Source organism: Eschrichtius robustus, chromosome 6 (genome assembly GCF_028021215.1).
Source record: "Eschrichtius robustus isolate mEscRob2 chromosome 6, mEscRob2.pri, whole genome shotgun sequence".
In the NCBI taxonomy this organism is placed as follows: Eukaryota; Metazoa; Chordata; class Mammalia; order Artiodactyla; family Eschrichtiidae; genus Eschrichtius; species Eschrichtius robustus.
In genome coordinates, this window is record NC_090829.1 from 72,967,963 (window position 1) to 73,544,678 (window position 576,716).

Below are 576,716 nucleotides of genomic sequence, written 5' to 3' on the forward strand. Positions count from 1 at the left end.
TGGCCTTTGGTTAAAACATGTGCCAAGTCACAGCTGCACTTGCCCCCTTAGCCCATGAGCCCCCGGGGTATCCTAAGTTGGGCCCACTGAACCAGCACGTCACTCCTTAGCTTGATGAGATGTTGTGGAAAGGGGGATGCTGTAGTTTGGTTTTGACACATATACAAGAATAAATCTCTTCAACGAGGCCGCAAGCCTTCCAAAGGCCATTGTCATTTGTGTACACACAAAAGATGACGGTATCAGATATGAAAGCAGTCTAGAGATGCTATTATTAGGTCCTTTTTATTTGGAGAACAAGGGCATCCATAGGGAAAGTTGAAAACCCAGAGCCTATTTAACCAAGATTGTTTTCTTATGGATGATGGTAGCCATGGCCAACTGTGAGCTGTAAAGTGGCTAGGATGATGCTTACCTGTAATCGGAGGGAAAGCGGGTGGCTAGAATTTTATAGCCTTTATTGTTTATCTTTTTTTTTAATATAAATTTATTTATTTATTTTTGGCTGCGTTGGGTCTTCGTTGCTGTGTGCGGGCTTTCTCTAGTTGTGAGTGGGGGCTACTCTTCGTCGCGGTGCGCGGGCTTCTCATTGCGGCGGCTTCTCTTGTTGCGGAGCACGGGCTCTAGGCGCGCGGGCTTCAGTAGTTGTGGCGCGTGGGCTCAGTAGTTGTGGCTCGCGGGCTCTAGAGCGCAGGCTCAGTAGTTGTGGTGCATGGGCTTAGTTGCTCCGCGGCATGTGGGATCTTCCCGGACCAGGGCTCGAACCTGTGTCCCCTGCATTGGCAAGCAGATTCTCAACCACTGCGCCACCAGGGAAGTCCCTATTGTTTATCTTTAAAAGTAGTTTTCACTATGGAAAATATAGAAGTAAATACAGATGAAAATTAAAAAGCACTTAATCCTACTACCCAGGAAGGTTCTCTTTTTGGACTTCTGTTCAATTCATACTACAGGCGTATGTTCCACTCACACAGCACAGTTAATTATGTTTGCATTTCATTGATTATAACAGGATCCCAATCAGGAACCAGCCTTCCAGGATTTGTCAAAAAGTTGCTTGTGGAAAAGCACAGGAGCACATGATGGCTTTGTTAGTCTGGCTGGGTTTCCTGTTGAGTTATTTTGCTGTTCACCATGGAGTTGTAAGGTCAAGGTTACTTGTGACAGAGAAGGGGGAAACTCCTGAGTAGGTGATCTCAAAGGTAAACAAGATTCTGTTTGGCTTTTGCCCATTTTGATCAATCAGTTTATTGCTTTTTCCTTGTAATGACAAAATACATTCATAGCTATAGAAACACTGTACCTATTGAAATTATTGCAGGAAAAATACCTTTGCTATTGTGAGTCTAAAATGCTCCAGTGTTCCACTCACTTTTTTCCCCATTAAAATAATTGGTTTTTTAAATGTGGTGTTTGAAACACATGATTTTTTTTTAGGAGTTGAGCTAATGAAATACAGCAGAACAGGCAGGCTCTCTGTCTCTTTATATATTTACATATACATATACGTAATTTAAAAAATAAAATTAGGATCATACTATGCATATAATTTTGTATTTTGCATTTGTTACTTAATAGCATATTATAAGCATTTTCCAAGGCGTTTTTCAAAAATATGATTTTTAATGCCTAAAGTATTCCATTATATGTCTGTAACACACATTATTTATCCACTCCCCTATTCAGCATTTTCAGTTGCTCCCAATTTTTTTCTATTATAAAAAAGCCTGTGATAAACAGTGACTCTCTGTCCACATCTCTTATTACAATAAATTTTAGAATCTGAATTACCTTAATGAGGTTTTCACAAGTATCAGTGATAGTGTGTCACTATCACACATAATACAATGCTTGGCACACAGCAGACATTCAGTAATTGCTAGCAATTGGACTTCCCTGGTGGCAGAGTGGTTAAGAATCCGCCTGCCAGTGCAGGGGACACGGGTTCAATCCCTGGTCCGGGAAGCTCCCACATGCCACGGAGCAACTAAGCCCGTGCGCCACAACTACTGAGCCTGTGCTCTAGAGCCCGTGAGCCACGACTACTGAAGCCTGTGCACCCGGAGCCCATGCTCCACAACAAGAGAAGCCACCACAATGAGAAGCCCGTGCACGGCAACAAACAGTAGCCCCTCACTCACTGCAACTAGAGAAAGCCTGCACGCAGCAACAAAGACCCAACACAGCCAATAAATAAATAAATAAATAAATAAAATTGCCGTCTCTCAAAAACCACTAAAAAATAATAATAATAATAATTGGTAGCAATAAATAGGAAATCAAGTCCCTAAGAGGACAGACCCGTTCTGTCAGAGCTGAGAGTTAGGAGAGACATGTGCTCCGTTTCATCAGGGGATGATGTAGGCGGACAGTTAGGGGTAAGCAGATGAGAAGGGATGGGGTGGTGGGTTTTGCTCCCAGAATTAGACCGGCTTGTCAATACCTGAAATGAAATGATTCTCCATTTTGAGCCCAATATAACCTTCTCAGACGTAGTCCCCCTTAGGCCCCAGAGACCCACTGTGAGCACACTTATTAGCTTAATCACGTGGGAAGGGAGACTCTGAATGACATCGATCACACTCTTGATTCAGATCCTTCAGGTAGCGGGAAACTGTGATCAGAGAGCAAACAGCATAAATCATTGTGTCCTCAAAGATTATTTATTAGCTATTCTCACTCATGGTGGAAAAAAATAAAATAAATGAAATTGAAATAAAATAAGATGAAAATGCAACAACACTTCTTCCCCAAGGACCTCAGGTGGATTATACAAAATGGACCAATAGAGGCTTCGTGTTTGTAGCTCACTTACAGGAGAACTCATTAAAGCAGAAGTCAAGTAATGACAGCCTAATTTCTTGTAAGGTATAGGGTCTGACCTGGTGCAATAAAGTCACAAGGATGAGTCTTCCAAAGAAAGAGACTAGAATGCTTGTTAAGTCTAAGAGCAACAGCCCTTCCAAGCTACACGGTTACACTCGGGCACTGCTGGGCTCCTCTTTGGAATGAGTCTTCCCAATCCAGACAATTCCATCACCTGTCCTTGCGGGTGGCCAATCTCTTCTTTGATGGCAGATTTGATTTCAGAGCAGAGTCTGGTCACCTGGAGCTGGATCAGATGAATAAGGGATAATGAGGTTCTGTGATGCAGTTGGGAGGTAAATGCTGTGAAGGTTAAAATAATGAGACCAGTTTTCTTATGTGGGCCACAGGTGCTGCTGAAGGCCCTCCCCAAAGAGATGGGATCTTTACATCTCCACCAGGCGCCACGAGCATCGTGAGACTAACCACACAGCCTCCTAGGACGCGCGTGTGGAAGGCTAGCATTCCTTTGGATGCTTAAACTCTGGGCTGGTTGTTAAAACCCTGGCTCGTGCATTTAGAGCTCACTGGGAGCTACAGCAGTACTGTTTGTTCTGTCTCGCCTATCGATTTAAAATAAGTTTATATTTGGTCTAAGAAAGCCCAGTTCTTAAAAGGATTTCCATTCTTTGGGGGCTGAAGGCAAGGGGCACCGTTTTGTTTTTCTTCCTTCTTTTCAAATGCTCGCTTCCTAGCCCACCGGAAGAGGTCTATGTGTTTGTCCTTCATGACGCCTGGCCCCTGGAGGCAAAGGGTCCAGAGCACCAGTGGGGGCAAAGGGTCCAGTCATCATTGGAATGGCTTCAGGACAGCGACCCGTGCTGGGAGAGCTGCAGCACCTGATCACAAGGACGTCCCTGCAGTGTCTCTCTAGGAGTTCAGACACTGCCCCGGGCCTGTCCTAGAGGCGCCCCTCTCCTTCCCCAGATCCCGAGCCCGAGGGCATGGTGGGCGAGGAGGCGCCTAGGCCTCTGGGATAGGGGTGTTGCAGTTCCCGTGGTAGATCTTGACGTGGCCCTCACACCGGAAGTAGGCATCGAAGACGTCGCTGTAGCCGTGGTCCCTCCACCAGGTGCAAAGCTGCCGGTTCCAGGTACAGTCCAGCACGTGGAAGAGCTCAGGGTGCTCCATGCCGATCATGGTGAAGAAGTCCTGGTCCCCGAGGTGACCCCGGAAGTGGTACTTGTCGGCCAGCTGCTGCACCTGTGCCGGCTCCAGCAGGCGGCCGTACAGTGGGGACTGGCGCATGGCCTCCAGGTTGAGCAGCACCACCCCGCTGTTGAAGCCGGGGAGCCCCTCAGGGGGAGGGCCCCCGACCCGGGTCTTGGGGTTCTCATGACGGAACTGCCAGAATGTGTGCCTGGGAAGGGGAAAGAGAACAGATTTAGCCTGATGTGTGTGTGTGGTGGGGGGAACAGTCTGCCAGTCCTGTTCCCCCGGGTCCTCACAACCACCCAGGAGGGAGGTTCCATTTTCACTCGTTTTACAGCTACGAGAACTGAGACATTCTGAGGTTCAGAATCTGTGTCACACCGCCAGCAAGAGGCAGAGCCGGTCTGAGTCTCCCAAGTCCAAGCCTCACGTTCTTCCCACCACCCTCAGGATGACATCATCATCTCCATCAATCACATCTGTACAGACTTCGTGAGCACCAGGCACTGCATCCTACGAGACGGGTGTTCTCAGAGGCAACACGTCACCTCACGCCTGAGGACACTGCACAGAGAGGTTCAGAGACTTCCCCAAAGTCACACAATCAGCAAAGAGCACAAGCGGGGACTCAACCCAGGCATCCGGCTCCAGCGTCCGTTTCTGAGGTTAGTAACAATCTAGGTGGAACTTTCCACCCCCTTGTCTTTGTCTGTGATCTTGAAAAGGAGAGGAGAGAGAAAAGTTGGGAAACAGTTCTGAATGGTGATCAGGTAAAGACATAGGGAGCTAAACACAGGCTGAATAAAATCATTTTTTGCTTCAGAACAAGTCTCACTCATTAAAACCCCATGCCTAGCATTTCTGAAACAGCTCAGGTCTACCCATGGGTCAAGTGAAAGTGGCTATGGGACAGCCAAGTAGAATTATAGCAATTTTAGAGAGCAGGTCCGCTCAATTTCAATTTCTCTCTCTCTAGGCAGATTTAGAAATCTGCTCTAAGTCCACTGGATGTTAGAGCCAAGGGCCCCCTCCTAGGTCCTTTATCCACATGTTTCCATCTGGAGACAGGAAGTCAGATCCAGAAACCTCCCCGTGGGTGACAAGGTTAGAGCATGAGCCACTCTGTTCTCTAGCCTCTTTAACAGCAAGTTCCTGCACAGAATGGGCACAGGAAGGGGCAGAGAGAGACCCAGCCTCCATACCTGCAGAGATGCCATCACAGCAGAGGGGCCTGTGACTTGGAGGAAGGAGGAAAGACGGAGGGCCCTTTGTCGTGGGCAAGGGCAGGAGTGGGCTGGGGCGTGTCCTGCATCAGGCTCCATCCCACCTGTTATACCAGCTTCACCTCTTCCCTAGAGTCTATAGGATGGGGGATGCAGCATAGCAAAACCAGCTCTGCCCCCGGCCTGGAAATGCCACCCTCTGGCCTCCCACAGAGCAGCTTCCTGACCAACGACAGGGAGGAGCTGTGCAGTGGACGGCGCATGGGAAAGAAAACCAGAGGCCTGACCCGGGGTGGGCCACCCCGATGCATTTTCCAGTTCAACACATTTCTCCGGGTCTGGGAAGAGAGAAAGCTTCCTTGAGGTCTCGCATATCACAAGGGGGCTGAGAGTTTGCTCCTGGCCAGGGTAAAGCATTCCATTTGGACATTCTTACAAGTGGAATACACAGGTTCATTGTCTGAATTTCACCATAATTGGACTGTGAGTGGAACAGAGCTCTGGTGCCTACTTGGTGATAACAACCTTGGCAAAAATAAGCTTCCAAAGCAAACAGAGATGCTAGATCTTTCTAGCCACTAAAGCCTGCAGTGATGGGATCATAGCGGGGTTAGAATGCAGTTTGACAACTGTTAGTTCATTTTACCATATTTCTTCCAAATGGTTAATTTCAGGAACAGGTTGCAAACCAGCTAAAATTCTACCAAATAGACCTGGGCTACCACGGCATGGTAGAGGAGGGACCCTCAGACCAGGCAAGGTTTTTTTTTTTTTTTTTTTTTTTTTTAAAACTATTCTAGTTGGAAATTTTATTACCCCGCTCTCAGTAACTGATAGAGCAACTAGACAAAGGATGTGGAAGATCTGAACAAAGCTATCAACCAACTTGACCTAGTCGACATCTGTGGAACTCTCTACTCAACAACAGCAGAACACACATTCTTTTCTCCTGCAAATGGAACACTCACCAAGATAGACCATATGCTGGATGACAAAACAAGTCTCAATACATTGAAAAAAGTTAAAAATCATATAAAGAATGCCCCCTAACCAAAATGGAATTGCACTTGACATAAACTAGATAGATAGAGAAAATTTCTAAATATTTGGAAATTAAGCAACACACCTTTAAAACAATCCACTGGCCAAAGAAGAAATCATAAGGAAAATCAAAGTATTGCAAATTGAATGAATAGTCATGTACCCTTTCATTCGCAAAAGCAGGTGACCAGCTGTCCCATGTCCTGAGAAACTGTCCTAGTCTCAGGCAAACCAGGACGGTGGGTCATCCATTGAAATGTTTGGGTTCAGACTACAAGTTATGTGTCACCTTAGGTACAGGGCTTTTCTCTCCCGCTATCTTTTTTAAGGGGAGGGTCGTGCTATTGCCAAGGCACTGGATTCATTCTCCAGGGAGGAGAGACCCGGGGGAAAGGAGATGGCGGCAGCGGAGAGGCAGAGCCGGTGCTCATGGAGCCCCTGGACACCTCATGCCTCCATCAAGCCCACCGGTCCTTCTGTACTTCCCCCACGGTTCTGTCCTCCCCTCTCAGAGGACGGGCAGGGGAACGTGGCACGGGCTGGTGGTGTGGGCGTGGCGGTCACGTCTGTGAGGTCTCCCAGCACCGCCATCGCCTCTGCCTCCTCAGCACCTGGCACAGCAGCGCCTCAGGAACCATGAAGCGACGATAAGGACTGAGGAAAAGGTCAGTGCAGCTCAGGCTATGTGGCCTTCGATGTCATCTGGCACCAGGGGCAGGAAGAGGTCAGGACAGTTGCTGCTGCCGAGAAAAAACCTGCTGCTTCTCTGAGCCCTGGATCCACCTCTGCCCTGCTGCCAGGTCTATTGTGGGGGAGAGTGAGGAGCAGGGACCCACGAGAGGGTGCTCAGATGTTTGAGAAAGGTTCAGAAGGGTTTCGACTCTTGAGCAAGCTGGGGAGCAGAGGGCCATCGGCAGCCCCGGGACGCCCTTACCAACCTCAGCAGGGAAGCTCCCCCAAATCTTCTTGTCTACACAAGAGTGACCTGGCACTGAACTTGCTGGGCTCCGGAGGGCAGGGCCAGAGGCAGAGAGGTAGATGGAACATCCTTCCAGGCAGAGACCATAACCTAGGTGGCTCTTTGGGAACATGCTGCCTAGGACCACTGCTTAATCAAGACATAAGAGGCATTTGATAACAAACAGCCAGAAAGAACCAGGTCTGGGACATCAGCACATTATGATTTGTGAGGAGAAGCAAGGGAGGGAAAGGAAATTGGAAATGCAAGCTGCCTGGGGTGTCTGAAGCAGAAACACAGCCTGAAAATGAACCAATGATTCTCTAAGTACAAAATTACTGCTGTTATTTAAAGTGTTCCTACTACCCCAAGATGCACCCAGAAAAGCAGAACGGCCGCTTAGGGGAATGGTGGGTTTCTCTGGCTTCCACGGCAGCTGGTTCTTGTGGAGGAACAGTGCTAGCCTTGGGGTAGAGAATGATAGAGGGACGCGGAAGGGATGAGAACTCATGTAAGGGGCTCTGATCCCACGTGGAGCAGCCTAACGGGGTGGGGTCCCCAATTCCACACCCGCGGCAGCACGTGCGGGCTGCAAAGCCCTCTTACAATTCTCTACCTCACTTCTCTCCTAGCAGTGCAGGGACATTGTTGCGTGCATTTTAACAGAGGGAACAGAGGCCCTCAGTTGTCAGGGGCAGGGCCCCCACTCGGATCCAGGGCCTCTGATCTCCAAGGTCCCTTTAATCTTTGACTACTTCAGATTCCACCACAGGCTAACGTTCCAAGGAGCAGCACTTGGATTTCAATATTATTTCTGACTTTGGTTGGCAGACCCCAAGGCCACGGGTGCTGGGGACCAGGCCATTAGGTGATGCAGCCACTGCTGGCTTGGAGGGTGGTGGTCACGGAGCACCCCAGACCCCTGCCTTCCTCACGGGGCCTGGGCTGACCATGTATATTCACAGGGCACTGCCAGTAGCACATGCTGAGGCTGCAGGAAACTTCTGTATGAATGAAGGAATCCGGTTCTGAGAGCTTCCAGAAGTTTCTCAGATTAACCTCCATGGCTACAGCCCAGCCATGTGGTGCTGCCTAATTGTTTCATTTGGGCCTGTGTGGAGTCTTGTTGCCACCCCCACGGTCACCTGGAGACCCACACTACAGGGGATAAGGTTTCTTCCCCCTTAGAAATAAACTTAACTGTAAAACGAGGCCTCGTGCAGGTGGTCCATTGTAAATACCGAGTCCTTCCAGAAGTCGACGAGGCTTGCTGGGAAAGCACAAGCGAGGAGCCTTCAAGCACATTCTTCTACTTATGGATGATGCATTTTCTAAATTTTTTATATCGAATACGTCCTAATTAATAATCATAAAAAGGACTATTAAAAGCTAGTGGACTAGTTCTAGTGAGGAAAACCCATCCTTACAGGAAGGGGTGTTTGAAGTATTATAGTTTTGAAAAAGCAGAGCCATCTCCTCCCTCAGGTCTTTCCTCTGATGACCATTGCTAAGGTCACTCCAACAAGTCTCTCAACCAGAGGCCCTGGCTGAGAACCTAAAGCTCACGTCCTCCAGAAAAGGACCCACATTGCCGTGAATCGTCCCTTCCTCCTCCCCGCACACCACCCCAAATCACAGACTCTTTTGCCTCCCTGTTTCTTCATGATTTTTTTGTCCTGGGTTGGCCTTTCTCAGCTCCTAAGGCTCAGTTTTCTACTTTCACTTCCAAGCAGGGAGAAGCAAAGATGGGAACACACACTGGGCCCGGGCAGTCTGCACAACACCCCTCAGGAAGGGTCTGGGAGCCTGTGCTGACTCAGGCTGAGTTCAAGCCGTAGGTTCTCAGGCTGAGAAGGCCCTGTTGTAGGTCTGGGATTCACAAGGACGGCCTCACACGCGGCACATCTCACCGTGGCTCACCCCTCGAGTGTGCCTCAGAGTCGAGGGCAAAGTCTCTAAGGAGCAAGGGAGGCCGGCCTCCACCCGGGGAAAGCTCGCCGTCTAATCAGCAAAGACTGGAATCAGGAAACACTACTTCCCTCATGCCCGTGCTTGTGTACCAGGCCCAATCAGCTCTTGTTTGACTTGGAAGGGACCCTGTTTTCCAGTCGTCAGAGAGGAAAGGCCAGGAGTGAAGAGCCATGCTCAGAGGCGGCCCAGCGTTCCACCCAGCCCCGGTCCTGCGAGGTGACAGGGGACAGTTCTAGGGGATGTGGGGATGATTTCACAGCAGTGGCACTGTCTCTCTACCCTGCCTCGGGCTGAGGCTGAGGTTCTGTGGGACGGGCGCTGACCCTTCATTCTCTAGGGGAACCACTGTCTTGTGGTATCAAACTGGAGAGGGCGTGGACCGCATGGAGCTGTGGGCCCTGCGAAGCTTTAAAGTGCCTGTTTCCCTAGGGCATTTCTTACCACCGAGAGTCACAGCTGACCCTTGTTAGGATCTCCTGCTGGCAAGGCCTGAAGCAGGGAGGTCTCTGACTGCTGGTCAGAGAGGGTAAGAAATGTTCCCAAAGTCACACAGGTTATCAGTGGTAGGACTGACAGGGGCCCCTCATTGGCACTGGTCAGTCAGCAGAGAGGTGCCCGAAAGTCCACCCTGCCATGTCTCCTAGTTCTTCATGAGATGAACAGGAACACCAGAGAGCACACTGAACTGAGAAGGTCAATCGCTGATCACTCAGATACTTAACAGACCCAACCCATGCGGAGGTGAGTGGGACATCCCTGCCCTCAGGAAACAGGCAGTGCAGCAAGGAGCTGAGACCCGGGTGTGAACACACCAGCGGTGGCGGTCCTGGGGTGGGGCTGGGGGGCTGCGCCTGGACCCAGGATGCCTGGGCTAGGGACCAGCGGGGTGAGCCCCTGGGCCTCTCAGGGCCTTGGTTTGCTCAGCGATCACGTAGGGATGGGGATGAGACACCCCTTAGGGCCGTCCTGGACTCCAGGAGCAAACACCTGCCAGACCCTGCCCAGCGCCAGGCCCCTAGGAGTGGTCCTGGCTGTCACCATGGGTGCTCAGCCACCGAAGGCAGATGCCCTCCCTGCCAGGCTCTTCTCAGGGTGTGGTGGTATCTTAGGGACCAGCCCTCGTCCACCAGCCAGGCGTCTGCAGGTTTTTGTTTCGACACGGCTTCCAGCTCCAGGGAGTCTGGAATGACTGTCTGTCTCGTTACCAAAGCAGCACCGGCTACGATCCGTCCACCTCTGTGAGACTCTAAAACCTGGCAGAACATTGGACTCATGGACCGTGAACGCCCCTGCCGGCAAGGCTCTGACCTGCTGCAGGACAGCCCTCCGAACGCCCCCAGTCCTCCTTTGCTCTGGAGCCCTATGGGCGGCTTCAGTGGGCCTGAGGCCTCCCCTGGCACAGCACCACCAGGGCGCCAGCCGCTCCCCCGTGCCCTCAGGAGGGGTGGGATTCCCCTCCCTAAAGCATCTGTCCCTTACCCTGGCCCTCCCGCCATTCCCCGGCCCGCCGGACGTCTCGGCTGTCCTCCCACACCTGCTGTCCTAGAGCTGTGAACAGGTGGGTGGGGCTGGGGAACCCATCACCACTCAATCTGACAAATGGCTCTAGAGCACTGAGGTGCCAGCACTGGGCTGGGCCCTGGAGGGCTGCATGGCGAGGAACTGGGGGAGGCACAAGGGCCAGAGGTGATGGGGGAAGAGGCACTGCAGGGTTCAGCCAGGCAGACGGAGCTCAGAGGGGCTTCAGGCCTAGGCTACTACAGGGGTGGTGGAGCCGCCAACAGCACGGCGGGGCTGGGAGGATGCAGAGGGGAGTGACCACGTTCAGTCTTGAACAGATGCCCAGCAGGGAGCTGGACACAGGTGTGTCACAAGCACAGTGCAAAGCAGGCAGGACAGAATTCTGGAGAGTGCTGACATTTAGCAAATGGAGGACGAGGAGCGAGGACACAGGTAGGACCTTTGAGTAGCCGAGCCGCCCGTCCCCCACACTGACGTGGGCCCTGGGGCCCTCTATCTGCTGTGGGACCCCCTGAGGAGCCGCACCGACCTCCAGCTGGACCTGCAGGCCCACTGTGTGCACTTTAACCCCGCATCCCCCAGCCCTGTGTCCCAGGTGCCCAAAGTGCCCCCAGCCTTCCTCCTTCACCCCTTCATCCCCATCCAATCCAGTGGGCCTCCAGGCCTTCCCTCCCCAGGTGCTGCCCTCCAAACCCTCTTACTGACACCGACTGCCCATTCTCTGCCTCCCATTTGAACAAACACTGATCAGGACAGAATGACACCCCAGACAGCACTAAGTATCTCCAGCCCTCCCTCCCCAAGTAGAAACCAATCCTGCTGCCACTCCCCCAGACTGCAGGGATGCACCCTGCCTCCCCTGACACACCCTTCCAGAGCTGTCCCCCCACCGTGCACTGCAGCCACACCATCAGTCTAGCTGCCTCCTCGCCTCCTGCTCGCCACCTCTGCCCACCATCCATACCCTCTTCTTCTCTGCTCCATCCCTAGGGCACCCTCAATAATTTCAACAGCCATGATGAGAGTGTCACCTTGGCCTCAGGGTTCTTCAAGCCCCACTGGAGCTAGCCACTTGGCTCCCCCTTCTGTGCACCTTGCCACCAGAAGGCACTCTGCTCCAGATTTAATGTGATTCTTATCAAATTACCCATGACTTTTTTTTCACAGAACTAGAACAAGCAATCCTAAAATTTATATGAAACCATAAAAGACCCAGAATTGCCAAAGCAATCCTGAGGAAAAAGAACAAAGCAGGAGGCATAAGACTCCCAGACTTCAGACAATACTACAAAGCTACAGTAATCAAAACAGCATGGTACTGGCACAAAAACAGACATATGGATCAATGGAACAGAACAGAGAGCCCAGAAATAAACCCACATGCCTATGGTCAATTAATCTTCGACAAGGGTGGCAAGAATATACAATGGAAAAAAAACCAGTCTCTTTAACAAGTAGTATTGGGATAGTTGGACAGCTGCATGTAAATCAATCAATGAAGTTAGAACACACCCTCACACCATACACAAAAATAAATTCAAAATGGCTTAAAGAATTATAAGACATGACACCATAAAACTCCTGGAAGAGAACACAGGCAAAACATTCTCTGACTTAATCATACCAACGTTTTCTTAGGTCAGTCTCCCAAGGCAATAGAAATAAAAGCAAAAACAAACAAATGGGACCTAATCAAACTTACAAGCTTTTGTACAGCAAAGGAAACCATAAACAAAATGAAAAGTGAACCTATGGACTGGGAGAAAATATTTGCAAGCGATGCAACCAACAAGGGCTTAATTTCCAAAATACACAAACAGCTCATACAACTCAATAACAGAAAAACAAACAACCCAATCAAAAAATGGGCAAAAGACCTAGACAGACATTTCTCCAAAGAAGACATACAGATGGCCAACAGGCACATGAAAAGATGCTCAACGTAGCTAATTATTAGATAAATGCAAATAAAAATAACAATGAGGTATCACCTCACACCAATCAGAATGGCCATCATTAAAAAATCTACAAATAACAAATGCTAGAGAGGGTATGGAGAAAAGGGAACCCTCCTACACTGCTGGTGGGAATGTAAGTAGGTGCAGCCACTATGGCAAACAGTATGGAGGTTCCTCAAAAAACTAAAAATAGAGTTGCCATATGATCCAGCAATTGCACTCCTGGGTATACATCCAGACAAAACTATAATTCAAAAAGATACATGCACCTCTATGTTCACAGCAGCACTATTCACAACAGCCAAGACATGGAAACAACCTAAATGTCCATCAACAGATGAATGGATAAAGATGTGGTACATATATACAATGGAATACTACTTAGCCATAAAAAAGAATGAACTAATGCCATTTGCAGAAACATGGGTGGACCTAGAGATTATCATACTAAGTGAAGTCAGAAAGAGACAAATACCATATGATATCACTTACGTGTGGAATCTAAAATATGACACAAATGAATTTATCTATGAAACAGACTCACAGACATAGAGAACAGACTTATTGTTGCCAAGGGGGAGGAGGAGATGGGGAGAGATGTATTGGGAGTTTGGGATTAGCAAACGCAAACTATTATACATAGGATGGATAAAACAACAAGGTCCTACTGTATAGCACAGGGAACTATTCAATACCCTGTGATAGACCATAATGGAAAAGAATATGAAAGAGAATGTATATATATGTATAACTGAATCATTTTGCTGTGCAGCAGAAATTAACACAGCATTGTATATCAACTATACTTAATTAAAAAAAAAAAAAAAGAAGGCACTCTCCTCCAGGGACAGGGAGCTGAGACAGATCCCCTCTGACCACATCCCTATGGAAGCTGCCAGTCGGCCCCTTGGGAGTCTCTGGGGCCCACCTCTCCTTATTTTCTAGATTGTCAGTCTTTCCTGGCTCCCCTGGTTCCCCCCGCCCCAAGTCTAAACTGCCCCCCAGCACCTCACCACATGCCTGGAACGTGACAGTGTTGAAAGCCGCAGAGAATGAAGACCCAGAAATGCTGCAGGAGGTGCCCGAGACCTTTGAGAGGTGAGTGATGGAGCCTAAGAGGCCAGACACTTGGCCCTGGGGACACAAGAGCAGGGGGAGCAGAGGCAGGGCAGGCAGATACCCCGGCAGCAAAGAGAGGGCACAGGGAAGCGTATTTACAGAGAGGGAAGCGAAGCCACAAGCCAAGGGAAAGGGATGCGTGTGCCAGACTGAAGAGAAAGGAAACAGGATGAATGGCAGGGTGGCACTTTGAGGAACGATAATCATGATAATGGCTAATATTTAGTGAATATTATGTGCCAGGCCGTTTTAAGTTCTCATTTAACGTTTGTAACAAACCCATGAGGTAAGAACTATTATCTCCATTTTATAGATAAGTGTGATAGGAAGATATAAAACATTTGCCCAAGGTCAGAGGAGCCAGGCAGAAGAGTCTGCCAAGAAGAGGGAAATCCTGGGACGCACCTGAGCCTGAAGGAGGGAAAGAAGTAAGAAGGTGCAGTGGCTCTGAGGTGGGAGCAGGGGATATTTTAAAAGCTCATTTTTGGTCAACTCTAAATCTTGGGAAGGTAAGAGGTGAAGTCATCTCTGGAGATAGAGGAGCTGGGGTGCAAGAAGGGCCTGAGAAAGAGAAATCGTCTATGAGGGCCCCTCGGAAATGCAGTAAGGAATCAATAAAAGATGAATGAAAGAATTTTCTGGAGTAGCGAGGGCGTGAGGAAGCTCTGGATTGATAACCAGGATGTGCCTTATTCACCTTTATGTCTTGAGGAGAGCCTAGCATGGGCATTTGATTCCCAGCACACCCGTGAGAACTACTAAGTTTCAAATGAATGGATGGATGAATGGATTAAAGAATGAATGAACAAAAGAATAAGAGACTGTAAGATCAGACAGCAGAAATTTAAAAGAGGGGAATGTTGATGAAGGTGGGGGAACAACAGTTCAGAAAGGCAGTTGGGAGACAGTGCGCCCCGGACCCTGTGAGCTGGGGCCATGCAGGTCTTCACCGGGGGGAGCCAGGTCTCCTGCAGGGTGAGGATAGAGAAGGCAAGGGAGAAACATTGGTCCCATGAGCTCTAGAATCCACACCTGTGATGAGATGCGGGTGTGACAAAGGTGAGCCATGAACAGCCGCAGATGGTAACCTGACCCAGTGGTGCCCACAGCCCTGTGGACAATGCCCTTCCCAGCGCTGGCTCTGGAAGAGCCCCTAGCTTCCAAGTAGCGGGGCTTGTACATCACTGCTAGGGAGCAGCTCAAATCTGGTGTGAGCCCTGGGACCAACCAGGAGACTGCAGGGCCTGCAGCCAGCAGGCTGGGCTGGTCACAACCCACGTGCAGGGGGCCCCAGCTCAGCTCCACAATCCTGCCCTTTCCCAGAAGTCGGGCTGAGGGAGGGACTTTCATCAGGGTGAAGACAAAGCCAGAGAGAGTCACCTTCAGAATTGGCTCACTGCTCCCAACAGCCCCGTGGCACTAGGGGACACAGGAGAGAAGTGCCCAGGACACATGCCGGGTGTTTTCCGGGTCAGTGAGCAGAACGTAGGCGTGTGCAGTGAGGGTGATGGGGAGGAGCACGGGTGGAATTTAACCTTGTGTCCGCACTAAGCTCAACACCCATCCAGCCCAGTGTCCTTCACCCTGGTGTGGCTGACCCGGGCACAGAGGCAACCGAGCTCCAGGAAGATGTGTTACTTCCCAAGCCCAGAAGCAGTCTGTGAGCTGTCCCACTTCATCTCAGCTGACCTGTGCCTTTGCCTGCCCCTGCTCGCTGTCCCACACACTGTGGCACGGGTCTTGGTCAAGGGTAAAACAAGTCATCGGCATGTTGACACAAACACTGGGGCTCTCCTCTCACCTGTCAGGCCCACGGCAAGGCACCGTGGGGGGACAGCGACAGGCCAGACACAGGCCCTGCCCCACGGGAGCCTGTCACGGGCAACAGCACTTCTCAGATGTCACCATGCCAGAGACTCACCTGGGATCTTGTGAAAATGCAGATTCTCATTCAGATGCTGCATTTCTGACAAGCTCCCAGGTAATGCTGATGCTGCTGGCCCGACGATCATACTCAGAGGGAAAAAAAAGGTATTTTTAACAATTTTATAAAGAAATGAAAACCACATGAGTAGCAGTGATATTTTATCAAGAAAATGGCCATGAAATAGGTGGCACGGCCACTTGCAAATTTTTATGCTAATATTTGCTGAGCCTTCTCACGTTGCACAGTCCTGGGGGCCTGCTGGGGAGAGGCTTCCTGGAAGCAGGGCGCTTATGGTGCCAGGAGGGAGGGCCCAGGTCTGCCGCCTTCCATCCCCAGGGATTAGCGGTCAGTCTGGGGTGGAGGGGGAGGCAGGTATGCATTAGCTGTCCACTGACTTGAAAAACAGTGCCGGTGCATGACGGGGTTAAGAGGTTCTGAGGCAGACAGTCCGCGTTCAAATCCTGGTGCTCTACTCACTACCCTGCGCAAGGTGCTAAAGTGCTTTGTGCTTCAGTCTCCCCATATGGAAACAGGGTTGTTGTGAGGATTTTATGAGATAACGCAGGTAAAACAATCCCATCAGACGAGATGATGGAAGCCAAGGACACACGTCACCTTCAGTGAGAAGCAGTGTGGATTCTCTGTGGCTCAGTTCCCACCCCTGCCCCATTGAGATGACCCCTGGGGTCTCTCCTCCAGTTTCCCCAGCACCAGAAGCCTCTGTCCTCATCAACTCCTTCTCACCCATATCCCTAAGTCTTCAGTAAATATCTGTTCAAAGCCTGGTACAGACCAAGCGCCGCACCTGAAATAATGAGGAGGAAGAGGAGCTGCCATCACTCATGCAGCCCTTACTCAGCTTTACATACATTCTCTCAATCCCTCACGACATCTATGGTCAGTACAGATGAGGAAGGGAAGGCTCAGAGAGGTTAAGCAACGTGCTTGTGGTCACACAGCCCTCCTGTGAGGCTAAGCCCAGAGGTGAGGCTGCGGGGGCAGGAGGAAGTGCCCTCCCTGCTTAGTGTTGCGCTCCCAGAGGGGCCCATGAATGTGTGGAGCCTACAGGGTGGGCTCTCAATCTCCTGTGCTCTCACCAAGTTCAGAGCTGGAGTGAGAAAGAACTCAGAGAATGGATTCTCAGAGGAGGTCTGGTTGGTGGAGCAGAAGACAGGATAGGGGATTCCACACGCCAAGACTGGGGATGGGGTCTGAATTTCGTCAGGCCAGTTCCAACCATGGAGCAGGCTATGTAAGGGTAGACGGACAGCAGGAGTGAGCCAGCGTGCTCCCTGCCCCAGGTGCACTTAGAGGCAGGAAGCCTGGTTCCAGTCGTGGCTCTGGCCCTGAAACCAAAATCCCGTAGCTGAAGAAACCTATAGAGATCACTCAGGAACACAGAGAGTGGAAGCAACTTGCACAAGATCACCCAGCTGAGACATAACAGCTCACATGCCCGGGCACCACAAAGCTGCCTGAGGGCCCTCCCACGCCAGCAAGATGGCAGCCTCAGCTTTTGTCTCATGCTTTCCAGATTCTGACCAAGGAAAAACACACTCTTTTTTAGGGTCATAGTACATCAGTTCTTTCCCTAAAATACCTAGGTCAGCCCTTGCTGCCTGTTCTTCACTTGCCATCATCTAGTAAGTTTAACCACCCAAGGATGCTCTCTGCAAACCCCCCACCCCTGCACACAATCCCAGGACCCCATCAGCCTTCGGAACCCAACCACAGGGACTCATCCCAGGGGCCTAGAGTGTGCAGGTCACTGAGGACACAAAGGTGAATCACACAGAGACCTCTGTCCCGCAGGAACCATTTAGGATGGGACAAGTAGTCACCACACTGGGGACGGCTCACCTTGGCTCTTGGCAGGGAAGTCTCTCTGGCGATGCCTGCGACGGGCATCCTGCCAGCCAAAGGAGCTCAGCGTAAGAAAGGGAGGCCACAGAGGCAGCCACTCCCAAATTCTCTCAAAACACTGAAACCCTCCATGCTTCATCTGTGTGGCTGCAATGTCTTCATGTGGACAAAGGGCCATCCCCATGAGACTTAAATTATTCAAGCATTCTAAATCCTCCTGCATGAGGTCAAGCAGGCAAAGAAACTATTGTCATTTGGAAGTTCAGGTTGAGGACAAAAGGAGGCTCAGTGGGGTCCCTGCAGGATGGTTCAGAGAAGGGGTGTGTGCTCTGGAGAGAGAATATCTAGGTTTGCCCCCAAGGCTCCACCCCTTTCCAGCCCCTCTGCAAGGGACAGTGACTTGGGACCAGTGTCAGAGAGTCCCATCCTCAACCCTGGCCCTGCAGTGAAGTCAGAGAGAAAGGGAGCAGGCGTTCGCCTCCCTGTGCCCCTCACACCCCAAGAGCCCTGCCCTGCCTGTGGGCTGTGGTGGGCGTTTATGAGCCGCCATCTGTGTATGGTGACAAGCTGACAGAGTCCAGGACGGATGAAGGGAGACCATCCTGGGCTCATTCTGACCATTCCCCCAGCGGCTGGCCCGGTTTAGTTCATGCTCTTGGGCCCCTCAGAGCCTCGCCCTTTGGGGGTGGTGATGGCACAGCCCATGTGCTTAGCACAGGAAAGAGGCCCTGGATGGCGGGCTGGGCCAGCCTCCTCCTTCACCCCGGGGCTGGCCCGGAGGCAGCCATGCCTTCTGTGCTGTGTGGGCCTCCTGCAACTCCGTGGTGGCCCAGATGCAGAACTCTGGGGCTCTTTAAGCCTCTCCTCACGCAAGGGCTGCAGGGGGGGCCGTGTGCGGGGCAGGGCGGCAGCATTAGAGGTCGTCTGTGAAGAGCACACCTGAGCCACACAGGCCTGGCCTCCAGCCCACCCGAACACCCAGCTTGTTCCCGGCCTGCCGGCGTGCCCTCACAGCTGGCTGCCCTCTGTGCCCCGAAGCCCCGCGGCTTGGCACTCCACTGCGCTGTCTTCGCTGTTTTCTTTCTTTTAAAGAAGGGAAGAAGAAGGAATTCCACAAAGCAAGCTGTCCTCCTGACAGGCCAGCTCAGAGCGCAGCTGAGCTAGGCTGAATCAAAGAGCAACATTACCAGGGGGTTATCTGAATTGTCTGGCTCAGAAAATACACAACTCCTCAAAGACGGCCTGGGATCCCGGCAGCTCCTCGTGCACGGGTCGCTGGGACTGACGCCCCTCCCAGTCTCTAAACATGCCAGGGGGTCCAGCAGAGACTGCAGACCTGCAGTTCCATTCAACAAGCATAGGGATTCAGAGCAGGGGCTGTGGAGTCAGGCCTGGGCTGCAGTCTCAGGGCTGCCCCTTCCCAGAGGTAGGGCCTCCAGCCAGTTACTAAACTCTCTGAGTGTGGTTGGTCATCTGTAAACCTGAGAGAATGAGATCTCTTTGAGGCTTAAGTTGAAGTGCCAGGGGAGAGCCTGGCACATTTATTAATTGAAGAAATACTTACTGAAAACCCACTATGTGCTAGACACCATTCTAGGCCCTGGGATACAACAATAAACAGGAAAGACAACTATGATTCCTACCCTCGTGGAGCTTAGTGTCTGGGGAGGATGCAGACCAGCCAGCAGGCAATCACAGTTCTGAGTGATAAGAGACAGGATGACATAGCAATGGGGAGCTTTAAGACCCCAAAAGAGAGGCTCCTCACCCAGTCTTGAGGGGTTCAAGGAAGCCTTCCTGGAGAAACTGGTATGGGAGCCCCGATGTGAAGACTCAGGCAGGTGAAGAGCAGAGGTGGGCCACAGCGCACCTGGCCTGGGGAACTGAGTGCAGTCCAGCCCAGCTGGAGATGAGATGGGCGGCGGGCAGGGGCCAGACTAGGAAGGGTCCTGTGAGGAAGGTCAGGGAGGCTGACCTTGATGCCGAGGATAACAAAGGGTTAAAGCGAGGCAGCCTGTGTATGAGGAAGGTCACCGGCTGGGCGAGGGATGGCCTGGAGAAGGCAGGGCTGGAAGCAGCCAGATAGCTGGGGGCTGCTGCAGTGACCCAGGGGAGAATGGCGGTGGTGTCGGGGCAGGAGGGAAGCGGAGGATTCAGGAGATGGTCAGCAGGCGCGGGACAGGACCTGAGGACTGACGGGTGGATAGAGGGACTGAAGGACGGTAGGAGCTCCGTGCCCGGGTTTCTGTCCTGAGCACTCTGGGCGTGGCATAAATGGCAACAGCTATGTAACCATGATCACCGACTCGCGCAGGGACACGGGCCAGGTCGTTGCCCTGTGCGGGCCTCGTTCTCCCACCTGTACAACAAGGAGACGCTCCCAGCTCAGACCTGTGTGTCTCTGTGCCACCCCCTACAACCGCCTCAGTGCCGGCACATGCTCACTCCTCCCGCTTTTGTGCATTTCTCCAAACACAGGACCAGGCCGGGAGGACGCGGACAGGGACAGCTGTGAGACGCTGGCCGGTGTGGCCCATTTAATGCCGACGTCTTTGCAGACGACGTAGAGCAAACCTGCCTTTCCCCTGCTCCTTCCGGACCACAGTCACTCTCACCTCATCCAGGGCTGGTGAGCGTCCCCTGCTTCCCTGCCACATGGGGCCAATTTCCTAGGGAGATGTTCTCCCCTCCCATCTGGAAGCGTGCCCCTTAGCTGCCTCCTTGGATCTGATCTGCTCAAGTCTCTTCTCCATGCCTTCTAGATGGATCACCAGAATGTCTGCCGAGCCTGGGAGGCTCCCTCTAAAGGCAGAGAAGGATGGGAACTACCCTGGCCCTCTGTCCCCACCCAGCTCTCTACTCAGGTGCCCACAGGCACGCCTGGGGCTCCTGGAGCTGGAAGAGCACTGTGGAGAGGAACTCCAGCCCCACAGTACCCAGGGCCTGTGACCTCTCAGCTCTCTCTGGGGTGGAGGGCTGGGGCCTAGCCTGAACCAGAACCGCCAACTGGGATTTGAGTGCACATGAAGAGGGGAATTAAAAAAAGACAGATCAAAATTGGCCTTAAAATTAGACGCTAGTCCAAGCCACTACCTGCGGAGAGTGACTAGAATCCTCTGCAACAACAGTGGGCTGCCGGACACCACTCCTGGAGCCGTTCTTCTGGAATTCTCTGGCTGTTCAGGGGGCAGCTCTTCCTCCTCCAGGGCTCCTGACCGCCCTCTCCCTGCCTTTCTCCCCGTGGCCGTTCAGGCTGCCCAGTTGCTGACTGAGGAAGAAGCGCCCTGACTAGAACCACAGCCAAAAGAATCAGGTGCTTATTTTCACCCCTGCACCCCAGGGGGCCCTCATCCTGAAAACTCTGGCACCGCCAAGAGTCGGGGGTGGGCTGCAGAGCTGCTCTGCTCTCCGCCCTGTGTGGAACCTGCAGGGCCATCTTGCTGGGGAGGCCCCAAGTTCCCAACTAGTTCCCAGCCTGAGAAAAAGCAAGAAGAAACCTGGGCTGCAGACACACCTTGGGAAGGAGGCAAAGAAGACAAGGAATGAACCCACGCAGCAGAGCCGGGCCAGGCGCCACGGAGCCCAGCACCAGCACCTTGCCCACACCTGCACCATACCCCGGGTGGGCCTGCATCTTCAACACTCCCCTTCCCTGCCGGACCTCCTCCTTCCCCTCCCCAGAGCCACCTGGCTCCTCGCCCAAGACCTAGACACCTGCCCACACGCACGGAGCCCACAGGGGCCCGACCAGGCCTCCTGCCATTCATTCCGCCCAGACACACGTGCGCAGGGCTGCTGACACAGGATGCTCCCCCTCCTCGCTCACAGCCGGACTCCTTGTGGGATCTCAGGGAACTTTTACCAAACAAAGCCCTTCTAGCCTCTGCCCTCCTCCTCAGAGGCCGTCCAGGTGCAGATGTCTCACGTAGCTGGCTCCGAGCTGCCCGCCTCTCCCAGCAGCCCCAGTCTCCTGATGCAGATGCATGGGGCCACGAGGCCTGTGAAGGTGCCGATTCTTCCCTCTTCACGCCGTCTGCTCGTCCACACGGGCAGGAACCGCGAGGCTGCACGGTCAGGGGCCCCTCTTGCGTGGGCTGGGCAGGTATTTGCTGATGCCATTCTGAGCAGACAGTGCTGCCTCTCCTCCGTGGCACTCCCGTGTGACTCGGCTCAAGTCTGCCCCTGGGAAGGTTTTCTCAGCTAAGTCCGCTCTTCCTCTTCCCGGCTCAGGCTTCTCTTCCCTGAGAGCTGTGTGGTGAATGGCAGGGCTGTGCAAACCTTACTGTGCACACAGAATGGCTGTCTGGAGATCCAGTTAAATGTAGCTGGGGTTCAGCAGGTGAGAGGGGTGGGATCCTGCATTTCTGACAAGCTCCCAGGTGATGGCTGCCGTGGTCCACAGGGAACACTTTGGGGAGTGAGAAAGCAGAGGAAAGAGACTTGGGATGCATGCGATGTTCCTGCATTACATGAGGTAATGCAGAGCCGAGAGCCCCTGAAGCCGCGGGTGCCCACAAATGCAAGTTCTTTTCCTTTTGCTTCAGTTTTCTCCCTGTAATAGTAGGAAGGAGAGACCTCGCGAGAGGTATTGCCAGAGAATTAAATGAAATAACATCTGAAGACCGTGGTGCACAGCAGGTGACAGATGATGAGAGTTCTCCCTCCTTTCCTTCTACTGTTAGTCCTGTGTCTGGCACATAACCTGTGTCCCATATGATCAGGGAGGGGGCTGGGAGGGCCCGAAGGCCTGCCTCTTAGACTAAGGGTCTCCACATCCAGCTCTGAGTGCCTGTGCGTGTGGTACTGGAGAAGTGGGTTGTTCAGGTCATGCTGAAGGCTGATTCCTCAAGTGATTTTGTTACTTGGATACATGTGCATGAGCACGGACGCCTGCTAACACATGGGAGGGGCCATACAGAGCAAGGACCTACAGATGGCAGCCAGCCTGGAGAGCCCTGGGTAAGGCCCCAAGCCCTGCTGCCTCTTGGTCAGGGCAGCAACCACTGGAGAGGACCATGCGTCCCCACTTAGTCTGATCCTCACTGTAAGTCAGCAGCTCAATAGAAGAAAGGTAGGTGCTTTTAGAATCTGCATTAACCAGTCTGGCTGGGGAAAGGACCATTCATCAGAACCCCTCCTTTTTCCTGGCCTATAGGTACTCAAGCTGCTTCAGAGATCTTGCTTGTTTCCAGGGAAAGGCTAGGGGCTCAGGGAACCAAGCTCAATATGTGATATATAGCAGTGTTGCTTCTAAGGTTTAAGGCAAAGGCAAGAGGAGAAATCAGACTGATGGCCAATTCATCTTCAGTAAGCATTTACTGACAGCAAGTCTGCATCCTAGCCTCCCCTGCCCCCCACACATATACTTAATCTTTTCTGATTAAGATCAAAAGCAAACCCCTTTGATCTTAATCAGAAAACTATGCTGTTTCAGCTCATACAACTCAATATCAAAAGAACAAACAACCCAATCGAAAATGGGCAGAAGACCTAAATAGACATTTCTCCAAAGAAGACATGCAAATAGCCAACAGGCACTTGAAAAGATACTCAACATTGCTAATTATTAGAGAAATGCAAGTCAAAACCACAATGAAGCATCACCTCACACCGGTCAGAATGCCTATCATCAAAAAGTCTACAAATAATAAATGCTGGAGAGGATGTGGAGAAAAGGGAATCCTCCTACACTGTTGGTGGGAATGTAATTTCGTACAACCACTATGGAGAATAGTATGGATGTTCCTTAAAAAACTAAAAATAAAGCTACCATATAATCCTGCAATCCCACTCCTGGGCATATACGTGGAAAAGATGAAAAGTCTAACTTAAAAAGATATATGCATCCCAATGTTCATAACAGCATTATTTACAATAGCCAAGACATGGAAACAACCCAAATGCCCATCAACAGATGATTCGCTTAAGAAGATGGGGTACATATGCACAATGGAATACCACTCAGCCATAAAAAGAATGAAATACTGCCATTTGCAGCAACATGGATGGACCTAGATAATATCATATTAAGTGAAGTCAGTCAGACAGAAAAAGACAAATATCGTATGATATCACGTATATGTGGAATCTAAAAAATAATACCAATGAATCTATATACAAAACAGAAAGAGACTCACAGACATAGAAAACAAACATGTTTACCAAAAGGGAAAGGGCGGGGAACAGGGATAAATTAGGAATATGGGATTAACAGATACAAACTACTATGCATAAAACGGATAGGCAACAGGGATTTACTGTATAGCACAGGGAGCTATATTCAATATCTTGTAATAACCTATAATGGAAAATAATCTGAAAAAATACATATATATAAATGAATCACTTTGCTGTATACCTGAAACTAACATGATATTATAAATCAACTATACTTTAATTAAAAAAAAAATAATGCTGTTTCATCATACTTGTAGAGGGTACCTGCTGAGACTGGGGGATCCCTCTGGCATGGTACCGGCCCACATCCAGTGCAGAGGGACACATGTGACCAGAGAGGGAGCACTGAAGGTGATGGTGGTGCAAACACAGAGGTCAAGGGCTCTGAGTAGGAGAGATGACATGTGAGCCCCAGAAACCATGCTCTGTTCCCAGAGTGCATCCCTAATATACATACACACACGTGCACATGCACACACATACACACATGTATTTCCTCTGCCTTCGGGAAGCTGAGGTTCAACTTCCCAGCTAGTTCTGAGTTCTGCTTTTTTCAGAAAGAGGTACAAATTTGCCAGGAGGCCATTCCTTCTCCAGCCCCAGCCCTTCTCCATGCCCTGATAACATTTCACACAGCTATTTAACAAGCAAGGTTAAGGTTTCTTTTAACTGGCTATTAAAATCAGAGCACAGAGACAAGTTTTGTAAAGCTTGGTTTCCATAGAGGATAACTTTTCTTCTGTGGGTTTAAAAAAATGAGAATCTTGATTGAAACTGCAGGCAGCCACATAAACAGTAAAGCCCACTCAGTCTTCCAAATGCAAACAGAATGTGAGGATCTTTTCCCTGAGGTTAAAAGGAATGCAAATTCATATGATTTGTTTCCAAATTTTTTAAAAAGGTGAAAATGCTAGTAAGACCGCTGTGAACTCAGATGACACTTCCAAGTGCAGGCTGTACTGATTTTTACCTCGCCACACTCCTAAGAAGACCTTCCCTTGGCATCCAGCTTCTGAGGCTTCCTCTTTCTCTGTTCTTGTCTTCAAAAGAACAGGAAATGCCAGCAGGTTTTGTTTTTCTCTGCCCCCGGGGTGCTCCCGTCCCTTTTATCAGAACAGTGGCAACTTCAAGTTAGAGGCAGCCCCTGGAACTAGTTTCAGAGCTGAGCTGGTTTTGATGTAAAAATACATACATACATATGCTCACATGCACGCGCGCGCGCGCGCACACACACACACGCATATATACTGGTAGCTGACATTTACTAAATGCTTATTACATGCCAGCCACTTTAAAAACAACTTATGTGAATTATTTCATCCTCACAACTTTGTGACGTAGGTTACAACAATGGCAATGATAATGGCAAACACAAAGCAGCACGTGTCAGCACATGTAAGCATGTTCTAAGTGCTTCACACACCTGAAGCATTCATTTACTCTTCACAACCTCGTAAGGCAGGCGCTATTATTATCCTCACTTTATAGGTGAGGAACCTGAGGCTTAACAGAGGTTGAGAAATTTAGCCGAAGCCACTCACCTAATAAGTGGTGAAGCCTGGGTTCAAACACAGTCAGCGGGGCCCCAGCGCCCCTCTAACGATTCCATCCTCACCGCCCCTCAGTGGACAGGAGCGCCCTGGGATCATTCCACCTAGAGAGGCACAGCCCCGAGCATCTACTCTGTGCAGTCCTGCTGCTTCCTCCAGGGGCTCCTTGTTCAGCAAGGGAGTGTGGGTGCAGAAAAGACCCTTACACATAGAGCCTCATATAGAGCAGTCAGCTAGGCTGAAAGACCTCTTCATACCAAATGTTCCAGACAGAGAAAGATCAGACTAGTGGAGGGGAATCAAGAAAGTCCCATGGAAAAATAGATAAGCAACAAGGATATACTGTATATCCTTGTTTTTGTTTTTTTTAAAATTCATATATGTATTTTAAAATCAAACACAATTAAATAGAATATGGTTTAAGTACATGAATACTTCGCTTTAGAAGAATAACAGAGGTGGTACATAGTACCAAAAACTCATACACAGCCTTTCCACTTCTTTTGTTGATGAAATAGTGTGCGTCTATACAATCAAATATTGCAGTGGAGTAAATTCTCTGTTCATTCAAGACTTTCTCAAGGACAGAGGTGATTAATAATTATATATTCATATGTACATATATATATACAGAGAATTATAGCCACTATCTTCTAATAACCTATAATGAAGTATAATCAGCAAAAATACTAAATCACTATGCTGTACACCTGAAACTAAATAATATAATCTTGTAAATCAACTATAATTAATTTAAAAAAAAAAAGAAAGGCCCATGGAGAGCACAGCCTCAGCAGTGAATGAGGAGGAAGGACTGACAGAGGCCCGGTGTTGGGGGTGGATGAGTGAGTGCGCCAGGGGCCTGGAGGCGACAGAGTGGCGGAGGAGACAAATATTGTGAGTCCACGCATACGAACCACTAGAACAGGTAAATTCACAGGCACAGAAAGGAGACTAGAGGGTACTAGAGGCGGAGGGCGGGGGGACGCGGAGCTATTGCTTAACAGGTACAGAGCTTCTGTTTGCGGGTTATGAAAATATTTCGGAAATAGCGGTGATGGTTGCACCACACTGTGAATGGAATTAATGCCAATGATGGAACGCTTAAAAACAGTTAAAATGGCAAATTTTATGTTATATATATTTTAACACACACACACACACACACACACACACACACACACACACACACACACACACACACACACACACACACACACAAGCTGAGGAGAAGCAGCCAGTGGGCCCAGACTGTCAAGGTCCCGGGAACCACCGTCACTGTGCTGCCCTGCTGCTGAGCCCAGGTGCCAGGGCTGCCATTCCTTCCCTTCGGGATCTGAGAGCTGGAGCCCTGGTGCCCGGCGACAGAATGCGACGGCCTGACAGCCTTGCTCTTTGCCTGCGTCCCCAAGGCCAGCTGCTCACTGGACCCCACCCCGGGCCTCTCCGCCCTCAGGCTGCCAGTCTCCAAGCCGCCTCCGGGCCCTCGGTCCCGCAGGGCTGTGGCTTTCCTTTTCTCACTGCTTCAAGTTCTGCAATCACAATCTGTTTTCCAAAGCTGTGGATGCCAGAGGAAAAGCCGTGGCAGCGGCAGACTGTGTAATTAACGTGGAATGTTCCGAGGGAGCCGAGGACATGTGGGACAGAGGTCAGGCTCTCAAACAACAACACTTTCTGCTGCAAGAGGACTGTTTTCTCCCTTCCTTCTCCCTTCCCGGGATATCAAAACAATAAACCTCTGGGAGACAAAGAAATAAACCTGTCCTGCTTCACACGTACAAAGCAGGCCCTGGTGCAGGTGCGGGGACCCGCATGCGGGGCAACAGTTGGACAGACGATGCTCTGCTTCACTCACCACCTGGGCCTCCTGACTACAGAGACACACCTGCAAACACACACCATCGAAGCTCCCATCAACCCAGCAAGGCCACCTGGGGCCTGCACTGTCAGTCTGCATGCAGTCAAGTCAACAGAAGGAAAGTCCACTTTTTAAAAAATAATAAACTGGTTCACAAGCCCCTTTTCCTGTGAAAGTGAGCAAAGACAGAACTACTGAATAGAGAAATAAATGCACTAATTGCATTTGAAATCCTGTTCAGTATAGAGGTTCTTGAGAAAAATTTCTGTTTTTCAAGTGTAGCTTTGGTGATATTTGGGATCTGTTTATTGCCGGGCACAAAAAGGAGAGGGAAGAAAAAAAGTCTCACTTATCTACACTTAAAAAAAAAAAAAAAAAAAAAAACGAAGCCAGATTAAATAAAGTACCATAAATAATTCTCCAGAAGAAAAGTTTGGTGGAATCTGGAATTTCTAACTCCTATATAAAATCTTCTGAGAGCCTGCCTTTGAAATGAATCTTTGCCACTGCTTCATGTATCACTACTATATGACTGCTCACAACAAATGGCCCAGCCATGTCCGTCCCTGCCTCCCCCCATGGCCTGTGGACCTCTGACAGACAGGTGGACAGGGCTAGTTTCCTATTCATCTCTGAATCTCTGGTCTGCAACTAGCTTGGGATCTTGCTCAGAAAGTGTGGCCTATACCCATACATGGAAGTGAGTTACAACTCAGCATTTTGACTGCCAAAGTAACAAGATGGCATGATTTAGCTAGCATGGCGTCAGGGCTCGACCCCTCTCGCAGAAGGCAGATGTCTACAGAGTCTTCTATGCTGACCCTGGGGTGACGTCATGCTCCTCACTGCTTTTGCAATTAACTGAACTCCTTAGCACAACACAGGAGACCCGCACGACCCAGCCCCTGCCTGCGTCTGACCACATCCTCCGCTGCCCCCCAGCCCTGCCCCTTGTGCTCATCCAGACCGGAGCAGCTGGAGTCCCTGCACGCGCCACCTGCCAAGGCCTCTGTGCTGCTGCCCCTCTTGGCCGCAGTGTCCTTATCCCTCTTCTTCATTAAAATCCCAGCTCAGAGGCCACATCCTCTGTGTAGCTCCTTCCTCCGGGCCTCGGACACGTCCGTGGTTATGGTGTCTATAATCATCCTGTGTGCCTCTCTGACCTATCAAGCTGTGAGTTCTTGGAGGACAGGGCCTGTGTCTCTTTACATCTGAATCCCTGCTGCCTAGCCCAGTGCCTGGCAGGAAGTAGGGACTCAGTCTATATTTATTAAAGTGAATTTTTCCAGACAGGCACACTCTCACCACCAAATAGTAAGGATAAAACATGCCTTTTCCGAAATGGCTAGACTCCACGTTGTGACCACCCAGCCAAGGCCGTGGCCAGTGTCTGTGAAGGGCTTTGGGAGCAACTGAAGCCACACCCAGCCTCAGTGGGGTAGCCACAGAGCACCTCACAGCATATGATAGTGAGGCCGCAACCAATAAATACCTCATTATCTTCAGAGCCTGCTGGGCCACTTGCCAGGGCCGCGCTACCCTTTTAGAGCCTGGACGTGCACCACCAGACTGAACGTAATCTACTTAATTAATTTACAGCACAGAATAAACACTGTACCCCCAGTGCTGCCCTCACTCAAGCTGCTCGAATCACATTGGGAAAAACCCACAGTGTCTCCCTGGCAGGTTAGCACCAACACTCCCAGGGCATCGCCATGGTGAAACTGGTAAACACACCCCCTTTTGCAAAACCTCTCCCTTCCCTCTTATTAATTTTTCTAGAAATGTATACAACTTTCATCTGCTTCAAGTAAATGTTTGCAAATGTTAATTAGCCCCAGGGATACTCCCTTTGTACACTATACATTTCAGTGAGATTTGGGCAAAATATGGTGGTTATACATGTATCTCTGATTAGCATATGTTCTGAATGAAAATGAGAGCACCTGGCCCAACTTAATTAAGATGAAATATATGAAATTGGGATGTGTCAGAAAACATGCCTGGCAGGTTTGGTTCCTGATTCTACATTTTTCAAACAGTGAAGTTGGACTGAATGTTTTCTGATTTGGCTACCTTTTACATCTCTAAGGAATGAAAAGCCAGTACCTGATGGGGACAATGGCGGCTAAAGCTAGTGACCATCAGTGCTCCAGGCAGCAGATGGAAGGTGAGGCTTGGAATCTTACACGGAAATGGCGATTTGCTCAGGACAAGAGACTGGGATTTGAGGCCACGAGGGTGGGCCTCGTTTCTCAATGTCAGCCATCCGGTGGTTTGGTTGCAAGAAAGGCAATTCCACCCAGCAGCCTATATTCATCATTTCTGGAATAGTAAGGCATACACGCTCTCAGGGCCCAGAGAGAATCAATCTAGGTAAGGCAAGAGAGGGGTTAGATTTTAAAGGGAAAACGTTCTTTGCCTTTCAAAGCCTTTCAAAGGTTACTGACATTCACCATCTCTGTGCTTTTACCTACTCGGATAAATGAGGGAAGAGGCAATGCTCTGTGACACCTCTGGAATCCATCAAGGGGCAAGTTGCTAGGCAAGAGAACTGTGATTCAGGGCTTGGGCCACTAGAATAAAAACTAAGAGAAACGATGCAGTCCTGTCAAGTAGCCAATCTGAATGGCATCCTTCGACCTCATGGAATAAGAGAGAGCCCCTGTAATATCTCAGAAGAAAACAGGAGCAGGGGTCATGCCTCTGACTGCTGAGCAGGGCCAGCACAGGCCGACGGTACCTCCTGTTCCTGCCAAACCGTGTGTTCAGACACGGCCATCCAACAAGGGTACAGAAATACCACGCTCTAAAGGTACATAGCTTCAAGTCTGTTGTTTGGAATTCTGAACACGACTTCATATAAAAACTATCTCCTCATGGTGTTTGGGCTCCTTTTTATACATGAAACACAGAATGACCTAGAGTTTAAATGGGAGGACCAATGGTGAAGGGAAGAGGGGTGTTCATGGCCGTGAAACTGACGGGTCAGCAGGGGCACTCTGGGACCACATTCCCATGACGATGGCCAGGAGGGGTCCACGTGTGTGTGCGCGTGTGTGTGTGTTTTGTGGGAGAGCAGGTCTGTGAGAGAAACATGGGGCTCCAGAAACAGAAACAGAAGCTCAGGGAAGGAACTGAAAGACAAGGAGAAACACCAAGCAGAGGTGAGGATTCTGAGTCCCAGTAACTCCTCAGTTGAAGTCTTTCTCTCTAAAAGGATTCACTTCCCAGGTGGGAACAAAGGTGAGCTGTTTCGCTGAGGCCAGGAGGGGGGGAGTGGGGGCAGCAATAGACTCCCGCTGTTTGCTGGACCAGGATGCCCGTAACTCAGCTGTTCGCTGTGATTAAAGAGCATTATGCAGGACCACGTGTTCGCCGAGCAGGATCAAGACCTCCAGCGCCCACAGGGCCAGACGGTGATGTGAGCGAGTGAGGCTGGGGCGGCATGTGTGGCGGAGGCGCTGGGGAGGGCTGGAGAGTACGGGCCATCAAAACAGCCGCCACGCCTCAGTCCTGGCCATGGGACCTGGAGAGAAGGCAGACACAGGACTGTCCTGCCTTCCGAGTTTTAAATAAAAGTATAAGATATCCTGATTTTAAATGGTGGCAACTAATACATATTAAGAAAAAAATGCCACAGGCAAAAAAACCCAAAAAAACACTCTTCTGCCTGGTTGGTGGGATACTAGTTTGCAGCCCCTTTCCCAGTGCCTATAGTCAGAATAAACCATTTGGTTCTTCGGTTCCCAAAGCTAGTTACAGACCAGAATCACTTAGGGTGTAGGTCCAAAATGCAGATTTAGAGACCCACCCTAGACCAACTGAATCCGAATCCCTCTGGGAGAAACCTAGGAACCTGTATCTTGAGGTTGTGATTATGATGTGGCCACACTGACTCTGAGGAACCCCTGACACGTTCGTATTACTTTCCTTGGCTTCATAGGTACAACCAAACCCTCACTTTTGTCTCATACCTCTAGTTCATAATGAGAAAATAATATTATAAGAATAATAAAATGACAACACCACAAAAAATACCGACCAAGGCTTCTAAAACTTCTCTCCAGGGAAAGGACAGAGGCCAGCGTATGGGAGACCTGGGACACAGCTGCTGCCGAGTGTGTAAAATTGTGTCTTCTCTAAAAGATTTATAAAATTTTAATATTCTACTCTATAATATACCCATATATATTTTAATATACCAATTTTCCCCCTACCAAATCTTTGAGAAAAACCGACTCTGGAGGAAGATGAAGTACGTTTATCCTGTGATTTGGAGGGCCCCCAAGAATTCCCCCAGCACAAGTGTCCCAGGATATTTACCAAAGTTTGAGAAGCACACACATATCCAGATCCATACTATTTCATTTAATCTAGGCCCACTGGCAAAATGCCACATGAAGTCCACAGGTGGGAGGCTACATGCAAAATTATTTGGCTTCTATTAAGACTTCTATTTAAATTTCTGCTCCAAAAAAAAGGCATGTGTGTGTGTTAGAAATGTGTTAGATGGGGGAGAAAATGATGACATAATAACAAGAAATCATCCTTCAACAACATACAGCTTTCAAAGGTTAATGGCTTAAGAGTGGTTTATTTACATTTTTTTTTTAATAAAAATAAGCAGTCAAAGGAAATTAAGCGCTTAAACTGCTCTAAAGGCCCTGCTCATCTGGGCAGCGAGGGTCACTTTTGGAGGATTTGCTCACTGGGTGGCTTTGTGGTGTGTGCAACTCAGACTCCTTCGGAAATAACAATGCACCCCGGAAGCTCCAGCCATGTGTATACCTCCTGTCTACACGCAGGCCCCAGAGCAATGGCCTGCAGACCTGTTTCAGCCACCCACTGGGGCCAGAGGGACCTGAGTGCTATCTACAGGCAGCAGAGCCCCTGCAGGCATTCTGCCATTGTCTGCATTGTGAGGCTGCAAGGAAACCAAGGTATTCCTGCTGGGCTTAACTCTTCCTTTCTTGGTGACATCGCCAACTGCCACCAGCATTTAAAGTCACACCTCCTGTTTTCCTACCTTCTCTTACCCTAATATCATTACTTCTTAGTAAGCTTAAAGCTAGGTTCCCTGGAAATATTACATTTTAGTAAGTGTGAGAACTCCTGATTAATTTCGGGCAGCATTTCACTGCTGTGTAGCACTTAACTATTGATCTGAATGCCCCAGGTGTTGATTCCTATGGAAAAGATGCTTTAAATTAAATGTGGGCTCTTTATGTCACAGTGCCCAACTTGTTGTCATGAATAAAGTGATAATCACACAGTCAATAAAGTTACTTCATGTTATTACACTAAGGAAAGTGATAAAAGCTCTTTGTGGAAGGCAAATATACACCATCATTCCCTCAGTCACTAACGTTCACGATGGCTTTATTCTCACCCTCACCCCACCCCCAAGAAAGTTCTGCCCCAGCTGGGACCCAAACCCACCTTCTCTCAAGGGATCAGCCACTTCCTCTCTGGGAGCCTCAAAATGGTGTCTAAGTCCCCTCAGCCGGAACGTTCCAGAGCTCAGTGCTTCTAAGCTGTTGTGCGGGAGGAGCCTCGAGAAGGTTCTCCCAGCTGCATGCAGACCCGGGAGTGGCACAGGTGAGACCCCTGCTGGCGAGGCGTGACCCTGCACCCACACCGAGGGGAGGGGGGGCTTCCCAGCAAAGAAGCTCTGAGGGTGCCGCATCCTCTTTCCAGCTTTCTTTCACCACTGTCTCCTCTGACTCAGGATATAATCCACTCCCCCTCCTATACCGACACGCTGGACAGCCCACTCCCCAGACAGGCGACAGAACCCGACCGTCAGCACTTACCCCTCCTGGGCCTCAGCTGAATTCCCAGACCACCCCCTAGAAGGGCGGGGGCGGGGAGGGGAGAACACACTTGGAGCCCTGCATATCTGGCCAGGGTGCCCACACATGACAAACTGCCTGCTCCCGATGGTAATAAAATCAGGGGCTCCTCGGAGTCTTTTTCTGTTGCTAACAGGATTAGAAAATAAAAATAAATCCCAAACACACAGAGGCACCCCACCTCTGCCTTATGGAGAGAGAACATTTGTTCTGTTTTGCCTAGAACGACCTTCCACCTTCCATTTACAGCTTCCCTTCAACAAGACTAAAAGCTGTCTCCAAACTCCTTTCAAAAAGAAGCAAGGGGGCCACAAGGTGCCAGGGGGCAAAATTAACAACAGCAATCTGTACTCTCCCCACCATTAACCCCTTCCCAGTGTTTCCCACTTGGAGTGGATCTGATGATCAAGCTCGGTCAGGGCGGCCTCAGGAGGCAGGCGCGGTGGAGACGGCCACCTCACACCTTAAATGGACACGTCGCCCTCCAGCCACGGCTTCATGGGCAGCAGGACCCTTCTTCCACGCCAGCTGCCTGACACGACACAACAAACAAGAACAGTCCTGTCGGGGTGACACAGCTCTAAGGCCATTCAGCTCTCACAAAATCGAGCTCTGTCCCATTTGAAGTATGGTGACAAAATCCCTCCCCCACTGACCCGGCTTCAGCAGCCCTCTGTCCTCACCCCGCCCGCACGGCGGAGCCGAGCCTCTCATCTCACAGGCCTGCAGGGGGCGCCGTGGGTCGCCGGCTCGGACTTCCAGTTCTGGGCCGCGTCAACCACAGCCTACGGCCCCTCCCTCCGCTCTTGTTTTTCTTTACTAAATATAACTGCATATTCAACCAACCAGGCATAAACGTTAATTAGAAGTGCAAGTCACTACATTTACAAAAACATGACATCTGAGCAAGACATAAAAAAAGCCTAAGAACTAGGTATAAGTGGAACCCTTCTCAAAAACCTTCAACTGTTATCGAATCGCTGAATTTAACTCTTGTTTTACTCATTTGAGACTTAGTAAAATCTTTCTCCTTTTAAAAAAGTCAATTTCTTGTTTGTAAAATACATGTTCAAAATAAAAAAGCTGGAAAACTCTATAAACCATAAAGAACAATAAAGAACACACACAACAATCTCTCTCTCATACACACGCACAGAGACCCGAAGCTAGAATTCAGGGTGTTTCAGCAAAGCAAACCCCAGGATTGCCCTCTACCACATGCTACTGTTACAGTCATTTCCCACAAAGTGTTTATCAATAATAAGTAAGGCAGCTATCATCTTGTAAATCAAGCATCACGCTCAGAGTTTTACCTGCATTTTCTTTAGTTCTCAAAACAACCCCAAAGGTAGTATTATTATTTCCAATATATCAACAAGGTAGCAAAGGCTCAGGGAAGTGAAATAAACTAGAAAATGGCACAGTCGGGATTTTAAATCACCGCAGTCCATCTGCCCTCAAAACGCATGCTCTCTGCATCACACCAGATGCTTTCTCTTTGTTTTTACAGACCTCCACTCTTGAGCAAGAGCAGTTTTAAAAAGGAAGGCACATGCATGGTGCTTCCACATGAGAGGCCAACACCTCCACAGCCACCTTCATTACAACTAAGAAGCTCCTGTGAGAGAGAGACAGAGAGAGAGTTAGTTTGCTAGGGCTGCTGTAACAAAGTACCACAAACTGGGTAGCTGAACAACAGAAATTTACTGCCCCACAGTTTTAGAGGCTAGAAGTCTGAGATCGAGGTGTCAGCAGGGTTGCTCCTCCTGGGGGCTGTGAGAACCCATCTGCTGCCTGCCTCTCCGCCAGCTTCTGGTGGTTTGTTAGCGATCTTTGGTGTCCTTCGCTTATAGAAGCAAAGCCCGATCGCTGCCTTCATCCCCACATGGTACTCTCCCTGTGTAAGTATGTCTGTGTCCCAATTTCCCCTTTTAATAAGGACATCAATCATATTGCATTAGGACGCACCCTCATGATCCCACCTTAACTAATTATATCTGTAATGACCCTATTTCTAAATAAGGTCACATTCTGAGGCACTGGGGGGTTAGGACTCCAACATATGAATTTGTCGGGGGACACAATTCAACCCATAACAGTGAGTGAGAAAGAGAGAAATATATGGGGCAGGGAGGCGGAGGATGGAAGGGAGGGAGGGAGGAAGGGAGAGAGTAAGAGAGGGAGAGGGAGGGAGAGCGGGAAAGGAGAGGAGGGGGCTGGGCTGACTGGGGCTGGGCTGTGTGCACTCCCTCTGGCCAGGACACGTCCCCAGGGTGGGTGTGGGACGGTGTCGGTGTTTCTTATGAAAGGGGTGCCCCTGTCATTGTGAACATCTGTAAGCAGTAGGTAAGGGACATGCTAATTGTGACCAAGTTTGAATACCACTGTGCCATCTCTGGCCCACCCACTGTCCACCACTGGTAGTGACTCTTGAATCATATATTGTCCCACAGAATTCTGCTGCCTTCAAGCTGGTAAGGCTGACAGATGGGCTTTGAATATATGCTGCCTCAGAGAACCTTGGGGAGAACTTACCTGTCAAAACAGAATAGAATTTTCAAAAATACAAACTCAACTTAAAGATTTAAAATAGAGGTAAGGTGCCCTTAGCCCATGCCTCCTGCAGGGAAAAAACAATACGTAAATGTAAGACATCATTTGCTCACCCCAATGGTGAAAGCTTGCTTCAAATAGAGCATGTGTGCTATATATGCAAAGTGTACATTAAGATGGGCTGTAAACGCTGTAGGAACTCATTTCTTCTGGTTTACTTGGCATTACTGTCGCTGCATAAGTGTTGTGCAAGTGATGTTGGTGCTAATATCAATCAGCAAATTGGTATACCACATCAGCTGAAGTGAGAAAAAATGGTTGTAATTATTCTTAAAACCAACAGGACCTTTTCTAACAAAGAAGAGAATCCATAGACTAGGAAACCGAAACAAGGCTTGCTGACACCTCAGTGACATTCTGACAAAAGGCTACAGGAATCCAGGTCAGATTCTGTGAACTATTACAGCTCAACACGGGGCAACTGATAAACACCGGTTTAATGGATGCTTGTGGGTTTTCCAGGCCCGGGAAGATCTGCACACACCATCCACTCTTCCCACTCCGGCACCTGTACTGCTCCCCTGTGAGGCAACACGGGGCAGGGCCGATACGCCCACCCTGCCCCCGCTGGGACCACGCACATTCTCATCGCCAAGCCCCAGGAGGTGGGGGAGCCACACAAGGCAGCCAAGAGAACACAGGTTTTGGAGCCTGATCTGCTTTTCAGCTGCAAGCCATGCCACTCACTAGCTGAGCTCTTTGAGCTTCAGCTTCCTGTAAGATGGGAATATTATTACACGTCTAGAGGCTGTTATAAAGATTAAACAGCATTTTGTACAAGTAGCCGTCGCACAGAGCCTGGCCATAGCCAGTCCTCGGTCAGTGGAACTTTCTGCTCTTCTTCCCTTCCATGAGAAGGATGGCGCCCTCTCAGGAGGGAACAATCTCCATCTGACTGGACCACAAGTATGAAATTTAAACAGAGTTGGAGATCCAGCGGGAGCTCAGAAAACTCCCAACATCCGGCACTGTCTTCTGACAAGCAAGTATGAAAGTTTTGAAAGTGTATTTGGGGAGGAGGGGTGTATTAACATACATTAACACTTCTTATGTGCCAGGCACTATTCTAAGAACTTTATATACTTTATAATAGTTGAATCCTCACAACAGCCCTGTGAGGTAGGTTTTATCCTTATCCTTACTTAACAGACGAGGAAACTGAGGCACAGAGAGGTTAAGTGGCTTGCCTAAGGTCACAGAATAAGTGGTGGAGTCAGGACCAAACCCAGGCAGTGTGGACCTAGCACCCATGAGCTTAACCACACTACTATGCTGCCCTTTCTTGTCAGAATCCTTTCTCTGCAGCTGGTTTGGGATTTCCCCCTCAGTTTAATGGATGTTTTGCTCCACTTTTTGCTGTTGTTGTTGTTGGAGCTAGATATAATTTTTTATTGAAGTATAAGGTGATTTACAATGCTGTATTAATTTTCCCTTCACTTTTTTTTTTAACATCTTCATTGGAGTATAATTGCTTTACAATGGTGTGTTAGTTTCTGCTTTGTAACAAAGTGAATCAGTTATACATTCCCTTCACTTTTTAATCATTCACTCCACAAACAATTGTTGACACTGACTCTGAGCCAGAAGCTGGGAAGACACAGCTGGGCTGGGAGGGAGGCCTGTAGGGCATCCACAGGCCTAATGAATGGGCAGAAAGGGGCGAGGGCCAGGAGAGGAGGAGAGAAGAGCACTCTGGGTGTTCAGATAGGGCGAGAGTGGGCTCCTGGGGCTGATGGTCACAGGATGCTACGGAGAAGGTGTGATCGAGCTGGCCGTGAAAGACAGAGAGGGTTTCGCAAGGGGGAGACAAGCGAAGAGAAGCCGCCCAGGAGGCAGGGGGGGCTCAAGCAAAGATAAGGTGAGCGCCTGGCCCAGCAGTAAGGGAGCATGAGCGTCCAATCTGGCTGGAGCGCAGCGGGCCCGTCACAAAGGCCTTGGATGCCAGGCCCCCCAGGGGCTAAAATTCACAGTGCGTCCCAGCACTCAGTTATGGAAGCAGGGATCTGCTGTAGAACTCCCTCTGGATTCTGCTCCGTAAGGCTGGTAACCCATCCTCCCGCAGAAACTGTGCCCCATTCCAAACGCTCTCCAGGAAAGCCACAGGGGGCCACCTTCTCTCTCCTCAACCTGGAGCCCTGAATACAGCTGCCCTGATTTGTCCCCCCAAAACAGGGGGCCTGAGGGATGATTACTGCCTGGAGAGCTGGGAGAAGCTGAGAATCATGAGCCTCCTGACTCCTACCCACCTTGAATCTCTTTTTATTTTCTTGCATGTAATAAATAAACCGTTTTGAGCACCTCCTCTGCATAAGGTGCTGTGTCAGGATCTGAGAGGAGGCCAAGAGGCTTCTGCCCAGGGCACATGATAGCTCCTGAATTCCATTGTGCCCCTATTTCGAATCACCCCTTGCCTCCAGGCACTAAACACCCTGCCAGTTCTGCAGCCACAAGTTGCTTTCAGCTTTCACACCCCCAAACTCAGAACTCTCCCACAGGCCCCTTTGAGACCCAAATCATTGTCATTTCTCTGACACCTAAAACACATCCCCCCCTCCCCCGCCCCCTGCAAGGCCCACAGGCAGTCACGTTATACAACCATGTCATGAGCAGGAAAAAGTGCTTGCTAATTACAGGGCTGGGAGAACATCCCTTTACATGTTTAATAATGAGGACCAGGATTGGACATGAAATCCTAATGACCCACAACAAACACCATCTCATGCTGAAGCTGGCATGACTTAGTTCAGTCATATTTCCTGCACCTCTATCGAGCTCGTCACTCTGGAATCAGGCAAAACTAGGTAAAAATAAAAATATAAAGCTTTTGGAGCACTCAGGAAGGCAGCAATGCTTTATGTGCGTAGAACGGCAGAGAGACGTGAAGGAACTCTCCCTGTCGGCGCAGTGGAACCACGTCCCTGGGGAGGGAAGAACCTACCCACAGAGGGGCCCACCACCTGCAGAAGGCACTGTAGCCCAGTCTGGGAAGAACCCAGGGTCTGGCCTCTGTGCCCTCATTCCCTGGGGCTGGGTGGAGGCTGAATTCTGGAGTGTGAGTGCAGAATGCCCCCACCCATCCCCACCGGTCAAAATCCTACCTGTCTGAGGTAGACATGCAGTTGGTTCCCCCCAGACCTCCTTCTCACTCTCCTCTCAGGAGACCAGACCTGGGGAAACTACGTTTCGCAGACTCCCAGCCAGCCGGAGCTCTGCATGTTAAGTCAGGGTCTGCCGAGCAAAAGTCCATGAGATGCGGAGGGAGGGAATGCAGCTCCTGGCTGTCACTGCTGGTCACCCCGAAACCAGATGTCCTGCTGCCGCTTCCAGGTATCCAAGAAGCAGGGCAGTGGAGGCAGCTTCTTGTCCAAACTCTAATCCCTGGACCTCACCTTAGGGTTGAGATCCTTCAGCTTCCTGGAGAGTCCAGAAACAGCTGTGGGGCTGGCAGCTGTACAACCTAGGAGTCATTCAAAAGGCCCAGTGTAGAACCAGCCCCTTCACCAATGCTATAAGCACCGAATTCCCAATACTAAACCCCTTCTGCTTATAATACCTGGAGTGGATTCTGTTTCCAGCGCTGACCCTTGGTGGATAAACCATCTGGATAAACCGAGCAAGCTCGAATGCCACGGAACCATAGTAGAAATGCTCCTGGGAGCACCGCTATTTAAAGTAGCACCGCAAGACTCAAGGCGTGGACTAGTCAGTCCCCAGGGCAGCTCTGGAGGAAGGCCCTAGGTATTCTCACCTTGGAGCTGAGATGGAGGGCAGGGGGGAATGGGGGGCATGTCTGTGTGGAGGTAGATGGCGGAAAGCGCAGGCCAAGTGTGTCAGTGCCAGGACCGGGGCTCCATTACCTAGAGGCTGACGAGGTCTGAACTCAGTGTGAAAACTGGAGAAGTGGAGCCAGTAGCCAGGCTCAAAGAAGAAAGGCTGAAGCTGGGTGACAGAGCCAGTGGTGAGCAGCTGGGAACATAGAAGATTGCAGGGGACTGAGAGTCAAGGCAGCTGAAGCATCCAGTGTCTGCCAGGCAGGGAGCTGGGGTGCTGGAGCAGGCTGTTGATTAGTGTGAGCCTGGGGTTCCCATAAGGCTCAACGACAGGGAGAACCAATTGGATTTGGGTGTGTTGAGTTTTCTTAAACTGAGGTATCCCTGTCACCAAGGGAGAGGGGTGCTGAATTCTGTTAGGTGACATTACTAAGAGACCTCACGGCCAAGAGACAAGAACTTGTGCTACTGTGGGCCGTCTAGTCCATACTATACTGGATCTACTGGTGCATCTCAAAAATGTGCAATGGCAGCAACGTTTCTAGGCAAGTTCTACTATTTTTTCTTCTCACAGCTTTAATCAATGTGCTTTAAGCCAGTGCTTCTCAACCTTCAATGTGCATCCGAATCACTTGCGGGGGGTGGGGGGGGGGTCTTTTGAAAATGCAGGGTCTGATTCAGTGCGTCTGGGTGCAGTCCAAGATTCTGTATTTCTGGTCCAGACCACACTATGAGTAGCCAGACTTGAAGCTTGGTAAGCATCAGTCAACATGTGAACTACTTACAGATGCATTACCAAGTGCCAAGTGTCTGTTCCCTATTTCACGGATGCAGATTTCACATCAGCAAAAAGTTAAGGAACTAGCCCAGGGCCTCTCAAGGGATAAGGAGCAACTAACCCACACACCAGCCTGCCAGCTCTCACCTGCTTACAGCTCTGTTTTCTGCTTTCCCTTACCCTACCCTGGGACCCTTGGGAGAATGTGATTTAATTTCTCATTTCTGTGGACTCTAAAACCTGTGCCAGGGGGAGAGAGGTGGGGAAGAGAAGGGAGGGGGAGGGGAGGGAGACAGAGATGGAGGAGGGAGAGGGAGGGGAGGGGGAAGGGCATGGAGAGCCGACTGTCACCCAGGACCAGGTGAAGGCTGTTCACACCGTTTCTTGCCAGTTGACCCAGAGTCTTGTTGGTCCCTTCCCCTGGGATCCTAGGAGGCAATTCATGGCAGAACAATGCAAATGGCAAATAATCGTATGAAAGGATGCTCAGACTCGACAGGAGTCAGAGAAATGAAAATCAAAGTAACAATGAGATATTACTGTTTACCCATCAGAAGGCTGACACTAACAAGGAAGTGACCATGCTGTGGGGATGGGGAAACAGGTACTCTCACCAACTGCTAATGGAAATGAGAACTGTTGTAGTTTTTTGGGAACACAATCTGGAAACGTCCATCAAAAATAAAAATACTGGGTTCCCTAGTGGCACAGTGACTGAGAATCCGCCTGCCAATGCAGGGGACACAGGTTCAAGCCCTGGTCCAGGAAGATGCCACACGCCGCGGAGTAACTAAGCCCGTGCGCCACAACTACTGAGCCTGTGCTCTAGACCCGTGAGCCACAACTACTGAGCCCGTGAGCCACAACTACTGAAACCCGCGCACCTAGAGCCCGTGCTCCACAACAAGAGAAGCCACCACAATGAGAAGCCCGTGCACCACAACAAAGAGTAGCCCCCGCTCGCCACAACTAGAGAAAGCCTGCGCGCAGCAGCGAAGACCCAACACAGCCAAAACTAAATAAGTAAAATAAATTTCTAAAAATAAATAAAATAAAATAAAAATACTATACCCTTCAGCTCAGCGCTCTTACTCTTGGGAATCTAGCCCTGGGAAATAAAAGCAGTAGTTCATAAGGATACACACACATATACAAGGATGTTTATGGAAGCAGTTTATGGATGTCTATGGAGGTAGTTATTTGTAAATAAAAATTAAAAAAAACTGGAGACAAAGTGAATACCCATCAATATAAGAATGGTTGAATAAAATAAAGACCATCCCTTCCAGGGAATAAAAAGAATGAAATAAGAGGTATACCAGCTGGCTTGGAGGGATTTTTCTATGAAGTATTGATGAATAAGAAAAGCAGTATGCAGTGAATGTGATTGATTTTGTAAAACAATTACTTAAAAAAATCTTGTAGACACATGTATATGTTTATGTGTGTGTTTAACTGTATAATTTTTATAAGCATAGTTAAAAGTAAGGAAAGATGCCAAGTTATCTAAATGAGTTATTCAGTGTGGAGCTAGCACAGGGAAACAAGGGGAACAACGAAAACAAAACCAGTGCGTCTCTCCCTATGTCATTCTGTGTGTGTGTGTGTGTGTGTGTGTGTCTCTCTCTCTCTCTCTCTCACACACACACACGTTCCTGCATTGAAGAATGATGAAGTATGAAAAGGTCACAATTTGTGGAGTCCTTGCTCTCCTCCATCCACGCTGCCAACTTACAAGGCTGCTGGAAGGGCAAACCTGCCACTCTGCCACACTGCCGTTGCCAGCAGATTTCTTCCATTGCCTGCAAGGTGTGAATCTGGAAGGTGTTGTGCCAGCAGTCACGACAGCCCAGCTGCATGCAAACTAGCTCTTTTTTCTATAGAAAAGGCCCATGTTTTCACTGATAGGCTCTTGCTGCTACCGCTACCACCATCACCATCCTGCTCACCCAGAGAAATGAAGGCTAAGACCAAAAGCATGGGCCGCACATGGGGAGAGAGGCCAGTGGCCTCCTCTTTCCCTGATCCTCTTCATCCTTTGGGGTACCTCCCGGAGCCCCAGCCTGGATTGGCTCAGTCCCTGTGGGCAGCTGTCCCTAAGGACACCATGGAGGGCGCCATCACAGGCCAATAGGTGTAAAGGTAAATGGCCATCTCCTTCTCCACTCAGGGCCGGAGTTGCCATTCCCTTAACCCCACGTCACAGCCTCCTCAGCAGAGGAACACAAATTTCCAGGGAGAGGAAATTCACTCTGCTCTGGACAACATATTCTATTTTCTGAAAACTCTGCTTTTTAGTGAGTTCCTTTTTACATTGTGCTGAATGTCACCCCGTCCAAGCTTCTACTCTCTGGTCTAAGTCCTGCCCCTCCCCCCGCCCCCGGAGACATAAGGAACAAGCGTATTTCCTCTCTCACATGAAGACAGGGATCACATCCCCACGGGCTCTCTCTTATCTTGACTAAACATCCCCAGTTCCTCAGACTGGTGCTGAGCATACATCTCAGGAATTTCCTGATGGCAGGTCAAGTTGTTACTCCTCCAGTGAAGCCCAGGGATTTTGATAGGATACAGGCAAAGACGCCATGTGTCCAAGCCCTCCAAAGGAACAACCATGCACCGTCTCCAGCAGAAGAAATCTGAAGGAGATACGGAGCAGGCTGGGGAGGAAGGCAGTTCCAAAGGCCCTTCTAATTCCCCAAGAGCCCTCCTCTGAAGAACGTGAAAGAAGCCCACCACTGGTGTTCCAACACAAATCACTGCAACCCAGCTTCCACGCTCAGTCCCAAGTGCATCCCGCTGAGCTTGTCTGGCCATGACTTACACAGGGAAGGCTGCACAGATGAAACCAGGCATGGACAGGAGGCACGGGGAGAGGCGATTACGCTGTGTGTCCTCGAGAAGGCAACGAGCACCTTGCTCCCTTATAACCACCTGCCGAAGCACTATGGGCTGGAGCGAGGGCACTGGGCACACCAGGCTCACTGGCTGGCTGTGGGCGCCTGGGCCGCCACAGGAGAAACGAACCGATTCAGAATTAGAGAGACCTGGGCCTGGGATTTTAGAGCCTCAATCCTAGAAAGAGCTTTCAAGGATAAAGACAATAGTGGGTCTACAGTGTTTTAGGACTTCCCGAGAAGCGGAGGCAGTAAGCTTTCAAAATTTAGTTCCTTGAAGAAGGACGCTTAGTAGGGTTCTAAGAGCCCTGTGTTCATCAGGGATCTGTGTTATTAGCTGAGCAACATCGGGCGGGTCACTTCCTGCTTCCAACCTCAGTCCTGCCTTTGATAAAACAGGTATCCCTTCCAGACAATGAAACAGAAATAAAGATCCAATAAGGAAAATTACTATGTACACTGGATTGCTATATGACTGGCAGTTAACGGTATCCAGTAAAAGATAGGGTAGCTAGTAACTGGTATGAAACTATGGTGACCAGGTGATAACTTTGAGCCGCTTTTCCCAACACGATGAAAAAAATGGACTAGATAGAAACTGAGTGAGCATTAAAGCTGATTACAAGTATAAATGTGTCCCTAGCTCAGGCCCTGCACAGAGGAGGAGGCTGCCACTGGGAGATGGTCTAAGGACTTTCCACAGCCATCGGATGGATGCTCCCAAGGGAGAGGAGAAGGGGCAGTTTCACCCCCGCTCCCCCGGAACAATGCTGAGTCTCCTGAATGCCTCTTTTGTTCCATGGGGCACAAAAATCACAAATATTTTTTAACTACCCTGTGTTTTTGTAGCTGTTTGTTCTTTTCTCAAAGGTCCTAAGATCACAGAGAGGCTTCCAAGAACAATAGCTAGTAACCTGCTCTGTGCAGTTGAAACAACAAAGCTGAGGGTTTCTGGCTGAAGAAGGGAAGGCTGGCAGGAGGGTCCGGGCTGGGCCAGTGGGGTGCAGTCCTGTCCCTGTGCTCCCCCTGGAACGGGAAGTTCTCACTGGGTCTGCAGGATTCCTGCGGGATGACTGGGGCACTTGCTGCATTTCTCCAGGATCAGATTCCAGTCAAAACTCACATGGTCTCTCTGCTCTCTGAAAATGAAAAGCTTAGGTTTCTACCCTGTTTTCTGTCTAAGGCCTCCATCAAGGCCCCAGGAAGGGGATGATCTGCTCAAAGAAGTGAAGAGCCTAGACGTCCAGTGGAGGGCCTCCCCCTGCCACTCTGCTGCTGTAGCTGTCCCATCCTCTTGGGGTGTCCTCCCTTCAAACACCACTGTCACCCCTCACTGCCCAAATGCCCCCACACAGACCACGGAGAAGGACAGCTTAGTAAAGAGCCTCAGAATGTGCGTGGAATCATGGCTCCACTATTTCTTGGCTCTGAGGCTGACCTTGAATGAGCATGTCAACGATCTGTGCCTCAGTGGTCTCATCTGGAAAATGGGGGTAATAATAATGATTTTACAGAATTGCTGGAAGGATTAAATAACATTCCATATAAAGTGCTTAGCACAGTGGCTGGCACAGGGTGTGCACCAATAAACGTTAACTTTATCATTCCCATCAGCAGTAACAGTATAAGTACAAGCATCTCTGTATTGCTATTAGCGTCACTAGCATTAGTATTACTTCTTCAGTGTTCTCCTCAGATGAGTTGGGGTCTGTGAAGAGTGCTTAGTAATTGCTAAAAAGCAAAAGCTCAGCAGCTGTTTCCACCTGTTTCTAATTTCACTCAAGATGTCCCTTCTCTGCGGCTCAGTCACTGGAGGGGAGGACAAGGTGAGCCCCATGCCGGCCCTTAGGGTGCTTACTGGAAGAACGGCGTGGGGGTGAGGCCCTGGGCAGCACAGCTCCTGCACCCCGTGCCCTGCCCCGCACCCGAGCTTCCACAGAGCCACAGCTCCAGGACTTGTTTCCCGGAACCCTCACCTGCCACGGGGCCTGGGCAGTGCTCCCTGCTCCGTAGTCGCAGGCAGGGCTGCGCAAGTCGCGGGTTGAGGGTGGCCAAGGTTGGAGCCGGGGAGCACGGGGGGCCCATGAGCTATGTCTGGCCGCTGCCACCTCCTCCTTGAGCCCCTCCCCTGTGGCCCCAAAACCTGAACCCAAATACCTGCACCCATGGCATCCTCAGTTCAGCTGACATGTTGCCCTTGGAGACACTGCACTTACTCAAAGTCTCATTGAGCTACGTGGAGGCCTTGGAGTCACCCAGCGGGTCTGAGGCTGCCGGGCCAGCCAGGTGTCTGTCTTTCCACCTGAGGATGTGGCCGACCCTCCCCTCAGGCCGGCCTGGGCCCTGTCTGGCTGCAGCTCCCCACGACTTCCAGGCAGAAACTTAGCCAAGTACTGCCCCAGCTTAAAATTCAAAACAGACAGGTTAGGAGAGAAGGGGGTCCCTCTAGTGCAGACAGGAAGTGAAGGAAGTCTGGGTCCCTGTGTCAGAACTGGTGCAGAGAGGCACCCGGGGCCCCCTGGCTTGTCCCAGCTCTGCTCCTTTACCTCCTACTGGCCCTCACACCCTCCTGAGAGCCCTCAGAGCACAGATTCCCTGGACATTCGTTCCTCTACTGAACAGCCCCTGAAGGCCCCTTGGCTGCCCGGCCCAGCCAACTCTTTTATCTGTCTCTACACCTCACTATCAAACTCCCATGGACCAAAGCAGAATGCTCTCTCCTCCCTAAACCTGCTCTGTACTTTCTAACCACTGGGGTTTGGGGCTGAGACACGCTGGTTGTACACTGGAAAACGACACCCCAAACTAGAAAGGCTGAAGGCCTGTAGCTGAGACTCCAGGAAAAACAGGGTAGAAATCTAAGGCTCACCCCAGTTCTGCCATCAACTGGCCCTGCAACCTTAAACGAGGCTGACTCCTCTCCAGGCCTAGGGGTCCTTAATATAAATAGCGGGTACAGGACCCAGTCATCTCCAAAGGTACTTCTAGCACTGAGACTCCATGAGAAACTCAAGACTCCAGGGCCCTTGTTCGTCATCCTTCCCCCACCCATGCAGACGGGGGAAGTAGGCTCTCTGATCTCCCCCTTCCCTCCCCTTCTCTCCAGGCTCCAGGGGAAGGTGGAAAAACCAGCTCAGTGTCTAGCCAGGAAGTAGCCCATGGCTGAGCACCGGCAGCCAGGCCCAGCAGTCTCCACAAGAGGATGCGAAGGGCTGGCTCCCAAGCCCTGCTTCCCCTGAGCAGCCAGGCTCAACTCCCCTGGAGGCAAGTCTCTCCGAGGGGAGAGGGGACTTGAAGAGGTGACAGCCAGCACTAATGACCACAAATTAGCAGGGAAGCTGACAGAAGGAGGGAGGAGAGCCCAGCTTCTTTTTTAACCTTATTGATGGCACATAAACCTGCCTCACAGTCCCATCAGCGTGACAGCCAGGATGGATGTGCTACCCTTGGCATCGCAGCGCCTGAGAAGGAAAAGAGCATCTGGTGTCCCAACATCACTGCTTGCAGCACTCCAAGAAGAATGCTCTGCTCACTGTGCTCAGAGCGGGGCGTGTGACACGCTGGAAAGGACACGGGGCTGTAAGCCAGGAGGCCCGGGTACCGGGCAGCCTCTGCACGAACCAGCTGGGTAACCTTGACAGTCACTTTCCTCTGGTCTCATTTTCCTACACTGAAAAATGAAGGAGCTGGATGAGATGATTTCTATGTTCCCATTCAGCTGTGACATTCTATAAGTCTACTAAATGGGAATGAGAATCAGATCTAATCAGCTAGAACGAATTCAACCAATATTTTTAGGTATCTCTAACTTGCAAAAAAAAAAAAGATCCTACATAATTTTTTTCTGAATGGCTGGGGATGCTACAGACAGAAGAAGGAATCTATCGCAGTGGCTATAAGCCCCCCACCACCCCAGCACAAGGGGCTTGCCTGAAGCCTGCTGTGGGCATCTACTCCCTAGAGCCTCACTGTCCGCAAGCCCACCCAACCCTCTGAGCTGGCTGACATAATCAGAGTGGGATTAACTTGTATCAATCTTCACTCTTCCGACTGATGAGGCTTTGGGGACTCTGGGACAGCATCGAAGTACTACTGTCTGAGTCATTAACATCTGTAGCATAACAGAGAACTCTCCCTGGAACATCTCTGGAGGCAGAAGACAAGTGAGTCCCAAGGGTTAGAAGGCCTGCGTCTGAAGAAGCTCGTCCACTGAATTATTAATGAAACCCTGAACACTGCTCAAGTTTCCCATGACAGATGGTTTTGCAAGCTGATGGTTCTGAGGCCAATTAAGAACGATCGTGGATTCCAAGGCAGTGCCACCAACAGTGAGTGTCTTCAAATGTCTCCAGAATCTGCTGCAGAAAATTTGGTCAGCTGTCTCCTTGAACACAGACGCGATAATCGCAAAGGAGGAAGGGGTGCCAGATGCTATGGGCTCTGGGACCACTGCCCCACACCAACTCCTGTCCTACGGCACAGAGCGTCACCAGAGCCCTAGCTACAGAGTGCTAGAGCAGAGGGGCCTTCAAAGGTCTCCGGATCAGCAGGCTCTGTGGAGTACCAAAGCCTCGGGAAAATAGGTGCCATGTGAAGAAAGGAACCTGGGTCCAAAAGTTTAAAAAAGGTTGCACTCAACAAAGCCAGGCCAGACTGCATACTCTAGAACTTCTCAGAGCCTTTAATGTGCTCTGTGAATTGAGAAAAGGTGAATATATATATTTACATAAAATATTCAATTTCCCAAACTTATCTCATCATGAAATCCTTTTCTCCAGGACAAGTTCTGAGATTGGTTTTCCACGGAGCTCACCTTGAGAAATGTAGCCCTAGACCACACAGCCCTCATTTTACAGACGAAGAGACTGAGGACCAGAGTAGTCACAGCGAGCCGGAGCCTAAGCAGAGTCCTTCATGCTAAATGGTCATGTTCTAGGTGCTTGGCAGCTGCTTTAGGGTAAACGTCAAGGCTTTCTCCAGGAGCTGACAAAAGAGCTGGGGGCCGAAATGCTTCTGGGAAAACAATGGGTGTGAATCTAAGCCCCAGGACCAACCCGGAGGGAAATGGTTTGTACTAACAGCGTGAGAGAGCTCTGAGACCTTCTGGCTTGGTACAGAAGAACACTTTCTTCCCTGTTAATAATTTGCTTAATGTTTCTATGTCTGCCCTGCTAGACTGTGAGCTCCAAGGGGTAGGGACCATGCCTATTTTATTCATGAATGCAGCCCCTACCCCTGGCACAGGGCCTGGCAAGCAGACAGCGCTCGGTAAATATTTGCTGACCGATGGACTAAAGAACACGTGCCTTAATCTACTTCCAAGGACTCAAGACACCTTGACGATGAGCCCTCTTGCTTCCAGATGCAAGAGCCCCATGGAGAAATGAATACAGACTGTTCCTCAGCACCATGGGCCTGCCCCTGCTGCTTGGGGATGTGGTCAGCCAGGCTCCCACTAAAGCCGACCAGAGTATGGAAAGGGCTTGACTCCGGAAAGGCTGGAGTCAGAGCCAGCATTGGAACCATCCTCACGGATGCAAGACACATCTGTATTTCCTAACAATGATGCAGGGTGAGCAAGGTAGCTACGAGTTATCTGAAATATGTGGGAGAAAGCAGATGCAGTAGGAATATACGGTATCCCAACTTCTTTCAAGCCAACCCAGGATCCATTCATTTATTACATATTTACTGACCAGATACTCATGAGGAAAAAGAAAGAAATGAAAGGCTTGGTCTCCGCCCTCAAGAAGCTCATGGCCTAGAACGAGAGAAAAGATGTGTGTAGAAGTAACCACAGAACAAAGACGACAGTTACCAGAGATACACAGAGAAACTCTTTCCCTAAGAATAGGACAAAGAGTCTGATTTTGACAGAAACCTGCAGTGATATTAAATTTGGGGCCTGAAAAATGATGCTTGTAGCCTCCACTCCTCCCTTTGACTACAACAGTCCCAAAAATGTACAGGATGAGGTGAAGGTGGGGAAAGCCTGGGGCCCGGATTCTTTTCATTCCCATCTCCTTCCTCTGGGGACCTCAGGAGTTAGGACGCAGCCCAGGGCAGGCCTCCTTAGGAAGTGCCATGAAATAGCAGGGTCCTAGCCAGCAGGGTCCTAACCAGGAGGGGTGTGGAAGGAGCTTCCATGAGGGGGGGAGTAGCAGAGCCCAGGGTGAGCAGAGGAGGGCTGTGACAGCCATCCTCCAGGCTGGCCACCTGCTTCAAACCTCTTGGGGTGGGGAGTGGTTCCCAATGAGAATCTAAGCTCAGTGAATTTCCTGGTAGTACTGGGTGGCCCCCAGGCTTCCAAATACAAATTATCCCAACAATGTCAAGGAACCACATTGCTTTTCAACCGAAATCCTGTCTGAAATAAGTTGAAATGTCCACAATCAGGATCTGCGGCCAGGAGTGGGGTCAGACCGCAAGGCCCTGATGGCGCCAGTCTGGAAGCAGGGGCTGAGCCCTGCGTGGGGACAACCCCAGGAGTCAGGGGCTTTCAGTCCACACACATCCATCTTCCACAACAGCGGAGCTCGATCAGACGACAGCACCCGCTATCAGGGAAAGTGGGCAGAGGGCAGTTGTGGGCAAGACAGACAAAGGAGAGCCCTGTCCATGAGTCCTTTCCTTTGTCCTTGTCACGAAATGGTCTCCTCTGAAAAGTGACGGTGAAAACAGGAGACAGGATGTCTGGAGATGGAAATGGAAATATGGGGGCTGCTGTTCCTTGAGGGGGCCCCTGAGCTCAACTAAGGGTGGCCTTAATATGCACATGCCCACTGAGCCTCCCTGAATGGGAGAGACGCAGAGGAAAACAGTGTTGCCCAGGAATCAAGGTAGTGGGGCCTGAGAGGGGCCAGGCAGACAAGGGACAACGTGAAAACAACACGAGGGTGCATTATCTAGACTGCAGCTGGAGGCATGGGTGCTCGGTCTAGCCAGGACCCAGACGAACATACAGGGGCCTCCCAGAACTGCTCTCCAAATGGCCAGGAGGTTGGCACCTTTGCCCCCAGTTCCCATGCCCTACAGATGCCCCAGGGCGTGTCTGAGTTCTCATGAGACCGCTCACTACAACTGGAGCTGAAATCTGAGCTGGCCCAGGGCATGTGACTCCACAGGCTTCTGCTGCAAAATGTATCACATATTTCACCATATCTATTTTTTTTCTTGGTCTCCAAGAAGCTAAGCGCTGACTGAATCCTCGATCAAAGCAATTAAAATATCTTACTTTTTACTTCCTCTTCCTAGATTTAAAAAAATCTTTTATTTTTCTATTTTAACATTACCTATAATATCTCCTTTATTAGATGCCACCTTAAAAATCTTTGCAAGTAGATGGGGCTCTGAGGTATAAATAAATCAATAAAAGTATGTGAATTAAAATTTTGATTCAAGCAACTTCCTGGCAAGTTCATGACAACCCTTGAGATCACAGAGCAAGATAGCGGGGAGGACTATAAAACCACATCTAGGAATTACTGCTCTGAAGTCAGCAAATGAAAAATGTCAACACTGACCAACAGCCACATCACATACACACTCTGTAAGGTTATTTTTAAATTTCTCTTTTGTCGTAGACCTTCCTTGAGCAAGCTGATGCAGTTTTCTTTTTCTTTCCTTTTATTTTTTAATGAGTTGCGTTCCACTCCTAATTCACGGAGGTGGAAACCCACTCCCACTGTCGGCCTGAAGCAGGGTAAGGCCCCGCCCAAAGGCCATCAGACCCCGTCTGAAGAAGCCGCACCAGCACCATGGCAATGGGGGATGGGGGTAGGTATTTGTTCATCCACCCACCCTCCTGGTGCTGGGCTGGCCCATGGGTGCAGATGAGATCGAGACGCCACCTGTGCTTGAGAACGCACAGTCCAACAGGCGCTAACAGAATCACATCCCCCCTGGTGGAGGAAGGTCAGAGTTGCCCCCTCATTGGTAACCCAGATCTGTCATTCTGCAGTTCCTGCATTCACTTAGCGAATGTTCTCAGAGACCCTGTGTGCCGAGCACTGTGTCAAGTACTGGAGACACAGAGGTGATGAAGACACAAGTCCTGTCCTCTAGGAAGGAGCTCACGGATTTAGACTGGACCTTCCAACTCTGACATTCCTCAATCCTGTTCAGTCTTGACAAAGACCCCACAGGACAAGTGACTTCCAGGGAAAGAAACATGCAGGAACAGAACGTCCATTCTTGAGAAAGAGGTGATACAGAAAAACAGACAGCCCTGAAGGGCTCCTCCTCCTTCCCTCAACCTGATCCCACCCCCCAGGCCCCGACCCAGAGAAAACAGACAGTCAACAACAAGGCCGAACCAAGATGGCGGAGTAGAAGGACGTGCTCTCACTCCCTCTTGCGAGAGCACCAGAATCACAACTGGCTGCTGGACAATCATCGACAGGAAGACACTGGAACTCACCAAGGAGGATACCCCACGTCCAAGGACAGAGGAGAAGCCACAGTGAGACGGTAGGAGGGGCACAATCAGAGTAAAATCAAATCCCATAGCTGCTGGGTGGGTGACTCACAGACTGGCGAACACTTATACCACAGAAGTCCACCCACTGGAGTGAAGCTTCTGAGCCCCACGTCAGGCTTCCCAACCTGGGGGTCCGGCAACGGGAAGAGGAATTCCTAGAGAATCAGACTTTGAAAGCCTAGTGGGAATTGATTGCAGGACTTCGACAGGACTGGGGGAAACAGAGACCCCACTCTTGGAGGGCACACACAAAGTAGTGTGCGCATCGGGACCCAGGGGAAGGAGCAGTGACCCTGGGGGAGACTGAACCAGACCTACCTGCTGGTGTTGGGGGGTCTCCTGCAGAGGCAGGAGGTGGCTCTGTTTCACCGTGGGGACAAGGACACTGGCAGTGGAGGTTCTGGGAAGTGCTCCTTGGCCTGAGCCCTCCCAGAGTCTGCCATTAACCCCATCAAAGAGCCCAGGTAGGCTCCAGTGTTGGGTTGCCTCAGGCAAAACAACCAACCGGGAGGGAACCCAGCCCCACCCATCAACAGTCAAGTGGATTAAAGTGTTACGGAGCTCTGTCTGCCACAGCAACAGTCAGCTCTACCCACCACCAGAGCCTCCCATCAAGCCTCTTAGATAGCCTCAACCACCAGAGGGCGGACAGCAGAAGCAAGAAAAACTACAATCCTGCAGCCTGTGGGCCAAAACCCACAGTTACAGAAAGATAGACAAGATGAAAAGGCAGAGGGCTATATATCAGATGAAGGAACAAGAAAAAACCCCACAAAAACAACTAAATGAAGTGGAGATAGGCAACCTTCCAGAAAAAGAATTCAGAATAATGATAGTGAAGATGATCCAGGACCTCGGAATAAGAATGGAGGCAAAGATTGAGAAGATGCAAGAAATGATTAACAAAGACCTAGAAGAATTAAAGAACAAACAAACAGAGATGAACAATACAATAACTGAAATGAAAACTACACTAGAAGGAATCAATAGCAGAATAACTGAGGCAGAAGAACGGATAAGTGACCTGGAAGACAGAATGGTGGAATTCACTGCTGCGGAACAGACTAAAGAAAAAAGAATGAAAAGAAATGAAGACAGCCTAAGAGACCTCTGGGACAACATTAAACGGAACAACATTCGCATTATAGGGGTCCCAGAAGGAGAAGAGAGAGAGAAAGGGCCAGAGAAAATATTTGAAGAGATTATAGTCAAAAACTTCCCTTACATGGGAAAGGAAATAGCCACACAAGTCCAGGAAGCGCAGAGAGTCCCATACAGGATAAACCCAAGGAGAAACACGCCGAGACACATAGTAATCAAAATGGCAAAAATTAAAGACAAAGAAAAATTATTGAAAGCAGCAAGAGAAAAACGACAAATAACATACAAGGGAACTCCCATAAGGTTAACAGCTGATTTCTCAGCAGAAACTCTACAAGCCAGAAGGGAGTGGCATGATATACTTAAAGTGATGAAAGGGAAGAACCTACAACCAAGATTACTCTACCCGGCAAGGATCTCATTTAGATTTGATGGAGAAATCAAAAGCTTTACAGACAAGCAAAAGCTAAAAGAATTCAGCACCACCAAACCAGCTCTACAACAAATGTTAAAGGAACTTCTCTAAGTGGGAAACACAAGAGAAGAAAAGGACCTACAGAAACAAACCCAAAACAATTAAGAAAATGGTCATAGGAACATACATATCGATAATTACCTTAAACGTGAATGGATTAAATGCTCCAACCAAAAGACACAGGCTTGCTGAATGGATACAAAAACAAGACACATATATATGCTGTCTACAAGAGACCCACTTTAGACCTAGGGACACATACAGACTGAAAGTGAGGGGATGGAAAAAGATATTCCATGCAAATGGAAATCAAAAGAAAGCTGGAGTAGCTATACTCATATCAGATAAAATAGACTTTAAAGTAAAGAAGGTTACAAGAGACAAAGAAGGACACTACATAATGATCAAGGGATCAATCCAAGAAGAAGATATAACAATTATAAATATATATGCACCCAACATAGGAGCACCTCAATACATAAGGCAACTGCTAACAGCCATAAAAGAGGAAATTGACAGTAACACAATAATAGTGGGGGACTTTAACACTGCACTTACACCAATGGACAGATCATCCAAAATGAAAATAAATAAGGAAACAGAAGCTTTAAATGACACAATAGACCAGATAGATTTAATTGATATTTATAGGACATTCCATCCAAAAACAGCAGATTACACGTTCTTCTCAAGTGCGCACGGAACATTCTCCAGGATAGATCACATCTTGGGTCACAAATCAAGCCTCAGTAAATTTAAGAAAATTGAAATCATATCAAGCATCTTTTCTGACCACAATGCTATGAGATTAGAAATGAATTACAGGGAAAAACACGTAAAAAAGACAAACACATGGAGGCTAAACAATACGTTACTAAATAACCAAGAGATCACTGAAGAAATCAAAGAAGAAATCAAAAAATACCTAGAGACAAATGACAATGAAAACACGACAACCCAAAACCTATGGGATGCAGCAAAAGCAGTTCTAAGAGGGAAGTTTATAGCTATACAAGCCTACCTCAAAAAACAAGAAAAATCTCAAGTAAACAATCTAACCTTACACCTAAAGAAACTAGAGAAAGAAGAACAAACAAAACCCAAAGTTAGCAGAAGGAAAGAAATCATAAAGATCAGAGCAGAAATAAATGAAATAGAAACAAAGAAAACAATAGCAAAGATCAATAAAACTAAAAGCTGGTTCTTTGAGAAGATAAACAAAATTGATAAGCCATTAGCCAGACTCATCAAGAAAAAGAGGGAGAGGACTCAAATCAATAAAATTAGAAATGAAAAAGGAGAAGTTACAACAGACACCTCAGAAATACAAAGCATCCTAAGAGACTACTACAAGCAACTCTATGCCAATCAAATGGACAACCTGGAAGAAATGGACAAATTCTTAGAAAGGTATAACTTTCCAAGACTGAACCAGGAAGAAACAGAAAATATGAACAGACCAATCACAAGTAATGAAATTGAAACTGTGATTAAAAATCTTCCAACAAACAAAAGTCCAGGACCAGATGGCTTCACAGGTGAATTCTATCAAACATTTAGAGAAGAGCTAACACCCATCCTTCTCAAACTCTTCCAAAAAATTGCAGAGGAAGGAACAATCCCAAACTCATTCTATGAGGCCACCATCACCCTGATACCAAAACCAGACAAAGACACTACAAAGAAAGAAAATTACAGACCGATATCACTGATGAATATAGATGCAAAAATCCTCAACAAAATACTAGCAAACAGAATCCAACAACACATTAAAAGGATCATACACCACGATCAAGTGGGATTTATCCCAGGGATGCAAGGATTCTTCAATATACGCAAATCAATCAATGTGATACACCATATTAACAAATTGAAGAAGAAAAACCATATGATCATCTCAATAGATGCAGAAAAGGCTTTTGACAAAATTCAACACCCATTTCTGATAAAAACTCTCCAGAAAGTGGGCATAGAGGGAACCTACCTCAACATAATAAAGGCCGTATATGACAAACCCACAGCAAACATCATTCTCAATGGTGAAAAACTGAAAGCATTTCCTCTAAGATCAGGAACGAGACAAGGATGTCCACTCTCACCACTATTATTCAACATAGTTCTGGAAGTCTTAGCCACGGCAATCAGAGAAGAAAAAGAAATAAAAGGAATACAAATTGGAAAAGAAGAAGTAAAACTGTCACTGTTTGTGGATGACATGATATTATACATAGAGAATCCTAAAACTGCCACCAGAAAACTGCTAGAGCTAATTAATGAATATGGTAAAGTTGCAGGATACAAAATTAATGCACAGAAATCTCTTGCATTTCTATACACTAATGATGAAAAATCTGAAAGAGAAATTATGGAAACACTCCCATTTACCACTGCAACAAAAAGAATAAAATACCTAGGGATAAACCTACCTAGGGAGACAAAAGACCTGTATGCAGAAAACTATAAGACACTGATGAAAGAAATTAAAGATGATACCAACAGATGGAGAGATATACCATGTTCTTGGATTGGAAGAATCAACATTGTGAAAATGACTATACTACCCAAGGCAATCTACAGATTCAATGCAATCCCTATCAAATTACCAATGGCATTTTTTACGGAACTAGAACAAATCATCTTAAAATTTGTATGGAGACACAAAAGACCCCGAATAGCCAAAGCAGTCTTGAGGGAAAAAAACGGAGCTGGAGGAATCAGACTTCCTGACTTCAGACTATACTACAAAGCTACAGTAATCAAGACAGTATGGTACTGGCACAAAAACAGAAACATAGATCAATGGAACAAGATAGAAAGCCCAGAGATAAACCCACGCACCTATGGTCAACTAATCTATGACAAAGGAGGGAAAGATATACAATGGAGAAAAGACAGTCTCTTCAATAAGTGGTGCTGGGAAAACTGGACAGCTACATGTAAAAGAATGAAATTAGAATACTCCCTAACACCATACACAAAAATAAACTCAAAATGGATTTGAGACCTAAATGTAAGACTGGACACTATAAAACTCTTAGAGGAAAACATAGGAAGAACACCCTTTGACATAAATCACAGTAAGATCTTTTTTGATCCACCTCCTAGAGTAATGGAAATAAAAACAAAAATAAACAAATGGGACCTAATGAAACTTCAAAGCTTTTGCACAACAAAGGAAACCATAAACAAGACCAAAAGACAACCCTCAGAATGGGAGAAAATATTTGCAAACGAATCAACGGACAAAGGATTAATCTCCAAAATATATAAACAGCTCATTCAGCTCAATATTAAAGAAACAAACACCCCAATCCAAAAATGGGCAGAAGACCTAAATAGACATTTCTCCAAAGAAGACATCCAGACGGCCACGAAGCACATGAAAAGATGCTCAACATCACTAATTATTAGAGAAATGCAAATCAAAACTACAATGAGGTATCACCTCACACCAGTTAGAATGGGCATCATCAGAAAATCTACAAACAACAAATGCTGGAGAGGGTGTGGAGAAAAGGGAACCCTCTTGCATTGTTGGTGGGAATGTAAATTGATACAGCCACTACGGAGAACAATATGGAGGTTCCTTAAAAAACTAAAAATAGAATTACCATATGACCCAGCAATCCCACTACTGGGCATATACCCAGAGAAAACCGTAATTCAAAAAGACACATGCACCCCAATGTTCATTGCAGCACTATTTACAATAGCCAGGTCATGGAAGCAACCTAAATGCCCATCAACAGACGAATGGATAAAGAAGATGTGGTACATGTATACAATGGAATATTACTCAGCCATAAAATGGAACGAAATTGAGTCATTTGTTGAGACGTGGATGGATCTAGAGACTGTCATACAGAGTGAAGTAAGTCAGAAAGAGAAAAACAAATATCGTATATTAACACATGTATGTGGAACCTAGAAAAATGGTACAGATGAGCCAGTTTGCAGGGCAGAGGTTGAGACACAGATGTAGAGAACGGACATATGGACACCAAGGGGGGAAAACTGCGGTGGGGTGGGGATGGTGTTGTGCTGAATTGGGCGATTGGGATTGACATGTATACACTGATGTGTATAAAATTGATGCCTAATAAGAACCTGCAGTATAAAAAAACAAACAAAACAACTAATACTAAACTTTCATTGGGTTATTTGTATGGAAATATGTTAATATAAATGTTTCAGATATGACATGAAATTTCTAAAAATCTTATATGTTCTGGTATAATGTTATAAGTCATAATCCTAGTTATTACCTTAAAATGTATATCTCAGAAATAACTAATTTTCTTGTCAACTGCATTATTATGAACTTTCATCAAATTTTTAACTGTGGTCATTTTTAAGTCTTTTGTCATTTACAGACAGTTCTGTGTGTACTCTGATGCTTTTGCAAATATGTTCCTATAAAAGGGTTTCATCTTTAAGAAATTCATGGAAAAGACTCTGACAAGTACAGGTTTCTGGTAACTGACTGTACTGCTGAACTGAATGAATAAGCATTTTCAGAACTCAAATGAAAAACTGATGAACTCATAAAAGTGCTAACAAAAGATCAAGATGAAAAAAAAATTAATTACATGGGACTGAGTGAACTGATGAGGATGAGTATAATTTTTGTGACTTTGTCTGAATTAAAAAAAAAAAAAAATCCAACAAGGACTCAGAGGCAAAGAATATACAAATCAATTTTCACTGCAAAGTAAAGGAGCTGTTACAGTGGAGGATTACTGGACTGAATGTCAATATTATGACATAGTATGAGTGTGTTTCATGTTTGGTAATTGCAATCATTGTTGCTTTTGTTGTGGTCATCCATGTACAATGCTTGGTGTCAGTCTATTTATCTCTTGTAAAAATAAAATACAGTGTGTGTGTGTGAAAAAAAAAAAAAAGAATAGGCATATGTTCAGATTTAGTAGATACTGCCAAATAGTTTCCCAAAGTTATGTAAACTTATATTCCCACCAGCAGTACATGAGAATTCCTGTTGCTCCACACATCCTTACCACCAATTGATGCTGTCAATCTTAATAATTTTAACCATTCCAGTGGATCTGCAGTGGTATTTCATTGTAGTTTTAATTTGAATATTCATAATGACTAATGAGGATGAGCACTTTTTCATGTTTAGTGGTCATTTGGTTATTGTCTTTTTTTTGGGGGGGTGGTTTGGTTTTTTTAAAATAAATTTATTTTATTTATTTAAAAAAAATAAATAAATAAATGAAATGTGAAAGCAACCCAAGTGCCCATCAAGAGATGAATGGATAAGCAAAATGTGGTATATGCATACAATAGAATGTTATTCAGCCTTAAAAAGGAAGGAAATTCTGACATATACTACAACATGGATGAAACTTTAGGACATTATATGAAGTGAAATAAGCCAGGCACAAAAAGACAAATACTGGGATTTCCCTGGCGGTCCAGTGGTTAGGACTCTGCGCTTCCACTGCAGTGCGCACGGGTTCAGTGATCCCTGGTCAGGGAACTAAGATCCCGCAGGCTGTGCGGCACAGCCAAAAAAAAAGACAAATACTGACATGACTTCATAGAGACAGAAAGAAGAATGGTATTTGCCAGGGGCTGGGGCTTATGAATCTAAGTGTGTGTTTCTGAAGATATCTTGACTAACTCACTAGGACCATAGTGCAAATAATGTTGATTGCTGTGCATTTGTCAATGTACTAGGTAGTTGCCTTGCATTATCAGGTACTTTCATTGTCTCATTTAATTCTTACCACAATTATTTAGGTGAGGACTGTTAATCCCACTAACCTGTTTGATAAAACTGAAACCCAGAGAGTTTCAGTATCTTACCCAGGTCAGACAGCTCATAGGACAGAGCTGAAAGTAACACTAAAGGCTGTGTTTTCAGGGAGATCAGCTCGGTGCTTTGTGACCACCTAGAGGGGTGGGATAGGGAGGGTGGGAGGGAGACGCAAGAGGGAAGAGATATGGGGATATATGTATATGTATAGCTGATTCACTTTGTTATAAAGCAGAAACTAACACACCATTGTAAAGCAATTATACTCCAATAAAGATGGTAAAAAATAAAAAAAATAAAAAAATTAAAAATAAATAAATAAATAAATAAAAAATAAAATACAGTGTGTGTGTGTGAAAAAAAAAAAAAAAACCAACAAGGCCACATGTCTGTCAGCTGGGCAGGGGGACTCCGCCTCTCAGAAGCCCTCGTTCTGCCCTGGTCGCCTAGTGGGAAAACACTGGAAATCTGGTGGGAGGTGATTTGATTTTCTTGCCTGGTTGTGATGCAATTATAATGCTATAAAGCAGAGGGGCCAAAACACTCTCAGAGGGAAACAGAAAGAAAGAGTCCTTTCATCTTTGTATGTACCCTTCTGCAACTTGAGGGCAGCAACCAACACCTGGTCCATTTTACAGAATGTTCTCCTGGTGGATTTTCAGGACTAGGCTAAGAAATTAAAAGAAGAGGGCCTGAGGGGTAAGGGTGGGAAGAACCTGAGCTACCTGGGAGGGGAATCGCCTTTTGGAAGAGTCCTTGGGAAAAGAAACACTCAGCTCCCAAGTAAATCCGAATGTTCAGAGATTAGTGCTTGAAAGAGAGGCCTTGGGAAGGCAGGGACAGAAAAAGCGAAATCTAAGCTTTTGGAATTCTCTCCGAGTGGACAGATGATGAGAAAGGAATCTGAAGTGTCTCTGAAATGATTACGTAAATCATCAAAAGAGATGATTGTGCAAATGTATAATCTCCCATCACATAGAATGATACACTATGAGAACTGGAAGGGAGCGTAAAGATTAGTAAATCCACCTCCCGTGTACAGACCATTAGTGAACCCAGAGTCCAGAGAAGTGAAAGAGCCTGGCGTGCCAGGAGCCCAGACCCCACGGGGACCACGACCTGTAACTGAGCGTGGGCACACCGCTGGCTGCTGGCTGACTCAGGGACACGTGTTCCAGGCCTGCTAATGCCAACATGGATAGCTCAGACCCAGTGCGGCCCCCAGGAGGCAAATGACCAACCAAAGCCTGCATGTCCCCCAGTGCCTCCAACCTCACACGCAGACACCATCACTCACCAGAATATCCAACCCAGAACTCTGAGTAGCATCCTTGACCCCATGGTGCCCTCGCCCTCCTACCCAACTCTCCCTCCCTAAGTCTCACCCCTGTCCCAGGCATTCATGCTTTCACTCCTCTCCAGACTAATCTCCATCGTGCAGCCAACCTGACCTTCCTAAAATGAAATGAAATCAGGCCTTCCCGTCCCCCACAGGACAAAGAACAAATGCCTTTGCGTGGTTTCTGAGGCACTCCATGTCTGACCCTTACCCTGCCCACCTTGGCACCCGGGACTGAACTCTCACAGTTCCCTGAAGCCCCCGGCCGCTGCCGGTGCAGCAGTAAAACTCTCTTTACCTAAAATGTCCTTTCTTCTTGGCCAATTCCTACTTGTCTTCCAATAAGTCACCTTTTCCTAATGCCTGCCCTGATTACCCCTAGTTGAGTTCAGGAGCCTCTCGATGTGTTTACAGAGCCCCCATCACAATACTGATATCCATTCATTATTTGCTTACGTGAATGTCTCCCCCATTGTACTGTAAGCTCCTTGATGGGGGAAACTTTTATTTCTGTCTCTTCAGATACTAAAACACTGGCACACAATAAATGTTTGCTGTGAAAGAATGAATGAATGAATGAACTAATGAGTGAAAGCAACCACCAACACCGAAAGATTAGTCAAGCTGTCTTGTCCCAGTGGCCAAGAAAGGAATCCAAATGCAAGCTGAGTCATTTTAATTCTCTTGGAAAATAAAAGGGCAGCTCGATCATAAAAATGAAAAGAATTTTTCATCTTTAAAAAAATGACTTTATACAGATTTGTCAGTTACTTATGTGTGTTCCATTCTGGAAAAAATATTGCGTGGGGGAAAGGTGATAGGCTACAGATAGACAGGGAGAGTGTTAAAAGATGTCTCCTTCCGTGAAAAACAAAGTTTAGCACATACATTGACGTCTACACTTAAATTGCAGCAGTATATCTACTCCCACCCTTATTTTTTTTGATAACACTTTTATCGACACATAATTCACACATCATACAAATCATCCATTTAAAGTATAAAATTCAGTGGTATTTAGTATATTTACAGAGTTGTGCAGCTATCACCACAATCAATTTTAGACCATTTTCATCACCTCAAAAAGAAAGCCAGTACCCTTTAGCTATCACTCCCACGAACCATTCAAACCCAACTGCCCCAGCCCTAAGCAACTATTTTGGCCTATTCAGGACATTTCATACAAATGAAAGCATAGAATATGTGGTCTTTTGTGACTGGCTTCTTTCATTAAGCATGATGTCATTTCATCCATGTTGCAGCATGTGTCAACACTTCATTCCTTTTTATGGCCACATAATATTCCCTTATATGGATATACCACATTTTATTTATACATCATCAGTTGATGGACATTTGGGATGTTTCCACCTTGTGCCTCTCATGAATAATGCTGCTCTGAGCACTCATGTACAAGCTTCTGAGTGGACATATATTTTCAATTTCTTGGGCATATATGCATAGGAGGAGAAAGGCTGGGTTATGTGGTTATAACTATGTTTAACTTTTTGAGGAACAGCCAGGTTGTTTTCCAAAGTGACTGCACCATTTTATGTTCCCATCAGCAGTGTGTGAGGGTTCCAATTTCTCCATATCCTCGCCAACACTTGTTACTGTCTGTCTTTTTTATTATAGTCATCCCAGTAGGTGTGTAGTGGTATCTCACTGTGGTTCTGATTTCCATTTCTCTGATGACTAATGATGCCGAGCATCTTCTCTTGTGCTTTTTGGCCATTTGTATATCTCTCCTGCTTTCTTTCCAGGCTCAGCAAATACTCAGTGTAATGCACTTTTCCCAGGACTTCCTGGTAGATCTCTGGGTCCCTCTCTGAGGAACACTGGGTACAGCTCCTGCAGCTCCCCAGTGGGAAGGACTCACTCACTAGCACCTTTAGAGATGACTCTGGAGCTGACTTTGAAGTGACAATGATTCAACTCAATAGGGGACCATGCAGACTGATGTCTTCTAGAAACTACTAGGAGGGGCTTGGCTGGGAGTGAAAGGTTCAGAGATGAGTGATGATAGAACTTGCTTGCTTTCAAAAACTTTACAGTCGAGCTGTGGTGACACCATAGCCATAAGCAAGGAGCTTTGGAAGCAAAGGGAAAGGGAGATGTGCTTCCACCTTACGGGTGATGCGTAGATCAGGGAAGGCTTCGTGCAAATAGCTATGCTTGAGCTCAGCTTACAAAACAAGTAGGATTTCAACAGCTGGAGTTGGGGAAGGGCATGCCACGCCGAGGACAGGCATGCGCAGAAGCCTTGGAGGGAAAGGAGAGCAGAGGCAACGGGCGATCTTGAGGGGCTGGACTCAGGCCAGCACCTTTGAGAATCTAAACAGATGCACCCAGACCCACACACAGCTCACTGTGCATACAGCTTCAGGGCAGGGGGAGGGGAGTGGATGGAAATGGGTCTGAAAGATCAGGTTGAAGCCAGATCAAAAGGGGCCTTCACACCATACTGTATGTGGCTTTGTCCTGCAAGCCACAAGGAAGGGAGGCCGACAGGGCCCCATGGTGGCAGGATCCCCAAGGGTCTGCGCAGCTCAGGACCTGCAAATGCAATGCCACGGCCAAGACCTGCAAGTGGCAACATTCAGGCGCCTCCCTCCATGATGCCATGCGGCCCCCTCCCCTGCAGCCGGCCCTCAGAAATGAATCACAAAAGTGCTCTCCCTCTTGCTGACCTGTTCCTCCAGCCTGTTCCTCCACCACCACTGGGAGCAGCAGCCTCTCTCTGGCACAAGCATCCTAACTGCCAAAGCTCTGACCCCCATGTGGCTCAATCACCCTAGAATCAGAGCCCGAACTAGCTGGAGAAGGTCTCTCTTCTCACCCCCTTCCCGATCCCCACTCATTTCTAAACACACACAGTCATCACCCATGAAAGGGCCATGCAGGCCACTGCCAGCACGACACGTGCTCTGACTTGGTCTTCCACAATGCAGGTGGGTTTTTCAGTCCCAGCTCCACATTCTCATCTGCACCATGCAAGCAAGGGCAGGCCTTGGCTTTGCAGCTACCTGTCCTGGAGCAAACTAGATATATAGCATTTGGCTCGCTATCACATTGCTATTTCTGCTACTGCAGCAAAATGCACATGTCGGCAGTCATGAAGAATGGCTTGGAATCTGCTGCAGCAGGAAAATGCATCTACAGAAAGCCCCACTCCACTTGTAAGACACTTTTTCTACTCTCTTTCCTCCACGGTGGTTACAAGTCAATGACGCAGTGACGCTTCAAACTGAAAGGTGAGAATCTCCTCGTGAGAAGACTGTCCTCTGAGCATGAGCTGGGTAGGGCTGGGCTGGCAGAGCAGCCAGCAGCTGACAAAATGCTATGGTAAGTGTTTATCGGTGGCCCGGCATAGCAGGCTATTTTCACCACACAGGATGCAATGTTACGATACAGTAAAAAGAATACCGGATTACGCTTGAGGCCTGGTGCCTCCATTTTCTAGTTTTATGGCTTTGGGTAAATTCTGTAAACTGGGGACACTAACTCTCCTGGTTCTCCCCTAAGGGGCTCAGCGACTAGATGCAGCAATAAAGAAGTCTGGACAGGTGGTCAGCATCTGGGAGGGCCAAAAGGAAGATGCCAGAAGCCAGCCAGCCAGCAAGACTGCAGAGAGCCAAGCGGGGCCTCCCTCCTAAAGAACTAAGGAACCCAACAGGGCTGAGGCAGTAGGAACTCAGGCATGGGGGCTGAGGCTGGAGCCTGGCTGTTGAGCCAGAGGCTGCGGGCCCAGGGCCTACGTGGTGATGTCGCTGGGCCATGTCTGCACCGTACACATTCAGCCTCAGGAGCTCTCCCCCACCTTCAGGGTCCTCAACCTCGGTACCACGAGGGCAGCCGGCCCACATCTGACTCCTTTCTGCGTCCCCAGCGCCCGGCACTGCCTCGACAGAGCAGGCCCCAAACACCAGCGATGAGCTTCATTCTTATTTCAACTTTAAGGAAAAGGTACCAAACGAACCACGTGGGTCCTTGGCACCTCCAGGTGACCACATACTCCGCGGTCAGAGCGTCAGCCCGAGCCCAGGGCTCCACACTGGGGCCCCAGGGAAGGCGACGGCCCCTGCCACAGGTTAGTGAGGGAGCAGCTGCAAGACCCGGATGCCAATTCTCACGTTGTCAGCGCCTGCCCTCGATTCCTGTCTAAACAGACCCAACAGTACGGGACACAATGCTTCCTTCGCATCCTCTCAGAAACACAGACCACCACCACCGTCCCCCCCAAACCCAAGCAGGAAACAGACTGAGATTCTCGCAGGCAGCTAAGCATAGCGAGTCATCTCAGGAGAGCGTTCCTTCTTTGGGGGCTGGACAACCACAAAGGGGGCACCCCTGGGGCCCATCAGTGCCAACCCGCACACCCAGGGAACAAGGGCAGCACAGGGATCCCGGGCGGTGTCATGGTCTGAACCCAGTCTCCACGTTTACAGGCTGTAACACCCTGGGCGTGAGTTTTGCCTTTCTGGGCCTCTATTCCGTCACCTGTAAAATGGGGATAGAAACAGTATTGACCTCATGGAGCTGGGATAATTAAACATCCAAGCACTTTGAACGGTGCTTGACACATGACCCACGTTCACTAATTATGAATTATTATCGTTATTTACACAGTCTACTTCTGTTCCCCCTTAATTTAAACTGCAACAGAGGAAAAAAAAGCTTCTGAGGCACCAATGACATGGGTCTCGCTGGGGAGAGGAGGTATAGCCTTCTTGATGCACCAAGTTAGAGCTGAACTGCCAAGGAGTGATGCCACAGTTTTATTCTTCATTTACATGGAGGAGACCCCGAGGAAGCTGGATGCTCAAAGTCTAATAATAAATTAACCTTTCAGAGACGGATGTAGCCCTGTAAGGTTTCTGCAGATTTTCTAACAACTCTGTGAGACACACAATATGACTCTCATTTTACCACTGAAGAAAGTGTAGAAGACAATTCAGTTTGCTTAATTCCACGCATAATCCTCTATCAAAAATGTATATTCTGACAAACTGAATTTTCTAGTTTAACCAAGGCAGAAGTAGCGACATTCTGTCAACTGAATCTTCCGGTTAATGGAGTTCCAGGGAAACAGAATCTTACAGCATCTTATCCAGAAAGACCTTTTTTGGGGTGGAGGTGGTGACGGTCTCAGGAGCCATGGAATGAGGACAGTGCAGACAAGGAATCAGGCAGATCAAGGAGCATGAAATGGGGAGAGAGAGGCAGCTGAAGCTTGAAATGCAGCTCCTGCTAAACAGGAAGGCGGCTGCCAGGCTGTGACGAGGAGCGGAAAGTCCACGTTTCCTGGATGACATCGGAGTCACGGCAGCTACATCTGCAGGTAGACAGCTTTGCCAGCTCTGTGGAGGGAGAAGAAGGGAGGGGCCTTTCTCCCAAAGTAGGAAGAAGAAAAAATGTTGTGCGTCCAACAGGTGCCCAAGAGTTCTAGAAGGACTGCAGGCAAACACGTGACCAAAGACCGTCTGGAGAAATTGTCCCATAAGTGACAGCATCTACCGGGCCCTAAAAGAATGTGTCGGCACCCAGAAAACCAGATTTTCAGCCTCTCAAATGATAACGTTCCATATTTTAATCACCTCTGCTGGAAGAACCACCACAAGGAGATGATCTGCTGTTTAAACCTCTCGGATGCGTTTTCTTTGCGAACAGTCACCATGTGCTGCATTGCATATTTAACACAACTGCTTTACTTATTTTACAAATACTCACACAGCACTTGTACCAGGCGTTGTTCTAGGCACTGGACAAACATTAACTTGGTCAATCCTCACAGTTCCATCCCTACCCGTGAGGGAGGTACTGTTTTACAGATGGCGCCCCCAGGCACGGTGAGGTCAAGGGGCCAGTTCAAGGTCACTCAGGCAGTGAGTGGCAGAGCCAGAAGTCAAACCCAGTCCGGCCTGTGCCCTTAACCTCTCCACTATGCTGCCTCGTGAGCCTCACCCTCAGCCCAGTTCTGAGAGGGAGGAATGAAGTGACCCAGCTTCCCGAACCTGAGAGGCTGGGCCCTTCCTCTCCGCAAATGCTGGGACCCCCTGCTCCCCAGAACCTCCTGGCCGGCTAGACAGTCAGAGCCCTGAATGCCAGGGCAGAACAACAGCTGCACACCAGAATCCCCTGCGTGCGAAGCTTAAGCTTTTCAAAACCCCTAGAGATCAGCCCAGATGTATACCAGAGACATCTAGGGGTTCAGTTCCCTTTTATCCCCATATAAAATTTAAGCTAATTTTTAGGTGATGATAGAAACAGTACGGTCTCAAAGCTGACTTAGAGAAATCCCCCAAAGCTGTGACTAACGCCCCATGGCCATGAAATCCAGCTGTCAGGAAGCTCCAGGGAGCAGAGGCCCTTGGAGCTCACAGCTGTGAAAATGTACTGTCCTCACCTGGCGGGAACACCAGAAGGTGCAGGCCCCATCCAGACGGCAGGAAGAAAAAGCAGGTCTTTAGGACGGCATGGTTTGGAAAAGAGTGACAGACCATGCTCGTCCCTGCTTGAAGCTGCCAACATCCATCTCACCCTGGTTCTCTGGCCTGAGACGGCCAAGCCAGCCCACCCGTCAGAAGAAATGACACAAACACAGAGAATCTATTTTTTCCTTAAAACGGAGACAGGAGACTATAAGTGAAGAGGGGAAAGCAAGAGGAGGTGGTCTGCGCGGCCACATCTGGGGACGTCCCTGCAGGCCCTGAAGTCCTTCCAGGTGACTCCCAACAAACGGAAACATTTCTGCCAGACCCTGGCTGTCCCAAAGCTTTCTTCTTTGTCCCTTTCTTCTTTGAATAGCTCCAGACATCCTGAAAACCTTGCTGGTCCCTGTGCTCAGAGCATGAGCATGACCCCTGCTGATCATTATGCCCCTGGGCTGTGTGCAAGGCCCGGGGGGAACGGGGTCCTGCAGGGAGTCGGCACACACATTTGTATCCTTGCAGCAGTCAGTCAACCCTTGGAGGCTGGGTGGGACTCAGGAAAAGCTACAGGCTGGGGCCCTGATTTCCCAGGTAAGAACAGCGTGCCCACAGAGCCTTGCTCCAGAGCAGCCTCCTTCCTGCTGCTTGGTGCCTGGGCCAAGATGGAAGGCTTTTCCATCCATATTTCCAACTTGCTGATGGTCAGGAGTGGAATGACCTTCCTTGGGGAAGGGAGAGGGGTTTGTGTGAGGGAAGGGCTATTAGCCACACAAAAGATCACTCAGAGGAAATGAGAGCTTCTCTGCACATCTGAATATCTGAAGGACTTTTTTGGGGAAGAGTACACACACACACACACACACACACACACAAACACATCTTTGTGTGGCCCCAGAGTACCGAAGTGAGGACAATGGGTAGAAACCACAGGGAAGCAATTTTTATTTAACTTTATATACAGAAAAACATTCCAATGAACTTGACCAACAATAAAATAATGGGCTGCTTTGGAAGTGGCAAGCTCCCCATCACGGGAGGTAATCAAGCTGAGACCTAATAAGTCAGGGACGCTTTAGGGAGAATTTAAACACAAGAAAAGATGCTCTCAGCTGTTTCTCCTATTCCTGAGATTCTGTAATTATTTTAACAGAATCTATAACTGTCTGTTCGAGTTAGGAAAGACATTTCAATTCATCCTTCTCAGGTTATAAAAGAGGAACCCAGGGCAGGTAGAGAGGAAGTGACTTGACTGGAGCCATCCAAGGCTGCCTCTCCATCCCCTCATCCAACAATCATTCAGCAGGATGAGGCAGGCTTGTTAAGCATGTCAGTGGGAACAAAGAGGCAGCAAGGAGATGGGAGGGAAGGAGGTAAAGTACAGCTGGATTAAATTTCCAAGAGCTGGTGACACTCTGAGCACCTTCACACCGCCCTGGAGACCCCAGGATGGCTCTGCACACAGTCCCCAGGCCTCAGCAGCAGGAGGTTGAGACCACAGGAAAGATACTATAGTAGAAACAGGCTGCTCTTGCAGTAAGGAGCAGGATGGGATTTCTGTAAATTAAGAGGTAGGTACTGAAACTCATCAGATTCAAAGACACCCATAGTAAATCTTTCCTATCATCTTAGATGGGTCATGGATGAGGAATGGATGGATGGATGGATGGGTGGATGGAGGGAAGGAAAGAAGGAAGAAAGGAAAATGCTCTAATACTTCCCTAACAGTAAGAGATATTTAATCCAAGTCAAGCTGCAGACTATCACAAAAATGAAGCCCATGCCCTCTAATAACTAAAAACATTCCCTCTTTGGTATAAAAGCTATGAGTGGCCTGACTGGACACAATTCACACTAAAACCTACACCACTGAGATTCCCCCAAAACCCAAAATCCCAAGAAACAGACTGAGAATAGCCATCCACAAGTCTCTTTAATTACACACTCATCACAGCAGCCATCACCAGGGACATCACTGTGCTGTGAGGAAAAGTGATAAAACTATTTTTGCCAGAGGGACCTGTACAGGTCAGAGCAGAAATCCAGCCTTTACCAAATATAACTGTGAACAGAGGTAGGAGGGCAGTTTGCACGGGGCTCAAACACTAAGGAGGAACTTGAGTGCCCTTAAAGTTTTTAATGGAAAGACTGTGTGTCTTTAACATGCAAGTAAGTACAGTCTTTCCTGGGTATGTGTGGGGCATTGGTGCCAGGATCCCCCCAGGAATACCAAAATCTGTGGATGCTCAAGTTCTTTATATAAAATGGAGTAGTACTTGCATATAAACTACATATATCCTCCCATATACTTTAAACCATCTCTAGATTACTTATCATACCTAACACAATGTAAATAGTTGTAAATACAATGTAAATTCTATGTTAATAGTTGCCAGTGTGTGGCAAATTCAAGTTTTGCGTTTTGGAATTTTCTGGATTTTTTTTTGACCTGTGTTTGATTGAATCACGGGTGTGGAACCCGGGAATAGTAGTTGGAGGGGTGCAACTGTATATGCTGTAAATCCCAAAAAAGGGGACTCAGGCTGGGAGATGGCTGGGCGTGAGGCTGCAAAACCTCTCCAGATCTGCTGCCTCATAATTCAGGAAATAGAGGGCAGGGGCCAGGAACGACCCCTCTGGGACCTCAGGCACAGAGAAGACAGGGACCCGAGTTCTAGTCCTGACCGTGTGACTGAGTGACCCTGGGCAAATCTAACCCACGCCCAAATCAGTCTCTTCTGCAAAACGGGGATAAAACTATCTGCCTTCCCACTTTGCTGGGTTAGTATGAGGAGTAGATGTGAAAGCAACCTGGAAACAGTTGAGCCCTGCTCAAGCCTAAGGGACTGCAGTGCCGTTCCAACCACTGGCAGGAGCCAAGAAGCTGCCGCGGGAAGCTCACAGCTCACAGCACGCACCTGAGCTGCCAGCAAGGGGACTACATGGCTGTCCAAGGACCTGGACAAGAAAGGATCAAACGGAGGTCTGAGGAAGCAAATAGCTTATTCTTTGCCTCTGGAACAAAAGCCTTCATCACACGAGTCTAGATGCAGAAGACAGGTTCTCAAACTGAGACATGACCCCAGGGAACAAGTGTCTAGAAGGAGGTGGACAGACTTCAACTCGGTCAAGTCCCGGGAGGCTGTCCATAAGCTCAGGCTTAGCTGCGGGCAGCCCTGGTCACCCCGCACGGTTATGCCAGGCCATGGTGCCCATGCGCCCCAGAGACCGTGCTCGCATCAGCCAGCTTGGAGAAGCCGGGGCAGAGAAGGGGCCCTGAGACAGTGGAGTGACAGAGAGAGTGGAGTGTGACACTCCTCTGGGTTATGGGGGTGGAGTGGCACATAGGGACGGTCACATTATAAGGAGAAGCTTGAAATGCTTTAATACTGGTACTTCGAAAACCCTTGACACCGTATGCTATGAGCTGTTTTCAGTCTGTAATTTCCAAAACACAGATGGCTACTCACGGTCAGCTCCAATCTGGCCAGTTTCTGCACCTTTGCCATTGGGCTTTCCACACTGGTCTCTGGACCACGGAATAGAAAAGCGAAGTCATATTTTTTATCATGGCCAAGGGACCCAAAAGATTGTGAAAAGAAAAGGGCCAGCGGCAGCTTCATGTAATGCAGGATACAGCCTCTTCCTGCACAGCACGCTGTCTTTCCAAGCCCGGACAAAGTCCTCCTGGCTTCAAAAGGCGGCCCCACCTCCCGCTCTACAGTAGCCCCTCTGGGGACATTGTCCACTACTGACCAGCACCAAGGGAAGATGTGGATTGTGTAGGACGGCAGGTGGGGGGGGCCAAGTTGCTCACTGAGCACCTCTGTGCCTGGTGTTGTGTGATGTGTATATGACATCACTTCGTTCTCAACTGTTCATTGAGCACCCACTAAGCCAGTGATGCTCAAACAGGGGAAAGTGAAGGCAGAAACTCCAACATCAGAATCACCAAGAAGCCTTTTCCAAACACATCCTTTCACCTGCATTGCAACATGTGAGTCACATATCTCAAATATGCCATGGCACAGGGAGCAGAAATCACTTTATAACCAATATGCTGGGCATATCCCCATTTCACAGATGAGGAAACTGAGGCTTTAAAAGGTTTCAATATATTATGCAAAGTAATATGACTAGTAAGTGGTGGAACCAGGAGTCTACCCAGCTCTGTCTGACTTCAAAGTCGGATAATTTCCCGACATTCTAGTCTATCTTCACAATGCAATGAGAGCATGTACAATATAATCTCAGAAAACCAAGTGATTTGGTTTTATCCCTATGGCTAAAGTTCAGTCCCCTCTACTTCCTTGATCCTTCATGCCATTATTTGAAAATAATAACCAAGCCTTAAAACTCCAAGACATTCTTAGAGGACCAGAGTTGGACGATGGCTACAGGAATGGTTTCAGTTGAAGGCTTCCAAATTGTACTTGTGAGACTGGGAGAGAGAATGGCAGTGTTTTATCAGCCAAGGGCCCTGTCCGCAAAGAGTTCATACCTTTGTCGGGGGAGACACACACACACACACACACACACACACACACACACACACACGAAGCATCTGGCCTCCAAGTTATGACCTGTTGAACGATCTCAGGGCAGTTAGCGCTGAGGAGTGGGGTTTACAGCTGGGAGCAAGGAGGCCCTCGGTGGGCTCTCTGGAAGTGGGGGCTTCCCACGTGGGCCTTGAAGGACGACTGGGGCGAAGAGCAGGATGGAGGGAGAGCATCCTAGGCAGAGGGAAGGTCATCCCCAAAGGCCACACATGTGGGTGAGCACCTGTTTGGGAGATAGCAGGGGTTCAGGGTTCCTGTACAAAAGGTACAGGGAGCTTGGTGGGAGTGGGGAAGGTGGGGATGTGGGGAAAGGCAGACTGAAAAGGTCCCCGAGTGGCGGGCTAAGGCGTGTGGACTTTAGAATTAGCACAACGTCTAGCATACAGTAGGTGGTCAAGAGAGTGTGTGAGAGGTAAGTCATCATTTAATTTGGGGCCCGGGAGGACAGGGATGGGGTAGGCTGCCCCTTGGCTGCAAAACACGCAGCTGTCAGTGAGCCAAGAGACGGTGTCCAGCGTGAAATGAAACTGAAAGTCAAGTGGACACTGGCTAATGAGCTTCTAGGCAGCAGATAATGGTGTGAAGTGATGCAGAGGGAACCAGGGCCTTCAGTGTCAGAAAGAGCAGCAGGAAGGAAGCAAGGTCCGGAGGCACCTCTGAGTTACGGGAATGCGACCACTGAGAACTTTACAGGGTGCTCAGCCCCTCGGCTGCAGGCGGGGCCAGCTGTCCAGACTGTATACTCTTGAGGGTGGGGCCTGTGGCTTGTCCACTGAGCCTGGTGTAGAGAAGGCCCTCAACAGATACCTGTGGAATCCTTAACAGCTAAGCTACTAGTCACCAAGTTAGCATGGATAAGCTCAGATGTCCTGGGATGAGAGGACAAGGGCCACCTCCCAAAAATGCACCCAAGACCGAAACGTCCAGCTCTCGTTAATTGCCTAAGGTCTTGATCTTGGGTGAATCCAGGGCCAGCCCTGTGAAATCCGCAGAGTGTGAGTTTCCACTCCATTCCCCTCCTGGAGTTGGGCTGTGCTGGGCTGGGCTGCCCTCACCTACAGCCCCAGCTGGTTGCTCCCAGACGAGGACCCCTCCCAGCTTCGGAGATTCTGCTCCAGACGTATACAAGCCCATGCAGGAGGCAGAGGCGACATTTCCTGAGCCCTCCTCCCGCGTCTGGGAGTGCACAGAAGCACAGGGTCAGCCTTTCCCAGTCACAGGCTGAAATAGTGCAGCCCTGGTGAAATTCTGACATGCGGCGAGTGCATACTAAAAGCTCTCGGGAATTTTTGAGACCAGCCAAGAATCAATAGTGAAAACAAAGCATTTACACTTTTGAGAGGCAGTCGTCTCACCTTCACTTCTTTCCTCTGATTCCTTCCACATGGAATTATGGCCAAATCCCAGTGGTTAGTTCTCAAGTTAGTATCTACATAGTTTGAGCACTACCCAAAAGGGAAGCTCAATCTTCCCATTCAATCCAGGGCCAATCACAACTCCTGCACTGACACGGAAAACCAGGAGAAGTGGGGGGCAGTCCTGGTAAGACGCATTCATAGAGATGGGCTGCTTTTACTCTTCACCTTGGAAGTCCAGTCAATAGCCAAATTCCAGCCCAAGAATGGCCCAACATCCCCTTCCTGGTTCTAACAGATGGTGAATCCAGATACACTGCCAACCTCAGCAGTATTTCTGACCCTAACTACCTCAGCCTCTCACAGCTCCCTCCCCCTGCCTCATCCCCGGCAGCCCAGTCTTTTTCCTTCCATCCTTCCCTGCTCTGCCGCCTCGAGCTTAGAGTGATAACACATCCTCAGGTGGCCCAGGACAGACTTGGTTTGCCCTTGAGGTCCTGGGGTGATTATTAACAGCATCCCCTTTTCACTCTCAAAGTATTCTAGTTTAAACAATAAATTAATGGTGAAATTAAATGGTCACCCCACCCATGCTGCACTTCCTCCAGGACTATTTCTCACAATGTTTATCTTTAATTACAACAGTCAGCCAGATCTAGAAAGTGGAGACTAATCCAGACTACATCCAGCTTCCTTCCCTCCTTCTCTCCTTTCCTTTAAATTTTACCCCCCCTTTTGTTCCAAAAGGATTTATCTTAGCTAGCAAAGATGCCAGCAGGCATCCTATAGAGAGCCACAAGCTTACTACAGGTGTACCCAAGTTTGGCTCTAAGATTTCTGTTAGTCAACTGAAAGCAAAGGACATCTAAACAGTTGTACAGAAGGGGAAACCAATTCATTATCCAGGAGAAATAGGACTATTCGTGACTCTAAGACCAGGGAGAAGAGTCTCCAGCTGGGCCGTCAAGGAGGCCACTCTGTGTGTATTGACAACATCCCAACATCCTCACTTCCACGCCTGTGCAGACAGCAAGGCCCGGGGGCTGGAGTCTCCGTGGGCCATCACTTCCCTGGCTTGTTCACGAGGCAGCACCGAACAGACAGGATGGTGGATGAGAAGCAGTGAATGTACAACTGCCGCCTGACTCCAGGCCTCTCTTCCTTCCCTCTTGCCTTGGCTTTCTCTCCTCCTCTCCTCCCCGTCTAGACCTTCAAGCTCCTCAAAGCACCTTCAGACACTGAGAGTAGTTCAAAGATGTTCGCATACACATTAAAGTAGTTGCCCACTCTGATGAGTGGTAAGTCTGGGGATCTTTTTATTTTCTTCCCAAATTACACTTCTGGACGAGAATTATGATTGGCCTTGGCCTTTTATGATTAGGTAAGTGTGAGGGCAATTAGAAAAATCATTTGATGGAATTTTGAATTACCAATAAAAATCAACTATTTCAAGTATAGGGAGAAAACATTTGAGAAAAAGTTTGGGCACCCAAAAACTTTTGCCATCAGCCTCCAAGGACCAGCCAACGACCAAAGCCTTCGGAAGGTCCAGGCCAACTGGAGGAGGCATTTGGTCAATTTTTTGCCTCAATGAACTTTCAGACCCAAAGTCTCAAACAGGCAGTTCTTGGGCTGAATCTGGTGCACCATTTTGTTTTGTTTGGCCAGCAAACCGTTTGCTTAATTGCCACTATTTTAAAATCAGGAGCTTTTACATTAATAACACATATTTCTGGCTTCTCTTAGAAAAAAAAATCAAAACACCTGGCAACACTGGGCCCATATTCATGCAAAATAAACAAGATAATCAAAAACACCAGTTAAGAACCAGGGAATAGATGGGTTTTCAATCAACGGCTCTCCTTCCTTCTGTGTCACAATCCATTTTTAAACCTTCAAAAACTTGTATTACTTCCTGGAGGCATTTACCTGAAACTAAACTGCTACAGGCTGGATCCTGAGTTCCTGAATCACAAATGATTCTTGTGCCTGTTACAAGATGTTATATTCACTGGATGATCCTCTTTTCTTTTGAGAGCCTAACCAGATGTTCTCTCATTTACACTTTTTAAAACAAAAGCCACTCAGTATCTGATCCTGAATGTGACATGGCATGTGGACTGGAGACTGGGGCTCCTCTGCTCTGGTCTGTGCAGGTGGCTGGTGGGCACCTATCCTCACAGATATTCCATTTACCCACACATCTCTCCTACGTTCCAGCTGGCTGTTTCAGCCCCCTCTGCACCAACAAGGCCTCAAAGGCTCTCTCTACTCCTTTTATACAAAATGTATTGCTTGATCATCTATCTGATGCATTTAACCTTTGAAAGCAGCTGAAAGGATGTGAGGTGTCAGTGGAAAGGGGGCCTGAAGGACCAAGGTCACGCCGTATTCTTCCCAAACCCTGCTGACATCTTGGCAGGAAAGAGGAGGCAGAAGAAATGCGGATGCCTCTCCTGTACTCTAGTCAGTCCTTCTAAACACACGATTCACGTTTATGCTTTTACCTTGCTTACACACCAACTTCCAGGCTGAGAGCTGAATACCAATGAACTACAGTTACATTATTAGGAACATGAAAATCTTGTTCGTTGCTGAGCCAGGTTAGAGCACTAGAATTATACTGCCTTCTTTACAGTTCCAAGCTCACGATCCTTGGGTCCAACAAGATAAGATGGTCCTAGCAGTTAGGGCAAGGGTTTCCCTTGCTTATACTCTGTGTAGACACTGGGCTTCATGTTATTAAGGGAGACAGTGTTTCCTTACAGGGCCAAGGGGTCAAGGAGAACCAGAGAAGCATCCAAACGCACTGGCACGCACTCTTCGCTGCCTGACAGTAATGAGGCCCCACGAGCATCTCCATGACCTCACATTTCTGAAAGCCCATCAGGAGCAGCAAGCCTCATAATGAGTACTCATCTACAGAGGCGGGGACAGGCAGATTATTATATAGCAAGCAATTCTGGTTCCTAAATATGCATCTCCTTTTACAAATAGTGATAGAAAAGTCTTGAAGATAAGGACACCAGGAACGGCTAGGTGCCTGGATCAACGTGCTCCTACGGGCAGCTCCTTGATGTGGGGGTCAATTCTTCCCCCTCCAAACAGAAGACCATGGGAACGCTCTACGATCAATAGCAAATGGCTTGTTTAAAGAAGTCACCCAACGCAGGAGTCAGAGGTAAGGCGTTCAGTTCAAACTCAAGTCCAGTTTAAAAGCTTGATATTTCTGCAATTTCAATTCTGCAGCTAACCTAGTGGCAGAGGCCTGGGGACTGAATATCCATTCCACTTAATCACCTGCAGAAATGCAGTCATGTGGCTGAAATGTGTACCCGAGGTAGCCATGGAGCCATATTGAAATTCCCCTCACGTGGAGCCAGTCATGCCTAACTTAGCCCTTTTCACACACTGTTTGTCACAGAAAGTCCCTCTTGTACCTATGTCACTGTGATTCAACTCTGCTATTTTGCCTCTTTTCCCCAGGAAGATGCTTACAGATAAGTCTTTTTTGCTGCCTAGATTACAAATGAGGTTCTCTCAACAAGATGTTTATTTGGCAAAAGAAACAAGTTGTAATGCAAAAAAAGGATAGTCCTCCGGGCCTGTCATCCTTTGCTGGGCCTCCGTTGGAGCACCTGCCCAGGCCCACCCCCCAGTGGAGCCATCCAGGGCGGCAGTCCCGCCAGCTAGGCTGCCACCTCCCGGAGGACAGGTTCTAGTTTCTCTCTCCTGCTCAGCCAGGCCCACAATAAAAGCCCACTGGGTGAGTCTTCTATTTGTGCACAGGGCCAGGTCCGTCCTAAGCATGCTTCCTGGAGGCTATACCCACACAGCAAATCCAAGCGCCCTTCCAAGAGACCTTTCAGAAGAAAGAAGCATCACACACACACACACACACACACACACACACACACACACACACACACACACACACACACACACACACACCTTAGAATTCTGAAGGCAGAATATTAAACTGAGGATGACGTTGGCCACACAGTGAAGTTCTCAGTCCCACGTATTTGTGGCTCATCCAAGGGAACCCTCTAAACAGCAGCACTGACTTGGTATTTGCCTCTTTGGCATTTGTGTCTTTACTGAATTTCATCTGCCCTATCTCCCTCACATTATAATCTCCTTGAAAGCAGGAACCATGTGTTCTGCCTCGTAATTCCTCAAAGCACCTCATCTTACGGGTCACACGCGATGAACCCAATAAAAATTAAGAATAACAATGTTTCCTATGGATTGTCTTTAAAAAGAAAAATGTGAAAGCAATTTCTATAAAAACACCAGTGATGGACTATGGACCTTTACTTAACAGCTGGCCGACACACTGTTGAGGAAGCATCCTCTGATTAAACAATGGTTCCTTTATGTGTTCAATCAACAGCTACTATGTGCCTGGCACCCGGTCTGCACACCCTAAAGCATGCAACCTGGCCTCACCCCATCCGTTTCTTCATTTCCTCACTCATTCTTCCAGTGACATCTGTGTCAGTCAGGTACCATGCCATGGATCTTACTGATTCAGTAGTGCCAGAGGACTCATAATGCACAGGATGACAGAAGAGCTGAAATGAGTAGTGTTTTCAGAGGAGGGAAGCCCCTCACATGGTCCCCACCAGGACCTCATCTCAGCCTGAGCACTCGGCCTTTGGGAGCCTCCCTGACTCCCATGGCCTTCAGATGACAGCAGATGTTCACAGCTTCCCCGGCGGGCACAGCCATCAGAGAGGAAATAATTATATTAACAGTAACACAATTCCACTCAGGTTTTCTGTATGCAGCTTTTTCCTTTTAAAATACATTTTCCCAGTGGTGTCATTAAAAAATAATAATCTTCTAATAGATATTTTTATCTCCACCACAGGGCAGGTATTTCTCTCCCCTTTTACTAGTGATTCCTGGAGGGGCTACACCACTGCCTGCAGGTTACACGGGCTCCGCAAAAGCAGTCAGCCCTGTCTTCTAAATCCCAGGGAAGAAGGAATATGGGGCTTCTTTATCAGTCACTAGTTTAAAAGCTGGCAAGCTTTTCTCTCTTTACTCAGATTTAACTCTAATAGAAACTGACAGGTTCAATCTTGGTTAATTTTTTTTTTAAAAACACAAGAACAAGAGCCGAGAAGTTGATCCTCAGGTGTCAGCGGGAAGAAGAAAATCTACTACTTTTCACCTCCAAGCCCCATGCTTACTCATCCTGAAACGACGGCGGGGACAGGTTCTCTTAAAAGCAGAGCTTCATGCCTAGTGAGCAATGGACCTGAATTTATATTGGCCGTAGAATCTTCAAGACACTACTGCTACATTAACATCCTGACATAAGACAATCTGGAGAGGGGTGGAAGATGCTGCTTGGCTAGATGTTAGAGCCGTGTCTGTCTGTTTTCCTCCCTCATACAAACTGATTTCAGACCGAGAAACGTGAAGACAAAATGACACCATGGGTTCACACAACCTCTCAGCTCCAAACCCAGAAACAAGCACATAGAATTGTGTTTTTTTTTTAAATAATGGATTTTAAATGACATTTACTGATGAAATGGTATGCTGTCTGGGTTTGCTTCAAAATAATGGGGGTGGCTGGGGAGGAGGGAAAAGGAAAAGTGGAGGGGGGTAAAGATGAAACAAGGTTGGCTCAGAGTTGATAATTACTGAAGCACCCAGAATACTAGATTCTGGACAGAATACATGATTCTGTCTACCTTTGTCTATGTTGGAAGTTTTCCAAAATAAAACATAAAAAAAAATAATAATTATATTGGAAGACTAGCAATGTTTAATAAAGGAATACTGACTTAGGTATAAGGATGGCCAAGATACACTGTTTAGCGAATAAAAAAGATGCACAAGGGCATATAAAGTATGAGTCCACTTATACACACCATGCATGCACACACACACACACACAAAACTGATAAATCTGTAGAAAATTTCTGGAAAAATAATAATCCTCGTATACTGTTTGAATTTTTAATGAAAATGTATTACTCTTATATAATAATTTTTTAAATTCAAGGAATGTAGCAGGGGAAGGGAAATAGTAGGGGTGAAAAATGAGATGAACATTTCCATGAACCAGAAACCACTAGAGCCAAGGGCTGGAGTCCAGAAGCAGGTAGCGACCGGAAGGTCACGTTCTGGAGGGCACTGAAATACCGCAGGCCCCCAGCCAGGCTCACGGTGTGAAACAGGGGGCCGGTGCCTGCCTCAGGCACAGTCTGTCCTCCTCATGTTCCCCTCACCACCACCTTTTCCTTCCTCCTCTGCTGCGATCTTCTGTACACATACCTTCCGCCTCTTTGAGCTCCTGGTTTCTGATAGAGGCATGTTAAAATGTCACTCCATCATTGTGGACTCATTGTTTTCTCCTTGTAATACTGTCAGTTTCTGTTCTGCAAGTACCTTATATTGCTTCGGGTATATAGTAAAAGTATAAAACAAGCCTGTATAGATGCTAAATTGCTGATGGTGCTTTCCTCAGGGGAGGGAGGGAAGAAGGGGAACAGAGCAACAACACCCTAGCTGCAAGGAATCCAGGAAAGAGAGTCTCCAGCCTTTTTGTCTTCCATAAAGGGAGGCAGGCTTCTATGGCAGGACATTCCTCAAACATGGGAAGGGGTTTCAGATGCTGAGAAGCCAAAATATCAGCACTAATTATGCTAAATTATCAGTTGCTCCAGTTTCACATACCATGAGGAAACTGAACCTCAGAGGTTAAGTGACTTCCCTAAGGTCACAGAACCAAGTGGCTGAGTGGAACTGGATAAAATTGCTACCACCAGTAGGAAGTGCTACTCTGTGCCAGGCACACTGTTTAATTTAGCCTCCAGTCAACTCCACCATATATAGTACTGTACAGTGCTATACTCTCCAGGTCTCAGCTAAAGAAACTGAAGCTCAGAGAGATCAAGAAACTTCCCCAAGGTCACACAGCCATGAGTGGCAGAGGTGGTATCAGTCCACTTCCTCCCCTCCTACTTCTGTGCTAGTCCTCACTTCCTTCCCAATGTCCCTGAGAGCCCTTCTCCAGTCCCAGGAGTGGGATAAAGCAGCCTGCAAATAAGCTGGACATTTTCATTCCAAGCATCTGGAAAGAGGTTAGGCTGGCACAAATGCTATCAATAAAAACCACATGACCCAAAAAGGTAAAAGAGTGGACACTATTCAAATATTTACCACAAAAGCAAATTCCTGCCTGGTGGGGTTATCAGCAGCTGACAGGATTAGCCTGCTGCTTCCACCTCATGGTGGGTTTGGGCTCAAACCAGCACACAGCCAGCCTGTGGAGCCAAGAGAGAATGAACCGGAAGCCCATGGCCCCCACCAACAAAGCTGCCATTCAGCAGCTCCTCAGGCGGCAGCTTCAAGACAGAGTGACCATGACCAATGGCTGTGACCCCAGCTCCTCAAAACACAGACACACACACATACGCACACATTCACACACTCACTCATTCCAGGCTCAGCAGGAGCCCTGTGACCTGGCTAAGCCACTGCCAGGCTTCCTAGCCCCAGGGGCCTCCCCTGACGACCCAGGCCACAGTCTGGGCCCCAGCTCCTGCAGGGGGTGGGTGGTGGACCTCAGGCCTGGTGCCTCACGGAGACTTTGAGGGCTGCCTCCCAGCCTCCCTCCCTCCCAGCCTCCCTCCCTTCCAGTCTCCCACTCTCCCAGCCTCCCACCCTCCCAGCCTCCCACCCTCCCAGCCTCCCTCCCTCCCAGCCTCCCTCCCTCACACCCTCCCACCCGTTTCCCTCATAAGCTCCAGTTCCACACCCTTTGTTCCTGCTCACTCAAGGATCTTATAAAAAAGCCAGACCACTGTCCTCTGCTAAAAAGGGAGGGTTTAACACTTTGGTAGGGGTAGAACTGCCAGATTTAGCAAAGAAAGAAGGGAAGAAAGGAAAGGGAGAGAGGGAGAGAAGGGAGGAAGGGAACCCAACAGGATACCCAGTTAAATTTAAATTTCAGATAAACAACAAATACTTGTGTAAGTATACCCCTATACAATATTTGGGATATACTTACATAAAACAAGTATTCGTTGTTTATCTGCAATTTAATTTAACTGGGTATCCTGCATTTTAACTGGCAACCCTATATGGCTGGGAGTGGGGTAGAAGAGGAGGTATACAGAAAAACACATCAGCTGGAAAGGAAAACACAAATGCAGTTGTGATGATTAAGGAGGGAGGGAGACAACGCCTTTACTGAGAGTCTCTTTTACACCAGAAACTTGCATGTGCATTATTTCATTTGAGTGTTCCAGTAATTCTGTGTATTAGACATATTTATGCCCACTTACAGATGAAAACACAGAAGTTCAGAAAATCAACTGACTTGCAAAGTGTCACATGGATAATTCGTGAAAGGCAGGACTATAATCCACGGCTTCTGAGTATAATCTGAGCGCTATTTCTTCTACATATGGCTGCTTTGCCTGCTGATACACCCTTATAATTTTTATAGGTTGTACACAAAGCGGATCCAACAGTTTTCTTTACTTTTCCAATACATTCATAAGGAATTAAATTCTAAACGGCATCCTGGACTAACACATATTTGCAAAATACAGTCGTCTATTTACAGAGATCATTCTACTTACAGAGAAAGCACTAGACCTTTCTCTCCTTTGGGCCACTTATCCCAACTAACCACATTGCCCAGCTAACCACAGTTCCCTGACAAAGAGGCAGAGAAAGAGTCAAGACGGGAAGGACAATGTTCCACTCAAGGTGACCACTGCTCCCCAATTTTCAGATGAGGAAGGTCATGAGATATTTGACTCAACAAAATCTTACAGGGACCCAAGAGGAAAAGGCTCCTCTATCCCTATGCCAGCATCCCACAAGCCATCATTTTCCCGAAAACACAGTTGATTTGGTGTTATGTTCTGGGGGGGAAATTGTTTTTTAAAAAGCTATCTGTCAAAAGGACAGTGGGAAATATTTTCTCCTCCTCCAGCCCCCCAAGCCTCTAACATTTGTGGCACACAATCGAAGGGAAACAGCCATAAAAATGACTTAATATGTGCTTTTTTTGAAGTACAGTAACTGTCGGACAAGTGACTATAAAAATAACACAGCTGAGAAGGTCTAGATTTATTTCTGCTTAGTGAATTTCCAGATCAGAATGTGCTCTGTTCATCAGTTAAGTTTTGCTTTTGTGCTGTTTGGTTTCTAAATTTTCCTTTCTTTTCACAGATGCTAGCAGCTTCTGTTTACGACAAAATCTTGCCCATCTCACAGTCCACACTCAGGGAGACCACGTGGCTGTCAGGCCCCACTGTCAGTTCCTGGGGGAGGGGCAGTGCCCACAGAGGTGGGCAGACAGCCGCGGGGATTCCCCACCAGCTACGATGGCCAAGTCCATGGAGATGGGGCTGAGCCTGTGTGAACATCACAAGGGCTCGGCGCTGCCTGCCCTTGCTCAGGCCCTGTTTACTCCCCTGCCTTCATCCCCCCTCTTGCTTCTCCCACCCCTCCCTACAAACACACACACACACACACACACACACACACACACACACGCACAGACTCCAAAGTGGCAGACAACTAACACTTGATCTTTTGGGCCACTGGAGCCTCCAGTTTTCTTGTGGAAGATGGCAAAAAACCACACTCTGTTTCCACCCCAGCCAGCACCAAACATTCTCAGCCTGAAACAGAGGACAAATACCCAAAGGCAATTACCCAGAACTGGCGGGCACAGATTAGCGCCTGGCAGTCATTTGCAGACTTACTTATCAGAGGTCTTTAGAAACATTTCAGCTGGAGGGGGGTGGAAGGCGGGGAGAACATGGACGGACTTTTAATTTCTGTTGATTCTGAGGGCGCAAGCCCTACAAACAAGGCATTTTTTTGGACTCTACCAGCTGCCCTGACGCAGGGGTCTCATCTGTCTCATTGTACAGAATGATAACTAAAGATTCCGAAGGTGAGAAAAACTCAACTTCATTTTGGATCTAAAATCTTTCCAAGATTTCTTTTGAAAAAGCCAATTAAATTGATTTAAGTTTCACTGTTTGTAAAATCCTCAAGGTACAGAAAACATAAATTCTGGCCAACACCATTTAAATTAAGTGTGATCAGGTTTCCATTTATATTACATGAGAAGATTCCAAACCGAGGCTTGGAGGCCTCAGGGCTCTAACTGCACTTAATAGTTAGCCTGGTCTAAGGATCCCTGGGGCACTGGCCCTACGGAGCAGTGAGGAGCTCACCAGCTGACAAGCAACCTCAGGTCAAGGAAAGACGATGCGGAAATGGTGAGGGTTGGAAGGGCTGGGATCACAAATGCCAGGGCTGAAAGAGGGAGGCCTCGGAGCCCACCTGCTCCCATCCTCAGATGCAGGAGCCCAAGCGTGGTGGCTGAGCAGGCACCAGCACATAGGACATCAGACCCTCAGTGCTCCTTCCATCTCCTCCCAGGATCTTCGTCCCCTGACCAGGGATCGAACCCGTGTCCCCTTGCAGTGGAAGCGTGGAGTCTTAACCACTGGATTGCCAAGGAAGTCCCTCCTCCCTTTGTTAAATCAAGACCCCCAGACGGAAGATACACCTTGTATGAAGGTGAGGGAATGAGGCAGGGAGGCTGCTATAAGTACAAGGGCAGATGTTTGCCCAAACCTCCCCCTTCCCCACACACAGCAGAGTAAAGGGCTCCACTTTGTCACTCTGGGGTAACCTGCAGGAGGATTATGTAAGGGAGAACAGCCCACCAGGCCCAGGAGTTATCGACTCATTCAGAGGCCTTGCAGGAATTTCCTGTTGTGTGATCTGGGTCTTGCAAATAACTACAACCAAGCCGAGGCTGTCACTCTCCTCTCTCTTAGAGGAAACGCGTGTTCTTGAGTCACCAGTTGCCGGTGCCCTGCAGCTCTCCAAAGACTGGGCCTAGCTCTGAGAATGCCCACAGGGAGCCAGCAGGAGGGTGTGCACTGAGAAGGAAGGGTGGGCCAGCCCAGGGGGCAGTGAAATCCCAGCTCCAGGCTCTGGGTGAGCTATGGCTCTGGCCAGAGGAGGAAGAGTCAGCAACATGGAACTCTCTGTATCCAGGGCCGTGGGCCTAGTTTTTAACAAAAACCTACATGTGCTTCTGCTTTTCCTTTCCTTTTTTAATTTTTTTAAATTGTAAGACATATACTACGTACAAAGGAGTACATGCAAACACAGGCACCGTCCCTCAAGTGGAGCACAAAAGCAATGCAGGCCTCCAGCGGCAATCCCCACCCGTGTCTGTGTTCCCACCACTCCCCCGCTCCCTCCAGAGGCGACGGTCATGCTGGCTTTGGGAACCATCATTCCCTTGGTTTTCCTTATGATGTTCACCACTTGCGTATATATCCCTAAAGATTACATTTCCATTTTGCCTATCAATGCACATAGCTAGCTCCCCGTCTGCTCGTTTTACCTTTATATAATACTCAGTTAGATGAATATATTATATTTATCCATTCTGCTGTCTATGAGGATTTAGGTTGTTTTTGGTTTGGGCTACTACAAATAATGCCACGACGAACACTCTTGAATGTGTCTCCTGGTCCTCAGGTGCTGGAGTTTCTTCATGCTGCACACCTGACAGGGAAACACTGCAGCACGAGAATGCGCTTTTCACTAGGAGATGCCAATCTGTGTTCCAAAATTATGCTGCCTCTCCCTCCCTGAAAGACACTGATAAACCCACTCCACTTATACAGAGGAGGGGTCACGGTGACTCGAGGCCAAGAAAACCTAGTTCATCACCAGACTGGCAAGTTAAAGCTATATCTTGATACCTCCTCTGTAAGACAAAGCCCAAGATTTTAAAATTCTGAGCTGAGCCAGAACCAACAATCCAAATGGCTGGGCTTTCCACAAGAAAAAATGTCACAAACTCTGCCAAATGAATGAAGTAACATCTATGGATTCGGTGCAGACCCACCTGCCCATACTACTAAATATAAGCAGTAAGTACAAACGTGTCCCTGAGATATTCAGCACAGAAAGTCTGCAGACCGATCAATCCCAATCTGCCGAGGGTGGAGGGGGAGTGAGGAGGGGTCCTGGAGGCCGCCCACCAGCTGCTGCCACATACCTGTACACTGGCTGCATCTCCCTTGCTATGCCAATGACGGCGCCGGGCAGGAAGTTATCGAACTCCTCAAACAATTCCCGGATGTTGGTCTTGTACTTTAGGTCTAGGTCCAGCTGAATTATCCGCAGGATCTCTGGAGGAAAGAACAATACAATAATGAGACAGACACACATCCTGGGAGGCTCAGCCTCGGACAGAAAATGAAGTGGAAGGTGCAGAAAAGGGTACTGGATTATTCTTGCTGTCACTGAATAATGCAAAGACACTGCTTGAAACAAAGGCCCTTCGTCTACCAGCAAGCCCCCACTCACTAGAAGCCTTCATAAAAAACAGTGGCCCTGTAGATTTCCTTCCAATTGCAGACATACAGTTTCTATAAAACTAGGCAACCAGATCCCCCACTTTAGGCCACTGTCCTGGTGTAATTGTCAACAGAGCACCATTTCATTCTCAAAAGCATCTGATTTAGATGATACGGTACATGGACACCCTACTGAAAACTCAAAGCATACAGGTGTTTCTCTTTGGGGTACAGGTAGTAAGTCACCCACAGAAGTCATTATTGCTTCAGGTTCTTATTACTATATATTTCTTCAAACCTTGATATGTGTGGAGTTAGGATGCTGACCCAGAGAGAAACAGCTAAAAGACCTCAGATACTGTTTTTTTTTTTTTAACATCTTTATTGGGGTATAATTGCTTTACAGTGTTGTATTAGTTTCTGCTTTCTAACAAAGTGAATCAGCTGTATGTATACATATATCCCCATATCCCCTCCCTCTTGCGTCTCCCTCCCCTCTAGGTGGTCACAAAGCACCGAGCTGATCTCCCTGTGCCATGCAGCTGCTTCCCACTAGCTAGCTATTTTACATCTGGTAGTGTATATATGTCCATGCCACTCTCTCACTTCGTCCCAGCTTACCCTTCCCCCTCCCCATGTCTTCAAGTCCATCCTCTACGTCTGTGTCTTTATTCCTGTCCTGCCCCTAGGATCATAAGAACCATTTTCTTTTTAGATTCCATATATATGTGTTAGCATACGGTATTTGTTTTTCTCTTTCTGACTTACTTCGCTCTGTATGACAGACTCTAGGTCCATCCACCTCACTACAGATAACTCAATTTCGTTTCTCAAAAACTAGTTTTTAAAGACAGTCTTAAAAATAATCGTATTTACAAGCATCATAGTTACTAGTCTGTCATAAGATCAAGGCCAAACAGTGACTTTGAGAAATCCTGAAACAACTGGATTAGTTTAGCTCTATCCCTGAATTAAAGCTGGCTATTAATTTTTTATTCCAGCTTGCAAAACTCATATCTAGTTTCTTGAACTGGATATTGCACACAAAGGGTTTTATTCTTTCTTCTAAGTTGTAATATGCATTCAGCTGAGGAGTATATTTCCCATATCCACCGAACTTTCCAACTCAAGTTACACTTCCAGTTTCTTCCCCCAATTAGTTTTTGTATACTTGCAGGGTGAGGTTTTGTTTTGTACCTTCCTTCTTTAAAAATGATAAATAGTACTTCTAGAGACAACTACCCTATCCTCATTACACCTACAGTCTGCTTGATGTGTCACTTACCAGTTGAAATTACAGTAACAATTCTGTGCTGTAAATATAAAAATGTTTAAAGAGAATACTGACAAATAAGGTTTATAGAAAGATCATATTAACTTAAGACTTGGCTATGGCTAAAGATGGGAGAGCAAAATGTATTTGAAATTTGACAGAATTTTTACTTCACAATAACTTAATATTACTGATAAAAGTGAAGGGGCAGTTGAAAATGGGTAATACTGAAATAACTGTTAACTAGCTTATGGAATAATGTGTTCATAGTTAGCCAAAGATAGCAGAAGACTAAAATGGTGCTCTGAAGTTCTGACATGGCACTTACAGCTGCAAGTTGCTAGGTTACAAGCAAGGTGTACACAGATGGAAATGAACAAATAATATAAAAAGTCTATGTAGATAGGAGATTCATATTTTATTTCTCCAGTGACATATTTACAGTTGAATATAAATTAAAGGCCTACTTGCACACCAAAGCCAAGTCCTTTAGGTGGTTCAGTCAAAGAGGTAAGACCTCTGGCTGGCTCACACGGGAAGCGTCCACTCCTTAGCCCATGTTTTGGGATTTTGCCAGCCTTGAGTTCATCAATAATTTTTTCAATATCCTTAGGTGTCAGATCCTCAAAGTAGTTGTCATTTATTTGAACCACTGGTGTGTTTACACAGGCCCCTGAACATTGCACTTCTGTAAGAGTGAAAAGTTTGTCTGGTGTAGTCTCTCCAACCTTTATTCCAAGCTTCTTCTGAATGGCCTCCAGTATGCTGTCGGAGTTACGAAGCACACAAGGCGTAGTAGTCCAGACTTGAACATATTTTCCAACTGGCTTTTGGTTATACATTGTATAAAAAGTTGCTACTTCATATACTCTCAATGGAGGTACTTGTAAAACTTCTGCAACCTTGTTCATAGCAGAGATGGGCAGCCATCCATTCTGTCTTTGGGCTAAATCCAGGCCTGGAAGCACAGCTGCTGCTTTATGCCCTTCTGGGTAGTTTTTTACAATGGCCTCTATCCTCTTATAGTTTTCCGGTGTGAAATCAAATGGAGTAGCTGGGTTATTCTCAGGAGTATATCTGTGCACAAATAAGGCTCCTCCAGCTCCATTCTGCACAGCTGTCTTATGCAAATTCCTTATATGTCTTCCCCACTGGGCAGCGAAGCCAGCCGCGCGGGCCCAGAGCACTGCGGAGAGGAACATGGCAGGCCGAACTGCGGGCCTTCGGGCCACGCCAGGCCTACTGTTATGTTTTTAATCCACTGTCTGAAAGACTAACTGAGCTATAATTAGACAGACTGACTCTCACAATCACCTGGCTCTTAAGAGCTGTTTGCTTCCGTTGCCCCCAGATGACTCAGGGGCGAGAAGGGAGGAGAGAGGCGCTGAGTTCATTCTCCATCCTTCATCCAACAGGACTGTCTGAGCTCCTGGGCCGGCGGTGCCAGCAGGGGACCAGACCCCAAGCTGACTGGGCCCTGCCCTCAGGGAGGGACACTCAGGTGACTGAAAACAGTAAGGGGGGACCTAGTGCTGACGTGACGTGGAAGAGGGGCCACTCGGGGTTAAGTGATGCAGGAGAAAGAGTAGTACTAAGAGAAGGCCTGGCCTGGGAATCAGACCACAAGGGAGCAGATTCCAGTTCTGTTGCTGATTAATTCTGTGACCCTGGGGAAATTATTTCACTTCTCTAGACCTTAGTTTTTTCATTTGTTAGTGCGGATGATACAGTGTGCCTCGTGAGGCTGTGACGCCGAGAAGACGAGATAACAGGTGGGAAACATCATCCAGGCTGTAGGCGCCACAGGAACCCAGGGTCTGGAGAGTAGGGAACTCACTAGAGCTTGAGGCAGTTGAGGAAGACTGAACGGAAGAAGGGGACTTGGGCAGGCGAGGAGCAGTGAGCTAACAGCACCACCTACCCAGAATGCCGGGCTCCCCCCTCAACTCTCCACCACCCTTTCACAACGGCGCAGCTGCAGAGCACGGTGCTGTCAGGACCCACTGCCCATGGAGGCCCCCTGAAGACAGGGACCCCATCTTTGGCATCCTGGCCTCCGTCCACTCATAGTGCGGGGTCTGGCATTCAGTAAATACTCAGGAACGTTTGTGGAATTCAACAGTCATTCTCTAGATTAGTTTATGAAGAAATCACAACTCATGATTCAAGAAAACTGATTCATTTGTCTCTGTTCTACTTTCCTTTATGATGCAGAAACAAATCAGTAATTGACATCCCATATGAGTTTTCTGAAAAAAAATAAGTGCCAGTAGGTGAGAATCCAGCTGCCCAGGCCAGAGGGGAGCAGGCTGCCTCTTGGGTCCCTGTGGGAAGGGGGTAGATGAGAATGGGCCCCAGGCCAGCTCGGACCCGGCGGCCTGCCTGCCTTCACATTGCCCACCCCACACGTAAATGTGAGCAAAACTGCCACTTTCCCTCCTGCACTAAAGACAATGATCACAACTACCTAGAAACTAGGAAGGGTGGTGACCCAGGAGCCCGGAGGTCAGCAAGCCCATGTGGTGACACGGCTGCCTCCTAGAAGCTGCCCTAAACCGGGAAGGAGAAGAGAGACAGGCCACAAGGTGGAGTCTCGGGGGACCTGCTGCTCTCAGAGGTGGCCCTGGGGAGCAGAGGTCAGGAACCTGATGGTGACCTTAGGGAAGGACACTGTGTCCCAGGAGAGAATGTCCAGGCATGAGCTGCAGCCATCAAGAAGTCATGATGGGGAGGCCCCACCGCACACACCCCCCTCCAGCCATTTCTCTCCTTTCTTTCAGTCCATCTCCTGCGTCCGGAGCTCCCAAGTCCAGGGTCTCAGGCAGCTCTTACACAAGGTAGAGCAGAGCCCTCATGAGACAAGGACAGGATGGCACCATCATCCCAAACAGAGAAATCACGTCATCGCCAGGGGTGGGGATGGCGAGAGGACAAAAGGGTGTTTGACCTGGAGATGGGAGGCCTCAAGGAAGTATGGTGGTAGTTTTGTGGCACCGTCAGGGCTATGAAAGAAAGGGAACTCTCATCCTCATGGCCCTGGGAGTACTTCCAATAATATCAGCGAACGCCACATAAGAAGCACCCTTTCTCTGAGGGGTTTTTAAGTGTCCGGTATTATTACACAGGCGACAGTTTTATTTCTCATAACCACCCGACATGTTAAGTGAAGTTATTCCCATGTTTAAATGAAGAACCAGAGGCTTAGAAAGGTTAAAAACAATAGCCCAAGGTCCCACAACCAACAAGTCTCGGAGCTGGGATCTGAACCCAGGTCTGCTTGACTTGAAAGCCCAGCATGCTCTTCCCAGTAGACCCTGATTCTGCTTGTGATGGGAGAGGAGCTCCTGGGAGGTAAGTTTTAGCTCCAGTGCTACCCACACAGGAGGCCTGGGAGCACGGAGAAGTGCCAAAGACCTTGATAGAAAAAAAGCAGAGCGACAGCCTGGCCTAATGAGGATTATGAGGAAGTCCTCTATATAAAAGCGGTAATTTCACTATAATTAGAGAAATTCCTGATCGAGGGGCCATTCGGTCTGTCAATCAGTCATTCTTCCTTGAAAGCTTACCATGTGCTATGTGTACTCTCTGGTCTTTCAAGATCATCTAAATCCTACTCAATCTGCCTGAAGCAACCCGAACACCTCCTTCCCTGGCCTGCCTGGACAGGACCTGGGCAGAGGGCCGAGCTCAAGGACATCAGATTCTCTTGAGGAGACCCAGTTCCTGCATCTGGGCAGAGCCTGGCCGTGTCTTAATACGCCCCTCAGTAAATCTGAGCACTTTCCCAGACCTTTAGGGACTGGCTGGGAGTGAACTTGGGAAGGTCACGTGCAGCCCTAAGACACAGGAATTTGAGATGCTTTAATATTTTTTATAACTCCTCCTTGGTAAAGCACCTTTCAGGAAGGATATGCTTAAGCTTGGGAAGACTTCTTTCAAGAGGGCCTTCACCACACAAGGTTAACTGATTAGGAAGGAAAGAGGCAGCAGCTCCAGCATGAAGTGACCCCCTTCACACCAATGTCAAAGGACTGACCCAGTTGTCAACTTTCAGGCTGAGGCAGGAGGACACTCCCTCCTATTCAGGGAGGCCGACAGCTCCCAGCACAGCCTGCACTAACATGCAGGCATCTGTCCAGACAGTTATCCTTTTATGTAATTGTGAAATAAGATGCCAAGTTGTAAATGTCGCTGCTGAAAAGAGGAAGATGCTTACCAGGAAGGCTGGAATTCATTAGGATGAGATTTTTTTAAAGGGCCCTGTTCCTCTGGTCCTTGATATAGTCATCTCTGTGGGAACTACATCCGGAGCATTTTATACATAATGCTGAAAGACTGTTTTGAGGATGAAACAAGGTTGATATGTGGAAGTAGCAGCCACAGTGATGGCCCAGAGAAGATGCTGGTTGGAGGACAGCTGTAATGACAGCAGTAAGACCACTGAAATGTAAGGAATAAATGAATGAGATAACTGCCCCCAAAGCAAAGAGGAGATGAAATCTATAAAGCATGGGGGAGAATGTCTGAGCAAAAGGAGGAGGAGTAGTCTACAAGACGCAAAAAAAAGTCTTGCATCTCAGGCTGGCTGAATGTCCGCCATGTCAGCATCCCATGAGAAGAAAGCAAAAAAGGTAGTGGACAGAATAATCTAGGATAATGGATTTGAAAAGGGAACCTGATAATAACTGAGGCCAATATATCCATTTACAGATGGGGAAACTGAGGACCAAAGAAGCAGAAGGACTTGCCAGGGATTGCACAGTCCAGCTAAGTGGCCAAGCTGATCCCAGAACTCAGGTCTTCTGACTCCCTAGCCAATGCTCTCATGTTAACTAGCCCCCCTGCCACCACCCACTCCCAGCATGGACCATGAACTCCTAGGGAGCAGAAGATACTGTGTAATGGCCCAAAGGGTTGTGCACAAGACTTGCCAGGCACCCAACACAACTAGCTCATGGAGCATCCGCAAATTACCCATGAAAATGTAAACCTGAAGATTAATAAGTAGTAGCCAAAGAAAAGAAAGACTTCCATGACCCACACAGTTTGTAGTCAACTTTTGGAAATGGGAAAATGGCTCTCCATATTCTCACATTAACTTCAGGCAGAGATGTTAAAAAAAACAAACAAATCTTTACATTCCTCTAAGAACACACCTTGAGCTGTGCTAAATTCAAAGGGAGAATGGAGACTCAAGCTCAGCGCCCCGTGTGAGAGCCACAGCAACCAGCAGTCAAGCATTGTCCGCCCCGTGCCCACCATCCTCTGTTCTAGACAGACCTGTGCATTCCCGGGAATGTGTCTGCTGCTACATTCAATCAGTTGGGTGAGGGGCATTCCGACCAGCCCCTCAGACTTAAAATCTTCTCACATATGTGTTTAAATCACAAAAACAAGAACTGAAGTATCAGTGTGTGCCTAGGTCATGTTCTCAGGTAGAAGGAAGCTTGGCTCACGTGTTAGGAAGAGACCTGTGTGTGCACCTGGTGTTTGAGGAACACACTTGTGGCTGGTCATCCTCCTCAGGTGAGTTCAACTCCCTGATGCTGGTTGCCCAGGCCTCTTGGTAAATGATGGAACCTGGAAGAGGTTCCGGCATTCCCACCTCATGGCTCAGCAGCTGGAGCTTTAAACGCTGGTTTCCATGGAGGACAATAGTTCGGCAACAGCTCAGAAAAGCTGACCTGGGCTATTTCAGGAAACGGAAGAATTGCTGCCTACAAGGTATAGAAGGTGGTTCAGGGGTCACACAGGACTGGTGAATGTGTGATCACAAGATAGGATCCACTGAAGTATGTCAACTCAAACTGGGAAAAGAGGCTCAGGACCTAGGTGGGCTTTCTGATCTAAGACATACTTCCTCTTGAGCTTCAACTCCAGGGGATGAAGTAAAAAATGTGGTGCCGTCTTCACAAGAGGAGGTCGGCTCGCCTCGTCCTCTCATGCTCCAGTTTCAGGCTAACATGGTGCCACTCAGTTCTAACAAGTTGGAAAAGGAAAGACAAGATCCCAAGTGCTGGCTCAAAATGCGCTTTCAAGACCTTCAAATCCCCATTACCATCATCACCATCCTGACCCTGGATGGCACTGAGGAGGTTCCAACTGCCCGGGTGATTGTTCTTGGGGTTCAGAAAGCCCACCCCCGCTGCTGTGTCTGAGGCCCTGAGCACCAGCCGGGCTGGGCTGTAGGGTTGATGCCTCTGCACAAGTGCACTGCAGAAGGCAATGTCCATGGCCTTAAAACCAGCTGGGAGGTTCCCAAGTCAACGTTCCCCGATGGAAACAGGCTTGAGATAGCTCATCATCAGCCTCCAATTAAGGCAGCCACAAGGCATGTCATCTGACCGTGGATGGAATTACAACCCGGAGTGAGTAATTACGGATACCCGCAAACAAACAAAAGGATTTTAAGAAACCTCCTTTCCTCTCCCCTCCCCTCCCTTCTCCTATCCCCAGAAACAACAGACACATCTTAACACACACAAAACAACACAAAACATAATCGGTCAGGAAATGATGAGAAGGTAAGACTCACTTAGGTAAGCACGGAGCCCCCCATCCTGGGCAGCAGACGGGCCTTCTCCAGGGGCAGATGAACCATGCAAGCACCTTCTCTCCCTTTGAGTTTTTGAAAGAGCATCAGAGCTTCCCAGAGATAAATATTTATAACACATTAGAGGGCCCTCACCTCTGAACATCAGCCCAAGCTTTCCACTTACCTGGAGGGGGCTTGGGGAGGAAGGGAAATTATGACAACTCCACTCAATACGGGGCATCATGAGGCTGAGGACCTGGAAGCAGCTGCTTAGAAAGGGAGCTCACTTTCTCATTGTCTGCTTGGCAAGATTGCAGCAATTTGCCACCTGCTTTATTTATCATCATCTGGACCTTGTTAATTGCTGCTCAGCAGCACCTCTGGCCTGCAGGACCCAAAGGGCACCTGAAAGGGGTGGAGACTTCCTCTAAAGGTAAGAGGCTCCTGACCGGGGAGGAGACAGTCCTGATGTGCCACACCAGCCACACCAGCCCGGCATTTCCTGCTAGAGGGTTTCAGGCTGTGTGTGATGGAGGGCCCGCCATTGCATTGCACAGACACAAGCTGTGTCCCCGAGGCGGTCCGAGGGTGGAATGGGCTGGGGTGGTTCTCACATCCAACAGGGAACTTGGGTCACCTCCCAGCTGGGCTTTTCCCTGTCCTTCAGAGCTCCTTCTCCATTCCCTTCCCCGTGCAAGGCCCAGCTGCAGGACAGCTGGCTAACTATGGGAATAGCTGGCACGAAGGAACACAGTGGAACATGCCAAGCGTCCAAGGGGCTCTTCCAGCCTGGTCAGCTAAACGCTCCCTCCCTCGGAGCAGGGAGAGGGTGTCTGTTGCAGGCCCATGCTGGGGCTTTACAACTACTGACCCAGCTCACGAACCTCCACTCTGCTCTGCTGGGTGGGTATTAGGACCTCCCATCTTCAAATGAGGAAGTTGAGGCTCAGAGAGTTTTGGCGACTCACCTAGGACAACCTGGCAAGGAAGTGTCAGAGTTGAGGGCAAGCACAGATTTGCCTCATACAGGTTTCTGAGAAAAGCCTTCAGACATCTCTGAAGTCCCTTTTCAAATTCCATTATCTTTAAAAACAAGAAATGCTGCCACATCAAGAGCAAAAATACCAGACAGATGCAGAGCATCTCAGGCAGAGACTGGGTTTCCCATGGGCAGAGTTGGGGTTTCCCACATCCCACAGCCACCTCCCTCAAGGCCCCCACCCTCAAGGAACTTGAAGACTATTGGGGTACCCTTTCATTGAGCAAGGGCCAATGGAGAAGTTTCAGGAAAAAGAGGTTTCATGCCACAAAAGTAAGTCGAAAGGAAGTTCTGAAGCCCCATACTTGCTCCGAAGCCCCGCGCTTCCCTGCCTTGCAGGTCCCTGGATGGCCAGGATACAGCAGTGCTCGGGTCTGCAGGCTCAGCGCAGCCAGGAAGTCCCCCAGGCTAATCTATGCTTTCCACATCAGCAGCCGGCCCCTCCCCTGAGGGAGGAGGGCAAGGGAAAGGGAAGGGAAAGGAAACGGAGTTCACAAGAGTGATTAATACAACCCGTGTTAGCAGCTCTGGTGAAAGGCTTTGGGGCCAAGAGGTTGAAATTAATGACCAGAGTCAGTTTTATGTATTAACTACAAAGCAAATTCTTTCTTCTAGCCCTACTCACCCCTCTCAAAATTAAGCATGGAGTGTTAGCTATGGCTCAGCCCGTAACATTTTTTACAACTATCAGCTCCTGTTTTGTGGACAAAACAAAGTATTATGAAAAGACACGGTTTTCGCTTCAGCAGCAGTGCAACGGGAGTCTCCTCCCTCATCCTTAGCACCTTCTGTGACTTGGTATAAATCATATCCTTTAGGATAGGACAGAATTTATTTTGAACTTGGCTGAAAAACTTTAGGAACACATATAAGAAGACAACACATAAAACACCCAGCCTCAATTATCCTCTCACTTATATTGCCAATATGAATTTACAGCTCATGTACTTCTTTATGAAGTTCAGTATGCAGAGGAAATTGAATTTTAGATTTGAAAAGCAGAAGAGCAGAATATCCCACTTTCTTTCATTTCTATGGTATGGATGTCCATGGTCCCTGCTGGCCTCTCCACAGCTTACAGCTCTCTGATGTCTGCTATAGACTTTATTTCTTGTCTCCAAACGTGTAAACTCTCCTTCCTGTTGGGGGCAGGACCACAGTGTGACTTTGTTCACCAGCACTGAGTCTATGCCTGGTCTCTGCTCCTCACCAGCAGGCTTTTTTCACGGACCCCTAGGGACGGCAGCTGTAGAAAGCAGTCCTCTCTGGGCAGAATAAATAGGTATTTTCTGGAAATGGCGATACAGCAGTTACCATGGGTCTGCCCTAACGGTCAAAGCTGGACTTTGCAAATTCCTCATTCTAAGGTTTTTTATTGGAAGTATGTGGCTCTTGCTTCTAATCCCATCTGCCCTCTCTCTTTCCATCTTCCAGCCACTCTCCTCCTCTGCGGTGGCATTTGAACCTACCCCAGACCCACAGATTCCATTCAGAATTAGGGAAACTAACAAAGGTTTTATCCCATTGCCTTGCAGTTCCTCATCCCCAAGCTCTGTCCTGACACACGCTCCTGTCCCTGGGCCTGGCCAGCACCCCCCCACCGCCCCCTTCGGTTCACTCAGATGACAATGACAATAACAGGACTGATTCCTTATATTTTACAGCACATAGCGATGTTCAAAGTGCATTCCCAGATCACAAAACTCTTTCCCATGCTTTGGCTCATTTAATCTTTACAACAACCCTAGGGGGCAGGTGCACCTCTGTGGGTTGGGTCCAACTGCACATAGCAGAAGACCTAAAGTAACAATGGTTTAAACACACATAAGACCATAGCTAAGCCATCCAGGGATGGGATGGCTGGTTTGTGAAGTTGTCAAGGGTCCAGGCTCCTTCTACCTTTTCATTCTGCTATCCTAGGTCTGGTTTCCATCCTCAAGGTCACCTCATGGTTCAAGATGGCTACTGATGCTCCAGCCACCCTGGCTGCATTCCAGGCAACAGAAAGGAGGAAGGAGGAAAGGCCCTCCCTCTTCTTTGCCCCCTGCAATAAGGCAGACCTTTTAGGCAACCTTCCTGGAAGTCCTTAACCATTCTTCTTATATCACACCAGACAGAATTTAGTCACATGGCCACACCTAGCTGCAAGGGAAGCTGTGGAATATATTCTTTTACTGGGCATAATGCTGCTCCCTAATAAATGGGATTCAGTTAAAAATGAAAAAGGAGAGAATAGAGCAGCAACTAGCAGTAGTTCCACAGCAAGCAAGTATTCATTCCACCCACTCTGCAGATGAAGAAGTAGAGGCCCAAAGAGATTAGGTTTTGCTAAGGTCACATGGTCAATAACGGCAACCCAGGAACTAAGTCCACATCATCGGACCCATGTCCAGACTCTTTTTCCTTGTTCACAAAGTCCCCTTGCTGCAGTGGAGCCACTAGCGTGTTCCTGCCTGGACTCCTGTCTGCTCACCTTCCAGACCGTTGCTCAGCCCTCACCTGTTCCGTGATGGCCTACCATCACGTACCTACCTACCTACCTACTGAGATCTGCGCCCGCCAGTCCTGGATGCCATCGTGAAGGACGCCTGTCCTTCATCGCCTGCCTCTCACTTCCCTCCCTGCCTGGCTCCTTGCCCTGTGCCCCAACCTGTCTCATCAAATCTGGGCATGGTCACTAGTAAGGTGAGCCAAGCCAGAGCCAACCCAGACCCCAGCGAGCTGGAGCACACCCCCAAAACTCTGTAATGCCTGTGGAGTTCTGTGAGAAGGATGCCTCACCTGGGCCCCGCCCCACAAGGATGGTTGACATCTCCCAACACTGTTTCCAGTGGTGAACCTCTTGTGTGGCCAGCGCCTTGTTCCATTCTGACACTGAAATCACATTTCCTGCATGCTGCGCGGCTGTGTGCTAGAGCAGGATGCTGACCTTCAGGTCTCTTACAACAACACCTAAGCAAGCACAGGCAGTTTTGCTTTCAAGGTCCCAGCACCCTGGCCACTTCTTTCACTTCACAAAAAACAAAGGCTTCTGATTTTGGCAGCAGTTCTTCCTGGTGTGAACAATGGATCCGTCCCTCTTTCCTGGGGCTGAACTGCCTGAGTCCCTTTCACCCAGCAGACTCATCCTTCTCCAATGGGGCTTACAGCTCACCACCACCCTCAGACTCAAGGCTGTGGGTCTCCTTCAGCATCCTCTCTAGCTGATACAGCGGGAGGACCTGCAAGAGAGGGATGGGCACCACCAAGATGCTTACACCAGGAGGGTAAGTGGATCAGGCAGAGAACAGCCAACTTCTCCCCAAGGGGAGAAAGCCTGCCCTCGGGCACACGCTTGACTTCTCCCTGGGACCATGGAGGAGTTGAGGAAAGAGAGGCCCCACATCATTCCCTGTGCCCAGAAATCCACATTATGGCAACTTGCAAGGAGAAAAACCAGTTTCTCCACTTTATGAACCCAGAAATACCCCTCTGAGACAGGTGAAGATCTACCCATCCCCTTACCTTTTGAAGCAGGAGAAAAAAATCTGTTTTTCTTTCTAAAACATTAAAAGATTTTAGTCTTTTCAGGTGGAAAACCTGTGACGGTTTGCAAACTGACTTGGCTATGGTCAAATGGCTCTCCAGGTTTCCTGCCTCCTGAGCCAGGCCTCCTGAGAAAATGTTACATTATTTTGACTTTTATGCTACCTTACAAAAAGAAAGATGGAAACCATGGCAAAATGAATAGACAACCCACAGACTGGGAGAAAATATTTGCAAATGATGCTACCGACAAGGGTTTAATTTCCAAAATATGCAAACAGCTCATACAATTCAATAACAAAAAACCACACAACCCAATAAAAAAAATGGGCAGAAGACCTAAGTAGACATTTCTCCAGAGAAGACACACAGATGGCCAAAAGGTACATGAAACGATGCTCAACCTTACTAATTATCAGAGAAATGCAAATCAAAACTACAGTGAGGTACCACCTCACACCAGTCAGAATGCCCATCATCAGAAAGTCTACAAATAACAAATGCTGCAGAGGGAGAAAAGCAAAGGAAAAATTTACATTCCTACACTCTTGGTGGGAATATAAATTTGTGCAGCCACTACGGAGAACAGTATGGAAGTGCCTTAAAAAACTAAAATAGAGTTGCCATATGATCCAGCAATCCCATTCCTGAGCATATATCTGGAGAAAACCCTAATTCGAAAAGATACATGCACCCAAATGTTCATAGCAGCACTATTTACAATAGCCAAGACACGGAAACAACCTAAATGTCCATCAACAGATGAATGGATAAAGATGTGGTATATATATACAATGGCATATTACTCAGCCATAAAAAAAGAATGAAATAATGCCATTTGCAGCAACATGGACAGACCTAGAGATTATCATACTAAGTGAAGTAAATCAGAAAGAGAAAGACAAATATTATATGATATCACTTATATGTGGAATCTAAAATATGATACAAATGAACTTATTTCCAAAACAGAAAGAGACTCACAGACATAGAAAACACACCTATGGTTACCAAAGGGTAAGGGGGGAGGGAGAGATAAATTAGATGTTTGGGATTAACAGATACACACTACTGTATATAAAATAGATAACCAACAAGGACCTATTGTATAGCACAGGGAACTGTATTTAATATCCTGTAATAAACCATAACGGAAAAGAATATGAAAAAGAATACACACACACATATATATACACACACATACATATAACTCAATCACTTTGCTATACACCAGAAACTAACATAAAACTGTAAATCAACCATACATACTTCAATAAGAAAAAAAATGAACTATCTATCATCATCTATAAAATGATGAGGTTCCCATATGCCTGGGAACAAGGTACTGGGCTAGGTCATTTTTACATATTTTACCTAATTTAATCCTTACAAGTAGGGTTTATTGTCCCCATTTTATAGTTTTCTCCCATCCAAAATACAGTCTATGTTTCATTGCTTTCATCCCTGTTTACCAAGGTTAAGAGGAGCCCCTCCTGCTATGAATCTAAGAAGAATTACCCAAGAATGTGGAGCAGTCAAAAGACTGGCCCCTATGCTGGGAGTCCAGATTCCAATTTTCATTCGAAATCCTTTTTATAACTTGTTCCCAACACAGACGCAACAACTGAAAAGATTCTACCAAATTGTACTTAAGCACTGATTGATTCATTCTCTTGTTTTAATTTTAATTTCATTTAATTAATTTAGTTTCTGGTTTTTAATTAAATAAAATTATTTGTTTTAATTTTTAAATTAAAGACATAAAATATAATGCCAAATTGACATCATTGCAGATGAAAGCAAAAAAAAGAAAAAAAAAAATTTAACCTCTAAATAGTTTAGTAGGTTCTTCCTACCAAACAAGGACACTCTCGTCATAACGGTACAACCGTCAAACCCAGGAAATTAACATTAATGCATCACTACCGCTTAATCTACAGTCCCATTCCAAATTTGTCAATTGTCCAAAAACAAACACAAAATTTATGGCCCAGGATGGCATATGGTTGTCATGTATCTTCAATATGAAATAGTTTCTCAGTCTTCCCTTGTCTTCTGGGACCTGGGACAATTTGAGGAGCACAGGCCAATGATTTAGTAAAATCTCCCTAAATTTGGGTTTGCTAACGTTTCCTTCTGATTAGACTCAGGTTATGCATCTTTGTCAGGAACAGCACAGAAGTGATGCTGGGTTCTTCTCACTCCATCTTATCAGGAGGCACAACATATCAATTTGTCCCATTATTGGTGATGTTAATTTTGATCCCCTGTTTTTTTAAAACAAGTAATGAAATGTGCTCTGCCTTATTTAATGAAATGTGGACTTAGGAGCTCTGGGCAAGTGTGAGTAGGCAGGGTACTAGGTTACAGCCCTGGCTCACAGGCCTGACTCTGCCACTGTGTCTGGCCTTGGACGAGCCACTTCTTCTCTGAACATCAGTTTTCCCAGACTGTAAAGACAAGGGCACTGGAGCAGATGCTCTCCCAACCCCTCGCAGCCCTGCATCCTTGTGACTCTGAATAGAGGTGGCGTTTTCCCCCTCACTCATAGCCCAGCTGCTTGTCCTCAGAATAGCACAGATATATTAGGCACAGAAGATACTCCTCACTGTGTTGACCTTAGCCATGCCAAGCCAAGCAAGCCATAGTACTGTGTGCCCAGTACTATGTTAAGTGTGGAGGAGGTTCAGAAATGAATGACATTGTTCACAGCCGCAAAATATCCAAATATAGTAGCATTTTCATTATATATTCTCTGCTGCTGCCACTGCTGTTTCCAATGTTTCCTTATCACCATTCTCCATGACTATTCAACATGACCATATGGAAACTAACACTTACTTAGTACCTACTAAGTGCCAGACGCTGGAATACTTTTAAATCTCCCAATTTCCATTTAACAAATGGAAATAACTTGCCTAAGGTCACACAGCTAGAGAGTGACAGAGCAGGAATGCACATGAGGCCTTTCTGGCCCTAGAGTCTGAGCTCTTTGGCCACATAATACTCCCTTTAAGCGTGTTTACTTTGAAACTGTCCCACACCCTGTGCCAGTTACCTGTAGCTGCGTAACAAACCACCCCAAAACTTAGTGGTTTAAAACAGTGTACGATTATCCCCTATAGTTCTGTGGGTCAGCTAGGCTCAGCTGGGCTGTCCTCAGCTGGGGTCTCCCATATGGACACCGGGAGATGGTGGCCAAGGCTACAGTCTTCCAAAGACTCAGCCAGGCTGGATGGCCACATCACACATTTTGCTTGCGGTTGATGCTGGCTGTTGGCAAAGAGCCCAGCTGGGGCTGTCAACCAGAGCACTTTCATGTGGGCTCCCCCTGGGGTCTTGGCTTCTCCCAGCAGGGCAGCTGGATTCCAAAAGGGAGCTTGCCAAGAACAAGTGTGCCAAGAGACCCAGGCTGAAACTGCACAGAGCTTAGAAGTCAGGCTGCATCATGTCCACTGGGTCTTATCCACCAAAAACAAGCTACAGAGCCTACCCAAATTCCAGGAGAGGGGACTGCACACAGGTGTGAATGCTGGGAGGCGTGGCTCCTTAGGAGGTTGTCTTTGGGGACCAGCTATCACATTCCCTCACCCCATAGTGGAATTACAGATTATTTTAAATTTCTTCTTTATGCCATTCTAAATATCCTACCATATATATGTATGTATTTTTGTAATGACAAAAATAAATAAATTAAAACATATAATATTGTAATTATAATGTTATCAGTATGTCAAATATACACTAATGTATTATATATTTATGTGCGTGTGTATATATATTCACACACATATGCAACTAGAAGAAAATGTGTATTTTTTAAATACTTGTCCATCTTTTCAAAAAGGACATGTATTGCTTTTAAATTTAAAACATTTCTAAAGGGATTAATTAACTACCTCACAGAAAATACCCATTTTCTGGCAAAGTCGATCAGATTTAAGGCATTTTGCCATGACCTCAAGTTTCTTTAAGATTCTTCTCAAGGTGGCCAGTTACCCATTTTTATAATCTTTTTCCTAAGGCAAGTCCATCTAGAAACTTCTGCCTTCCTCCTAGTTCACCACAAGGTGGTTTTCTGGGTTTCCAAATGCATTTTTTAAAGAAAAAGCAAACAATAAGCTGGGAGTTACTCTCAGCTGGTTTCTTTTTCCTGTTATTTATCTAATTGTATTTGTGCTACATTTTCCCCATCTCCTCTTGCCAAGTAAATCTTGGAAGTTCAAGGCAAATGGCAGGTGCTTTGGGTATCTGAGCAGCATAGAAAGACCCTCAAGTCTATTGGGATGAGTCTCTCAGAGGCCAAGCTGCATTCTCTGAGCTCCAGGCCTAGAGGAATCCCCAAAAGAAAGATCAGCCTTAGAGATACATGAGGACGCAAGATCGCAAATGGGAAAGTTCAGTCAACCCTCTGCGGCAAGGAAGGTAGCCTGAGGCAGAGCAATCCCCCTCCTGCCAGGTGAGTGACTGTGTAAACCTCACGTGGACAATGATGGCTGAAGGCAATAGAGCTGTCACTGCCCCAGATGTAGAGACCCTCTAAACCCAACACCCAAGCAGCCAGGGGGCCTCCCTCCGAATCACGTCTGCCAAAGGACGCTGCTGAGCCTGGACTGGAAACTTCTGAAATTGAGTATGGAGAGAGCAGAGAACCCAGGCAGGAGATGACAAAAGTGGGACTGAATTCTCCTGCCGGCCCGCCTTCCCAAAGGAGGGCAGGCTCTGACCAGCCAAGCACGGGCATCTGTGGGCAGAGTCCGCATGCATCAGGGGCTCTGGAAGCCTGAGGAGGCTGATTTGTTGAGTCAGTCAGTGCTATTTTTACTCAGTCACTTTCCAACCATAAACCCACACTTCAGATTTCATTGTTTGGGGTGGATTAAGAAATTCAACTTGGCCTTTCTTGTGGTTTCATTTCCTGAATGCCTGCATGAAGGAAAAACTTCAGCATTCCTATGGAAACATATGACATTTTAACCTTTTCTTGACAGGAGGGTGTCAGGTGATTGGTGTCTTGCCTGCTCTCTAAACCTACACTGCTCTGATTAAGCGGGGAGGCCATGGCCTGCCCCTTCTCTCCTCTACCCAGGTGGGTGGAGTCCCACAGGTTAGTGTTTATGGTCTGGCTCCTGGAATGCTAGGTCAGGGCAAATCTGCCTTACGAATATTCCGGTCCAACATTAGGAGATGAAGTTGCCTCTGTGCAATTCATATAACTGTTCATTGTGACATCATTACAGTCCTTGGTGATAAACATCCAGGTACAGAGTTTGGTAACTGCCGGTGATGGAAGAGTTGAACAATCTTAAAACTATTCCCAAACGATTTCAATTATAAAGCCAGGCGTGACTGTGTGGTCACAGAAACAACGAACACGTACCAAAAGAAAAAAGAATGTGTCTTTTCTGTGGAAGCCAGGACGAGTCTTATTTTCTTTTAAAAATACTTCCACTTTCACTTATATCTGAAGTACAGTCGTGATGCTTGGTAACTTTAATTCCTTGAATATAAACAAGGTTTCTACAACTTCAGGGTCTTCCTGACTGACCAAAACACTTCTAGCTCAGGCCGAGCTATGAGTTTCTATTCAAGGATAGAGTTTTCTCCTTTTCGAAAGAAAAATCTGGAACCGCACCAAATTTTCCTTCTGCATCTAATGAGAGGCTTCAGATGCTGTAATAAAAATGGAAACTCGATACTGCTAGAAATAAATCAAGCATTCAGGAGGAAAAATGCTGCCCCAGGAAGCTGATCGCTAGGCACTGCAGGGCATGAGCACGGCCCTGCATTCCCACCCAGAAGAAGTGCCACGCCAGCCCCTCCGAGGGACCATCCCACCAGCAGCACACGCGGCCGGCGCGCACGGCACAGAGTTCTAAGACACCGGATGCCTCCCTGTTCGTGACGAACAACTCTGCATTCTTTCGATCGTTCAACCAATATTTATTACCCCCCAACTGTATGCCAGGCACTGTTCTCGCCACTGCAGATATATCAGGGAAGCGACAGGCAAGGGCTCTGCTTCTGTGTCACTCTCTGTCTGCACAGGATGACTTCAGACAGCAGTAGGTGCTGTGGAGAAGAGAAACAGTGACGGGGGCAACATGGCACTGTGAAGGGCTACAAAAGTTGGGGAAACAGACAGGGTCTTTGGAACAAGCAGCACTTGAGCTGAGACCTGCCAGATGGGGAAACAGAAATGCAAAGACCTGGGGGAAGCAAAGGCAAAGGGAGCCACTGGTGAAAAATCAGGGAACATCTTTAGTGCATCTGAGTGAAAAAAGGAGAGAGAGGTATGAAAGTCGTGGCTAGAGAGCAAGGCAGGCATCAGACCCGCAGGGCAGGGGAGCAGCCTGATTTGGCAACGTCCCTGCACCGTAGACTCGGTACCTCTCTGTGCCTCCGTCCCTGCCCAGCTGTCCTGGTGCCTAATTGGACGTGCCCCTTGGCACCCTGGCTGTCTGGGCTGTGCTCCTAGCCTCTCAGCTTGACAGATGTAATTCCCCCCACCACCACCCACTTAGGGAGCCACTTCTCTCCATCACATAACCTTTGGGAGGCTGGGGTCCAAAGACGGAGGCTTGGAGGCTATTCCTAGAAGCAGACAATACCAGGAAGACTTAGGGGCACGTGTGCTCTCTCTTTCCTTGTCATTATGGGCTGGGTCTGATCCTGGCCTCGGCTCTCTTCTGTGCTATTACCAAAACAATTCCTTTCCTCTCACCAACTGAGCTGGGGAAAGCTGCACATTCAAGCAAACCAAGGCATAATGAGGGTGGAAAAATAACACCATGGGTCCTTTACCCCTTCCACATGTTAATACCTGGGAGAGATCAGGTTAAGTGATCACCAAGAGCAGAAATAACTGAAAAGCAGCCATAAAAGGACTCTCCGCAGCCTAACAGCCAACTGGCAAGGAGTAGGGGGTGAGTATCTGTGTACTTAATTCATTCAATTATTAGTTGAATAAACCTATAATACCTGGCACTCTGATTAGGATAAGCAAAACGAGGTCCCTGCCCTCAAACTGCTGATAAGCTAGTGATGGAAATTAACTAACAAAAATAATCATCTCAGGAAGCCTGTGATAAGTGCTCAGGAAGGGAGGGGCAGTGCTGCGGGGACGGTGAGGGGACAGTGAGGAGAAGAGATGGCATTCAGCGGGGCCTCGTCTTAGCCTGCTCCAGCTGCCGTAACAAAATGCCACAATCTGGGTGGCTTAAACCACACTGATTTTCTCTCAGTTCTGGAGGCTGGAGTCCATGATCAAGGTGCCGGCAAATTCGGTTTCTGACGAGAGCTCTCGTCCCAGCTTGCAGATGCCCCCTTCCCGCTGCGTCCTCACACGGCCTTCCATCTGTGCTCACGCAGAGACAGTGCTGTGCTGCTGCTGCCTCTTTGTTAAGGACAGCAATCCCGCTGGGCCAGAGCCCCACCCTTATGACCTCATTTAACCCTAATAAATCCCAAAGGCCCCATCTCCAAATACCAGCACCCCGGAAGCTAAGCTTCAACATAGGAATTTCAGGGGGATACAATCCAGTCCATAATAGGCTTTGAAAGACACATATGAACCAGAGTCTGTCTGTGTGGGAAATGGCATTACAGAAAAGCAAAGGCAGAGACATGAGAACCTGGAAGACTTCTGGAGAGAGCAGAAAGCAAGCCAGTTTGGCTGGAGTAAAGGATATGTGAGGGGCGCAGGGAGAGATGAGGCTGGAAAGGCAGTCTGGGGGCACGTTATGGAGGATTTCAGTGCCACATCTCGGCAGGGAACCAGGGAAGTTACTGATCATAAGGCTGACAGGATCAGGCCTGCAGACTGCATGGCTCTCCCAATCCAGACTGGGGAGGGGGACAGTTAAAAGGCAGCTGCAGTAGGCAAGACGAGAGGTCTCTGCTTTGAAGCAGAGGCTCTACTTTAAAGCCATGGCTCAGAATGGTGTGCTGCTGCGGACATGTGAGCTCGAGCTTTTCTCGGACTGGCCGACTGGAGCCCACCCAGGGTGGTGGGGAGCAAAGCTGAGGTCCCTATACCCGGGGCTGCGTACCCCAAACTCCCCTCTGGGCAGCAAGAAACCGCACAAGTCCCTTGACAGAAACACTTCTCTTCTCTCAAGCTGCCCAGTGGGGAGCCCTGGCACAGCACGGCACGGCACGGCCAGCTAGGAGGCAGGGCCACGCACAGCTACTTGTGGCCACAAAGGGCTGGGCTCCAAAGGGAGCATTCCAAAGGGAAGTAAAAAGTGGGGGCTCTCTCCAGTTAGGCTGAACTCAACTGCTTCTCACCTGATCAAACCTCCCTCTGCCCTTCCGGGCTGACTCTGGAGATAGGGAAACTGCAAGAACAGGACCAGAGCTGCCCGAGCCACCCACTGCCCTGCCCTCCACAGGGCCCACTGGTGGAAGGAAGGAAGAGGGGCCTCCAGAGGTTCCAGGGAGCTAGACATACCCTGTGAGCCACGGGCGGTAGTCCTGACAGCACAGATAAGACCCTGTGGTTTCCTGGTGAGGCTAGGAAGCCAGCATCTCTCACAAGGTGCCAGTCACACATGGTCTGCCTCGCTGTGGCCTCTGAGTCCACTTGCTCATCTGCAGAACAAGGGGCTAGGCGTAGGTGGTCCCTCAGACCCCTGCGGGTTCTAACCCTATGACCACCATCACAGCACACACACCACGGAGGCAGCCGACCTAGGCGGCTCCTGACACCAAACAACATTCTGAGTTTCATGAGACCTGGCAGAAGAACATCTCCCAGGGCGCCCTCAATATGCGCCTAAAAACTGGCATGAAACTGTACTGTATTAACTGGATCCTATTTTCTCGATGATTAAAAGCATCATTTCAAAGCTCTTTCATTTTCCTGTCTGGTTTTCAAATATACAGTCAGCTTCCTATTTCTCCCAATTACCTTCCCCCACCGTCCCTGCTACAGCAGTCAAACAACTCAGGCTAAAGGGAATCATATTTTAAAGGATGCAGGAACTGCCCCTCCCCACTCAGCACCTGCTTGCCATCCACGGGGGGCACCAGCTCCCACCACAGAGCCATTCTTATTGTCTATCAGAGGCCACGACCACCCTTCCCTGAAGGAACCAGGTGTCACTCCCGGGGTGTCTTCCACAGGTGGCGAGTAGATCACAGAACCTGTGTCAGCAGGGATGCTGTTGACACAGCCTTTGGCTTTCTCACTTTGCAGGGGGCAGAGTCACCTAGCTTGGCAGAAAGACAGGAATCCCATGGCACAAAGAGGACCCAAGTCACACGGATGCTGCTCTGGTGATCTTTTTTTTTTTTAAAATGCAGACTGTGGATGATCCCATCCGTCAGCTTCTTAAAAACCAAGTCTCAGGGCTTCCCTGGTGGTGCAGTTGTTAACAATCCGCCTGCCAATGCAGGGGACACGGGTTCAATCCCTGGTCTGGGAAGATCCCACATGCCGCGGAGCAACTAAACCAGTGAGCCACAGCTACTGAGCCTGCGCTCTTGAAGCCCTCAAGCCACAACTACTGAGCCCACCTGCCACAACTACTGAAGCCCGTGCGCCTAGAGCCCATGCTCCGCAACAAGAGAAGCCTGCACACTGCAACGAAGAGTAGCCCCTGCTCACCGCAACTACAGAAAGCCCGCGCGTGGCAACAAAGACCCAACACAGCCAAAAATAAATTAAATAAAATAAATTAATTTTTTTAAAAATGCTTTAAAACACCAAGTCTCGGGCTTCCCTGGTGGCGCAGTGGTTGAGAATCTGCCTGCCAATGCAGGGGACACGGGTTCGAGCCCTGGTCTGGGAAGATCCCACGTGCCGCGGAGCAAATGGGCCCGTGAGCCACGGCTGCTGAGCCTGCGCGTCTGGAGCCTGTGCTCCGCAACAAGAGGCCGCGACGGTGAGAGGCCCGCGCACCGTGATGAAGAGTGGCCCCCGCTTGCCGCAACTGGAGAAAGCCCTCGCACAGAAACGAAGACCCAACACACTCAAAAATAAATAAATAAATAAATAAATAAGATATTTCAGGGAACAGTTAAGGAGCTAAAAAAAAAAAAAAAAAAAAAAAAACACCAAGTCTCAGAGCAGCCAGGAAACAGCCTTGCCACTGGCAGTCAGGAAAAGCTCATTCTCCCTACCCCATTTCTGTCTCAAGTCCCCAGCCCTTCAAAAAAGGATAAGCCTTTCACCTATGAGGGGCTGAGAAGAAGGATCCTGGACTGAGGACCCCCATGGACCCAGTCCAAGGACTTGCCTGGACCCTCTTGCTCTAGGCACCCCATTCTTCATCCTCTTAGGACTTTTGTACCATTTGCAATTACACATTTAATTGTTTACTTATTTAGGGTCGGCCCCTCCAGGGAGGCTGCAGGCTCCATGAGGATTTATAATGTTAGCGCCGAGCACAGCACTTGACACATTCAACAACTGCTGTTTTGAAAAAGAGGAAACTCAAGATGTTCCCAGAACCAGACTCACTTGGGAGGGAGCTACCCACTTAAGAAGCTCAGTGTCTGGTGGAGGCGACTATAAAACAGTCATTCCTCAGAGCCAGCAGGGCTGGGCCCTAAGGGTCACAGAGGTGGACAGCAAATTCTGCTGGGGAGGAAGGTCAGAGAAAGACACCCAGGAGGTAAGTCTCAACCCACCTTCTTAGAGGACAAGCGGCAAGACCTCACGGGAACAAGGAGGGGCCTCAGGTTGACAGAGCACCAGGCAAAGCTGACCGACGGGAAAGGAAGCCGCCTGGAGCACTGGAGTAGGATTCTGGAGGCCCGCAGGCCAGTGTCGCTGGGCACTGGGCGGGGGATGACAATTTACCAACCAGAATGTAAGTAGTTCAGATTTTTTACAGCCGTAGGGTCATGCAGTACGCACTGACTGAGCCCCAGCCCTGTGGACAGGAACAGGGGGCAGAAGCCATCAAGACGTATGCATGAGGCATTTCATGATGCATGTAAGTTAAATCATCATGTTGCACACCTTAAACTTATACAGGGTTATGTGTCAATTATATCTCAAAACTGGAAGAGAAAAAAAAGAAAAATGTACATATAATTTTGCCTACTGCCAAACAAATAAAATCATTTAATATCTAAAAGTAGAGGTCGGGGTATAAGGGAGAACTGGTGAGACTTTGTGACAATCTAAGGGGGAAGGAGGAAGGAAGGGAATCTAAGATGAGTCCCTTGCTTCTGGCTCAGGCAACCTATCATTTGCCAGGATAAGAAACGGCAAATCTGGGGAAAGGAAGACAGTCAGTTCTGGGTTACCTGTTGATTTTGCTGTACCTATGGGTATTCAGATGGGGATTTCCAGGGCCAGTGCTAACTGAGACTGTTTAAAACAGGTATCCAGTGGACATGGTGGTAAGAACATTACCAGTGCTCACCCACACCCTGTTCTCCTGGCTCCTTGCAGTTGGGTGGCCGTATGACTAGTACCTGGCTGATGGACCATGAGCAGAGGTGATGGGCGTTACTTCTAAACAGTAACAGTGAAAGCCACTGCACCGCCCTATCCACTCTCCCTTTGCAAGCCTGTGTTCCAGGGGGGCGTGGCTACAGGATGGAAGTAGTCTGAATCCCTGGGTTGTTGCTTGAAAGGAAGTTGCCCTAGAGAGTGGCTACACCCAGAGTGAAATTTTCTTGGGAAAGAAACAAATATATATTAAGGCACTGAGATTTCAGGGCGTGTTTGTTACTGCAGCCCAGTCTAGCCTAGCCTTACTACTGCAAGAGTCATCAGTGTTCAGTGCACAGGCAGCAGCTGAGGTCAAGCCATGGGCCAGGTAAGCGTGCACAATCTTTCATCTGCCCACACACCTTAAGGGAGAAGAGGCACCCCTGCCCCACTCTGGGGTACAGATCATAATCTTGGGTGGAAGGGGGCTATACAGACTGTCTAAATCCCCTCCAGGCAACTCTGATATTTGCGTTCATCCTCCACCCCCATGATCTGAGAATAACTGGATGAAATGAGGAGAGAAGCAGATCTAGGGAATATGAATCCCAGTTCTGGGCCTCAGTCTCAACACAACAATCCATGCTTGTGAACCATCAGTGTGCACCACCTCTCTGATATGCCAGTATAACTTGATTAATTTATCACATCTATTAAGCTCCCTCGGCTTCCCAAGTCCCTCACATCTGGAGAAGCACTGACGTCGAGGAGGCTGGAGAAGTGGAGGAGAGTGACATTAGTTTGTATCTCCCAGTACAGCCTGCGTGCGCTACCTCCCTTTTGCCCAACTAGGGACTCAACACGCAAAAGGCAGAAGTCTGGGGCTGGAACTAACAATGTGAATAGCTCAGCAAGAAGATGCAAGTCACTGTTCCCATAGCAACACTCCTGACCTCACAGAACACATGCCTACCGTGTCTGCTGAAAATGTGATTTTAGACGTAGGATATGGCCAATTACTCAGAACCAATGGGAAGGAACTCTCAAATCCCTCACAGCTGACGTCCCCTCTCCAGCACATCAGTGACCACGTACCACATCCTCTCTCTGGGCCTTCACACTAGCACAACCAGCCAGGAGTCCCTGCTCGCGGCAGCTCTGCCCCTTCCTCAGGCTGGCGCAGGTGTCCTCCTGCCAAACTCCTCACCCTCGTATCCGTGCAGAAATACCCGCTCCCTGACAGTATTGGTCTATACAGTTCTACTGTCTGCTCGTGGTATTAATTAGGCATTCGTGTGTCTGTATGGTATGTGCTGTGTCTCACCCTCCTTTTATCCCCAGCCCAGGGAACAGGATCTGAAGGAGGCCCTCGACTGCAAGATAAGCACAAGTGCATGAATTCAGAACGCTCTCTTCAGATTTACTCTGTTAAATATTTCCACCAAGGACTTGTTAGAAGGTAGAGAAGCAGACCCATCAGACTCAAGGTCAGGAAGCAGAGACAAAGAATGGTCGTGTGACTCCAGTTGTTGATATTTCACTGCTGACAGCTTTCAAGCCTCATGCCTCCTCTTCCCCTTCTGCCCCACACCTGGGCAAGCTGACAAGAAAGACTGGGGGCTCCCTCCTTTGATGCTAGTGGGATGTTCAAACCACCCCAGCCCTGGCCTGTGCGGAACCATCACTCCAACCGCACCCCATAACCACCATAAAAACCCCACGCCGGTCTCCTTTCCCTACTCTTGCAAGTCGTCTCAGACCAGTTTGGGAAGCCTACCCTGCTCTCCCCAGAAGGCTCATTATGTGCTCTCAAATTTGGGGGGGGGGTTTATTCTGGTATACACGGGTGGCCACAAAAAGGGGATACACAGGGATTTGCTGTGTCTGCAAGCACTGCATCTCCAGCAGGACGCAGCCATCAACTAAGAACTCCCGTGCAGCTCCGTCAACAGAGGCATACAAGAATACCGCCTTGCTCTGTCCTCCAGTTTGCATCCGTCCCTCTCACAGTGCCCACCTCTGAAGTACTGTGTTCCAATCTGGACCCCATATTTGAAGGGGGGCAGAGACCAACTGAAGCATCCCCAGAAGCAGGCATCTGGACCGTGAGCAGTATAGAAATACTTCCCTTGGGGAACACGCAAGGAAACCGGGGCTGTTTCCCCTGATTGAAAGTTGCCTTTGATTTTCTAAAAGAAAGGAACTAGGCTTCTTCACCGAGGTCAAGAGTTGGTATAAGCGTCAACATATAAAAGCAGGTTTGGGACAATGTAAAAAAGAACTTTCTAAAACCAAAACATGTCTGAAGATGAAAGAGGCTGCTTCTGGCGGCGGCAGTTCCCTGTCGTTAGGAGTCCAAGCAGGTTGTGCTGCACAACCTCATGCTTCAGGATGCCACGGGGGTAATTCAAGAACTGACGAAAGAATCGAACCTTCCAGTTTTTTCCAACCTTGAAATTCTCTGACCCAACGTAGCTACTCCCGTATCCCCATTAAAAACTGCAATGTTCAATAGTCTGACCAGAAAAAGGATAGGGAAGTTCAAGGACTGGTTTGTAGTCACGTCCTATTTAAACCAAACCTGAATCTCAGCCAAAGAATCAGTAAGCTAAAGAGATATGTGTGTGTGTGTCTGTGTATGTGCGTGCCCGCGCACACGCACTCATGGAAATAGGTGGGGGGTGGGGAGAAATGGTGACGAGATACAAACTCCAGAGTGGACACTATCAGGTTACAAGTGGGTAATCAATCCCAAGAAACAGAAACAAACTAGCCTGATACACCCGGAGGAAAGCAGTTTCTAAAAGGGAACTCAATTTCATCCTTCCTGGGAGCGAAACACTGAACGGTGATTTCCCAAATTTCACTCAGAGTAAGTAATAAAGACGCGGCACAAATTTTAAAGCAAGCCACGACTACCAAATGATTTCCTACGTGTGGCTTCTGCCCCGGGAAGCCCTGTGCGTGCTGTGTGACTGGTGTGCACCTCTGAGAGCGCTGTGCTCCCCACGCGGCATCCCATTTCCCCTCCCTCCCACTTTGTCTCCCTCACACGTGGGCAGCCCCAGGCCAGGACAGAACAGGACGGGGGTGAAGTGGAGAGACAGAGCTGCTGGTGAGCAGCACCAAGGAGAGGTGGGGCTCTGGGGTCCCCGGGAAAGCACTCTTGACCTTGCAGAGAAAGGAGGGGAGCAGAAGAGGTGCACGGAGGGGAGGCAGACATGCAGCACCTCTGGGAGGGTTTGACTCAGATGGGCAGATTCATTCCTATAACTCCAGATCCCCAGATCTGCGCTGATGCTGGGGGAGGGGGTGGCACAGACAGTCCCTCAGTAACCAGAGAGGTCACTTCCACCCTGGAGACCTGGCTGGTCAGGGCCAACAAGGAAGGAGTCTCAAAGGTCTGGGGATGATTTATTCCTCTGGCCCGCCTGGTCCTCAAAACTTATTTCCTTTGGCTGATGCCTCCCCTGATTCCCAAGCCATTTCCTGTTGCTTTTCTCATTTCATCATTCCCTTTTGAACAATTTCCTGTTCCTTTTTCTTTCTATGGAGGCTGTATTCCTCTTCCTGGCTCTGTAGCCCTTGGAAACAAGCAAACAAACAGATAAGGGTCAGCCTCTGGGGACAGTCCCCGTGGCCCCTCACAGCCCCAGAGCATGATGTGGCCCCATCTGGCCAAGAGGACCAGGCAGCAGTGGTGGCTGGAGCAGCCAGCGCCACTGCAAACGCGACCAAGCTCACGGCCCCCCGGCTCCACACACACCAAAGGCAGATTAGAAAGGCATCCGCCGCTCCTCCACCCCACAATGGCACATCTGCTCTCCAAGAGCGACAGCAGTACCGGCACTCCTTAGGAGAAACCACAAGAACTCTCCTGCTATCACAGGATTTTGTTCATAAGAGGCTTTCAAAGACAAAGTGGTATAAGACCTTTAGCTGTAAAAAAAAAAAAAAGCAAGTGACATGGTTCATCCCCGCTTGGCTAATGAGGGTTGACCACAAACCAAAATATAAAATGCCCAGTTGATTCCAAAGAATTAAGTTTAGACAAAAGACTTGGGGTGAAGGTTTCCCATGTGTCCGATGGGCAGTGAACAGAAATGGGCCAGGTGTTTAGAACTTAGAGTCCATTTTCTCTAATAAAAGACGTAAAAGTGTTCATTTATTTCAGAAGTCAATGCTTGGTAAAGCTTTGCTTCCTCCTCTCTGATGAGGACACCTATATGAATGAAGACAATTTCCCTCTTCGCACTGGCCACCAGGCTGAAGAGCTGCTTCTGCAGCTATGCATGTCTTTACATCTTTTTCTATGAGACCTAAGCTTTCATTTTCTATATATTCACTCCCTGGCCCTGGATCTCTATTTGCTTTTATCTTTTTAACTTTGTTATTTTAGTGAGCAGCTCAAATGCTCTGAGGAATAAGGCAAGGGATTAAGTAAGAAGATGGTAATAGATATCAACGATAATAGTACATTATCATTGTTTATATGCTTACCATGTGCCAGATACTGTTTTAAAGTCTTCCTGTTATATACACTCATTTGGTTGTCACAACAACCCTGGAGATAGGCATATTATTATTATCCTCCCTTCGCAAAGGAGGAAATCTGGGCCTGGAGTGGTTATGTGCCCACAGGCAGTATCTGGCAAAGCTAGGGTTTGAACCAGTGAAGTTTTCCTCCACGGGCCATACCCTTACCCAATGTGCTATACATTGGAAATATGAGGGGGAGGTGAATGAATTGTAATAATTAACTCACATACAATGGTTAAGCTCTCAGGCTAAATTCTGAAGCTAGTTCCAAATGAGCTGCAGTATTTTTCTTCATGGCCCTGGTCCCCCAAGATCACCAGTGAAATGAGCTACTACGCTTTCTGTCTCAAGGGACACCCCACTTCTCCAGGCCAATTCCAGACCGGTATGACTAAAAACTGCCATATGCTGAGGTCCTGCCTTGTGCCAGACACTGTGAAGAGCACATTAATTAATTAATCCAAATCCCCTGATTCTTAGTCATCATGCTCCCAAATATTGTGCCAGCCACTAAACCAGGTACGCACTCATGGGCGAGTCACCTAATCTCTCCGTGCTGGACTTTTTCACGTTTAAGATGGGAAGACTACAGTACCTACTTTCTGATCTCACATGGTGGCTGTGTGGATTAGGGGTTAGCACCCACAAAGCACTTAGAGCAGTGGCTAGCATCTGGTAATCGCTCAATTAACGTCAGCTCTTGCTGCGGCTGCTGCCGCTATCACCTGATGACAACTACATAAAGCAACCTGTTTATCTATCAAAGCAATAATAGTAGCTTTCACTCTACAAGGGACTGGAATGCAGCATCTCCATTCTAAAAGTTCTAAGTCTCAAATCGCTCTCCAGATAAATCAGTCAGCCCTGTATGCAAGTGGTCAAGCCTCAGGCCAGAGAGCCAGACCCACTAGATGAGCAGAGTGTGTCACTCCCAAGGCCAAAACTTGTAAACAGCCCTGCAAAGGAGAAAACATCCTGCTGGTGTTTCATTCTCCTTCCTCCTCCTGGAAACCTAGCAATAAGCCAAGGTCTGCCTTCACCATGAAGAGGTGAAGATAATATGAAAAGTCTTGGTGGAAGGAAGGAAATTTAAAAAAAGAACAAAAGACCTTACATTTTTTCATCCCTTTATGTGAAATCTATTTTTTTTTTCTCCCAACAATAACAACTACCTCCCTATAGAGGGTCAGAATTTAAACCATTAAGTTGGGGCTGCCAAAACAGCTCCCTAAACACAAAAAGCTTTACTGAGAATTTCTAGTGTGCTTGGTGCTAAAGCATGTACTGAGGATAAAAGAACTTCCCAACCTAGAGAACAAGTAGAAAAAATTAACTATGTTACTAAAGCTTATATCATGTTTTCATTTACTTCATCTCCTTTATTTTCTATAAAACCCTGTGAGGTACATATGATCCTCCTCATTTACAAAGCAAGAAACCGAGGCTCAGGCATGATAAATAAATGAAGCACAACAAGCGGGCAGCAAAGCTAGGCTGAGGTTCAGGTTTGGGAACTCTAAACTCATCACTCTGTTCCCCCTACTGTCTGCCTCCCACTGAACTCTTGGATTCCGACTGGGATTGGCCTGCTCTGGGGCTCTTTGAGAAACCAGTTTCAGCTGTTGTAGCCACAGAAGAAGGTCAAGTCATTTCCAGGAATCCAGAGGACTCAAGCCTCTCCACACGGGGATCAGGACTCTGCTGTGTTTGTGAACAAGAAGGAAGTGAAATTGCCCAGAACCCAATTGTTACCTCAGTCCACAGGACAGGGGTAATTTGGAAGCAACTCAGATTCCAGCTCTCAAAACCCCAAGAGCTGAAGGGAACTAGTGTGAGGGTTGAATAGCCAGAAAAAGGTTGAAGGCCTGAGACTTCCCAGAGTCAAAGAGTTCTGTGACCCACTTGGTGGACCTAGGTTATCTGTGAGGCATCTCATTTTAAGAGAGAAGCACCATCCTACATTCTGGAATAAAAATCCTCTGTTAGAAGACAGGCTGAGTTTATCATCTAGAGAGGGGGAGAAGGAAAAAAAACAAAGATAAAAATTAATGGCCTACTTTGAGCAACACTTCCCGGCATATATAAATGCATTTAATCTTCATGATGGCCCTGTGAGGTCCACCAGAGACAGTCAGAGCAAGATACACAGATGAGCCCTGCACCGAGGCCACCTATGGAGAACCCCATCTTTTATTAACAGTGAGTTAATTCAGTGCAAAGGAACAAAGGACAAGCTTGGTGATTGCTTCATTCCTACAATGACACTACACGAATTTTTCAGATAACACCTTCCAAAAAATGCTAGGTGTAGAATGCAGACTGGTTGTTAACACAGCGTGTGGAGCCCTCCACACTTCAGCTGATTTCCTTTCGTATTTCAAACTGTCAAATGCCATTTGATCATAACAAGGGGCTAACAGAACAGCATCCATCTTCCCTGTCTTTGCCTTTAAATTGAAAACACGATTGAAATCCCAGCTCCCCTCAGTGGCTATCACCATATCCCCAGACCAGCTTAAAAGAAATGGCCTCCTAATTCTGGAAGTTTAACAAAATCCTCGATCTTGGATTGAGTGTCGTGTGCAGCGTGTGTACACGGCCCACCAAGCTGAGGTGTCAGTGCCCAGCCACTGGCCCTGGGGACTCTGTCTGAAGTGTCGGGTGTGAGGCCTCTGCTTGAGGCACCCTTTGAGCAAGTGACACCAGACTAAGCACAAAGGAAAAGAGAAGGGGAAAAAAGATTTCCCTGCTCTGCACTTTCACGAGTTGGATCATACGATACGTGGACTTTTGTGAGCGGGTCTTCCATTTAGCATAAGGTCTTTCAAGGTGAAAACTTCTCTCCCAAGGGGACTTCCACAGAATCTCTCCACCATCCCAGTGCACCCCACCCGCCCATCCCCACCCCTCCATTGGTGGGGACCCTGAGAAAATGTGTCTTTTCCCTCTGGAGCCTCCAAGCTGGGAAGAGCTGAGGAACCACTGGTTCAAGGGAAGCAATCACAGCTTGCGGGAACTTGGTTCCCAGGCCAGAGGTCAGGCCCAAGCTCCTCTGGTAGGAGCTCCGAGTCCAAACTGCTGGACTAACACACAACCATGGAACCCAGGGAATAATATTAATCGGAGTGAGGCCTCCCAGAGGTCCTCCTCTCAGCACCAAGACCTGGCTCTATCCAACTGCCTGCAAACTCCAGTGCTGGACGTCTCAGGCCAAGCAACCAGTAAGACAGGAATACAGCACTATCCAACAAAAAAAAAAAGAAACACAAAAAAAATATGATACAGACAAAGGAGCAAGGTAAGAACCTACAAGACCAAATAAATGAAGATGAAATAGGCAACCTACCTGAAAAAGAAATCGCAGTAATGATAGTAAAGATGATCCAAAATCTCGGAAATGGAATGGAGAAAATACAAGAAACATTTAACAAGGATCTAGAAGAACTAAAGAGCAAACAAACAGTGATGAACAACACAGTAACTGAAATGAAAAACACTCTAGAAGGAAGCAATAGCAGAATAACTGAGGCAGAAGAATGGATAAGTGAGCGGGAAGATAAAATGGTAGAGATAACTGCCAGGGAGCAGAATAAAGAAAAAAGAATGAAAAGAATTGAGGACAGTCTCAGAGACCTCTGGGACAACATTAAACACATGAACATTCAAATTATAGGGGTCCCAGAAGAAAAAGAGAAAAAGAAAGGGTCTGAGAAAATATTTGAAGAGATTATCATCGAAAAGTTCCCTAACATGGGAAAGGAAATAATCAAGTCCAGGAAGTGCAGAGAGCACCATACAGGATAAACCCAAAGAGAAATACGCCAAGACACATATTAATCAAATTATCAAAAATTAAACACAAAGAAAAAATATTAAAAGCAGCAAGGGAAAAACAACAAATAACATACAAGGGAATCCCCATAAGGTTAACAGCTGATCTTTCAGCAAAAACTCTGCAAGCCAGAAGGGAGTGGCAGGACATATTTAAAGTGATGAAAGGGAAAAACCTGCAACCAAGATTACTCTACCCAGCCAGGATCTCATTCAGATTCGATGGAGAAATTAAAAACCTTTACAGACAAGCAAAAGCTAAGAGAATTCAGCACCACCAAACCAGCTTTACAACAAATGCTAAAGGAACTTCTCTAGGCAGGAAACACAAGAGAAGGAAAAGACCTACAAAAACAAACCCAAAACAAATAAGAAAATGGTAATAGGAACATATATATCGATAATTACCTTAAATGTAAATGGATTAAATGCTCTCACCAAAAGACACAGACTGGCTGAATGGATACACAAACAAGACCCATATATACGCTGTCTAAAAGAGACCCACTTCAGACCTACGGACACATACAGACTGAAAGTGAGGGGATGGAAAAAGATATTCCATGCAAATGGAAATCAAAAGAAAGCTGGAGTAGCAATTCTCATATCAGAAAAAATAGGCTTTAAAATAAAGACTTTTACAAGAGACAAAGAAGGACACTACATAATGATCAAGGGATCAATCCAAGAGGAAGATATAACAATTGTAAATATTTATGCACCCAACATAGGAGCACCTCAATACATAAGGCAAATGCTAACAGCTATAAAAGAGTAAATAAACAGTAACACACTAACAGTAGGGGACTTTAACACCCCACTTTCACCAACGGACAGGTCATCCAAAATGAAAATAAATAAGGAAACACAAGCTTTAAATGATACATTAAACAAGATAGACTTAATTGATATTTATAGGACATTCCAACAAAAAACAACAGAATACACTTTCTTCTCAAGTGCTCATGGAACATTCTCCAAGACAGACCATATCTCGTGTCACAAATCTAGCCTTGGTAAATTTAAGAAAATTGAAATCGTATCAAGTATCTTTTCTGACCAAAATGCTATGAGACTAGATATCAATTACAGGAAAACCCTGTAAAAAATACAAACACATGGAGGCTAAACAATACACTACTAAATAACCAAGAGATCACTGAAGAAATCAAAGAGGAAACCAAAAAATACCTAGAAACAAATGACAATGAAAACACAACGACCCAAAACCTATGGAATGTAGCAAAAGCAGTTCTAAGAGGGAAGTTTACAGCAATACAATCCTATCTCAAAAAACAAGAAAAATCTCAAATAAACAACCTAACCTTACACCTAAAGCAATTAGAGAAAGAAGAACAGAAAAAACCCAAAGTTAGCAGAAGGAAAGAAATCATAGAGATCAGATCAGAAATAAATGAAAAAGAAATGAAGGAAACAATAGCAAAGATCAATAAAACTAAAAGCTGGTTCTTTGAGAAGATAAACAAAATTGATAAACCATTAGCCAGACTCATCAAGAAAAAAAGGGACAAGACTCAAATCAACAGAATTAGAAACTAAAAAGGAAAAGTAACAACTGACACTGCAGAAATACAAAGGCTCATGAGAGATTACTACAAGCAACTATGCCAATGAAATGGACAACCTGGAAGAAATGGACAAATTCTTAGGAAAGCACAACCTTTCCATACTAAACCAGGAAGAAATAGAAAATATAAACAGACCAATCACAAGCACTGAAATTGAAACTGTGATTAAAAATCTTCCAACAAACAAAAGCCCAGGACCAGATGGCTTCACAGGTGAATTCTATCAAACATTTAGAGAAGAGCTAACACCCATCCTTCTCAAACTCTTCCAAAATATAGCAGAGGGAGAAACACTCCCAAACTCGTTCTACAAGGCCACCATCACCCTGATACCAAAACCAGACAAAGATGTCACAAAAAAACTACAGGCCAATATCTCTGATGAACACAGATGCAAAAATTCTCAACAAAATACTAGCAAACAGAATCCAACAGCACATTAAAAGGATCATACACCATGACCAAGTGGGGTTTATCCCAGAGATGCAAGGATTCTTCAATATACACAAATCCATCAATGGGAAACACCATATTAACAAACTGAAGAATAAAAACCATATGATCATCTCAATAGATGCAGAAAAAGTTTTTGACAAAATTCAACACCGAGTTATGATAAAAACCCTCCAGAAAGTAGGCATAGAGGGAACTTACCTCAACAGAATAAAGGCCATATATGACAAACCCACAGCCAACATCGTTCTCAATGGTGAAAAACTGAAACAATTTCCTCTAAGATCGGGAACAAGACAAGGTTGCCCACTCTCACCACTATTATTCAACATAGTTTTGCTGAAGTTTTAACCACAGGAATCAGAGAAGAAAAAGAAATAAAAGGAATCCAAATCGGAAAAGAAGAAGTAAAACTGTCATTGTTTGCAGATGACATGATACTATACATAGAGAATCCTAAAGATGCTACCAGAAAACTACTAGAGCTAATCAATGAATTTGGTAGAGTAGGAGGATACAAAATTAATGCACAGAAATCTCTTGCATTCCTATACACTAATGATGAAAAATCTGAAAGAGAAATTAAGGAAACACTCCCACTTACCATTACAACAAAAAGAATAAAATACCTAGGAATAAACCTACCTAAGGAGACAAAAGACCTGTATGCAGAAAACCATAAGATGCTGATGAAAGAATTTAAAGATGATACAAACAGATGGAGAGATATACCATGTTCTTGGATTGGAAGAATCAACATTGTGAAAATGACTCTACTACCCAAAGCAATCTACAGATTCAATGCAATCCCTATCACACTACCAATGGCATTTTTCACAGAACTAGAACAAAAAATTTCGCAATTTGTATGGAAACACAAAAGACCCCGAATAGCCAAAGCAATCTTGAGAAAGAAAAATGGAGCTGGAGGAATCAGGCTCCCTGACTTCAGACTATACTACAAAGGTACAGGAATCAAGACAGTATGATACTGGCACACAAACAGAAATATAGATCAATGGAACAGTATAGAAAGCCCAGAGATAAACCCATGCACCTATGGTCACCTTACCTTTGATAAAGGAGGCAAGAGTATACAATGGAGGAAAGACAGCCTCTTCAATAAGTGGTGCTGGGAAAACTGGACAGCTACATGTAAAAGAATGAAATTAGAACACTTCCTAATACCATACACAAAAATAAACTCAAACTGGATTAAAGACCTAAATGTAAGGCCAGACACTATAAAACTCTTAGAGGAAAACATAGGCAAAACACTCTATGACATAAATCACAGCAAGATCCTTTGTGACCCACCTCCTAGAGAAATGGAAATAAAAATAAAAATAAACAAATGGGACCTAATGAAACTTCAAAGCTTTTGCACAGCAAAGGAAACCATAAACAAGACGAAAAGACAACCCTCAGAATGGGAGAAAATATTTGCAAACGAAGCAACTGACAAAGGATTAATCTCCAAAATTTACAAGCAGCTCATGCAGCTCAGTATTAAAAAAAAACAAACAACCCAATCCAAATATGGGCAGAAGATCTAAATAGACATTTCTATATACAGATTACCAACAAACACATGAAAGGATGCTCAACATCACTAATCATTAGAGAAATGCAAATCAAAACTACAATGAGGTACCACCTCGCACCAGTCAGAATAGCCATCATCAAAAAATCTACAAACAATAAATGCTGGAGAGGGTGTGGAGAAAAGGGAACCCTCTTGCACTGTTGGTGGGAATGTAAATTGATACAGCCACTATGGAGAACAGTATGGAGGTTCCTTAAAAACTAAAAATAGAACTACCATACAACCCAGAAATCCCACTACTGGGCATATACCCTGAGAAAACCATAATTTAAAAAGAGTCATGTACCACAATGTTCATTGCAGCTCTATTTACAATAGCCAGGACATGGAAGCAACCTAAGTGTCCATCGACAGATGAATGGATAGAGAAGATGTGGCACATATATACAATGGAATATTACTCAGCCATGAAACGAAACGAAATTGAGTTATATGTAGTGAGGTGGACAGACCTAGAGTCTGTCATATAGAGTGAAGTAAGTCAGAAAGAGAAAAACAAATACCATATGCTAACACATATATATGGAATCTAAAAAAAAAAAATGGTTCTGATGAACCTAGGGGCAGGACAGGAATAACAACACAGATGTAGAGAATGGACTTGAGGACATGGGGAAGGGAAGGGTAAGCTGGGACGAAGTGAGAGAGTAACACTTACATATATACACTACCAAATGTGAAATAGATAGCTAGTGGGAAGCAGCTGCATAGCACAGGGAGATCAGTTAGAGGGGTGGGATAGAGAAGGTGGGAGGGAGATGCAGGAGGGAGGGGATATGGGGATATACGTATTCATATGGCTGGTTCACTTCGTTGTCCAGCGGAGACTGCCACAACATTGTAAAGCAATTATACTCCAATAAAGATGTTAAAAAAAAAAAAGAAAATCCTCAAAATGATTCAGAAGAACCCCTCCCCCCAAGAAGCCTGATGAGTCTATCTGATCCAGGTCTATTTACCCAGAAACAAGGTCACTCCCTCTTCAGGTCTCACTGGACAATCAACACAACCCCTCCAACTCCCACACAGCTTGTAAAATTTCCAATATTCAAATTAGCACAGACGCTGTGGGCTGAGAAAATATTCTGGGGAAATTACTAATCCTGAAGGAAGTGTCTATAATTCAGTTAAGGAAAAAAATCTGAAGTTCCCCCCTCATGTCAAATCACTCTCATCTTCACCAAGAAAATGGACTACATTAAAAAGAAGAGTTTTATATATTCCTGTATCTTAAACAATCCCTTCAGTTTCATTTTCTCAAATGGTGGGTATTTTATTTGGCTCACGTTACAGGCTGTACACATCAGAAGTCGTAGCAAGGAAGGCTTGGTGTCCCTTCTGGCTACCCTTCCACAAAGCAGCAACTGCTCCGCAAATGACCTCACTACAGGTAAAGAAAAAGAAGAGAGAAGGGAAAAGGAAAGAAAAAAGGGGGGAAAGGAATGAAAGGACGGGGAGTCCTGGAGTATTGAGAAGAAGGACTGTTCTGAGAAATATAGAATAAGCTGGGTTTTGGAAGGCTCATGGTCTCAGAACTTAGAAGACTAAAGAATGGAAAAAGCAGCTTGGGTGGGGAATGTTCCATCATGATAATGTGACTAGTAGAACACGAAACTCTAAGCACACCTACACGTAACGGGGAGGAATAACAGCCTGGAAGGGACCTTCCCCAGAACCAGCACCAGGAGGAGAGACACACCTGAGCAGAAAGCCAGCCGCTGGTATCTTTGTTTGGGTCCTGCTTCCGGAGGAAAGCTGTGGTCTGGGGGAGTTTTTGATCTGTTTTTGTTTTTTCACTTTGATCTCTGAAGTCCCTTAATGACCATGGGTAATGAGGTCAATTTGTGCTAATTTATAAAAAGCAGCTTTCTGACTTTAGAGCTGTGGCACAAATGACTCTAGCCCTCCGCTCTGAGGTCGTGGAGTTACCGGGATGGGCTGACCTGGTCGGAGAGGCAGGTCCACCCGCCCGCTGGATGCTGAGGGACACAGTGGGGACAGCGGCTTCACTATCTTCTTTCAGGGCCCTCCTGAATGTTGAAAATGAGCCCTGACTCTTATTCCTCTCACAGGGGGCTCATATCCCTATTCTGCACCTGGATACCCACCTCTCCTTTCACAACAAGCCCAGAAGCCCCTCCAGCCCCTCTTCTCTCCTCTCCTCAGTCATTTTCACTCAGATCTGTAACCTCTTTATTTTCCTGTGAAGGCCTTCTCCTCCCTCAGCATCTGAAGACTTCAGACTAGAGCTTTTCCAGCTCCACCATCCCTCTGACACCTGCCCTGAGGGCTAAACTGCCCCCTTACTTAAAAATTCCAAGCCACTTCCCTCCTAAATGCCTGGACTGGCTTCTTCAGCTGCCTTCTGGTACACACTATGTTTCCCTGAACTTGAAAGCCACCGCAGAGCTGCTCCCCAGACTATGTCATCCTCCTCTTCAAAACCTTCCAAAGCTGGCTCCTTGACCACATGCCACAAACAGAACTCCTCTTTGGGCTTTGATGTGCTCCATGGGGATCCTCAAATCCAGGCCACTCTCCAGGCCATCCCACAGAAGAATGCATGAAAAAGCACTTAAGTCACTAGTTGAAAATGCAAACCATGTTTCTCCCTTGCTGAAAACTCCATCAATGGTTACAAATCCCACTGTCCCGAGGATAAAGTCCCCAGCTCTCAATCCTGCATGGCCCGGCCCCACCCACCCCTCTAGCCCCGGTCTGCAGTGCCCTGGGCTCCAGCAACACTGGTTAGGCCTCCGTGTTTAGGGCACATCAAACACCTTCCATCCCCAAGGCCTCTATCTCCCCTATACTCTCAGGCTGTACCCCTCCTGCTCTGCTTTCTGGCCCAGCTAAATCCCACCCATCCGTCAGTCTCACCTTAAATGTCACCCTCTCAAGGAAGCCTTTCTAGCACCCCACACACACAAACCCCGAATCCCCACTAACACAGCACCTGCAGCTCCCCTCACTGCCCTTCTCACAACTGCAATTAATTAACCACCTGCTCAATTATCTGATTAATGTCTATCTGCACTGTGCGCTCCATGAGGACAGAGGTCACATCTGTTTTTCTAAACCCTGTACCCCTAGCACTTAGGGCAGGATTTGGCTCACAGCTGGAATTCAATAAATCTTTGCTGAATGAATGAGGGAATGAAGTCTGGTGACAGCTCCTCCATCTACCTGAGTCTGCTTACTGGCAATATTGGCTGAAGATTTGCTTCTGATTCCCCCAAATTCCTCTACTGTGTTCCTTCTTTCGATATCTTCCCCACAAGCATTACCCCATCCAATTTTTTCGGGAAATTTCAAATTATCTATGTAGCACTGTGAGCAACCATAAGAAGACAATCAATCAGAGAGGGAATCTCCCCCAATATCTTGACCTAATATTTACTGGTGTGACTTAACTCAAGAGCTGCGGCATATAGAAGGAGAAAGAAATGGGATTCCGCCTCTGGAAACTATTCCACTAAGCTTCTGAGATTGTAATTGCACTGCACCCAAACTGAGGTAGAATCCCAGTTGCCTGGAACTTTTCATTTGTAGCCAGAAGTGAATGATGCAGGCTGCATTCTAGTGAACACACTCTTAATATTATGGGAAGGCTAAGGACATGCCTGGACATGATTAACAAAGTTGTGTACGTGTAAATTAGATGAATGCCAGGAAATATTTAAAACTTCCCTATCTTACTAAACACTTCAAAGATACGTCCTTGTTTACTGTCAACCTTTTACCCCCGAATGAAAAAAAGAAAGGGCAAATTCTTTCTCTCTGACAAAGGCCCTACTAAAGAAATTCACTGTGATATTAAATGTATCCAAAGGAAGCGAGTTCAACTAACGCCTCAACTAGTTTCCTTGGCTCTAAATTTAGATGTAAGAATAAACCCCTGTCCTTAGGAAAGGTTTGATTCCAGAGATACCACCTCTAGGCAGGAAAAAAGTCTAAAGGACAGAATTAAATTAGCGTACCTCCCAAAGGTATAGTTAACAGAAATAGTCTCTAGCCAGCTAGCCACAAATGTAGGACTTCCCTTTACTCTCTGGGGAAGGAAATCCAGGAAGCGAGACTGAAACAATCCTCTGTGCTGGCTGGAGGAGACTGTGGGGCGGCAGGACCACAGGGACGTGCATTCTAGAAACAGCTATATCTGATCTGCAAACTTTCTTCTGCGGTTTCCTCTCATTTCCTAAGCTGGGCAGGCAGTGAGGTAAGGTATGCTGGCCCCAGGGAACTCTCCAGAAATCCAGATTCCTGCAAAGGCCCCAGTGAGGTGAGCTCTGCCAGGCACTTTCCAGACTAAGGGCCAAAGATGCCTCCTGGGTGCACATGGTCTTTCCAACCTTAGACCCTCAGGAATCTGAGGCCCCGATCACCAGCCAGCACTGGGTGATCATACAGGCCTATCCAGCTCAAGGTTCAACATCCAAACCTGCTTGCTCCCATTTCTATCCATAGTGCACTATCTCAGAACCACAGAATCTTGGGGTTGGAGGGTCAGAATTTCTTCCAATCATTTTACTCCATCAAGCGCTTACTCAAACATTTTGTGATTTAACTTGACGGAGACATCTCAGAGCCAGAAGGTGCAGCCTGCAAGAACAACATCAGACTGGCCTGAGTTCAAGCTCTGCTCTAGCTCTCACCAGATGTGTGATCTTGAGTCACTTCATCTCCGAGCCTTACTTTCCTCACACAATAACAGTCAGCAATAATTATGCTCACATCCATTGAGCACTTACTATGTACTAGTCAGTGTGCTGAGTACTTTACACTGATTAGGTAATTCAAACCACCCGAGAACCTTATGAGTTGAGTACTATGTTATTCCCATTTTACGTAAGAAACCAAGATCTAAAACATATGTGACTTGCCCACTATGCTACACAGACAGAGGGGCAACCTCTAGTGATCCAAGCTTAAAAATTAAAAAATTAAATTAAACGAATATATACTGAGCAAAGACATCAGAGGCCACACACTGGAGACGAGACAGATTTCACAGATTTACTCCAGGCAACTACTAAACAAAGAAAAGAACAAATAAATAGAAACAACAACCACTGGGGGAAAATATCAGAAACCAGAGTTGCTACAATAATGATAACATATTATCAAAATGTTAAGTTTTCAAAAAAAATCATGAGACACGCAAAGAAACAGAAAAGTGTGACCCATACTAAGGAAATATAGCAGTTAATAGAAACTATTTTTTAATGTACCCAGATGTTGGATTTAGCAGACAAAAAATTCAAAGCATATATTATAAATATGTCCAAAGAACTAAATGAAAACATGTTTAAAGAATTATAAGAAAGTATGATAAGAATGAATCAACAAATAAAGATTTTTAATAAAGATAAAAATATTTTTAAAAACCAAATGAAAATTCTGGAGTTAAAGAGTTCAATAACTGAAATGAAAAGGTACTAGAGGGGCTCAACATAAGATTCAAGATGGCAAAAGACAGAATCAGTGAACTTGGATATAAAGAAACTGAAATTATCCAATCTGAAGAATAGACAGAAAATATTATAGAAAAATGAACCAGAGCCTCAGGGACCTGTGGGACAACATCAAATATACCATATACATATAATGAGAGTCTCAGAAGGAGTGGGCAAGGGGAGATAGAAGAAAAACTATCTGTAGAAATAATGACTGAAAATTTCCTAAACTTGATGAAAAACATCAATCTACACATGCAAGAAGCTCAAAGAACACCAAGAAGGATAAATACAAGGAATTCTATAACTAGACAAAGCATAATCAAACTCTTCAAAGACAAAGAGAAAGAGAAAATCTTGAAAGCAGTAAAAGAAAAATATCTAGCAAAAGTGAAAACAAGATAAAGCATTGCCAGATAAATAACAACACAGAAACTCATCATTCAGACTAGCCATGTAAGTAAGAAATACTAAAAGTCCTTCAGGCTAAAAGGAAATTATGTCAGATGGTAATCTGAATCCACAGGAAGAAATGAAGAGCACCGTATTAAAGATGTGTTAATATAAAATATACAAAATTTTTTCTCATTTCTTTTCTTAACTTAAAAAACATAAAATTGTATGAAGCAAAATGATAACATTGTATTGTTGGAATTATAACATATATACATATAATTAATATGGCAATAGTAGCACAAAAGGAGGGAAAGAGAATGCAGCTTCACTGGAGAAAAGTTTGATTTTACAGGAATTAAGTTCCTATTAATCTGAAGTAGATAGTGGTAAGTTAAGATGCACATTGTAAGCCCTAGAGCAACCACTAAGAAAATAACTCAAAAAATACAGTAAAAATATCAACAGAATTGAAATGCTACACTAAAATATTTTTATTTAACATAAAAAGAAGGCAATCACAGAACACAGGTACAAAAAAAGACAGAAGACATACAGAAAACAAACAGCAAAATGGTAAACGTAAACCCAACCACATCAATCAATTATATTGAATATGAATAGTATAAACATCCTAAACAAAGGCAGGAATTGCCAGAATGGATAAAAAGCAAGATCCAAACTATGTGTTGTCAATAAATGACACACGTTAGATTCAAAGACACAAATTGGTTAAAAGTAAAATGGGATGAGCTATACCATGCAAACAATAACCATAAGAAAGCTGGAGTGGCCAAGTTAATAAGAGACAAAATAGACTTTAATGCAAGCATTATTATTAGAGATAAGGAGGAACATTCTAAAATGATAAAAGGGTCAATACATCAGGAAGATGTAACAATTATAACATGCATATGCACCTAAAAACAGATCCCCAAAATACATGAAGCAACAACTAACAGAACTGAAAGGAGAAATAGAGGATTCAACAACTATAGTTGGAAATTTAGATACTCCATTCTTGGTAACTGATAGAAAAACTACATAAAATATTAGCAAGGATGTAGAAGCCTTGAACAATATAATCAACCAACTTCACCTAATTGATATATATAGAACACTCCATCCAGTGATTGCAGAATATACAATGCACAGATTCAGCACACTGAAGTACACATGGAAGATTCCCTGGGATAGATTATATGTTAGTCCATAAAACAAGTCTTAATAAATTTAAAAGGTTTGAAATTCTATCAAGTATGTTCTCTGTTTACGAGTAGAAATCAACAACAGAAAGAACCTGGGAAATCTCCAAATGTTTAGAAATTACACACTTCTAAATAACCCACTGGTCAAAAGAGAAATGACAAAAGAAATCAGAAAACATTTTCAACTCAGTGAAAATGAAAACACAGCATGTCAAAATATGTGAGATACTGGACTTCCCTGGTGGCGCAGTGGTTAAGAATCCACCTGCCAATGCAGGGGACATGGGTTCGAGCCCTGGTCCGGGAAGATCCCACATGCCACGGAGCAACTAAGCCCGTGCGCCACAACTACTGAGCCTGCACTCTAGAGCCCGCGAGCCACAACTACTGAGCCCTCGCACCACAACTACTGAAGCCCGCACGCCTAGAGCCTATGCTCCGCGACAAGAGAAGCCACCTCAATGAGAAGCCCGCGCACCACAACGAAGAGTAGTCCCCGCTCACTGCAACTAGAGAAAGCCTGCATGCAGCAACAAAGACCCAAGCAGCCAAAATTAAATAACTTAATTAATTAAAAAAATATATATGTGGGATACAGCTAAAGCAATGCTTAGAGGAAAATGTATAGCTTTAAATGCCTGTATCAGAAAAGAAGGATCTCAAACAAATAATCTAATCTTCACCTTAAGAAACAAGAAACAGAAGAACAAACTAAAAACCAAAGCAATCAGAGGAAAGTAAATCAAAAAGAGTAGAGCACAAATCAACTAAAGAGAAAACAGGAAAACTCTAGAGAAAACAAGAAACAAAAAGTTGGTTCTTTCTAAAGATCAAAAAAATTGACAAATCCTTGACTAGACTGATGAGGGAGAGAGAAAAAATGAAAGAGAGAGAAAGGAGATAAATATTACAAAATGATGAATGAAAGAAGGGACACCATTACCAATCCTACAGAACAACTTTATGCCAACAAATTAGACAGCTTAGATAAAACGGAAATCTATAGAAAGACATAAATTACCAAAACTGACTCAAGAAGAAATAGATGATATGAATAGGTCTATAATAAGAAACTTATTTCACAACTTAAAATCTTCCCACAAAAAAAAAGCACAAGCCCAGATGATTTCACAGGTGAATCCTATTAAATATTTAAAGAAGAAATAGTACCAACCCTTTGCAAAATCTTTCAAAATTAGGAGAAAGAGACACTTCCCAACTCATTCTATGAGACCAAAAACATCACAAGGGAAGAAAATTTTAATTCTTAACAAAATATTAGTAAACCCTACCTACCAACATATAAAAAAGATTATATAGGATAACCAAGTGGGGATTTACGCCAGGAATGCAAGGTTGGTGTAACATCCAAAATTAATTAATGCAATACATCATATTGATAGAATAAAGGACAAAACCACTGATCATCTCAAAAGATAAGATAAAAACTCTCAATAAACTGGGAAAATAAGGGAATTTCTTCAACCTGATAAAGGGCATCTATCAGTTTTTTTAAAAACCTATAGGTAACCATAATACATAAATGGTGAGAGACTGAATGCTTTCCTCCTAGGATTGGGAACAGGGCAAGAATGCCTGCTTTTGCCACTTCTATACAATGCTGTACTGGAGGTTCTAGCTAGTGCAATAAGGCAAAAAGATAATATTAAAAATTTTAATCGTCATCATCATCTAATTAATTAAAGGCATCCAGATTGGAAAGGAAGAATTAAGACTGTCTTTATTCACAGATGACATTATCCTGCATGTTAAAAATCCCAAGGAATCCACACAGAAAAACTACTAGAATTGATCACCTCCCAGAGGTCCAACCTCCATATGCTACATTTGGGGATTAGAATTTCAACATATGAATTGTGGGCAGACATAAATATTCAGTCCATTGCACCTAAGAATCTACCCAACAAAAATGAAAACATATGTTCACACAAAACACACACATGAATGTTCATAATAGCATTATTCATAACAACACAAAATGGAAACAATCCAAATGTCTATCAACTTGTGAATACATGAACAAAATGTAGTATATCAACACAATGGAATACTACTCAACAATTAAAAAGGAATGAACTACCAATACATACTACAACATGAACGAACCTCAAAAAGATTATGCTAAGTAAAGAACCCAGATGCAAAAGATAACATATTGTATGATTCCATTCATATGAAATTTTCAAAAAAGGTAAAGTTATAGAGAAAGAAAGAAGATCAGTGATTGCCTATGGCTAAGGGTGGGAGCAGGGATTAACTACAAACAAGCATAAGGTAACTTTTTGGAGTGATGGAAAGGTTCTAAAACTGAATTGCAGTGATAGCTGCATAACTCTAAAAATTTACCAAAATCATTGAACTGTGCATTTACAATGGGTAAAATTTATGGTATGTAAATTGTATCTCAACAAAACTGGGAGGAAAAAAAGACAATGTATGTTTAAAAAAGTTTTTTAACCTTAAAATTTAGCAGCTGCTATTACAATGGTTACTGATGCTATTAAATGTTGTGGTGTTGGGCCTTTCCAAGTGGAAGCCCTCCAGTGATAAACTTTGCTACTGTCTCATGAATATCCTCTTAAATGAATTTAAATAAATCACTTAGAACAGTGCCTGGGTCTTAGTAAGCATTATGTAAATACAGGCATATCTCAGCGATATTGTGGGTTCAGTTCCAGGCCAGTGCAATAAAGCAAATATCACAAAAAAGCAAGCCACATGCGTTTTTTGGTTTTCCAGCACATATAAAAGTTATGTTTACACTATACTACAGTCTATTAAGTATGCAATAGCATTATGTCTTAAAAATATACATACTTTAGTTAAAAAATACTTTATTGCTAAAAAAAACTGAGCCTTCCGCAAGTCATAATCTTTTTGCTGGTGGAGGGTCTATATAGCTGCTGACTGATCAGGGTGGCTGCGGCAATTTCTTAAAATAAGACAACAATGAAGTTTCCCACACTGACTGAGTCTTCCTTTCATGAACAATTTCTCTGGAGCATGCAATGCCATTTGACAGCATTTTACCCACAGTAGTATTTCTTTCAAAATTGGAGTCAATCCTCTCAAACCCTACTGCTGCTTCATCTACTAAGTTGATGTGGTATTCTACACCTTTTGTTGTTATTTCGACAATCTTCACAGCTTCTTTACCAGGAGTAGATTCCATCTCAAGAAACAACTTTCTTATCTAGAAGAAGCAACTCCTCATCTGTTCAAGTTTTATCATAAGATTGCAGCAATTCATTCACATCTTTAGGTTCCACTTCTAATTCTGGTTCTCGGGCTATTTCTACCACATGTGCAGTTACTCCCTCCACTGCAGTCCTGAACCCCTCAAAGTCATCCACAAGGGTTAGAATCAACTTCTTCCCAACTCCTGTTAATGTTGATATTTTGACCTCTTCCCATGATTCATGAACGTTCTTAATTACATCTAGAACGGTAAATCCTTTCCAGAAGGTTTTCAGTTGACTTTTCCCTGATCCATCAAAGGAATCACTATCTATGGCAGCTATAGCCTTACAAAATGTCTTTCCTTTTTTTAAAAATTGAAGTATAGTTGATTGACAATGTTGTGTTAGTTGCAGGTGTATGGCAAAGTGATACAGATATATATATATATATATATATATATATATATATATATATATATATATATATATAAATAATGTATTTATATTTGGATATATTCTTTTTCAGAGTCTTTTCCCTTATGGGTTATTATAAAATATCGAGTATAGTTCCCTGTGCTATATAGTAGGTCCTTGTTGGTTATCTATTTTATATATAGCAGTGTGCATATATTAATCCCAAACTCCTTATTTATCCCTCCCCCTTTACCCTTTGGTAACCATAAGTTTGTTTTCTATGTGTGTGAGTCTGTTCCTATTTCGTAGATAAGTTCATTTGTGTCATGTTTTAGATTGCACATATAAGCGATATCATATGATATTTGTCGTTCTCTGTCTGACTTACTTCACTTAGTATGATAATCTCTATCTTAAGTCTTTTTTTTTAACATCTTTATTGGAGTATAATTGCTTTACAATGGTATGTTAGTTTCTGCTTTATAACAAAGTGAATCAGTTATACATATACATATATCCCCATATCTCTTCCCTCTTGAGTCTCTCTCCCACCCTCCCTATTCCACCCCTCTAGGTGGTCATAAAGCACGGAGCTGATCTCCCTGTGCTATGCGGCTGCTTCCCACTAGCTATCTATTTTACATTTGGTAGTGTATATATGTCCATGCCACTCTCTCACTTTGTCCCAGCTTACCCTTCCCCCTCCCCATGTCCTCAAGTCCATTCTCTAGTAGGTCTGCGTTTTTATTCCCGTCTTGCCCCTAGGTTCTTCATGACCATTTTTTTTTTTTTTAGATTCCATATATATGTGTTAGCATATGGTATTTGTTTTTCCCTTTCTGACTTACTTCACTCTGTATGACAGACTCTAGGTCCATCCACCTCACTACAAATAACTCAATTTCGTTTCTTTTTATGGCTGAGTAATATTCCATTGTATATATGTGCCACATCTTCTTTATCCATTCATCCGATGATGGACACTTAGGTTGCTTCCATGTCCTGGCTATTGTAAATAGAGCTGCAATGAACATTTTGGTACATGACTCTTTTTGAATGATGGTTTTCTCAGGGTATATGCCCAGTAGTGGGATTGCTGGGTCACATGGTAGTTCTATTTTTAGTTTCTTAAGGAACCTCCATACTGTTCTCCATAGTGGCTGTATCAATTTACATTCCCACCAACAGTGCAAGAGGGTTCCCTTTTCTCCACACCCTCTCCAGCATTTATTGTTTGTAGATTTTTTCACGAAGGCCATTCTGACCGGTGTGAGATGATATCTCATTGTAGTTTTGATTTGCATTTCTCTAATGATTAATGATGTTGAGCATTCTTTCATGTGTTTGTTGGCAATCTGTATATCTTCTTTGGAGAAATGTCTATTTAGGTCTTCTGCCCATTTTTGGATTGGGTTGTTTGTTTTTTTGATATTGAGCTGCATAAGCTGCTTGTAAATTTTGGAGATTAACCCTCTGTCAGTTGCTTCATTTGCAAATATTTTCTCCCATTCTGAGGGTTGTCTTTTCGTCTTGTTTATGGTTTCCTTTGCTGTGCAAAAGTTCTTAAGTCTTTCTTAAATAATAAGACTTGAAGGTCAAAATTACTCCTGATCCATGGGTTACAGAGCAGATGTTGTGTTAGCAGGCATGAAAACAACATTAGTCTCATAGTACATCTCCATCAAAGCTCTTCGATGAACAGGTGCATTTTCAAGGAGCAGTAATATATTTCTCTTAATATATAAATTTATTTATTTATTTATTTTTGGCTGTGTTGGGTCTTCGTTGCAGTGTGTGGTCTTCTCATGGCGGGCTTTTCTTATTGAGCAAGGGCTCTAGGCGTGCAGGCTTCAGCAGCTGTGGCATGAAGCTCAGTAGTCGTGGCTCATGGGCTCTACAGCACAGGCTCAGTAGTTGTGGCCCATGGGCTTAGTTGCCCTGCATCATGTGGGATCTTCCTGGACCAGGGCTTGAACCTGTGTCCCCTGCTTTGGCAGGCAGATTCAACCATTGCACCACCAGGGAAGCCCAGCAGTAATATTTTGAAAGGGATCCTTTTGTCTGAGGAGTAGGTCTCAATGGTGTGCTTAAAATGTTCTGTAAACCATGTTATAAACAGATGTGCTGTCACTGAGGCTTTATTGTTCCATTTCTAGAACACAGGCAGAGTAGATTTAGCATAATTCTTAAGGGCCCTAGGATTTTCAATATTAAACGAGCATTGCCTTCAATTTAAAGTCACCAGCTGCATGAGCCCCTAACAAGGAAGTCAGCCTGTCTTCTGAAGCTTTGAAGCCAGACATTGATTTCTCCTCTCCAGCTATGAAAGTGCTAGATGGCATCTACTTCCAATATAAGGCCGTTTCATCTACATGGAAAATCTGCTGTTTAGTATAGCCACCTTCATTAGTTATCTTAGCTAGATCTTCTGGATAACTTGCTGCAGCTTGTACTTCAGCACTTGCTGTTTCACCTTGTACTTTTACGTTACGGAGATGTCTTCTTTCCAAAAACCTCATGAACCAGCCTCTGCTAGCTTCGAACTTTTTTTCTGCAGCTTCCTCACCTCTCTCAGCCTTTATAGAACTGAAGAGAGTTCGAGTCTTGCTCTGGATTATGCTTTGGCTTGGAATATGTGGCTGATTTGATCTTCTGTGAAGACCACTAAAACTTTCTCCATATCAGCAATAAGGCTGTTTCACTTTCTTATCATTCTTGTGTTCACTGGAGCGGCACTTTTAATTTCCTTCAAGAGCCTTTCCTTTGCAATCACAACTTGGCTAACTGGTGTAAGAGGCCTAGCTTTCATCATATCCTGGCTTTCACCATGTCTTCTTCACTAAATTTAATCATTTCTAGCTTTGAAAGTAAAATGTGTGACTCTTCCTTTCACCTGAACGCTTAGAGGCCATTGTAGGGTTATTATTTGGCCTAAATTCAACATCGTTGTCTCAGGGACAGAGAGGCCCGAGGAGAGGAAGAGAGACAGGAAAACGGTCAGTGAAGCAGTCAAAATGCATAGAAAATTTATCAAGTACACCATCTTATACGGGTGTGGTTCATGGTGCCCCAAAACAACTACGATAGTAACATGGAAGATAGCTGATCACAGATCACCATACCAAAATGTGACACAGAGACATGAAGTGAGCAAATGCTGTTGGAAAAATGGTGCCAATAGACTTGTAGGATGTAGGGTTGCCACAGGCCTTCAATTTGTAAAAAACCAAAAAACAGAAAACAGAAAAAAAAAGAAATGCAGCATCTGCAAAGCACAATAAAGCAAAGTGCAATAAAACAAGTTAGGTCTATATTCACTACAGTTTACCCTTGAACAACACAGGTTTGAACTGTGCAATTGCACTTACATGCAGTTTTTCAATAAATACGTACTACAGCACTACATGATCTGAGGTTGGTTGAATCCGCAGAAGTGGAACCACAGATATGGCGGGGTTACTATAAAGTTATAGCAGATTTTCAACTGCTTGGAGGGTTGGCGCCCCTAACCTCTGCATTATTCAAGGGTCAACTATATTATCATTATTATTATTATCCTCCTCAATGTCCTTATTATTAATGTGACAGGCATGCCTTGAAGTGCTCTGAGAAGGTGATCCTGAGCCCTCCAGGGGTGGCCATTGTGGACTCCTTCCTCAGAGGCTCTAGGGCAGCCAGAATTGTTCCTAAAAGGAGTCCCACTGAAAAGTGGCCACATTTCTTCCATTGGATAGAGCCTCTTTTAGCTTAAAAAAGAAAAAAAAAAGCCATCTGTTTCTTATTTGTTCCTTTGTTCTTGGAACCATTCAGATGCCTGAGGAAAGGCCACTCCTAGTGTATTGTAAAAGAAAAAGATTCAGGAATGACAAGCCTTTGTGTCCCATTTGCTCAGCTCTTAAGGCACCCCCTTCTGCCCACCCCACCAACTCGGCTCACAGAGCTCTCTGGAACAGCTCTGAGGGGCAGGGCAGTGCTGTACTGGGAGCCCTGCCTTCCCTGCACCCCAGCTGAGCCCCTCCTGGCAGGCCCAGCCCCTCCGGGGGCAGGATTTCAGCAATCCCAGCCACAGCTGCAGGCTTTCGGCTCGGTAAGCCATCCAGGGTGCTTCAGTGAGCCTGAGACTTGCCCTGACCTCCAAGCCACAGTCCCTTTTCCTCCTCACTGGAGGTGACCCAGCGTGTGTCTGGGATTCTGTCTCAGCTTCCTTGCCTAGCACTGCTGTTCCTCCTGGCCCGAGGCCACAGCCTTCTTTCCCAGATCACCTACAACCTCCTTTCTTCAGAAAGCTGAACCCCATCCCCTGTACAAGGGCCTTGGCCAAGAAGTACCCTAAACGTCGGCCTCTCAAAACACCCGGTAGGTTGCCATGCCCTCTAGAGCAGCGCTGTCTAATAGAAATTTCTACAATGATGGAAATGTTCCGTATCTGTGCTGTTCCATGCAGTACCTACTAATCACATTTGGCTATTAAGCACATCAAATATGACTAGTGTGACAAGGAACTGAATTTTTAACTTCATTTACTTTTAATTAATTTAAATTTAAGTAGCCACATGTGTCCAGTGGCTACTGATTCAGACAGCACAGCTCTAGATACTGAACACGGGCCTAGCAATCCCCTTGGGTGCTCCCTAACTTCATCCACTGACCCTGCCCCATTCCCCCACAGCACACACAGGCCCTGGCTTCCTCTGCATCCCTTCCAGCATTATCACAGGACCAGCGACCCAGACATACACAGATACTCCCCCGGGGCAACAGGTGTGCTCACGGGGGTCTGAGAACTGTTCCTTTAGTATTTCAGCAACACATTTTAGGAGGAAAAAACACACACAGAGGGAGAGACCACACAGATGAGTCAGACCCGTGATGCAAACAGGAAGGATGGATGAGGCCCCTGCTCTCTCTTTTGAAATCTGAATAAATAATGTGCCTGGAATTTTGTCATAATTTCACTATTATACTAAGAGTTGGGGACCAGATTATGTAAAACAAAATTTAAGAGTCACATCAGACAGGAAAAAGAGATTATTATAAAATGCGTTGCAGGAACTAAAATACCAATGTAATGAATAATATTAGAATGAGATAAGACTAAGTCAACTATAATTTCAAGTCCTTAATTGTCTTTTCATGCAAATTTTTTAAAAAGTAGCAGGTTTCAAGACAGGCAGAGCAGCTAGAAGAAGGAAAATCCTTTGTTTTGCGAGTGATATGTCCTTTTAAAAAGCCAGTGTTGGTCAATTATCTCACAGCATAACCACCTTGGATTGAAAAAAATCAATATGCATCGAGGCAATTATTTTCTGCACCTCCTGCTACTGAACTGGCAATGAGTTTTCATGGCTCAATTAGTTTTTAGCTTAAAACAATAGCAGCCAGTCTCTATTTCTATCTGAGATATTTACAGCAAAAATGGAATGCTATTACAAACTGTTTTAGGGAAAAGACAGACTGAGAGTCAAATATTAGTGGTAAAATATTAAAATGTTTTAATCCTTTGGTTCAGTAATCTTACTGTGATGATTTATGAAATAATATTCGAAAAGAAAAACTATATACCTGAAGATGTTCACAAGCATCATAATCTAAAATGGCAAAAACTGAAACAATCTAAATAAATTAAATGTCCTATAAAAAGGGACATGATTAAATATCCACTTCACTCAGGCTCACACTTGTCCGTGATCCAGTGAGACTGCTCGTCAAGGTCACGGATGACATCCACTTTGCTAAATCCAGCCCTCATTGTACTAACCAGTCATCAGCATTCGACACAAGTGATCACTCTCCCTCTCTAGAAATGCTCTGATCATTTGGCCTCACACATTTCCCTAACCCAGACCAGGAGCTTATAGAAAAGCAAACCCAGAGGCTTCCCGGCAAGGACCTACAGGCTCAAAACTGGGGGGAAGCTTAACACTGGCCCCACCCACTCATTACTTTGCATTCAAGTTGGAGACAGAAGCCAACCTGGGCTGCACCTGGCTCCAGGGCTAATCACAGGCTTCACCCTCAGCTCTCCCTTATCCATAAGATCACACTAGCCAAACTGAGACGAATTCATGACGGCAGGTAATCCAATAACTGTTCAACTGGGGCTTGGAGATAGAAAGTGTATGTCAGGTTCACCCAGTTCTGTCTGACTTGGATTATAAAAACTAAGTTGCATTTCCTGACTGTGGAGTAATTATTGGGGAAAACATCCCAGAAGTATGCTTCACAAGGGAGGGATGCAAACTGAGGAGGTCATAATTGGCACAGCTGATTCATATAAAGGATGAGTAACTCTAAGTAGGAAATAGGCTCCTAGAAAGGAGTCATACAATGTAGAACATCTCCTCTCACTCCCCCCGGAGTTTTAGAAAAGAGCCAATCAGGAGCAAGCTGCCCAGGCATTTCATCCTGGGGAAGGCCAAGTGCCTGAAGAAGGAGTCCTAGGCCAAGTGCCTGAAGAAGGAGTCCTAGGACTCCTTGATAACCTTTACTTACTCCATAGTAAGTAAAGGTTATCAAGTACAGAGACTCCAGGGCCTGGGTGTCCTGAGAGCCAGGCTGTAGGGATGTCCCAACCGAAGCCACACAAACAAGAGCAGGAACGGTGAGCACCCACATAACACTCGTGCGCCCCGTTATCATCCAAGCACGGTAAATATATTAACTCAATCGTCTTCAAAGCAGATACTATTATTTTCATAACTAAGTGGCAGAGCTGCCTTTAAATCCAGGCAGTGTTGTTCCAGTGCTCTTAACCATTATGTAACACATAACGAAACCTTTAACACAAACACCCCAGTCATCAGAGGAAAGTTCCATGGTGTTCGCAAGGCCAGGGCGCCCACAGTTCTTGATACCCAATTCGGGAAGTGACTCTTCTGTCACAGGGAGCAAAACACTCCCTCCACTCCCCACAGAGAACATTGATCACTACAGAAAACTCAGATAAAAGCCGCAGAGTCCTCAGATGGGAGCACAAACACCAGTTCTCGAGTTAATAAGTAAATATTGATAGGCATTTTGCCAAGCACACTGGAAAAAATAAAACTCTATAAAAATCAACTGATAGAGGCTGCTGCTTGGAAATAAATTTTCTAAAATAGATTTATTTGTTTGTCTATTTATTTATTTGTGGTTGCGTTGGGTCTTCGTTGATGCGCACGGGCTTTCTCTAGTTGCGGCGAGCGGGGACTACTCTTCGTTGCAGTGCGCGGGCTTCTCATTGCGGTGGCTTCTTTTGTTGTGGAGCATGGGCTCTAGGCGTGCGGGCTTCAGTAGTTGTGGCACGTGGGCTCAGTAGCTGTGGCTCACGGGCTCTAGAGCGCAGGCTCAGTAGTTGTGGCACACAGGCTTAGTTGCTCCGCAGCATGTGGGATCTTCCCAGACCAGGGCTCGACCCCGTGTCCCCTGCATTGGCAGGTGGATTCTTAACCACTGAGCCACCAGGGAAGTCCCGGAAATAAATTTTGATCAGTTGCATTACCAGGGATGGAAATTAATCTGCAACGTGAATGAAGAGTTGGGATATGTGGGTGCTGCCCTTGGGCCCGGGCACCGGTGTGGGAGCGGAACAAGGGCCCACGAAGAGGCCCCACTGGCGGGACCAGAGGCAGAATCCAGATCAAACATCCACAGTCTGTTCCCTTAGCCACTGGCTCAGGGGTCCCATCACGACCTTGGGAGAGAGGAAGTGGGATTTTATCCAAAGCCCCTCAAAATATAACCTCTGTGGCTCTGTATACCTATGGATAGAACTAATCATTTCCAACAGATCTTGTTGCCACCTTCATAAAGGTCCGAGCTCAAGGGCCTCTCCAGGGGTTATCATCCACCTGTCTCCCAAGAGGACTCGAGGTGTCCCCTTGAAGATGGACATCCTGGCAAAGCTCAGGCTGCAGACATCCCCAGCCCCATGACACACTCATGTTGGATGTTAGATAAGTCCTTGCCCTTCTGTGTTCACTGAAAATGAGAGAATTGGACTTATCGACCATGAAGGTGTTTCCCAAACTAGTGTTTGAGGAACAGTGGCCTGAAAGCCATTTAGGATGATGTGGAAAGAAGTGTTCCATGAGTGAATCAATCTGGGAAATGCCGCTTAATCAAAGTTAAATAGATTTCCTTGTTGCTGTTCTCCAACTCTCCAGTATGATGAAGCACACTATCAATCTCCAAGGAGGGAATGAATGCTGTGTTTCCACATATTTTTCCATCACTGCTTTTCACATTTCCTATAACAGTCTTCCCTGGAGCATGCAGTTTAGGGAATGCTGCTCTACAAGATTTTTTTCAGATCCAGTGCTCTGGAAGACCATGGAGCAGCCAGGGTAGCAGCCCAGGGCTGGAGTCATTATGCCTGGCCTTGAACTCCAGCTCCAACCCAGCCAGCTGGGTAACACTGGCCATGTTACTTAACCTGCTTCCTTAGCTGTAAAATGGGATAAATGACCCATTCCCAAGGGTGGATCACGTGAGATAATTCATCAAAGTGCATAGCACGGTTCACTGCAAGCAGTAGTGGAAACAGTGGTAGTGGAATTCCATTAACTCCTTTGGAATCAAGCCTGGAAAATGCTTTTCCCAGTGCTTACCAAGAGACGTGCACCAGGACACAGAACTTGCCTTTTGTCCTTACAACTTGGCTCCCCGCAAGTAAGACTTTTTTGGTTTTTGTTTTTAACATTTTTATTGGAGTATAATTGCTTTACAATGTTGTGTTAGTTTCTGCTGTATAACAAAGTGAATCATCTGTATGTATACGTATATCCCCATAACCCCTCCCTCTCGCGTTTGCCTCCCACCCTCCCTATCCAACCCCTCTAGGTGGTCACAAAGCACCAAGCTGATCTCCCTGTGCTATGCGGCTGCTTCCCCCTAGCTATCTATTTTACATTTGGTAGTGTATATATGTCAACGCTACTCTCTCACCTCGTCGCAGTTTACCATTCCTCCTCCCCGTGTCCTCAAGTCCATTCTCTACATCTGTGTCTTTATTCTTGTCCTGCCCATAGGTTCATCAGAACCATTTGTTTTTTTAGATTTCATATACATGTGTTAGCATACGGTATTTGTTTTTCTCTTTCTGACTTACTTCACTCTGTATGACAAACTCTAGGTCCATCCACCTCACTACAAATAACTCAATTTCGTTTCTTTTTATGGCTGAGTAATATTCCATTGTATATATGTGCCACATCTTCTTTATCCATTCATCTGTCAATGGACACTTAGGTTGCTTCCATGTCCTGGCTATTGTAAATAGTGCTGCAATGAACATTGTGGTACATGTCTCTTTTTGAATTATGGTCTTCTCAGGGTATATGCCCAGTAGTGGGATTGCTGGGTCACACGGTAGTTCTATTTTTAGCTTTTTAAGGAACGTCCATACTGTTCTCCATAGTGGTTGTATCAATTTACATTTCCACCAACAGTGCAAGAGGGTTCCCTTTTCTCCACACCCTCTCTAGCACTTACTGTTCGTAGATTTTTTGATGATGGCCATTCTGGCCCGTGTGAGGTGATACCTCATTGTAGCTTTGATTTGAATTTCTCTAATGGTTAGTGAGGCTTAGCATCCTTTCATGTGTTTGTTGGCAATCTGTATATCTTCTTTGGAGAAATGTCTATTTAGATCTTCTGCCCTTTTTTGGATTGGATTTTTTTTTTTTTTTATATTGAGCTGCATGAGCTCCTTGTATATTTTGGAGATTAATCCTTTGTCAGTTGCTTCGTTTGCAAATATTTTCTCCCATTCTGAGGGTTGTCTTTCATCTTGTTTATGGTTTCCTTTGCTGTGCAAAGGCTTTCAACTTTCATTAGGTTCCATTTGTTTATTTTTGTTTTTATTTCCATTTCACTAGGAGGTGGGTCAAAAAGGATCTTGCTGTGATTTATGTCAAAGAGTGTTCTTCCTATGTTTTCCTCTAAGAGTTTTGTAGTGTCTGTCCTTACATTTAGGTCTTTAATCCATTTTGAGTTTATTTTTGTGTATGGTATTAGGAAATGTTCTAATTTCATTCTTTTACATGTAGCTGTCCAGTTTTCCCAGCACCACTTATTGAAGAGGTTGGTTTTTTCTCCATTGTATATTCTTGCCTCCTTTATGAAAGATAAGGTGACCATAGGTGCATGGATTTATCTCTGGGCTTTCTATCCTGTTCCATTGATCTTTATTTCTGTTTGTGTGCCAGTACCATACTGTCTTGATTCCTGTACCTTTGTAGTATACTCTGAAGTCAGGGAGCCTGATTCCTCCAGCTCCATTTTTCTTCCTCAAGATTGCTTTGGCTATTTGGGGTCTTTTGTGTTTCCATACAAATTGTGAAATTTTTTGTTCTAGTTCTGTGAAAAATGCCAGTGGTAGTTTGATAGGGATTGCATTGAATCTGTAGATTGCTTTGGGTAGTAGAGTCATTTTCACAATGTTGATTCTTCCAATCCAAGAACATGGTATATCTCTCCATCTGTTTGTATCATCTTTAAATTCTTTCATCAGCATCTTATGGTTTTCTGCATACAGGTCTTTCGTCTCCTGAGGTAGGTTTATTCCTAGGTATTTTATTCTTTTTGTTGCAATGGCAAATGGGAGTGTTTCCATAATTTCTCTTTCAGATTTTTTGTCATTAGTGTATAGGAATGCAAGAGATTTCTGTGCATTAATTTTGTATCCTGCTACTCTACCAAATTCATTGATTAGCTCTAGTAGTTTTCTGGTAGCATCTTTAGGATTCTCTATGTACAGGTATAGTATCCTGTCATCTGCAAAGTGACAGTTTTACTTCTTCTTTTCCAATTTAGATTCCTTTTATTTCTTTTTCTTCTCTGATTGCTGTGGCTAAAACTTCCAAAACTATGTTGAATAACAGTGGTGAGAGTAGGCAACCTTGTCTTGTTCCTGATTTTAGAGGAAATGGTATCAGTTTTTCACCACTGAGAACGATGTTGGCTATGGGTTTGTCATATATGGCCTTTATTATGTTGAGGTAAGTTCCCTCTATGCCTACTTTCTGGAGGGTTTTTATCATAAATGGGTGTTGAATTTTGTCGAAAGCATTTTCTGCATCTATTGAGATGATCATATGGTTTCTATCCTTCAGTTTGTTAATATGGTATATCACATTGATTGATTTGCATATATTGAAGAATCCTTGCATCTCTGGGATAAACCCCACTTGGTCATGGTGTATGATCCTTTTAATGTGCTGTTGGATTCTGTTTGCTAGTATTTTGTTGAGGATTTTTGCATCTATGTTCATCAGTGATATTGGCCTGTAGTTTTCTTTTTTTGTGACATCTTTGTCTGGTTTTGGTATCAGGGTGATGGTGGCCTCGTAGAATGAGTTTGGGAGTGTTCCTCCCTCTGTTATATTTTGGAAGAGTTTGAGAAGGATAGGTGTTAGCTCTTCTCTAAATGTTTGATAGAATTCGCCTGTGAAGCCATCTGGTCCTGGGCTTTTGTTTGCTGGAAGATTTTTAATCACAGTTTCCCAAGTAAGAGCTTTGGTGACCACTGCTCACTGACCTACAGTCAATTGACTCATGTGAACCCTCTCCTGGACTCTGTAGGGCAGATCCATGACTACACTGTGACATGAAGTAAACCTAGAAATATCTGTTTAGACTGGGCTGGGAAGAGGGGGTCAAACAACCTTGTCCTATTCTGACTTCATCAGCCACTCGTTTAAGGATAAAAGTCACTTGGTGGAAAGAGCCCTGGACCACAAGAAGGAAATCTGGGTTCCCATCCCTGGTCCAGTATGAGCCCCAGGGTCTAATGTGCTCCTGTGCTCCACCACTAGCCACCTCTCTGGACCTCAGTCTCCCCATCAGTAATATTTAGGGATGAAGTGAAGATAGGTTCTCAATTGGAGATGAACATTAGACTTATTCAGGGCACTCTCTGGAAGTAATCCTGTCTAGATCCAACCCCAGACCTACTGAGTCAAAAATCTCTATTTTCATTGCATATAAAAATCACCACAATTTTTAAAAAAAAATCTCTGAGTGCTGGAACCCAGGCAAAGTATTTTGAAAAAACTCCCTGGGTGATTCCGATCCAAAAAACTTGCCTGGACGATTACAAGCATCCCTTCCAGCATCTTATAAAAGGCCACCCGACTTCTGGGTTCCTCTATGAAGAAGGTGTCGAACATACTGCCTTTCAAATCATTGGCTGGACGAGGTCAGGATTGTTGGGAAGGGCCCTCAGTTCCTGCAGAGAGGTGCTCTGTATATCCTGGGAAGTCCAGCACACACTTTTACCCAGCTGCTTCTGGGACATTCCATACAGCTACCTATCTCTGCAAGTCCAGCTGAACCCTCTGCCTTTAAGCCATCCTAACACTCTCTCAAACCATGTGCCAAAAAAAGCAAGCACCAACTATCCCAGATCCTCCTCCCCAACTCTATACTCACTTCATCCCAAGTCTTGTCTTGGTGCTGTTCCTTGTTGATGATCCCATTTCTGCCCTTCTGGACTCCGAATCTGTACTGGAGTCTCAGGCTTCCCTTCCACAAAGACCCTTGCTTGGGTTCACTCCACTGGCTTGTCACACTTTGGGCTATCTCAGGTAGAACACCTATCCTGGCTGGCCCCATACACATCCCAGGGACCATCTAAAGCTCACAGAACCTGACTGGACAAGGGATAAAGGCATCATAACCTGAGGCCCAGAGGGACCCAAAGCCTTGGCATTCTGTTTAATTCTGAGTTTGGGCCTTAGCCACCTCTCTGCTCCTCTCTTCCATCTGCACAGGTAACTGAGCATTGGATGAGGCCAATTTCATACTTGGAACAAGTTTCTGGAGCGTTGAATCTCACTCTGTTCCAGTCGTCAGCACAAAGGGCTATAGAGAGACATAATAACATGAAAACAAAAGAAATAACTGTAAGTGTTTAGAACTAATCCTAAAATCAACACACAATGGAATAGAGCAGAGATTGCAATGTAACCTTAAGGAGACCAACTAGGTCCCTGGCCAGGAAAATTGGCAGTAACCTGATAGAATACATTAATAAGTCTTAAAATATAAGCTGTCAATCAAAAGACTGAGAATCTCAGAAGCGAATGTGACAGCGCCCATGTGAGCCCTGTTTTGGGAGGAGGAAACCACAGGCATGGGCTTTAGAGCACATGGTTTCACTGCCCACCATCCCGTCCATCTTCCCTTAAATTTCTATATACACACTCCTATATGTATAGCCTGACAAGTCTACCGGCAGCCCCAAAGATGAAAACCTAGGAATCCTGAGAACACTGTCGATTTGGCGTCCACAAGCCCAAGCTAAAATGATATCCTCAGACTATCAGCTCCCTAGCTTCTAAACTTCTGTATCCAGAGTCACTCACTTGAGTCACCTCGAAAGAAGAGTTGCTTTAGATGAATTCAGAGAAGAAAGTAGGCCAGAACAATTCTTAAGGATAATAATAGTTCATTTATCTATTAACACTACAATTTACAGACTGCTTCATCAGAAATCATGAAATAATGTTTTTTATAATCTTGAAGTGAAGAAGACTTTTCTAGGTGGGACACAAAATCTAAGTCACAAAGGACTGACACGTCTGAGAACACAAATATTTTTAGACTTCATGGGGGAAAAAAGAGTCAAAATGTAACGAACTATAAAAAAAATATTTTCAATGTATATCAGGGACAAAGAAAAAACCCTAATTTCCTTAATAAATAAAGAGCTCCTTGAAATCAGTAAGGAAAAAGTCAACAACTCAACAGAAAAATGGGCTAAGGATATAAATAGTTCCAAGAAAAGTAAATGCAGTGGTTCTTACCATATTAAAGGAGATCCAATTTCACTCAAAATAAGAGCAAAAAAAATTAATATTCCATTAGATACAATTTTTCACCTATAAAAGTGGCAAAGATCAAATAGTTTGCTTACATTCTGAGCTGGGTATGGGGAAACAGACAATCTCATTCATGCTGGTGGATTTAGAAATTGATATAAACATGATGGAGGGCAATTTGGCAACATCTATCAAAATCTTAAAAGCACACACCTTTGACTCAACAATTTCACTTTTAAGGATTCATCCAACAAAATCCTGCATATGTGTAAAATCACGGGCGAACAAGGTAGTAACTGTAGCATTGTTTTTAATTATAAAATTTGGAAATAATCTAAAGGTACATCAACAACGGACTAGTTAAGTAAATTAAATTCCATACCATGAAATACTCTGTAGGGTGGGGGAGGGATGGATTGGGAGTTTGGGATTAGCAGATGCAAACTGTTATATATAGAATGGATAAACAACAAGGTCCTACTGTATAGCACAGGGAATTATATTCAATATCCTGTGATAAACCATAATGAGAAAAAATATGAAAAAGAATGTGTATACATGTATAACTAAATCTCTTTGCTGTATAGAAGAAATTAACACAACATTGTAAATCAACTCTACTTCAATAAAATAAATTTTTAAAAATAAAATACTCTGTAGCTATAAAAAGAATGAGGCACCCCTAAACACACTGATTTGAAAATATCAACAAGACATTAAGTGAAAAAAAAAATAAGGTGCAGAACCTTTCCAGGGAGTTGAGAACTTGGTGGCAGGGATGAGGGTAAGAAGACTTATTTTATTTTCTCTGTATACCCTTTTGTGTTTTCTGAATTTTCTACCATGTGGCGGTGCTTGAAAATAAGACAACAAAAATTTAAAATGAGTGTCATCAATGTAGTAAATCTACACGCATCGATATCTAGACATCTATCATATTATTAAGTGGGGGAAAAAAGCACATCTCGTTTATATTGAAAAAAACCTCTTTTGTTGTATGTTGACATATGTGTGTTCATAAACGCATAGAAAAAGGCTTAAAACGAAACATACCATCTATTTACAGTGCTCGCCCTTGAGGAGGGGAGTAGAATTGGGGTAGGAAAGAGAGAACCAAGGAATCTGTGCACTGGTTACCTTTAAAAATCTGCATTTTATAAAGATTTTTCTAATTGACCACCCATAACTTTTTGTTTTGATTACTGTATTCTTTGTTTCTAAAAGTTCTATTTGGTTCTTTTTCAAATGTTAGGTCATTTTTTTAAAGTTCCCTTCAGGTATTCTCAGGCTTGTATTTTGTTTCTTTAAACACGGTTAGCATACATTTTTTATGATCCGAACCTGTTAATTCCAACATCTGAAAGTCTTACAGGGTCCGCTTCTGCTGTGTCTTGTTTTTGCTGGTTCTCACTCATTGTACCTTATTTTCTTTGTGTTTGGTTCTTTTGAGCTGTGCACTGTTCATCGTCCTTGGAAGTTATTTGTGAGGAAGTAGGTGGCCAGGGCAACACTCAACTAAGGTCCTGCCAGGTTTATGGATCATCCAAACCCCCTTTTACTTGTAAAAAGCAGGCCCTGGAGTCAGGCAGTCCACGTTCTGTCCAGCTCTCCCATCAGTGCGGTGTCTTGGGACAATTTACCTGATCCCTCTGGGCCCAGTTTTCTCACCTGTAAAGTAGGGGACTGTACCTCCCTCTGAGCTAATGGGAGATAATACAATATAGTAAGGCACTCAGCACATGCCTGGCACAAGGTGAGGCTTCTCTAAATCATGGCATCTATCATTACTGTAACATTGTACAACAAGGATCTGACCCAAGGAGATGGCAGCAAGAATATGGAGAAGGGGAGGGCAGCTGGGAGGGAACAACTGGGAATGGGGTCTCCCCCCTAAGGAGCCTGTAGGCTTTGCGGGACCGAGAGCCGCGCAGGCTGCATCTCAGCACTTCTCACAGGCCACCTAGTCCACAGCAGGTGCTAACAAAAGTGTTACAGAAAGTAGGATGCGTGTGAAAGGGACTGTGTGATAAACAGTGTGCCCCCTGGGCCCTCAGGTCCTCCAAGCTTGCTACCCAGAGAGTGATCGCCCACAGAAAGGCCACTTGGAAGTCACAGAGGCCCAAAGAAGAGGGGCACAGTGCCACCAAGGCAACACCCTGGCTCCTAGAGCCCCCGCCCCCAAAGAGGGACGACGTGTCAGGGACAATGAGACAGGAACAGCCAGCAGGTTCCGTGCAGAGCAGCCCCAAAGAAACTCTAACTGCCCTCTGGCTGCAATGCCTGCTCACACCTCTGTGCTGCTTGGACGTGAACGTTCACACCAGGGTCCTCCACTGCCGGACCTTCACGACAATTATTTGTTAATTCAATGACCTGCACCCACCACTGCACCTCACTGAAAACCCTTTTGGGTCCACATATCCTTCAAGAGAGCAGCAGACGCAACTCCAACCCCAGGCCTGGGACAGATAGCGATACAAAAGGGGAGCATGCTGGCACTAGAGAAAACCCACAAAAGAAGCGAGTCTAACAACACTGAAATCTCATTTTCTAGAACACAAGGAACACAGATCTGGCAATCCCTTGGCATTTAAAGTAAGGTGCAAACAGCCTGACAAAACCATCCTCTCTGCTGTTAGTGTCTCTCCAACACAATTCCTCTGCGCAGTGTTTTTCCGTAAATCTATTACTGATTCTTCACAGCCCCCCGCTGCGGAACGCTGGGACTGTCATTCTTGATGCTGAAGGGGCTGGAGGCCAGGTAACTGCTGTGCTTCTTGTGTGAAGTCACCCAGGAACCTGGGGACATTTAGTCAGGTCAGCCCCTGGAACAGAAGCTGCCACTAACATCAGGGACATGGGTCAACAGCTCAGCAAGTGATGGGGGAGGATTACGACCCTGAGGAAGTTACACGTGTGGCAGACACAGCACAAGGGAGGAGACGAGGAATGTGCTTTGAAAAAGCCTCACATTTTTATTTCTAATAGAACCTGGAATTTGCTGCACACGGTGTTCTAGAAAACTGTCATCATCTGAAGCAAATCTGGTGCGAACCTGTGGCTAAAAGGGCAGTATGTGTATACATACACACTCACACGCTGGCATCTCCACCTTCCGGTCAGCAGAACTGCCAGCCAGGTCAAGAAAGATGAAAGGTGACTGGATGACCCATGCTAGCAGGCAGGGTGGTGGGCGGGGACTACAGTCTCATGGGTCACTCAGGCAACCTGAGTATCTCATTCCCAACCACCCCACCGTGTTCTTTAAAAACTAAGCTGTACTAAACATGCTTGATGTGCGGCTACCCTGGTGATCCAGCTGCCCTGCAGAATCTAGCCAGGCTGGGAAACGCAGGCGCGGATAGTCAGGAAGCATCTACCGTACTTCCCGAAGGTGCTGTGATGCCATTTTCAGATATCCCACAAAAGAGAAGCACCAATAATCTCAGTTAGGGAGAGTTTATAAAGCAGTTTCACATGTATCATCTCAATCATCCAAGACAATCAGGGCATGGGTTTCTATGCCAAGTTGGTAGGGCAGAAAAGAGAGGAAGAAGGAGAGAAGACCTATAGACTGAGACTCAAGCAACAGTCACACGTTGCTGGTAGGCACGTAAAATGGTACGGCCACTCTGGAAAAGCTTGGCAATTTCTTATAAAACTAAGCATGGAACTACTATAAGACCAAGCTACTGTTCTTTCAGGCATTTATTCCAGAGAAATAACAATTTATGTTCACACAAAAACTTGTATGCAAATGTCCTAGCAGCTTTTTTCATAATAACCCCAAACTGGAAACAACCCAGATGTCCTTAAATGTGTGAATGGTGAAACACACTGGGGTATATCTATACTATTGAATACTACTCAGCAATAAAAAGGAATGGATTTTGATACATGCAACAACTTGAAAGAGTCTCCAGAGAATTATGCTGAGTGAAAAAAAAGTCAGTCTTAAAAGGTTACATACTTCATGATTCCATTTATATAGCATTCTTGAAATGACAAAAGTATAGAAAATGGAAAACAGATTAGTGGTTGCCAAGGGTGGGGTGGGGAGTGTGAGGAGTGGATGTGGCTATAAAAGGGCAACATGAAGGAGCCTTGTGATGATGGAATGCTCTGTATCTTGACTACATCAATGTCAGTATCCTAGTTGTCATGTACTGTAGTCTAGCAAGATGGTACCACTGGGAGAAAGTTGGTAAAGGATCTCTATATTCTTTCTTACAACTACATATTCATCTACAAATAACTCAAATTTAAAAGTTTAATTTACAAAAAGAGAGAGAGGAAGACTTAAGAGACATGTAGCCCTTGTCTGAATCCCGATTTGAACAAACCTATAAAAACACATTTCTAAGACAATTGAAGAATGTGAACACTGCTTGGATATTAGATGATAATAAGGAATTGTTAATTTTGTTAAATGTAATAAAGATACTGTGTTTATGTTTAAAAAAAAGGTAGTTATCTGTCAGAGATACTTATGAAAGTATTTAAGAATAAAATAATATGATATCTGGTGTGTGCTTTGAAATAACCCAGGGTTGAGGGAGAAGGCAGTGGGTGGGGATAGAGATAAAATAAGATAGGTCATGAGCTGATAACTATTGAAGCTGGGTGATGGGTAGGAGAGAGTTCATTATGTTATCCTACTTTTGTATATATTTGAATTTTTCATAATAAAAGGTGCAGGAAAAGGCCCAGAGAGGACACTCACTGCCTTGCCTAAGGCCACACCATCAGTAAGAAAGAGAAGTAGATGCCAGAGGCACCCAGCTACGCTGTGAGCTCAGAGCTGTGGCTCTCTAATCAGCGCCGGGCACTAAGCAGCCCGGCAGCGCAACGATGGAGGCCCCAAGGGCCCAGGAGACCCAACCTTCATCAGAGATGCCACGTGTCAGGCTGAGCGGGAGGCTCGAGCATATCCTGCCCTTCTGCAACAGAAGATACAGACGTTCTCAGAGGCCACGCGACAGAAAAACCGTGTGTTCATCTGATCCACCTTGGAAAATGGCCAGATCGGCCCTCCTTGCCCTCTGTATGTACAGATGGCCCACCCTGTACAAGAGGCCACTCCAGGGAGAAAAGGTAGGTCACGCTCAAATGCCACATTCTTCTCAAAGCCTTGCCCAAATTCCCTGGCCAAAGGTGCGTCCTCCTTTATCCTCTCACAGCTCTGTGCTTACACCCCCTGATCAGTTATCTGTTGCCACATATCAGGCTAATCCCAAACTCTGCAGCTGAAAACGGCAAACATTTATGATCTCACAGTTCTTGAGACACTTCAGCCACAGCTTAGCTAGATGCACAGGCTGCAACCGTCTCAGAGTTCACTCATGTGGCTGTTGGTGGGCCTCAGGTCCTCTGGGCTGCTGGCCAGAGACATCAATTCCTTATCATGCAGGCCACTCCACAGGGCAGCGTGTAACGTGGCAGCTGGCTTCCTCCAGGGCAAGGGCTCAGAGAGAAAAAAGATCTCCAAGATGGAAGCCATAGTCTAGTAACATAATCTCAGAATCTTTGCCATATTCCATACACTAGAAGTCAGTAAGTCCAGCTCACACTCAAGTGAAGGGCATGAACACCAGGAGGTGGGGATCAGTGGGAGCCAGCTCAGAGGCCGCCTACGACACCCCCCAAAGTCCATGCATCTGTATGACAGGAATTTTAAATTCCTTCACTAGAAAAGTCATGAGGGCAAGACCCACATCTGATGCACGCCTTTCCCCTTCCCCTCCCCTCCAGGGCCACCACAGACAGCTGCTCTGTGTCTTGAGAGCAGCAATCACACACCTGTCCCCTCCCACGCCCTTGCTGAAGAGGTAGGCACCGGTGGCCGGGTTTGGGGCCACATGGGCCCACCTGCGCTGGTCCCAGCTGACTGGATCAATGACAAAAAAAGTCAACAATTCACGGCCTGCAGGCTGGCCAGAAGATTCTCTTTCAGGCTCTGAAATGGAAAGTACCAAGAGATGATGCCTGTCATGGGGAAGTTATAACAAACCAAAGCCCCACGCAAGCTTCGGTTCTGTGGGAACAGAAAGAAACACGTTTTAAAAAAGCAGTATAGGGAGAAGAAAATGGAGAAGTATAGACAGAAACAGAGGTACCATTAGAGAGAGGGAAAGAGAATGAATCACCAGAACAGACGGGTCCCCAGAGCTGCCCCGAATTACAAGCTCTCTCCTGTAATAATCCCTCTTCTTGTGTTAATTTGCATGAGTCTCGCTTTCTTAGAAGAGAGGAAGAAGAGAGGGAGGAGGAGGAAGAGCATCTAGGGCTCCTGGAAGGCCATCAGACGAGGGCCACAACACCCTGTCAGAAGGCTTGCAAGAGGGAGACTACTTGAGGTTACCCACCAGATCAGCTCATGGTCAAAAGCTCACTCCTATCCCAAGCACTGTTGGTTCCCCAAATTCCACAGTTCTGTGATTAATGACTATAATGGACAAAACTTATTATGTGATAGATGATGCTTTTAAAAAATGTATCAACGTAGGGGCTTCCCTGGTGGCGCAGTGGTTGAGAATCTGCCTGCCAATGCAGGGCACACGGGTTCGAGCCCTGGTCTGGGAAGATCCCACATGCCGCGGAGCAACTGGGTCCGTGAGCCACAACTACTGAGCCTGCGCATCTGGAGCCTGTGCTCCGCAACAAGAGAGGCCGCGACAGTGAGAGGCCCGCGCACCGCGATGAAGAGTGGCCCCCACTTGCCGCAACTAGAGAAAGCCCTCGCACAGAAACGAAGACCCAACACAGCCAAAATAAATAAATAAATAAATAAATAAAAATAAATAATAAAATAATAGGAAATTGACTCCTTGTTATTTAAAAAAAAAAAAAATATATATATATATATATATATATATATATATATATATATATATATATATAATATATATATATATATATCAACGTTGAACCTGACTACCCCAGTTCAATGCAAAGGGAAAACCTTCACCCACTGGACCCACTCACCTCTCACTGCACCCCACACGCTCGCTCACCTCTCTCACTCACCTTCTCTTCTCAGAGGAGTTATGTCCCAGAGCCTAAGATGGGAGTAAGATTAGGGCAGAAACCAGCTAAGCCTGGTTAAGAAGTCAGTCCTGAACTAAGGCAAGAAGCTGGTGTGAGGGAGAGAAGCCACAAAGCCAAGGTTTAAGGCCACCTTTAGAGCTACCTGTGATAGCTCCCTGAGCGACAAGCAGCTCTAAACCAGTATTTTATCACCAGAACTCCACACCCGTGGGGCTGATCCTATTCACTTAGTGGACTCCCTTGCCTGCTGAGAGTTCTTCTGCATATGTGATGGGAATCACCCCCACCCATCCACCAAGGGCTTTCAGATTTTACAAAAAAGTTCAGGTTCACGTCATGTCCCATCCGCTTGACTTAGGACTCTCAAGAGGTTTTCACACCCCAAAGGTCCAGGTCCAGAGGCTGCCCTGCGGACACCCTGCGTGCTTGCAGAGCCTGCCCTCTGGAAGCCCTTCTGCTAGGCAGCGTGGTGACTGGGCGGTTATGTGGGGAGGCATTACGCGCCAAAGGAAGAGCTGAGCAAGGCCAGGAAGTCGGAAAGCCGAGGGCACGTTTGACCACAAACAATTTCAGGCAGCCACGCGGGCTGGAACACAGCATGGCTATGGGGGAGCAGCCAGAAACTCTGCTGAAGGGAGTGGGGAAGGGGGCTAACAGGGGCAGCGAGGCTTCAATCCCTGCGGCGCTCTCTGTCTCTGGAGGCCCAGGCACGGCCAGGCACATTCCAAAGGACGTCCAGAGCCAGAGTAAGTGGGTGGGGAAATGGAAGGAAGAGCAGGCCTGAGATTCATTCCAAGATGCTTAACCGGTAGGACCTGGTCATCAGCAATTACACACACAGCTTGCGTAGAGAAACAGAGTCTTCTCCTGCCAGGGGACGATGCACAAAGACAGGGACAAGGAGAAGATGCTCGTTAATGTACTTAATGTCAACCGCAGAGGTGCTTGCTGGACACGCTGGACTGATGGATTTGGGATCTGCTGCCACCTGAAGAGACAGCATCCCTAGGGCGTGCTGGCCTCCGCCCAGGCTGAGAGGCAGGCTGCCCAGCACCACCCTCGCCCAGAATACCTGCCCTTCTCCTCCCTCACCCTCAACCCCGCAGCCTTCAAGGCCTGGCAGAAACCCACCTCATCCTCCTCAACGAAGTATCCCCTCTGAACGCTGGCAGAACTGATGGTATCTGGTCCATTCTCCATGCAAATAATCCGACACAATCTCCCCAGACCAGGCCCAGGGCTGCTGACCTCTAACCTCTGGCTCCGCGAGTACCCACTCGCTTGGGCTCTCTCCCAACCAGAAGGCGAGCACCCGGAGGGCAGGGCAGCTGCACCCACTCAGCGCCCAGTGTATGGCAAGAGATATCCGCCCCTTCACAGGTGACAAGTTGCCGAGAATAAACGCTGCTTAACCTCTTGACGTCAATAAATGTTGGCTGATACCTTTGACTGGTAGCCAAGAATTTAAAAGAGGATCTTGAAAAGTCAAAAGACAGAATCTAATGGGGGGACCAAAATGGAAGGTATTACTGCTCAATTTGGCAACTGTCTTCATTAGCTTACAAAGAGCTCCTGGCATTAAGTTAATAGAAAGTGGTCTGTGTCACCTTATTACTTTTAGCATTTTATGGGAAATCTGCTCAGTCGTCCCCTTTCAGAGTAAGAAGACTGAAATGCCTCAAATTTTTTCCATAGGAGCTGCCAGAAAACGGTTTTCACTGCAACCACTGGACACATGTTTATAACCTTTGTTCAGTATTTACTCAGATGTTTTCACCCAGGCAAGTTCCTGAGTATCTGTTTTTCCTTTTGCTTTCTTCCTCAGGAGAACTCCTGCTCCTCATGCCACGCTGAACACTGGCAGTCAGGGCGTCATAGGCTGCAGCAGGAAATCAGGACCCACCGTGCTTCCTCAAGGCTTGAGGGGACCCATCAAGAAGTGGTCGTCCAGAAAACCCAAGCTCCTGGTTGTGACTAACGCACAAAGAACATCCGGTTTCTCTGCAATTTGTCAGAAGCTGCTGGACTTCATCCCCAGGCAGTTCCAAATGGGTTTAAGAAAAAGTGCTGAGGCAGTGAGTCGGCTCTGGCATACAAAGGTGACCCACAAAATAGGCTAATTCAAGATACACACCTAGGGGCTTCCCTGGTGGCGCAGTGGTTAAGAATCCACCTGCCAGTGCAGGGGACACGGGTTCGAGCCCTGATCCGGGAAGATCCCACATGCCGTGAAGCAACGAAGCCCGTGCGCCACAACTACTGAGCCTGTGCTCTAGAGCCCGTGCTCCACAAGAAAAGCCACCGCAATAAGAAGCTTGCGCACCGCAATGAAGAACAGCCCTCGCTCGCCACAACTAGAGAAAGCCCGCGCACAGCAACGAAGACCCAACGCAGCCAAAAATAAATAATTAATTAATTAATTAATTAAAAAAAAAAAGATACACGCCTAACAGAAACGTATTCATTTAATTCACTTGACAGAGGTTTCCTGAATGCCCACTACGTGCGTGGTATTATTCTAGGCACCAGGAGCAGAGCAATGAACAAAACACATAAGACTCCCTGCCCTCGTGGAACCTACATTTGGGTATGGGAGACAGACGATCAAAGAAGAAAGTAAAATACATTCTGTGTCAGATGGGATAAGGACTATGAAGAAAAATAAGGCCATGCAGGGGTCATAGCAGGGTGCTCCAGAGGGGGTGGGTACACCATTACACAGGATGCTCAGGGATGCCTCACCAAGGAGGTGACAACTGGACAAAGATCTGAAGGAGGTGAGGGAGCAAGCCCTGAGGATCCCTGGGGAGGCTGGTCCAGGCAGAGGGGGCAGGGAAGCTGGTGCGGCTGCAGGAGGATGAACAAAGGAGAGCTCAGGAGGAGAGGAGCGGAGTGGAGCTGACCGGCAGACCTTTAAACAGGACTTCAACCCACGGGCATCGTAGGTAACATAAAGACAGGGAAGCAAGAGCGGTGAGGCTAGAACAGGTGGTTTCCAGCTACGATGCCACTGAAAGCCCCTGCGAGGATGCTAAAATGGCCAAACAGATTGTGGTCCGTAGCTGTAAGTGGCCAGTCTACACTCTGGATCTTATCCAACCCCTCAGGCTGTAGGTGAGGACCTGCCCCCTGGCCAGGGAAAGGCCTTGCCCACGGGGCTCACAGAAAGGTAGCAACAGAGTTAGAAATTGCAGTCAGCTGTACCTGGGGTGGCCTTCAGGGCCACACAGAATGGGCTGGCTTCCTCTTTCCCAGGACGGCCCTTCAGAAGGCATCAAGTCTTCACAGACTTATGGTTGCCAAGGGGGAGGGATGGAGGGGGAGATTGGGGTCAACAGAAGCAAAGTATTACATATAGAATGGATAAACAAGGACCTACTGTCTAGCACAGGGAACTATATTCAATATCCTGTGATAAACCATAATGGAAAAAAAATATGAAAAAGAATGTATATATGTGTATAAGTGAATCACTTTGCTGTACAGCAGAAACTAACACAGCATTGTAAATCGACTCTACTTCAATTAAAAAAAAGAAGGCAGCAAGTCTTCTCCAGTGCGCAGGTCCGGTTCCCTCAAGGGTCCATTTCGGGGTGGCACAGCCGCCCTCTGGGTCACCCTGCTCTGAAACCACTCCAGCTCGTCACTGCCACAAAGGGTGCCCTGCTTGCGGAGGGGCACCAGACATACATCGCCCTTCTTCTAAACAACTCTGTTCCCCATGGCCCCACCACGTTTCGTGATCCACAGAAAGTTTTCCTCACGCTTCTAGGTCTTGGGCAGACTTTGGGCAGCCCCAAAGCCACTTCAGAGCTGCTCAGGAAGTAGTTGTGGTATAAGCAACAAAGAAGCGAGTAATTAAAGTGCCATGCCCAGCCGGAGGCTCCCCGGGCTGCGCTGCAGGGAGAGGAGGAAAGTCTGACCGGAAGTGCCTTTCCCTGCGGGCTGAGGCGTCCTGCACTGCTTGCCCACCCCGCAGAGAGAGCTACGCCAGGGTGGTGTATTTACTACTCTAGTTCGAGGGCAGCATTTCTTAAAGTGAGTCCCGTGAAACAGCCCTGCCTCAGAATGTGAATAAGAATTCTTCAGAAAGGGGTTCTGTGATAAGTTACATTTGAGAAATACCGGGTGAAACTAAGTTAAACTTTTTTTTTTTTTAACTTCAGCACTTATCAGAGCTTTTTTTTTTTTTTAAACATCTTTATTGGAGTATAATTGCTTTACAATGGTGTGTTAGTTTCTGCTTTATAACAAAGTGAATCAGCTATACATATACATATGTTCCCATATCTCTTCCCTCTTGCATCTCCCTCCCTGCCACCCTCCCTATCCCACCCCTCTAGGTGGTCACAAAGCACCGAGCTGATCTCCCTGTGCTATGCGGCTGCTTCCCACTAGCTAGCTATTTTACATTTGGTAGTGTACATATGTCCATGCCACTCTCTCACTTTGTCACATCTTACCCCTCCCCCTCCCCATATCCTCAAGTCCATTCTCTAGTAGGTCTGTGTCTTTATTCCCGTCTTGCCACTAGGTTCTTCATGACCTTTTTTTTTTTTTTCCTTAGATTCCATATATATGTGTTAGCATACGGTATTTGTTTTTCTCTTTCTGACTTACTTCACTCTGTATGACAGACTCTAACTCTATCAGAGCTTTTGATGTGCTGCTATGCACAGGACCCTCCGGGAGGAAAAGCACCAGTGACACATGTTATTAGTCCCAGGGACTAAGACTCTTCAGACGCCGTCTCAGCCCCCGTCCAACCCTATGACATCTGTACAGTCATTTATCCCCATTTTCTAAACAAAGAGTCAGCGGTACGGAGAAGCTAGGCTGTTCACCCAGAGCCTCTGTTAGGAGTCAGGAGGGGGTTAGGCAGTCCGAGATGTTATCTTGAGCAGAGAACTCGGAGAAGCCCCAGCGAGCCCTACTCCTGAGGAGGCTTCTGAGACATTTAGCCACCCCAGCAGTCATGGCGGGTGGGAAAGTCAAGTACCACCTTGTTATCAGCTGGGCTGCTACGATGCAGGACTCCCTGGCAAACCAGGCTGGAGAATGTGGCTGAGGCCCAAAGTCTCAGCAGGACCTCACTCTCCTCCCGCACAGGTAAGCCTGAGGGGTGCAGGAGAGAGAGGGAAATGGTGCCCCCCACCCCGCCCTGCTGAGGCAGCCCTGTTCCCACCACGGCTTCTGTCTCAGGAGCCAGCAGAAAACTCCAGAGAGAAGGGGAGCCGCACTCATGCATGAGACCTCTTACGCAGTGACCGCGCCCACTAGTAAACAGGGTCCTCGAGCCAGTCGACATCACTGTCCTCTGGAGAGGAATCGGGGAAGGAAGAGAGCCCCCCTCACCACAGCTGATTCCACATCCACACTAAACCACCCCTCAGGCCACTTCATCCCTGAAGTAAGCAGAGGCCGTGGGACTAACTGTGGGTACAGCTGCCGCCTCTCCCACTAAGGATTTCAGGAACTGGCAAACCAGTTAAAACAGCATCAATGAGTTTAGGGGGCCCCTTGCTTCTGCTTTCTTCCGATACTGAGCCTGATGGGGTAGGGGCAGAGAAGAGGCCACCCCCAGGATCCCCACCCCTTCTCCACTGCACCCCAGGTTCCAGAATGCATGTACATCCTGCTGCAGGACCCCTCCTACCAGACACATGTCTGCCTCACTGAGGGATGATTAAACATTGGTTATAGACTAGCTTCCTGATTTGGGTTCTAACTGAGTGAAATTATAAAGTTCCAAAAGCCAGCCTTAAAAGCCTTCTCTGTTTTATAAAACTGCTATGAGACAACAGTGGAGAATATTAATGACCCCCCACGGTAGTGAGTAAAAGCACAAAAAGCACAGAACAAAGAAGTCCACACTGAATATAGCTTTTACTACATTTGTCAAATTTCACCTAAGGAAAAAAGAAGAAAAGAAGATGGAATTTTAAAGGCTTTCTGCAAAAGACTGCACACTGATTCAATGTTTCAAAGCAGGAATGAATGAATGAGAGCTGCCCGTGTGGATTTTCCCATTTTGGTTTTATCTCTAGCCTGCAGGCTTCCTAGCCCTGACTGCATTCTTTCTCACGTGGGCCTGTAAACCTGGGCTGAGATGCACCCGTGCACGAATTACCTGAGATTCACACCAGCTTTTTCCATCCAGCGCCACCAACCCAAAGTGGATCCAAGAATGTCCTCACAAGAGTCCAATGGTCTGCCTCTGGCCTCAGGACACCAAGGCCCTAGGGACAGATCGCTGAAAGAAGGATGCTCAGGAGTGATGGCACCCATGATGCCAGGAGAAAGGGTGCTGGGAGCAGGACTGAGCCACCCTCTACTCATCACCAGTTGCCTTTTCATTCTGTTCTACAACAGCAAGCATCACACGAGGCTTCAAGAATATGACTCTGGGGCAGAGGACACTCAGGGCCCAAGTCCTACATTTTCAGGGAGTTTACAACATTTTGCATTTGCCTGATCTTTTTACTCACAAATCTCCTTAGGAAGCATGAGCAGGATGGGGCTGACCGTGTTGGTAATAATAATGTGCTATGATTGCACAGATTTCAAGTACTCTGATTCTGGGAGCTGGTCTTGGGAGGTGGGGGGGAGAAGCATTTGAAGCTGCATTACTCTATTTCCAGCTCACAGTAACCCTGAGGGGAAGGCAGGTCAGAGATGGCAATCCTCACCTGGGAGACAAGAGGTCACATGACTTGCCCAGGATCATCCAGAAAATCTCCTTCTCCCATATCAGAGGCTCTTTCCAAAAGGCAAAAGTGGGTGGCCTAAGTCTGAGAATAACTCCAGCCCCACACCCTTTGGTGCTGTGTTTGGAGGCACATCTCATACTGCCACAATTACTGGGCACTCACCATGTGCCAGGCACAGTACTGAGGGCTATCGGAGGTATCATCTCGTTAATTCTCGGAATGCCCTGACCACAGGCCAAGTCAGGAGAGGCTGCCACACTCGAACCCACCCCTCCTCTGTGTAGACACAGGATTGTACAGAACTTCACTCTTCAACTGCAGGCCGGGAAACCAACAGAAACACAAGGCACCTGGAAACATGACCCTATAACGTGCACAAACCAGAGCGGGCAGCTGCCCAGGCTCCACTGGGGCCCAAGGTCTATAAACGCCAATCTCCCATGGAGCTGGTTTTGCCCAAGGCTCATCAAGAAGCTGGAAGTTTTCGCTCGGAAGTTTCTATACCCCTACCTCAACAGACACCAGGGTAAAAATGGTCAAGTGCCCAGGCTAGCCTACAGAAGCCAAGTAGATACACAGCTAAAGCTGAGCTCTATGGCCCAGGCCTGGGTTCCAGGTTCCAGGGCCCAGGAGCCAGACTCATGGGGTCTAGGAAGGAAAGTACTAGAAGAGGAGAGCAGGGTCTCCTCGACCTTTCCAGGACTGAGACCTCATCAAGGTCTAATCAGGCAGTTGGCCTCCTTCCTCTCAACCTCCTTCTGCCTAGACTCAGGGGTTTCTCAAGACATGCCTGAGCCTATCTCCAAAAGACCCCAGGAGTGCAGCAGGCTCCAAAATCCTTTTTTCCTCCTTCCTTCCACCTTTCCCTGAACCTCATTTGTTATTATTTAACATATTCATCTCATTCCCTTGGGTCATCCATCTCCATTCAGTGTCAGAGGAAAGCAATCAGACTGGAGGCTAACTCACACCAACTTTAGTTAGCACTTGCAAAGGACTGACGGGCAAGAGGTTCCATGGCAGGAATATCTGCCTTGGTTTTACAGGGGTTTATGAGCTCAGAGTGGAAGACTGTCTGCTCTGCCTACTCTCATAAATTCTTCACTTCCTTTTGTTCTTAACCCACAGAGTTGCTAAAAGCTGAAGTTAGTTCGTAACTGTTCCCACAGCAGCCAGTGTAACAACATCTGCAGCCCCTCTCATGGAAAGAGGGAGGCAGTGCAAAAGCTGGGATGCCTGTCAGGTCTCACCCGGCACTGCAGTTCACCTTCTGGATGTGACATGCTTGGTACACAAGTGCACATGCACATACACACACACTCCAGATTAGCTGCTGCTTGAGGTCAGGGAGTCCACCTGTGGGTCTCTCACAGCCTGTCCAGCCAATGGACACCCAGTAAAGATATGCAGCTGGACACCAACAGGTCCCCCGGTAATCCACTCCCAGCCTTAGACCCATCGTAAAGCATGGATCTGGTCAAGTTCCTCCCTGCCGGCATGCTCACAAAGGCTCTGTCCCCTGTGTTTGGAGCAAGCCCCCCGCCTGGCATCCAAGCCCCCATACACATACAAACCTCCTTTGCCCACCTCTTTCATCACTGCTTCCCAATACGTGCCCTAATGTGTTTGTCAAAAGAGGTGGTGTGCTCTCTCCCAAACACTCACCACACTCTTCCCAACTGCCTGAACTGCTCACTACCTGTTTCCACAATGACATCTTACCCACCCTTCAAAGCCCACCTCAAGTACCACCTCCCTTATGAAGTCCTCCTACTTCCTGCCAAATGCCTGTGACTCATCCTCTCCTGAGTGCTCAGCACGGTGTGGATCTCCCTGGTGGTCTTCATGACGTCCTGCCTAATTGTTGGACCATGCCACCCATCCCACCACCATGAGCCCACCAAGCGACAACCCAGCAAACATCTCTGGGACACCCGGAGCGCCCAGCACCACGTCGTGCAAACATCAGACCCTTGGCAAAGGATGTCTATTGGCAAAGGGTTGACCACAGGACAGGAGAGCCTTCCAAGGAAGTCTCCCGGGGCCTGTGGCCGACCCTACCCACTGCTGACTGTCTGGGCACCTGCCTTCCCTGCCCAGGGGATCCCCACCTCAACCATGGACCAGGCATCGTGGCTCAATCTGGGTAAGGGCTGTTTTTATGGTCCGTGTCTCTAAGCCGGGGCCAACAGTTCCTTGGAGCCGTGTGACAAGGAGAGGGAAGCTGCTCTTTGCACCCTCCAGCTCCAGCTGGGAAAAAAAATATTTTCTTTTCCATTGCATAATGCTTCCAATGGCGGCAAACGCAACACCACTGACAGGAGATAAAAGCCCTGTGGGTGTGAGTGAGGAGCAGAGAGAGGCTGCGTGCCATGTAGGAGACATGGGCGGGCAAGTGTGAGCGGCAGGACCAGCCAGCCACACGTGGCTCCTCCAACAAGCAATGGAAGGAAAAACAAGGTCTGACTAAAATCAGAGCTAGTGCGTTCCACCAGGAAAAACCCCTTCATTTGTCTCTGAGGATGTGGTCTGAGCAGAAGGGGACAGTCGGGGCAAAACACAAGGGGTTAACCATCGCCCACCCAGCCCAGCCAGGCCCCCTCCACAGGGCTGCAGCGAGGGGCCCAGAAGAGGAGAGGAGGCCACGCTTTGGAGGCCTCAAGGGGCTGTGCGGGTACGAGAGGCTGGCACGCAGGTCTCGCCGTCAGAACGAGCGCGGTTGGTCAAGGCCTCAGGAACCTGCAGGGAGGCCCAGCTCACCCTAGAACTTGGAGAGGTGGCCTGCCCTCAGCTCCTAGCTTCCTCTCCTGTCACGTGGGGACAGCAACTGAAGCTCGAATACAGCTGCCTCAGGTCCCCCTGAGAGGCCAGACATCAATGGGCTTAGAAAACTGTACAAAACCTGGCACGTGCAGGCTGAGACAGTGGGGCTGGGGCAGTTGACACAGGCTGGCTTTGTAAGGCTCACCTTTGGCCCACGAATTCCACCTGAGGGGAGCTAGCCTAAGCGCAACAAAGAGTAGCCCCCGCTCGCCACAACTAGAGAAAGCCCGCGCGCAGCAACAAAGACCCAACACAGCCAAAAATAAAAACAAATAAATTAATTAATTTAGAAAAAAAAAAGCACAAAACAACAGCAATTTCTATGATTGAAAACAATGAATACAAAAAAGGCAGCAATAAAGAGCCATGACACACTCAAGACAGCACTAATGGTGCTGGAAAACAAAGCATCCTTCTGAAAATTGCAGTAATTCCAAAAGATCTGCCTGGTAGGAGCTTTGCAACACTGCCAAGTGTTGTGCAGCAGCCAGACTGCTCGGTGGAAACACCCAAACTCAGAGGGGAACTCCAGGACTGCGCGTTTTATTTTATGATTATCAAACTTTAGTTAACTCCTAATAACGTGCTTCTTAGGAAGTGGGCTTTGAGTGGATGTAAAAATGAACCTCTGGCAGTGAATCATTTGCCTAAAGAACCCAAGAAAAAAGTCCGTGTTTGGGCCGGCACATCTCACACAGCTCCTTCCCCACTTCCTGATGTTGGCCCGTCAGAGCCCACAGATCACCTGGAGGGACACCTATGATCTGATCTACTGCATAGACAGCAAAGCTCCAGGCAAAGCCTCTTCTCCGCAGACATGGCCCCGGGGGCAAGGCCAGGCTCCGGGGCAGGGCAGAGTCAGCAAGGCAGAGGGGCGGCGAGCTGGGTCCCTAACTCTTGTCATCTGCACTTACAGTTCACAGCCTGGTCCATGCCAGGGCTGTGAGGCAGAAGTATCTTCTCTGTCCTGACAACCCTCTCCCTCTGGGTGCCCCAAAGCAAAACCTGGCCAAGAGTTTAGCACATGATGGGCAGAGACCTACCAGCTGATGAGGAAGGGAGGGAGAAAGAGGGAAAGGAAGGTCAGGCACGCCTCCTCCCAGATCTCCCAGTCCTTTGCCAGTTCTTCTGTCACAGAGCTTCATTCAAGGCCAATCGTGCATGCAAGACAACAGGACTGGGCAGGCCCCTAAGGCCCATCTAGTCAAGACATTTCAAAGTGCAAGTTTAACCATGAAACCTTTTGCCCAAATAGAATCCTGCTCCCAAGGCTGATCTACAGAGCGATCAAGAGGGACTGCTAGGAGTGAGGTGGGGATGGGAGAGAGAGGCAGGAAAAGGGTAGAACCCCTCTTCCTCCTCCTCCCCAGAACCACAGAATCCCATAGGAGATTCCCGTAACCCTGGACTCTTCACTAGTTCAGCCTCCTCACCTCTAGGTGTGGAAACTGAGGCCTCAGCAAAGACACACAGGGGTTAGAGGGAGAGCTGGGACCAGCCCCCACGTCTGTCTTCTCTCCTGGAATCCAGGAGAGGAGGAGCCACACCTTCCTCCAGTCTGAGATGCCCACGGCACCTGCACAGGGCCTGCCCGGAGAGATCACACCTGCCCACCTGAGGGGAGAGAAATAACTGCTTGTCACTCAACTCCTCGGTCAGCTCTCATATGTAACCTCCAGGGCTATGGCAGGGTGGGTGGGGGGGACAACTTGGGGAGCTGACCGAGCTGCACCTGGTCTCCTCACAGAATCACAAATGCCAGCTCTCCTCCCCGTGCCCTTTAGGTGAGTCTGTCCCCTATCTCCTTCAGACCTGAGCTCACTGAAGCTCCCTGAGCTCTTGCCTTACAGCTAAGAGAACATTCAGAGGCCTCTGTGGTGCAGGAACTTGCCCTATGGAGACAAAGTCCCAGCCAAAACGGTGGGCTAGATCTTCCTGTGCTATGACAACCTGCCAACAGGAACCCAGCCTCATCCTCTGACTCCCGAGTTCCTGCTTCACCAGGAATTCAAACAGTGGTGCTCCCGACTCCTCTCCCACCCTGGGCTGCTGGGCTGGAGCAGGCGGGCCTCCACCAAGCGGCCGGGCCATCCCCTCAGCTGTCGGGTCCCGCCTGGTCTGGGAACCGCAGAAAACTCAACTAGTCACAGTTTGGATAGCTGCTACCCCAAGACCCCAGAACTCCCCTCCTCACCCCTAAAATGCTCAGCTCATGGTTCACTGCAGCCAGAAATGGGGGCTGGGGGCAATACCCAGGGCTCCAGAATCAATCATGGACAATTCAGAGGAAATGAACCCAGAAGTCTGGAACACCCCATGAATAAGACTCCCACCCCCTTCAAGTCTTCTAGTCCAAGGATAACCTGCCAGCACTTCCACACAAGGCCAACCTACCACAGATCAGACTATCACATCTCTTCTGCCCTGGAGGGACTAAAGCCCAGAAAATACTTTAATCATTCATCAGGGTTTCAGAAAAAGTCCTACTAAGTCATAATTTGCACCTCTCACATCTATAGATTTGATATTTTAAAGTCAGATAAGTACAGGTTCAAACCAGAAAAAGCATGATCACAGACTGGGACAGAGGGTTATCTAGTCCAACCTGCCATTTTACAGATAAGCAAACTGAGTCCCAGACAGGGCTGTGTGTAAGGAGCAGAATCCAAGCTGGAGCCCAGATGCCCCGATCCAGGGACTCCACACTGCACAACTCACACTGTGAACTTGTGGATGGACTCCAGGAGCTGTGTAGCCCAGGGCCCTGCCCTGGAGTCTCTGTGCAGGAAACTCTGCACATAGAGGGCTTGGCTGGCCCCCTTGCCCTCTCCCTCGTGTTGCAGTGGAGCTCTTCTCTCTGATACGGGACACCAGCAGTATTGGGGCCAGGAAAACAGATGCAAAGTCACACCCCAGGGGCTACTGCCCCACAGCTCAGGTTACCTCTGGGCATGATCTGATGCATGGCCACCGAGAGGAAGAAGATAGAGTCGCTGTAGTAGGTCCCGGAGCCGGCACTGAAGTGCTTCTGCATGGCCTCCACGACGGGGAAGAGCTTATCCGTCAGCACACCGACATCATGGAAGACAACCTGCAGGAGGGCATGGGAAAAGGTGGAAGTGAGTACCCTAGCCGGGCACCCGGCACACGCGCCGGCTGAGGAGGGGACAGACCTCTCCAGGGCCCACGAGCATAGGACTTGGAATCCCTAAGAGCTAACGAAACGGGGAGCAATGGGGAGTCCGCAGAGGCTGGCTGTGGGGAGGGGGATGCCCAAGTGTGAGCGTGTGCAGGCAGGCACACGGGGGGTAGTGGAAGAGGGCTAGGAGCCAGGATGGGGAATGGGAGCAGCCCCTCGTCTGCTTCTGAACTTCAAACTGGGCCACCCTGGAGGAAGCTCTGTGCCCAGTGACTGGAAACCAGGCTAAAGCACGCTCCACTGCACGCAAGAGGCGCTCAATAAACGCACCCAGGCCACAGCCCACATGTTCCTCCTCCTCCTTCTTCAACGCTCACAGACATCTGCTGCTGACTTTCCACCTGCCTCTTCCCTGGTGGCTAACAGGACAGGACGAGCCTGAGAAACGGCCGTGAGCTGCTCGGCCACCACCACCCAGACTCCAGGGCCAAGAACCTGCCTGAACAGGGCGCCGACAGTGAAAGGAGGGGCCATGCGAGGCCCCGTCTGGCTAGCCTACGCTCTCAGTGGCCCTGCCCACAGGAGAAAAGACAGGTGTGGGTGGTGCCCGAGAAGTCCCCAAGCAGGTAGGCTCCATTTTGTCACTTGCCTCTGCCCTTTCCCTCGACTCTGCCCGGGCCAGCCCGCGGTGTCACCCACCCAGCCCACAGTCCCAGAGCCGTCAGTGGTCAGACGGTTGGAAAAAGCACCTCTGAAGGCCCTGCAGTGGCCAGCTGCCCCGTCTGCTTCTTCCTTCTTTAGGTTCTGCTTTTGGCCAGAAATCTGTTTTTGTCTTAACTCACTTAAGTGTTTGCTTTTTATCCTCAGATCCACTTAAATTTCTAAAACACTTAGAAAAGTGTTTTAGAAAAGTGTTTTAAAAACTTTAAAAAGGGGCTTCCCTGGTGGCTCAGTGGTTGAGAATCTGCCTGCCAATGCAGGGGACACGGGTTCGAGCCCTGGTCTGGGAAGATCCCACATGCCGCGGAGCAACTGGGCCCGTGAGCCACAACTACTGAGCCTGCGCTCAGTAGGAGCCTGTCTGGAGCCTGTGCTCCGCAACAAGAGAGGCCACGATGGTGAGAGGCCTGCGCACCGCGATGAAGAGTGGCCCCCGCTTGCCACAACTAGAGAAAGCCCTCACACAGAAACGAAGACCCAACACAGCCAAAAATAAATATAAAAAGAATGATAAATAAATAAATAAATAAATAAATAAATAAAAATGCAATAAAATTTAAAAAAAAAACTTAAAAAAGAAATCTTTTGCATTCTGTTGTTAGTCCTTATCATTCCCTAGCTGGAACTCTTTAAATTTTTTATCTCTTCATAAAAGTCTTTTTACAACTTCTTGACATTTCTCTTCTAATGCACTATTTTCCTTTATCCTTTTACTGACTGCTTTTTTTCTTTTACTTTGACTTTTTCCTTTTCTGTGACCTCTCAGCCTGGGATGGGGACTCCAGACCAGTTCTGCTGTTTCTCAACACAGGTACCAAACTATGGCTTTGGCCTCGAACACCCCACATGCTTCGTTCACCTGACATCCTGGCTGCACGGGAATCACAAACCCCACAAGCTTTTCCACCTCCTGCCTTGCCCCCCTCCAAACCAGACTCTGTTGTGCCCCTTGAGTAATTTTCTAAACATACAAATTCATTTCTCTCTCTCCTTGGCTTCAAAGCTTCATATGGCTCCTCAGTGCCCTGGGTTACAGTCCAAATGCCCCAGCAAGGCCCTGCGCTAGTGGCTCTGGCTACCCCTCGGCTCTCCCTCCCCTGCGGACTGAGCAGAACCGAACCAGGCAGTCCTTACCCTGCCCACCACACCTTGGTGTCCTTTGTCCTTACATGTTTGCACGTGCTCTTCGCACCGTCTGGAACTCATTTTCCCAGCCACCATCTGCCAGGTGAACTCCCATCCAGTCTTCCAGCCTTGCTCAGACACCCACTCCGGCCTCCCCATGGCCTCCCACAATTCGTCACGCTGCCCTGCACGCCCTGTGTCATAGGGAGGAAGGCGCCATTTCCCCGTCTGTCTCCTCTGCAGGTCCTGTTTCTGCATCGGCAGGATGGGGCACTCCTGGAGGCCAGGGGCTGGGACTGCTCTTTGCCCTGGGCCCAACCCCAGGCCGTCAGGACAGGCTCGCTGAACTAAATGAGCTGCATTTTGCACAAGTTACTAGACCTCTCGGAGACTCAATTTCTTCATGGATAACACGGTAATGATGACACCTCCCTCCCAGGTGGCTGTTAGGACCACCTGGGACAAGCAGATAAAACACCTAGCCCACAGCCTCTTCAATAAGTGGTGCTGGGAAAACTGGACAGCTACATGTAAAAGAATGAAATTACAACACTCCCTAACACCATACACAAAAACAAACTCAAAATGGATTAAAGACCTAAATGTAAGGCCAGACACTATAAAACTATAAAACTCTTACAGGAAAACATAGGCAGAACACTCTATGACATAAATCACAGCAAGATCCTTTTTGACCCACCTCCTAGAGAAATGGAAATAAAAACAAAAATAAACAAATGGGACCTAATGAAACTTAAAAGCTTTTGCACAGCAAAGGAAACCATAAACAAGACAAAAAGACAACCCTCAGAATGGTAGAAAATATTTGCAAACGAAGCAACTGACAAAGGATTAATCTCCAAAATTTACAAGCAGCTCATGCAGCTCAATATCAAAAATACAAACAACCCAATCCAAAAATGGGCAGAAGACCTAAATAGACATTTCTCCAAAGAAGATATACAGATTGCCAACAAACACATGAAAGGATGCACAACATCACTAATCACTAGAGAAATGCAAATCAGAACTACAGTGAGGTATCATCTCACACCAGTCAGAATGGCCATCATCAAAAACTCTACAAACAATAAATGCTGGAGAGGGTGTGGAGAAAAGGGAACCCTCTTGCACTGTTGGTGGGAATGTAAATGGATACAGCCACTATGGAGAACAGTATGGAGGTTCCTTAAAAAACTAAAAATAGAACCACCATACAACCCAGCAATCCCACTACTGGGCATATACCCTGAGAAAACCATAATTCAAAAAGAGTCATACCACAATGTTCATTGTAGCTCTATTTACAATAGCCAGGACATGGAAGCAACCTAAACGTCCATCGACAGATGAATGGATAAAGAAGATGTGGCACATATATACAATGGAATATTACTCAGCCATAAAAGGAAACAAATTTGAGTTATTTGTAGTGAGGTGGATGGACCTAGAGTCTGTCATACAGAGTGAAGTAAGTCAGAAAGAGAAAAACAAATACCATATGCCATATATATGGAATCTATACCATACCATATATATGGAATCTAATTTTTAAAAAAAAGGTTCTGAAGAACCTTGGGGCAGGACAGGAATAAAGACGCAGACATAGAGAATGGACTTGAGGACACATGGAGTGGGAAGGGTAAGCTGGGACGAAGAGAGTGGCATGGACATATATACACTACCAAATGTAAAATAGATAGCTAGTGGGAAGCAGCTGCATAGCACAGGGAGATCAGCTCCGTGCTCTGTGACCACCTAGAGGGGTGGGATAGGGAGGGTGGGAGGGAGACGCAAGAGGGAGGGGATATGGGGATATATGTATATGTATAGCTGATTCACTTTGTTATACAGCAGAAACTAACACACCATTGTAAAGCAATTATACTCCAATAAAGATGTTTAAAAACAAAAATAAAAGGAGATAACCATAAAAAAAAAAAAAAAAGAAAACACCTAGCCCAGGGGTTGCCACGCTGCACTTATTCCTAAGTGTTAGCATCCTGTGCCCACCCTCACCCCCTCCTCGGTCCCCTGAATTCCCTCAGTTCACAGATCAGTCTTCACTCATGAGCCAGCTTTTCCCTCTGAGCCTCATTACACCTCCAGCCACTGCTGGAAGCTGGAATTTAACAAGAAGCTGGAAGCTGACAAGAGGGCCTTCAGAAATGGAAGCCTCTGTATTCATAAAAAAGGAAGAGAAATAATGGATACGTACAAACACACGCACACACACACACGCACACATGTGCGCACACACACACACACACTGAGCAGGGCCTGCCACAGCTAAGCTACGAGGGAGAGAGAGAAGCGGCCAGCTTCCTCCCCTACATGGGCCCCCATCTCACCCCAGAGCTTCACAGGAGACAATTACATCCCATCAGCATTAATAGATTTATGAGGACAAACTGTACTAGGTACGTTGTTCCAAACACTGTACGGTAGAGCCCGCTCCAATGAATATTTCAGATAATAGATCTACTTAAAGATAAATTAATATGTTCCATGGAATACACTTTCTGCAGCAAGAAGCAAACCACAGACACTGCAAGTGTGAATCAAAACACCAAGGCCTGCCAGTGTCTAAAACAGGTTTTTAAACTGTGGTCTCCTAAGGGCAGGGATGGAGTCTGGCACTCTCTGAAGCCCCCAGCCCAGCCAGGGGCTGGTGCCTGGCAGGGGGAAGCAAAGCAAGAGTGATGGAAAGAGAGGAAAAAAAGAGGGGGGGGGGGGTAGAGAACATGGCACCCCTCCCTCTGTTCGTCCTCCTTTTCAAATCCCCCACTTCAGAGGCTGCAGGAAGAAGTACCACATAACCTAGAAACCTAGGACCACAAGGTGACACCCATATTGAAGGCAACTGACCAAAGAGAAGATCCAAGACAATGGTTTACACCAACTGAGTATATTTTTTTAGGGATGTAGATTTAAAAGCCAAATCATTACTTGTAAGTTTTATTAATAAATTTATACATATTTTAAATTAAAAATCCTATGCATTATTATTTCCATCCCCCACCCAGCTTACAAACCGATTTTTTTCAAACGCTTCACGTGCCTCCTCAACATGAATGCCTTCATCAATCCCAGAGTCAAGCTGAGTCATTCAGAGCAGTTTTCCAGCACACGTCATCCTCAGCATCCATTCAAGATGTTTTGGATACAGCCCCTTATAAATGTTTTTGTGACCACTTTAAAAGGCTTGCTCGTATCAATATTCCACATTTATAATTATGAGATCAAAATCCCAGAAACAGTGGCTAAATCTGTGTTAAGTTGCTTTGCCTCCTTTTACCTTTAATGAATGCTGTCAAGTAAATCCTAGAAGCGCCCCCATTCAATAATGACTGAAGCTGCTTCAGGCTAAGGTGGTTTCAAGCTGTACTTTGTTGTTCGAAATAAAGCATGTAGTTCAGAGAGTGCCGTGTAAAATAAGAGACTGGAAAGACTCATCTCTCTTGCGAAGGACAGTCTGGGGATGGGGGGAGAGGTGAAGCTAGCCTCACAACCACCACGCACAGCACCTTCTCAACACTTCCTACACGGGAGGCCAGAGCCCCCAGAACGGCAGAGCCTGGTGCCAGGCAGGGGCAGAGGTCTAGGCCCTTGTCTCGTTGGCACAGACAGGCCTAAAGAGCCAGACCACTGCTCCGCTGAACAGCCACTGGGGACATAAGCCATGCCAAGCCGCAGCTGAACGTGGTAGAGAAAACTCAAGTAGCACTTGGCGTGCCCACTGGGAATCAGGACACACTGAGTTCTTGGAGCCAAGGAGGGAGGCAGTGGGGCCGGCCCTGCACAGAGGCAGACGCCAGGCTTCCAGGAAACGCCAAGGTCTGTCTGAAGAGCAGCAGCTCCTCCAGCGGCAGGCACAGGGCCGCGGGGCGGCCACAGCGCCCCCCGCGCTCGGCTGCCCCTGGAGGAGCTGCTGAAGGGCAGAGTGCCAGCGCAGCGCTCGGGGAAGCCTGCTCAAATCGCGGGGGTCCACGCACTGCAGGAACAGCAAATACGCGTCCACTTCTCCTGAGGGGCTGCCGGGGCACTGGGCAGGAGGGCTGCGGTGCCCACGTCTGGACTCGGCAGGAAAGCGCCGACGGCAACGTCCTCCAGGGGGTTGGCAAAGTCGCCGCCCACAAGGCTATCACCCTGCTCCGTGGGCACCAGCTTTGGGTGGAATCACACCTGTGCTGGGCAGTCCAGTCGGGGCTGGAGCGGGCAGTTCTGGGTTCAGACGCGAACTCCACCACTTCATCACCTGGCAACCCTGGTCAAAATACCGAAACTACCTCATCTACAAAATGGGAGAGAATCATGGCGGTGGTCTCACAGGCTTTGGTGAGGAATGTAGGAGGAGCTCAATAAAGGAGAGTTGACACTATCACTCCTTCCTTCCACTATAGCTAGAATGCCTTTCCCATGCAAGAGTACCTAGATTTGATAAAAGAATACACTCTGTAATCAACAGCCCAAGATACGATACGGCAATAATCAGAGCTGCCTGGCTCTGCAGCACTCGGCCGGGGTGGGGTGTCGGGGGGGTTACCGAGTGGGCCCCACCACAGGCCGGTCAGCTCCCACAAGCACATTCCTCCTTTGTGTAATCTGAGTAATCAATTCCAACAAGAGCTGGAGGGGAAATGATTTCCTGGGAAAAAAAAAATTTGTTTTCTCATTGATGTTCACTATGAATGTGAAGGCATATTTTTACAATGGAAAGAAAAACCTGCTAACAGACTGGCAGTCTTTCCATCCTACAAACATGCCAAAGACATTTATTACACCTCAGGGCCTTTGCAGCAGCTGTTCCCTCTGTTCAGAACGCTCTCCCCCAGAATCATCGCATGCCTCAGTCCTTTTAGCTCTTCTGGTGCTGGTTCAAATGTCACCCCCTGAGAGCTTCCCCGACCAAAAAAGTAGCTACTCTCCCCACCCCCCCATCCCCCCAACACACAACCAGTCCTGGCTATTCAGTTATCAGATTTCTTTTCTCCAGAGCATGTATCACCACCTGACACGTTAATTTTTAAGTATTTAGTCATTTTTTGCTGTCTCTCCCCAGGCCCCAACCAGCCTACGAGGCACCATGAAGGGGGGACCTTGTCTTTCCTGCTCATCGTTATGCACCCAGCTCTTAGCGAAGTGCTTCATGCCCGGTAGAAGTTAAGCAACTGCTTGTTGTAGGAAGGAATGAGCAAATGGATGAGCAGAGATAAAGGCATCCAGAGAGGAGGGGTGACAATGACAACCTGCCCCAGGACGCAAAGCGGTGGCCCTGCAGGCCTGGAGAACCTGGAGGCTCCTTCCTAACCCCAGGATCTCTCCCGGGCCTGTCATGTGCTTCCCCACTTCCATCCTGGCTCTTCTCCCAAAGGAGAGGAGTTTCTTCCCCATGGGACTTATTCTAAACCATCAGGAATATGGGTCTTCTTTGCACCTTTAGCCTGCTGGTTAGAATGTCAGGCGGGCCTGGGCTGCAATATCTCACTTTGTCAGAAGGAGAGCTGTTGCCCAATACATTTTGTACCCAACCTGCAAGCTGCTTCAGAATAATGATGCCCTAGCTTTTAATTTTACGTCAGAAATGAGATCAAAGGTATGTCCTTAAATGAATGAACGTCCTGGACAAAGGAGCTATAGAGAGATGACTAAAAGATGGGTAGAGCAACGGAGAGATATACTGATTTCTTTTTTTCAAATCACTAGGAAGTCCTAAAAACACTATCAGTTATCAGTGGCTGCATGTTGTCCCCCTCCAATAACTTTAGCTCCCTTTGAAAACAAAGATCTCCCAGGATAAGTGAAAAACACTATAAATTTGTTAGTTTTAAATGAAAAAACTAAAAATTATCATTGATGAGCAGTTTTCATGGAAAAGAAAAATGTAAATCCACAGGTTGCCCCCACTCCATGCCACCTGTCCTGTTGTTCAACTTCTGCAAGAAGTCCTAGATGTAATTCGATTGTGTCAGGCAGAACCACAAGCAGCTGAAGAGGAAAAAAGAAGCCAGCCCACCTAATTTCCAAAGTAATTTCTAACACCATTCTCATGACCCAGTTTACTAACAGCGCAAAAGCTACCGCCCCTCCCGCTACCCTCACTACAGGGCGTCCTTGTCCAGTTCCTTCCCCGCCCCCATGTCCACCTCACACTTACTGCGCCATCAGCAGTGTCTGGATAACCAGGTGTACAGTTAATGTTCTGGGACCCCTACAAGATTCCCAACATTGCGGCAGAGATGGGCCGCGTTCCAGTTCTCCAAAACCTCGGTATGACCGAGGTAGGATAGGACGAGGAGGAAGCAGAACATAAGACGGGAAGGCCTGGCACCTGTAGAGAAGGCCCCCTGGACGGTGGGTGACTGACAGCAGAACAACCTCACCGGGGGGTGTGTCCAGCAAGGCTGTGAGCTCCAGCCGTACTGCCAGGAGGGTGGTCTGGACCCGAGGTCCCGCATCTTCAGTGCGTGCAGGCCCTCACTGGGGAGTCCGGTAAAAAGGCAGACTCCTGGGTCCTGACCCCAGACGTTGAGTCAGGGTCTGGGGTGAGGCTCAGGACTCTTCATCTAAAAGCCACCCCAAGCGATTCTACTGCAGGCGGCCCCTAGACGATTTGAGAAGGGGGTGACAGAGGGCCCCACTCGACTCAGTGCCAGTCGGCCTGCCTCAGGGAACCGGATGGGTTCAGCTCTGGATACACCTGCAGCATGGCCCTGAGCAATCTCCAGAGTCTGTTCAAAGGAGAAGACCAAGGTGGGAAAAAGGGGGGAGCAGCTGAACGACCTGTGGGTGTCTGCCCAGGGGCGAGGGTGGGGGGACTTATATAATCTCACACACGTGCCAAGTCCTTCTCTCCAGCCCCGCCCTCTATCCCCACTCATGTTTCCACCATGTTTCATTTTCTTGCCTGTAATGGAGTGAGGATAAATGGCAACGATTAACCCCATCCCCCTTTGAGACCTCAACTGTCTGTTGACTCAGGAGCCCTAACAAGGAATCAAGGAAGAGCAGGCCATCATGTCTGGAGGAGAGGAGGCCCCAGGCTCAGGAACTGGACCCGGTGCCCTCTGTGTGTCCAGTTGGCTGCACCAACTTTGCTTCCCCCTTTACCCAGAGCTCGTCCACCTCACCTCCAGTGGTGGGACAGTGTCGGGCAAGCAGATAAAGAGATGAAGACCTTGTTTGCACAGCAAGGTATAAACGTTATATATACAAAAACAAGCAAGAAAAAGGTTGGTCTGTCTTGCAGGTGCTCCACTCTTAGACCTTGAAACACCTGGGCCTTCCCAGTGGATTTCCAGGATGACCACCAGGAACTACGGCAAATCACTGGGACGGAGGGTGAGCAAGGATCCAAGAAAAAACAAACACGCCGAGAGGAGTAGAAGAGATAGAGGAATGGGCCCAGACGCCCCTCCAGGGCTGACTACAAATGAACGATAAGGCGACTCCAAAGGAAAAGTGGGGGCAAAAAAAAAAAGAAAAGGTGTGTGCTATCTTTCCAGGGTCTGCACGTGTCCGTGACCAGCTGACAAACAGTGCCATCGGACGGGCCACAAGCCCTTGCTGAGATTCATGACATAGCTGTGGGGTTCCATGAGCATAAATCTATAATTTCTACAGCACAGTCCATCCAACACCCACAGCCCCACGGCCATCCCCACCACCCGCTGTCCCGCCTCCCACTCCCAGGGCCAGTCTCTCAGCACTGAGCAGTCATTCTTAAATGCACCCAGTCGCCCCCTACCTTTTCCAGCACTCACTGAAGAATCTGTTTAGTGATCTCAAATAATCTGTACATAGTGGGTATAAACATTCCTTAATTCACTTCTTTTATAAATTATGAGGTTTGGATTGTTTAGATTTAATACTGAATTTTCCTGACAGTTGGAGTCAGTTTTCTACAGAATGTTTTCCACCCAAAAAGAAAAGAAAAGGTATGAAAGAGAAAGAAAGTAGGGAAGGGAGAAGAGATGGAAGGAGAGTCGTGACCCTGCAGTAAAAGGACTTTATTGTGAAATCTTAGGGTAAGTGTCCCAGCCCGCCCACCCACCAAGGAGTTGGGCTGTCAGGTCTTCTTCATCAGATTCCTTGATTTGTTCTTTTTCGTGTGGTCATCTCCCATGACCTATGACCTCCCAAGGAACGCTGCCATTGTACACAAGTGGCATCCAAAAGGATGCTCGTAGCCCACTTCCTGCTTCCACTGGGCAGGCGGGAAGGTGGCCTCAGCCAGGCCTCCCACACCCCCTCCTCGGTTCCACACTACCCCCCCTCCCTTCCTGGCTCTCTGGGATGGGGACACAGCGGGCGCCCAAGCAGGGGATCCGTGGCCCGCAGAGCACCCTGCTGAGCTCAGACTAGCCAGCCAGGACAGTGTCCATAGTTTTCTGAGGCTGCCTGCTCTCCTAGGTTTCCTGAAACCCCCTCGTCCCATGCTCCCCGAGATGTGGTACACACCTCTGGACTCTGGAAGGGTACAAAAGGGACTTTTAAAGAGGCAAAGAGACCAACCACTTTAATGCTCATAGACTTATTTTGATATGTAAAACACTAGAAAAATTAATTTAAAAAACACTTTAGAACTATGATTTCACAGATATTACCTAAGGAGAGGCTAAGGAAAAAAAAAGTGAGTCAGTTTAAAATACATATTAAGCAGCTAACGCTGCAGGCAGTTCTAGAATACTGGCAAAAACAGTGAAGGAAACAATCAGTGGCCCGACTCTGGGGACACTGCTCATGTCCATCGCTTCCTTTTGAGGGTGAGATGATGTGTTTAAAATGCCGAGCGCAGCACGGGCAGCCAGGAGGCGTCCACAGGCTGAGTCCCTGCTTCCCCAAGGTCACACATGCTGACGTCAGGACTGGATCTCCTGACGCCCCGTCTGCAGCCTGCCCACTAAGTCCCCGCCTTAACTTCAAGCTGAGACTGTCTCTCCCCCGGCCACATCCCATTCCCAGCACTGCTCTGAGCCCTGCCACGCGAGGTACTGGCACCTGCTCATCGAGGGACCACAAAGGAACAAAAGGAAACAAGGGTCAGGCAGCAATGTGGACAACCAGGAGTCCATCCGACCCTCACCAATACCATGTCCTTCATGAAGAAGGTAGCCATGGCCCTCGGAGAGGCGGAGCCACCCGCCCCAGGTGGCCTGGTGGATGGCCAAGGCCCAGATTTGAGGCCAGGCCTTTCTGATTCCAGAATGTGGACAACCTCCGTGGCCTGCCCTCACGCCACTTTTCTTATTTTATCCCCTCGCCGAGGGGCCGAGCCCCGCTGAGTGTGCACACTACAACCCCAGCTCTGTCAAAGAGGTACATGTCGTTTACAGCCCTCTCGAGGCCACAAGCCCATGTCCGAATAAACTCTTCTCCTGGATGGCCCCAGCATCCCCCCACCTCTCCCCAGCCCCCCAGCTTCCACCTGCTCCCCTGGGCTAGGACACTGGCCTCCTAACGGTCTCCACTTCATTCCGTCCAGGGTGACCCTTCTCTGCTCAAAACCCAGAAGCGGCCCCTCCCATTACTCCAACAAAGCCAGAACCCTCACTGGGACCAGCCTGGACCTGCCCTCCTCCCGCTAAGCCTGCCCCCGTCCTACCACGCCCTCCCATGACTCCCACGGCTGCAGCCCACGGCCCCCCTGCTGCTCCTCAAACATGCCAGGTACCTGACACCTGTCACCCATCCTGCCACCCAAATGCTCTTCCTCAGTAGCTGCCTGGCCAGCACCCTCACTCCTCCAGGCCTCTGCTCCAATGCCACCTTCTCAGTGACGGAGCCCCTGCCTATCCAACTAAAGATCGTGACGGCCCTGCACCCCTCATCCTGCTAACAGCCTAACTCACCTCGGAGGACGCGGTACAGTTTACTCATCTGCTTCTCAAGGAACAACAAAAAGATGAAATGAACCCTAGCCCTTTGTGAGCCCTTACTACACCGTGTCCCAGGCAGCAAAGCAGACAAGTATTATTGGCTTATGTACTCCTCTTCCTGCCAGAAGGTAAGCTCCACAAGGGCAGGGGTTTCGACTATTCCTCTGTTCACTGACACACCCAGTGTGTATCAGTATCCTGGGACAGTGTGAGCACCTCTCAGGCACACAGTAAATTCTGGTTCCGTGGAGGTTTCACACAGCAGCAATGCTGCAGGGGCTCACACGGGCCTTAGAAATAAAGCTGCACTCCTCTGCCTCTGGCTTCCGTGAGGTCCCCGAGGGCCAGCAGCGACCCCTGCCTTCCCCTGTGTCAGCATTAATCTGCTTTGGCCTTCAGCCCTGGGATCTGAGGCCCCTCCCTCAAGCTGTATGAGAGCACAGACCGTTCCACTGAGGGGACAGCCAGGTCACTGGTGAGCGCCAGGCCCCTGCTGCCGTGCAAAGCAGCCACCCAGCCTCCACCCTGACCTGCCAGCTGCCCACGGCTCAGGCCCAACAGCTGTGGCTAGGATAGTGGAGATCCCTCTGCTAGTTGCAAAAGCCAAAGTGGGTGAGCAACACAGGCAGAGCCAAGAGGCCATATGTACAAGTCACTGATTCGACCCCTCATGTCTCAGAGAGGGAAAGTGAGGGCCAGTGAGGGAGGCAGGGCTCTCCCCAGGTTACATGGCCAGTCCCTGGGAGAGGCAGCCCCAAAGCCAGGCCCTGCGCCTCCCAGACAAAGGCACTCCACCTGCAGCTGGAGGCACCCTCCTCTACAGAGATTCGGGAAACGCTGGGGAAGACTGGGTCAGGTCTCCACACAACCAGAGAGCTTGCAGTGGCGCTAAGGAACACTCGAGTCTGCCCTCAAAACTCCCCTCCTTCCCTATTCCCAAAGCTGTCCTCAAGCTTCCACCTCCTGTCACAAAGGCAGCCGGACCCACACCAGGAAAAGGGAGGCTACACCAAGTGCTCGGCAGAACTCGGAGTGGGCAGGGAGACCGCTGCCCTGGAGAAGAGCTTGGCAGGATCTGGGAAAGATGCACCTGGACCAGGAAAAGCCCTTCCAGGTGTGGAGTCTGGAGAAACTCAAGCACATATGTGTATGCAGATGTGCACCCAGATGTTCACTGCAGCAATGATTGTGAAGACAAAAAAGTAGGGGCAACCAGAGGGAAAATGGATAAACTGACATCTTCCCATAATGAAATCCTACATGGCAGTTAAAATGGCCAAACAAGACCTGCCTGTATCAACATGAATACATCTCAAAACCATAATGTCGAGTGAAAAAAGAAATAGCAAGAGGATATAGAATGGGAGCATTTATATAACTGTTTAAGATATAAAAAGCAATATATATTTTTTACATATATGTGTATATATGTGTGTGTGCAAGAACACATACATATGTGGTAAAAGTATAAAAACAAATTCCACAAAGCATACCACCTCCTTGTGTGTGATAGTGAACACCGCTGAGGCAGCGGGGAGAAATAGGGGTGGGCTTTAGCTAGATCTATAATATTTTATTTCTTTAAAAAAAGAATCTAAGCAAACACAGCAAACTGTTAGCCCCTATTTAACTTATATAGTAGGAAAATAGGTATCATATTTTTTCTCAATTTTTCTATATTTTGATACTTCATAATTTAGTGTATAAGGATAAAATGTTAAAAAAAATTTTTATTGAAGTATAGTTGATTTACAATATCGTGTTAGTTTCAGGTGGACAGCAAAGTGATTCAGTTATATATATGTTTTTCAGATTATTTTCCATTGTAGGTTATTACAAGATATTGAATATAGTTCCCTGTGTTATACAGTAAATCCTTGTTGCTTAAGAGAAACTTTTTAAATAAAATACCACATAAGGGGCTTCCCTGGTGGCGCAGTGGTATCTGCCTGCCAACGCAGGGGACACGGGTTCGAGCCCTGGTCTGGGAAGATCCCACATGCCGCGGAGCGACTAGGCCCGTGAGCCACAACTACTGAGCCTGCGCGTCTGGAGCCTGTGCCCCGCAACGGGAGAGGCCGCGACAGTGAGAGGCCCGTGCACCGCGATGAGGAGTGGCCCCCGCTCGCCGCAACTAGAGAGAGCCCTCGCACAGAAACGAAGACCCAACACAGCCATAAATAAAAAATAAAAATAAATAAAAATTTTAAAAACCACATAAGAGGAGAGAAAGCAAGGCTGTGCGATGTAAATGAGCCGGCCAGCCCTTTATTACAGAAAGCCAAGAGAGTGGGCTTGAGGAGCATCACTGCTGGGTCCTGACTTTCTAACATTAATTTGTAGACACAGGACCATTTAGGATTGTAAAGTGCTCCTTGTAAGGAGTCAAGAAAGTGTTCCTGGGAACAATTTGAAAGAAGTAAGAAAACAAAAACAAACAAACAAACAAACAAAACACAGAGATGTTCTCTGTGGTGTTATTTACGGTGTGAAAAATCAGGAACTTACAGAACTGCTTACAAAAGAAACAGGACAGTAACTTATACTATACCCGCACAAACAAAAAGGGCAAGATGAGACAGAAAGATGGGAAGATGTTTACGAGATGCACCACCACGTGTGGGTCCCGTATTAAGTGAAATGAGCAGAAAACCCCTTCTCCGGCTACAAAAAAGGTACCCGGCCAGTGGACAAGGCTCGAAGGGAACCTGGACAAATGAAGACGGTACATCCGATCTACGGTTTTATACTCTTGGTAGAAGCCGGGCACAAAGGGGCTGCTGTCACTGCTCCCGCCTGCCCACCTTTCTCTAAGCCCTTCCTCCTCACACCCCTCCCAAGGTCCAGGACTCTGATTCCTCAGAGCTGAAGACTCGTGGGGCAGCAAGAACTCCCTCGCATTTTTTCCAGGCCCTAAAAGATCCCCCAAAGATTTCCAGAAATCCATTCCAGATGCTGCACATGTCACAGAACAGGGCTCCAAGTCAACAGCTCCAGAGAGAGCAAGGTCCTACCTCACCTCCCAGAGCCAGGGGCTTGAGACAGAGCTTTCCCCTGAGTAAAGAGAAATGCTTTGCATTTGCCCTCAAAGCTTTACAGCTCTGTGAGAGCCACACCAGTGACTAACTTCAGTTGCTCATGTTTCTGATCAAAGCAAAAGCTGCTTGGGGAGCCAGAAGAACAGACAAGGAACCGCAGCTGACCCCCTAACGCCCCACTTCCTCTGCAAACACTGCTCTCCACACTCACTGAGCTATCTAACAGGCCAGTCTCCACAGCTGAAGGAAGTCACTAGCCAGGTTGGGTCTTAGGCGGGAACACGTGGAAGAAGTGAGGCTCGCAGACAAGCTCACACCAGGGAGCCCCTTCCACTGGAAACTGCAGGTGACTGGTGCCCCTGAGGCTGGGCAGCATGTAGCTGGGCACCCCATGCCCCGTCCATCACCCGCTCCTGGCTGAGTGAGCCACAGCACAGCCAGACCCCGAGTGGGCGGGCGATCAGGGATCTGAGACTTTGGCCAAGACTCAGGCGTCAGCAGTGCCCAACCCCGGGGACCCAGGACCGAAGTCTCACCCTACACTGACCACAGGTTAAACTCACCTTAAAACAGACAGTCGGCAGCCAAAATCGCAAGCATCTCGCCCTGCCAACCGCAGGCGCGCAGGTCCATCTCCCTCCAGGGGCACTCCCATATCGAGGTCTCCTCCCCAGGAGCCGTTCTCCCAAGCAGAAAGCTTGCTCCTTCCCCACTGTGAGAGAGCTGGGGACCACAGGATGTAATGCTGCTCAGCGGACCCCAGGCCTCAGTCACCCTTCTCACCCTTACTCAGCACATACACCAACTGTAATAAAGTGTGCAGACCGAGCCACCTCTGTGCCAAACTTGCTCTTTTATTCTATAAGACAAACCTGAGCATTCAAGCGGCCAGCTCGCACAGCCCAGGCTGGGGGGTGGCCACCTGCACCAAGATCTGACCTGGGACACAGGATAAGCAGGTGCAGACCAGCAGGGCAGGGCCATGAGGTGGTATTCTCAGGGTGGACCCAGACAGGGTACTGCCACTGGGAGGCAGAAGGCAGACCTGGATGGCCTTCACTGAGGACGGGGCCACCGTGCCTCAGGTCCACAGCAGACCCGTCATATGTGCTGGGCACAAACAGGTCCTTTAGACACATTGCATCATTTCATTTCATCCCCATGCCAACATCTTGAGGTGGGTGATGGTATTGTGCCCCTTGTGCAGATGAGGAAGGAGATCAGAGAAGGCAAACAACTACCCACCGCCTCCCAGAGGGATGAGGTGGACCTGGGATCTGCCCAGGTCCATCTGTAGCCAACACCACGCTCATTCGAGAAGCTCCTGCCCACCCCTGCGCCAGGCCACACTGAGGGACAGAAAGCCAACACGGAGCCCGGCCTCAAGGCCTCCCATCTGGCAGCTTCACCATCACTGCAGACAGCGCAGGGGAGAAAAGAGGCATCAGAAGACGGACTCAGGCAACAGGTCTCCAGAGAGAGTGGACTCTCCAGGTAGGGCGAGTGGGATGGTAAATCAGAAAAAGGTACCAGAGAGCCTCCTGCGTTACGTGCATCACCTCACATAATGGGGAGCCCACTCCCCGGCACCCGGAGATCCTTGTGATACAGCAGGACTGGGTTTGACGGGGTGCAGACGGAGGCAGGAGACAGCAGCAGGGTCCTTATACCTCCACCCCACACACACAGGCTCAGCTCCCCTCCAGCCCCGCGTGCGCTGAGCCTTTCAGAAGGCTCTGGGGCCTGCACCTGAGGAGCCCAATCAGCTGGATTCTGGAGCAGCTGCTCAGTGGGGCAGGAAGCAAGGCCATTCAATGTACACAAAACACAGGAGACTGCAGGGCAGTCACAGGGGGGTGAGATCTGAAAAATGTGTCAGGCTAGGGACAAAACCAGAAGACAAAACAATCACACAGAGACCAGCACAGCCCAGAACTGGCTTCAGAACAAACGAAACGGACAGCAGGCAGGGAGGCGGTGTGGGCAGGAGACCTGGTCCCAGGCCCCTGTCCGCTGACTAGCTGTGTAGCCTTGAGCGAGTCATTTGGCGTCTCTGGGCCCGTTTCCTCACGGGTAACGTGAGGGGACAGGACTACATGGCCTTTCCAGTTTCCTCTGCCCTGACCTCTTGTACCTGCTGCCACATGAGGGAAGTGGGGCTCCAAACACCACGGTCCTCTAAGATCCCACATCCTCGACAGAGGCTCCCAGCTGGTTCTCAGGGCAGAACTTGGAGAAGAAATGAGAGAGCCAGTCTGAGCAGGCTGCAGCCCCCCTGCTCTTCTCACACCACCCGGTGACAAGGGAAAGAGGGCACGTGTGTGAGGCCCCAGGGCACTGCGGGAGCCCTCCTGGGGGAACCCCAGCTCTCCCGGAGCACCCCCTGCTTGGAGGGCCTGGAACAAACAGACATCACAGGCATCAGGGCACAGAGCTTACGAGTCTGAAAGATCGGCTCCCATCCAGGCTCCACCACTTCAGAGCCCAAGCTCTGAACCCGCTTTGGGCTCAGGATCCTCATCTGGGAAACCTCTTCCTAGGGAAGAATCCCTCCCTCCTCACAGGACTGATCACTCTGAGGTTAAATAAGAGAACGAAGGTGGAATCCAGCAGGGGGCCCACCACTTAAACGGCGGCAACTGTGCGATAACAACACTGATGCTGCGAGACACCTGAGAGAGTCTGGGCGCTTCCACACCCCACCCCCCATCCTGAGATGCAGCCTGGCTTGGGGCAGAGGCCGGGAAATGAACCAAAATCTCCCAGAGGGGCAAAGCAGAGTCGGCAAGCAGGACTTGGGAGGCTATCCCAGAAAGAGATGAACAATGGCTTCAAGACCCCCCAATCTCCTACCCTCCCACTCAGGAAAAGTCTGGAAAGGACACGTGTTTTACAACTTGCCAAGTCCAGTTTCAACATGCCAGTAAGAGAGCTATGGAATATCACTCAGGCCTAGAATGTCCCTGCCCATCTTACAGATGAGAAACCGAGGCTCAGAGACACTGAAAGCCTTGCCAGCAGAAGCCGAGGTCAGGGAGAGCCCTAGAGCCCAGGATCACGATACCTGGCAGGACTCTGAGAGTGAGCCGATGGGCAGGGGCTGGGCTGCTTGTGGGAGAGGCTGAAAAGCAGCCCCAGGCACTGCTCACCAGCTGGGGGCTTTGGGCAGATCAGTGGCCACTGCAGCCCCGTCCTCCCTATTTGCATAAGGTGAGAGAGAAAAGCCAAGCCCCTCCTACCTCCTCCAGACCCCCATCAGTATCTCTGCATAGTAATACACGGGGGGGATAGTTCTGAAACCCCGGAAGAAGTCTCCAAACACACACCTGGATCTTCCCGGCTGGTTTCAGACTGGACAACTTCCTGTCTGGAGGACTTGCGTTAAAAGGTACAAGGAAGACTTCATGTAAATCGAGAGGCCTCTCTAGAGGGCAAGGGCTCCCAATGTTGCCATCCACATCCTAAGGTGTGAGAGCACGCTCACAGAACGTCTGATGGGGCCGGGTGCTCAGCAGCCCACCCGCGCCAGCTCCACACGCTCATGCTGGGTCTGACTCTACGCCAGGCCCTGCAGTACACCATGTCCTGAGACACAGAAGGAAACAAGACAGCCCTGCCCCCAGGAGCTTGCACAGGGGCCAACTTCAGCACAGCGGGACTCACAAGAGAAGGGCTAATGCAGGGTGAGGTGGTCAAGGAAGGCCTCTTCACGTAATTGGCACCCACCAGAGCCTAATCTTGAAGGGCGAAAAGAATGAACCAGATAAAGGAGGGCTGGGTGTTCAGGAGAGGAAGCACCTGAGCAAAGTCCCAGAGGCATGGAGAGGCTCCCACAGTTACAGGCAGCTCGGTAAGCAGAGACACATGACAGCCAGCCACTCCCCGAGATAGCCAGCCTCACAGGCGCTGCAGCTCCCTCCGCCTGTTCTGGAGCCCTGACGGCCCACCAGCCAGATGGCCCCTCCATCCCGCGCTCTCCTCCCCCATCTTCTGGTCATGACTCTCCTGCCAGGTACAGGAGACAAAGCCGGTCTGTTGCCCCAGCTGCCTCCGTTCCCTCCTCTGCAAGATTGGGAGAGTCCCACCCCAACTTACAATGGATGCACATCCCCAAAGCTCCCTGACTCCTACAGCCCCTCCTCCACGCTCACAAAGCCAGCCCCAGGCCACCTGGAATCCCCCGCCTGGTGTCTTCCTGCCCCCCAGACAGTGGCGGCCAGGGGCGCCCGGAGCAAAGCTTGCACTCTGCCTGATCCTGTACGGGTTATCAAACAATATCAACTAATCCACCTGTCCACCTGCCAGAGCTGGTGAAGCCCCTCCAGAATCCTACAGTGACCAGGACTCAAGGAGCCCGACCGTCTGGGCAGGTCTCACGGAGCCCATGTCTTGGACTGCCATGCTGATCTGGTAAGAACCAGGCCCCCTCACAGCAGTTGGTGGGGTATGAGCCACAGAGGGTGAGGCCCAAGACCCCACTCAGAGGGATGCATGGGAAAGGGAAATGAGCAAGCTCTGGGGGATGTGAGTCTCCCCTGTAGCTTGGCTTTTTAAAATCACAGGTTATACTTCGTTGAATTCCCAAAAAGATTATGAACAACTGCTGTGTGCAATCAGACCGAGAAAACAAACACCATTAAGAAGAGGTAAGCAAAACAGGAAAAATTCTCACTTTCCTATAAACAAGTTTGAACTAGAACCTTCTAGAAACTTCTAGAATTGGAACTTCTAGAAAGGAACATTCACGAAGAAGATGCAGCAAAGCACAGTCCAGCTTCCCCATCCTGATAAGAAACAGTGGCACCTGCTCCAGACCACAGGCCAAAGCAAGCTAGCATTTGCTAAGCCTGTGCCCAGAGTCAGGCGCATGCTAGGCACGGTGGGCAAGGGAGAGCTGGTGATCAGGCCCTCTTCCTTCTAGCAGAAAAGAGAAAGCATGGACACATCTGAGCACCAAATGAGGCCACAGTCTGGGGTGCTTTCAGAGAGAGGTAAACAGTGCACTGTTAAGGGAAACGGGGGACGGAGGGAGGGTCAGAGGAGGAGAGAACACTGAAGTTTGGGGAACTGAGGAAGACTTGAAAGAACATGAGAACACCCTGTGCTATGGTCTGATTGTTTGTGTCCCCCCCAAAATTCATATGTTGACATACGAACCCCCAGTGGGATGGTAGGAGGAGGTAAGGGCTTTGGGAGGTGCTTAGGTCATGAGGGTGGAACCCTCATGAGTGGGATTCGTGCTCTTATAAATGAGGCTCCAGAGAGCATCCTAGCCCCGTCCACCACACGAGGACACAGTGAGAAGCTGGCAGTCTGCAAACAGGAAGAGGGCCTTTGGCAGAGCCCAACCATGCTGGCACCCAATCTTGGGCTTCCAGCCTCCAGCACTTGTGATAAATAAATTTCTATTGTTTCTAAGCCACCCAGTCTGTGGTATTTTGTCATAACAACCTGAACAGACTAAGACACCCTGAAATAAACCTGGGCATAACGGTGATTTTCGCGCTCAATCCACTGCTCTCCAGTTAAATCAAAGATGTTGTGCCTCCCGAAATGATGAGAAAAGGGTCCTCCCCCCAACACCTACTCAGGTACCATTAGTAGCAGTCACCACTAATTAGCCACCTGCCACGTTCCAGGGCCCCAGTGGTGCCTCATTTTTGCCTCACAGCTACTCTGGTAAGGTCCTGTGTGAAGGGTCAGAGGCTCAGAGGGCTTACATCCAGGGTCCCCCAGTTCCCAAGTGCCACAGACTGCATCTGGGCCCAGGTCTCAGGCTCCAAGCCACGCGCCCCTGCCCTGGGGCCTCTCCGTGGCAGGAACAGGACCCCTCTGGTGCGGGAAGGGTGGTGAGCCCCATCGAGGAGAGAAGAGGAGGCCGAGGGAGAACAGTGTGCACCCGCCAGGGACCAGTGCAGGGCAACAGAGGCCGGCCTCTCGGACACGCTGTCCCACCAGCAGGAGGATCACTTAATCACGGCTGCTAACAGTAATTACCCCAATAAAGAAAACAAATGGCTTTAATTTAAAAGACATTACGCTAACAGCAGGCTTTGTGCCAGCCGACAGGGCCTGGCTCAGCTGCTCAGAACAGGCACCTGAAACAGGAATGGGGGCACACAGAGCTGCCTCTTGGGGCCAGGCCTGACCATCCTGACCAGCCATCCTGACTGCCCTGAGCAACCCACAGGCCAGTGTGAGCGGCCCCAAGGCCAAAGGCAAGAGGCCTGGACCAGGAAGGGTGTGAGGAGGGGAAGCAGGGAGTTCTCCCGCCCTGCCAGGTACCCTGAGAGCCTGCCTGCTGCCACAGGGACGGGAGGCTTCCCTTGGGCCCCTCCAGTCACAGCTGGGCTCGAGGCTTCCCTTGGGCCCCTCCAGTCACAGCTGGGCTCCTCCTCTCCGCTGGCGGTCTCACTCAGCCAGAGACAGACTGGGGAAGCTGCCACTCACCATGGGGACATGGCTGGAGGTGGGGATCCGAGCCCATCTGACTGCTGAGGACGCGGAGGCTCCAGGCAGCTAGGCCACAAGGGGCCTTCCAGGCCCAGCACCCAGGTCACAGCACCCTCCCCACCATGCTGTCCTCTCGCCCAAGTCCCCACCAAGAGCCAGGATACACGGGACCGCTGACAGAACGCAAACCCTGCGACTCTGGCGAACTCACCGTAGGGGAGGGGCTCCACCTTCAAGCTGCTCCAAGAGGCACAGTTCCCCTTGCTAAGCGGAAGCGTGCCTCCCTTTACCGGAGGGCCCGTGCTAGGTGTGATGGGGACCCCAGAGGAAAGGATGTGCCCTGGGGAGCTGCGAGGCCCGTGGGCAGCGCCCAGCTGGGGTCACAGGGCAGGGACCAAGGAGGGGCGAGGAGGATCGGGATGCGCAGAGACCCACCCCGCACCCCATCCACGCTCTTCTCTCCGGCTGTGCTGCAGAGAAGCACTGAGGCCTTCTCCATCCAGGATCCAACCATCCCAGCTTCTTTTTCCATCCACCTTTTTCTAAGGGCCTCATCAAAACAGGTTTACACACACACACACCCCCATCCACCGCCCCCCCGCCCCGCCCCCGGTGCAGGAAGGAAATGACCGCCCATAATCGCCAGGCAGATTCCCTTTCATTTCAGTCTTCCTTTCTAAAACCGGGGCGGGGGGGGTGGTCAGTGAGAAAGGGGAACGCTCGTGGAGAAGGAACAAAAACAGCTCTGCTTGCGCCCCAGGCTTCCGTGGAGGGAGAGGCAGAGCGGGCTCCAGCCGAGCAAACGCGGTGCAGCGGCGCTCTCCACTGGCCGCGCGGAGCGCCGCACACGACTCGATGCGCAGGGGACTTGACCCCGCCTGGGAGCAGCAGGGCAAGCTCTCCCCCTACTGGGTGTCAGCGAGGATGCGGTGACCACCAAGGAGGGAAGGCCCAGTGTGGGCTGCACTCCTGCAGCTCCTCCTCCATCGGCCTGGGAGGACCGTGCGCGGATTCTAGCCCTGGAGCTCCCTCCAGCGCGCAGCCCCAAGCAGAGGACAAACAACGTGGTTTCCCTCGGAGGAATACAGCTCCCCCAATACTAACTCCCTGGTCGTCTCAGGCACTGGACAGCTGGAAAGCTGGCCCCGAGGGAACAGCAGAGGTTTGGCCCGCTAGAGGTCAGGGCGGTGTCTCCCCTCCCCTTCCCAAGCCAGAGGGATCCTTGGAGACACAGGAAGAGGCTCCGCTGGGATGGGTGAAAGCGACCCTGCATCCTGTCCACTCTGCTGTGGGGTTTAGGGTGAGCTGGCCCTCACCCACCCTCCCTAAAGGGCCAGAGGCTGCTGAAAACACTGACAAACAGAAGAGGGAAGAGCTTGGGCTGCGTCTAACCCCAGCGCTGTGCGCACTGCATAAATCACTGCCTCACCTCCCAGGATCTATCAGCTCACCGGGAGGACGCTGCACCCAGAGGTTCAGAGTTTCCTTCCCGCTCCAATGCCTGGTGATTCTGCAAGGCTCTGGCAGCAAGCACAGTCTTTATTCAGAGTGAATGTTTATCGGGGGCATCCGGGCAGGAGGATGATACAGATTGCACACCTCAAGGGCTCCCTGCCTTCTCCTGCCCTCCTACTCCCCAAAGCATGTGATGCAGTCCAGCCCCAGGGCTTAGTGTGGGAGCTCAAGTATGTCACCGGATCTCTCAGTCTTGAAGCCTCCTTCATGGGTCGCAGTGATGCTCAAGTGAGACGTTTCTGCAAGCACTTTCACAAGCTCTAAGTGCTGAACAAATATTGTTACTATTCTCCTAATCCAGTCTTCATACTAATAACACCTCCTCACTGATTTCAGGCATAACATTACTGTACACATCAGAAGTCTCCAAACCGTGTTCTTCAGAAACAAGTGTTTCCAGAGATGTTACAACATCTTTCAGGATGGGGAGGGGAGTCAAGATACCTGGTTTTTCTTGTAAAATGTATTTTGGTAAATATGTAAGAAATATACCAAATACATTTAGTTGGCTGTCCTTGTCAGTACTTAATCATCTCACCTTTAGTCATTAGGGAAATGCAAATCAAAACCACAATGAGGACTTCCCTGGTGGTGCAGTGGTTAAGAATCCACCTGCCAATGCAGGGGACATGGGTTCAATCCCTGGTCCGGAAAGATCCCACATGCCGCGGAGCAACTAAGCACATGCGCCACAACTACTGAGCCTGCGCTCTAGAGCCCGCATGCCACAACTACTGAGCCCACATGCCCCAACTACTGAAGCTCGTGTGCCTAGAGCCCGTGCTCCACAAAAAGAGAAGCCACCGCAATGAGAAGCCCACACACCGCAACTAGAGAAAGTGCAGGTGCAGCAACAAAGACCCTACCCAGACAAAAATAAAATAAAATAAATAAATTTATATTAAAAAAAACACAACGAGATGCTCACACCCACTAGGATGGCTAGAATCAAGACAGACAAGTGCTGGCAAAGATGTGGAGAAATCGGAACCCTCACACATTGCTGATGAGAATGTAAAATAATAATACAGCTACTCTGGAGAACTCTGGCAGTTCCTCACACTTACTATATGACCGAGCTATTCCATGCCCAGGTATATATATACCCAAGAGATCTGAAAACACATATCCTCACAAAAAGTTGTAAATGAATGTTCACAGCAAATTATTCACAATAGCCAAAAAGTGGAAACTCAAATGTCCATCAACTAATGAATGAATAAACAAAATGTGGTATAGCCATACAATGGAATATTATTCAACCATATAAAGGCATGAAGTACTGACACATGCTGCAACATGAACCTTAAAAACATTACACTAAGTGAAAGAAGCCAGACACAAAAGGTCCGTTTATATGAATGTTCAGAATAGGCAAATTTACAGAAAGCAGGTTAGTGGTTGCCAGGGCTGAGAGAAAAGGGGGAATGGGAATGACTGCTGATGCGTATGGAGTTTCTTTTTGGGGTGATGAAATGTTCTGGAATAAGGATCATAATTGAACAACCTTGTAAATATATTAAAAACCACTGAATTGTATATTTTTTGATATTAAGCAATCTGTCTACAAAGCCAGTAATAAGATATATTTCTGATTCTAATGACATCATGAAAGAACTGCATTTCAATGATCTGTGACAATGTTATAGTAAGGGAGATCTCAAATTTTTCCAGTTTTGTTGAACTGTATATTTTAAAAGGGTGAATTTCATGGGATGTGAATTACATCTCAGGTTTTTTTAACCGCAAGAAAATGTAATCATCTGTCTTTCAAAAAATGACCTATTGGAACAGAGAACAGTCAAGTAATCATAAACAATGACTGTTACCCAAAGCTGGAACACTTCATACATGCACTGAAGCCCCACAGCAAAATCACCGAGGTGTCAGTGTATTTCGCCTACATGATGATCGCTGGTCTTACGTTATGGGCTTTGCCTTAACAATTTCAACAAATACCTGTGAAATTATCCAGAGTATAGTGTACATGATACAATAATGCTATACAAATTTCTTCCCTACAGATCCACGACTAAAGCTTTCCATGAGAAACATGCACTGGTACATGAACTACTACAGTTGTATCATGAACATATTATAATTTAAAAGAGTTCCATTGCATTTGGTAAATTCTCCAAATTCTATAGTATAAAATGTCAGTTAATCTTTTCAAAGAGCCTCTCACTTCAGGATACATTTCTTTGATCACCTCCTTCCCAGACGGTCATAACTTAGTCAAAAGGTTCCTTCTGGTCAAGGTTCCTGCTGCTGTGACATGCCGGAGAAGCTGCACAGCAATGTCACCTGTTTGTCGTTAGCTTAATTGAGACAGCCAGCATCGAGGTCTTTACCCTCAGGCTTCTTTCAAGCCCCAACTATGAGCTGAGGCTTTTCAAAGCCACTCACAGTTTTGCTCTTGCAGTAAAAGAAACTCTGCAAATTCAGAAGAGGTGTGCAAAGAGCTTTAACACTTTTCTTGTTAGCCCAGTCCTCAGCACACGCTCCTGAAATCCAACAGTCTCTTTTAAGTGTGGAAAGCACAAGGCCTCCTTCTTGTTCCTACGTGTTATCTGGAGACAAAGCAACCCAGCCTCGTGCTCTGAGGAAGCTGAAATCTGATGTACGAGGGGCAGATCCCCGAGGACTCTTCTATGATTTCTTGGGTTGAATTAATATAGCTATCAATCAGTCGACTATAAAATATTACTGAGAGCCTAGAAAGTGCCAGGAACTGTGCTAAAAATATAACGGTGATGGAAGAAGAGGGAACACCTCTGTTTCCATTGTTTCGCGCCATCCATATGGAGGACCCCCCTAACTTGACCAGCACTCCCCGCCTCCTGCCCCCTCCTCAGCCCTCCTTCCCGACCTGTGCACACTACCACCTCCCTTAGGGAAGGAAGAGAAACTGCTGTGATGGGCGAGTTTGGGAGGCAGGCTGCCCCAGCATCCTCTCCTCTCCCCTGGAATTAGCCTCTGAGAGACTGCCCTCCCTGCAAGGCGGCCAGCGGCCGTCCAGAGCTGCCTGTCCTTTCAGAAGTCTGTCTGGTCTGTACCCCGGGTTGGGAGGCGCCTGTCCCTGTGTCTGTCTGTCACGCCCAACTCAGGCCAGAAACAGGGGTGACATTTACGGGGTGCCTGTCCACTTCAGCAGATGAAGAAGGTAAGTAATGCTCTGCCCCCCGCGGAGACGATACTCCAGTAGGGAGCGGCAGAATGCAAACTAGGAAACAGGGTAGTGACTTTCCAAACTTGCTTCCTGATGTCCAAAGAGCTCTCACTCTCACTCCCTTCAGCCCCTGCTCAGATGTCACCGAATCCATGGGGCCTTCCCTGACCAGCTGTACAAAACAGCCCACAACTCCGCACCCCAACACAGGAACGCTCCCTGTGTCCTTATCCACCTTTACTTTTCTGTATACAATGGATCACGATCTGACTCACTCTACGTGGACAGGTTCGTTTGTTTAAAGTCGATCTCCCACACACCCCCAGAGCCCCAGAATGGAAGCTCCATGAGGGCAGGGACTGGTTCTCTTCCCACTGGCACAGGCACCTAAAACAGGGCCTGGTGCCAGGGAAGCGCCCAAGAACATCTGCTGAATGAATGAGCACATGAGTACGTGCTACAAACAAGGTGATGGGAAAGATAACGAGGGCTAGGGTGGCTGCTGCTTTAGAAAAGGGGTTCGGGGAAGGCGTTTCGGAGTCGTTACCATCTGAGTGATAACACAGTGACGGCACAAGAGAAACAGCACAGGAAGCAATCCTGCTGTACCCCTGAGGGTGTCCCACAGGGCTGGGTACGCTCCCTCAGGCCTGTGCAAGGGGCTGGCCACCCCGAAAAGGAGAGAGGAGATGGCTACAGGGTCCCGTCAGTGCTGAGTCCCCAGAGGTCGGCAGGGTAGAACCGTGTTGTGAGGCTGGACACACAACAACGGACGCAGCAGCACTGGACTCCCTGCACAATACAGCAAGGCTGCGTTCAATCCTTACCGCCCCGTGGGGGATGGGTGTTTAATCCTCATTTTACAGGAGGCCCGGGAGGCCCTGAGAGGCGCGGGGGGTTGTCCACAGTCACCAGCTAGTAACTGGCCACTGGGGTTTAAACTCAGTGCTGCCTCCCTCCCTCAGGACCATGTCGTGCCCAACCCAGCAGGTTTAGCAACAGGACAGGCTGTACGTGGAGGTGATGCTAAGCGACACGGGTACCTGGGTGGCAGGGGGCTGTGCCTGTCCCCCCTCTGTGTCTCCTGCATTTGTGCATTCAGGGTCCAACACACAACAGGTGCTTAGTCATTCATAGGGCTTCCACATGCACGGGAGGCTCCTGAGGGAGATGACTGGTTGCCTAGCCCAAAGCTTCCCCTCCTCTCCTTATTAACTATTTTTAACTGGAACTCTGCTTTGGTTCTTCCTCCATCCTGCGGCTGCAACACAGATGTGATGACTAAAGCTCTAGCAGCCATTCTGGCCCATGAGGACAAGGGCCACTCTGTGGGGATGGTAAAACAGAGCTGGAGGGGCCTAGGACCCTGATGACGTCACGAAGCTCCTGTGCCAGCCCAGGAACGCCTCCTACCTCTGGACTCCATTTAGATGAGAAATAAAGCTCCATCTTGCTTAAGCTACCACCATGTGGGATTCCCATGGCATATTCTATCAAACTTAATGCAAAAGGAAGCCTTATGGAACACAAGCCTGGACCTAAGTTTTAGAAGGGTGAGATCCCACTGGACAGACAGAATGAGACAATAGGTGGCTCGGAAGCAAAGCGAGCAAAGCTCCAGGAGAAGGGACAGTGTCTCCTGCAGCTTAGTGGGGAAAGGCTGGACAAGGAAGCTGAGGCCAGCTGCTGTGGGCCTAGAATGTTGGAATGACCTGGAAGACAGCGAGCCGGGAGCCAGGGGGTTCTGACTGGTGTGATAAAAGCCCCATTTTAACAAGATGAATGAGCCTTCCCCAAGCCAGCACAGCCAGGATAGCCTAAATGAAAGGCAAATGCTCCCTGAAGGTCTACTATGTGTCAGGCATTGTGCTCACAGGGCAGGCTGCACAGGGGCAAGGATGCCTGAGCTGGGTCTGAAGGTGGGCAGGAAAGCACCAGGCCCTTCTGTATCCCTTTTACAGCAGGGACTTCCATGCCTGCTGCCACAGCCTCGTACAAATTCAGATTTCCAGGCCCCATCAGGAGATTCTGACCCACAGGCTGGGGCAGGGTCCATGAGTCTGTATTTTGAATAACTGTCCCCAGGAGATTCTGATACAGTTAGTCCATAGACTTATTAAATGAGCTAGAAGCAGCTCCTATCCTGGTACCTCGAACATAACACGTTTGGATGTTTATTAAATAAGTGAACAAATAATATATTTCCATAGTGTTAGGAGATAACAAACCAGTGGATTTTGAAAGACTTTCAATAATAATTCGAAACAAGATTTTTCTGGTTAAGTGAATAGCTTTTTTAGCTAGTATTTAATTAACCAAAATGTAATCTAAAGTCACTAGTAATATTCTATGATCAATTTCTGCAACCATTTCGGCTCAACCATTTCTGTGTCACTTGAAAATGGCCTGAGAAGAGACCTCTGAGCGTGAGCACGAGTCCTAGGCCGGCTCACTGCAGCCCTGCCCTGCATCCTGCACCCTTGGCGGAGTCCCAGATCCCACCCTGAGGGAGGAAGAGCTTTCAGGCTGTCTCCAGACAGCCGGGTGCACCAGGAGCTGCCTTCCTCTTCCCAAGGTGTTCTTACACACTTTAGGGCAACTCTCCCTGGGAGTGGACTGTTCTTTTACCTTATCTTACAAGAGAGAAGTGCTCCTTAAAGGGGGAACATGGTACAAAGAGAAAAACATTGGCCTAGGACTTGAGTCTAGCCCCAGCCTTGTCAGTAACTCCCCAAGTGGCCTTAGGCAAGTTTCCTCGCCTGGGCTGCTATATGCTCTTGAAGATCCCTTCCAGCTCTGATGCAACTGGGGTGAGAATTTCTAGTGTCATTCTTCCTAATTCATACTGAAAAAATAGTTCTCATATAAGATGCACTCCCATATGTAAGACATGATGCTCGCTGCTAGGGATACACTTAAGAGAGGTCAGGGTCCAAGCCCTTAAGGTGTTTACAGTCTAGCAAGGTAGACAAATAACTCATTCAATAATTACATAATGACAACTGTGAGAAATGTTACTATGGAAAAGTCCTTGGTGTGATGAGAATGTACAATGGGGGCTCAGGAAAGGTTTACCAAGGAAATAACATTTATGCTGAGACCTGAAAGCAGAGTACCAGTTAAGGAAGGGGGGGTGGGGTGGGAGGTACTCCAGGTAGAGGGAAAGGCATGTGTGAAGTGGTACCAGAAGACACATTCCAAACCTGAGGAAGAATTAAATGACAACTAAAATGAGGTAAACCTTTTAGGACTACATATTTAAAGAAAAAAATAAAACAAAAAGAGCACCTTTTGTCACAAACAGAAAACAGATTCACAAAAAATCATTCAAAAGGAATAGGAGCAACTTTAGCTAGAACTGATAAACCCTTATCTGAACACAGCCAGATGGCTGAAAGCCCCCAGACCCTCATTCCTCATGCCTCAGTAGGGGTGGTGTCAATTCCCTCAGGTCATCTGCAGCTGCCTCAGGCCTTGGGTGATGGCTATGGCTGTCAGAACTGGGCCCAGCAGAGGGAAGGAGTCAAAGCATGAAACACAGACTCCAAGAAGGGAAGCTGGCCCTGAGACTGGACCTGCCCTGGACAAGTATTTCTGGTGCCCATTATGTGCCAGACGTCGTACAGTCTACAGCACCAGGGAGGTACACGAGGAAGAGGAAGACATGTCTTTTGAATGGGGGTTCCTTGGACGGCTCCGAGGAGGGGATGGTATCCAAAGATGGGCAAGACTCGGCAACGCACACAGAAAGGGTATCCTGACAGTGGAATGAAAGAAGCAGAGGCATGTAGGCTGGAAAGCACTGAGTTTGCAACAAGATACTGTGGCTGGAGCTCGAGAAGGGGACAGTAGAGCCCTAGCAATGGAGGAGACAGGCCTGAGTTGTGACCTCTGACTCAGAAAGTGAAGAGATGACATGTTGGTCTTCAAGGCGGTGTCTGGAGAGCTGGTCAAATCCCAGCTCTGCCCAGACTGGCCCTATGATCAAGGGCCCTTGGTTTTCTTCCTTGGACTAGCACAGAATTTCTCAAACACTGAAGTCCCAAGGACCACCTGGAACAGGTTGCCAGGCCCTACCTCCAGAGACTGCAATTAGGGCAAATGCGATGGGCCCCAGGCTGAAAAACCCCAGGTCAGACAGTGGGTGCCAAGGGCCTGGCCAGCCACAAGCTCCAGGACCTGGATTCTTGGCCTCCTGTACATGGAATCCAGAGCCAGGTACCTCTCCCTGACTATGGTGGGTGTTCCTGATGGGCTCATTTGTTCTGGGCAGAGGACAGACTTTTGATGCTATGGGGGGAAGCTGGAAAGGAGAGCTGTGGAGGGCTGGGCACAGATTGTCCCCAAGTCTATGGACATTCCTGGGGGAAGGTGAAAACTAAGTAAAGAGTGGCCAAGGGCCCAGGAAGGAAGGAAGGACATTCTGGGTGGAAAGTATAGCTTATGTAAAGGCACATTCAGTACAGTTAAGATCTAAGGTGCGTGTAGGGGAAGGACAAGAAGGTCGGCTGAAGAGGAGAGCCAGGGCCACAACACAGACAGCCCTACCAAGAAATTAGAACTTGATTCTGTAGACAACACACAACAGACCCCTGAACCCTGCAGGATCCTGGCATCAGCTCCCCTTAGTCACTCACTAGGCACAAACACATGGAACACTACTCTTGCCTCACTGCCCATCCCCCCACCATCAGGCTCCATCCTTTAAGATCGCCTACTATTTCTATCCCAAAATCTGACCTTGGATCCCCTCTGTGCAACTATTAGGTCAAAACGAGGCAAGCAATTTAACTGAGGCCATTAACTCTAAGTTAGGAATCCAATCTCTGACAAGCAGAGCCAGGAGGTGAAGCGAGATGATGGGGATGCAGATGGGTCCAGCCTGGGACAAGGTGACTAGCTCTGCTCTCCCCAGATCTTATCCGTACCTCCTGGGAGGAACCGGTGCTTCTCTACATGGGTTCAGGACCCTTGAGGGTAGGGTTGAGAAGGGGGCACACAGAGGAGATGAGATGGTTCATACTGACTGGGTTTGGGCTTGACTAGTTCCGACTGAAATACCTTAGAGAAATGAGCTATGAGAAATGTCACTGTAACTTGAACAATTCAAGCGGCCGAAGACCCTGTCCAGCAGACTCTGCACCAGAAGCATATTGGTACGTTCAAATGACCTGCTCCATCCTCAAAAGTCAGAGACTGAGGGGCTTCCCTGGTGGCGCAGTGCTTAAGAATCCGCCTGCCAATGCAGGAGACACGGGTTCGAGCCCTGGTCCGGGAAGATCCCACATGCCACGGAGCAATTAAGCCCGTGAGCCACTACTGAAGCCCACGCGACTGAAGCCCCTGTTCCCAACAAGAGAAGCCACCACAATGAGAAGCCTACGCACCACAAGGAAGAGTAGCCCCCGCTCGCCGCAACCAGAGAGAAGCCCGCGCGCAGCAACGAAGACCCATCGCAGCCAAAAATAAAATAAATTGAATAAAATAAAATAAATTTATTTTAAAAAAAAAGTCAAAGACTGAGAAGAATAAAAAGAGGGTCAGGCTCTGAAGGCACTGACTGCTGAATCCTGTAACGCTAGCAAAGAGGGGACGTGCCAATTCTCAAGGAGGCCGCAGTTAAAGGGGGAGACGCGTCAGGGTAGTCGGCTAACACCGAGGCTCCCGGACACGCCCCCGGACGCTGCCTCCAGCGTGCTGTGAATGCACACTTCAGCCAGTGGGATCGGGTTGAGAGGTTACGCTTCTACTGGCGTTGGCAGTGGGCAGCGCAACGAAGACACCTCCCTCCTGACCCCTGGAGCCTGGTCGGGCGCGCGCGCTGACTGAGCCACCCGCCCGGAACCTCCGGCTGAGGCCCCGCTCACCTTGCACTTGAAGCCGGCGGCGGGCGGTAGCAGCTCCCGCAGCAGGGCCTTGGCCACCTCGCGGCTGGCCTCCTCGCTCACGAAGTGCAGGTTAAGCACCTCGTGCGCCTCGAACTTAGCGAGGCGCAACAGGGAGCGGAGCGCGACGCGGGCCTTGGCCTGCAGCGCGGCATTGTGTTCCGCCTTGGTGAACATCATCAGCAGGTGGTAGTCCACCGGCCCGGCCCCGCCGCCCTCCAGGCTCTTGGCCTTAGCGCCCGGGGCCGGCGCCACGGAGCCCTGCGGCAGCTCCGGCACAGGCGGCGAGGGCGCGGCGGGGGCTCCGGCGCGGGCCTCCTTCAGCCTCTTGGTGGCGCTGGAGAAGGTCTCCCGGCCGGAGCCGAGGTAGTAGAAGGCACAGACGGCAAGCGCCGCGGCCAGCAGCAGCGCGCAGTAGTGGGAGCGCACAGCGCCCAGACGTGCCATGGCCCGAGCGCATGGGGGCGCGCCTCGGAGGAGACCCATGCGCCACCCGCCCGCGGACAGGGCGGCCGGGGAGCCGCAGCGGAGAACAGTACCCCTGCAGCTACTTAGTAGCCCCGGCGGCGGGCGGCAGCCATGGCGGAGGCGGAGCCGCGCTGCCAATCCGCGGGCGCTGATGCGCCGAGAGGCGGGGCCAGGGCTGCCCGGCAGCCGCTGGGTCCTAGGCTCAGAAGGATTACATCGGGGACGCGCCGCGGGTCCGCAGGAGCCGCCCCAGAGTGGTCAGAGAAGCCGGTGAGGACTCGGACATACAGGCCAGCTGGCTGTACCGTCCGTGAAAAATGGCCCTCTTGAGTGCCCAGCCCCAGACGCTAGAAACCGAAGCTAAGACTTCGGTAGCAAAAAGACTAAACTGGACTCACAAAGAAAAATTTTCTCTATATACCTTTTCCCCCCTAATTTCTTGAAGGCTTTTAAGTCCTCTCCCCGACTCCTCTCACACCTTGGAGACTATCAGGGGCTAAAGAATTTAAACTAGCAACTCCCTCCCTATTCTCGGTGAAGTAGGATTGACACCCGAGGTGTAAATGGCCTGCTCACCTCACTTGGCACCTCTGAGGCGGACCAGAGGCAATCTAAAGGATCCTTTTTTTTTTTTTTTTTTAACTTTAACACTTTAAAAGAGGCTTAATATGTACCTCTTTTAACTGAGGCATAACTGAGGTCACTTGCCCAGGGTTTTGCAAATTCTGAGGCATAACTGAGGTCACTTGCCCAGGGTCACACAGTGGCAGGTTTGACCATATAGTTGGACACTGCCAACTACATAAAAACCCATTAACTTGAGTCTTCTGAGGACCAATGACACACTACAGTGTTTACGTAAACATGTACAAGTGGTCTGCATGCTTGAAAGAGGTGCAGGTGAAAACGCAGGCACAAACGCACTCACAAATTCTCTCACCCGTTTACTGTGCCATGCCATTATTTCTCAAAGTGTGGTCCCCAGAACCACAATTCATCTCGTTTTTAACTCTTCTTCTTTTCAGTTGGAGCAACACTTCTCTGAAAAACCTTGGACCTCTGAAGAATGCTTAGCAACAAGTTCAATACATGGTACTCACCTTGGGTGGGGGGGGGAAACAATAGCAAAATTATCTCACTTTAGTAACAGGTATTACTTTAGTTCATTTAATCCACACAGCTCTAAGAGGTAGAGGTATTATTTGCTTATTTGCACTTTACAATTGAGGAAACTGAGATTTAGAGAAGTGAACTGCCCAAATCTAGTTGACTAGTAAATACTGGATCCCAACTCAAGCCATACCACTTCCAAAGCCCAAACTTCCAGCCAAGATTAGCATTGAAAGTGGTAACTCAGACTCTGAGTTGTGTGTATTTTACCACAAGCTTCAGCAGATGACATTGTGGTTAAGAGAGCTGGATTTGGGCGTGTGGCGGGTGGCGGGGGGGGGGGGGGGGCGGTGCAAGATGGCAGAGTAGGAAGACCCTGAGCACAGCTGCTCCCACAGGCACCAGAAAGCTGGATTTACAGCTAACTAGGAGTTGTTAGACTTCAGGGGAGGTACTTAATCTCTCTGAGCTGCAATCATACCCATATGTAACATGGGGCTAATATTAGTACTTATGCCTCATAGGGTTATGAGAGATAATCGATAAAAAGCAGTTAGAATAGTGTCTGACACTTAGTAAACAATAAATATAAACTATGCTAGAAACACCAAACTCTAAAACAAAGTCTAAATATCCAACAAGTACAAAATACAATTTAGCAACCATAGCTTTTCTAGAGTATTTACAAATTCTAGACCCCAAATATCCATTAAGACTTTATTACATGTACCACAGAATCTCCACCACTGTGTGCTACCATTGTATTATTACATTCTAATTATTGTTCATTAATAAGGGGGAAAGAATTCTGGAATTGTACCTTTTAGTCCACCCACCTACACCATCAATAATGTGGATTTTTCCTCTGCCATTTATTCTGGAATTTATTCAACAAATATATTTTTTCAGACCTTTATAAGATCACTACTCCTGGAATTTATGGATAACAAATGAATAACAAGATAATTTAAGTTTTACATAGGAAGTCAGTAGACACAGGAAAATACTCAAGAGACTGGTCTTTTCTCCAAGCTTCTTCATCCTCAATTCTTTGACCATAAAGAAAAATTAATGTTGTAGCTTCCCCAGATATACTGCTGACTGGAATCTAAAATAGTGAGTTCAAGGTAGCCAGTGATTTATTTGATAGATATCAGATATCAAGTGACTACTACATGCCAAGCATAGTAGCACCTGGGGATACAGCAGTGAAAAAACAAAAGCCCTGCCCTCATAGAATTTACATTCTAGCAGGGAAAACAGACAAATAAGAAAAAGTATGTAGGCCGCCGCAGCTGCCGCGACTCGGACTGCATGCCAGTACCCCTGGCCGACGACTCAGCCACTATGGAAGACGTGAACGAGTACAGCAACAGAGAGGAATTTGCAGAGGGGTCCAAGATCAACACGAGCAAGAATACAATAGCCAGGACATGGAAGCAACCTAAGTGTCCATCATCGGATGAATGGATAAAGAAGATGTGGCACATATATACAATGGAATATTACTCAGCCATAAAAAGAAATGAAATGGAGGTATTTGTAATGAGGTGGATGGAGTTAGAGTCTGTCATACAGAGTGAAGTAAGTCAGAAAGAGAAAAACAAATACAGTATGCTAACACATATATATGGAATCTAAGAAAAAAAAAAAAAGGGTCATGAAGAACCTAGTGGCAAGATGGGAATAAAGACACAGACCTACTAAAGAATGGACTTGAGGATATGGGGAGGGGGAGGGGTGAGATGTGACAGGGTGAGAGAGTGCCATGGACATATATACACTACCAAATGCAAAATAGATAGCTAGTGGGAAGCAGCCGCATAGCACAGGGAGATCAGCTCGGTGCTTTGTGACCGCCTGGGGGGGTGGGATGGGGAGGGTGGGAGGGAGGGAGATGCAGGAGGGAGGAGATATGGGAACGTGTGTATATGTGTAGCTGATTCACTTTGTTATAAAGCAGAGACTAACACACCATTGTGAAGCAATTATACTTCAATAAAGATGTTTAAAAAAAAAAAAAAGAATCAGCAGGATGACGGTAAAATGTTTATTGGAGGCTTGAGCTGGGATACAAGCAAGAAAGATCTGACTGAATATTTGTCTCGATTTGGGGAAGTTGTAGACTGCACAATTAAAACAGATCCAGTCACTGGAAGATCAAGAGGATTTGGATTTGTGCGTTTCAAAGATGCTGCTAGTGTTGATAAGGTTTTGAAACTGAAAGAACACAAGCTGGATGGCCAATTGATAGACCCTAAAAGGGCCAAAGCTTTAAAAGGGAAGGAAACCCCCAAAAAGGTTTTTGTGGGTGGGTTGAGCCCAGATACTTCGGAAGAACAAATTAAAGAATATTTTGGAGCCTTTGGAGAGATTGAAAATATTGAACTTCCCATGGATACAAAAACAAATGAAAGAAGAGGATTTTGTTTTATTACATACACAGACGGAGAGCCAGTAAAGAAATTGGTAGAAGGCAGATATCATCAGATTGGTTCTGGGAAGTGTGAAATCAAAGTTGCACAACCCAAAGAGGTATATAGGCAGCAACAGCAACAACAAAAAGGAGGAAGAGGCGCTGCAGCTGGTGGACGAGGAGGTACTAGGGGTCATGGCCAAGGTCAGGGCCAAAACTGGAACCAAGGATTTAATAACTATTATGATCAAGGATATGGAAATTACAATAGTGCTTATGGTGGTGATCAAAACTATAGTGGCTATGGCGGCTCTGGTTATACTGGGTATAACTATGGGAACTATGGATATGGACGGGGATATGCAGACTACAGTGGCCAACAGAGCACTTATGGCAAGCCATCTCGAGGGGGTGGCAATCACCAAAATAATTACCAGCCATATTAAAAAGGGACGTTGGAGAAAACAGGAAGAGATTGCTAAAGCAACCCATCTTGCAAGGACAACATTGAAGATTGGTCTTCTGTTGATCTAAGATGATTATTTTGTAAAAGACTTTCTAGTGTACAAGACACAACTGTGTCCAACTGTATATAGCCGCCAATTAGTTTTCTTTTTTACTTTGTCTTTTGCTATCTGTGTTATGACTCGATGTGGATTTGTGTTTACACAAATTTTATTTGTATGATTTCATGTTAAACCTCAAATAAATGCTTCCTTATGTGATTGTTTTTCTGAGTCAGGTACTAAATAGCTCTGTAAGTGTAATTTTAAATAAGCGATAATTAAGGTACAGTTTATTTTGTAGGGAGTGTTGATCCATAGGGAGAAACTGTGGTCCTTTACTAATAGCCAGCTACAGTGTCTACTGTGTTCCCCTTTTTTGTTAGATGTATTCTATCTTCTAAGGCTTCATTTCCCTGTTAACTGAGGCTTCCACGTAACTTTATGTTTTCTCTCTGTATATCTGGAGCCTTTGTCATGAAAGTTTCTGTGGCTTAGTTATAGTGTTGTGATTAGTGGAAGCTTTCTAGTAGACCATAAGTCTTCTGGTTATAGTTTGAAAAGTAGCTTTTTAATGGCACAAAGCATGCTGGTAGCTCCTTTTATGAATAGAAAATATTTTGCTTTGTTCTTGTCTCTGGGAAGGCATTTGTTATGACTTGCTGTATTCAGTGGTCTGCTGGAAAGAGCTTTGGCTAATCATAATACCATAACTTTATTTTCTTGCTTAAAATGTCTAGATATACCCAGGGGAAAAAAACACTTGAACTGTGTTACAGGAGCTACAGTTTAAGAATATCAGATGTAGTTACATTTAACACAAGGATTTTGGCAAATACGTACAAAGTTATTAAAGTCTGAACAAAAGTTAGATTAAAATATTTGTAGTAGTGGCTGAGTAACTGAATTAATTGTATACTATTCTGTTGGTATTATGTCACAGCAAGCACCAAACTGAACAAAATGTTTTCTGTTGGGGCATTCTTAGGAAGCTATATTGGGTGTTAGCTGTTATGTGGTGTGAGTTCTTAGAAAAAGTCATGGTAGTAAGTGTCATCATTTTTAGTGCAGTTAGTGCATGAGCTGGGTAGTTAAGCATATCCATATTCAGACTTAAGAAGGAATAGTGGGGAAAGGTATCCCTTAAATCTTATATAAACGCAAATCTAAGTGTGACCAACTGATGTCATTACAACAGATCTTCCTGGTGCATTAAAAACAGTTTTAGCTATAGATTTTGGAGGATGACCTGGGTAAATTCCAGTTTTGAATTTTACATTGTGTAGTTATTGACGTTAAGGTCTCTGTTTTTGTATCTGCGGTTCCATGTTAGCCATTAGGATTGGCATACACGTTAACGTGTGGAATAGCCGACCTCACCTTCAACCAAGTGAAAATTTTTTTATGCTAATGAACCTGCCTTTTTTTATCTGGTGCCTGAAACTTTCTTTGTTCCCATGTTTGTACTTGCTGGGCAATCAAGTTATGCTTTTGGCCTTCTTTTGCTCCTGTTTTGCTATTTGATCTTACACCTAGGCCAAGTACCAGTGTTGACTATTGCAAGGGACTGTTTAATTCTTTCAACATGCAACCTTAGGGAACAGAAAGGAGCTTTTCATTTTAAGTTATGTTGTCAGTCAGTAGATGCAGTGTCTTTAGGGCAGTGAATCCTGTAAATTCATATTTATAATTAGGTGACAAGTTGACATTGAGATTGTCCTTTCCTTTATCAAAAACGAATAAAGGCTTTTTAAACAAAAAGAGAAAGTATGTAGTGTGTCATATGTTATGTGCTATCTTCTCAGCTTAAAATAGATATATCTGGGTGTATAACAATATGACTAAATAGACAAAGAACTTGGTCAGCAAGTGACCCTTCAGTTCTAACTTTAACTGTGGTCAAGTTCTCTGACTTCTAGCCAGAGGAGATGGTTTTTCCTGTTGTATGATTTCTACATCTGTAATGTAACATAGAAATCTGATAGTTTAGCAGGCTTTTTTCTTTATTGACTACTACCCAATATTATCAGATACAGAGAAACAGACACTCCTCTACAGTAGATGGGGGTGTGTATATTGACACAACTTTCCTGGAGGGCACTCTGGCAATACTAAAATCTTTCTAAGAGAACTTTCAGTTCTCTCTCCTATCCAGATGAATGTTTCTTCCCGAGACAAGGGTCTCAAATTTTGATTGGCATTGGAAACAATGGGGAGCTTGGTAAAAACACAAGGGCTCAGGCCCTATTGTCTTCAATTGAGCCTGGGCTTCGACGGTGATTCTTTTACAAGCCAAAGTTTGAAAAGTACTGCCCTCGCTCTTCACCGAGCCAACCTCTCTGGCTTCAGACCTTGGCTTAAATGTCACTGCCTCGAGGAATGGTCTCTAAACACCAACGCGTCCAGTGTCCAGATGAGGCACCATCCGCAGGGACCCCATGAGGGCCACCTATGAACTGCCCAGTCCTATCTTTCTCCGCTGCAAGAAGGCAAGACTTCAAGAGAACAGGTAGTGTGTCTTTTTTTTTTTTTTTTTACCGTAATATCCCCAGTACCTAACACAGTGCCTGACTCATTGAATGAGCCTCAAAAATACACCCACCCATTGTGAACCAGCCTTCTCACATCTAGGAATTCATCCTAAGGAAATAAGGAAGAATGTACTCAAATATTTAGCCATAAGGGTAATGAAGAACTAGGTTTATGATGACAAGATGTTGAAATCAAATGTTCATCAGTAAAGTGAAACTAAAATAAAGATTCTGTCATTAAAAGTGATGTATTCAACAAACTATAAGGGAAATTTTTTAAAGTGATAAATAGAAGAAGAACCTATAGAGTCTCAAGAGATATATTAGCCAATTGCAATGAATGGAACTTACATGAATTCTGATTTGAAAAATCTTTTTTTAAAGAACACAGCTAAGACATTGGGAAAATTTGAATATTGACTATATAGTTTCATATTTTAAGGAAGGTGATATGATTTTTTTAAACAGTCCTTTTTTTCCCCCCTTTATGTTTTTAACTTTTTATTTTATATTGGAGGAGAGTTGATTAACAATGTTGTGTTAGTTTCAGGTGTACAGCAAAGTGATTCAGTTATACATATATATGTATCTATTCTTTTTCGGATTCTTTTCCCATTTAGGTTGTTACCTAATATTGAGCAGCGTTCCCTGCAGTTACACAGTAGGTCCCTGTTGGTGATCTGTTTTAAATATAGCAGTTTGTATACCTCAGTCCCAAACTCCCTAATTAACGCCAACCCCCCCCCCCCACCACCCTTCCCCTCTGGTAACCCTAAGTTTGTTTTGTTTTGTAAATAAGTTCATTTGTATCATTTTTTTTTTTTTTTAGATTCTGCATAATAAGCGCTATCATATTTAGAGACATACTCAACGATTTGTTGAAATGTCTGGCATTTGGTTTAAAAAAATGGGGAAGAGGAAAAATGGGTGGGAGTATAGATAAAACAATGTTAGCCATGAGCTAACAGCTACTGAAGTTATTGTCTCTACTTCTGTATATGTTTGAAATTTTCCAAAATAAAAACATTTAAAGAAATCCTTCCCAAAGTGATGCAGATTACTTAAGGACTCAGAAACTTGTTCCTCATTTATTAAGTGAAAGAAGCAGTTGACAAAACAGTATGATCCCATTGTATATAAACATAATACACACACCCAAAGGTCTAGAAGGGTATATACCAAAGAAGTAACAGCTTGCCCCGTATTCGGTAACTGTCAAATAGAACTTCCTAGGATGAATATGCGCTATAATCTGCCCTGTTCAAAACAGTAGTCACTGGGCACATGGCTAGTCAGCTCTTAAATGTGGCAATTCCACAGATGAACTGAACTCTTAATTTTGTCTAATTTTAATTAAATTTCAATAGCCACATGTGGCTAGTAGCTACCATCTACTAGCCACACATGAACATCACAGGCAGATGACGGAATTAGGATGGAATTCTTTTTACTTACCATTACCTAGACATTTTTCTACAATGAAAGAGCACTGTTTTGTAATAAGGAAAAGTAGGCTGTTTTCATTTAAAACATTTACTATCAGTTTGGATTCTCTTTGTCAAAGAACTATTATGAAAATGAAATGAAGTGGAATAAAGCAAATTACATAGAAAAGTTTTAAGTGTCTGCTTTCAACTAACTTTTAAAGGAAAGGCAAAAGCAGGCAATTCACTTCCAGGTCTGTTCTTTCAAGCCTCTATTCCTTCAATCTCATTTCATGCAAAAACATGTTTTTGTTTGTTTACTAAAAGGATTGAGTGTAAATGTGTTGCCTAGATTAGAAACTTCAACAGATATCTCAATCATAATAGAAAAAAATTAGAGTTACAGCAAAAAAGGCCTTTTGTGGTTTTTAGCTAATGAACTGGGAGCCATACAGCTCTGTGATCAGGCAGAAGAAAATATTTAAAAGATCAAAATGGATTTCATGGTTGAAGCAATCAGCAAATAGGATCAATCTGGACCAGTGTGACAGGGTTGGAAAGGAATACAGGACCTTAAACATGACAGTTATTAACATGTATGTCTGCAATTGTAGTTCACGATAAAGTGGAAGTCTGAGCATAAAAGAACTATGCCAGAGGTGAGATTTTTATTGACTTGACATAATTTCTTAGCATACAAAGAGTTTAATCAGGTATAATATTTACAATTCTTACATAATATACATTTTAGAATAACTATAAAGATAATGTACTTTGTTCCATTTACAGTGACATCCTGCAGTAAAACTACATTCATGAATTAGATACAAATAAATCCTCTACATACTAATAAAAAGTAAATGGATTGTTGGTTATACATTCTTTAAAATATACCTTTTCGCAGGTAGCAGGGAATATTACCTGTAATAAGTCTTTATGACTGGAATGATCCAGAAATATCACAAAGCACGTGTAAACACATATAGAAAAGGAGCTCACCACTTCCAAAAGTTAACCTTTAGCCTTTGTGTATAATAAATGGTGCCAACATTCTTTATAATGTAGCGAGCTTTCCCTGTTTAAAATGAACACCCAAAAGGTGGGAGGCGTGTTGAGGAAAAATAAGAAAATCTAGTACATAAGATAGTGAAAAGAGCAATGTAGAGAAAAGTTTACTTAATCAAACCTTGCTTCCCTCCCCCCATTATCTCATTTTAGTAGATAAATTTATGTAAATAGAAAAGGATGCCCCCAAAATCATATTTATAGATGTCAGGATTTGGTCAAACTGAATCCATGCCCCTTTTAGTTGTCTTCGTTTAGAAGCATCAAGAAATTGATAAGCACATGGTGAATTAAAATTACTTTTACAACGTTTGGCCTTCATCAATGTTTGTTATTGCAAAAATATAAAATTCCCTACAATTTAACATCTTTAAACCCTAATCTATTCCTTCAAAGTAATTTTATATCCAGGTTCTCCAGAATACTTGGAGTCTTCGTTATCAAAGCACAAGGAAAGCTGGCAGTCATTATCCAATTTTGCTGCTTTACAATGATTTCAAATCATTTCATGATATGAGTAAAGTGCCTCTTGTCTACTAGTCAGACAGGGGTTCTGGTGTCAGCTACGCCACCAATCAGCAAACCAGTGACCCGCTCTGTAAAACAAGAGGAGCAGCCCAGGATCAAAGAAGAGACACTGTTGGTGCTCTTAGATTAAGATCTCAGAAGTCCTACTGTGAGTAATGGCAAAGCACACTGTGAGCAGATGTGAGCAGCAGAACAGTACACCAAGGGATGCTGTTACAGTTCCACCTTGTTTCATCCCACTCATTTTATTTGCGAGGAGCTCTGAATCCAATAAGAGTAGTAAGTAACTAGTCAGTGCTCTTTCCACTATATCATGCATGTCTGAAGTCATTCTGAACAGACAATTCTATAAAAATATAGCATTTTTCCAGCTCATGTCCACAGTCGAAAGTGCTATCAAACAGAAAAGTTAATTCCACAATATAAGAGTGATACGGGAATGTCTTATTCAAAATGGATAGTAAATTTAATCTTAAATACAATTTGGTTTATCATGACCCCACTTCACATGTGTAAAATTATATTTTTAAAATACTGCTTAACACATCACAAACTTAAGCTGTCCAGACTGTGAAAGTATTAAGTTTTTTTTCAAAATGCACCCATGAAGAACCAAAGTAATATTCCAAATAAAATCTATATGTTTTACAAAGTAAACACCAAAGTTGATTAAAATCTACAAAGACCAGTATAAATTAGGCAAACAATGTAATATAGTGAATCCCTGGAAATTTCTGAATTTCTAAGGATTGTACCAAAGGTAATTTTTAAAACCTTAGAAATCTTAAACATGTAAGTGTTAACAATGAAAAAATTGCAAATAACTATGCAATTACCTTTAGTCTAGTTCTAACATGAAACTGCATTTTATGAATTCCTCATAGTACTACTATTCTCATTTTGAGATTACTCTAACTTTTAAGTTAATGAGTTAATGGAATAATGATAAGGAATCAGAAACTAATACCAGCAGATCAGTGAGGGAATGAAAACAAAGGACAGTCAAATTGATTTCTGAAGCCCAAGAGTATGACTAACGTTTATACTATAATTTATCATATTATACTGAATAATTCACAGCATAATGAAACTAAGATTTGTTACATACTACAGAAAGGCTATTAGTTGACACAGCTAATTCACCTTGGTTAAGAGCCAACCTACTCTGTAACTACTTGTAACCATTAAGTTACTTTAAAACCTTGCTGTTACTCCTGCATCATTTCTGCCAAATTTAATCCAAATTGGGTCTCGGCATATTCAAGAAATCAAGCCACAGAAGTATATTTTTGTATGTACAGGCTCCCTGTACTGTTAAAGATTACACTTTCTCTGAAGATATTCAGAACCATGATCTTTAGTGTACTTCAAATACATCTCTAACAATTAAATTTAAGTAGACATAATTACTGCCATATTAACAACTCATGACTGAAGCCACAGGAGTTAAGAGTATGATCAAGAATTGCTTTTACAACCAGAGATCCCAGAGGTGATCTGAAGACCGAAGGTTGGACCCAAAAGGAAAACTGCCTAGGCTTCCTCAGATAAAGGTCAGATGAATTCCTAGGAGCAAAACAGGAATAGGCACTACAAAGGAAAAGTGAGGCTCTCTTTTCTCTTTTTTTTCTTTCTTCCTTTCTTTGTTTCTTTCTTTTCTCAACATATTTCCTTCTCCTTGAGCTTTTCGGACAATTAATTTCAAAGTACACTAATAAAAATGCTACAAATCAAACTTTTGCAAAGCCTGGTGACCTGTGACTGTGAGGTGAAACAGGAAAGATTTAAGGTTCCTGGTATTGTTGCAATTAAAATACAAGGCTTTGGAAGTTAGCATTTCCTTAGAAATAATCCCTAAATATATTTGTATCCTTATCTAATACACAGCAATTATTACTAAATAAGCATTATATGCATGCAATTTGGCCAAACAAATATGGAACCTTTTCTGTGACGTGAATTTATGTCAGTATAATTCCTGTTTAGACAGATTCTGATTTGATGTTCAGTCAACTTAGAAAACTCTACTTACTGGTGGGAAAATGTTAGAAAATTTATTATCTACCCAATGAAATATAATTTCTGTACTTATTTGGCAGCTCAAGTTTAAAACCTCTCATTTAGAAACTGAGTATCAATAATATTACTTACACGTAACTTGAAAAAGGAAGTTAAACTTAATTATGACAATATTAGAAAGAAACCATAAGGCAAATTACTTATTTTATACTCCTGACAAGATACGTCAGTCAAAGATAGAATCAGACTAATCTGTAGCATATACCTGGAAAATTAGTATACCCATAATATTTTGGAATTCAAGGGTCTGTGATTCACGTAACCAAATACTAAAGCTACATATAGATGCTATAATTTAAAAGAATGTATACCGTGTACAACAAGTACACAGGAGAGATGTTAGAAGAATTAAAAAAGCAATTTATTGCTGTATATTTTAGTATAAACTAAAAAAACTTGAGTCTTTTTTACTCCTTTTACAGAGAGATTTTTCCTTTCACTAGGAGCAATAGCAAAAATGTATCTGGAAAAGGACACATTTCAAATATAAAAATGTTCTACATTATTTTATAAGTCAACTTTTCCTTTGATAGTTACAATCTGATGAAAGCATAATTTTGCAACATTCAAGTAACCTTTGAAACACAGTTTTGTTACATCAATAAATTTGTCAAGGTTTTAGGAAATCAACTCAACAATGAAGAACTACAACTTCTATGAGATTCTTTTGGTAATTTAAAAAAAACTATTGTCGAGGGCTTTTTTTTTTCCTTCATAAAATGGAATAAATCTAAAGGACTGAGTTATGTCAATCTGTACAGCCACTATATGTACGTTAAAGTACTGGACAATAACTGAGGAATATAACTGCATTTATGAGCAAATGGGGGGCATATATTCTCTAGTTCTAATAATTAAATTACATATTGTGTATATGACAGCTAGGCTACCAAGAAACAAACAAACAAACAGAAAAAAACTATTTCTGAATCACCAACATCAGGGAAGCTAAAGCAAAGACATATTCTCAAGTCAGGCAGGACATCAGGCTCCCACTCGATGCCGATATGCTTGACTGAACGATCCTGGGCACGGTGCACAGAAGAAAAAAATCAATGCTACCACCCACTGGGACAAAAAGATTATTTTGTCTAAACTCTTAGCATCTTGTAACCTAGAGATGGCCTAAGTCTAGATTTAAATTTTAACCTACAAAAAATAGCCCTTTAAACAGGCTTTTAAAAAAAATTTTTTAATAAAAAAAGTCTTAAAGTAGGTTCCTCTCCCAACTACTAGAGATCTATGTTTTGATTTGTAAAAATATCAATGAACGGGTACCTTTTTCCCAAACAACTCAATAGCTACTAAAAGTAAGTAAGTAGAATTAAAGAAGTAAAAATCTGTGAGTTTTCAGATGTATACATTAGGGAGTCACCAGATTTACTATTTTCCCCTTCTTAAAAAAATTCAAAATTTCTGTGAATCTTGCTGGAAACGATTTAGTTTCTCTGGATTATTGGATGCCATTTGGGAGAAATCACGAAAAATATCCTGGTAAGTTTCATCACCTGCATGAAAGTAAAACGAGGAGACTTTTAAAATTTACACAATTGAAAGTATTAATAAACAACATTCATTTTTACGACTAGTAACTATTTTATAATTCATTACATTAAAATTTTGTTCAGATGAGCATTTTTGGAAGAAAAAAGACCAACTAAATATAAGTGCTGGAAAAGTATGTAGTGGAAGAAAAAAAAAAAAAAACTATACCTGAAGAAAGCACCTCAGATGCAGCCACAGAGGAAAGTTCAGAGTTAGAAAAGAGCAAAGATGCAAGTGTTTTAAAGCAATATAAAGAAATACATTTATTAACACATGAGAAATAGAAGTCATTCTAAATGAGGTAAATCATGTCATTCTAAATAAACAAGGCATTCTTTAAATAAATATTTCCCTTGATCAAGGCCAAAAGAAAAGACCAAAAACAAACACTAATGTTTCTGTTGGATGCAAGTTATTAGCAAGACAAAACTAATAACCATGTGGGGAAAAAGGCCTCATATTTTAATATTATCTTTTAATTAAAGGCATTTTAATTTAAATAGCATGTGAAAAAGTAAGTCTTTACTCAAACTTTAATTCTTAACTAAAACTAATGCACCTAATCCACTTTTTACTAGGCTTATAAAATAATAAAGCCTAGAAAATGACTTTAAAATCATTTCACATTTAGTTTTTCATTTACTGTAGGTCATATGAGCAAGGATGCTATGACAAAAGGGGAATAAATATCAAAGACATCTGCTAAATTAGAGTAATACGAATGTGTATACGTACAAATATGCTTGTAGAGAAGATTATAGATACTGATATTATAGCGGATTGAATACTATTTTTCTTGCAATGAAAAACTAAATATATAACACACATACAGGCTAACTCCTCAGACAAAAGATTTGTATAAAATGAAATCTTATTTTCAAGATGAATCATTCATCATGAATGCTTCCTGTTAAACATATTAGCTTTATGCAGAAGGTTGGCATAATTCTGTTTTCAAGATTTAGACTGTCAAATACTGTTTTAGATTATTATTGTTGGAACATGGTTTTATAATTATTCCCCATAAGATACCTTGCATCCATCTATTACACACTCATTGCTACAGTTGTTGTTAATAGTGCAGTAAGTTTTGTCAGCTTTTAAAAAGCGAGATTTTTTTGAGGCAATGGATGTCATACCAAAAGCTAGAGAATTAGAAAAAATCTCGGGGAGGGGGATACAGATCTAGTAAAAGGTCTAACAGCATAACCCAAGATTTTCAATTAAAAAAATTTTAATGCTTTTAATATTTAGTCAATGTAAAAAGCAAGTTATTAAAATCTCTATGTAGTTTTTCATTTAGCCCTGGAAATTTTCTCATGACCTGAATCAATCAATCTACTTTAAAAAGAAAAAAATACAGTAAGAAGAGAATCTTAATAGGTTGGCTAAGAGTAACATCTAACTCATATTATTGTTACTAAAACAATAAAGGTTGATATGGTGGAACAACGGGTAAGACAATTCAATTACACCCATGTTTCATTTCATAAAAGTTTACCCCACATTAAAAGACAAAACTACAATCTATTCCCATTATTAGCCACTCTAAAAGATATAAAATAAACTGAGAAGAGACAAACATTAAACATCACTTAACAAACCATATAAAATATTTAAATTTTTTTCTTACTCTTAGATGTTGAATTCAAATATTTAAAATATTTATTGTAAACATTATAAATATTTTAAAAATACTATTTAAACTGGAGAGTCTGGAGTTTTACTTTCCAAGAAAGTGTAAAGTGCAGATTATAATACAAAAATACCACACTGAATTTACCATTCAACACCAGAAATAACTTAAAAGGCACACATTATACATTCAAGAAGAAACAGGAAGAAGTATCTAATAGATGCTAATGCCAAATAGTTTACAGATAGCACCAGGTGAGCAATCTTAAGTATTACAACAGTACAATGGCAATATATGGCTTCTACTATTAGCAATGCATATTTTGTATAACAGGTTGTGGGATTTTTTTTTCCTTTTTGTGGTTTCCCAGTTTTTGTTTTTAAAGTACCTACTACACGAGTACATTTTAGTAGAACCATTGTACCATGCAAAACAAATTATAAGGTTTGTTTTATTCACTGAATTAAATGCTTCCTTGAAGGAAAGTGTTGGTGCTACACTACTCATTGGTTTCACTTACTGAATACATTTTAAAAGAGTTAATACAATACAAAAGGAAGTCTCACCTTCACACACATACACAAAACCTTTTGTTAACATTCAGTTTCTAACCAAATGTTAATTAAGGGACTTATCAATATAATACCTTTCTTAGGCCTCAAAATGTGTTGTCAGAAAGCAAACGTTACAATAACAATAGTGACTAAGATATTTAATATAGTTAACACAAACTGAACTTCAATGTGATTCTTTAAATACAATTTTAATCATTTAGAATGTTTCTCACGGCAAATATAACTTGTCTACACTAGAATACATAAACAATAACCCAGAATACGTTGCCCTGGAAAGTTCATATGAGTACATTTAACAGTCTATTATAAACAGTAAACAACTAACCACCCAATATTTGTACTACTAAGTTATATTCTTTAAATTACTTCATCACGTTCTATTTCTCTTCAGAAAGTTAACTTTTCCATGTGCCTGGACAGTTCTGAGTTCTTTGAAATGTGGACTGCTATATTTCCACTGATAGTTTAAAATAGTTCTTGATTTTTGGTATTCAGAATAAGCACTGCAACAGCAGTGATGATCCAAGATTTTGCTAATTTTGCTCTCAAAATGTACTCCCCTCAAAGATATGGCAGCATGTGAGACCCTACTCCCAGGTGATCAGTGTATGATCCTGCCCCTTCTGGGCTGATTACAGCTTCCTTTTTGTAATTGATTAGATCAATGATCAATCTTCATCAGCAACATACTCAGGTAACCAGTAGTGGTTCACTAAAGCAGTGATTTTCAACTGGCTGAGAAACTCTGCCAACAATCAAGAGGAGTCACAGAGCCAGAGACAGTGGGAACCACCAAACTGGTTTCCAACAATTGAGAGCACGGCGTGATGTTGCACTCACCCACCCAGTCCTCCTACGAGGTGTGGGAACTGACAAAGAAGGATACGTCTTCCCTTCAGGAAATGTGTGCTCTTAAGTCGCCTTGCAGAAAACAGGGGGTCTCAGGTCCATAGGGTTGTAGACAGAAAGTTCAAAAGTGGGGTTTCCTAGAAATAGGTCCATCATTCCCAAAGATTATATCTGAGTCTTTTAATGGTAGGGCTCTTCATAATGAAAAAATTGAAAATACCCGCCTTTTAAAACAACTCAGAATTCTGAGGTTTTCCTTCTATTGCTAGGCAACAAAAAAAGGATCTAGATAAAACAACCAACCAAAATCTATGAGAGACAAATTTACAGTGATAAGCAGAGAAGAAAAAAGACCTGCTGCCTGAGCAAAAACATCTGCTCTCCAAAGACTCATAAAGGAAAAGTAGCCAGAGAGCAATTGCTGAGCCATTTTACCATGTCACCTGTATAAGTATAAAGTTTTTCTGCTTTAACTATGAGACCCCCAAATGAATTTAAAATCGAATTATTACCAAATCAGAATCTCATTTTATTCTGCTGATATACCATTTCCAGACTTTGGATCTATTTTTTAATCTTTTCTAAGCTAAAATTTGAGTGGTAGGAAAGCTTGTTTTTTTAAATAAGGCTTTTCTTCAAATTTTCATTCAAATAAATGGGAAAAATCTGTTTTTCTACTGTTGAGCAGAAGGTATATACTCATAAACTTATACATAAAACGACAGTGAAAGAGACATTTGAATGCTCCTAGATGGGGGCCGAAGCCCGAGCAGTTTAGGTGGAACTAGAAGCTTCAAGAACATAAGAGGACCTGTCCTTTCAGGCTTCCCAGCTCCAGAGAAAAGTCACCCACCGACCTTCTGACTAATCGGCTGGGTGCAGCTTCATCAGCAAACACCTAAGGAAAGAGCAGCTGACCAAACATTTACACTTAAAATGTCAGGAAAAAAAAAAAAACGGTTTAACTTAAAATCTTGAAGTTCACTCTTATCTCACGAATCAGGTCATAGTCTTTGAATAATTTTCATTTTAAAGTGCTTAAACATAAAGGCCTCAAAAATGGCCTAGTAATACTATCACTTAAGTGTATATTTGTTACAAAATTATAATGTATTTAAAGTCTAACATTCAAGTTTAAAACAAATGGGTGAAATTCAGAATTAACGCTGAGACTTCACCCTTAATCAGCACTCTTACATCTTGGTACATCATGAGTCAGTAGTATTGTTTGATCCATAGGATTAAAGTGGGACACCCTAGATTAGAAGTATCTAGCTCAAGTGCCTCTATTCTCAAAGTTCTTATTTGTTCCCTATTAAATTAGACCAAAAATAAGTAATAAATACAGTCCTCTGAGAAAGGAATGGCCCCATATTTATCTTAGTTATATATTAATCTGGCTAAAATAAAAGTAAATGGCTGAAGCTAGCATAAAGTGCAGAAATTTCAGAACATACTTAAACAGGAAAGATAGATGATATCACAAGCCACTTTTAAAATAATACATTAATAGTCATTGAAAAAAAATCAAACATACTCACTTAAAACTGAACATTCTCAATTATTTTAGTCATGAATTCCTGAAATTTTTAACCAGCATGTATATGAATTTAAAACAGATAAATTAGTAATTCATATACTCAAATTCATGAAACTGGAGATCTAATTATTACTCTCTTCTTTGTGAAGAATGTCTAATCAGGATATGTTCATCAAAGAAAGAAATCTGATCAGCAACATTTCTTGCTTTTCTTGACATCTCGACTCAAAAATTACTCAAAATGAGACTTGAGCTGATCCTGAGTTCTCTCTAATAAGAATACGTCTGCTTTGCCATCAAGCTCATGAAATGTTCTTCTAAATACTTCCATTTATCCAACAGATATTGTACATTACTTGGGGCAAAGGTACAAGATAAAATTTGACCTTTTCCCTATACCTTTTAAACTAACTCCATTCGCATTATGGACTTCTTAACCTACTGGTAAATTTTATTCTTAAACCTTCAACTCATTTTTAGATCAAATACGGAACTCTTAATTCAATAAACTTCTTCTAGGCATTTTCCATACTGACTTTTATATGTCAACACATAGTGATTTGTTTTTTCCCTGAACACAATTTATAGAAATTCCCTGAATAACAAAAAGAAAACAATTTTGTTATATTCACTTGACAGCCAAAAAGAAAATGACTGCTGTGCTGCTGTAAGTGTATAAAGATACGTTATCATTCCATTCGCCTCTCTGGAATGTATATGGAAGACATCTGTACAGCAGATAAAGAAGCCAGCAGCCAGAGTTAAATACAGCAAGTAAATGTGTTCTGTAATAGGAATAGTTACGGATTTTTAAAGGCTCGAGAGTGAGCCACTCCCAAGAATTCAGTAAGTACAGTATATACCTAACAACTCACAATTTACAAGTAATTTATAAAAACTCTGTAGCATTAAGTTAGCTTGCTAAAGAACTATGAATCTTCCAATTGTAAACTGATAAATTCCTGGATGCATTTCTTATACTGCATTTCGGTATGGTTATTAGTAGAATATTGACCTGGCTGTCCATAAAGTCCTTCTGATTCCCGCATCTCTTCATTCATTCTTGCTAAACGTAACCTAAAATTAAATAAAAGAATTTTTTAGATAAGTTATACAATATAAATATTCATAAACTAATGAATTACATACGCAGCTAAGACGTATTCATGTAATTTTTTCTTTTACCAGTATTTGCCACTGAAACAAAAGTACTCTTAGTTTATCAGGCCCAGCAATCTGAGATACAAAAATAACTGTATTTTATCTTATACAATTCTCATGAGAGAAGACAATAAAAGACTTCTAACAAGGGCATTTCAGTTCTGTTTAAGCAGGTTCCTGGCAGCACCTCTAGCAGCTTACTTCCTCCAGACACAGAGAATTCCTGGCTCCTAAAGCAACCTGTCAAACTTTAACTGCCAACTGCTGAAATTATTGCTTCTATAGAATGGAAGCAGTAGCCTGTCATAAGTTCATTCTGGTTCACCCTGAGGTACGGTAGTTCCAGATGTATAAATAGCATGTGTTATCTATAAATACTGGGGATATATTCTGACCTACAGACATTATAATAGGTGACCATAGGTTACCAAGATTTTTGCATGGTTACTATACTGATTATACATTCTTTTTTGGGTTATTTATCCTGGCAGCAGGAAGACCTGTAGCACTGGATTAAGAAAACAAGAATTTCCTCTCATTTTCTTACTAACTTTAAGCAACATTTTGAAACAGGCAAATGTTACCTGTGGTCCCCCTCTCCTACTCAGTACTTCTTGCCTGTCCTCCAGGCTGCCAAATCCTCATCGCCTTCCCTGACTTCTGTCACCCTCTTCTAACATGCTCTCTCTGGCAGTTCCCGCATCTGACATGGGCTTTTCTTATCTTCAAAGTACCACAATTCCCTGCCATTTCCTTGTCAACCATTGTGTGAATTAATAATAGCAAGATAAGTCTCCCTTTTTGGTATTTGGACTTTTCACAGAGGATGCCTGTTTCAAAAAATTGTAAGTGAAACTGACATCCTCATACAAAGCAAAATGAGAAAACTTAAGACAATTTGGGACCATATTTTGGGGGAAGAGGGGCCATTACTGTAAGAATTGCCTGGGAAGCTGCAGCCAGGGTTAATTTCTCTATATATCACTCCTATCTTTTCTTTAATAACTTATCTTTCTCCAATTTTAAGTCTATAATGATTTAATAGATCTAAATTTTCCTACAATAGTCTCCATAATAACAATAACCCCTCCAGTGAGGAAAAGAAGCTAAGTACAGAGAAAATATGTTTTGCTCTTTTGTTTTTTCATTTTGTTTTAATCTGACAGGGGTCAGGGAGGGGTGATATATGGCAAGTCAAGAATTCTCAGTGGGAGCTCAGGAGTTCAAGACAGTCAAGGGAGTTTCTATCTGTAAGTGACTAAAATTCAGTAGTGTAGATGGAACTATCTCTACTTATTTAACAGGGAATCAGCAATCCTGGGCTTCATTCAGAATAGAATGAATAAGCTATTCATACAACATATGCTTGAGACTTCCTACATAACAATAAAGTGTAGGTGACAACCACATTCCTAGATTCCAAGTGTAATGAACAAGTCTGATCTAAGATGAAAATCAAATAAAGATCTCAAGATTCTGTCTTTAGTAGGTCATGTTAAATTGTATTCAAACAAATATTTTTACCTCAAAATAGAGTACTCATACGAATAATTCTTTAAAAAAATAAGCACAAACAGGTCCCCTAATTATCACTGCCCAAAGGAAATGCAACTGCAAAAGTTACTAACATCAACGCAGTTGGCTTCCCTGCTTATAATCCTCTAATTCCTGAGGTAGTAGAAAAATTGCCTGTTACTATACCAATCCAGCTCCCCACCCCAGTACTGTACTGAGAGTTAAAGAATCAGAAAAGTTACTGATTTTCTGTTCCTACTGGCCAGGCAGTATAACAGAAGTGGCTAAGCACATGGGTTTTAGAGCCAGAATTCTTGGTTTCAAATCCCAGTTCTACCACTTACTAGTTTCTCAAATTATTTGTGGCTTGGCTTCCTTATAAAATGAGGCTGATAATAATAAAACCTTCCTCACAGGGTTGATGTGGGAACCAAGTAAGTTCACGTATGTAAATTGCTGCACACATTTAACGTGCTTAGAGAAGTAAATGGCTTCTAGTGAAGAACCAAGTTTAAATTTCATGCCTACACACGAAACTCTACGTTTAAACCCTGTATAAGTAATACAGTGTATGGGAAATAATCAAGTGAAAAGAAAACACTTACAAGGTCACTATATCAGCATTGGCTGCTTCCACAGCTATACTCAAAGGGTCCTTCCCTTCTTCATCAGTGGCATGTTGATTGGCACCTCGTTTTAGGAATAAACATACCTGCCTGTTTAAGGGAACAGCGTTTTTGAGATATTGCCGGTAAGAAAAAAAATTAGTATTCACCTTAAAAAATAAAAAGCACTACTTAAAGAAATAACATTTTCATTAGGAAATTCTTGATTCATTCTACAAAGATTTATTGAATATTGATTCTAATAATAAAAATCTACCATGATCAACATTTTGTAAATCTCATGGAATTTTCACATTTAACCTGATAATATACAGCATAGTGGGATGTATAAATTATGGTCCCTACCCTGGAATATCATAAAAAGATGTACACAGATAACTATAAACGTAAATAAAACAAAAATCACTCAAGGTCATTATCTGGGAAAGAAGAAAGCCAAGGCAATGTTAACGTCATAATATATTAACGATAATACAACAGCAACGAGTGGGAAGTAATCTTGCCAACTGTACTCCACAAATATTCATAACTTGAAGAGATTGACAAAAATGAAAAAAATGAATAAATGGAGTCTATGAAGTAAAATGGGAATAATTATGATTAAGAAGAAAATACAAAGGATGAGTTAAATACAGCCATTTTTAAGTAGAGAAAAGTTTTTATGATAAAGTTATTGAACTGAATCTTCTTGCTAATAGAGGGAAACAAAACAAACTATGATGAAAATAGAAGATGCTATAAATAAACATTTAAAAAGGACAGTTTCTTGTCTGTCCAGGTAATAAGACTTGGAGATCCTGAGATATTTTACTGAAAAACAATGACCTATGACACAAACTTTATATAAGGCCAATATTTTGACTTTATTTGTACCCTCTAGTAGAAAGCCCATTTTTACGGCTCTATTATTCTGTGAATCTAAATATTGCTCCAAAAGCCACACATCCATAGCACAAAATAAGAATTAACTACCTTGTGGGAAAACTAAAATTTACAAAGTTACAAAACTCTCCCAAAATGTATGTGCTATGTACATAATGTATGTACATGCATAAAAATACACAAACACAGACTTAAGTTGTCTGATGAAATCACCACAGTTTCACCACAGTTTTAAATACTAAAACAGATCTATATAAAGAATTAGTAAAGTTCAAAGTAAGCTTGGCAATTTTCTTATCTGAAAAGTAACCATATCTTTTTTTCTGAATGAAATTTAAAAAAATTTTAAGTTCCAGCATGACAGTATAAGTCAAGGAAAGTATCACTTTACCAGCTCTAGCTAACAATCTTAACCTGAGAAAGAGCAAAACATTATTTCAAAATAATTTTTTCAAATAAAATCTACTTAAATATATAAGCACTAGTTTACCCCGTGTGCCCTAAGACAGTGGCATGGTGCAGTGGTCCCCGCCCTTGCACATCTCTCTGGTTCACATTCGCACCATTCTGAAGGAGAAACTCGCATGTCACCAAAGAGCCCTTAGAGGAAAAAAGAAGGTAACAATGGACAAAAAGCAAACAAACAACAATATATTTCTATTAACAGAGTATTTACTTTACTCTAATAGCCTTTCTATTGTATTTTCCCCAAAAGAGAAAATACCCCCCCGCAAAAAGTGGAGATATGATAAATTATATTACTTTCTTCCCAAGAACTACTTCTAACTGGGATTCAATATGCAGTTTGTGATCTAGCAAAACCCACTACTTTCATTACTAGAATTCCCTCATTAAGAAAAAAAATTGAGCTTACACAAAGTGATATTCAGAAATCACTACTAGCTGCTGCTTCTATTTTCTATCCCATCTCTTAAAGCAAACAATGTTAAAGCTATGCTCAAAATGAATTATGATTTTTTTTTTATGCCCTACTACCACTGAAGACCTGAATTTACAAATTCATACCCCTAATACAGCCTGAATAAGTGGTGTTGCTTTGTTTTCCTCAGAATTAGCCCAGTTCACATCTGCGCCACGAGCCAAAGCTTCAGCCATTTTAGGAAGATTTTTTTCATACGAAGCCCTATAAAGCTGGAGTCCTGGATTAAGATGTTTAGAGTCGAGAAACACAGAAGAATCCTGCCTTTCTGCCTCTGAAAAGCAAACACAAATACATCAATAAAAATGAGCTCCTGGCAAGGAGGGAGGGAAAGAATGGGGAGTCATTGCTTCATAGGTACAGAATTTCAGTTTTGTAAGATGAAAAGAGTTCTGTGGATAGATGGGTGGTGATGGCAGCACAACAATGTGAATAGATTTAATGCCACTGAACTGTACACTTGAAAATTGTTAAGATGGTAAATTTTACGTTATGTGTATCTTACCACAGCTTTTTGAAAAAGCGAACTCTTACCTGTATCACAGTATGAAAATTGTGACATAAGAAACCACTAGTTTAACAAAATGAGCTAATGGGAGATTGTTCACAAAGGAATCTTATTTCCTATAGACTAATCACTCTCCACAAACTTCCTCTCTTATAAATACATCGACTAGTACACCAGGCCTTTATGGCCTTGCCAGTATCCAATGGATAGGTAAATTACTCTGTATTAGATTAAAATTAGGCATATGACTATAAGCCTGGACTTAGAGACTCAGAAGAGGCAGTAAGAATCCCTAAAGGACTTCACTACTAGACCAAACCTCACTTTATTCCTAGAATGGTCCTATACTATCATCACAATTTGCAGTACAAGCAGTTCAAATAATTTAAAGAATGCTTACTATCCTGAGTATTCTGCAAGATCATAACCACTGAAATCATAAAGGAGAGAATATAGGAGGAAAGCACAGGTCAGAAGAAAAACCTAACTTGGGGAGGATGTGGGGGATTTGCTCATCTCTTTCTCCTGATAAGAAAAGACAGCCACAAAAAAAGGTAACGGGTAATAAGAAATACCGTTCACGTGGATTAAAAATTATCCTTAGCTACTGACACATATCTTGAGGCTTAGAAAAATGTACAGCTAAGAGAGAACTTCCAAATATGAAAATAGCTGCTTTCTCATTCAGCAGTATTAACTGCCCCTTAGTACCTTCTAAAAGACTAACCACTTCCTTCAGAAACTATTTAATCAAACTTGGCATTTTCCACATGCATTTTTCAGCAAACAATACCAATTAACATTGAATTTCACCAAAACTCACCCGGCTCATATAAACTATTGGCTGACACTGTGGAAGGTAAAGATTCTCTTCCATCATCAGAGCTCTGCTGGATTCCACTGTCATTACTTTTGACTGTTTTAAAGAAAAACCAGCTAGTGATTAAAGTTTGCACCATTAAGAAAAAAAGTCCCACAATCAATGAGGTTTTAAAATGAGCTCTGATACATCAACGTGATCTCAGCCACCACCAGTAGAATAAATTTATGACAATTTTAATCCTTTGGAACACTTCACTTATCAAAATATGAATCAGTCATGAAGCCTGGCAATAAACTTATTTTCAGAGTCACAACATATCTCATTACCCCGTAATGTGTCAGGGGTAGTAAAGAGTTAATTTATCGTATGACTGTAAGTAACATGTAATTCTGAGACAATGGGTAACATCTAGAGAAATGGCCACACCGCACAATGACCACGGGCACAGACTTGGAATGCTCCACAAGAGTAGTACTTACTACTACGTAGTTTTGAAGAAGTATCAAAGTAGGAGAAGAGTGAATCTAGCTCATCAGGACAGAACAGAGACTCCCGCCTGGCCTCGTCGCTATTTACAGCAACCACTGGGGACATGCAAGTTAGCAAAGCACAAAGCAGGCCATAAGAAGGGAAAAGGGCAGGAAAAAACGTTACTGGGAAAAATTTAGGAGGAAAAAACAGGAAGGCTATTAGGTGGTTAATCAGATATTTAGGGCTTTTTGCATGATAGATTTGCAATTCCCATCTCCCCTTCCATTTTAAGCAGTTTTATTCCTTAAGAATATACACATTACGGTTGAACCTTGAACAACACAGGTTTAAACTACGTGGGTCCACCTATACCCAGATTTTTTCAATACTAAATACTACAGTACCACATGATCTGGGATTGGTGGCATCCACAGATGCAGAACCAATGATACAGAGGAACTGCAGAGCAAACATGGAGGAAACGCATACATGAAGGGCCAACTACAAATTATATGAGAATTTTCAACTGATCGGAGAGTCAGTGCCCCAACCCCCGAGTTGTTCAAGGGTCAAGTGTACCTAGAAATGTGAATTATCAGAACACTACTTAAATTTAACTGTTTGAAAGACAGAGAAATCCAATTTTTCTTTAGGATATACAGAAGGAAACGGTTTTTAGCATTTAAAAAATCTACAGCAGCTACTAATTCAGAGATTAAGAAAGTGACTTCAGCTTAAGAAAATATTTATATAGACAACAAGTAAACTGTAATACCTGAACTCTGGGGAGATGCTCTAACTTGTTCACTTGTCCCAAGTTTAGAAATGCTCAGCCTCTTTTCTTCACAACTTTTGGAGGCAATCTTTTTTTCCTGCTCAGGAGGTGATGATGATATAGAATATTTATCCACAAATTTTCTCTCCACATATTTTGCTCTGATATACGCCTCCTTCTCCTGTCTGGTTGGTATACATAAAAATGTCATGATGTTCTGCTTAATCTCTTAGCATGGCTAATACTGAAAAGAAGCCATTACATATTGAATTTTTCAAAGAAAGTCACTAAATGTCATACCAGTTAAAACTGAATTTGCAACATTCTACAGCATGTTTTCCTTCCCAATATTTAATGAACTATGATTTCATGTTTAAATGAAAAACAAACAATAAACTGAAAAATCACAAGTATTAACATGGCACTCTCTTATTGTCTTAATTTCTATGCTCATTCAGTCCTATACATATTCTCTTTTGCTTTTTACAGAATGAAAAACATTACCAAGAAACTATTAAAATTTACAGAAATTAACTTTAATTCCATTTTTACTCTGATGAATAATGTCACATACTGAACTATCACTAGTCATGACCATAATTCTTCGTAAGACAACTACTTCAAAACAACATAGCATTTCTAACTTAAGGGGGACCAAAAAAGGTTATCACATTTAAAATTTTTGATTTATGATACAACTATAAAACACCAAGTTTGTTCTATACCTTTTCTTACTTACATCCTTCTAAAATGCCTAGGTCTTTGGCTAAAATAGGATATCTCAAGGTCTGAAATAACTCAAACAGACATGCTTTAGCAAAAAAATAAGAATCTGATTTAAGTGGTATTGGTTTAGAGGGCAATAACTTTTAAGAAGTATTAATTATCATAAAAATATAATCAAACATAGGATTATGGCAAATAAAATTTTAATACCTAATATAAAGAATCATAAAGTCTAAAAATAACATGAACAACAAAACTAATTGTCTACCTTGAAGGCGGCCACTTCGTTCAGAGTCTCCATATATAGAATTGGAAGTAAAATTTCAAACACAGCAATTAAGTAAGTACTCTCCCCTACCAGAAGCTACCCTTTTCATCTGTAATTCTTCAATATAATAATGCCATGTATGAAATACATAATTAACAAATATTTGCTGAACGAAGTCAAACAATGTGATACTATTCATTGTAGGTAGTAGAAACTTGATCCTTGGAGACATTAATGAACAGATTAACTCTTTTTAAAGGCCTGCCACTAACAGAACTTTGTCTCCTTTAACTGCTAAGAGTTTTTATATTCCTATGTGGAGGCTTTTTTTTTTTTAATTAATTTATTTTTTATTTATTTATTTTTGGCTACGTTGGGTCTTCATTGCTGTGCGCGGGCTTTCTCTAGTTGTGGCGAGCGGGGGCTACTCTTCAATGCGGTGCGCGGGCTTCTCATTATGGTGGCTTCTCTTGTGGAGCACGGGCTCTAGGCGTGCAGGCTTCAGTAGTTGTGGCATGCAGGCTCAGTAGTTGTGGCTCACAGGCTCTAGAGCGCAGGCTCGGTAGTTGTGGCCCACGGGCTTAGTTGCTCCGCGGCATGTGGGATCTTCCTGGGCCAGGGCTCGAACCCATGTCCCCTGCATTGGCAAGCGGATTCTTAACCACTGCGCCACCAGGGAAGCCCCGGAACCTTAATTTTTAAGATCCTCTCTCATCTGGAGACTATAATTTATTATCTGACTAGTAAAATATAATTATCTAATTAACAAACCCAAGAGAGACACAGCCACATTTTAACAGAAGCAGTAATGAATGATCTCTTCTGAACAGTCTGTTTCAATAATACATATCAATTAAAGTGAAATAAAATAATAGCTATATTCAAGATGGCGGGGGGGGGGGAATGAGGTAACACATTAACACACAGTACCTTTGTCCTGGTTGCGGTTTCTTTATTCCCTTTTTTTCCACATCAGCTTCATAAACTCTATTCATAACATCATTCCCCAACTCACACATAAGCTGTTTGGCAGAAAGACAGAAAATAAGCAATAATTTCCTAAAAAACACTGTATAAATCCTTAAGCAAACAGAGCTATTTAGTTCTTTTTGCATGTTCTGCAAATGCTCATTTCACAAAGATGCTTAAAGTTAAAACAAAAGGAGACAAGGACTGAGAGCAATATCACCATTTTGCCATTCTTCACCGGAATACCTCCCCTAGAAGATTACTACTCCTCAAGAAAGCGTTTCTCCTCACCCATCTTCCACCAGATTTCTATCCCTTACTGTGGCTAGCACAAGGCTACACATTCACAACATCTGCTAAGTTAACTGAAAAAAGAAGCCTAAGTCCAGACACGGTAAGGTTTAAACAACTCAGAATTGAAGCAAACTATTTTCTCCTTACACTTTATTTATAAGTATTTCTAAATATTTTTTTAAGTCTCAATATTTTTTAAATGTATCAGACAGTTGTGTTTCAACCAAAGCTTCTAAACTGAATCCACTGAGTTCATATCTACATGCAAAGTTGATGCAGAAATTAGATTGCTAGCCCCCACACCCCACTTTCTTCTCCTTTGAATTCATAACAATTTATGGAATCTATCGAAATAGGGCTCTACCACAGGAGCCAACTTAATCACTTTCATTTAGATGTTTCCACAGTGATTCCAAAAAGAAAACTTTTTTACTTTACTTAATTGACAGGACTATTGGTTTATCTATGGATTGAAATAAAAACACAAGCACATTAAGAACACAATTTTCAGACAGAAATAAATGTAGAATACACTACAACCTTTAAACAAACATATTTTTTACAGTATGGTAAACTAAATGGTGGGAATTAAAATGGGTATACTATTAACCAGTGTAAATTTTGTAAATCTTATTAAAAACCCAGCTGTGATCTAAAATCTTTTATGACATTTTCATAGATACGAATCCTTACACAGGAAAAAGGATGTCTTAGTCTGGTGACTACTACCCCTTAGAAATGTAAATTTGCAAATGCGCTATGCTAACATATGCAATGATAACGACATGCTATACCAATCCATCACGCAGCTCACTACAGCAATCTCTCATATTTTTAACAAAAATTTATATAATTATAAAATATAAAATTAAGGCAAAGAATCTAAGATAATTTGTGAGAAACCATAAAAATGCAGGGGTGCTGGTTTCCTTAAAAAGTGAACTGACATGGAGTTAGGAGTGCTACATAAGCTTAGCAATTTAAAAAACCAATAACAAAACACCAGATTTGCCAAAATAACATCAGATATGTTCCAATACAATTTAATTCACTGTTAGCACTGAGAAACTCATACATTTGTAAACCCAGATTCTAAAATCTTGACTTTGGGGAATTCTCTGGCAGTCCAGTGGTTAGGACTCTGCCTTTCCACTGCAGGGGGCATGGGTTCAATCCCTGGTAGGGGAACTAAGATCCTGCACAGTTGTGTGGTGAAAAAAATACATAAATAAATAAAATCTTGACTTTTATGTGAAAACATAAAATATTTTTAAGCAAATATTCATCTTACCTTTAAAAGTTCAGGCTCCCAGGTGTCTAAAGTTAAAGATCGTACTTTTGAAAAATGAACTCCAAGACTCCTAAGTGGGAAAAAAAAAAAAAGACTGCATTAATATATAAAACTTTCAAATCTCTATTTGCACATTATGCAACTTATTTTTCTCTCTTAATTGGACATAGTCTCTAATATAGGCCTCAACACATATATGAATAGGGATAGATCTTCTAGTTAATAACGAATGGTGAATCAAAGTCCTCAAAAGTACTTCACAAACCAGAATTTTATCCACTTCATAAAAGATACAAAAACATTGGGCTTCCCTGGTGGCGCAGTGGTTGAGAATCTGCCTGCCAATGCAGGGGACACGGGTTCGAGCCCTGGTCTGGGAAGATACCACATGCCGCGGAGCAACTGGGCCCGTGAGCCACAATTACTGAGCCTGCGCGTCTGGAGCCTGTGCTCCGCAAGAAGAGAGGCCGCGATAGTGAGAGGCCCACGCACAGCAATGAAGAGGGTCCCCCACTTGCCACAACTAGAGAAAGCCCTCGCACAGAAACTAAGACCCAACACAGCCATAAATAAATTAAAACAAACAAAAAAAAAAAGATACAAAAACACACTGGCAGTCAAATTAGGCAAGTGGGAAAGGTCCTCTAACCAATGGGACACAATAATTTACAACGTGTGTTTAACGGAAAGAAGTCTCTCACCCTGGGCAGGCCTACCCACCGGTGAATCCCAGAACACTCGATACACAGGGTGATGCCCAGGTTGATGCTGGCCCACCGTGGGTCTGCCAGACCACAGTCACAACAGCTGGCATTGCCAGGAATACACTGGACTCGCTGCAATGCACTTTCTCCTTTCAATAATTTATCTTTTGACTCATTTCCAGAATCCAGGCTTCCTGTGGATGGAGATGATTTCTTATCCAGCTTCTAAAAGAATTAAGAATTATTAAAAAAAAAAAAAAAAAAAAAGGATTGTAATACTACATTGCACACTACATGCTCCAAACAAATGCTTCTAATCAACAAATTGAAGGCCTATTATGGGCCTAAGCCAGGCACTGTTTTAAGAACCAGGGATTCAAGGATGAAAAGATATAGTTTCCTCCATCAACTGGCCTTTAGTCTTGTGGGGAGAAACACATTAATATTGAAAAACAACCCGACACAATGAATGCATGTACAAGATAAAATGGCAAAGAGAAAGGGGAACAGTAAATTAACATGCAGGATGAAAGACAGAGAGAGTACACGTGAGACTATTAAGACTCAAGAATAAAATAAATACTATTTTATACCAAGTTTTTCCAAGGTATTCAATGAACTGCAAGCAAGTTGTTTCAATTACTGCAGTGAATTACTGAAAATGGTATGGCCTTTTACTAATGAGGAGGTCAATTGCATAATTATAATTACGAGTGAATCAACAACAGAATGCGCAATGTCTAAAATCTCAGGCAAAACGAGGAGAAAAGCAAAAGGTGGTAGATAAGCAAAAAGCTAATTTTTTAAGTGAACAACAAAGTCTATACCAATAACAACCAAATACAAACATGTAGTTTGGGGATCCTAAGAAATTAAAGATATGACCTAAAAAGTCTTCTGGTTTAAAAACATTTCAACTTTAACAAGCCAGTATGTTAGTATAAAATCAACAGAAATATAATTTGGCCCTTGTCTTGCCCTTCTTGAAAACTCAATTCAATAGCCGTTAGGTGGGGCTAAGCAAAGAAAGTGTGGGGATACAGTATGCCAGAGAGGACTGAGCTGGGTGAGGAGCATACCCTCAAATGAGAGTGACCCTGTGCAGGTTGTTGTTCCCAAGCAGCAGAAGGAGGGTATTTGCATAGGGAGACAGCCCAACAAAGGAAGTGAGAGCCTGAGGATAGAGAGGAACTACGAAGTGGGAGTGCCACCTAGTGAGAGATGTTAGAGCCTGGCAGGTGGGAAATGGCAGCAGAGAAAGGATATTGATCACATACAGGGGAACTGATTATGTAACTAAACCTGCTAAAAATAAGTGGGAGCCAGAATTCTCACTGTAGAGAAAGGGCTTATTTATATAAAAAGGGAGAGGGCTTCCCTGGTGGCGCAGTGGTTGAGAACCTGCCTGCCAATGCAGGGGACACGGGTTCGAGCCCTGGTCTGGGAAGATCCCACATGCCGCGGAGCAACTAGGCCCGTGAGCCACAACTACTGAAGCCTGCGCGTCTGGAGCCTGTGCTCCGCAACAAGAGAGGCCGCGATAGTGAGAGGCCCACACACCGCGATGAAGAGTGGCCCTCGCTTGCCACAACTAGAGAAAGCCCTCGCACAGAGATGAAGACCCAACACAGCCAAAAATAAATAAATAAATAAATAAAATAAATTAAAAAAAAAAAAAAACGGGAGAGAGTTAGAACAAACCCTGTTATATTAAATTAGGACTGGAGATACCAACAGGCGCCCTAATGGTTTCAATACAAATAGATACATAAAGTACTACAGATGTAAATGTGTATATGTGTATATACACATGTATATTCCCTTATCTTGGTTTCTACAAACTATTCTCCACCAAAAAGAACTAGGGCAGTTTGGAGAAACTACTGATTTCAAGGCTGGTGCAGAGAAACTACAGGAAGATGAACTCGGAACATCTCAATCATGTTAGAAAGTAGAGAACAACTCAAAGATTGTTGGGAACATGTCAAAAGGATACAGAATCCAGGGCTCCACTGGATTGGCCAAACTTGGGTCAATTTGAGCAACAAAACAAATAATGATAGTAATGAATTATAATACATTGAATAAAATAGAGGCCTATATTGATATAATTAAATTTTAAAATGTAAAGCCTGATGAGGAACAGAATATCTACATAGTCTCAAAGTACCCCCCCCACACACAAAATACTATTACAAAGATAACATTACAGTAGAGAAGTCTAGCAGACACCACCTTACTCAAGTGATCAAAGTTAACATCACCAATAATGGGACAAATCAAAATCTTGTGCCACCTGAAAGGATGCAGTGAGAAGAACACAGCATCATTTATACAACATTCCTACCAAAGACGCATAACCTTGTGAGTAAACAAACCAACAATGAGGGACATTCTACAGAAATCTGTAATCTTCAATACAATCAAGGTCAAGAAGGTCAAAGTAAGACTGAGCGACTATTCCTAACTGAAGGAAACTGAAGAGTCATGACAACTAAAAGAGACCTGTGCTTCTGAACTGCATCTTTTTGCCGTTAAGAACATTACTGGGACAACTGTTAAAACTTAATGATATTTGAGAATTAAATGGCAGTAATGCATCAATGCTCATTCCTTGATTTTGATGACTGCACTAGGCTTATACAGGAGAAACGTCCTAATTGTGGGAATTACTCACTAAATTAATAATGGGTGATGGGGCATATGTTAGCAGCTTACTCTGAAATAGTTCAGGGGAAAAAATTGTTTGTATTATACTTGGAACTTCTCTATAAATTTGAGATTACTTTAAAATTTTTTAAAAAAAGAAATATAATCTGCTTTACTAAAACATGTTTGATAATGTGAATTAGGCTCATAAGCAATTATCATATAGAGAAAGGATGTCAGCATAATGCAGAAATCATGTTGGTTCAGTCCCAATTTTTCCTTTATTAGCTAATGCTTTTGCACCAAATTAGAGAAGCCGAAAGCAAAGTACACTAACACAGCAGAACTTGGGCTGGCCACCTCAAGGAACACAGGACTGAAAATGACACCCATCTCCCCATTCTTCTTGGCTCATTTTGGCCATGTGCTATGACTTGAAAGTGTTCACTGCACCATTCTCTCTGATCTTTATGTATTTTGCATATGTCACCAAAGCCTCAACCCTTCTATACCCTTCCTTTAAGTTATCCTCACCAATTTTTAAAGTTAAGTCCTATCTGTACACTATACTATAGCGTTCATTTATTAGGAATTTAACTAGGCTATTATTGGGTTGGCCAAAAAGCTCATTCGGTTAGTGAATAAGTTGTTCCATAAAGTTCTTCGTGAAAATGAAAAAAATGTGTCTTTTATCTTTACTTAAAACCAAACAAACTTTTTGGCCAAGCCAATATTTTTACTGAGATTTTAAGGTTCCAAAAATTATTCAAGTTACAAACTTACATGGTTTTTTAGGTTGGCCCTATCCCTATTTTTCCTGTAATCCCTACTATTTCTGGTGTATGATTTTGTTAACATAGGTATTTCAGCAACACCACTAGCTCCCTTCAACAAGATGATCTGGATACACACCTAAATTTGTTCCCTCTCAAAACTCTGCTAAAAACTAGAGTATTTTTTTAAAGGCAATTACCCAGAGCCCTTAATGGACAAAGCTGTGATAATCTGAATATGAAAAAAGAGTAATTCCCGCAATTAACTGGGACCCACTGTATTTACCAAAAATCCATGAGTGTATAATGATATCCCAAAAAACATATATCTGTCCCCACTTAAGGTAGCTAATAAATCAACCAAATGTGGTAATTAAAAGCAAAAAATTAAGCATTTTATTAAAGTAACTAAAAAGCTCCGTTGATGAAGAAAACCTGTTATTTCAGACAGGAATGCAGACGAGAATGACAGAATTAGAAAATCATCATTTTGCAATTCCTAATGAAATGACAAATTCAATTATAAAACTATTAGATGAATGGTTGATGGAGCATAGATCTTATAGGATCAAAGTAACACAAAGTAGATTTTGTTACACAAAATTACAAAGTAGACTGGGAACAAGAAAGGAAATGTAACATGACAATGGAGGGATCATATTGTCATCTCCCTAATCCAATGTGTCTGCTTCATGTTCACACAGAAGATTTTAGCATTAACAGTGGCTGGATAACAATATTGTATGTCTCCTGTTGCAGCATGAAGTATACACATCATCTATGTTGCAATCTATGAGAAGGAATTCTATAGGAACAAACAGCCCTACCTTTTCAGCACGTCATTGTTATGAAAAAAAGGAACTGTTCTAGATGGAAAGACAAGGAACATAAGACCAGATGCAATGCCCAGTCATAGAAGAGATCCTACTTTGTAAAACAGGTTGTAAAAGACATTTTTAGGACAACTGAAGACATATGAATATAGACTGGGTTACAGGCGATATTAAGAAATTACTATTAAGTGTGGAATGACATGATATCTGTAACCTACTTTAAAAAACTTAAGCTTTTTTAATTAAAAAAATTAAGACATTTATCCACAAGAATAGGGAGAACAGGAAAGAAAATAAGAGCAACAAAACTTGGGGAGCTGAAGAGTGGCTGGATGAATGGTAACTGAGTAGACCAAGGTAAAAATCTAAGGAAATAATAAGAAAAATCTAGGAGTCCATCAATTTATATCACATAATACTCAAAGGTCTCAAGGATTTATACCAGTTATCTTGGAAGTGGGGATGAAAGTAGGAGGACTGATTGTTTAAGAAGCAGTTAGATCGAAGGTGCCCTCCCCAACACTGCCATTAGTGGACTGCTCTGTACAAAGACACACAAATGACTAGAGGTTTATTCTCTGGGAAAGTAAAACAGAGAGTGACTGGATGGGGTTTACCTAAAAGGTGGAAGGCAGAGGATTAAATTAATGTATACACACCGAATGCTGCGATCCCCAGCAATTAGCTCCAAGCCAGCCCCTTATCCCTATGCAGAAGATTGGTGAGTCTTCTCTGGGGAATCTTAGCTGAAAAGACTCCAAAGACCCTAACTCTGGTTGTTCCTCAACAAAATGGTCCACACTTTGCTGAAGCTCACAGTCAACGAAGTCCTAACTGTGTTCTCAGAGCTTCCAAAGAGGTCAGTCCTTAACTTGCAACCATGAGCAGATTACCAGAAAGCCAAGGAAAGCCCCTAATAAGATGGTTCTCCACATTGCGTATACACAGAAATCATTTAGAAAGCTTTTAAAAATATTGATGCCTGGGTCCCAACTCCATTCAATTGTTCTGGGGTGGGACCTAAGCACTGGGATTTTTTAAAGCTTCTTGTGTTATCATCATGTGCAGTCAAGATTAAGAACCACCACTCTAACACTGCATGTATGCAAAAAGAACAGGTTTATATGTACAAACATTCAGCAAACAAAAAGGAACTCTTGGAAGTTCCTAGCAGAACTGAACTAGCAGAACTGAAATATTCAATAGAAGGTTTGGAAGACTAACTGATAAAATCTCCCAGAATGCAGAACAAAAAACACAAAAAATAAGAAAATCATAAGACCAGTCCAGAAATTCCAGAAAAAGAAAACAAAGAAATTGGAGAGGAGGAATACTAAAGACTGGTAAAAAGAAAGACTCCAACAACAACTCTAGAAACAAGAAAAACTGCCATTAAAATTTTTAAGAATAATCATTTCCAACCTAAAAATTCCACACTCAACCAAACTATCAAACAAATGTGAGGATAGAATACAGACATTTTCAGACATGTACAGATTCACAAATGTTCCATTTTCAGAAAGCTAGTAGGAGGAAGTGGTGAGTTCCATTTCTTAAGACTCACTCATGGCCTTGCTCAAAAGTTTGCAAACTCACTGGGTAGCTAAAGGCAGACTACAACCCAAGACTCTATATTCAGCTTATCTTCTCCAGGGAGATTTCCACTAAAAATATGAGCTTTCCTTTTTTGCTTTTCACCCAGTTTTAATTTTAAATACCTTTCACATTCACTGTTTTATTAGAATAATAAAATATTTGGGGAAAAATACTTGCATCAGAATACCTGGGACGCACTGAAATACTGGATTAAACATAAATATATATATTAAATGTATATTAAACATATATATAAAATGATAAAGAGAAATAAACAAGAGAAATTGAATCTACAATTTAAAAATAAAACCCATTTCAATTACAAAAAAAAATCATCCTCCATAAAAAAGAAAGTTATAATAATCATGCAATGTTGCAACTAAAATTAGAAACTTTGTCAATATATCACTTGGTATTGCAATATTGTTTACTAACCTCCGATTCATCACCCTTCTCTCTATAAGCAGTAGCAATACTGGTCTGAACAGCCTTAATCCATGCCTGGCGCAGCTTTTCAGAATCTGCCTGAAGCATACAACTTCTAAAAGGAAATAACATTGTTTTCTCAGACACTAAATTAAACCAAAAAATAAGAAGGTTTACTTTTTTGTCCACTTTGCTATTTAATAATTTTCTAACAAAAACTAATTTCTGTTGAAAGGTTTTATTTCACCTATCTTTACGACAGGGTATGTTCATAAAGAAATCAAGGAACCAATGAAATAAATTACCTACTGAAAACAAATCACCCATTCCTGTATATTAAAAAAAAACCCAAAACGAAAAACTTTAAATTTGCCACATAAAATTACATTAATTTTTTCCATTGGGTAGATATATGAAATGATAGTTATCAAAGAAATTTATCTGATATATGACTTCAGTTCATTACCATGACAGTTAATATGTTTTCACACGGCCACATCAATCATCTTTATAGAATTTAAAGAATACGATACTGGGTAGAAGTTGCATAAATATCTGACTTAATACGTGTAATCATTAACTATTAAAATTTACTTTTAGAGCACTTTTTTCGTCTTCAGCTCATATAATCGCAACTGCAACACAAATCTCTCTGTATTCTGGAAAATTCTTTAAGACAAGCTATAGAAACATAAAAGCAACTCTCAAATTCTTTAGAACCACTCACTTTGTTGGAGAGACCACCTCAAAGCAGAATCGTCGTTCTATGTCCTCACAATGTTTCACTGTGCAGAGCCTTAGATCTTCCACCACCACAGTGGGATTATCCTACAATAAGGAAACAAAACTCCCATATTTATCAACCTAGGTTTTAAATACCAACTACCAATAAAAACATACTTAAAAACAGTACTTGGAATAAAAGGTCTAATTTTAAAGGTTTATATTTTATCTTATTTTAGATTAATAATAGGAGTTATCAACATAGATATAACTAATAAAGGTAATTCTGCCCTGTTAATAATTTTATCTGCCTCATAAAACTGCTGTATAAGTATTAAATGAAATAGTTTATATAAACTTAGTCCAACACTTGGTAGTTAATTAGCAAGTGCTCAATAAATGTCAGCTTTCTGTTCATTTTCTTCTATTTTCTTTCGTATCGATTTCTCTCCTGATCCTTACTCACATATAATAAAAGCTACTTTCCTCCAAAAAAAGAAGCCTTTCATGAGTCAAGTTTAAATAACTGAAAGAAAAATAAGAAGTCTATATGTGCTTCTTAAAATACCTAAGAAAATGAGAAATTTTTAATCATTTTTTAGTACTTAATAAAAAAATAAACTCAAAACCAAGTTTATCAGAGTAGAAATAACCATGGACTAATTAGTTAGAATAAAGAACTTGTATGGAATAAACCTGCTACCATAGAATAGCAAGTAAAATTTCACATTGTGTCATCTCAAGAGTAAAGTGGATATTTGAAATTTACAGTTGAATACATCATTCATAAAGGCTAACTAGGTAAAAATCAAGTCATCAATTAACTAATAGTTCTTTTTCTCTAATTATCTTTAACATTCTCAAGTCACATATAATCTCATTATGCCTTTCCATTAAATAAAAATACCTCACTCTTAAAATCAGGTTCAGGAAAACAAATATGTAAAAACAACATTAACAAATTTAAAGGTTTCTATTTAAATTAATTCAAGCTTACACTTTAATGTAATTAATAACCTTTCTCCATTACCACTTTTGGCCCTAAGGTGATATTTCTTCAAAGGCACCCTTTCCTTCAGCATCAAAACAGTACTAGGGAATTCCTGTCTCACAGCTGGACAAAGAAACATGTGAAGGAATAAAAGTAATAATCCTGGGACACAGAAAAATCCATCTCAAAGCTAGGAACTAAGAATTCAGGACACAATGTTGACACTTTCTACTTCTGAGTCCTCTTATACATACCCAAGCATAAAACTAATAAACAGTAATCTTGCACACATGCATATTTATGGACTTCAATGATTTACCAAAAGGAACAGTTAAAAAACTTAAACTGGGGACTCAATGGGTTTTCACTTAATTAACAAAACACCTACCTTAAACTTTTTCTGGTAAACCAACTGATTATTCTGTATTGAAAACCAGCGTCTAAATAAATACAAAATAGATTACGTTTTCACAAACATAATTTATTTCAGTTGTTGTTAGAAAAGAAATATTGGGGAAAGCACTAGAAACTCAGTTTATGGTAATTATGTTTTTAGATGTGCATTGTTTTGTTTTGCTTTAGATAACCTGATGTTAATGAGATAACTACTGAAAGTAAAAAAACAACTTCAGGCAATTTTAAAACTACAGATTAGGAAAATAAAATTACTATATTTTGATTCATTTTTATGTCAGAAATTTATATCCTAACAAAAGTTGTCATCCTTTATGTAATTACCAAATAATAATTGTTTTAAAATAAAAATTTAGCTTTTTGAGCTTCCTCAAAAATAACTAAATCTTTCCCCCCAAATAATTTGCTTTTGTTATAAAGTAGAAATAAAATTATATTATAAATAAGACTTCATTTGTATACAATAAAAGACTGAAATAAATGGTGCTTTGTTTTCAACCTTTCTGAAGCTAATTCAGCAAGCATTTGATTTGTTAAGCAAAACAGAAAATTGTATCATCCTTTTAGAACTGACATCACAGGAGACAGTTGCCAATTCACTTGGGCTTACTTTCATGTAAAATACTTCTAAGCAGAATAATCAAAGTTATGACTAAAAATGAGTCACCCAACTATTGTTCTGCTCATTACTATACATTAATTGGCAAACACTTTACTTGCAATCTTCTTTCGAAGAAAAAACTAAGTTACGTATGGCATATTTACTAATTCTAATTTATTAAAACAGTAAAAGGACCTAAAAAGACTTACAAAAAAAAAAATCACAGCCAAAAGCCATTCATAAAAGGAAGCAAAAATTCTCATCAAGCATGAAAGGTAAAACAATATTTGAGTCATTATTTTAAAATTAGTTTCATGTGAGATGATTTCTATCATAAACATTAGTTATTAATCTATTAGCAGATAGAGATTCTACCTTTTCATTGATACTAATACAAAGCACTAAAAATTGTATTTAGACATATTTAGAATTTCTATTTTAAAAAATTAAGTTAATTCTCCAAAGCTGAGAAAATGATTAGATGCTTTTCTATTTTTAAGCTAGACAGATTGTTAGGTTTTCTTGCTATTTAAAAAGGTATCACCTTTACCATTAAAATAGAGACTGTTAAATAAGCATCTAGATAAAACCAAGTGGGTTGCCTCTAAATGCAAATCATCAAGAGGTGAGCTAGAAAAGGAAGAACTTCTGGGTCTCTTTGCTTTGGAACACATGGTTGGTTAGAAATGTTAAAGGAAATACCTCTAAACAAACAAAATGGTGCAGCCCTGCCACATGGGATGACATGCAATGGAAACAATCTCTGATAGTGATTAAAGTGTTTTTTAGAAAATCATTTGAAGTAGGGTAAACCATATTAATAAAAATTCTTATATTTTATATATAGTAATCGTGTTATATAATTTGATGAAAAACTACAAAGAATTTTATTGCACAATGGAAAAACATCCATGTAAACTTTTCATGCTTCTGAGGTCTTCAAAAAATAAATTTCTTTTGACCTGCTGAATCTTAGAATAATAGCCTCTAAACATAAATAACAAAATACTAGATAAAAACTTACATTTTTTTTTGTTAGAGACAATTTCCTCTGATTATTAACTTTATAGATCATTTGTATTTCTGAAACTCAGTTCCCCTACCATCTATCTGCTTCTGGGTAACTTTCTCACATCATCAGTTTTTGTACACACTATAAATTCAAGACACTATAAATTCATCTTAATTTGACATCTCCTAAGGAAAAAAACCCCACAATATATCCTACGTAGAAAAATATTTTAATTACTAAGATCAGTATGTCTTATGATACTATCTCCCCTCCTCTGCCATTAAAAAAAGAAAAAAGAGCTAACTTTACTCATTTACATTGATGAAGACCTTAATCAGGTAAGTAAAATAAAATATAATTTTAAATTGCTCCTATAGGATAATCCTAGTTATTATTAACAATTTTAATAAAAGGAAAAATGAGACAGTTCATAGTCTATGCGATATGGAAAAATACTTAATATTCCAAGTTCATGCTACCTGCAGTTTGAAGATTCTTTAAAAGGTAATTATAATAAAAAAGACAAATGTTGGAAAGCATTGTGCTGACAACTACACTATATTCTGCAAGATTCACAAACTGACCACAAAGCCAAAATATAAAACAGTTTTTAAAAAGGAAAATTTCTTGGTTTTAAGAAAACTAAGACACCACTTTATATCTATCTCAAACTGAGGTAACTCAACATAATAAAGATTTTAGACCAAAGTATTACATTCATAAACAAATATTATTAATTTTTAAATACCAATGACAGCTGTAGGATGACAAAATTTTGGGGGGGAGGGAACACATTAAAAAATAAATCAAGTACCTTTTACAGTTTTTGAGCACTAGTTCTGGAACTCAAAATCAAGAACATGGGTAAAAGTCAGACTTCTAAATCTGTAGAAGCTTTATCACTAAAACTATACAGGATGATGGATTCATGCACATATTTGGCACATAGGTGCCAAAAAGGTGAACACTTAACAAAATTAAAAGCTTGAACATGTATATGTTCCTTTATCTAAAATTCAACTTAATTTTTCACAAGGAAAAAGACCAAAATGGTAAAACAAACAAAAGCTAGGAACTGACAATGTTTCCTTTAAACATAATTAATAAGGTGATTACCAAAGGGGCTAATTCCTAATTACTGTTTAAAAAATTTAAAAAGCATTTACTAGCTTATTTCCCTTAAAAAATACAGACATATATGTATATATATAAAGGTATTCGTATTACTCAATCTGTATCTTCTTTGGATAACTATATACATATCAAACGTTCTTTTCCAGATGAAAACAAATTGAGGAGATAAGCAATGAAAAGGTATAATTCCATTCCTCAAATAAGATGTTTACATTTTCTTCCCAATTTAAAACATGAGACTTTATATCCATTGCAAGTAATCCAACTGAAATGCAGGTTAATTATGAGCTTTCTCGTGCCAAAGAGGAAACTGGAGTAAGGTAGGGGTGAGGGGAAGGAAGCCATTTGGTACCTGATATGATCGGGCTTTTTCCTGTCATGTGAAAAAATGGGGCAGGATTAAAACATAAGGGAAAGGTGGTAAAAGAATGAAAACGCAAATGTGCAAAATAAGCAAAAGACTAGCATGATATGAAAATAAAGCAAGAATTAAAGGAACCAGCTTAAGCTCATAAACTAACAAAAGAGTCAAAAGTATCTGTTGCATTTTGCTCACATATTATACATACACGCATTTATACAGTTAATTCCAACTCTTAGGGATCTGAAATGCTAATATTTCAGAAATATTCAAAATTTTCTTCAAAGCATTATGGTATAGAAGGTTCTGGTAGGACTTAGCACACTCTGCTATTATTTTCTGTCTCTATGGTCATGGCTATAAAATATAAATAGTACCTTTCCTCATCTTAAAAATTTAAAGGAAATAAATCACTACAGTTATATATATATATAAACCTGAAACAAATGAGAACTTTCCATAAGAAAAAGTTCCTCCCATCTGCTCACCCTCTTTTCGTCAAATGATAGTGGAGACTCTAAGGCCACACATAAGTAGAGTTTATCTTTAATCTATCTATACACTTCTTGTTTGTATCTGTACTAGATTAAGATACTATATAATACATTTTATGCTTTTAGCTATATTTTCTAGTTCAACAAAGACTGAGCACAGCATGTAATTATTCAACTTCTTTATTCGTCTTAACACCTCACTACTAAATAATGTTAATATTTAATTATTTTCCTTGTTCCTTCATCTTTTCTAAATTTATCATTAAAAGCAAAAGAGATATACAGGTATTAGTAATCCATCTAGCACTGACTTGAGCTTGAAGTAAAGCTGCCACACTGAGAAGATGGGCTGGTATGGAAAGACTATTTCGTAGATATCACATCATCAAAAAAATGTATATTATAGACATATAAAAATCTTGAGACACCACAAACCAGAAATCTGAAACCAACCAGAAACAAGCTCAACAATTCACATAAGACATAAAACGTTTCACTCCTTACGCTACTTCAATCATATCACACTAAATACCATCTCTTTGGTTAAATTTCAGATTATAGAATGATGCTTTCAAGATATACTTAGATTTTATGAAACACAGGGTCAGGTTTTAAAACTACCTGGGAATTCCTAGTCAAATTCACATTTCCCTCAGGAAGATCTTTTTAAAAAGTTCATTTTGAAAATACTGTATGCTTCTACTCCATAAAACTATAGACAATGGCAAATTTGTCATCATATGATTGGCACCTTATGGTAACTATAAGAAAGTATGTTTCCTAAAACTAATCCACAAACAATTAAAAAAAACAAAACAAACTTAAACAGTGGGCAGAAAAATAATCTGTACATTTGAACAGTTGAATCCCTGGATTTTTAAAGTTAAGGCACAAATATCACAAATACACAGTCTTTTATTCAGAGGCTCGTAGAATATATTAAATCAAGCTAGATAGAGAACTAACTAGAGAAGTAGGGCAGAGTCTGGAAGTCATATACAGGTAAAGGGAAATTATTTGCACGTACTTCCTAAGATTAGATTTTTGGTAACCTCACATAAAAAAATTTAGATACATTCCAAATTTTTAAAATTGAAAAGCAGAGGAGAATTCTAAATAACATTTAATAGATAACTCTTTCTTTCTTCTCCCTTTTATAGTTACTGACCTATAACCTAGAAAACACTTAAGACTTTTGTTGCAGGGTTTTGACTTTTGTTTTTGTTTTTGAAAAGAGATTTGTGTAATGTTTATATGCTATATTCCTTAGAAGTCTGCCTTTAACTACTATTGTCATCAAAATATTCTTTAAAGGCATATGAAAATGAAATTAATTTTCTATCCATAATTTATTCCTAATAATGCAAACGGATTAGACAGGTTTTTAAAAATATTTTTTAAGCTATTTTTTTGTTGTTGTTATTGAAGTTGTATTTTGTCTTAAATACAGATTGTTTGGAATTTCCATAGCAAGTTTTTTATTTATTTCTTTTTTTGACATTTCCTTTATGTTTTATTTTTTTTTTTTTTGGCCTCGTGGCATGTGGTATCTTAGTTCCCCGACCAGGGATCGAACCCGCCCGCCCCTGCACTGGAAGCATGGAGTCTTAATTCTGGGTTGATCCACTGTCTTCTGACCTTGGTCGTCTCTTGACTATCTGCCATAGCAAGTTTTTTAAAAAGCCAGGTTTTGAGCCTCAATTTTGTCACAAACCAGCTGTGTGACCCTGAATGAGCAACCATCTCCCTGCACTTCCATTTCTTTACTAAAAATTAGGGTGTTAACTACAATCTATGATTCTAATCAATAACTGTCATCCTATCACACAGAAATGGCATCTCCTTTAAAAAATGGCCTCATTTCCAAAGTTACTGTCTTCCTTACTTGGCAAATGACAGGTAACATATCTACAATTGAGAATTTAATAGTTATTCCCTACTTGATTTTAGTTATGTTTTAATGTCTATGCCAATTAATAAAATTCATGAAACATATAATAAAAAACCAAAAGGTCCATGCTTAAGTCAGTTAATGTTCTTCCACTGTCCTAAATGGGAATGCGATTTTCCACTAACACTTACTGTGCTTCATTTTGAAGTCTGAGAGCATTTCTGATCGGATTAGTCCATGGAAGTTCAATTCATTTCTTCTTTTTTTTTTTTTAAATTATTAGCACCTTTAATTATTATTTATTTATTTATTTATTTATTTATTTATTTATTTATTTGGCTGTGTTGGGTCTTCGTTTCTGTGCGAGGGCTTTCTCTAGCTGCGGCAAGCGGGGGCCACTCTTCGTCGCCGTGCGCGGGCCTCTCACTATCGTGGCCTCTCTGGTTGCAGAGCACAGGCTCCAGACGCGCAGGCTCAGTAGTTGTGGCTCACGGGCCTAGTTGCTCCGCGGCATGTGGGATCTTCCCAGACCAGGGCTCGAACCCGTGTCCCCTGCATTAGCAGGCAGACTCTCAACCACTGCGCCACCAGGGAAGCCCTTCATTTCCTCTTAACATAATGGTACAGTTTCTATGGATTTACTGTATTTTCACTGTGTTAAACTTTAAGAAGGTTGTTTTGAAATCTGAAGGTTAAAATTCAATTCTAACATTACCTCATGAAACCATACTAGTTGAAAAATCTGTATTATAAAAATTTGACAACCACACGATTTTAATTTCCTACTCTGGCTATGGAAATTTGCCAGGAAAGGCTTAAAAGATTATTGGCTTAATACAGAATTTTAATTTTTCATTTTTACTTTATAATAGTTAAAACATTATTTCTTAACCAGACCATCTAGTTGATCCATCTATATTCATGTATTATTTTTCAAGTTCTACATAACTCAAAGAGACTTAATATCAAATATAATCATTATTCTTTCCAGTTTATATTCACTCTCAAGTAAAGAAAAATTATTTCAAATACAACACACCATGTACCATTCAAATATCTGACAATATCGAATGCTATGGAAATACTCAATGTATCACTGACATTTGAAAATATCAACAAATGTTTTTTCTATAACCTCATCACCAAGGACTCAAAATTAGTGCACAAGGAATCCATTTCAATGTACTGAATATCCAAGCATAATCGTTTCCAGTTAAATTAACAAAAATGTATACTAAATTAAACTTACCAAGAAAATTCTATTTATTTTGCCAATGTCGATTTTTTTAAAAAGAAAACAATCTATCATTAAGTGAATTCATATCTGTTCAAGCAGCAAATAAAATATACACATTCAACCAATAATATAATAGTATATCAATTAACCAGAACCCAATACTATTTTCAATTATTACAAAACTGTTCTAACTACTCTTTTTTCTTTTTGCAAGAAGAGAGGCATCCTTGAATAAAAGACTAATCACTGCTATTCAGAAGAATGATCCTGAAACAATCCAATCTTTTTTTTTTTTTTGCTTTAATGTCTGAAATTATTCCAATTTATTAATACGTGAGAAAATATAATATTTTACACATTCATTCAAAAGACATTTACTGGATCAATATATACAAAATATCAGTTTAGAAAAAAACATTTTTAAGTTTTTGGTAGGCATCAAGTTTAGAAAAAAGGAGCACCAGCTGCCATACACACTTCACACATAAAAACAATTCCATATCCTAAAACTCCTGGTTAAAGTTATCGCAAAGATCCAAAGATCAGGATCACCTCACTTAGAGATTCACAAGCCAAAATTAAGTAAAAATGTACATAAACAGCATATACGGGAGGAACCCAAAGGGGAAAAAAAAAAGCTCACTTGTCATATTCATCCATTATATTCAAAATATAATTTGCAATCAGATCTGTTTGGTAACAAATATGGGAGGAAGCTCACATTTAAAAACTTATTCACTGTAATGATCTAGTCACTACAGACCAAGCAGTATAAAAAGTCTCCTTGCTTCCTGGTTTAAACGTCGTTTAAATTTTAAAATTTAGAATTACTACTGTTACTTTTCACTTGCTTAAGCCCCCTTTCCTAGAAGGGCATCTTATCTTCAATGGACTGCATTCAGGAAAGTTACTAGGGACTGTGAATTTAGAGAATTATGAAGGAAAGAGTTGCCAAACCACAGGGAAAGTCAGAAAACTGAGAATATGGAAAGAGCAAGACTAGATTTGAAATATATTACCTGTTCCAAGTTTTGAAGGCATTGCTGGCTCGTTTGAACAGGTAACCTTCCATAACAATGCCATTTGCAGCATCTACATTATATTCTAGCTTAGAATCATCACTGGAGAAATCCTAGACAAAATAACACATTAAAAAGTTCATATGATTTTTACTGATTTCCCTAGACAACAAATCTATCCTAGAGAAACAGCTCAAACAGTAAAAAGCTTTGTATTAAGATAGTTATATCAACAATATTCATAAGAAAGCGGGGTAGACCTAAATGTTCAAAAATAGAAGAATGCTTCAACACATTGATGTATTTCAATCCAGTAGACTATTATGCAATAACATAGATGAGTATACAGAATATACATTAAAAGAGAAAAAACAATATAAATTTTATAAGTTATACAGCTTGGGTAAATAAATTGTATATACACTGTGATTAAAAGCACAATATGTATACAAATAGACAAAGGGAACAACTCGATATTCTATAGGTGTTATGTTTTAAATGTTTTCATTTAATCCCAATATTTTATGGTGATGTGTCTGCTAACAATTTTTTTTAAAGGAATATGGGTATATTTAATTGGGATTATTTAAATCTACCACTATTTTCTAAATATATTACTATTATGGTAGTTTTTAAAATCTGGTAGAAACAATAACTCCACTGTTTGGGGGTTCCGAAAAAGGATTAAAGTAAAATTTATTTTTGCAAAGGAGAAGCACCACAGTGTGAAGTGAGCATTCAGAGCTCACTTTTTTATGAGGACTATAGAACCACGCATCGTCATTTTCTATCATTCTAATCATTCTAGTTTTCACTTGAATGCAATTCAAACTTTCCATTTTCCTCCAAGGATTCATGAAGTTTTGAAATCAGAATTCCCATATTTAAAATATTTCCTGGTGAATTTCCAAAGTAATTTCAACAAAACTGCAAGATTGCTGTGATCCCCAAATTGAAAACTCTAAAAATTAGTCTTGAAACTTTCAAAATTATTTCTGGGCCAATAATCAAAATTAGAATGCTATCCTATTAGAGAGTAATAGACTTTCTGTCTTGAGAAAGATTTTGGTAGAGGCTGGATGACCACCTGCCAGAACGCTGGGATGTGGGGGTCCTGCACTGGAGGGGAAACGGAGCGAGAATCACCTAAGGGCTTTCCAAATCTAAGAGTCTATGACTATGGAAAGAGGAAACAGACTAACTTCAGAATTAAAAACAAACACTGCTGACATCTCTCAAAATTTAATCATAAAGACATAATAATCCAAAATAATCAAATGAAATAACCTGTAAATAAATTGCTACATTTTTTCCCGCTTTTACTTTGGGGGAAAAAATCAGGGAAATTTTAATTCCTTCATTTAAAATTTACTTGAAGCTATAATTTATTTAATTATGTAGACAATTAAGTCAGCAACAGATATAATTGAGTTTGGCAACATTCTAAAAATTTCATTTGTAACATCGGCATCTTTCTTTAATAATCCTGAAGCCACTTAAAACATAAAAAAGACTTCTTTCAAAGTGCAATGCATTATAATTATTTTTGTCTAATTTTAACTATTTTTCTTGAGATAAATTAAGTCTTCAGTATAATTGCTATTAACATCAATTAATATTTTATAGTACTTAAAATGTGATAGATATGATTTTATAATGAAAGCAACCAATAATGTTGAATAAAATATACAATATTAGAATTTAAATACACTGATGAGCTGACAAATTAGGAAGGAATACTCAAAGGCAAAAGAATAAGTGAAAATTGGAGGCCACAGGGGTAAGCAGAGCAAGGAAGCCAAGTCTCCCCTTAAGGGCGTTTGTCTCATCAGGAGAATTTGAAGCTCTGGTGTGGGGGCCCAAGGAACAGAAGGCAAGGCCAAGGCTGGCCAATGAGGGGTCTCTAAGAGAAGCTTTCTCTTTCGAAATTGCAAGAAAGACAAGAAGGACCACTATTATCTCTTTGATTTAAGCTTATTTTAAAAGTCCTAGCCAGCAAGATAAACAAAAAGTAAACAATTATTTGCAGATGATGTGACTTTGTACACATAACATCCAAAAGAATCCAGAGATAAATCAGTATTAAAGAGAGCTTAAAAAGACTACTGGTTACAAAATCAATACATAAAAATCAAATTTTATTCTAATATATAACAAAAGTAAACAGTGAGAAAAGAAATTTTTACAAGATAATATTTACAATAACATTTGCAATACAATTTAACAAAAGATGTACAAGAAAATTATCAAACTTTATGACTGACATTAAAGAAAACTTAAATAAATGGAGAAATATTTCAAGCCCATGGACTAGAAGACATTTAAAATAAAGATATCAATTCTTCCCCAAACTGATTCACAGATCCAATGCAATCCCAATCAAAATCCCCAAAGCTATTTTTATGTTACCTAAAAAGCCACTCCTGAAATTTATATGGAAATGCAGAACTTTGGCAATTCACTTTTGAAGAAGATAAGGTAGGAGGGCTTTGCTTTGTCAGATATCAAGATATGCTATAAAGCTAAAATAATTAAGATAGCATAGTACTGGCATAATTAAGATAAAAAGACCAAAACAGAATAGAGTCCGAAACAGACCTCACATGTATGGAAATGTGATGTATAACAGAGTATACAACACTGAGTAGTAGGGAGAAACAAACTTTTTAATAACTGAATCTAGCTCATTTAGCTACCAATGTGAAAATAAAAGGAAACTGGATCTCTACCTCATACTATATACAAAAAACCAATTACAGATTGATTAAAGATCTAGACATATTGATAAAAGGCAAATCTATAAACACTTAGAAGATTAGGCAAATCTATAAACACTTAGGAGATACACCATTGTGATCCTCGGTTGGGAAGGACACGAAAAGTACCACACAGAAAAGACACTTTAAAAACTATGTGAAAATTTAAACGTATATACCCCAAAGGGGGGCTAATATCTAGAATATTTGAAGATATGATCAACAGTTAGCTAGGCAACCTGATGGAAAAACGGGAGAAAGACTAACAGACATTTAACAAGGAGGATATCCAAATGACCAACAGACTTAGGAGAAGGTCATTAGTGACTAAAGCATAAATTAAAACCACAACAAGATGTCAATATCTACCACCAAAATAGGCAAAAAATTTTAAACTTTCACAATACAACAAGGTGGCAAGCAGCAATGGGAACTCTCACACAGTGCTGCCTACCAGGAGTGGTATAACATTTTGAAAAATAATTTAGCATTATCTACTAACACTGAACATATATACACACCCTCTGACCCAGTTTTACTACTAGGTATAAGTCCATCAGAAATGTGTGCATATATCCAAAAGGCATGTACATGAATATGCACAGCATCGTTTCTTCAACTGATCAATTTCAATTCTTGAAAAAATCTAAATAATTACATTAGACATACTTTTCCTTAATTTTTAGTTTGACTGGATCTTTTTCTTTTCCTTTTCCTTTTTTTTTTTTTTTTTTTTACCTGTAATGCAGCCTTGTGTCAGCATTTAAGGGCAAAAAAAAAAATGGTAAGTATTCATAATGAACAAAAACAGCATTATTCCCTTTAAGGAAAACAATAACTGACAATTATTTAAAATCAAATAAATTTATCAGATATAATAATCTACTACTCTTGGACATTCGGTACAACATTGAGCTGTTTCTACAATAGGGAAAGATATTAAAAGATGCATAGTGCAACAGAAACTAACACAGTACTGTGAAGCAATTATATTCCAATAAAGATCTATTAAAAAAATGCATAATATTCATTAAATAATTCAGTTTAAACAAATAGTCACGTTTCTAAATTTCATGACCTCTCATTTTAATTAAAAATGATTGGTCCCAATTCTTAAAACTCTTTCCACAGTAACATCATTAAAACAAGTTATCCAACCAGAAGTGATTCTAACTTTAAACAAAACAAAACATGGAGGTAGTCTTACCTGACTATAACTAGAAGTAATGGATTAAACATGGTCTGGTAGAAAATCTTCCGCTTTTTAAATAATGTTTCTCTTTGAGTATTAACAACCCATCACCAATAAAATTTTCCTTACTTTTATTACTGATTTCACTTTCATTTTTTTCCTCTGACATCTTCTATATCAGATCTAGTTTACTGGTATTTTAAATTCTAAATAAACCATAACAAGAGTTGATTCGACTGCTCAGGGGTTGAGCAGTCAAATACCAAGAGATAATACCAAGAGAACAGATTTCTTAAAGCAATGCTAGAAGGTATCTTTTTTTTTTTTTTTTTTTGTCTTTTTAGGGGAAAGTGTGATCGCAGTCCCCCACTACCAAAATTTATGCAGTCAAGTTTCCCACTTTTGGGGAAATTGTAGGAGTGGGATGGATAGGTCTCACCCTGGGAAAACCACCTTTGTGATCATGGTATCTCTTCTGCCAGGTAAGTACAGAACAGATCTTTTTTCATACTTTTTACATACATTCAACCTCCAGTTGTCTCCTTTTATTTTCAGATTACTACACACAAAAAAATGTAAATGACTATATAAGATAAAATGTAATTAGACTGAGTTCCAGGTATATCATATTCAAAGCTTTTAGCACACAGAAACAAAAACTAGTTTCACATTTACATCTTCATTTTTAAATATATATTTTTCAAACATTAGTTTAGCTAGGCTTAGGCAAATTAATAAGAAATGCAAGTGAAATTTCAGCATCACTTGAGAGGGTAAGTGCTGCCTTAGAGTGACTGCAGCTGGAAATTCCTAGTACCAAACACACACATTGATGCTACAGTGTTCTCCAACCCCTGACCACCTCCACCCACCCCCCCATCCACCGCCCCCCACATACACACATTTTTACAGGTGGTTGGCGATATCCTAACTGAAACTATAAGTAGTGTTTTAAACTCTAAGGGCCACTTTTAAAGCAGTTAAGGCCCTAAGAGACTGATGTTTTTATAAACTGGTTCAAGAGAATGGCTTTCAAATATTTTGATATAAAAGAATAATAAAATACAAACCTGAACATCAGAAAAATATTTTATTTTTTACAAAAAAAGGAGGAATTTATCTATACAATATAATTATTAAAGCAACTCAAAGGATTTTTTCCAACACAATGATATCCTGCTGAAACCAATAATCAAGAAATTGTGTAAAATGGGAATTAATCTCCTTTAACTTCTCCCCTCAAGTACCTTTTGTTGAATGGTGGAATGTTTTTGCTCCATTTCTCTTTTCTCCTTTGCTGCATCCACAACCAGTCGATCCAACTATAAAAGGAAAAAAGGAGTAAATTATAGAGACTTAAAAGTTAAAGAAAGAAAGACATGATTATTTTTCAAAAATCATATTCCAAATCAGTCAGTCAATTGAGGTTTACCTAAAAAGGCATTTTGGCTACAACCTTAAAGTGGAAGTTCTTTTTTTTCTGGTATCATATCCTCTTTGAGAAGGTCTTTAACTCCTCTAGGGAAAACGTTTCTAAGAGCAATCATGGTTCCAAGCAATTGTGACAGGTGGCCCTGTCTAAGGCACAACAGTGATAACATGTTCACTCCTTGAATTAAGGAGAATGACTCTAGATTAAGTTGTCTGCTGATGCACTCAGCAATCCTGGTAGTCACTATCAAAGACAGAAAGAAGAAATACTGGTGATTTTTCTTCCCAAACAGCAAAAAGCAGCAGCTAAGCTAGTGTGTGCCAGCCTCACAAGTTCAACGTAACAGACACTTCCAATCACTCAAGATGCATGATGTTTTCAAGTTGGCTTCCTAATATTACAATCAAATCTAAAAGGTAGAAAAAATAATTCAACAGATAAAAGAGAAAGCAAGAAAGGAGGGAGGGAGGGAATAGAATAGAATAGAGTAGGAGAGGACAGAATAGGATAGAATAGAATAGAATAGAACAGAACAGAATAGAATAGAATAGAATAGAAACCATTCATTAGATCAGGGTATAAAATCACCAATTTTTAAAGTCCTTTTTTTAAAAAAAAATTAAAAAACTTATGAAATCATAAAATCCCATTTCTTTCTTGATCCTTTCCATCAGAAGAGAAATATCTGACTTCCAGTATTATGACAAAAGCACTGGCTTCTTGAACTCCTCTTTGCTGGAGTAACAAAAATTGGGTTATAAAATACCCCATTATGTGGGTCTACTCTTCTAAACTGTGATGTACATCATTTCATCTTTGAACACCCATTCACCTCAAACTGACTAATGTGTGATACATGAATAAATAAAAATGTAAATATCAACAGACTACGGAGAAAGACAAAGTATTAAATGTCGAAATGTTCTCATTGATATCCTTTAAAAACAAAACTGAAAAAGGCCTTCTTAAAAGACTGTGTGATCCTTTATTCACTATCACAAATGGTGTTTTTTTTCTACAGGAGACAAATTCTGACCACAGACTCTTAATATCACTGAATAATAATAAAGAACCAAAAGAAAACATACTGAAATAGAACTATCACTATTATAAAATATTTTACTTAGATGGCAACTATACTATTCCACTTTAAGATCTAATGCATACTTACCTTAGTGACACGCTGCATTGATTTAATGGGTAATGCTGTGCTAGGAAAATGTTTGTCCTCAATAGTTTCTTATACTGAATGAGTGGAATAACCATTATATCCTTGTTTTATAGCCTTTAAGTGAAAGGCATGTTAATGTTTTTCATACATTCAGATTGAAATGCAGCAGAAGGCAGCGCCCAAGATTCAAATTGATATTTCTAAACTTGCATGCATGTACTTTCCACACCAGTACTACAATGCCAGTGATGGTAGTAAAATTGTCAACTTGGTAGTAAATTTCTCTGCTGCATCCCACCCCACTGCTATTGCAGCAGAAACGGAGAAAATTCCCCTCTCTCTGTTGGGGCAGAAGTATAAAGAAAAAGATATCTTTCAACATGGTGGAGTACTGGAGGACGTATGAGTTGGGGAGGTGCGAAGGCTGGCAGTATTGTCTCCTAGATGCTGGGTACTGAATCAGGAAGAGAGAGTTTGGAGCACAGTAGCATGTGTCCCGTGTTTCTATTAGCGTTGGACATCATGAGGTTAATAGGCTCCTATACTTAACCAGGTACCCCCCAATCCTCTACCTATGTTTTGAATCTCCTACACTCCTACCACCTCAGATTTCACCACTTCTCTTTCTGCTTTTCAACTTCTCCCATTCCCATTTGCTTTTAAATTTGTGCAAATTTAATAAATAAAATAATACCTTAAATAAAACCTTCCTACAACTCATACTCCCCTCTAGCTACTACCTGCTCTCTTTTCTTCACAATACAACTTCTTAAAAAATGTTTCCCTGTTCTCCACTTGCCTATTTCATATTCATCTACCCACTGTAATTTAGCTTTTACCTCTTGGACCCTCAACTCTCACATCAGTAACACATAACCTTCTTGCTGCTAAACCCAAGAGGTAGTTCTCAGTCCTAGGGTTACTCGACCTTCTTTCCAGCATTTGCACTGACAACCACCCCCATCTTTCTGAGACACTTTTTCCTTGCCCTGTGCTACCACGATTTTCTGGTTTTCCACCTCCTCTCCCATCAGTGTTCTCACGGAGCCCCTCTTACCTAGCCGTCTCTTAAAAGTAGATCATTCTTAGGGCTCCGTCCCAAGCCAAATTCTCTTTTTACTCCATACTCGTGGACTTTGACCTTAACTTACAAAATCAAAATTATTAGGCATGGTGTTCGGTCATTTATGTTTTTTTAAATAGGTTCATGATTTTGAAATACCTATTAATTCTCCTTGGGTCAATTCACACACTCTTGTGATTGCAATTAGCAATTATATGCTTTAGTATTATATGCTAAAGTACTCTCCTTTAGTATTTCTTTCTCTTGAACTCCAGATATACCCACTTAGATGTCCTATTCTCAAAATCAACACATTTAAACTTGAACTCATCATGTCCCTCCACTCTCAAAATTGGCTACATCTTAACTATTCCTCAAGTCTATCTATTTATCTCCACCCCTACTGCCAGGACCCTAGTTCCAGATGCCATAATCTCATAACTGAATTACTGAAAGAATATCCTAACTGGCCACCTCCAACCAGGCCATATTATCCACCAGGCAAGGCAATACAGGCACCAGAGTTTAGATGCTTTTCAAGGACCTGCAAAATTACTTGAGACCTGGGAGGGTAAAAACTGAAAAACTGAAATTAATAACTGTCAAAATATACAATTATTGAAACTAGTCAACTACAAACCAATTCATTTTTTTGATAAATTATACTTAATGTAAGATGAGGGTACAATCTAATGTTTGATTAAGATGTGGGGAGTGCCTAGGGCCTAGGAAGGTCTTGCCTTCTTCCCAAGTCTGGGTTGGATGTACTACCTACATGTTACAGTAACACTTTGATCCTCCAATATGTGGCAGAGATAGCTGGTTGCCTCCCAACATCCATTCTCTCCTCCTTTCTTAACAACAGAATCCCCAAATTCTAGTAGGTTAACATGGTTATTACATGCATTAAGACTAAATTTCCCAGCTTTCCTTGCAGCTAGTGTGACATTGAGACATACACAGAAGTGGAATATACAATTTCTAGGAAATATCCTTAAAGAGAGGAAATGAACCTTTCTTTCCCCTTTCCTCCTTCCTGTTGGCTAGAATTTGGATATGATGGCTAAAGCGTGATAAACCACTTTGAACCATTAGGTAGAATCCAAAGATATAATAAGCCTGTGTCCCTGCAGATTAAGTGACCACCATACTAGGCCTTTGATTTTACGTAGAAGAAATAAAATTCTATCTTGTTAAAGCTCCTACTATTTCTGGTTTTCTATCACATGCAAACAAATCTAATCTCCATTTATATACCCAGACAGGGCACTTAGCACAGAGATTAATAGTGTGGTGACTTGTTATTTTCTTCCAATAGATTAAGTTCTGTAGAGGCAGGGAAGAACATTTCTGTAATTCATAGCATATGCCCTGCACACCATCTTTCCCCAACACCATCCCAACACACACACACAGACACACATGCACACATGCATGCACCACATTTATTTCTGGTCAATGAATGCAATTCTCATTCTGCTCTTACCTTTTCCCCATTTCCCTAAACTCTATTTTTCATCCTTAATCCCTCTCCTCAGAAGGTAACCTGAACTATTTTGGGAAAGAAAATCAACTGAAAATTGACAGAAATCCAGAAAACTCACCAGTCAACAAAAAAGAATGTCCAGGAACAGATCTAACATAAAGTTTTGATTAGATATCAAAAATAATTTGGATGTAATAAAATTTCTATATAACATTCTTATATATAATTCATGCATGTGCATGTGTGTGTGCATGTGTATAAAATGAAAAAGTTCCCAAGAGTTCTATAATCTTAAGATTCTAAAATTTTATTATTCAAAATGGCAAAATGCAAATTTCTTTGAAAATAATAAAAGAGCTATAACTCAAATAAAATACCAATTAGGACAGTAACTCAATAATCCAAATGTAAGAAACAAAAACATAAATCCAGCTATGTATACCGTAAAACAAACACTTTGTTTTAAAATTCTTTTCGGTACCCTCATTACTATCTGTAACATTTTCTTTAACTTTAATCTTATTTTTGGTTACACATTTAACCCATACATAAACCTGCTATAGCACCAAACTTCATCATTAAATAAACTGTCAAATTTCCCAATATGCTTAATCTCTTTAAAAATACAGATACTAGAACAAAGACAACAAAAGGAAAAATAAACAAGTCAAACTACATCAAACTAAAAAGCTTCTGCACAGCAAAGGAAACCATCAGCAAAATGAAAAGACAACCTACCAAATAGCAGAAAATATTTAGAAATCATATATCTGATAAGGGGTTAATATCTAAAATATATAAAGAACTCAGACAACTCAACAGCAAAAAAAAAAAAAAAAAAAATCCAATTAAAAAATGGGCAGAGGATCTGAACAGACATTTTCCCACAGAAGACATACAGATGGCCAATAAGGGGTCAAAGGTACTCAATGTCACTAATGATGAAAGACATGCAGATCAAAACCACAGGGAGATATTGCCTCACACCTGTTAGAATGGCTGTCATCAAAGACAAGAGAAGATTGTCAAGGATGTGGAGAAAAGGGAACCCTTGTGCACTGTTGGTGAGAATGAAATGGCACAGCCACTATAAAAAAAAGTATGGAGGTTCCTCAAAAAATTAAAAATAGAACTACTATATGATCCAACAATTCCACTTCTGGGTATTTACCTGAAGGAATCGAAGACACTAAGTCGAAAAGATATCTGCATCCCCACGTTCATTGCAGCATTATTTAGGCAAGATATGGAAGTAACCTAACTAAGTGTCCGTCAATAGATGGATTTTAAAATGTGGTATACATATACAGCGGAATATTATTCAGCCATAATAAAAGGAAATCCTGCCTTTTGCAACAACATGGATGGATCCTGAGGGCATTACACTAAGTGAAATAAGTCAGACACAGAAAGACAACTACTGTGTGACCTCACTGATATGTGGAATTTAAAAAAAACAAAAACAAAAAACAGAACTCACAGAAAAAACAGATTGGAGGTTGCTAGAGGTGGGTGTTGGGGGTGGGGAAAATGGGTGAGTGGGGTCAAAAGGTACAAAACTTCCAGTTATATATATGTCAATTATATCTCAATTTAAAAAAATACAGATACTGGTATATAACACAGAATCAAGAAGTACAGTACATTACCTGTGCACCAAGATCCTTCATGTAGGGCCCAAGTTCACTAAACAGATCATATCCTTGATGAAAGAAGGCCAAATGGGCATACATAAAGGATAACATCTAACAGGAGGAAAAAATGGTTAGCATTTTAAAATCAATTCTTAGATAAATATTCTGAAATTTTAAAAAAATTCTGATCCTATCTATGGTTTAAAAATTATTCCACCAGAGCCCAAAATATCAAACCTATTTAAAATTAAACTGAGTCATTTTTCTTAAAAGAGTATTACAAAAATATTTTCAAACTTATATTGCAACAATTCAAAGAATAAAGTTTTCAATAGCTTCACTATCTTCCCAGGTACATTATAAAATATCTATGTGTCTTTCAACAAAACTCACTGGCAAAACCTTAAATTACAAATAAAACATTAAAATATTAGGAGGGGACATATGAAGTTCTCAAAACAAAGCGATCACATATACTTTACAACCCGTAGATCACTAAGCACAACATGAAATAGGGGCATGCTTATTATTTTCTCAAGATATCAAAATAAAATGAGGCAACAGACTTTGCCAATATGGAGATTTTGTTATATTCATTCCAAAAATCCAAAAATGATTAATGGGTTAAGATTTTTTTCTAAGTTTTCCTACATTTTACCTATTCATGAGAGAAAAAACACTCTTATTTTTATTAGTTAAATTTTTACATGAGAAGGAATTAATTCAATCACAACACTGAAAGAATCCTCCAAACATCCATGTTATTTTTAGCAAGAAGAGACATCTGTTTAATTCTGTAAAATCTAAAATAGGTCAAAAGGTCCTTAATACTCAAGAATCCTTCAAAAGGAATTTTTTTGGAAGAGAAAAACCAATAAAATAAAACACAACGACAAAAGGACAAAGCTCACTAAAAGATGATTCTGGAATTAGATAACGCTGGTTGAACAACTTTGTGAATATGATTTTAAAAAACACTAAATATATTTAAAAAAAAAGAGAGGAAGAGATTAATAGTTGCAAGTACATAAAAAGTAAAATATGCCTGCACATCAAAACACAGAATAAGCATATTAGAAGATAAATAATAAACTAGGAAAAAACATTTGACAAAGGGTTACTAGTCTTAATAGATAAGAGATGTTACAAATCAATATGAAAAGCATGAAGACCCCCACAAAAAAAGAGGGAAAGGACATAAATAGAGAACATAAGTGACCAAGAAAAAAAAAGGGGGGGGGGGCATTCATACTCATTTGCCTCAAAGAAATCCAAAATTAAACAATGAGATGACATTTTCAATCTACCAAATTGTGGTAGAGTGGGGGAAATTAATATCCAGTGTTGGTAAAATGTGGAAAAATGTTCACTCTCACACACTATTAGTAGAAATTTTGTGTAACCCTTAAAATTTGACAATATTCCTTAAAAGTTTCAATAAATGCTTAAACCCTTTGACTAAGTAATCTCTTGTCTTAATCTATCCGAAGGAAATATCATTCATTAGGATGATCACTATAATGCTATGCTTTACATCAAAAACAGGGAAATTACTTAAAATCCATTAACGGGAAAGTTAATTTATGGTATATTCAAGGTCAGCAAACTGACCTACAAACTATATCCAGCCCTACCACCTGTTTTTGGATGGCCTACGGGCTAACACCGGTTTTTGCATTTTTAAATGGTTAAAGAAAATGAAAAGAAGACATGAAATTCATGACACGTAAAAATTATATAAAATTCAAATTTCCATGTTGATAAAAAACGTTTTATTAGAACAGTCATGCCATTCATTTACATATTGTCTATGACTGCTTTCCTATTACAATAGCACAGCTGAGTAGTTGCAACACGACCATATGGCCTCCAAAACCTAATATATTTACTACCCGGCCCTTCAAAAAAAATGTTTGCTCACCCCTACTGTATTCATATGGTAGAATTCTACCTGGCCACAAAAGTCATCATTAAATAAAAAAATATTTAATGACACATGATGATTTTGGAGTGTATTAGTGAAAAAAGAAAATTATAGAACAGTATGTAGGAATGATCCCTATTTTGTTTTTAAAAATTAAATGGAATTTTAAGAGGTGTATATACATGTTCATGTACACACACAAACAGGCGTGTGCACACAAACAGAGAAAAATGACAAAGATTACACCAAGATATTAATAGTGGTTCTCTCTTGGTAGTAGCATTTATAAGTATTTTTATTCTTCCTTCATATATTTTATTTTCCAATTTTCTACAATTAACATACACTACTCTCAATCTGGAAAAGGTGGTGGAGGTAAACAGGAAGTATAATGTACTCATCTGATAAGAAATAACATAAAGATTAACAGAGAATTTAGGAAAAACCTATGTGTGGACAAGGATCAAAAGCAATTTCTGTAGATCCTTTGAGGAAAAAAAAACACAAAAAAACTTCAGTGAACAAAATCAGAGAGGAGAAATTATTTCTAAGGTTCTCAAAATATAAAAGAGTGTAATGCATATATGACTATCATCCTCTGCTCACTTCCTTGTTAGCTTTAAGACGAAAAATGGGCAAATAAAAAATCACTGTTGCCATGCCATCCTTCAAATTTCATCTCGTTTGTTTTCTACCTGCACTCCAAAAAGCTGATACACCATCAACAGCCCAAAGGGAAAAATTCTGTACAATGACACTATGTATGCCCTCAATCTCAAATTATTTAAGTGTCTGCTTTAAGGAGATTACAGTGTAATAATAGATGAGACACACATAAATAACTATAACATAAAGGAGACCAAAAAAAGTGGTTAAGTGACATACAAGAAGTACAAAAACATCATTAAGAAGATTAATTATGAACCTGGAATAAATAAATAAGTCAATAAATAAATACACGTATACACACACATATATGGTGCTATTTTAAACACTTAAATGCATACATTTAACTTCATATTAAAATATTTAGAACATCATTTCAATAAATATCTTACTGATTTCAGGATTTCTGATCTCCGTTTTGATTGAAGGACATTAATCTGAGGGAAAATGCACTTGGTTAATCACCTATGCATTATTTTAAAAACTAATCCAGAATGCAATATTGTAAAATTTGCTTATTCTAATGGTTTAATACTTTTCCAGAAAAGTAAATGAAAACAAAGTTTAAGTTTTTCACCTTTTGACCTGCTTTTTGCAAAAACAGTTAAGACAAACATACCAATGAAACTCTCATCCGTTTTTTCAACTTAAAGAAAAACTGGCCATGTTCAAACCATAAAATTGTACTGTACTGATAAAACTATCACCTTGATAAACTTCTGAATGTCTTAGAATTCCGTCTTCTCTCCACCCTCCTTATCTAATTGCTCTTTCAACATACATCCTTAATACAAATGCTAACCATTTTTACCACTACCACCAACCACCACCATATCTTTTCCTGACTGCTACAACAGTCTATGAACTAGTCTCTGTTTCCACTCTTGACTCTTGACACTTCATTCTCCACACAGCAACCAGAGTGATCTTTTCAAACAATAAATAAGATCATGTACGTCTGTATTAAAACTTTCCAACTCCCTACTGTAGCCTACAAGGCCCTTTGTGAAGAGGCTCCTGCTACCTCTCCCACCTAATTTTCTATTACAGTACTTTCCCCTTTTCTGTGGTCCAACCACAACCCAAGAGTACTCCCACCTCAATGCCTTTGTACTATTTGTTCTGTCCTCGTGTCATGATTTTCTGCCCAGATGGGCACAAGGCTCTTATCCATCAGGTCCCAGCTTAAATAGTATCTCCTCACAAAGGTCTAAAGTAGGCCTTTAAGCAGTCTTTAGTACACCAACCCTATTTATTTTCTTTATAGTATTCATAACTACCTCATATTTTATTTACTTATTTCTTTTCCCCAGCTAAAACATAAGCTCCATGAGATCAAGGTTGTGCCTTACTCCCAGTTGTATTCTCCAAGTTGTATATTTAAGCACTCAGAAATATTTGTTGAACAAATTAATAGACCTTAAATAAATATTTTAATTAGACTAAACTATTGAAAGATCAGTAATTATAAAAGTTGCCTTTTGTGGTATCTCTCCCAACTCTAGAAATTCACAACAAACACTTTATTTTTGTCTGTTATTATATATCAGCTTAATGAAATAAAATGTTTACACAAGAAAAGAATCATTCACTCTTTGCTAAAATTTCCAAAAGGTTACAGAATATCTTTTTAATATGTCCTTCACACTGAATATTCCGCCTGTTGTTTAATAAGATAATTTTAAAGCACTGATCAGAAAACAAAAACAGACCAATAGGGAATTCCCTGGTGGTGCAGTGGTTAAGAATCTGCCTGCCAATGCAGGGGACACGGGTTCGAGCCCTGCTCTGGGAAGATCCCACATGCCACGGAGCAACTAAGCCCGTGTGCCACAACTACTGAGCCTGTGTTCTAGGGACCGCGAGACACAACTACTGAGCCTGCATGCCACAACTACTGAAGCCCACGTGCCTAGAGTCCGTGCTCTGCAACAAGAGAAGCTACCACAATGAGAAGCCCGTGCACCGCAATGAAGAGTAGCCCCTGCTTGACGCAACTAGAGAAAGCCGGCGCGCTGCTACGAAGACCCAAGCAGCCAAAAATAAATAAATAAATAAGTAAAAACAGACCAAGAAAAAATCTAATAACTTTGTTTACCTAAGCACTAGTTTCTTCTGCATGTCTGTTTCAAGGTCTATTCAGTTTTGAGAACTAAAATATTAACTTTCAAATGCTCTAAGTAAAAGCTTAGCAAAATGTTAAAAATGCCTCTGTTTGACAGTGAAAAACAGCATACATTTGAAAAAACAAAAGTATATTCAAATATTTAGAGAAACTAAAGCATGACAAACTCTATAAATCTGAATATTTATTACTTACTATTCTCTAAAACAGACACTTTGGCCATATAATAAAATAACACAACAGTTCTCATTAGAAAAATCAAACAAATAGTTATAAGAGAGGTGAGGTCCTAACTTAAAACTACTGGATGGACATCAAAGGAAATGGACAGTTTATAATGTGTAAATTTGAAAATAATGAATATTTTAGCTAACTTCCCCCCTTCCCAAATAAAATTTAAAATTAAGCTGTTCATTCTTTCAAAAAACATTACCTATCTATTTTCTAACCACTGGACGAGAGGGAAGGGATATAATCTAGGAGTAGGAAAGACATATAAATAAATAATTTCAATAAATGAGATAAGTGCTCTAACAGCAATGTGTATGACAATAATATGGCAGCACAGAGGAAACAGAGACAAGAATGATTCATTTTGCCTGGAAAAGCTTGAGTAATTCTGACCACAGAACAGAGAATGAATTGCTAATGGGCAGGTTAAAAGCAACACAAGAAAGATCAATTTTTATGAGAACATCTTAATACTCTAGACAAGAAGCAGTAAGAACTAGTGTTGGGGCTGCAGCAGAGTGAGAACGAACAGGTTTAAGAGGTACATAGAACTTTTCAAGGCAATTTTGACTGCTAGATATAGTAGCTGAGAATGAGGAGAATATCTGATATGATTCTCCAATTCTGATTTCTATGATTAAGAGGGTGACACTACTCAGTATGGTAACGGCAATACGAAGTCATTTGAGAAGAAGAAAGATTTTAGTTTTTAGACACAAAAGGAATGAGGTACTGCTGAGAAAAATAATTTGTCACCTATATATGGTGATAATTCAAGCAAAGGGCATGATTAAACTGTAAGGGATTATCATAAAGTCAGAAAACAGGAAGACCAAAGATGGAACCCTAAAAGAGAGATTGAAAAGGTGGACAAAGGAGAGAAACCCAAGGTGGAAACTGAAAAGAAACATAAATTAAGATGATGACCTGCAAGTGGTTTAAGATACATCAAGATAAAAGTATGTTTCAAGAAAGAGAGTGTGGTCTACTATTTCAGTGAAACACCATAGTCAAGTTGGTTAAAAAGTACAATATATCTAATGAATAAGACCTTAACGTGAGCCATTTCAGTAGAATGGGGTAGGCAGACTCAGTACTCATACTACTGCAGGAAGTGGTATAAATGTGAGGTAGATAAGAGGAGATAGGAAATACAGACTACTCCATGCTAGAAGCCTTTCATTAATAACTGGAGTGTACTTCATTTTTTTAAATTTAACTTCCCACTTACTGAACAGGAACTTAATAGAAAAAAAATCTTAAAAGTCATTTTCTACTGTTTTCGCAAAGTTACCTGAGTAGTTTTTAATCACTAATTTGCAATATGTTTACTTAAGTATTTTTTAAAGAAATAATCTGTGACCACTGTTAAGTCAACAATCTATGGGAACTCCCCTGTCCCAGATCACCTCGCAACTTACCAAATATCGATCTCTACTTTTAAAAAGCAGCACCTAATGCAAATATGAGAACATTATTTCCAGAAATATTCTTCATTTGGCAATATGGTGAGCCTTTGTACCTCTAAGAATCTACTCTAAACAAATTATCAGAAATGTGGCAGAAGATTTGTATACAAAGATCTTATTATCATTTACAATTATTGAAAATTATACTTCCACTATTGCCAGCAAAAACTGGCAACACTATATCTGGTAACTGGATATTAATTAAATTGATACAGTATCTCCATAGAATAAAATATAGCAATTAATAACGCTTTTCATGACATTTTGAAAGGGGGAAGTATACTGTTAAGTGAACAGGGGAAGAAATCAGAACTAAAGGTATACACATGCACACACATATAGTGCATACACAAACACCCAGACACCTGGAAATTTTTCACAAAAAATCATGGTTTAATTTTAAACTACAGAAATAGTATTATTTATTTCCTTGAGTGCAATCACTCAAAAGTAACAACACGTTTAATAAGCATTTTTTGAAAACATATAATAAACATACCTGAAGTACGTAATCTAGGGCTATGTGTCGAAAACATTTTCTTGTTGCTGTCAGAATGTTTGTGGCTTCTTCAACTTCATGCTGTTTGTTTCTTTGTACTTGAGCATTTTTTACTAATGCGTTTTCTTTTTCTTCACTGACTTTCTCAAACTGCTTCTTGGCATCTTTGAATTTTCTAAGATCTCTAAAAAAATTAAAACAGTGAAACTTTCATAAAACTATCTGGATCAAAAATTTTACCAAAATAACATTTAGAATTTAATTCTTATGTTCCTCTACTTATTTATTTATTTGCAAATGACACTCAATAGCTCTTCTAACTAACATATATATTAGTTTATGAGTACATACTATTCCTGATATAGTCAGCTAGCATTTCCTTACTTAAATCTATACAATTTAATGTGAAAATAAATTATCAAATTAACATTACAGAAACATAAAAGGCAAAGTTAATTTTTCTAAAGACAAATTCTGGGACATGTACTAATATTTAACCAAATAATTTTTATTTTATGTTTTTTACATTTATTTTTATTTTAACTGATGTATGGTTGATGTAAAATATTATATGTTACAGGTGTATAATATAGTTATATACATTTTTTTTGGGTCAATCCCAAACTCCCTAACTATCCCTCGCCCACCCTTCCCTCCTGATAACCATAAGTTTGTTCTCTGAGTCTGTGAGTCTGTAAAGTTGTTGTTGTTTTTTAATATTTATTTATTTATTTTGGCTGCGCCGGGTCTTAGTTATGACACATGGGGTCTTCATTGCAGCCTGCAGACTCTTACTTGCGGCATGCAAACTCTTAGTTGTGGCATGCATGTGGGATTTAGTTCCCCAACCAGGGACTGAACCCAGGCTCCCTGCATTGGGAGCATGGAGTCTTACCCACTGGACCACCAGGTAAGTCCATCTTGCCTTTCTTTTTTTTTTTTTTTTTTTCCTGTTTTTGTGTGTGTGTGTGTGTGTTTCTTTGTGTATTTTTGTCTGTTTGGTTTTGCTTTTACCATTTGTCTTGGGGGTTTTGTTTGTTCGTTTTCTTTTTGTTTTTTTCTTTCGCGTGGTGCGGCTTGCAGGGTCTTGGTTCTCCGGCCAGGGGTCGGGCCTGAGCTTCTGAGGTGGGAGAGCCAAGTCCAGGACGCTGCACCGCCAGATAACTCCCAGCCCCAGGGAATATTAATAGGTGAGAGCTCTCCTAGATGTCTCCATCTCAACACCAAGACCCGGCTCCACCCAAGGGCCAGCAAGCTCCAGTGCTGGATGCCTCACACCAAACAACTAGCAAGACAGGAACACAACCCCACCCATTAGCAGACAGGCTGCCTAAAGTCATACGAAGCTCACAGACAACCCAAAACACATCACCTGACACAGCCCTGCCAATCAGAGGGACAAGATACAGCTCCAGCCACCAGAACACAGGCACCAGTCCCCCACACCAAGAAGCCTACACAAGCCACTGGACCAACCTCACCCACTGGGGGCAGACACCAGAAGCAAGAGGAACTACAACCCTGCAGCCTGTGGAAAGGAGACCCCAAACACAGTAAGTAAAACAAAATGAGAAGACAGAGAAATATGTTGCAGATGAAGGAGCAAGGTAAAAACCCACAAGACCAAACAAATGAAGAGGAAATAGGCAATCTACCTGAAAAAGAATTCAGAGTACTGATAGTAAAGATGATCCAAAATATTGGAAATAGAATGGAGAAAATACAAGAAACATTTAACAAGGACCTAGAAGAACTAAAGAACAGTGATGAACAAGACAATAACTGAAATTAAAAATACTCTAGAAGGAATCAATAGCAGAATAACTGAGGCAGAAGAACGGATAAGTAAGCTGGAAGACAGAATGGTGGAAATAACTGCCGCGGAGCAGAATAAAGAAAAAACAATGAAAAGAATTAAGGACAGTCTCAGAGACCTCTGGGACAACGTTAAACACACCTACATTCAAATTATAGAGGTCCCAGAGGAAGAAGAGAAAGAGAAAGGGTCTGAGAAAATATCTGAAGAGACTATAGTTGAAAACATCCCTAACATGGGAAAGGAAATAGTCAATCAAGTCCAGGAAGCGCAGAGAGTCCCATACGGTATAAACCCAAGGAAAAACACACCAAGACATATTAATCACACTAAGAAAAATTAAATACAAAGAAAAAATATTAAGCAGCAAGGAAAAAGCAAAAAATAACATACAAGGGAATCCCCATAAGGTTATCAGCTGATTTTTCAACAGAAACTATGCAGGCCACATTGGAGTGGCAGGATATATTTAAAGTGATGAAAGGGAAAAACCTACAACCAAGATTAATCTACCCAGCAAGGATCTCACTCAGATTCAACAGAGAAATCAAAAGCTTTACAGACAAGCAAAAGCTAAGAGACTTCAGAACGACCAAACCAACTCTACAACAAATGTTAAGGGAACTCCTCTAAGCCGGAAACACAAGAGCAGAAAAAGACCTAGAAAAACAACCCAAAACAATTAAGAAAAAGGTAACAGAACTTACATATCGATAATTACCTTACATGTGAATGGATTAAATGCTCCAACCAAAAGACACAAGCTCGCTGAATGGATACAAAACAAGACCCATATATATGCTGTCTACAAGAGACCCACTTCAGACCTAGGGGCACATACAGACTGAAAGTGAGGGGATGGAAAAAGGTATTCCATGCAAATGGAAATCAAAATATTTTGATTTCCATTTGCATGGAATACTCATATCAGATGAGATAGACTTATTCATATCAGATATGATAGACTTTAAAATACAGACTGTTACAAGAGACAAGGAAGAACACTACATAATGATAAAGGGATCAATCCAAGAAGAAGATATAACAATTACAAATATACATGCACCCAACATAGGAGCACCTCAATACATAAGGCAAATGTTAACAGCCATAAAAGAGGAAATTGACGGTAACACAATAATAGTGGGGGACTTTAACACTTCATTTACACCAACAGACAGATTATCCAGAAAATTAACATGGAAACACAAGCTTTAAACAAGATCGATTTAATTGATATTTATAGGACATTCCATCCAAAAGCAGCAGAATACACTTTCTCCTCAAGTGTACACGGAACAGTCTCCAGGATAGATCACATATTGGGTAACAAATCAAGCCTCAGTAAATTTAAGAAAATTGAAATCGTATCAAGCATCTTTTCCGACCACAAAGCTAAGAGACTAGAAATCAATTACAGGAAAAAAACTGTAAAAAAACACAAACACAGAGAGGCTAAACAATATGCTACTAAATAACCAAGAGATCACTGAAGAAATCAAAGAGGAAATCAAAAAATACCTAGAGACAAATGACAACAAAAGTGCAACCCAAAACCTATGGTATGCAGCAAAAGCAATTCTAAGAGGGAAGTTTACAGCAATACAATCCTACCTCGAGAAACATGAAAAATCTCAAATAAACTATCTAACCTTACACCTAAATGGACCAGAGAAAGAAGAACAAAACAAAACAAAAAACAAAGCAAAAAAACCCAACGTTAATAGAAGGTAAGAAATCATAAAGATCAGAGCAGAAATAAATGAAACAGAAACAAAGAAAACAATAGCAAAGATCAATAAAACTAACAGCTGGTTCCTTGAGAAGATAAACAAAATTGATAAACTTTTAGCCAGACTCATCAAAAAAAAAGAGGGAGAAGACTCAAATCAATAAAATTAGAAATGAAAAAGGAGAGGTTACAATGGACATCGAAGAAATACAAATGATCGTAATAGTCTACTTCAAGCGACTATATGCCAATAAAATGGATAACTTGGAAGAAATGGAAAAATTCTTAGAAAGGTATAACCTTCCAAGACTGAACAGGGAAGAAATAGAAAATATAAACAGACCAATCACATGTAATGAAATTGAAACTCTGATTTAAAAGTTTCCAACAAACAAAAGTCCAGGACCAGATGGCTTCACAGGTGAATTCTATCAAACATTTAGAGAACAGCTAACGCCTATCCTTCTCAAACTATTCCAAAAAACTGCAGAGAGAGGAACACTCCGAAGCTCATTCTACAAGTCCACCACCACCCTGATACCAAAACCAGACAAAGATATCACAAAAACAGAGAATTACAAACCAATATCACTGATGAATATAGATGCAAAAATCCTCAACAAAATACTAGCAAACAGAATCCAACAACATATTAAAAGGATCATACACCATGATCAAGTGCGATTTATCCCAGGGATGCAAGGATTCTTCAATATACGCAAACCAATCAATGTGATACACCATATTAACAAACTGAAGAACAAAAACCATATGATCATCTCAATAGATGCAGAAAAAGCTTTTGACAAAATTCAACACCCATTTATGATAAAAACTCTCCAGAAAGTGGGCATAGAGGGAACCTACCTCAACATCATAAAGGCCATATCTGACAAACCCACAGCAAACATCATTCTCAATGGTGAAAAACTGAAAGCATTTCTTCTAAGATCAGGAAGAAGACAAGGATGTCCACTCTCACCACTATTATTCAACATAGTTTTGGAAGTCCTAGCCACAGCAATCAGAGAAGAAAAAGAAATAAAAGGAATACAAATTGGAAAAGAAGAAGTAAACCTGTCACTTTTCAAATGACAGGATACTATACGTAGAAGATCCTAAAGATGCCACCAGAAAACTACTAGAGCTAATCAATGAATTTGGTAAAGTGGCAGGATACAAAATTTATGCACAGAAATCTCTTGCATTCCTATACACTAACAACGAAAGATCAGAAAGAGAAATTAAGGAAATAATCCCATTCACCATTGCAACAAAAAGAATAAAATACCTAGGAATAAACCTACCCAAGGAGGTAAAAGACCTGTATGCAGAAAACTACAAGACACTGATGAAAGAAATCAAAGATGACACAAACAGATGGAGAGATATACCATGTTCTTGGATTGGAAGAATCAATACTGTGAAAATGACTATACTACCCAAAGCCATCTACAGATTCAATGCAATTCCTATCAAATTACCAATGGCATTTTTCACAGAACTAGAACAAAAAATTGCACAATTTGTATGGAAACACAAAAGATCTCGAATAGCCAAAGCAATCTTGAGAAAGAAAAATGGAGCTGGAGGAATCAGGCTCCCTAACTTCAGACTATACTACAAAGCTAGAGTAATCAAGAGAGTATGGTACTGGCACAAAAACAGAAATATAGATCAATGGAACAGGACAGAAACCCCAGAGATAAACCCATGCACCTATGGTTACCTAATCTATGACAAAGGAGGCAAGAATATACAGTGGAGAAAAGACAGTCTCTTCAATAAGTGGTGCTGGGAAAACTGGACAGCTACATGTAAAAGAATGAAATTAGAACACTCCCTAACACCATACACAAAAATAAACTCAAAATGGATTAAAGACCTAAATGTAAGACCGGACACTATAAAACTCTTAGAGGAAAACATAGGAAGAACACTTTCTGACATAAATCACAGAAAGACCTTTTTTGACCCACCTCCTTCAGTAATAAAAATAAAAACAAAGAAATGGGACCTAATGAAACTTAAAAGCTTTTGCACAGCAAAAGAAACCGTAAACAAGACGAAAAGACAACCCACAGAATGAGAGAAAATATTTACAAACGAAGCAACGGACAAGGGATTAATCTCCAAAAAATACAAATAGCTCATGCATCTCAATATCAAAAAAACAAACAACGCAATCAAAAAATGGGCAGAAGACCTAAATAGACATTCCTCCAAAGAAGACATACAGATGGCCAAGAGGCACATGAAAAGATGCTCAATATCACTAATTATTAGAGAAATGCAAATCAAAACTACAATGAGGTATCACTTCACACCAGTCAGAATGGCCATCACCAAAAAATCTACAAACAATAAATGCCGGAGAGGGTGTGAAGAAAAGGGAACCGTTTTGCAACTGTTGGTGGAAATGTAAATTGATACACCCACTATGGAGAACAGTATGAAGGTTCCTTAAAAGACTAAAAACAGAATTAGCATATGACCCAGCAATCCCACTACTGGGCATATACCCAAAGAAAACCATAATTCAAAAAGACAGATGCACCCCAATGTTCACTGCAGCACTATTTACAATAGCCAGGTCATGGAAGTAACCTAAATGTCCACTGACAGATGAATGGATAAAGATGTGGTACATATATACAATGGAAAATTACTCAGCCATAAAAAGGAATGAAATTGGGTCATTTGTAGCGACGTGGATGGACCTAGAGACTGTCATACAGAGTGAAGTAAGTCAGAAAGAGAAAAACAAATATCGTGTATTAACACATATATGTGGAATCTAGAAAAATGGTACAGATGAACCTATTTGCAAGGCAGAAATAGAGACATAGACATAGAGAAAAAACATATGGACACCAAGAGAAAAAACATATGGACACCAAGGTGGGGCAGGGGGGTGTGGGGTGAATTGGGAGATTGGGATTGACATATATACAGTAATATGTATAAAATAGGTAACTAATGAGAACATGCTGTATAGCACAGGGAACTCTACTTAATACTCTGTGGTGACCTAAATGGGAGGGAAATCCAAAAAAGAGGGGATATATGTATACATATAGCTGATTCACTTCGCTATACAGCAGAACTAACACAACATTGTAAAGCAACTATACCCCAATAAATTAGAAAAAAAAAAAAAGAATGACCAAATGATTTTTAAACAGTAGTATATACCATAGGGAGCTTGTTAAAAATGCAAGTTCCAAGGGTCCTCTACCAGAGATTACAATTCTTTGTGTTTTCGGGATAAGCCCTAGAAATCTGAGGGATTTTCTTAAGACACGCCCTTGATTTCACTGTTACGGTGGTCTACAGACCACACTTTAAGAAACAACATGCATTTATTGTTGAAGAAAATTAGAAGGCCAAAGGACATGAATATATTCTTAAAACACACACACATAATGCTTTCTAAAAGAATTATGTACCAGTAAAGAGCAACAGTATCCATTTCAGTAGTCTGAAAATCTGAAACCCTGATTCATTAATGATCTTAGGTAAATATATAACATCCTTTTACTTTTTCTACCAAGGAATTAGGCAAAGTAACTTGAAGACAAATGACTTTAAAATAGTAACAATAATAATAACGTGTACCTAGCAAAGACTTTAATAAGAAGCCATAAATTTTCATGTATACACTCTATAAGGACATTCTGAATATTAGTCTATTTTGAAGTGATTTATAAATGATCTGCAAGACATCACCTCCAGGACAACAAATTCTAACCTACTAAAACAGAAGTGCATTATGTTCATGAGATCTGCCACTATTTATAGCTTTTAACATCTGAATACTATATCATAATCAACTTTATCTGTAATTTAATATATTCTCAGTCAGGAATTAAAAGACATAAAGTGAAATTATTAATGTGGAAAAGGAAAACGTTCCTAACTGGGAAGTTCAGATAATTTTTTTATTTCTAGTTTCATTTTATTTCACATGTAAAATGTGATGAATGTGACACAAAAGGTTTGCTTTCATTACTTATTATGCACCTTCATCACTCATTCTCATATATTCTATTATCTTCTCTACAAAGAAAATACCATATTGAGACAACTAGAATAACTGATAGTATTTCAACCACTTTTGGGATCTGCTTTGGTTTTTTAAAGATCATTAGGTTATTTATTTACATTAAAAATTTGTTTTTAGTCTGTAACAATTTGAACTATGTATCCTGAACACAAATTTCATAGTATAAATGATTCCCTGAAAGGCATGAAGTCTGACTCCTTTACAGAGTAATTCAGGAAAAAATGCAATATAAATTTCACAAAGCAAAAAACACACAAAAACTCCCATATTTTCACTAAGTCATGTTTCTAAGTTCTCTCAAAAGATACCAACTCCCAGATGCGATCATTAACTGGTTGCTTTTCTTTTCTTTTCACTGCAACTGACTTACTCTTTGACAAAGTTCTGAAGCTGTGCCTTAATCGATCTCTGAGTTTGGTCAAATAGGATCTAAAAGAAAAGAAGGAACATTAAACAATTAGAAAAGTAAACAAAGAAAATAATTTTCATGTAGTTCTGTAAATATTACATCCTTCCAACAATATTCCAATTCTAATAACACCTACATTTCTTACTGAACATTGCATAAGAAATATTTAAAAAAGAAACAAACTGATTTTCAAGCCAATTTCATCTGTTTAAGAAATAAAATTACTTCTATTTACAGAGGAATGAAATGTGCATTAATATTTAAATACAATCTTCAATCAGTAGAGCAATTTATTTCCTTGATTCTAATTCAGGCTTTGGAAGACAACCTAAAAGAGTAATACAAATTCTACTCTATCCACCACAGAAATTTCTTACTCTAATATATTAAAACAAAACAAATGAAAACAATTCTAGAACTGCCTTATACCTTAGTTAGAGGTTTCTCATCTAGGAAGACCTGTGGATTTAAATGTCTTAAATTCAGAATTCAAGTAAATATTACATAGCCCTTCAGGTTAAATTATTGCTAAGATTAAAGATGAGAATAAAATTTTATTTCTCATGACAATATTTTACGCCACTTAACGGATGCCACATATTTAACTCTATGTGTGGTAAATTTCACAGGGCTTGGCATGGGAATTCCAAGTACTTTCATAATTTACAGATACACTTCATTCAGAATTTGAAACACATGTCAGATGAAGAGGCAGAAAAATAAATATTAAAAACAAAAAGAAAACCTTATGTCCTTCAACTAACTAAAAGCAGTACCAAAAAAATTCAATCTCTACGGACTCTTACTATTAGCAAAGTCTTACGTCCTTGCCTAAATGCCAAACACACACACACACAAAACCTGGATTGAGTACAGGGTTTCAAAATCTGTCAATTCACTTCCAAAGGAAAAACAGTTTTGTATTATGTTAATCCCAAAGTATTAAACCCAAATTAAGCAGAAGAAAGGAAATAATGAAGATCAGATTGGAAGGCAACTAAATAGAAAACTGAAAATCAATAGCCAAAACCCAATGAAACCTAAAGCTAGTTCTTTAAAAAGATCTAAAATAGATAAACCCACAACCAAAGTGATCAGGAAGAAAGAAGACACAAATTTCATACAATAAAAAGGAGAGAGATGACTTCACCACAGATTCTACAGATATTAAAAAAGGATAATCAGGGGAACAATTTTACGCTGATAAATTCAATAGATGAGATGGGGAAATACTTTGAAGGACAAAAACTAACAAAGCTCAACTGTAGCAACGTTTTCTTAGGGCAGTTTCCCAAGGCAATAGAAATAAAAGCAAAAATAAACAAATGGGATCTAATCAAACTTAGAAGCTTTTGAACAGCAAAGGAAACCATGAACAAAATGAAAAGACAACCTACAGACTGGGAGAAAAAATTTGCAAATGTTGCGACTGACGAGGGCTTAATTTCCAAAATATACAAACAGCTCATACAACTCAACAACAAAAAAACAAACAAACAAATCAAAAAATGGGCAGAAGACCTAAATAGACATTTCTCCAAAGAAAACATACAGATGGCCAATAGGTACATGAAAAGATGCTCAACTTCTCTAATTATTAGATAAATGCAAATCAAAACTACAATGAGGTCTCACTTCACACCAGTCAGAATGGCCATCATTAAAAAGTCTACAAATAATAAATGCTGGAGAGGGTGTAGAGAAAAGGGAACCCTACTACATTGTTGGTAGGAACGTAAATTGCTGCAGCCACTAGGGAAAACAGTATGGAGGTTCCTTGAAAAACTAAAAATAGAGTTGCCATATGATCCAGCAATCTCCCTCCTGGGCATACTTCCAGAGAAAACTCTAATTTGAAAAGATACATGCACCCCAATGTTCATAGCAGCGCTACCTACAATAGCTAAGACATGGAAGCAACCTAAATGTCCATCGACAGATGAATGGATACGTGGAATACTACTCAGCCATAAGAAGGAATGAAAGAATGCCATTTGCAGCAATATGGGTGGACTTAGAGATTATCATACTAAGTGAAGTCAGCCAGAGAAAGACAAATATTATATGATATCACTTATATGTGGAATCTAAAATATGACACAAATGAATTTACCTATGAAACAGAAACAGACTCACAGACATAGAGAATAGACTTGTGGTTACCAAGGAGGAGGGGAGGTGGGGGAGGGAAGGATTGAGAGTTCGGGATTAGCAGATGCAAACTATTACATATAGGATGGATAACAACAAGGTACTACTGTATAGCACAGGGAACTATATTGAATATTCTGTAATAAACCATAGTGGAAAAGAATGTGAAAAAGAACATATATATATATATATATATATATATACACACACACACACACACACATAGCTGAATCACTTTGCTGTATACCAGAAACTAATACAACTTTGTAAATCAACTATACTTCAATAAAAAAATTTTTTAAAAAGAAGATATCAGAAACCTAAACAGAGTTCCCTGGTGGCCTAATGGTTAGGATTCTGGGCTTTTACTGCCGTGGCCTGGGTTCAACCCCTGGTCACGGAACTGAGATCCCACAAGCCACATGGCGTGGCCAAAAAAAAAAAAGAAACCTAAACAGAATTAAAGAAATAGAATCTATAGTGAAAAACCTCCCCTATCCTATAAAGTTAAAGCTAACTTTACATAAAACCTAGCAACCCCAATCCTAGGTATTTGCCCAAGAGAAATGAAAACTTAGGTTCATAACAAAATCTGTATACAAATGTTTTTTAGCAGTTTCATTCCTAATTGCCAAAAATTGGACACAACCTAAATGTCCTTGGAGAAACAAACTATAGTATATCTACACAATGGAATACTACTCAGCAATAAAAAGGAAAGAACTATTAATACATGCAACCACATACATGAATCTCAATGCATTTTGATAAATAAGTCATATTCAAAAGGGTACAAACTGAATGAGTCCAGTTATATGACATTTAGGAAAAGGCAGAACTATAGGATGGATATCAAATCAGCAATTTACAATGGTAGGGAGAGGAAGGAAAGGGTGGCTAACAATGGGTTAGTAAGAGTATTTCTAGAGTTAATGAAACTGCATCTTGATTGAGGTATGGAGACCCAACTGTATGCATTTGTCAAAACTCATAAAACTGTACACCACAAGGAATCAATTTTGTTACATTTAAATTTGAAAATAACTTTAATACCCTCTAGGTCCACCCCATTTGTCACAAATGGCAAGGTTTCATTCTTTTTTATGGCTGAATAATATTTCATTGTATATATACTATACATATAATATATACACCACACCTCCTTCATCCATTCACCTATTGATAGGCACTTAGATTGCTTCCATATCTTGCCTATTGTGAATAATGCTGCAATGAACACAGGGGTGTATATATCTTTTCTAATTAGTGTTTTTGTTTTCTTTGGTTAAGTACCCAAGAGTGAACTTGCTGGACCATATGGTAGTTTTACTTTTAGTTTTTTGAGGAATTTCCATACTGTTTTCCATAGTGGCTGTATCAATTTATATTCCCATCAACAGCACGCAAGGATTCACGTGTCTCCACATCCTCACCAATGCTTGTTACTTGTTAACATTTAGATAACAGCCATTCTGACAAATGTGAGGTGATTATCTCATTGTGGTTTTGATTTGCATTTCCCTGATGACTAGTGATGGTAACCATTTTTTCATGTGCCTGTTGACCATCTGTATGCCTTCTTTAGAAAAATGTCTATTCAGGTCCTCTGCCCATTTTTTTAATTGGGGTATTTGGGGTTTTTTTTGATGCTGAGTCGTATGAGTTCCTTGTATATTTGGGATATTGACCCCTTGTTGGATGTAACATTTGCAAACATCTTCTCCCATTCAGTAGGCTGCCTTTTCATTTTGTTCATGGCTTCCTTCACTGTATAAAAGCTTTTTTAGTTTCATGTAGTCCCATTTGCTTATCTTTGCTTTTGTTTCCCTTGACTGTGGAGACATAGCCAAAAAAATATTGCTAAGACAGATGTCAAAGAGCATACTGCCTATGTTTCCTTCTAGAAGTTTTATGGTTTCAGATCTTACATTTAAGTCTTTAATCCATTTTGAGTTTATTTTTGTATATGGTGTGAGAATGTAGTCATCTGATTCTTTTGCATGTAGCTGCCCAGTTTTCCTAACACCATTTATTGAAGAGTCTGCCTTTCCCCCACTGTGTACTCTTGCCTCCTTTGTCATATATTAATTGCCCATATAAATGTGAGTTCATTTCTGGGCTCTCTATTCCGTTCCCTTGATCTATGTGTCTGTTTTTGTGCCAGTACCATACTGTTTTGATTACTGCAAGCTTTGTAGTATAGTTTGAGATGAGGGTGAATGATACCTCCAGCTTTGTTCTTCTTTCTTAAGATTGTTTTGGCTACTTCGGGTCTTTCGTGTTTCCATACATATTTTAGAATTATTTTTTCCAGTTCTGTGAAAAATGTCATTGGGACTTTGATAAGGATTACAATGAATCCCCAGACTGCCTGAGGTAGTATGGTCATTTTTAAAACATTATTTCTTTCAATCCATGAGCACAGTATACCTTTCCATCTGTTTGTATCATCTTGAGTTTCTTTGATCAGTGTCTTACAGTTTTCCAAGTATAAGTCTTTTATTTCCTTAGTTAGATTAATTCCCATGTATTTTATTCTTTTTGATGTGATTGTAAATGGGACTGTTATTTCATTGTTAGTGTATAGAAATGTAACAGATTTCTGCATATTAATTATGTATCTTGCAACTCTACTGAATTCATTGACGAGTTCCAGTAGTTTTTTGGTGGCACCTTTAGGCTTTTGTATACATAGTATCATATGGCATCTGCAAACATTGACAGTTTTATATCTTCCTTTTCAAATCTGCATTCCTTTTATTTTTCTTGTCTGACTGCTGTGGCTAGGACTTCTAATATTTGCCATTTGCTACAACATGCATGGACCTAGAGGGTGTTATGCTATGTGAAATAGTCAGACAAAGAAAGACAAATATTATATGATTTCACTTATATATGGAATCTAAAAAACAAAACAAACGAACAAATATAACTAAAGAGAAACTACAGAAAAGCCTACTAGAACTAATAAGTGAATTTAGCAAGTCTGCAGAAATAAAGTCAGTATACAAGATTCAGTGGTATTTCTATACACCAGCAATAACCAATTAGAAACTGAACTTTAAAATATATCACTTACAATAGCACCAAAAAATAGGAAATGCTTAGGGATAAACTTGACAAAAGATATGCAAGACTTGTGCAATGAAGACCACAAAATACTGCCAAGAGAAATTAAAGAAAACCTAAATAAATGGAGAGATATATTGTGTTCATGGATTAGAAGATTCAATATTAGTAAGATGTCAATTCTCACCAAACTGATCTATATAGATTTGATGCAATCCCACTCCAAATCCCAGTAAGGCATTTTGTAGAAGTTTAAAACTTGATTCTAAAATATATATGGAAATGTAAGGGACCTAGAGTAGCCAAACCAATTTCGAAAAGAAGGAAGAAAGTTGAAATACCTAACTTACTTGATTTCAAGACTTATTATGAAACCTACAGTAATCAAGGCATTTGTAGTATTAAAGACAGGCGGGCTTCCCTGGTGGCACAGTGGTTGAGAGTCTGCCTGCCGATGCAGGGGACACGGGTTCGAGCCCTGGTCTGGGAGGATCCCACATGCCGTGGAGCAATTGGGCCCGTGAACCACAACTACTGAGCCTGCGCGTCTGGAGCCCGTGCTCCGCAACAAGAGAGGCCCGCGCACCGCGATGAAGAGTGGCCCCCGCTCGCCGCAACTGGAGAAAGCCCTCGCACAGAAACGAACACCCAACACAGCCAAAAATAAATAAATAAATTTATAAAAAAAAAAAAAAAAAAAAAAAGACAGGCAAGAAAGATCAGTAAAACAGAATAGAGTCCAGAAATGACCAGTACATGTGGTCAACTTTTTTTTTTTTTAAACAAAAGATGCCAATAGGGAAAAGATAATTTTTTGAGCAAATGATGCTGGAACAAACAACTGGACAGCCTTATGACCAAAAAATGAAACTCGACCCTTACCATGCAACATACACAAAAATTAACTTGGGATGGATCTACAGATCTAAACTAAACCTAGAATAGTGTTAGTGAACTTGGGTTAGGCAAACATTTCTTAATAGTACACAAAAAGAAAACTATAAAAGAAAAAAAGATCAATAAATTTACTTCATCAAAATTAAAAACTATTGCTCTTAGAAAGATACTGCTACAAAAATAAAAAAGATAAGCCAAAGCCTGGGGTAAAATACATATCTGCAAAACACTTACCTGACAGAAGACATATCTGGAATATAGAAAGAACTCTTATAACTAAATAATAAGATAAACAGCCCAACTTTTTAAAATGGGCTAAAGATCTGACATTTCATTGAAGAAAATACATGGGTGGCAAATAAACACATGAAGATTCTTGGGATCATTAGTTATTAAGAAAATGCAAATTAAAACCATAACAAAATTAAGAAGAGTATCCATACCAAGTGTTGGCAATCATGTGGAACAACTAGAACTCTCATACACTGCTTGTATAAAAGGATACAATCAAATTTGGAAAACAATTTCCAGATTTTGGAGGTTTTCTTTAATGAAATTTAAAACTTTTAGAAATGTAATGTATAAAAGAATATTAACATCATTATAAGCATTAATAAATAATAAAAGAAATTCTTCTTTCCATAATTTTTCTTAGCAATTTTTGTAGATTTCACTATATAAGTAGTTTTGTAGAAAGTTAAACATACTACCCATTCTACCTCTAGCTATTTACACAAAAGAAATAAAAGCATACATCTATACAGACTTTTACACATATTTTTTATAAGCAGCTTTATTTGTAATAGCCAGAACCGGGAAACAACTCAAATGTTCATTGTATTGGCTTTAAAATACGCTCACAAATTGTTTGACCTTCTTCCCTTCAAAAGTGGAGCCTAGGGCTTCCCTGGTGGCGCAGTGGTTGAGAGTCTGCCTGCTAATGCAGGGGACACGGGTTCGAGCCCTGGTCTGGGAAGATCCCACATGCCGCGGAGCGACTAGGCCCGTGAGCCACAATTGCTGAGCCTGCGCGTCTGGAGCCTGTGCTCCGCAGCAAGAGAGGCCCGCCCACCGCGATGAAGAGTGGCCCCCGCTTGCCGCAACTGGAGAAAGCCCTCGCACAGAAACGAAGACCCAACACAGCCATAAATAAATAAATAAAAATTAAAAAAAAAAAAAGTGGAGCCTAATTCTTTTCCTCTTGAGAGTGGGCTGGTCATAGAGACTTACTTCTAACAAATAGTAATATGGAGGAAGTGACAAACAGTAACTTCTGAGACTAAGTAATGGATAGTATTGCATCTTTCTCTTTGCCCTTACTCTCATATCATGTGTTTTGGGAGTAACCAGATTCCATGCAGTAAAAACCACTCAAGCAACCCTGCAAAGAGGCCTCTTGGTGAGGAACTGAGGCCTGCAGTCAACAGTCACATGCATGGCCCTATCTTGGAATTGGATCCTCCAACCCCAGTGAAGCCTTCAAATTACAGTAACCCCGGCCACATCTTATCAGCTATCTCATTAAAGACTCTGAGCCAAAGCCACCCAGCTAAGTCTCTCTAAAAATTCCAGGCCCAGAAACTGAGATAATAAATGTTTGTTGTTTTAAGCCACTATATTTTGGGGTAATCAGTTATACAGCAAAAGATAACTAACACATCCATCAACAGGTGAATGGATAAACAAATTGTGATATATCTACACAATGCAATACTATTAAGCAATAAAAAAAGGGGAATAAACTATTGCTACACAGACCATGATTGAGTCTCAAAATCATTACACTGAAAGAAATTAGACCAAAAAAAAAAAAAATCCATTTACATATAGGTCTGGAAAATGCAAACTGATCAGTAATGACAGACAGCAGATCAGTGATTGACTAGGAATGAGGAGGTGGCAAATCGGAGGAGGAATTATAAAGCGGCACAAGAAAACTTTTGAGGCATAATTGTTATGTCCATTAAATTAATTGAGGTGACAGTTTTATGGAGGTATACATATGTCAACGTTTATCAAATTGTACACTTTAATATACAGTTTATGTCAATCATTCCCCAGTAAAAAAAAAAAAAAAAAATCAATATATTCCAGAGAAAGAAACAGAATGGTTTTTGCCTATTATTGTTATTTTAAAACTACAAAAACATTACTAAGTTCTCCAAAATATAGCATTACCTAAACTAAAGTTTATATACATTTGGATAGAATGAGAAATATTTCAGGCAATTGTCAATAATCTAGCCTATTTTAACACCTCCATTAGAATGAAAAGTATGTTGTAATGCAAAGGCAACTGAGTAAAAACTGAGTCTCCCACTTGCCAGTTTCAAGCTATCCAGCTACCTAACAGCTAACTCTTCTTTTCCTCTGGTGAACTGTTGCAAAGAGCTGCCTCAATAGGGCACTAATCTATTCCCACTAAGAGAGAATTTGCAGTATTTCTTAAGCTTTAAGACTTTGCCTTGTCAATGTCTCTGGAAATTAGGTGACAAAGGAATTCTGCAAGACTCTTCCCTAAATTTTTGCCCTTTACCTCATTTCCCTATTTTCCTTGTGTAGAGTTCTACTATCCTGACTAATTGGGGGTTCTGATCAAGATCTTACCCAAAGTGCTCAGCAACCACCCAAAAACTTTATCTGGGCTTTAGACCAAAAACAAAATTTGTTTCATCCTCAGAATTGAGTACATACAGGTGTTCTCTTCCATGTCTATACCACAAAACCTGGGATGGTATAATAAAGCCAGAGTGACAGATTCCTTGGGTGGGGTGAGTGGGGGGGGTGGGGTACCAACACAAAAGCAAAGGTTCAGTTCCATTTTTGGAAATGAATGGCATTATTCCTAGCAACATATGTATGACAAATAATCAGCAATGTCATTTGACCTATCTGTTACTTATAAAAGGATCTTACCTTTTAAGAGGTAAGAGTGCATAAATATCATGGCTGTTTAAAACCAATGGCTTACACTCAAGTTATTCCCCATTCATGTCTGCACCCAGTTAAAGCAACACTATCTAGCTGTGTTCCGGAAAGGATGAAAGCTGAGATACACTACACAGATGGCAGACACTCTAGGAACTTTAGTAGAAGAATAGGCTACACATCCATAGATAGCACTGAACTATTTTCAGTTCTTGCCATTTAGGTCCCATTGGCCGAGACTAAAAATTTTGTAGTCTCTGTGATCCATTTAAATATTACTGAGCTACCACAGCAGTCTCTTCTGACGATTCTGCATGACATAATCATTCCTGTCCTTTCCAGAATCTATAGGCACAGGGCTATGGCTGTTAACACTGTGGATTCATTGAATCTTTTAATCTCATTAGGCCTGTTTATTACAGGCTTATAATAATCAAGAAGACTCTTCTTTGCTTTTATCAGAAACAGGTCCCAATATGCAAATGAATATTTATTATGTGTTCCTGTTTTTCTACATCCCCTGCCTGTCCTAACCTATCCATTTATCTAACCTCTTCTTTCTCCCTTTCTCTAAGGCTTTCTCTAAGGCAATCAAAATCACCTGCAAAGCTAACAGAAAATATTAATACAAAGATCCAAGCTTATTGAAGGAGGACAGAATCCCTCTGTATTTTTTAATAAGTTCACTAGGTGATTCTGTTACTCCAAGATTGAGACAAATCGCTCTGACCAGGGGTTCTCAAGTGTACAGTATTATAACCTGGGGAACTTTTAAATACCCTGATGCTGAGATAATTAGAAAAACTAGCAAGTATCAGGAATCAGAATTTTTAAGGTTCCCCAGATGTGAACCAGCATTATCCACATCACTTGCGTGCTTGTTAGAAATGAAGAATCTCCAGAACCACCCCAGACTTACAGAATCAAAATCTGCATTTACCATGATTTCCAAGTGCTTGTTTGGGGGAAGAAGCAATGCATTGTTTCTCAAACTGGGCTGCACAATGGGATGACCTGTGGAGCTTTAAAAATTACTGATTGCTGGTTCTTACTCCCAGAGACTCTAATTTTAACTAGTCTGGGTTGCAGCCCACTAGCACTCCACTGAGAAGAATTCATCAAGCCATCTAAATCACTAAATTACCTTCACTAAGAGCAAAAAGGGGCCTCCCCCTTCAGTGGATGTCATGACAGATACAGTCCTTGGAAGTGGGCAAAAACAGTCTTGAGAGCATAAGTCAGCACATTTTTTCTGTAAAGAGCTAGACGGTATTTTAGGCTTGTGGCCCATGTTGTCTCTGTCACAGCTACTCATCTCTGCCATCGTGCGAAAGTAACCATAGACAATACAGAAGCAAATGAGCATAGCTGTGTTCCAATAAAAATTTACATGAAAAAAAGGGGAGGGGGCGATGGGCTAGATTTGGCCTGTAAGCCATAGTTTGCCAACCCCTGCTCTAGAACAGTGGTTCACAAACTTTAGAATACAACAGAATCCCCTGCAAGGCTTGTTCAAACACATATTGCTGGCTTCCAGCCTCCGAGTTTCTGATTTAGTAGATCTGGATGGGCTCTAAGAAGCTGCTATTCTAACACGTCCCTAGGTGGTGCTGATGCTGCTGGTCCGGGGACCACAATTTGAGAACCACCGATCGAAAGTAATGGTCCTCTAATTTTACTGCATGTCAGAATCACCTGGGGAGATTTTAAAATTCTAATGCCGCACTCCAGAGGACATAAATCAAATCTCTGGGAATGGGAACCAATTTACTACTATAAAAGTTCTCAATGCTTGGGTCATGGCACACTAAAATAGTTCCATTTTAGGGGAAAAGTTACCTGGCATTACTATTTGAATCATCCAAAGCTATTTTAGTCACAATCTGTTTGTCATCACTTCTTTGTTTTGTACCCCTTGTCAAATATTGCACCTTTCTTTTGCTCATTTTTCACAATTCTTGCTCCTACTGTTATTTTTCACATTTTTCCTATTAACAAGGTATGTATGATGGTTTCCTTAGCATCATCATCATTAGTTATAAGGTATTCCTATTAGAATGCAATTGATTTTGTTATTTTTTGGCTCTTACTTCTTGGTATTTATTTATTATTGGCTTTTAATGTTAACTAGCCGAAGGCTGACTCTTAATGAAATTTAATTATGTTTTATTTTAAATTATTAAAAAACGTTTATGTCTGAAGATGGAATTAAATGCACATAATTATATCATTTTAAATGGGATTGCAGACCTTTGCAGATTCAAAAACATTTTGAAAATTTGATTTTTTGATCATAAATGAGCATAACATTTGTTGAATAAACTAAAATGAATTAATATTTCCTATCTTTACTAAATGCCTAATTTTATAATCTTGCAATATAATTTATTTTAAAACATTTTAAGAATGCAGAAAATTATACACATAATCAGCTTTTGAACCTTAAAACATATCTTATTTTATCTCATATTTAAATAGATCTGATTTTTACTGGTTGTTGTTTTCCACCATAATGGACAACTTTTTCATCAAACAGTGCTGTAAAGCCATTACATTCATAAGGCAAACACAACATTTCCAAAATTCTCTTCTTTAACCAAAATGTATTTTTACATGAAAGAGTTATTAAATAAAACAATTGCAGAAGCAAATCATACAGGACTTCAACACAAAATATCCATTTAATACAGAAAAAGATTTGTACTTTAAACTTCTGCAAACACAAAATAAGAAACAAAGTTCTTTTATCACATTAGTTATAACTATATCAGACTAAGAAGCTGCTTAAAAGGTTACTACTCAATTAACAGCTAGAGCCAGAATGCCTCACACAATTGCAAAATTGTATAATATACCAGCCTACAAGGAAAATTTCAGAACTTTGTAATTTCCAAAGAAGCAAAGGAAATAGAAAATGTGCCCCATTCAAATAACAAAATTAACAGATGCGTTTGATGGCATGCCAAATAAACACACCAATAATTACTAACCCAGAAGACAACTGTATCAAAAAGTTTTCATTGTTGCGTGATGATTCTACATGTTAATAACTGTACTCAAATTAACAGCAATAGTTAAAATTTCTGAATAGAAGATTATCTTGGAAGAACATTGTTTTCCTAAGCACCAAAACAAATTCCTAGGGATGAAATACTCAAATGCCAAAAGAAAACTTTAAAACAAACAAAGAGGATAAATTTGGAAACATCGTAACTTTGCATACTGATAGAGCAGCCACAAAGACAGCAAGATGTAAATTTACGTTAAGAATTCATTTAGAAAGCTGTGAAGATCTAGTAGTACATTATTTCACAGAGGATCTCTTATATGTAAAAGGTTACATGTAGATATAAATTCCAAATTAAATTTTATGAAAATGATACATGAATCTAAACAAAATATTCAAAACATTTCATTTTTTTTTCCAGCTTTTTGTATAGAAATGAGACAAGTATATCACGCTCTGGGGACTTCCCTGGCTGTCCAGTGGTTAAGACTCCACGCTTCCAATGCAGGGGACATGGGTTCTATCCCTGCTGAGGGAACTAAGATCCTGCATGCTGTGCAGCGCAGCCAAAAAAAATTAAAAAAAGGAATAGCACTCTCTGCTGTTTCATACAACAGTGTACTAGCTGTCCAAAGGAAGAGTTTTGCCTAAGTTTATGATTTTAAAGTAGAATTCAAAAAGTTTAGGAGGAACAACTTTCAACTTGCAGATTTGTTTATTGCTAGTTATTGACTTTAAAAGGTGGCTTAGTTAACTGGTGTTCTAAATCTGATGATCTTATTTCAAACAATCCTTGATGTTTTTGACAATTAACATGTACCAACAATCTTTATGGATTCAAAGTGTTGGAAACAAGAGGTTGACAATGAGTCACTAGGGAGTCAGTGCTATAATCTGAATCCAAAAATAGAATTATTAAAAGTGGGTAAATGGGGTTTAGTAAGTAGAGCAACTTCTATGTATACCTACAGAAAAGCTTCATCATTTTATTCAAAATCCACTCAATTTATCCCAGAAAATTTAAGCATTACATGTGTCAATGAAAGAAAAGGAAGAGCAGCCCCACTTAATGAATGATTGCTCCTTTAAGGTATAATTTAAAGAGATGGAATTATTTATATTCTAATTACAAGTGATAAAGGAGTTCCTGTCAATCAGGAGGAAAGGGCAATAAATGCTCATCTGCCTTTCACTAATATGTCTACCTATGCAGACAAAGTTCTCATCAATGACAATGGCCAAAAATTTGAAAAGATCATCAATTTTTAAATCTTGATCAGGAATTGCTTGAAACCATTTCATGCATAAGACCTTTTTTTTTTTTTTTAAAGTTATGTTCAGGGAAGCCAGCTCAAGTTTCTCATTAAAATATTTTTTAAATATATGGAAGTGTTATACACATTCAATATGTAATATCTTTCCTAATACTTTTTTATTTTAACATAATTCTATAAAAATAAATTATTTATTAAATATTTATTAATTATTTAACATAATTTCATAAAAAAGAAATCTAAACATTTTTCACCAACACCCAGACAGGACATGACACCTTACGTCCCCCAGAAGTTTTCTCCAGTGTCTCATACAAATACAACCATCAGTTTCTACCTGCACCATGAGATGAACACAGTTGGGAAGCACTGAACTACTATATTCTCACTACCTAAAACCATTTGTTGAGCGAATGAGTAGACAGCTGTAATATGGAAAACCAAACTCACAAAAAAACAAAACAAAAAGGGTCATACATTTTCATAGAATTTTATGCAGCAATTCAACTTCAAAACTTCATTCAGCAAATAATCAAAATAATATTCCAAGTTCCTTATACCAACAGCAAATTAGAATCCAAAAGAGTCATCAGCGACGTTACAGAAACAGAGCTCTAAGTTCCAGGAAAACAAAGTAGTCAAATCAACTCTAGTACATAGTAGAATGTAGCATATATGACCTGCTCTGGAAAAGTTATGAGTTGGCACCTTATAAAAAACATATGAGTTAAAGAGCAACCCTAGGACATTCTCATTCTATAAGGAATAAGGAACAGTACTATCCATTTTTACAGAGAAAATAAATCACAAAAGAATCCAAATAATTTATTTTTTAAATGACTGGATAATTTAAACCCAATCTATGTTTAATCTTACTTGGCTAAAAACCCAAATGGTTATATTATTTCAAACATTTATTTAAGCCCACAAAGTTATTCATAAATATCATCTCTGTAACATCTAGCCTTTTATCCTGATACAAAGTGATACCCCAAGACTTAAGTGTTACGAGCTTTGCTATAGAATATAAAGCAGATTCCAGTGTTTATTACCTTTTAGAAAGCAGTTTGTCTTATCCTATAAAGTCTCCTTTATCCTATAATGCTATGTAATTAAAATTTCACTGAACAGAATGCTACTAAAATAAAGCATTTTATACAACTAGGCTTTCCCACATTTTTAACAAATGACTCTGAGATCATATTTAAATCTTATAGTAATTAATACTTTATAATTAAAAGTCATCTAGTAAAAGCTCCTTCATTTGACAGAGGTGGAATGCAAAGCTTAGAAAAATTAAATGACTTCCCCAAGATAAGAATTATGCAAGTACTAAGGATATAACAGCAAACAAGATATGTGTCACCCCTATCTTTAATCTAGTTGAAGTGAAGTATACAGCGCTATGATGGGGGAAGAACCTTTGCCACAAATATAAAGATTCTGATTCAAGTACAAAGAGGTCACTCCTACTGAAAAAACTAAGGGAAAAGTATTTGTTAACAAGAAACAAAAAGGCAAGGTAAAACACAGAGCACAGCAACTATAAAAGGAAAGAAAATTAAAAGAAAGTAAACTAAGGTCTCACAATTTCATACCTATAGCTATTAGTAGAAAAATTTCTGAGATGCTGTAAAAAGGAGTATGGGAATAAAACTAGAAAGGCACTAGACATCTTGGTGTAGTATCAGAGCTCTCCTATATACATATATATAAGTATATATGTAAACACACACAAGTTCACCAACCTATAGCATTGAGATCTCTAGGCAGACAGGCAGACAAATAGTGATCTCCTCTTAGTTTGCAAATTATCATTCTAAAGCATATTAAGCATTTCTAAAGAATATTAAATACTTTTAATTGTCTATCTGTTCACCGAATTTTCACTGATTTAACACATCTTTATTCATTTAATGACTAAAGAAACATTACAAGGGTTGTCATAATCTCAGCGTCCTCAACCCTGCCATGAGTAACTCCTTCCTACCAAGGACTCTTCTAGGTGGTAGTAGCAGAGATGAATACAACAAAGTGCCTACAGTCATAAAACTTAGAGAAGAACAGACAATAAAATAAGTACATATATTTAAGAATGAGACCACATACACATACATGGTATGTGTGTGTGCACGCAAAAGGCAGGGTAAATTGATAGACAGTAACCATATGGTGGTCAAGGAAGGCTTCTCATAGAGGCAGTGATCTATTAAAGTGAGGGAGACCTATAGAAAGAAAAGGAATACTGTAAGGAAACAGTCACACATAAACGTGGAGGAAGAACATGCCGCACCGAACAGACTGCAAGTACAAAGGCCCTAACAAGAGAATTACTTTGGCATGTTCAAAGAACAACAAAGAGCCCAAGAGGCTACAACCAGACAGAGAAGAGAGATGAGATCAGGAAGTTATCAGCTGGAGCCTCATCATATAGGACTTGGTTAGGATTTTATTCTGAGTGTAACAGGGAGCTAGAACAGGAGAGTACTGTGAATTAATTTATATTTTTAAAAGTTCATTCTGGCTGCTGTATACATAACTCACTGTATTTAGAAGGGCAAGTAGAGAAGCAGAGATACAAGTTATATAATCTTAAACAAAAGGTGGTAGTAGTTTAGACTTGGAGGTGACAGAGCAACTATTTATTGTAGGATCTGGGGTATATTTTCTTAATGCGTGGGACATGGAATATGGGGGGGAGAAAGAAAAGTCACAGAAAGAGGTTTCAAGGATGAAAATTGCTAAGACTGCACAATAATTTGCTTAATAATTAACTGTTTTCAAAATTATAGCCTTTATGGTTGGTGTGCCAGTTGTTTACTGGCTTTCACCGCTACATCACCCTTCCATAATCTCCTCCTCTATGCTGCCAGGAGCTAGAAATCTGCAAAGCATATTTCCCAAACCCCCTGCAAGCCAAGAGGTTAGGTTTTGCAAATAGGATCTGATGTTAGATTAAGAGGCAGGAGATAAGGAGAAGCCACTTTTTTTTTCTGCTTCTGTTCTGACACAGCCATTAGTGAGCAACTGAGCTACTCCAAATTTCGGCAGCGTCAGTGACCAATCTGAGGGTGTCAATGGGACTGCAGGTTCCGAGGCTCTTGCAGCCACAGCAGGCAGGCAAGCCCTGACTTCCTGGCTTGGCAACAATTGCAGTGTTCTCAAGAGTGCAGTACTTAGGGGCTCTAGCACCACCACTTCCACCCTTGCTCCTGCAGCCCCTAAGGACAGTAGCTCCTTCCTATGTTGACTAATCTCTAGGTGGCATCACTGTGGCTTTTTTCATTCCTCCAACCCTTCCAACACTTTGTAACCAATTCACTATATTAAAACCTTTCTATAAGAAATACCATATGTGGTTTCTATTTTCCCAAACGGATACCAACCAATATAGTAAAGGAAGCAGTATCACTCCCCAGGATCTAGCTGCACATATTTTGTTCCTCATCACAACACCCTTACACGCTGGTATTGCAAATTCTACTATTCCCCTTTTATAGAACAGTAAACTGAAAAATGAAAGTGATTAAATAAACTGACCAAAATTATACAGCTAATAACAGTGAAGCCTAAACTCAAGGTTGTTTCTATCTAAATTCTTTGTTCTTTTTACAATGTTAAAATCAAGAAATATTGATTGCTTTCAATTGAAAGGAAAAAAAAAAAACACATTATTGGAATCAGTTCAGGAAACCAGTTGCACATTAATAGCACTAGCACTAAAAAGACCAATCTCTATCCTCTTGAAGGAAACTATATTTATATACCTTGCTTCAAACAAACCTCATTTTTAAAGACTCAATTTACTATAAGAGAATGATTTATAAAATACTCTGAACTTAAGCTTTCTTGACTGGACAGATTTCAACATACATTTAAACTATTTATTTACCAAAAGTTTATCTTACTCATAACTTTTCACATATAAAACTATAACAAAAAGCAAAATATTCTTATATAAAGCAATAATATAAAACTTACTGATTTAAAGAAAATATCAGAAACAGGACTACTACAAAGGATACCATATTACAAAAAAAATTTAACCTATTATGTTAATTTAAAATCAGTAACTTAAAAAAAAAATTTAATTCTTATTATATTATACTTTTTAAGAAGTTTGAATCCAAAAGGTCCCTTGATTTAAAAAGAAATCAAATATATTATACACTAGCAACCAAATTCAATAGAAGGCAAAAAGAAAATTAATAAGAGGTCATTAAAAACAAATTGGTGCAAAATATTAGAGCTAAAATCATAACAATAGTAGAAGAAAACAAAGGGATTAATCTGCATGATCTGGGATTTAGCAATGGATTCTTGGATATGACCCCAAAAGCAGGAGGAACAGGGGAAAAAAAAAAAAAAAAAGATAAATTGGATTTCATCAAAATGAAAACTTTTATTTATTTATTTATTTTTATTTATTTATTTATTTTTGGCTGTGTTGGGTCTTCATTGCTACACGCAGGCTTTCTCTAGTTGCAGCGAGTGGTGGCTACTCTTCGTTGCGGTGCACAGGCTTCTCATTACGATGGCTTCTCTTGTTGCGGAGCACGGGCTCTAGGCACACAGGCTTCAGTAGTTGTGGCACACGGGCTCAGTAGTTGTGGTTTGCAGGCTCTAGAGCACAGGCTCAGTAGTTGTGACGCATGGGCTTAGTTGCTCTGTGGCATGCGGGATCTTCCTGGACCAGGGATCAAACCTGTGTCCCCTGCACTGGCAGGCGGATTCTTAACCACTGTGCCACCAGGGAAGTTCCAAAATTAAAACTTTTAGAGAGTGGCCAAGATGGTAGAGTAGAAGAACCCTAACCCTAAGATCACCTCCTCTCACGAACACACCAAAATCACAACAATCTGCAGAACAACCATCGTTGAAAAAGACTGAAAGCTACCAAAAAAGATTCTCTACAACTAAAGACATACAGACAGAACCACAAGACTGGTAGGAGGGGGGCACTTGCGATATAATCAAATCCCATACCCCCTGGGTTGGCGACCCACAAACTAGAGAATTAAATTACAGATGTTCTCGCACAAGAGTGAGAATGCTGAGCCCCACATCAGGCCCCCAGCCTAGAGGTCCGGCACCAGGAAGAAGAGCCCCCAGAGCATTTGGCCTTGAAGGTCAGTGGGGCTTGACTGCAGAAGCTCCACAGGACTGGGGAAAATAGAGACTTCACTCTTAAAGAGCACACACAAAATTTCAGGTACACCAGGCCAAGGGCAAAAGCAGTAATTTGACAGGAGCCTGGGACAGACCTAATGCTGGTCTTGGAGGGTCTCCTGGGGAGGTTCCTGGGTGACTGTGGCCCACCCTGGGGACACAAACACTGCTGGCAAATGTATCAGGTAATATTCATCTGCGTGAACTCTCCTGGAGGCTGACATTTTGGCACAAAGACCTGGCCCCACCTAAAAGCCTGTAGGCTCCAGTGTTGCGACACCTCTGGCCAAACAAAAAACTGAGCAAGGGCACAGCCCCATTCATCAGCAGACAGGCGATCTAAAGACTTCCTGAGCCCACAGCAGCCTCTAGACACACCCCTAGAATGGCCCTGCCCACCAGAAGATGAATACCCAGCCCCACCCACCAGGGGGCAGGCACCCGCCTCTCCTGTCAGGAAGCCTGCACAAGCCTCTAGACCAGTCTTACCCACCAGGGGGCAGACACCAGAAGCAAGAATATTACAGTCCAGCAGCATGTGGACCAAGTCCACAAACACAGGCCAGACACTACCCTGGGACCAGCTGGCTCCTAGCGCTTGTGACAAGAGGGGAGTGCACTGCTGAGACACATAAGACGTCTCCTACAGAGGGCCACTCTTCCAAGGTCGAGAAACTTAACAAACCTACTACATACATAAAAATACAAATAGCAATTTAGACAAAATTAGGTGACAGAGGAATATGTTTCAGACAAAGGAACAAGATAAAACTCCAGAAGAACAAAGTGAAGTGAAGACAGGCAATCTAACCAAGAAAGATCTTGTTCAGAATAACAATGATAAAGATGATCAACGAACTCAGGAGAAGGGATGCACAGAGTGAGAAATTAGAAGTTTTTAACAAAGAATTAGAATATATAAAGAACAGCCAAACAGAATAAAGAATACAATAACTGAAAGGAAAAATACACTAGAAGGAATGAATAGTAGACTAACTGAGGCAGAAGGATAGATCACTGAGCTGGAAGATAGAATAGTGGAAATCATTGTCCCTGAACAGAAAAAAGAAAAAAGAATGAAAAGAAATAAGGACAGTTTAGCAGACCTCTGCGACAACATCAAGCATGCTAATATTCGCATGATAAGGGTCCCAAAAGGAGAAGAGAGGAAGGGTCTGGAAACATATTTGAAGAGACAACAGCTGAAAACTTCCCTAATCTGGAGAAGGAAATAGTCACCCAAGACCAGGAAGTGCAGAGAGTCCCATACAGGATTAACCCATAGAGGAATACACCACAACACACTGTAATCAAAATGACAAAAATAAAAGATAAGAGAGAATATTAAAAGCAACAAGGGAAAAGCAACAAATAACATACAAGGGAACTCCCATAAAGTTATCAGCTAATTTTTCAGCAAAAGCTCTACAGGCCAGAAGGGAGTGGCAAGATACACTTAAAGTGATGAAAGAGAAAAACCTACAACCAAGAATAATCTACCCAGCAAGGCTCTCGCTCAGATTTGATGGAGAGGTCAAAAGCTTTACAGACAAGCAAAAGCTAAAAGAATTCAGCACCACCAAACCAGCTTTACAACAAATGCTAAAGGAACTTCTCTAGGCAGAAAAGGCCACAACTAGAAACAAGAAAATCACAAAATGGAACAGTTCATTAGTAAAGGCAAACATACAATAAAGGTAGGAAATCATCCAAGAACAAAGCTAGTAGTAAGGTTAAAAGACAAAAGTAGTAAAATCATTTGTATACACAATAAGCAGTTAAGGGATACACAAAACAATTTGATGCAAAATACAATATCAAAAACAGTGATCATGAGGGGAGGAGGGTACAAATGCAGGTTATTTAAAATGTGTTTGAAATTAAGAGATCAGCAACTTAAAACAAGCATGTATAAATATAGACTCCTATACAAAAACCTCATGGTAACTGCAAAACAAAAATCTATAGTAGATATACACACAAAGAAGAAAAAGGAATACAAACATAACACTGAAGAGAGTCATCAAATCATAAGACAAAAGAAGAAAGGGGAAAAAAGACCTATAAAAACAAATCCAAAACAATTAAGAAAACGGCAATAGAAACAAACATATTGGTCATCATCACCTTAAATGTAAATGGACTAAATGCTCCTACCAAAAGACAGAGACTGGCTGAATGGATACAAAAATAAGACCCATGTATTTGCTGCCTACAAGAGACTCACTTCAGATCTGGAGACACATACAGACTGAAAGTAAGGGGACAGAAAAAGGTATTCCATGTAAATGGAAATCAAAAGAAAGCTGGAGTAGCAATACTTATATCAGACAAAATAGACTTTAAAATAAAGACTGTTACAAGAGACAGAGAAGGACACTACATAATGATCAAAGGATCAATCCAGGAAGAAGATATAACTGTAAATATATATGCACCCAACATAGGAGCACCTCAATATATAAGGCAAATGTTAACAGACACAAAAGGAGAAACTGACATTAACACAATAATAGTGGGGGACTTTAACACCCCACTTACATCAATGGAAAGATTATCTAGACAGAAAATCAATGTAGAAATACAGGACTTAAATGACATATAGACCAGACAGACTTAATTGATATTTATAGAGCATTCCATCCAAAAGCTGCAGAACACATTCTTTTCAAGTGCACATGGAACATTCTCCAAAACAGATCACATGCTGGGCCACGTAGCAAGCCTCAGTAAATTTAAGAAAATTGAAATCATATCAAATATCTTTTCTGACCACAAGGTTATGAGGGTAGAAATCACTACAAGAAGAAAAACTGCAAAAAAAACAAACACATGGAGGCTAAACAATATGCTACTAAACAACCAATGGATCACTGAAGAAATCAAAGAGGAAATTTTAAAATGCCTGGAGACTAATGAAAACAAAAAAAAAACGACTATCCAAAACCTATGGGATGCGGCAAAAGCAGTTCTAAGAGGGAAGTTTATAGCAATACAATCCTACCTCAGGAAACAAGAAAAATCTCAAACAAACAACCTAATCTTATGTATAAAGCAACTAGAGAAAGAAGAACAAACAAAATCCAAACTTAGTAAAAGAAAAGAAATCACAAAGATCACAGCAGAAATAAATGAAATAGAGACTATAAAAACAATAGAAAGATCAATGAAACTAAAAGCTGGTTCTTTGAAAAGATAAACAAAATTGATAAACCTTTAGCCAGACTCATCAAGAAAAAAAGGGAGAGGGCCCAAATCAATAAAATCAGAAATGAAAAAGGAGAAGTTACAACCAACGCCACAGAAATACAAAGGATCATAGGGAGAATACTACGAGCAATTATATACCAATAAAATGGACAACCTAGAAGAAATGGACAAATTCTTAGAAAGGTACACTCTCCCAAGACTGAACCAGAAGGAAATGGAATATATGAATAGACCAACTACCAGTACTTAAATTGAATCAGTAATTTAAAAACTCCCAACAAGTAAAAGTCCAGAACAAAATGGTTTCACAGGTAAATTCTACCAAACATTTAAAGATGAGTTAACACCTATCCTTCTGAAACTATTCCAAAATATTGCAGAGGAAGGAACACTCCCAAACTCATTCTATGAGGCCACCATCACCCTGATACCAAAACCAGACAAAGGTATCAAAAAAGAAAAGCATAGGCCAATATCACTGATGAACACAATGTAAAAATCCTCAACAAAATATCAGCAAACTGAATCCAACAATACATTAAAAGGATCATACACCATGATCAAGTGGGATTTATTCCAGGGATACAAGGACTTTTCAATATCTGCAAATCAATCAGTGTGATACACCACATTAACAAATTGAGGAATAAAAACCAAATGATCATCTCAATAGATGCAGAAAAAGCTTTTGATAAAATTCAGCATCCATTTATGATAAAAACTCTTCAGAAAGTGGGCACAGAGGGAACCTACCTCAACATAATAAAGGTCATATATGACAAAACTACAGCTAACATCATACTCAATGATGAAAAGCTGAAAGCATTTCCTCTAAGATCACAAACAAGACAAGGATGCCCACTCTCGCCACTTTTATTCAACATAATTTTGGAAGTCATAGCCACAGCAATTAGAGAAGAAAAAGAAATAAAAGGAATCCAAGTTGGAAAAGAAGAAATAAAACTGTCACTGTTTGCAGATGACATGATGCTCTCTATAGAAAATCCTAAAGATGTTACCAGAAAAGTAATAGAGCTCATCAATGAATTCAGTAAAGTTGTAGGATACAAAATTAACATACAGAAATCTGTTGCATTTCTATACACTAACAACCAAATATCAGAGAAATTAAGAAAACAATCCCATTTACCATCACATCAAAAAAGAATAAAATACCTAGGAATAAACCTACCCAAGGAGGCAAAATGAAAAGACAACCTACTGAATGAGAGAAAATATTCGCAAATGTTGTGACTGACAAGGGATTAATTTCCAAAATATACAAACAGCTCACACAGCTCAATATCAGAAAAACAAACAACCCAGTAAAAAAAAACGGGCAGAAGACCTAAATAGACATTTCTCCAAAGAAGACATACAGATGGTCAAGAGGCACATGAAAAGATGCTCAACATTGCTAATTACTGTGAAATACAAATCAAAACTACAAATGAGGTATCACCTCACTGTGGTCAGAATAGGCATCATCAAAAAGTCTACAAATAGTAAATGCTGGAGAGGGTGTGGAGAAAAGAAACCCTCCTACACTGTTGGTGGGAATGTAAATTGGTGCAGTCATTATCGAGAACAGTATGGAGTTTCCTTAAAAAACTAAAAATAGAGTTGCCATATGATCCAGCAATCCCCCTTCTGGGCATATTTCTGGAGAAAACTCTGATTTGAAAAGATACATGCACCCCAATGTTCATAGCAGCGCTATTTACAATAGCCAAGACATGGAAGCAACCTAAATATCCATTAACAGAGAAATGAATAAAGAAGATGTGGGGGGGGGGGGGCGGTGTGTGTGTATGTGTATATAGATATAGATATAGATATAGATATATACATACACACACACACACACAACAGAATACTACTCAGCCACTAAAAAGAATGAAATAATGCCATTTGCAGCAACATGGATGGACCTAGAGATTATCAAGTGAAGTTAAAACAGAGAAAGACAAATATCATAGGATATCACTTCTATGTGGAATCTAAAAAAATGATACAAATGAACTTACTAACAAAACAGAAATAGACTCACAGACACAGAAAACAAACTTCTGGTTACCAAAGGGGATAGTGGGGGCGGTGGGGGGGGAGGATAGCAGTTTGGGATTAACATAATACACTCTACTATATATAAAATAGGTAAACAATAAGGACCTACTGTATAGTGCAGAAAACTATACTCAGTATCTTGTAATAACCTACAATGGAAAGGAATCTGAAAAAGAATATATATATGTATAACTGAATCACTTTGCTGTACACTTGAAACACAGCATTGTAAATTAACTATACTTCAATAAAAAAAATTAAAACTTTTATGCATCAAATGACATTATCAAGAAAGTAAAAAGACTACTTATAGAATGGGAAAAATTATTTATATATCATATATCTGACAAGGGTGTAATATCCAGAATATATAAAGAATTCAATTTAGAAAAACTTTAAATGGGCAAAGGACTTAAGTGGACAACAGTGGTAACAATAGCAGAAGAAAATACACAAATGGCCAATAAGCAGATGAAAATATGCTCAACCAGATTGGTCATTAGGGAAATGCAAATCAAAACCACAATGAGGGACTTCCCTGGTGGTCCAGTGGCTAAGACTCCACACTCCCAGTGCAGGGGGCCTGGGTTCAATCCCTGGTCAGGGAACTAGATCCCACATGCCGCAACTAAAGATTCCACACGCCGCGACTAAAAGATCTCACATATTTTCAGTAAACGTTTACAAAACTTATAAAGGAATTTCACGACATTCCAAAAGTAATATATATCCCTCATTCTTGAAGATCTGTCCTCAAATCTTAAACACAAACATAAATAGCTCAAAAAATACAAGTCTTTAATATTAGCAATTGATTAGACAAAGGGGATATATTTGTATCTTAAAAGAAATAGCTAATTTTAGAATGATGACTTGTACGTCTTTCTTCTTGAAATTGCTTAAAAACTTATAAAGGCACAACTTAAAGGAAAAAAATTAACTTTTATGGGTGTGTACTTCATTGAAATTAAAGTTCACTATTATAGAATGGGAAATAATACACATCTATACTTTCTCCCTCTCTGTCTCTCTCTCTCACACACACACACAGTTTAGATCCACCCAACTAAAAAGTTGCTGACAAATCAAAGTCATTCATTTTCCAACTTAAGTAATTTTATAAAATACTGCCACCAAAGTACTAAAACATGAACATGGTCATAATAACACCTATTTAATAAACACTTACTGTGTGAAAATTTATCATTTCTTGAAGACTGTCAGAAAATTTGGTCAAACTTGTCTATGAGAAAGAAATCAAAAGAAAACCAAGTCATTTAAGAGCTACTAATATAGGCCACAAAAATGTTACTTCAGCATTTCTGACAGAAAGATCAAGTTACACTGTAAACAGTAACATTTATTTCTCACTAGGACAATCTCACTACCTCTCAGGCATGCTCTGCAGAGAGGTCAAGTCTACATGTAGTAACATAAAACCCTAGAACAGTCAAAGAATTAGCCTGCCCTACCAATACTATTATACTAGCAAATCAAAATGGCCCATGTAAACCTAAGGTAAAATTGAGTATATCAAGACTGTGTCCATTTAGGCATCTATGGATCACATAATCATCAAATTACAACCATTTCTGCACCAGTTATTATTCTTCATAAAAGAAATGTCATAATACCACATAGTATAGCAAGGGGTCTAAGCTAACACAGCATAGCTAGCTACCAGAACTTTCCTATGCAGCCCCCAAAATGTATAGTTAGATACTAGTCTTGGGTTAATGCTCTCTGCTTGCCCCGATAAACAGCTACTAATAAGCATGATCCTACTCTCACTGCTCAGGTCCCCTTGTAGATGCTTCAGTTCACCTAGCAGCAAGTATAGTAAACTTATATCCACAATGCAAATCAACCATCACCTTCTAACTGTCCTAGAAAACAGGATTATATCAGATAGCACCAACAGGTGATAGCTTTTCCACTTCTAATTTTAAGGACCACTACTACTATTAATAAGGTAAATGGATGCATAATTCTCTAACATCTTGTTTCATTTACAATTTGAACTAAATTTAATAATACTAACCTCAACTACGGCATCATTGCTAGAATACTGTGCCAGGTCTCGAATCCCATTCATGAACTGTTTATTTGCAACACAAAAGGCTTTTCCAGTATCAATCATTGCAATACATAGCTTCACAAGCTGGAAAAGAAAAACATCATATCATTGAAAATAATTTTACAAATTACTTAATCAAACAAGTGTTAGCATTAACCACATGAGTAAGCCTAGTTAAGACAAATTATAGTTCATCAATAAACCCAAAATAGACTAAATGAAAATTGTTCTTTTTTTCCTTTGGCTTAAAAAGTAAATTCATAAGAGAACTGTACCAAAAAAAGTTGACCTTTCAAACAACAACAACCATTTTATCAAGTTAAATTCAATCCCATAAATTAACTCCACAAAAATGTATTAAGCACCCCTTGGAAGGAAGAAAAGGAAACTTTAGGCAGAGCAAGCAGTATGATAGAAGATTTTAAAAACACAACTATGGTATGGTGGAGGAAAGGGAAGTAAACTGGTGTGGTGGGTTAGTCATGTTGGTCATTTTAATATCAGACTATCAAAGCAGAATTGCTTAATCAACCATATTTCTCTAATGCCTCCCATCTAGGCATTGTGCTAAATCTTAGAACAGAGCTTCTCCCTCTCTTCTCCTGTCCCCTCCTTTCTTCTTTGTTTTTTTCATCTTTTTCTTTTTCCCTTTCATTCCTTTTCTCTCTTTTTTTTTCTATCCCTTCCTTGTTTCTTTCTTTAGTTCACTCAGATACAGAACATTTTCTTTAAGCAAACAAAATCTTGGGTGAAAATCAAATATAAAAAAAGATAAAAGTGGAGCTGCTCTAGATGAAGGAAGGGTAATGAGAGGGTGGGAAGAGGGGCCACCAAGAAGAGGACAGAGCTCGGGAAAACTTTAGAAGACAGCTCAAGGATCTCAGGAGTGTAATTTAAAACTGTTACCCTGGGACCGGGAGGAACAGAAGTGAAAAACATAATCTCTGTTCTAATTCTAACCATTCAAAAAGCAGATAAATTCTACTTAGCACAAGTACAACTGCTATGCTCATCAAAACCATGCAAGAGGGAACAAAGGAGGAACGTGTAATGAGGGCTATGGGGATCAAGGAAGGGTTCCGGGAAAAGGTAATACTTGAGAAAAGCCCTGAACACCAACAGGAATTAGCCAATCAGATAAGGGTAATAAGAAGACACTTCTCTAGGAAAAGCATGTTCTAAGGCCCTGAAGCTTAGATGGCAGGGCAAACCAGGGGCACTAAGTAGCTTAGCACAGTGTGAAAATGTATACAAGGGCCAGATCAGGAAAAGCCTTGTGTGCAAAAGTTAAGGTGTTCACATTTTATATGAAAGGAAATGGAAAACAATAAAGATATCGAACGGGTGAGTTAACCAGAGTTCCATTTTAGAATGATGAGCTAAAAGAAGAAAAAGTAAGATAAGGAAGTAGAAAGAATAAAGATAAGGAGACTAGACCAAAAACTACGAGAGCCTGAATTAAGGCAGTAAGCAGGGAGAGAAGAGAGGAGACAAATTTAGAAATTAGTTGAGCACCTAAGTACAATTATGCAGATGGTGCCCTACCAAAGGGAAAAATAGAGGATGAAATCCAGCCTGAGCTCCGCTTGCTGAGGGCTATATCTGCTACAAGATGCTAATTTGCACAAAGACACTATACTGTCCAGCAAAGACTTGTCTTAACAGTGTTGGGCCTGTGAGGTAGGCCTGAGCTAGATGGGTCTGTGAAATAAGCCAAGTGGAAAGTCTATCAAAACCAAGTGAAAACAGATACTTAAAGCTCAAAAAAGAGAAGTGTACTATAGATACACACACAGGAGTCAGTAGCAAATAAAGTATCAGTGCTACAACGCTACAGCCTAGAAAAAAAGCAGGGGTCACAGTGTGTACAGTGAGGACCCCACAAAGGAGACTAAAAGAGGAAAAGGGAAAGGTAGGAGGAAAAGCAACAGATTAATTTCATCAAAGTCAAGAAAGAACAAAGTATCAAAAGATGGATGATGACTAGGTTGAAAATCCATAAAGGTCAAGTTTTAAAAACACTTAAAAAAAGTTTGTTGAGTTTGGTGACAGTCACCAGCATCCCTAGCAAGAATTGTTTTAAGAGAAACTGGGGGGCTGTAGCCAGATTACAGTGAGTTATGAACTGTATATGAAGAAGACACAATGAGAGGTCAATTCTTTGCCAATATATATTCTATAGAATATCCCAGGGGAACATTCTATACCAAAATAAGGATTCTGTGATCAAATAAGTCTGGGAAACTCATTTTGTCAAGTTAAACAGATTTCTTTATTACTAAATTTGTAAGAGCTTTTGATATATTAATGTGTATTATGAGTCCTAGAGAGGAAGTATATAATAGGTAGCATTTCTCAAAATTATCTGACATTGAATTCTCTTTAGAGGAAGCATCCTCATAGGACCAATGTTCCACAAAACCCACTATGAGAAATGCTGGCAGACACTAGTCCTTCAAATAGTTTGCTATTTCAAAAAAAAAAAAAAAAAAAAAAAGATATCTTAACAACCAAAAAAACTAATTCTAAAATTCATATGGAGTAACCAACATGCAAGAAGAGCATCAAAAAAAATTGAAAAAGAGTAATGAGGTGGGGACATTAGCCCCATATTAAAATATATAGGTGCAGTAATTAAAAGTCTGGTAATAGATGTGAATAGACAAATTGGTTAATGGAAGAGAATACAGAGTGAAGAAGCAGATACAAAATGCAGTACTTGATTAAGTAACACTCCAGCCAGGGGGGTAAAAAATTATCCAATAAATGACACAAGGATACCGGATAGCCATCTAAAGCCATCTAAAAAAAGAAAGAAACTAAGTTGTATTCCAAACCCCCAAATTAATTTCAGATGGAATAAATATTTAAACATAAAACATTAAACCAGAAAACCAAGAGAAAACAGGAGGTGGTATTTTTTATAATCTCAAAGTAGGAAAAGTCTTTCTGAGAAGGATGCAAAACTCAAAAGCCATAGAAGAAACTAATCAATTCAAATACATAACAATAAAACATTTAGATAAGGAAAAAAAAAAAACTTAGTCAAAAGACAAATGACAATATTGGAAAATATTAGCAACAAATCACAAGGGACTAATTTCCCTACTACAAGAAAGGGTATACAACTCATTTTTGAAAATCCAACCAGCCACTAGAAAAAAAATGGCAGACAGACATGTACAGGTAATTCCCAGAAAAGAAAATTCAAATATACGTATGTCCATGAAAAGAAATTCAACCTCACTCATAATAAAAGAAAGGTAAATTACTATTTTTTTATAGAAGAACAAAGGTCAAAAAATGTGATAACATGCTGTTTTAGAGAAGGCAGGTATGGGGAAATAGGCACTCTCGCACACTGTTGGTGGGAATGTAAACTGGTACAATTTCTATGAAAGGCAACTTAGCAAGAGCTATAAAAATTTTAAACATACATGCCCTCTAATGTAGTAATTTCACTTTTATAAATGTATCATACAGATATATTTGCACATAAGGCACATGACACACATGTAAAGTCATTCGTTGCAGTCGCAGTAAAACACTGGTAGCAATCTAAGTATCCATCTGTAGGCAACTGGATATATAAATTATGATATATCCATAAAATGAGATACAATCAGCCATTAAAGAGAATGAGGCAGCTCTATAATTAATAATAAGGAATAAAATCTAAATTATATATTTTAAGAAAGCAAAATGTAGAACAATGCTAATATCTTTGTTGGAGTGGGGAGAGGAGAGTACAAATACATATAATCTTTCACATGCTTCAGAGATTTCTGGAAGACCACACAAGAAACTAGTTCAGTATACGCCTCTGGGATACAGATTAGATGATGACTAATTTTTCACTGGGTACACTTTTGTACCTTTGAATTTTGTACCACATGTGTGATATTGCTTATTCAACAAATTAAATAATTCAAAAATAATTAAATTGAAAGTTTCCATAAAAACAGAAACAGACAGGTTGGTAGTAGAACATTATGGTTAAAAACAGGTTTATAGGCTCAGTTGGCTTAGGTTCAAATTCTGCTGCCAAACTTAATGCTCTAAGTGATTCGGAGAGACCTCAACCTCAAGAAGCTTCCGGTTCTTCTGTGTGACACAATGACAATGGTATCAAACCATAGAGGGTTACTATAAGAGTTGAGAATAATGCACTTAAAGATCTTAGCACAAACTGTTACTGGCACATGGTAATTACTTGATAAAGATTTGCAATTCCTTGTCAGAGGTGAGATTTTTCTCTCGTTTTGATTCAAGAGAAACAAACATTTTGGTTTACTTAAAATAATGCGGTGGTAGAGAAGGAAAAGGAGAGAGATGGCTAAAGCAAAGTCCTGAGAAGTTAAAGTTTGGAATTACATAGGAAAAGGGATATTTTTATCGCTCAAATGGGAAAAAAAAATGGAATAAGGACAGATTCTGTTAAGTTTCTAGATTAAAAGCAAGAAATAAAGGTGTTCCCACCAAAAGGAAGTAAGAGACAAGTTCCTCTACTAAGAATGAAGAGCAAGGTGGTAAATCTTGAGAAAACAGTGAAATATAAGAGATGCTAAAGATAGTAAGATAACCTGATTGAGTCTCGGAAAAATTGCTTTGCATCATGAATCCCAGGTATGTGTAGCTCCACCAATTAGTTTCACCAAACAGTTGTGTAACTTCTCCTGTAGGGCTTTATAGCCCAGATATGGGACAGAGGATAGAGATGGTTAGACAAGTATAGTCAGTATTCTGCAGAGTAGGTGTTATGGAAAGGAAACGAAGGTCTCCAGAAGAGAAATAGTGATGTGATAAGTTAAGAGTAGACTGGAAGGGTTCACAGCAGTATTATACATAATAGCCAAAAAGTGGAAACAACCCAAATGTCCATCAATTGATGAATGGATAAGCAACATATGGTATATCCATACAACAGCATATTATTCAGCCATAAAAAAGGAAATACTGGCGATGTTACAACATAGACGGATGAACTTTAAAAACATTATGCTAGGTGAAAGAAGCCTGTCACAAAAGGTCAAATACTGTATGATTCCATTTATATGAAATGTCCAGAACAGGCAAATCCACAGAGACAGAAAGTAAATTAGTGGTTGACAGAGGATGTAGGGAGAGGGAAATTGGAAGTGACTGCTAACAGACACAGAGTTTCTTATCAGGGTAATGGAATTAAGTAGTATATTCACATTGTGAATATGCTAAAAACCACTGAGTTGCACACTTTAAAATGGTGGCTTTTTAGGTTAGGTGAATTTTATCTCAATAAAAAAAATTATTTTAAAAAATATATAGTGAATAAAAAAGGGATCTGAAATATGAAGCGGATAGACTGAAAGACTAGAGATTTAGATAAGCTTGAAAAACAGAAGCAGGAGGAGTCCAAGATGAGAACTGGAAAGACTGGAAACTCACATCAGAAAGTAAGGTATCAATGAGCATTCCACAGTTTCAGAGATTATGACTCTGAGCAACAAGGCACAGCATATGGCCAGGAAAACAGGTATCAGAATTAGAATAAAGGTCACTATCACAGGCGTTGGAGGGAAAATGAAATTGTCATATAGCTGAAGCACATATACACTGCAGCTATTCAGGGGGAAGGACTGACTGGGTGATAGACAGATACTCTGCCAGCTGTCAAAGTCCTTATTAGATGACAGTGATGACAGATATACTAAATAACATAAGCCTACAAAGAGGGAAGATTTTTACCTAAGAGTAAAATGAGGGCTTTTTCCCTGTTAAAGACAATCTGTCTTCAAGGAGCTCTAATAGTTTGTTGAAAAGACACCACCATCATTAACATTTATTTAGAACTTATCATGTGTCAAAGCACTTAACATGTATTAGCACATCTTATTCACATAATAACCCTATAATAGATACTCTTATTTTTTCCCGTTTTGGAGATGAAGAAACTGAGACATAGGAAGGTTTAGGAACTTGCCCAAGGCCATACAGCTTAGTAAGTGGTAAAGCCTTGCTCCAGGCTTTGTGCTCTTAATTACTAGACTACGCTACAAACCAAAAATTGCAATAATATTATAATAATTTAAATGGAAGTACAATTTTAAAATGTAAGAAATGTAAAGATGCAAGAAATAATGCAATACCTGAAAAAGAACCTAAGTTTGGTAGTACCTGAGCTGTGATTTAAAGGGTATCTGCTTAACAAACAAGGAACAAGCATTCCAGTGAGAAGATGCAACAGATAGGGAAATTATATCTAGATGGCCACTATGATGCTCTGTGATATTGCCAATGCCAGAATACCTGGCAGAATGGATAAATAATTGGACCTAGTCGAATAATGCCATCCATTCATGGAGCATTACTCACCAGAAAGAGTCTAACTACTGGTGGCATACATTATAAGCAAAATAAATATAAGCTAGGTAGGTCATCAAGCTAGTTAAACCTGTTGCTGCCGTGATTTGCAATATTACAGGTACAACTGGCCCTGCACAAAGTTATGAAATCAGTAAACTAGTTTTAGGCAACCCCTCCCCTCCACAAGTCCTTCAATGCCACCTCCTTCAATAACAACCATTTCTTGCTCCTCACAGGCTCTCTTCTCTAATTGTAACTCCTCATAATTCTAAAGTAAAAATGATCAATAATAGCTTAAGAATTTGGGAAATGGACATTGTATAAGGGATCAAGATCTTAAACTAGAGAAATATAAAAGTAACTCTGTAAATTCTATTTGGGTGGAAGATGATATTTTAAAAGATGCCAAAGCTTCCATGATGCCCTGAGTAGCCCTTCGGGTAATAGGGACTCTAGAAAGGATTTAGAGTTCTTAGTACTGAATGTCAATACTGTGACAACTTGGTTTAGATTTGAATCTTTTGGTTTTAAGATTCTACCAGTGTCTCAACTGCAACCAAATGATATAAAGTGGGGGGGGGGGGGGGGGAAGATAGCTGCTCATAAAAGCAAATCATTAACAAAAATACTGTAAGAGGATTCTGTTTAGGTACTTTAAATTTTGAGGTCCCCCCGACACAAAGTGTTTTGTTTGATTTAGATGCAGTTCTGCCCAAAGAGAATAGATATCCTTATTGTACTACTCTGTGATTCTTTAAAAAGCCTTCTCCTTCTATATACTCTCATAAACCTACCAGAAAATCAAAACTACATCTTCTGCTGCCTACCTTAAGGGTTTAAAAACTTTGTTTCACAGAGTCCTTAAAAATAAATGTAATACCTCAGGGGAAAATAATAATAATAACAACAACAATGATCCCATATATATATAATTTTAAATAGAAAATAAAGTTCTTGAAAATAATATCCTTACAAAAAATTCTAACATTAGTTTTTAAAAACACTTGCCTGGAAGCTTGCTAGTGTTCCTCAGAAAATTTCCAAGTGGCATGTGCTCCCTCAACATGGATCCAGGAGTACAGTGGTGCACAAGAAGAGCACTGAACTAAGAATAAAACAGATGGATTCTAACCCTGGTTCTGCCTTTTCTAACTCTGTGATTTGAAGCAAGTCCTCTTCACTTTCTGGGCTGTGGGACCCTCATCTATAAAATGGAAATAATCCACTTGTCCTACCCACCTCACAGGATTATTGTAAAAATCCAAAAACATACTGTATATCAAAGTGCTTTGAAAACTACAGAGTACTGCACAAAAATAACTTATTACTAAACATTTTCTAAAATTATTTTGTTTTACATATATAACTAATAACTACTGCTTTATATAGTTTCTATACTATTTACATTATATACATAAATTTCATGATTTCAAAACATTTGAAAACCATCAGTCTAGTTAATATATCTTATATCCTTGTTATTCAAAATGCAGTCCATGGAACAACAGCATTGGTATCACCTAAAATCTGGTTAGAAACACAGACTCTCAGATACCAAGACTTACTGAATCTAGATCTGTATTTTCACCAGAACCCCACATATTCCTATGCACAGTAAGGTTTGAGAAGCACTGCTTTACATAACAATTCCATTTATAATAATAATTACATAAATAGGAAATTATTTTCAGAAAAGGTATTCAAATATACACATTTATCTCCAAAAATTTTAACAATGAACAATGGTTACTTAAGATCAGAAGCCATGTCTTATTCATTCTCATATTTCACTCTGTTATACAGCAGATAACATTTCTTGGGTAGAGGCCAAAAAAAAAAAAAAGATTATCAATAATTAATACAGAAGATAGGAATCAATGTACATTTACCCTTGCATAGAATATGACCATTTAATATCAATTATTAAATACATATTCAGCATTTCTGGCATTAGCTTCAAAAAACGGAAGGAGTATTTAAAATTTTATATTTGAACATGGCCACACCCAAATGTATAAACAAGAGTGGTTAGGTTACATATGATATCCATTAAGCATCAAAAAAGATTGCAATCCTTTTGATAGAGAAGGAAACAACCGTCCAACAATATAAAAGATGTCTAGTCAGACATGGTTCAAATTCTTGCTCTGGCACTTAGATTAAATTTTCAACAAACTACTTAATGTCTCTAGCCTCAACTTCTTCATAATATTGGGATAATATTAGCATTTACCCTCACGGAGATAAAAGAAGTCACTTGAACCATCTAGTGTTACAGGCACAAATCATTATGCAAAACAAGAATTAATGTTTTAAAAAGTTAAAGTAAAATTTACCTTATCAAGTTTCAGTTCCAATTCTGCCACATCTCCTTCTACTTCTTCCAAAGCAGCCCTAGAAAAATTAAACATAAAGTAAGTTACTTTGTGTTTAAACATATACTTTACTCTTGAAAAATAACTCCAATTAAAAAAATAGATATGGATGCTAAAAAATTACACTTCACATAAAGTAATAACTCCCTTAGAACAACGTATGAATACTTCATAACCATGTATTACAACACATAATACAATTACTGTTTAAGGTAATGAGAGAACACATTAGGCTAATTTACTCAACGCATTCATGTTATTCAAATTAATAACACTAATTAGAACTATTAAGCATATGTTTTTAAAAACAAGTAAGAAATTTTGAAAGTTGAGCCTTACAAAGACTCATATTTCTATTAAACAAAGCACATGTAACCAAACAGCAAAGCATCCTTGGCAACCAAAAATAAAGGCTTTTACTTTTAGAAATAGTTCAGAAAGACGTTATGACCCTTGTTTAAGACAGCGTTTTGTTTCCAATGTATTTTTTTTTTTTAATATTTCAGCTTTTTTTTTGTTTTTTTAAACTTTGGGTTTATTTACTTATTTATTTATTTATTTCTGGCTGTGTTGGGTCCTCGCCTCTGCGCGAGGGCTCTCTCCAGCTGCGGCAAGCGGGGGCCACTCTTCACCGCGGTGCGCGGGCCTCTCACCATCATGGCCTCTCCTGTTGCGGAGCACAGGCTCCAGACGCGCAGGCTCAGCAGTCGTGGCTCACGGGCCTAGTTGCTCCGCGGCATGCGGGATCTTCCCAGACCAGGGCTCGAACCCGTGTCCCCCGCATCGGCAGGCAGACTCTCAACCACTGCGCCACCAGGGAAGCCCCCAATGTATTTTTAAAGAAATCAGCAGATTCTCTTCCTTGTCAGGGGAATGATAAAATTCTAACACTAAGTAGTACTTGATATGCCCTATAGGGCAACATCCCAAAATTGGAAATGTGGAACAAAACAGCAGCAACTAAAACTTTTTAAGGATAACAAGATTTTATACTTAAGAGTAAAAAATGTTATTCATCTACTTTAAGCCATCTATCTATCCATTTTAAGACAACTACTTGATAAACTAGCAACTTTGCAATACCTGTTTTTTGAATCAACCGAAATTTGTTTCAATTGGATAACAGTGGGGGACTAGCCACCCAAAAAGCTATTTTGAACTCTGGGCAAGAATTCTCAAGTAGACACTGTTAAGAAGAGAAAAATAGCTAAGATATAAGCTCTATTCCCAAAACTACCCACATAACCTCTGTGTGACCTCTTGAATGCCATTTTCATCAGCTTGTGGTTCTACTTCTCTACCTGGTAACATTTACTGAAAAAAATTTTTAATCTCCAAAATAAGAAAATTATGTAACCACAAATTATTCAGTAAAGAAATGCCAATTCCATGCAATGAGACACTCTAACACACAGTTAAGAAAACAAGAGGTGCTATACTTCCACAGCATAGAAAGAGAAATGCTTGTCCCCTAACTAAAAGTTTGTCATTTTCTTCAGCAGTGTTTTCAAAGTACACATTGTTCCCTTAGCCTAGAGAACATTTCCCCTTCACATTAATCCTCATTCTCTTCACCTGCCTCTATGTTACTCATCGTTTAAAACTTAATTCACAAAAGAAAACAAATATATTAGTACAAGGATATCTATTTTTTGTAAACAGATTTAAAACCTACATGTCCAGCAATGAGAAATAATGTAAATAAATGATGGTACTCCATCCTATTATGTGAGGCAGCAGGTTTTTAAATGAGATTAATCTGTCTCTACTGAGATGGAAACGTATACATTACAGACCATCACAAGGGAGGAAAAACAAGTTACAAAATTACATATAGTGTGAGCCCAGTTTTTTTGGGGGGGTGGGGTGGGGAGCCTATTCGTTTATGCATAAGAAAAAATCTGGAAGCATATTTACCAATCTGCTAACTATAACTCTGAAGAATGGGGATCAGAGGGCAGAAAGTGAAAATAAGGATTTACACTTCTTATGATTTATACTTCTAGATTGTTTTAATACTTTCAATGACTATGTGTTTTTAAATAATTTTTAAAGCTAATAAAGGGGGGAAAGAAATAAGTTCAGACATCACCTTCCTAGGAAGTGGGTCCTCTTAGAAGCTCTATCCCTGTCCACTTCTCTCACTAGTCCGAGCTCCTGGTAGCAGTAGAGAGAATCAAAATGTTTGCCGAGTCAAGAAAGAAACTCCACAATTTCAGAAACTTTCTTTATTTATACTCTTTTTGTTGTTGGCCGCACCGCACGTCTTGCGGGATCTTAGTTCCCCGACCAGGGGTCGAACCCAGGCCCCCAGCAGTGGAAGCGTGGAGTCCTAACCACCAGACCACCAGGGAATTCCCTCTCCATTTATAACCATTTAAAACCTCTCCATTTATACTTTTAACCTTCATTTAATTTAGCTTGACTCAATCTTCAACTTCAAGAAAATTAGTTGAATGATCAGCTTAAGATTTGATTTAATCATTGGTTTCTACTAAACATATAGTTTAATAGAAATTTCATGTACATTCCTCAATCTTATTTCACTGTGCAATACTACGAATTTATTTGTGAAACACTTTTAAACACCTTTCTTTAAAGAGAGGTAAGAGGGACTTCCCTGGTGGTTTAGTGGTTAAGAATCCACCTTCCAATACAGGTGGACGTGGGTTCAATCCCTGGTAGAGGAACTAAGATCCCACATGTTGTGAGGCACCTAAGCCCATGCACTCTAGAGCCCACGTGCCTCAACTACTGAGCCCGCACACTCTAGAGCCTGCCTGCGTACCGCAACAAAGACCTGACGCAGCCAAATAAATAAATAAATATTTTTTAAAAAGAGAGAGGTAAGAGTTTATGTATAAAATTAACAGGTAAAATGTGTTTTGCCTATCATTTTAAAATAAAGCTCACTGTAATCACATATTGAGAATCTGAAAGTTTATCACAGAGGTTCTTCAACATTTCACCTTCTCTAAAAAAAATCTCTGTCCTTGGTCATCTAAGATGTGTGTGAAAACTTGTAGCAGTAAGTAAGTAGCTAGTGTCTAAAGCAGCCTGGTTAATTGTTGAATATTCCTTGGTATAAAAAGAAAAGTATATGGACAGAACATGGTCTCAGTTCAAATTCTGTCCCACCACTCACTTATCTAAGGCTAAGGTATTTTATCTATGTTTTTTCATCTGTAAACTGAGTAAACAAATACCTATTTAAAAGAGTTGTAAAGAATGAGGGACTGTACATATCACTGACCACAGTATGTATGTACTACAACACAAAGAACACAATCAATAGGAGCTTCTTTCTCTCCTTTCTAGTCCCTGCATTCTGAGATGAGTTTTGCCTCCCTATTGCTTCTACTCCTTATGCAAGACAACCATCCTGGAACAAATTTTTAATATATAAATCAATAAGTAAAACAATCTACACAACAATCCTTCAAATAGTGAAAGACAGATATTATTCCTTTCCAACTCTCTCAAATATTTATTGAGCATATGGGCTTTCCTGGTGGCACAGTGGTTAAGAATCCACCTGCCAATGCAGGGGATACGGGCTCGAGCCCTGGTCCAGGAAGATCCCACATGCCGTGGAGCACCTGGGCCCGTGAGCCACAACTACTGAGCCTGCGCTCTAGAGCCCGCGAGCCGCAACTAGGCCCGCATGCCTAGAGCCTGTACTCCACCAGTGAGAAGCCTGCACACCGCAACTAGAGAAAAGACCACGCGCAGCAGCAACAAAGACCCAATGCAGCCGAAAATAAATAAATAAAATAAATAAATTTATTAAAATATATATATTTATTGAGCATATAATTTGTATAAATGTGCAAGGCATTAAAGAGGACAATATTATAGACCCTACACTCCATAGCTTAAAATGTAATTAAAATTATTAAATTTTAAAAGTTACACACACATTAACAATGAAAGGAAACACATGATTAAGTAATAAAATAAGAATAATATAAAATAATGTTAAAAGATGGTAAAATAAAGGGCAAAAAAACAGAAAGCAGTCAGCTAAGTCTCACAGGATTATTATAAGCAGGGGTCAGCAAATGACAGCCTGTCAGGCAATCTGTCCCGTAACCTGTTTTCACATAGCCCATGAGCTAAAAATGGTTCTTGCATTTTTAAATGGTTGAAAAAAAACAAAAGAAAAATAATATTTAATGACACATGAAAACCATATTAAATTCAAATTCCAGTGTCCATAAATAAAGTTTTATGGAAACACCGTCAAGCTCATCCATTTACCCATTGTCTATGTCAGCTTGCACGCCCTAGTGGCAGAGTTGAGTAGTTGGAAGAGAGACTATATGGCCTACAAAGCTTAAAATATTTACTACTATCTGGTCCTTTATGGAAAAAGTTTACTGACTCCTTACTATGAATATCAAATACAAGAACATGGATGAAAACGCTTTTTCATACATGAGCTACGTACAAGAAAATAATTTTTAGGACTCAGGTCTGGTTGGCTGTACCCTAAGAAACTGAATAAGCCCAGATTTCAGGGAAACAGTCACTTTATTTTTTTAAATTTTATTAAAGTATAGTTGATTTACAATGCTGTGTTAATTCCTGCTGTATAGCAAAGTGATTCAGTTACATATATATTCTTTTTCCTATTCTTTTCCATATGGTTTAATCACAGGATACTGAATATAGTTCCCTGTGCTAGACAGTAGGACCTTTTTGTTAGGGTCACTTTATTTTTAATAATAACTTCATTCTTTTATCTATTCATGCATCACAGATCAACTCACAAAAGAGTTAACTAAAAATAAATAATAAAACTAGAATAGGAAAAAATCTAGCAGCAAGTACTAACACTGAGACATTTCTAATCACATGGTGATCACTTTGGGCTGTGAATTAAATAAAGCTCTATGAAAAGCACAAACACAGAACTCTCCCCACCCAGATAACTACACACCCCTGGTGTAGAAATAAACTTGTTTTTGTTTTTGTTTTATTTTTTTATTGAAGTATAGTTGATTTACAATCAACTTTTTAAACCACTGCTTTTACAAGTTTATCCATAAGAATAACTAAATAGTATGTGTAACATGAGCATTACATTTTCTTTATAAAAGAAAATTATTTGAAAGAAACAGGAGGTATGATAAAGAATTATTCTACCCATCCATTTGAGATCCTTTAAAAAAAAAAAACTGTTTCCACTTCAGCTTTGACAATATGCTTAAAATTGAATTGATAATCTAAGACTAGGTCACATGATGATGCAATCTAAAACACAACTACAGGATACTCAAGATCACTTATTAAGCACATAAATATCCTCAAAGCATTAAAGATGGATCTGAGGCTCTGTCATAACTACCTCCCAAAGAATAATGAAAGAGATTAAACAAATACTCAAACTATAATGTACAGATTTTGAAACTAACATCTATGGCCCTTGTTTTATATAATAGATATATTCCCAAAGGCTGCATATAAATTGAATAACCATTTAGATACTCAGAGGAGTTGCCTATATGTCTATCATGACCTACCATCCCCATCCAACTCTTTCAGCTCAACAGCTTTATCCACCGTGGGCAATGCTGGGCTATTCTTTGCAAAGATAGGACAATGGCAGGATCAGGGATAGCTCACTGATCCAAGGGTAGCCCTATAACTCAACAGATGGCAAAACTAGATGACCAAACTCCCCATATAATGAGATGGCTCTCTCTGGGTTTTTGACCAGAAAAAACATGACACACCCTGGAAACTTACTTTTTTAAAAGAAATCCCTCATTAGATCATTTTGTAATGTGAATGGCCTCCCCTTATTTTGTTCAATAAGCTCTGAGCCCTTTATAATTGGGTCTCTGTAATACCTTTTTATGTTGAGAGGGAATGGAATGGAGTTTTAAAAAAACTGTCTAGGTTTGAATCCATATTTTACTTCTTACTATCTATGTAATGTTGAACAAGTTCTTCGTGTTTCAATTTCATCTACAAAATACAGGTAATAATAACTGTATCTCCCATAGAGATGTATGAGAATAAATTTTTAAATACATATGAAAACCTTAGCACAGTACCTGACACTCAGTAAGTAATCAATAAATGTTAGCTATAATCATCTATAGTGTTAAAGAAAATACACAATTTCTTTTCATTTTCATTTCATGGGGCCAAAAGGGAAGAAAGCAGTAATAAGATTAAGTTATCACATACTTCCAACAAGAATTTGAAATGGTTTAAAAAGGAACAAAAAATTTACAACAGGCCTTTTATCAGCAGATAAAACAGCAAGTCCAAACTGCTTTAAAACACTTCAATACTTTTGCCCTCTTACAAAAATTACATGTCAAATACACACTGGAGTCGTCTCCTAACTTCTTCATAACTTCAATCTAGCCACAGGAGAATATAATAAAATTTATTTGAAAATCCTCTAGGTTTTCTATGGTTATCAAGGTTGGTTCTATCTGACTCCTCTAAGAGCCTACAAACAGAGGAGAACCAACACTGCAATCAGTACCAGGGGGAGTTAAGGCCCTGAATATATATTTATTAGACAATAATAGTAAGCCACCTTTTAATAAACAACAAGGTCTTCCTGTATAGCACAGGGAACTACATTCAATATCCTGTGATAAACCATAATGGAAAAGAATAGGAAAAAGAATACATATAACTGAGTCACTTTGCTGTACAGTAGAAATTAAACACAACATTGTAAATCAACTATGCTTCAATAAAATTACATCATAATAATAATAATAAGCCACCTTCTTAAAAAGTCTCCGCCTTTATTTCTGGGAAGTCTCAGTGAAATTAAAAGGACGTTCTCCTTTTAAAAGTATATGCTAGGGGCTTCCCTGGTGGCGCTGTGGTTGAGAATCTGCCTGCCAATGCAGGGGACACGGGTTCGAGCCCTGGTCTGGGAAGATCCCACATGCCATGGAGCAACTAGGCCCGTGAGCCACAACTACTGAGCCTGCGCGTCTGGAGCCTGTGCTCCTCAACAAGAGAGGCCGCGATGGTGAGAGGCCCGCGCACCGCGATGAAGAGTGGCCCCCGCTTGCCGCAACTAGAGAAAGCCCTCGCACAGAAACGAAGACCCAACACAGCCATAAATAAATAAATAAATAAAATTTAAAAAAAAAAAGTATATGCTAGAAATGTTGCTAGAAACATTTATATGCAACATAGTATGCTAGAAATGTTAACTGCTCCTATTCGCTCAGATTGGTCAACTAAGCAAAACTGGCAAGATTCATGAGAAATTCAGTCCTGTTAATGGAAAAAAGAATCGTGGAAAAACAGACTAGAAATGGAAACCAAAATTTTAGTCTAACCCTCTACCAACTAATATGAGTCCCTGGAAAGATCTCTGAATCTCTCCAGACCTCAATTCTCTCATCCATAAAAAGTGACGAATGGACTGAATCATCTTTAATATCACTTCCAGATAATAACATTCTATTATTCTGGAAAAAGCATTCAAAGGAAAGCAAGAACCTGGATTTGATTATCTTCTCCCAAGCAAGGTTTCCTTCAGGCCCTCACTCACACTTTCAACAGAGTTAGAGAATAAAAGAAAAAAACATGTAAGCCATGAAAACCCTCACCAAAATTTATATTGTTTCACTCATCCCTTTCAAATGCCTCCTCTATAAGCTTCTTAAAAGATAATGAACATAGATGAAAATAGTGGGTTGTTTTTTTTTTTTAAGTTTTTTGTTCAGCTCAACATTTTGGGGAAAAAATGTATCTTCTGTTCACACATGTATTTTTCTGAGTGAGTTCCATTATATTTCATTTTTAAAGATTGTAAACATTATTCTGCCATTTCTCAGAGAAAACAGAACATTTTTTAAAAGGTAGTTAAAGGAACACGTACCTCCTCTCTTCTCAAGTTCTCCCTTGTCAATACACAGTATCCAAAGTAAAACCATTGAAGCCAGAGAAGAGCGTAATTGAAAAGGCAACCAAACCACAGCCCAAGATCCAGATGTAAGTACTAGGTCTAAGTGAATGAATACCACACTCTCAAGTCATTACTCAGGCTTCAAGAACCCTATCAGTCAAAGCTCATCATTAAAAAAAGGGAACACTCTTAAAATATTATCCAGATCATCCTACATAGAGAATAGCGAGCGGGAAAAGTGGAGAAGTACAGGATCTTCTGTTCCTAGAGTTCCAGACTGTCTCAACAGGGATATAATTTCAATAGTCACTTCCAGAAGTTGCTCTGCATAGCAGATAGGAATTATACACAAAGTTATTTTTTTATCATGTGCAGTGGCAAATATTCACTATTTACAGGAAACTAGTCTAAGGAAATACTAGTAATGTTTTATTTTGATCAGATAGGAAATTATTTTATATTTTTTCTCACAAAAAGTCAATAGAAAGCCATATTTCCATTTCACCCTCCTCTAACAGGCTGAATTTCTTGTCCAGGGAGTTGGCATATCCAAGCAGGTGCATATGCTACTCCTAATTGCAGTAGGAGTTAACTTCATTCTACTGTGCCATAAAAGAAGGTAGTGGAAGAAGGGATGGCCCATCTATTATGTTGGGATCAATAAGTGACATATGACTGGTTAACAGTCCCTTCCAGTTTTCACAGTAGAGGATGTAAAGCTAGAATGAAAGCACTAGTCACCTAAAGAAGGGTAATGTCACTTCCATGAGAAAAAAAAAAAAAAGAGGATTAAGGGAAAAAAACTACAAACTTACGAACTATAGAATATTGCCTTCAACTGGGCCCAGAAAAATAAAAGCTAAAGAAGAAAGTATTTCTGTCTTGAAATCACAACAAACTCAGGCAGGTCTACTTAAAAAATAAATAAAATTTTTTAAGTTGACTTTCTACAAAGGCAGTCCAGTCCCAAGAATTCTTATCACTGTAGTAGGCATTGCCATAACAGGAAAATAAAGTAGTTACTATTACTGTTTAGAGGATTAAGAGCATATGTTCAACCAAGGCAGTTAAACCGCAATGCTTATTCTATTAGTGGAGTGTCACAGGCGATATAGAGAGAAGCAGCTCTGTAAACTTCATGGTTCATAACAAAGGAAGAGAAGATTTCTATGAGAAAAGGACACTGAGACTGATATCACTGTCAGGATGACCAAGGCTTTCAAATAAGATGGGACTATCAGCAGATTCACAATGAGAGAAAGAAACAAGATGGTAGGGACATCTAGGGCCAGGCCCAGATACCACTGTCAAAAATTATAATCGGAGACCTGCCATGTTCCTTTTCATGGCTGTTCCCTCATTACCCTTTTTAGGAAATAGAAATGGTACTAAAGACACAGGTTATCCTCTGCAAATCAGAGCAGGTAGGTGAGGTAACTACATACTGGGCCTTTCAGGGTTCTCTCCATAACATATCAGAGACTGATAGACAAATCACATCTATAACTTTCCCAGACTCCTCCAGTAACAAAAAAAAAAAATTCACTTTAATACATAATTAAAATAATTTTGCATTACCTCTTCTCTGTGTTTTACAATTTGCATGGCACCTTTTTGCCTGGTATAGCATGTATTGTATTAAGAGATGAATATAAAATAGTAATATGAAATAATAAATAGAAAAAATATTAAGAGGAAATGAGCAACAACCCCAGAATCACAGAATCAAAGTGGAAGAAACCTTAGCAAATTGCTGAATGTCAGAACTGTTTAATGAAAGCAGAGCAGGGGCTTCCCTGGTGGCACAGTGGTTAAGAATCCGCCTGACAATGCAGGTGACACGGGTTTGAGCCCTGGTCCGGGAAGATCCCACATGCCACAGAGCAACTGAGCCCGTGCGCTACAACTACTGAGCCTGTGCTCTAGAGCCCATGCTCCGCAACAAGAGAAGCCACCTTAATGAGAGGCCCGCGCACCGCAATGAAGAGTAGCCCCTGCTCTCTGCAACTAAAAAGAAAGCCCGCACGCAGCGACGAAAACCCAACGCAGCCATAAATAAATAAATAAATAAATTTATTAAAAAAAAAAAAGAAAGTAGAGCAGCTGTGTTTAGAAAAGCACTTCACATAGTATTTTAGCTCCATTAAAATGCTGCAATTTTACAAGATCTGTAAACAGGATGCAGAAGAATACAAATTTAAGAGCATAATAAATAGGCTCAGGGTTTTGAAGACAATGTTCACACTATAAACCATCTTTGGATAGTAAACTTGTGACGCTGAAGCCCCTTCTACTCCTCAGTGGAATGAGCACCTCACCACCACCACCACCTCCTCCACAAAGCACCCTATGTTCACTTCAAATAGAGCACCTGGCACTCAAAATAATTCAACTATTGGTCCAGATGTCCAAACTGAGATGCCTTGAGCAAAGACTATGATTCCTTTAGCTATATATCCCTAGTTCAGTTAGTTAACAAGTAAAACACCTGTTTACTGGACAGATGGAAAGATGCAGCATTTAAAACAATTATGTAAGCTGGGGCCCAGGGCCATTTATGGTGGTTATACATGCATTGCAGTGTACATGTATTTATGTGTAACTTTCCAATTCCTTTTCCAATTATAATTACAATTCCAGACTTTAGTTATTCCAATCTGCCATAACCTCTCCAGCCTCATACAGGTGTTATTTTAAAAGTCTTTAGAAAAAAACGAAAGAAAAAAGAACACACAAACAATTCCATAAACCTCAAAATCAGATTTACAATGAAACAATGAAAAAGACAGTTCTTTCCACATAAAAGGAGGAGCCTATACACCTTTACTGAACCATTACAATACCTATAATTTCTTTTAAAGTTGAGAGAAATGGGAATTTTTTTCACAATATAATCCTCTAGCATGTGGAGTAATAGAGGATTTGGAAAGTAGCTTAAACTAAAGAGGATTTCCTCATGGACTGGATGTGAAGTATGAGCATATATATGCACAGGTATGCCAGTGAGCAGATAGATGTGTAATCAAAGATGGATTAAAAGTTTTTGGCTAGAGCAGCCAAAAGGATAGAGTTGCAGCCAACTTGAGATGGAGAAGACTATGGACAGAACTGGTTTGGGTAGAAAAGATCTGGAGTTCAGTTTGGGACTTGACTTTGAAATATTTATTAGATATATAAGCAGTGACATCAAATAGGTGGATGGATATAAGAGTCTGGATTTTAGAGGTCTGAGCTGGGGGTACAAGTTAAGGAATCATGGGCATATCAATAGCATTTACAGCCATGCCACCGGACATTATCAAAAAAAGTGAAGACAGAAAAGTGGATTAAGGACTGAGGTCTGGGACACTCTGATATCAAAGGTCAGGAAGAACAAGGGGAACTAGCAAAAGAAACTGAGAAGAAGCAACTAATGAGATAAGATGAAAACCGAGAGTGTGGTGTAAAAGGGAACTGAAAAAAGCATATCAAGGAGGAAGGAGTGATCAACTCTGTCAAAAGCCACTAACAGATCAAATAAGATAAGGGCTGAGAATAAACACCAATTTTATGACTAGTCAAAATGGTTGAAAAACAATTTTTTTATGTTGAAAAACACCTCTACTCTGGTATTTTGATGAACCAAGGGTGTACTCCTACGGAAGGAATTACTTTAAAATTTTAAAACAGACGTTTGGAAATTTTTCTAGGAATATAACGCACCTGAAACTAAAATAAGAAAAAAAAATTTCCCAACTAGAAACTCTGAAAATGCATATTAACAATAAACAAGGAAGACAAGTAGCTAGGTTCCCCTCTACTCTTCTCCATCCTCAATCTCTTCCTAGAAGCTAAAGCTAATTAATTATATGAAAAAGAAACCTTCTTATTCTTTCTCAGGAAGTCCAGGGCAAAAGTTCTATTGCCACTCATAATATTAAACACAATCTAACTCCTACAAATACAAGGACTGCTAACCTAGCTCTAACTCTCCATGAGACAAGTTATGGATCAAGATCTGTACTTTCTTTTCTTTCTATAAAGTTGGGATATTTTGCATTCCAATTCTACGGTTCTTTTTGTATAGCTACAGTTACTGTTACCCTTTGCTAATAAATTCTCGAAATTAAAAGCAACACATATACACAAGATCAATAATTTTAAATTAATTTCATTAACTGCTTAGGGATGGGTTATAAATCTGTCCCACAAACTTGCTAATCTTGTCTTTCTGCAGTAAACAAAACTGGAAGTCTAGGTTATCTTTGTTTAAATAATCTAGCAACAGCAGTCTTAAATGCAATCATATTAACTATATTGCTGAAGAGCCAGGAATCTTTATACCTCAGATTTTATTTTCTATCAGCAAGTCCTCATCCTCCTGTTTAACAATCCTATACTCTAAAGGAGATGGTGCAACTTAAGTAAGAGACTGTACAGTTTTGGTAATATGTGTATTTAAGTTGAGCATTTATTCATATTCTGTAGTTCACCACTAGCTCTACCTAATCCACTGATTTATAATGGCTACAGATACAATGGATGCTTATTAAACACTTGGTTGATCTATTGCATCTTGGTTGCACATTGATACCTAATATTATCAACTAAATAACAGGAAACTAATCATTCTAAGACATCAAATGACTTAACTCAGAGAACTAAAAATGTACATACTTTCATAAAACTGCTAATGTGACACTTCCAAGTAAGTATAAACTAAGACACCATGCAAGTTCAGTGCATTTCGTGTTTAACACAATTCAAGGGGAAAGAAATACAAACTACTACTTAAACGTTTACAGACTTAATGGCTTGACATAAATCTTACTTGTTCTATGGTTATGACCTGTAGCCTATCTACATCTGTGTCTAACAACTTGTCTTGTAAAGGAATTCTACTGGAGTCTCAAAATAACTGCTGACAAGTCTATTTTGAATTTGTCTTCATTTATGCCATAAGGAGTGGGATACACGTGTATATGACATACACTAAAAGCTAGAACATATAAAGATGCCAGTTAAGAAAGTCTCCTGGAATAATGGGAACCACACTTATCTCTGACCAAATAACAAGCATGTCAAAATACAGACTCCTAGATCTCTATCCCACTCACTCTGACATAACCTTAACCTGCACAGTTGAGGTATGTGTAATTTTAATAAGCTCCCAGTGACTCTGATGCAGTCAGCCACAGGAATTCACTACCTTCAAGGGCAAAAATAAAAATACACTTAACACATAAACTTTTTCTTGTAAAACACATAATATTTTAAAATAAAAAGAAATCATATGTACATTAGTGCATTGGGAATAGAAATCACCCTTGGCTTTAACATTCTAGTGACTACCTTAAACTATTATTACTGTTTCCCCAAAGAAGATAAGATTGCCAACAAACACATGAAAGGATGCTCAACATCACTAATCATTAGAGAAATGCAAATCAAAACCACAATAAGGTATCACCTGCCACCGGTCAGAATGGCCATCATCAAGAAATCTACAAACAATAAATGCTGGAGAGGGTGTGGAGAAAAGGGAACCCTCTTGCACTGTTGGTGGAAATGTAAATTGATACAGCCACTATGGAGAACAGTATGGAGGTTCCTTAAAAACCTAAAATTAGAACTACCATATGACCCAGCAATCCCACTACTGGGCATATACCCTGAGAAAACCATAATTCAAAAAGAGTCATGTACCACAATGTTCACTGCAGCACTACTTACAATAGCCAGGACATGGAAGCAACCTAAGTGTCCATCAACAGATGAGTGGATAAAGAAGATGTGGCACATATATACAATGGAATATTACTCAGCCATAAAAAGAAACGAAGTTGAGTTATTTGTAGTGAGGTGGATGGACCTAGAGTCTGTCATACAGAGTGAAGTAAGTCAGAAAGAGAAAAACAAATACCGTATGCTAACACATATATATGGAATCTAAAAGAAAAAAAAAATGGTTCTGAAGAACCTAGGGGCAGGACAGGAATAAAGATGCAGATGTAAACAATGGACCTGAGGGCACGGGGAGGGGGAAGGGTAAGCTGGGACGAAGGGAGGGAGTGGCATGGACATATATACACTACAAAATGTAAAAGAGATAGTTAGTGGGAAGCAGCCACATAGCACGGGGAGATCAGCTCGGTGCTTTGTGACCACCTAGAGGGGTGGGATAGGGAGGGTGGGAGGGAGACACAAGAGGGAGGGGATATGGGGATATCTGTATACATATAGCGGATTCACTTTGTTATACAGCAGAAACTAACAACATGGTAAAGCAATTATATTCCAATAAAGATGTTAAAAAAAAAAACCTATTATTACTGTTTCCAACAATGCTGAAGAAAAGTAAAAAGTGTGTTTCTTAGGGAAACACCCTGACACTAAAGTTGTATTTATTGTATGGATATGTGGCTTTGTTATATTCTGATGAAGATATATTATTTAAACCTACAGGAATAGAACCACACTCCTAAAAGGGACAAGGGTTCCCCTGAAGGAGAAAGTCATTCCCTTCATGTCAATTGTTAAGGTAGCATCCATCATCTGGATAAAGACTAGGAGAAAATACTGCAGTGTCCATCAACAAATGAATGGATAAGCAAAATGTGGTATGTACATACAATAGAATATTATCCAGCTTTAAAAAGGAAGGAAATTCTGACCTATGCTACAACATGAATGAAACTTGGGGACATTATGTTAAGTGAAATAAGCTAGTCACAAAAAGATAAATATCATATGATTCCACTTACATGAGATTCTTAGTCAAAATCATAGAGACAGACAGTAAAATGGTGGTTTCCAGGGACTAAGAGTAGGAGGAAATGGGGAGTTATTATATAATGGGTACAGAGTCTCATTTTTGGGAGGTGAAAAGAGTTCTGGAGATGAATAGTGATAATAGTCGCACAATAATATGAATGTACTTAATACCACTGACATGTACACTTAAAAATGGTTAAGATAGTACATTTTATGTTATATGTATTTTACCACCATAAAAAATTGGAAAATAAATCAAAAGAATTTCTTCACATCAAAAGACATATGCATTTTACTTAATTCTTTCCTTGATAATCTCTAACCTGTAGTCTTTTGCCTGTGACTGGCATATTCCTAGTACTAGCCAATTTCAAATTTCTAGGTCAAACCATCAAGAAATTTACAGATGATTAACATAATTATGTTGCATTTAAACTCATATTAGATGGCAAAATTTGTTTTAAAGCTGGGTCTTGATGATGGTAAAGGATTACATCACAGACTACACAGACCCACTGACCACCCACTCAAAAATCTATAGTTGGCTTAAAAATAAGAATTAGCATACTCGATTAAGGTAGCATAACTTGTTGCTCAGAATATGAAATTTGAAATTCTGAGTAGTAGTACTGAGCAGAGATTTAAGCCCTTTTGAGGTGTGAGAAGTCTTTGTAAAATCAATCTTGGGGATAATAACAAATTAAGGCCATAACAACTGCCTTTGAAATCAGCAGTAATTTTTTTAAGCTTTGCATATTAAAATATAAGTAAGTTTTTCATTCATTCAACAAATATTTCTTTAGTATTTATTGGATGCCAGACACTATACAAGGGACTTAGGTAGGATACAGTAGAAAATAAAATAAATCTCTGTTCTCATGGAACAGGTTATGACAATCAATAAAGAAATCTAAGTGGGGTTAAGACTATCAACAAATATGTACACATATTGTATCAGGTAGTATAAGCACTTTTTAAAAAGGCAGGATAAGACGATACAGAGTGATGGAAGGGGATTCAATTTTAAATATTTAAGAAAAAATATTCATGGCTGAAATATACTAAGGAATGGAAAGAAATTGTTTCAACAATATAAGTAGTGAAGAAAATAGCTGAATAAATGTGATTTTTATTATATTCCATAGAGGGGAGTTCTACATAAATTTAGACGTTAAAGCACTCAAGCTTTGTTCTTTTTGTAACTAGTTTTAGTTGGAAATATTTATTCATTTAAAATTTTATTGATTCTGTCTTATTTTATTTGGTGGGCTACATTACAACCAAGATTTCTTATCTTAGGACACTAATCAATTAATTAGAAAATTATAGTCCACAAACAAAAGTGCCTGATGTTTATTTAAAAGTAAATATTGCTTAAGAGAATAAAACGACAGATCATAGGCTGGGAGAAAGTATTTGCAAAATACATATCTGATAAAAGACTGCTATTCAAAATATACAAAGAACACTTAAAACTCAACAATAAGCAAACAAACAACCCAATTAAAAAAATAGGCCTAAGATCTGGACACCTCACTAAATAAGATATACAGGTGGCATATAAACATATGAAAAGATGCACCACATCATAAGTGATCAGAGAAATACAAATTAAAAAAACAATGGGGGGGTAGGGGATTAAGGGATACAAACTACTACGTGTAAAATAAATAAGCTATAAGGATATACTGTACAGCACAGGGAATATAGCCAATATTTTATAATAACTATAAATAGACTATAACCTTTAAAAATCGTGAATCACTATGCTGTACACTTGAACCATATAATGTTGTAAATCAATTATACCTCTATTAATTAATTAATTTTAAAAAACAACAAGATACCACTATACACCTATTAGAATGGCCAAACTCCAGAATACTGACAACACCAAATGCTGGTGAGAAGGTGGAGCAACAGGAACTCTCATTCACTGCTCCTGGGAATGCAAATGGCACAGCCACTTTGGAAGACAGTTTCGGGGTCTCTGATAAAACTAAACATACTCTTATAATACATACCATACAATCCAGCAATTGTGCTCCTTGGTATTTACCCAAATGAGTGGAAACCTTTTGCCCACACAAAAACCTGCACATACATCTATATAGCAGCTTTATTCACGATTGCCAAAACTTGGAAGCAACCAAGAAGTCCTTCAGTAGGTGAATGGATAAATAACCTGTAGTACCTCCAGATAGTGGAATATTATTCAGTACTTAAAAAAAAGGAATGAGCTATCAAGCCATGAAAAGACATGGAAGAAACTTTAATGCATATTACTAAGTGAAAGAAGCCAATCTGAAAAGGCTACATATGGTATGATTTCAACTATATGACATTCTGGAAAAGGCAAAACTATGGAGACATTACAAAGATCAGTGGTTGACAGGGGTCAAGGGGATGGAAGGATGAATCAGCAGAGCACAAAGGATACTTAGGGCAGTAAAACTATTCTGTATGTCACTACAATGGTGAGTGCATGTCTTTCTTCACTTGTCAAAACCCACAGGATGTACAACACTACGAGCAAACCCTAATGTAAACTACAGGGTTTGGGTGATAATGATGTGTCGATGTAGGTTTCTTGATTGTGACAAAGGTACCCTGGTGCCTGATGTAGATAGTGGGGGGAGGCTGTAAGTACATGGGGACGAAGGGACATGGGAATTCTCTTTACCTTCTGCTCAAGTTTGCTGTAAACCTAAAACTGCTCTAAAAAATAAAGTCTATTAAAAAAAATACATTTGCATGTGTCTGTATCATCAGTTTGTAACTGTAAAATATTTTCAAATGTATAATCATTCAATACCATTGATTTGATAAATTCTCTATGTATAAAAGATAAAAATAACTTTCTTTTAAAAAATAAGATATGTATATATTCAAAATAAGCAGTAAATGAAGCAGTAAATTTTAAAAGTCTCAAGTCACAGAAGGTGAAGTTTTAGGGTGAAAAAAAAAAAACAACATTAAAAAGTGAAGAGAAACCACAGATTGAGGACAGATTTTCATTGACAACAGTTTAGTACATCTGTTCAATCATTCCACAAATCAGAAAGAAAAGGACAAACTGGCCAATAGAAAGTAGGGGGAAAATATGAACAGGCAATTTGTAGCAGAGGAATCATGAGTGGACAATTAACATGAAAAGATGCTCAACTTCATGGGCAATTAAGAAACAAATTTAAAATCACAAGACACATTTCACACTCCTCAGATTGGCAAAAACTTTAAAGTCTGACAATACCTAACATAGGAGAGGATATGAAACATACAGTCTCACACATAGCTAGTGGGAGTGTACACAGATATAACCCATTCACAAAGCAATCTGTCAACATCTGGTAAAATTAAAGATGCATATGCCCGGGGCTTCCCTGGTGGCGCAGTGGTTGAGAGTCTGCCTGCCAATGCAGGGGACACGAGTTCGAGCTCTGGTCTGGGAAGATCCCACATGCCGCGGAGCGACTGGGCCCGTGAGCCACAACTACTGAGCCTGCGCGTCTGGAGCCTGTGCTCTGCAACAAGAGAGGCCGCGATAGTGAGAGGCCCGTGCACCGCGATGAAGAGTGGCCCCGGCTTGCCGCAACTAGAGAAAGCCCTCGCACAGAAACAAAGACCCAACGCAGCCAAAAATAAATAAAATAAATAAATAAATAAAGAAGCTTTCATTAAAAAAAAAAAGATGCATATGCCCTTCTACCTGGTAGTTCCACTCCCTAGCTCTCACACATGTGCAGAGACATGCACACGAGCTTCACAGTGACACTAACTATGAACACAGTAGCACTAGGAAAAATAGGAAACAAATGTCCATCCACAGAAGAAGAGATAAATACAATGAAGTATTTTCTTACAATGGATTTTAAAATACCATGAAAACTGTGAAAATAAATAAACTAAAAGAATAAGAATCAATTAGGTTGAATCTCACCAATTATAACACAGGAAGTAAAAACATGACCAGCAAAACACTTTCAGGTAGCCTGTTATTTGGCAAGCAACTCTTTGAGCATAAGCATTGGCTGTCATAAAATACAAAAGGAAATTATCCCAACTTATAAACCCAATTTACCCTCAAGGAAATGAATATCAAGATCTCAAATATTTATATCCAGCCCATTACCCCTCTCAGAGCTTCAGACTGCCTACTGAACATCTCTGCCTGAATGAGCCATGCTTAACTAAAAAACTGGGCATTATCTTCTTCACCAAACCTGCTGTTCTCTAGCTGAGTGATTAGCAACAAACAGTATTTGCACAGTTGATCAAGACGTAACTCTGGACATCATCCTGGCCTCCTTCCTCCCCACCCCTCATATGCAAGCAAACACATCCTATCATTCTACCTCCTAAATACTTTGATGCTATCCCACTAACTACCCGGAGCAAACCATAATTTCCTCTCATCTGAACTGCAGCAACCACCTTCTAAAGGATTCTCTTGCTCCAGTGAAGTTAATCATATCAACACACTGCAATCAAAATGTTCTTTAACAAGCAAAAATATGATCAAGATACATCAACCTCCTACTTAACATCTTCAATGGCTCTCCACTATCCTCAGGTTAAAATCCTTAATGTGACTCAAAAGGCCCATGATCTGGCCCTTATTTATGCCTCCATCCTCACCATTGTACACTCTCACTTACTTTCGGGCCATTCCACACGCAGTTCTCTGCCAGAAGCCCTTCTCCTCAAACTTCTTCACCTCAGTAATTCCCAATTTGTTCTTCATCTGTCAGCTTAAACATTCCCTATTTTAGGAAGCTTTACTTGGCCATGCAAGACAGAGATCTTTCTTATCAGCCCCCAGGATTTAATTCAATTGTATCACTTAACACACTGTAAGTTAAGTGTCCATTTGCTCCCAGAGACAGAGACTGTGTCTTTTCACCAAAGCTCCAGAACCTAGCTTAAAGGATTAACAGGTTGAACTTTCTTTAAAAAGCAAGAAACCTGCAATTTCTTGCCATTTGCAATTAACTTGCTCTGGGGTGGTTGCTCAGTCTGCTTCAAACCCATACTGAAGATTATTGTTTTTAATAATTTCTGGGCTTCCCTGGTGGTGCAGTGGTTAAGAATCTGCCTGCCAAGGCAGGGGACACGGGTTCGATCCCCCGTCCAGGAAGATCCCACATGTCGTGGAGCAACTAAGTCCGGATGCCACAACTGCTCAGCCTGCGAGCCACAACTACTGAAGCCCGTGTGCCTAGAGCCTGTGCTCCGCAACGAGAAGCCACCGCGATGAGAAGACTGCACACCACAACAAAGAGTAGCCCCCGCTCACCACAACTAGAGAAAGCCTGCGCACAGCAACAAAGACCCAACGCAGCCAAAAATAAATAATTCTAAAAATAATAATTTCTCAACAATCAAAGAAATAAATAAGATGTTCAGATAAGAACATTCATTCTATAAAAGTGTTTTGTAGGAAATATTCCCAGATAAATAAATAACTAAACACACACACATGGCTATTCAAAATATTGAGATATTATATAACACGGAGATACTTGGAATAGACTATTAAGTGAAAAAGGCTTAAAGTGGAATTGCAGAAACAAATGTTTTATGAGTATGAATATTTTAAAGGCTTTTTTTTTTCTTACACAGTGATACACAGCCTCCCACAAAGGTTGACCAATTTACACTCCCACCAACTATATATGAGTATACCCAAATCTTTGTCAACTGAAATATCTTAAATAATGGCAATTTAATATGGATTTATTCCCATTTATTTAATGCAAAAGATGAATAACTTTTAGGTTTACTAGCCATCTGCTTTCTCTTTTTTTAATTGCCTATTTATGATATTAGCCTATTTTCTTTTTTTAACCATTTTTTTAATTGAAGTACAGTTAATTTACAATGTTGTATTAGTTTCAGGTGTACAGCAAGGTGATTCAGTTATGCATAGATATATACATACATATATATGTATTCTTTTCAGATTCTTTTCCATTATTACAAGATATTGAATATAGCTCCCTGTGCTATATAGCAGGTCCTTGTTGTTTATCTATTTTATATATAGTAGTGTATATATGTTAATCCCAAACTCCTAATTTATCTCCCCCACCCCCTTTCCCTTTTGGTAACCATAAGTTTGTTTTCTATGTCTGTGAGTCTATTTCTGTTTTGTAAGTCCATTTGTTTCACTTTTTTTAGATTCCACATATAAGTAGTATCATACGATATTTGTCTTTGTCTGACTTACCTCACTTAATATGATAATCTTTATTTAGGTCCATCCATGTTGCTGCAAATGGCATTATTTCATTCTTTTTTATGGCTGAGTAGGTATTAGCCTATTTTCTACTGAGTCAGGTTTGCAATTAAAAAAATATTTAAACAGCTTTACTGAGATATAATTCAAATACTATAATCACTTAAAATATACAATTCAATCTTTTTTAGTACATTCACAGAGTTGTGCACCCATCACCACTAATTTTAGAACATTTTCATCACCCCAAAAAGAAATCCAATGCCCATTAGCTAGTCACTTCCCATTCCCACTTCCCCTGCTCCCAGCCCTAGGCAACCACTAATCTACTTTCTACCTCCACAGGTTGGCCTATTCTGGACATTTCATATAAATGGAACTGCAAAAAAAATTTTTCCCAGTACAATACTTTGGATTTATTTAAATGGATTTTGGTTAAGAGGACAGGGAAGAATTATTACATTAGACTCTATGTTTATGGATAAGTTGATATAGACATTTTCAGATACCCAAGCTAGGTATTATGTTTCTGACTTTTAGATGGAGACTTCTTGCATTTCCAACCAAACACATTCTTGAATCTAGATATTCATTTGTATCAAGTCTTATCTAAATAGAATACAGATCAGCAGAGGCATTCCTATGATCCAGTAGAAATATACTCAACTCAGGAACAGCCAGATAGAAGAGATGCATAGGGTAAGGTATGTGGGAAGGGGCACGGAGCTTCCATGCTGAGTGTGCCACTCTCCGCCAAAACTCCACATGTTCACCAACCCAGTAGCTCCTGCAAGACATTTCTAAATATATAGGATTTGACGCTTCTTTCACACATTCCAAATATTTTTCCATCTATGGAGGGGAAGTTAATATTTTTATATAGTCAAATCTATTTTAAGGCTTTTGCCTTTTGTGTCATGCTTAGAAAGACTGTCCTGATCACAAGTTAATATATAATCTCATCTATACTTTCCATTACTATATTCAAGGCTTCATTTTAACATCCAAATCATTACTCCACCTAAAATTTATTCTGGAGAAGTGTTAAGTATCCTACCTTGTTTTTTGCCAAGTAGTGAGCCAGTAGTCCCTCTTTATTTCTCAAGTAACTATTTTCGATTGATTTGAAATATCACCTTAATCATACTCTAAACTCATATACATTTGAGTCTGTCTCAGAACTTTTAAAAATTCTGTTCCTTTCATCTGTCAGATGTGAGCTCAATACAACACTATTTTAATCTTGGTATTCCAATAATACATTTTAAAATTTGATGGGGGACATCATTGCTCTTATTTTCTAAAATTTTCTTGGCTAGTCTCACACATTTGCTCTTGCATTTAAATTTAGAGATTTAAATTTATAAATTAGTTTAGGAAAAATTTACACTTTACAATGTTGAGTCTTCAAGCAATAGACATGATTCCTTTAGTCATATTTTCCCTTTTTGTCATCAAGTTTTTAGTTGTTGTATAGTTATAAAGTCCCACATATTTTTGTTGACTTCATTTCTATTCATTTTATGTATTTTTTCACTAACTTAAAGGAGATTTCCCTGAACATGTCTTTACTTCTATCTGCTTACTTGGTATACAGGAAAGTTACTAACTTTTATGTATAAACATGTTCAAAATCCTTTTTTAATTGTTGTATTCATTTTCATTGTATCTGCCTTATACTTAACCAGACCTAAACATTATAAGCTGAAAAAGGACTATGGGAATATGATCAGAAAATGAATGAGATTCAGAGTAACATTTACACATGATTCCAGAGACTGTTTTATAAAGTATATTACCTATCCATGCCTTTCAAGTAGAGCAGTGTGCATTGTTTTGTACGTTACTTTTTTCAAGGGGGTATTCTGACTATATTCAACAAGCTAAATTTCTCAAGGAAGACCAGAGACATTTCCAAATAAACAGCAGAAAGAATTATACAGCCATGAATTTGGGAGACCATGGATGGAAGTAAAAGGAAAATAACCCTGTTCTACTCAGAATCCATCTGACATAGCTTTCAATCTAAAAATGTGATTTACTACTTAACTTTGAAATACTAGATGTGCCTCACAAACTAACATATGTTTGTTTTCCCGGGGTGGGGGAAAAAAAACTTATTGTCATGCCACAGAAATGTATCCTTGTTTAAGAGGAATCTCACTGGGACTTCCCTGGTGGCGCAGTGGTTAAGAATCCGCCTGCCAATGCAAGGGACACAGGTTCGAGCCTTGGTCCGGGTAGATCTCACATGCCGCAGAGCAACTAAGCCCGTACGCCACAACTACTGAGCCTGCGCTCTAGAGCCCGCGAGCCACAACTACTGAGCCCGTGTGCCACAACTACCGAAGCCCGCGCGCCTAGAGCCTGCGCTCCTCAACAAGAGAAGCCACCGCAATGAGAAGTTCGCGCACCGCGATGAAGAGTAGCCCCCACTCGCTGCAACTAGAGAAAGCCCACCCGCAGCAACAAAGACCCAACGCAGCCAAAAATAAATAAATAAAAATAAATAAATTCATTTAAAAAAAAAGAGGAATCTCACTAAGTCTGGAATAAATTATGATAGAAAAATGATAAAAATCTTTTTAGTGGTGAGCCATCTTGAATGATTTTTGTATTAGACTTAATTTGGGATGAAGAGGGTGACTATGTTGCTTTTCCCTCTCTCAGTCATTTGATTACTCTTCCAGAGACTCAGGATCAAAATAAAAGACCTCTTACTTATGTTGATCACAATAAATCTTACTACACTAATGGTTTCCCTGTGATTAAGACTTAAAGGCTAACTTAAGCAGGCAGGGCAAAAAGACAGCATCTCTTCCTATTGTTTTTCTTCCTATTTACTCTGACAACATTCTTGCATGTCTTAAATGTTTCACTTAATTTCCAGAATCAGGTCTATGTCAATAGGAACTTTCATGAGGACAGATCACCTCTTAACACAGGCAGTTTACCAAAAAACTCCTTTCTTTATTATTCAAATTAGACTTTGCAACCCATACAGTTAAAACAAAAAAAGAACAGGGAAAAACATACACAAAATTAAGCAATTAGGGGTTTTAAGTAAATTTATTGGTACTACGGTCATTTCTGATCAATCTATTACTTTGATAACTCCCCACTGCATAACATAGAGAATAAAAACATCTAATAAATGAGACTTTTAATAAATGTAATCCCCATTCCCACATTACCTATTACTCTAGCAGCAGTTATTCCATCTGTCAGTTCTGGGCTCAGTACATAAACCAGTTACGGGAGGCAGGGGTGGGGGGTACCCATTCCTCAGCAGAAAATCTGAAAACTTGTAGTACCCAGGCAACAGAATGGAGTTGGTACAGACTGTGTTCTAATCCTCACTGTCATTACTTTGCTATGTTATACTGGCCAATCACTTCAAATCTGACTTATTCGTTATCTATAAAACTCCAAATATTATCACTTACCCTACTTTCCCAAAGGAGCTTTGAGAATCCTAAAATCTCTGAGTCAGGGGCTATCAAAGATAACCCATTTTGGGCTTCCCTGGTGGCGCAGTGGTTGAGAATCTGCCTGCTAATGCAGGGGACACGAGTTCGAGCCCTGGTCTGGGAAGATCCCACATGCCATGGAGCAACTAGGCCCATGAGCCACAATTACTGAGCCTGCGCGTCTGGAGCCTGTGCTCCGCAACAAGAGAGGCCGCGATAGTGAGAGGCCCACGCACCGCGATGAAGAGTGGCCCCCGCTTGCCACAACTAGAGAAAGCCCTCGCACAGAAACGAAGACCCAACACAGCCAAAAATAAATAAATAAATAAATAAATAAATAAATAAATAAATAAATAAACAAACAAAGTAAACAATGTGTAGGAAAAAAAAAAGATAACCCATTTTAATTGTTCCATTTCAAAAATACAGAAAACAAATCAACTGCACTGAAGTATTTGAAAGGAAATAAATGCAAAAGAATAAAACACTAAATAAATATAGAGAATGAGTATTACAAAGAATAAGTTCTACAGAAATTTAGAAAAGATGGAAGTCAGTGAGGGAATGATGAGATGACTGTTTTGTGCAAGGAGACATGACTTCAGTTTTTTCAAAAAAGGGAGACCGGTAAGAGCATGTTTCTTTCCTTCCCTAAAGTTTACAAACATTAATAAAAAGAAAACTATTATTATAGGAAACTCCACCTACTATGAAACTAGGGAATGGCTACAATTCTATACCACAGATAAGCATATAGGTCCAATACCATGAAATAAGGACAAAATGAAAAGTGGAGCTACCACAATTTCACTAATCTTAAGCAAAGTACAGAAACGTCCTATTAACAGCATATAACACAATACCAAATAAACATCTGTCAGTCTTAGCTGAGCCTCCAAGGTACTACCTGCCAACTACTTACTTCCACTATCCAAAATGAAGGGCTACACCACGAAGGAAGTGGCCAAAAAAAAAGGGCAATTTTACAATACTTAGCTAATCACCCACCTCCAACTATTTTTAAAAAGGGTGGAGGTGGGGAGGATCTGAAGACATCTAAAGAGAAGATGGAAACTGGGGAGAAGAGATTTTCTTTAGAGTGAGTTGTCAATAACACTCTCAAATCAATGGAAGTGGACTGGTGTTTTACCCTCGCCTCTCACCTAGTAAGGAGGGTTTCAAGGATACCACTCTGAAAACTTGGTATCTGTCTTTTGGAGCTTAGGGACTCTGTGGACTGGTTTTATCTGACTTCTACCTGAGAAAACTAAAGACTAGCAGTTGATTAGAGTGATCCACAGCAGCAGAGCAGAAGACTAGAGTTACAAAGTAGCTGCACTGTCACTGCTAATAGGCCAAGGAGTGTTCCCCATGTAAAAAAATATGAACCACTTGAGAGCTGTCTTGGGCGTGTTTTATATCCTGGAATGAGGAAACTTCTGCAGAGGCTGAACTGTACCAGTGGATGCCAATGGACAGAAATACTGTAAACAACCAGCCTAACAAGAAGCATTGGCCTATGACAAGAGAAAAGCAGTTAGAGATCCACAATGATGGATTAGAGATCCACATTGATGGATTAGGGAGTAATAGTAATAGCATTCTCTAGGCTGGTTCTGTTTTTGTTTTTAAACAGATTTACTGAGGTAGGTACAACTGACAGTGCATATATTTAAAGTGCACAATTTGATACATACACACACACACACACACACACACACACACACACACACGAAGCCATCACCAAAATCAAGATAATAAACACATCCATCACCCCGAAAATTTCCTCATGCCCCTTTGTAACTTCTGCCTCCTGCCCCTCCCCTCTCCAGGTACTTTGTGTTGTTAGAGATTAAATTTTTAAGAATTTTATAGAAATGGGTTAATATAATATGTACTCTTTGATCTGGGTTCTTTTACTCAGCATGCATATTTTGAGATTCATCCACGTTGTATCAACAGTTCATTCCTTTTTGTTACTGAGTAGTATTCTGTTTTAAGGATATACCAGTTTATTTATCCACTCACTTGTTGATGGACATTTGGGTTGTTTCCAGTTTTCAGCTATTACAAATAAAGCTGCTATAAACATTCAGGTACAAGTCTTTTTATGGCCATTTGCTTTCTTTTCTCATGGATAAATACCTAAGAGAGGAATGTGTGCATCGTATGATAACTGTATGTTAACTTTTCAAGAAATTGCCATACTGGTTTTCAAAGTAGTTTTGCCATTTTACATATCTACTAGCGTGTAAGAGAATTCTGGTTACTCCACATACCTGCAAATACTTGGTATGATCGGTATGATTCATCCGTTTCATTTTAGCCATTATACTAGGTATGCAGTGGTATCTTAGTAGGGTATTAATAATTTGCATTTCCCTAATGACTGAAGAAGTTGAGCATCTTTTCAAATCCTTATTTGCTATCCTACATCTTCTTTAACTAGTCCTGAGAGGTGAAAGAAGGCTTCTGGAAAGTGGTTATGTTGACACTGAGACAGAAAGGATGAATAGGAGTAAGCTAGTAAAAGGGAATGGAGAAAGCCTTCCAGGCAAAGGGAACAAACAGCCTGTTCAAAGACTGGAGGAGGCAGGAGAGAGTATGAGTTGCTTGAGGAGCTGAAATAAGACCTTCTGAGGAAACTGGAAATCCACATATGTATATAAAATGTCCAAATTTTTTAATATTGGCACACTTTTACTCAATGTTAATTTTTAACATTATACAAGTCAACACAACGCATGGCAAGAAAAATATATGCCTATGGGCCAAATATGACCATGTTAGCCAGTTTGTAATCTCTGATAGAGAGGAACTAAGTAAAATTATTAATACAATTAATCTAATAGACATATAGCTATCAACTAAGATTTATACTCTGCAGAGTATGCATCTTCTATTTAAACATTCATGGACCACTTTAAGAAATTGATTAATTAAGCCACAAAGAAAATTCATAAGTTTCATAAAGTAGAAATAAAACTAATCACACTCATTAACCACTAAGTATTGAAAATTGAAAGAGCAGAAGTAAACAAACAAAAAAATCCCAATCTTAGGAATTTTAAATTTTTCTGAAACAGTGTTGAGTTAAAAAGAAAATCAAAACTACACAGTAATAATATATGATAAATAATCATAAAAACATTTCACATCAAAATTGGTAAAATCCAGCAAAAGCTAAGCTCAAAGAAAAACTTATACTTGTGAAGACTTTATACTGAATATTAGACAAAAAGAATGTAAATGAACTCAAAATGTCAGATTTACTTAATTCTTTCTTAGGAAAGCAGAAAACAGAATTATGAAGGCTAAGGCTGATAGTAATAAAAAATAGAATTGATCAAACTTGGGAATTCCCTGGAAGTCCAGTGGTTAGGACTCAGTGCTTTCACTGCCGAGGCCTGGGTTCGATGCCTGGTTGAGGAACTAAGATCCCACAAGCCACGGGGCACGGCCAAAAAAAAAAAAGGGAAAGGTGATAAAACTCAACAACTAATATGGGGAGGTAGATAAAAAATAAGTATTATGGGACACCATATTAACAGGATAAAAAAAGAAAGCATCAATTAAAACATTATGAAAAAAAAAAAACATTATGAATGAAAAAGACAAGAAATCTACAATATTTTACATGACCCTATGTTGTACAAATTTGGAAGCCTGAGTGAAATACATATTATATTAGTTTCCTAGGGTTCTCATAAGAAATTACCAAAAACTGGGTAGCTTAAAACAATAAATTTCTTCTCCCACAGCTCTAGAGTCTGAAGTTAAGGCACCGGCAGGGCCATGCTGCCTCTGAAACCTGTACAGCAGGATCCTTCCTTGCCTCTGTCTAGATTCTAGTCATCGATTCCTGGCTTATAGCAGCATCACCCCAGTCTCTGCCTCTGTCATTACATGGTTGTCTTCTCCCTGTGTGTCTGTCTTCACACTGCCTTCTGCCTCCTTATAAGGATACCAGTTATAATGAATTAAGAGTCCATCCTACTTCAGTATGACCTCATCTTAATTACATCTGCTATGACCCTATTTCCAAATAAAGTCACATTCTGGGATACTGGAGTTAGGACTTCAACATGTCTTCTGGGGGACACAGTTCAACCCATAACAGATACTTCTGGGTAAGACAAATTGCCAAAGAGTGACAGAAAGGTCCAATCTAGGTGAATTATATAACAATTTCAAGAACAAATAATTTGAAGAGCAAATTATACCAGAGCATGTAGAAGTGGGTACTTATTGGGTTGGGGTGTTTTTTTTTTTCCCACTTAAAAAAGTCAATATAAGGCTTCTCTGGTGGCACAGTGGTTAAGAATCCGCCTGCCAATGCAGGGGACACGGGTTCAAGCCCTGATCCGGGAAGATCCCACATGCCGCGGAGCAACTAAGCCCATGCACCACAACTACTGAGCCTGCGCTCTAGAGCCCGCGAGCCACAACTACTGAGCCCGCATGCCACAACTACTGAAGCCCACGCGCCTACAGCCTGTGCTCCACAACAAGAGAAGCCACCGCAGTGAGAAGCTCGCGCACCACAACGAAGAGCAGCCCCCACTCGTTGCAACTAGAGAAAGCCTGTGCACAGCAACGAAGACCCAATGCAGCCAAAAATAAATTAAATAATTTTTTTAAGTCAATATAACACTATAGTAGTCCCCACTTCAGTTACCCCCAGTCAGCCACGGTCCGAAGATATTAAATGGAAAGTTCCACAAATAACCCATAAATTTTAAATTGCACGCCATTCTGAATAGTGCAATGAAATCTTGTGTCACCTTGCTCCGACCCGCCCACCACTGACATCATCCTGGCTTGATGATCCAGGATTACCTGAAGTAGATGATCATCTTTCTCACATATAATCAGAACATCAACAGTAGCCTTGGGAATTCTCTGGTGGTCCAGTGATCAGGACTCAGCGCTTTCACTGCCAGGGGCCTGGGTTCAATCCTTGGTCAGGGAACTAAGATCCCACAAGCCATGCAGCGTAGCCAAAAATGAAAAAACAAAAAACAGTAGCCTAACGCTTCATCACAATGCCAACTTCATTTTATCATCTCACATCATCACAAGAGGGTGAGTATATTACAATAAGATACTTTGAGAGACCACACTCACATAATTTTTATTATACTTTATTGTTATAAATTATTGTTACTCACTTACTATGCCTAATTTACAAGTCAAACTTTATCATAGCTATGTATGAAGAGGAAAAAATGGTATATATATGATTTAGTACTATCCTCAGTTTCAGGCATCCATCGGGGGTCTTGGAATGTATTTCCTGCTGATTAGGGGAGACTACTGTATTACCAAAACCTGAAACAGAACAACAGCTCATTATAACTTCTGAATATTAATAAAAATTCATAAATAAAATATTAATAAGACCCAGCTGTGTTTTTTAAAATTATGGCCAAATGAAGCTTCCAGGACTGTAATAATACTTAAACATTATTAGGAAATCCATTAATTTAATTTACTATGTTAATAGGTCAAAGAAGAAAAGCAACATGGTTATCTCTCTAAAGACTGAATGTTGGTATCCCTCCAAAATTGATATGCTGAAACCTTAATTTCTAATGTGTTGGTATTTGGAGGTAGGGTCTTTGGGAAGTAATGAGGGTTAGATTAGGTCACAAAGGTGATGATGGGATTAGTGCCCTTAGAAGGAGATTAAGAGACCAGCGCTCTCTCTATACATCAGGAAGAAGGCCCTCATCAAGAACTCAACCATGCTAACATTCTGATCTTGCACTTCCAACTTCCAGAACTGTGAGAAATAAATGTTTGGTATCTAAGCCACTCAGTCTATGGCAATCTGATATGGCAGTCCAAACTGACTAAAACACTCTCAGATGACAAAAAGGCATTTGACAAAATTAAACACCCATTCCTGATTTATAACCCTATTTATTCAAAAACAGTTACTTCTTGGGAATTCCCTGGCAGTCCAGTGGTTAGCACTCTGCACCCCAGGTTCAATCCCCATCCAGGGAACTAAGATCCCACAAGCCACGCAGCCCAGCCAAAAAAAAAAAAAGGAAGTTACATCTTTAAGATATGCACACACCACACAGAGAGAGAGAGAGAGAGAGAGATAAGAAAGCACATTTGCTTGGACTAGTCCTCCCTCATTCAAAATTTAGCAATAGCTTCTAAAATTTTAAGTGTTATATCCTCTTTTACCCAAATTATTATGTTCCTTTTAGGTATTTATGCTACAGATACAATAAGGCAAATACACCAAGAGTACAGAAGGAAGCTCACAGGAAAAATAAATAAACTAAAAATAAAAAACCCATCAGGGGACTGGTTATTCAAATTACCATTCACTAATTAGTACACAGCCACTTAAAGAGTATGCAGCCATTTAAAGAGGCAGATCTCTATGTACTGACAAAGAAATATGAATATTATATTAAGTGAAAAAAGCTAAGTGAAGCAGACAGAAGATGATCTGATCTCATTCATACAAGAAAAATGACTGTGTTAGCATAAATAGAGCAAAACGTCTGAAAGCATACACACTAAGTTGTTAGCACTTAGAATTTACTTTAAATGTATTATTTTTCCAATTCGTATAAATTGTTTTTAAAACCTGTACAAGAAAAAATAAAGCTTCATAATTTTTTTAAAGACAGAATAAAGAAAAGGGTACTGCATATAAAAGTTTGAAGTGGTCACGACAGCAATGTTTAGGTGGCAACAAAAGAAAAAATTAGAAGACACAAGAGGGTATAAATTAGAAGGCCTTTGCAAAGTTTACCTCAAAGGCAGTGTAAAGACACTGAGCATTTTTGTGTATAAAAGTAAAAATGATGAAATTAGTATCACAGGAGGACTGTTGTTAATACAATATTGGGTTGGCCAAAAAGTTCGTTTTGTTTTCCCATAAGGTGCTGCGGAAAATCCAAACGAACTTTTTGGCCAACCCAATAATAATAGGTAGTGTTGGATTGGGCAGGGAACAGGTTATCTAGGGAAGAACTATAATGAGGCTGTCTATACTGGGGAGTTATTGAGGTCAGTCTGAGGTGTGACAAAATAATTGTTACTAATAATTGGGATACAAATGTTATCACATCACTTGCCTACTAAAAAACACTTTAATGGCTATCCACTGCAATCCTGAATGCTTTACTTGTTCTAGAGAACAAGTAAACAAGAATAAGGAATGGAGTTATAGATAGCCAGTGGGAAACTGTGCCTTGCCTAGAACCATTAGGTTAAAAAGACAAGAAGACTGAAATCACTGTGCTTTATTATCTGTTTACATATATTAAAGAAGAATTCCGACACTCTTAGAACAGTAGTCCTTGAATACTCCTTGAATATAGGTTCACATCAGAACAACCTAAAAGACATTTTCAAAGTATCTATGCCTAGGTCCTATTCTCCCCCAAAGTTCTGATTCAATAGGCCTGGAGCAGAATCCAAACAAAAGTATTTTGGATAAAGCTCCCTAGGTGATTTTGATGTGCACCTCTGATCCTCTGGTTTAAAACTGCTTATTTGACTACATGGATGGTTTCTCAAATAATCAAACATTAAAATAAAATGAAAACTAACACATTGTTAATACAGAGGGCAAGGGCCTTGACGTTAAGTCATCTGTTAACTTTCTTAGAATCAAACTCTCCCTCCATAACATTGTCATATTTTTACTTCAATGACTGCAACTAGCACCTGTGGTCAGAATACAGCTGGCTGGATTCAAATCAAAAGAGATGCCATTGTTTACATCTCTTGGAATCATAGTAAAGCAGCACTAGTAATGCATTAGTGCTGTAATTATAGGAAAGATTACACACAATTTACACAATAGCTGATTGATAAGCAAGAAATCTCCACAATAGTGTTCTACAATTGTGAGTGGTGGTTTGAATTAAACAGTTTTGTAATTTATACAGACTTTTTCTATTGTCATAGCTAGCTTTCTGCCATACTTAAAAGATCACAGTTTTTAAATAAATACTGTAAGAGCAAGATTATTTCTTAATACCTTCAAATGTTGGATTCTCTTCAAGAGATTCAGAAACATATAGTTATTTTTGCTAAGAATTAGTTTTCTAATCAAATGCTTTAAAATGTTTCTTTGGTGTATTTATTTGATACTATTAAAGAACTCCTATGGAAAGTAACAGAAGTTTTAGATACCAGGCAACTTTCACATACAACTTACCCTTCTAATTCATTTTTCAAGTCAAAAATGAGGTGTCAGTGGTTATGTCTTCTTTACCTCTTACAAAATTAATCAAACACATAAAAATAGACAGAAGTATATGATGCACTCCCACATACCCATCACCTGGTTTCAACAATTATCAAAACTTTGCCATTCTTGTTTCATGCAATCCTATCCTACTTTTTTGCTGATGTACTTTAAAGAAAACACCAGCTGTTATATTCTTTTATTAACCTTTAATTGATAAGAATTTTTTAATAGAAACTCTTTATCATTATCACACCTAATAACAGTAATTCCTTAATAGTATCTAATAACCATTTCATGTTTGACTTTCCCAGATTGCCTCAAAAATGTATTTTTTACAGTTTTGTTCAAGGCTATACCATTTTGTACCAAATGTGATACTCTAAAATATTTTTGCCTCAAAAGTTAATGTTTTATACACTAACCAAATCTGAACATGTCATAGCTCTATAAGAGCTTCCCACTATGTTTATATGACGATCCACCAAAATCCTTAACGTGATATACAAAGTCTTGCATGTTCTGGCCCTTACCCAAATCAAGGCCTCAGGTATGACTGAGACCTCTCCTAGCTCCATAATAATCTAGTATTTTCTTAATGGTAAGTTGCCCCAGTGAGAGATAATGGACTAAAAGAATCAAAAAAGTACGCTCAGCTAAAGGTAATGAAAAAGCAATCCACTGCATGAACCTTTTTTTTTTTTTTTTAACATCTTTATTAGAGTATAATTGCTTTACAATGGTGTGGAACCTTAATTGAATGCTGAACCAAAGGAAAAAAACTACTTACAAAAGACCTTACTGGCACAATTGGGAAAATTAGAACGTGTAATTACTGTTAGTGTTATAAAGGTGGTTATGAAGGAGAATGTCCTTATTTTTAGAAGATGCATTTTGAACTTTCAAATGTTTTTTTAAAAATGTACATGCTGGGGAATTCCCTAGCAGTCCCATGGTTAGGACTCTGCGCTTTCACTGCGAGGACCTGGGTTCGATCTCTGGTCAGGAAACTAAGATCCCACAAGCCGTGCAGCACGGCCAAAAAAAAAATTAAAAAAAAAATAAATAAAAATGTACATGCTGTATGTATATATGTGTGTGTGTGTATAAGACAGAGGGAGCAAATGTGCCAAAATATTAACAACCAGAGGATCTAGATAAAGGTTAGATAGGTATTCATTGTACATCCTTTCAACATTTCAGTAAGCTTGAACATTTTTAAAATAAAAAGTTGTGGGGGGCAGAGGGTGAAGGGAAAGAATGTACTGCCTCCTTTTCCCCATAGTATCTTTTTTTTTTTTTACTAATAGCACTTATTTTTGTAAACAAAACTTCAAAAATAATGGCCAGAAAGCATACTCCTATTTCCCAGGAATACAATATGTTAATAGTTTTCCAGACTCCTATTTCCCAGAGATAAAATACGTTAATAGTTTTCCAGACTTTTCCAGACTTTTTAATAGCCCTTTTGACATACACAGTGTCATGTTACACATTCTAAATTATATTCTATATTCCACTTTTTCTTTTCACGTAATGTATCATGGACATTATCTGCATAAATTGAGATCTATTTCTCATTCTTTTAGGAAAGGCAGCATAGAACAGTGGTTTAGATAGATAGAGCAAGCACTGGCAAATTTTCCATATAGAGCCGGATAGTAAATATTAAGCTTTGAGAGCCATACAGTCCCTGTTCCAACTACTCAATTCTGCTGCTGTAGCAAAAAAGTCATCGATAATATGTAAATAAATAAGTATGGCTGTGTTCCAATAAAACTTTATTTATGAACACAAATTTAAATTTTGTATAATTTTCATTGTGTCATAAAATTATCTTCTGGGTTTTTTTCAACTTTTAAAGATATAAAAACATAGTTCACAAGTAGAAATGACAACATAATTTGCAGGGACCAATGGAAAAAAATAAATGAGGCCTCTTGTTCAACAATTAAGAATTTCAAAATAGTGACAGAGCATTAAACCAAGCACAGGGCCCTTCTAAAAGAGTGAAGCCCTACATGACTGCACAAGTTATATAAAGCACATAGAATGGTCCTAGTAAATACAAAGCACTTTTTAAGTGTTAGTTATCATTATATTTTAATAGCTAAACAGTATTCTACTTAACCAATATTCTACTTGCACAATTTTTCTTATAAATAATGTGATAAATTTACCTGAAAAATATCCTTGTTCATATAACTTTGCAAATTTTTCCTATTATTCCTTAGGAGAAATTCCTAGATGAAAAAATGCTAAATCAAAGCATATGTATTTTTTAATTCTGAGATATTTTACTACTCTGTCCTTCACAAAAGCTCTACCAAACCACACACTTTCCAACAGTATGAGGACTGTTTCCCTATACCTTTCCTAGCAATGGGAACTCTTAAAACTGTCAATTTGACAAACAAAACTAGCTCGCTTTAGCTTTAAATATGCAATCTTATTGCATCTTTATAATTTTCCTTATCATCACTGCCAAGGGCACTTCTGGACACAATGTGCAGCAGATTATATTTTCCAAAGATGGCCACACATGATCATCTGCAACAAGACCTGGCCATTCCCCCATCAAGATGCAGAGTCTATTTCTCCACTCCCTTGAATCTGGGTGACTCCTGTGACCGCCCTTACAGAATACAGTGGAAATGATGCTGAACCTGTTCCAGGCTTAGCCCTTAATCGGCCTGGTAGCTTAATTGGCCTCAAGAGTGAGATGACATGTGAAGAGACGGCAGAAGAACCATGAAGCACAAGGGCGTCAGACATGTGAATGAAGAAGCCATATTGGAAGTGGATGGTCCAGCCTCAGCCATCCAGTTGTCATAACATGGATCAGAGATGAACCTTCCAGCCAAGACCTTTTCAAACTCCTGACCCACTAATCATGAGCAAAATAAAATGGTTGTTTTAAGTCACTAAATTTTAGGTTGGTTTGTTACAGATCAGTGGATAACCAGAACATGATTTAAAGTAAAAACTGATAAAAAAATTTTTTTAAATTTTTTAATTTAATTTTATTTATTTTTTTATACAGCAGGTTCTTATTAGTCATCAATTTTATACACATCAGTGTATACATGTCAATCCCAATCGCCCAATTCATCACACCACTACCACCCCCCCACGCTGCTTTCCCCGCTTGGTGTCCATACGTTTGTTCTCTACATCTGTGTCTCATTTTCTGCCCTGCAAACTGGTTCATCTGTACCATTTTTCTAGGTTCCACATATATGCGTTAATATACGATATTTGTTTTTCTCTTTCTGACTTACTTCACTCTGTATGACAGTCTCCAGATCCATCCATGTCTCTACAAATGACCCAATTTCGTTCCTTTTTATGGCTGAGTAATATTCCATTGTATATATGTACCATATCTTCTTTATCCATTCGTCTGTCGATGGACATTTAGGTTGCTTCCATGACCTGGCTATTGTAAATAGTGCTGCAATGAACATTGGGGTGCATGTGTCTTTCTGAATTATGGTTTTCTCTGGGTATATGCCCAGTAGTGGGATTGCTGGATCATATGGTAATTCTATTTTTAGTTTTTTAGGGAACCTCCATACTGTTCTCCATAGTGGCTGTATCAATTTACATTCCCACCAACAGTGCAAGAGGGTTCCCTTTTCTCCACACCCTCTCCAGCATTTGTTGTTTGTAGATTTTCTGATGATGCCCATTCTAACCAGTGTGAGGTGATACCTCATTGTAGCTTTGATTTGCATTTCTCTAATAATTAGTGATGTTGAGCAGCTTTTCATGTGCTTCTTGGCCATGTGTAGGTCTTCCTTGGAGAAATGTCTACTTAGGTCTTTTGCCCATTTTTGGACTGGGTTGTTTGCTTTTTTAATATTGAGCTGCATGAGCTGTTTATATATTTTGGAGATTAATCCTCTGTCTGTTGATTTGTTTGCAAATATTTTCTCCCATTCTGAGGGTTGTCTTTTCGTCTTGTTTATGGTTTCCTTTGCTGTCTGATAAAAATTTTAAGATCATACATCCCCAAGTCAACATGCACTTCAAAGGTTATCTTAAAGAAACATACTGGGCTTCCCTGGTGGCGCAGTGGTTGAGAATCTGCCTGCTAATGCAGGGGACACGGGTTCGAGCCCTGGTCTGGGAGGATCCCACATGCCGCGGGGCAGTTGGGTCCGTGAGCCACAGCTACTGAGCCTGCGCGTCTGGAGCCTGTACTCCGCAACAAGAGAGGCCGCGATGGTGCGAGGCCCGCGCACCGCGATGAAGAGTGGCCCCCGCTCGCCGCAACAAGAGAAAGCCCTCGCACAGAAACGAAGACCCAACACAGCCAAAAATTAAATAAATAAATAAATAAAACTCTGTGTTCCCTTAAGAAAAGTACTAGGGGAAAAAAAAAAAAAAAAGAATTAACCAGGCATACGAATTAGAAGGTCAAAAATCAGTGAGAATTTGAGGATGATTAAAATAGTATCATAGGGGCTTCCCTGGTGGCGCAGTGGTTGGGAGTCTGCCTGCCGGTGCGGGGGACGCGGGTTCGAGCCCTGGTCTGGGAGGATCCCGCGTGCCGCGGAGCGGCTGGGCCCGTGGGCCGCGGCTGCTGAGCCTGCGCGTCTGGAGCCTGTGCTCCGCGACAGGAGAGGCCGCGATGGTGGGGGACCCGCGCACCGCGATGAAGAGTGGCCCCCACTTGCCGCAGCTGGAGAGGGCCCTCGCGCAGAAGCGAAGACCCAACACAGCCATAAATAAATAAATAAATAAGTAAATAAACCCAAAAAAAAAAAGTTTAAAAAAAAAAAAATAGTATCATAAAAATGAATTATAAGGAATCTAGGCTGATAAAAAAAAAAAGAAACATACTTACTCCAATGATTTCATGATTACTAAGAGCATCTTAAGAACAACTATTTTATAATCACTTAAGAAGCCTTAATATTTATCTCATTCTGAATCAGGTTGTCAAGGAACAAGTTTCCAAAAGACTGTTATAGATATTCTGACTAGACAGTCAACTGAAAAATTAAGGGTTTACCAAAGTGAAAAAATAATGTTATTTTAGGGAACTCACTGGTGGTCCAGTGGTTAGGACTCCGCGCTTTCACTGCTGACAGCCCCGAGTCTCTCAAGGTGGAAGGGGAAATTTTTTTAAAAAACTGAAAAATAAAGAAGAATATGATATTTTAAATTTTTTCTATACAACTACAATAAGCATTAATTCTCTGAATAGTTCAGTTTGTGAAATTAACTATTTCCTCATAAACCCCAAGTATAAATATTTTGGTAGCCTAGAAACAGACTAGGCTCTCTAGAATTATAACAACTACCCAAGAGGATCTAAAGATTTTGGCTTGATTTAATTACTATGTAGTGAAGGAAAAGTTACACAAGCCCTAGCAGCTGTCACGTATTACTTATAGTTTTGCAAATTCATCAATAGTACAATAACAGAAAGATTTCTAAAATAAAAATAGTATGTTATGTGAAAATGGAGAATGTATGACTATCTTATGAATGTAATTTTTGGCAATAAAAGTCTGTAGCCTAACTATTGTGCTCAAAGTATTATGCTGAGAGTGAAAGGCAATGAAGACAGTGGTGGTCTCTGTACCAAAGAGTTTATAATCTAAAAGGGAATATGAGATGAGATCATATCAGTTTGTAAAGTAAAATTACAAAAGGCTACACTTCTGTGCCAATTCTACTTAACAGCACCACCTGGGTGTCTACTAGGTATCTCAAACTTAAGAGGTACAAAAATAGAACTCTTTATTTTTTACCCAAAACCTGTTCTTCCCTTGCCTTCCCCTTATCAGCAAACAATACCTCTATCCGCCCAGTTGCTAAAGGTAAAAATGTCATTTTTTATTCTTGTTCCTGACAAGCAATTCAACAGCAATTTTTTTTGATTCTACCACAAAAATTATCTCTACTATCTCCCCAAGTCATCTCTTGCCAGGCCTAGCCTGATAAGGAAGCCATTGCAGGAAACTAGTTAACTGTTCTCTCCACATTCACCCTTGCCCCTCTACAACCCATTTTCCGAACAGTACTCAAAATATTTTTAAAATATAAGCCTTATCATCTCTCACCACTGCTTTCTAATGGCTTCCTATTGCACTAATCATAAAATCCAAACTTCTTACTATGGATGACTTACAAGGCCTAACATGATCTGATCCCTGTTTCTCTCTCTCATCTCCTACCATTGTTCCTCTTGCTCACTTGCTCCAGCCCACGCTGGTCTCTTTTAGTTCCTTGAAGATCATGCGCCTTCCCATTTCAAGGCTTTTGATTCACAAGCCTCTCTTCCCCCTAGTTCCCAATCCATGGTACCAGAGATCAACTGGAAGACGACCAACTATCATGGGCCTCCTGATGGAAATGATACATCACCACTTACAAGTATTCTTGCCAAAAATGTTTAAACTGAGTCTATCCAGAGGGAACAACCAGACAATTACAGAATGTGGGAAATTGTACAAGATAATTTGTCTACCCTCAAAAAAGTAAGTAACATGATATTATTAGTTATCATATTATCTGTAATCCAGAAAAGTGGGGGAATCATCACTTTGAAAACAGGAATAAGCAATCAGTGTTATGCTATAACATCTTGATAGAACATATAATACAACCATTTTCTGTAAATCATAAAACCTTCCTAGCAACAGTGAAAATTTATAACATACTACTAAATAAGAAATAGCACAGCTACCAAAACTTTGCACTATGATTTTAAGACGGTAATGTGTAAACTAACAAACACAGATGAGACTTTGGGCAAAATTGCAACCCAGATGAGATGAGACTTAAGTTGCAATGAGGTAAATAAACTGCACGTGAGACAGAGGTGAGACTTTAGGAGCCAGAGGGTGGAATGTGGTAGACAGAATAATGGCCTCCCAATGATGCCAACATCCTAATCCCCAGAACCTGTGAAGATGTTAGGTTACATTGTTTGGGTGAATTAAAGCAGCAGATAGAATTAAGGTTGATAATCATCTGACCTTGAGATGAGGAAATTATCCTGGAATTATCTGGGTAAGTCCAATGTTACCACAGAGTCATTATAAGGGAAAGAGGGAGACAGTGTCAAGTCATTGCTAGCTGTGAAGACAGAAGGGGGCCATGAGTCAAGAAATATGGGCAGCCCTTTGAAACTAGAAAAGTCAAAAAATAAAGATTCTGGGACTTCCCTGGTGGCACAGTGGTAAAGAATCCACCTGCCAATGCAGGGAACACGGGTTCAAGCCCTGGTCCGGGAAGATCCCACATTCCGTGGAGCAACTAAGCGCGCAAGTCACAACTACTGAGCCTGCGCTCTAGAGCTGCAAGCCACAACTACTGAGCCCACGTGCCACAACTACTGAAGCCCGCACACCTAGAGCCCATGCTCCGCAACAAGAGAAGCCACCACAATAAGAAGCCAGCACACCACAACGAAGAATGGCCCCCGCCTGCTGCAACTAGAGAAAGCCCGTGTGCAGCAACAAAGACCCAACACAGCCATAAATAAATAAATAAATAAATTTTAAAAATAAAGATTATTCCCTAGATCTTCTAGAAAGAAATGCAGCCCTGCCAACACCTGATTTTAGCTAAATGAGACCTGTATTGAAACTCTGACCCTCAGAACTGTAAAATAATAAACTTGTGTTGTTTTAAGCCACTAAATTTGGGATAATTTGTTATAGCAGCAATAGGAAACTGACAAAGCTTCTTCAGTGACTGGACTAGGATGATCATCTGCCACACTGTCCACCTAACAAAGGAAAGAATTCACCCTCTCTGGAGAAAGATAATATCATCCAGAGCATCTACAGTTTTTCAAATACAATGTATAGCATGAAGTTAAAAACTGGGACCACCAAAAGAAAGAACTAAATAACAACAACAACAAAACAAACAATAACAGACCCACAGATGACCTAGATATTGGTTTTATTAGATAGTGACTTAAAAGTGGCAATAATTAATCTATTCATGAAACTAGAGAAAAACCTGCAAGAAACAGATGAAGAGTTAGCGATTTTCACCAAAGAACAAGAATCTATAAAAAAGAAAACCAAATGAAATTTCCAAAAGTGAAAAGATACAATTGAAAACTGCACAGACAGGTTTAACAGCAGTTTATACACCGCAGAAGATGAGGGAATACAGATCAATAAAAATATCCTATATCTCTATGAAGAATAATATTTCAAAAAAGAACAAGAGACATGTTAAGACACAGGAAAAAAAATTCTAACATATGTGGAATTGAGTCCCAGAAGAAGAGAAGAAGTGAAGCAGAGGCAACATATAAGAGAGATAATAGCCAGGAATTTTACAAATGGATGAAAGATTCTCTACAAACCCCATGTATTGAAGAAACCCTACAAGCCCCAAGCAGGATGAATACGACACAAACCACACCTACACATCATGGTAAAACTGCTTGAAAACCAGTCAAAGAAAAAAATCTTAAAAGCAGCCAGAGGAAAACAGACACATTATGCTCCAAAGAGCAACAATAAGCAAACAAACTTGTAACGTAAATGATAAAAACATAAAAAACATAAACAAGAGACAATGAAATGGCATTGTGCTTTAAAAAAAAAACCCAACCTACTATTCTATGCTTTGGGAAAATAGCCTTCAAACATCAAAGAAAAACAAAGGCTTTTTCAGACAAACAGAGATGGCTCTTAGCCAGCCCATAAAACCTGAAAGAAATGCCAAAAGAGGTCTTCAAATTAAATGATAAATGTGCTAGGAAGTATCTTAATTCATTTTATTCATATAAAACTATTACCTGACCATAACCGATAAAATCTAGTCTCTTTATTATTACATTAGTTTAAATACTTTAATTTGAAAATTCATAGAAATGAATTTTTAACTTACTATAAAGCTTCCCTTTGAACAGAAAATTGAAAATCAAAGTAAAACAACATTATCTCCAAGTTAAAAACTATTTTTTAAAAAAGGAAAAGTTTTGTTTATTTAAAAATGAACATGGGGAATTCCCTGGCGGTTCCGTGGTTAGGACTCTGCTCTTTCACTGCCAAGGGCCTGGGTTCAATCCTTGGTCAGGGAACTAAGATCCCACAAGCCCCAAGGTACAGCCAAAAAACAAAAAAAACCCACACATTTCTGGCTAGAACTAAAAAATTAAAATCATTAGTCCCATCAACTTTAATTTTATATGAGTCAACTTTAAAAGTATACACACTTGCTCACATCTTTGTCTAAAAGTGACTCTAGAATACATACAAAGTTAAATCCTTGATATTAATTGCCCTAGTGTTAGGGGAACCACTGACTAAAACCACCCACCCTGGCCAGGCACCAATGAGTTATCTTGCGACAGGAGGTCCTGGTAAGGAACGTGGAACTAACAAGCCACCACCAACCAGAAGAATTCAGTAAAGGTCAAAAGGTGATGCCAGTCCATATTCTACCAGCCTCCCAGAATCCTCCTCGCTGTAATCCATCTTGGCTGAGCGATGCATGCACCATGAGGAAGGACCCTGAGTCAGAATGACTGGCCATAGACAACCCAGAAACTAATCCCATCACTGTAAAACCAGAGACTGCAAGCCACGTGGCAGAGCAGTCCTCCTGGGTTCCCTTACCCTCCTGCTCTCCACCTGGGTGCCCCTTCCCAATAAAGTCTCTTGCTTTTTGTCAGCATGTGTGTCTCCTCGGACAATTCACTTCCGAGTGTTAGACAAGAACCCACTCTCGTGCCCTGGAAGGGGTCCTCCTTCCTGCAACAGTAATGCCTATTCTCCATTGCCTGCCTTTGGTTAAACTATTTTACCATTTTTTTACACTTCAACACTGAACTATAACTTTTTAAGCAGGGAAAAAATTTATATTTAAATTTGAGTATGTCTGTGGCATCACAGAAAATATAAAAACTTTTAACAGAAAAACTGATTATATTTCAATAAAGAATCCTGATGTATTTCAGGTACAAATTACTACAAGATTACAATCAAGTTAATTCCTTCTATGAGAATTTTTTCATGTACACATTTACCCAGATCTTTATAGAGGTTTAACTTGCATCGCTTCTCATCTGTCTAACCTCCAAATCGTAGGTATAATTCAATGGAAACAGATTTCATGTACTCTCAAGTAAACACGTACATTTCTTCATAGTAGTTTCCTTCTACAACCTCTCATTTCACTTATCCTTTGCTCTGTCATCATTCAGGATTTAAATCCTTAAGGCACTGTACCTTCAGTTGTTTTTTCTCCTCCTATTCTTCTTTTGCTCACTCTTCTTTCTTAAATACTCTATACATAAAATCTACACATGGTCCTTTTTAAAGACCTTTACTGCTCTCCCACAAAGTGAAGTCTGTCCATCTACTTTTATTGTTTCATCATCCACAACACAGATGATTTTCATACTTACAAGTAACATGCCTAATCCTTCATGCATTCTAGATGCTTCCAACCGATAGCTTATTATTTCCACATGGGAATGCCTGCATCCTTAACTAAATCATCCAAGCTTCTCTTCAAGGATACAAGAGAAAGAGGAAGGGGAATTAGCATTATTAAGTGGGTACTCCCCACCTACTTCGGTGAAAAGCATTTTGAATTCTCAGTAATGCAGTAGTGTTCTCACTGAGCCTAGGTAAAAGTAAGAAACCTACCCAAGGTCTCACAACAAGTAAGTGAAAAAGAAGTCAAACAGGTAATCAACCTCCAGAGCCCACATACTTGGTCCACATTCACTACCCTAAAAGAGTGTTCTCCAGTAGCAATTATGCTTTGCATACCAACAGCAGATCAAATACATCCATTTATCTCCATTTTCTCAAAAAATCCAATTAAAATGACAGAAAAGGAAGGCGGGTTAATACACAGGACAAAGAACAGAAGCAATAACAGTAGCAACACAATTCTGGAAACTGAAAAGCAAATAAAAGAACAGTAACTCAGACCAGAAAATGCCAAAACCTAAGTCTTCAAAGTACACTTGTGAAGCCAATGTCAAGCAAGAAGATTCACAATACAGAATCCCCAAATGGTTAGAGGCATGAAGATGTCATATGTCTCAAAATACCGGGATGGAGGTGGGAGGAGGTGGGAGGGTGAAAACAGGATTAGTTGAAATCTTATACTCATAAGGAGCAACGAGACTCTTCAGATCCTCATTCCACTCCTCCAACCTGATATGACTACCCCTCCCTGACCCTGACAAAAGATGGGAGCTTTATTTTCTGTAAAGGTTTACATAATTAAATCAAAAGTATTGATTAAAACTCAGTTAAAAATTCCCTATGAGACGGCCTTCCCTGGTGGTGCAGTGGTTACAAATCTGCCTGCCAATGCAGGGGACACGGGTTCGAGCCCTGGTCCGGGAAGATCCCACATGCCGCGGAGCAACTAAGCCTGTGCACCACAACTACTGAGCCTGCGCTCTAGAGCCCGCGAGCCACAACTACTGAGCCCATGTGCCACAACTACTGAAGCCTGTACGCCTAGAGCCCGTGCTCCACAATAAGAGAAGCCACTGCAATGAGAAGCCTGTGCACCGCAACGAAGAGTAGCCCCCGCTCACCACAACTAGAGAAAGCCCGCGCACAGCAACGAAGACCCAACACAGCCAAAAATAAAATAAAACATAAAATAAATTAAATTTATTTAAAAAAAAAAAAAATCCCCTATGAGAGAGAAACTTCAGTAAGAAGTCTCTACCCCACAGCCCTTCCCCAGCCCCTTCCCTAGCTCAGTTCCCTGAAATTCAGCACTTACGCTCTATCTACCAGGCAGAAGATGGCTCTTTAAGGACATGTCAGATAAATAAGAAAAGACCTAAAGATACTGACATTTGGGAGTGGTCCCAATGAAAATACTGCCCTGTAGTGAAACTCACCAGTCAACAAGCTATAACAAAATATACCATACTTCCAATAACTTTTTAAGTGCCTCATTCTTTGATGTAAACAGAGAGCCAAGGGTCCACAGAAACACATTAAGGAAAACTTCTAAAAGGAGACCAAAACAAACAACAAACAAACAAACAAACAAAAACCTTAGAGAAAAGGTAATTCTGAGAGGAAAAAAAATTGTTGACTATGACTAATTTCTTCAGATGTACAAGGAAAGCTCTTGAAGAATGGGTTGACATTAAAAAGGAATATTCATAGTAAGAAAGAATTCTTGAAAACTAGGATTAGTAAATAATTTGGATATATCATCCAGAAAGTAGAACAAAAAGACAAAGAAGTAGAAAAGGGGAGAAAAAAGAAATTAGAGGATTCATTCTAAATATGAATATAAAAATAACAGGTTAAGAAAAGAGGAAAAGAAACTATCAAAGAAATAATAAGATTCCTCAGAACTAAAACACATGAGTTTTCAGATTGAAAGTACGTGTCCAAGACAATAAATTAAAAAGACCCACCCAAAGGCACATCATCATGAAATTTCAGAATACCAGTAGCAAAGAAAAAATCTAAAAAAACTTCAGGGACAAAAAATGAATCAGGAAATAAAAACAGCACCACATGTCAACAACAACACTGAAAACCCGAAGAAAATAGAGCAATGCCTGCAAATTCTGAGAGAAAATGGTTTCAATCTACAAACCTACAAACATTTCCAAACAGGTAAAGTCTAAAAGGAAAAAATAAAATGCACCTTTTCAAGGGAGGGTAGTGGCAACTGCACTCTGCCAAAATAAGTAAATAGAAAAGGCAACAACATGAAAATCAAGAACAGTAAACCCAATACATGAAAGACAGAGGGAATTTCCATATCAAAAATAAAGGGAATCAAGAAAATGAAGACAAACCACAGACTGGGGAAAAAAAATTCCAAAATACATATCCAATATAGGACTGTTCTTTAAAATATACAAAGAACTCTTAAAACGCAATAAGAAAACAAACAACCCAATTAAAAAATGGGCCAAAGACCTTAAAAGACACCTTAACAAAGAAGATATACAGATGGCAAATAAGCATATGATGACAAACAAGCTCACATCATATGTGATCAGAGAAATGCAAATTAAAACAACGAGATACCACCACACACCTATTAGAATGGCCAAACTCCAAAATACTGACAACACCAAATGCTGGTGAGAAGGTAGAGCAACAGGAACTCTCATTCACTGCTCTTGAGAATGCAACTGGCACAGCCACTTTGGAAGACAGTTTGGGGGTTTCTTATAAAACTAAATATACTCTGGCAATACTTACCATACAACCCAGCAATTGTGCTCCTTGGTACTTACCCAAATGAGTGGAAAACTTATGTCCACACAAACATTTGCATACAAATGTATATAGCAGCTTTATTCACAATTGCCAAAATCTGGAAGCAACCAAGATGTCCTCTGGTAGGTGAATGCATAAATAAACTGTGGTATATTCTGACAATGATCTTGTATCCTGCGGCCTTGTTGAACTTATTAGTTCTATCTGACTTTTGTGCATTCCTTAAGATTTTCTATGTACTAGATACAGTCAGCCCTCCATATCCTTGGATGCAGAACCCGCAGATAAAGAGGGTTGACTATACTACACCATTTTATGCAAGGAACTTGAGTATTCACATATTTTGATATGCACAGGGGTCCTGGAACCAATCCCCATGGATACCAAGAGACAACTGTATATAATCTAAAAGTAGAGATGGATTTACTACTTCTTTTCTTATATGTATGCCTTTATTTTTCTTTCTTGCCTAACTGCTCTAGCTACAATCTCCACCACACTGCTAAATAGAAGTGGGAAGAACAGACTTTCTCTTGATCTTAGAGAAAAACTTTGTCTTTCACCATTAAGTATGATGTTAGCTGAGAGTGTTTTATACATGTCCTTTATCAGGTTGAGGAAGTTTTCTATTCCTAATTTATTGAATATTTTCTTTTTTTTAATTTTTTCATTTAATTTTATTTATTTTTTTATACAGCAGGTTATTAGTCATCAATTTTATACACATCAGTGTATACACGTCAATCCCAATCGCCCAATTCATCACTATTGAGTATTTTCATCATGAAAGTGGGCTGGATTTAGTCAAATGCTCTCTCTGTATCTATTAAGATGATTATGTGGTTTGCATCATTTGTTCTATTAATACGGTTTACTACATTGATTGATTTTTGTACTCCTGGGATAAATCCCACTTGGTCGTGGTGTACAATCCTTTCTATATATTGCTATATTTGGTTCGCTGATATTTTGTTGAGGATTTTAATACCTGTATTCATAACAGATATTGGTATGTAATTTTCTTGTGATATCTTTGGCTTTGGTAGCAGGGTGATACTGGCCTCATAGAATCAGTTGGGAAGCGACACTTCCTTCCTCCTGTTTCTTGGAAGAGTTTATGAAGGACTGTTGTTAATTCATCTTTAAACATTTGATAGAATTCATCAGTGAAGCCATCTTGGCTTGGGGTTTTCTTTTTTTTTTTCTTTTGGGCAGCATTGGGTCTTCCTTGTTGTGCGTGGGCTTTCTCTAGTTGTGGCAAGCAAGGGCTACTCTTGGTTGCGGTGCATGGGCTCCTCATTGCGGTGGCTTCTCTTGTTGCGGAGCACAGGCTCTAGACACGCGGGCTTCAGTATTTGCGGCACGTGCGCTCTAGAACGCAGGCTCAGTAGTTCTGGCGCATGGGCTTAGCTGCTCCGCGGCATGTGGGATCTTCCCAGACTAGGGATCAAAACCGTGTCCCCTGCATTGGCAGGCGGATTCTTAACCACTCCGCCACCAGGGAAGTCCCTGGGCTTTTCTTTTGAGGAAGCTTTTTGATTACTAATTCAATCTCATGTCTATTCAAATTTTCTATTTCTTCTTGAGCCATTTTCCGTAGTTTGTGTCTTTCTAGGAATATATCCATTTCATCTAGCTTAACTAATTTATTGTCTGAGAATTATTCATAGTATTCTCTCATAATCCCTCTTATTTTTGTAAGACAGCAATGATGTCCCCTCTCTCAGTCCTGAATCTAGAAATTTGAGTCTTCTCCTTTTTTTTCTTGGTCTAGCTAAAGGCTTGTCAGCTTTGTTGATCCTTATGAATAACCAACTTCTGGTTTCATTGATTTTCTCTAGTTGTTGTACTAGTCTCCATTTTCATTTATTTCTGCTCTAGTCTTTTTTATTTCCTCCCTTTCCCTGCTTTGAGATTAGTTTGCTATTCTTTTTCTAGTTTCTTAAGATGGAAGGTTAGATCATTGATTTGAGATCCTTCTTCTTTTTAATATAGGTGTTCGTAGGTATAAATTTCACTCTAAGCACTGCTTTAGCTGCATCCCATAAGTTTAGTACGTTGTACTTTCGTTTCCATTTGTCTGAAAGTATTTCCTTATTTCCTTGTGATTTCCTCTTTGATCCACTGGTTATTTAGGAATGCGTCGCTTAATTTTCAAGTATTTATAAATTTTTCAGATTTCCTTCTGTTACTGACTTCTAATTTCATTCCATTGTGGTCAAAGAACATATTTTTCATGATTTCAATCCTTCTGAATTTACTGAAGCTTGTTTAATGCCTTAATATACAGTCTGTACTAGAAAATGTATTCATGTGTACTGGAGAAGAATATGAATTCTGCTATTGCTGCATGAAGTGTTCTATAGATATCTATTAAATCTTTTTTTGGTTTATAGTGTTATTCACATCTTCTATTTCCTTGTTGACCATCTGCCTAGTTGTTCTACCCATTATTGAAAGTATTTATGTCTCTATTATTGTTGGATTTTCTATTTCTCCCTTCAATTCTGTCAATTTTTGCCTCATGTATTTTGAGGCTATATTAAGTGCATATGTTTATAAGTATATGTCTTCCTGATGGATTGACTCTTTTATCATTATAAAACGTCCTTTATCTTTAGTAATTTTTGTCATAAAGTCTATTTTATCTGATATTAGTATAGCCATTCCAGCTGTCTTTTGGGTACTGCTTGCACTGTTTATCTTTTTCTATCTTTTTACTTTCAACCTATTTGTATCCTTGAATCTAAAGTATTTCTCTAATAAACAGCATGTAGTTGGATCATCATTGAAATTTTACATAATAAAAAGTTTTAAGTAAATAAGGCCAAAATACATAGAAAGACATAACCTCTTCTGAAATTGAAGAAGCTATTATATAGACAAAATATTCAAGAATAGCCATTAAATTTTTGGAAAAAACAGTAACAAAGGAAAACTTGTCCCACCGGATATCATAACAGACTATAAAATTTTACAACTAATATATTAACAATATTTGCAGGAGAACAAAAAATTACATTGGTACAAAAGAGTAGAATCCAGAAAAAGACCCATGTCCGTATACATATTTGTATATGCACGTATGTGTGTAATTTTAAATCAATGGGGAAAGGATGGATTATTCAATAAAAGGTATTAGGACCAGGGCTTCCATTAGGAAGAAAATAAAATAGGATCATCTCCCACACTCAAAACTAAATCCAGCTGCATTACATGAAACTAAAAATTGCTAAAAATAGAAAATATCCTATAATAATGGGAATGGGAACACTTTTCTAGGGAATACACGAAAGCCAGTTTTTAAACTTCTGTATTATAAAAGACACCATACACACACTTAATGCAAATTTAATTAATGCAATAAAGCCTGTGGCTCGAGAGATGGAGTAAAAAGAGTGAATTCACTTCCAAGTCCACCACTTGAAAGTCCACCATTAAGAAGTCAGTTTAACTTCTCAAAATATCCAGTTTGGTATTTTTTTAAACATTTTAAAAACAAAGATAATAGTTGCTACATCATAATATATTTTAGTATTAAATGAGATGGTAGCTATAAAAGCATCTAGTATAAGGTCTGGTATGTTATAAAAGCTTGTTCTTCCTTATTTCAACTTAAGCTGGTACTACATTAAATGAGGAATTAGAAGCTGCAATGAGGAGTAGCTGGGTTCCTGTATTTTGGTTCATGATAAAACTACTGATACTTTATAATTCCATTCTACCACTTCTGAAATAAAAACACATTTTGCTTCATCTCTTGCCCACTGTATTTTCCATGTATATAAAGTACCAATTGTTAAGAGTGTACCTGTTCTAAATATGGAAGGTAAAGAGACAAACCAGCCAGGATTGGCACCAGCTTAAGAGCAAGACATTATATGTATGTGTGTGCGTGCACACACGCTTATGTGTTGAGCGCACACACGCTTATGTGTGAATTTATTTATTTATTCCAATGTCTTTCAACCATTAAAACCTTTCACCCTAAAACATCTTTTTAAGATTTTTATCCTAAGTTGCTGAACAAGGATCATATCTGAAATAGAATCAAACAATAAACCTTCAGAACGGTACAAAATAAACATTGTTCAAAGGATAAAAAATAAACGTATCCGATAAAGACTCAATATTTTTATATTTGAGGAATGAATTAGAGCAAAAATCTTCCACAAGTCAAAAAGCACTTGGGACTTCCCTGGTGGTCCAGTGGTACAGCATCTGCCTTCCAAGGCAGGGAACTCCGGTTGGATCCCACATGCCCCGGGGCAACTAAGCCCGCCAACTGCGGAGCTCGCGTGCCTCAACGAGAAAGCCTACGCGCTGCAAACTACAGAGCCCACGCGCTCGGGAACCCACGCGTCACAGCTACAGAGCACACGCGCCCTGGAGCCCACGTGCCACAGCTAGAGAGAGAAAACCCGCACGCCACAACTAGAGAGAAGCTCGTGCACCGCAAGGAAGAGCCTGCACGCCACAACAAAAGGTCCGCGTGCCGCAACTAAGACCCAAAGCAGCCAAAAAATAAATAAATTTCTTTTTTAGAAAAAGCGCTAATTCAACTTTTTATTTCAAACAAAATTTCACTTCCTGAGTGAACCATATGTTTATATAAAGGAAAAAGCACAATTTTTATAAAAATTTTACAAATTTACAATTTAGGGCCCAAACAAGTTCAAACTTCTTCAACAAATGTTTGTCAAAATGGATAATTCCGACTTTAAAAAAGTACCCTTACTTAGATGCATTCACTTTCCTGCAGATTTTAAATGAACAAGATTTTGAACTTTAGACTGGTTTTTTAAAAAACTAAGAAGGGAACCCAAAATTACACAATGAAATGTGCCTTCCAATCTAAAAACAAAACAAAATGTTCACAGGAATGTAAAAGTAACCACTGACTATTCAAATTACTAAAAACAATGTTGCAACTGCAACATCCTTCTCTCCCTATTTCAACCAGTCTTCCTCCTGTTTTCCTTACCAATTTAATAGGAAAATTAATGTCTGAAGCTTGAACACTGATGAAATTTTTCTTCAGCAAGAGCTGCCATTTACGTTGATTCTACAACATTCAAGGCAGTTATGTCCACATACCACATACCATACTTAAACGCCACAAGATTCATTTGTGAAGGATAATAAAAATAGGAATTAGATTTAAAGCAGCACAGTAGATCAGGACACTACAAGGAATAAATAGTACAGCTGCCTTGCTGTCAAAAGAAGCCCAGCCGCCACAAATCTTCTCTTTTGATACAAACACTTCAATATATCACTCATAAAGTGCACAATGCTTTTACAAGTTTCGCTTATACATAAGGCATGTGAATAAAAAGACTTCTGAAACATTATTTTCAAATGCTACAGAAACCTACACAGTAATGGGATTATAGGAAAACTGTAAAAATTAGGAGTGTGAATGATGAGACTTTTATTTACTGGCATTCTTGCCTCTATTGCAGATTTAATCTAGTCTCACAAATGTATACAAGATACTGGAGTTCTCTGAATCTTGGTTTGTCTTCCCAATTTGCAGCCAACAGCAACTGGAATACCGGAAACAACTCTAGAAAATCCCTAACATCCTAATTAATATACAATAGAAATTACATTCAAGTCTAACAAACTATTCACTATAATATTCACTATATTCACTATAATATTCCATACGACTTAATCAGTATCTTTTCCTCTTATTTTATATTCAATGATTCTTTTATTTTAAAAACAAAGACAGCACATGGTTTGTGACCAACACCAGGGATTAGAAGCATTTCCAAATCACTTCTCTCAACTTTTTTTTTTTTAATGAAATTTAAACTGTGAAACAAACTGAGCACAAAGCCACATTCTCTAGGTAAAAAGTGCCGTGATTACCTCATTGCCCAGTAATATTAACAACAATTTCACCAAAAAAGTAGAACTTTTTAAGGTACACTTTAAAAATTACTTCCTTTGCCACACAGTCCTGGAATCTAACTTGCAAAGCTGTCCTAAACAATCCATTTGTCTCTCCTCTGAGTCCATCAAATCATGCACAATATGTTTTAAAAACTAATACCAACAATAGCAATCAAACCAGGTGCACGTTTTTACAAGCAACAGCCCTAAGCTCCAAACAAAATTAACACCAAAAAACAAACAAAAAAAAAAATCAAAGGACATTCTCTTAGGAGTTCCTTAGTTTTACAATAGTTTTCTTTGCTTTTCACTGAAAAGAAAATGGCAAATGAAATTAACAGTGATAACGATGAGAACAGTTAGTTCCCAGGCAGAGGATGCAGGAATTTACAACCCAGGCTTGGCCTAGAGATCAGCGGGCACACACACATCAATGGTCAGGGGACGCTTTCAAGACACGTCACTATCTAACGGAAGTTCTAAAGGCCTTATTTTTAAGGCCTAAGGACAACCCTATAAATGCACTGTAAAACACAACCTAGCAAAACTCCATTCTCCAAAACAATTCAAGAGTTTCCTACGATGCCCGAAACCGAAAGAGTCTGTGCTCTGGACACCCTCAGGACTGCCGCCTCTCTCAAGGCAGGGAGGCCAGCCCATGTGAATCGGAGTGCCACCTCGTCAGTTTATGTGACAGATCCACTGGGAGCATCCGACGGTGATCGGGGCCCTCCCGGGCCGACGCTGCTGGAAGAGGAACAGAAATGCCATCTTCAAGGCCCTCCTACTTCCGTTCTCAAAACAGAAATGCACTGTTTCTCCTAGTCCTCACCCCTCAGCCCGGCACCTCTCGACAGCGGTGCCCCTCCAAAGAGCTTAGGTGTAAAGAAAAGCCTACAGTCTCGGACCAAGGTGGACAGAATGCGGTTGGTCAAAGCACTCCCACCCCCGACTCCCGTGCAAAATCAACCGCCAGCGCCTTCCGAGGAGCACCACCCCTGGCAGGGGACACGCCAGCAGCAGAAATCGACATCCCAGTTCGCCCCCCACTCCTTCCTCCTCGGCGTAAGAGGAACTAAGTGAACTGCAGGAGGGTGCCCTGCAAGCTCCCTCAAAGAGGGGCTGGGGTGGGGGTGGAAACGAAGAAGCAGCGGAAGGAAAGGGAAAGGACGAGCGGCAAGAGGAAGAGAACGAGAGCGCGCTCCGCAAAGGGCACGAGTCTTCGGGGACACGGCTGCACCCCAGTTCCCCGGAGCTGGTGCGCCCCGCCTTTCGGGCGCTCCGCCCCGGGCAGAAAGCGAGGAAGGGGGATAAGGAGGCAACGTCCTCCTCTGGCCCAGCCTCGCCCCTCACGAAGGGCTAGTCGGGGCTGTCGTGCCCTCTCCGGGTCGGGAGCGACGGCATCGGCAGCCTGCCCCGTCGGAGGGCGCGGACTACGGGGCCTCCCGCGCGTTCCGCGGGCTGCCTTTCACGCCCCCACCGCCGGGGGAGGCAGCTCCGGGTGACGCCTGCCCGGCGCCGGGCGGCCGCGTCGGCTACCTGAAGCGGGGCGAGTCCTTCAGACACTCCTCGAAATCCACCGTCATCTTCATCCTGCCTCCGCCTCGTCTCGCAGGCGGCGCTGGAAGAGCCGAGGGAGCCGCGGGAGCGGCTGCGCTGGGGACCCAGACGGCTATGGCTGGCGCACGGCCGCGACTAGCGCTGCGCAGAGCTGCGGAGGGCGCCTCGCCCGCTGGTCATAGCAGCCGCGAAGACGGCGGCAGCAGCGACGACTCGTCAGGCCCCAGTCCTGCCCCTCTTCCTCCCGCCCCCAGCAGAGGACCGACCTCAGGGAAACGACCCGGAGTGACAGCCGCAGCCAGCCAACCACGAACACGACGGCCAATGGGAGGGGCTTCCGGTAGCACCGCCTGCGGGCGCTCGGGCAACGCGCCTGAGCGACGGTAGCGGAAGCTAGTGAGCGGCGCGACCGTGGGAGCCTCCTTACCAAAAGCGTCCCGAGGGCCAACCAGGATGCGCGGGCGTCGTTAGGCGGGACGAACCGGTTGCTGGGAGGCCGGCAGCTGAGGCTCCTTGGGAAGGAAGTCACGTGGCTGCGCGCCGCGCTTCCCCCGGAGCCCCCGCCTCTTCTCCTGATTCTCCAGCCCCGCCCTGCTGAGCTGCCAACAAGGAGGAGCCGCCGCCTGCAGGTCTGAGGAAGGAGAGTTGCTTTTCAAGACAGCTTTGGCAGAAATCTGAAAAGGTTAAAAGAGTAGAGATCATAAAAGGAAGAGATGGTCTAAGCCACCACTTCCTTTCAGTTTAGAGAAACTGAGGCCAGGAGAGGAGCGAGGGTAACTTTAATGATAAAATCCGTCTTTCACTTACTGGCTTCATCACGTAATAATTTGAAAGTATCTCCCATGTATTGATATATATTTTCATATAACCAGAGACTACTTTCAGAAGGAGTTGGCATTTGGGGTGGGCATGGAAAGATCAGAAGGATTTAGACAGATAGGGGAGGCAGGGCGTTTTGTGTGGAGGAACCGTTCTCAAAACCACAGAAAACATTCCTCTTTACTGACGCCTTTCTCTCAGTAGCCTTTGCCAGTTCTAAGATGATAGGATTCTGAAAATGCAGGCTCATTTACTCAACTTGCAACACCTGCCCTCTGATACACGATTTTTCTAGGAGCCACTGTAAGATATTCATCTTCTGATCCCCACAATAATCCCACAATCCCCTACTTCTGATTCTTAGATGCCACGGATTCATGGCATGTAATAAAAAGTACCATGGATACATTGTATTTAAGTATATACTTCTAAACCCAACCTAAAAACCATACCCGTAAAAATGCACAGGGAGGGTGTTAGAACAGCATAGTGGCTCTGGAGGTGAACTTCCTGGATTTACCTGCTAGCTTTCTCACTGCAAAATGAAGATAACACCACCGATCTGATAGAGTTGTCCTGAGGCTGAATAGATAAGAACTCAAGGCAACAGTGCCACAAAGTAATCATTCAGTTAATGTTGGTTATTATCATAATTGTACCACTTTCTTCTTCAGTACCATAAGCAGAGGTTAGGTTTAAGTCTTCTCACTTCCACTGCCTAAAGTCTTATATAATAACCCTTTTGACCATCTGGTTAAGTATAGCATGATGGCATGCTGTTTTTCATAACGTATGGTTATATCTTGATCTCTTCCTCACCTTTAGAAAGTAACAGCATACTTTTGAGACATTTCAAAGAATATATATGCATTATATATGTTTCTTCTTTGTTTATAAACTTGGTTTCTTTTTTTAATTGAATTGCATATCCCTAGAATCTACACAGCTTCTCTTAATAACTAGAAACTATTGACAGTTAAACATTCAGTGTCCTCAGACACTTCAGTTAGTCAAGACAACCTCTTCTAGATTTGTAACTTCTGTGTCAAATTTAGAGAGTTGGCCATTTCTACATTTAATTGTATTCCATATGCATGACAACTAATCTGTATATACAATATCATATTGTTTCAATGACTCAACACAATATAACCTTTTGGAAGACACCTAACATGACACTTTGAGATTCAGATTAAAATTCAACTGCATGGCACCATCAATGCAAATAACTAAGCTAATTATCAAATGAACATCTTTCTGTGGATGGCTAAATTTACATATACCTAGTTAGTGATAACACTGTCACAATTTTTCTTTGCCCTGTGATAAAGCAAGCATTTTGGGGTGTCAATTGTAAGATACGTCCTAAATTGAGAAATATTAAAAGTGAGATAGGGTAGGAACATTGAGTCTTAGAATAGAAGAATTACAATATTATTATTCTTATAATAATGGAAACCCAGGCCCCAAGATACAAAAATAACTAGCTAGGTGACTCAGGCCCCATGATCCAGACTCTAACTGCAAACTGCCCACTCTCCCTTTAGAATTCAGCCTTTACAGTTGTGGCTCTGTCTGCCTGTGAAGCATTTCCTTTTCATCTCTTTAAAACGCAGCTCAAATGCCACCTCTTTCAGGAAGCCTTCTCTGTTTGCTGAAATACAGACCTCTCTTTTCAACACACAGTGAAAGTTAGTTACCAGGCCCAGTCTACACTCTTAGATGATATAAATGATCAAAACTTAAATCTCTTCCAAATTTCTTCTCCCCAGACTTCCCAGTTCCTTCCTCCAAACCCTCTGGAACCCTGCATACCCACAGCCCTTCCCAGAATGCTTCTGATTTCCTCTGAGAATACTTTTGACTATACATCCTCTCGAGCAGAGGTTGTTCAGTGCCCCCTCTCCGATCCTTCTGAACCAGGATACATAGTCAGCAAGAGTCTAACTCTTGACAGCAACTTATAATTTATATTCCACCTTCATGTAAGAATTTCTTCTTTGAGGCTAATATCATCTAAATAAACCACTGTCTTACTTGCCCCATTGCTGTTATCTACCAATCTCCTAGTAGCCCCCTCCCTTAGCCTGACTAATTGCATTGCAAATTATCTCAAGAAAAGGGAGTTATGATGAAGGTAGCCATGAGCAGTTACTAGGACTGAGAAGCCCAGAAACTCAGGCATCTCTGGGCACTGGTTTCCCTCCCTTAGCAGCTGTATCCTCTCTCTTTTTTTTTTTTTTTTTTTTTTAATATTTTATTTGTTTATTTATGGCTGTGTTGGGTCTTCATTTCTGCGCGAGGGCTTTCTCTAAGTTGCGGCAAGCGGGGGCCACTCTTCATCGCGGTGCGCGGGCCTCTCACTATCGCGGCCTCTCTTGTTGCAGAGCACAGGCTCCAGACGCGCAGGCTCAGTAGTTGTGGCTTACGGGCCCAGTTGCTCCGCGGCATGTGGGATCTTCCCAGACCAGGGCTCGAACCTGTGTCCCCTGCATTGGCAGGCAGATTCTCAACCACTGCGCCACCAGGGAAGCCCTGTATCCTCTCTCTTTCTCACCTACTCCCCAACTCCCACCAGTTTTCTCCTTGCTCTCTTAGGGATTCTGTTCCCCTGTGAACCTGGCTTGCATATAAGCCCTCATTGCTACTTGTTCCTTCAACAAGTTGGTTGTCAGATGGCTATAGGGGCCAAGCAGATAATGTAAATGAATGAAGCTGGCCAGGTGTGAGCATATGGCGTGGGGAAGGCCATGGTGAAGGGGAAAGTAGGTGCCCTGTGTTCTACTTGGCTTCAGTTTTTGCCATATCAGACTTCTGAATTTTACAAGAGAAACCAAATAGCCAGATTTCAATGTGAAACCTTCCAATTCTCAAACGTTGGCAACCCATTCAAAATATTATAAAACATTGCACAGGTCATAAAAATGTATCAAGGCCACTCTGCAACTTCTGCTAAATATTTCTTGACAATTCTTGATGTATCCTTTCAACCTATGCTCCTGGAGCTTATCATTTTAATCTGTTTTCCAATTCCCAGATCCCAGGAGAAAATCCGATTAACCCAGCTCATCTTTTCATGACAGGTCACGCAGGTCCCTGGCAAGCTGATAGAAGGGCAGGATCACTCAACTTAATCATTTGTACAGGAATGGTGTCGGGATGCAGGATTCAGGACAGCTGACTACTAGACAAGGCAATTTCCCTAAAAGAAGCTGTCGATGGCCAGGTCCCATAAAGCACAGCTAGTAAACTCTCATCCAAGACTTTGGCCTCTCACTCACAGTCTTCCAACCCCAATTCCTACCCTCAGCTAAGGAGATTTCAACATTCAGTCATTCCTTCTTCATTCAATAATATCCACTGAGCATGTACTCTGGCCAAACCCTGTGGTAGGCTCTGAGGTTTACAGGTGAAATAAACAGTGTCTCCCGTCTAGAGCTATCTGACCAGAGGGGGAAATATGTGATTAGTTCTGGGCCAGGGGCATGCACAGGGGGCTACTCATACTCTGATGGTCATTTCTCCCAGTGAAGGAAATGAGGTTTCTCATACCTCCACAGATATGAGGGATCTTGAAAAAGTAAGATCCAAGAGAAGGTGTGGGAGGTCTTTCCAAGGACCTTTAATCACAGAGAACTATGTGACTAAAGCACAGAGGTAAATGGTGACCAGATACCAAGGACCTTGTCTGCCACACTAAGGAATCTGTATCTTAAAGCAGTGGGAAGCCACTGGGAGAATTTAAGCCTGGGAGTGAGATCTGATTTGAATTTTAAAGGAGAGTGGGGCAAGGGGGTGGGGGCAATTTCGAGGTTTTCAATCAAGGCAACTGCAGTCAAGAGATGTTTAGGAAATACAGTTAAAAGGTTCTGATGGCCAAATGAATGTGAGGGAGGCAATGAAGACTGAACTCCTAGGATGACTCCAGGTTACAGGTTGCAGTGACTGGTAGGAGGTGGTGTCATTCACACAGAGAGAAGAAAGTTTATCTCTTTGGCTCAGAATATGTCACTCCAGAAAGTCCTTACATGTTCCCATGTTAAACTTTGTCTCACCCAGAACATTCCATGCAAAAGCCCAACCTTCAATGTTCCCTGCTTTGTTCTTCTGCACACCTGAAGCTTACTTCACCTGACTGTCCAGGCCCAGCTCCCGAGATTAACCAACCAACCAGCAAGAAAGGGTTTTCTCTCTTGACCCAAATTCTAAATTTCTCGGGAGAAGTATCAGCCCAGCTTGGATGATGTACCCCATCAAGGGCCAATTGACCACATCAAGGGGACAGCCACATACAAACATAGCTTCAGAAGCCTCCCTCTGTGACCATGTGGATAGGGGATCAGTTAGCAAAGGCGGACAGGTGAGTTGAGTAAACCCCCCCTTTGGCTATTGCCAAATCTCCCTCCATTGCTTCCTAAGATTCTTAAGAGCATAGTCGCCACATTTTCTCCTCCTGTTCATTCCACTATCCACTGCATTCTGTTCTCCACTCCCTACCCACCCCCATCAACTGTTTTCAGTAAGGTCACTTTCCGATTGCCAAGCCAAAGGACACTTTCCAGTACTTATTTTTCCTGACATGTCTTCAGCACTTGACACTCTTGGCAACTCTTTTCACCTTGGAAACTCATAGCGCTCTCATGCTTAAAATTCTTCAATAGTTTATCATCACCTAAAGCTATGGTTTTTAAGCTTTCCTTAATCATGGGACCCTTTGTTTAAAAGAAAAAGTCTTTCACCAGTACCCACTATTAAATGGGTAAAAGCAGAGTTGGTGTGGTTGAATTAGGGGTGGGAGACCCAGACCCCTGCCCACCTGGGCCCACTCCGCATTCCCAGATGACCCACCAGTGGACTCCAAAGAGATCTCACAGCTCTACTGAATAGAATTTGAAAACCACAGATCTGTAGGATAAACTCCAAATTCCTTAATTTCATAAATAAGGCCCCGTCAACCTGCCAACCTTTCCTACCTTTGCTGCCAATCTCTCTACTCCAGACAGGTTCAGCCATCCACGAAGGGATTCTTTCAGTGGCTTTGGTGTGCTTTTTTCTCAGCCCCACCATGGTACATGATGTTTCCTCTGCCTGAGTGGGCCTCCTTCCTCTGTGTGCCTGGTGAGCTCCAATTCATTATTTGCAAGTTGGCTTAAATGGAATCTCCTCAGGTGCTTCCCACATGACGTGACTTCTCCTTTGTGTCAGCACATAACTCCATTAGAACAGAGTTCAGTTCAGCTTTATAATTTGAGATTTTTATACTCATGTTCTCTTCAGACCTGGAGCTGCTGGGTGGTGACATTATGTTCTTTTCATCTTTTTAGCTCTAGAACCTAGCCTAGTGCCTGGCACTTACTAAGTGTCTGATAAATGTTGAGTAAATAGATGTATTTGTCTCCCCAAATGATCTTTTTCTTATTCGCATCCCCATGATTACTTGCACACGTGTATATACTTCCCCACCAGATTATGAGCTCAGATAACAATACTTATATGTTAGGGTGATGGTGAGAACTAAATAAGATACACATAAAAGTGCCTAACAATGCCTGATTCATTGGGAGTTTTTCATCCTGGCTGTATAACAGAATCCCCTTTAGAGTTGTTCTGTGTTTGTTTGTTTTAATGTAGACTTGTGGGCCCTACTTACTAAATCAGATTTTCCAGAGGTGGTCCAGGGCGTAAGTCCCACAGATGATTCTGATGCACAGCCTTCATAATTGAAACTCAGTACATGCTACCTAATGTTCATTTTGTAACTGGCATAGGTCCTGTTGGGTCTATACTTCAGTACAGTCTGTACCCTCTGCTGCTCTTCTTCCTTCCTTCTGCCCCCTTCCCACCTTCCTGCCTTTATTACATAGTAAGAAGACTTACTCTTTGCCCAACTACGAACCCCACAGATCCAAAACACCAAAGTTTCTAAGCATTAAGAATCAAGAATGTAACTTCTTGATCTGGCTATGGTCTCTCTCTGAGTGCTTTCCTGGAAGTCCTCTCTCATAACCACCACATTTAATTGATCCTCAGATCCTGTTAACTTTTTCTTGTGTAATAGCTCTTGAATTTGTGCCCATCTTCCAATCCTCATTGCCACTGCCTTGGTTCAAGGCCTTCAATATCCCTTGCCAGAATTATTCTAAATAGCATCCTAACTGGGCTCCTTGCTTGTTATAGGTTGAACTGTGTTCCCCTCAAATTTATATGTTAAAGCCCTGTGCCCAGTACCTCAGAATGTGATTGTATTTGGAGATGGGGTCTTTAGGGAGGTACTAAGGTTATGTGAGGTCATAATGGTGGGGCCCTCATTTAATAGTATGAGTGATATCCTTATAAGAAGAGGAAGGGATCCTAGGGATGCAGGCACACAGAGAAAAGGCCAAGTGAGGACCCAGAGAGAAGGCAGCTGCCTGCAAGGCAAGGAGAGGGGCCTCAGGAGATACCTGCCAACAAATTGATTTTGGACTTCCAGCCTCCAGAACTGTGAGAAAATTAATTTCTGTGGTTTAAGCCACCCAGCCTGTGGTATTTTGTTATGGCAGCCCTAGCAAACTAATAGAGTCACTCTGTCTTTGAATGCCTTGGGTGTCCGGGGAATCCTCCACTTTACTCAGCAGAGTCAACATGCCACCGTCAAAGCCGGAACGGCTGTCATTCTCTTTCCCAGCCCTCCTCACACAGAGGAGGAGGGATTGTGACCTAGGCTTGGCCAGTGAAAAGCAGCCACCCCAATCTTGGTCTCAAGTCATAGACAGAAGAGGAAACTAAAAACATTGTTTTGTCCAGTCCCTTTACTTTATAGGTGAAGAAATGGAGGCGCAGCAAAGAGTAATCTGTGCACTTATCAGACCTCATGGGGATTCCATGCCAGAGCCCAGGCTCAGCACACTGCTTCCTATTTCTCCTAAAAGCCCAGGAACTAAGGCCAGCTCCACTGGTGCTGGTCATCCAGCACCTGAACACAGTCAGGGCCTGGTCAGCAAGGACAGAGGGGCACTGGTGTCTGCCACAATGGCAAAGGATCAATGTGACTAACCCTGACAAATCAAAAAGAAAAAGAAGGAAAAGACCAAGAATGCTCATATCTTAAAAAATGGAAGTAATACAAATGGACAAAAAACTACGAAATTCAGAAATCAAATACATGCAAATTAGAAAGATATACCTTTTCCTCCCCTCTCAGATGGTAAAGATGGAAAAGAATGCCCTAGAAAACAACCCATTAGAGTGTAAACCTCCTGAGAGCAGAGACTTCTGTTTTGCTCCCCACTATATCCCTATCATGTGGCACAGAGCCTGGCAGATAGTTGGGGCAATTTAATATTTAATATTCAGTAAGTGACTAGCACACCTGTGTGAGATCGGCTTTCCTTACTGCACAGGAAGGCAGTCAAATCCAAGCCCTGCAGCCTTCCCTCTGCCACACACAACACATAAGAAAATACCTGTTCTTTAAAGAAGTATGACTGGCTGTACCACACAATTCTGAAAGCTCTGGTGCATGAGAAGATAAAGTACCTTCAAAAAGGAAACAGGAAACATGTATAAGAAGGAAAAATTAAGTAAACACTGGTGAGACTGTGTAGATAGAGGTTCTCATACACTGGAGAAGCATAGAACTTTTCTGAAGGACCCTTTGGCAATGTGTATCAAAGTGCTAAATATGTTTATCCTTGAATTTATCTTAAGAAAAGGATAGGAGATATGTACATATACATGTTTGCTGCAGTGTTATTTCTGGAGAAAAAAAGATATATTCTAAATTTTTACTAATAGATGGGTTAAATAAATTACAATATATCCATACAGTAGAATACTATGTAATCTAAGTCATTCTTGGGGGGAAAAAAAAGACAGAGCGAGAAGAAAATAAATCCAATATTAGCAATGATTGTTAGTTTTGGTTTAATCCTTTATGTTGTACCTCCTTCCTTTGTAAACATATATATTATGTTTATAATTGGAAAAAAAGTCTTCAGACCTATTATTCCAAGAAAAGTGGACCCTAAAGTGTTTAAAATTTTACCTATTTGCTCTATTTTAATCACTTATATCCTGCATGTCTCATAAATTAAGAAAATATTAAATAATAAGGCAGTTAAAATGAAAGTTTTTCTAAAAAAATGAAAACTATGGGGAAGAGAATAAAAAGTTATGCTAAGAACCCAGGCTCTTTTTTTTTTTTTTTTTTTGGACAAGGTTAAAAATAAAATACACTGTTATGTTGTTCCAATTAACTGAGAAAAGAATTCATACCACTAACTCAGGAAAGACAAACATTTTCCAAGAGAAATTTATACAAGCTTAATTTCTGTTCCTATCACCTGTTAGGCAACTAATGTGCACTTCCACTGAACCCTCTCTTTAGTGCTGAATTCATGGCTTTGAAAGTGCTTACACATGAGGATGTGGTATTATCACAAGGACACTTTGGTACTTCCTTTTAGTGGGCCTCAAAACACATACCCTGTTTTCTTTACTTTTGTTATTTTAAAGAAAGTTTGGTATTTCCAAATATGAAAATGAAGCTTTACTAGGGGACTTCAGTTTTGTTGCTGTTTTTTATGATTTAAATACTTTGAACATTTGCACGTGTACAAAGGGGTATGCAATGAAGGGTAGGTCTCCTTCCTGCTGTTGTTGATGCTAGGGGCACTCATGTCTTGGGCTTCACTGCTTCCTTCCTTACCTACCAAGGGCCACCCATGACCTTCAGCAGAACATTTACTGCTTTTCTTCCTAATATGTCTTTTGCCTTTAACTGCCTCTTGGCAGAGGTGCTAGGGAAGTAGAAGGCAATAGAAATAAATTTGTCTTCTTCCTCCTCGTCTTCCTTCATGTGCTAAAGTTGGTATTGTTAGGTAAAACCAAGCTATTGATTTTCATGGCTGAAATTTAAAACTTTTTTTTTCAATTTTTATCAACTGTAGGAATAGAGCCAAATATGTCCCTCACTAGAAAAGCTAAGAAGCTGCCCACCTCATTCCTTAATCTCTCCTAATGACAAGGCGGCTTGTTGTTGTTGTTGCTTAAAAAAAGAAAAAGAGGGGGGAGGAGCTGACGAATTTTACCTATTTATTAGTTCCTTTGAACACACTGTGCTATATCAAGGTATAGATCTACATTACGAGGGAAGTATTCTCTTTTAAAATGTAATGTTGACATTACTCATAGCCTTTTGCACCAACACAAATGCTTGCCCAAATCCTATAAATCCAAAGCTACACATTCAAACACCAGATGTGTGTGCTCTGGGAAAGCAAGGGGAAGGATGACGTTTCAAGTTAGTAAAATATCGAGTACAAGGCATAAACTGTTAGAGAAGTGGCAGAGTCCAGGAGTACAAGGGGTTAACCGCCCCATCCCCACCTGGGGCCTCAGTGCCTCAAGTGTAATGCTGTTCAGTGTACTGTGATTTCAACGTGACTGGTCACAACATAGCTACATTCAAAGAACAGAAATTGTCCAACTCCTCTCGTCCCAGCCACCACGACTCCAGTTCCTCGCAGTTCTGACTCCAGCTTTCTTACCTCTCTCAGAGAATTAGAACACTTGTTAGAGCAAAACTAGTAGGCGGGCTAGTGCCAGTGGCGTGCTGCCACTGACAAAAGAGGTGTGTATCACCGCTGGCATTGGTTACGTCGCTACATACATATAATTAGCCAGAGTCAACCCTCCCCTCCACCCATGGAACAGCTGACCTGCCAGGCAACTTCTGGCAAAGAAGTTTCACAGAGATGACCATCAGGCATGCAGAGACCACCAGTCTTCTGATGGACATACCAGCTCTCACTGTTCTCCTCAGCTGATTCCATAATTGGCCTCTGAAAGGGGCCTGGGTGGGCAAGGGCACTGCCACAGAGCTGTCGGCAGCTTGTTGACATGACTTGAAGGCAGCCGAGGTGGGTGGCACTATGGAGATAAGCAGTTCACACTTCCCCATCCTTCCTCCCACTCCCTAACTTGGAAACACAAGGTACTTTGGGATCTGAAATCAGCCTCCCGCAGCTGCTCTGCTCTGGCTTGTGCTTTGCCAACTGCTTCCTTGGGGCCGTCCCTCAAGGAGTGGTTGGGTTTTGCCTTTTAGCTCACTATAGGTCACAGCAAGACATTTGGCCACACAACCAAACAGGGAGGACCTCCTGTATCAGGAGTCATGATCTTACAGAGCCATAAGAACCTTCAGGATTCTATAAAGGACTCACCCAGGGTGACACAGCCAGCTTGCAGAACAAGAATTCAAACAGGTCTCCTGAAGCAGTGTTTCTCAAACTTGTGAAACCAGGATCCATGGTCAGAAATACATTTAACCTCATTACCAATGAGTGAGTGAAATGTAGACATACATGTGATTGAAACAGACATGGCATGACACAGTATTACCCTTTCCAAATGCTATGCTCTGTTTTCTTTTCTGTTGTTGTTATTATTATCATTATTTTTTGGCCGCGCCATGCAGCTTGCAGGATCTTAGTTCCCCAACCAGGGATTGAATCCAGGCCCTTGGCAGTGAGAGTACAGGGTCCTAACTGCTGGACCATCAGGGAGCTCCCTCTGTTATTATTTTTAAAAAGCTTTTTTGACCTACTAAATTGGTCTATGACCCACTAATGAGTCACAACTTGCAGTTTGAAGAGGCCCATACACATAAGCAAAAACTCCTTGTGCTATTTCATTTTGAACCATCTAGCTCATTTTTAACTAGGTACATAGTAAAAATTTCTGAAAATAAGAGTATAGTCAGCCCTCTGTATCAGCCCTCTTCCTCTGTCTTCAAAGCCAGTAATGTACATTTCTGTGTCCATACTTCTATAGCCATGTCTCCCTCTGACCACAGCCAGGAAAGGTTATCTACCTTTAAGCAGTCATGTGATTAGGTGGGGACCACTTGAATAATCCAGAATAATCTCTGCATCTCAAGGTCCTTAATCACATCTGCAAAGTCCCTTGGTCATATGAGGTGGTATATTCATAGGTTCCAGGGATTAGAAAATGGACATGTTTGGGGAGGGTATTATTCTGCCTACAACAAATGACCTGATCTGACTTAGGTTTTACCAGGATAACCCTGAGTGCTCTGTGGGGAATAAACTGTAGGGGACAAGGGTGGAAGCAGGGAGACCAAGTAGGAGGCTATAATAATAATCCAGGTGAGAGCTGATCAAGGCCTGAGTGCCAGCAGTAGAGGTGGTGACATGTAGTCTAATTCTGGTTGTTTTGTGCAGGTAGAGCTGACACGATTTGCTGATGGATTGGATGTGGGGTATGAGAGGAGGGTGTCAAGGATAACTCCAAGGATGACACTCTCCCCCCCACCCCCTTAGAGTACTTGACATATGTTGTGTTGATTTGTTTAACTATCTTCCCTGTAAGACTGAAAGTTCTAAGGGAGAAGGGCTCAAATCTGGCTTGTTCATTGTTGTATTCTCACATCAAGGAGTGCATAGAACATAGCGATACAGCTCATAACTGCTATTTATTGAGCCATTGCTACGTGTCAGGCACTTAACATAATCTCATTTAATCATCAGAACAGCCTTATGAGGTAGGTACTATTATTATCCTCATTTACTAAGTGAGGAAACTGAGACCCAGACAAATGAAATGACATACACCAGTGAATACAAGGGTGGAATTCAAATCCATATTGAGAGGCTTCCCTAGTGGCGCGGTGGTTAAGAATCCGCCTGCCAATGCAGGGGACATGGGTTCGATCCATGGTCCGGGAAGATCCCACATGCCGCAGAGCTACTAAGCCCGTGCGCACAACTACAGAGCCTGCGCTCTAGAGCCCACGAGCCACAACTACTGAAGCCCTCGCGCCTACAGCCCGTGCTCCGCAACAAGAGAAGCCACCGCAATGAGGCAATGAGAAGCCCGCGCACCACAACGAAAGAGTAGATCCCGCTCGCTGCAACTGGAGAAGGCCCACGTGCAGCAATGAAGACCCAACGCAGCCAAAAATTAAAAATTTTTTAAAATAAATAAAACAAATCCATATTGAATAAATGAAATAAAATAATTCTTTCAAGATAAGCAAACATTTGGGTTTAGCTAAATATTCTAACCACATATGAAATGGGAGAGGGAGAAAAGGACATAGACTTACAAATATTTCAAAGTTTTAGCCGTAGAAAAATCATGTCAAAAAATAACAAATGTTAGTGTCACTAACTTAAGGGTTCTCAAACTATAGTCCATCTTAGCTGTGGTTTGGTTACTGTGATGACTTATACAGACAGTAATTTCAAAAATGTTTTATAACCAATCTGGAGGCAAAGAAGAGAAAAACAGATGACATCAGGCAGACCATGGGGGCACAGTAAAAAAACGTCCAGACATGAGATTGAAGAGGGAGGAATTTTAGTCTTACTTTAGTCCCATCCACTCATTAGCCAATACTCTTGAGATATTTATTTCGTCTTTCTGAGACCATCTCAACTATAAAAAAGATACAGTATTTTCTGCCTTACTACCCCGTAGACTCTTGGGAGAAACTAAATTTATTCATTCAGTAGATACAGAGCACCTACTATGTGTGCCTGGCATTGCTCTAGACACCAGGAACATGTCATGAACAAGACAGACAAAATCCTTGCCCTCATGGGGTTTGCATTCTAGTGGAAAGGAGGATTGACAAAAGTAAGAACAAATAAGTAGATAATTTCAAGAGTAATACGCACCCTGAAGAAAAGTAAAAGAGGACAGGTGTTATAGAGTGATCAGGGAGGAGGTAACATCAGACAGAGACTTGAATATAAAGAAAGCAAGCTAGACAGTGATCTGGGGAAAGGGCAGTCCAGGCAGGGTGAACAGAATTTGTTAAGTTCCTGAGGTCAGAATGAACTGGGGGTTCACATGTGAGGAATAGCCAGGAGTGAGCATGGGGGGATAGTGGTAGATGATGCTACAGAGACGGGCAGGGGCCAAGTCATGCATAGCTTTGCAGGCCATGGCAGAGAGCTGGGGTTTTATCGTGCATGTGGTACGAAGATAATGAAAGCAAAAATATGCAAAGAACAACACAAATAGTAGACAACAGAGGTGTAACATGGACTTTGGCAGCAATATGGCACATCTGTTAAGAAAAGCATGGGCTCTAGAGGCTGCCTGGTTGGAATCTTGGGTGCATCACTTACTGTGTGTGGCCTTGGATAGGATATTTAATTTCTCAGTGCCCCAATTTCCTCCCTTGTAAAATAGCAGTAGTAGTAGTACCTACCATATTAGGGTTGTTTTGAAGATTAAATGAGATATTACACATATAACCCTCAGAATACTTTCTAGAATTAAGTGCTCAATAAATGTTAGCCATTATTACTATCAGTTACCAAGTTGTACAACTAATTGAGTTCATTAAGGTAGACTTCACTAATTCAGAATCTGCAAGTTATTTTTTAAACAGAAAATTTACATATAAAGAAAAAACATCTTTAGGGCTTCCCCGGTGGCGCAGTGGTTGGGAGTCTGCCTGCCAGTGCGGGGGACATGGGTTCAAGCCCTGGTCCGGGAGGATCCTGCATGCCGCGGAGCAGCTGGGCCCGTGCACCACAACTGCTGAGCCTGCGCTCTGGAGCCCGCGAGCCACAGCTGCTGAGGCCTGTGTGCCTGCAGCCTGTGCTCTGCAACGGGAGAGGCCACTGCACTGAGAGGCCCGCACACTGCAGCGGGGAGTGGCTCCTGCTCGCCACAGCTAGAGGGGGCCTGCACACAGCAACGGAGACCCAACATAGCCAAAAATAAGTAAATAAAATAAATAAATTTTAAAAAAAAGAAAAAGAAAAACCATTTTTAAACAGGAAAACTAAATGCATATTTCTTCTATATAAAGAATTCAGACAATAAATGAAATTAGCCTCCCTGAAGGTTCTGAATGTGCTTATTTATAAAAGGTTTGAATAAGCACACTGAAGGGCTTTATCTGCCTGTTGTTCCTTCCTTTGGGGGACCAGCCCTCCCTCTTCCGCAGTTATTCTTCTTGGTCTGTGTAGTCCTGGTGAGGAGTGAAGATGAGATCCAGCTTTGCCCGGAGTTCTCCATCCGCACTCTGTCTTCTCCATTCCTGCCTCCTTTCTCCAATGTACACACACAGTGATTGTTCGAAGAAGGAGCAGCACAAGACTCAGACGGGGCCAAATCAGAGTCCTCCTTGGGAGTTTTTCAGAGAATGCTCTCTCTTTCTGGCATCTCAAGCCTCTAAGGATGACATAGACCAGGAAGTAGCAGCCAACTCTACCACAAGGTGGAGAGAATGAGGCCAGCACAGAGAGAAACAGAGTCAGAAGGTAGAGACAGCCCTGCTGAGAATTCAGCCACAACTAAAGTCAGCTCTATGTACCTCTGGACTTTACAGTTATGTGAAACGTAAATTCCTATTTTGCTTAAGGATTTGGTTTCTTTGCACCAAAAGACTTGATATACATACCTTCTCTGAAAGATGCTCTCTGATTTTCTAAGCTATCTGTAATAGTCTGCATCTATATAACATTCTTTATAAGATGCTTCAAGAACCTGACCAAAAAAAAAAAAAAAATCATTACGGATGTTATACAATGTGTAAGGATGAAAGTTAGAAATCAGTTGTCAGGTTAGCTGATAACCCAAGGCAGGCACAAACTTCGTCACTATTTTTGGAAACCCACGTTTTCAGATCTACAGTGGACCTCATGCTAGTTATTGGAGTCACCTTAGGAATGAACTATGTCATGTTAAGTTTTCAGTTGTATTTGTTACTTTTCAGGGAAAGTGATTTCAGTCTCAGTAAAACCTAATACATGTAGTAGTATCACAGTGGTGCTATTTTTGCCATCTTTGTGTAATAATAAAAAGGCATCGTCTGTTTTCAACAGTCTAAAGGGATTCCGTATCCACAAATTCACCCTATTTCATATTTTAGTAATTTCTCCCTTACTTTCACAGTGTTTAGCAAAATCTTGTTTTTGTTTGAATGTAAGAAGGAAATTGGAGTAGTGTGTAATTGAAGCAAACCAGATTAAGAACCAAGCTATTCTAAAACCCAGCTGCCAACCAGCTACTCAGTCACCCACCCTACTTAATATGTTCTCTTGGAATTGAATAGCAGCCAAAACCAAATTCTCTTCAAAACTGGATTAAGATGCATGTGGGTAACAAAATGCTCTTAAACAAGCCTTCCCATATCAGTAAATAACTTGAGAGGAAAGAGGCAGATGAAAAATCCCTGGGAATTTACGAAAACTCGGCAGAGATGTTTATCATTTAGGTTATGCAAGAAACTATCCTAATAATAAATGAGCACACTGAAAAAGTCCTTGTGTAACACATACCACATTTTACTACCATTTGAAAAGTATGTAAAAATGTTTTTTGTTTTTATTTTTAACCTTTCTAAATTCAGGCACACAATGCCTTCAAGAAGCTATTTTTGGTGCTGGTACAGTGTTCTGACACCTTCTCCCTGAGTAAAATTGACACATCTGCTGAAATTAACATTTTTATCTCCATGGACCCACGTGTCCCTGAGGAATATAAAATATCATTGCGTTTCTCTGCTAACCAGCATTTGGAAGCAGACAGCTATTCAAGCCAAATCTCCTCATTAATCCATATCTCCTTTGAATATTGTAAGGCCTTACACAGGGTGAATAAACTCAGCTCAAACTAAACCAAATAGATGTGTCTGTGGTACCCCAAATCCCATGTGTTGGGATCTGCATATAGATAATACCTTGGCAATCCAGCAAGTTTGCTTGATGCCCAGATCTAGAGAGGAAGGAAGAGCAGTGCAGCTGTAATGTTTCCTTACATCCAGTACAGAAACAGGTCCAAGGCACTGGAATCTATGCAAAATTTCCTCTTGTTCCCTCTACCCACATCTCCTTTTAATTGACCCTAGGGCTCCATCATTACAGATTGGAATCACAATCTAACGTTTCACTAGTCAATATACCTCAAGACTCAAGAATAATTAAACATTTGTCATGCACTTTCCTATGTGTTAGAAATATAAGAAAGATGTATTTAGTCCAAGGGAATAGAAGACAGGTACATAAATAATTATAACACAGAGCAGAACGTGGTAAGGGAGAAATAAGTATAATGTAACAGGGATTCAAAGGAAAAAAACCACCACATATGGAAAAGCTTAATGAAAGAAGTGAATCTTGACCTAAAAGACAGGAAAGATCAGAATGACAGAGGCTGATAGAGAAAAGAAAAAGAAGGTGAGAAAGCCCGAGCTATGTTAGTGAAAAAAGAGCAGTCCAGCTTCACGCAAACCAAGGGAATATGTAGAGGGTAGAAAGAAAGGACCTAAGGGCGAACTGAGTTTTGATTTTATCCAGTAGGCTGTAGGGAGCCAGGGCCCTCCAAACCAGGAGTATTTTAATGCATGATTAGGTTTGTCTTAAAAGAAAATTAACATCCAGGAATAGGATGGATGTAGATTAGCAAGGGTGACGGAGGAAGGACTGAAGGAATGAGACTAGCTGGAGGGTAGATAATAAAGGATCGGAGTGAGAAGAGTTACAGAGAAGTTAGAAAAGTACAGATTCAAGAGATATTTTAAAGGTAATATTGACAGAGCTTAGTAATTTATAAGATGTTAGGGTAAGGGCAGGGAGGGCATCAAAGATGGCTTTGCATAGCATGGGTGACAGGAAGGCACTGCTCCACAATTATGGCATGGTTTGGTACGGAAATTTTATGAGTTTCGTTTTGTACACATTGAGCTTAAACAAAAGAATGTAAACTTTAAGTCTGCTTTTTCTCAGATATCCTTTAGAAAAATTTTGCTTTGACTGCTGAGTTCCAAAATCAGCTCCGAGCTGTCTAGCTCTGTGCTCAAGTGTTTTGTTTTGGGGCGTTGGAATATCCCTTTCTCTAAGATCTGCCACTTTTACTGTCCAAAATTTCATTTAACAAAAGATAGGTGATGGTAATTGAAATGTTTTTCTCAGTAGCCTTTTTTTTTTCTTGCTGTCAGTAGATATTTTAATTTTTATTATAACTAAATTTTGGATGCAATAACTTCTGTTAATAAAACGTGTGAACAAAGAAGCATAACGTCTGGGGTTCTAACTTAATATATACCAAAGCCTCTGACTCTAAAAAGGATTTCTTAGTTGTTGTGCCATCTGTTTAGAGACTAATTAATGGTTTAAAAATAGATGATCTTTTGAAGGCAAATGACATCAAAATCATGGAATATATTAATATAGATCACAAACCTACACACAGAAAACAATGATATGCTTTAGGCATTGCATTAAACAAACAGGCTGAGACGATACCACGATGAATGAACATTATGTGTACGTTATAATTTGTACAGATAAGGAGGTAGGTACTTCAAAGAACAGTAAGGCAGGGTTATTTATTAGGTACTTTCATAGGTCTCTTTTCAAATGTTACTGCTGATGATTAATTTTAAAACTTTATCTAGTCATATGTGCATTTTTAACCTATATACAAAGATGAACCTTCTCTATCTCCTAAGTCTAAACATTTTCTAAAATATAATTATAAACATACAAATCTCTGCTCCACTTTGCCTATCGTTCTATCTCCATATTCCCTTTCACAACTAAAGTTCTTGAACAAGCTGCCCACACATGCAATATCTATTTCCATGCCTTGTACTCATTCCTCAGCCCCCTGCAATGTGGCTTCCACCTTCACAAGGCCAATGAAGTCAGTTCTCACAAAGATCATCCTGATCTAGGTGACCCTAAATCAAATGAAGAAATGAGTTAATTTATCTAATATACTGAGTAGGGTATCTGAAATATTCAAGATATGTTCCAAACTTCTGTCTTTTCTTGGTACCTTCTGACTATATGTAAATCCAGCAAATGATCTTTCCATCATTCAAAATAATTGAAAAGTCATCACATTTTCACTCACTTGTATTTATGTAACTAAACAAGAAAAATAGCTAAAAGAATAAAGTAAAGTATACCCTTCCATTTTAATTCTTCAAGAAAATCTCATCAACATATGTAATATAATTTTCTGGAATTTGGGCAGAAGAGAAGCTAAGTATTCAGTCTGGTTCTCAAAATTTGTAACTTTTTTGCTTCGTGTTCTGGCTGGACCACAGAACCCGACAACTGATATCTTTTCAAAAGTGTCAAAGACCTTCCTAAGATAGGGCTGGGAGAAGTTCAAGGACTATTACATTACAGTAACAACCCATTCACCCTGGTGTGAGCTTTTTGGCAATTACAGCCAGAAACAAAGACAGGAAGCTGGAAATGAAACAAGCCTCTTGGCATCAAGGAAAACAGTCACAAAGGCCACATCCAGAAACTGGTAACTACCCTCAGATGTCTTGCTTTCTAAAAAGGCCAGCATGTTAAGGCTTGGGAAAAATCCCTTCAGTGTGCTCTGGAGGGCAAGACTGTATTTCAGACAGTACAATAATCAATGTTGATAAGAACAAACCAGTCAGTAAGTAAAGATTATGTTTGGGATCCTTATTATGTGAATCTTGGACAATGCACCATTCTTTAGCAAGATTTACTTCCAAAATGCTTATAGGTACAAACTTCCAGCTATAAAATAAATAAGTCACAGGGATGTAATGCATATATAGGGAACAGAGTCAATAATATTACAACAACTTTGTATGGTGATGGATGGGAACTGGTCTTACTGCTGTGATCACTTTATAATGTATAAAAATACTGAATCACTATGCTGCACACCTGAAACTAATACAATATCGTATGTTAATTTTACACGTATGATGTGTATCATTGAGCGTATCATTATAACAACAAAAAAGGCAGAGTTTGGGTAATTCAGTTTTGAGAAATTTTACTTGGGGGGAAGAACTCATTTTCAGATAATCCTGAATAATGAGTTAATAATTCTGAACTCCCTCCACTATGAAAAAATATAACCACCAAGCCTAGACAGGGCCACAGCTGTTCAATCCAAAGGAGAGATTTATTGTGAAAATAGAGTCAGAGAAACTAGATTCTAGACTCTCTGCCAAAAACCAGCTGGGTAATCTTGACTTCTCTTTGCTTTGGTTGACTTCTCTGAAAAACAAGGACATTAGACTAGTTGATTTCTAAAAATTCTTTCCAGTTCTAATATTCAAGCATTAAGTATATGAAGATGCTAAAGAGTAATGGGAAGGAAAAGCTAAATCACATTATAAACAATTATCTTCCTTTTATTCATTCAACAGACATTTATTAAGGCTTCTATTGAGACGACCTATACCAAGCTCTGAGAATACTGTAGTAAGTAAAAGAGATCCTGCCTTGAGCTTTCTGTTTAGAGAGGGAGTCAGGCAACAACAAAGCAAACCAACCAGATAAGAAAACAAGAGTCTGAGAATAATAGGAAAGACATCTTTTTTAGATAAGATGGTCAGGGAACGGCACCTCTGGAGAGGTCACGTCTGAACCTAAATAATGAAAAGAAAAGCCATATGAAGAATTAGTGAAGAGCATTTCAGGAAGAGTAACCTTTAATGCCTAGGCCCTAAAAAAGGGGGAAAACTCAGTAAACTTGAGAAAATGAAAAAAAAAAAGTATGACTATAATAATTAAGCAGGAGAGTGGCACGAGAAGATTTGCAGAGTTATCTGGGGGTCAGTACACACAGTCTTGTTAAGCCATTCTAAGAAATCTGGACTCATTCTTAAGGATGGTAGAGAAATCAGTGAAGGGCTTTAAGTAGGGCAGCAACACTTGCTGTTGTTATAAAAGATGGATTGGAAAGGGATAGAATGGAAGTGGGGAAATCAAGTACTTAGGAGGCTGTGGTAGGAGTACAGGCAAAGTATGATGGTGGTTTGACTATGATACTGCAGTAGGGATTGGAGAAGGGGAGAGATTTAAGATATATCATGGAGGTAGAATCAAAAGGGTTTTCTAATGGATTGTTTCCACATATTTGAGAGAATGAAGGGAATCAAAGTTGAAAAATAATATGGTGCTAAGTTATTGATTTTGGGAGAATGTTTTGGGTGGGGAATAGAGCAATTAAGAATAATTAGAGGAAAAATAAAGAGCTCAGTTTTAGATGTGGTGTTTGATATATGTGAGACATCTTATGTAAGCAATAGATATCTGAACCCTCTGTTCTTATATCTCTTGATTTTGGTCACAGTAATTGCATACCTTTTTTTCTAAGAACCATCTTCTATTTACCTTTTTATGTACATTACCCAGCAAATTCCTGGGGTCACAGTTGGTGCTTAATACATATTTAATAATCTTCTCAAAAATAAGCATCTTTTCCCCTAAACTTTACATTTATCAGTGTGTCCTCATCCCGACTGTAAAATTTCAGATGATTCTAGTCCACGTCTTCCGAATAGTGCTTGAAGCTTAGAATAGAGAATACTATTCTGGGTCGAATTCACTTTGCAGTCTGGCCAATTTCCCACTACCCACCTCCCATTCCCCCACCCCCGGGCTGGTTTTAAAATTCCTAGATTGAATTCTATACTTTGTCATTTGCCATAAAAAAAACTCAAGATACTCCTACTTGGACAAGCAGGGACCGCTTTTCAAAGTTAGCACTGAACCAGAGCACATTTCCTGATAGCTTCAAACTACAGTGGGACTCCCATAATTGTGGTCTTGACCCAGACCCTCTCAACCCACTCCCTTTCCCCCAATAACCGGACTTAGGGATAACTAAAAATGGCAGCAGAAGGTTAACTAGCAACAATCCACAAATTTGCTCTAACTTTTAAAATCCAGCATTTCGGATTAAGTTTTGTTAAAAAAAAAAAGGTCATTTAACATTTTTGATTTCTGTAGGAACTTTCTAGCTTGGTTAGTAACAATTTTGTCTTAGATCCCTAAAGAAATCTTACCTTCAGGAAAGTGGCATAAGTAATGTGCTAAATAACAAAGTCTTGCTAATAATAATCAGCCCGGGCTTCCCGACCAGAAAGGCCTCCTCAGAATGACTAGAGAAGGTAAGTGTGTAGCTTACTCCTTCCTTGTTCCCCCCCAAAGTGTGCTCTCTGCTCTGTATGTACATGTTAACTTTTAAAATATTTAAACGCGGGGCAAGAGTCTCATGACGTCCATATTTCCCAATTAGCTTGGCATGATGCCCTACAATAAAGTGCTTATTTTTCACATGGGAATCTCTTTTACAAATGAAGATGAAAATATATATATTATCTTTTAAGTAATTGCTTATGTGATACTGCAGATACCAGGGAGTGTAACTAAACAAAAATATAATTAAACTTTCTTCTTCCTATGCATCTTAGGTCTATTGCTGGTTAACACTTCTTCAGGCTGTATCATTTATTAGATCAAGGCACACTACAAAGCTGCTTGTAATCCCTTTGCCTAAAAAGTGAGGTCAAATGATATTAAGATGCCAAAGATCAGCCTGCACAATCCTCTTCTACTTCTAGTCAACACAGTCAACAATCCAAAATAATTAAATGGAGAACAAAAATGTGTATTTTCTTCCAATTCCAATAATTCCCATTGGTAACAGAACTGAAATGCTAAACACTCACTTGGCAGACTTACCGAAAAAAATTTCAGGTCGGGCAGTTGAGATAAAATCATGACTGAACACTTGCCAAATCCACCCTCACTTACCTCCTCTCAGCATTACCTCCCACCAATAATTCCTCAAATAAAAGACTAGATGAGTCAACCCCAAATTTGAAGTGTAGGAGCCAAAAACCCCCCAACATCCCCAAACATTGAGGCAGCTAACCAAGGCTTGGGGGTGTAAGCCACAGACCAGAGACACTTGCTATCTGCTCTTTTATTTTACCAATGAGTAGCAGATGTGCTCTTGTCAACCAGTTATGTGAGCTGATGGGGAGGACAAGGCATTTTGGAAATTTGCTTAGAGCAGCAAGTCTTTGAGCAATAGTCATATCAATACTAAACCACAGCAGCTTATAACCAAACACATCAACCACACCCTCATCTGTCCCGGGTATGTATTTTACAGTTTCTTGCATAAGTTACCAAAAATTAAAGTCTTGTATCTGGCAAATTATATACAATCTGTAATGTGCAGTTATTGCTACTGTGTCTTCCCTCTTTCAATGGTAAACTGTTCTCTTCTTTTAGGAGGAAGTTCAACTTTCATATATTAGAGATCCCAGACTATTTCCCTACTCCTATTTGGGATTCTATTTGAGGGAAAAGGGGGTTGGGAGTGGTTGTGAAACGTTTGATAAATACTAGGTTAAGCCAAGTTTTAAACAGTTCCTTAAGCAGGATGTCTCAGACTCTTTAATATGATGATGTGCATTATTATAAATCTCTGGGAGGTAGGGGAATAAAGCATATAGCATGTGCAAAGCACATTTGCTCATGGAATCCTTTTCATGGAACATGTGGGATTGAGGGTTTCACGGAACACATTGGGAAATGCTGGCTTAGGTATATGTTAGTTTTTACAGGCTAGCTTGGTACTTACTTAGTAACACAGAGTCTATGAAAAAAAATCATTTTTTGAGTTTGAAACATCCTGTTTAGAAACAAACTTGTGGAATGCAACCAAATCACATGCATTTAGACATCTCCAGCCACTGTATAATTTTACTTTTGAGATTTTTCCTCAATGGTATATAAACCTCAAACAAAATTTCCAAATTTCTTCAGATTAAAGTAAAAAACAAAAACTCAAACTAAACACCTGAAAAATGTTACTCCTAAAGCACACGATGTGCATCAATAATCCAAATAAAGTTTACTTGTAAGGTACAACTGCAAAAATGAGGGAATTTCTACATCTACAAAGGCATGGATAAAGAGTATGAAACTTAATTACACCTGGATTTGAATCCTGTCAACTGGCATGTATGAGACATTGAGACTGAACAATTCGACCAAGAGCATTTTCCTCACTTACAAAGTGCTGATAAGATACCTGTTCTGCGTGGTTGTTTTGAGGATTATATATTGGACACCTAGCACAATGCTGGGCAACTAAACTACTCTGCCACAGTGTAGTTCAAGACCCTCTCCTGGTATCCAGAACATTTAGCCAATGGAACACGACAGCTGGGTAAGAAAATAAAATCCACACACAATCGTCACATTACTGTATTTTATTACAATATGTTCGGTGTACTAATTTAAGAGGAAAAAACGTAAACAAAACGGAAGTCTAGGGAAAAATGGCACTTTGCTTTAATCTTCAGTTTAAAGTTATTTTTAACAATCCATTTATACCATTATATGTCTCAGATTTTAAAGAGCATCATTGCTGAATTTCAGACTGAAAAATAAACAGAAAACATGACATCAAAGGAGTTAAGCAGAGAAGAAATATTGATTAAAAAATTGAAAGTAAAATCTACTTTGGCTAGAACTGAACACTGACAGGTAACTTTCTCCAAAGGAAAATCTAACTCGAGCCATGAAGGTCCATTTTTTGTATAGTTCAATACTGTGTCAATTAGGAACTCATGATGATGAACAGTTTTACTCAGTCACATTTGACTACCTAAAATCCTACTGAGCATGCTATTTGCCATGTCTTATTCCTCTGACATAACTATCTACTTCCTGAAACCAGAAATGTGAGTTTGCCTGTGATTTAAGTTTCAAGAAATAGTTTGCAGAAAACACCAAAAGGATCAGTTGTTAAAGGTCTTACCTTTTCTTCATTGTATAGCAGCTATTTCTACAAATAAAGAGCATGTGGATACTTTCTAAGAACTCGAAATGAGAAAACCAAAAACAGAGGTCTGTGTGCATGAACATATGTACACACATATGTATAAGCTTAAATACCCCCAAACAGGTTTAAACAGGTAAGAATACCTCAACATTCTAAATTCAGAAAGTAGAGATAAACATTGTTTATAAATCAGTAGTATTACTAGCTAATATGTTTTAATTAGAACACTATACCTGCAGTTCAAAAGTACTGATTGGATTCCATTAAAAAAAAAAAAGACATTCAAATTAATAGAAACATTCTTCTAACAGCAAAGAATTCTCCCGCTTCTTATTTATTTTGACATATTGATATTTCCATAAACTTGCAAGTGGAAGAAAAGCTGTTCAATAAAAGCCAATTCATACATACAGTATACAGAAATTATTTTAAAAATCTGTTCATATAATGGATTCCTTTGGTACTAACAAAAAATTAAGATACAAATAATTGACTAGAAATGAAACCATCACTAAACTAAGATACACAGGAACTGCACTTCATTTCAGGGAAGAAGTCCAAATCTTACTGTGTTAGAAGAATAAAGTACATTTGTCATAGTATACATTATGATATTCCCGTAAAGCAGGAACTATTTAAGATTTTTAAATTTAAAAAGTGTTCAGATTTACTTCTGTCTATACATTCAGGAACTATCATCATATCACTGGTTACACACAATTCTCTCATCATGCAAAAAAACCCCCCAAAAACCTCAGTTAGTTGTTTTCTAAGGTCTAATTAAGTCAAACAATAAACTAATAATAGCACTTTAATTAGCAAGCTGTAAATCACAGAGGTGTAGAAATTCTGCAGTTGAATTGTATTTCCTGTCTATAGTACTGCTGCTATTCAATCTATTTTCTCCATGTATTAGAAGAACTAATAGGCATTGATAGTCAAAATAAGATTTTCATTGTTGCAGCAAATGACAATATGTGAGAAAAGGAAAAGTTCCTAATGTCACGACAATCTTTATGATCCTTTATAAAGGTAAAGGATTCTGTGCATATGCGTGGAAAGGAGTAAGAAACAAAGGTAGGAAGTTAAGACAAATAGATAAAGGGAATGCTGAGACTATATTAGAATTATATTTATTTTAAAAACTGATCTGAAGTCTGCCCATCGAGTGTACAAAAAAAAGTCAGAGCAGACGTTAGTGCAAGTTTAACCTGATAATTTATTTGTGGAAAAAGCTAGTTTTGATGAGAAAAAGTTTAATCCTTTCCTTGTAAACATAAAAGAAATTCAACAGGAATTTTAAAGGTAGTATACCAGAAAATGCAACAGTAACTCTTATAATTCTTTTCAATTAAACAGACAAGTTGAAGATGCATGTTAAAATACTTTTCAGACTGAATATTTATCAGCCTGTATGATCTGTTGTTCCAATTGGATTTTGATTTTTAAAAAACCTAACTTTTTATAAGAGCTATCACATCTAGAAGTGAAGAAAATAAATTAGATCCCTTCTCCCTCCCCAAAAGATATTAACTTCTAAAGCATAAAAAGCTATATATCTTATACAAATTAACCAGTGTTCTTACAAAAGTAATGTAGTTTTGGACTGATGACATTATGCTGTATTTGTGGTGAAGTACTAGGCACAAGAATATATGTATCAATTAGGCATTTTCAGTCTATTTAGTCTCTAAAGTTATTTAATTCTTGGTAATATATAATAACTGGTACGCATTTTGGTACTTAAGTCATGAATTGTAGAGAACAAGAAGCAGTATGTTATAGTAACAGGGTTTGTATCTGACAATTACTGTGCTGAATGAATCCCTTCTATGAGCTCTGTGATTTGTTTTGCAGCTGGTCACATGTAGTAGATCCTGCAATGATAAAAGAAAAAACAGCAACATAATTTGTTTGTTGAGTATTGCCAAACTTGGAACTACCTGAGCTAAAGTTCCCTTCCACTGCTACGTATGATAAACAAATAGAAATATCTAAAAAACAAGATATATTTCATGCAGACTGATCAGTATGATATGAAAGAATCTGTATACCCCGTAAATAATATAAAGAGCAGAACAGGTGTATCTATTTAAGTGACAGGACAAACAGGTTTCAGGTTGAACACTTTTGTGAATAAATCACAGGTGGACAGCTAAGAGTTTATTACAACTCAAATATCCAGAACTATAAAAGATTTGTGTTTATGACATAAAAATGATAAAAAATTTCCTGAGAGTCTAAACATGCCACATTTCTTTTTATAAAAACAGTAATAAAACAGGTGGGGATGGGCAGGAGTGTAGAAGAGGGGGAAAAGAAGGAAAATGATAAAAAAGTAATGGGTGCCATAGATCCTTGGAGATTTTAAAAGCTGGTAAAATTTTTTTAAGGGCCCAAGAACAGAAAATAAATAATGAACTTTCTTCTCTATGCCTTATTATGTAGTCTTTTCTATCTTCGTGGACATTATTGAAGCGAAGCAGTATATACTCCTATGTAAGGAGTACTTCATCTCCACTGAAGAAAAATCGGCGTTAATACAAATTTTAATCATCTATTCCACTTAAATGAAAAAAATGTATTTATGCGTTAAATCTGTGAAATCCAATGTTTTAGAAGCAGAGACAGACAAAAGGTCAGATTTATTTTTCAAAAGCTGTGGCTTAAAAAACAAATCCCTTTAATATTTGGCATAGTGGTGCTGGTACAAATTTCCATTGGCAAATGAAGGGTATTCCCAATGCTTTGTTAGAGTCACTACAAATGGATACTGAATGCCTGAGAAGAAACTGATGAAAAGTTATAACCCAGAAACATCTGTACTGAATACATAAAAAGAAATCACCAAGATATAGGTAACAGGGAAACAAAGACCGACTAGGAGATAGATCACCTAAAAATGGATAATAAATTTAAAGAGAGAGAAGAGAGAGACATACAACAATAATTACTCAAGATAAAGTTTGTTCAAGTTAAACAGACTATGGTGAATAAAATGGAAAGAAAACGCTGTATGAAACAAACTGAAACGCAAAAGCATAACATGGAATAACAAAAAAATACTGTCATCCTGCTATTATAATGAGCACAGTCATCAGGTTCTACCATAGAATCACTTACATTTCATATCTGCTCACCAAAACAATAATATAATAATTATTTACTTTCCTAAGACTTAATCATCCAAGGCACAACATATAAAAGTAAGTTACATCTCCACTCAAAAGCACCAGTTTGCAGCACAAAGAGTAGGTAGATGGGCACAAAATCTGTATTAATGGTATAGAAGATTCACCTTTGTTGAATGCCAGAATAACAGTTTATTAAAAATAAATAAATAAAATCAATTTCCTATGACTGATCGAGAGTTGGTAGGCTGCAGTGGCTGGTTGTCTGAGACTTAAAAACAAAACAAACAAAAATCAGCCAAATAATTTGTTGACCCAACAGTCAAAAGAATCAACACTGGAAAGACATGACATACTTTATGCCTGAAGGGACATTAAAACAAATCTTTCATGTTAAAAACATGTTTCTTTAAAAAGTTTAAACCTTAATTGACATTGTTAAGACAGACAAAATATGATCTGAACCATTAAAAACAAAAGTATAGCTTAATACGAAGACAAACATCATTGCTTAAAGCCAAGTAGACCAAACAACACAGACATATAACATAACATATGGTCTTAAATCAACTCTGAGCATAAAAACATTATTTTGAAACTGACCAACAGGGGTTGAAATTTTCTAAACTTTTGGCATAAAAAGTGAATTTTAGCAAAATTTTCTGAGGTTCTTCAAAGTTGCGAGCAAAATAAAGTATATTATTTAGGTACAAAGGATCACAAGTGTCTCAGTGATATTTTCAAAACACCTAACCTTGATTTGATTCTTCTGTATTCATGCTTTCTCCAGCTGCAGTCTCTGACATTTCTTCATCCTCCTCCTCATCATGTAGGTCTTTTGAAATTAATTGTCTAGCTAATTTAATATTCAGTCCTTCATTGTAGTGAAGCTTCCTTTTCATTTCAAACTGTCGCTTTTTTTCTACAAGATACAAAAAAATAGGCGTAGGAAGTCTTTAGCTCAAAGATTGGCAAACTACAGCCTGTGTCTATTTGGTAAGTAAAGTGTTACTGGAACACAGTCACGCTCATTTGCTTTTGTAATGCTTAAGACTGCTTTTGTACTCAATGGCAGAGCTGAGTAGTTGCAATAGAGACCATATGGCCCTCAAAACCTAAAATATTTACTGTCTGGCCGTTTATAGAAAAAGTTTACCAACCTTTGCCTTAGATGCTTCAAGTACATCTTAATGGGAGACTAAGAGTAAGAGCCATTAGTAATTATATTTGTGAAGGAAATTTAAAGATATAGGAAAATTCTCCAGATAGAGTTGAATGGGAAAAAAGGAAAACTATAATACCATATACATACTATGTACAAAGCCTGCGTGCATGCCCATGTGCACACACACACACAAAATAAGACTTGGCAATTAACAGCCGTTAATTCTAGGTCAAGGAACCATGGGGTAATTTTCATGTTTTCAAGTTTTCTACTTTTATAATTCAGAAAAAATTCCTTTAAAAAATTCTTATTATCCATTAAGAAGTTGCCATGATTTAAAACATTGCTGGCTCTAGAGAGGGAGGGAGGGAGGGAAGAAGGGACGGGGGGAGGAAAAAAAAACCCAAACATTGCTGGCCTAAAAACATAACCTCATTCCCAGAGTAATTTTAAGAAAAATGTGTTATTAGAAAACGTAAAGTGATTCTAGACTATTCTTTATTTATAGTCTTCACCACAGAAACATAAAAATAGCTGTAAATCAACACAACTGACCATATTTTATCAATAGATAGCACTTTAAAGATCAACTGTTTAAGAAATATTATAAGATTTTAGAATTTCTTAGACCAGTAAATTGAAAAACAAAAAAGGAGTCGACATAAAATTGCCAACTGTTTATTTTGTCAAGAGCATTAAAACTCATTCACCATAGGTTTATTATGGTATTCATAAAAATATTTTAATGCCAAAAAGGCATAAGAGAAATCTCTCAGAATAAGGCTATTCAAAGTACTTTCTCTATGTCCCCTAATTCCCTCTATCGAACCCGCATCCCCTGCAGTGGAAGCGCGGAGTCTTAACCACTGGACTGCCAGGGAAGTCCCTCCCTTTAAGTTTTTATCATCTATACTTATTTATGTTCTAAACACTGGCATTTACAGTTGTCACTACTGATCAATCACTTTTCAGCTTCTATTTGGGTTGGGAGAAGGAAAGTTCCGAGATCAACAGCCATATCATCATCCCATAAACATTTGTTGCTAACTACCAAGACGATCTTGCCAGCCATCTTTCTTCTTCTCTAAGTTACTTCTGTGGTTTGTTTTACTCTTTGAGAGTACCATATTGTAGAAGAAAGTAAAATTTTTAAGAAAATCAATAAAAGACCAAATCCTCATGATTAAATTTTTAGTGATGACTTTCAGATGATGTAAAAGCCAAGATTAAGAAACAACAAAAAATGATTCTAATTGCCTCCAATACCAGATACATTTACTAAAAAGGTTAAGACTTTTTCTCAGTACAAAGTAACACATGTTCTTTTTCATGCAACTTAAAAAAACTTTTACAAAGTTTAAAAAAAAGCTAGAAACTTAAAAAAAAATCACTCAGTCTCCTCACTCAGAAATTATCATTAATATTTTATGACTCGACTTTTTTCTAAAAATGTATTTTTTATAAAAATGAATCATACCTTCCTGTATATGCTGTTTTCTCACTTACTATATAGTTAGAATGACCACGTCCCAGGAAGTCTCAGTTTATGCCTATTGTCTGATGGAGCTGTACTAGTGACCCTTTCACTCTTAAAATATTCCAGAGTTTAGACAATAAAGTATATGAAGATAGAGTAAAATTCTGCCACGTACATAGCAGATTTACATAATTTTTAAAAGGTTATAAAGTAGTGAGTTATAATTTAATCCCCTATCTTGGTCAAAGGTTTCTGATTTCCCCCTTTGTATTTTCATTGTTTTTTATGATGTAATATACAGTTGACCCTTGAACAACGTGGGGGTTGGGAGTACCTACTCTCCTCACAGTTGAAATCCACATATAACTTTACAGTTCGCCCTTCATATTCGCAGTTCTGCATCTGTGGATTCAACCAACCGCAGATTGTGTAGTACTGTAGTAGGTATTTAGTATAAGTGGACCTGCACAGTTCAAACCCATGTTGCTCAAGGTTCAACTGCACATACATTTTGTGCATCTGTTCTATTATTTTCTCAACATTAGTTAGTGTTTTTTTAAACTGTGCCTTATAATCCTTTATTTAAGTCATAACCAGCATTTTAAAGAAATGAAACAAAACAGAATAAACTAGATAGAACGTATCACATATAGTAAAGGTTAAGTAATGTTTTGTGAAATTTTAATTTTTATAATTTTATGTTTACATGTATACTGAGTGGCACTTGGTAAAAAATGTTTGAGAAACATTGAAATAAAGCCTGGGAAACTGAATTGCTAGAGCAAAGGGTGTCATTTTCTTTTAAAGCTTTTGGCTCATATGTTGCCATACCGCTGTCCAGAAAAGCCAAACCATTTTTCACACCCACCAATTGTATATGAATAACTTATTTCTCCACATTCATACCACAAGGGAAATTGTCATTCTTTTTAAGTTTGTTGATCTGAAAGGAAAGAAACGCACCACGACGCTGTTTTAATTTGTAGTTTCTTATTGCTAAGAGTTGATCTTATGGTATTTTTCTTTTGTCAATTATACTAATCGTCTAAGAAAATGATTTCTTTTTAATTCTAAGAGACATTAAACTTGGTTTTGCTTGTTATATATTTTAGTTTTGCAATACTCAAAATTTATTATATAATTTATGTATTCATTTTGTAGAAAGCTAACATAAGTGGTCTCAACCTTCTTTGAATATTAATTTTACTTATAATCTTTGTATGGCAGAGCAACATAATGCCAAAGAGTACAAAAATTTTCAGGTTTCAGGCCCAGCTCTAATAATAATCAACTATCCATGTGAACTTGACAAGTAAATTACCCTTTTTATACTTTCTTTTGCTATTTTTCAAAATAATGTAATGGAGAATATACCAATTATTTTAAGTTATTAAAAGTTAATATTTACTGAGTACTTACAATATGCCAGAATCAGTGCTAAGTATTTTAAATTCTTTATCTCATTTAATACTCAAAAATGACTCTAAATATTTTTATAACCCCCCATTTAGAAATGAGGAAACTGAGGGTCAGAGAAATTAAGCAAATTAGGTAAGTGACATACCTAGAGTAAAAACTTAGATCTATCTGACTCCATAGCCAATATTATAATTGTTATGCTACTAGTTACAAGATAAAATTTTCTAAGAATTTCTTTAATAAACAAGGATGTTCAGACATGTAATTTATTTAAAAGCAATAAACACCTGTATCAGTAACTCTACTACTGGGAACTTGAACTTGTGAAACTGTAACTAGTAAAATGGTTCCCCCTGCTGGCTAACTCCTGGAACTACAATTTGAGGGAAAATCCCTTAATGAAACTGACAATAGAGGTTAATAAAAAATTCCCTGTTCTCAATAGATCACGTTTTCAGAGAATAAGGAATCAACAAACTCTAGGAACAATTTCTATCTGAAACCCCTTTCAAGGGTCTTTGGGGTATATTTTGGAAAAATAAATCAGGAAGTCACTGAGGATAGAAGATAATATAATACAATTTGAGATTATGCTATATGTATAATTTCTTTCTTGTATAGTACTTAGGCTCAGACTATCATAGTTTTGTTCAATACACTACATTCTAAAGATGACAGGAGGGAAGAGCAAATTGTACCTTTACAGTTACACATGACAAAGATCCTGACAGTTAACTACCAAATATTCAGAATCTTAGTTCTAAAGTTTCTAAACTTCTTTACAGTACAGGTAGTTTCTGCATTTCAAGTCTTCAAGTAAACAAACTACTCGATCTCTTTTTTCTTTTTTGTGAGGGTGTGTGTTTTTCTTGCATCTTTTTTCCTATACATAGGCCTGGTTTTCCCTTTTAAAAATAATTGAAGGGACTTCCCTGGTAGTGCAGTGGTTAAGAATCCGCCTGCCAATGCACGGGACACGGGTTCAATTCCTGGTCTGGGAAGATCCCACATGCCGCGGAGCAACTAAGCCCGTGCGCCACAACTGGAGCCTGTGCTCTCGAGCCCGTGAGCCAGAACCGCTGAAGCGCGCGTGCCTAGAGGCCATGCTCCGCAACAAGAGAAGCCACTACAATGAGAAGCCCGCGCATCGCAACGAAGAGTAGCCCCCACTCGCCGCAACGAAGACCCAACGCAGTCAAATAAATAAATTAAATTAAAAATAAATAAATTATTAAAAAATAATTGAAAATAAACTATATAAGCAATTTTCAATTCTTGAGATTATACATTCACATCCTTCAAAATTATAAAAAGCAACAAAGTGAAATATCTTCCATCTTTCCTTACCTCCACAGATAAGAACTATTACTCGTAAAAACTGGAACACTGAATAGGTAGCAATGCCTTAACTGTGTATGTACTGTGTGGGCTACAAGAGCCTCTTTCATCCTTGTTGAGAGGGCTATCTTTATCTCCTTTCCTGTGACACTTCTGTTCTTTTTGTTCAATGGGACCTAACAAAAATCTTTATTCCAAGTCTGACCATCTTGATTCACTTGGTAAGCTTCACCACTGCCTTAATACAGAAAAAGCACAAGCAATTGAGAAATTAGCTCTTACTGCTATCCACTTTAAGATCATCCAAACACTCAATGACCCTAAATGCATTAATTTAATAAATATTTACTGAGCATCCACCTGGTATAGATGCTTGGTACAAAGAAAGGAACAAAAAGTACAAAGAAAGGAACACATGTTAACTCCTTTAAAGACAGTAATATTTTCTTGAAATGGGGGGGTGGGGGTGGAGCTGTTATACAATAAACCCACACAAGTAGAATCTGAATTATAAAAATGTTGCTCCCTAATCTCCCACCATCTACTTCCTAAAAAGGAAAACCATTTGACAGTCTTCTATATAATGGATTTATCTTAGCAAAAATTATTAGCAATGCTAAAAGCAGTAAAAGAAAGAAACTACCTCGTTCTTCAGGTGAGAGGTCACTATCCTCATCTTCACTGCTTTCTTGTTCACGAACTCGACACTTTGGCTCCGAGCTTTCAGCAGCAGCAGTTAATCTATACAACAATCATTTACAAAGAAATCAATACTGTGATAGTCTTATATTAGTTGAGTGTCTTACTCAACTTTTGAGTCTCATAAAAACACCTAAAGATCATTAATATGCTAGCTATAACCTGATGAGGAACATAAAAAGCAAGAGAGTGGGACTGTATATAGAAACCAATAAACAAGAAGAGTGGAAGTTGACAAACCCATGAACAGCAAAGGAATAGAGCTTTTTTTCAGGAATTCAACTTATTTTGCCTTTCTCACTTCTATCTTTAAAACCCAGGTGGCAGGATATTAAAAAGCAAAAACAGAAAAACCTCCACTCAGGGAACTGACACAGGGAATCTGTGTACCAGCTTCTGGTTCTCATCTACATATCTTGATTTTAACCTAGAAATAAGACTATGTAAGTTGCTATGAAAAATCCAGATAAACTTATTTATTTAGCACATGCTTTTTATTTACACTTGTACAAGTAAAGTAAAATGCCTTTAACTCTGCAGAATTAAAAACAAATTGAGAAAAATGCTTTATAATCATCAATACTTACTTCCTAGCTAAGATATCTGGGGTCAGGGCTTCAGTGGTTTCTGAATCACTCAGTGCATCTTCATCATCACCTACCATACTAGGATGATAAGCACATTATAAATTAATACCTGAACTATAATTTTTCCAGCAGGAAAACAAGGTAGAGAAACATAATTCTATTGCCTGAAAGTATCAATGTATTTATGGCTCTGCTGTCGTCTTTGAAGTTTAATTTTACATTGTTTCTATTTGATGCAAATATTTAAAAGTATAGCACCAATCAAGAAAAGCCTTCAAATAATTAAAAAAAAAAAAAACACATGCAAAAAAAAACCCCACTGCAACCATGAAAACAAATACTGAAAACGCGAATCATCTGAAGGGGAAAAAAAAACCACTTCAGTTAGTCCATCCAGTGGCAGGGAAAAAATAATGCAAAAGAACCCTATCCAGCTTTAGAATATGTATTTGTACATCAACCTGAAGATAAGACACAAATGATCTATGCAGACACAGTTTAGGTAAAATAACAAAATTAGATCCTAAGACCTAATTCAGGAAGTTTAAAAGCTATTTAGCTTTCCCAATCTACTCTCTAATGAAAAATTTGCTCCCCACATAATTGTGAAAAATGGTTATCTTTATTATTTAAATATAAACAGCTTTAAAATAATGGCTACAGCTATTTATTTTTGAATCATGTTTGATCTTAATTTTTTTAGGATAGTTATTTCCAACCAACACAGATAAGGGATGTCTACTACCTTTATTGAAAAGGAAGAAAGCATTGACTTTGGCTTCTGGTACAATAAAAGTTTTAGGTTATGTTTTAAAGTATATACCTGTAATTAGGAGAAAAATAAGGATCACTTTCATAAATGATATGTCTACTTCTTCCCTCAAGCTTTACTAGTACTGAGTTTCAGTATCTGTACCTCCTATTTCACTATTTTTCTCCCCTTGTCACAATCATGTTAAATCTTTTATTTATTTATTTATTTATTTATTTATTATTTTTGGCTGTGTTGGGTCTTCTGTGTGAGTTGGGTTTCTGTACGAGGGCTTTCTCTAGTTGCGGCGAGTGGGGGCCACTCTTCATCACGGTTCGCGGGCCTCTCACTGTCGCGGCCTCTCTTGTTGCGGAGCACAAGCTCCAGACGCGCAGGCTCAGTAGCTGTGGCTCCCGGCCCTGCTGCTCCGCGGCATGTGGGATCTTCCCAGACCAGGGCTCGAACCCGTGTCCCCCGCATTGGCAGGCAGATTCTCAACCACTGCGCCACCAGGGAAGCCCCAATCATGTTATAATTCTTGTTTTTACTGTTTTTGCTATTATCAAGTTATCTCAACTTATCTTCCAAAGTTTCATCCATTGATTTAAAACAGAATTTCTTTAACTCTATTTTAATAGTAACTTCTGGATTTATGTTGTTTTACTTCAGTGACAAATACAAAATATTTCAGTCCTGAAAATCTTTATTTTTTTCAATACAATCTAGGCATGATCTGAATTAGGTATTTCTAACTTATTTAGAATCTCATTATGTTTATTGGTGCCTTATTTTTGTCTTCATACTAACTACAGCCATACACTATCATTTTACAACTCATTAAAAAAATGATAATGAGTCATTTGAGTCTGGAAGACTCAGAACTAACAATTACAATGCAATTATATGAACTACAATATCATGTAAGTTCAAAAATAAGGACATGAAACAGTAGTAATGTCCACTTGTCTTTGCATGGGTTAAAAAAGAGTTACCATCTGTGAAGTTATCCTTTTCTGCAAAGAGGATGAATAAACCCCTGACACCTTCTTAGGAAGCAAACAAACCCAGCTCTCATCTTCCTTTACAAATAGATGACTTTAAGGAAGGCAAAAGTCACTTTGTATATATCATTAGCAGCTAGGGACCACTGAGGTGCAATGAATAAACATTTACTACTATAATTATAATGTAAAAAATGGATTCCATAAAGTTCCATATTACTTTTACTATTACACAGAAATATGCAGTTCGGTTATTAATTAGTGTTCCACTAACAAATATAAAAAAACAAAGATTCAAATCATCTGTTATCCAGAAGCTCATGTCAAATGCAAAATGGAAACAAGTCAAAAAAGGAATGCTGTGTACAAAACATTACCTATGGTAAGGAGTGCTAGGTTCATCTATTTTCATTAAACCATAGTCTTTGTCTGCTGGATGATATGTCGCCAGAATGTTCATTTCATCCCACTTCTGAGACTTTTTACTAAAAAAAGAAGAAAAAAAATTTTCCTCAATGTAGTAAAAGATACAAAATGTACATATCTAAAATTCACAAACATCCAAATCCCATATTGCAATTTCTATTTGACTGCTAACGTCTATTTTTACATCTACTTTCTTGGAACAGAAACTGACTTGGGTAAAAGCCATAAGTAACTACAATAAAGTGTCAGTAAATATTTTACAGAATACTTGGTGCCCACATATTAAAAACACATTACAGTTGTCCCTCGGTATCCTCAGGGGATTGGTTCCAGGACCGACACGGATACCAAAATCCAAGGATGCTCAAATCTCTTCTATAACATGGCATAATATTTGTATATAATCTCTGCACATCCTCCCGTATACTTTAGATCATTACTAGATTACTTATAATGCCTAATACAATGTAAATGCTATGCAAATAGTTGTAAATACAATATAATACAATGCAAATAGTTGCTGGCACATGGCAAATTCAAGTTTGGTTTTTGAAACTTTTTGGAAAATTTTTTTCCAGAATATGTTTGATCCATGATTGGTTGAATCTGAGGATGCAGAACCTGTGGATACGGAGGGGTAATCAGATTCTTCTCCAGGCATTCAAAAAACTAGTACACTATGACATGTTTAATCTTCACCTGGCCTATAGAATTACAGCAAAAGCTGGAATTTACACATTGCCTGATCTCAGTAGTTAAGGATTTTGGATCTACGATATCTTTTTAATAGTTTGATAAAAAACACAACAGGAATATTTTCCTTGGCCTAATTTTTTTTAGCGGTATCTATAACAATCAAAAGAATCGTAACATAAAACTACAGCGAAAACCTCATTAAATTCAGATACCATTAATAAAGATTTAGATTGCACATAAAATTACACCTCAGTTTGGTTTTTTTTTTTAATTTAGAAATATAACGATTTGCTGATAAATGGTTTCAGATCACCTGGAATAAATCTACTTAAGAAAACTAGAAATGCTTTGTAAATGCTTTATGAACATCCATTAGTGTCCATTCAACAAAATATTTGTACAGCTACTAAGGTGCTCAATAATTAAATGCCTTAATTACAAATCCTTATCTACTCATTAAAAAGGACATCAACAACCTCTCTGCCAGCCAACAATACTCTGTTACATATACAATTTGTGACTTGGTTATATACTTAAAAATAAAACTACCTTAAAAAAAAAATCAATGTAGATTTTACACAGATTCAAATCATCCTTTCCATATTTGCTCAACATTGGTGAGGTTTTACTGCTGATATTTTCAATTTTCCTAAATCTACCAATACCTGGATCTTGAATTGCTCTTGAAGAAAGACATATTTAAAATTTTAATATCATATTCTCTTCTCCATGTTCTGAGTCACCTTAAAAATTACATGTGCCCACTCGTGGCAGTTGAGCCTGACTTTATGTTCTTCTGCTTTCTACCCTAAAAGGCCCACAGTGTCCCCATTTAAGGCTAATCACTTTTTTCCTTCATATTTTTATTGTGGTAGAATATACATAACATAAAATTCACCATTTTAACCATTTTTAAGTGTATAGTTCTGTGACATTAAGTACATTCACATTATTGTGTAACCATCACCATCACCCATCTCTAGAACTTTTTCATCTTCCCCAGCTGAAACTCTGTACCCACTGAACACTACCCCTCACCCCCGCCACAACAACCATTCCATTTTCTGTCTCTAAGACCACTCAAGGTACCTCTTATAAGTGGACTCATACTGTATTTGTCCTTTGTGGATGGCTTATCTCACTTAATGTCTGCATGGTTCATCTATGTGGTGGCATGTGTCAAAATTTTCTTCCTTTTTAAGGTTGAATAATATTCAATTGCAGACTAAGTACTATAACTACAACTTCCTTTTAAGCCTACTTACCCTTAGTTTTATCAAGAGGCAAAGGTTGGCCTAGATATATTCCACAGGTGACTGACACTACAACTCCCATTCCCCACCCCGCACCAAACAGAAGTTTCTTCACCATGAAAAAATCAAAATCTTAAGTTTATAAGAAGCTAAAAATTAATGGGCCGTTTATTTTTAAAGCACAGAAGTAACATTTCTTCTTTAAAGAACTGCTTTTTTATTCATTCAGCAAGGTACTCACCTGAATTTTCAACTAATCAAACTTAAATGTTGCTAGTGTGTGTATGTATATAACACTTGATTGAACTAGACTGTGTATATACATGTTGCTTTACAATAGTATTGATTTCTTTAGATGCCTAGTTTCTGACCATCAGAGTAATAGTTGGTCTTGTGGCGAAAGAAAACAACAGTAGCATACAACTGGGAGATAGATGTTTAAGGTTCAAGTTCCACTTACCCTTCATTAGTCCTGTTACTATAGGCAAGTCCAACAAACATTCTCTCTTGGGCTGTATTTACTCTACATGGAAATTATAAAAAATGGAATTTCTAGGATTTTTAAATCTAAAGTTTTGTTAAAAGTCCTGAAACCCTATCTCACTTAGCACTGTGAGAATGGCTTGCGATAAGGCATTCTGAAAAAATTCTTAAAAATTCTGAAAAAATTGCTTATGTACGAATGCCTTCTCCCACTGTCCCACAAGATTCAAAATCTAAATGATTTTGAAATATTTATGATCTGCTACAGAATGAGTTTTTCTAAAAAGCAGTCAGTTTTCTATTTGACTAAATCTACAGTTTCATATTTTTATTTTGCGAAATAGCTCTATTATCTACAAATTTCTGTAAATTTAGAAAGCAAATGATTTAGGTCTTCTCATGGTCATATTCTACATAAGGAAACTCACAGTGAAAAGAGATACACTTGAAAGATTTTAGACAGCAGAAATGATCAAGAAGCTTCTGATTAGAAGGATAATTAAAGACATATACAAATTTTATGAGAACTTGATTAATTTTGTGAAGAAAGCAATTCAATTAATAGACAAAGGGAGACCCAGTATATGGTAACTCAATGTTCCCTCCTGATAGACAAGGCCTCTGAAATGATAAGCCAGAGTTAAGTCCGAGTCAGAAACACAAAAGCACAGGTAAAAGTTTCATAAAACCTGTATTAATACAGTCCAATTAAGATTCCCTATTAAAGATATTGTAAAAGATAACTAGCACATATCTATTTCTATAAAGTTCAAGAGCACGCAAAAACTAAAGTGTATAGGGATGTATACTTAGGGAATTACCATAAAAGTCAGGATAGTGATTATATTACAGGGGAGGAGGAGACTGTGATTGGAAAGGACAGGAGACATTTCTTTTCTTTCTCTTTCTGGTTTTTTTTTTTTTAAATATTTATTTATTTATTATTTATTTTGGCTGCACCGGATCTTAGTTGTGTCATGCATGAGGGATCTAGTTCCCAACCAGGGATCGAACCCGGGCCCCCTGCATTGGGAGCGTGGAGTCCCATCCACTGGGCCACCAGGGAAGTCCCAAGACAGGAGACATTTCTGAGATGATGGAAACATTCTTCTTCTTGACCAGGATGGCGGTTATAGGGGTGTTTGCTTTATAATTATTCCTTAAGCTTTAAAATTACATCTAATACACTTTTCTGTATGTGTATTAAATTACAATAAAATATTTAAAAAATAAACACATACAAAATGACTTTGTTAGCTGTGTCCTAATCTCAAAGTAAAACAAGCTACTTCCTAAGTGATGCTAACAATATTGAATTAAAATGACAATTTATCATCATTAGAAGAATGAAGATGGCCCTTTGAAGTTAAAGAGGTACCCCCGAACACCCTGCAAATCTGTTCTGTGAGATAATGATAGAAGAAAAAGAACTGAATTGTAGGATATAAGAAGAAATGATTTTTTCTTGAAATTAAGGATAAAATTTAAGAATCACAATCCTAGTACCTTAACCCACTAACAATTTTGATTTCTGTATATTCTTTCCACTCTAACATATACGAAAAAATACCCAAGCTATTAGTATATATAAAAATATAGACAAAACAGTATATATACAGTATATATAAAAATAGCTTCTATATCAGTATATGTATTTTATCATAAGCTGCTTGTATTTTCTAGCCTTTACCTTTTTAATATTACATGCATAATATTCAATAACAAACTATTTACCTAATATTAGATATTTAGATTGAATCCAATGTCTTCCTACTTAAAGTAAAGCAGAAATGAACATTTGTGCATATTGTATTCAATGACTTTTCAAGATAATTTGCTAGGACAAGCATATCTGGGTTAAATTTATCAAGAGCTTTGTAGTTCACTCTATGTTGCCATATAGTTGTTTTTTTTTTTTTTTTTTAAAGAGAGGACTATTTGTAATGTCCCCAAATAACTGCCAAAACTTTGCCAGGACTGGGTATCTGTGTGTGTTTTTGCCACCTGAGAGGTATAAATTGATATTTAAACGCTGTTTTATGTTTCTCTGCTCATTACCTAATAAATAATATGAAAAAATGCTTATTTTACTTTCCTTGTGTGAATTGTTTACATCCTTTGCCTATTTACTGGAAACATTCTCATTAATTTGAGTGAGTTCTTTATATCTACATAAATGTAAAGAACTCATTGAAATTTATGAGAAGGTTTAAACCACATTATATATAACTCAAAGATATATATAAGATTTAAGCCATATTATATAGAACCACATTACATATAACCTAAATTTTTCCCATTCGCTTGCCATTTAGTTTACTATCTACTATAAACAGAATTAAAGTTTTGTATATCCAAAGCTTCACTCCACATCTTCACCACAATACTAAGAGAAAAAGAACCTCACAATTGTCAAGATCCAGAGAAGATATTATCTTGCAAAACCATGAACTTTCAATACGGGCATAAAACAACAGACTCCAAAGAATGCTGGAAATTCTTAGGAGGAAAGTAATGAAGTCGAAGAAACTGTCTGCAGAGGACACTGGATATGGAAATTAGCATCTCTTAAATTTTGGTAGACTTAACATCAGTTGAATAACAAAACCCAAGGAGTGAACTTGGTTTATTCCCAATAGTACCACAAACTGTTCGTGTGACCTTCTTTGGGTCATCATCTCCACTTACAAAAAATAGGCGCAGTACCACTTACACTGAAGATCTGCTGTGAGGGTGAAAGCACCTGCTAGTTTCAGCTCCCTCCTCCCTCTTGGGTGACTGGTTTTCTGGCAGCCTAAATCTGCACCAAAAAAAGTCACCAATTCTCACTTTCACTTTGATAGCTCATATGATGCCATCTCAAAGACCTACTCTTACTTCTTATTGCTTGTGACCTTCTCGTTTTTACAGTTTTAGCCGAGTTTGGAGTGGGAAGCAGGATTTTGCTTCAATGTGTTAAACTTTAACCCCACATTTCAAGAAATGGTTCTTTCTTAAATGAAGATTCAACTTCTGTAGGCTGACAAAGTACAAGCCTTTGAAGCTTGAACAATTAAACTAAGACAACAATAAAAGCAATTAGTAAATAAAAGGTCACTTTTTGAAAACTTTACTCAGTGGGCCTTTGACCGTATTCCATATCCCTTTATAGGCAGAAAAAGACAAAGCTGAAGCATGCTTATATAAAATTATATTAAAGGAAATTAATTTAAGCACAATTTTTCCAAGCAGAATTTGCCTACATTACCTAAGACTACTACAGAATTTGAATTGAACACAGTGAATCCAAAGCATACTGTGTACAACAACCCCAAAAGTGGGGAAAATTAGATTTCTGTATTTCTAATAGAATAAGACCAACATTTGAGGGTGAGGTACTGGGTTAAACACTTTACATTTAGTAACTCATTTAATAATTAAACTAGGCAGGGATATAATGAATAACGCACTGTAAGTCACAGAGCTAGTAAGTAGCAAAGAGGATCTGAACCCAGGCAATCTGGCCCCATATTAATCACTAACCTTTAACACTTCTAATACGATAGGCTTTAGTAACATAATAGTATATTTTCAACAATTCCAAATGAACATTTTTCTCACTTTAATATTTCTGAAAACAGAATATATCTTAAAATGGATGGTATCTTATAATTGGCAGTATTTTTTTCTTTCTTGGTGCTACCTAAAATCATGGTACATCTTAGGATCAATGGTGTCTTGTTTTTGATGAAACACATGTACTTACTCACTAGATCTGTTATGTCTGACCTTCATAGGTTGCTCACTATATTCAAATTATCCAGAAAGAATGGGAATTCCACAATCATAGTGATGACAGTGGTGTTCTAATTAGTTGAGCAGAGTGCTGCAATATACTGACATTATCTATGCCTAATTATGTGGATTTACAGACTCTATCCAGTTTTAATTGAACTAACCCTCAAAAAGTGGTACCTGACAAATGGTACCTGAAGAAACCACTCACTGAAGATAACAGTACCAATGCAAAGTATAGAGAATAAGATAACACCACTGGGACATTAAAAAAAAAAAAAAAGGTTGGACAAGAACTGTATAAAAAAAATCCTAAAGACTACTTGAAATACGGCAGTATATAAATCTCACTTTAAGTATATATTGAATCTTGAGATATTATCTAATGGTAGTAGTATATGTATATAAATCATAAACAAACATATTTGAAACATATTTCAAGTTTTTCCTACTAAAATGATGCACAATCAAAAAGTTTAGAGACCACTGGAATAGCACAACTCATGACTTTAAAAAAAAATCCCTTAGTAACATCTCTTTATGTTAAATAAAATGTTCTGTTAAATTATACCCTCTCACAACTGATGGCATTGGGGTGGGGAGTGGTTTGTGCAGAAAAGGGAAACTATCACTGTACTTCACATGAAAATGGCACCAATAAAAGGTACGGTTATTCGTGGATTCTGTATTTGCAAATCTGACTACTTGCCAAAATGTATCTGTAACTCCAAAATCAATACTTGAGGAGATTTCTCTGTCTCTCTCAGACACGCATAGAGCAGGGAAAAATTTGAGTTGTCCGATGCACATGTTCCCAGCTGAGATTAAACCTTCTTGCTTCAGCTCTCTTACTGTAAATGTGTCCTTTTTATCTATTTAGTACCATGTTTTTTGCTTTTTTGGTGAATTAGCTGTTCAAAACAGCTCCCAAAGATCGTGCTTAAGTGCTGTCCAATGCTCCTAAGCCCAAGAAGATTGTTATGTGTCTTATGGAGAAAGTATGTGTTAGATAAACTTCATTCAGGCATGAGTTATAGTGGTATTGGCCATGTGTTCAATGTTGATGAATCAACAATATGTATAAAATTAGGTGTCTTTAAACAGAAACAGAAATTTTAAAAGGTTATGGACTGATTGGTTGATGAAAATGTTGTGACCAGAGGCTTACAGGAACCTAAGTCTGTATTCCCCCTAGGAGTAACAACAGTTCAGTATTAACTAACTCAGTGTTTGTGGTGACTTTATAGAATGTCACTACTGAGAACAGTGAGAACCGACTTAAATCCCAGGTCATTTTCACATTAATATGAGGTTATTTTGCCTAATACTCTGGTTCCAACATTTGAAGTTAGACCCTTACACTATACTTTTTAGTTTCTGAATTTTAAGTGCATTGTACTTGAAAGAGCTATTTATTTTGGTCCTTTATACATGAAAGGGAAAATACTGGTTGTACTTAAACATTACAAAAAGTTTGTTTCAAATGTGTTCACCTACACTTTCATTGTTTCTGTTCAAAGAGGCTCTCATAAAGTCACTAATATTGTTTGCATAAGCTGTGCCATAAATAATAATGTGTACTGTATTACCAATAGAATTAGTTTATTTGCTTTCCACTCAAATAACACTTATCATGAAAAAACCCATCCCCTTTTACTACTTAGAACCAAATATCATAAACCTCAATGAATTAGGGCTTGGTAGCTGCCTTTGAAGACAGGACCATAAACTCCTAATTTACATAATTCAAAGTCAACTGCCTTGCAAAAGGCCCCCTTTAAGTCAATCTGCCCTGTTAGCAGCTCCTAGAGAAGAAGCAGCCCTATGTAGGTGAGACAGTCTAGTATAGTGGCTTTCCAGGCAGAAGGACCTGGAAGTAAACCCCAGTCAATTATATAAAGAGGCCAACACACAGAGTGGGGCCACCAGAAATTACAGCAGACCAAAGCTGAGAATAAACAGAAGCAGCAGCGAAAGACAGAAGAAAATAATAAGCTACTTGGTAGCCAAACAAAAAGAAGCTCACACTGGAGAATAGGTAAATAACTTAAATGCCAGTGAGAACCACATTCTTGCTGCTGAACACCCTGAAATCATACAAGAGCCTTCCACAGTTTGTTTTGTTATTAAGACTATCTTGGTCTTCCTGTTATAGCTATGCTCTGGTAAGATTGTTTTCTTAATCCCATTACAACCCCCCCCTTCCCATATGAAGCGGCTTACCCCAAATAGAGGTTAGAAAATTGCATGTTGGAGAATGTAAGAGAGTCAAGCATCTAAAAGAGAGTGGGAGTAGGAGAGGTGCTAGACAAATTAAGGTCCTTTCCAACCCCCAAAGGCCATGATTCTGAGCTGTGATCCTACTTAATGTTTTCCTCAAGGTAACACAAATCCACATAAATTTACCATCACCAAACTGTAGTTCCTTTTATAGCCCTAAAATGATCCTTTTGAACAGGTGTGCCCTAGTTCCAATATTCCAAGTTTTCGGGAACATCGTCATTTTAGCTTTATGACTTCACAGATTTCAACAACTTTTCTTAGGCCTTATTTCCAGAATGTAGAGTCCTTATGTGTTTAGTCTAATCTTAGAACACCCAAGCCCCCGAGGACTTCTAACCCAGTGTTATATTTTACACTATATATACGGTTTTGCACCCTTTTTTTCCCCCCATTGAGGACCGCACCTTTGATATCTTTCTCTGCGCATTAACATCTATTTCACTCTTTTTAAAGGCTGGTCTGTTTTCCCATTATACTAATGTACCATAATTAATATTTCACCAGTCCTTCTTAATGGACCTTGGGTTGTTCCCAATTATTTACTATCACACACAATGCTATGGGTCAACATCTTTTCACATATGTATTTGTGAGTATGCAAAAGCAACTAAATTATCACGGGATCATTTTAAGTTGGTACTTTCTGAACTGTTCTGAGCTTACATGTCTTTCAAGAGGAACAAAGACTAGAAAGCGCTCAAACTCTCGTTGCAGATGCAAAAATAATTAGCAATAAGTAGCTTTCCATTAAATATAGATCAGACTGGGAAAATTTCGGTTTCTTTTAATGCAGAGATAATGACAAACCAGGACCCAAGAGAGTGAATGTGGCATGATTCTTGTGATAATGTTCACCTAAAAAGGAACGACTATGGAAGAAGGGCAATTAGAAAAATGGAGAAATTCTCTCTTTTTCGGAGGAGTCTCTTATTAGCTTGAGACTAGATCTTAAAGGGCTCCCAAGCCAAGAAAATACACTTCAATCACTGAATTTTAGACACTCGGATACGAGGTGAAGAAATAATAAACGCTTAACAGGTGAAGCTTTAACTTCAATTTGATTCTTTAACATTCCCAATTTCCAGAAGCTCAAAAATCATGGTGTATGTTTTAAAATTATTATATATGCGTATATACTTAAAAACAACCCCACACAACAAACGTCATAGCTCCTGTCTTCTTTATAATCACTCCACCCCTCAGCCTGGCCGGCGGAGGGAGACCCGAGCGGCACAAGGGCCGCATCTACGCAGCCGCCCCGCCCGCCCGCCCGCCGCGCTCGGGCTCGGGGTCCGGGGTCGGGCTGGGGCTCGGCAACAGTGCCGGGGAGCGGGGAGGGCGAGGCCGCCCAGGCGGGGAAGAAGGGGCTGGCCAGGCCGACCCGGGCGACGATGGCCGTCCCTCGCAGCTCTTACCTCAGCTCTTCGTCGACACTCCTGCCGGGCTGTTCGGCCGATGCCACCACAGAGGAAGTCGTAGAGCTCTTGTTCTTCAGGATCCCCTTGATGGGCCGGTGCGAGGCCGTCGAGGCCGCCATTGCCCGCCGCTCCGGCGGTCGGCTCAGCGTCGCTGCTTGGCGCCGGGTACAGGAAGGAAAGGGCTGGGCGCGAGCAGAGACTCGCCAGTCAGCCGCCAAGCCCGCCTGGGGCTGAAGCGGCCGCACCTGCTGTCGCGGAGACAGCCACCAGAGTCGTTGTCACGACACAACGACTCGGACGCTCTGGCGTCCAGCCGACGCCGCGTGGCTTGCGGTCCTTAGCGCGCCAGGCGGCCCTTACAGCACCCTAGGCCACCCGCACTTTAACCGCGGCCCGCGGAGAGAAGCCGGCCTAATACCGGAGCGACGCCGACGCCAAACCCAAGCGGGCCGGCCCTCTCGCGATATCTGGGGAGGGGCGGGGGCGGGGCGAGAACCATGCCCACCTCCTCGCCCCGCCCTTTCCCGGCCGTCTTGGTGAGCTCTCGCGTGCTGTGGCTGGGCCTCTGGGTGAGGAAACCTTCAGAGAGGTTTCCGGCTGGACTCTGTACCGAGCTGTACACCTCTCCAAGCACCCTCGCTCCCACCACTTCATGAGGTTCATATTGTTATTTCCGTATTTTATAGATATGAAAATTGAAGCTCGAAGGTGACATCATTCCCCAAAGATATTAACTGACTTTCAGAGAAATGAAGTATGTCTCCTCTTTCCTTCCATTTAACCAGCATAAAAAGCTTAACTCTCCATTATAAAATCATGAAATATCAGCATTGGAATGGTCCTTAGAGACCTATTGTGAGATCATAGAATATTGACTTTTATGAAATCATAGAACATCAGCATTAAAATAGTCTAACTTATTTTTACCATTGGAAAAGCAGAAAGAGAGGAGAAGTGACGGGACCACCACTGTCACACGGCCCATCCGTAGTGTGTGGTCATAGAAGTTCAGACTTCTGCTTCTAGTCTGATGTTTCCCCATTTTACCACATTCTGCCTCTGTGTTGGTAATCTCATGGAAGGTATCGCTGGCAGAAGTTCCTAGAATTGTAGTTTATAATCTTTCTCCCCCCAGATCTTGGGAACTCACTTAGTGTAACCAGCTCTCCAACACTGGGTGAAACAGGCCAAAAGCCTAGGGAACTGTCTAGGTCTTTGTAAGATGAGTCCCAAAAGAGAAAAACAAAAAACAAAACCCTCCGGCACACACTCTCCGCACGTTATCTCTGCCTGGGTGTGAATGAAAGATAGCCGGGAGAACCTTGTTGAGAGAGGAGACCTTGAGGCTCTAAGGTGCCAGGATACATGTGTGTCCCGGTGGTGGGTGCTGTGGCCGTTGTGAGGAGAAGTGGGTTCTAGGGAAGGGCAGGAGTTTGAAGCCCTGGGAACACTCTGGGAGCTAGGCTGTATCTAAAGTCAAGCTCAGGTCAACAGAGGGGGTGGTGTCCACTCCAGCCACCCAGCCTCTCTCCATGCAGCGCCACCACTGGAGTTGTACAGGTGGGAAAAGTGGAGGGCTCAGGAATTAAGCAAGTTGCCTCCTGTTATGGGTTGAATTATGTCCCCCTAAGTTACATTGAAGTCCTAACTTCCAATACCTTAGAATGTAACCTTATTTGGAAATAGAGTCATTGCAGATCTAATTTGTCAAATTAATATGCGGTTGTACTGGAGTAGGGTAGGCCCCTAACCCAATATAACTGGTGTCCTTATAAGCAGAAGGCCATGTGAAGACAGAGGACTGGAGTGATGCATCTACAAGCCAAGGACCACCTGGGGCTACCCAAAGCTGGCAGAAGCATGGAGAAGACTCTCCTTTCAATCTCTCAGAAGGAACCAACCCTGCTGACATTTTGATTTTGGACTTTTAGTCTCCAGACTGTGAGATATTAAATTTCTGTTGTTTAAAACCACCCAGTTTGTGGTACTTTGTTATGGCAGCTCTATATACCCCTCCCCTCCCGCTCCTACCCTTAGTCCCCAACTCCCTCATCACCAGGCTCTTTCCCATCACCCTTTCCTTGATCAGGCCTCCTCATTATCTTCATGACAGGTCAGAGCAGAGCAGACAGACTAGTTCATCCAGAATTGCCACTGCCAGCTTACCAGACCCCTGTGGGTTCATGTACTACTAGGTCTGGAAGGGACCTTGTCAGTCCCACCAGGTAGCTATCCAGCCTCTTCTCCAACAATCCCAGTGGCCGGGAGCTCGCCACCCCTCAACACAGCTCATTTTATCTTTGGACAGCTCTGAGTCAGAAAGTTCTTCCTTAAATTGATCTGCCTCCCGGTTCCCAGCAACATCTGGCCACCGGTGTAAGGGATGAGAGGAGAGAAGGTGGAGGTACTTTATCATACCCCAATGGCAGTGATCTCACTCAAGTCTCCTAGTCCTGGGCCCCAAATCCCATCTCCCTTTTTTTAAAAAAATTTTTAAAATTATTTATTTTTGGCTGCGTTGGGTGTTCGTTGCTGCGCACGGGCTTTCTCTAGTTGCGGCTAGTGGGAGCTAGTCTTCGTTGCCGTGTGCGGGCTTCTCATTGCGGTGGCTTCTCTTGTTGCAGACCTCGGACTCTAGGCGCACGGGCTTCAGTAGCTGTGGTTCGCGGGCTCTAGAGCACAGGCTCAGTAGTTGTGGCACACTGGCTTAGTTGCTCCGTGACATGTGGGATCTTCACGGACCAGGGCTTGAACCTGTGTCCCCTGCATTGGCAGGTGGATTCTTTTTTTTTTTTTTTTTAATAAATTTACTTTATTTTATTTTTATTTGTGGCTGCGTTGGGTCTTCGTTGCTGCACATGGGCTTTTCTCTGGTTGCGGCAAGCGGGGGCTACTCTTTGTCGCGGTGCGCAGGCTTCTCATTGAGGTGGCTTCTCTTGTTGCGGAGCACGGGCTCTAGGTGCATGGGCTTCAGTAGTTGTGGCACACAGGCTCAGTAGTTGTGGCTCACGGACTCTAGATCGCAGGCTCAGTAGTTGTGGTGCACGGGCTTAGTTGCTCTGCGGCATGTGGGATCTTCCCGGACCAGGGCTCGAACCCGTGTCCCCTGCATTAGCAGGTGGATTCTTAACCGCTGCGCCACCAGGGAAGCCCCCAGGTGAATTCTTAACCACTGCACCACCAGGGAAGTCCTCTCATCTCCCTTAATACAGGCTCTGTACCTTGAAGAGCAACAATCAGTTCATTGCCTTAGAACTCTGCTCCTCAGGAACGACTGTAGGGTTCCTGAAAACTATTCTGCTTTTATTGCCTGGCCCCCAGCCTGTAGCTGAGTTCCTGGCATGCAGCAGGGCCTCAGTAAAGGAATGATTGCTGAATGGAGACAATGGAGGGGGCAGTGAGCAGGAAGGGCAGGAGGGCAACAACTTTGCTTGTCAGAGCTGCATGTGTTCCCCAGGGATCTCCCCAGGCAGAGGCGTCCACAGCCCCCCTTGGCACCTCCCTGTCCTGGCCCCACCTCTGTTCCTAGCCACAGGTCTTCCACTGCCCAGTGGATCTGACGTCACACCCTGAAGCCCCTGCCCAGCCCCGGGGAAGAGAGAGGGTTCTCAGTGAGGGGAAGCTGGATGGCCACCTCCCTTCCTGAGTTCTTTCCATCCAAGTTTCCAACACCTGTACTGCCTCTTCTGCCCTGTCAGCAGGAGCCCAACTCAGCGGTGATAATCCTGTTCTCAAGGGAATACACAAAACTTCCCTTCATGATGTAAATTATTGGGCAGATTTGCTTGGTTCCTGCTTGGGCCCAGCAGTCATCTCCCTGGACCTAACCATGACTAGGCTCTAAATTAAGCACTGTCTTGCTTTGAGACACTAATGAAAAGGGCTAGCACAGTATGACATAATGTGTTTTATTACAGTTAATAAAATAAAAAGCACTGGAACAGGGAGTGGTAAAGAGTTCTCTGGAGAATCTTGAAAAAAAAATTTCTATCATCAAAAGTCAAACTGTTGCCTCTTGTATTATTTTTTCCACTCCAAACACCACTAAAAGTGAATGCAGATGAAGAGGACTTTCTTAGTGTGTAAAAATATTAATGAAACATTCGTTTGACTGCAAGATTATGAGTGCCGTTACAGCTTTTCTTTATATTTTAGAATAATTGAACCACTTTACTCCTTAGTGTAGCCCAAAGAAAATTTCCAAATGCTTCTAAACAGAGCTCTCCTTCTATGCCTCTAACTGAGATACTCTTTTGTAGGAATTCATCTGGACCAAATAGCCCAAGCACTGAATTTGGCTGTATTCGTGTTACGTTTCCTGTGTGTTGAGGGTTTGGCTGCCAAGAGATGGATTGTGGATGGAATCTTCCATTCTTGCTTCAGTTTCCGGAGGTAGCTATTGAGATCAAGGCAAATCATGTATTTAAAATATATACATGTTAGGGACTTCCCTGGTGGTGCAGTGGTTAAGAATCCGCCTGCCAATGCAGGGGACATGGGTTCGATCCCTGGTCCGGGAAGATCCCACATGCTGCAGAGCAACTAAGCCCATGTGCCACAACTACTGAGCCTGTACTCTAGAGCCCGTGAGCCACAACTACTGAGCCCATGTGCCACAACTACTGAAGCCCGCATGCCTAGAGCCCGTGCTCCGCAAGAAGAGAAGCCACCACAGTGAGAAGCCCGCGCACTGCAACGAAGAGTAGCCCCTGCTCGCCGCAACTAGAGAATGCCCGTGTGCAGCAATGAAGACCCAACGCAGCCAAAAATAAAAATAAATAAATTAATAAATTAATTTAAAAAATATGTATATACATGTTTAAGAACTATCTGACAATTACCAATATTTCTGCTCTCCTTTTGAAGACTTCATCATGGTTGCCTGATTCAATGCTATGTGTAGAGAGGAAGAGAGGAGACAAGTTGAATGTACCTGCTTACATGGCTGAGCCAGTTGGCTCTCATTGGAGTAGGCAACTGAGGCCAACACCACTTGGTTTCTCACCAAAAACAGAATTCCAAAGCTAGAAATGGCTTCTGTGACTGACCTGTCTAAGTCATCAGCCAGGGCTCACTGAGCAGAGAAGTGATAGTACCCACCCCTAACCTCTGGAGAAATACCCAAGGGTTGGGACTTAATGACCACTGAGTCAGCAGCAGCTCTTTGTGTGTCAAGAATAGCTATTGTTCTTTTCCTTTTCAGGCAATCCCTCCATGGGACAAGAAAAATCACAGATTTTATAGTGCATGGAAAAATTCATGGTAGCAGGGGCAAGATTATTTAAACAAAAATACAAAAGTATTCACAAGAGGGAGAGAAAGCCAAGGACAAATATTAATCATTTTTTGCTTAAAAAATGACTTTGATTTGCAACTCTCCACTGTTTCTCTTCTCTTCAAAGATACCTACCAAAAGGATTCCTTACCCTCACCATCAAATACTGCCAAAATACTTTTCTGAGATGACCCACACAGCATAGGTACACCTGTCAAGTATACAAAGGTTTCATTAGTTCCTAGATGTTTCCTGACCCATTAAAAACCAGTTAAATTGAGGAAATCTAGAGAAGTACTTACTTTTTTCAAAACCTATAAGACAAAAAAATGGAAAGAAAAAAGAAGGCAGGATAAGAAGTGTGAAGAGCCTTGGAATGGTAAGTAGGAAATGTGAATTATTTTCTTGGCTAAGCTACAAATTTATCTTGGGCCTGCCAGAAATCTCTCAACTTTTTGTGACTGTAAATTTTCCGTAAGTGTCATTGAGTCTGGTTTGTAAATTACTGCAAGTAGTAAGCAAGCAATGACACATATTTTAATTTCATTGTGCTAATATTTCCAGATTCTTTTTTTTTTGTTTTTTTTTCACTTTGACATCTAATGACTTTTTTATTTTTTATTTTTTATTTTATTTTTGGCTGCATTGGGTCTTCGTTGCTGCGCTCAGGCTTTCTCTAGTTGTGGTGAGCAGGGGATACTCTGTTGCGGTGCGTGGGCTTCTCATTGCGGTGGCTTCTCTTGTTGCAGAGCATGGGCCCTAGGCGAGCGGGCTTCAGTAGCTGTGGCATGCGGGCTCAGTAGTTGTGGCTCGCAGGCTTAGTTGCTCCACGGCATGTGGGATTCTCCTGGACCAGGGCTCGAACCCCTGTCCCCTGCATTGGCAGGCGGATTCTTAACAACTGCGCCACCAGGGAAGTCCATATTGCCAGATTCTATTGCATTTTATTATTCTGTGAACTCATAATGGAATAAGGAGTATAGACTTTGATTCAGAATACATGTGATGTTGGTATAAATACTTCATGGAAAATCCTAAATATATTTTGAAGCCTATAGTCATTGTTTATAATGGGAAGACTTCTTATTTTAAAAACTGTATTTATGCTCACTTGCATTTGTTCTACTTTGATATTTCTCAACTATGTAACCTTATTATTTTTATTTGACTCTTGTAGCAGTTCTAGATTGATCTAGCGACCAATCTCCATTTTTCCTTACTGTCTATCATCTTCATACTGCTCTCAAACTAAAAAAATAAATTGTGTTATGTAATGAAGTGTAATTTATAAAATCAACTCTGCTTTTGGCATGGAGCAAACAATTGATTAGATCCTTACCCCACTTTCGTCTTTTACTCAAGGACCTCAGCCTTCAGTGACTGCTTATTGCATAGAATAAAGTCCAAACTCTTTGGGCCTTCACAATCTGGCCCTGTCTGTTTTTCTAGGCTCCCTGTCTTTTCACATCCACTTTCTTTCTCCCCATGTTCTTCAGACCAATCTTACTACCATTCTCAAGGTGCCAGAAAGAAACCGTGGGCAATGAGTCAAATCCATTTCCCCTGCCTTCACTAATCAAGGTTGTTTTAAGACTGGTGTGTCCTCCACGCAGCATGTAGCCTAAGCAATAAGATGTTTGCTAGAGCTGTTTTCCAGGAACTTGGAGTCAGCTGTGTCTAGTTGGAGCTGAGCTGGTTGAGACTGGATAGGACCACTGACCCTCCAACCGGACATGAGCGAGTGTCCACTCGGTGACCTTTTGACGTCACAGGGCCAAAAAACCCCACCCTCAAATGATGCTAAGTGCCTCCATTTTTGAATGTGCAGAGGCCCATAGCTTATTTACACCTGCACGGAATGACGGTTACCACACCTCTTCCTAATCACCTTCCCCCACGCTCCTTACACCTCAAGACACCTTGCTGTTTTATGCCATAAATGCCCTGAGCCCCAAGCATTTGGTAGGCGGATTTGAGACTTGTTCCCCTCTCTTGGCTGCCTTGTGAATAAACCCTCTCTGCTGCAAACCTCATCGTCTCAGTGTTTGGGCTTGCTGCACGTCAGGCAAAACAAATGTGGTTCTGTAACCAGAGCACCCCGTGTTCCTTCACTTTTTCATGCTCTACTAGTTTGTGTGAAATGCTGTCCTCCATTCTTGCCCTGGAATCATCCCAGTTCAAAGGTCACCTCCTTCCCACTCCACTCAGGCAGAGTTAGTCTTTGCCTCCGTCGGGATCCTGAGGAACTGTTTGCATCCCTCTATCTCGTGGTATCATAATTCTCAAAGTGTCTGTCTGTCTCTCTCACGGTGGCCTCTTTGGGAGCAGGTGAAGTTCTCCCCTCCGCTTCCCAGCAGTATAACAACGAATGCAGTGTCTGTCCATGAGAAGCACCTGATGAGTGTTGGTCGAATCAGTGAATAAATGAATAAACGCTTCTGAAATTCTTCCCCAATCAAACAATGGTTCCCTTAACAACATCAATTTCTTGGAAAACTATCTGATCACATATCTTGTCCTACATGGCAGAGTGAGTTATTAACCAGCTATAATGCTGGAAAGGAAATAGTAGAGATAAGAAAGCCTGATGAATAAGGCAGAGAAGGCATTAAAGGTGGGGGAGTGGTTGTCTGTCAACACAGTCTGTCAAAAATCTTTATCGAGGACTTGTTATGTGCTGGGCCCTTTTCTAGGTGCCACCGATTGCTTGGTTTCATAAATTGAACTATGGCAGCTATTCTTTTTACATTTTAGGTTCAGAACCCTTTCTAAAAAAAATTCTTTGTTCTCACACACACACACACACACACACACACACACACACATCCAGTTTTAATTAGTTCTCTCTGCGTTTGGGTCTGTGCTCTGTGAGAGCAGCGTTGCTGTTTTCACGAAGGTATGTCTTCCTATCTGCATCATCAGGCATTCTTATGAAGTGGGCCTGTGCTCTAGATGGGATTCCAGACCCTCTGTGTTCTCCTGTGGCTAAGGCAGGTTCCCCTCTAGGAACCACAAAGCCCTCACAGGAGCAACTGGTGCCTAGCTGTTTTCTCCCTCCCGGGCTGGCAGTCAGGGGAAAGCGGGGGAGGGGAGACTGCGAGAAAAGCTCACGCTTGGGAAACCAATGGCTGCGTAGGTGGGTGGTTTCAGGGCAAACAGTCTCATCTGTGAAACATAAAGTAGGAAATGCTGAAGGTTTCCAATAATCTTTTTTTATAGCTCCTATCAAGAACATTCTAGGGCACGAAGGAATTTGCTCCTCACATTTTCTCATATGTGGGGTTTTCTAGCCAGCATCTTGAACTGAATTGAACTAAAAATGAAGCCAAAATGTGTACTAGCTTTGTCCCTAGAATTTTTTTTCGTTTTTGGCTGCACCACGTGGCATGTGGGATCTAACCCCCTCCAGGGATCGAACCCATGCCCTCTGCACTGGGAGCACAGAGTCTTAACCACAGGACCACCAGGGAAGTCCATCCCTAGAATTTTTTTTTAACTGTGGCACCTATACTGTTGTATTGTAGGTAACTAACTAGAATGTTCTTTCTAATTGCCTGTCATCAATGGTTTACCTACTTGGAAACCCAACTGTGTGCAAGATAGGCCCTTAGTAAACATTAATTTTATCTTAATTTTATGAAGGTCCACTGTACCCCTAATACTCCAGCCTTCTTAAATACACTACTCAGCTATGCTTGTCAAAGGCAATGAATTGTATTTGCTACATCTCAGGGGAGAGTCCAGAAGCATATTTGATTCTGTGCTAAAATGGCTGCAGTGCAGGATTGTGGACCTTTATGGGTGACTATAGCTGAAACTCACTTTGATCTTGCTAAATCCCTCTAAATAGGAAACAATGAATTAAGGCTGCAGGATAAACTCCCTCCAACTCTTTCAAAGAGAACACATAAACACGTTAACTGCTTTTGTTTCATGTTTCTTCTCCTTCCATAGAGGGACATAGAAATAAAGAAAATTTATACAGAGTGGGCAGGAGTAAAGTCTTCTGGTTAATCACGTTAGCATACTTATTAAATACGATATTATACTTCTTGAAGGATAAGAATATAATAAAGTTGTCAGTGCTAATTGACTTAAGTCAATAACTCTAAGTGGAATTTAGCATAAATGTCTTTTGCTCCCACCTCCCCCGCTCAGGCATCAAACTCCATTTCAATCTTTCCAGGCTCTGGGACCCGGCCAAGGCCTTTCTTCTGGGACAGCTGCTTCCAGGAGCCAAGTAGGCTAGCCATGCTTCTCTCCTAGTTCAGGCAGCTTTCAGAGAGTTCAAATGGCACCGTGGACCAGCCGTTTCACACCCAAGGCCAATTCTGCTCATTAGGCCCCCAGCCCTGTCACCCTCAGCCTCCCTGGACATGTAACCTCTTTTGCCACTGTCATCTTCAGGCATCTTAGTGCTCATTTTCCTCCTCAACCCTTTCTGCTGGCACTCCAGCCTCCATTCATCACAAACAAACTGCTCAGAATATTCGATAACCAAAACGGTGTAGGCTAGCTCCAAACAGTCAGAAAAATAACCATGATGCAGGTGCAGGTTCATATAATTCATGGAGGCCTCTGCAGTACCGAGTGTTCCTCCTTTAGTTTCTGGGCTCACTGGGGGGCCCAAGGACGGCCAAGTGATGGGGAGCACTCTAGAGGCTTAGAAGAGTGGTTGCTTACCAAGTGGGACTGTTGTGATGGCCCACATGCTGAGTATCAGCCTGTCTGTGACTCCAAATGACTTCCCAGAATGTTGCCTGCATTCCTCACCTTAGCAGAATTCTGGTTTTTCTCTCCCATGCAGCTCTTACAAATCATGGCTGGTAATTCATCCATGTGCCATGGAGCCTGGGGGTAGGAAGGGGTGGGCCTTTCTCCTTTACTCTCAAGGCTGCTTCTGTCATCATCACTCCCCCTACCCTGACCCACACCCCAAGATAAAAACTCTTGGAGGCTTATATCAGCTACCATGTATCCCTGTCTGCCCTTTCTAGCCGTGGCCATCTCGCAAACTCCTGCCAATCTCTACATTTCATCAAGAACTTTGGCTCATTTTTTTCTCATGTAAGAAATATTCGGGAATTCCCTGGAGGTCCAGTGGTTAGGACTCAGCACTTTCACTGCAGGGGGCCTGGGTTCAATCACTGGTCGGGGAACTTGGATCCTGCAGGCTGCGCGGCATGGCCGGAAAAAAAAAAATTCATTATTAAGCATTCATTGTGCCAGTGTGCAGTAGGTACAGAGATGTGTAAGATGTGTAAGGCTTCTTGTCCTTAAAGATAAGCTCATAGTTTAAAGAATAAATATAAAACAAAGACTCAGACTAGATGGTAAATGCCTGAGCGGTCGTAAAGCATTTATAGGTATGGAAACATGGGCACATGAAAATGGCTGGTATATTAGTTTTCTGTAGCTGCTGTAACAAAGTACCACCAAGCAGCTTAAAACAGCAGAAATTTATTCTCTGACGATTCTAGAGGCTAGAAGTCTGAAATCAAGGTGTCAGCAGGGCTATGCTCCCTCCAAGACTCTGGGTGGAATCCTTCCTTGGCTCTTCCTAGCTTCTGGTGGTGGCCAGCAATCCTTAGACTTCCTTAATGGCCGCTGAATCATTCTAATCTCTGCCTCTGTTGTCACGTGGTGTTCTCCCTGTGTATTTCTATCTTCACAGAGCATTTTCTTCTTCTTATAAGTACAGCAGTTGTATTGGATTAGGGTCTACCCTAATGGCCTCATCTTAATTTGATTAAATATGCAAAGACCCTATTTTCAAATAAAGTCACATTCACAGGTACTGATGGTTAGGATGTCAACATATCTTTTGCGGGGACACAATTCAACCCATAACAGCTGGGTAGGAAGGAAAGCAAGGGAAGGGCTGGAGAAGACTGGCTGGACAGCACTGGTGAGCTGGTAAGTTGGAGTCATCCAGGTAGAGCAGGAGAGTGAGATTGTGTCATGTCATCTGGAGCAATGTGTGCAAAGGGACTGAGGTCTGAGAGGATGGCACCTTTGGGAAACTGCAAGTGACCTAGTCTGGCAGGTGTAAAGGATCTATACTCAGTAGTGGCAAGAGATAATCTTAAAGTGTGGCAGGAAGCAGGTCAGGAATCTCATTATCTTCCCACACAAACATGCCTTCACATCTTTACTCTCCCTCTTTGGCTCCTCGTAACCACTTATCTTAGACTCCTACTTCCCCATCACTTCCCACATCCAGTTGGTCCCTAAGTCCACCTGATTCTGCCTCCTAAGACTCTCCTAAATCTGCCTTGTCCTTTTCATCCCCACTGCCTTAGTTCAGTCCCTCATCATCACACACATTAGTACAACAGCCACCTCATGGATGTTCCTACTTTCAAGCTCACCTGTCCCTCTCTATCTTCCTTTGCTGTCAGAGCCATCACTCAGCTCAGGGCGGTGCCCTTCCCAGGAGGAAGGTGTCTGAGTAGGTGGTAGGTGGATGCCCAGTGTGTCATGAATGAGGTGACCTTAGCCTGCTGCCTGAGTTTCACCAACCCCTTCCTCATCAGACCCTGGCATCCCCTGCAGCCAACTGAAGGCAGAGCATTAGCTCCCAGAGGACTCCAGCCTCTGATCTGCTCTTTAAGAACTTTTTTCGCTGTGAATTAATAAGTTGGTATTCTGGTTTTATTTTTTTAATGCAAGTTAAATTACTTCCTAGATTTAAATCCTTCAGTCACTCCCCTTCACCTTCAAATTGACATCCGAACTCCTTGTCATGGTTTACAAGGCTGTGGGTAATCTGACCTTGGCCACTTACCTAGCTTCATATTCCACTGCTCCTCCATAGACCCTGGACCCCACTTGCTACTGAATTCTTTGAGTTCTCTCATGTGACAGTCTTTCTTCTGCCTGGGATGCTGCCTCCTCACCCTTCTATTTCTGGCTAACTTCAGCTTGTTCCTTCAAAGGCAGATCAGGATTTGCTCCTGAGAGAAACCTTCCCTGACTCTTCAGACTGGGGTCAGGTGCCCCTCCTTGGTGCTGCCCTAGTGCCCAATTCTAACCTAGATTCCAGCTCCTAATCCTTCGTGGCCCCTGAATCCTACATTGCAACGGTTGATTTTCTTGTTTATCTTTCTCTCTAGACTGTGAGCAACTCAAGCAGGCTCCAGATCTGTTCTCCAAAAGCAGTGTACTGTACCCACAGTACTGCCCTTGTGGCATCTGTGGAGGTATCTTGTGCTTTTTTTGCCTACTTTTTGGCGTTTTTATTTTGCTTTCTTTGATGGAATTGCTGGATTTACACAGACATTAGATGTGGACTCTAAGGCAACCCCCTTCAAACAGGTAATGTCGGCAGTTACCCATGATGGAGACTGAGCAGCAAAGCCCGAATGAGGTGGGGATGGAGCACTTTGCAGGCAGCTGGGAGCATTGCTGCAGATGAGATGTGGAGATTATATGGAGACTCTGAAAACTGTTGTCTATGGGTGGATCCCAATTGTAAATTCTTGAAGTAACTTGCTTTCAGTCACCCATAATATTTGGTACAGGTTAGTTTTTATAATTTATAGTATTTATAACTAACATTTTAGAATCCAGAGTATTATTTAGCGATTTTAAGGTCTTGATTCATAGTAAATAAAAGAAAAATAACAGCCACAAGGGAACTAACAACACCATCCTTCATAAATGTTGCAAATCTATTATAAACTAATTTGAAATACAAAGTCCGAGGTGCTTTGTATGTCAAAATACTCTAAAAAGTTCTTCAAATGCCAAAAAGATAGGAATAAAGAATAGAACAGATAAAATTATAAAAAATACTTTCAAGGGGATTGATTTTTGAGGCAGGCTCCACACCTACCCATGTATTAACTTCACTCCTCTGAACTAGAAGTGAGGGAAACAAAAATGAATGACAGCGTCCCTGCCCTAAGGCCCTCATCATCTAGTGGGAAAGATAGGCTGGCCAACCAATAGCTAAGAATGAAGGAGATGATTTAGGGTTGACACATTGGATTTGTCTTTGGAGGCAGTAATTCCAAGAACAAGAAGAGCTGCCTTCCTGCCAAAGGGAGTATGTGAGCTGTTGACATTCTTAGGCATAATTCAAATAATGAGTCAAACCAGTCCTCAGAGCAGAGAACTGGAAACATTGCGTGGGTTACCAGTCTTTGTCCCTAAGGCAGAAAATGATCACATTGTTTCTTGACCGTATTGAATTTGGTGGCCTAATATAATGTTTTCTGGGATGTTCTGTGGATTCTGTTTTCACAGAGTTGCTCTACTACCCGAAGAGTTTCCTTTTAGTTTTCTTATATTATGCTGAAATAAGAATTTTTCTTCATTTTAAATTGCTTTGTGATTTTTTTTTTTCAGTTTGTGTTTAGCATTTAGGGTACCATCATTCTGTACTGAAAATTGTCTCTCAGCCAGCCACCCATTGGCTGTTCTTTGTGACTTTAAAGGGAGATGTCTTTCTTTAAGATGGTGGTAGAGGTGGTTGTTACGATACTAGACATAATTAATAAGCAATATCAGTTAGTGGTGAGGTTTGTTTGAGAGCTCAGAAAGATTCTCTAAGTTAGGCTATTCTTTGGTAAAGCACACATCTTCATAGAGTCTCCCTTTACTATGGTAATTCTTTTGCTGTCAGTTGGCAGTGAACTTACTTATAAGAAGATATGGTACCTCAGGGCTTTTATTTGTGTGCATGAAAAAAATTCTCCTTTCAATGACAGTCATACTTTTCTATCATAATTCAAAACAAGTTTCAGAATGGGTGACATCTTCAAAGAGAAAAAAGTAAGAAGGAAGGAATGAATGAGCTGGGGTGTACTTTCTATAACACACAAAGGGACAACACGAACTGGACACAGAGAAAGCATTCACACTTAGTAAGAAATTAGTAGTTTCTCAATCAACGTGTTAAGTACATGCAATCAGCATTTGTCCCTCAAATCAGAAGGAGGCAGCAGAGTTTCATGGGAGGAGGGGCGTTTGAAGCTCCTGTTCTTCATGCTTCCTGTGCTGTCCTTGTCCAGATGGCTCTAGATGCTGGGAAGGTCTCATAAAGTCAGTCAGTCCCCTGCTTCCTGGTAGAGTTGCCCCTTAGCCATATGAAACCATATTCCTAATGCTAAAAATAACCAAAGTCTGAGTCCAAGATTTCCTTGTGACATCTCATGTGTCTGGTAGCCCTGGGGAGCAGGATGTCCCCCTCTCACTCATCTCTAATAACATAGAGTATCATCAAGCCTAGCCAAAATTACCTCCTTAGTAATTATTCCTTGACTATAGCCTCCTATGTAGAGGTTATTGACTTGCCAAATGTAACACTGACTTTGTACCATAGTTTTTTGTCTCATGGAGACTAAAACATTTTTCTCATAGGAGGTGTTTTGTTGTTGTTGTCTGTGGGGAAAAGGAACAGGAAGAAGTAAAAAAATCCCAATTATCCCATGAGTAAATTACTTCTCTGATAGAAATTAGTGTCCAAGTTCAAGTCATCACTGTAACTAGCCAAATAGTTTTGTTCAAGTCATTTCACTTTGCTGGGCATCAGTTTCTCCATTTGGAGAATGAATATGCATATGAGGGGGATGATATTCCAGTGGTAAATTGTGGGAACGTAGCAGAAATAGCGAATTGGGAGGCAATCTTAGTTGAATATGTCGCGAAGCACATGAATATAGGATATTTACATTTATTTGCATTGTTTTCATTTCCACGACTGATTCTTTCTGGACCCTAGGGCATTTATTCATTTGTTCATTCACTCATTCATTCAGTAAAAAATTATTGAGTGTCTGCTACATGTCAGGCATTATCCTAAGCTCTGAGGACACAAGAATGAACAAAACAAGTTTCCTGTCTTCAGAAAGCCTACATTCTAGTGGGACAAATAGACGATAAATACATAAGCAAATAAGTAAACAAGATAATTGCAGATTGTGAAAAGTGGTAAGAAAGAAATTTTAAAAAGTGTATTGGATAGGTGGTAATTGGGGCAATCACTTTTAGGTAGATGCCTATAGAGATGCCATCTGAGCTGAGAAATGAATGCCAAATGACATGCCAACAACCTTAGCCTCTAAGCTTGCCAAGGTAGAGAGGCTGTTCATATCAGTAACTCATAGGTGCAAAAATGACCCATATAGACTGTTCCCCATGTACAGAACGCTTTGTTGACATAATGCCCTTAGGCAGAATGCCAGAGATGTCAGTCCCAGTTTTGTAGATTTCCATAGCATCCAACAGTAGGGCTGGTCCTGGTCATTACCAACCACTCCCTCATTTGGGGAGGGAGTCCTCTGACTCTGTGTGCAGGCCCTGACCTCACCAGTCCTGCTCTGAACATGCTGCAGGCAAGGAATGAACATGTGCTTAGTCACAGCTGAACTGTGCTGACAAAGGAGTGGGCACCTGCTTTTTCCAGTACTGCCCATTCTGGCTAGGGAGCTCCTGAGCCCATTTGTCACCTTCTGGGGACAGAGCAGATTCACAGAGCACTGGCAGCTCTTTTGACCTGGGAAGGGTTGGAGACAGAAGGCTTGGATTAAAAGCAGGTGAACCTGGTGACTGCCTATGTAATATGACTGGAATTTTTCTCCTCTGACCTGTCCTCACCTCAATGCCTGAAATTCTACTGCTAGAAGTTAGCATCCAATCCACTCAGTTTTTGAAAGATTTTTTTGTTTTTTAGTCTTCAGGTCTCTGAAGACTAAATTTTTGGGGGAGGGGTCACTCTCTAAACATTTTAATTTAACATCTTAAAAGAGACTCACAAATTTGTTACAGCAGCTACAGGAAACTAATATAATTACCAATGCAATGGAAGCTACCTATGTTACTGTATCCAATTGCAATCCCCTCTCTCCACCCTCTGGAGGTAACCTTGAATTTGATGTTTAATATTCTCTGAATTTCATTATACTTTTATTGCATATGTATGTATCCTGGAATAATATGCCATTTTATATATAGAATCATACTGGGACTTCCCTGGTGGCACAGTGGTTAAGAATCCTCCTGACAATGCAGGGGACATGGGTTCGATCCCTGGTCTGGGAAGATCTTACATGCCGTGGAGCAACTAAGCCCGTGTGCCACAACTACTGAGCCTGTGCGCCACAACTACTGAAGCCCATGCACCTAGAGCCTGTGCTCTGCAACAAGAGAAGGCACCGCAATGAGAAGCCCGCGCACCGCATCGAAGAGTAGTCCCCACTCGCCGCAACTAGAGAAAGCCCGTGTGCAGCAACGAAGACCCAACGCAGCCAAAGATAAATAAATTTTTAAAAAGAGATTAAAAAAAAATAATTCAATGATCTATAACTCCCCTGGGTCTCTGAAGAGGCTGAAGAGTTGACTTACGTTTGACATTCTTATACTTGAATTATAATTAGCAGCCTAGGAAAATTCAAGAAAGTTAAATATAATACTTCCAATGCATTTATAGAACATAACATGTTATGTGAGTAGTATGTGTTTATCCCTATGGAAAAATGTATACATCCAAATAATGTATAGTATGAAAAAAGATACACGTATTGATTAAAAAACAGTGTGTGTGTGTGTGTGTGTGTGTGTGTGTATACATTGATAAGGATTAGGAAACAAAACAATTCAAAGAGTTGCTTATGTCTTTTAAGTTTATGGCTTCTTTTCTCTATAAAGGTACAGGTATCCCTTCCTTTGTAGAAAAAAATTTACTTACTTAATCTTGTACAAAACTATAATGCACAGAACTATAAATGTTTGACCTGGAAGAGTCCTTAGAGGTACCTCATCTAGTTCTTTTAATGACATAACGCGCAGGTGAGGAAACAGCTGGGAGGGGAGGGGAATGCTGGAGGACGCGGCTAAGTCGACTGAAGCAGGGACTGTCCTTGGATCCCATCCCAGTGTGCTTTCCACCACATCACCCCTCAGGACTCCCAACTAGTTCAGTTCACCTTGCTCTGCTGGAAAACCTTAGATCTGATGAACCTATTTTCATCTCGTATTTGATATTTAGTCAAAATATTGATTTTAGCATAAAAGTTGGCCATATTTAACAAATATTCAAAATGTTAATAGTTTCTCATAATCATCAAGATGAAAATGATTGCTTTGGGGGGAAACTTTTAAATAAAAGAACACAACATTTAGACAACTGTGTAAACAAAAACATCCTCAATTACTTATCTCCCTTCATGCCACCTAGAAGTGTACAGAGGGCCTTGTTGGTAGTAAATAAAGATTGTTTTAATCACAGGTCCTATATTCACAAATCAAGCCACCATCTCAGGCGTAACGGAAATGCAGTGTGATAAGAGTAGAGTCCAGAAAGGTCTCAAAGCCTGAGGTAATTATTGGAAGAAGCCTGTTTCTTTGGGGTTTGGCACTCGACTTGCTAGCGGGCCAGGCTGAACTAGGAGGAAGTTTTAGGGTCTAAAGTTTTAGGGCCTACACGACAAACACCAACAGCAAAAATAAAAAAGGAAAATAAATCATTCTGTAATTCCACCATTCTAACATATTAATTGCTTTCATTTCTCTGTTCACTTTTAGTCCTTGATTTTATGCCATCATTTTATGAACTACAAGTACAACTTAGGTACAATGTTGCCTTCTTTTTTTCACTCAAAAAGTGAACACTTTTGTTTTAGGGCTATTTGAGGTTGCAAGGAACATTCACTCGGTCAAGTTACATTACCTCAAAAAAAAGGTGTGTGTGTGTAGGTGTGTGTGTGAGCCTAATCTTAAAGAAATCCAAACTCAGGAACCTAAGACAGCTAAGCTCCACAGGAACTGGCGCTAGGACACAGACAGCAGTCAGATACTGAAGCTGCTGGTGGGACATTGGGTGGGGTCTGGGCTTATCTTTGCATTTCTGTTCTGCACTCTCATAACTTCAGTTGTGCATCACCAAAAATGGCCACCCCAAACTACACGACCTTGTGGTTATGACGTACAGAGTTTTCAATTATCCTTTCTCTAGATCTCTTAAAGTCAGATTCTGATTAGATTGGCCTAATTTATCTTTTTCATCCAGGTAGGCCACAAAAATCAGAGGTTTCTGTTCAGCCTGTGGATTGGCTGTCATTAGCGCAGGTGGACACACCTTGGTCTTATCGGATGTGGCTGGGTAAGCAGAGCACATGTTCCAGACTCTATCTCTGCAGGCAGCAAGGCCACATGCGGGACCCCTCCTCTTCCTCCCCTCCTCCACCTTTTTCCACCTGCCACCCCCCCCCCCAGACACAAGTGGTGAGTGTGGGCAGGCAGGCACAGCTCCCATGTGGTCTTGTAGTCTTCATAACTATGAATTTTAATGAGTACACCACATTACAACAAGTGGCTGTTCCATAATTTATGATCTCATTCCTCTGCTGTTTTAGTTTTAGTTTAGCTCCTCTTAGTTTGGGGGCTGCTACGAGTAAAATATGATGAACATTTTTGTACATATATCTTCCCTTTCATCTGGATAATATAAAATAATCTTTAAATTACATAGATTAAATTATATTCTCTGAGCACTTGCAGGATATAAAACATAACCTTGTATTTTTTGTTGTTTTTTAAGAAATGTCTGTACCTGCTAGAGATTTATCCTTAGGTAGCTAACACGCAAAATAATAGGATGTGCTCTTTAGGATTTGCTTCAAAACACTCTATGAAAAAAAATTGGGGGTGGGTGGGTGATAGCTGAAGCAAGATTAGTGAGATGTTGATGACTGTTGGAGCTGATGATGGGTACATAGGCACAGGGGGATTTACTACTGTCTCTATTTTGCCGTTTACTTCCCATTTCCCTTCTCTTGCTCTCCCTTCTGGATTTTTTGTTGTTTTTCCCCACGTTTCCTCTAGATACGTGGTGCCCCCATGCTATCCTCTGAATTCCCCCCATTTTCTGAGGTTCAATCACCTCTGATACCTGCACTGTAAAGGTGCAAAATGTAGCCATGTTCATTGTTTTAGATGCTACCAGACAGCTGTTAAGAGGAGCACAATCATAGCTTGTCTTGTACCATGAGTTAAGAGAGAGATAAGCAGCTTAACACTCTTGGGAATAACTGTATTTTAGAAGAGGAGCCAGGTACCCTCTGGTGGGGTGGGCAGTGTGATAAAACACAGATGCAACAGTAGGCCGAGCTTGTGGGAAGAGGCTCTTCTTCAATACCTACCTCTCCATCACCGCCTTTTTGTCCAATGGTTTTCAGCCTTTAGGAATTTCGAATAGCAAGCTACATTTTGAGGTCATATTTATTTAGTAAAATGAAAATAATACATATTAAGTTTCTTGGAATTTTTATAACCTTTAATATAAAGCAGTGAAGCGTCTCAAGTGCTCAAGGAAATATTTTATATTCATGCTGAAAATGCAAAAAGCTAATCAAATGGCTTAATTTTCTATTCATTTCCCAAAAACATTAGTGGATTACAAATATTATGTGACCTAAGAGTAATCGCAGGGTGATGATTTTGAGATTGTTCTGATTTTAATAGTAAAATGTAAAGAACAACAACAACAACAAACTCCAGGTGGTTCCTGACTCCTTGAAGCCGGGACACTCTGAGATGTGACTGTACAACCTTGTGGGTACCTATGCCTGGCAGGGGTTGAGACCTTCTCGGAGCTCCCATGGCTTCCTCCACATGCCTCTGCCTATGGACCCCTCAGCTTGGATTAAAATTGTATCTTTACTTGTCAGTCTCACTCCCTAGTCTGTGAGCTGCTGTGGGAGGAGAGGGATTCTGTATTTTTCAATGCCTGGAATGCAGTCGGGTCCCAGTAAATATCAGTTGAATAAAAGACCCAAAAATTATTTTCTTAAAAAAATTCCCATAGCTTCACCCTCATAGATTCTCTTCTTCCTTGCACAGACCCAAGATGGTCCCATTCTTCACCTGACTCTGAAGACCTCCTGATAAGAAAGTAAATGCCTCCAGGAAACTGCCTGTCAGAGACTCAAAAACTCCACATGATTCCCCGCTATGGACTGCCTACTGCAGGATGGGGCCACCTGGATTCAGGTCACCTGGTATGTGCCTTTGCCATCAGCTTTCCCTTTCTAGAAACAAGATTTTTACCTTTAAACTGTTCAGTGCTTCTTTTTTTTTTTCAACATAACTGCTTAAGGATTTCCAAACATAAGCTTAGAATTTAAAACTCCCAATAATTAGTCCAATTTGTAGTCTACCGTGAGCACAGCAGGTCAGCAGCAAGTTTATTATCAGGCTTGCAAGGTAACAGGATGGTGCATGGCTAAGTGTTTGGGCCAACTTGCCAAGAGTTCCTCTCCACTAGCTTCTGCTGTCACATTTCCCTTCTGGTATTTGTAATAGTTTGCTGTGGTGGTTTGGGTTGTCTTTATGAGGGGTGGTGTAGGGGAAAAGCAAAGCAAAAGAAGGAACATGGAGCGAATGCAGCCTCCCTTTAGAGCCTGGTTATAGGAACTCGGGGCAGTTCACCTGATCTGTGACAGTTATTTTCTCAATGTCAATGTTATTAGAGGTCAGGATATCTTTGAGATAGGTCACTGTTTCTGGAGGGAGATAAGGGTTTCTTCCCAAGAGCCAAACATAATCCATGTGAAAAAGCCAGATGATTGTGGTACAGGAGTACACGAGGGCGTAGTTCTCATAGTCGGTGGCCAGGACCCAGTACGGAGCTGATGGCATGACTGAAAACCAGAGAAAGGCAGTATTAGGAGGGACCAGGGCAAGAGAAACCTTCACCTCTAGCGCCCTGGAAGCCAGGCTCTGGGGTTCTAATTCTTCTACATCAGTGGTTCTTAATTGTGACTTCACGTGGGAATCATATGGGAACTTTGAAAAATACCAGGCCCACCTCCCCTCACCCCGACTCCCAAATTCTGAACTGGAGGCTGTTGGTACTTTTGAAAGCTCCCCAGTGATTCCAGTGTGCAGCCAGTGTTCAGAGTCATCATTCTGGATCCCCCCCACTCCCTGATTGCAGGTTGGTACCTGGAAGTCCATAATACCTGGGAGGTTTGGCTGTACCCCCTGGACCAACAGGCAGCATTTAGCACTAGTGTGTATGGAACCACCACTTAGCTAAGCGGAGTCAAGAATGTACGGTCAGGGGCCCCAGGCTTTCCAAGTTTGTACCACTCAGCTTCCTCTAGAACCCACCTACGGAAGGAGGTAGGGGCTAATGTTGGTCTGCTTGTTTTTCTTCTTGTGCAAACTTTGAAAATCCCACTATTCTTAAGAATACAGTAAATCAGGTGGTAACAGGTTACGATTCACTGATTGACATCTGTATAGTGTTGAAAGCTCAACATTAAAACGGTCCTTAAGAGAGATGGAGAATTTACTTTCCCCATCTGAATCCAGAAACTTCCTCTGTGAACTTGACCTCCACAGCCAAGGTCCAAGTCAAGTGTGTGGTTGAACCACACTGGCTCCATTTTGTCAGCTCCATCTTAGGCCTGCGGTCCTACCCTCTCCCTTTTTTTGTGCGACTGAGCTTTAGCTTACTCACAAGGAATACACCCAAGCCAGATTAGTTCCCTATAAACTTCATCTGACATGAAAACTGGAAGAACGCCTTTTGCTGACACAGGGGGTTAATGGTCACGAGACCCCTGGGGTGAGAGTGCGTGGAGGAAAACCCCTCAGTTCCTGTCAATGTGGACGTGCTTCTCTTTAGTAGTCATTCTATTTTTAGCTTTGGCTCCTTTAAGTGCCCCTGTACCCCTTTTGGCGGAATGCAGTGCAGCTGTGAATGCCTCCTAGGGTCGTCCACCTGATTCTACCCACAATAAACTTCTTAATTGTTCTTTATGGAGTTGTCTGCTTCGTTTCCAGTCTCAAAGTTCCTTTTCAGTTCAGATGATATTATTCAGTAACTCCACTTCCCAACACCAAGGAAAACTCACTGCCCAGCTTGTTAAAGTTAAGGGGAAGGTGGACCCAAATGAAACTCCAACAATTTGGCTAGGAAATGGCATACAGAGCCAGGACTCCAATTTACCTTCACTCTTATCATATCTTACCTCCAAGATTTCTCACATGTTAGTTGTTCCGCTAATAACTACTAATTTTTCAGTTATTAGTTTCCTCTGGGAAACAAGACTGGCTTGGGTCTCCCATGGCTCATGCCCAGTGGTCTCCAATCTGTGCTTCCTCTATTGACACACTTACTGTAGTTTTACAGTAAATCACCTGGGTGCTCGTCAGTATCCACACTGACATGTAAGCTTCTCAGGGACGAGGGCCAGCTCTGTCTTGCTCATCTTTGCATCTCCAGGGCCTAGCCCAGCGCATGGCAGGTAAGAGGTGCTCAACGAATAATTATGCATTGAATCAATATGGGTGACACTCAGATGTGACGGGAGCGCTCTGACCCAGGGCTCTAGCCTTCCGTTTGCATATCTCCTGTCCCTGACACCTCCTGCGAGAAGTGTATACTTACACCAGAAAAACTTAACTCCCAACTTGGCGGGCTCCGTGATGTTCTCCTGGGTGGCTTCACCTTCAATTTGATTCACAGTTCCATCAGCTCTGCAATGAGTTAAAAACAAAAACCAAAAAACCTGAACTCATTAAAAGACCCAAATCAAGGAAAGGCAAGATTTGTGACACCAACAATCATGGTGGCCAACATTGCAATTTCTGGGTAGGAGGTTCTTGAAAACAGGTTGGGTCCTAGTTCCGTTCCCTCCCCTTCGCTTTCTTGCTGTCTCTGAGACGGAGCAGAGGAAGACAACTTTTGGGTGATAAGAATCAACAATTGCAATGCCCCAGGACTGGATAATATGTGAGGCCCTGGTATTTCAACACTGTTTTTTGGAGTGTATGTAGTAGCCTGCAAGGCCATTTTCTGCTCCTAGGCTCCAAACCAAGAGGGAGGAAAAGGGAAGGGAAAAACAAGCAAATAGAACAACCCAACACAGAACAAAGATTCACTTCTTCAAAAATGAGAAAGGAAAAAATAAGGACTGACTGGATTACTGAAAATCATGTAAAACGTGGAATCTGGAGATCTGCCAAGTTTCCCCCTCTTTGGGCCTCAGTGATATCACGTGGCATCATTTGTCCCATAAAGGGGTTCATATGCCTGGGTTCATAGCTCTGAGACCCCATCCAGTTCAGCAAGCTTCTGATCGAGCGTGGGAGATTCTGACGTAGGCCAGGTCAAAGCAGGCAGTGAGGAAACATTTACCTCACTTCAGGGATTCTCCCAGGCATCCAGATCTCAGAGACATTAGATGTGAAGAAATGTGCATCTTACAATTAATGCCACCTTACAATTGTCAGTGTCATTTCTTTTTTAGTGGTATATAAAATGGCGGTGTCTTAAAAGCGATGGTCTTTTTGCTTGGATGGATGAAATACTTTCACTCTTTTGAAGGGAGCTGGCCCCATTTCTGGATAACTTCCAATGACCCCCTGGATCTAAGGGAAAGGGGAAAGGCCTAGGGATTGAGGCTGTGAAGGAGGGTGCTCTTCCTAACAGGCCAACAGAGGAGTTTCCTGTTCACCAGTTCTCAGCGGGGCAGACAAACTAAAATTGGAGCAATGGCATGTGTTAGAAAGTCAGTAGGCTATGGTTAGTGGGGATGGATATCCTAGAAACCAGACAATAAGCAGCAGGTAAGGGGGTTGGGAGTGGGAAATGTTCTCTGATGTTCCCGGATTGCATAGTCTGTTTATCACTGAGTAGGGCTGGAGACCGTGCCCGGCTCTCACCTGGGAGTCAACCTGTAAGACGGAAGACGGTCCATTTCTATCTGCATGCAGTTGCTTAGCAACAAACCAGTTTCTTCCCAACAGACTTTCCCCCTTTTCACTATCATTTATGTTTTGCTCCAGGACAGTTTTCAAAATACCAGTCTCTGATCATAAACTCACAATTTGTTCATAGGAAAAATGCATTTGTATTTTCAAGGGTAGCAGTATATTAGCAATAATAGGTAATATTAAATGATTACCACATGCCAAACACTGTTCTAAGTGCTTTACATGTGTTACCCCATTTAATGTTCACACAGCCTTATGGACGGACATACTATGATTATTGCCAATTTACAGAGGAGGAAACTGAGGCCTAGAAAATTACCATAACTAACCTAAGATCACATCATTAGTAAGTGGTAGAACCAGGATTTGAAACTGGGCACCTAACCCCTTCAGCTCCCAGCCCTGAGCCAGCTGCTTTGGCCCCAGCATTCTGACACTGGCTAAGGGTATTTTGCTCAGGCTCCCTGCCATGCCCCCTGCTTGTTCTGCAGAATCTATACCATTTTCCTGACTAACAAACCTTTCTCCATATGCCTTTGCTCTTAAGTAGAAGTGACCCTAGAGGCAGAGTGACCTAATACTCCGGGTACAGTTAAAGATGATTCCTGGCCAACTCAGAAGGAGAGCTGGGGGCATCTGATGGGTTTTGGGATCTGTGTCATTGTCTGACTCTTGACCTTAGAATGGGACAAAATATTTCAAATTAAGTCATTGTTACTTTGAGGCCTATAAAATTCCTGTGAGACCTTCTGGGGGTCTGTGTCTCAATTCCTGTAGCCCTTACTGGGCTCTGAAATGAGTGGGATTTTTCTTTAGAGTTGCTCAAGATTCTTACTTTATTTCTTTGGTTTACGCAGAGTCAGAGAGTCAGCCCACTGTACTGTGGCTCACAGGAAGCTTAATGGGTAATAGGATGGCCATGCAAAGCCTCTCTGAGCCTGAGTAACTTCCAGGCTGGGTGGTAGTTGTTTCCTTGCAGTTGAACACAGTTCTTAGACAACTTAGGAAACAGGAATGGCAACCATTCATGCCCCGCCTCTTTCATATATCTTCTGGTCTCTTCCCCATTTCACTTCTCCCTGGTGTTGAATCTCAGCTTCATCACTTATAAGCTGTGTGACCCTTGGGCAAATTACTTTACCTCCCTGTACCTCATTTTCCTCATCCATAAAAAGGGGGTTAATAATAGTACCAACCTCTGGTTGCTACGGGGATTAAATGAATATCTATGCTCATTTACATGTACATACATAAATAGATGTATATGTACACACATGTATATATACGTACACATACAGAACAGTGCCTTGCACATAGGAAATGCTTAATTAATATTACTCACCATTGTTTATTGTTACTCTTATCTTTGTTGATGGCAGGTGGGTAGGAGTTCTTCCTAGGTTTCTTTTTATGTTTATATTTGCTTTCTAAAGTATGAATTTTGGGATCAAATATCAGTCTGTTAGAAGTAATAGAAAAATATCTTTCTGTAGGTTCTCCTGTTCACACAACCTAGAGTGTGACTATGTATGTATCTGATTCTTGCTTAATAAGAAAAGGAGTTTTCTAAGAGTTAAAGCTGTCTGGAGATGGGATAAATTGTCATGGAAGATGTTGAGCTCCCAGTTTCTGGAAGGATTCAAGCTATGCTGGATGCCCTCCATCAGCAGATGATATAGAAAGTGCTTCTCTCTTGGTTTGGAGGTCAGACAAGAGGGTCCTTTGCTGTCCTTTGCTACCAGAGGGTCTGTTTTGCAATGAGAGCAGGAACCTTGCAGTTGGTGTTACCATTGAGTGCCTAGGACCTCTCACAGGGTGTGGGACACAATAAGGTGCTCAGCAAGTGGTCGTGGAAATGAATGAGTGACTTCTAGTCCCTACCATCCTGCCTGCCAAAAGCTTTCCTCTCAGGACCTGTCGTGAGCAGCCCAGACCCAGCAATGTCTGCATCCTCCCCACACTAGACGGCAAGGACACCAGTCACCCCAGGACAGTCTCTGCAGGGCTCCCTCCCGGACGTGTGTTGCCTTTGAAAGCACAGCCTCTCACCTCAGCTCCTTGTTTATCACTTTGATGTTTCCGTTTTCCATTAGCGAATAGTTGGCTTGGATGCAACTTCCCTTCTCAAAGCTGACTGGGATCTTCTCAATTTCATACCATCTTCCAAGATACTGCAGAGACAACGACAAGCAGAGCAAACCCTGTGGCTCTCTGGGGACCTGCAAACTCTTCCCCATTGTTGTCTTTCAGAGCAGAGCCTTTTCCTGGGGTAACCAGGCAAAATGGGCTGCATTGTTCCCAGCAGCCACTGAGCAAGATATTGACTCAAATGGTAATAAGTGAATCGGATGTGTGGGCATTTGTTGAATGCCACAGTCCATTCCTAAAGTGCTTTTTATTTAGCTATGCTTTCAGTGTTCCCTTCAGTCAAAATCTATGTGAAATTCTAAACTCTGTAAAAGGAAGGAATTGGTTTAGATGATGTAAGGTGCCATCTCAAATATTTTATGATTCTCCAAGACATCTTTGAATTGTGTGCAAAGTCAGATGTGTTTACTGTGGGGAGCTGGGTCTCCAGAGTTGGTTAAATTCTCCTCATATAACCCCACACAGGGAGTTGGTCACAAAGGCTTTTGGCAGGTGGTCAAGATTTAGAAGACCTGTATCATTCCTCCCCTGGGGGCTTGCTCTCTGTCCATAATTTTGCCGCACAGAGTCATCTTTAAAGGAAGTGAGCAACTGCACGGGTGAGGATGAGGGGAGAGAGGCACGCTCCTGCTTCCATACATTGCTGGGCATAAAGACTGCTCCAATCTACAGCCTTCGTGAGGGCAACTTGGCAATATCTAGCAAAACTAAAACTACATATACTCTGGCCCAACAATTTCACCTCTGAGAAGGTATCCTCCTGAAATTAAGAAATGATGTACGTATAAGGTTATTCATTGCAGTCCTATTTGTAATAATAAAAGACAGGAAACAGCCTAAGTGAGCATTAGTAGGGGACTGGGTAAATAAATGATGGCACATCCATACAATGGAATGTTATACATCCTCTTTTAAAAGAGCTATATGTAATTATCTCCAAGATACATTTAATGGAAAAAGAGCCAGGTGCAAAATAGTGTATATATTAAACTACCTTTTATGTAAAAATGGGGGAAAAGGTTATTATATCAGTTCTCTATTGCTGCTGTAACAAATTACCACAAGTTTAAAACACCACAAATTTATAGTCTCATAATTTTGTACATCAGAAGTCTGACACGGGTCTCACTGGGTTAAGATCAAAGTGCTGGCAGTGCTACATTCCTTTCCAGAGGCTCTAGAGGAGAATCTATCTTCTTGCCCTTTCCAGGTTCTAGAGGCCGTTTGCATTCCTTGGTTTGTGAATCCCTTCCTCCATCTTCAGAGGCAGCAAAAGCAGGTCAAATCCCTCTCACACTGCATCTCTTTGACTATTCTTCCATCATCACATCTCTCTGACCACAGCTGGGTAAGGTTCTTTGCTTCTAATGATTAGATTGGACCCACCTGATAATGCAGGATACTTTTGCCATCTCAGGCTCCATTACTTTAATCACAGCTTCAAAATCCCCTTTTCCATGTAAAGAAACAATTTGCAGATTCTGGGGAATATGGCATGGACATCATTCTTCCTACTGCAGTTATGTATGTGCTTTTTTATATATGTACATATTATCTCCCAAAAGATACACCATAAGCTGTTTTTAGTGGTTGCTACTGGGGAGGAAAACTGAGGCTGGGATATAGGGGTGGAAAGGAAAGTTTTTATTGTATGTGCTTTTGCATCTTCAGAATTTTGAACCATGTGAATATATTTACCTAGTCAAAATATTGATTGAAATTATTTTAGAAATTTAAATATGTATTACTCAACAAAACAAAATCAAGGAGATGCAGTCACCTTCAAAAAAGTCAGAATTTGAAATGAGAGCATACTGCAAATAGGTATCAGTATTGCTTCGGTCACCTGGCTCTCTGCTAAAATATCTACCCACATTTAGGGCATAAATTTCCCACTCATTTGTTAAAGGACATCTTTCAATTAAAATCACTGAACTTAACAGGCATTTAAAGCACTGAAGAATAAGGTTAAAGGTCAGCTGGTTTCATAGGCATCCTCAGAAAATCTCCATTATATACAATGCATTTTAAATAGTTCTATTATTGTTAAGGTGACTTTAATGCTCCACAATTAAAAACAAGAACACACGATTTTCCAGAAAGGAAGAAACTCAGAGGTGGAAGATTGCTTTTCATGTCATGTTCCCTCATGATCTCATAATATTTTTGTGAAGGTCTTTTTGTCTTTGGAGGTCTCTGTTTCTCTATCTCTATGAGGAGAATGCAATGTTTAAAGATAATTATGAAAAGGAAGAAGTAAAACTATCTCCATTTCCAGATGACAGGGTTTTATATATAGAAAATCCTAAGGAATACACACACACACACACACACACACACACACACACACACACACACACACAATTATTAGAACTAACAGATGAATTCAGCAAGGTTAAAGATACAAGAATTAATATATAGAAATAAAATGTATTTCTATACTTAAAATGACCAATCTGCAAATTAATTTAAGAAAATCCCATTTATAGTAGCATCAAAAGAATCAAATTCTTATGAAAAAATTTAACCAAAGAAGCATAAAACATACTCTGAAAACTACAAAACATTGTAGAAGTAAATTAAAGGAGACCTAAGTAAATGGAAAGACATCCTATGTTCATGGATAGGAAGACTTAAAATTGTTAAGATGGCAATACTCTCCAAATTGACCAACAGATTTAATACAGTCTCTATCAAAATTCCAACTTGCTTCTTTGCAGAAATTGACAAAATGAGCCTAAAATTTATATGGAAATACAAAGGGCCCAGAATAGCCAGAAGAACAAAGTTGAAGAACTCATATATTCTGACGTCAAAACTTACTACAAAGCTACAGTAATCAAGACTATACTGTGCTGGTATAAGGACAGACATATAGATCAATAGAATAGAATTGAGGGTCCAAAAATAAACTCTTACACATATGGTCAATTGATTTTCAACAAGGGTGTCAAGACCATTCAATGGCGAAAGAATAGTCTTATCAACAAACTGTCCTGGAACAACTGGATATCCTCATGCCAAAGAAAGAAGTTTGACTCCTACATCACACAGTATACAAAATTTAACTTAAAATGAATCAAAGACTTAAATGTAAGAACTACAACTGTAAATCACTTAGAAGAAAATATAGGAGTAAATCTTCATAACCTTAGACTAGGCAATTTTTTTTAGATATGCCACCAAAAGCACAAGCAACAAAAGAAAAAATAGATAAATTGGACTTCATTAATATTAAAAAGTTTTGTGCTCAAAAGACACATCAATAAGGTGAAAAGACAATCCTTACCATATATGGGGGAGTTGATTCTATCGATATCTTTTAAGTGCAGGTAACAAGAAAGCCCCTTGGGGGAGTGCTGTCCTCTCCTGGGCTCTGTTTGAGTAACCTGTGGGGGTCCTGCACTCCTGGGAAGCCTAGTTTTGAATCCTACTCTGCATTTACTGGCTGTGTGACCTGAGTGGGTTGCAAGCTCTCTGACGTTCAGCTTCTTCAGCTGGAGAGTGAGGATAATATTTCTGCAGCAGCTGCTGTCAATGCCCTGTCCCATGTCCTTTCAGCCCACCTCTGGGCTCACTTCCATCACAGCGGGCTTCCCATACACACTGCCAGCTTCCCACCTTGAGCCCCTGGGTCTCCTTCTCTGCCACAGGCTTGGCCAGTGCCATGGGAACTCCCACTGCCCACCTACATCTGTCCGTGAGACAACCTGAGGCACATTCTACATATTTCCTCAGAGGATCCCCAGCAGGATTGAACCCCATTGTTCCCAGAGTAACCTGCTTATGTGAACAGGTTACTTTCCTGCCTTCTCTGTCTGTTTCCCCACATGCCCACTCAGGCTTCCTGGGATCAGCTTCTAAAACATCTCTGCTCCCCAGTTCTTGTCTCAGGGTCTGCTTTGGGGGAGCTCCCAGTAAGATAAGTACCTACCCCAAGGCTTGCTGTGGCCATTAAAGCAGAAGAATAAAACCGAACCTGGTAGGATGCTTATGCAAACAGGAGACAGCAAAACAAGCGGGAGTTTAGCCTTTTACTGCACCTTATTCACGTCAAAGTTCTCCTGCACTGGAGGATTTGGGCATTTCCCGAGATGGAAAGCTTGTCCCTCAGCTGCTCCGAAGAGTCCGGCCAGGGCAGGAAGCAGCAGCAGCAGCGCTGGTACCATCTTGGAGCTGGGTGGCTGGAGGTGGACCTGGAGTGGGGAGAACAAAGCAGCTGGAGGCGCTCGGAGTCTCCTGAGGGCACAGAGTCCCCAGAGGAAAATTTCTGGGCTGGCTGGTCCCTCTGTGCATAGCCTCCCACTCAGCCTGTCTGAGCCCCTCATCCTCCAGGGCCACCTCAGTCATCAGTGTCACTGTGAGGCCCTCCACCCCTGTGAGCCTCTCTAGAAGCTTTTGTGCCACCATTAGAACACATTCTGCCTGGTATTAGAGTTTGTTGGATTTATTTTGCCAGCTCCCCTGACCCTACACACCTAATTATGCATTTTTCAAGGACGGGCATCGTTTTTGATTCTCCCTGGACTCACCCACAGAACCTCGCGGTGCCAGGTGCAGTAGGTACTTATTGTATGAACAGAAACAATGTGTGTGTGTTGCGGGTGGGTAGGCAAAGGGAGAGAGTGAAGCCATCAAGTGAACCATGAGAGAAGAAACCGAAAACAAACTGTTCACTACATTTAGTGCCCTGTGAGATTCATCAAAGAAATGCCTCCCTGACTCCATTTCCCCACCCTGCCCCCATCTGCTTGTCTGTTTACCAACTCAAGAGTAGGCCTGGGAACTTTAACAGGGAGCAGCGTGCTGGGGACTCCAGGGTCACCCTGACTGGGTTTTAATTCTGGCTCTGCACATACTAAGTATAACTGTTCCCAATGGATGCTTTAGTTTCCTTGGCTATTAAGTGGGAATAATAATCATACCAACCTCATGAAGTTTCATGAGAGTTAAATGAGAAAATATAAGGAGAGCATTTAGAGCAGTGTCTGACAGAGAAAATGCTCAATAAATGCTAGTTATTATTATGAAAAGCAGGAGCAAAATATTGTGTTTCCTGAATTTCTTTTTCTTTCTTCCTTCCTCCCTTCCTTCCTTCCTCCCTCCCTCCCTCCCTCCCTTCTTTCCTTCCTACCTTCCTTCCTTCCTCCCTCCCTCCCTCCCTTCCTCCCTTCCTTCCTTCCTTCCTTTGACATGCTGTTGAGGGTATTTTTCATAGATGCTGTACATTTAACCAGAGAAGGACCAGTAGCTGACTTGTTATTGTGCAAAAAGCATTTGAGTCCAACACCCTTGGGCGTGGAAGCTTCTTTGAGGAGGGGCAGTGGGCAGGGGTGAGGGCTGCAGCGCTGTTGACAGGGTAGGAGCCTGGGCTGCTCCCTGCTTCTTTCACTGACTTGCTCTCAGTCTGTTCTCTTCCTTGTAACTCCTTGCCTGTAGCTGCACAGAAGCTACTTCCAGCGCTTTGCCTTTCTCCCTGTGATGAAGAGGACTGAATCAATGCAAGCAAGATGTTCTCAGACCTGAATATTTAAAAGGATGTGTCATAACAGGAATAATTATAACCACTTTCTTATGAATCTCTAAACCTCCAAATAACCTTTAATAATCAATAGTTTTTCTTCTGGAAGTTTTGTTGCCCGTTTTTCAAAAGAACAGTTACCTAATGAGTAAAAGCTGATGCGAGGTTGGGGGGAGGAAGGGTGGTCCCTGAGTCCCTGCCTTGAGCACGTCTGCTGTGGGGCCCTTTCCTTAGTCTTTGAGGCTCCACTTCCCGTCAGCCCCTACCACCAGGTAAACGACACTTGTCTTTTAACCTTTTGGGGGATGATGGATGCCAAAATCCAGCCTAAATCTGCAAAAATTTGCATTTCTTTCCAAGAGGTTCTTAGAACCACTGAAGTTCTACTCTTGGCCCCTAGTAGGCTCCAAGCTCAGTGCCTTGCCCAGGAATTCTAAGCCCAGAGGATGGCCACACATTCCACACATTCTACAGGCACCCCCTCCCCCAAACTGGACAGGACCTTAGAGGTCATTTATCCAACCCCCCCCCCTCAGGTGTACAGATGGGGAAGTTGAGGCCCAGAAGGGGCAGAACGCTGGGACTCAGGCCCCATCTCCACCTCTCCATTCTGTCACACCCCTGAGCCATGCTTCCTTCTGTGTCCACCTTCGGTGGCTTCAATAAACATCTACCTCTGTACCCGATAAGTCTCGTTTCACCACGTGACAGTTCCACCAAAAGTCAGTTCCCCATCTTACTCTGACAAATATCTTGTTACAGAATGTTCTGTTGTGGGCTGAAACATGTTCTTTAGCTCTGTAGGAGGATTTCAGAGCAAAACTAATTCCCCTTGCCTGCAACTCTTCCAAAGATGCCTCTTTATTGCAGTAGTTTTATTCCTATGATGAAAACTTTTTGTGAGAGAAAGAGTTGATAGCATCCATCATTTTTTTTTGCAGTACCCCTTGCATTCTACTTTACCCAGTGCTTATTGAGCACCTTCTGAGGGTAAATCACATTATTAACATATATCTATGAACTTGGGTATGCATGACTTATTTTTGCATTGTCTCCTAATACTAATGGGAAGACTGTCCTAACGAGGAGAGTTTAAATACTTTTAAAAAAGATATAATTTAAGTATTATTTTAACTAAATATTAAATAATTAAAAAACAATTCTACTAAGGTTATGGTGCATCCACACTGGGCCAGAATTGACTCTGTGGATCACTGCTCACACTCACTGAGCTTCTCCAGGGAGGAGCCCTGGCTTCAGTATTTTACATGTGCATTGAATCTTCACAACAACCTAACTGGAAGTGTCCTGTGCTGACAATTCCCTGTGTACTCAGTGAGGTTACTTCCTGACAAGCTGTGAAGCCAGAACTTAGGTCAGGTTTCCTAAGAGTCTGCACACCTGCATGTTAGCCTGGACCTGGTGCCTGGTCTCAAGGAGCTGCAGAGTATTAAGGACTAGGCTTTTAGATTTCATGTGACCAAAAAAAAAACACATTTCCACAAGTAAATGGGTCTTAAAAACCATTTCGCTATTGAATCTAACAAGAAAACATATCTTCTGAAGAAAATAGTTTTGCATTTTCTATTAATTTAATTTAATGTAATAATAATTAATTCTATTAATAGTAAATACATTTTCTATTCACGTAGTGCATTCCAATTCACTTTTCCGTCAATTTTACTGTAATTCACACTGGATAACAACCCTCTGAGAATTCATCTCTCACAGTATTGGTGTATGGAACAATTCCTCATTGTCTCATAATATAGAGGGGGGTGCGTAGTGCCAGCAGAAGACTTTGAGGTGAGTCAGCACCGCGTTGGCACCCCAGCTCTGGCATTTGTTGGTGGTCTTACCTTAGGCCTGTTGCTTAGGATATCTGAACTTCACTTTCCTCATCTGAAAAATGGCACTAACAATATCTTCTTTGTAAGGTTGTTTATGGAAAAATGAGACCAAGTCTGCAAAGCAACTGGCCAAAGGCCCTCAGTTGTGTTAGTTACTATTTTTAGCTGAAAAGGGGCAATGAAAACTCAAGACTGTCTCTATTTTAAGCATTATTTATCATAAATGAGAATTAATACCACAGTACATACCTTTTTCTTCAAGATGAAAGCAGTTTCCACATGCAAAATCATCCAATTTGAGATGCCTTCTGTTGGTGACTGGCTTCTCCCAAGCTATTTTATAAGCTTCTCAGGTCACTGATGTTTAATTTTAATGCATGCCACACCCCCTCCAGTTCAGGAAGGCTGGCTTAAAAGCTTCGCTCTGTATGAAACACAAAGATGGGATGTTATGTTCATCTCCCTCCCCCAGTTTCCTTCACAGCTGCTCCCTGAAGAAGAAACAACGAGATATTGTTTGTGTGTGTGTGTGTGTGTGTGTGTGTGTGTGTGTGTGAGAGAGAGAGAAAGACAAAGTGCATTTCATTCAAAACATCTTTTTTGCTGTGTGGATTTTCTAATTTAATTTTCTCAGTCAGAATGCACTCTTAAGTTCCAGTAAGATGAGTTGCAACATGTGTTCAAACATCTGTTATTTATTTTTCATTTTTGTGTAAATGAAAAAGCAACAGTCACATTTCCTGAAAATGGAGCCTGAATTCCACCCATGTGGTCCCTGGCCTGGAACATGACGCAGGCAACAGAGTGAAGGTTAGCAATCAGAGTTGGCTTTCTACGTGATCCTGGGCAAGCCACCCACTTCTCTGAGCCTCAGTCTCCCCACTGTGAAGGATAGACTGTCATTTCTGTCCCCACCAGAGTTGGGTGTGTAGGGTCTAAAAGCTGAGAACACCAAAGGTGTCTTCTGCAGCTCCTCTCTCTTGAGTCTTGGATGACTCTCCCAGCTACATATTCTAGGCAGCCCGTTCTGCTTGGGGTGGGAGTGGGGACGGGGAGCAGATTTAAGCCCAGGGGCACTTTTGGTTGGGCCTCGTCTCTCTCTGTGGAATGAACAGCTTTGGGAAGACTCTTAGGCGTTGGATTCTGTGCCTTTGTGATAGGCAGAAGGTTTTTTATTTTTTTAATTTTTAATTTTATTTTATTGAAGTATAGTTGATTTACAATGTTGTGTTAATTTCTGCTGTACATCAAAGTGGCTCAGTTATAAAAATATATATTCTTTTTCATATTCTTTTCCATTATGGTTTATCATGGATATTGAATATAGTTTCCCCTGCTATACAGTAGGACCTTTTTGTTTATCCATCCTATATATAATAGTTTGCATCTGCTAATCCTGAACTCCCAATCCTTCCCTCCCCTCACCTCCCCTCCTCCTTGGCAACCACAAGTCTGTTCTCTATGTCTGTGACTCTACTTCTGTTTTGTAGATAAATTGGTATTTTAGATACCACATATAAGTGATATCATATGGTATTTGTCTTTCTCTTTCTGACTTACTTCACTTAGTGTGATAATCTCTAGGTCCATCCATGTTGCTGCAAATGGCAGTATTTTATTCTTTTTTATGGCTGAGTAATATTCCATTGTATATATATTTACCACATTGGCAGAAGGTGACACATAGATAAGACAGTACTTTTGTACCAGACTTATATTCCTAAATAAAATTCATTCTCAAATTTGTAAGCAATAGAGAGAAATTTACAGCACTAGACCTTTAAACCTTATAACAACAGCACCAAGAGTGAAACCTTAACATACCAAACTTTGAGAGCTCTTGCATTGGGATGTTCTTTACCTTTTCAGGAAAAGAGGGAATTCTTCTTCCTGTTCAGGGCACTGACTCTGACTGTACTCCTGTAATGCTTTCCCCTCAGAACTCTGCATGGCTCCCTCCTTCGTCCAGGTCTCTGATCTAATGTCCTTCCTTTAAGGGCCTTCCTGACCTTTCAAAAATAGCACTCTTATCACTATCATTTTACTTGGTTCATTATATCCTTACTATATCTTTACCTGAAATTATATCCTTTATTTATGTTTTTTCTTGCTTATGGTGTTTTCCCCACTGGGATCTAAGCTTCACAAGTACAGAGAATTTGTCTCATTTTCTTACTGCTGTACCCCTAGTGGCTAGAGCACATCATAAGTGCTCAGTAACTACTTATAAACTGAATGGAAGGGACCTATCTATTCAAAGAATTTACTGAGTATTCTAAGATATGCACAAGGACTAGAGGTAATATTCAAGAGACTTCTATTTGAATTGTTTTCTGGGGAAAGTACTGGCCTGTAACTATTACAGTAAATTGTTGCACAGTTTTCCACAAAGCAATATTGCTAAATTTCCAAATGTGTAAGTTAAGATTGATATATTTATGTATTTGAATCCTCAGCATGAAATCAAGAACTGAAGGTACTAGTGGAGGTACTAGTACTGAAGGTACTAGTCTAGGAGTCATAGTGTGAGAAAAATCACATTATCTTTCTGGGTCTCAGTTTATTTTTTTCTGCAGGTGTTAGCAAATGATATAATTCAGGGAAATCCTCTTTTTATATGTTTCTGGAATGTAGAGACAAGCACAAGTTCTTAAGCATTATAAAACCAATCAGAACTGTGTTCTAAACAAGTCTTTATGTTTAAATTCCAAAATAGCGCAGTTTGTTGTAAACAATTAAAATAGTACCAAAATGTAGGCCTCAGAAAGTGTGTCTCATAATCCCACACCTCAGAGATTGTTACACTTGTACTTATTCTTCTCGGTAGTCCTAGACAGATCCCAACATAATAACAATAATAGCAACAATATCCAGTGTACTGAAGCTTTCTTGTCTTTATGTAATAATGTATCTCTTGATATCAATTCACATAGATCTACTTCATTCTTTCACTTGCTGTAAAACCTTGTTTTTACATGACAGCACATTTCTTCAAGGAGATGGCCTGTGGTTTTATAGGGAAGTAGTTCTTTAGTCGGGTGATCTTTCATCATGTAGGTAATTGCCTCAGTGGTTTCACCATAAGACCCTCAGGGAAGATGAAATTGTTTTGGTGGACTTTTTGTAGCAAGAAATAGAGAACTATCCCATCTTAAAAAAAAAGTTTCCCAGATGGAAATCTCTCTGTTTATTAATACATGGTTCTTTCAACTACCAGAGTCATCCTGTATGCCTTTCTAAAGTGATTTTTCTTTTGTCAAGTAAAATGAAGGGGAAACTTTTCATGTGAAAACTTTTCATGTGAAAACCCAGACTATGAGTTTTCAATAGCAGGTATTCACTTTTTACGACTCAGTTCAAAAGTTCCACTCTCTGGTTGTCTTCCTGAATTCTGGCCCACTCCATGCAGTGTTCATCACTCTCTACTTTGTGTTTCCACAGCACGTGTTACTTTGTTCTCAGGCCCATCACACCATGTCAAGCATCACCACTAGGCCCACCATCTCCTCCTGGAGACTGTCAGATCCTTCAGAGTAGGTTTGTCTTTTTGTCCCTGGTAAATTGCCTAATGCCTGGTAGGTAATAAATGTTAACTAAATGTAATTGGATGATTGAGTGTTTAATTCTCATTATTTTGGGGGATGACCACATACTTCATGATTTATTCAGATGCCCTCTTTCCTCTCCTTCCTGCTCCTTTGTGGCCACTTACTTTATCACTAGGAGCTGGAACCAGCTGAGAGTTGAAGGATGCCAAGCATCTGCTGAACAGCAAGAAAGCAATCAAACTGGTGAAAACTACAACTTGACATGGCATGGGGGAGGAACACGGAACTGGAAGGCAGGAGGCCTGGGTTCTGGTCCTAGCTCTGTTACTAACTCATTTATCCATTCATTCACTCTGTCAACAACAGATATCAAGCACTGCCATGTTCAGGCACTGTTCTAAGTCCTGCAGATGTAATGGTGAAGAAGAAAGACAAGGTCCTAGCCCTTGTGGGACTTACCATCCAGAATAGAGTCAGACACACAGAGAGGAAAACATATATGAGAGAATAGGGTGATGTGATAGGGAGTGACTGGGTGGGCTACTTCAGTTTTGTGGTCAGGAAGGGCCTCTCTGAGTACTGACATTACAGTGAGATGTTAATGATAGAAAGGAAACAGTCATTCAAGGATCAGGGGGAAGAGCATTCCAGGAAGAACAGCCAGTGCAAAGGTCCTAGGGTGCGAATAGATTGCAGGTTTTCAAGGGACAGAAAGACCAGTCTGGCTGGAGTGGAGAGATGAGGAGGAAAGTGATTCAAAGTGAGTTTGGAGAGGTAGGCAGAAGCCATGTTACATCTTGCTTTGAGGAATTTAGGTTTTATTTCAGGTACAATGGGAAGCCATGTACTTGTACATTCTATAAGAATGTGACAAGATTATTCAGGCTTCCCTGTCAATTGTGGATTGTAGAATGGTTCCAGATGGATCAGCTGGGAAGCTATTGCAGTCATTCAGGTAATGGTGGCTTGCACCACAGTGACTGTGATGAAAATGGAGAGAAGTAGATGAATTTGGAATATGCTTTGGAGATAAAGTGGACAAGATTTGCTGATATATTGAATATTGATAATGAAGAAAAAAGGGAATCAAGACTGACTCCTAGATTTATAGGTTGAACAACTGGGTGAACGCTCTCGCTAATGACTAAAACTAGGAAGCCTGAGGAAGGAGCAAGTTTGGGAGGAAAACTCGAGTTCTTTCATGGATAAATTATATCTGAGTTGCCTGTTAGACATCCATATGGAAATGTGAAGATGGCAGTTGGATAGTCAAGTCAAGATTTGGGGAAGAGTCAGGGCTAGAGGTAGAGATTTTGGAATCATAAGCACATAGATCAGCGGTCCCCACCCTTTTTGGCACCAGGGACCGGTTTCGTGGAAGACAAGTTTTCCACGGACAGGAGGTTGCGGGGCTGGTTCAGGCAGTAATGTGAGCGATGGGGAGCGGCAGAGGAAGCTTCGCTCACTCACCCACCGCTCACCTCCTGCTGTGCGGCTCGGTTCCTAACAGGCTGCAGACCGGTAATGGTCCGAGACCCGGGGGTTGGGGACCCCAGATGTAGATGGTCTTCAAAGTCATGGGACTCGATGGGGTTATGAAGGGAGAGCACACAGTAATGGGAGAAAAGGATGCTCAGGACAGATCCCTACTACGCTCTAACTTAGAGAGATTGACTAGAGGAGAAGGAGCCAGTAAAGGAGACATAAGTAAAAGAGGACAGTGGGTTATCACAGAGCCAAGGGAAGAAAATGTTTTAAGAAGGAGGAAATAATCAACTTTTACTGAAAGTTCAAAGACGATAACGAAGAAGTGGCCCCTGGATTTAGCAAATGGAGGTCACTGGTGACCTTGACAATAGTAGTCTCTGTGGATAATGGGAATAGAAGTCCAATTTGAGTGTGCTGAGGAAGGGATGTGGAAACAGCAAGTCAGTTTTGAAGTTGAAGGAAAATAGAGAAATGAGTTTAGTAGCTGACGGGAGACATGGAGGTTGAGGAGGAAGCTCAGGGCATGCACATGGGGCTGATCCAGTAGAGGAGGAATACTGACGCTGTAGGAGAGCAGGGTGGAGACTGCAAGAGCAATCCTGAGCAGGAGAGAGGGCGTGGGATCCAGAGCACAGGTGGAGAGGCTGGCTTTTGAGAGGAGCAAGGGTTCTGGGCCCATAGAAACAGGAGGGGATGCAGAGGGGAGGCAACCAGATGCAGGGAGGTGTGTAGATCTGGTGGTAAGAAGATGTGGGGTTTTCTCTTTGTGTGACTGTGGTCAAGTCACTTATCTTGCTGAGATCTGTTGGAGAAACTCAACAATTCTGCTCTGATCATGGTAAATGGGTTTCCTTGAACACAGTCACTCTGCTAATGACACCTGCCTTAACACCTGCTTCATTTATTAAGGGACATAGTGGGGAAGGGGCAGGGTTCAACCTAGGACTAATTATAATCATAGCTCCTGACTATTGAACACTGCAACACCAGGTCCTGTATAGGTGTTTTCCATATATTAGCTCTAATTGTTACATACCCTGCAAGGCAGGCATTAGTACTAGACCCATTAGAGGGATGAAAAAACTGAGGTAGGAAGATGTGGTCATGCAACTTTTCTAAAGTGATGAAGTGAGAATTTAAATCCTAACGTGTAACTCCAAACCCATACTTTTAACCATTATGTTCTACTGCCCCAGCAACAGAAAGGGGTAAAAGGGTTCACTGAGAGATTGGCCAGGGGTTTAATACCTTCCAACCTTCTCAGCAGAGAAAGATGATACCAACTGCTTACTAATTCCTGAGAAATGTTGAGGCAAGCAGGAGGGCTGAGTTTTCTGCACCAGGCTCAGAAACTAGTGTTCCAGACTCCTTGACAAAGGCCACCTGAAAGCAGAGGAATTGAACCCATCCATCTAGTCTATCATCCAACACTGTCATCCAACAAATTCCAGGAGCTAGGACGTCTGCTACCAGTTACCTCAGTCAACTTATTGTGGCTTTAAGCTTTTCCAGATGTTTGCTGGGAAACAATCTTTGTCCAGTTTTGTAATCCAATATAGACTGAGGCCAGTTCTTATGAAGATATACAGGGCCGGCAGGGCCACCTCCAAGCCTTCTAATGGGACCAAAATTCAGGATTTTTTTAATGCAGAAGCAGTAAGAGCTCTGTTTTGATTTTTTAATTTTCTAAGATAATAAGTAGATTGGTGGACAGAGCTTGGGTTCGGAAATAGGGCGATGGGGTTCTTGCCTCGGCTCTCTTACCTCTTAGCTGGGTGATTTTGGAGAGTTTCCTGAGCTTTCAGTCCAGGGTTTGACTATCAGGTGTTTGTAATGTGGAATCCATGGGTCTCCATGGGAGGTTGATAGAATCCCATTTCAATAAAATGGAATGCTTTTGCGATCCTGTTTTGTTTTACAAATTTATGGACATTTTTGCTGAGTTGTCAGTGGGTCCATGGCACAAAAAGGGTAGGAACCTGAGAGAGGATGTCTGGGGTCCCTGCTTGATTCGACATAATTTCCATGAACATACCTTCTGGGAGAGAAATTTCTTTAATGAAGTCCAACTGAGTGTGCAGGAGTGAAGGGCAGTTTCGCAATGCTGGTGAGAGAGGTCAATAAATAGGAGGTGATGGAGCGTCACATTTGGGCTGGGGCCCAGGTGACAGAGGGAGAGAGCCAGACTCCAGGCTCTCACATGCTATCTTCATCTGGGTAGAGAGGCTGAACCATCACACACTTAGATGTGTATTTGGGGCGCACCCCCGAGAGGCAGGAGCAGCCTGCAGACTGAGAGTCTCAGGTGCCACGTGCTGCCTCAAGGGAGAAGATAAGAGGGAGGGAGAGGGTGGCAGCAGGAGGAGAACCATGACCTGGCCCATCCTTCTACCTCTGTGTTACTTTCGCTCCTGTAACACAGTTTCCGATAATAAAGTGATGGTAGAATAAATAGAGAGTTTTCACTGACTGATGAGCCAGCTCTCGGGTACTGTCTAGACACTTGTTATGCTGGGTACTCTTCATATATTATCTCCTTTAAGCCAAGAGCAACCATGAAAGGTAGATATAATTATATCCATTCTGTGGAGCAGAGAACTTGCTCACAGGTTAGTACTTGCCCAACATGATGCAGCGAGTGGCTGAACTGGGATTCATAACCACTTCTGAATTCATCTTCTCGTGAATGGGAGCTACTGGCCAGTCTCTTGGTCCAAGGTAGTCCCTCTTACAATGGGACATGCCCCACTTTGAAGAACAGGATTTCTATGTCTTCATCTAAGTCTTTAAGGAAATGACCATTTGATTTATTGATTTATTATGTACTTTGTCAAAAGTGGTATTGTTGTACTGTGTCTGGAGTTTTGTGTTTGGCCTGGAAGCCTCCTTTTAAGTTTTCTGAAATACAAGTAGGTCCTCATTACAGCGATGAAGAGAGTATTATTGGATTTGAGAGCCACAGCATACTCCATTAAGAATGGCAAGTGGTTTTCCATGGGCTACATCTCCTGGAGGGAGCAAGTGGGTGTGGGGGAGAGGAGGTGACTGAGAACCACAGATTTCATTGGTTTCTGGGTTTGGGTGGAGGCTGTATAGTAGATCTGTTACTGACTCGGGAATACATCAATGCATCCCTTGGTCTTGCATGCTTTGCATGGGGTCTAAGACCCTCTATTTCAGAATTATTGATGGAGTGAACTATTATAGTATTCTTTTGTGCTTTTTCCCCCAAATGTCTTGTGTTAGTGACTCTTCCTTAGTCCAGTGGTCCTTAACTCTGGTCACATACACCTGGGGTGCTTTTAATAAGACTGATTTCTGGGCCCTATCTCCAAAGATTCTGACTTAGTAGATCTGTGTGAGGGCCTAGGCATCAGTAACTGTTAAAAGCTCTGCCAACATAGAAAACAAACTTATGTTACCAAAGGGGAAAGCGGGGGAGGAATAAATTAGGAGTTTGAGATTACCAGATACAAACTACCATACATAAGATAGATAAACAACAAGGTCCTACTGTGCAGCACAGGGAACAATATTCGATATCCTGTAATAAACCATAATGGAAAAGAATATGAAAAAGAATATATATATCTATATCTGAATCACTTTGCTGTACACCACAAACTAACACAACATTGTAAATCAACTATACTTCAATAAAAAATAAAATTAAGAAAATAAAAGCTCTGCCAATGATTTCAAGGTGCAGGGAGGTGAGAACCACTGAGTCATTGTCTTGCTTGCCTTTTGCCATCCTGCTTGCTGCTGCTCCCTTACCTGGAAGGCCTCCCTGCCTTCTTCACCTGGTCAACTCTTGCTGGTCCTCCAGGAACACTGAAACACTGGTTGGGCTCTGTGGCCTCCTCTGTGCTCCCAGGACTGTTTGCACAATCTCTCTCTAACACATCCCCCAGTGTTCTAGTGTGTGGTTTGTCTGTCTTCCCTACAGGGCTGTATGTGGGACGGGATGTGGGCTTATTTCTTTGAAGCTCCAGCTTCCAGCACGGTGCCTGGCACAAAGTAGGAGCTTGGTAAATGTTTGTTGAATAAGTGAGGGCATGAAACTATTTGGAGGGAAAGAATCAGAAATGTGGCCAGACACGTCTGGTCCTTTTCCGTTCTCTGGGGGCCCTGAAGACACATCAGGAGAGCTTAGGATGAGTGAGTTTGGAGAGGTCTGAGGCTGCACGTGAACCTCACATTCAGAAATACACGTATTTGGTTTTTGAAAAGGTCTCCCGCACCTTGTCATAATATATACCACAACAAATATTGAAGTCTCAGGGGTTCAGCTCCAGCTACCCCTGTGTAGCCATCACTCAGCCCGTAGCGTCTGCTCGGCTTATGAGTCAAGCTCTTTGTCCTTTACAGAGATGTTGGTTCTGTCTCAGAGGAACAAAGAAAACATTCTGACTGTGAGAGAATGGCTTTCAGGGTTTTCCTGACGCAGCCCTGGAGAGAAGACACTTTTATTTCTATCTGTTCAGTGGGGACGAGTAGAGGCACGGGTGTGTCCATGGCCTTCAATCATGAGTTTCACATAAAGACACCGCTGGCAGAGCCTCCTTGGGGTGGGTACTCTGAGGTTTTCAGGTGGGATAGTCTTATCTTTAATGAAAATAGAGAGGGATGAGGAGGAGGAAAGCTCTTTCTATTAAGAACCTACCCAATGGCACTCAAATACTATTCCAGGGACTCTGTGTGCTAATTCATCTACTCCTTACAGTAACCCCGTGAAGTAGATATTGTCTCTATATTATTTTTACCTTTGAGTCACTTTTCTTCAGTACCTACGTACTTTGTCTCCAAATATTCTCCATCCAGCCTCCTAAATATCTATTTCATCCCTTCTCTGTTTCCCCAGTGGCAATACCTTACCTCAGGCCGCCATCTAATTTGACGTGAGAAGGTTCAAGTGTCACTAAGTTCATACCATATGTCACAACCATAGTGGGAGCTGCATTTGGACTTGGGTCTTGGAGTAAAGGGACTTCCTCTGTTGAGTCAATGATTCTGAGACTTACCAAGATTCCCTTGAGGTTTCTGACTAATCCCCTTAGACTTCCTTCTGTCTCCCCCACCCCAGGCCTAAATCTTTGACCTGTTCTCATAAATCAATAATTTATTAATTTAACAAATGTTTACTGAGCACTTCGTAAGGACAGTCATTTTGCTAGGCACCAGGAAGATGAGATGTACAAGATCAGATCCCTGTCCTTGTGGACGTTGCTATTCTGGCTTCTTTCCCCTCTGAGTAGTTGCTCTGGTCACTTGTTTCTCAGCTTCCCTCACCTGGATCAGTGGCCTTTGTAGCAGAAGCTGAACATGGCCATTAACCAGACAAACTCCTGAAGACTCAGGATCTCTGCACCCTGCCGTGAAGGGCCCTGGGCAGCTCTGTTCTGCCCATCCAGGGGCTGCAAATTGTCTCTTACCTTCCCCTCCCCCAGCCATATCCACTCGAGAGATGGGCAAAGCTTAGGGACTCTTAGCATCTCAGGGCTCAGCCTTGCAGGTACCACTCTGGGTAACTTGGGACCACAGGGGACCCTAGTCTCCAGGGAAAGAAGCCTGTTGACCTGTCAGCCAGAAATCCTTTTATCTTTGGTGTCATGAACTCTCAAGTAAACATGCCTTATATACATTTTGCCCTAAATGATCCAATGTCTGCTAGCACATTCTATGTCTTTGGACTGGGCTGCTTTGATGTAGTTAGAATAACAAAAATTTAGGAAAACAGACTCAACTTTTAAAAGAAAAATATGTGAACGAAAGCATTGGTTCATCAAATCTGCTTCAAAGGGAGATTTCAATCATGACCAGAAGGCCCGTGATTTTCTTAAAAGGTTCAAGGAAGGGCTCTCCTGAAGAAAGTCTGCTGGGCCTGAAGGACGGTCCCACCTCACAACCCTAAGGGATGAACACACACACGTTGTCTTTTTTCTGTACATTTGGCCTGAGATGATCCTCAGGTTGTCATAACTATTCCAGGTTGAGAATTTCACTTCATTGAGATTTACCCTAACTCACTCAAAAGAACCCAACAGATGGTCTAAAGATTTAGGCATCAACCTAATTCACCCCCTCCCCTTTTCTCCCACTAGCCAGGGCCCAGAGCTGTGGAATTTTCCAGAAGCTGGTGCCTCCAGTTGAGGGGAAGTGACTGGATTTCCCAGGACCTTCCCACTTCAGGAGGGTTATTTGAAAAGATATCCATGGCCTGCTTAGGGAATAATTACAAGTTGTGGTGTGGGGATGTGCTTGGGCAGGGATGGCTTCAACTGAGGCCCTGAGGGACTGAGTTTGAAACAGGGGAGAAGGAAAAATTTAAAAAAACAACAACCAAAAAACAAAAAACCAAACAATGGTACAAAGGAAGCACTGTTCCCATGAACAGATGGAGTGGCGGGGTCAGCTGAGCCCAGGTCGCTGTACCAGGCCTCCCATAGCATCTGTGCTGGTTTGGGAGGAAGCACATCTCTGGTCCAGGGACAGCGTGGGCCAAGGAAATGGCCCAGGGGATAAATGGCTACATTAGGACGTCCTGCAGAGCAGAGGGATACCCTTAGGACTTTAGATTGGAAAACTGGATAAATGGAGGGGGATTTCTAGCTCTACTATAGGAGTCCTGCAGTGTAGACTGCCAAATAGAATAATGCAAGTGGCATAGTGAACATTCTGGCTTGAAATACACAGCTTAACTGCTACCTGTTCAGATTAACCAGATAACTGCCAGATCTTCAAGTCCCACAGGGATCTGTGGACACAGGCATAGGAGGCTGCCTTTAGACTTGCAGCTGCTTCTAACATATGTGATACACGCAGACATGTGGTTATTCTGTATGCTCTTTAAGGCCTCTTCCTTTCCTGAGCGTCTAAAATTTTAGAGACCTACAGCTAAACATGTTAGGGATGAGTCATGCTGTGAATGGTCACCAGGTGGACAGCAGAGGGAAGGAAGGATTCAAGTGACCAACCTTGTCCTCCATGATACTAGACCCTACTCAGATCCCTGAGAGTGTCAGGGATGAGGGAGTTTGTAGTCTCCTCTCAATGATGTTGTAGCCAACGAAGGTTTATCCTATTTTGTCTTATTTCAATTTTGGTATCTTGACAGGCCATTACTATTTACAGCCAAGAATCAGTGAGAATCTCCATAACAGCTCAGTTAAAGAATCCTCTTCATGTTAGGGCTTCTGGAAAGAGCACAGGTCTGTGAATCAAGACAGAAGGGTTCTAGGCCCAGCTTTGTCATCAATCTGTGGCTGACTTTGGCAAGGAACTTCCTCTGCCCAGATCAAAGTTCATCCTTTCTTGCCACTAACATTCTATGACTGTGATTTGGTACCTAGTATGGGAAGAAGACAAGACCCCAGGCAGGTCAGGGGAGTCAGAAAGGGAAGTTGGGGGAAGGTTGTATTAGCTTAGGAACCATTAAAATCCTTGGATTCCTACATAACTCTGCTTGCATCTTTAAGTCCACTGGCCTCACTCTACCTCCCAAACTGTCAGCTCTGATCAGGGCCTGTGGGCTTCCTCAGAAGCACCAAGACTCACTGGGTCCCCATTTCTTTTATGCACCCACCATGGGGGTAGAGAGTCAGAGAGATAGGCTGTGAGGTGAGAAAGGAGGCCATGTGGAGAGTGCAGTTGAGGAAGATGCTTCCATTTTGAAACCATTTGCTGCAGGCCCTCCAGCCTCAGCACCAGGAGAGGACTATAGTCATGGATAAATAGCATATGCTGTTGTCTTAGATGAAACTGTTTATATGAAACAGGAAATGCAAACACAGGTTCTGTTTTACTGCACTGCATTTCTCTGATGGGGATAATAATAGTTGTGCAACCCGGAGTGTGGTTATTAAACCCATCCTATGGTCACAAAGAAGCTGTGAGAAAGCCAACAGGCACAGACTCCCCAAGGCAGTATTTGGAGATTTTGCAAATTTCAAACTATTTTCCTGATGAACTGTAGTAACCCACCACGAGACAGAAGAGATGAAGTCGAACTCCAAGTACATTTTGTCCTCACAGAGTTTGTTTTAACACCAGAAGAATTTCTTCTGTGTGTTTTTCTCATGGTCTTACCCCTATGAACTTGTTTAGCACTGTCTAGTGGACACTTGGTAAATATGAAAGTCTCCAGCACAAAATAAGTGTTGAGAATGGGAACATTCCAGGATTCCATGGGTTAGTTTATTTGCAGGACCCAAATGGTCTGGTTGGTTCCTCCACCAAATTGAAGAACTGATTATTTGAGGAGGGTTTATCATAGATATATTAATTATATATCTATGTGATTGTGTGTGGCCGAGAGCTGAGGTCCTTGGACTCCAGGAGAAAGGCAGACTCTTTATGATAAGCCTCTAGTGGTCAGATCAGAACCAGCCTTGCGAAGTTAGTGAGAGCCCTGAGCTGATCTGGAGAGCATAGAACGAAGTGCTTGGCTGATTTTGGACAAGCGTTCTTTGTGGGAAAAAGAGGTCACTCTCTCATCTAGTGCAAACCAAACTTGGGACACAGACACGTACATACAGCGTTCCTGCAATTCTCCCCGTCCAAGAGGACTGCTCCTTTCCCTTCCACATGCTTCTCAGGCAGCCAGTTCCCCTTTGCTGACTCTCCCTCTGTCTCCATCTTCACTCCCTTCCCAAGACTGCCCTTGATGCTCATTTCACCCACTTTTGCCTGGATACAAATGATGGGAGATGGCAGTGAGCTTGTCCTCAGTCCAAGCCTTCACTCCTCAGGAGGGCCCTGGGCCTAGCTTAGCTGAAGCACCCAACCTGGGGATAAAATAAGGAAGAAGTCTGAGAGAAGAGGAGAAGCAGAGGAAGACCAGGGCTGTGACCTGGGGACAGAAGTGAGTTTTCCTCTTATTGACTCACCTCTACCAAGAATTAGGGCAGGAGGAAACATAAAATTTAGCTCTCCAAAGTCTAGAATGATCTTAATCTTCCATATCCACTTTACTGAGGACACCTCTAGTGATTTGTTTGGAGATATTTGGGTGAAGAAATTTTGATACTTTTTTATTGTCAATGGGTTTTAACCTGCTATGAAAATAGGGATGAATCATAAAACTTGGTCCTCAAATATGCCCTGGTTATAATTTTTTTTTTAATAAATTTATTTTGTTTTTGGCTGCTTGGGTCTTTGTTGCTGCGCACGGACTTCTCATTGCGATGGCTTCTCTTCTTGCAGAGCACGGGCTCTAGGTGTGTGGGTTTCAGTAGTTGTGGTACGTGGGCTCAGTGGTTGTGGCTCGCAGGCTCTAGAGCACAGGCTCAGTAGTTGTGGTACACGGGCTTAGTTGCTCCGCGGCATGTGGGATCTTCCTGGACCAGGGCTCGATCCCATGTCCCCTGCATTGGCAGGCAGATTCTTAACCACTGCGCCACCAGGGAAGCCCATGCCCTGGCTTTAATTTAAAGCCAAATATTCAGTTTAGTTTTCTTTTCTGTTGTTTCGGTTTTTTTTTTGCATTATACTGCTTATTAGATCCATGACACAGTGGTAACCACATTTTTCATGTCCACTGACACCATTTATTGATATCTTTTCTTTTCTTTTTCTTAGAACATCTTAAAATTTTAATCCTTTCTTTACAGGTTACCTAGACCACTTTTGATTATGAAAACTGTAGAAAATTAGTAAATGCCGCAAGCAGATGCTGGGCGGTGGCACATGTCAATTTTCCATGGAGTCCTGCTTTTTGGGATATCTGAATGCACTGCTCAGGGTCTCTGCTCACACGCTGGAATCAGTTGTGGCAGATTTTAGTCCACAGGTCGCTTTTCCCCATATTTCTCTGTAAACTCTTCAATGTTCTTACAGAATCTTTTACTGTCCTTGTGCTGGGGGGTTCATTTGGTTGGTTTTGGTTGCTGGCTTCCAGTTTTTAGCACTAATTACCAGCAGACAGACCTGCCCTTTTTCATCCATGTTCCGGGTGATAGATCTTCGATTTAAATGTGATCTTTGGTAGCTTGAATGGGTAGTCTGCTGGAAAGTTGATTTCGATTCTGAAGGCCCCCTTATCAATATAGAGGGTTGTCAGGAACCATAAGCCCTTGCCAGGTCAACAAATTAGCTTCATCAACCTAGATGTAAAGGAAGTTTTTCATCTCACATTTGAGGATGTTTTCAAGCCCCTTCATCAGCCTCCTGCTGGCTGCCATCTTGAATCTGGTGCCGCTGCTGGCACCTTGACATCTTTTCTTTTATATTTAGGTCTGTAATTCTGCAGATACCACACATAATAAATGGAAAGTTATCTCATTTTCTTTATTGCGTTTTTGTGGACAAATAGAGGGTCTTTTAGTTTATATCAAGTATAAAGATCAAAGAAAGTCTAATTTAAGTTGAAAACCAACAACATTTGGCTGATCATAAACTTTCCCAGGGTGCTACATCTAGAAGAAATTCAGTACCAAGTACAAGTACCATATTGTTGCTATATCACAGGTATCTCACATATCAATGATATTGTAGCTTAGAAGCAGCATCTACACTTTAAGTTGCTCATGCTGAGATGTAAGATGCTGCCGGCAATATTTATTTTGAAAACATGCAAACAATAGTTCTCTTTTTCATTGCTCCAGTTACCCTTAGTTATAGTACTTAAAAGTACTTTTGTACTGTTTTGTGTGTATGATTATAGAAGTAATTCAAGTTCAAAAAAAGTGGAAAACCCAGGAAAATACAAAGAAGAAAAGCATATGAAAGCCAGTAATTCCACCAGCCAGAGAGAACCATGGTTACCATTTGGTATTTCTGATATATAGGGATAGGGTTGTAGAAGAGTTATAGAGAGGAGCCATGTATCTTTTGAAACAAAAATGAGATCATATGAGGGGCAGGGAGACAAAAAGGTGAAAGTGATGCTCCAATTGCATCAGAGTTCATGTGTATCTCTTCCGACAGAGACCTTCCAACAGAGAAGTGGAATATTTGAGCTAAACCTTGAGCCCTCCCAGGGCTAAGTTCTAGGAGTCTGCCTCAGGGTATAGCCTGGTTGTAATTGAATAACTCTGGCCCTGGGGTATCCGTGGCCTGTCAGTTTTCACAGCAGGTCAAGGCCACTTCTAGGATTTACTCTGCTTTGTAGCTTCCCACCTGGACCTGGAGAAAGCTGTGAATAAAATGTTTCTAACTCACTTTTCCTCTCCCCTCTCGTCCCCCTTAGCCAGGATTCTTGGCTCTTAGTAGCCAAGCTTCTCTATAACTGACATATTATTTATGATATTTGCTCCACTGTCACTACAACGATTTTATATTTTGCTCTCTTGAGATATGTTGTAAGAGAAGGAAATATGGTTTTGCCTTTGTTTCACGTCATGCCCATTTATGCTAAATGTATAAAATGGCTCCTCATGCATTTCCCACACCCTGTACCAAAGAAAAATTTTCATTCAGTTGTGTCTTCTAGTGACTCCACACAAGTCCTTTTGACTTTGGGCCAGAACCATTCAATATTCGTTCCACAAAATTTTCTTAAGCACCCACATGGGCCGGGTACCATTCCAGGTACTGGGGATTCAGCAATGAATGAAACCTGCAAAAATCCCACCCCTCACAGAGTGCTCATTCTGGTGAGACCAGATGGCCAAATGCCTCTTGCTGCCATGCCAGCTCATTCAATCATTCATTTGTTCAAGCATTCATTCATTCAAGCAGTCCTTCAACAAACAGTGAGTGCCTACTATAGTGGCTTTGTAATGTGTTAACTTGGCTAGGCTACATTACACTTTCCTTTCCTTCATGTTTTTGGGTAGGGTGGGCCACCAGAGGGATTCTCATGTGAGATTTGGAGGGTGGAAGTGAAGCAGCAGTCATTTTGTAGCTCACACATAGGGTCGTGTATCTGCTGGCCCACCTCCTTTGCATGAAGCAGTGACCAGGCCCATATCTGCCCTCACCTCCCCTAGGTCCTCCCTCAGCTTCCCTGACCCCTGGGCAGCTGTGGGCATTTACACCCACGATGACAGGTGCCTTTGTTTGACCCGTCAGCTCTGTTAGCTCCTATGTACTCTGCTCCACTCTCTAAAGACTCAATCCTGACAAAGCTGGCATTGCTTACCCTCCACTCTACTTCATCCTGCATTTCACTTTTAATTAGCTAAGGAAATTTATTTAAATTCGTTAAACTTATTTAAAATTAATTAGCTAAGTGATATATCACTTATTATGTACAGTCTACTTTATTTATCCATTCAACAAATGTTCTAACAGGATTCTCCTACATGGCAGGCACTCTGCTAGGTGCTGGGGGTACATTGGAGAGCAGAACAGATGTGGTCTCTGCCCTCATGGAGCTTACAGCCCAGCAGGGGAGGACAGACCAAAAATTCAAGTAAACAAACAAAACTTGATTTTAAAAATGAGTGGGGCTATATAAATAGAGAAAGGTGAGCCAGGGTGGACAGGAGCGTAGGACCTATTCCAGATAAGGTAGATGGGGAAGGCCTTTGTATCCAAATGCATTTTTAAATATTAGAAAGTCAAAAGGATATGGACCCATCAAGAAAGCAGTTTTTGTTAGAAGTGTTCATCCATTTGAAAAATACTCCACAGTGGTTAAATTTCTTAAGAAGAAATATGAGTAGAGATGGAAAGCTAGCAGTTTGAGAGACCCAGGTTCAGGAGGAAAGAGACAGTCATACAAGTTCACTGGGAGAACAGGAGATGGTGAGTCATCTTTTTCTTTCCTTTTGATCTGATGTTGAAAGGGAGAAATATATGGAAAGCAAGTCCTTCATTCTAACAGAGACGATTTACTAAGAATGAGTTATTGAGAGTGAGTCCAGGCTGTGTCATCAAAAACCTCTCCATTAAGATAGGAGTCAGGGGAAGGGATGGGACACAAGGTGGACCCTGAGAGAATATGCAGCACATGCTTGCGACAAACAACTGGGGTGTGTGTGTGTGTGTGTATGTGTGTGTGTGATATGCACTTTTTTTTTTTTTAATTAATTAATTTATTTATTTACTTTTGGCTGTGTTGGGTCTTCGTTTCTGTGCGAGGGCTTTCTCTAGTTGCGGCAAGCGGGGGCCACTCTTCATCACGGTGCGCGGGCCTCTCACTATCGTGGCCTCTCTTGTTGCGGAGCACAGGCTCCAGACGCGCAGGCTCAGTAGTTGTGGCTCACGGGCCCAGTTGCTCCGTGGCATGTGGGATCTTCCCAGACCAGGGCTCGAACCCGTGTCCCCTGCATTGGCAGGCGGATTCTCAACCACTGCACCACCAAGGAAGCCCGATATGCACTTTTTCCTTCGCAGAAAATCTTCTAGATTAGTCCATTCTGGGGAAACAAGTGGGGTGATGGCTCTGCATTTCCTTTGACGCTGCCCAGGAACCCAGGATGAAGCCACTCAGACTGGTTGTGAACACTAGGTATTACCTGAGTTGGAAATGCTCCCCAGTTAAGAGTCAGTTCCCTGGTCAGGGGTTCCCAGTGATCCTGGAATAAGTCACATCTGTCACCAGAGGGTAAGGGTCATGACTTTAATCCTTTTGTGTTCCCTCAGCGTGCTAAGCAATGTGCTATGCCCCCAGCAGGAGAATCGGTACTTATTGATGCCTTTATACAAAAGCTTCCCACCTGAGCCAAGTCAACTTTTAAAGCTTTTAGGGACTTCCCTGTGGTGCAGTGGTTAAGAATCCGCCTGCCAATGCAGGGGACACGGGTTCAAGCCCTGGTCCGGGAAGATCTCACATGCCGCGGAGCAACTAAGCCCATGCGCTACAACTATTGAGCCTGCGCTCTAGAGCCCGTGAGCCAAACTACTGAGCCCGTGCGCCACAACTACTGAAGCCCGCGTGCCTAGAGCCCGTGCTCCGCAACAAGAGAAGCCACCGCAATGAGAAGCCTGCGCACCGCAACGAAGAGTAGCCCCTGCTCGCCGCAACTAGAGAAAGGCCGTGCGCAGCAACAAAGACCCAACACAGCCAAAAATAAATAAATAAATAAATTTTAGGGAAAAAAAAAAAAAAAAAAGGCTTTTAAAGGTTTGGGCCTGAAGTGTGGACTCAGGACACAGAGACCCCAGCAGGGAACTAGTGGTCTTCTAATGTTTCTCATGATGTTTCCAGGTCAAGTTACTGGTTTTGGATCCAGAGGAATGAGGCTCCTCATGTTTGGAATTCTACGGAGGAGAGGAAGAACTCAAACAAAAAGCTAGGAGAGGAGCCAATGTGACGAGGAAGAGATTAAAGCCCCTTTCTTCTCAAACGAGGACATTGCTTTCAAAACAAGGATGAACACTGTGCTGGGAAATTTCATGTTCTCCTTACTGTTTTGCTCTCAGGGCAATTTTAGTAAATAAAACCCCACTGTTATTCATTGGATTTTCCAGATTTGCTTTAAGCTCCTTTAGCTTGGTGGTGGCAGGCTGATAGGTTATAAAGAAAACACAGGAAGAGAAATCCAGGTTAAAATATTTATTTAAAAGTTAGTGCCTTTGAGGTTACCATTTGATTCAGCCTCTGCATATCTTTCCATCTACTCTATTATTTCTGAACTCACTTTACTTATATGTCCTCAAAATACCCATGAATATCCACTCCTTCCTAGATGGCATTAAATTTCATTTTAGATTTTAAAAAAGAAAGAAAGTGCCTTGTCCTGGAATCTGACATTTTCTTCATGGGTCAGAATATCCAGAGTTTCTGTGGTTCATCAACACCAGGGAGACTAAGCACCAAACATTTCACAGATTTCTGTTATAAAGATTTTTACAAACATGGACCCGTGCAAAGGCTTAGTTGTCACCTCTAAAGACAATGGTGTTCCTCAGCCTTACTGTCTGGCCCTGATTAGCAAAGACGTAAATAGTATAGCCTCTGGTGTGACCTTGTCACAAAATTCACTCACCTTGGCTATTAGTGGCCTTTGCCTGACATAAAGCAAATGACCTGTCATTGATCAAGTGAACAAAAGAAATTATAAAAATTCAAGCAGGGGTTTCCCTGGTGGCGCAGTGGTTGAGAATCTGCCTGCCAATGCAGGGGACACGGGTTTGAGCCCTGGTCTGGGAAGATCCCACATGCCACGGAGCAACTGGGCCCGTGAGCCACAATTACTGAGCCTGCGCGTCTGGAGCCTGTGCTCCGCAACAGGAGAGGCCGTGATGGTGAGAAGCCTGCGCACCGCGATGAAGAGATGGCCCCCACTTGCCACAACTAGAGAAAGCCCTCGCACAGAAACGAAGACCCAACACAGCCATAAATAAATAAAGAAATAAAGAAATAAAGACTTTCTAAAAAAAAAAAAAAATTCAAGCAAAAGGGGAAAAAAATATATGCACATATAAGTTTTAACCCAAGGTCACCCAGCCTAAAGCTCTCAGCCAGAAAATGTGTCACCATCTTTCCTCCCACAAGGTATTACTGGGTGGAAAACACATAAGCATCATCAGTAGAGTCTACCCTGGGATAGCCGTCTCACAGTTCTGATAGAGGAACAACAGCCTGAGACCCCATCTCCAGCACCAGGCATGCCTGTGACCTGGCTTCCATCTTGCACTCAGAGGCCAAGACCTGGATTCATCACCCCTCGCTGCAGCAGGAGCTCAAGGAGGTTCTGCTCAAAATTCAATGCTTATTGCTTGAAGCACTTTTAAAGTCCTTTGTTATCCAAAGCCTTTCCCTTGAGCCTTGGAGAGGATTACAAAGTAATGCTTTCTTCCTTCAGCTTATTTCTTAGGAAATTGCCTTCAGACCTGCCAAAGTCACAAAAAGATGCAGGATTTCATTGGTGTCTTCAGACATGGAACATTTGGTCATCCCTCATGATTTTTTCCACTCCTATTTCCTGAAGAGAAAGCAGAAGATCTGGGAAAGAAGAGCTACCTGCCTCTGGTCTCTTGGCTGCCTTGGTAGGAAGAGTCCAAGTGACAGTTCCAGGAATGAGGCTGGGACTGTGAACAGATCCATACCTGCTGCTTACACCTTCTCATTTCACAGTGTGTGGCCCGCTGTCAGGTGAGGGCCACACTCCTTCTGTCCAGGTGCTTTGCCTTCACCTTGTTTTGTTACCACATTTTCCCTTATTTTCTCCCTTTCTTCCATCCATATATCATAAATCCATTCACTATCCATCCATCCACCCATCCTTTTACCCATTCTTCCCAAACTGATGACTTCCTATGTGCCAGGCTTTGTGCTAGACGCTGACTCTGAAGAGGAGTGAGAATGATTCCTGCCCCCAATCTTGTGGGAGAGGCCTATGTAAATATGTTATACATATTTAGCATATGTAAGTAACTCTAATATGGTGCAGAGGTTGAGGTGTGCATAAGACCAAGGGACTGCCTGCATTCAAAGGAGAAGCATCACCTCCAGCTGTCACCTCCTGAGGTGGACTTTCTGTCAAAATGGCCCCTCTGATCCCACCTCCTGGAGTTCACGCCCTTGTGTGATCCCCTCCCGTTGAGTGTGGGTAGAACTTATGACTTGCTTGATTCTACCGTAAGACAAAGGTGACAGGATGTGGGTGACTATGTGTATGTAATTACATTATTCTGTTACATAAAATTGTAGTGCCCATCTTGCTGGAGTTTCTGTCTCCCTTGCTATAGCTTTGAGGAAGCAAGTGACCACGTTGGGGAATCCCACATGCCAAGAAACTACAGAAGGGCTTTAGGAGCTAAGAACAGCCTCTGGCCAACAGCCAACAAGAAACTGAAGCTCTGTGTCATGTAGCCTCAGGAACTGTGCTCTGCCAACAATCTGAGGGAACTTTGGAAGTGGACCCTTCCTCAGCAGAGCCTCAGGTGAGACTCAGGCCCAGCTGACACCCTTTTCTTTTTTTAAATTGAAGTATAGTTGATTTACAATGTTGTGTTAATTTCTGCCGTACAGCAAAGTGTCTCAGTTATACCAGCTGACACCTCGATCACAGTTTTAAAAGACCCTAAACAGCAGATCCAGATAAGCTTTGCTGGGATTCCTGACGCACAGCAACTGTGAGATAAAACACGTGTGTTGTTTTAAACCCCTAAGTTTGTGGTAATTTGTTATGCAACACTAGAAAACTATCATACCTCCTGAGGAGCAGCTATCAGAAAAGTAAAGTTCTGGGAAGGGGCTGACAGCTGGGGGAATGTCTCCAGCTCCCATGTTCATCCATTCAGCAAATATTTATCGAGCATTTATGATGCACGATGCACTGGTTTAGATACATTAGTAAACAGAAGAAAATCCTTGGGACTTCCCTGGTGGCGCAGTGGTTGGGAATCCGCCTGCCAATGCAGGGGACACGGGTTCGAGCCCTAGTCAGGGAAGATCCCACATGCCGCGGAGCAACTGGGCCCGCGAGCCACAACTACTGAGCCCATGTACCACAACTACTGAAGCCCGCGTGCCTGGAGCCGGTGCTCTGCAATGAGAGAGGCCACCGCAGTGAGAAGCCCATACACCATGACGAGGAGTGGCCCCAGCTCGCCACCACTAGAGAAGGCCCATGCACACCAACGAAGACCCAATTCAGCCAGAAATAAATACATAAATAAATTAATTTTTTTTAAAAAAAGAAAGAAAATCCCTGCTGTCATGAAGCTTATATTCTAGTCAAGGAATAAAAACATTAAATTAATAAATTGTATATAACATGTTTTTCGGTGATGAGTACTACAGAAAGCATAGCGGGGCTGGGGATGCCAGCGGGTGGGTTGAAGTTTTTCATAGGGTCATTGGGGTAGGCCTCACTGAAAGGGCAAAAGCTTGAAAGAGGGGAGGAAATATTACACAAGAAACTCCAGGCATCCTCCACGTGTACAACTTCAAGCACGGATTCAAGGTCTAATCCTGCCCTGGGGGTTCATGCAGGTCAAAACTGCCCTTTTCAACCTCCTTTCCCACCTCTATTCCTCCATGCCCAGGTCCACCCTGCATCTTCCTCTCCCAACCCTCTGCCATTCCCCAAACCCACCTACCAAGAATCATCACTCCTCATTCTGTTCCCACAACAAAATGCTTCTCCTCCCTGTTCACCTCAGTGGTCACCTCCCCCCAAAGCCTCCCCCGGTGCTCCCACCACCCCCTCAGCACAAAGTGTGCCCCTCCTCCACGTTCCCTCCAGCTTTGCTTGTGACTTATTGTGAGCTTTCTACATTCCACACTTGTTACAGCTGGTGGCCTTTGTCACTTGGAGAGACTGTGGAATGCAGGGACCTGGACTTGTTATCACTGAGTTTCCAGGCTCTGGCATATTATAGGTGGGATTTGTTGAAAAAAAAAATTAGTTGGAGATCAGTCCTCTGTGGGTTTTTTTCTCTCTCTTTCCGTCTACCTCTCGCCCGACTCCCTCACTATCTGTCTTTCTCTGCACACCTCTTTCTGCATTTCTAAGTGTCTTTTTCTGTTTCTCAGTCTGTCTTGGTTTCTCTCTCACACACATGTAGACACATGCACATGGACACTTGCACAATCATTATGCAGAAGTTTCTTTTGAGCATCTTGTTTTCCCACGGCACCAGGGGGACAGGTGGGAAAGAAATGAGAGTGGGACGGGGTAGGATTGGGGTGGAGGAGGAACCTTTACTTCAAGGAAAAACCTGAAGTATACAACTGGCCACTCTTAAATATAGGTTAAAACAACCACATTATTACCCACACATCCACCTATGGAGGAAACTCATTCCTCTTATCTTCACATCACCCGGGGTTTCTCAACAGTGGCACTATTGATTTTTTGGATCAGATAATTCTAATATGGAGCATGTCCTGTGGCTTGTAGGATGTTTAGCAGCATCTCTGGCCTCTGACCGCCAGTAGCAGCCCCCAGTCATGACAATCAAAAGTACCTCAAGATGTTGCCAGCTGTCCTTCGGGGGCAACCCCTTCCCCCTTCCTCCATTGAGAACTGCTGATGTAGCCCTTTTCTCTGATGGCACTCATGTGCAATCTCTCAGGCAGCCTCCTAAGCATGTCATTTCTACAAGGTGCAATAGAACAGCAACCTGAGCCTGTTCTCATCCTTCCCTAAGCCCTGGGTCTGGCCCTCTGGGATCCAGCACTGACCCTGTGGGGGCCTCTGGTAGCTTACAGGGCACCTTTGTGCTGCCCCTTTTGGGAAGAGCCATCCCCAAGTCAGGACATTCAGCTTGGGTTTCAGTCCCCATTCATAAGCTCTACTGTCCCTTTATGTGCAGTGCACCAACTGCACAACTGTATACTGTGGCCCTGTACAAACATTACCCTTCTGCTACTAAACACTGGGGTGGCTGCCAATGAGTTATTCTTCTGAAAACAGGACAGCCCTTTTCTTCTTGAATGTATCCATAGCTGACGTGATGTGCATCAATGGGGGTGAGGTGTAGAGACGCACATTTTTTGCTTCTTAAAGCACCAGATTTTCCTTGCTAAATGTAGTACATTGAGTAGTAAAATGTGGCCACCTGTGCAGGAGATGAGATCAGACTAGAAGGAGAAGGAGACTATACTGTGGGTAGAACTCAGAGAATATCCAGGATGAAAATACAGTCTACAGATGACCAGAGAAAATGATGACCCACACTTGCAAAACAGTTTCTGAGATGATGTGTGACAGGATCCCAGGGACTCTGAAAGGGAAATCTGACTACACTTTTGACCTTACAAGAATCTACCCCTAGAGGGTTTATGTAGCTTGATCCTGACACTGCTTAACTTGTGCAGTCAGCCTGCAGTGGTCTAAGCACTGGCATTTTAGTATAATACCTAAAATGTTGTTTATAATTGTTAAAGTACGTAGAGGAGGTTTATATCATTTTTTATTTGGCTTGTTACTGAGAGAGTATTTGGACAGAGTATTATTCGTTTTCCAAATTCTACTTTTGAGCCTACTTCTTCCACAGCATAGGCCTGACCTGCCTCACAGAATTGCACACATGTTCAAGACAGAGCCTTGGACTCTAAAACAGATAATTCATGCAGCCACATCTGTCTTTCCCAGAGAGGAGAAAGACAGAATAATGATGACTTTCCAATGTTATTAGCAAGGAGCAAACATCTTGAGAAAGGAATGGTTTCCCTTCTTGAGTACAGAGCCCCAAATATGATGTCTAAAAAGTCTGGCTGTTGCATTACTTGTTGCAATTAAAAAGAAAACAAACACTGTAGGAGCAAAAGCCCTACTGATGGAGGCTTCCTCCTGAAATTCAGACACCTGCTTGTTCATGATACCACTCACCATGTAAGCCAATGACTGGGGGAAAGAATTAGTTTGCCTCTGATTACGTCTGATTGCCATCAGTGATGACAATAAACAAGGCAGAAGGACCAAATGATACTTGTGGGAAGCTCAAAAAAGGGCCTGGGAAACCCTTTCAATTGAGGATACACAAGAAAAGAAAATCAACTGGGAGTCACATAGATAAAAGGCACACTGACTTAATTCAGTCATCAGAACAGTACAAAGTAAAATAACAAAGCAAGATCACTTTTTACCTATTAGACTGGCAGATGTTAGAAAGCTGAATAATGCCAAATGTTGTGGAGCTGTGGGTTAGAGGAAACCTGAGCTGCTGGTGGGAGGGGGCACGTGCAGCTATTCTGGAGAGACTCAGGATTCAGTCAAATCATATTCTGGCCAAAAGCCTAGAAGAAAACTTAGGCCAAAATCTTCGTGAACCTTGGTTAGATAAATTGTTTTAGGACCAAAACGTATGGGCCATAAAAGAGAAATTACCAACTGGACTTCATCAATTTTTAAAAATTTACTCTTCAAAAGACATTGTCAAGCAGGACTGGGGGAAACAGAGACTCCACTCTTGGAGGACACACACAAAGTAGTGTGCACAGTGGGACCCAGGGGAAGGAGCACTGACCCCAGGGGAGACTGAACCAGACCTACCTGCTAGTGTTGGAGGGTCTCCTGCAGAGGCAGGGGGTGGCTGCGGCTCACCATGGGGACAAGGACACTGGCAGCAGAAGTTCTGGGAAGTACTCCTTGGCGTGAGCCCTCCCAGAGTCTGCCATCAGCCCTACCAAAGAGCCCAGGTAGGCTCCAGTGTTGGGTTGCATCAGGCCAAACAACCAACAGGGAGGGAACCCAGCTGCACCCATCAGCGGTCAAGCTGATTAAAGTTTTATTGAGCTCCGCCCACCTGAGCAACACTCAGCTCTACCCACCACCAGTCCCTCCCATCAGGAAACCTGCACAAGCCTCTTTGACAGCCTCATCCACCAGAGGGCAGACAGCAGAAGCAAGAAGAACTACAATCCTGCAGCCTGTGGAATAAAAACCACATTCACAGAAAGATAGATAAGATGAAAAGGCAGAGGGCTATGTACCAGATGAAGGAACAAGATAAAACCCCAGAAAAACAACTAAATGAAGTGGAGATAGGCAACCTCCCAGAAAAAGAATTCAGATTAATGATAGTGAAGGTGATCCAGGACCTCAGAAAAAGAATGGAGGCAAAGATCGAGAAGATGCAAGAAATGTTTAACAAAGACCTAGAAGAATTAAAGAACAAACAAACAGAGATGAACAATACAATAACTGAAATGAAAACTACACTAGAAGGAATCAATAGCAGAATAACTGAGGCAGAAGAACAGATAAGTGACCTGGAAGACAGAATGGTGGAATTCACTACTGCAGAACAGAATAAAGAAAAAAGAATGAAAAGAAATGAAGACAGCCTAAGAGACTGCTGGGACAACATTAAACGCAACAACATTCGCATTATAGGGGTCCCAGAAGGAGAAGAGAGAGAGAAAGGACCAGAGAAAATATTTGAAGAGATTATAGTCGAAAACTTCCCTAACATGGGAAAGGAAATAGCCACCCAAGTCCAGGAAGCGCAGTGAGTCCCATACAGGATAAACCCAAGGAGAAACACGCCAAGACACATAGTAATCAAATTGGCAAAAATTAAAGACAAAGAAAAATTATTGAAAGCAGCAAGGGAAAAATGGCAAATAACACAAGGGAACTCGCATAAGGTTAACAGCTGATTTCTCAGCAGAAACTCTACAAGCCAGAAGGGAGTGGCATGATATACGTAAAGTGATGAAAGGGAAGAACCTACAACCAAGATCACTCTACCCGGCAAGGATCTCATTCAGATTCGATGGAGAAATCAAAAGCTTTACAGACAAGCAAAAGCTAAGAGTATTCAGCACCACCAAACCAGCTCTACAGCAAATGCTAAAGGAACTTCTCTAAGTGGGAAACACAAGAGAAGAAAAGGACCTACAAAAACAAACCCAAAACAATTAAGAAAATGGTCACAGAAACTTACATATCGATAATTACCTTAAACGTGAATGGATTAAATGCTCCAACCAAAAGACACAGGCGCGCTGAATGGATACAAAAACAAGACCCATAGATATGTTGTCTACAAGAGACCCACTTCAGACCTAGGGACACATACAGACTGAAAGTGAGGGCATGGAAAAAGATATTCCATGCAAATGGAAATCAAAAGAAAGCTGGAGTAGCAATACTCATATCAGATAAAATAGACTTTAAAATGAAGAATGTTACAAGAGACAAGGAAGGACACTACATAATGATCAAGGGATCAATCCAAGAAGAAGATATAACAATTATAAATATATATGCACCCAACATAGGAGCACCTCAATACATAAGGCAACTGCTAACAGCTATAAAAGAGGAAATCGACAGTAACACAATAATAGTGGGGGACTTTAACACCTCACTTTCACCAATGGACAGATCATCCAAAATGAAAATAAATAAGGAAACAGAAGCTTTAAATGACACAATAGACCAGATAGATTTAATTGATATTTATAGGACATTCCATCCAAAAACAGCAGATTACACTTTCTTCTCAAGTGCACATGGAACATTCTCCAGGATAGATCACATCTTGGGTCACAAATCAAGCCTCAGTAAATTTAAGAAAACTGAATTCATATCAAGCATCTTTTCTGACCACAATGCTATGAGATTAGAAATGAATTACAGGGGAAAAAATGTAAAAAACACAAACGCATGGAGGCTAAACAATACGTTACTAAATAACCAAGAGATCACTGAAGAAAGCAAAGAGGAAATCAAAAAAATACCTAGAGAAAAATGACAATGAAAACACGACAATCCAAAACCTATGGGATGCAGCAAAAGCAGTTCTAAGAGGGACGTTTATAGCTATACAAGCCTACCTCAAGAAACAAGAAAAATCTCAAATAAACAATCTAACCTTACACCTAAAGGAACTAGAGAAAGAAGAACAAACAAAACCCAAAGTTAGCAGAAGGAAAGAAATCATAAAGATCAGAGCAGAAATAAATGAAATAGAAAAAAAGAAAACAGTAGCAAAGATCAATAAAACTAAAAGCTGGTTCTTTGAGAAGATAAACAAAATTGATAAACCATTAGCAAGACTCATCAAGAAAAAGAGGGAGAGGACTCATATCAATAAAATTAGAAATGAAAAAGGAGAAGTTACAACAGACACCACAGAAATACAAAGCATCCTAAGAGACTACTACCAGCAACTCTATGCCAATAAAACGGACAACCTGGAAGAAATGAACACATTCTTAGAAAGGTATAACCTTCCAAGACTGAACCAGGAAGAAATAGAAAATATGAACAGACCAATCACAAGTAATGAAATTGAAACTGTGATTAAAAATCTTCCAACAAACAAAAGTCCAGGACCAGATGGCTTCACAGGTGAATTCTATCAAACATTTAGAGAAGAGCTAACACCCATCCTTCTCAAACTCTTCCAAAAAATTGTGGAGGAAGGAACACTCCCAAACTCACTCTATGAGGCCACCATCACCCTGATACCAAAACCAGACAAAGACACTACAAAAAAAGAAAATTACAGACCAATATCACTGATGAATATAGATGCAAAAATCCTCAACAAAATACTAGCAAACAGAATCCAACAACACATTAAAAGGATCATACACCATGATCAAGTGGGATTTATCCCAGGGATGCAAGGATTCTTCAATATATGCAAATCAATCAATGTGATACACCATATTAACAAATTGAAGAATAAAAACCATATGATCATCTCAATAGATGCAGAAAAATTTTTCAACAAAATTCAACACCTATTTATTATAAAAACTCTCCAGAAAGTGGGCATAGAGGGAACCTACCTCAACATAATAAAGGCCATATACGACAAACCCACAGCAAACATCATTCTCAATGGTCAAAAACTGAAAGCATTTCCTCTAAGACCAGGAACAAGACAAGGATGTCCACTCTCACCACTATTATTCAACATAGTTTTGGAAGTCCTAGCCACGGCAATCAGAGAAGAAAAGGAAATAACAGGAATACAAATTGGAAAAGAAGAAGTAAAACTGTCACTGTTTGCAGATGACATGATATTAGACATAGAGAATCCTAAAGATGCCACCAGAAAACTACTAGAGCTAATCAATGAATTTGGTAAAGTTGCAGGATACAAAATTAATGCACAGAAATCTCTTGCATTCTTATACACTAATGATGAAAAATCTGAAAGAGAAATTAAGGAAACACTCCCATTTACCACTGCAACAAAAAGAATAAAATACCTAGGAATAAACCTTCCTAGGGAGACAAAAGACCTGTATGCAGAAAACTATAAGACACTGATGAAAGAAATTAAAGATGATACCAACAGATGGAGAGATATACCATGTTCTTGGATCGGAAGAATCAATATTGTGAAAATGACTATACTACCCAAAGCAATCTACAGATTCAATGCAATCCCTATCAAATTACCAATGGCATTTTTCACAGAACTAGAACAAAAAATCTTAAAATTTGTATGGAGACACAAAAGACCCCGAATAGCCAAAGCAGTCTTGAGGGAAAAAAACGGAGCTGGAGGAATCAGACTCCCTGACTTCAGACTATACTACAAAGCTACAGTAATCAAGACAATATGGTACTGGCACAAAAACAGAAACATAGATCAACGGAACAAGATAGAAAGCCCAGAGGTAAACCCACGCACCTATGGTCAACTAATCTATGACAAAGGAGGCAAGGATATACAATGGAGAAAAGACAGTCTCTTCAACAAGTGGTGCTGGGAAAACTGGACAGCTACATGTAAAAGAATGAAATTAGAACACTCCCTAACACCATACACAAAAATAAACTCAAAATGGATTAGAGACCTAAATGTAAGACAGGACACTGTAAAACTCTTAGAGGAAAACATAGGAAGAACACTCTTTGACATAAATCACAGCAAGATCTTTTTTGATCCACCTCCTAGAGTAATGGAAATAAAAACAAAAATAAACAAATGGGACCTAATGAAACTTAAAAGCTTTTGCACAGCAAAGGAAACCATAAACAAGACGAAAAGACAACCTTCAGAATGGGAGAAAATATTTGCAAATGAATCAACGGACAAAGGATTAATCTCTAAAATATATAAACAGCTCATGCAGTTCAATATTATAGAAACAAACAACCCAATCCAAAAATGGGCAGAAGACCTAAATAGACATTTCTCCAAAGAAGACATACAGGTGGCCAAGAAACACATGAAAATCTGCTCAACATCACTAATTATTAGAGAAATGGAAATCAAAACTACAATGAGGTATCACCTCACACCAGTTAGAATGGGCATCATCAGAAAATCTATAAACAAGAAATGCTGGAGAGGGTGTGGAGAAAAGGGAACCCTCTTGCACTGTTGGTGGGAATGTAAATTGATACAGCCACTATGGAGAACAGTATGGAGGTTCCTTAAAAAACTAAAAATAGAATTACCATACGATCCAGCAATCCCACTACTGGGCATATACCCAGAGAAAACTGTAATTCAAAAAGACACATGCACCCCAATGTTCATTGCAGCACTATTTACAATAGCCAGGTCATGGAAGCAACCTAAATGCCCATCGACAGACGAATGGATAAAGAAGATATGGTACATATATACAATGGAATATTACTCAGCCATAAAAAGGAACGAAATTGGGTCATTTGTTGAGACGTGGATGGATCTAGAGACTGTCACACAGAGTGAAGTAAGTCAGAAAGAGAAAAACAAATATCGTATATTAACCCATATATGTGGAACCTAGAAAAATGGTACAGATGAACTGGTTTTCAGTGCAGAAATAGAGACACAGATGTAGAGAACAAACTCATGGACACCAAGGGGGGAAAGCCGTGGGGGGGTGGTGGTGGTGTGATGAATTGGGAGATTGGGATTGACATGTATACACTGATGTGTATACAAATTGATGACTAATAAGAACCTGCTGTATAAAAAAATAAATTAAATAAAATTAAAAAATTTAAAAAAAAAGAGAACAGAAAAAAAAAAAAGACATTGTCAAGAAAATGAAAGACAAGCCACAGACTGGGAGGTAAATTTGGCAAATATATCTGATGAAGTTCTTATACGCTTTATTCATAAAGAACTCTTACAATTTACAAGGAAGAAGACAAACAACTCGATTAAAGAAATTGACAAAAGAATGAACGGACACCTCATCAAAAAGTTATATGAACAGCTAATAAGCATGTTCAACATCATTAGTCACTAGGAAAATACAAATTAAAACTGCAATGAGATGTCACCATAGACCCACTAGAATGGTTAAAATTAAAAAGACTTACATTACCAAGTGTTAGTGAGGATGTGGAGCAACAGAATGCCCCAGATATTGCTGGTGGGAATGCAAAATAGCACAGCCACTTTGGAAAGCAGTTTGACAGTTTCTTATAAAGTTAAATACACACATATCATATGACCCAGCAATTTCACACCGAGGTATTTACCCAAGAGAAATAAAAACATATGTCCACATAAAGACCTGCTACATGAATGTTCACAGCAGCTTTATTCTTACTGACTCAAAGTGGAAACAAAGTTAATATCCATCAACTGGTGAACAGATGAATATCTATGTGGTGAATACTGCAAACTGTGATAAATCCATACAGTGGGATACTACTCAGTAGCAAAAAGGAACGAACTACAGATACACACAAGAACAGATGAATCTCAAAAGCATTATGCTAAGTGAAAGAAGCCAAGCACAAAAAAATACGTATCGTTTATATAATATTCTAGAAAGGCAAAACAATAGTGACAGAAAGCAAATCAGTGGTCACCAAGTGCCAGGGGATGGGGGAGGGGACCCACTGCAAAGGGCAGCAGGGAACATGAAATGCTCTGCCTTGGTGTGGTGGTGGCTTCCTGAATGGATACATTTGACAAAACTTAAAATGAGTGAATTTTATTACATGTGTAAATTTTACCTCAATAAAGTGAATTAAAATATATATACATGAGACAATGCTACTCGGAAAAAAGATGAGGTAGAGGAAGTTGAGTGTTGGTGGGTGAGGAGAAGGAAGCAAAGAGAAAATAAGAGAGAGACACAGACAGACAGACAACCAGAAAGGAAAGACAAAGACACAAGAAATGCAGAGAGAGACATACAAACATAGGTACAAAACCACCAGCAACAGAGACACACTCAGAAAAAAATAGAAGGAAAGAAAGGAAAAAAGAATAGAAACTCCTAGGGACTTCCCTGGTGGAGCAGTGGTTAAGAACCTGCCTCTCAATGCAGAAGATGTGGGTTTGATCCCTGGTCAGGGAACTAAATCCCACATGCATGTTGCAACTAAGAGTTCACATGCCACAACTAAGAAGTCTGTGAGCCGCAACTAAGGAGCACACGTGCTGCAACTAAGGAGCCCATGAGCCACAACTAGGGAGCCCGCCTGCCACAACTAAAACCTGGCGCAACCAAAAAAAAAAGCTTAAAAAAAAAGAGAATAGAAACTCCTAGAAGATATGACAATAGAATAATATTCGTTATTATTCCCTTTTGGAATATCAGCACTAAAAAATAAATGTTGTAATAGTTTTACAACTATGGGCTCATATAAATTTGAATTTGTAAGGATCTCAGCAGTAGAAAGGATCTTGTAGGTTACCTAGCCAGCCTCTGACACAGAGCAAGAATGCCCCCTGCAGCATCCCCAGAGCTTGGAAGATCAGCTCCTCATCCTTATCACTGCTGGGCAAGGGTGCTCAGACTTTACCCGGCAGCTGGCATCCAGAGTCCCACAGCTATGGCTCTGAGGGTGAGTGGGATCTGCCCCTCTCCCTCCCAGCTTCTACCCCACTTGCTCCTGTGGGACCACATGGGGTATGGAGTATGCTTTCTGCCCCACTTGAGATATTTGAAGACTGGGGTCCTATGTCCCTTTGAATCCTCTCTATTCCAAGTTAAACATTTCCTGTTCCTTTAACTTTCCTCACACTAGAAGTTTCCTGAGCCCTCCAGCATCCAACCCACACCCCCCTCCCCACCCCTTGGGCTCTGATTTGTCAGTGTTCCCTGGGGAGTGTGGTGCCACCACATGGCAGAATTGAGAGACTGATCCTGTGTCTAGTTCGGGGCACACTGCTTTTATTAGTGTAGCCTAACCTTCCTTTAAAGCTCTCCCAACCCTTGTTGACAAAGGGCTTTTCAAGTTGTGAAATATATCAGGTATATAAGAAGCACTGAGTAAAATAATCACTTAATAACCCACCCCTCTGCTTTGGCAATATACTATGATGCCACATTTGCTGCAGACTTCAAAAGTCACCTTTTAAGCCACACTTACTTCAGATATTACAGCTACAATTGAAGCCTCACCCCTTTCACACTCCCTTCCCTGTCTCCCCTAGAGAAACCATTATCAGAACTCTGCGTTTAAATCAACTATATTTCAATAAAAATGAAAAAAAGAACTGTGATTAATCCTCCCCACGCATGCTTTCATATGGTTAAATGCATGAATCAACAGTACTTAGCATTGTTTTACATGTTTTCAGCTTCAAATAAATTGTGACACACTGTATGTATTTTTCTATACCTTAAGTTTTTGAGATTTGATTCATTTTAACTGTGATTCAGCAATCCTTTGAATTTTCTAAAATGTGTTTATTCATGCCCCTGTCCGACAGGCATTTAGGTTGTTTCCATTACAGACAACGATGAGATGAACACTGTCGATCACGACTCCTCGTGCGCATGTGTGGGAGTCTCTCTAGGGTCAGTAGCTGTGACTGGAATGGCTGAGTCATGGCATGTGTGCATTTTTTCCTTTACTAAACATTGCACACATACTTTTTTAACCATCTGATTCATGCTAAGCTTGTGACCAGCTAATGTTTTCATTTAAACACCTATCAAGCCCAATATGTTTTGTTTTTAAAAAGCCAACGTTGTACTCACTGAATGTCTCCTATATGTAAGACACTGTGCTAGGAACCATGGGCATACAGAAAATGGTAGGTCCTTTGCCTTCCAGGAATTTACACATATATGAAGGCAAATCTAGGGCAGGATTGGGTCTGTATATGGAGTATCCTCAATGATGCTCCTAATTACTTATGAAAACCCACTGATGAGATGCATGCTCTGTTACTTGGGAAAGGAAGCAGAAAAGTGAAATATGACGACTATATGTTGCATGCCTTACGGTGCCTTTCCTTCAAGGATCACCTCCTTCATAATTGCATATACTTGTGTAGTGCTTCATAGTTTACATACACATTACCTAACTGCTTCTCATAATCTCTTCCCTGGGAATCTGATAGGGCACCTCTAATTACCCCACAGTAGAGATGGAGGAGCTGGGGCACAGAGGGGGAAGTGAACTGTCCCACATAATGAGGCCAGAAGTGGCAGAGCCCAAGCTAGGACTCAGGTCTCCTGACTCCAAATCAGGGCCTTCTCCCAAGTATCACCAACTGCCCAGGAAAACCCTTTGGGGGCTCTCTCTCTCTGTCCTTATATCAGACTGAAAGTTAGACATGTCATCAACAAAAGTTCACAATATTAAATCCAGGCTCCATGGCTGGCAAAATGCTCTTGACAGCCAGTCACAAGTGTTTCTAAGGTCTCCTTCCCCTCTTCCTCTCCAGGCCTGGGTACTCAAATTCCCATGCGAAAGAACAACTCTACCTGTGATTGGAAGCGTATATTTTCTAGGAAACACAGTCTTACTACATTTATAAAGTTAGGGTACAGACAACTGGAACTACTCACTGTCCTCCAATGCATCTCCCCCTTCCCTCTATTGAACCTTTGCTCAGTTCCCTCTCCTGAGTGCTCTCACCTCCATTTCTACCTATCAAAATCTTGTCCATACTCAGAATAGCCATCACGACATTGAAGAAGAACAAAGTCAGAGGATGGACACTATCTAACTTCAAGACTTACTATAAAGCTGCAATAATCAAGACAGTCTCATATTGGTGAAAGAGTAGACACATAGGTCAATGGAACAAAATGTAGAGCCCAGAAATAAACCCACACTTAAGTCTTTAATCCATTTCAAGTTAATCTTTGTATATGGTGTAAGATAAGGGTCCAGTTTCATTCTTTGGCATGTGGATATCCAGTTTTCGTGACACTATTTATTGCAAAGACTATCTTTTCCCCATTTGTATTCTTGGTGCACTTCCCAAAGATTAGTTGACCACATATGTGAGGGTTTATTGCTGGGTTCTCTTGTCTGTTTTATTGGTCTATGTGCCTGTTTTCATCCCAATACCATGCTGTTTTGATTAGTATAGGTTTCTAATATAGTTTAAAATCAGGACATGTGATTCTCCCAGCTTTCTTAAGATTGCTTTGGATAGCCAGCAATCCCACTTCTGAGTATACACCCAAAAGAAATAAAATCAGTATCTCAAAGAAATATCTGCACTCTCATGTTTATTGCAGCATTATTCACAATAGCCAAGATATGGAAACAACCTAAGTATCTATTGATAGATGAATGGGTAAATAAAATGTGATATATATAAATATTTTATATATCCAAACTTCTTCTTCCAATAAGGACAACAAGTCATGTGTCCATGTGTGGGATTAGGGCCCACTCATATGACCTCATTGTACCTTAATTACCTCTTTCAAGGTCTTCTTTCCAAATACAGTCACATTCTCAGGTACTAGAGGTTAGGACTTCAACATATGAATTTTGTGGGGGACACAATTCAGCACATAATGGCCACTTTGGAAGACAGGTTGGCAGTTTCTTACAAAATTAAACATATTCTTACCATATGATTAAGCAATCATGCCACTTGGTATATACGCAAATGAATTGAAAACTTATGTCCACACAAGAACCTATACAGAAAGGTTTATAGCAACATTATTCATAACTGCCTAAAATTGTAAGCAACCAAGATGTCTTTTGGTAGGTGAGTGGCTGAACAAACTGTGATATATCCGAACAATGGAATATTATTTGGTTATAAAAAGAAATGAGTAGGGCTTCCCTGGTGGCGCAGTGGTTGAGAATCTGCCTGCTAATGCAGGGGACACGGGTTCGAGCCCTGGTCTGGGAAGATCCCACATGCCGCGGAGTAACTAGGCCCGTGAGCCACAACTACTGAGCCTGCGCGTCTGGAGCCTGTGCTCCGCAACAAGAGAGGCCGCGATAGTGAGAGGCCCGCGCACCACGATGAAGAGTGGCCCCCGCTTGCCGCAACTAGAGAAAGCCCTCGCACAGAAACGAAGACCCAACACAGCCAAAAATAAATAAATTAATTAATTAATAAAAACAAAACAAAACAAACAAAAAAAAGCTTTAAAAAAAAAAAAGAAATGAGTAATCAAGACATAAAAAGACATGGAAGAGTCTTAAATACATATTACTGAGTGAAATAAGCCATTCTGAAAAGGCTACATACTGCATGATTCCAGCTATATGACATTCTGGAAAAAGCAAAACTATAGAGACAGTGAAAAGATTAGTAGTTACCAAGGGCTGGGGGCAGGGGATAAATAGGCAGAGAACAGAGGATTTTTAGGGCAGTGAAACTATTCTGTATGATACTGTATGGTGGATATATATCATTACAGATATATATATATAGAATGTACAACACCAAGAGTGAGCCCTAATATAAACTATGGACTTTAGTTAACAAGAACGTATCAATACTGATTCATCAATTGCAACAAAAGTACTATATGATTGTGAGATGTTGATAATAGAGGAAACTGTGTGCTTGGGGGTGGTAAGGGGGGTATAAAGGAAGTCTCTAAATTTCAGCCTTCTTACCTGCAAAGTGAGGATAAAAGTACCTAGGGGGTTCTTGTGAGGATTAAATGAGATAATGCATGAAAAACACCTGGAGCACAAAGTGCCTCTCTTCCAGCACCTGCCACGCTCAGCCTTGTAGAACAGAGAGATCCCGCAGACTCAGGGATTTTTACTTTTACCCCCAAGTGCCTGGAGGGTAGAAACACACCTGAATATCTGTGTGCCCTGCAGGTGGGTGGGCTCCCCTGGGTGATGTAGTGGAGCAGGCCAGTGGGCATCTTCTGTATAAGGCTGCTGGGCTGCCTGTCCCTTGACGTCAGGGCAGTGGGCTGTGAGGTCCAGGCAAGCCTGGAAAATGAAGCCCAGGGCCTCCTAAGGTCACACAGTTAGAAAGTGGCAAACCAGGAGGAGAGTTCAGGTTTCTACACTCAAGGCTCTTTCCATGAAAACGGGAAGGAGAAGATAGAAGAGGAATGGGAGGGGGGATTGGAGGGTGCAGCAAGAGAAGGAAAAGGAAGTGAAGACACTGTAGGAGTGGTGCAGAAGGAGCTTGTTCAAAGAGCAGGATGTCCGGCCAGGAGGTCCAGTCCCTCCCCCAGGCCTCACCCAACCATGTGACTCAGTGTCATAGGATGATGCCTGTTCTGTGAGGTTGAAATGAGGTAATGGAATGGTTGCCAGTCTATCTTAAAAAGAATGACATACCGTATAAATGTAAGAGATTCCTGTCTCCAGTCCTCAGAGCTCTGCCACTTGCAGGTGTATAACCATCTTTCTGCATGATAGGATCTTCGGGCCTCAGTGAGTTATCAGGAGGGCTAAATGAGATCAAACACCTAGCCACAGTAGGTGCTCAATGTTGTCTGTCTTTTCCTCCTGTCTCACCTAGGGCCAGCGTGGGCCAGGGGCATCCAGCAGTTCCTGCTTAACCTCTCCACAGGTCCCTGAAAATTAAGGGCCAGTGATCCTAGGAGGGGTGTATTCAGCTCCTAAGTGAGTTTGCTGATAACAAAGCCAGCCTGTCTGCAACTGGAACTATTCTTGGGTCTATCCTAAGAAGGATCAGGAAACGGTCCTCTCTGGCCCCCCAATTCCTTGCTGTTGTGGAAAACGCTTCACGTGCGTGGCTCCCACGTGGTCAGGATGACTATTGCCGCCACCCTGAGTCTTAGGACAACCCACCTGGGACCAATTTTTGCATCAGAATTGTGAAGCCAAAAAGATTTACTTTTGACAACGCTCCCAGTGTGTGCTTCACTGTAAAGTAGGCATAATATCATTAGCTACTTCATGGGATTGTTATGAGGCTTAAATGAAATAATACATGTACAACGTTTAGTATAGCCCCTGGCACATAGCAAGTACTTAATGAACATTAGTGATTAACACTTCTATTATCAGGGCATGAGACTAGGTTTGGGGGGAGACTGTTGTGTGTCTAGAATTATGACATTATTCTCAGTTAGAAATGGCTGGTCCAGATGGTCCCCTTTGTTTTTGTAAGGAAAGGCTGGGGGAAAATACCCTAACATGAGAGGGGTCTCTGTGTTTCCCCTAAGGCAAATGCCTCTAATCCAGGGGCACATGTATCACCAACCCCAAGGCTCTATCAGTTCCCTTGGGATAGCAGCCTGATGAGTCTGAGAACTAAGAAAGAACAGGGAGACACCCAGGAGAGCCTCTTGCCTCTGAAACAGGGGGACTCAGACACTGGCAGGTGGGATGACAGTCATGCCCTTCCCACTGGTGGGGAAGAGAAACAATTGTCAGTGACAACCTTCTTCTTGAAAAGGTTCATGACAAAAGATAAAGATTTCTGAGGCGGGGAAAAATGATTAGGTTCGAACTAACCACAACCCACCCACAGAGATGCAAATCCTATTTCGAGCAGGCAAGAGGTGGAAACAACAGGAGAGAGAGGTATATTTTTTTCCCTGGCAACTGTACCAAATCTAAGCATTCTCTGCAGGCTTAATTGCCATTAACCTTCAACTTTATAAACATGTTTAAAAAATAATAACTGTGACCAGAATGAGAGTTTTGAAAAGCAGCAGCCAGCAGGTTGTAAGCCTAGGTTAAATCGTTTGAAGAGACTGAAAGTGGCCTGGGACAAGGATGGAGAGCCCAGTTCCAAGGAAATGAGGCCTGGTTATCATGCTGATGTCATGCATAGGATCACTTATTTGACTGAATCATTTCATCATCAAATAATCATCTCACACTAACAGATCTTGGAGGAAAATGAAAAGTTCAATCAATTGTAATAGAAAGCAAAAGAGAAGAAAGAAAATTTACCCTAGATTCTATCTCCTCCAAATTTAACTCCTTTTCTGGGTTCCCCATATATAATCTTACTCAGTTAAGATTATGCAGTTAAATTGTTAAACTCCTTTTTTTTCCAGGCAAAGTCCTGAGAAAGGGGTCATTTGGGGGTTATGTTTATTTTGGTGCAGAACTGATTTAGCAGAGTGGTCATGCCTGGTGAATCCTTTCTGGGATCTGTCTGGTTGGGTGATGAAGCCAGAAAGCCATGAAGCCCTGGGGCAGGAGCGTGAACAGCGGCTGGTGAGCAGTGTGTGAGGGAGCTGACCTTGAACAGGTCTACCACTCAGGGGATTCCCAGAGATGAGTGGGGGTGGTGGGAGATGCTGGCGGGGTGGGCCGAGATCCTCAATCAGGTGGGTGTAGGTGACAGAAAATTAAAATGTGACTTTTATGTTAACATAACCTTCCTTGTAGCCACAGGCTGGAGCTTGGGGACGTTTTGGCGATACATAGAAGAAATCTTACTTATATCCACCAGCAAGGAAAACACATAAAAATCTCAGGGATATTTTGTCTTATTCCCTGACAGTTTAAAGATAAGTCAAGTCAAAGTCAAGAAGAGTGGAATAACAGCCTGTTCTCAAGGATTCCCTCCCTTCTGGCACAATCCAGTTTCTCAAGGGTGGTGAAACATATTGAGGAAGGCACTCTCTTGGGGAAAAAATTTTTTTTGGTTCTTGAGAGAGAAACAGAGAAGAAATATGACAACATGTGCTCTTGGTAGACACTCAGAACCGTTTATGAAGGGCTCTTTCTTTAGGAGTTAATTAAAAATAATAACAAACAGATGACTTTTGATGGTTTTTGTGTTTCAAAATGTTGACTTGTTACATCCAAGGATCCTCCCTGTGTTCCGGAATAACAATTTCTCCCAAGAGAAGTAGCTTAATTCAATTCTGCAGTGAGGTTAAGAAGCGGTTGGATTGGAAGAGTACTCCCTAAAGCACCCATCTGCCTTGTGTCCAGGCTTGTGGGAGAGACACATCTAAGTGAACCGCCACACTAAGTGAATCGTCCTCAAGACGCTCACACTCTAGCCATAGAGAGAGCTAGTGCTCAGCTGGGTGAGTAAATCCACATGTACATTAAACACTGGTTCTGCCATTACATAGACCTTCATTCTGTGCCACAAATCATGAGCCACGAGCATGCCACGAGCATGACTCGTAGCCCCTGAGGATGCCTGGCTTGGATGGTCTGTCGAGGGAGGACCTCTAGGTCACTTTACATGTGGGCAATGGATTGCGCTGTTCCTCCCAACGGGAAGAGGAGGGGCCGCCATGGGCCATATTTGTGGACCTGCCCGGCTGGCTCCCTTGGGCTTTATGTGGAAACATCTCCTATCTCTTCTCCAACTGAAGACACAAACGGCTGCACTTCACTTGGGACGCACGGAGCACTAGTGGTGCGTAACCACCCCAGCTGAGCTCTGCCATATGGTCTGGAGGAAGAATCACTTAGGGTGCTATAGCACTCTACAGTGTAGAGGCAGGCAGCTGAACTTTTTGTCCATCCCGAAGCCTCAAGTCGAGGGCTGATGGATGTTAGTTTGGCACCGCTTCAGGGACTGAGGGACTGCTCACAGGGCCCAGAGGTATGCTTGCTTCTGTTCGTTTTCTGTTTTGTTTTTGTTTTGAGGCCCTTGCCGAGTTTAAAGTTTTTCAGCCCAGGCAGTTTTCTTTTCAGCTCTAGTAGCTCTCCGGTGAGAAGAGGCAGCCGGGGCAGGGAGGGAGTGCCGCTTCGGAGTGAGCAGGTGGGAGTTCTAGTCTGGTCCCAGCAAGGTATTAAACCTCCCTGAACCTCAGTTCCCAACTGCTCACAGAACCAGCCCTTCCGGCTTCCAGCTAAAAATGACTGTGACCAGAAAACTAAAGATTGTAGAATTGCCTTTTGGAAGCTACCCTCCCTTTTTACGCAGAAAACTACGTCTCTGAGAAAACCTTGGCCAAGGAGAGCACAAGGGGGAGAGAACCACAGGCAAGCCAGGCTGGGGGCCTTCCTGTGAGCCCCGGCCCAAGACGGCCTTTATGGGACACCTGGGCCGCCTCCCTTACACAGTGTCCATATCTGCAGAGAATAACAGGCCCACTTAAAAGGATGTGGGTAGCACTTTACAATTCACACACACTTTTTATCTCATGGGCTCTTCAGACTGCACGGGCTTTTGTTGCTCCTGGAAGTTTCATCTCTTATGCAAAGTATTTCTACCAGGATTTGGTCTTTCCCAGTCCTGCCACCAGGCAACTCCTTAGGTCCCAAGGCACTGGACTCCCCGCAGAGCACAGCACCCTGCCCACCAGGGAATGGCCGGGACCGGGGAAAGGACTATGAACATGGGTCCTCTTCCTCACCCGCTCACACCTCACTGTTCAACCTCAGCGCTGCCTCTCCTCAGAGCTTTGTGGCTCAGCCTCCTCTTCTGGCCGGAACCGCGCCTCCCCACTTGGGACGCAGGCCTTCCAGGAACTGGCCCGGAATCAGGGCCACTGGGCCCGCCCACCAACGTGTAATTTAAGCAAAAGCTGGTCCGTCTCCTTCCGCGCCAACTTGCCTGACGCTGGAGAAGGGCGACCTCTAGTGTTGGTTCTTGGAAGGGACGCAGCGGCTTTCCGCAACCGAGGTGAGGCTCCTGGGGCCAGTCCAGCAGGGAACTGAGAGGGGCGGAGCTTAACTGGACTTGTGAGATGGGGAAGAAGGACAGAGGGGACTCTTGAGCTCCAGGAAGCCCAACCGTGCACACTTGGCCTCTGAGGCCTGCTCATTGTCCAAACACACCTGCCCCTCTTGTAACATCTTCCTCTTTTGTAACACCCAAGACTCAGCCCACCCCTCACCCCTGACTCACCTGGCTGAAACAAGCTCACCTGCCTCTGTTACCAGACCAAACTTGGGTCAGCTCACCTGTGCACAGTAAAGCCAATCCACTGACACCTGGTTGTGGTGAAGGAAACTGCAGTGTTTATTGCAGGGCACCAAGCATGGAGTCCAGGCTACTTATGCTTAAAAGCCCCGAACTCCTCAAAAGCTTTTAGGGAAAGGTTTTTAAAGACAGGGTGAGGGAGAGGGGTTGGGGGTGTGTGATCAGCTCGGGGACATTCTTCTGATTGGTCGGTGGTGAGGTAATTGAGAGTCAACATCATCAACCTCCTGATTCCAATTGGTCTGGGGTCTACGTGCTTGTGGGCAGCATGCAGTTAACTTCTTCCACCTGATGGGGGTTTTAGTAGCTGTCAAACAGCTCAAAGGATATGGCTCAGGATATTATCTATAGCCCTTGAGGAGGAACTAACGGTCCTTGACTTTAATAGCTAAACTATTATTATTTTGTCTTGCTTGACTGTTTTCCTTTCTTTCTGCATTTTCTCACTTCTCTGATTAAATTTATTCTTTGGAATTTGGGGAAGGCCTAGGAAGCTAAGGTTTTTTTTACAGACAAGAGGCAGGCAGAGGACATGGGGAGGCGGGTCTGTTTGGGGAAGCCCTGTTCAGTTACACTCCTGTGACTGGAGAAGGGGAAGGTGGGAAAGGCATCAAGCAGTGTGTCTGGGTATGAACCAGGGTACCTGGTTGAATGCACCAATCCTCGGGTGGCCTCCATCTATGTCTCCATGGTCCTGCCATGACCAATCGGTCAGTCCTGTCTTCGGCAGGGGGTTGCGGTGGGGAGTGTGTGAGCAGGCAAATACTGGGTGGCGTGCCCTTGTGAGGCAGTGGGACTGCCTGGTGACTGTGACTTTTCAGGGCTCCACCGCCTTCATCAACACCACCCCATTCTTTGAGATGGAAAATCCACAATCTTCAGTAAAGTGCTACACTGTTCGGCTTAAAGCCCTCCTTCCCCTTTCCCTTCTAAACAGACGGCCTTGCTTAAGCCCCTCCTATAAGGAATTGTAGAGCTGCCACGGCCACAGGATGTGCCGCCCATGGGGCTTAGGAGGCAGAGGCTTTGGGAAATGAAGGGTTTGGGGATGCTTGAAGGGAGAAGGGTCCATCCTCAGCACTATGTCCTCTCTCTTCCCAGTCTCGCAAGTATATTCAGAACCTATTTGTTGCTATTTTTCTTATGAGTTATAATCTATTTTCAGTTTTATGTGACTTTATTGAGTTTAATGAGACTCCAAACTGCCACACTTACAAGGTCAAATTGAGAGTTTTTTGTATATAATTTTTGCCAAGTCTATTTCCAACCATAGGTAGGGTGACCACCCATCCCAGTTTGCCTGAAACAGTCCTGTTTTACATCTGTCACCTGGGCATAATTATTCATGGTGTTCTCTTTCACTCCGAAAAGGGCCCCACTTAGATGGTGAATTACACTGTCACGCTAATCACAGATAATCTATGTAAGAAAACATTTGGGCATTAGGATTTAGAGGATGTGAGAGATAATGTTACCAGGAATTTGAGATTTAAATGGTTATTATAATCTTGGCATAATTAGCTCTAAGCTTTCTGGCAGCTGAAATAGGAGAAAAATATGAAGAGTTAGGAAGTTGACTCTGTCCTGTAAAATAATGCATATTATGTCTTTTGGAGGGACATATTTATCAGGCACTTAATTTTAGGATGAATTTTTCACATAAATTGTTACATAAGGGACACTGAGTAACATAAGGGACTGTGTCTTCCATGTTAGTTTTTGCAGAATTTTCTATGTGGCCATTTTTAATATTGGTCCTTAAAATTATTGTGCTTTTCCAATTCTCTTTCTCTGTGAAAAATGGGGAGGGAATAAAAATTATTTCACAGGGATTAACTGAGATAATATGTATGCAAGTGCCAAGTAAACTATAAATATCAAAATACTGTCATTTTCATTCTTATTGCCTTGTTGAAAACCCTCCTTTTATTGATGGGGAAGCCAAGGCCCAGAGAGAGAGAAGTAATGTGGCTACGTAGTGACAAAACAGGGGTTAAGGTTCCTGTTTATCCCTCAGTGCTAATAAAACCTCAGGGAGCTGTTCACCAATACATTCTGAGATTCTGTCAGGCATCCAGTGTGGGCTGAAGGTGGGGTGGGAAGATGAGGCAGAAAGGCTTTGGACAGTAGTGGCCCGGATGGAGATGCTAGAAATGGTGTTTTAAGTCATCATCATAAAGAGATGTTATTAACGTAATTTTCTTTTAACAAGACAGAAAGCTTCTCGTGGTGATTGTTTGAGTCACTCTCAGCTGAAAGAATAAGCCATCTATTTTTTGCAAGTTAAGAAAAAAGTTGCTCCCAGTCTGGTTTCCAGGGGCATAGCCTTTTGGGACTAGTTCCAGCAGGGGGTTTTCCAGCATTATGGCATGACCTTCTTTTCAGCTTCTCCTCCTCCCAGCCAGTAAGTCTCAAAGTGTGGTCCCAGACCAGCAGTATCTCCATCACCCAGAAACATGTTAGACATGCAAATTCTCAGGCCTCACCCCAGACCCACTGAATCAGAAACTGGGGGTGATTCTGTTGCACACTAAGGGTTGAGATCAACACTCCAGGCTGTTCTTAGGGCCCTGTCTGGCTTCCTAGAGAGAAGAGAAACAAAATTGTGGCAATTCTCCCCCTTGCTGCTCTCCCTACCCCGCAGGCAGGCTGTCCTTTCTAAACTCCTAATAACAATTGGTTTTTCAGGTGTGGCCCTCGCACTTGGTCAAAAATGAAGTTGCATGGCCTCTGTCTGATGGTTTGCCTAGCCAATACCAGCTCTGGATAATACACACTACCTTTACCAAGCATTTCATGTGTGCCAGATTTGAGAGCACTACGATCTGATGGCCCAATTTCATTTTGTTTTAAAGAAAAAGCACTTAAGTCTTCCGCCTCTGATATCTATGGCTGATTTCCAGTTGGGATAAATTAAAAACGATCCCATTTATTTTTTTTTAAAGGTTAATCAGGTCTCCAGGAAGTGAAAGCTATAGCCTTTTACTTTGGCACTAGAATGTAGAATTCTGTAGAAACTGCTATTCCCTTCCAAAAGAGCTTTTCACGTTTCCAAATGGGTCTCAGCAGAAATAGTCTGTCCTAACCTGAAAGAATATTGATTCACTTTTCAAGGCACAATGAGCCTAACAGTTTTACCTGCTCAGCCCACCACTGAAGCAGACCAGTCTTATGGGTGTGGACTTATCAACGAGGAAAGAACCCTCAACCTTCCATGCTGAGGGCTTTTCTTGACTAGACATAAACTGAAAAGGAAATTAAGAGAATTATGGTTGCATAGATCTCAAATTGCCCTCTTCCATGTAGTTCTTCCTAGTGGAACTTTCTGGACTACTCAAGGCACTCTTCCCCAAGCTTTGTTTTGTATGCAGCACGCTGCCAGCAGAGTGGAAAATTTTTCTACTTGTGTGGCAGAGGAAAGCTGGAGGCTGGGAGGCTGGGGCTGAGTCCCTGCACTAGTAGGCAGGAGGGTACACCCCAGAGCCGACTTCCACTCCTCAACCTGAGCAGTCAGCACAACCCCTCTGAGCTCTGGGGCAAGCTGCCTTGACCAACAGCAAGGGGGAAAGACTCTTAAGAACAGGTAGTGTAACTGAGCAGGATCCTCTGGGACCTTCCTGGGACAGACCCCCCACCCCCACCCCATGTCCTCCGCCTGCCTCTTGTCTGTAGAAAACTTTAGCCTCCTAGGCCTTCCCTGAGTTTCAAAGAGTAAATTTAATTGGAGAAATGAGAAAATACAAAAACAAAGGGAAACAGTCAAGGAAGACAAAATAATAATAGTTTAGCCATTAAACAAAGTTAAGGATAGTTAGTTCCATCTCAAGGGCTATAGATAATATCCTGAGCCATATCCTTTGAGCTGTTTGACAGCTACTAAAACCCCCATCAGGTGGAAGAAGTTAACAGCATTCTGACCACAAGCATGTAGACCCCAGACTGCTTGGAACCAGAAGGTTGATGATGTTGACTCTCAATTACCTCACCACCAACCAACCAGAAGAATGTCCATGAGCTGATCATGCACCTCCCAAACCCCCCTTCCTCACCCTGTCTTTAAAAACCTTTCCCTGAAAGCCATGGGGGAGTTCAGGTCTTTTAAGCACTAGCTGTTTGGACTCCTTGCTTGGTGTCCTGCAATAAACACTGCAGTTTCCTTCACCACAACCCGATGTCAGTAGATTGGCTTTACTGTGCATGGGCGAGCTGACCCAAGTTTGGCTTGGTAATGGGGGAGAGTAACAGATGGAGACAAGTAAACACAATCAAGAACAGAAGTATCTTTCCTCCAGAACACTGGTTCTCAGCCTTGAGCTGACACTAGAATCACCTTGGGAAGCTTTTAGCATTTCTGACAACCAGGCCATACCCTAGATCAATTAAATTAGAATCTCTGGGAGTGGTAATCAGGCAACAGCATTTTTTTTTTAAAGCTCCCTGGGTGGTTCCAATATGCAGCCAGGTTTGAGAGCCATCTTTCTAGCATTCACTTCTTCCAGTAACTGCTGTTTTCCTGCCTTCTCTCGGCATGGGCCCCTTCTCATTTGTCTTGCTTGTAATTCTTCATTCTTCTGGCCTTGAGGACCATGATGTAGAGTCAGAGGCATTTTATGCTAAGTGAAAGTTTAATCTGAATTTCTTTTGCTTGGACCCCTTGTTTCCCTTTGGATCTTTTATCTACAGTTGTTTTTTTATTTCCCCATACTTTTCCCTCTTCAAAGGTCCCAATTACCGCAAAATAACTTTGGTTAAATTTCCAAACTACTCCCCCCTCCGCAATACACACACAAAAAGAAAAAAACCCACAACTCTGTGGCTTAAACAAACAATCATTTTAGTTAAATACATTAGAGTCAAGAGACACAGGGCTTCCCTGGTGGGGCAGTGGTTGAGAGTCTGCTTGCCAATGCAGGGTACGCGGGTTCGAGCCGTGGTCTGGGAAGATCCCACATGCCACGGAGCAACTGGGCCTGTGAGCCACAACTACTGAGCCTGCGCGCCTGGAGCCTGTGCTCCGCAACAACAGAGGCCGCGATAGTGAGAGGCCCGTGCACCGCGATGAAGAGTGACCCCCGCTTGCCGCAACTGGAGAAAGCCCTTGCACAGAAACGAAGACCCAACACAGCTAAAACTAACTAAATAAATAAATAATAAAAATAAAGGAATTCCTAAAAACAAAAAAAAAGGGACAGAAAGGGAGTGGGGATGTGGGTGCCCGATACACCCCTTTTTTTCCCCATAAGGTCCAAGCCCTCGTTCTACTTGCTCATTCACTGCAGGGAGAAGGTTGGGCCTCCAGTTCTCATCCATGGGCAGAATTCAGTGTTATAGTCACGTTAGCATCCAGGGCTCTTCAGCACACTAGATTCTGAGCATCACAGTTTGTTTAGAATAGTACATTGGGCTTTTTCGTTCCTTCACCATAAATTATAGAAAAAGCTACTTGACCCTTCTAAAATTCTGCAGATTAAGGACATGATTTCTAGCCAAAAAAAAAAAAAAAAAAAAATTTTTTTTTAAAAGAAAATTCAGTTGCATTAAACAAACGGAAGACCTGTAGTGTTTGGGATAGTAAACGGTGTTGTGATTCTCTATCCCCCAGTAGAACTCAGCACAGAGCGCTGCACTCGTGGGTTCCTGGAGGGCTCCCACGTGGCTGGCTAAGGGCAGGATTTAACTTGCACCATCTGTTGCTGGACACAACACTGAAGGCAGAGAAGAGCAGGGGCATTCAGAGATGAGGCAGGGCCAGATCTAGCAGGGGAGGGCTGGGGCCTAGGAAGATGAATGATTAGTCTGAGCTGGGATTCAAGAAGGGTGTGAGCTAGGAGGCAATTAGGAGCTGATAGAGGGACAGGAGCAAACACTGTGGCTCTCTGGACAGGGGTCTGTTTTAAGGGGGAACCCAGATTAAGCCAATGGTTAATGCAAAAGAGGCATCTCAGCCCACCTTTCAAGGTCCTTCTCAGCAAACCTTTCCCAAGTCTGCTAACGAGGAATCCATTAGGAGGGGGATCTTTTGAGGGGGCTTCATTCTGAGAGTCTTTCAGGATGCTACCTTTCTACAGATCCTGTCCTGAAGCCTCAGCAGAAATCCCGCTACACTTACAAGTCCCTCTTTTAGAAGACTTACAGGGCTTCTAAGGATTCATTTAGCTTATCTACATGTCTCATTTCCCTTCTTGAAGGCTGGGACTAAGGGCTCTTTCCTCCCAAACCTAGCTTAGTAATTTGCAACGGCACCCTCTTGGTATTGAAATGAGATGAAGTGTGCTAGGTGCCAAAAACCCTAGCCTGAGACCTTGTATCTGGGCAGAGGAACTGCTTTTACAGCGGGGGCAAGAGGGAAAGGGAGGGCAAAAAGGAGACGTAATCTGGGCACATGCTGTGTTGGGAGTGACCTGGGTCCCAAACTGTCTCTGCTTCCATGTTCAACCCCAGAGCTGAAAGTTTCTCGTTTCAAGGTCAGCAAACAGGACCTACCTTGGAAGGAGGGAAAACGTTTAAGGTAAGGCCAAGAATGGCTTTGTCCAATGCTAACCTAGACCCAGCCCTTCAGCTGGCCCTGTCTCCTGGGAGTCTCTGATACTTCCTGCCTGCCTCTGAGAGTTTATTAATGATGCCTTAAAGGGCAGGGCAGCTGGGCAATAAAATGAGCAACAGCTCAAACAGAACAAATGGATTCTTCATTAGCAGACTTGGGAAAGGTCTGCTGAGAATGACCCCGAAAGTTGGGCTGAGATGCCTCTTTGGGGTTTTTTTGGGGGGGGTCTTCTTTGTGTTTTTTTTAAAATTTATTTTATTCAAGTATAGTTGATTTACAATGTTGTTAATTTCTACTGTTCAGCAAAGTGATTCAGTTGTACATAGATGTACATTCTTTTTCATATTCTTTTCCATTATGGTTTATCACAGAATATTGAATATAGTTCCCTGTTGAGATGACTCTTTTGGATTAACCATTGGCTTAGTCTGGGTTCCCCCCCCAAAACAAACTCTGAACAAGAACTTGTTCGGAGTGCATCCTACCTTCATGATACAGGTAGTTTATTTTGGGAACGAATCCCGAGGAACAGGAGTGGAGGACTGGGAAGAGTCAAACAGTCAAGGCAGGAAAGAGACAGGCAATCCAAGGGTGCATTATTGAGCTGATCAAGTTGGGCACTACTGTGGGCAGCCAGGGGTCTATCATCTTAGGTGCTGTACAAAATGTACCTTGGAACTGCCCACTGGAAGAACGGAAGAGCGGAATAGTTCTCCACCAGCTCCTGTCTGCCTCGGTCAAACGTTGTCTCAGGACGTATTAATTCCTTTGCACTTCCAAGTTTATGCATGTGTCAAAATGGGCTTCGGCTTCCTGTAGGGGGCCCAGGCTGCAGTGACAGAGAAGCCCCGAGAGGGGAAGAAACCGGGTACAGCTGATGCAAGGTGGTCTCAGGTTTCACCTGTATGCAGCTGGTTGCCAGAGCAAAACTGGAATAAAAAGTGGGGCTGGGAAGGTGGGAGGTCAGCCACAGGTGGAGTTGGATATAACCGCAGACAGATCAACTGTCCTGTCCTTGTCTTTCATGAATAGAACTTTATTTCCATTAATTCTCAGTCCAAAGTCAGGATTTATGGTTTTCTAGGTGGAAATATTAACTCTTCCTTTAGTTAACTGCTTTTCTAGCAATGCATAACCCTCAAAGTGTAACCTGGTGACCCAATATAAGGATTTATGTTATGGCTATGGCATGCTATAACAGTGACTATTCTGAAACACAGCACTGAAGCAAGCTTGAGTCTGTCTGTGAAATGGGTACAGAGAACCAAGTGCCTCCTACCTTCATGATTCTCCTGGTCTTCAAAGCTCTACATGCCAGGAGCCGGAGATAAGGAAGATACAGCCTCAGCCTTCAAGAAGCTCATGTAACGGAGCTGACAGGTTTCTTTAAAGCCCCACCAGGCCCTTCCTTCCTTCCTGTTTTCATCTGCCTGGTCCCTTTCCAATCAGTCCTTCTCTATAATTTGACCTAAACATCGCTCTGCCACCAATTTGCCCTGATAGGTTCCTTCTCCTCAGCTGGTTTCTCATCCTGGAAACTTGGCAGGGGAGCCTGATCTGTGGTAGATTGGCCTCCGGTGTTCTGTTGTTGAAACTCTGGGAAGCTGTGCTATTCTTAAATTATTTTTTAAAATCGTAGGAAGAAAATTTTAAATAAATTTCATCTGATCAAAAGACAAATTTAAAAACAAACCAACAAACCAACCCACCCCAATGAGCTCCAAAGACAGCAAGTAGGCGTAGGACCTGGAAAGGCGCCTCAACCTCACCGGGTTTCCTCACTTCCTGGAGCGGCACCTCCACCTCCCTACCCGCAACCCGCGGGGTGAAATCGTACCCCGCTCGTTCCAGAACCAGGATGGCGGTGGAGGAGATCAGAGCGCGGTTTAGACCTAAAATGGGGGCGGCAGTGGGTTAAACCCGGGCTGGGCGCCTAGCGAATAGGAGTAGCCTCTGCGCGAGGAGGGCCAGGCCTGACGCCCCAAGGCGAAGGAGGCGGTGCAGAGGCTCCCCGCCCCTGCGCCGCCCGCCGTCGGGCTCCGCCCCGCGCAGCCCTACAGAGCAAAGCCCCTGTGCGTAGGCGCACCCCGGCAGCTGAGGCTGGAGGCTGCAGGAGTGGGAGCCAGTAAGGGGCTTCGAGAAGGAAACGGCGGTAGCGCCCGGTGGTCCAAGACGCGAGCGCGGGTACCTGCGAAGCGCCAGGTTCCGGCGAACGCACCAGCTGAGCCCTCAGCAGCGGGAGCCCCCGCGCCAGTTTGGTTTGGGGTAAGAGGAGGGGTCCGCATCTCTGCAGCTCGGGCGTGATGAGCCGGCGCCCCTAAACCGGCGTGATGCTCGGTTTGGTTTGGACTTGCGCTGCCCTTTACTCGGGTCGCGGGGATGCGAGTGGAGAAGGGGGCACCAAGTCCTGTAGGCTGGGCCCCACGGCCGCGGCCGAAGTAACGGTGTAAAGATGGACCGATCCCGCCCAGAGCCGTCTCAACCCCAGGTGATCCTCATCCTCCGCCCTCCCGGGCCTTACGTCCGTGCTCTGGGAGCCCAGCCTGACGTTTATTATTCAGAAAATGTGCTTGGCAGGGGGAGGCCTAGGTTGAACACGCGGCCCCGAGTCTCCCAGGTGAAACCCTCGACACTTATCCTTGTCTGCCGCCGCATTTTACAGAGGACGAGCCCAGCCCCGAGAAGGGAAGAAACCGGCCCAAGGTCACATCGTAGTCAGAGGCCGAGCCAGGACCGAAGCCAGTAGTCCTGCTTTCTAGCCTGAGACCTAGGCTCCCTTCCTCACCGCATCTCTCTGGGTCTGCCCGCATCCCTCGTCCTCCTCCCGCGTCCTCCACGAGGCTCTGTTCTCGGGGACTTGGTTGGGGGTGGGGAGTACTTCCTCCCCTCAAGCTGCGCCCTCGGGAAGGATGCTGGACAGCAGTCAGGCCGCCGGTCCAGTTTCCTCGAGCACGAGCTGAGCCGGCTGTTATTGGAGGACCGCAGAGGCCGCAGGACCGGGGGAGGAGGAGGACCGAGCAAGTTGGAGGCGCCGCGGGAGCAGGCCGGAGGTGCTGGGTTGGTGGTGGGCCCGCGGCCGGGGAAGGCCGGGAGCCTCTGCCGCTCACAGGTGCGGGGACAGCTCAACTTGGTCTGGGCGGTGCCGTCTCAGCCAATGGGAGCGTGGCTCGGGCCGAGCCCCCTCGGCTCCCAGCCTCTGGTCTGCCGGAAGGGGCTGCGGCCCTGCGATTGGCCCGGACGCGGGGCTGCCTGCGCGCTTAGCGAGTTGGCGCCGGCGAGTCTCGGGCGTCCCGCGCACTGCCGGCGCGCTGGGGCGACGCGTCAGAGACAGGGACCCGGGCGGTCTGCACCCTGCTGGGGTAGGGTTTGGAGGCGCGCGGGACGTTGAGGTCATTTGAGCTCTGCGTGTTTTTTTCCAACCAGTCTGCCAAAATCTGCCCGGAGTCAGCTGATGCAAAGTCCCCGTCTAACCCTGCGAGGGGTTACAGAGGCACACGTTTCGTTACGGTGGGCTTCCGGCTGCCAGGATCCTTTATGACGCATCAAATATCCTCGCACTTTCTACCAGAGCGTTGCAGCCCGGCCGTGCCCAGGGCATGTACCCGTGGCGGGCGAGGGAGCTGAACTTTGAAATGAGTGTAGCTCGCATGGTCTCTCAACACACATTTACAGTGTGGCTGCTTCCTGTCAGACACCAGAGTAGTCATTTTGGATGAGCCGGAGGTCAATGAAACAATCTAGGTTGAGACTGGTGGTCAGATGGTGGAGCGGGGTGCTGTGAATTGGTTATAAGCAGAAATACCTCTGATACTACCCGGCCTAGGTTAAGTGCTATTTCAGAGGCACGTAAGGAAGCAGTGAAAATGCAAATACGGAGCGCGGCATCTTAACCACTGACCTGCTAGGGAAGTCCCGCAACAAGAGATTGATTTTTGATTTAGGGGATCAGGAAAGGTTTCTTGAAGGAGGTTATTTGAATCAGTTAGGGCTTAGTGGATGAAGGAGACCTCGGATTTGGTATAGGATGAGCAAGGCACAAAAATTGGAAAGTACAGGGCTTATTGAGAGATGGTGTAGCAAATGGTATAATGAGTAGATGAGAAAAGTATAGCTGGAGATATGATTTGGAGGGGCCCGGTGAGGACCAGGATGCTGGGCTTGTACGCTCTGATTTGAAATGTGGTAAGCGCTTATGAATAGGATGGCTCCTAAAACTGTCAGTTGTACTAATGTCATTTTTTTTACATCTGCACGAAAAATCTTGGAAATATCTTTGATTCTTCCTTCTTTCATAGCCTACATTTAATTGGTCAGTAAATCACAGTGGGCTTTACCTTCAAAACACAGCCAGACTCTGACCACGTCTAATTAGCTCCATGGTTTCCACCAGGGCTGGCAGCCCTTTTATATATGTCCAGGGAGTACCTCTTCACGTTTTGCTGGAGTTCTGCAGTGCACAACCTGCATGGCTGTGCATTATGGTCCTGGCTTACTGCCATAGCTTGTAAATGGTCTCCCTGCTTCTGCCCTTGTCCATCCTCAGTCTATTCTTAACCCAGTGAGAGTTATCATTTTAAAATATAAGCCTGATATGGTATTCCTCTGCTGAAAACTCTCTTTAAGTCATTCAAATATTATGTGCCTACTGTGTACAGGTCTGACTTGAATTTGGTAGGCAAGCCCTGTTCTCCTAGGGATGGAATGCCTGCTTCACCTGGTGGTTGTAATTATGGCCATTTTGATAGCTCTGGTAACACTTTCTCTTGGGGAAGGACAGATGTTTCCTTGACAGAAGTGAAGAGGGAGAGGCTCCTTTTCCTGTTCTCATTATGAGGTCTACAGTGTGGCATTCTCAGAATATCAGGCAGGCTTAAGAATTAATGATAATGATTTGCAGAAAGAACCTGCTTTCAGTGTGTTTTCACCAATATTGTTTTGGCTGCAACTAACAGAAACATTAAGCATGCTTAAATCAACACAGAGAATAAAGACATCACATGCCTTACAGAGCTGGAGACAGGAGGGCAGCTGGGTCTCAGGAGAGGAGGCTCTGTTGTTTTTTTCTCTCTTCTTCACTTCCATCTCTGCTTCTTTCTACATGTGTGCCCGACTCTTTTCTCTCTTTGCAGATTGGCTTTCTCCATCTCTCTCTCTGGCTTCAGACTCAAATGTCACATAGCTGCCCACCCCCCTCCCCCCAACTCCAGCAACCAGATCACATGTCTCTGCCCCACAGAGGCTGCTTTGCATTCTTTCACAGTGCCAGGGGACAGAATGATGGATTCGTCTGGGGTCAGGTGTCTCTCCCTGACCCAGTCTTCCATGGCCAGAGAGTGGGGGGGAAGGGTCTCACTGCACACTACAGCTGCAGAGGCCAAATCCTGTGGGCAATAGGCAAGTCTGAAAGGGACACGGATCAGCTGAGCAAGAAAGACACTGGAAAGATGGCAACTGCCGAAAGTGTGATGTGTTCTCTGAAGAGAAATGGCCATCACCTAAGTCTAATCTGGTGACTAGTGTCTGTCAGACTAATCCAAGTGTCTGCATTAGGTTTGCCTTCACTGAACTGGGCTATAAAGTTAAATACTTGGCTTTTATTGAAGGTCCCTGTTAAAGGCAGCTATATAAAAGTCACTTCTGCATTTACGATAAAATGGTAGTGGGAACGTCACCTACAATATCGTTTGGTGTTCCTGTATAATGTCTTTAGACTTTCGTTTCAGAATAGTTATCTCTCTAAGGGATAATAGACATCTTATTTGAATAAGGACTTTAAAACTTGTCAGGTTTCCTTTTTGCATGGCCTCAAGGAAGCCTCCAATAACTGTAGTTAACACGTATAGCTGAGCTGAGCTGAGCTGGAACTTCTAGGCAAGATTATGCTAAGTGATCAGAAGGGAAATAGCCAAAGGATAATAGACATCTATCTGGTAAGAGATCTCAAACTCTAATGCCCACAATGTCCAGGCAGTTAGCAGAGGTGATGTGGGTAGGCTTGAGATAGTAAGTGAAAACTTTTTGCTATTGAGTTCAAGCATAACATAGCTGCCTCGTTACATTGCCTTTTAAAACACTAGGCAGGCCAAACAAAATAGCCAAGTAGAGTATGTTGGAAACTGGCTGCCAGTTGTCAGACCTTGCAATTTCACACAGGTTACAGGCTTTGAGCACCTCAGTGTGGCGTCCCTACACAGGATGGTTCTTAGCTTAAACCCAGCTCGCCCTCCCCAGTGAAACAGGACCTCCCTCTCCCACTTGGTAGTACCAAGGCCCTTCCAGACTTCGTGTCCAGAAACTTGAGTTCTCTTTCCTGCCTAAGTCCTGCCTCCTGAATTCCTATTTGCTGCTGATGCCCTGCCTCTTCTGAGGATGTCAGTACTGGGAATGTTTGCCACTTGCAGGGGAGACCTTGACCCTGACCCACAGGAATGCAGCCAGCTGCGTCTTCTGCAAGATAGTCCTGTCAGAATGCAGCAAGTGAGCCCAGCATCAAGACAAGGATACACACAGTTTTTGTTTTTTTTTCTTTTGGAGAGGGGGTGCTTTCCGTGGGCTGCACGTGGGTTTTGCATTGACAATGGAAAGGCAGTGCCCTTGAGAGCAGACCTAAGTGTTCTCAGAATTAGAAAAGTTTCTCCCAGATTCCAGGATAATACGTGAACATCTTGATTTTGCGACAGTATCATATAAATTCGGTCACCCTGGAGCAGCTAATTGAATCCAAAGCTAAAGAGATGGTCCCCGCCCTCACAGGGGCTCTGCCTGTCCCCTTGCAAGCGCCCGCCTCCCACGGCCATTTTTGTTTCCAAACCAAAAGGCAACTGAGTGGCATTTCAAGTTTGAGAAACTAATGTTTACAGAGGCTAACGCCCAGCACAAGACATTAAGATGACAAACAGCCCTGAAGAGTACAGGAATTCCACTGCCTATAGCATTGTGTTTGGGGTGAAAATAGCAACATATTTAAGGAATGTAAAAAAGTAGTAGAAGAAAAAGATATCTAAAATTCTAGCATTTTGTATATGAGAGACTACATTGTGAATAATGCATTATTAAAGGGGCTGAGTTTTCATGCAATTTAAGCTATTTTGACGCCAGTGCTTTTAGATATTGCTGACTCAAAGGAAAATAAAATTAAAAGCAGCTCTCTGTTTGGAGAGACACTGAGGCAAACACTGAGGCATTCTGTGCCACAGGCATTGAGCAGAAGGGATGGAAAGCGCTTGAATTCCAGACGACTGGATTTTAAATCACCCAGTGGTGGTGACCTCAGACTCCAGTCCTGGAGGGAGGAGGCAGAGATGTGTGTACTCAGCCAGCCGGTCAGTACTTGGGAGGGGTGCGGGGCACCCACAGCATGGGCCTGTGCCTTCCGTGAAGGGCCAGTCTGTGTGTGGGCATGGGGGTGAGGTTCGAGCACGCAGCTCACCCCCACTCAGCAGGGACTCGCTGAGTGCCTCCTTCGTGTCAGGTTCTTCCAGGCATGGGGGATTCAGTGGTGACTAAGATGGACAAGGTGCCTGGCCTCACTGAGCTTATGATCTAGAAGGGGGAGATGAGTAAAGAAACAAGAGAATCTTGGATTGAAGCGCGATCTTATGGAGAGCAACCCCTGTGTGTCGCATGGGGGGTTGGGCAGCCTCTCTGAAATCAGAAGGGTCCGAAGGACTCAGCCCTCTAGAGAGAGGAAAGGCAAGATCCACGGCCCTGAGGCGAGAAAGAGCTCCGTGTATGTTCAGAAGGTCAGCGTGGCTTCAGAGCAGTGAGCACAGGGCAGGGGTTACCGGATAGGAAGGGAGGCAGAGGCCAGCTCCAAAAAGGCACGGAGAGGAGGCTTTTAGTCAAGGGAGTCACGTACCTGTCTGGTGTTAGAAAGACCTTTCTGGCTGCAGTGCTGAGACTGGAGTGTGGCGAGTAGGGGCCGGAGCGGAAGCAAGAGCCTACTGCACAGTCCAGGAAGGATCACGCAAGACAAAAGAGCCCTGTTTGTTTTCCTCTCCTGAGGATTAAACAGATGAAACACCACGACCTGCCTTCTGCAGTAAATACTGTGGTTGTTGGCTAGTTAGTGAACTTATCACAGACCCACTGGCGCAGGTGACTGGTGATCAGATTAGAGGCGGCAGCAAAATGGCAGGGGAGGAGCTGCCTCAGGCAGAACCTTGTTACTGTTAAGGGCAGTATAAGGAAGCACAGGCAGGTGTGCAAAGAGAGACTAGGACGGTTCCCCAGGAAAAGAGCAACAGCTCCCAGGGCTGGAATTGCCTTGCTCAGCTCCCTCCCCACCTCCCTTTCCTTCCCTTAGGCCAGGAGGGATCATTAGAGGGCAATTAACCAGAACTGGAGCACAACTAATGCACACACCCGTCTACTACTCATAATGCAAAGCTAGTCACTATGCTGAGTAGCCTTACTGACACGTGGCCTTGCTGCAACAAGTTTGATTTAACCTGGAAAGGGAGTGGTAGGGTGGTGGGAGAGACTGTGGGGGTGTGTGTGTTTTAATTTAGGTTGATTAGAGTGTGTCTCATTTTGTAGCTTCAGTCTCCGTGCTATGATGAGTTACTGATGAATTCAGCCCCAGAGCTGGACCCTGGGCGTGGTGGGGTGGAGAAAAGTGGAGAGCTGAATCAAAAGATACCTGGCCCAGGGCTCAAAAAGCTGCCTGGAGGCATGTGGGCAAATTGAGATGGATGTTCTGCTGGATGTGGGGAACACTGAGAATGGGACTCATGGAGCTGGAATCCCTGAGGGGGCGGGACCCTGGGCGCCCCAGTGGTCTCTGCACAGCCTAGTTTGAGGGTCACTGGTCTGGTCCAACCTCCTCATGCTACAAAGGGGTGATGACTCACCCAGGGTTACCCCATGAGTTGGTGGCACAGCTGGAACCAGAACCCAGGTTTCTAGATGTCCCAGCCTCCTGACTCTTTTCATCACATGAGGCTGTAGCTTGAGAGGAGGGTGGCAGGCGGGGACTGCCTGGTGCCTTGACTGAACCTGGGTCAAACAGAGCCCACTTTAACTTTCACAACCTGGAAGGAAAATGGCCCCTTCTGCCTAAACTCCTGAAGGCAGCAACACAATGCTGAGGACACATTTTGTGTTTCAGAACCCACCCGGAGGAGCCTGACCATTCTGCCTCTCGTGGCCACTATGCTGACTGCCCGCTTCTCCAGACCCCCGTCACAGCTCCCGAGGAAAACCCTGAATTTCTCTGATAGAGTAAATGGAGCAAGGTAAGAAAATGAAGGGTGGAGGTGACCTTGAGGGTTACACTTTCTGGGCAAAGCAGAGCTCTTCACACATAATAAGGCTTGACTCTCAAAGGTGTCCCTCAATACCCGCTGTCCACCAGCAAAGGACACTCAAAGGTGTTGTCGGAAGACAGAGACCTTCCCATGTCACACAAGGCACAGAAGAATATCTTTCATCAGATATATTTTTTTAACTTTTTATTTTGAAGTAACTCTACACTTACACAAAAGTTGTAAAAATAGTACAAAGGTTTCCCGTAACCCCTTCGCCTAACTTCCCCAAGTGTTAACATCTTACAAAAGCATAGTGCAATCATCCAAACCAGGAAATTACCACTGATATAATACTATTAACTAATCTGCAGACTTGATTCAAATTTCACCAGATGGCCCACGAATGGACATTTTCCTGGTCCAGGATACAAACCAGGGTTCCCAGTACATTTAGTTGTCATGTCTCCTTACTCTCTTCCTGTCAGGGGCAGTTCCTCCGTCTTTGTTGTTCATGACCTTGACACCTTGGAAGAATGTCTCTCAGTGTGGGCTGTGGGATGTCCTCGTGTTTAGATTCAGGTTTGTGTGTTTGGAAGAATCCCACCCAGGTGAGGTGGTGCCCTTCTTAGTGCATCACATCAGGAGGCACAGCTCTCATTACTTTAATCACCTGGTTAATGGCTCTTTTAAAATCTCGCACATGAAACTATAGTTAACTAAAATGTCGCGAGACTTCACTGAACTGGGTGATTTAGAGAAAGCATTAAGTACAAAGTAGACAAGCAGCTCTTCTTCTTTGAGAGCTTCTGGAAATTGCCTTTTCCAAGGGAATTTAGTGTGCTCTGCTACCTCATTTTCTTCTTTTGCAGCTAGAGCAAAGAAAAAAATAACGCCCTTTCTTTTATATTTGAGAGGAGTGAAATCAAGTGGCAGGTTAAATTCAAAGATCCAGCAGCTAGAAAATTGATGGTTATTTTCTGTGCCAATAAATATATCTAGAAGAACACGCATTGAGGTTTTTAGCAGCATTTGCTTAAAAGCATTTCCACAGGATACAGAAGCTTGGTTGGAGGTGAGGCTTCAACTGCTGGAGGACACCATATAAGAAGAGTCGATCAAAGAGGGAATGGAGCTTGGTTCTGTTAAAGGGCTTTTGAAAGAAGGTGATTTGCTGTAATTTTTTTCAGTGAATGACTCACAGAAATGGTAAAATCTGTCTCAAAAATGGCTTTCAGAGATTTCTGGAGATTTTTTATGGAGGAGAAAAGAATCCCAAAGGAAGTTTAAATACTTTTACAAAGATTTTATCCTCAAATTAAAGGGAGTGATACAACCATTCTGTACCCATACAAACATTCTTTTTTTCACTTTAGTACAGTATTCTATAAATCACATGAAATATTCAACGCTTTATTATTTTAAAAAATTAAAAGGAAGTGAGGCATTAGTCAAGCTTCTGGCTCATTTGAAGGGAAGGAGAGGCTATCCCAGGAGACTCTGAGCCTTCTGGAAGGATTGTAGAAATCACCTGGTTAGGCTAAGGGGTTGGGCACAGGGTGGTCAGGGGCAGAGCTGAGTCAGAGTGCATTAGCTGTCCTCCGGGAAAAGTTGTCAGCAGAGGTCAGGGAGGGAGACCCGGATGTGTGAGGTGGAAGGAATGGTGGGTGATCACTGTGCCTGGATCAGACAGGAGGTCTTTGGGTGGCCCGATCATTTTGCTTGAATCTCAGTTGGAAAGGGCCTCATGCTCCAGTCCGCACCTGTGGGCGATCCTTTGATCTCATCCTTAACAAGTGACCTTACAGCCTCTATTTGAATATCTCCAGCCATGGGGCAGTCAGTACCTCTCACAGCAGACCTCCTGTCTTTGGACAGTGCTATTATAAAGTCCTTCTTCATACTGGGCAGAAATCTTTCCTCTGTAAATGCCACCCCTTGTTTCTGGGTCTGCCTTCTGTATTCATACTGAACAAGTTAATCTCTTATCCCTGGGGATACTGTGCCACCCTAATACCCCTGACTTCTCTTATTGCATCTGCATGTTTTTTCATTGCTTATCTCCCATGGTTTTCCCACTCAGCATCCAGGTTTCCCACCTGAATGATGCCCATTTGGCCTGTGCTCTTTCTTGAGATGTGGTGCCCCAAACAGAACACCCCCCTCCCCTCCCCTGCATGGCTCAGAGCAGCAGTGACCCGGTACACAGCACCTGTCCAGATGAAACCTCCCCAGAAGTGGCGAGATGCGGTCCCTGCCCTGACAACCTGCTCTGCTTCCTGGCTCTTTACAGCCCTCAGATTTTGGATTTCTGAAGGCTCTGGCTCCACACAGGACACTACTTCCCGGATTCTGGTTACACACACCAGCTGGCTCAGCCCCAGTGCTCAGCTCTGCCTGCCCAGGCATAGCGTGTAATACTCCAGGGCAGCCTGACCTGGGCAGAATGGAGAGTGGCCCTTGCCTCCCTATTCCTGTCCAGCCTAGGCTCACATAGCTTCTTTTGGCGGCCACCTCACTTGTGATTCGTAGTTGATCAGACTCATTTTTTTTCACAGGTGCTGCTGTGTGAGGCCTCATTCCTCCCCAGCTGCCCTTGTGTCATCAACATTTGTCCTTCCTAAACCCATCTTGTTAGATTCAGGCTGTCAAGCTGACTCCTGTCTCCTCTCAGCAGAAAGCTGGGTAACTGGTTATTGTCGCTGATTCGTGATGGAAGGAACAAAAGGGATAGAGACATAGACTGGAAGGAGGGAAAAGAAGCCAGCATTAATGCCTTGGCCAGCCCAGGGCGATGTCTCGAACGTGGCCCCGTAAGTTCCTGGGTGCCAGTGCTCTGGGGACCAGCTGGTTCTTCCACAGGCCTGTGGGGAAATGCCGGATTACAACCTCTCCACCCCATCTGATTGCTCTTCTAGGTTAGGATGGAAATCAGCAAGCTCTCCTCCTCTGAGTCTGGAGGCCACCTCTTTGGGATTCACCCCTCAGCAAGTTTACTGACTATCCTGAGTTTAACTTGTACCACCTGTGAGACTGGCACAGCCCTTGGAGTAAGTGGTTTGGGTGACCAGCAATTTGCTGCCACCACAAGACCCTCCTGGGGATAGGTGACCCTCCAGGGCAATGCTCACTATTTTATATTATGGGATTCGGACTTAACCCCTCAGGGGCATTCTTAGCCTTGATAAGCCAATGTATCAGGACTGCATCACAATTAGAAGGGCAAAGACTTCCGGAAGGCCAGGGCTGGAGAGGTATCAGTGGACCCGGGCTTCTTGTATCTTTCTGCTCTGTCATCCTGTTGGTGGCCCTCACCTCAGAATGCCATGATGCTCCTCCACCTCCAGCCTCCGTCCAGGCAGGAAGAAGCAAAGCAACATGGGAGAAGGGAGGAGCTGCCCCCGCATCAGGAGAGCAAAACTCTCCCAGCAATCATTGCAGACTTCTGCTTGCACCTTGCACCTTGACTTTGGCAGTCAAGAGGCTTGAAAAGGAAACCGCGTGGGGAAAAAGTCCTTTTTCTCTTTTCCTAAGGCAGCAGTTATAAACTCTGGTTGCAGGTTAGACTCACCTAGAGCGCAGTGGGGGAAAAAAAATCCCCGTGCCCCACCCCTGGGGACTCGGATTTCATTCATTAGGGGTGAGGCCAACCATGGGAATAGTTTAAAAAGCTTCCTTGGTTCCTTAGTTCTTCTTCAGCTATTTTGGGAAGAATTTCAATCACATACAAAAGTAGAAAGTAGTAAATGGATCCCTGGTGTACCTGGGCTTCAACAGTTATCAGCTCATGACCAACCTTGTTTCATCTGTGTTCCCACCCACTTTCCTCCCCCTCCCTCTACTGGATTGTTTCAAAGCAAATCCTGGACATCATGTTGGTGTTTAGGTATCTACTGCTAAATGGTAAGATCTCTTTTTAATAACGTAAGCACATAATCATGATCGTTTTACCAAGTGATTCTAATAAACAATCAGGGAGGAGAACCTAAGAACAGCTGCTCTGGACCTACATCAACCAGGCCTTTCCCAGTACTGCCCGTACTGGAATCAGGTGTTGGTTAAACATGCAGATTTCCAGGGGCCACCCCATCCTACTGAATCAGAATGTCAATCAGGGACTTGGGAGCCTGCATTTTAACAAGCTTCCCAGGTGCTTGTTAACTAAAGTTAAAGAATTGAGGTGCTAAGGCCTTCCTAGCCCCAAGGCCCCTCTGAACTGAGAAGTAGCCCCAAGCCAGGGATCCCATGGCACTTGCAGGAGCTGCAAAGTGAGAGAAGAAATAAGAGCAGGATGAGGCAGTCCCAGCAGCGGCCAAAGGGAAAGGCTGAGAAACCAAGTGGTGTCCAGTAGGGCACTCATGTGTCAACTGGAGCTCCCCAGCAGTGCTCTTGGCCCTTGCCTTATCAGGGTTCTGCCTCTTGGGGATCGGGTGTGGAGGGATGCAGCCTTGTGTTCTCTGGAGAAGTAGAAATATGCCATTGATAGCTGGGTATGAGCAGTAGCGCCTGGTATAGTACACCCAGAGACAGTCAAGTTTGAGTGGATATATTTGAATATGGGGAGGTGGGTTAGAGAAAATCTGGCAACAAATCAGTTTGAAATAATTTTTTTTCTTGCTGTGACCTTTTCGTTACTATTTAAAATATCAAATAGTGCAAAAGGATGGCAGGGGACAAGGACAGTTCTGCCAGGGACACCTTGTTGTTTTTGTACAGCAAATCCTGGGGTTATGGTAAAACAGTGATTAATTTTAGATAAAGTCATTTAACTAGTTTTGGGTGTAGTGACCATACCACTCTGCTCACTTGTGACCAATGCCCCCACCAGCGGTAGTGTCAGAGAAAGCCAAGTAGGGGCCAGGACTTACATTCTCACCCAGCAGTAATAAGGAACCCTGCCTGCTTGGGGAGGGGCGGGGTGTGGAGGAGTGTCAGAGGACACCTAGTAGAGACAGAGAGCTAGGACTTCCTCCACCTCTCAGCAGTAATGAGACCACACACCCCCATACAGTGGAGAGCAGTAGTGAGGCACTCCGACCCCTCACAGCCAGGGAGGTATTGGTGGAGACCCAGTGGGAAGCCGGAACTCCTATCCGTACCCAGGAGTAACTCCTTCCAATTTACTTTATGAAGCTAGTATTAGCTGATTCCAAAACCAGACAAAGACCATACAAAACAGAGGACTGCAGACCAATACCCCTCATGAATATAGGTGCCAAAATTCTTAAAATATTAGCCAATAGATTTCAGCAATATATGAAAAGAATTGAAAGCCATGAAAAAGTGAATTTGTTCCAGGGATGCAAAGATGGCTCATTGCTAAAAATCAGTTAATGTAATCCACCAAACTGAAAGCCAAAGAAGAAAAATCACATGAATCTATTATTGCAGAAAGAGCAAAATTTAACACTCATTTGTGTTAAACACTCTCAGAAAAATAGGCATAGATGGAAACTTCCTAAACTTGATAAACAGCATCTACGAAAACCATGCAACTAACATTATATTTCCTGGTGAAAGACTGAATGCTTTCTCCCTAAGATGGGAGCAAGGCAAGAATGTCCACTCTCACCACTGACTCGCCATAGCACAATAAGGAAGTGCAATAAAGCAAGAAAAGGAAATAAAAGTCATACAGGTTGTAAGAGAAGAAATAAAACTGTCCCTATTTGCAGATTACATGATTGACTACATAGAAAATCCCAAGGAATCCACAGAGCACTCCTAGAACTAATAAGTGAGTTCAGCAGGACACAGGATACAAGATAACACACGCAAGTCAGTGTATTTCTATATCCTAGCAATGAACTTGTGGATATCAAAATCTAAAATAATACCATTTACAATTGCTCAAAAGAATGAGTTACTTAGGTATAAATACAACAAATTATACAGGATTTGTACATTGAAAACGATACAATGCTGATGAAAGAAATCAAAGATCTGAATAAATGGAGACCCACACTATGTTCAGGGATTGAAAGACTCAAACAAGTAAAGATGTTGACTTTCCCTAAATTGATATACAAGTTTAGCACAATTTCTATCAAAATCCCAGTCAGATTTTTATAGAAAAAGACAAGATTGTTCTAAAATTTATATGAAAAGGCAAAGGAAATAGAATAGCAAAAACAATTTTGAAAAAGAAAAATAAGGTGGGAGCACATAGCTCAATGAAACAGAGAATCCAGAAATAAAACCACATGGATATGCCCAACCAGTATTTGACAAAGGTGCAAAAGCAATTCAATGGAGGAAAGATAACATTTTCAAAAAATGGTGCTGGAGCATGGGTATTCATAGGCAAAAACAAAAACAACCAACTTTGACTTATCTCACATTTTATACAAAAGTTAACTCACAATGGATCATGGACTTAAATTATAAAACACAAGACTAGGGACTTCCCTGGTGGTCCAGTGGTTAAGACTCCGACCTTCCAATGCAAGGGACACGGGTTCGATCCCTGGTTGGAGAACTAAGGTCCCACATGCCTCGCGGTATGGCCAAAAAATGAAAAAACAGAAAAAAAAAAAACCCAAGACTATAAATCTTTTAGAAAAAAAACAGGAGAAAATCTTTAGATTGGGGCATAGGCAAAGAGTTCTGAGACTTGACACCAAAATATGATTGATCCATAAAAGGAAAAATTGAATAATCAGACTTCATTAAAATGAAACACTGTTTCTCTACGTAAAGATCCTGTTAAGAGGATGAAAAGACAAGTTATACACTAGGAAAAAATATTTGCATACCACATATGCAACAAAGGACTAGCATCTAGAACATACAAAGAACTCTCAAAACTCAATAGTGAAAGAACAAACACTCCAATTACAATAGAATATGCACAAAGGACAAAAAGAGACATTTTAATCGAAGGGGATATAGTGATGGCAAATAAGTACATGAAAAGATTTTCAACATCATTAGCCATCAGAGAAATGCAAATTAAGACCACAGTGGATATCTTTACACAGTTACCAGCATGGTTAAAATAAAAAATAGTGATACCACCAAATGCTGGCAAGGATATGGGGAGACTGGATCTCATACATCACTGCTGGGAATGTAGAATGCTACAGCCACTCTGGAAAACAGTTTAAAAGTTTCTTAAAAAACTAAACCTGCAACTACCATATGACCCAGCAATTGCTCTTCTGGGCATTTACCCAAGAGAAAAACAGGTTCACACAAAACCTGTACAGGAATGTTCCTGGAAGCTTTATTTGTAATAGCCCTAAATTGGAAGCAACCCAGATGACCTTCAATAGTCGAATGGTTAAACGAACTGTGGTACAGGATACCATAGAATACAATTTAGCAATAAAAAGGAACAAATTATTGATACATGCGACAATAGACAATCGGATGAATCTCTAGGGAATTATGTTGCCTGAAAAAAGCCAGTCCCAAAAGGTTAATATTCTATGACTCCATTCTTGAAATGACAGAACTATAGAGGTGGAGAACAGATAGTGGTTAAAGAGGATGTGGGAGTGGGTGTGGCTATAAAAGGATAACACAAAGGATCCTTGTGGTGATGGAACTGTTCTGTATTTTCACTGCATATGTCAATACCCTGGTTGTGATATTGTACTAGAGTTTTGCAAGATGTTATCATTAGGGGAAATTGGGTAAAAGGTACAGGGCATCTGTCTGTATTACTTCTTAACTTCATGTGAATCTAGAATTACTTCAAAATAAAAAACTATCAGGAAGCCATGTAAAACCTAAGGGTTAAGACGTTGCTTTTGCAGAAGGCTTTGTTAACAGAGGTCTATCACTGAAAGGCTCTTCCAACACAGTGGCAAAAATGTCCACTGCAACTGCTGGCCCACTTTGTCCCAGACAAGTAACCTGGAGGAAACAGGCCCTCCTCCTCAGTGGTACCAGCAGGTTGTCCTCAGGGGTTTGGGGTGGGAGTAGTGAGTAGGGTGGGTACTGGTGCCTGAGGGCCTGTTGAGTTGCTTCCACCCCGGAACAAGGTCTGGTGTGACCACAGCCTCTGCTCATGGCTTTCTTTCCTCTCGCAGAGGCTCGCTGCTGTTTCACTCTGCCTCCTTTGTCCCTGTTGACCGTCGGACTTATACGCTGCTTCGGTGAACCTGGTGAGTGGCAGCCTGGCTACCTGGGAGCCAGCCAGGTGGTCAGAGCCCTCCTCCCTGGCTCCCAGGCCCTGACCCACCCTCAGAGTAAGGGCTTCAGTGCTTCCAGGGCACTCAGGGCCACTCTCTCACTCGCTGAACAACCCCTGCCCCATCAAATGAAGTTAGGGGTTAAGAGTTTAGACTCCGAAATCTCTCAGTCCTTCTTTCAGTTCCAGCTCTATCGCTAATTATGTTGGCCATTTAAAAATGTCTATTTCCTCACTTGTAACGTGATATAATAATCATACTTATTATATGGAGTTGTTGTGAGAATTAAAATAATGCATGCACAGTGCCTTGCCCATGGTGGGTACTCAGTACTTGACGATGAAGATGACAGTGGTGATGGTGATGATGGTGATTGTAGATGAGGAAACTGAGGTCCAGAAAGAGGAGGTAACTTCCCCAAGCAATATTGCTAGTTGGTGGTAGAGTCTGGGTTAGAACCTGGTCTCTTGATTCTGAGTCCAAGCATTTCTACTATACCAGGGTGCTTCTCCAAACAGCAAGAGACAAGTGGGGAGGGCCAGGCCTGGCCCACTCAGGAAGTCCTAATTTTTACTGCCCAGAGGAGGCCTGGTCATTCAGCCCTCAGGATCCTGGGTTCCTAATGTGGGGGTCTGACCTTTTAAAACAGGTTGGCAGCAAAGCTGTCTTGGTTACAGGCTTTGACTCTGGATTTGGGTTCTCCTTGGCCAAGCATCTGCATTCAGAAGGCTTCCTTGTATTTGCTGGCTACTTGATGAAGGTAAGAGATGGGTCATCTTCATAATCATTGTCCCTTTATACATAGTTATTGTTTGGTAGGGTTTTAAAATTGCAATCAAATACACATAAAATAAAATTTGCCATCTTAACCACTTTTAAGTGTACAGTTCAGTGGTATTAAATATATTCATATTGTTGTACAACCATCACCTCTATCCATCCCCATAACACTTTTCATCTTGCAAAACTGAAAGTCTATACCTAATATAAACAATAACTGCCCATTCTCCCCTCCCCTCCAGTCCCTGGCAACCACCATTACAATTTCTGTCTTTATGAATTTGACTACTCTAAGTACCTAATATAAGTGGACTCGTGCAGTGTTTGTCTTTTTGTGACTGGCTTACTTCATCCAGCATAACGTCCTCAAGGTTCATCCATGCTGTAGCATATTACAGAATTTCCTTCCTTTTCAAGGCTGAGTAATATTCCACTGTGTGTATATGCTGTATATTGCTTATCCATTCATCTGTCAATGGACATTTGGGTTTCTTCTACATTTTGGCTATTGTGAATAATGCTGTTATGAACATGGGTGTACAAATATCTCTTCAAGATCCTGCTTTCGATTCTTTGGGGTATATACCCACAAGTAGAATTACTGGATCATATGATGATTTTATCTTAAATTGTCTGAGGAACTGCCACACTGTTTTCTACAGTGATTGTACCATTTTACATTCCTACCAGCAGTGCACAAGGGTTCCAATTTCTCTATATCCTTGCCAATACTTGTTGTTTTCTGGGTTTTTTTCTGATAATAGTCATCATAATGGGTGTGAGGTGATATCTCATTGTAGTTTTGATTTGTGTTTCCCTCATAATTTTTGATGTTGAGAATCTTTTCATGTGCTTACGGGCCATTCATATATTTTCCTTGGAGAAATGTCTATTGAAGTCCTTTGCCCATTTTTTAATGGTATGTTTTTGTTGTTTGTTGAGTTTTAGGAGTTCTCTATATATTCTGGATATTAAATCCTTATCAGATATGTGATTTGCAAATATTTTCTCCCACTCTGTGGGTTGCCTTGTTACTCTGGGGATAGTGTCTATGATATACAAAATTAAAAAATTTTTATGAAGTCTAATTTGCCTATTTTTAATTTTGTTACTTGTGCCTTTGGTGTCATATCCAAGAAATCATTGCCAAATCCAATGTCATGAAGCTTTTGCCCTATGTTTCTTCTAAGAGTTTTATTGTTTTGGTCTTACATATAGGTTCTTGATCCATTTTGAGTTAATTTTTGTGTGTGGTATTAGGTAAGGGTCCAACTTCATTCTTTTACATGTGGATATCCAGTTTTCCCAGCACCACTTGTTGAAAAGACTGTCCTTTCCCCAATGAGTGGTCAAGGTACACTTGTCAAAAATCATTTGACCATATATATGAGGGTTTATTTCTGGGCTCTCAATTCTATTCCATTGGTTTGTCTTTATGCCAGTACTAGACTATTTTGATTACTGTAGCTTTGTAGTAAGTTTTGAAATCAATAAGTCTGAGTCCTCCAGTTTTGTTCTTCTTTCTCAAGTTTGTTTTGGCTATTTGGAGTCCCTTGAGATTCCATATGAATTTTAGGATAGGTTTCTCTTTCTCTAAAAAAGCATCATTAAGATTTTGACAGGTATTGGATTAAATCCGTGGATTGCTTTGGGTAGTATTGACATTTTAACAGTATTAAGTCATCCGATCCATGAACATAGGATGTGTTTCCATTTATTTCTTTCATCTTTAAGTCTTTCAGAAATGTTTTGTGGTTTTCATTGTGCAAGTCTTTCGCCTTCTTGGTTAAGCTAATTCCTAAGTATTTTATTCTTTTTTGATGCTATTGTCAATGGAATTGTTTTTGTCATTTCCTTTTCAGATTGTTCATTGTTTGCGGGTAGAAATGTGCCGGATTTTTGTGTGTTGACTTTTATCCTGCTACTGTGCTGAATTCACTTGCTATTTCTAACAGGGTTTTACTTTTGTGGAATCTTTAGGGTTTTCTACATGTAAGATCGTATCATCTGCAAGCAGATAGTTTTACTTTTTCCTTTCCAGTTTGGATATCTTTCATTTCTTTTTCTTGCCTAATTGCTCTGCCTACAACTTCCAGTAATATGTTGAATAGAAGTGGTTAGATTGGCCAAAATCAACCGCAATTTACTATCCATACAGTCTCCTGGAAGTTGCAAGCCTTCAACAGATTCTAGAATTCCAAAATAGTTACGTTAGACAGATTCTGCCAGTGCACTTATTGTCTAGGTGGGGAGACAGATTCCTGGTGGTTCCTAGTCTGCCATCTTCCCAGAATCTTACTTCAAGCTGAGTATTTAATATCAGTACTGCCCAGAACCTGGGCCAGTGTTTGTAGTTGTTTTTTAATTGCCTTCCCAACAACTGGCTCATCTGTTGCGTACAACAGCTGATATCTTTTCCATTCACTTCCGTGTCTCTTGTTTTTCATAGCTTCATTCATTCATTCATTCATTCATTCATTCATTTGCCAAATGCTAATGATGTGCTTGACACTTTGCTAGGTGCTGAAGAAGAGTAAGACCTGATCCCTGTCCCCAAGGAGCATTGTCCAGTGGTGATGGGACAGCCATGCACAGACACAGCTGGAAGAATTAGAGTGGAGAGTGTTCTCAGGGTTGTGCAAAGAATGTTTAATGAGAATGCACAGAAGGAAGGGATTGACTCTGGCATGACAAAAGGGGTGACATTTGTTCTGGGCCGTGGAGAATGAATAATGCTGTCATAGATGGAGACTGGGAGGAATGACCTGTCAGACAGAAGAAGTAACCTAACCATAGGCTTGGAAGTATGAGGCTCCACTGGGACTCATAAAGTGGAATTTAGGATGCATGAAAGGAAGCATTGGGACATGAAGCTGCAAAAGTAATTAGGAGACAGTTCCCCTAATTTAGCAAGTTCTGCAACCTTTACCACAATCCATTTTTAGAACATTTCCAACTTTCAAAAATTTCCCTCTTGTTCATTTGCACACCTACCCACACCTACCTCTAGTTCTAGGTAGCCACTGATTTCTGCCTCTTTAAATTTGCCTTTCTGGACTATTCAAATAAATGGAATTATACAATGAGTAGTCTTATGTGCCAGGTTTATTTTACTTAGCATAATGTGTTTGAGATTCATCCATATTGTATAATGTATCAGTAGTTCATTCCTTTTTACTACTGGTTGGTATTTTATTGTATGGATATGCTACGTTAAAAAATTCACTAGTTGATAGATATTTGGATAAAAATGTTTGGATTTTTGGTCATTGTGACTAATGCCGCTGTGAACATTCACATACATGTCTCTGTGTAGACATGTGTTTTTACCTGGTTCCTTTTAATGGAATTTAGACACCAACATCTGGGCATTAGATGTTCTCATTGCTAATGGGGCATTGCTGCTCCTTGATCTCCTCAGCAGACGAAGCTAGAAGACGTATATATAATCATACCCACATATATACATATACCCACACTATATCTATTTATATCTAGCTCCTGTATACATTTCCTATAAATATCACACACACAGAGTTCATGAGGTTATACTGACCTATTCCAATTCAACACAACAGCATTCTTCCTGCTTCCCTCATTCCATATTTGTTTCTTCTTTTCCTGCAGTTAGCATGCTGATTCCCAACTATATTGATATATTTACTAATATAGTTAATCCTACAATATATACACAAATGCTTCAGAATTGCTACATTCATACCATTACAAACAGCAAAGCTACTAAGTTTTTGTGTCAGGCCAGATCCTGCAAGAAGCAGGTGCTGCAATAGGATTCGATGTACAAGAGCTTGATTTAGGGAATGCCTGTAATGGCTAAAGGGCAGAGGGCAGGAAAAGTCAGGGCAATCCTTTAGACTGCAATGCAGGTCTGTGAAAAGAGGAATAGGTAGGCACAGGTCAGACTGCAGTTCAGTCTGAGAGTCTCGGCTGGGACGATGGGGACGTCCCCAGCAAAGGTTATTTGTTAGAGGAGACCTGCCTTAGGCAGGAATGGCCCTGTAGTTTTGTCATGCTTGGCCATTGGCTGAGAGTAACTCAGGCACATATGGCCATGGCCATGGCATTCATGCCGCAGTGGATCTGAAGTTGCGGCAGCTGGAGACCTTCTGTCAGCTGCTCCCACAGCAGGTTGTCCTGAAAGGAAGTCTACTGTGGCCACCACAGTAGAGCTTAAGATTTCTTTAAAGTGTTTTTTACCTATTGACCAAAGGTATACAAAGCACTGTGTTTAAAGTTACTTGGATTAATTATTATTATTATTAATTTGAAAAAGTTTGATTCATTTGTTTGTATTTTGTTCCCCCTATTCTTCTTGATTTATTTAATTTTAGAAGATATAAAACATTAACAAGCATCTAAAGTCAAAATTATATAAAAAGGTAAACTCAAAGTAGTGTTACTCTCCCACCTCCTATTTTTTTCTACTCCACTCCATTCTTTCATTTACCCCTTCTTACACAAATGTTTGCATACTGTGTATACTCTTTTGTACTTAAGAAACTTACCAATATATCTTGGAAACCACTCCATGTGAATTCACAGAGATCTTCCTCACTTTTTTAAAACAGCATCATAGTACTCCATTGTGTGGGTGGACCATAGTTCACTGCACTGGTTTCCTATATACGCATGAGCATTTAGGTTGTTTTCCAATATTTTGCAATTACAAATAATGCCACAATGAATAACCTTATGAGTATGTATTTTTCACATATTTTTTGGAGGTTTATCTTTAGGGTAAATTCCTAGGAATGAGATTACTCTTAGGTCAAAGGGTTAATGAAATAAGTCATCATTTTAAAAGATATCCCCCAATTTCCTATCATAGGGGTTGTGTAATTTTATATTCCCACCAGTAATGTATGAGAATACCTGTTTCTTCATACTTTCACCAGCAGAGTGTGCTTCAAACTTTTGATTTTTGCCAATCTGTTAGGTGAGAAATGTATCTCAGTATAGTTTTAATTTGTATTTCTCTTACTGTGAGTGCTTCTTTTACTGTTCTTTAAAGCCATGATCCAAAAGTTGCACATTTGGCACCCGTGCTGTCACTCTATTGGCCAGAGCTTAGTCACTTGGCCTTCCTGACTGCTAGGGATGCTAGGAAATGTAATTGGTATTCTGAAACAATATGTACCCTGCTTTAAGTCAGGGGTTTTACTGCTATAGAAGAAGGGAAGAATGGGTATTCAGGACAACTTGCTGTCTCTGCTCAGTGGATGAGGCATTTTTCTTTATTTTGAAGGCAGTAGGAACCCTGGGAAGGAATTTTGTTTTTTTACTAGGTTTAATATCTATAAAACAATATCTGTTCAATGTAAAAAATTCAATAATATAAACAAGTACAAATAGTAAAGTAATTTACATTGTCATGGTCTGAACATATTTCTAGATCAGAGAATAGTTTATTTGTCCTTTTAATTTTTACTTCTTTTGCATTATGAAAGTAGTACATATTCCTAATAGATTCAAACAATACAGAAGTATGTGGTGTAAAAAAGTGACATCTTTTCATTTTCAGTCTCTTGCCCCAAAGTAACTGCAATTCATCTGTGCACTGTATTTCTTACTTTTGTTATTATAAACAAAGCCACAGTGAATAGTCTTGCACCTATCTTTCATTAGTAATTCTTAGGAAGAATTTCTAGATGTGAAAGTGCTAGGTGGAAAGGTGTGCAGATTTTAGAATTTATTCAAATCTGCCAAAGTGCTCCCCTCAAAAGCTATACCAGTGCCTACTCCCTCTAATGGTGAAGGGATTTGGGGGGAAATGGGTGTGGCCATGCTTAAGGTTGGGTTCTCTGTATAATGTGGACCTGCCTTAATAGGTCCTGGCAGGAGTCGTGACGCCTCAAAACATTTTGTGCCTTTAAAATTCCTCATTCATATATTCAGCATCTGTGCCATTGTGCTGGCCTGTCCAGGGACAAGGTGGGAGCACACCTAGACTTAATGCTGCAGAGGAGCTTTCCAGAGGGAGTCAGGGCCTTGGGTGCTAGTCTTAGATCAGCCACTAACCTGGGAACTGGGCAAGCACTTCCCCTCCCCGAGCCCCAGTCTGCTCTTACTTATAATGAGAGGGTCCGACTGGGTGATCTTAGGTCCTTCCACTCCTGCAGTGGTGATTTTATGAGTTCGTGACATGTACTTTGAGGAGAATACCAGGCAAGATCACTGCCAGGTTATGTCTGGTGGTGTCTACCTCTTGACTATTACGGTGTCATGGTCTGTCTGTTCTGGTTAAGAGCTAGAGGGGGCAGAAGTCACTAGAGGTCTGAATTAGTTATGCAAACCAGAAAATGGTCAGAGCCATTAGGGACTATGGATAAAGTGCTGCAGGAGTTGAAAATGGGAGATTAGTCTTCCAAGCTGGTTCTGAGATGTTAAGCCACATGATAGAGTCTGGCTACATCTGCCAAACACTCTGTCTGCTCTTATTTAGTTACCCCTCCTCTTGTGCTTCAGATCTCAGTGCCTCAGGCCAACTCAAGGACTTGGCTCCACCAGATAGGTGTCTCCACCCTCCCACATCATTAACCCCTCACTCTCTACCAGATCATTTTGGCACATGTACATGCGTGTGCACACACACACACCACGACACAACTCCACTTCCTGTGTGTGCTACCACCCCATTTCTCTGCTTCCCTTTATAGAAAAGCACCCCGAGAGGGTTCCTTGTACTAGATATTTTCATTTACTTTCCATTTTTTTCCCCAACCTAGTTAGATGGGGCTTTTGCTCCTACCACTCTGTTTATTTGTTTATTCACCAAAAGATGTTTATTGAGCACCTGCTATGATCCAACAACATTCTCTGTTGGAGCTACAGCATGTACCAATTCAGTGACAGGTTCTTGCCCTGTGGAGTTTACGTGGGGGGAGGAGATATACAAAGAATACGGTAAATAAGTAAATTGCTTCTCTGTGGGATGATAAAACTATGGAGGAAAATAAAGCAGGAAAAGAAGATGGAGGGTGAATGTGGTGGAAGGGGTGCCCAGTTTTAAAGAGGGAAGAAGGACTTCACTGAGAAGTGAGGGAGCGAGTCATGCAGATGCGTGTGGGAAAAGGGGACGGCCAAGCCAAAACCCCCAAGGAGGGCGTGTGCCTGGGGGGGCTAGAGAAACAGCAGGAGGCCTCTGTGGCTGAAGCCCAGTAAGTGAGAGGGGCGTAGTGTGAATGAGCATGGGGGGTGGTAGTGGGAAGATTTGTGTCGGAGGAGGAACAGATTGCCTCTCTGGGAGCGCAGGCAAGGCTTGGTGGGCCAAGATGGCATTTCATCACCATCTGGAAGGACGAACAGGAATTCCCCGTGATGGGCGGAGGTGGCATATCCAGACACCACTGGTACTTTGAGGTAGCTGAAGCCTAGTGCCCTTTGTGGAGGAAGAGGAAGCTGAGAAAGGAAGGCAGGACCAGACCAGGAGGGGCTCTGAATGCCTCTGATATGGCTTTTATCAAGGATGCCAGCAGCCCCTATTTTGTCAGATCCATTGGCTACGTCTCAGACCATTATCATACGCAACCTGTCAGCAGCTTTGACCAAACAAACCACTCCCGCTTGTCACACTTCGTTTCTTGACATTGTGGACACCTGCACTCTTGGTTTTTCTCCGTCTCCTTTGCTGGCTCCTCCTTTGGCTCATCCTGTAATATTACAACACCCCAGACTTGTTCCTCTTGTCACCATGTTTCTAATACATGTGGTAGACGCTCACATATAACATGTGCTGAGTGTCCTCGCATTCTGCCTTGAGTTGCTAGACCGCCTAACAATAAATGCTGAGAGACTGTGAAGCCTTTCTGCCGAGATTAGCCCATGACCTGCCTTGATGTTGTAATAAATTGAGGTAGAAGAGGTTGAAAGGTTGGAAATGGTAGTTAGGGTGCTGTGCTATTTTCCTTCTGGTCTCAACTTAAATGAGGTGGGCTTCAAGACAACTTACTTGGAGAACTTACATTTTGTGCCTTGGAGTTTGGAGGTCACAAAATGGTGTGTTAGTGTTTACCAAAAGAAGTCTAAAAGCCCCCAAATGAGGGTGGAGTGGCTCATCTGGAAGCAGAGCAAAGAGAGCCCCTAGAGAGAGGGCTGTCCTTCTACCCAGGCAGGACACTGCCGCCTGGACTTGATATGGACAATGGGAGAGCTGCCTGGAGTCATCTTAAGGGCAACTGTGCAGTGAGACTTCTAGGAGGGTGTGTGACTCAGCCAGAAGGGTGTCCCACTGAAGCCCAGGCTGAGGGAGGAGATGCCCAGGTAGAGGAGGGAATGGTCCAGTGGAAGGATCTCTGCGGAAACCACAAAAGTGTCCCAAGAAGGGAGGACCAGCTCTTGTGCATCTGCCGTCCCAGGGCTCCAAGAGCAGACAACAATGGCACCACCCTCAGAAGACTACATCTTGCCCTTTCATTAGCCAACCCCTGCATCCAGCCCGGGAAGGGTCAGAGATTAAGGAATAGGAGAGGAGGACAAACTAGAAAGTAGTGAGAAGGCCAGCCTCCAGCCCTGCTACCTGGCACCCCACTCCCACTTCCCACAGCCCTGCCAGGCCTGGGTCAGGGCAGGCTCTAAACTGGATATAAGTTGTTGTGTTTTTTTGAATTTTATTTTATTTTATTTATTTTTTTATACAGCAGGTTCTTATTAGTCATCCATTTTATACATATCAGTGTATACATGTCAATCCCAATCTCCCAATTCATCACACCACCCCCCCCACCCCCCCGCCACTTTCCCCCCTTGGTGTCCATACGTTTGTTCTCTACATCTGTGTCTCTATTTCCACCCTGCAAACTGGTTCATCTGTACCATTTTTCTAGGTTCCACATATATGCGTTAATATACGATATTTGTTTTTCTCTTTCTGACTTACTTCACTCTGTATGACAGTCTCTAGATCCAAACTGGATATCTAAACTGGATATAAGTTTGAGAGTTTGGGTATTCAAGCCAGACTGGAACAGGAGTTATTTGATTAGTAGACTGAACTGGACTCCCTGCCAAAACAAAGAGGTTCTCTGTTATCTGAGAATGAGTGGAAAAGCTACAAGACTTGCCTGAAATTTCATCCAGGGGTGGTAAAATAGCTTACAGAGGAAGTTGAAAGGGATAGTGAAAGAAGTGGGTTTATCAATAAACCGGTTACACAGGCACCAACACAGTAGGACCGAATGCTTGTGCCTGAGCAGCAAGACAGACATGGACAAAGACAGAAACCCTGGAGCCAGGGAGGCAGTGTGGCCCGGGCAGTGCAGCCTGGGCCCCGGGACAGGTGGATCCAGAGGGGGACAGACTGCCATAGGCTGCGGGCTGAGGGGGGTTGGGAAAAGTTTCCTTTGAACAGCTGGAGGCAAGCTGACAGCAAGACATGCAGGCTGCTCAGAGGCAGATGAGGACTCCTGGGAGGTCCGTCAGGAGAAGGTAGGAGGGTGGGGTTTCTCTCCTGGGGCCTGAATGCTGAGCCTGAAGCTGTGGGCCGTGAGATTAACCCCCAGTTTCCTCTGTGAGAAGGCTCTTAGCTGCCAAGCTGCCAGACTTACGTTCCTGCCGCTACCCTGGCCTAGAGTGAGGGGCTTCCCCCGGGCACTTGGGGGGCATTGGCTTGATGCTGGCTAGAGGCACAGGAGAGGTCTGGCGTGGGGCCCGAGAGCTGCTGCCAGATGGCAGCAGGGTTAACAAAGTCCAGAGGAGGAAATGTCACTCAGCTCTTGATAGCAGCTGGAATCCACGCTATCGGGAGTAGACATCCGCATCCCTCGGAGACTCTCAGGCCACGCGGTCTCTACCCCAAGGGGCATTTGAGGAACCACGATATGAAGACTGAATTAAAACAAGATATGTGTTTTCCTAATGTCCACATGCTGTCTGTGGGAAAGAGAGGTGTCTGTGGGCACCAGCCCCTCCAGCCTCTGGACTTGAAGATGGCATCCAGGGAGCTCTTCTCTGGTGGAGCCCTCTGTGGGGACGGCAGCAGGAGCTCCAGGCTTGCCTGCTCCCCCATAGCTGGAACACCGTGTCGTTTGGGAAGACTGGCATACCAGGGGGGTTCAGCGTGGACTGAGCCTCACACCTGGCTGCTCTGTGCAGAGGTGACTCTGGATGTGGCTGGCATTCCTGGTGCCACACCGTGCTGCTTCTTCCAGGGCCACTGGGGAGGCTCCCTGGAGAACCTGGGGTTAGGGTCCTCCTGGTTCAAACCACTGGCACTCAGCCCAACCTGTAGAGAACTTTCCACCGCTGATGCATGCTGACCATCCTCGTGCTTCCCGCTCTGGCCTTACTGGGGATGTTTGTTTCAGTACCAGATGTAGCCCAGGCAAGCCCTCGGCTGAGAGTGGGCATTTCTCCATCACTTCATCCTCTGGCAGCTACTCCTTTCCTCTCATAAGATGCATCACTGTTCTGTAGACCACTGAGAAAAGTCACTACCAATTAAATTATGACTGACAGTGTTTAATTTTCACATTGATCCTAGCTCATCCCTATGGTGAAAAAAATATGTGTCATAGAATACAAGAAATATGGTAATACAACCTGCTTAGGACGTGAGGACTAATGAGATAATGCATGTCAAATGCTTAGCACAGTGTGAAGCAGGTAAACAATAAATGATGTCTAGTTTATTCAAATCCTCCAGCAGCTCACCCCTGCCCCCAAGCAGACCCCTGCCCACTTCTCCAGCCTCATGTCCCACCACTTCCTCTGCCTCTGCTCTGCCTGCAGTGGCTTACGGCAGGACCGTAGTGCCCCTCCTCCTGAAGTGCCCCATCCCCAGGCCCCCTCTGGTTAATGTCCTCAGCTGGCACTGCCTTTGGAGGCTCTTCCCTGCCCACCCCACCGTCTGTGCAGCCTCCCACCTCCCACAAGCTTTCATACAGCAAAGTCACCCTGTATTGTTTACTTACCCATCTGCCTCCTTCCCTAAAACTTGACTCTTTGAGAACAGAGGCTGAGTTATTTATTTTTGTGTCTGTGTTCTTAGCACAGTGCTGGAACATGACAGAGGCCCAAGAAATGTTTGCTGAGTGAATGACACTTTTCTCCTGTTTAATAATACCTGAATTTGCATAGAGCTTTGTCATATAACAGGTTTTTAAAAAAGCAATTTCCTTATTGCATTAACCTGAGCAGGTCAGGACAGGTGGCGATGCCCTTATTTCCAACTGTAGCTGGAACAACTGGGCACCTCTTAAGGGATGCACCTGAGTACACAGACCCTGGTCCTTGTTGTCCTCTGCCACCAGGGCAGAATCACCTCCATTCCCTGTACTAGTCTGGCCAGTTAGCCTAACTGGGCAAGGCGGGGAGGACCCTGCGTTGCAGGGGGGAGCACTCACCCCCTGCCCTTGGATTGGGCTCAAACCCCAGCACCACCCTGACACACAAACCTTTCCCTGCTGCTTTTTTCTGCTCGATGCATTTCAGGAAGGGTTATTAAACCACTCACCATGACCTTACTTAACCAATACTGCATTTTTTGGAAGAAAGATGTGAAGATTTTTAGGTCTGAAAAAGAAAATAAATCTGTCAGATACGTGGTTGCACATGTCTCTCTCTCCCTCTTTCTCTCCCTTCCTGCCCGCCCCCACCAACTGTCTTTTTCCTGGTAAAACAGTGCAAATTCCCGCCTTCTGAGGCAATACTGTCTTTGACCTCCAGGTGGTGCCCTCCCTGAGTTTTCAGACCAGATGCCTTTCCTAAGCTGGTGGCCGCTCTGACTCATACTCCACCCATCGACCCCAGCAGGAACCTTCAGGGAGACAAGTACATTCTCCCCACCCCCATTGCCCCCACCATGGAGGGCACATTTTGATGGCGAGTTTGATGCCTTTCACCCTGGCTCTGTGGAACAGTTGCTGCCAAAGCCAGGGGAGCCAGCCGTGGTGGTGAGATGAAGGGGATTGTCAGATTAGCGCTGGTGAGCCATCTGCCATGAGCCCCTTTGCTCCCCAGCAGGGCTCTGAGGGACTGGACATCCAGAGCCTGTAACCAGCCCTCTCCTCCCCACTGCAGGGAAAGGCCAAGTGAGTAGACCAACCAGCAGGCTGTGGGCCTGGCCTGATCTTGAAACCATCCCTTATCTTGCATTGAGTAAACATTTATTGAGTGCCTACTGTATACTTGGTAGTGTGCTGAGCACCCGAAAGGGTATGAGCTGGGAGGAGAAGTTTGTAGCTGGGCACCAGCCAAGTGGAAGTCAGTGGCTTCACGGTGGGAACTATGAGGAACAGTTATAGCACTGGAGACATTATGCCATGGACAGGGAAGACCCTACATCTGGAGCACTCTTGGTCTGGGAGTGAGAAGACTGGAGTTACTCTGGGCTTAGCCTCTTACTAGAAGTGTGATCTTGGGCTTGTCCCTTCACCTGTGAGGGTCTCAGCTTGTCCATCTGTGAGGCTCACATGTCAATCTGACCACGGCAGGGGCATTTCAACTAAAGCTGCTCTCAGGCTGAGGGGCAGGGGAGCTGAGCGGAGCCAGGAAGCAGCGGAGGCAGGAGGGGCCGTGATGTCAGAGGAGTGGCAGGCTGTTCAGGCTCAGAGAGGGCAGAGTCCTTGGTGGGGAGTGGGTGAGAAGCATGGGAAAGGAGGCCTCGCACGCCCCACTCCGGAAGGGAAGCATAGGAGCAGGAAGTGGCTGACCGAGGAGGAGAGTCTGCCGGAGGGGGTCAGATCAGGATGGAGGAGCAGGAAAGAGACTGTGACAGGGAGACCTGAGAGGGCTTCTCCAACAACGTAGGAGGGAGGCAACAAGGACCCAAACTAATGCTGTAGACACAGGAAAGAAGGCACCGATTCTAATGACGCAGCAAAGGAAGGCAACAGCAGCACAGGGTTAAGTGCAAGGGCTGTGTCCTCACACAGACCTGGGTCCTAATGCCCTCCTGTCCACTGGTTAGCTGGGTGACACTGAGCAAGGTGCTTAACCTCTCTGAGCCTCAGTTGCCTCATCCAGATATGGAACAATTTAGTATCTATCGTACTTTTTTATAGGTTGGTTGTGAGGATCAGGTGAATGAATGGATGCAAAGTGCTTAGTTCAGGGCCTGGCAGCTGTCCTTTTGATCTTTCTCAGTAATATTAATAGTACTGTAGACTCATTAGATGGGGAAGAAATGAAGGGGCTGGAGGAGTTGAAGATGACAGTGAAACTATTAGCAAGGAAGCGGAGCAGGCTTGGGCCACTGGGCACTTGGTGTGTTGGTTGGTTAGGATGAGTTGGGGACCTGTGGGACATTCAGGTAAAAGTGATGGTCGGGAGGAGGAGGTGGGGTTGGGAGAGAGCCATGACTCCCCAGGGGTACATTGGAACAGTTACTCGGAGGTGGCGATGGGGCTGTTGCAGGAAAACAGCTGTCACCCAGACCAGCAGGAACATCATGAGTTTATTCAGAATGCTGGCTGAGGACTCCAGCGAGCTCCTGCACCCACAGACTGTTGCTACTTATCATGTCGTCAGAGCTGTGATCCAGGAATAGTGTGCTTCCACAGGTCAAGTTCAGTTAAACTTTTTTCGTTATCGGTGTCAGATGTAATTAATTTTTAGCTGGATAAAAGGACTGTATGTACTTTATGTTGTGTGATACTGTGCCATATGAATCAAACACAAAGCAGCTGGAAATTTCCATGAACATAAAGAAGATGAGGCTGCCTAAGCATTGAGTGTCACTTGAGGGGAGGTGCACTAGGACAGGACATTGGGGGACAGGTGGAAGAAAGGGGTCAGGGAAGATGGAGGAGATGCTTGGGTATCATTAATGCAAAGGGAGGAGTGAGGGTCAGGATCCATAAGTGGTGCTTACACAGGTGCAGGGGGAGAGGCTGAGGCCAGTGAAGATGGTGGGGGTGAGGGATGAGAGAGGCGTCCTTAGCATGGGCCGCCCTGGACACCCTGGAGCTGCATGGGACTGGGACCCAGAATGGCAGGGAAATGGGAAACTGGAGAGTGTAGCTTGTGTTCTCAGAAGCCTGGCCGTGGAGGGAAGGAGAGCAAGACGGTGGTGTGAGGGGGTAGGATCATTAAGAAAAAGATCTTTAGGATATGGGGACGTGGTATTTACAGACAGTCATTCACCTGACAAACATTTATTGAGCATCTGCTGTGTACAACGTTGGAGGGAGGGAGCCAGGGGCAAGGGAGGAGTGGAAGTTGCATAAGAGAGGAGGATGGATGGCTGACGGTGTGGAAGGTGAAGGGTGAAGTGGCAGCCTTGACGGTGAGAGGAGTGGGGCAAAGACTTCCAGGGGAAAGTCCGCGGGGGGCGGGGGGGAGGGGGAGTGGCTTTGTGAGGTCACCCGTGAGAGCTGAGTGGGGGGAGGCTTTGGCTTGGCCACCATGGGGAGTGGGGGTGAGCGCGTCATGAGCGCTTTGTTAACCGGCAATTTCCTTCCTCTAATAAATGACCTTAATTCTCCATAATTGACGGAGAAGGCACCAGAGGTCAGTTGACGAAGCTTTAATTTGGGTAACACGAAGGAAAGCAGCGAGAGACCAATTACTCTGTCATTTACACAAACTCATTTCCATGATTAACTAGGGGTGAAGCAGGGCCAGAGTTCCCACAGGCAGGGGTCAGGCCCCCAGGAGGCAGCTCTGCCCTGAGGCTACGCCTTGGCAAGGGGCACTTTCATGGCCACAGGAGACTAAATCCTGAGGGATTCCACAAAGAAGAGGCAGCGTCCCGCCGTCCTGAGGCTCCAGCACATCCAGTCCTTGCACCCAAAAGACAGCTCAGAGGGGGCCCTGCAGCACAAGGCTGCCTCCTCATTGCCCCATCCCCCGGTTCAGCTCTGCCTCTGCCTCAGCCTCACTGGTCACACCGGAGCCAGGCTTCCCCCTTGGGTCCTCTGTTTCCCTAGCTGTGAGAGTAGTAGTCAGGCTAAACGGACTCCAGTGATCCTTCTAGCACCCAGTTCTCTGAGTCTACTTATGTGGCCCTTAGCTGGCCTTGCAGGAAACAGTCAACCCAAGTACACTCAGAGAGAGCATGTTTGCTCTGACCTTGTACTAAGCCCCGTGGGACCACACAAAGCTGAGGGGTGTTTGCTACCTGTAAAGACCAGGTGTGTCCGCTGTTCATATTGATGAACAGCTTACCAGGTGCCAGGGGCTCACCACATGACACCCAGCCAATAGTGCATGGTTCACAGAGGATGGAGTAGTGGTTAGGAGGGTCTTGGAGTGGAGCTGGACTGGGGCCCCCACCCGACATCAAGGCTTGGCTGAGCCTCTAACTTGCTGTGTGACCTTGGATGCTGCGTCCCCTCTCTGGTCCTCCAGAGAGGGCTTGGCCTGGAAGACTCCTGAGGTTCCCCTGGTTTCTGGCAAGAGGGAGAATACAAGCGAAGGCTCAGAGGCAGGAATGAATAAACAGGTGCCCAGGTGCAGGGAGCGGGATGAGACTGGAGGGAATAGGGTAGAAATGAGTGAGGTGAGGTGGGGCTCCAGGCTGGGGGAGGTCTGGGTCATGATGGCTCAGAGAGTCGCTGCAGGCAAAAGTGAGATGAGAATTGGACACGAGACTGAAGGGAGGGTCACAGCCAGCAGCTTAGGCCTCACCATCTCCTGTCATTCCTGGGTGACTCTAGAACGTGTCCCGAGAGCCTTGGACAAGAAGCTGGCAAGTTATGGGGAAAAGGAATGAAAGTGAGGAGGGGAATGGCCTGCAGGCTGATGGGTGATATCGGAGGCTGAGCCCTGTGATGAGTGCGGTTCTGTCCCCTCCTGTCCAGGCTTGTAGGGCCTGGTTAACAATGCGGGCATCTCAATTTTCGGGGGATGTGGAGTTCACCAGCATGGAGACCTACCTACAAGGAGGTGGCGGAAGTAAACCTCTGGGGCACAGTGCGGGGGACAAAATCCTTTCTCCCCCTCATCCAGAGGGCCACAGGTGAGTGGGAAAGGGACCTTCTTCCTGCCCCCTGGGCCTGCTCTACCTTTTCATCTTTGCTCAGAATGGAAATAGGTCTCAGCAGACTCAACATCCACTGCCCTCACTGACTGACTGCATGACCCCCAGGGGCCCCACGGGGCCGTGGATGGTGGCCAGCGGGGGTGCCCTGGACCGGGGGGCAGAAAGAGATGTGTGATTTTCAGAAAGTAGAGCAGGTAAGAGGTCAGCAGTCTGCACCGAAGGCTAAAAGATTACAGCTGTAATCCCAGTCCGGGAACCTCATCTAGACAAATAACCACCTTTGTGCACAGAGCTGTGTGTACACATCAGGTATGGAGAGGGGTGTGGTTAAGTAAATGTTGGTATATCCATTCTATGGGTTACTATGCCATAGTTAAACAATGAGACAATTGTGGTAGTAGGTGAAAATAATAATAGTAATAATCAAGATTAGAAATTGCCAAAACAAACGCCCAAACCATGTTAGGTAGCCAAATGTAAGCAAACCACCTAAGAAGTCACTGACTCAGATTTTCTCCCTATAGTAGCAAACGATTATGGCAAAAAGGGGAAGAACCATACCCTCCACCCCAGCGTCCCAGCGATGACGGGAGGAACCCAGAGAGCAGCTGTAGGGTTTTGGAAGAAAACCCCAATCCTTCAGCAACTTCCAACATAGAGGTTTCTGAAAGGTGTCTCCTCACAGTGCCCAGGTAGGGCTGTGCCTTAACTTCCTGGGTGCACACCCAGGGCGAGTGGGTCTCAAGTCTGCCTGGGCTTACCGGGCAGGCTGGATGGCTCCTCCTCCATCCACTGCCCCACGGCTGGCAGAGGCTGTGGTCAGCTCCTAGCACCCCCAGGCTGGGCCTATGGGAGAGCTTCTCCAGCTCCCCACTCTCTCCCAGTGCCTGAGACTCTGTCCACATGTCTTAGATCTGAAGTCAGGTTCAGAGCCCTGCCCCTGCCTGCTTGGTGACAGAGCCCAACCAGGTGATAACAATTTGGGGTTATTGGCAATAGGAGAACATGGCAGGCGAGACAGAGCTTGTTGTGTGTTGCTCATTTTCCTGTGCCCTCCCGCTGTGTAGGCCTGCCTCTCACTCTTTCCTCCTCCCCGTCCTGCTTGGGAACAGCCAGCTACCCAGGAAATAGCAGAGATGCTGATGCTGATGTGTGGGCCTGAGCTGGCCTTCGTTATAAACGAGGGGGCGCCCTGACCCTGGCTGGTTCAGAAGGCGGAGCCCCAGCCTGACAGGCCGCAAAATAGCTGCCAGGGGCCAGGAGGCCGGGTTCTGGCCAGACCTCCAGAAACGTGCCAGGCCCCAGACCCTCTGCAGGTATTGTTCCGTGAGCAGGACTTTGCTGCCTTCCTCCGCAGGCTGCGCGGTCAGCGCCAGCAGCAGGCTGGGCCGCATGGCCCACGCGGCCAGCCCCCCGTACTGCATCACCAGGTTTGGGGTGGAGGCTTTCTCTGACTGCCTGTGCTACGAGGTGCACCCACTGGGAGGGAAGGTCGGCGTGGTGGAACCCGGCAACTTCAACGCCACCACCAGCCTCTACGGCGCTGTGCGCATCCAGGCCATCGCCAGTAAGATGTGGGACGAGCTGCCTGAGGGGGTGCGCAAGGACTATGGCAGGAAGTACTTTGACGAGAGGGTCGCGATGATGGAGACCTACTGCAACAGCGGCTCCACGGACACGTCCCCCGTCATCAGCGCTGTCACCCACACCCTGACCTCCGGCTACCCCCTACACTCGCTACCACCCCATGGACTACTACTGTTGGGTGCGAATGCGGATCACGACCCACTTGCCCGGAGCGATCTCCGACAGGATCTACATACACTGAGGAGTTTCGCACTGGCCTCTGTTGGGGAGCCCTGGGGCGGAGGGAAGAGGACGGAGGGAGGGAGGGGGAGGGGCTTGTATCATTACCTCTTGATTACCCACTTGTGGATTATCCCAATCCCAGGAGGACCCACTACCAGTCTGAGCATTAACCAGAGCAGGCAGCCCAGCTCAACTCGTGTGCCCAGTGAATGGCTCGGGCCTTCTCAACTGGGGTGCAGAGTGGTGGGCAGGGCCCATAAACCTCAGGGCAAACATGGTGAATCTGTCCTTCTGGAATTGATTTTATACAACGATTTTAGGTAGACATCTTTATATTAAAAACAGATTTATTATAAAATAGAATCCAAATCCTTTATATTTTAAAGCCAAAGCATCAGTTCAAAAAATTTATCTCAGGACTTCCCTGGCAGTCCAGTGGTTAAGACTTCGCCTTCCAATTCAGGAGGTGCAGGTTCAATCCCTGGGCAGCTAAGATCCCACATGCCTCGGGGCCAAGAAACCAAAACATAAAGCAAAAGCAATATTGTAACAAATTCAATAAAGACTTTAAAGAAATGGTCCACATCCAAAAAAAAAATTTATATCATTTGATCCTTAAACCAGCCTCATGAGTAAAAAGGACAGTTTTATTTTTTCTTTTGTACATGAAGCATTTTTGGCTCAAAGAGGGTACATGAATTACCCTTTTATTGCTTATAAATCAATTTTGCTTATATTGCTTTATATAAAATATAAAGGTCCAAGTCGTGCGTTCCTGCCACTGCTGTAGAAGCATTTCACATTTTATGTTCCGGGGCTGCTCTGGATCCAGTTACCTGAGGATCCTGTGATGAGCTCCGTACCCTCACCTGGGCCATATATACCATGTGCCCACCATGCACCTCTTTGCATGTCCTTGGTGCTGCTGTGTGCAGCTTGCAGCCAGTGATTCAGAGCTGAGTGGAGGGGGTGGCAACGTTCTGGAGATTTCCATTTGAGGTTTCTCCAGCTTATCTTAGGACAAACTTGTGTGGAGGTGCTCATTGGCTAAGAGGTAATTTGTTTCTGGTTTGGGTCCGCTTGGTCTTGCCTGGGGTGGGACCCATGTTGATGGGACATTCTTGGCAGGAGCCGTGTGGCCTCTCCTCCCCCAGGGGTGGGTCCAAGTTCCCTGTCTGTCTCACCTGGTGCTTATACACACACACACACACCTGTTCTATAAGCCCAGGGTGGCCTTCATTGATGGCTCACCTTCCTGCTATGGACTTATTTTTAATTAAACCAGGTCACTGATCAGCAGAGTCTGTTTTATCACTTCTTGGGTTTGGGTTTTTGGTTTTTTTTAATAAATTTATTTATTTTACTTGTTTTAATTTTTGGCTGTGTTGGGTCTTCGTTGCTGCTCGCAGGCTTTCTCTAGTTGCGGCGAGCGGGGGCTACTGTTCATTGCCGTGCGCGGGCTTCTCATTGTGGTGGCTTCTCTTGTTGTGGAGCATGGGCTCTAGGCGTGCAGGCTTCAGTAGTTGTGGCGCACGGGCTTAGTTGCTCCATGGCATGTGGGATCTTCCAGGACCAGGGCTTGAACCCATGTCCCCTGCATTGGCAGGCAGATTCTTAACCACTGCGCCACCAGGGAAGCCCTTGGGTTTGGGTTTGAAGGCCAGTGTCCCTGCAGTTGCCCAGACCCTGCATGTTTGGACCCAAACCAGGCAACACCCTCCTCCAGGTATCTGCAGGCCTTGGGACAGGTTCCTGAGTACCAGCCCTTCCGCCTCGCCCTGGAAGGGCCAGGCCTGCCGCTAGAGGGTGCCCTGTCTCCTTTGCAGCCAGAGTGGCCTCAGCTCCTGATTTGGGAGCTCCCACCCAAGCCTGAGGTCGCAAAGGGTTGGTGATTCCCCACCTTGGAAGTGGTCCAGGCATAAAGACACAAGGCCCCTTTAGAAACAACTCTTCCTTCTCTTCTAGTAGCTGCCTGGCTTAATCGTGGAGCCTGGTGCCAGGAGAGAGCAGAACCTGGAGAGCTGGAACCAGCCACGGGGTTCAGGCAGTGCCAAAGAAGAGGGGGTCTCACAACGAGAAAATTCAGCCTGCCTTTTGGGCCTTGATCCCCTCTGTCATCAAGCAGGGATGCCCTGCCCAGCTCCCTATCTGCACGGTGAGGCCCAGAGGGCCTGTGTGGATGACAGGGTGGGCAGGGAGACTGAAACCCTCCAGAGCCCAGGGAGGGACCCTTGATGGTCATTGTCTTTACATAACAAGAAGAGCTTTTTGAATCACAAGGCTTGCCTTTCAGAATCTCATTTTTATATCTTGGGAGATTTTGTTTCCATGCTTAATTTTATTAAAGGAAAATGTATGCAGAACTTGAAGTTACTCGTGTGCACGGATGCCTGGGAACTGGCAGGAAAGGGAGGTGGTCATACGCTCTGCGTCAGGATCAGCAGTAAACCGAACACTGGAGAAGACGCATCTGTGTCTGCTGGGACCATCAGGCATTAAGTCAGAACTGCTAGGCTGGCCTGCAGGCTGCCCTGATTTTTAATTTTTATCCCACTGATTGGAAAGCCCAGAGCAACTTCCCTCCAGATCATCTCAATGCTAATGAAAACCTCACAATTACTATTCACCTTTTGGCAGCTGAGAGCCTCCTTGGGGGCAGGTCTCTTTTTGATCCTTACAAGAGACAGCTGAGGTGGGCAGAATAGAGGTGGTTGTTCCACTTTTATAAATGACATAACTGAGACCCAGAGGGGGGAAGTGACTCACCCAGCATCACAGGGGGTCTGAGCAGAGCCAGGGCCAGCACGAAAGTCTCCTGAGTGGTGCTGTTCACCATCACCTCACTCTGTGGCCCCAGGAGCCCTGGGAACCAGGTGGATGGGTCAGGGTCGCCTGGTACCTAGACCCTCACTGCCTGTCAGCAGAGCTGCCCCTGCTTGTGGGGGTGAGGGGAGGCTGCCACCTGCGCCCACTGTCTGGGGCTGCTGGGGACTAATTGTGTCCACCAGCACCGCCTTGGGTGGAAGCCTTGTCTCCAGCACCCTCCCCTTGGAAGGATTCGCTCAGTCGGTGAGGCCTGAGGACCCATCTCCTGTTGTCTATTCAGGCCTGCAGCTCTGGGCCTGGGCCCCTTGGAGTATAACCCCATCTCCCAAGCAGCAGGTACCGGTCAGCTATGCAGGGCAGGGCGCTAGTGAACAGGCACCCGCACAGGGCCCTGGGCCAGGAACCAGGTGTTCACTGTACCACTGGATCCTCCTCAAGGCCTCTGAGATGGGGGGAGAGTCCTACACCCCAATCCCACTCTGCCACCCCGTGGTGTAATCTTGAGTAAGTGGCTCTGGTTCCAGGGCCTCCGTCGAGGCCTCAGGCAAGAGGAGGGGCAGCGTGCAGACAAAGCCTGGCACTGCGGGCGGGGGGTGTGGGCTGGACTCGGCTTGCACCTGGGACTTTGCCCAGTGGTACCTCTGTCTGTGGGGACCCACGGACGGGTGCCTTCAGCCCGCACTGCCCCTCCCTTGATGGCTGGAGGCTGGGTGAGGGCTTTTTGCAAGATGCTCCTGACGGCGCCTTGTTACAGAACATGTGCTGCGCTTTACATTCCACCCGGGGCCAAGGGCTGTGCAAGCAGGTGACAAGCCGGCCTGGCCCTCCCTGCCATGAGCTGCTCCGAGTGCCTCCGCTGCCCAGGGCGGTGGGCTCTGCCAGACTCCCCACTCGTGAGGCCTGCTCATTTCCTGTATTTCAAGCGGGAACTGGCTCTGCAAAGCTGCACCAAGTCTTTCTGGTGCAGGTGCAGACATGAGCAAGCAGACGCTCTCTCGGCTTAGGTAGCACCGGGCCCGGGCTGCCAGAGAGCAAGCAGGCACACTGTGCATTGCTGGGCCCAGTCCACAGCCAGCCCCGCCCCTCCTCTCTTCTGATTCTCACAGCGGCCTTGGGAGGTAGGCGGGGTGGGGTTATTACCTCATTTTACACATGAGGAAGCAAACTACCCCAAGTCTCTCACCAAGAGAGGGATAGAACCGGGTGGCCAAGTCAGATCTAACCTCCAGCCCGGAGCTAGTGATGCATGAAAAGCTGGGCAGATGGCACCCGGATCTAAAATAAGGAGGGGAAAAAAATACCTCAATTATGTAACAGTGAGAAAGATCCGTAGGCATACGCATAGTACAACCACGGAGCGCTGCGCCATAAGCCATCTCCTCCTTCCCTCCCCCATCTCCTTCTTCCCTCCCCCAGGCTCTGGGCCCTGCTCCCTGGGAGGGGATGTGCCGGAGGAGCCCATCAGCGACCCTCCAGGAGGAAATCTGCCTGGCCTGGGCTCACACCGCCCCATCCTGGGCGTTTCTGAGGGCATGCTCTAAGAACACCAACACCTAAACCTCGGACAGAAACAGATTCTGGAGCTGCCCTCAGAGAGCTCGAGGGTCGTCTGAGCACAAGACTTGAGGATCCTCAGATACAGAGGTGGAACAAGGAGGGCTCTGGGGACCCAGTGCTCCGATGTAGAACAAACAAGAAAACAAGCAAACCCAGAGCATCTAAGGCCGTCCCGGTGCGTGTAGGCACCAAGGAAGGTGGTTTGTGAGGTTTGTGGCTTCAGAGGTATAGGGTGAGCACATACTGGTCAGGGCTCAGGGCCCAGGGCCTGGGATTAGGGCTGGGAGGGCTGCCAGGACTCCTGGAACCTCAGAGAAGGAAAAGGGACTCAGCCATCCTCAAGCATGACTCCCAACCTCCAGGCAGCTGGCCAGGCTTTGAAGCCCTCCAGTGACAAGGATCTCCTTACTTCCTAAGATGGCATTTCCTTGGTTAGGGAAAATTTACCCAAAGGCTGAGCTGAAATCTACCACCTCTGACTTAAGTCCTTTGACACTTGGCTATGACCCAGAACTGCACAGAACACTAGGTTGGAAATGGCCAAGTCAGGTTCAGGAGCCAAGGTCCCTCATTTGACAAGGTTTCCATACCCCTCACTGTCTGAACAGAAGGTTTCAGCTGTGATTATCCCATCTCTCATTCTTGATGACACACATCAGGCTGAATGGTCACCTAAGTCCCCTCAAGCAGCAAGAACTTTGAGACAGGGTATAATATATTTGTAGAGATGCTGACAATTTCTTACACACATGTGCCCCCTCACAAGTAAGTGTGCTCCCAAATCATCTCTCATCTGATCCTCATAAATGGCTTATGAGTTAGGCAGGGCTACTGTTCCCACTTTACAGATAAGGAAACTGAGCCTCAGGGAAGTGGAGTCATTTGCCCAAGATCACAGAGCCAGGAAGTGGGAGAGCCAAGACAGAAATCCAGGCCTGGCCTCCCTCCCTAGGGCCCCTTCCTTTACCCCCAGGCTGCCTCAGTCTCTCCATCAGGGCCCTGGAGCTGGGCTGGACCAGTCAGTCAGAGGCTGGCCATGTAGCCTGTGAAGGAGTGATGGGTGGGGAGCATTAAACTCAACTTTCTTCCAGCCCACAGTTTTGCAGAGAACAACGGGGAAAGGGAGGCTGAGCCTTTCCTGCATCTCACTGCAGGTGTATCCATTGTGTCTGGATCTGCCAGTGGCCTGGGCACTGATGGAGGGCCTGAGGTGGAGAGAGCAGGGCCAGGAGGTATTTCCAGGGCTGTGGCTGAGGACCATCCTGGCCTCAGCATCCATGGGCATGCGTTAGAGGGGAGAGAGTGTGAATGGGGACCAACCTCCAGGGATGCTGGGGCCCAGAAACTCCTGTGCTGCTCTCCCAGTGAGACTTAATTACTCTATAAAATGTGAGGCTGCTCCCACTTATCAAATTATAGATAAGCTTAATTACAGCTCACTGAGTAACCACACTGGGCGCCTTCAGAAATAGCAGCGGGCTGATTGCTCTTCTCAGCTTCAGCTGGAGCCACCTGGGTTTCAGGAGGAAGTGCCCACTGTTACCAGGCTCTCAGTGCTGCTAAACTCTGCTCTCAGGCTGCAGGAGGGAATGCACCGAGCATGCTTCTGTCCTGGCCACTTCCTGGCTGGGCCTGTTCTCAGCCAGCAAGTGCTCTGCTGAGCCAGCTCTGTTCCATTACTGGGTTATTTACTCTGCTGGGGCCTCTCTCTCTCTCCTACTCATGTTGTGTTCTAGCCAAAGGTTTTGGCTCATAATGTCTGACTGAAGGTGTGCAAAGTAGTGCAGGACATGCCTTAAGAGACAAGGAAAGAGGGCTTCCCTTGTGGCATAGTGGTTGAGAATCCGCCTGCCAATGCAGGGGACACGGGTTAGATCCCTGGTCCGGGAAGATCCCACATACCACGGAGCAACTAAGCCTGTGTGCCACAACTACTGAGCCCGTGTGCTGCAACTACTGAAGCCCACGCGCCTAGAGCCCGTGCTCCACAACAAGAGAAGCCACTGCGATGAGAAGCCCGTGCACTGCAACAAAGAGTAGCTCCCGCTCACCGCAACTTGAGAAAGCCTGTGAGCGGCAACGAAGACCCAATGCAGCCAAAAATAAATAAATAAAATAAATAAAGAGACAGAAGAGAATATGGTGCTGGATGAGAAAACACACACTTTGTGGAGTCTCAAGAGCACCTTCAAGGAAACAAGTAAAGAGCAGCAGGCCACTAGGGATTGGTGAGACGTCTGTGACATCATGAAGGGCACCATAGGCCTTCCCTGGTGGTCCAGTGGTTAAGACTCCGTGCTTCCACTGCAGGGGGCGCAAGTTCAATCCCTGGTCGGGGAACTAAGATCCCACATGCTGCAAGGTGCGGCCAAAAAATAAAAAAATAAATGAAGGGCACCATAAACATCCCTGCATACTGGCAGGATTGATGGACTTGCTCCAATGGAAGAAACTGGCAGAAGGCACAGTGTGATTTCAGGGCATTTGATGGGAATGGAGGAGCAATACCGAGGATAATACAAGTGCCCTAGGTGTTCCCACATTCGGAGGTGCACCGGGACCTCTGTGCTTGCTTAATAGCATCTGCTCCCTCTCCCTCTGCCCCCTTTATTATTTGAGTCTCTGCTTTGTGCCAGGTGCTGTACTGGGCACAGGACATCACATGGCAGGCAGCTCACTGCTCTCCTAGGAAACTTTAACCCAGGGTGACAGATTCCACGGTTTGGTGGAGGAAGTGAAATGCTTTATTGTACCAGCAATGAATAACAATAGTCATTTTCAATCTACACACAACCTAAATTGTCTTCTTCCCTTTATAGCCTCAGCGCCCCAGGTCGACCGCAGATGTGAGGGGGCGGGAATGGGCAGGGGTCTTTTCCTACTTATAGAGTCACCCGACTTTCTCAAAGGAAAAATAAAAAGTGAGTGTCCCTGGAAAAACACTGCTGCGCCTTGCCCAGATGCCAACAACATGAAATGGCCAAGCAAACAGTGCTATGACCACTTGCAGAATGATCAGGCAGGAGCTCTGTGACACCAGGGGTTGGGCACGTGGTCTAGAGGCTGAAGGTAGAAGCAGACCATATGCTCAAGCTGAGCACAGACATGGAGGGGTAGACGCCGACTCAAGGAATGCGACAAATTGGAATTTTCAGCATTGGGGGTTGACTTTCTATGAGGTTAAGTGTACAACAAAAGAATGCAACAGAACACTAAAAAGATACTCTTGGGGAAGCTCTTGTTTTCCTGCAGCAGACAAAGAAGGGGCAAATCTGGGGGTCCCTGAGCAGGCAGCTCCTGGGGAATGGAGCCCACTGGTGATGCCCTGTTAGAGATGGAAGGAGTTCAGAGAGCCTGCAGCCAGAAGGATGGGAAAGAAACAAGGCTTGCTGGAAGTTTCATTCTGGGCAAGGTTGGGTAGAAAGAACGCAAGTTCTGGAGCTGGATAGACCTGACTTTGAATCCTGTTCTGCAACCTTCCGATTGCATAATGCTGTCAAATAATCTAGTCTCTCCTAGCCTCAGTTTCTGTATGTCTGAAATGGGGGTAAGAATGGGTACCTTGCAGGGTTGTTAGGTGAGTGTTTAAGGTCCCTAGCACATCACCTGGCATGGGGGAGGGACTCAGAAGGCATCCTGGCCAGTGTAGCCAGGGCCTAAATAACCCTCTCCCATCCCTACCCGACCCCATCCCAACCTTTCTGAGAAATGCCTAGGCCTTACTCCAAGGGTGTTCCAGAGGCAGAGACAGAAATCGGGAAACACTCAAAGTTGAACCCTAGCAGCCAGAGCCCACCTTCCTGTTCACCTTGCTCCTTCCAGGGGCCTGGGGCAGAGGAGGTAATTTCTTCCTTCAGGTGCCCCTTTCTGACTGTTAAACACAGAACAAGCTCTACAGCCCTGCATCACCTCCTTGCTGGAAATCCCTGAAGAGGATGGCAGGTGGATTAAGGAATTATCGGCCAGAAAGTCTTCAGCTTCAGAGCCTGGAAAACAAGTGCATCCCAGGCAAAGGAGGTATTTTCTGTAGCACAAATCCTTGAAACTGTCCAGGGGGATCAGCCTGGACAGTTCTGGCTTTGGGGAGGATGGGAAGATGGACTTGTTCCTCCTGCCTCCAGCTGTCTGTGTTTGGGTTCTTCCTGTTACCTCTCAGTTATGTCTTAGCTAGGCCTGGCTTCCTCTCTGTCTTTTTTCCTTTGGCATCCAAGTTCTGAGGGTTAAGTGCTGTCTATAATCAGGCTTCAGGGGATCTGCACTAAGATTTTATCCCCAGCCTCTAGAGGTTCCCAGTCCTGTGGGGCAGGTGGGCTGTGTTCCGACCCAGGGGAGCTGGCCATCACTTGGGACATCCTGTATACAGTGGATGTACACTGTGGGAGCCCAGGGAAGGTAGAAGAGAATTCAGACTGGGCAGATTACAGGTGCTCCCTACAAGGAGATCGTGTTTCAGTGGAGCCTTGATGAGTGAAGAGGATTTTGATAGATAGAAACAGGACGTGGGGTACTTGGCAGGGTGTTCACACTGAAGGGAACAGTGTGGGACTGGCCCAGCATCTGGGAAGGACAGAATTCTTGAAGGGAAAGTGCAATAATTTAGCGGAGCTTGAAGACTTCTGGCCCCTGGGAATAAAAGGATGCTGGAAGGAAGGGGTGTGAGATCTTAGAGGGCAGTGTTCAGACAGACCTGACCCTCAGCACCATATCACTACAAGCTGGACCTCAAAGTCATCCAGCCTCTTGGTTCCCAAACTAACTGCATGTGAATCTCTTGGGGATCTGATGAAAAAACAGAACCGGTGCATCTGGGGCAGAGCCTAGGAACCTTATTTCTAAGAGGTGACTCCAAGGCACAGCGAGGAAAGGGACAGTTAAAGAAGAGGGGACACCACACCCTGAGTTAGTGACAGATCTGGGGCTAGAAGCTGGGTGTCCCACCCCTAGTTTGTGCTCCTCCACTGTACACATGAGGGGAGAGCCAGGGCATCTGTGACTGTGGGTTTGCCTGTCCCTTCGTAGTTACTCACAGGGAAACTCTTGAAGCAGAAAGGGCCTGAGGGCTTATTTTAGAAGCACCAGGGTAGGGAGATACTGGTGAACTTTCCTCCATTTTCAGAGACCTTTGTGGGGTGAAGTGAAGGCTAGGAGGGAGAAGGAAAGATATTCCCTGAGCCCTGGCGCAGGCCAGGTGGCCTGCTGGAGTGTTACCATTATCAGGAAAAGAAAGGTGGAAGGCCCAGTGCAGATCTGTCTGTCCAGTTTGCCATTTGGATTGTGGCACTAGTTGGGGGCCCAGCCTCGCCACAATTTTCAGGTGTGCATCCTACCATGGAAGATTCCATTAAGCTGTGCCGAGCCCACCTGCTGTGTCACTCTGCTCATCGGAACCCCTGTTTTGCTCAGTGTTCTCTCCTTGGCCAGGAGCGGGCAGTCAGCTGCCTCTCCAGTTTTCTTCCTGCCTTTAGAGCTGAGGCCTGGAAGGGCCCAGAGGTGGTTAAACAGGATAGGACTTTCTCTGACCCATGGCAGGAGGCCTGAGTTCCAGTTCCACATTATCATTGCAGACTGAGCCACTGGGGATAGGTGAGGAGAAGCAACGTGCTCCCATCCCTGATGTTTTAGTGCTCAGGGACCTGGCTCCCAGCTGCCTAGCTCTCCTGCATAAGCCAGAGGCTTGGGGCAGGGCCTGCTACAGGTCTCTGATATCCATTCTCCCCTTCTATAGTAATATATCCACCAATGTTTAGCTGGGCACATGGTTGCCCATAATAAAGATTACATGTCCCAGCTTCCTTTGCAGCTATAGGTGATCATGTGACTATGTTCTAGCCAATGGCACATAAGCAGACATGGTAGTACAACAGCTTTCAGGAACCTTCCTTAAGAGGTAGTTTATAAGCATACTTTGGCTCCTTCATTCTGTCATTCTGCTGCCTGGAACTTGGATACTGCCATCTTAGACCACGAGGTCAAGGGCATGTATGGTGTTATAAGATAGTGTCTGGATCCCAGACACTAGGGAACTATTTTCCACCCTTAATCACCTATTCAGATTTTATGTGAGAAGAAATAAACTTCTGTCTTTTCTGCATTACCACTAGTTTGGGATTCTTTCTTTGGAGGCAAACCAAATCCTAAGTAATGTAGGCCACAGCTAGACACAAGATGCGGAAGCCATTGCACACACATGGGGCAGGCAGCCATGTTTGATAGTAATAGTCATGAGCATTTACTGAGCATTTCCTAGTGCCAGGTTCTGAGTTAAGCACTTTATATGCATTATCCTATTTGATCCTCCTAATGATACTATGAGGCAAGATTTATAATCCCAATTTTATAGATGATTAAACTGAGGCTTACGTTTAAATACTTGCCCAGTCAGTCAGAAAGTGACAGGATTCCGAATCAGAATCTCTTTAACTGCTGGACGCAAGCCCTGATTGTTCCTCAGGCTGTGAGGAGGGTCCCTGCCAAGCTGGGCTCAGCTTAGATTGAGAGGAGAGATTCAGGAGGCTGTGACTGCATGGAAATTGACCATAAATCAGGCTGAAGACTCTGGGCAACCCAAACTCTAGTCCTTATTCTCCAAACAAAATTCTTAGGCTTTAAATGTTTTTGAGATCTAGTTCCTCCACCTAATGAAGGTATCCCCTCAAGAGCATCTCCAATGCGATCATCTGATATGGTCTGAATGTTTGTGTGCTCCCCAAATTCATATGCTGACATCCTAACCCCCAAAGATGATGGTATTGGGAGGTGCGGCCTTTGGGAGTTGCTTAAGTCATGAGGGTGGAGTCCTCAGGAATGGGATTAGTGCCTTATAAAAGAGGTTCCAGAGAGCTCCCCAGCCCCTTCCACGTGAGGGCACAGTGAAAGGCACAAGCTATGAACCAGGAAGAGGGCCCTTCCTCACTAGACCATGCTGGCACCTTGATCTTGGAATTTAAGGCCTCCAGAACTGTGAGAAATAAACTTCTGTTGGTAATAAGCCACCCCATCTGTGTTATCTTGCTATGGCAGCCAGAGCTAAGACATCTCCTATTTAGTGGCTGAGCTGAGAGGGCTCCAGACACCTCGCCTTCCACCCCCTCCTCCTCTCCCCGCCTTTCTCTCTTCCTCCTCCTCTTTTCTCCCTCCTTTTCTCTGTACTCCCCCTCCTGCTTTACTTTCTGAGGATCATGGAGGTTGTTCCAGAGGCTCCTTATACAGTGTGGCCTCCCCCGAATGGGCTTTTGTTTATCTTCAAAGATTTCTATGGCGCATCAACCCCAAAATGTCTAAGACATAAAGAACTCCATCTAGACAGGAAAGCTTGGTACTACTCCCCGCTTTACTACCAAGTTCCCTTGTCACCTGGGCAAGTCCCTTCTCCATTCCAGGCCTCACTCTCCTCATTTAAAAATAATAGTAATGATAACAATAATAACAACCCCTAACACACTGTGACCCAGGCACAATATGTTCTTTCTTTTTTTTTTTCTTTCTTTTTTTTTTTTATGGCTACATTGGGTCTTTGTCGCTGCGCATGGGCTTTCTCCAGTCGCGCTGAGCAGGGGCCACTCTTTGCTGCAGTGTGAGGGCTTCTCACTGTGGTGGCTTCTCTTGTTGCGGAGCATGGGCTCTAGGCGCGCAGGCTTCAGTAGTTGCGGCACACGGGCTCAGTAGTTGTGGCTCGTGGGCTCTAGAGGACAGGCTCAGTAGTTGTGGGGCACGGGCCCAGTTGCTCCGTGGCATGTGGGATCTTCCCAGACCAGGGCTTGAACCCGTGTCCCCTGCATTGGCAGGTGGACTCCCAACCACTGCGCCACCAGGGAAGTCCCAACACAATACGTTCTAAGTGCACTACGTGCATTAATTCGCTTAATCCTTACAACAACCCTATTAAGAACGTAGTACTATTCCTATTCCTGTTTTACAGTTGAAGAACCTGAGACACAGAGGTTTTTAAGTTGCCCAAGGTCATGCACAACAAAGTAAAAATGAGAGAACAATAGACTTTAAAGAGGACCTCAAACTTGTGTTCAGTTACAGTCTCTGCTTTAATGATGTCTCCTGCAGTCTCAATGCAGTACAGATGAAAGCGGGGGCGGAATGGGGGTGGGGTCTAATCTCTCACCCCGCAGCCTCCCTTGCACCACCCTGCAGGCCTCGCCTTCCATCTAGAACAGTGTGAAAGCCACAAAACTCCAGAGCTCTAGTCTCTAAGGGCCCCTCCCATTGGAGCATTCTGAGTCTCTCTTGGCCAGGAGTCCCTTGGGTTTGGAAGGCAGGGTGCCCTGCCATCTGCCAGATGACACTGGGATTAAGGGCTTGATAAGAACCTGTCTGCTAGCTCCCCTGCAAGGTGATTAACCCCCCAGAATGGCCTGTTTCCCAGGGGAGCGAAATCTCCCCCCTAGGAGAGCTGGGGCCTTCTGCTTGACCTCAGCTGCTTTCAGAAAGCATCTCTGCTTTAAACTAGAGGCGACACCCACCCCCGAGAACAGAGGAAGGGAGGCTGCGACGTCCTGCGGGCAGAGCTGGAGCAGCCGCAGTCTGTCCCGGCGGTCGATGCGCTCCGGCCGCGGTCTTGGCGGTCCTGGCGTCCGCTCAGCTGCTCCGAGCCACGGGCGGCCAGGGTGACCCCGCCGCGTTGGCCCCGGGCGCTCCGGCGGCTGCCGGCGTCTCCTCCGGTCTCGTCCAGATCCCGCCTCCCCCAATCCCCCCGCACCGCCCCCCGCGGCGGGCAGCTGGGCTGCGTTCCGCACTCCTCCGCTGGTGACCCCCTGCTCCAGCTCTGTTCCGCACTCCTCCGCTGGTGACCCCCTGCTCCAGCTCTGTAGGAGCGACGTGGGACCTTGGTCGAGTCTCGTAAAGCTCTTTGTGATAAGAGCCGCGTGCCTGGCCTTCAGTCTCTGCCGGTCCTCTCCCCACTCCCCCCCCGCCCCCCCCTCCAGTGTGGATTGTGCCTCTGTTCTAGCACCTGCCCCACATCAACGTGGTGGAGTGATTGGCTTGTCTGACTCTGCCCTCTCCCGCCCCTAGGCTGTCAGCTCCCCGCGGCAGGAAGCCAGCCCCAAAGGTCCACCAAAAAGCCACTCTCTGGTTGATGGCTCATGCAAGTGCCCTGTTACCATTGTGGGAAATACCTGGGGCCCTTCTGCCTATGGGTCGGTCTCCTCGTGGCCGCTGGCGAAGCCCGGCCGCCAGCCCTCGGGGGAGCAATGCAGAAGGCGGAGCTAAGGCAGCTGGAAGGAATTTCCATTTGTCTAGAGTTGCCGGGCCTGCTTCTGCTTTATTTCAGCAAGGGACTCAGTGCCTCAGAAAACAGCCTGCCAAACATTCTTGTTTTCAAAGGAGACCATGAGTTCCCTGCCCTGCGGTAAGATTTGTTTATTACAGCGATGTCAATACATCTCCCTATTTACCTCTCCACACCCCCTTTCTGAGCCTCCTCCCTCAGGGTATGTAAATGGCCTGGAAATGAAGGAAACTTTCCGTATTTCTTTGATGCCTTACCGAGCTGTAGACACCTGTGCTGAGGGTTAGAGACCTGCTTTCCAGGTGGTTTTTGAAATTTGTTTGTTTTAACCACCAGTTTATTGTGTGGCTTTGGTAGCATTCCATCCCTGCTTTGAGCTTTGTTTCCTCCATCTGCACAGTGAATCAGTGGTGCTTCCTAGGGTCTCAGTGATTCTTCAGAATTAACTGATAAGGGGTTTGCTTTCAGATCTTGTGAAGAATGGGGTCTGCTAAAAAAAAACGAGGGGGGGGAATGGCTTGAAAAGCACTTGCCTAGGTGACCTAACACCTGTGTCAAGGAAGTGTCTGCTTAGGTCTCTGATGGAAAACTTTTCTTTAGGCTTCATCACCACCCTGAGACAGCCCCAAGAGAAGACAGGACTGAAATCGTTCTGCAGAGATTTCCTGCCTCCTGGAGCTGAAGGTCATTTCTATGCCCACCCCATCTCCCTCCCTGTCCAGGCCTCCTCTGTCTGCTTCTCCTACAAGACCATGACAACAAAGCCCTCCCTGACAGTGCTCTCATTTGACACAGCAGACCTATGATGGAGGGAGGGACAGGAATTATTTCCCCTATTTACAGATGAGAAAACAGGCTCAAAGAGGTGAAGGGTTTGAGCAAGGTGACAAGGCAAGTTTTTGGCAGAATGGTGTAAGAATCCTGGCGTCCTGATAACTTAAGGTAAACTGGGACTCCTGCCAGCTGGGGAAATGGTTCTGAGAGGTGTGATGTGGTGAGAAAGAAAAATATACTGTGAATGAGCTAACCCGCCCTCTTGAACCTGCTCTAACAGCCAAAACAGGCCGTGGCATGAAAGAGGCCAAGCTAGCAGCTCCACACTAGCTGTGACTTCTTTTGGACCCCTGGGGGTCCTCTGAACACTTCCTAGTGCTCCTGAGCCAGGACACTTTAAGAAATGGACAGAGGGTCCTGGCAGTACCAGGCCAGCGGCAGGAAGGCCCTGGTCCGGTGACTCCCCTGCCTACGACCCACGCACCTGGAAATGAGGGGGCTCCTCGGCCATGGCAGGTTCTGATGGAGAAGTGCCACGTGAGCAGAAGGGCTCTCCCTGCCAGCCAGCCCAGAAGGCTCTGAGAATCTACCCTAAGCATCGCCGGCAGCTTCTTAGCTTCTTCTGGTGTTTCCAAGATGGGCCTGGCACATCCTCAAGGGACCTTGAGTGGAAATCAGTATTCCAGTCACATCTCCAAGTGTCTGTAATCCCGCCTGCTTGGGCAGCACTTGGGAGTTTACAAAGCACCTTCACACCAGAGGTCCACGAGGTAGGCAGGTAGATAGCAGATCGCAGATTTATCTCCATTTTATGAACTGGACACAACAGAGACTCGGGGAGGGGAATGACTTGTCCAAGGTCACGCGGGGCATTGAAAGACCCAGAACTGGAACCTGGGCCTGTGACTGAGTCAGGCTGAGTGAGACCCTTGCTGTATCAATTCCTGGCTTTGCCACAGGGTTTCCTCCTCAGCAGTCTCTCTAGCAAAGACAAGAGTGGGGTATCCATCCTGATTTCCAGCATTTCCCCATGACAAGCGACCCCTCTTACAATCAGAAAAGGGAGGGCCCTGTTAGGGGACTAAAATCACGCAAGCAACTTGGGAAAGCAGCACTTTCCATGCCCTGTCCTAGCCGCAGCCAGTCCAGGGGTGTGGGAGTCAGGAGGCTGGGCTTGGGGTCCAGGTCAACAACTGATTCTCTGGGGGCCTTGGTCAGGTAGACTTTTTTTTTTTTGAGCCTCAGTTTCTTCCTCTGTAAGATGGGGTGAAGGACTGGGATCACTCTTCTCAAACAACTCATGTTAAAATCGCCTGGGAAAGTTTGTACAAAACCCGGATCTGGGGGCTTCGCCCTAGGCCTAGTAGATCAGCTGTGGGGTTGAAGGAATCTGTGGGAACCCACATTGTTAACCTGGTGATTCTGGATGATTCTGAGGCCCACTGACGTCTGAGACCACAAGACTAGATGGTCCCAAGGGCCTTTCCTGCACGACATCCTATTATTTGAGGCATCAGGAAGTGTGGTAAGTGCACTCTGACTCTCTGCTTATTTCCTCCCATGTTTTGTTCTTTAGAGTAGACTCAGGGTCCTAGAAGTGGAAAATATCTTGAATAGATTCCCAGAGTACAGTCTCTTCAGGAAAAGTACAACAAGTACGAGAAGGCCCAGGAGGGGCTGGATTTTGCATTCCCAAGGGGGCTATGAGCCAACTGTGGGTTTGCTGGGCCTCCAGTCTGTGGTGTACTAGGTGACCCACCCCATGGGCATATCCCAACAATAAGATGATTTCTCTGATGTGGCCTCTACCCACAGATCTGTGGGAACCCTGTGTCCATCCAAAGGCTCTATCTGGCTCACAATGGCCAACTTTCCTCCCTGTTCCTCAGGAGGCCCTAACTTGCGGCTGCCACGGTGGTCCTGCACCTCCTGGGGTGTCTGCATGCTTGGCAGCCACATGCTTGGCTACACAGACAAGCCAGATGTCACTGCCCTGCTGGCACCAGACTACACCAGTTATGGTTGTTGGCTGAAAACAACAGAAACTAATTCTGGCTGACTTAAGCAAAAAAGGAATTTATTCAGGGATATTGGGAAGCACTGAGACTCACCAGGAAGGCTAGAGAACCAGCCTTGGAAAACAGGTAGAAACAAAGCTGGCTGCCTCTCAGAAAGACTCATGCCATGGGTCTAAAGAGGGGATTTAGATGCTGTGCATTCCACAAAATGACAAATTCTCTACTCACCTGACAAAAGACTCTACACCCAGAGAAATGTTGTTGGTGATTTTTGCTGTGGCTGGTGCCAGTAATAGCATTTCCTATTCTTCCAGCCAAGTTTCAAATCCTGTGCGCCTTCCATCTGAGAAGGTTCCTACCAGGTATCACCTCCTTTGCTCTGCCCTATTTATTCCTCATGTTGCTACACTCATGTTTCACACACAGCTAGTGTGGAGCTGCTAGCTTGGCCTCTGATTCCAGACCAACCCTTGTTCCCCCTGCCCCAACTCATACATAGACACCCTAACCCATGTCTCCCTGGTCTACCCCACTTTCCCAATTTCCTACCCCATTTGATCTCCAGAACCATCTAGTAGGATTGCACCTTTTCCCCCAATAATTTTTCTCCTTCATCCAGTCAATCAATAAATATTTACTGGGCATCTACTATGTGCCAGTGACTGTGCTGGGTGATGAGGGATAGGAGAACCCTATCTTTATGGAGCTTAGAGTCTAGTGTGGGACACAGGCATTAACCAAAGAACCATACAATATCTTATTACCAACTGTGATAAATACTATGAAGGAAAAACTCACCAAAACCTTGAACGTTTTAGTAGGGACACCTGATCTGGTCTGGGATGCTTCCCTTGAAAGGTGATGTTTGAGTTAAGATACGAGGGATGAGCAAGAGTTGGCCAGAGGAAGGGGAAGGAGGGAGGGAAGGGGGAGGGAGGGAGAAAAGAAGGAAGGGCATTTTAGGCAGAGGGAACAGCATGAGCTAGGATTCTGAGGCAGAATGAAGCTTGTGCCCTCCCAGAAGTTAAAGAAATGAGGGAGGCTGGAGTTCCTACTGTGAGAGGGAGAGTCATGATGCCCAAGGCTGAGGAGGTAGGAACGGGCTAGACCAGCAGAGCATTGGATTCGCATAATGGATTTTAGTTTTTATCAAAGAGCAACAAGGGACTGTTAAAAAAAAAAGTAAGGAGGAGTTGGGCCTGCAGCGTGGAGAACAGATCGGAGACAGCAAAAGTGGATGAGGAGGTCTATAAGGATCCAGTGAGAGATAATAGGGTCTTGGCCTACTGAGTAGTGGGCGTAGAATGGAGCAGAGGACAGATTCAAGACAAGTTTAAGAAGTGAAATTGACAGGACTTGGTGGTGAGCAGGATATGGGGAGGGGTCGGGGATGAGGGAGACCATGTGTCTGAGATCACTCTAAGGCTTGTGACTTGTGCAGCCAGGTGGAGGGTGTTAGGGGAGCGCTTGTTCCCCACTCCTCATGTTTCCAGGTGAAGGGACTCCTATTAGATAGCACTCCTGAGCTCTGTCCCCATGGCTATGATTGGTGCATTAGGAAGGAGGGACCGGGCTAGTGCGGCTCAGGGCCTTCTGGGTTTTCTAGGCACCATTCCCTGCCACAGATGGGTGTGATCCAGTTTGTTCTCAAGGCCACGCAGCCAGCTTAGCGGGGCTGGCTCTGCCCCCGTCTAGAAGCCCATAGTTTGGGAGGCACTTTCAGTTCAGGGCCGCCTAACCAGTTCAACCAGCCCCAAACCATGGTTCTGACCTGGAAGTGGAAGAGAACTGTCATTTTCTTGCCCTCTGTCCGCCTCCCCCCAGCGCTTCAAAGCCCCAACACTTAGAGGCATATTTACTGAGACAGGGAACACTTAAGCAAGAGTAGGTTTTAAGGGAGAGATCATGAATTCAGCTCTGGATCCCTTTCCTGGCCACTTTGATTTCTTACCTTTGACTAAAATGTCTCATGAAATCCATACACTTGCCCATGTGCCTCTTTTTTATTATCTCAGGGGCATTAAATACATCAAACTAAAACTTTCTAAAATTTAATTTGCTTTGGTAGATCAGCCTGGACTTAAACTCTGAATCAGGTCTCCTCAGAGAGGTTATGAACCTACACCCCATCCCGAGGGATAATAATAATAATAACAGTAACAACTACCACGAACGAAGCCTTTGCTGTGCTCGGACCATCTCACTCAATCCTCACAGTACCCTCCGGGAGAAACACTTTTGCTATTCCCACTTTACAGGTGGAGAGACTGAGGCCCAGAGAGGTTAAACAGCCAGAGGCAAGGGCATCTGGCTAATGAGAGGTGACTGAGATTCCAGAGCTCTTGCTCTTAAATACCATGCTGACCTGGAGGGTATGCTGGAAGATTTTTAACTGCCATGTGAAAGTAAGAAGCGCAACTGCTTTTTGTGCTCTCAGCTGAGGGGTTCCCAGGCCCTATCAGCCTCTGCTTTTCTCTCCCGTCCACGCTGGTCCAGTGAGCCTTTGAACTCAGAGCTTCTCTCCTTTCCTCTCTTCAGGCATTTTCCAGATGTTTCCCCCCAACCCACCCCACCCTCACCCAACACAGAGACAACCTGTCTGTCAAAGCCTTGCAAATCCAACCAGAACCATCTGAAAGAGTTTAGCAGGCAGGCAGGAAAGCCAGCCTGAAATTAGCCGGGATTCTGCCCAAGGCCCTCACATCAACTATGCAACATAATCACTGCCCGGTGCAGAAAACAGGTTGCACTAGAGCTAGTCTGTTGTCACTGGCTTGTCCTCATTTGAATCGGGAAGTAATGCTGTGGTGAGATTCAGTCTCCTGTAGTTCTGCATTGGAAGCGGGAAGAGCACATGGACCCCCTCCCAACCCCAGCGGCTCAAACCACCCACCTCACGCACCCGGGCTCTCAGCCAGGTGCTTTCACAGTTGCATGATGGGCCGTGCTCTGCCTGGTGAGCATTGCTCTGCAGTCTGAGCGCCTGGATGCAATACTCCACCCTGTGCCTTCCAGGGTCTCCCCCAGGCCTCTGCGTAAAATGAGGATAATAATTGTACCACCCCCACAGAGCTGTCGTGAGAATACATGATTTAATATATGTAAAGGCTTCTGGCACATAGTCAGTATTGGGAAACGGGTTGCTGTCATCATCATAATCACCATCAATACTTGGTTTCCCACCTTCATGGTTTTTTTTAAAAAAATCAAAACCAAGTACCATACATAACATTACTTATTTAATACTTCAAACGAACTTTAAATAAACTCACTTTTGAAACATAGCCTCCTCCTAAGCAAGGTATCCTTGAAATCACAAGTTTGATGGTTTTAGTTAGGTTTTTAATGGCTCTTTGCAACAATGCATGCCCGTTAAAGTAAATGTGTTCACCCTGTAGCACTAACTCATCTTGTGCACAACCAGGGGTCCTCTGCCCTGGCTTTAAGGAACAATGCTGTGGGCGAGTGCTGGCATCTGCCTCTGTCTTCTCATCTGTAAAATAGGTGTGATGTGTTGCTGCTGCTTCCTGGGACTGTTGTCCTATTCTGCAGCGTGTTGGTTGTGACCATGCTTTGTAAAGTGCAGTTCACTAAAGTGGCTTTCATGTGGCTCTCCTGTCCCTGTCCCATTCCAGGTTAGCTGCTCACCCCAGGTTTGCAAAAGGAGCTGCTAATGGAAAACTTCTCCAACCCCTATCCCACCTCTCCCCAGAATTTGTTGGAATTCGCAGTCAATCAAGTAGATTTTTTTCTCATGTGTTTCCTTTCCTCAGGCTAGAACAGACCCCAAATCCATTTTAATCCTCCATCCTCATTCAGCATCCCTCCTCCTTATTGAGGGTGTCAGGCCTGGTTGCCATATTCATGTGATGGCACCCCCAGCCCATGCGCCTCCGGCTCGGCTCAAGCCTACCCCAGGGTTCAGGAAGCAGAACTTCCAGGAATTTTATCTCCATTGGCCGTGGGCTCTCCTCCTGCTGCCTGTCCATCGAACTCACGGGTCTGGAAATACCCTTTCTCTGGACCTGACCGGCAGAGGCAGCTGCTGCAGTTCTGCCTTTTCCTACTGCATGATGACTCATCTGGCATTCCCTCTGACCAGAGCCTCTTCCCTCTCTTCACCTGGGCTAACAAGGTAAATCTCCACCAGAGGGCTTGGTGTAATTTCAGCTCCAAGGGGTGAAGGCTGAGGCCTTGGGGGCTGGGGCAGGGTGGGGGTCGGGGGAAGGGCGGTCCTGAGGACAGTGGAGAGGATGGGAATAAAGTCCCAGGCTGAGGCCTGGGATGCTTCGTATTTCCCTGACTCCGCCCTGCCCAGCCAGCATGCAGGGCTTCACAAATGTCCATTTAGAAAGCTCCTCCTTACTTGTGTGGAGAGGTCCCAGTGACTGACTGGCCCCCATCAGACACAGGAAAAGCTGAGGAAGCTGGGCACTGATGACAGTATGATTCCTTTTATTTTATGGGAGAAAGGAAAAAAATGCCTATAAAACAAATCCAGAGCTTTTCCCTGAAGAGTGGAAGGGAAGAGCAGTTTTCAGTTTCTTAGACAGTTTTAGTCTATCAATGTGCCATGGAATCCCGAAGAATGTACAAACAGCCCTTCAAGTGTGAGTTGTATCTTCCAAATCAGTTGGAAGTGGCTCTTCTACTCCAGCTGGGGCATCTCTGGGCCCTCCTCAGCCCTAGATCCTTTGAGCTAGGGCAGAGGGACCCTCCCATTTGGCTCTCCCTCCTTTCAGCACTCCCTGCCCCAAATCCTGCCCCTCCAGATGTTCTCAACCCACTGCTCCTACTCCCAGGTCCTGCCTTGCGTCCGCAGCCTCCGAGACAGGGCAGGCATTTGGCCACCCTGGGTTCTGCTCTGCCTGGGCTTGGACCCGGGTGGGGGCTGGTCATTGGGTTCTGTAAGGCGAGCTGAGCTTGCTCCCGACCAAGCTGATACCTTGTATCAGCTTGTATCTCCTGTTTATTGATGTGCTGAGGGAATCTCTGCTCTCTGTCCCCCTGGAGTTGGCCTAACTTTGGTTTGTCAGCCCCCAGGAAAAGGCAGGGGAGTGGGGTGGGAGTTTGTTATGGAATGAATGTTTGTGTTCTTCCAAATTCATATGTTGAAATCCTAACCCCCATAGGTTATGTATTAGGAGGTGGGGCCTCTGGGAGGTGATTAGGTCATGAGGGTGGAGCCCTCATGAATGGGATTAGTGCTCTTGTAAGAGAGATCCCACACACCTCCCTAGCTCCTTCTGCCATGTGTGGATCCCAGACCATGCTGGCACCCTGATCTTGGACTTCGAACCTCCAGTGAGCAAGAAGTCCCTGCTGTTTATAGGCTACCCAGTCTATGATATTTGGCATAGCAGCCTGAATGGACTAAGGGTTAGAGGGATATAAAAACCTATTCTGATCTGTACATATATTTAATTATTTGACCAGAACACTAAATTTTATTTCTCCATGGCACCTATTTCATTGTACTGGCAATTGTTATCTCTTAATAAATGGTGTTCGTAGATAGTTGTTCCAGCTTATAGAATTCTGGGGAAAAGAGCTTCCAGAATAGTGATATGTTGTACTTGCCACAAAATCAAGCAAGTTGAAGATGTCTGTGAGCGTTAACCCTCCTTATGACAGTATCATCTGGTGGGATAGTTAGTAGGTAACATAGGGACATTCACAACAGAGATTATAACAACAATAAAATAATAGTTCTTATAATCAAACTACAGCTGGGCCCTGTAACGGATGGTGAGGAGTCAGTCATAAACAGGACATGATCTCTGTCTTCAAGGGCTCCGAGTCTGGGTCATTTTGACTCAAAAGAATTTGCAATGACCCTTCAAGTCCACTGTTCTCTCTCCAGCAGCCCAGACTGATAGCCATCAGCACGCCATCATTTCATCAGATGGATGCAGGTGTGACTGAGGATTAGACACCTCACCTTTTATTCCTTCGTGATGCTGTGTGCTCAGCTTTTGTGCGCATGGTGCATGTCTGCACGTCTTTTTACATTTTTATCCACACCGGTTTTGTTTTTTGCTTCTCGGCTAAATTCCCAAAGATGACAAAGAAGTGTGTTTATTCATTTAAATTGCCTTGTGCCAGGATCCACTCAGCCGAACACCTGGATGGTATTTTGATAATGATGATGTTGATGTTGACAAACGCTTGATAATTCAATATCTATGTAAAGTGTCCTATTTTTAAAAGAAAGCTTGGCTAGAACCTAACTAAAATCATAGACAATTCAGAAGAGGTTTCTTTTAAGAAAACACCAAGAGAAAAGGCTTTGCAGACCCATCAAATCAGAGAACAGTGGTGCTCCTGGCAGTTTTTTCTGCTTTTGGCACCGTCCACGTCACCCCCAGAAGGATGCAATGTCCTTGTGGACCTCATCCCATCTGCATCTGTCTGTATGGTCCAGGGCCCATCAGTCTTTAAATGCTACCCTTCCTGCCTGCCAGGCAGGCCTGGGCTTCCTCTGTGAGTCACTCTGTCTGAAGCCGTGACCCATGCATCACCCCAGACTGTCTCAATGCGACACTTCGCTATTAGCCTCCGTGTTCATCCAGCAATTTCAAGAAGAAACTGCAAGATATTGTTCTATGCCTAATCAAAAGCTGTTCTGCCAAACAACAGGGCAGTGAAGATGAGAGTTGCTTTCAAACCTAAAAGGAAAGGCAAACAAATACAAGACCAAATTCTGCTGGTCAAGCTGGATGCTTTGATATCAGCCTGTCAGAGACGGCAGTGGGGCCTTCCTCGACTCCTTGTGACCAGGGCTGATATTCAGCTGGTGTGCAGGGTAAAGACAGCTCTGTCCCACCAGCTTCCATGTACCCTCTCATCTCCCAGGGAAGAAGCAAGTATGGTTCCCTGTTGGACAGAATGGGCAGCATCCACACTGCACATTTAGTGATGAAAATCTCTAGATGCATTTTTTTGCAAGACTTTTGATAGCTCCACAATTATCCCGGAAGTTTTGCCTGGCCACGCCTCTGTCTCTGGCCTGATGCTCCAGCTGAACAATGCAAAGAGAAGTGCTTTGGTAGCCCCTGCTTGCCCAACAGGTGTGTCCTCCTGAACCAGGGATCTAGAACTACCAGCTCATGGGAGCTGGGACTGTCTAGGACCACTTTCTCTGCAGATTTTGCAGTTGTAAGGCAAGGACCTTGAAAACCAAATTCTAGAAGATATCAAGAAGAGGCAAGTGGAGGGAAAAAAAAGAAAGAAAAGACAAGTGACCAAGACTGCTGCATAAATATAGAATTGGTAGGATACTGCTGGTTCCCAAGAGGGGGGTCATCATTCCACTGGTTCTCACCCCAGGCTGAAGGCCCTCTATTGGACTGTGAAGACATCTTGGGCGGGTCTAATAACCTGGGTATCTTCTTTGCCCTTTGCTGTGTTTCAACTTGAGACACAGAAGAGGGAGGATGGTTGCTGTGTGGGGTATGTGTGTGTGATACAGATGGGGATGTGAAAGTAAGGAACTCTGCAGCTAACATCTGAGATTTGCCACCAGCCAGGAAAACATTCGTTAAGCACTACCCTGGGCCACCTAATACGGCATCCTCAGAAATCCTGTGGAATGTTTTCAACTTGACAGCCTCTTATGCACCCAGACATATATTTCATATTCCTCAAATCCTAGCCAAGAAAGGGAAGGATGTAGACCTGGTGGGCCTGCAGGTAGCCTGGACCAACAATCAGAAGGAGCTTGAGTTTGGTGCTGGCTCCAACACCAACATATAATCTGTCTTTCACCTGATCCCTCTTGGATCCCCTGGATATGCTGGAAATAATCTTTGACAGTTTCAGCTGAAGTAGCTGAGAGGATGGAAATTTGGAGAGCAAGACCCAGACCACAGCAATCTGCTGGCCACAAGCCACACTGCAGACTCCCCTTAATGCAAGTCATCATTTATTACTAACTCCATTGATGACCTGCTGACTGTGGCCTACCACTTCACCAGACCGGTGGGAACAGATGGTCTAATGTGATGAGAGCATCACAGAGTGTCAAGGCTGGAACTCCTTCATTCTACAGGTAAGGAAACTGAGCCCCAGGGAGGAAAATATTATAGTTATTCATTCACATTTCTGCTTCTGCAATTAGATTATGAGGTTCTCGAGGGCCAGGACTATATTTTTTGAAGCCTCACAGCCTAGCAGATGGCTTGGCCACTGCAAGATGCTCAATAAATGTTTCTGAAAGGGAGGGAGGGTGGATGGGAAGGGGACTTGCCCAAGGTCACACAGGTTGTAGTGGCAGAACCAGACCCCCTACCCCACAGGCCTCTGTCCGGAGGCAGGCATGCTGGCCACGCAGGGAGCTGCGCATCTCCTTTCAGCATTGCCAGCTCTAGTCGATGCCTTCCCGCAGGTCAGGCTGGCTCTCTCTATTGCCCAGAAAGTGTCACTGATACCAGACCCCAAGGCATCTGCTGTTCCACAGCAGGGCCCCGGGGCGCTCCCCTGGTCTGTGACGTGAACAGCATCAGAAGAGCCAAGCCGGCTTCGTCTCAACTCCCCTGATGGAGAGGCTGGACCTGGGCTCTCAACTTAGGCTGGTGTCTCTGGCGGCGCAGGACCCAGAGCTGGAGCCAAAGGAGAGCCAAGAGTGAGGGCCCCAGGGTCACAGGCAGGATGGAGCCTAGCAAGACATCCAGGCAAACGGGTGGCAGAATTCTGGGAAAGTCAGTAAGGCAGGGCATCGGAAACCAAGGTCCAGAGAGCAGAAGGGACCTGCCCGAGCTCACCCACTAACAAGGCAGAGATGGATTCGAGGCAGGGATGGTCTCTTCATAGAGGTAAGATGTTCTCTTCCTCAGAACAGCGAGGAAGAGAGGGAGCCAGAGCAAGTCCCGGAGGAAATATGGTGCAGCTGCGGATTCTGTTTATAGGGCGGCGGCAGCGTCGCCCGAGGCGTGTCAGGAGTCGGGGTGTGGGTGGGACGCTGTGAGAGGAGCTGAGCCGGCTGCATGCCTCTGCGCTGTCTCCGCCTCGCTCCACTTTCTGCCAGCCCTGGGAACCTACCTTGCCCCTGTCCCTTGCACTGGCCCCTCTTTGGGGTTGGGGAGAGGCCCAGAGTTGGAAGTGACTCTTTTCTAAGCAGCCTTCAGGGCCCTATCAGTGATGTCATCTTCTGTCACATTCCTAGACAAGGTATCCCGTGTGCCCCAGGATTGGCGCTGGACCCAGAGCTTGGTCCCTGCCCCCAGGGGTCTTAAAATCTTGTTGGGGAACTAGGGCACATTTGAGACACCCAGCACCAGGCACTCTAAGGCCAGCATGGCTCTGGCTACACCGAGTGGGTTGCTCAGAGAAAAGCAGAGATCCTCGCAGGTAAGTTGGCTTCTTGGAGGAGGTGAGGCTGGAATTGGAGCCCAAGCATTACACACTGGGTGAGGGTTTTGAGTAAAGTCACTGCAGCAAGACTCTATGGGTTTCTCGCAGGGGCGGGGGATGGAAAGCTTTGGGGGCAGCCTCAGAGTCACGGGGTGAGGGCTAGTGTTTTGTTTTTGTTTTTTTTTTAAATTTATTTTTGGCTGTGTTGGGTCTTTGTTTCTGTGCGAGGGCTTTCTCTAGTTGCGGCGAGCGGGGGCCACTCTTCATCTCGGTGCGCGGACCTTTCACTGTCGCGGCCTCTCTTGTTGCGGAGCACAGGCTCCAGACGCGCAGGCTCAGTAGTTGTGGCTCACGGGCCTAGTTGCTCCGCGGCATGTGGGATCCTCCCAGACCAGGGCTCGAACCCGTGTCCCCTGCATTGGCAGGCAGATTCTCAACCCCTGTGCCACCAGGGAAGCCCACGGGCTAGTAGTGTTTTTCAAGCATTTTTTAGCAGCAGAATCCTTCACCAAAGGAAAACTTAGGGATCAACGTGCTAAAAGCAGAACTGCTCAGCTTCCCTCTCACCCCGGGGTTAGCCCCCCCAGGAAGGGAATGGAGCTCTACAGCTGGACTAGTTCAACCTTCTTATTGGACCAGCGGGGAAACTGAGGCACAGAGAGCCGAAGGACATGCTCATTGGCTCTCGGGAGCAGAGGCGGACAAGATTGAGGTCTGTCTCCTCTCCCCAGCTCAGGGCTTCCCCCAGTAGACCCTACTCCCTCCAGAATGCGGCCAGACTGGGGAGACCTTCCACTGGGCTAAGGAATGTGGGTTCCACAAGATGGAGAACGATGGAATGTGTTTGGGCAAAGGCATTCTCTCTGGCATTCTAGTGTGGCAGCCTAGCTCAGACTGCACTCTCTTGATGTTTCAATCCCTTTATTGAGGAGGCTGGCATATTTGCATCATCTGAGAACTATCTCCAGCAATGCAGGGTCAAAGACACTTGTGGGGATGGTGGTTTGGGCTAGAGAAGGACAGGTGTCATTGGTTGAGTTTTGGTAAATAGATGAATTGTCAGTGGATAAGTTCAGTGGATAAATTCAGTGGAAGAATCAGTGCTTCTTAAACTGCATGAGAAATTGTGCCCATTCATTGGCCTAATGATGTGGCTTTAATTAGGAATTCAACAATAACTAAAAAAAGTCCTCAGAGAAAGACAAATACTATATGATAACACTTGTATGTGGAATCTAAAAAGTACAACACACTAGTGAATATAACAAAAAAAGAAGCAGACTGACAGATATAGAGAACAAACTAGTTGCCGGTGGGGAGAGGGAAGGGAGGAGGGGCCATATGGGGGTAGGGGATTAAGCGGTCCAAACTGTTACGCATAAAATAAATAAGCTACAGAGATATATTGTACAACACAGGGAATATAGCCAATATTTTATAATAACTATAAATGGAATATAACATTTAAAAATCGTGAATCACAGGTATTGTATACCTGTAACTTATATAATATTGTACATCAACTATACTTCAATAAAAAAAATACACCTAAAGACGTAAAATGAAAGGTAGAAATAGATAAATAAGCCCCATCTTGAGCTCACAAACAATGCAAAGAACTGATAAATATCTTTGGAAGCTAGACAAGACCTCCTGCCTCTGTCTTCCTTGCAGATTTGTCTTGGCCAAGCCTCCTTCCACTAGGCCTCTACCAGTTTTCATGACACATCTTGGTTTCTGTTACCTTATGGCTGAGAAGGCTAGCTGGGACTTGGAGTGAGGTGAAACATCTTAAGTAGGCGGCACATGCATTTATCCTTTTTTTTTTCTTTTTATTCTTTTATATGACCAAGCTTAGAAATGCTTGTCAGAGAACATCAGACACTTCCTGAGGTCTCAGAGTCAAACCTCCCCTCCACTATCACCCAGGAGAGCTGCTCTCTCAAGCCCTGAGTCCCCCAGCACCATCTGGTACATTACATACTTGGAGTGCTTTACAGTTTGTAAAGAGCTTTCGAGTATATTCTCTTATTTGAGCCTCACAAAAGTGCCGTGAGGCAGGCCAGCAGGCATTGTCCCGATTTTAGAGAGGGTAAAAGCAAGGGTCACAGGGGCAAGTAGACTTGCTCAAGGTGGTGTCACTAGTTAGCATTTATTTAACAGATATTCATTGTTTTATTTATACTGCTTTATGGTTGATATTTGTTATTACAGCATGAAGCCAGATCTGCTGACTTGCTTCCCAGGACTCTTTCAGCTGCACCAGGCTCTTTCTCCTAAGGATATGAATAAAAACAGATTTTCTGCTAAAAACAGGTCAAATGACTTAATACAACTGTAGGCAATTCAGAGGGACCTGGTAAATCCTAAATGAGTCATGCTTCATTTGAATAACAAACCAGAGGAACTCTGAAGCCTGCAGCATAAAGAAATAGAATTATACAGTTGGAGGGAACTCGATTATTGAGACCAGTGGCTTTTAAACATTTTTAAAGCACAAAAACCATTCTTAAAATTCAGTTTTACCAGGCATCTCAATAAGAAAGCCTATCAAAGCAGCATCTTTGTAGAACTTGAGCCTTCACTTAATATCTTTGGAAAACCCTCTTATTTATATTGTAGATGAGGAGACAGGCCCAGAGGCCCAGGGACAGGTCCCTCGGGGAATCTGTGAGCTGGGGCTGGAACCCCAAGCTGGTGGTATTCCCACTGAAGGGTCCCCATGCAGAATGAACTGATTGACCCAATTCACTTTTTGATCATAATCCCCTACTGTCGCCCATATTACTAACACACCCAATCCTTTCCAGTCTCCTTTGCTCAAGCTATTTATTTCCTCTTCTCAGAATGTATTTCTGCCTATGAAACTTGCATTTTTTTCCCCCTCCACACCTGGATCAAAGGCATCTCCTCTCCCCTATGAAGCTTCCTCAAGGGTCATAGTGAGAGAGACTCACAGTCTCACTTCTGAGTCCCTCTGGAATCTTTGGTGACATGCTTAGGATGTTCCGCTTTGGTCTTAGAGTCATTTGAGGCTTAATCCCACTCCTGAGATTTCATCCTTTTTGAGGACAAAGGCCCTTCCCAGAACCTAAGACAGTGTCTTCTTCCAGCTCTAAAATACCATGAAGCTATGATCTCAAAAGGTGATACTCTAGAGTCTTTTCTTTTTTTTTTCAAATGGAATTGTACAGAATCAGTCTCAGTTTTGAATACCTAAGTCCTGGCTAGTTAGATTCTTTTAAAGCTGAGCCAAGTTCCTTCCATCTTGTCCTCTTCCTCATTCTTGAGCATTTATCATGCAGCTCTACATGAACACTGACTGACCTTGACCAGGGCCTGTGAAACACACACAGTTGCTGCCTTCAGGGGCGCTGGCCAAGGAGTCCGAATGACCTGGCCCCCCATCCTGGCCCTGCCATTTCCTCAGCAAGCCACGCTCTCCCTTAGAGCCCTGGCCTCTTCAGCCATTACACATGCCCACTCCTCTGTGAGAAGCCAAAGACAGGTACATATAGAGGCATTTATAAACTGCAGGCTGCCTTGTTGGCCAGCCTGTTGAAATCAGTGGGAAAAAAATTAAAGTCAGTGTCTAAGATTTCAAAAAATTGTGTAATACCAAGTAACCAGTTTATCTGAATGTTCTCTTTCTAGTAGGTTGCTGTGGCATTATACAGTTATAGGCTTCCTACCACTTGCGGTTCAGCCCTGAGGCCCTTGTATTTGCTGCTCTGGAAATCAGCTCACTGTAATCTACTGACTCCAGTTGAAAATATACATTCATTTCCAAAATATTTTTTGAACATCTACTATGCCAGGTTGTTATGGGTTGAATTGTGCCTATCAAAAAAGATATGCTGAAGTCCTAACCCCTGGTATCTGTGAATGTGACCTTATTTGGAAATACAGTCTTTGCAAGTTAAGATGAGGTCATACTAGAGTAGGGTGAGCCCTACTCCATTGTGACTGGTGTCCTTATAAGAAGAGGAGACAAGAAACAGATGCAGACCCAGAGGGAAGGCTGCCATATGAAAATGGAGGCAAAGATTGGAGTTATGCTGCCACAGCCAAGGAAGCCCTAGGGCTACTGGCAGCTAGAAGAGACAAGAAAGGATCCTCCCCTAGGGGCTTTGGAGGGGGCATGGTCCTACCAAGGCCTTGATTTTGGAAGTCCAGACTCCAGAACTATGAGAGAATACATTTCTTTTGTTTTAAGCCACTTACTTTGTGGTACTTTGTTATGGCAGCCTTAGGAAACTAATACATTGGCAAACTGGGCATCTAGCAGAGAATAAGATAGAGAACTTACATTTTGATGAAGGAGGCATGACAATAGACATAGATGAATAAATATGAAAATAGCGGGTTCAGGTACTAAAAGTAGGGTCATGTGATATTGTAGTTCTTACTTGAAGGAAGAGAAGCCCTTTGTGTAGACGGTGGGCTGGAACCAGATCATGTAGGGCCTTGGGAAGCTGTATGGGAAAAGGGGTTGTCATGGAGCCAGGGTGGCTGTGGACAGACCTAACTGGGTTATTCAAATGGATGATGGTGGTTTTGAAAGGAACGGTGCCAATGGAGATGAAGTGAAATGGACAGATTCGAGATATTTCGTGTTGATTGAAGCAAAAGATCTTGCTGATGGATTGGCTGTGGAGATGTGAAAAGAGAGGAAGCAAGGATGAATCTAGATTTTTGACTTAAGCCAAAACCGTTAATTTTTGAGTAGATGGTGAGGTCTTTTATTGAAGTGGGGAAGATTAGGGGAGGCACATGTTGGGGGTGAGAGGGATGGAATCAAGAGTTCTGTTAGGTTTGAGATGCCTGTTAAACATCTTTGTGGAGGTGCAAGCAAGCCATTGGTTATGTGAGTTCAGTGGCAGGAGGGCCTCCAAGACCAGGGTCCTTCTCCCTGTATGGTGACAAAAGATTTTTCCAAATCCCAAGGCCTCCAGTGAGATTGGAGAGAGTTTCTTTTTTCCTATTGGAAGCCTTCTCTTTGTCCAGGGTTATAGCTGGGCATATGCCTCCTGAGTGGCCCTGAATAACCACTAATGCTAACAAACCTGCTAAGTAGTGTGGAAGTTTTTAAACTCCTTCACAAAGTATTTTGTGCTTCCTGCAGTGTCTTCAGAGCTGTGTCTAGCTTCATCTGCAGAGTCAGGTCTCTTGGGGCTTCCAGGATAAACTGGGTGGAAGGGTTGGGGGAAGCTGTAGGTGACCCTGGACAGTATTTCCAGGACTCCAGGCTCTGAGCTGGTTGACTAATTAAGAAAGCAGAAGAAACTTCTGCTTTGCACAGACTCATTTCCAGCACAAAGAGCTTGGGGGAAAAAAAAAAGCCAGAAATTCCTGTACTCTGGGCAGGCCAAGCCTCACTCGAGGGTGCTGACTCAGAAATAGCAGCTGCTTGCCCTGGGAGCCAGCAGTTGTTGGCACAATCAAAGATCAATTAAAACATGCCATTCTGGTTTGCTCTCCCTACACCAGTCCTTCCAGGGCACTTCCTCTCACTTTCAGCTTCCTCCAAAGACTTCTTTCCTGCCTAATTAACTTGGAGCCCAGTGGCCTGTGAAGGAGGTGGCTGGAAGGAGGGAGGAGCGGTCACCAGGAGCTAAGACCTGGGGCTCGCTTGGGTTCCTCCAGCACCGTTCCTGGGACTGTCAGTAATTCACTGACCTCCCTGGGCCTCTGGTTCCCCAGCTATGAAGCAGATGGTGATTGTCCACCTTCCTGTCCTGTGCTTCCAGGGTCGTCCTGAGAGTGAAGAGAGAATGCATATGGCCATGCTCCGTAAACTGTAGGCCCCTGTCCAAGTTTAGTGGTTTCTGTGACATATAAGCATATACAGTATGACAAAGTGAGTATTTTTAACCCATCTTAAAATTAACCCTAAGAGAAAAAAATGGAATCATTCTTTTCTAGTTGCAAAATAGTTTAGAGGGGGAAGAAATCAATAATCCAGAAACTCCTGAAGTTTCTCGAAGTTGACATCTCCCTGGCCACAGGGGCGCAGAAGTGGGGCTGTAACTGGGTGCCAGAGAATGGCTACAACACAGGGTTCCAGGAGCCTCCCAGGGAGGGTTGCCACATCAAGCAAATAAAAATACAGGATGTCCAGTTAAGTTGGAATTTCAGATAAACGACACATAATTTTTAGTATAAGTATGTTCCAAATATTGCATGGGATATACTTATACTAAAAAATTATTCATTGTTTATCTGAAATTCCAGTTTAACTGGGTGTCGGATATTTTATCCGGCAGCTCTACAGGATGCCTGGGCCGCATCAAGCAGAGGATTCAGTAGGTCTAGAAAGCCACGTGGATGGCCAATATGCCTCACCTGTGTCCCCAGGAGAGTGCCCTGCCTTCAGCGTAGGGTCTCCTTACCCTTCAAGCAATTCGGATTAAGGAAACGGTCTGTCTTTACTAATTCAGTATGTGTGTTTGAGGGCTTCCTATGTGCAAAAGGGCATTGTCTAAATGTGCAAGACCATAAATCTAGTCGCTATAGACGTAAAGCTCAGAGAGTGTTAGAGGAAGGAGAGGAGACGAGACTCAAAGGAGACAACACGGTGAAAGGTGAGGAGGCTGTGTGCTGGGAGGAGGACTGAGGAGAAGCCAGGGGCAGGGGCTTCCCATCCCCCAGCACAGCCTCTTTCCCCGCTGACTGGGCGCTTGGGCCCCCTGACTGTCACGCCCTTATGCAACTTCTCCCTGCAAAGTCCACACACTGCCGTCACTAGTGGGCTTTGGACACAGGCTTTTCAGTGAGGTGAAGGGAAGCAGCGAGGGAATTACCTTGGGCAACGCCTCTTCTGAGGGAAGCAAATTTGAGATTTTCTGTGCAACTTGTCATTAGCAACACCAGACGTGTACAAAAAGGAGAAAGCAAAGAACACTGGCCACTGACTGTGCTGTACTCCCGCCTCAGGAGACACTTGTCTGGCCCCAGTGTCTCCTTCCTTCCCTTCCTTCCTGCCTTTCCTCATTATTTCCTGACTAACTACTCACAGAGGAGAATCAGCCAGAGTCCCACTAATAGGATGCCTACAATCAGAGGTAAGAAAGTTAAGAAGGGGAAAGAACTGAGGCCTGAGAGAGATCATGCCCAACGGAGGAATCCAGGAAGGCTTCCTGGAGGAGCTAGCATTTTGTTGTGAGGGCTGAAGCACACATAGGATTTGGACATGTAGAGATGGGTGGGTGGGGGAGACAGGTCACACACAAGCAGAGGAGAGAGCGCAAGGCAAGGAACAGAGCTGGAGAAGCCCAGAACACAAGAAGAAAGTGGTGATCAGGGAGATTTCGGACCATTCTGAGGTTGGTCTCAGGGTTCAAACCAGGGACTCAAGGGAAAGCAAAGTTTGCACTGTCCTGGGATGCTCAGAGAAATGTTCTGACCCACCTGTTTACCTGTTTTTCTCTTTCCCCTCACTTGAGCACATCTTCCTCTGCTGGAGACTCATTTATAATTCAGGCAACCTCCTTCAGAGGGAGCAGGTGTTTCTCTGGGATGAAGCACCTTGGGAAGCAGAATGTACAAGTGGAAAAAAAGCGTGTCACAGCAGAGCCGGGCAGAGAGGAAATTGGGTCGCAGCAAGGGCAGAAGGAGGAGGAGGCTTGTTGGTATGCGGTGACAAGGCAGCAAAAGAGGGAATCGTTCCCTTCCCACACCCCCTTCTGAAAATCTGGATTGACTTTACCCTCCTTCAGCCCCACTATCCATGATCTCATCAGTAGACTGCCTTTCTTTGAGTCTCAACACCCCCTTCCTCCTCCAAGATGTCCCTTTAAAAATGCTCACATCCTTATGAAGGACTGTCTACCCTGGGTTCCTCAGACAGCAGAGCCTGAGGTAAATGCTTAAGTATCTGCTTTATTAGGGTGTGCAACCCCAAGAAGCAGAAGTAAGGGCAAAGGGGAGTGAGGCTGAAGGAGATCCAATAGAGGGGCATATTTTCAAGCTGGCCACAACTTGTATAAAAACCACAACTGCTGCTTTCACGAGACCATCTTCTGAGAGGCCATATGACAACCATATACAACATTCCTTCTCGGTCAGGAGAGGAAGGAAGAAGAATGCATCTGCAAGCTCCCATCTCCTATGGAGACATTTGACCCATGGGCATGAGTACCTCTGCTCTTTCACATTGCACATGCGTGAGCACCAGGCAGGCCACGAGGCACTTTATGTGTCAGGGTCAACAGGTAAGCCCCATCCCCATGACGGTGGTGAATGGCGTGGCCTTGAGGTGAAGCACTGTGGTGGCCGGGCCTGGGTGAAGGTTATTGGGGCCCACACAGAACTGGTCTGCAGTGGAGACTGGGGCTGAAACAAGTGGCCTTTGGAGAGGCCAGAGAGATTCTGGAGATGCCCATGTGGTATCTGGTTCAGGGACGGTCCTTCATCTTATTATTAGCAGCTGTCGCCTGGGTTACCAGTTAGCTCTTCAGCAGGTGCTTGCCTGCTGGTGACCACTGAGAGCAGGAGCCAGACACGGATGGGACGTGGCAGTGGGTGGGGGTGCCGGGGACAGGGTGGGCGTCCGGCAAGCTCACTTCCCCACCCTCGGTCCTAGGTTGGCGTGTGGCTGTGATGCGAATCACCCTGAAAACCCATTTGGGCTGCTCACCTCTGGCTGGGAGGCAGGCCCCCAGAGGGCCTCGGCGAGCAAATGCAACCCCACACGAAGACAAGACATTAAAGGGACTCCTGAGGACCCAGCATTACTGACGGCCTATTCAAGTCAGAGGAAATCAATAGCTCTCTAGAAAGGGCTTTGGAGAAGAAACAAGTGTCCATGAAGAAAAAGGAAAAACACATACTTGCTCTCCGTGAGTGAGGGTGAGAGGATGAGTCAGGATTTCCCCCAGATTGACAGTGTTTCTGTAAACTTTTGACTGACACCTGCCAAGAAGGAGGGTCTGTGTGTGTGAGTAGAAACCACTAATAGAACCACTAGATTGATTTTCTTTCTTTTTTTAAAAAATACATTTATTTATTTATTTATTTTTGGCTGCGTTGGGTCTTCGTTGCCGCACGCGGGCTTTCTCTAGTTGTGGCGAGCGGTCACTTCTCTTGTTGCGGAGCACGGGCTCTAGGCACACGGGCTTCAGTACTTGTGGCTCGTGGGCTCTAGAGTGCAGGCTCAGTAGTTGTGGCGCATGGGCTTAGTTGCTCCGCGGCATGTGGGATCTTCCCAGACCAGGGCTCGAACCCGTGTCCCCTGCATTGGCAGGCAGATTCTCAACCACTGCGCCACCAGGGAAGCCCTAGATTGATTTCTTAATCTGATTTTCCCTTACCCATCCAGAGATGCCAAATTCCAAAAGGGAAAATTACCTAGTTTTCTAAAACATATTAGTACCTTCTTTCCCAAAGCACTCAGGAAAATGAAAAAGGCTTTTAAAGCTCTAGAGGATGTATTTGAAATGCTGTGTACTTCTACCTTGGCAGTGAAAGTAAAAACAAGCCCAGATTCCATTTGAATGGTACGGTGTCTATCTAATACTTTTCTCCAGGAATTCCAGGCCCTGCTGTGTGTAAACACTCTCTGCTTTCCCCTAAGGGAATTAGGTGGTCAGCATTATTGGTCCAATTTGGCAGCTAGTAAAGCAAAGCATGTGATGGGGGACTGATTTGTCCAAAAGAACACAGCAACAGTGTTAGGCATAGCTGTTCTCCACTTTGTCTTCTTGATTAAGTTGCTCTTTCAGACTAGAAATTATGGTAAGGACCCAGTGAGATTAAGGACCTCATTGTAAAGCGGGGAGAAGAGGGGCACCAGGGATCACAGAGGGCCATTCCTTCAGGTCTGGACATTTGTTTTTTTTCTCATTCTAAAGCTGACGTCTCATCAGTGGCTGACAGGCCAGCACTCTGCTAAGCCAGCGAGGACTCTCCTGGGCCTCCCAGGACCTTTATCTGGAATCAGCGTGCTGGCGTTCGCCCCAGTGACCTCGTGTGGCTTGTGTCATGAGCTGATGATACCTGAGTTCAGTCCCCCTTTGTTAAGGGCCTTCTATATGCTGTCCTGAGCAGGGCACTGAGAGAGGCTGCACTTGGCAGAGAGGCACAAGAGAGACCATTTGGTGCTGACTCCAGTGACTGTGGCCCCCAGGGTATGGTAGTTCTGCAGGGAAGCAGCAGGGGCTGTGGGTTTCTGTCACCACTATCCAGGGCACAGGGGAAGGCAGCACGGTACTGTGGACAGCTGTCCTAGCTTTGGTTCAAACACCAGCGCTGTCACTTAGAGTTGGTGGTCTTGGGGAAGTGAGTCATTTAACTTTGCTGAGTTTGGGCCTCCTCATCTGCTAAATGAAGGTAATGATCTCTACCTCAGAGCGAGGAGATTAAATTGTATAATATATGTAAGTTCCTGGCACACGGAGGCACTCAGTAATTACGGTCATTGTCATGACTGGTTTAGTCCCAGTGTCTCTAGGTGATCCGATTTTGTTAGACTGGAAGCTGTGCTTCCCTGGTTCCCTTGGTCATTCCTGTTTAGGCTTGTATCTGTCAAGAAAGTCCACAGGTGAAAAATTACAGGCATTCTGGAGCTTGCCTCAAAGCACACCCATTGTTCTCACAGGAAAATCAGGAAGCTTCCAGACTGAAGGGCCCAGGCCCCCCATCTGGAGGGTGGGGTGGAGTGGTATTTGAACACACTTGTTTTTCTTTGCAGATTTTTTTTGGAAATCTGAAAGGGCAGCGCCTATTGCTAGCGAGACAGTGTTTTCCATCTGTGTCTTCCCTCTCAGATGTTGTCTGTCATTAGGCTTGGGGGTTTGGGAGGGGATCAGATCTCCAGGGACTCAGGATCTGCCCCCAGATATCCTGTCTAGGAAGAATTCTTTTTAAAAAATGTCGGGGAAGGAGACCAAGGTGGTTCCTGGAAAAGTTTCACGGCTACCCTCCCTCCTTCTCCTCTTCCTTCCCCCTGCTCCAGAAGCTGCTCTTCCGATGCTGGCACAGCTGACCTTGACATTGACAGACAAGTCCCGCCTCCTTTCCCACAACCCATTCCTATGGGGTTCCTTTAACTGAAAGGTATGGCCTTGGGCCATTTGTGCCCTTTCTTGGGCCACACACAGCTCCATGAGTGGGTGAAACACACATTACAGATGTGCGCAGTTTGTGCAGGAGAGTGTGAATCTTTGTCATCTATAGGCTTTTGGTTTTTTCAAAGGTTACACGAGATACCGAGTGCCGCCTTCTTGTAGGCTGTTCCCCCTCACCCCCAATTCACATATTGAAGTCCTAACCCCCAGTACCTAAGAATGTGACTGGATTTGGAGATAAGACCTTTAAAGAGGTAAGTAAGGTAAAATGAGGTCATATGGATGGGCCCTCATCCAATATGACTGGTATCCTTATAAGAGGAAATTTCGCCACAGACAGGTACAGAGAAAAGACCATGTGAAGATATAGGGAGAAGATGGCCATCTACAAGCCAACGAGAGAGGCTTCGGGAGAAACCAACACTGCTGACACATTGATCTTGGACTTCTAGCCTCCAGAACTGTGAGGAAATAAATTTCCATTGTTTAAGCCACCCAGTCTATGGTACTTGTTATGGCATCCCTAACAAAGTGTACTTCCCATTTATGCACTGTCAAGTTTTGTGGTCTGTTTTTGTTTTCAATTGGGAGTCTTTCTTTTTCTTGAGTTTGAAGGATAGATTCAAGGGGAGGTTGTTTTACTGATGAGTAAGATTTGCTAGAAATCACCTGCTGAAGCTCTTTGGCAGATTTAGAAAAGGACAAAATGCAAGCCCGCGCTCACCAATGTCAGTGTATTTGCACCACGTATCCTAAACCATAGAGATAATCGGAGGAGATGGATGTATTTGTATTGACACAAGAGGTTGTGAGTTTATGGGATTTGTCCTGCCAAGCAGTACCAGGAAAAATGAGTAATTATGATAGCAAGTTTTTCATCTTAAAAATTGATTTATAAGCATCATTAGAGAACTTGATACTTGTTTCACTTAAAAGGCTCTTTTTTATTTAACAAGAAATATGTTTCTGCCAGTTATAATTCCAGCTAACCTAATACAGTATGTTCTGGGCTTCAGTTGTTGATAATTCAATAAACCTTTAGTACATTTGTAGTTCTTTCTGGGGCCAGAAGTTTCTAGACTTTTTTATAAAAACAACTTTCTTTTGAATAGCAGTTTCAAAGAGGTCACATAACAACCCTGTGAGGCAGTACACATATCATTACTAACAACTAGCATTTGTGGAGTGTTTTATCTCTTACATTCATATACACCATCTTGTTTAATTGCCAGAGAAGTTAAATGAATTGGTTGAAGATACACAGCAATCTTTAATGTTGAACTGGGATTAGAATTCAAGCCAGAGGTTTTTCCATGACACCATCTTTTTTCTTTACAAATAACCTTAGAGTTTGGCCTCTGATGGTCTAAAAGTCCTGGAACTAATTTCCTACCCATCCTTCCTGGACCAGTTCAGATGTCACCTCTTCTGTGTACACTCCCCAGATAACTCACAACACAGAACTAATCGCTCCTTCATCTGCAGCCCCAGAGCACTTTTTCAGGCCCTTCCTCACAGTTCTCACTCCCTTTTGCTTATATTTTGGTCTTCTATGTACCCATTTTATCATCCCAATAGACTGAGCTCTATGAGGCTGAGAGGAGGACTTCCTCAGCCCAGCCACCCCAATGCTCAACCGACAGTGCTCAATGTGTGTTAAGGATGTGAAGATGAATTGCACTCACGTGTCCCAAATGTCAGGTTCAGAGGTGCTCTTTGGCCAAACAGGAGTTCTCGGAGTGTATGGGAACATAGGCGCCTCATCTACAAGAACTAGATACATTTTTCCTGACGGAAGGATGACTAATTCACACTACCCCACACCTAAACTAATGCCATCTTCTTGCTACTCCCCAACTACTTCTTTACTTTGGTTTCTTCACGCTTTTGTTTTTTTCTTGGGTAGGTGTCAGTGGTTCTAACCACCCACCCTACCTCCTGTGCCCTCCTGCCCCCAGCCCTGGTCCACAAACCTGGAGGAACTCCAAAAACAAAGTGGCCTTCAACATGTAGACCCATCGACCTTCAAACTCCAACCTGGAGCCACTGAGGAACCAGGGGTAGCAAAAACTTGGTGGGTCTGGAGGCCCATTAATGAAATTCACCTCTCTATTAACATCTTAGAAATGTTACTACTGATAGGATACTCTTTAGAAAAATTTTCAGATGGTAATTTTTCAGGATGCTGGAAGATAACTCACGATTAGCCGTTTTAGCTGCTAAATATTGCTTATCTATATAAATATTTTCCATCACTGGTTTTTCCATAGTCTCTGGGTTCTCTAAAGGTGTTAGACAAACAGCGATAATGAAACATCCTCTAAAATCTGGAACATTACCACTCCCAAGACCCAGTCTCCAACCCAGATCTGACCCCCGAAATCCCTTTCTCCTCACCCACACTCCAGACTCCCAATAGCTGCTTTGCTCGAGGGAAGGCTTTCTTAAAACTGCAGGTTGAGATGCCAGTTCCTGACGCACAGGCAGACAGCAGGCTGTGCACAATTCTTCCTGGGCAATTCACTTAGAGCAAAGAGGGATCTTTTTTGAGGCTTGAGAATATCAATATGCGGCTGCTTTGCTAAAATGCTTTCTGTCTCTCACAGTCAGAGAAATCTGCTTGCCTTGAGCTAGCCTCCAGTTTCTTGTTAAGAGCTAATTTGGGTTCCATTAGTATATGGTTCTGTTGCAAATCTGACATTAACATTGGCGGCTTGAGGAGAAACAAAGGGAAGAAAAGCCTTTTACCCTAACTGCAGCGATGCGGGCACATATGGTGTCATTTTTCAAGGAACAGATTTTTGTCTTTCTTGCCATTTCAGAGCTGTTTCCCTCTGAAATTACCAGCTCTAATTTAATGCAGAACATGTCTGGATGTCACTGCAGAGATCTAGTTAAACTGAGAGAGCTGGCAGGTCCCACAAATTTGCAAAAACAGCGTTCATTTGCACAGTATAATGTCTCCCAAGTCCATGCTCGCAGACTGGGAATCAGCCACCGGCGAGTGTGGGCTCTGCCCTTAGAATGAGAGCCCTTGAATTGTTCTGTGTCTGAGGCTGGGACCCTGATTCCCCAAACCTTTGTGAGGGGAGGTTACGGCGTTTCCCATTTCACCCCATAGCTAGCTGCCCACGTGCTGGGGCCCACATGGCTTTAACCGAGATCTGTGAATCCAGCTGTGGCAATAGCAGGGAAGACTTGAGACTTGCTCTCTAATCTGAGTTCTGCCCATAGCTGGCTGCATGACCCTGTTCCCTGAGGCTCAGTGCCTCACTTGTAAAACGAGGGAATTCTCGGATTCTCTGATATCTAAGCTCAATAGCCTGTAATAGTAACTTCTGTTTATCTAACTTTTTACATTTTTCTGAGAACTTTCATGTTTGTTATGTCCTGTGATGGTCATAACGTCCTGTGGGGCAGGCACTCCTGTCTTGCACTTGGGAAATTCTGACTCAGAGAAGTGAGGAAACTTGCCCAAGGTCACACAGCTGGTAAGAGGGAGAGCTGGGACTCCAACCCAGTTGGCCTCACTCCCAGTTCAAGGCTCTCAGAAGTCAGCAGATGGAATCAGATAATAAGCTTTAAATACCGTAACTCATCACCAGGGGCCATCTTAGAGGGCAGATAGCCGTGCCCAATAGGCCTACATTGTTCAAACTTTTCAAAGGTGGGAAGACTGAACAATAACTTGAGAAATTATATTCTTGCTTTGGGACATGCAGTGTCATGAATGAGCACCCAGAAGGGGCTGAAATGTAGTGGGAAAAGTACTAGAATTGGTTCCAGTCTTGGCTCTATCTCAAGTTTCTGTGTGACTTAAACAAGTACCTTGGCCTCTATGAGACTCAATTTCTAAATGAGGCAGGTGGATAGGATGCTCTCCAAAGTAACTTCCCTTTGGATAGGTCTATGGTTCTATGGCAAAAGGTTCAATGCCAAACCAAACAGCATAGCAGCAGGTGTAAGACTTTTGGTTAGGGAGAACCCTCTATGCCCAAGACATCCAAACTCTATAAAAACAAAATGCTCCAAGAAGTTAAAAAGTGAAGCCGATTTATGAAGAGTGAACAAAGCAGGTTACTTCTGTAAGTGACTAAGCAGATGTGAAAACAGGGGTCAGAAACTCCTGCAGGAGCCAGCCAAGTTAATAACGAGAGAGGCAGGCACAGTACAGGACAGTAGGCAGTGGTGGGGACCGCAGTAAACTGGCAAGCGCTGCCTGACTAAAGGGAATGGTGACAACTCAGCTCCAACCAAGTTTTGCCAAGCAGGAATGTAGATGCAGTGCAGACAATATTCCAGTTTCTCAAGAGAACTGGAGATCTGAATATTCATGTGAAATAGCCTAATTTTTAAACATTGGCAACAAATCCAAAGACTTAAAACCCTTTCATGACAAATAAAATGTGTCTGTTAGCCATATGCTGCCCAAAAGTACCAGTTTGTTAATTCTGTGTTAACATCTGAGTTTGTGTCTATCTTTGCCTTAAACAATTCCAGAGGGCCTGTTTCCTGGCCTTACTGGGGAGTAGGCTGCAGTAGTGACCTGCCTGTACCATTCCAAGTCAACAATACTTTTCATCCCACAAATCCTATTTTCCTGTCCACAGCCTTTCAGGCTGGACCCCTGACAGGGGCCAGCACACACGCCCGGTTCCTGCTCTGCCTGCCTGAAAATAACCTTCTCCAGAAAGACAACAGTGAGAGGGGAAAAGTGTGATTTGGCCTTGCTAGTAGGGTAAAGCAGACATTATATTTTTTTCCTGCCACCATTTCTACTTTATTGGATCACATAACGATTTTTATTGTTAATTTAGGTACAAATTAATTGCCGTACAAATGAATGAAAACAGATGAATGCTCTCACCATTACTTGACACTTAAATGGCAATTACTCGGCTTCGTAATCCAATATAGCGAATATTAGTGCAGCCGTGGTGCATCCTTTGGCCCAACGCACTGCTAATGGGAAGAATGGATGTCCCTGGAGATCCCCTAACAACCTGAGCAAACCTGGGAGGAAGGTGTTGTCGACCCCAGAGGCTTTGTGTGTACTTGTCTCCTCTTTCCAAGTGTAACTGAATAAAGGCATTAGAGGATTTGATGGTATTTTCATGTCTCTTGTTTTTCCTCTGAGGGGTTTCTTATCACACCTGTGATTTTGTATATATTTGTCTCTTCAGAGCCACAGGTGAAACATCAGTCCTGGAAAGCATGTTGGTAGGACTCCTGTCCAGGCAGCACCAGAGGCCCCCAGCCTGGGTGTGAGGGCCCTGCTATGTATGCCTGTAATCCCAGTATTGGCCTCATTAGGGTCCTGATCACACTGGGCTGGAACTGACCAGTTACTTGGCTGAGTTTCCCCAAATGCACTACAAGCACCTTGAAAGCAGGGACAGCATCTTACCCATCTTTGTACCCCTGCTCGGGGCATGGTGCTTGGTATTGGTGTGGGCAGTGATGCTCAGAAACGAAAAAAAAGTAAAGCTTGCTGAGCCCCTCACTTTATCTGTCTGCAGCACCTTCTCAGTGTATCCTCTCTACATGGTACCACACAAGTAATTTCCTCCTTTGTGTCATAGGCTTTTGTAATTTCCTGCCTAATTTTGTCATCTTACATATAACAGTGAAAGTAAAAACATCCATCTAGAAATATCTCCTTGATTTCCATTTGCCAAATCAATCTCATCTCCCCCTACCAAATAAAATGTAGTTACTTCTTGATCAGATGAAAAGATACTGTATGAATAAGGGAATTTATACTGTATAAAAATTTTATTAAGACAGGAGGAAAGTTCCTTAGTGGACAGCAGTCAATACCAGACTCTAGATTAAATCTAACAAATATTCTTTTTCTTGCCCTTTAGATAGTTGCACTGGAACTTGTTTTGAAGTTTTTATGATGAAATTTTAGATTCTCATCACAGAGAACTGAAGGTAAAGGGTTCCATTACTAGTTTTCTCTAACCACTATAGCCATATGAGAGCCTGTTTAGAGTTCAGAGAATTTCTGAGTCACTTGCAGGAAATTTTCTTTGTCTGCATACTTTACATTCCAATAGAAGAGCCCTTAACTTTTCGTCAAAAGTGGTTTAAAGCATCAGTTGTAAGCCAATTATAATGACTTTTTTGTAGTTGTTCTTGATTTTCTTACAGAGGTTAGCTGCACAGATTTGTGTTCAATAGACTTTTTCTGTTTTCAAGTTTGTACTCTGTATAGAGCTTAGCATAGTACCTTACACTTGATCAATGTTTGTTGAATGACTAGGTGAATGAATGAATGATTAGATGGATATCTCTTACACAGAGGTGACAAAACATTCATTTATCCTAGAGAGTTCTTCCTTTGATGATGCTAATAGAACTCATAGATTTAGACTAACAGAATGTCAAAGATAAAACAATCTGGTTCGGTATTTTTTCACTTTTCAGATTTCAAAAGCGAGGTTCAGAGAGCCCCAAGATCACTTGGAAGCCTGAAGAGGAATTTCAGGAAATTGTACCAAGTATGAACCCTAAGGTAAGCATGGGTTTCCATGGCAACAGAACATGGGCTATTTCATTACTTTCTGCTCTCTTTACGTTTGTGCAATTCTCAGAAACTAGCTGGGATTCAGAAGTACATGGAAGACTAGTTCATCAAAACTCTTAAATACTTCTTGGATCTTTTTATCCACTAGTTACTATGGAGTGGAGTTTGGTATTCGGTGGATCAGAACATTCAGAGGGGTCTATTACCAATGCAAGGAGAGTGGAAAGAACTCTGCGTCCTGAGTCAGATGGGGCCCAGGCCCCAGCTCTGGAGCTATAGATCCTGAGGCGAATCAGGTCACCAAGCCCTGCCCTCATCCCTAAAGTAGAAGTGATAGCCACTGTTCCACCTTCCTCACTGGAGCTTGGAAGAGCCAATGAGATAACAGATGTGAAAACGTTTTAGAACTTGTAAAGCATGCACTGTTCTCAATGTGTCCCTAGGGACAGAGTGACCAAGCAGATCCTTTGGAGCATGGGGGTGGAGGGCAACCCCGGGGTACTGTGCCTCCCTGCTCAAGAGCTAAGAAATATAGGAAATTAACCTTCTGAGAGTCAAACCAGTGGCTCCCAACTTTTTCCTGTATAAGCCCTCCTTTTTATCATCAAAATCTTCCCCAGACCCGCTCCCACATGATAATGTTTGTACTTACAGTATTTGTCAATTAAGAAAATACATACTGACCAAAAGCTATTATGAGTTATGTCCACGGTTTAATTGTATTAATTGCTACATTGTATTAATAATTTTGACAAATACTGGTACTAGATTAAAGCAAACTGTGTTAGTTATTCAACCACCAAACACTCACAGATTAGTTGGCTTCTCAAAAGAATTCCCTCTGCTCTCAAATCAGGAAATCCTGCATTGAACAGTGAAACGTAAACATAATGAACAGGTCAGAGGCAAGTAATACAATCATCTTAAGTGGACTCTGGCCCCAGGTTGAAGTCAGACTTTACCGATGACATTAACGTATCCAAAGAAACAAGGTGTTGTTTACAAGAAGACCTGATTGCCAGTGGAAGCCAGAGGAGGTAGCTCCACTCAGATGAGCACTGACAGCGCCCTCCCAGCCCTGCCCGGGAAGATGTGCACTGACCTAGAGACTCAGTCTCAGGTCCTGGTGGAACAACTCCTTCTGTTCCACTCCAGGCTCAACTGAGTATCCTTGCTGCCAGCTGAGAGCAGCCAGACATCCTGACTGTTGTATTTTCATTGCAGTTGAATGTCTTGGCTGTAGATCGTATAGCCATCCTAGGAGCTTGGGTAAGGTGAGACCAGCCCCGAGCAATGGCTGACAGGGCTGAACCTGGCCCTGAGGCCTGTGAGTAGTCTTGGGGCCGCCACCCTATTGGCCCTCACTTGGAGCACATCTTCTTTTTTCATTACCGCAGCCATGATTTCTCCACCTCAGCACTATTGACATTTTGGATCCAATGCTGCTTTGTCGTGGAGTGCGGTTTTGTGCATTGCAGTATGTTGAGCAGCATGCCTGGCTGCTCCCTAATATACAGCAGTAGCATCCTGACCCTGCCCCACCCCCACCCCGAGTTGTGACAACCAAAACTGTCTGCAGACATTGCCAAATATTCCTAGGCCAGGGGGAATGACGCCCCCGTCCCCCCGCCCAGTTGAGAACCACTGGCATGAACCGTTCTAGTTAAATGTCTACAGGATGCAACCACATGGGGTTCTTCTCAAAGACTAGCTCATTCCCAAATTACAGTACCTTCAATTTATATACAGTGTCGCCTTTATCCAAAAGATGTTAGAATTCTTAAAAAATCAATTTCAAGGAGCTTGTGTTAATTTAGAAATATGGTCAAGCTCCACTTCACTATAATGCAAAGGAAATAGGGATTCTGGCAGCTGAGTGAACTGAAACTTCGCTCTGATGCCCTAGTGATTCTAGGTCATCCTTCTGAACATCAACTGCCCCTTTTTTAAAAGTGTAATAGGGATGGATTGTGCTGACTAGGGGAGCCCCTGGAAGGTGTTGATATTTTGTTTATTTTAAAAATAAATCCTTGATTTGTTTTTGATTTCTTATTATTTACCTCTTCCTCCTTAAAACAGTACCAAAAAAGACATTCCAATTACCTGAGAAATTCAATCAGTTTTGTGCTGCTAAATTGAGGATTTTTGCTAAAATGGTTCCAGCTTTCCCTAAATAATTCTTCTACTGGAAACTCCTTCTTCTGAGAAGAGCATTCTCACCACAGTCAAACCCTTCAGCAGCATAGAGTTCATCACTGCTCCTACTTACGAAGAGAAATTTCCACCTAGTTCCACTCAGAAGTGGGGTTTTCCCCCTTGGCCTCATCCCTGCTCCTGGACCCCCAGGCCGTCATTTGCTGTTCCAGGCCTTATAAGCACTGAGAGCTGGTGCCCAATGAGGGTTCACACTGAGCCCCACACTGAATGCCTCCACGGGCTCCCTTCTTCCCCCGCCCCTCCCCCATTTCAAGGACTCAGGTGTTTTCCCTCTTCTCATCCCGGCCCAGCTGCCTCTTCCTGCTTCCCCAAGCTCAGTTCTGTATAGTCTCTGGGAGGAGAAAATCTGGTTCCACAAGCACTCTCTGAGATTTTGTGTCTAAACCCAGGTTCTGTGGTTTCTGTATTTATTTATTGTTTCAGTTATATATTTCTATATTTTTTCAGATTATTTTCTATTATAGGTTATTACAAGATATTGAATATAATTCCCTGTGTTATACGGTAAATCCTTGTTGTTTTTCTATTTTATGTATAATAGTGTGTATCTGTTAATCCCATACTCCTAATTTATCCCTCTCCCACCTCCCTTTTCCTTTTGGTAACCATAAGTTTGTTTTCTATGTCTGTGGATTTTTTTCTCTTTTGTACATAGATTCATTTGTATTATTTTTTAGATTCCACATATAAGTGATATCATATTATATTTGTCTTTCTCTGCCTAACTTACTTCACTTAGTATGATATTCTTTAGGTCTGTCCATGTTGCTGCAAATGGCAATATTTCATTCTATTTTATGGCTGAGTAATATTCCATTGTGTATATATATATATATATATATATATATATATATATATATATATACACACACACATCTTCTTAAACCAATCACCTGTTGATGGGCACTTGGGTTGCTTCCATATCTTGGCTGTTGTAAATAGTGCTGCTATGAACATTGGGGTGCATGTACCTTTTTCGAATTAGATTTTCTTTCATCTTTTCTGGATATATGCCCAGGAGTGGGATTGCTGGATTATATGGTAGCTCTATTTTTATTTTTTTAAGGACCTTCCATACTGTTTTCCATAGTGGTTGCACCAATTTACACTCGCACCAACAGTGTAGCAGGGTTCCCTTTTCTCCACACCCTCTCCAGCATTTATTATTTGCAGACTTTTTGATGATAGCCATTCTAACTTGTGTGAGGTGATACCTCATTGTGATTTTTTTTTTGATTTGCACTTCTCTAATAATTAGCGATGTTGAGCATCTTTTTATATGCCTGTTGGCCATCTGTGTATCTTCTTTGGAGAAATGTCTATTTCGGTCTGCTGCCCATTTTTGGTTGGGTTGTTTGTTTTTTTTGATATTGAATTGTACGTGCTTGCGTGTATTTCTGTCAGTGTGGACTAGAGTGCCCTTGTGTACCAGTGAGAAGCAGAGCAAAAGGGAAATATACAGGTTAACTCTTGGAGATGTAACCCTGCCTTGTGTCTCACCAACTATTTGAGACCGAAATGAAGATGAAAAGGGGTAATGATCAAGGCAGCCCTGCACAGGAAGCCCCTTCCCTTGCAAGCTATGTAGAGACTCAGGATGGCTGGGGCCTTGAACTCCATTTTTTTTTTTTTTTGCTGCACCACGCGGCTTGTGGGTTCTTAGTTCCCCAACCAGGGATCGAAACCGTGCCCCTTACAGTGGAAGCACGGCGTCCTAACCACTGGACTGCCGGGGAATTCCCCAATCTTTTAGTCTTTTCCTGCTGGGGAAAAGGAAAAAAAACCCTGCTTGGGGTTAAAGAGAGCCTCTTTGGGGTCCCTGGGATATAAAGGTAGAGGTTCTGAGTTTGAGACCTTGCAAAAATCACCCCCAGTGAGAAGCCTGCTGGGAGGAGGAAGTGCAAGCAGGCTAGCCGTCACTCAAGGAGACCCCTCTAATGAGAGATGGGGAACCCATCGCAGTGGCAGCTGTTCTCCACCTGGCCAAGTCCTCCCATGACAAGCAGGAAAAGAGGGGAACCTGGTCTAACTGTGAGGCAGGGGGTAATATAAAGGCTTGCCTTACAAGTGCCATTCTCTCTTTCCCCAGCAGGGTGGGCTGGGTGCCAGCAGAGACACCCAGCAGCTGCTGCCTGCCCTATGGTGCCTTTGTGCACAAGACACATACTGTAGTCTTTGTGTGGAAAAGCCCCACCCAGGGCACCTGACACTGAAAGTGAAGCACCCATGGTATTTCAGCCTCGGCTTACCTGTTCAGCTGGGTGCCCTCAGACTGGCACAAACTGCACGGTCTTTCCTGCTGTGGCCCTGCTCACCCCAGTGAGAAGTAAGGAGACCAAATTTATGAAGCCTACTGGATGCCCGATACTACACACACACACACAATTTCATTTAATCACCTCAACCATCATGTGAAGTAGGCATTTTTATCCCCATTTTAAAGATGAGGTAACTAAAGCTTCACAAGGTTAAGCAGCTTGCCCCAAATCACGCAGCTAGGAAGACTTTTTGAGTCTTCATGGAAAGGAACTGATCTGGAGGCTCTGAACAGTCTGCTGTTTCCCACTGCTGCTCTCCCTGGGAAATTGTGGGTAAGCAGTGACCCAGGCAATGAAGGACTAAGAATCACACTGAGGACATAAGAGATTTCACCTGCCTCCTCAGACAGGAACGCAGGAAAGGGCTTTGCCTGGGAAGGTCTATTAGGGCAGTTCTCAGAGTGAGGCAGGACCAGCCACCTAGCATCTCCCGAGAAAAATCACTGATCTCTTCAGAAATGCAAATTTTTTGAGATTAAAAAAAAAATCTCAAATTTGCTTCTCATCTGTAATTTTATAATGACCATCCTATTTCCTAGTTGACATGTGCAGCAATAAAATACCTGGAAGGTCAGTCAGGGGCATCAAGGGGGGCGTGGGGAGGAAAGCTGGGGAATTCTGTGTCCTCCTCTGAATCACGTGTGGGACAGAAAGGAACCCCAAGAGGGAGGAGAGGTGGTAGCAGCTGAAAAGAAAAGACCATGCTCCCTGAGTCTGTAGGAGGAAAGTGGTCCCCAGAGAGAGCAAAAGGTGGGTAGGGGATGGCGGAGGTGGTTCTCTGCAGGACACCGTGTGTGTCCATCTCCGCCGCAGGCCTGCAGGGCTGAGTGTGAAGAGCTGTGCGGAGCCCTGCATCCGGTCGGAAGTACAAGTCTGGAGCTCCTGGCTCGGGATGCTGCAGCTGCTGGGGCGAACTGCACAATCAGAATTCTCCTAGCGCTTCGTGCCCGCAGGAATCTAGTCACGTGGTGGACGTGGTGCCTGGAGCTGGGGGGGGGTCAATGAGAGCTCAGTCTGCGAGAAAAAGCGTTCCTTCCCTCTGAAAAAGCATTCCTTCCCTCTGAGACATATCCTGCTTCACTATGCACTGTTGGGCTTTTCCTCACAGGAAACCTCACCACCTGCGGGAAAAGGCTCGGGCCAGTGACCCGGGCCAGGTTGCTGGGCTCCCCGGCGCGCGGGAGTCTCAGGCGCATGCGTGGTGAGCCGGGACGAAGGGAAGCACTTTCCCTTCCGACTAGGATTCTTTCTTAGCAGAGGCTCGTTATCGGTACCTCCGTCTCCTTTAATTCATTTTCCTCTCTACCACAAGGCTGACTGCTCACCAAGCTAGGATCTCATGCCTGAATAACTGTAGGGCGAGAGCTTTAGAGAGATCATTTCCCTCCTCTCCTACCCCTTTGCCAAGGATCTGTAATTAATTAAGAGGGCTAAAGCTTTCATTCGAATTTCCTGAGTCAAAACCAAGGCTTTGTTATTTCTGGGTTTGGTGGGGGGGACGGGTCGAAGGAGGAGCAGATTTCCCTCTGTTCGACTTCCTCCAGGTCTCTTGATGGGAAGGTATTTCGTAGTCATTTAGGCTCACATCGGTGATGTAAATCTTGTAGATACTCTCCCTCCAGCCCACTCAATCCCCCTCTGCCGAATGACATGCTGGACCCAAGATCTCGCCCAATTTGAGCCTCCCCAGATCCAGCTTGTTCTTATTATTGATGAACCTCCCTCCACACCCAGGACCAACAGCTATTTTCAGAGGGAATTTGGTTCCTCCCTGTTGTTTTCCAGTTTGTTTTGTGCTGCTGCTTTTTGTCCTTCCTCAAAAAAACCCTCATTCCTGTCAAAGACCTGTCAGAAATCACTACTCTCCTATGTAATGGGCACAGATGTCTTGTCAGAAATCCGGGCTCTCCTATCAGCAATCCCTGTTTTCCTGTCAGAAATCACTGTTGTGGTCAGGAATCACCCCACTTCCTTTAAAAATCACTGTTCTGAGAAAAATCACCACTCTTCAGAAATCCTTGTTCTCCTGTCAGAAATGCACTAATATCCTGTCGGAAGTCAACATTTTCTGTCAGAAATCCCTGTTTTCCTGTCATAAACCATTGCTCTCCTGTCAGAAATTCCTGCTCTCCTGACAGAGATCCCTGTTTGTTGTCAGAAGTCATTACTTTCCCAGTGGAAATCGCTGCTCCTTGCCTGATCCTTCTCTCCACAGGATATTCAGAGTTGTTTGTCACGCTTTGACATTGATAGCTTTCCTGTGACTTCCATCCTGCTGGCTGTTCACACCTGTTTTGCTGCATCTCTTGAAGCTCAGCGCTGGGTCCGGAAGCAGCCTGGGCCAGGGGGAACTGCACTGGGGCGTCCACGGTCTCATGTTCCCCTCTTGGCTGATTACAGACAAGTCATTTTTGCTTGCTGGACCTTTTCCTCATCTCTTTGTTAGGGATGATAATATCACCATTCTGCCTGCTTCACAAGGTTATTTACTTTATTTATTTATTTATTTTAAAATGAATTTTTATTGGAGTATGGTTGCTTTACAATGTTGTGTCAGCCTCCCCTGCATAACAAAATGCATCAGCCATACACATACAGATATCCCCTCCCTATGTATAAAATAGACAACTGATGGGCACACACTGTATAGCACAGGGAACTCTACCTAAGGTTATGTACTTTAGATCAATGACAGTTCTGACTTTCAGAAAGCCGCTACCTTATTCGAGCCAACATCTCTCTTCCTATAATTTTTGTTCACAGAGCAAGTCTAATACTTCTATGCCACAGCCTTTCACCTCACCTCTAAATCTTCTCTAACCCACTGGAAATGACCACAGTTCTCTAACATCCAGATGAAACCTGCTCGGTTCCCTGTGTAACGTGGTTTCCAGACCTGTTGCCAGCCTGGCCACATACAACACCCCCCCGAAGACATGTTCTATCATAGTTTGTTTGGGTTTCCCTAAGAGTGTAGTCTGAGCAACTTAGGGGAAGCAGGATTACCACCTCTCTCCTTCTAAAACAGAGTATTAATGTGGCCCAAGATTGCATTAGCTTTTGTATCATTTACCAAATAGAATCTTCCCAGCCAAAAGCTCTATTTGTTCAATAAGTCTTTTTTTACCCCCCATTAGAGGTTTGTAATTTTCTTTGAATAGATTTTTGCATGTCCTTTTAAGTTAAATGCAAAATACTTAATGTTTTATTCTTCAGGGAATGAGCACGCTCTCTCTCTCTCTCTCTCTTTTTCCATTGTATTTCTTTCTAATCTTCATCACTGGAATCTAGAAATGGTATTGATTTAATTTGAATCTTATAATCTGCAATGTTGCTGAACAGATTTGTCATTTCTACTAATATTTCTAGATACTCTGTATCTTTCTTGGAGGGCATGTCCATTCTCTCTTATAATGTGGAAAGCTTTATTTATGGGAAGACACAGCAGTACTCCAAGCTGTAGCATTTTTTTCCCCAGGAAACACTAAAAATGGGTGACAGCACCCTCTTCAGCAGGACTGTTGCTGGCTATATCTAAAAGAGTATATCGTAGTACAAGGAAATGAGGACGACATTATTAGATGGGTAATCTTTAATTAATTCTGATTTCTATTTTTAAAAGTAAATCATTCAATAACTTTGGTAATTCAACCATTAATAGAAACAAATTACTTACCACATACTTCACAACTGAGCACCAATCACACCAAAGTTGGGATGATGATTAAAACAGGCTTTTCACTGAATTGTACACTTTTAAAATGGTGAATTTTAAAGTATTATTTTTTCCAAAAAAAAAAATCAGGAAAAATTAAAAGCATAGGCTGTGGAGACAAATATTTTGAATTTATATCCCATCTCTGCCTCTAACAGGCCCCGTGGCCTTGGGCAATTACTTAATTTCTGTAAGTCTCAGTTTCAACCTATGTAAAATGGGATTATGAATTGCTCCTCCTCCATTCCCCTGATAAAAGACCTCTCCTCCACCATATGGAGATATGGAGTGGCCAAAGTATCTCATTTTCCTAGATATAATGATAGGTGCAGATGTGCTCACATAACCCAAAGAGCATCCATTGAGGTCTTGAGGAGGGCTCATGTGGATGTCAGGTCAGAATAGGGCTCTTTCCTTCTGAAATGATAAGCTGTAAGGCTCATGGGAGTCAGAGCTACTGGGGCTCATCTTTTCTATCACATGGAAAGAATATACTAGAGAGTGAAGCTTACACAGAGGAGATGGAAGGAGAGAGAAATTTTTGATAATATTGTTTGAGCACATGGATCCAGACTACCCAGAAACTAGACAGCTCCTGGTATTTTCATTTATGTGTGCCAATAATTCCCTTTTTTCTTTAGCTTGTATGAGTTGGGTTTCTGTCATGAGCAACCCAAAGAGGCCTAACATAGAAGTCTATTTTATAAGGCTGCTGTGAGAATTGTTTGTGGTAATACATGTAAAGCACCCAGTGCTTTTATAGAACATGTACTCAAAAATTGAAACTTACTGTTATCATCATGATCATCAATATGCAATAGATAGGGACGGTTTTGTGTCTGCTTTGTCCCCTGCAGTAGCTAAGACAGTACTAAGTATAAAGAGTTCAATAAACATATCCTTAGCAAGAAATTTATATCTTTCCCTTAATATAGAATTTAAACATGAATTAATCAGAATTTTTCTTTGCTTTCTAGTCTTAGGAGATAGAGACAAATCAACAAAATGGAAAGAGTGTTGAATTGGGGAGCAAAAGACCAAGGTTCCAGTTCTGACAATGTTTTTCACATACTGAGTGCCCTTCCCCTCTCTGGGCCTTGGTTTCTCCATTTGTCAAGTTAGGCTCCTGGGGCTAGATGATCTTAGTCCCTTATGAGCTCTAAACCTGAGATTTAAGAAAAAAGAGCAGGAAATTCTTTTAACACCCCATGATTTCTTAGGGTTAAAACAAATTCAATCTCACACACCCTTTTTGCATCCCTCAGTGATACATGATCAGGGAAGTTGCGGTACTTGCTGATGACCATTTGCAAGATTCTGTGATTTTGTGTAGGAAGATGTGAGGAAGTTCAGTACTCTTCACTGGCTAACATAGAAATGTTGCAAAATGCATTTTAGAATGATTTTCAGCCACAAGGCCTGAAATATAATTTAATATCCAGAAAAAATATCAATGGAAACAATATGTTTCATTCATCAAGCATTCATTTAGGCCTTCTAGACACATACTGTGCCAAGTACCAGGGAAACATAGGAACTAAGACCCAGTTCCTGAGGTCAAGGAGAGCAAATCTTGCAAGGCTGTTTCCTGAATGTCTTGTTCATCAAGATTTCACTGGAGTTCAGATGCAAATAGAGATTTTGCTAACCTGGGTGTCCACTGTGTGCCAGGCACTGGGTAGACAAGTTTGTGTACATCGTCTGTCACTGAGCTATAACTTTCCTGCACTTCCACCTCCCAGAGACACTGCTCTGGCTGAGGCCAGAGACAAGAGCCTTGGTGACTGACTCTCCCTTCACAAGGAGGCCCTGACCCTCCCAGCCTCGTCCTCTCTCATCCTGGCTGTCTGATCAGAAGTGAAGCTTCACTCTGTAGTGGAGCCTGGAGCTGTGGTATGTACAGGCATCTGAAGCCCTCACTTTGTGGAAGATGTGAGACATCAATTTTTACTCAAGTATTGGGGGGGGGGATAATTATTATGTTAAATTAAGTATTGATAGATCATGGAACAAATTTAAGATTCATTCATTTTTTTCCAAAACATATTTATTGAATGCCTACTGTGTGCCAGGCCTTGTCCTAAGCCCTGAGGATTGAAAGGTAAATATACACTACACAGTAAAAAAAAAAAAAAAAAAAAAAAAAAATCCCTGCCCTCATGGGGCTCACACTCTAGTAGAAGGAAATAGACCAAAAAAACCAAACCAAACAAAAACCACCCCATAATATTTCAGATGCTGACAAGGTCTATGGAGAAAAATAGAGCAGGGAAAGGGACTTCAAAACCATGTCCAATTTGCAGAGGATTGCTTCAGGCTTCACCGTCTGATTCCTTGGGGCTCCTCCTTGCCTCTGCCACAAGGTTGCCTGGGCAAGGCATGGGGGTTGAGAGTTGAGGGATGGTGGGGGTAAGCAGGAGATGAACTGGCCTAAGAGATGCATCTTGAGCATATCGACCCAAGGAGAGTTGATGTGGAGGGAAGGGAGGCACCCAGTGGTGCCTCATGGCCCAGAACCCACACCCTATGGGACCCCAGTCAGGGCTTGAGCAGACTTCTGTCTCCATATTTCTACCTCACTCAGCATGATCCCCACTCGAGTTTCTCAGAAGCCCAGGTGGCTGCTCTGGAGAACTTCCTTCAGTTGCTCCCTCACTTTCACTCGTCAAACTTCATCAGCAATTCCCCAGGCTCCACCCCAAGCCCTTGCTCTTTTGGCCAAAGGCAGCCCTGCTCTGTCACCATCCCACCTCTTATGGCTACAGAGGTTTCCAGCATGCTGAACACTCTCCTGGCCACACACGGTGGTGGTTTCTCATGCGTCACTCTTACAGGGCAGAGAGAAGAAGGCAAATCAGAGAAGTCGAGCTTGATGAGCAGCGGGGTATAGGAACGGTCCTGCCGCATAGGACAGACGCTGCAAGCCAGTGCTTCTCAGCCTTGACGATGCCTCAAAGTCAGTCATGCATGGACTTGTTAAAACAGACACTTCTGGGCCCTGCCCCCAGAGCTTCTGATTCAGTAGGTCTGGGATGGAGCCCCAGAATCTGCGCGTCTGACAGGATCCAGGTGGCACTGGCGCTGCTGAAGCCGAGCGCACACTGAGATCCAGGGCTCTAGGCCAGCCGGTGAGGCATGCTGCGTCTGCCCTCTGCGCTCCAGCCTCCTCTTGGGCCCTTCCCTACCCTCTCATTTGTGGACCCTTTTCCCTCTCCACTTTCTTCCCTTCCTTGGCCATCTGATTTTCTCTCTCACTCTAAAAACTGCCCTTTGGAGTGTGATCTGAAAAAAAATTCTACTAAGTTGCAAATGGCTGGTCATAACTATCATCCCTTCCAGGAATATTTGAATTTTGACAGTCAAAAACTCCAAAGCTAAATAAATAAAACTGATGGTGGACTTCAGGGATCAGCTAGTGAATAGTGGCTGTGTTTGGAGGCTCAGAGCCTCTGAAACTGTGTAGGTGGCAACTTATCTTACCTCCCGCTGAGTGCCTTTGGGGGAATGGCTCTCGCCCAGCCTGGCTAAGAATTGAAATTCTATGTCCCTCTTCTCCAGAAGCAGTGAGGCAAAGATGCCACTGCCGAAGAGGAGAACAACTACCGGCAATAATTAAATCCTTCAAGGAGACAGGATTCTCAGTGTCTTTTGTGTTTTGGGAGTGTCTCTTGCTTTGGTGGAAAGAAAGAAAATCTGTTTTGACAGGCTCTGCTTCTCCTGCCGAGAGAGCCCCCTATGTGGTTGTAACAGGGCCTGGGTCTTTCTTTGAAAAATAAATTGACCAGAATTTTAAAAAGTAAGGTCATGGCCCCTGCCCCAGGTTTAGAAAGAAAGAGTGGGCA

The 576,716-nt window shown here is 43.0% G+C and overlaps 5 protein-coding genes and 5 pseudogenes across 8 annotated transcripts; 2 read left to right on the forward strand and 8 right to left on the reverse strand.

The window, feature by feature from the left end:
- Window positions 1–1,581: 1,581 nt before the first annotated feature.
- XXYLT1 (xyloside xylosyltransferase 1) lies at window positions 1,582–197,326 on the reverse strand. Its single transcript, XM_068546475.1, has 4 exons — window positions 196,734–197,326; window positions 164,773–164,920; window positions 84,697–84,829; window positions 1,582–4,225 (listed from the first exon to the last, which is right to left on the reverse strand). Exons 1-4 carry the CDS (start codon window positions 197,235–197,237, stop codon window positions 3,829–3,831), a joined length of 1,182 nt encoding a protein of 393 aa, XP_068402576.1. The 5' UTR covers window positions 197,238–197,326; the 3' UTR covers window positions 1,582–3,828.
- LOC137765696 (NADH dehydrogenase [ubiquinone] flavoprotein 2, mitochondrial pseudogene) lies at window positions 86,726–87,472 on the reverse strand (annotated as a pseudogene).
- Window positions 197,327–200,357: 3,031 nt separating the features above from the next.
- Window positions 200,358–201,341, forward strand: LOC137766352 (heterogeneous nuclear ribonucleoprotein D-like pseudogene; annotated as a pseudogene).
- A 4,535-nt stretch (window positions 201,342–205,876) lies between these two features.
- ACAP2 (ArfGAP with coiled-coil, ankyrin repeat and PH domains 2) lies at window positions 205,877–356,881 on the reverse strand. 3 transcript variants are annotated; one of them, XM_068546478.1, is made up of 24 exons: window positions 356,610–356,881; window positions 341,006–341,090; window positions 303,326–303,383; window positions 294,612–294,731; window positions 293,760–293,813; window positions 268,760–268,818; window positions 260,776–260,959; window positions 256,844–256,888; window positions 253,877–253,972; window positions 248,323–248,397; window positions 243,128–243,240; window positions 235,353–235,404; window positions 233,978–234,078; window positions 233,260–233,365; window positions 226,990–227,198; window positions 226,270–226,339; window positions 224,646–224,737; window positions 222,722–222,906; window positions 221,476–221,568; window positions 220,231–220,418; window positions 219,695–219,804; window positions 218,302–218,412; window positions 216,036–216,097; window positions 205,877–210,383 (listed from the first exon to the last, which is right to left on the reverse strand). In XM_068546478.1, exons 4-24 carry the CDS (start codon window positions 294,708–294,710, stop codon window positions 210,283–210,285), a joined length of 2,205 nt encoding a protein of 734 aa, XP_068402579.1. In that variant the 5' UTR covers window positions 294,711–294,731; window positions 303,326–303,383; window positions 341,006–341,090; window positions 356,610–356,881; the 3' UTR covers window positions 205,877–210,282. The 3 variants fall into 3 exon arrangements, with proteins under 3 accessions (XP_068402579.1, XP_068402578.1, XP_068402577.1); XM_068546477.1 differs by lacking the exon at window positions 341,006–341,090 and having other exon boundaries at window positions 233,260–233,362; XM_068546476.1 differs by lacking the exon at window positions 341,006–341,090.
- Window positions 247,417–247,565, reverse strand: LOC137766845 (U1 spliceosomal RNA; annotated as a pseudogene).
- Window positions 356,882–380,478: 23,597 nt separating the features above from the next.
- On the reverse strand, window positions 380,479–403,416 carry PPP1R2 (protein phosphatase 1 regulatory inhibitor subunit 2). The gene is made up of 6 exons (XM_068546479.1): window positions 402,967–403,416; window positions 393,014–393,121; window positions 390,885–390,962; window positions 390,242–390,339; window positions 384,954–385,121; window positions 380,479–382,945 (listed from the first exon to the last, which is right to left on the reverse strand). Exons 1-6 carry the CDS (start codon window positions 403,086–403,088, stop codon window positions 382,899–382,901), a joined length of 621 nt encoding a protein of 206 aa, XP_068402580.1. The 5' UTR covers window positions 403,089–403,416; the 3' UTR covers window positions 380,479–382,898.
- On the reverse strand, window positions 389,633–389,749 carry LOC137766880 (U6atac minor spliceosomal RNA; annotated as a pseudogene).
- A 19,129-nt stretch (window positions 403,417–422,545) lies between the features above and the next one.
- Window positions 422,546–436,970, reverse strand: APOD (apolipoprotein D). 2 transcript variants are annotated; one of them, XM_068545480.1, is made up of 6 exons: window positions 436,742–436,970; window positions 434,518–434,597; window positions 433,165–433,317; window positions 429,023–429,144; window positions 425,646–425,734; window positions 422,546–423,888 (listed from the first exon to the last, which is right to left on the reverse strand). In XM_068545480.1, exons 3-6 carry the CDS (start codon window positions 433,288–433,290, stop codon window positions 423,653–423,655), a joined length of 573 nt encoding a protein of 190 aa, XP_068401581.1. In that variant the 5' UTR covers window positions 433,291–433,317; window positions 434,518–434,597; window positions 436,742–436,970; the 3' UTR covers window positions 422,546–423,652. The 2 variants fall into 2 exon arrangements, with proteins under 2 accessions (XP_068401581.1, XP_068401580.1); XM_068545479.1 differs by lacking the exon at window positions 434,518–434,597.
- Window positions 436,971–451,307: 14,337 nt separating this feature from the next.
- LOC137765698 (ubiquitin-conjugating enzyme E2 L3-like) lies at window positions 451,308–451,709 on the reverse strand (annotated as a pseudogene).
- Window positions 451,710–487,414: 35,705 nt separating this feature from the next.
- BDH1 (3-hydroxybutyrate dehydrogenase 1) lies at window positions 487,415–521,324 on the forward strand. Its single transcript, XM_068546481.1, is given in 11 exon segments — window positions 487,415–487,612; window positions 494,457–494,583; window positions 502,629–502,680; window positions 502,683–502,703; window positions 503,380–503,490; window positions 519,269–519,274; window positions 519,277–519,309; window positions 519,311–519,337; window positions 519,339–519,426; window positions 520,808–521,169; window positions 521,171–521,324. Coding segments are annotated over 10 exon segments (891 nt in total). The 5' UTR covers window positions 487,415–487,612; window positions 494,457–494,500; the 3' UTR covers window positions 521,279–521,324.
- Window positions 521,325–576,716: the final 55,392 nt, after the last annotated feature.

Bases quoted from the DNA above. Each gene is read 5' to 3' on its own strand.
- ACAP2 (XM_068546476.1), bottom strand. From the start codon at position 356,662: ATGAAGATGACGGTGGATTTCGAGGAGTGTCTGAAGGACTCGCCCCGC. The intron at 235,405-243,127 runs GTAATATATTTC...GTATTTATTTAG, and splicing joins GCCTTCAAAACTTGGAACAG to ACGCTGGTTTTCAATACAGA. The intron at 224,738-226,269 runs GTAAGATGAATA...TCTGCCAAACAG, and splicing joins GGGAGCCTGAACTTTTAAAG to CTTATGTGTGAGTTGGGGAA.
- PPP1R2 (XM_068546479.1), bottom strand. From the start codon at position 403,088: ATGGCGGCCTCGACGGCCTCGCACCGGCCCATCAAGGGGATCCTGAAG. The intron at 385,122-390,241 runs GTAGTTTCTTTC...TGTATCTTGTAG, and splicing joins CCTCTCACCTGAAGAACGAG to AAAAAAAGCGACAGTTTGAA. The intron at 382,946-384,953 runs GTTAGGTGTTTT...TTATCATTGCAG, and splicing joins TACAGAAGAATCAAATCAAG to GATCTACTACATGTGACCAG.
- APOD (XM_068545479.1), bottom strand. From the start codon at position 436,783: ATGATTTTGCATGTGGAAACTGCTTTCATCTTGAAGAAAAAG. The intron at 433,318-436,741 runs GTATGTACTGTG...TCCCCACTCCAG, and splicing joins CTTTCATCTTGAAGAAAAAG to GTCCACCTCCAGCCACCCAG. The intron at 425,735-429,022 runs GTGAGAGGCTGT...AACTCATTGCAG, and splicing joins GTGATAAACAAGGAGCTGAG to AGCTGATGGAACTGTGAATC.
- XXYLT1 (XM_068546475.1), bottom strand. From the start codon at position 197,237: ATGGGTCTCCTCCGAGGCGCGCCCCCATGCGCTCGGGCCATGGCACGT. The intron at 164,921-196,733 runs GTGAGCGGGGCC...GCCCTCCTGCAG, and splicing joins CCGCCGGCTTCAAGTGCAAG to GTTGTCTTCCATGATGTCGG. The intron at 84,830-164,772 runs GTAACCTGAGCT...TCTTTCCTCCAG, and splicing joins GCATCAGATCATGCCCAGAG to AGATCCTGCGGATAATTCAG.